At 37.5% G+C, this 576716-nt stretch overlaps 6 protein-coding genes and 1 long non-coding RNA gene across 18 annotated transcripts in view; 4 read left to right on the forward strand and 3 right to left on the reverse strand.

The window, feature by feature from the left end:
* RUNDC3B (RUN domain containing 3B) overlaps positions 1-12736 on the forward strand; it is a 144019-nt gene extending 131283 nt beyond the window's left edge. For 4 of the 5 annotated variants that reach the window (XM_046669432.1, XM_046669436.1, XM_046669433.1 and 1 more), the window contains one exon: positions 10557-12736. In XM_046669432.1, the coding sequence (XP_046525388.1) occupies positions 10557-10702 (146 nt within the window). In that variant the 3' untranslated portion in view covers positions 10703-12736. The remainder of the gene's footprint in view (positions 1-10556) is intronic. The other variant, XM_046669435.1, reaches the window with a different exon arrangement.
* Positions 12737-15686: 2950 nt separating this feature from the next.
* Positions 15687-69374, reverse strand: SLC25A40 (solute carrier family 25 member 40). 3 transcript variants are annotated; one of them, XM_046669441.1, is made up of 13 exons: positions 69179-69374; positions 64689-64744; positions 45674-45742; positions 44164-44284; positions 43002-43061; positions 40534-40640; positions 30244-30311; positions 28408-28532; positions 27589-27762; positions 24183-24292; positions 21812-21893; positions 17686-17766; positions 15687-17296 (listed from the first exon to the last, which is right to left on the reverse strand). In XM_046669441.1, exons 4-13 carry the CDS (start codon positions 44258-44260, stop codon positions 17184-17186), a joined length of 1017 nt encoding a protein of 338 aa, XP_046525397.1. In that variant the 5' UTR covers positions 44261-44284; positions 45674-45742; positions 64689-64744; positions 69179-69374; the 3' UTR covers positions 15687-17183. The 3 variants fall into 3 exon arrangements, with proteins under 3 accessions (XP_046525397.1, XP_046525395.1, XP_046525396.1); XM_046669439.1 differs by lacking the exon at positions 64689-64744; XM_046669440.1 differs by lacking the exon at positions 64689-64744 and having other exon boundaries at positions 45674-45799.
* Positions 69375-69498: 124 nt separating this feature from the next.
* On the forward strand, positions 69499-104064 carry DBF4 (DBF4 zinc finger). 2 transcript variants are annotated; one of them, XM_046670611.1, is made up of 12 exons: positions 69499-69874; positions 70994-71166; positions 77938-78117; positions 79653-79703; positions 80721-80790; positions 80992-81068; positions 89387-89423; positions 90232-90277; positions 92370-92498; positions 93392-93512; positions 96742-96866; positions 99055-104064. In XM_046670611.1, the coding sequence occupies exons 1-12, from the start codon at positions 69829-69831 to the stop codon at positions 100037-100039; spliced, it is 2040 nt and encodes a 679-aa protein (XP_046526567.1). In that variant the 5' UTR covers positions 69499-69828; the 3' UTR covers positions 100040-104064. The 2 variants fall into 2 exon arrangements, with proteins under 2 accessions (XP_046526567.1, XP_046526568.1); XM_046670612.1 differs by having other exon boundaries at positions 93392-93506; positions 99055-100236.
* Positions 104065-121636: 17572 nt separating this feature from the next.
* Positions 121637-363694, forward strand: ADAM22 (ADAM metallopeptidase domain 22). 4 transcript variants are annotated; one of them, XM_046670781.1, is made up of 31 exons: positions 121637-121925; positions 122392-122552; positions 163090-163166; positions 250810-250876; positions 279943-280025; positions 285341-285404; positions 287358-287427; positions 291338-291408; positions 294571-294645; positions 296299-296370; positions 297217-297383; positions 299059-299143; positions 300475-300565; positions 301832-301883; positions 306213-306312; positions 308230-308301; positions 308529-308621; positions 312150-312230; positions 318476-318526; positions 318751-318814; positions 320460-320565; positions 323080-323199; positions 327057-327225; positions 330550-330664; positions 333235-333325; positions 336827-336844; positions 345822-345922; positions 346265-346331; positions 348541-348651; positions 356555-356678; positions 360036-360250. In XM_046670781.1, the coding sequence occupies exons 1-31, from the start codon at positions 121838-121840 to the stop codon at positions 360054-360056; spliced, it is 2727 nt and encodes a 908-aa protein (XP_046526737.1). In that variant the 5' UTR covers positions 121637-121837; the 3' UTR covers positions 360057-360250. The 4 variants fall into 4 exon arrangements, with proteins under 4 accessions (XP_046526737.1, XP_046526736.1, XP_046526739.1 ...); XM_046670780.1 differs by lacking the exon at positions 336827-336844 and having other exon boundaries at positions 360109-363694; XM_046670783.1 differs by lacking the exon at positions 348541-348651.
* A 5019-nt stretch (positions 363695-368713) lies between these two features.
* On the reverse strand, positions 368714-384167 carry SRI (sorcin). The gene is made up of 8 exons (XM_046669609.1): positions 384069-384167; positions 383065-383148; positions 380966-381035; positions 374244-374287; positions 373303-373450; positions 372971-373084; positions 371876-371934; positions 368714-370182 (listed from the first exon to the last, which is right to left on the reverse strand). Exons 1-8 carry the CDS (start codon positions 384117-384119, stop codon positions 370156-370158), a joined length of 597 nt encoding a protein of 198 aa, XP_046525565.1. The 5' UTR covers positions 384120-384167; the 3' UTR covers positions 368714-370155.
* Positions 384168-426782: 42615 nt separating this feature from the next.
* On the reverse strand, positions 426783-450209 carry STEAP4 (STEAP4 metalloreductase). 2 transcript variants are annotated; one of them, XM_046669812.1, is made up of 6 exons: positions 450077-450209; positions 433736-434193; positions 432556-433083; positions 431123-431287; positions 429656-429747; positions 426783-428320 (listed from the first exon to the last, which is right to left on the reverse strand). In XM_046669812.1, exons 2-6 carry the CDS (start codon positions 434189-434191, stop codon positions 428203-428205), a joined length of 1359 nt encoding a protein of 452 aa, XP_046525768.1. In that variant the 5' UTR covers positions 434192-434193; positions 450077-450209; the 3' UTR covers positions 426783-428202. The 2 variants fall into 2 exon arrangements, with proteins under 2 accessions (XP_046525768.1, XP_046525766.1); XM_046669810.1 differs by having other exon boundaries at positions 426783-429747.
* A 42711-nt stretch (positions 450210-492920) lies between these two features.
* LOC124243524 (uncharacterized) lies at positions 492921-539893 on the forward strand. Its single transcript, XR_006889699.1, has 3 exons — positions 492921-492955; positions 511297-511371; positions 539854-539893. It is a non-coding gene; the product is annotated as an uncharacterized LOC124243524 (long non-coding RNA).
* Positions 539894-576716: the final 36823 nt, after the last annotated feature.

A 576716-nucleotide genomic window follows, 5' to 3' on the forward strand; every position in this document is an offset into this window, starting at 1 on the left:
CACAACTATGTACCGGGGGGCTTTGGGGAGAAAAAGGAAAAAATAAAGTCTTTTTTTTAAAAAAAAAAAAAGACACAGAGTGGCAAAATAGATTAAAGAACAAGATGCAACAATTTGTTGCCTCCAGGAAACACATCTCAGCTCCAAGGACAAACACAGGTTCAGAGTCAAGGGGTGGAAGACAATACTCCAAGCTAATAGCAAACAAAAGAAAGCAGGTGTTGCAATACTTATATCAGACAAAACAGACTTCAAGATAAGGCAGGTAAAGAGAAACATAAGGGCCAGTATATAATGATCAAAGGGACACTTCATCAAGAAGAAATAACGCTTATAAATATCTATGCACCCAACACAGGAGCACCAAGATTCATAAAGCAACTATTAACAGACCTAAAGGAAGATGTTAAAAACAACACAATAATAGTAGGGGACCTCAACACCCCACTCACATCAATGGACAGATCATCCAGATAGAAAATCAACAAGGAAACAGTGGAGCTAAACGAAAAACTAAAACAGTTGGACTTAATAGACGTATATGGAACACTTCATCCAAAAACAGCAGAATACACATTCTTCTCAAGCGCGCATGGAACATTCTCAAGGACAGACCATATGCTGGGAAATAAGGCAAGCCTCTACAAATTTAAAAAAATTAAAATAATAACAAGCATCTTCTCTGATCATAATGCTATAAAGCTAGAAATTAATTACAAGAAAACAGCTGAGAAAGGCACAAGGATCTGGAGACTAAACAATATGCTATTGAACAAGAAATGGATCACTGAAGAAATTAAAGAAGAAGTCAAAAAATACCTGAAGACAAATGAAAATGGTAACCTGCCATAGCAACTCATATGGGATACAGCAAAAGCTGTATTGAGAGGAAAAGTCATCGCAATACAGACACATCTTAACAAACAAGAAAAATCCCAAATAAGCAATCTTAAACTACACCTAACTGAACTAGAGAAAGAAGAACAAACAAAGCCCAAAGTCAGCAGAAGGAGAGAAATAATAAAAATCAGAGCCGAAATAAATGCTATTGAAACAAAAAAGGCAGTAGAAAGGATCAATGAAACAAAGAGCTGGTTCTTTGACAAGATAAATAAAATTGACAAACCCCTAGCCAGACTTACAAAGAAAAAAAGAGAGAAAGCTCAAATAAACAAAATCAGAAATGAAAGAGGAGAAATAACAACAGACTCTGCAGAAATACAACAGATTATAAGAGAATACTATGAAAAACTATATGCCAACAAAATGGAAACCTAGAGGAAATGGATAAATTCTTGGACTCCTATAATCTCCCACAGCTCACTCAAGAAGAAGCAGACAATTTGAACAGACCAATCACAAGGAAAGAGATTGAAACAGCAATCAAGAGGATCTCAAAGAATAAAACCCCAGGATCAGATGGCTTTCCTGGGGAATTCTACCAAACTTTCAGAGAGGATTTAATACCTATCCTTTTCAAGCTATTCCAACAAATTAGGGAGGATGGAAGACTTCCTAACACATTCTACAAGGCCAGCATCACACTGATACCAAAGCCTGACAAGGACAGCACGAAAAAGGAGAACTACAGGCCAATATCACTGATGAACATAGATGCAAAAATTCTCAACAAAATTTTGGCCACGAGAATTCAGCAATTCATCAAAAGGATCATACATCATAATCAAGTGGGATTCATAGCAGGGACACAGGGATGGTTCAACATCCACAAATCAATCAACATGATACACCACATCAACAAACTGAGGAATAAAAACCACATGATCATCTCAGTAGATGCAGAGAAAGCATTTGACAAGATCCAACAGACATTAATGACAAAACTCGGAACAAAATGGGGATAGAATGGCACTACCTCAACATAATAAAGGCCATACATGACAAACCCACAGCCAACATCATGCTCAATGGGCAAAAACTGAGCGCCATCCCCCTGAAAACAGGAACGAGACAAGGATCCCCTGTATCACCACTCTTATTTAACATAGTACTGGAGATTTTCGCCAGAGCAATTAGGCAAGAAAAAGGAATAAAAGGAATCCAAATAGGGAGGGAAGAAGTGAAACTCTTGCTGTTTGCAGACGACATGATCTTATATGTAGAAAACCCCAAAGAATCCATTGGAAAACTGTTAGAAGTAATCGACAACTACAGCAGAGTTGCAGGGTATGAAATCCATTTACATACATCAGTAGCATTTCTACACTCTAATAACAAACTAACAGAAAAAGAACTCAAGAACACAATACCATTCACAATCGCAACAAAAAGAATAAAATACCTCAGGGTGAATTTAAGGAAGTGAAAGACCTATATGACGAAAACTACAAGGCTTTTCTGAAAGGAATGGATGACAACATAAAGAGATGGAAAGACATTCCATGTACATGGATTGGAAGAATAAACATAGTTAAAATGTCCATTCCACCTAAAGTAATCTACAGACTCAATGTCATCCCAATCAGAATCCCAATGACATTCTTTACAGAAATAGAACAAAGAATCCTAAAATTCATATAGGGCAACAAAAGATCCCGAATTCCTAAAGCAATCCTGAGAAAAAAGAACAAAGCTGGAGGCATCACAATCCCTGACTTCAAAACATACTACAAAGCTACAATAATCAAAACAGCATGGTACTGGTACAAAAACAGGTACACAGATCAATGGAACAGAATTGAAAGCCCAGAAATAAAACCACACATCTCTGGACAGCTAATCTTCGACAGAGGAGCTGAGGTCATACAATGGAGAAAAGAAAGTCTTTTCAACAAATGGTGCTGGGAAAACTGGAAAGCCACATGTAAAAGAATGAAAATTGACTATTCTTTGTCACCATTCACCAAAATAAACTCAAAATGGATCAAAGACCTAAAGGTGAGACCTGAAACCACAAGGCTTCTAGAAGAAAATGTAGGCCGTACACTCTTTGACATCAGTATTAAAAGGATCTTTTCAGACACCATGTCTTCTCAGACAAGCGAAACAATAGAAAGAATAAACAAATGGGACTTCATCAGACTAAAGAGCTTCTTCAAGGCAAAGGAAAACAGGATGGAAACAAAAAAACAAGCCACTAACTGGGAAAAAATATTTGCAAGTCATACATCTGACAAAGGCTTAATATCCATAATATATAAAGAACTCACACAACTCAACAACAAAAAAATGAAACAACCCAATCAAAAAATGAGCACGAGACATGAACAGACATTTCTCCAAAGAAGATATACAGATGGCCAATAGGCACATGAAAAGATGTTCTTCATCCCTGATCATCAGGGAAATGCAAATCAAAACTACACTAAGATATCACCTTATACCCACCCATTAGAATGACAAAAATTAACTAAAACAAATAGTAACAAATGTTGGAGAGGATGTGGAGAAAAAACCCTCATACACTGCTGGTGGGAATACAAACTGGTACAGCCACTATGGAAAACAGTATGGAGATTCCTCAAAAAATTAAAAACAGAACTACCATACGATCCAGCTATCCCACTACTGGGTGTCTATTCAAAGAGCTTGAAGTCAGCAATTCCAAAAGTCCCATGCACCCCAACATTCATTGCAGCATTATTTACAATAGCCAAGATGTGGAAGCAACCTAAGTGCCCATCAACAGTTGACTGGATAAAAAAGATGTGGTATCTATACACAACGGAATACTCCTCAGCCATAAAAAAGGATAAAATCGTCCTATTTGCAACAACATGGATGGACCCTGAGGGTATTATGTTAAGAGAAATAAGCCAGATAGAGAAGGACAATCTCTGTATGACTTCACTCATATGAAAAATTTGAAAATGCAGACGAAGAGAATAGATTAGTGGCTACCAGGGGAAAGGTGGGGTGGGGGGGTGGGCACAAAGGGTGAAGGGATGCTCTTACAACACGTCTGACAAACAATAATGCACAATTGAAATTTCACAACATTGTAACCTATCAACTCAATAAAAATTTTTAAAAAATGAATTCAGTTGTCAAGAACTTCACATTCAGAATTATCTCTTCTGAATCATTTTTTAAATCAAAATTGTCAGTGGTTATGTTTTTTCTCACAATTTCATCCTCTGTGCCAACAGTGGACCATTTCCTAGAACAGTACTCCACTGTTGTAGTTACCAACAAGTACCCTGCAGATTTTTATGCAGACACTTTCCTTATTTGCCTAACTTATAGTTTCATTTTCTTTGTGAATTAAATGCTTCTTGAAGTGTGCTTCTCTTCACTGGCTACAGGAATTCCATGTCAAATTGATGTTTGACATCTTAGAAATCCTGCATGAGGTATGAATCAGTAACACTAATTGCTTGTTGCTTGAAAATTCCTTTGATCTATTCTGAGAATTTCTTCTACCTTCAGTTACATGCTTGGCTTGTGATAAGCAACCCTTTTGCTTATGTCACCAAGCTTCATCTACTTGCAGGGTTTTTCCCTTTCTTAGATATTTCTTTTTTTCACCAACCATTTATTGCGTTGTTTTGCAAGAAAGTATCAATTGCAGTAATTCCTGTAATGGACTGTTTGCTTCAGTAATATGAAATTTACAGCCTACTGTCTCTTCTCATGCTTTTCTATGAACAAACAACTATTAATTTTAAGGGTATTATACTGTAATGTTTTTGAAAACATTTTAAGCAGTATATAAACAGAAGTAACTCAAAGTGATAATATGAATACCTGTGACCACGTTTATGCATGCATATGCAAAAACAACTATGTCACAACTCCGTCTTGGCCAGCTACAACTACAACACACATTGGTTCCAAAAGTTTGAAATTTTATTGCAAAAATGATGATCACCCCTTTTCTTGACCATTGATCACAAAAAGATACCATGGACCTTCCACAACAGCTTAATATAACATTTTCCCTTTATTTATGGGTTTATGATAGTAGCTAAGGAATCTCTTTAGGCATTTCTTAAGATTAGGATAGGGGCTGGCCCAGTGGCGCAGTGGTTAAGTTCGCATGTTCCGCTTCGGCTGCCCGGGGTTCGCCAGTTCCCTGCTTGGCGCCGCTTGGCAAGCCATGCTGTGGTAGGCGTCCCACATATAAAGTAGAGGGAGATGGGCATGGATGTTAGCTCAGGGCCAGTCTTCCTCAGCAAAAAGAGGACTGGCAGCAAATGTTAGTTCAAGGCTGATCTTCCTCAAAAAAAAAAAAAAAAAAAGATTTGGATACATATTTACTGAGTCTCTGTTTCCTCACTGACCCCTTCCCTCTCCACCCCAAACTTCTCTTCCTTAGATTTGCTGATGTCACTATTCACTTATCAATTCTCAGAAGCTAGTGAATCATTCATGGCTCCTCCTACCTAACATTTTGCCTTCATCAAGTCCTGTCAGTTTAACTTTCTAAAGATTTCTAATTGTGTCTCATTCTCTGGATCCCTTCTACTGCTAACCTGGTTCAGGCAACTGCCATAGCCTTCTTACTGGTTTCCCTGCATCCATTTTATTTCTCTCAAAATCATGCTTCACAGAGCCATCAAGTATTTAAAATATAAATTAACCATGTAATTCCCAATGTAAAAGGCTTCAGTGGCTCCCTGCTATATAAGAGTATGACCAAGAATGTAGTCTCTGAATTCAGAAGACTTGATTTCAAGTCACAAAACAAATGTATTATTATGATTACAAGATAATTTCTGGCTTCTTAACATGAAGTCTAAAGTTTTCTGTGGACTTTGCCCATTTCTCTAGTCTCATTTTTTGCTTGTAGCTCCCTGTACCTTGGGTGCTAATTCTTCCCTCTGTGCCTTTGTTCATCCCTTTCTTCAGAGCCTTCTCTGGTTTCTGCCTCCTTGGGTATGCATGTCCACTAGGATTCAGTTCAATGGTAACTTTCTCCCTGAAATTTCCCTAACTTTCCCCAACCCATACCTTCTGATTTGGTTCTGATACTTCTCTTTTGAGCCTCCATGATATCCTTTACTTATTGTTCTCACTACACTTACAGCATGTTATTATAATCTTCTGTTCGTGTTTGTTTCTAGCATATACTAAGTTCCCTATGGGCAAGAAGTGGTTTTCAAATTTATCTTTTTATCACAATGGCCTGGCACATAGAGGACATCCAGTAAATTGTGCTGAATGAATGACTTCTAACTTAACATTTGTAGCAATACCATCTGAAGACTTGAGTCCAGACATTTAAAACAAAACTGATCTTTCTTGCTATAAAACAAAGAGCCGTTTTCTGCTCCTTAAGACTAACTTGTTTCTGATAGGAATTACTCTCCCAGTCATCTGGGCTAGAAAGTTTTGTCAACCATGACAGGTTCTTTCCCCTCATATCAATAAATTGTTTTAAAAATATCATTATTAACTGAGATTTTAACATACTGGTTATTTTTTAATCCATTGTAATTTTGCATGTGTTTATTTATATGCATATATGTTAGCATTAGCTACTGTTGACATCACAACAATATTCAAGAATATTTTGGAATGATCACCTATCATCCTCTACGTTAACAGTTTTGCTTATTTCCTTTTATAAGCATAGTTGCATAGCTGCAATCCCAATGAACATAACCATTTTGGATCCTTCTGCACTTTTTTTCCTTTATTTTTAAATGAAGGCTTGGAATGAAGCCTCTTTTGGCTCCCTTGAGGGCACCACACTGCCCTGCAGGTTCCACATCATCAATATTTTCAGAGGCTGGCGGTGCATCTTTGAAGGGTGGCTTCTAAATAGGTAGATCCCCCGGTGCTGTTATGCGCTACTCAGCTTTGCTGTAGGTTTTATTTCCTTGAGGCACAACTGAGGACTTCATGTACCTTATCTTCTTCCCCTACTCTACCTTTTCGTTTTGGATAATTTCAAACTACAGAAAAGTTGAAAGAACAGAAGAATGAACCACTTGTATATACTTTACCTAGATTCACCAAACACTAACATTTTGCCGCACTTGCTTTATCTGGCTCTTGTTCTTGTGGGCGTGTGCTCCCTCCATTTACTCATATATCCATGTTTTGTTTTCCTCAACCATTTGAAAGTAAATTGCAGATATCCTGACACTTCACCTCTAAATACGTCAGCATGTATCTCCTAGGATATGGATGTTTTCTTAAAATGCCACACCATTATGACTTTCAGGAAATTTATCATCAGTACAATATTACCTGATAATTAGTTGATATTCAGATGTTTCCACTTGTCCAGTAATATCCTTCAAGGTTTTTTTTCTCTTTTTAGGTCTAGGATCTAATCAAGGCTCACACATTGCTTTTAGTTTTCGGTCTCTTTGATATCTTTTCATCTAACAGAGTTACCCCCCAACTTTTCTTTTTCTCTTATATTTATATATTTGAAGAGCCCAAACCAGTTGTTTTGTTAAATGTCCAATAATTTAGATTTGTCTGATTGTTCATTATCATCATATTCATGTTAAACATATTTGGCAAGAATACAACATAAATAATGGATCTTAGTGCATCTCCTTCAGGAGGTCACTGCCTTTTTTGGGCACTGGGAGACCCTTAAAGATGGTTCCTGTGTCCTTTTGATGCTCCAGCAGTCTCTTATAGCTTTCTCACTTTGTGGTAAAACAAGATGTTCTGGGTTACTTTGGTATATTTCATGCCCACACCCACAGTCAGCTATTTCTCCAAGAAGTCGTTTGCTTTTACTATGAAATGATGTTAGAGACCATTAAGCTTCAGGGGTGCCTGTTGCCACTGAATTGGTCATTGTTTCTAGCCCTCTTCAGTGGACAGAATTAGGAATTTTTTAAAAAAGAAAAATATATTTTATAATTCGAATATAAGATTCAAGGTTTCCACATATGTAATTTTATATTTTTCTATCTTATGATGAAAATACTAGTTTCTAATTTATATGAATATACAGTCAGGCCTCCACATCTCTGGATTCCAACTGAATCTGCAACATTGGTTGAATCCGCAGATGTGGAACCCATGGATCAGAAGGCTGACTAACGGACTTGAGCATCTATGGATTTTGGTGTGTGCAGAGCATCCTGGAGATATATATATACATTTCAAAATAATAATATCTGTATTATTACTAAAATATAACTTAAAATAGCTTAAGATTTCTTTGTGATTATTTTATCTTGAGAATATATCCCAGAGTCAAATTACTATGCTTAAAGTTCATCTCAACTCTGTTCGCTTCCACTTTCACAGGTAACCATTTTTATTAGTTTTTGAATTATCTTTCTACTGATTTTCAAAATATAAGCAAATTCAAATAAACTCATGCCTCCCTTTTTTGGATAAAAGGTAACATGCTATAGACTATTCTGTACTTTGCTTTTTTCACTTAACAGTATATCCTGGAAATCACTACATAGCAGTACAGAGAGGTCTTTCTCGTTCTCTTTTACAGCTACATAGTACTCCATTGTGTAACTATGTTAGACATTTAGATTGGTAGTTTGCAATTAATATATGCTAATCTTTATATTAAAAAATATGTAATCTATCTAAGTATATACCCCCAAGGAATGAAAACAGGACTCAAACAGATAGTTGTATGCCAATGTTCACAGCAACATTATTTATAATAGTGAAAAGGTGGAAACAACTCAAGTGTCCATAAAGATGAATGGATAAACAAAAGGTATCATATACATACAATGGAATATTATTTGGCCATTAAAAAGGAATTAATATATATATATACTATAACATGAAAACATCATGCTAAGTGAAATAAGCCAGACACAAAAGGGTAAATGTTGGATTCTACTTCTAAGAATGAATGCAGGTAGGCAAATTCATAGACAGAAAGTAGATTAGAGGTTTTCAAAGACTAGGGGGAGAATGGAGAGTTATTGCTTAACGGGTGGGGAGTGTCTGTTTGGGGTGATGAAAATATTTGGAAATAGTGGTGATGGTTGAACAATACTGTGAATGTAATGCCACTGAATTGTACACTTAAAAATAGTTAAAATGGTAAATTGTGTGTGATATATATTTACCACAATAAAGAAAAGTCATATATACCATATATATGTCTATGTAATTAGCAGTAAATCTCTTTAAAACATTGGGGTCAATAATGAAGTAGAAATTTGGAGAGACTACCCAAAGCAGACTTTCTGGAGCAGTTAGAAAGAATTCCAGAGAACTGATTTTGGCCTGAAATGGGTCTCTAAGCTTAAACATTAAAAGGGTGCTTGAAACATCTATTATCTTTTGATCCTGACGTAACACGATAAAAATATTTTAAATCTGAATGTAACACTCTTCCATATCTTTTCTGAACACTATTATATTTTCCTGTATTTCATTAGTCAGCAAAACTAAGAAGTTAACATAGCTAATCATCTCTTGCTATTTATTTTCATTTTACAAAGGAAACAGTGGGCTCAGAGAAGATGCCTTTCCCAAGGTCACACAGCTCAAGAGGACATAGGAGCTCTTTTGTGTCCCAGTGCAGTTCTTACTGAATTCATTAGTTATATAATTACTTAATGAGCATCTACTCTGTGCTAGGCACTTGGGATATAAAAATGGACACAACAAATTTCATGTCCTTTCTCAAAGAGTTTATAGTGTAATAAAGGAGAAAACCGCACAATTATACTGTACTACAAGGTGGGTTAAGGTACAAAGGACTATGGGAACACTTTGGAGGGGCTGTTTGAAACAACATATACTATTCAGAAACATCTGATATCTCGTTCAGCTTATGCTTCTTTAACTGTGAGAGTAAAACCTAAGCTCTTCGTCTTTGAAAACCTGCTGATTTTCAAAGACCTTAGCCTTTCACAGTCTCAAACCAGCCGCTTTATAGCTGTTATTTGCATTCTGTGGGTTGAAACTTATTCAGCTCTGGAAAGAACTGTTTCCCCAGCTGTGGAAACAGAGCTGCCATTTCTCCTTCACAGGCCTCCTGAAGTCCAGCACATAACAAAGTTCCTCATGCTTAGTAGGTGCAGTGTTCCCAAATCAAGCCCTCCTATTGAATTGAAGCAATTCTGCTTCTACTGCATTACTTTACCTACATATGGATTTGCTGGTGTTTCTGTGGCCTGGGCACTGGTACTATTACTTTAGGTTTTTATTTTCCTTTATTAACATGAACATATTCTCAAAAAAAGGGTAAACTGTTAAATTTTTTTGCTGAGGAAGATTAGCCCTGAGCTAATATCTGTGCCAATCTTCCTCTATTTTGTATGTGGGACTCTGCCACAGCATCACTTAATGAGCAGTATGTAGGTCCATGCCTGTGATCCAAACCCAGGGCCACCGAAGTGGAGTGTGCAAACTTAACCACACAGCCACTGGGCCAGTCCCAGTAAACTTTAAATTTTTGCTCTAAAACATGGTATCTCAACTTCCATATCTAGAACTTTTATGAGAAGCACACATGATCCTCTGTAATGTTTTCATAAGGGTGATATAGATCAAACATGTTGACATGTAGCTCCCTATAGTAAGATATGTTTGCAATATTTTGTAAAGTATGGAAGTTTTTAATGGTTTTAGGATCTTATTGGTATCATTCTTCAAGGGCAATTAAATATTTATTATTTTATTCTAATTTTCAGGTAAAGAAGATACTCCCTCATTACTTGGTCTCTGTGGGTCTCTAACATCAGTGGCAAGTTACAAATCTCTAACAAGTCTAAAATCTAATGACTACCTTGCAAGTCCTACAACAGAGATGACAAGTCCGGGCCTAACTCCATCCTGAAAAATTTTATGTTTTTACATTGCAAATGTTCGCCTTACGTAATTTTGCTGGGAAAACCTTTGGAATTTCATATTGTTCTAGCACATGTCTAGAATTCTGTTGCTTATATTAGAGAATTCAATCTACTCCATGTAAACTTCTGAGTTAAAAAAATGATCCTGCCATTTTTCATTGTATTTGTCACTGAGAAAGTTTAAAAATGTATAGGCTTAAATAATGTACAACTGAAATTTCATAATGTTATAAACTCTTATGACCTCAATAAAAACAAAAGAACAGGCTTAAAAAGCTTTCAAACATCCTCTAAATTAATAATCCACTGCAAATTGTACATATTTATTATTCAGCTGATTTTCATATATTTAGATGTATCATAATTGCCAGAGACTTAGTTCAAGGTTTTATTCCAGAGACGTAAGCTAAGTATTTTCTTTCTCTCTTTTATTCAGTGATTAAATTTTATAAAAATGATTTATTAATTTTAATTTCTTCCTAGGTTCCAATGTTTAAATGCCTGTTTTAATATGAGGAGAAGGCTCTCAGCTGCAGTTTCATGGCGGCTTATTCTGTTTCTTTAACAGTTATAATTTGATATCAACTTAACATTCCACTTAACATTTTATACATTTTGTAGGAATGTGCCTTTAGGCAGTTACTAAATTTGTTAAGGTCATAGGGAAAGTATTTTACAGTATTTTAGGCCATTTAAGTAAAATGAATAAATTCCTTATCTTTTTTCCCCCAAGATTTTCTTAAAAGGTTATCAATTAAAAAATAAGAGCAAATATGCGTCAAAAGTTGGAAACATTTAAAAAGTAGAACAGATGTTGAAACAGTATTTCATCAGGTTCAATTAACGATTTGAGAAGCTTTTAAATAAGCATCAGCAGGATAATCACCATATTGAACAATATGTCTGACATACAGTGCTGTTTTTCTCTCCCTGTTGTGCAACAATGAATTGTCTTGAATGTTTTACAGTTTCTATCAGTAATCATGCCATAATCTCATTTTAAAATTGATGCTAAAAATCCGTACACTTCTTCAGGTAAAAAATTAGTTTTCTGTGTAAAAAAAGCTATGAGCTGTATACATTTTGTCCCTAAAAATTCCACCATATTGAAAGAGAAAATATGTGAAGTATATTTTCTATAATAATATGAGGAAAACAGGATCAATTGTGCCAAAGAAGTTTTATATATTGTTTACATGAAGAGGCTACAATACTTATTGGGGACTTCATATGCTATTTTTGTTTATAAATAAAACAAACATTACATTCAAACTTAGGAGCTTTCACATGTAGGAAGACTGTTCCTCCTAAAGTAATTTACTGAGAGGAGGCAAGAAACACTGAATTTATCACGTTCATTCTTTGTATTAGAAATGCAGGAGTATGGTGGTTCTCTGCAATTTTTAGAGCTTTACTCTCATAATTTGGAATTTAAGATAATAAATAATAACAAGGCTAGACATAACTTGGAATTTAAGATAATAAATAGTAACAAGACATGCAAATAAACCCTGTCACTTCAGGGACAAAGGAGGCCTGGAGGCCCTTAAAATAAGTTATCTTAGCTGTACCAGAACATACTCAGAGCTTTATCCTTTAGCTTAAGGCTTTAGTACTCATAGAAATGCAAATATTCTTGAGAAATGGTACCATGAATCTACTCTTAATTCTGTATACCTTATTGTGAGGTATCAAAAGCAATTTTTAACCAGCATGGGGGATGGAAGGAAGGTATAAAATGAGGACGCTGGAAACCTTGGGAGGAGGGAGTGAGAAATGGTTAATGAGGGGAACTGCAAACATTTCCAGCTGGCCATAAGCACTACTGCTGCTTTTCTAAGAACTATCAGAATGGTTAAATGCTTTACCATTCCTGGTCCACTCTCAACTAACATTATGCTTCCATAGTTTAAAAAAATATCATTGTTAAATTTTTTCCATACATTTTTTTTTTTTTAAGATTTTATTTTTCCTTTTTCTCCCAAAGCCCCCTGATACATAGTTGTGTATTTTTAGTTCTGGGTCCTTCTAGTTGTGGTATGTGGGACGCCACCTCAGCATGGCCTGATGAGCAGTGCCATGTCTGGGCCCAGAATTCAAACCGGCAAAACCCTGGGCCACTGAAGCAGAGTGCATGAACTTAACCACTCGGCCATGGGGCCAGCCCCCTCCATACATTTTTATAATATAGAAAGGAAATTCAAGATTCTGTAACTGATAAAATTTTTCAGATTTGTCTGATGTATATGGTAACTTGTGCATCTTAACATGCTGCTAAATGCAGATTCAAACATGACATCTGAGGATCAAGACTTTTCCTCCTTTCTTGGAGCTCTTGGTATAAAATTCATCTCCTAATGTGAATTCAGGTTTCTACACAGTTCATCTCACACTAGTTATAGAGGTAATTAATGTTTGCATGAGGAAACAATGTATGTCTCAGTCTTTAATTTTAGGTGGTAGTGTCTATTGTTCACACACTCTCCCCAAAATAGAATGCTGAATGCTATGCTAATATTTCCACATGTGTTTTGTTGCCTTGATGTACTATACTTGTTGCATGTGTATTAAACATTTTGTACCATGCATTAGTGGTCTTACTTTTTCCTTGACAAAAAGTTACTTGATTCAAGTTGTACACTGAACTGTTGTTTCAACAAATGTGATAAATGTATATTACTTAATGCTTAAGATAGTAACATGAAAATGGTTTTGAAGAAATCCTTATTTCAACTCATGTCAGATTACATTTTTTTTGTTTGAGGAAGATTAGCTCTGAGCTAACATCTGTTGCCAAGCTTCCTCTTTATTTGCTTGGCGAAGATTAGTCCTGAGCTAACATCTGTGCCAGTCTTCCTCTATTTTCTATGTGGGTCACCACCACAGCATGGCTTGGCAAGTGGTGTAGGTCCATGCCTGGGATCCAAACTGGTGAACCCAGACCACCGAAGCGTGGCACACAGAACTTTAACCACTCGGGCCTGGCCCCAAATACTTTTTATTTTTTAAAAACATAACATTTTAGAATATACAACATTTGTTGAAGTGGTACAGTACAGTAGTGGTTCTGGCAGTGTTGCTGATTTAATTATATAATAGCTATATTTGTTTCTCACCTATAAAATGGAAACATCATCATCTTCTCAGAACCTCTGTGATGGCATCAGGATGATGTCAGCGTTAAATGAAATCATACATATAAGTTCCTAAAAGGTAAATGCTAATGCAAGCTGCAATTGTGATTGACAGAAGCCTTAAAAATGAAAATAAACTGAGTCAGTTTTTATTTATTTTTAAAATATTTACATACAAGTTTTCAAGTGGTTAAAAATGTCTCAAATTGATAACTTCTGGAAATCCTTTGTTAAAGTTCCTATCATTAAGCAAAATATCCAGTTTTGATAAACTAATACACTGGATTACCTCTGAAATGTCACATGACTGCTTTGAACATCAGCGCTCTTAAATTTGTTTTAATTAGTTCACTCTGCTCTTCTCTAAGGAAAGCAGCTTCTATTTATCTTTAGCATATGTTCTTAAAAACTGGTAGGAAGCGGAAGATAAAATTATATTAATGTCACTATAGTACCTTTTAAAAGCATGTTTTAGTCCAAACCAAAACTTTTATATTGTTTTTAAATAGGTTATCTTATTAAGTCCTATTTTCCATACTGCCAATTATTTTTCTAAAACACAACTAAAACCAAAGTTTCACTACACAACAGTTGGCCTAACTACATGTAACACTTTCTGGTATTTTCTGTTCTATGATGTGCTAAAGTATGCTATTCTATTTTCTTTTGTTGAAAAACAAAAACTCCAACTCTACAATTATTAGAGATGTGCCAAAAATACTTCCTTGGTTTCCTGTTTCCTTCTTGTTCCTCCTTTGGCACACAAGGCCTCTGACTACATTTCCAATCTGATCTCCTATCACATTGCTATGTATACCTTTTGCTCAAGCCACTGGGACTAAATTCCACTGCCTGATTAAGACTCCCATCTTCAGGTGTGCTGAACTGGATCAGCTGCCCTAATCTCAGAAGCATTTCCTAACTACTCCTCCTTTGCCCCTAGGCTGAGTGGACAATTCCTCACCTTTCCCGTTACTCCCTATGCATTCTTCTATCAATCATAGCTCTGAAACCTCCTTGAGGCCAGTGAGAGTATCTGAAACGTCTTCTTGTCTCTAGTACGTTTTATACTGCCTACCACATAAAAGGTCTCACTAAGTGTTAAATGATAGAGTAAAATATAAGCACAGGAATTTATTTAGAAAGTTTGTTTTGGAAAAAAATTCAAAAGTGACACACTATTTCTCACATCCCTAGAATTTGCACCCCAGAAAAAGAGAGGTAAGAATTTAAAGGAGTCATATGGTTAAATAAAAATAATGAATAGTTTTCCTAGAAAAATTTATCTTAACTCCATGTCTACTTCTTTAAAACATCAAATGTGTATTGTACAAAAGGTAGCAAACATGTAATATTTGAATAAAACATTTCTTCTTAAAAACTTTACACATGAGAAATTAAATGTGTATGTTAGAAAAATTTAACATTAACAGAAGGAAACCATTTCCTTTAAGAAACATTTCCAAGAACACGATTTCTGACCAAACCCTTTTTGGTTGCTACTATTTATTTTTTAATTTAACAATAATATTAATACTTCTTTACCACTTAAGTATAGAGAAAGCTTCAACTCAGCCTTCTTTTCATCCAGATACACTGCATGTAATTTGTGTTTGAAAAACTACTGGGAAGTTAGATTTCTTTATTTTAGTCATAAATAAGAATTTTCCACAAGTGCAGCAGTACTGGGGACCAGGAGGGATAGAAATTTCCCTTCTGTTATTTATAAGTGATATTAGGTTGAAATATTGTGACTGCTTTTTGAGAGCATGGTTCTAAATCTAAATTTTTCTGCCTTTTTCTAACAATCAGTTATCAAAAAGAAGCATAGCAGAACCAAGGTAAATTTAAATTTAATATTGTTAAACAGTGTTCAAGATAAACTTTCCTCTATATTTTATATATATATACACACAGTACAGCATTAACAATTATTTTATATGAAAATATTTAGCTAGAAGCACAGTGATAATTTTATGAAAGTATAAAATATTTTAATGAACATAGTTAAAGTCAAATATATTTTCATGGATATGTATGTTGCAAATTTAAGGTAAATCAACACAGGATAAACTAAACACAAAAGGTTACATATAAACCTTATATAGTTTATTTCTGGTGACACATATAAACACTTTGCTACTATAATACAAAACACATCAATTTCTCTACCCACACTAGAGAAGATTTGTCACCTAAATATATTACTCTATTTTAGGGGGAAAAAGGCTTCACATCTTCATAAAATACACATAGCCTGCAATAAAGTGCTTTTCCTTACAAGATATAGATCCTGAGAAAATCAAATATAAAAAAAGAATATCATTTCTTGTCCTGCCATCATATCCTTTTTATTTCATTGCTACAGCCATAAGCTAAATTACCTATCTGTTGGTCTACAGTGACTGAAAGCTTTTTCTTTAAGTAAACTGCTGCCTGTTTAGCCTCTTGGTCTAGCGTGCTAATGTGAGATGAGAACTCCACCAACAGTGATACTTGAATTACCAGGCGGCTGAGACCAGAGGGCCTTCCTATGCTGAAACACTATTTTCACTAGTCTGAAAACAATGTGGTTGTCCACTGCGTACCCAAGTTTGACTAAAGTGAACATTTAATACAATAAGTAAAAACTCCCTCTCTCCTCTTGCAGAAACAGCAGATAATACAGGGTTTTTAGTCATCAAAAATAGCAGCATCTACATCACACAAATGATTTTTTGGTTCATAAAGATAAAACAGACATACCTTTGATCGGAGAAATCCTAATACATGTGAGACCTTAAAATATGGGTTTAAAAAAAAAACTATGCATTTGAATTAAAGAAAACTAATAGGTAATATTTGATAAATGTGAATAATGTTATTTAAAGACTGCCTTCTATTATCCACTTTGCTGAAACAACTTAAATATTTATGTACACGATTTAAATGTGTATGAGACTTGGGCATTTTTCTTGTAGATTCTGTACATCACTCAGCACACAATTCAAAACGTTCTGATGGATCTGACATACTCCCACACTGAGATTAACTTACACTGAAACCCACAGTATCAAACTCTCAGAGATTACTGCTTTAAGTGCTAAGGAATAATTTTTCTTTTCTTTATAAGAAAGCTCAATGGTTGTGATTTCTGGAGTATTAGGATAAAAGTTAAGACACCAAAATTTACTTTAAAATTAGGACTGTGATTTAGAAGTAAAGTAGAAATTGCTATTCAAATTATATGAAAGAAAGATGCAAAATTATTGTAAGATAATGGTGAAAAAAGTTCTTGCCTAAGAGTCTCCAACTTATTTCGCTGTGGCTGTTATTTCAAGTTGAAACAGCATTACTAGTTTTGCTGTCTTCGAGCATTTTGTTTCTGGAAAAAAGCTTTTCCAAATTCATAGGTACTGATCATAACAGCACAAGCAGGAGCAATTTTAATTAAACGGGGAATTAGGCCTGAAAGAAAATAGAAAAAAAAAATCAGAACAAATTTTACTTTATTTTAAAAACTGTAATTTATTTGGTTTCATTCTGATAATGATCAAATTAAATGAAGTGATGTATCAAATACTGTGCCATAAACTGGTGTCAAAGAACAAGCCAAACTGCTCACTCACAACCTCCTCATTTTAATACCATGTTAATTCATACAGAAATTTTATCTTATTGATAGTAAATTTGTATTATTTAACATTTCTTAAGTTATAGCAAAGATATTTAGGAGGAAATAGTAAACATGGAATGTTTTCAATCATTTTCTGCTGAAATTTAATTTAGGAAGGTGACAGATTTAAAAGTAAAAGTAATCATTTTATTCAATGATTTGGTAAAGCAAATATTTTTACCTGTAAATAATCCAGAAAATCCACTCTCAGCAACAATGTTCTTCATTATAGCCCAGGTTGACATACGCAAAGGCATAGAAACTAAATGTTAAAGAAATGATACTATTATAAATTACCACTTAATAATTTCAAATACACATAAAATAGTGTTTATGGCCTTTGGAGGTATATGATTCATTATAAGAACAGATCTTTTTACCTAAAGAGCTATTTTAAATCTTCTTTTTAATAGTTGGATTCATTAAAAAGAAAAATTAGACAAAAGCTGTAACTTTAAAGGTATATAAGACTGGATGCCTCTCCTGAATTGATGATGTTTGTTTATTAAGCTTGGTGGCAGGTATCCTTTATACTTTTTTCTGCAACTTAAAAATCTTTCATTATGAAAATTTTTTTTTTCTTTTTTTTTGAGGAAGATTAGCCCTGAGCTAACTACTGCCAATGCTCCTCTTTTTGCTGAGGAAGACCGGCCCTGAGCTAACATCCGTGCGCATCTTGCTCTACTTCATATGTGGGATGCCTACCACAGTATGGCTTTTGCCAAGCGGTGCCATGTCCACACCTGGGATCCAAACCGGCGAACCCCAGGCTGCCAAGAAGCAGAGCGTGTGAACTTAACCGCTGCGCCACCAGGCTGGCCCCTCATTATGAAATTTTTAAATTTAGAATTTTTTAAATAGAAATCTTCATGAGATTCCCAAAGCCATAGAGGGGCCTTGATAACCATTTTTCCTTAAATTTTTATTGCACACAATAAAAAAAAAGAATCTTTCCTTCCTAAAAAGAGGTTCTGAGGAAAATAGCCCATTCTCCCTAGTGTAGTCCTGCATTATTAAAATCTTTCTGAACAGATATACCTGTCTTGAAATAAATTAGATCAGTCCAGTCTCCTCCAAAGGGCAGATTTATCCTTTAACTAACATCTCACTTATTTGCAACCACTGAAATATCTGGGACACAGTAAAAAACAGATTGATATATTTTTTAACAACAGGAAGAACAGACATCACTGAAACTCAAACATAAAGCTTAGGAATGAGCTGTTCATATACAAGTTCACTTACCTTTCTTTTACACAATGATTCTAGGCAGCTGGCTTAGCCCACAGACTACTAAGTAAGAAAGTCTGCCAAGAAGCAGGAATACTTAGTAATGAACATGTGAACACTGACAGCTGACATGCAGAAGATTTCAAAGTCCAGGTGTGAGCCAGCTGGATAATGGGCAAACACTCCTATATGACCCTCACCAGCTGCTAAGAGCTGCATTATAAAACTACAGTAATCAATGTGAACTCTGAGTCACTAAGAAAGATTAAGTATTATTAAGCATGCCCTGGAAAAAAGGGAAAGATTAGAGAAAGATATCCTTCAAAAATAGCTTTTTAGAATTTTACTACTTAAAGGAGTGGAGCTCATTACCTCAAGTTTCATTTATGTAAAATATCAGATTGACTATAAAGATAAGTGAGGTCTTGTGATTTAAGAAGCTATACTATCAATATAAATAGTATAGGTATAAATATAACTAGCAACCCAACAGAGAGGACATTTTAAAACCAAGAACAAAGTGTTTATGAATGTAGTTTAACTTTCTAAAGAAAGTTAATGACAAAACTTTCTACTAAAAATTAGCTACTTTTACTTCATGTTTAAATTATTTTATTTAAATGTCGGAAACAACTGGTGAAAGAAAGGAGGCCAAATAGCCATCTATTTCTACTCTTGTAGAACTCAAGCCCCCACTGGTCTCGATTTTAACAGCAGGGTGAAATTAACGTAAATGAATTGGCAGAGTGAGTTATCGACTGAAGGCACCACGGCAGCGCTCCAACGGAGCATCGGAAGTATCTCTTGCCTAAAGTTCCAACATTAAACAGCTATTCTTACGTGTGATGAGCAACCTCTTACACTGTAAGGAAACACTGATTATTAAATATTTCAAGCACAGACAACAATAAGATAAACACTTATTTAATGACCATGCAAATTTATCCTAATGTGCTTCTGTTGGAATATACAGACAAAGGGAGCAGAATGGAAGTCCTTAAAGAGCCCATACTCTAGTGGAGGAGCATGTTAGGATATAGTAAGTGCCACATCCTGTAACAGAGGTAACTTGCCTCATTTATGAATGTATCGTTTGTATTTAATTTTTGAAAATTTAACCTCTGGTTCCAGGTTTTTAAACCTGGCTCAGATCCACCTGTTTTCCACAGGTTAAACTTCTTTTTTTCTGAACATTTTTATTTAAAATACTTCAAAAGAAATTTAAAAATCATTTAAAAAAATGGTTGTACGGGGCAACAGAAATTAAAAAATGGTTATATATTTTACAGAGTAGGCACTCAATCAGCAGTCAAGTAACAGATGAAGGGTGGGAGAAGTGGTCTAAGGGCACTGATGTCAAAGATCATATTCTTGCACGGAACTGACCATCATTCTACATGTAACACTCCATATTTTCTTTTTTGCTTAGAGATAAGGGATTGGTATAGCTGAGCTATGGAATGGAGGAAGCCACTTCTAAAGGGAGCTGATTTACTTCTTTGATGGGGATAAATAATATATAATAAAAATAAACATTTTGGGCTGTTTATCACTCAAATGAGAAGTGCAGTTTGCAGTAGAAACATATCTTGCTAAATATAATTGGTTCATACCTGAAACAGAGTAACAGGTAAAAGTGACCAAAGATAATCATGGGAAATTAAGACCTAAGGTTTATTTAAGGTTTCTCCTTTTGGGTTTAAATGGAGAAACATTAATTACAAAAAAAAGCAGTGATAGTTAAAGAGTTTAGTGAATGAAGATGCCTCCCTGGTGCCAGTCTCCACGAGCATGGACAATCACAGTCACCTAGGGAACATTTTCAAAATACACAAGCTTGGGCCCCACCTTAGATCTACTAAATGAAGCCCACTGGGGGTGGTGCCCAGCTTCAGGTGTAGTGAAAACACACCCTAGGTGACTCCAGAGATTATTTACCTAGGTTAAGTGGCTCTCAAACTTCAGTGTGCATCAGGATCTACCTGTAGAGACTGATTCCCATCTTCTCCCTCTTTGTTACCATGACCAGGAATATTATGATCACCACCACCACTTCACTGCCATAGTCATCAGTCATTTAAGATAAAGTGCACCTAAGAGAATATTCCCAGTATATTAAATAGTTCACTTGACAGAGGAAACAGGACTTCTGACGAGTTGGAAGGAAGAATGAAACAAAGTAATTTTGAACTATCAAGGGAGAACAGATAGGGCTTAGGCAGCTAGAAGGCTCACACCTAAAACAGGGAAGTGGAAGACCCCTGATAAACTTTGACTGCCTCCCAGGTTTTAGTTAGTTTCTAATAGTAGAAGGGAGTACAACTTTGGTAAGTCAAGGACAAAGCTGTCCCCGATATTCATCAGATTCATTTTCAGAGGTCTGTAATCAATGTTTCTTTCAACATTAGAAAACTTATTTTACTTTGTATGCAAAATGTTACTCTGGTGGGTTAGAACAATTTACATTATAATAGGCTTATTACAAGGCTTACATGACACAATTTTGTAATGGATAATTTCCAATGGGTCTGTTACATTTTCTATAGATAATAAATAATTAGAAGGGATCTAGTGGAAGCAACTAAGAGTACACTTCTGTTCTAAAAGAAATTACAAGTTATAAAGAAGTAAAAATAGATGAGATAGAAAAACACATCAAAAGAAGGGAAGCTAAAAAATAAACAGTGAAAAAAACATAAAATGTTTACGCAGACTAATGAAACAAAACACATCAAGAGAAAAAGGTTTCCCAGTAATTTCCTATCCTTCACTGTGATCTCTCTAGATCTATTTGAAAGAATACTTACATAATTTAATCTTCTACATAGCAGGCATGAGACAACTGATGGCAGACAAAATACATAGATGTTTAAGATGTCTTAAAGTTTTTGTTTGGGTTAGAGTATTTTTTTCTGGGTATTCCATTCGAAATGTACATTAGTTTCAGTTAAAGAGTAAGGCAGCAGAGGGGAAAAAAACTTGTATTCCCTATTTTAGATATTCCTCACTTAGTATCTGGAAAGAAAAACAAAAATTTTCATGGCATCTGGAAAATGTTTTAAATTAATTAAACTTACTTTTATGACTTTCATGTATCCAAAGTTGTGTCTGCTTTTGTGTTTTTACCACATCAAATGGCAAAGTTGCAACAGCTGCCAACTAACAAAAAGTAAAATTGATTAACTTAAATCTCCTTTAAAATTTTTCTTAAAATATTTTTACATTCTTCTAATTAGCACATTACTTAATACGGATAATAATGGAAATCATAACTAAACTGAAACTCAAAATAAAACCAGATATATTTAAAGACAAGCTTCTATTAAAGAAAATAGAGACATGTCTTATGTGTTTCTTCCAGAATTCCAGAGTAAGTAAATAGTGTCAGAAAAGTTCCCCTACTTTCCTGAGCTTACACACAACTACTAGGGGCAGAGTCAGAGTTCCAACCAGACCTCTCTGACTCCAAAACCAGTCTTTGCAATTCTAATGTTTCTATGTGTTCCAGTATTACTTTACTACACATGAAGGTATAATGCATATTTTAAAGCAGAAATTCTCAAATATCTAGTAAGCATTTAAAATTTTCCAACAAATGTTTTAGAAATAAATAGAATAAAAAATTAAATTTAAAAAAAGAAAATGGACTTTGAACTTTTAAGTTCTATATATCTTTTCTTTGTGGGTTTCAACATATTTATCAAATATAGTTACAATAGTTCACAAATCACATTTTAAAAACCTTAACTCAAAATGAATCAACTTAAAGACCATTTTCATAATGCCCCAATTAAACAGTAAGGTTTTTAAAAAGAATAATTAAATTCCCTTAAGAATGTGTCCTAATATTTGATACAACAACGATGCAAAGTAAAAACCTGGTCTCTATTTTCTGCTTCCCAACTCACATTTGGCCAATATGCTCATAAAATGTCCCTTAAAATCACTTATATTTTATTTCACCTTGGCAATGTTAATTTAAGTTCTTAAAATGAAATCAGTTTCAAAGATCTAAGGGCAGATCTCCACAATCTAGCATGCAGTAGCAAAAGGTGACAACAATGTTATACAAGCCTCTGACACTTTCTAAAATGATAGCGTTTAGGATATTCTGTTTTCTGACAGAATGCCTGGACACTGTCACACTGATGTGCTTTTTCTGTTGCAGAGACAAATTTTTATTTGAAAACAGCTAAAAGGCAGCAAAATTTTCTAGATCATTAAAAAAAATTTAAATAAATTTTCTGTGTTAAGCAGAAGTAGCAAAATAGAGAACTTTCCTTCATATTACTGGAAAGCTGATACAACATCCTGAAGCCATTATTCACCTTTTTTTTTTTTTTTTTTTTGGTATTAAGCAGTTATTTGTAAGTATGGAATTAGTTCTGTACTTCCAACTATTATTAATTTCTAAATATAAATAGTCCTTGTTTTTCTTCATGCTGGACTAAGATATAAATTAAATACAATTAGGTTACATTTAATCCCCTCACAAATAAGAGGAATAATAAAAAGATATTGTAACTATTTAAATTGCTAAAAAAGTAATTGCACTTTTGCCTCAATAGGTTTATTACCCACTAGGCTTAATCTGGCAAATCTCAGACCTAGGAATACTCATATTTAGGTTTTGAACTCAATCACAGTGGCTTCTTAGCCTAGGTTTTCTGATACAATTATTCTAGTATTTTTCTGTGGATCTCCGTCACTTCACTATGCTCCTTCAGTCTTGTTTTCATTTGGTTCCAGTATGTCAGCACCTTACTCTAAGTCATCATAAATTCATTTTATAAGTATGTGGGCATGAGAAAACTCTTTGTGGCCAAGATCATAGTGGTATGAATCTGCATAAAGGAAGTCCACTACACAACTTTTCATCATGTGGATGAGTGGGAAAAGGTGAACTCTCTACTACCCAAAAATAGTCATTGGAGATTCCTCTCTTCTAACTGTAATTCTTGTTAAAATTCTTTTAAGAAGTACTCGGCCAAAATGTTCCCAAAGAAATAGGAATTAGCAGCAGAGGATGAAATTACTCCTATTCAATCCGATTATACATATGAGACGATACTCCATGAAATGTTACCTAACCAGATCTACTGACATTTAATGAACAGATTGCCAAATATTTTGTAAATAATAAAGGACTATTTAAATTATTATCATTATCATAACTGTACTGATCTAACAAATCCAAGTTTTTCAGAAAAATATAATAATGTACTTGCAGTATAATAAAAACATAGACATAAAGTGAATTTTAAATTACTTTAATGGCTAATAATTTATTTCCTCAAAATAGGATAGTAAATACTTAGAAAATTTTTAAAGCAGTGCAGCCCAAAAGTCCTATCTCAAGAGACATGAAATGCTATATAATATTTTTTTCTGTTTTAATAAGACAATTCTTGTTATTCTAGAATATAAACAACAAACGAATAAACTTACAGAACCAGACAATGCCCCTGAAGTAAAGTTGATCATAAATGTTGGTTCATACAAACCAGATTTCACACAAAACCATTTCTTTAAAACTTCATAGTTATACCAGTACATTGCTAAAAAACAGAATGAAATGAACACATATTTAGAAATGGCATGTGGACTTTAAAGAAAATACTTATGAGGTTATATATTAGGAAAAGAGAAATTCTAACCTTGGCATTCCCTGCTTTCTGCTTAGACACACACTGTATTGTTAGTGCCATCCAGTCAAATCTGACTCCCAATGACCCTGTATACAGCAGAGTGGAACCATACCCGGTCTTTTTGCTCAATCCTCTCATCTTCTGGCGCTACATCAGACAATGCTCTCTGCTGCTGTTCATGGGGTTTTCATGGCCTATTTTTTTGGAAGTGGGTGACCAGGTCCTTCTTCCTAGTCTGTCTTAGTCTGGAAGCTCCAGGAAATCTGTCCACCATGCGTGACCCTGCTGGTATTTGAAATACCAGTAGCATAGCTTTCAACGTCACAGCAACATGCAGCCACCAGTGTGACAACCAACAGATGGGTGCTGTGGTCCCCTAACTGAGAAACAAACCTGGGCCGTGACAGTCAAAGCACTGAATCTTAATCACTAGACCACCAGGGTTGGTTAAGACACATACTAGGTGAGATTTAAAAAAAAAAAAAAGAACCAATTTCTAAATAATATTACAGCAGTCTTACAAACAAACAAATAAAAGTACATATCAGCAAAGTAGGACTTTAACTCCAAAACCTGACAAGGACACTAAGGAAAAGTACAGGCCAATTTCATTCATGAACATAGGTGTAAAACTCCTAAAAAAATAAAATAATGGTAAGACATTGAAGCCAGAAGTATTTCATGAGAGAGTATACATTATAACTAAAGCATGTTATCCAAGGGATGCAAAAGTAGTAAATAAAAATGCTTTACATGCCATATACCACATTAAGAGAACAATGAAATCATCTAAAAATGATGGAAAAGCATTTCATAAAATTCCACACACTTTCATTTAAAGCAAACAAAGAAATTTCTTGGAAACTTAGGGATAAAAGAGAACTTCTTTAATTTGATAAAGGATATGCATCAAGAACCTAGAGCAAAAATAATCATTAATGGTGAAACAACAGAACTACTTCCTCTAGAATGAGGAAAATGATAGAGATGCAACATTATCATTGCTACTATTCCAAACTGTAGTAGGCAGCACAGTAAGATAGAAAAAAAAATAAAAGCTACAATGATTAAAGATGAAGAAACAAAGTAGTCATAATTTATAAATTATTGTCTACATAGAACTCAAAAGACAGGCAAATTAGAATTTATAGTAGAGTTCTAAAAGTAGCTGAATGTAACCTAAAATTAATTGCAACACTGCACCAGCTGCAAATATTTAGAAAACTTTTTTTTTAATAGAGCTTTTAAAATAGCTACCAAAAGTTGGGGGTGAGTGGGTATACCTACAAATAAATCTCAAGAAAAAACTGTTGTATATAACCTTTATGAAGAAAATTTTAAATCTCTACTAAAACACTTTAAAGAAGAGTTAAATGACAAAGAGATATGATATTCCTAGGGGAAAAAAATAAGGTAGCATCAAGATTTTTTATAATGCACTAGTAATTTAGACAATACTGTGGTATTAGCACAGGGTCAGACAAAGTGTGCAGTGAAATAGACCCATGTATATATGACATTTGCTGTGACATGCGAATCCCTGGAGCAAGTAGGATTATTCCATGAGTGATGCTGGTACAACTATCTGTCCATGTGAGAGGAAAATAAAACTCAATACTTATTTCAGTCCATAACCCCACATCAATTATGGGTAAATGAATGGCCAATGAAACAGTGCCCAACCTCATTAATAATCAGGGAATGTAAGTTAAAAGTGAGATACCACTTTAATTTACTAGAAAAACAAAAATTAAGAACTTTGACAATAAAAGTGCTGGTGAGGGTATGAAATGAAGCAGAAGGAAGCTGGTAGGTGTGTAGATCTGCACAATCACTTTAGAAAAGAGTTTGATATCACCTAATAAAATTTAAAATATATATATTTATATGAACTAGCAAATCGAACACTGGAGAAATTCTTGTACATGTAAACCAAGAGATTATTAAAAAATGTTCACAGCAGCATTGTTTACTTTTTAATTCACACATAAACAAGAGTAAAAATGAAGAAAACAGTTACACATAAAAAGAAGAATGAGGGCCGGCCCGGTGGCGCAGCAGTTAAGTTCACACGTTCTGCTTCTCAGCGCCCCAGGGTTCACCAGTTCGGATCCCGGGTGCGGACATGGCACCGCTTGGCACGCCATGCTGTGGTAGGCGTCCCACGTATAAAGTAGAGGGCCAGTCTTCCTCAGCAAAAAGAGGAGGACTGGCAGCAGATGTTAGCTCAGGGCTAATCTTCCTCAAAAAAAAAATAACCAGTGAAGATGAATATATGCGGTTTCATGATTTAAAAAACTGCAATGTTCTAGCTCATATTTTGAAGTGGTGACTTCACAGGTATTCATTTTATTAGTATACTTCATAATTTATATCTATATTACTTTTTATCAAATATTATATAATAAAAAATGAAAAATAATAGGCCTAGGAATCTATGATGTTTCTAAACAGCATAACTGAACATAAAAGGTTGAAGAAAAATACTAACGGAAAGGGAAAGATGCATAGAGAGGTGAATGAGAGAGCCCAAGAAAAGGATTAACTCAAAGGGAACAAGAAAAAAAGAGGAAGATTAATACGAGGTCTCAGTAATTATTTCTTTCAGGTCTTAAATGGAACCTTCTGTGATCCACAAGAGAAGTACTACTGAAGTATTCACATTTCACAAGTTACTTGTTAGTTGTGTACTTTTCATGATGTTCTCCCTTTTCATAGTTCAATGATTAGCACAATCTCCTATTTGATTTATAACAGTCTTTTACAGGACACTCATTTAATGGGAGAGAATTTCATCTTTAATAATTGAAAAATGTAGGAGTCAATATAATTCACAGGTGGTTTTAAATGTACTTTATAATATTTTGATTTATAGTAGTTTATTTACCTTACTATTATGATTTATTTAGAATAATGTTAAAGGTAGTTTGCATTATCTAAATATGAATACAATATTTACCACTTAATGTTTAAAAATAAATCAAACACAAGGAGAAAAGAACACCAGGCTTGAATTAGAAACTATTCATTCAATAAAGGCTCATGAAGATTCGGAGAGCCCAACACTGAACTAGGAGTTTGTGGTCACTAAAGAAGATAACTTACCTTTAGCTTTGAAGGGTTTGAAATTTAGTTGATTTAAAAGTAACATATAAATAATACAAAGCTACTTAAAATTTAGAATTTAGTAGTCAGGTAAATCCTACCTGAGAATGGTACATCTCTAAGAACAGTAGGAGCCCAGCCCCTCCAAAGGGAAATCCAACCATCTTCAGATACTTTCTTGCTGACAAATCGATGCAGTTCCTTGTAAGAAAACTTCTTAGATTGCATCTTGGTTCTAATCAGTTCTAATGGACTTATCACAGTTACTGCACCAACTAATACAAACAGGCAAATATAACAAAAACAAAGCCATGTACTATGCTTACACACGTGCAAAAATTAATATGTCATGCATTTTTATATTTTAAACATTTATTCTGAAATGTCTGAAAACCTTAAAATCAAATACCTACTCATGCCAACATATCAATGCAGATGTTTTTCTTGGTAAAGGTATTTCTCAAAAGTCTGTTTTCATATACCTTACTTCTTCTGGTTGCAAGTCTTTTACAAGCAGTTCCAGATATACTATACGTCAACTAGGTCTACCATAAAACCTCTCTCCCACTGCACAGAGAAAAATGTCTTTCTGCATAGAGGCAAATTCCCTTCGGATTAAACTGAATCTCAAAGTCTATAAGAAAAATGACTCAGGACTTTGGCATCAATCTGATATCCTAAAATCTAAAGCCTAAAATCTCAAATCTCTAAGATTCAGCTGATCCCATCTCATTCTGACAGCAATCGTCCGACCATATGGCCTAGAGAGTACAGATATTAACAAATTAGTACACACTACAATGCAAAATATATCTTGCACCAATACTCTATATTTCATACAAATTCTCCATGAATGTCAAAATTTTAAAAGGAGCTTTAAATAGAAATGAAAATGAAAATATAGTAAATTTATTACTTACACCTAGCCACAATTCCAGCAATAATTGGTATGTAGCTTTCATTTTCTTCTAACTTAGATTTGAGAAGAGCAGTTAATTGATCATAGCAGGTAAAATAAATAACTGTGGCAGGAACTGCCATCACTCTGTTAGAAATATACAAACAAAAAAACGTGTACAGAACTATCAAAAGGTTTAAACACATTCTTAAATATAAGCTAAAATACATATTTTGTATAAGTTGAAAACTACAAATCAGTCCATGAGAGCCATTTTCTTTTACTTTAAAAAATTATTAGTGTTTAACTTAGTAGGCAACAAAAAGATGTAAAGTAGATATCTGCCCTCCAGAAGTTTACATTCTAATTGTAAAGATAAGTTACAGAGCACTAGCTCAGGTCATAAATAGGATAAGACAATGAGGACACTTCTCTATCTCCTTGACTTGTTTTATTTGTTTCTGGTCTCTCAAATCTTCCTTCCCAATTACATTTACCATAACATGAAAATCCTTGAAGTAAAAAGTACAAGAGCAACTGTAAAATTCTTCTGAACTACGGACCATATATCATACCTGCTTATAACTGGAAATAAATTACAATTAATATCGCTGAAATTATATATACTAGTTTTGAGGAAATTTCAGTGACATACTCTTTCAAATGAAAATATCAAAAGGAAATTATTAATTAAACACAAAGTTGCAGGCATTATCATGTCATAAATATTAATACAACAAGAAACCCGTCTATGTTTATGGTCTAACTACAGGACATTCACAGACCATACTCTGGAATGCCTAACATTCTATTGTGAAGTTTAAAGATGAGAATTTAGGAATAGGATTGAGTGATAGTCTTAAATCTTCCACTAACTTTACAACTTTAAAATATATGCCTTGAAGTTGACTAATTTGCTTCATAAGAAGACAAATTAGAAAGAAACAAGGCAGAGAAAGGAAAGGTATTTGTTGAGATTTTTAGATTCAGCCTTACCAGTTTACCATATTAATTCATATAACTGCTAGGTAGTAGAAAATTAAATGTATCCAGTAAAGGGAAAATATATGTAAAACAGTATCTCTAATAATTTTAGTAAAATAAATGAAAAGTCAAATGAACACCAAATTCTTAACTTCTAAACAGAAAAAAACCCATAATGCTTGTGCACCAAAATCTTAACACAGCAGGGCTGGTTGCTCAAATCTTCTCTGTCTTTAGGAGGGCCTATTTACACGCTTGACCTCTGGCCAACTCCAAGGAGTTTAGCCCTTAGAATATTCCCTATAGTAAGGTTTTCTGCATGTCTGGAGCACTAAACCAACTTGTCTAGGTTTATTTGTACAAATGACGTGATTTTTTGGTAAATATCTGCTTTCCTTTTGGGGGTTTTGAGTTTTGGTAATCACTACTGGTCATGAAGACAGAATGTGCCTACGTCATCAAACACCGATAAAAGCCCTAGAGTCTGAAATTGAAGTGTGTTCTAAAGCAGAAACACTTTGCACATGCCACTGTAGGTTAAGGCTGGAAGAATAAGCATGTCTTATGTGATGCCATGAAGGAGGACTCTCGTGAAGCCTATGCCTAGTCAACTTCTGTTGTGTCTTTTTCCCTTACTGATTCCGCTTTGTATCTTTTTGCTTTAACAGACCACAGACATGAGTATAACATTCTTCAGGTCTGTGAGTCCTTCCAGCAAATCATGAAATGTGTGAGTTGTCGTGAAACTCACAAAACAATGCTTTAGAAAAAGAAAAAGTTCTAATATTAAAAATTTTGTCCAACCATGCTGATTATAAGGCAAAACAAAACAACCACCATCTTTTAGTAAGAAAAATATTAAATTTCAACTTACAAGGTAGGGGGAAGGCCACTCCACAGGGATTTAACACCCTCATTTCGAATGATTTTCAAAAAGGCATCCTAAAATAATAGAAAAAAGTTGTCAAAATATATACTGGAACATGATATACAAAAAATTTATAGTGATAATCAATCATTGGATTCTTTCAAGCATTTATTTCTCACATCTGAGCTTCTCAGACTTATATATGTTCATTCTTTTTTTTAAAAAAAGGAATTTTCCTCAACTTTCAAACACAAGTAAAGCATTTTTGGATGATACTTTCTGCTTACAGAATAAAATCTGTATTACACAGTTTTGGACTGTTCTACTTATGACTTAGAAACCAAGTTTTTCAAAGATTATTATAAAAAGGCAGTGGAATAATGGCAGAGAATTGGTTAGATTAACTTTCCTGACCAGTTATGAAATCTGAGGGAATATTATTTAAACCCAGTATTTGAAATCTCTGGAGAGGAATCAAAAGCAGGCAGAAACTAGAACAAGGTCTGCTGTTAAAAGACAAACTCCAATGAGTAAGCTTTGCAAGTTTCCAGCTTTCTGCCTGTGGCAGTGGCAAAGAACAGCACATCTACTTGCTTGAAATGGCAAACACAGAGTTCAGGCTAGCAGAATTATCAGAAAGGGAAGAAATTTTGGACAAAGGGCATAAAATCTAAGATTTGCAAACAAAATCACCCACAAGACTCCACTAAATTATGCAATCCCAGGGGAAGACATCAGGGTCCTGGCCAAAAAAAAAAAAGCAGCAGCTGAAGGCTGAGTGGAAATTTCAGCTGCAGCCCACCAGAGGAGAGCCTGAGTTTGGAGTTTGAATCTATCCAAAATTAACTGCCTTCTAGAACAAAACTGACTCTTCAGAAGAATATAAAAGATCCCGAGTCTTTATAATGTATCATGCATAATGTACACTATCCAACCTAGATTCACTAGACATAAAAACAAGAAAATGAGGTCACACTCAAAGAAAAAGTAGTCAACAGAAACCAACACTGAGATGATTTAGATGATGCTATTAGCAGACAAGAACTCTAAAGCAGCTATTACAAATATGCTCAAGAGCTTAAAAGATGATATATGAATAATGAAAGAACAAATTTGGAATTTCAGCAAGAAAACAGTTACTATAAAAAACAGCCAAATGAAAATTCTATACCTGAAATGAAGAATTCACTAAGTGGGCTTAACAGCAGAATGGAGACAGCAGAGAAAGAGTCACTGAACTTGAAGATAGACATTATTCAATCTGAAGAAGGGAGAGAAAAAGAATCAAGAAAAATGAACAGAGGCTCAGAGACCTGAGGGGAAATATCAAATGGTATAACATAGGTTTACTTGGAGTCAAAGAGGAAAGGAAACTGAATGGGACAGGAAATTACCTGATGAAATGATGGCAAAAAACCTTCCCAAATTAGTGAAAGATACCAACTTAGCCCCAAATCTCAAAAAATCCCAAATAGAATAAAAACACTGAAAACAAAAAAAGGAAAGAAAAATTACAAAATATATTTAGAGAAAGAATGATACAAATGAAGGTTAACTTCTCATCATACACACGGGAGGCCAAAAGACAACGTAATGACATATTTAAGACGCTGAAAAAAATTAAGCCAAAATTCTATACGTGGCCAAAATATGCTTCAAGAACACTCAGTAGACATCTCAGATAAACAAAAAATTAGAATACATTGCCAAAATACCTGCAATAAAGAAATGCTGAAAAAAGTTTTCAGAATGAAGGGCCATGATGCCAAATAGTAACTATGATCTTCAAAAATGAAGCAAATACAGGAGAAATGGTAAATATGTGGGTACATATAAAACATATTTTCCCCCTTTCTCCTTTTAACTACTTTAAAAGACATAAGACTATTTAAATCAAAAATTATAACACTGAACTGTGGAATTTATAATGTACAAATATGTAGTATACGTGAAGCAATAGCACAACGGGAGAGGAGGGAGTGAATGGTGTCAAGAACTGGGTAGGGTTTCAGATTTTGCCTACTTGCAAGTTAACAAGTCAGTCTGCCTCAGTCTCATGAGAGCTGACAGAAGACAAGAATCTCTGATGAAGGACAGTTTATTACTTACAGCAATAGCAGTGGACAGAATATCACATTTTTGTGCCAATTCCCTGAGCCCCAATTTCAACAAGGCAATGTGAAGAAGGCTAGCTGACACCTGAACACACAGTGGATAGCATTACAGGAGAGGAAATCTGAGCTTAGGGAACCCAAATCCTTTATAAGGGGTAGTAAGGATACCTTCCCCTTTCTCTAGAGGGAAACATTGTATCTTCCAAGGTTATTCACTATACAAACATCCTTGAAAAGATGGTCAGAAACAAAGGGCAGTCAGTACCTTGCTTACAAGATGTACAGAAATGTGAAATGCCTTTGGAGAACTGTCTCCCTAGAAATGGGAATAGAGGAATCAATACAATATTATTACAATTCAACTAATCCAAAAGAAGGCAGGAAAGGAGGAAAAACCCAAAAAACAAAAAGAGGGAGCAAGTAGAAAAGAAATACCAAGAAGGCAGACTAACACCTAACCATATTAAAAATTACGTTAAAGGTAAGGACCAAATATTCCACTTAAAAGTCAGCAATTGGGGGTTACCCTGTGGCCAAGTGGTTAGTTCGTGTGCTCCACTTAGCAGCTCAGAGTTTCACTGGTTAGGATCCTGGGTGCAGACATGGCACCGCTCATCAGGCCATGCTGAGGTGGCATCTCACATAGCACAACCAGAAGTACCTACAACTAGAATATACAACTATGTACTGGGGGCCTTCAGGGAGAAAAAGAAGGAAAAGACAAAAAAAGATTGGCAACAGATGTTAGCTCAGGTGCCAATCTTAAAAAAAAAGTCAGCAATTGTTAGAGAAGGTGAAAAAACAACAGCCTAACTACATGTTGTCTCTGAGTAAAAGAACGGAGAAAGATATACCACATAAACAGAAAGCTGGAGTAGCTATATTACTATCAGATAAAAGACTTCAAGATAATGAATATTACCAGTGATAAAGACAGACATTCCACTATAATAAAAATATATCAGAAAAACATATCAAGTGTAAATGTGTATGTCCCTAATAACAGGGCTTCAAAACCCAGGAAGCAAACTTGACACGACTAAAAGGGCAAACAGACACACGCTCAATCATTATTGAAGATTTTTACATCTTCTCTCAGTGAATGATAGAACATTTAAAACAAAAGGTCAGTAAGAATTTAGAAAATCTAAATGAAACAAGTCACCCTGACCTATGGTCTATAGAACACTATACCCAACAATTACAGAACATAGGTTTTAAAGTGCATATAAAATATTCACCAAGATAGATCATATGTCGGGCCATTCAACAAGACTCAGTAAATTTCAACAATGTAAAAACATACAGAATATGTCCTCTGACTACAATGTAATTAAATTAGGAATCAGGAACAATAATATATCTAGAAAAAATCCAATTATTGGGAAATTAAATATTATACTTCTAAATAACCCAAAGCAAAAAAGGAAATTACAAGGGAAATTAGATATTTCAACTGATTGATAATGAAAACACAACTTCAAAATTTGTGGGATACAGCTAATTTAGTGCTCTGAAGGAAATTTATAGTTTTAAATGCTTAGTTGAGAAAAGGAGGCACTTAAAATCAATAACCCACGTTTCCACCCAAGAAAGTAGAAGAGCAAGACCAAAATAAACCCAAAGAAGAATTCTGCTTTCTGGTCCTACATGTGAAGAGATTGAAGTCATCACTCCCATCCTCACAACAAGAAAAAAGCTGAACAAACTGAAAAATCAACAACTCTTCTTAGATTCATCAGACAATTGAGATCACAGGGCAAACCTCTACCCTGAAAATTGAAGAGACAGTCGAAATCAGAGTCTCACAGCCTACCAGAATAGAAGCCTGCATTTGAAACTAGTATCAACAGGAACACTTTAAACTGTAACTGACAAACTGCTGGAAGCTCAGTGCAGACTAACTTGAGAACTAATCAAAAACTGAGGTGCCTACTGCTGGTGGGAATGCAAAGAGGAGCAGCCACTATGGAAAAGATTATGGAGATTTCTCAAAAAACTAAAAATAGGAATACCATATGACCCAACTATCCCACTAGTGGGTATCTATTCAAAGAAATTGAAATCAACAATTCAAAGTGACTTATGCACCCCTCTGTTCATTGCAGCATTATTCACAACATCCAAGACACGGAAGCAACCCAAGTGTTCATCACCTGATGACTGGATAAAGAAAATGTGGTATATATACAATGGAATGCTACTCAGCCATAAAAAAAGACAAAATCACCCCTTTTGCAACAACATGGATGGATCTTGAGAATATTACATTAAGCAAAATAAGCGAGCCAGAGAAAGACAAACACCAGATAATTTCACTCATATGTGAAGATAAACAAACACATGGACAAAGAAAACAGTTCAGTGGTTGACAGGGGAAGGGGGCTGCAGGGGGTGGGCACAGGGGGTGAAGGGGAGCACTTATGTGGTGACGGATAAGTAATAATGTACAAGTGAAATCTCACAATGTTGTAAACTATTATGAACACAATAAAAAAAGAAAAGACCCTGAGGTGCCTTTTGTAGGAGGGCCCCCTCACACTTTCATGATTTTTAGCTCCATCAGCCCTACCAAATTTTCACTGTGAAGATCAAAGAAAAATCCCCTCTTGTTTCAATCAGGGGAAGGGGCAAAGTAACACTTGGACATATATCTAAAACCTCTGTTCTCCTTAACAAAGCCTATACTCAAGGGAAACTATTTTACCAGAGCCTAAACCACTGGGGTTTTACCAAAACCTAACCAGCTTGGGGTAAGGGAAATATCCAACTCATGCTCATTAAAAAACACTACAGAATGTTTCCCTTCTTCCACATCTTACCACCACATCAACAGGGCTCCTGTAAAACAAGAGAGGATGACAGCTAAAAGAACTGAAGCCTCAGACTCTATTCGAGGAGTCTCTAGGAAAACCCAAAGACAACAGGCAAGACGAACTGGGACACTAGAGGAAATTTTAGTCTCTGACAACAGAGCAACAACAAGCAGTAAGCAAAGCGTAACTTCTAACCAGACAAACATAAAATCTCACATTAAAAATCTATCTACCTCAGTTTGTTTTACCCAACACCTCATGTCTGGTTCTCAACAAAAAAAAATTACAAAGCATGCTAAAAGGCAAAAAACACAATCTGAAGAGACAAAGCAAGCACCAGAACCAGACTCAGATATGGCAGAGATTTTGCAATTATCACACTGGGAATTTAAAATAATTATGATGAATATGCTAAGGGTTCTTTTTTTGAGGAAGATTAGCCCTGAGCTAACATCTGCCACCAATCCTCCTCTTTTTGCTGAGGAAGACTGGCCCTGAGCTAACAGCTATGCCCACTCCCATCTTCCTCTACTTTATGTGGGACACCTGCCACAGCATGGCTTGACAAGCAGTGCATAGGTCCACACCTGGGATCCAAACCGGCAAACTCCAGGCTGCCAAAGCAGAACATGTGAACTTAACCACTGTCCTACCAGGCCAGCCCCTAATGGTTCTAATGGTAGTGCCAGAGGAGGAGTAGTGGAGAGTCAGGACTTTCACCACCACCCTACAGTAATGAGATCATCCTACCAGTGTCAGCAGAAACCACAAGGGGAGCCAGAACTCCCATCCCTCTTGTTTGTTTGGGCTGATATAACAAAATACCACAGACTGGGTAGCTTATAAACAACAGAAATTTATTTCTCACAGTTCCAGAGGCTGGAAGTCCAAAATCAGGGTGCCAGCAAGGTCAGGTGAGGGCTCTCTTCTGGGTTGCAGACTTCTCATTGTATTCTCACATAGTGGAAGGGGCAAGAGAGCTCTCTGGAGTCTCTTTCATAAGGGTGTTAATCTCACTCATGAGATCTCTGCCCTCACAACCTAATCACTTCCCAAAGGCCCCATCTACTAAGATCATCACATCAGGCATTAGGATTTCAACCATGAATTTGAAGGGGGTAGGGCACAAACACTCAGACCATAGCACCTGTCTAACAGTAAAGAGATCCTCCCCTACACTGTGTGTCAAGGGAGACTGAGCAAGGAACCTGGACAGCTCTATCCAGTAGTAACAACGTGGCACCCTTCTTCCTCTGAGTTAACAGTATCAAAAAGCCAATCAAAATAGAATGTTTAAATGAGATCCAAAGTATCATAACATAATACTCAAAATTTCCTGGTTTCAATAAAAAATCTTTTGTCATTCTAAGAACCAGGAAGATGTCAAACTGAACAAAAAGAGACAATAAACAGACACCAACACTGAGATAACAGATATTAGAATTATCTGACAAAGATTTTAAAAGTCAACATGAAAGTCATTGAATGATCATTTACAAACATGTCTGAAACAAATGAAAAATTAGAAAGCCTCAGCAAAGACTATAAACACAAAAACCTTACAGATCAAAACACAATTCTAAAAAATGTTCAAGTAATACATAAGAAGGCAGGAAAAATAAAACAGGGCAAACAAAAAATGAAATGATAGTCTTAAGCTCTAACATAGCTGTAATTTCATTAAATATAAACAGTCTAAATACATCAATTAAAAGAAGAAAATTAAGTGGGCCAGCCTGATGGCATAGTGGTTAAGTTTGCACACTCTGCTGCAGCAGCCTGGGGTTTGTGGGTTTGGATCCCGGGCACAGACACACACACCACTCATCAAGCCATGCTGTGGTGGCATCCCATGTACAAAACAGAGGAAGACTGGCACAGACATTAGCTGAGCAACAATTTTCCTCAAGCAAAAAGAGGAAGATGGGCAACTGATGTTAGCTCAGGACCAATCTTTCTCACCAAAAAAAAGAGAAAAAAAGATGAAAATTGACAGTGCTTTAAAAAACATGACAATTATATGCTGTCTACAAGAAACTCCAATTATAATGATATAGGCAGGTTGAAAACGGATTGGAAGATTGAACACAGTAAAGATGTCATTTCTCCCCCAAATAAATATGTAGGTTTAACACAATTCCTATAAAAAAAATCTCAGCAGGATTTTTTGTAGATATAAACAAGACCATTCTAAAATTTATATGGAAAGACAAAGGAACTTTAGGAATAGCTAAAACAACTTTGAAAAAGAAAAATAACAATAAAGTGGGAGGAATTGGTCTACCTGATTTCAGGACTTATTCTATAGCTACAGTAATTAAGACTGGGGTACTGATACAGGTAATAGACAAATAGATAAATTGGCCAGAACAAAGAATCCAGAAATCCACACATTATGCCTAACTGATTTTTGACACAGGAGCTTAATGGAGGAAAGACAGCCTTTTGTGCAACTGGACATCCAGAGGCAAAAACAACGACTCAAAACAGACTGAGGACTTTAATGTAAAATGTAAAGCTACAAAACGTTCAGGAAAAAAAATAGGAGAAAATTTCAGGTCTAAGGTAAATAGAGAGTTCCTAGACTTGACACCAAAAGCATGATCTATACAGAAAAAAAATTGATAAATTGGACTTCATCAAAATTAAAAACGTTTACTCCATGAAAGACTTTATTTCAGTGGATGAAAAGACAAGTTGGAGAGTGGGAAAAAATATTTGAAACCACACATTCAACAGAGGACTAGTATCTAGATTATATAAAGAGCTCTCAAAACTCAAGTATAAACAGTTCAACTAGAAAATGGGCAAAAGACATGAAGAGCCATTTCAATGAAGAGGATATACTGATGGCTAATAAGCACATGAAAAGATGTTCAACATCATTAGCCACTAGGGAAAAGCAAATTAAAATCATAATGAGATACCACTGCACACCTATCATAAACACTAAAATAAAAATAGTGACAACACCAAGTGCTAGTGAGGATGTGGACAAATTAGATCAGACATACATTGCTGCTGAGAATGCAAAATAGTACTGCCAGTCTAAAAAACAGGCCGGCAGTTTCTTAAACCCTAAACATGCAACTACCATATGACCCAGCAACTGCAGTCCTGAGCACTTATCTCAGAGAAATGACGACTAACAGTGATACTGTGATTTATATTAAGAAATGTACATATTGGTCTTCATCCATGGTTCCTAGCACACAGCTCCTAAAACTCTTATAACTTCCTAAGTGATACAGAATAATGCAAGCACCTTTTGTTATAATAGTTTTTTTGTCCTCAATCCTGAAATAGCTCCAGAGGATAAAGGTAAAAGGAGTGTCCTTTGTTATTCATAACAAGCCCTTTTCAACCACACCTGAGTTTATGTTAATGAGGTGATTTTGGAAAGCCCCTAGGTAACCACAAGATGGGGGCTGACTGCCAGGGAAATCAACCAAGTGAGTAGAAGGTTAGAACTTTCAGCCCTACCCCCCTGCCCAATCCCACTCTCCAACCTCAGAGAGGGACTGAAGGTTGAATTAATCACTGAACGCCAATGACTTAATCAATCATGCCTACATAATAAATCCTCCATAAAAATTCCCAAAGTATGGAGTTTGGAAGCTTCTAGGTTGGGGAACAGAGAGGTGCTGGGAGGGTAGCACATCTGGAGAGGGCATGGAGGCTCCACACCCCTTCCCCAAAGACTTGCCCTATGCATCTGTTCTATCTGGCTGTATCCTTTCAGAATAAACTGGCAATCAAGTAAGCAAACTGTTCTCCTGAGTTCTGTAAGCCATTGTAGCAAATCATCAAACCCAAAGAGGGGGTTCTGGGAAACTCCAATTTATAGCCAGTCAGTCAGAAACACAGGTGACAACCTGGACTTGTGACTGGTGTCTGAAGTGGGAGCAGTCTTGTGGTACTGAGCCCTCTTAATCTGTGGGATCTGACACTAACTGCAGGTAGATGGTGTCAGAACTGAGTTAAATTGTAGGATACCCAGTTGGTGTCCACAGATAACTGGAGAATAGCTTGGTGTGGGGGAAAAAACACACATGTCTGGCTCAGAAGTGTTCAGAGAGAAAAACAGCGAGTAGTTTTTTGTTATACTCACTTTCACATAAAAACCTGTGAATGAATGTATGTAGCAGCTTTATTTAGAACAGCCAAAACTTGGAAACAACCCACAAAACAAACTGTGGTACATCCATACCATGGAATACTACTGAGCAATAAAAAGGAACAAACTATTGATACTTGCAACAATTTGGATGAATCTCAGATAATTATCCCAAGTGAAAAGTGCCAATCCCAAAATGTTATGATCCATTTATATAACATGCTTGAAATGACAAAATTATATAAATGGAGAACAGATTGGTGGTTGCCAGGAGTTAAGGAATGGTGAGAGAAATAGGTGTGGCTATAAAAGGGAAACAGGAAGGATCCTTGAGGCGATAGAACCGTTCTGTATCTTAACTGCATCAATGTCAATATCCTAGTTGTGACATTGTACTTGTCTTATAAGATGTTACCACTGGGAGAAACTGGAAAAAGGGTACATGAGACCCATCTGTATATTTTTCTTTCTTTCCTTCTTTTTTTGAGGAAGATTAGCCCTGAGCTAACTATTGCCAATGCTCCTCTTTTTGCTGAGGAAGACTGGCCCTGAGCTAACATCCATGCCCATCTTCCTCTACTTTATATGTGGGACACCGACCACAGCATGGCTTTTGCCAAGCGGTGCCATGTCCGCACCTGGGATCCAAACCAGTGAACCCTGGGCCGCCAAGAAGCAGAACGTGCAAACTTAACTGCTGCGCCACCAAGCCAGCTCCTGTATATCTTTCTTAAAACTGCATATGATCTACAATTATCTCAAAATAAAGTTTAATTTAAAAAAATTTACTCATTTTTTTCTTTCTACATAAAAAACCATGAATGAAAAGAAAATGAAGAGTTAAAAACAAAGAAGCACTGGGGCTGGCCCCGTGGCCGAGCGGTTAAGTTCGCGTGCTCCGCTGCAGGCGGCCCAGTGTTTCGTTGGTTCGAATCCTGGGCGCGGACATGGCACTGCTCATCAAACCACGCTGAGGCGGCATCCCACATGCCACAACTAGAAGGACCCACAACAAAGAATATACAACTGTGTACCGGGGGGCTTTGGGGAGAAAAAGGAAAAATAAAATCTTTAAAAAAAAAAAAAAACAAAGAAGCACTTCCCTTTTCCTGCTTCAATATCTACCTTTCAACTGTAGCTACATGTGCTAACTACAGGATGGACTTTTTACTCTCCTGCAATTGGAAAATCTTTCATACATAAGATTAAATATAAAAATTGAAAACACGTTGTGATATAACGCCCTTACCAATGTTCCCTGGAAACGTCCTGGCTTCTTATACCATGCTCTGTTACCTTCCTCTTCACAGACACATAGATGATCCATAAGTCCATTACTATATACAAAGCATTTTCCTAACAAAGAAGATTCCAACAGTTAACAATTACTTCACACAACTGTATTATTTTTACAGATGAACAAACTGAAAGTATAATGAGTGGACTAGAAAATTATGAGGAGATATAACCTTGTCTTCATCTTTTTTTTTTTTTTAAAAGATTTTATTTTTTTCCTTTTTCTCCCCAAAGCCCCCAGGTACATAGTTGCATATTCTTAGTTGTGGGTCCTTCTAGTTGTGGCATGTGGGACGCTGCCTCAGCATGGTCTGATGAGCAGTGCCATGTCCGCACCCAGGATTCGAACTGACGAAACACTGGGCCGCCTGCAGTGGAGCGCGCGAACTTAACCACTCGGCCATGGGGCCAGCCCCACCTTGTCTTCATCTTTTAAGATGAAACATACATAATTTGATTTGCTTGATGACATAGAACTAGGCTCTAAACTCACAGTGGTGAAAAGGAATTGAGTAAATTAGCGGATTTTATATTTTCTGATTTGTAATAAGCAAATGCACACAGAAATAAATTCTTTTAGGTTTTCTGAGGGAATGGAGAAGGAAGATAAAAGAGGAAAACCTGTTTTGAAAAGTGAACAAGGGTGTACATCTTCTCTATTTGACCAGAAGAAAACTCCATGGTATACAAGGGAAATTCAGACAAAAATATATTATGAAATCTAATGCATATCTGTAAGTTGCTAAGAGAGATCTTAAAAGTTGCCATCACAAGAAAAAAAACTTTATGTGAGATGATGTTAACTAAACTTATTGTGGTAACCATTTTGCAATATACATATATCAAATCATTATGTTGATATATGTATATGTATATACCTAAAGCTAATAAAATGCTATACATTGATTATATCTCAATTGAAAAATAGATTATGGAAAGAAAAATTCTTAATCAAGATAAATAATGCTATGCTTTGTCCCTTTCTCTGTTATTTACACTGCTCAATCTAGACATCTGTCAGCTCCCACCTAATTTACTACAACTGTCTAATACCAACTTCTTTCCATTATCAGGCTTACTATTGCTACCAAAACTGTTTTCTCTGTTCAACCATACACATCCTGTGAGTTTCATAATACACAAGTCTAAGTGCCTCCTTCTGCTTTTAAGGCTTTCTTTAATGCATAGGAAATTATCTTACATTTAGTCTCTTCCTACAATCCATCTATGCATTCATTCATGTGAAAAATGCCTGTTGTTCATTTCATCTCACCCCTATGCATTCAACAGACTGGCATTTACATCTGAGTCAACTTTCTCACAGTCCAAACAGTCTGTTTTCTGCCATTTAAATATGTTTGAAATGCTTTATAAAGCTGTAAAAGATTGACCAAGGAACTGCCATTTTTTCCCGTCTAATAAAAATGTGTAAGTACTCTTCTCAAATTCCACATAAACTACACTGTCCAGCAATTAACCAAGCTGCCTGATAAAATAATGAATTTCCAATCACTGTATTCAAGCAACAGTTGAATGACTGTTGGATGAATGTTCTAGGATGGGCAGAGCTCTTGGACAAAGGAGGAATCTAGATCCTAAGGTCCCTTACAAGTATAATTCTGTTTTTACTTGTGAGGCATATATTCATATATAAAATTGTCCTCTGCTTTAATTAGTAGTTCATAAAGGTGTTATATGTGTTACATATATGTTTTGTGCCTAGACCTCATCATATACCACTAAGTGATGAAAAACTGTTTCTGCATGGGGTAAAGAGGTATCAATTTTCTTTTTTTTTTTTAATGTTACTTCCTTTTTTTTTTGCTGGGGAAGAGTCATTCTGAGCTAACATCTGTTGCCAACCTTCCTCTCTGTCTCTTTTTTTCTTTTCCCCTCCCCAAAGCCCCAGTATATCGTTGTATGTTCTAGTTATAAGTCCTTTCAGTTCTTCTATATGAGCCACTGCTACAGCATGGCTACCGAAAAATGATGCGGTTCTGCGCCTGGACACTGAACCCAGGCCCCTAAGGTAGAACGTGCCAAACTTTAACCACTAGGCCATCAGGGCTGGCTCGAGATGCACCAATTTTTAAAAACTGACAAAAAGACAGTATGATTCAAACAAAAATAAATGCAGGGGCCGGCCCCATGGCCGAGTGGTTGGGTTTGCACACTCTGCTTCAGTGGCCTGGGGTTTTGCCAGTTTGATTCCTGGGTTTGGACGTGGCGCCTCTCATCAAGCCATGCTGAGGTGGCATCCCATGTGCCACAACTAGAAGGACTCACAACTGAAAATGCATAACTATGTACCGGGGGACTTTGAGGAGAAAAAGGAAAAATAAAATCTTAAAAACAAAAAAAATGAATGCAGTAACATCTAAAAATGTAACATAACAGTTTCAGGATAACTAGCACACATACCTTTATAAAATGGGTTGTTTTGGGCTTGGAGTCGAATTTTAACAACATCAAGGGGTGTCACTATGAAGATACATAAATTTCAATTAACAAGTGGTACCTGTAAATTATACAGATATTTGTCCGAAGAACACAAAACACATGGAATCATACCTTTCCTCATGGCTACATAACGGGTAAGATTATCTTAAAGTAGTTGTGAACGTAACATTCTAATTTTTTGCCCTTGAATTTTGTTTAAAGAGGACCAACGAGAAGACAATGTAATTACTTCTGAGTACTGTCATTTATAATATTTCTACAACTATAATTCCACTAGCATTAAAACTAAATACTAATATTTATAAGAAAATATGTTGTCTAAGCTAAAGAACAAAAGTTCCACAAGTCTATTTAAATATTTGAGAATAACTCTGTATTATGAGTAATCAATCATCAAACAATATTAGTCTTTCTAATCTGTTAAATTCACCTGTATCAAATAAAAACTATAGATAATGCAAATTTCAATTAGCTAGCCGTAAATCTTTTACCACCATGTTATGTTATTCCATTTGGGAACAGCACAGCAAAGGAGAATGCTTTTAATTTGCATGCTATATTTTATCTAAGTAGAAAAAAATGCCACACAGTGGTTCTAAGAAAACTTTTCCTCATCTGAGAATGAGGAGGTCACATTAGATGATCTCTAAGGTCTTTACAACCCTAACATTCTGACCTAAAGTAAGATAGTACATTCTAAAGCAATTAGTTTGTTCTAATCATTTATCTTATTTAAATGAACTAGCCAACTTAAAGTCATTAAAATGTTAAACTATCACCTAACTATGTCATCTGGCTGTTTCTATAAGAAACAGACTACAAAAAACAGAAAAATGTGGTCCAGAGAAATTTAAGAAATTCACTGTTAACGCAAGCAAAGTAAAACATAATTTGTATTTGTTGCTACTATAAGTTACCCAAATTCTGTATTATTCATTATGATAATATTTTATTCTATTTACTTGTTTTCTATTTTAAAAAAAGATAATAGAGTCATAAAAGTTTAATAGAATATTTAATATTAATATTGATAGGGACCTCAAAGAACCTCACAGACAGTAAAATCCAAATGGAATCACTGACTCATTCAGTTACATAATCTACATCAGTGGCAGTATTCTACCTATTAGTGATGTCAGTACAGCTCCAGTACAAGAGGCAAGCATTTGTTGAAGAGGTGTCACTTTGATAATCTGTGGTCCCCCTGCTTCAGGATCCATATTTTTAACTAACAGAAGAAAAATCTGGTAAAAAAAAAAGGCAAGAGGCAAAATAAAAGCTTAATGGAAAATGTCCTCAAAATTGACTGCAAAAAATTAAAGAAATGATAAAAACAATAATCAGTATTAATATCAAAGCACATGTTGTTGACCACCATCAAAAGTAAATATATAAGTTCTATACACAAAGGTACTACACAACTGTCATTAATAGAACACGTTCTCCGACTTTCCAAAAATGGTAATGTACTTCAGCTAAGCTATGTGAGCAGCATCACATTTGTAAGACAGTTAATAGAGCATTAAGAAAACAGATTCTCATCATGTAACAAAATGAAAGCAGTTGACCAATAAGGCTCAGAACCTGTGAATTTAGCCTAAGAACTACTCAGATACTCTAATCTAGCACAGAGTTATCAGCAAATAGAGCACTATTTTTATTGCATAGCAAAAGTTGTTGCAAAGGTATAAAATCAAAACACATAACCTTCATAAGAAGTATCATCTTAGAAAAATTTGATGAGAAAAGTAATATATACTCTTTATAAAAAGTCAGTTATAAAAATCACATAAACTTACTATTCAAAAACAACCAGTGACAACATACAGGTGTCATCTTTCCAAATGTCTATGCATACACAAACACTTATATATGTATATGTATGTGTGTGTAAATATACACTCATGCACACACACACACAAGTGCATATTACATCTAATTAATTAAACATGTACAAACATTTGTGTATCTGTGTATATGCATTTTTTCTGAAAAACAAAAATAGGTGAACACTATTGATATGGCTTAGTAGCCTGCTTGACACTTAAAAATATAGATGTATCAAAAAATACAGATTTACATTATCATTTTTAATGCTTACACAGTTTTTAATTATATTTCTTTAATCAGTCTCATATTGTTAGATATTTAGGTTACTGCCAATTTTTCATTTACTCATTCATTCATTTCATACATTCTCATATAAATATCCTTATACATACCTCTTTTTGTAGTCTTCCTACAACTACCACAGCAGGAAAAGTAAGATTGCTGGGCTGAACTATAAACTTGAGAAAAATTGCCAAAATGCTTTCCAGAAAAGTTAGACTAATTTATACTACCATTGGCAATATGAGTTCCTATTAATCCGCAACTTCCCCAAACTTTCTCTTTCACATTACATATCATTTAATTTTTCTGAACCATTTGAAAGTAGACTGCACACATCATGTCCCTTCATCCTAAATACTTCAGAACATTCTTATATAATCACAGTATACTTATCAAATTGAGGAAACTTAATTTTGATAGTGCTCTACAGTTCATATCCCAATTTTTTTTAATCATCCCAATAACGACCTCTGTAAAAATGGCAGTTTTATTATTTCTTTGGGCTTTTATTATTCACCTACCTGGTTTAAGTTTTTTCTTCAGTTCTATGCTCCAATATTTTATTGTTTGTAACATCAGTAGCTGAAAATCTGTAGTGAAATAATAAAGTATGTCTTATCTTTTCACACAAGAAAGGGATAACGAGCCTAAAGAAAAGGAATATGTAAAAAACTTTAAAACACAAATCAACAAATACTTATTGAATACTTGCTATTAAGGACTTTGAGGAACATGAAGAACACTCCAGATCAGAGTTATGAAAGAATTTTTCACAAGAATTTCATATTATCCCAGTAAATATATTCTGTTTTAAAAACAAACAATTCTAGAACCTGAACATGCTGATTAGTCCCAGTATCATAAGAGTCACTTAGATTTTGTGACACAAAATTAAATATGCAGCATTATCTTTCAAGTATTTACTGGGGAAAAAAGTTTTACCTGAATCTAAACAATCCTTTAGATCTAACTTCTGATTTACAGGAAATTCAGAGATTAAAATAACACGGTAAAGGGTGTCACAAAGTATGAGAAGGGGTATTACTCCAGTCTACAGAACTATTGTCTTGGTTTCTTCAGCAAGTGAAAGGTGGGAAAAGAGGTTGCAGGGGAGGGAGAATTGTTCTCGAATAAAGGAATCTTATGAGAGTTACCAAAGAAATGCATCCTGACTCAAATAAGCAAATTTAAAAAGCGAATTTGAGGGTAACTAAAGAAATCTGAACATGGATAGGATATTAGATAATATTAAAAAATTATTGTTGATTTTGTTTGTGAGATAATGGTATTGTGGTCATGTAGAAAGTGTCTTTTTTAAAGAGATTCATACTGAATGAAGTGTTAAGGGCTAAAATGTTATGACAGCTATAGTTTACAATACTTCAAAAAATATACTAAATGTTAATGATCTGTTAAATCTAGGTGATTAAGTATGCCATAAATATTTCACTCTTCTGTATTTTTCTGTGCATGGGAAAATCTGCAAAATAAAAATTTTTAATTCTTGAAATTTATGTACAATCTTCAAGTCTAAGAACATACTTCTAACATTCATTTATGTGAACACAGTTCTTTTAAGTTGAAAAAGAATATACACATGCCAGAATACAGGTATACTCCTCCTCCAGAAGAGTAAAACGGCCTACAGTGCTTTATTTTTTTTTTAAAGATTTTATTTTTTCCTTTTTCTCCCCAAAGCCCCCCAGTACATAGTTGTATACTCTTCGTTGTGTGTCCCTCCAGCTGTGGCATGTGGGACGCCGCCCCAGCGTGGCTTAACGAGCAGTGCCATGTCCGCGCCCAGGACTCGAGCGAACGAAACACTGGGCCGCCTGCAGCGGAGCGCGCGAACTTAACCACTCGGCCACGGGGCCAGCCCCATACAGTGCTTTATTTTTATACTCATCCCAGCAAAGTTGGCAACCTGAATATGTTCCCCTGAAATTAAAGCCAAAAAACCCATCATATATTTCCAGCAATTATTTAGAATGTAAGGGGGAAAAGCCAGAAATTTAGATATAGCTTTTTAGAATCAAAAATTAAGGTTACTGGACTTTTTATTACTTCTTAACATATATGTATTTTCGAAAACTAAGTTGTATAAACAATCTTCTAAGATCATAACATATCACCTTACAATGAGATCTGAAAAACTAGTCTCCTTTTCAATCTATCCAAAAAGTAATGTCGAGTAAATGGACAACATAGTCACAGATTTGGGAGTAGATGGAGAAAAAGTGAGAAGTAATAATCTTAGTGGATTTTCTAGAACTCATAATGTATTCTCCAGCACCTTAAATTCCCTCCACTCTTATCAACCTACTTATCTTTTTTCTTTGCATCCTTCCATTCTTCTATGTGGCAGATACTGTTCCTTTGTCAGGGAGCATATGGACTAGTGAGAGAGATGACTTTAATATTAATATCTTCTGTAACTTAGGACATAAAAAAAAATGTTCTGCAAGAATAGCTTTCTCCCTCAACTCTATGAAATTCCTCTTTTCTACACCTTTTCTGCATTCTGTGTCCTACTTAGGTTAGTATTAACGATTTGCTACACCTCGCCAAAGTGGTCTTCATGTATAAAGGGTAAACATTTTTAAACATGAATCATCAAGGAGACTTTCTTGGGGGAAGAAACGAAAATAATTTAATGATAAAAATCTACTCAACCAAGTGATAATGGAGATGGTTTAATAAAAGGATTAGAGTAATATCCAAGTCAGAAGATAGTAAGTCAATATACACTTAGTATTATCAGAATTTTTAATTTTTTCAAATGTGTTAGAAGCCATCTTGTTACAGTTTTGATTTATGTCCCCTGATCAATAATGATGCTGAACATCTCTCCACATTTTTATTAGCAGTATGTGTTGCCTCTTCTGTAATATGTCCATTTATATCTTTGCCCATTTTTCTTTTGAGGCATTTATATTTTTCTTATTGGTTTGAGGAATCTTTTATTCTTAATACAAATTATTTGTAGGATGTGTAAATTATATCCTCTCAGAGTCTATAATCTGTCTTTCCAGTTTCTTTAAAGTATTTTTTGATAAATGAAAGTTCTCAATTTTTTTAATTAAAAAACATACAACATGAAATCTATCTTCTTAAATTTTTAAGTATATAGTACAGCACTGTTAACTATATGTACCTTGTTATACAGAAGATCTCTAGAAGTTTTTCATCTTGTGTGACTGAAGCTCTATACCCATGAAATAGCAATTCTCTTTTTCCCCCTCTCCCTAGGCCCTGGCAACCACCATCTTCTTTTCCTATTCTAAGAGGCTGACTACTTTAGATACCTCACGTAAGTGCAATCACGTAGTATTCCTCCTTCTGCAACTGGCTTGTTTCACCCAACATAATGCCTCCAAAGTTCATCCATGTTGTAGCATATAACAGGATTTCCTTCTTTTATAAGGCTAAATAGTACTCTATTGTATGTATATACTGTATTTTGATTATTCACTTGTCTATTGATAGACATTTAGATTGCGTCCACCTCTTGAATTGTACAAAATGCTGCAACAAACTTGGGGGTACAAATATTTCTTCAAGAGCCTGATTTCAAATCTTTCAGATAAATATCCAGAAGAAGGATTGCTAGGTCATATGGTTGTTCAATTTTAAATTTTTTGAATAATCTCTATTGTTTTCCATAGCAGCTACACCATTTTACATTTCTCACCAACAATGCACAGGTTTTGATTTCTCCACATCCTCACCAGCACTAGTTTTGTTTTTGTTTTTTGATAATGGCCATTGTAACAAGTGTGAGGTAACAGCTTGTGATTTTAACTTTATTTGCCTGATGATTAGTGCCACTCAGAGTCTTTTCATATTCCTGTTGGCTTTTTGCATGTCTTCTTTGGAAAAATGTCTATTAAAGTCCTTAACCCAGTTTCTAAATAAGTTATTTCTTTGTTATCGAGTTGTAGGAGGCTACTTATATATTTTGGATTCTAATCCCTTATCAGATATATGGTTTGTAAATATTTTCTCTCATTCTTTAGACTGTCTTTTCACTCTGTCGATTGTTTCTTTCGCCATATAGAAGCTTTTTTATTTGATGTAGTCCCACTTGTCTTTTGTTTTTATTGTCTGTGTTTTTGGTGTCATATCCCAAATATCATTACCAAGATCATGTTATGAAGCTTTTCTCCTGTTTTCTTCTAGAAGTTTTATTTCAGGTCTTACATTTAAGTCTTTAATCCATTTTGAGTTGATTTTTCTGTATAGTGTAAGATAAGGGTCAAAATTCTTAATTTAATGTTGCCAAATTTATTGATCTTTTCCTTTGTAGACAACACCTTTTCGTGTCTTCTTTAAGCAATCTTTCCCCACTCAAAAGTCCAAAAGATATTCAGCTATATTTTCTCCCTAAAATTTATTGATAACAAAACTTTAAAACGTTTAAGTCCTTAATTCACACAGAATTTTTTAATAGCATGTGAAGTAGAGATTCAATTTCATCTTTTTCCCTGTGAGAACAGATAACTAATTTCTCCAGCTCCAATTATTAAATAATCCCTCCTTTCTCCTCGAAACTGACACATTACTTTGTCATACCTAAGTTCTATTTCTGTGTGGAACTGTTCCTAGACTCTAATCTATTGGTCTACTTATCTATCTTTACTATACCACACTGTATTATTGAGTCATAGTAAGTCCCTATATTTGGTAAGGCAAGTCCACCCTCCCCATTCCTCTTGTTCAGGAGTGTCCTGGCTACTCTCGGCTTTTGGTCCTTCATATAAATTTGAAAATCATCTTACCAAATTCCTTGAAAAACTTCTTCAGAATTTTGATTGGAACTGAATTGAATCTATAGATAAATCTGGAGAGAATTAATACCCAAGAATATAGTCTATTCCTTCATTTTTTCAGGTCTTCCTTAACATTGTTCTGAAAAGTTTAAAAATTTGTGCTACAGACATCTTGCGTATTTGTGGCAGATCTAGCTCTAGATACCTCGTAGTTTCTAATGTTAATATAAATAGTGTCTTCCTTTTAATTACATATTCTCTTTGCAGTTAGCACACACAACTGATTTTGTATATTTTTTTTCAGATTTTTTTATTTTTCCTTTTTCTCCCCAAAGCCCCCCGGTTCATAGTTGTGTATTTTTAGTTGTGAGTCCTTCTAGTTGTGGTATGTGGGATGCCACCTCAGCGTCGCCTGATGTGTGGTGCCATGTCCATGCCCAGGATTTGAACCGGGGAAACCCCGGGCTGCCGAAGCAGAGCGTGTGAACTTAACCACTCGGCCACGGGGCCGGCCCCGATTTTGTATATCTTATATCCAGCCAACCTTGCTAAAACAAATCCATTATTTCTAATTATTGATTTATAGACTCTTCTGAGTTTTTATATAAAAGTTTACATTGTCTGCAACTAATAAGTTGGCTTTCTGCCATTCCCAATCATCATGCTACCAATTTAATTTTCTTATTGCACAGGCTAGGATATCCAATACAATGTTAGGTAAAGAGTGGCAGAAATGAGTATCTCTGTTCCATTTCTGAATTTAAAAAGAATTCTTCTAAAATTCCCTGTTACAATGATGTTTGCTCTAGACTTTTTTTTTTTTTTACAGAGACTCTTCATCCACTAAGGAATTTTCTTAATTCTAATTTACTACAAAGATTTTCTCTCCTTTATTTCTTTTGTTATTTCAGCTTTACTGAGGTAAAACTGACATAAAAAATTGTAACATATTTAAAATGTACATTGTGGTGATTTGATGTACATATACATTGTGAAAAGGTTGCTCCTGTCTACTTAATAAACACAGCCATCACCTCACATATTCATCTTTGGGTTTTTTTTGGTGATAACATTTAAGTTCTACTCTCTTAGCAAATTTCAATTATACAACACAGTGTTATCAACTATAGTCACCATATTTTACATTAGATCCTCAGACCTTATTCATCTTACAGCTGAAAGTTTGTACCATTTTACAACCTCTTCCTATTTCCCCCACCCAGTGGCCCACTCCCCCACCCCCCTGACAACCATACTTTTACTCTCTGTCACTGTGAGTTTGAATTTTTCTTTCTTAAGATTCCACATATAAGTGATACCATGCAGTATTTGTCTTTCTTTGTCTGGCTCATTTCACTTAGCATAATGCCCTCAAAGGCCCATCCATGTTGTCACAAACGGTAGGATTTCCTTCTCTCTCATGGTTGAATAATATTCCATTGTACGTATATATAAAATATATCTTTATTTTCTTTCTTTCTTTAAATTTTATTGAGAATAACTGACATACAATGAACTACACATATTTAACGTTCACAACTTAAGTTCTGACCACCTGTGAAATCATCACCAATCAACAAATGAACACAACTGGCATGGCATTCCCATTAAGTTTCCTCTTGCTTCTTTGTAATTACTTTCTAGCACCTCTTGCTGCTCTGAAGCAAATATTTATCTGCTATCACTGCAGATCAGTATGCATTTTTGAGAATTTCACATGAGTAGAACCATACGGTATGTACCACTTTTTTTCTGGCTTCTTTCATTCACTATCTTTATTTGGAAACTCATTCATCTTATTGGATGTATTGATACTTAGTTCCTTTCTATTACTGAGTAGTACTCCTCTGCATGGATATGCTACAATTTCTTTATCCATTCACACCTATTCTTAGAAATTTGGGTTGTTTCCAGTTGGGGACTAGTACAAAGGAGCTTTGAATATCCGCATTTAAGTCTTGAGTAAATAAGCAGAAATAAAATGGCTGGATCAAATGGCAAATGCATGTTTAAGAAAATGCCAAAATGTTTCCAAAGCAATTGTATCATTTTATATTCCCACCAGCATGCAAGTCCCACATCCTTAACAACACTTGGTACGGTAATTTTTTAAAATTTTACCTAAGTAGTGATATCTCATCGTTGTACAACTTTTCATTTTCCCAAGGAGTAATATTACGCATCTTTTCATGGAGTTATTTGCCATATCTTTATCTATTTCTTTCTTTTGTTCCCTGTGCCACTTCTAAAGAATAGGGCAAAAGTGATAAAATGTCACTTTTAAGATTAAGTTATAAAAGACTGTGGCTTCCATCTTAGTTGACTCTTTGTTTCCTCTTACTTGCTTGTTCTGATGATACAAGCTGTCATGGTGTGAACTGCCCTACGGAGCGGCCCACTGGGCACCAAGGGCAGCCTCCAGCCAACAGCAGCACGGAACTGAGGCCCTTCAGTCCAACAAACCATAGGAAACTAAATTTTGCTAAAAACTACATTAGTGAGGCTGGAAACAGATCCCTCCCCAGTTGAGCCTTGAGATAAATGTAACCTCAGCCAACACGTTCCCTATATCCTTGTGAAAGACCAAGCTTACCCAGCTAAGCCACATCCAGATTCCTGACACACAGAAAGTGTGAAATGATAAATATTTGTTGTTTCAAATCACTACATTTTGGAGTAATTTATTACACATGAATAAACAGCTAACAGCACCTATTGAGATGATCATATGGTGTTTCCTTTTTAGTCTGGTGATTTACATTGCTCGAATACTTAATGTTTAACCTTCTTTGCATTTCTAGGATAAACCCCACTTGCTCCTGATATTTTCTCCTCTTTGTACATCATTAGTTTTTATTTGTTAAATTTTTGCTAAGAATTTTAACATCAGTGTTCATGAAGAATACTGTTGCATAATTCTCTTTTCTTGTAATGTCTTTGTCTTCTTTTGATTACTGCGTGACAGAATTGGGCCATCTGGATCTGAGGTTTTCTTTAGTAGACCTAAGGATATTTAGCTTATTTATTTCTTCTTGTGTAAGCTGTAGTAGTTGGTATATTTCAAGGAATTTGCCCATTTCATTTAAATTGCTGAATTTATGAGCATAAGGTTTTTCATAATATTGCTTTGTTCATAATACTGCTTTATGGTCCTTTTAATGGCTATAAGTTCTGTAGGTATGTTACCTCTCTTTGTTTATATTGGTTAATTTGTGTCTCCTCTTTTTCCTCATCAATCTGTCAAGAGAGTTATAAATTTTATTGATCTTCTCAGAGAACCAAATTTTGATCTCATTCTCTCTATTGTGTTTGTTTTCTATACCATGGTTTTCTCTTACCATCTTTATTATATGTTTTCTTTTTACTTTAGGTTTGTTCATGTTATTGATTTAGGACCTCTCTCCTTTTCTAATATAGGCATGGTAATGCCAAAAATTCCCTTTTGAGCATTGCTTGAGCTGCATCTCATAAATGTGGATACATTGTGCTGTCATTTTCATTCTTTTCAAAATATTTTCTAGTTTCCTGGTCTTTCTTACACTATCTTTATTGAATTTTATATCAAAGCAATGCTTATCTCACAAAATGAATTGGAGACTATTTTCTCTTTTGGAAGAGTTTGGGTAAGGTTGGGATTATTTATTCCTTAAATATTTGATAGAATTTACCTGTGAATTATAATTGCATCTGTGAATTTCATTTTCTTTGTGTTTTCAAAATATCTATAATTTTAACATTTGTTGAACAAATACTCAGATTATAATTTGCACAATTTTGGGTGGTGAAAAGGCTATGAATATTTTGTACATAAACAAACACCAACCTTACCACAAAAATGAAATAATACATACTGAATGAAAATAGAAGAAAAATCCTTATTGAATTTTATGAGTTGGTCATCTGAATCAGTACAATGTAAGTTAATCACTGTAACACAGGAGATACAATGCTCTTCATTATGTACGTGGGTTTCTCACAGCTGATAGTATTCAATTACACAAATTACTAAAAAATTTTAAATGCATAAACAATCCTTCATTTGGTAGTGGCTACTTCCATGGAAAATTTTAGACAGACTATGTAACAACATTCATCATTTAGGCCACCCTAAAGTATGAAATTACTCTTTTGCTACTGAGGAAAATAAACACACACAGACACACAAACACAAACAACTTACCATGACAGAACTTATTCTGGGCCATGAAACAGGTGTCAATGAAATTAAAAGGAATTAAATCATGCAGCAGGTGTCAAGATGGTGGCACAGGCAGACTCTGAACTCACCTCCTTCCACAGACACAACAAATTTACAACTACTCTGGAAAGAAGTAGCCCTGAGAAAGAACTGAAAACTAAACAAAAAGAAGCACTTCAACAAGTGACAATCCTTACTGAGGTAGAAGAGGCAGAAATCCTTTCAGGAGATTAAAAAACCCACCTGCACAAGCAATGGCACTTCATGGCCAGCAGGAAGGAATCCTAAGGTATGCAGGCTTCCCTGACAGAGTAGGGGACCTGAGCAGGGGAGCATTACCGCTACAAGCAGCTGTTGCACTCAGCACACCTGAAACAAGTGTCATAACATCCAGCTTTGCTGGCTATTAACAACAACATGGAATACCTCCAGAAAAGCTATCAGATGTAAGGAAAAGAAACCAGCTCTTAAAAGGCCCATGCACAAATTCACCCATTTCAGAAAGCATCCTAAAACCACCAGAAAGAAAGGTGTACAGTCCTTTGGTGAAGAGACTCACCTGAAAGGTTCTGGGTGCATCTCGGTGAGAGGTGAGACCTCTCCAGGCACTGAGATATTGGCGGCAGCCATTACTGTGATCAAGTAAAGCCATGCTGACACAGATGTTGGTGGATGCCATTGAGTTCTTCCTCTGGCCTATTAGCCCAGGGTCTGCCCTATTAGCCAAGAGTCTGCCACACCCACTAGAGCACAGATTTAGTCCAGCTCAGCCAGCACAGGAAACCTGGCCTAGGGACTCGCACGACCCAATAGCAGGCCCTCAGGCAACTTGTGGGCCTGCACGTACTGGGTGCCTTGATCCTCTGCAGCTGGGCAAGACGGTCTGTCTCTGCAGGGCAGGTTATGCGTAAGAAGCTGGTGGAGTGTGTGGGGCCTCTGCAGTGGGATAACTGGATCCGCTTAAGGGAAGTGGAGTGCGCACATGAAGCAGGACTGTGTTGACAATGTGTGTGGCCCTGTGAGTAGTGGGGCTTGTCAGCTGAGGAGACGTATGCTTCTCAAACAGCCACATAGGGAACCAACCTCACCTTCCAAAGCCTGAAACAACTGGGTGCTTACGTGGCTGGGGCCAGCATCACTCAGCTGCAATCTTGAGAGAACTGACAAGAGACTTGCAGAACAGAGACCTAAAGAAATTGTAAGCCACTGAGCATAGCAATCAGCCACACTGGGGGCCAACTCACTTAACAGGAAAACTGCAACAGGAATGTGCTATTAGACCTTGCAGCCAACTGTGCTGGGGCTCCTCATGCCCAAAAAGTGACTGAAGGGACCACAGCAGCCACATGCAGTTAAGAATTACAACCAGCTGGCCAGGGGGACAGCCTAGCCTCCCTGGGCACCCAGAGGAAGAGCAAGCGTGCCACAACAGAAGGACACACGTAGCCCACCCAAGGGTCACTCCTGGAACATTTGGAGTTGGTGATGAGAGAGAAGGACTCTGCTAGGCCTCATAAGGCATCTCTTATGAAAGGCCACCTGTCCAAGATCAAAAGACATTGCTGACCCACTTAATACGTGGATATAAGTACAGAGAAAAAGGAAAAATGAGAAGGCAAAGGAATACATTCCAAGTAAGGGAATAGGACAAAACCCCAGAAAAAGAACCAAATGAAACAGAAGTAACCAATCTACCAGATAGAGTTCAATCCAAAAGTCATAAGGATTCTCACTGATATTGAGAGAAGAATAGATGAACTCAGTGAGAATTTCAACAAAGAACTGGAAAATAGAAAAAAGAGCCAATCAGAAATAAAGAACAGGGGCCGGCCCAGTAGCGCAGCGGTTCAGTTTGCACATTCTGCTTCGGCAGCCCGGGGTTCACCGGTTCGGATCCCAGGTGCAGACATGGCACCGCTTGGCACGCCATGCTGTGGTAGGCATCCCACATAGAAAGTAGAGGAAGATGGGTATGGATGTTAGCTCAGGGCCAGTCTTCCTCAGCAAAAAGAGCTGGATTGGCAGCAGTTAGCTCAGGGCTAGTCTTCCTAAAAATAAAATAAATAAATAATAGAAATAAAGAATACAATACTGGAAACAAAAAATTCATTAGATGGACTCAATAACAGAGCAGATGATACAGAAGAAAGGATCAGTGAGCTAGACAAAACACTACAGGAAATCACTCAAGCAGAAGAGATAAAAGAAAAAAGAATTAAAAAGAATGAGAACAGTCTAAGAGAACTCTGGGACAACATCAAGCACACTAACATTTGCATTATAGGTGTCCCAGAAGGAGAAGAGAGAGATAAAGGAACAGAGAATCTATCTGAAGAAATAATAGGTGGAAACTTTACTAACCTAAGGAAGGAAACACACATTAAGGTACAGGAAGCACAGAGAGCACCTAACAAGATAAACCCAAGGCCCGCATCAAGATACATTATAATTAAAAAGTCAAGAATTAAACATAAACAGAGAAAGAGAAAGGCAACAAGTGGCATACAAATGAAACCCCATAAGGGTATCAGCTGACTTCTCACCAAAACCTTACAGGCTAGAAGGGAGTGCCACCATAGATTTAAAGTGCTGAAAGGAAAAAATCTACAGCAAAGAATACTCTACTCAGCAAAGTTATCATTCAAAATGCAAGGAGAGATAAAGAATCTCCCAGACAAGCAAAAATTAAAGGGTTTATCACCAAGAAACTACTTTTACAAGAAATGCAAAAGAGAATTATTTAAGTGGGAAAGAGAAGACCATAAATGGGAATAAGGAAATTATCAAAAAAAAAAAAAAGCAATAAAATCACTGGTAAAGACAAAAATACAGTAAAGGTAGCAGATCAACCACCTATGGAAGATAATATGAAGGTCAAAAGACAAAGTACTACAATTACGTATTTCCATGATAAGAGCATAACGGATACACACACACAAAAAAAGAGGTTAGATATGATATCAAAAACATAAAATGTGGGAGGAGGGGAGTAAAAGAGTAGAGCTTTTAGAAAGAAATCAAACTAAAGAGACCATAAACTTAATACAGATTTCTATATACAGGTTATTATATATGAACCTGATGGTAATTTAGAAATCAGAAACCTACACTAAATACACAAAAAATTAAGAGAAAAGAACCCAAACGTAATACTAAAGAAAGCCATCAAACCACAAGAGAAGAAAGCAAGAGAGGAAGAAAGGAATAGAGAAGAACTACTAAAACACTCAGAAAAAAAGTAACATAATGGTAATAAGTACATACTTATCAATAGCTACTTTCAATGTCAATGGACTAAATGCTCCAATCAAAACGCATGGGGTGGCCGATTGGATTAAAAAACAAGACTCATATATATACTGCATACAAGAGACACACTTCAGGCCTAAAGACACTCACAACCTGAAAGTGAAGGGTTGGAAAAAGATACTCCATGAAAACAGCAATGGAAAGAAAGCAGGGGTAGCCATACTTATATCACACAAAATAGACTTTAAAACAAAAACTGTAACAGAGACAAAGAAGGGTCTACATAATGATAAACAGGACAACCCCACAAGAGGATATAACACTTGTAAGTATCTACGTACCCAACATAGGAGCACCTAAATATATAAAGCAATTATTAACAGACATAAAAGGAGAAATAGACAGTTACAATAATAGTAGGGGACTTTAACACTGCACTTACACCAATGGATAAATCATCCAAACAGAAGATCAATAAGGAAACATTGGCCTTAAGTGACAAATTAGACCAGATGGACTTAGTAGATATATACAGAACATTCCATTCCAAAATGACAGAATACACATTCTTTTCAAATGCCCATGGAACATTCCCCAGGATTGATCACATGTTAGGGCACAAAACAAGTCTCAACGAATTTAAGAAGATCAAAATAATACCAAGCATCTTTTCTGATCACAACGGCATGAAACTAGAAATCAACTACAGGAAGAAAATCAGAAAAGCCACAAATATGTGAAGAGTAAACAAAATGTTACTGAACAATGACTGGGTCAATAAAGAAATCAAAGGAGAAATCAAACAATACCTGGAGACAAATGAAAATGAAAATACGACATGCGAAAATCTATTCGAACCAAAAGCAGTTCGAAGGGGGAGGTTTATAGCAATACAGGCTTACCTCAGCAACAATCTAATCCTGCACCTAAAGGAACTGGAAGAAGAAGAACAAACAAAGCCCCAAATCAGTAGAAGGAAGGAAATAATAAAAATCAGAGCAGAAATAAATGAAATAGAGACTTAAAAAACAATAGAAAAAGACTGATGAAACCAAGAGCTGGTTCTTTGAAAAGATAAACAAAATTGACAAGCCTTTAGTGAGACTCATTAAGAAAAAAGAGAGAAGTCTCAAATAGATAAAATCAGAAATGAAATAGGAGAAATTACGACAGACACCTCAACATCCATTTATGATAAAAACTCTAAATAAAACAGATACAGAAGCAAAGTATCTCAATATACTAAAGGCCATGTATGACAAACCCACAGCTAACATCATTCTCAATGGAGAAAAACTGAAAGCTATCCCTCTAAGAACAGGAACCAGATAAGGATGCCCACTTTCATCACTCTTATTTAACACAGTATTTGGAGTCCTAGCCACAGCAATCAGGCAAGAAAAAGACATAAACGGAGCCAAACTGGAAAGGAAGAAGTGAAACTGTCATTATTTGCAGATGACATGATTGTATATATAGAAAATCCTAAAGAATCCACCAAAGAACTTTAAGAAATATTAAATAAATATGGTCAAGTTGCAGAAAACAAAATCAAGATACAAAAATCAGTTGCATTTCTATACACTAACAACGAAGTAGCAGAAGGAGAAATTAAAAATATAATCCCATTTACAATGGCAACAAAAAAATAAAATATCTAGGAATAAACTTAACCAAAGAGGTGAAAGACCTGTACACCAAAAACTATAAAACATTGTTGAAAGAAATAGAAGATGACACAAAGCAATGGAAAGATATTCCATGCTCTAGGATTGGAAGAATTAACATCATTAAAATGTCCATACTTCCTAAAGCAATCTACAGATTCAGTGCAATCCCTATCAAAGTTCCAATGACATTTTTCACAAAGACAGAACAAAGTATCCTAAAATTTATATGGAACAACAAAAGACCCTGAATAGCCAAAGGAATCCTGAGAAAAAGAACAAAGTTAGAGGTATCACACTGTCTGATTTCAAAATGTACTACAATGCTATAGCAATCAAAACAGCATGGTACTGGAACAAAAACAGGCACAAGGATGAATGGAACAGAATTGAGAGCCCAGAAATAAACCCACACATCTACGGACAGCTAATTTTCGACAAGAGAGCCAAGAACATACAATGGAGAAAGAAAAGTCTCTTCAATACATGATGTTGGGAAAACTGGACAGCCACATGCAAAAGAATCAGAGCAGGCCATTATCTTACACCATACACAAAAATTAACTCAAAATGGATTAAGGACTTGAATGTAATACCTGAAATCATGAAACTTCTAGAAGAAAGCTTAGGCAGTACACTCTTCAACATTGGTCTTAGCAGCATAATTTCAAGTACCATGTATGACTGGGCAAGGGAAACAAAAAAATAAACAAATGGGACTACATCAAACTAAAAAGCTTCTGCACAGCAAAGGAAACGATCAGCAAAACAAAAGGACAATCTAGCAATTGGGAGAACATATTTACAAACCATATATCTGATAAGGGGTTAATATCCAAAATACACAAAGCACTCATCCATCTCAACAACAGAAAAACTCATAACCCAATTAAAAAATGGGGAAAAGATCTGAACAGACATTTCTCCAAAGAAGATATACAGATGGCCAACAGGCACATCAAAAGATGTTCAACATCATTAGCTATCCAGGAAATGCAAATCAAAACTACAGTGAGATATCACCCTACTCCCGTCAGAATGGCTATACCTAACTTGACTGGAAACAACAATTGTTGGAGAGGATGTCGAGAGAAGGGAACCCCCATACAGTGCTGGTACTGGTACAGCTTCTATGGAAAACAGTATGGCGATTCCTCAAAAAATTAAGAATAGAACTACCATACAATTCAGCTATTCTACTGTTGGGCATTTATCCAAAGAACATGAAAACATGCATCTGTAAAGATACATGCACCCCTATGTTCATCAGCATTATTCACAATAGCCAAGACGTGGAAGCAACCTAAGTGCCTTCAAGGGATGAACTGATAAAGAAGATGTGGTAGATATACACAATGGAATACTACTCAGTCAAAAGAAATGATGGAATCTGGCCATCTGTGACAACATGGATGGACCTTGAAGGTGTTACACTAAGTGAAATAAGTCAAAGGGAGAAAGTCAAATACCGTATTACCTCACTCATAAGTAGAAGATAAAAACAACAATAAACAATCACATAGAGACAGATTGGATTGGTGGTTACCAAAGGGGAATGGGGAAGGGAAGAAGTCGAAAGGGGTGATTAGGCACATGTGTGTGGTGATGGATTGTAATTAGTCTTTGGGTGGAGAACATGGTGTAATCTACACAGGAATCAAAATATAATGAGGTACACCTGAAATGTATATACATTATAAACCAATGTTACTGCAATAAAAAAATAAAAAGAAAATATCAAAAAAAAGATTACACATATACACAAATCATACAAAATATATTCTATGACAACAAGGAAGTTAAACTAGACAACAATAACAGAAAAACCTGTGGATTCTCCAAAATGCCGGGCAACTAAATAACACATTTCTAAATATCTCATGGCTCAAAGTAGAAATCAAAGGGCATTTTTAGACTTAATGATGAAGTGTTGAAAGTTTTTCCTTTGACATCAAGAACATGATAAGGATGTACATTATCACTACTCGTATTTAATATTTTATTAGAGGTCCTAACCATCCAGGTAAGGCAAAAAATATATATCGTTTCTAAGTAAACAAAGTATCATTATTTGCAGACAACACAATTGTGAACACAGGAAATTTAAACCCATAACTTAATTATTAGAATTAATAAGAATTTAGCAATGTTGCTAGCTATAAAAATCAACATGCCAAATTAAACTATAGTTCTATATACCAGGAAAACACAGAAAAAGAAATTTAAAATAAACGGTATGTACAGTAGCATGGCAGAATTTCACGTACTTGGCAATAAATCTCACAAAAGATTCTCAAGACACCTGTAGAAAAAAATATAAAGTTTCACTGATTTCAAGGTTTTAATACAGAGAAATATACTATTTCATGGACCAAAACAACAAATGCTATAAAGATATTAATTCTTCCAAACTGATCTATAGATTCATAGAAATCATAACCAAAATCCCAAATCTCTTTAGTTTTGTGGAATTCACACAATACTTCCCAAAACTTACATAGAATTAGAAAATGGTGAGAATTGCCAAACATTGTGAGATGTACCTAAAGCAGAGCTTACAAGCAAATTTACAGCATTATATGCTTATATCAGAAAAGATCTAAAAGTCAATGATCCAAGGCCCTCTCCTAAGAGACACTAGAAAAAGAAGAGCAAATTGGAACCAAAAAAAGTAGAAAGAATATAAAAATAAAAATTGAAATAAAAAACTTGCTAGAGGGGCTCAAAAGCATATTTGAGAGGACAGAAGAAAGAATCAGCAAACTTGAAGAAAGACCAATTAAGATCACTCAATCTGAGGAACAGAAAGAAAAAGAATGAAGAAAAATGCACAGAGCCTAGGAAACCTGTGGATATTATCAAGCATAGCAACACACACATAATGGGAGTCCCAGAAGGAGAGAAGAGGAGAGAAAGAAAAAGAATAATGGCCAAAAACTTCCTAACTTTGATAAAAGAAACGAATCTACACATCCAACAAGCTCAATGAATTCCTGGTGGGATAAAGCCAAAAAGATCCACACTTAGATGTTATACAGCCATCCGTAGCTTAACAATCAGGATACATTCTGAGAAATGCATGTTGTTAGGTGATTTTGTCATTGTACAAACATCAAGAGTGTACTTACACAAATTTAGATGGTATAGCCTACTACACACCTAGGCTAAATGGTACTAATCTTACAGGAACACCATTGTACATGCTATGCAGCACATGCCTGCATTCTACAAATTCAATACAATCACTACTAATTCCCACTGCCTTTTTGCAAAAATGGACAAGCTGATGCTAAAACTCATATGAAATTTCAAGGGATCCTGAATAACCAAAACAATCTTGAAAAAGGAGAAGAAAATTGGAGGATTCACACTTCCCAATTTCAAAATTTTCTAAAAGGCTTTAGTAATTAAAACAGTGTAGTAATGGCATAAGGATAAACATACAGATCACGGAATAGAATTGATAGTCCTGAAACAACCCCATACATCTACAGTCGACTAAATTTTAACAAGGTTGCAAAGACCATTCGATGATGAAAGAACAGTCTTTTCAACAAATGGTATTGAGACAAATGGATATGCATATGCAAAAGAATGAAGCTGGACCCTCAGCTCACACCATGTACACAAATTAACTCACAATGGGTCAAAGTTCTAAATGTAAGTGCTAAAACTATAAAACTCTTCAAAGATAATGTGGAATAAAATTAAATGACCTTCCATTTGGCAATAGGGTTCTAAATATGACACCACAAGTAAAAGAGATAAAAGATAAACATAAATCAAATTGGATTTTATCAAAATTTAAAACTTTTGTGTATCAAAGGATTATCAAAAAAGTGAAAAGACAAGCCATGGAATTGGAGAAAATTTTTGCAAATCATATATTTGTTAAGAATCTGATATACAAAATACTTAAAGAATAGTTACAACTTAACAACAAAAAGACAAAAGCCCAATTAAAAAATAGGCAAAAGGGGCCAGCCCTGTGGCGCAGCAGTTAAGTTCACACGTTCTGCTTTGGCGGTCCAGGGTTCACCAGTTCGGATCCCAGGTGCAGACATGGCACCGATTGGCAAGCCATACTGTGGCAGGCATCCCACATATAAAGAAGAGGAAGATGGGCACGATGTTAGCTCAGGGCCAGGCTTCCTCAGCAAAAAAGAGGAGGATTGGCAGCAGATGTTAGCTCAGGGCTAATCTTCCTAAGGGCAAAAAAAAAAAAAAAAAAGGGCAAAAGACCTGAATAGACATTTATTCAGAGAAAATATACTAACGGCCAATAAGCACATGAAAAGATGCTCTACATTACTCATTATTAGGGAAATGCAAATCAAAACCACAATGAAACACCACTTCATACCCAGTAGGAAGGCTATAATTTAAAAAAAAGGAAAGAAGTGTTGATGAGAATGTGGAGAAATGGGAAACTTTTTACACTGCTGGTATGAATGTAAAATGACGCGGCCACTGTGGAAAACAGTTTGGCAGTTCCTCAAAATATTAAACATAGAATTATCATATTATTCAGCAACTCCATTCCAAGGTATATACCCAAGAGAATTAAAAACACACAGTCTACCAAAAATTTGTAAACAATTGTTAAGAGCATTATTATTCACAACAGCCGAAAGTGGAAAAAACCCAAATGTTCAATTGATGATTGGACAAACAAAATGTGGTGTATCCCTACATGGGAATTTTATTCAGCCATAGAAAAAAGAAAGAAGTACTGATGTATGCTACAACATGGACAACCCTTGAAAACACACTAAATGAAAGAAGCCAGGCACAAAAGAACACATAGTTTATGATTCCATTTATATGAAATGTCTATAATTGGCAAATCTAGAGGGACAGAAAGCAGATTAGTGGTTGCCAGGGGTTGAAGAGAACGGGGAATGGTGAATGACTGCTTAATGGGTGTTGGGTTTCGTTTTGCGGTGTTGAAGATGCTCTGGAATTAGTGGTGATTGTTGCACTGTGAATTGTGAATACACTAGAAGTCACTGAATTATACACTTCAAAATGGTTAAAATGGTGAATTTTATGTTATGTGAATTTCATCTCAATTTTTTAAAAACTATACGAGATACCAGTTCACACTCAGTGACAGGATGTGTAACAACTGGGACTCTCATATATTGCTCGAGGGGAGAGTTGAAAACTAGCAATTTCTGAATGTTAAACACTCACTAAACATATGATCCATTAATTCCAAGAAAAAACATATGTCCACAAAAACACCTGTTACAAATGTTCATAGTAGCATTATTCATAAAAGCCAAAAACTAGAAATGACCCAAATATCCATCAACAGGTGAATGGATAAACTGTGGCATACTCACACAATGAAATACTACTTGGCAATAAAAAGGAATGAACAACTGATACATGTTGCAACATGGATTAAACATAAAAATATTATGTTATGCAAAATAATTCAGACCCAAAACATATAAAGTATATGATTCCATTTATATGAAGCTGAAATACAGAAAAAAATTGTTTATGATAATAGAAATCAGAAGAGTGGTTACCTATGGTGGGAGAGAGAAGGGAGATAGGAACAAGGAATAAAATAACCTTCTGAGATGAGAGAAACGTTCTATATTTTGATTGGGGTGGTAATCACGGTTCTGGGTACACTCACCATAAGCATCTTTGCTGTAGACGTCTCTGCCACAAGCATTTCTGCCGTATAACTAACTGCCCATAAAGCAATTTTGCCATAAAACATAAAATAATGAAAAATAAAAGAGGGACATTAAAAAAGACATAATGAAACATGTAGTACATATCTGGACTACATTTAAATGTTCCATCACACGCCCAGTCCTTAGATTTCACCAAATCATCTAAGCCAGACTCTGTGCCAAAATACCAAAATTCTGTCTACATCATGCTCTCCATTATCAAACAGCAAAAAATTTTCAAGAAACTTATACTCATCTGGAATCGCGTAACCATTACTTTTGGGGGGACAGAAGAAGGAGCTTGATTCTTTTTTTGCCTCCAACTTCTAGTATTGCGTGATGAATTTGGTAAAGATGGCATTAGAGAACAACCTGTTGTATCTAAATTAGCTAAAGAATCGATAATTAATGCTCTTAAGATTGTTGAGAATGACTAGCCACCTCTTTTATATTTGCCACAATTTGGTAAACTTTTGGTTTTGACAGGTGGGATGGATGACTGTGCTCATGGAAGGATTTGCAAACCCATATTATTTTCTAGTATAGCATGCAGTCTAGCTTCACACTCTCTTATTTACACTTTCAGTACATTTTATCATCGTATCTTCTAGTTGAAACCAAACTGTCAAACCAAACGGTCAACCAGTTATTTATCTTCTATGGCAAAATTGCCTTACAGCCAATTAGTTATGTGGTAAAAATGTTTGCGGCAAAAATGCCCGCAATAAAGATGTCTACAGCAAAGATGCTTACAGTGAAAATACCGGACATGGGTAATTACACGGATATACATATTTGTTAGAACTCATCAATCTGTATGCTTAAAATGGGTGCACTTTATTACATGTGGATTATTAAGAGTATTAGAAAATTTTTAAATTTACATGATTAGACTTCTACAAGGTCTCATGGCAAACCAATCTCATTGGACATGGCACACTGTAGGTGCTCAATCAATAGAGACGGAAAGAAGGAAGTGGGATAGATAGGTAGATTGTTTCACAGTCATGGCCAAATATGTATTCTGGACTACCCTAAAGGAACTCACAACCTAGTTCAGAATATAATACATAACCTCTGAACCAGTTCATTATCCATAACAGCTCCTATGGGTGGCAGTAGCCTCTGAATGATGTTGTCTCAGAGGGATCCACTCTCAAATTTTGAATCCTCTTGTCTACTTAGTCTCCATTTTTGACCCTTCACTATGTTGTGTTCAAGGACTTGATATGCTGAATTTGCCCTGGTTTCCCAGCCCACCCTCACCTGAGACATGGACTTCAGTGCCACAGCTTCTAAGCAACTCTATCTTTTCACATGCTTAGCCTGCAAAACTAAGAAGTTAACCTCAGAAAAACCTTAGGACCTCCAATTCACCAGGGTAGCAAGACTCTAAAATACGAAAATTAAATAATACAAATAGCAACAGAACACATTTCAGAAGATAATACATCAATAGTAGGTAAATGAATCAAACAGGACTATTATTGAAGGCCCCAAATGAGTAGGAGATAAAGGTTGTATTAAGGCAGGCTTGCTATGAATAGGAAAGAGGAAAAACTGCCAGCCAAGTGAAGAGGCCTAAGCAAAAGAAAGAAAATAAGAAAGTGCTAAGTGTTACAGAAGAATTTATATTTGGATATATGTGCGGTAGTCTGAAAAAGACAAGGCCTCATTTGACAACCATAAAAAGTTGTGGGGTAGACTGAGCAGATATTATCTTCATTTACAGATAAATTTGTAGCACACAGAAAGGTTAATATTTGCCCAAGGTCACAAAACTACTTAGAAATAGAGCCAGTACGGAATGAAATTCATTTCTCCTCATTCACAGCCAAACGTTCCTTTAATTAGACCACGATTCTGCTCAAGGTTCTCCAAATTTGCTTAAGTTGTTTTGTTCAATCAAACCTCTCACCACAAATAACCCTGCCCCCATTCATTTCGTCTTCAATGTATACCCTTCGCCTGAAGCACATTTCAAGGTATACTTTAGTGTAAACCTTATTCTCTTACCAATAGCCCTGATTATTGACATGATTACGTATCGTGGTTTCTATAGCTATAGGCCATAGATATATGACCAAGTCCTTCTTCCTGTAGCTACTAAAAGATCTGAGTTCCAGCAATAATATTTTTTTAAATTAACCTTGGGTTAGAGATTAGAAAATTATTAACACTGTCCAGTAAAACAGACTTTCTGCTTATTCACAGCTTGGCATTATCACCTACAGTGCAGTCAAGGGTGTGTCTAAAAGCACAGGGTGCAACTATGTTACTGTCCTTCCTCGTTACAGTAAATAAGAAAGGTAACTTATTTTTCACTAGAACATAAAATGACCTTCCATTTTTCTTATTTTCTTCAATAGAAACGTTTAAAATTTTCCCATATCCCCTAAACCTTCCAAAGACCCTATCTTCCCTTCCTTTTACAGAAATTCTCTACACTAATTTTTTGCACTCAACCTGCCTCCACTTCAAATTCATCGTTTTTATGTAGCACTGACTTACTTTAGCCGTCTAGTGAAATTTTCACTGAGGAAACCAATGACATCTTAAACACGAGAATTAAAGGCCGATTTTTCAACTCTTAGCCTTTTTGAACTCTTAAGGATGGAGAGGTTGGTGCAGAGTTCACCAGAATGATAGCACTTACTGAGCTCTCACTTTGTGCCAGGCACTGTACTAATTAAGCTTTCAAAAATGTTTCATTTAAGCCTCACCTCTGAGAAGTATTTATCATCCCCTTTTAACAGATTAAATTGAGGCTCAAAATTACCCAAAGCCATATAGTTAGTAAAGCCTGCCTGATCTCAATGTTTGCAATTCTGTGGCTTTTGATTGATGATAAGTTTTGTTCCCGGTTCTCTTCCTAACATTGTGGCCTTTTCTCCATTTTTCACTATTTCAACAACCTCTGCTCATCATTACTTTTATTTCAGACACTCTCCTGGGTAATTTCATTTCCTCTCATGACTTTATATTCTATATTGGTGTCTCTCAAATCTTATAAAGCTTTTAATAAACACAAAAATCTTGTGCTCTTTCTGTAGTTTACATTTTGAGAATAGGTTTTCTCCCAAATAGAAATTCTAATGTTGAATATGTTTGTTCAAACTACACCTCCTCCTGCCTCTCAAGATTTGAAAACCTCTTATGCATCATCCCATGACTGAGAATAAGTGATCCCTCTGGATGATGTCTCTCGAATCAATCTTCCCTCTCTTCACCCTCCCTCTCTCCTAGACATCTCTCCTGAGTTACAGACAAATATTACCAAGAGTCTAATAAACACAGCTTCATGATTACCTCCCCAGGCCCTTCAACCTAAAGCCGTCCACAACAAAATTCTCATTTCCCTTAGCAAACCTGAATCATCTCTTTGTGTTTTCCATTTCGGCTAACAGTATTGGAATTCTCCCTTGTCTATGCTCTAAGGTACCTATTTGTGAAACGGTGATATTGGCAGCACTAACTTCCCTGAGCTAGTAGGTCAAAAATCAACCATTAAACGAGTGACTATTACGGCCAGGAGTTAAGGAATGCGAAGTAGTACAAGATTTAATCCTCTGCCTCCTTACAGGTTTACAAGCAGAAACATACCAAAATCACTATTTTTTTTTTCTTTTTTGTTTTTTTTTTTTTTTGAGGAAGATTAGCCCTCAGCTAACTACTGCCAGTCCTCCTCTTTTTGCTGAGGAAGCCTGGCTGTGAGCTAACATCCGTGCCCATCTTCCTCTAGTTTATACGTGGGACGCCTACCACAGCATGGCTGCCAAGCAGTGCCATGTCCGCACCCGGGATCCGAACCAGCGAACCCCGGGCCGCCGAGAAGCGGAACGTGCGAACTTAACCGCTGCGCCACCGGGCCGGCCCCCCAAAATCACTATTTTTGTGAAGCGCTTTCCCACTTACAAAACAAAATTAATTTACTTTACAAAATATTTTAATTTAATCTATACTATAATCCCATTATTATCTCCATTTTACAGATGAAAAAACTGCTATTCAAAGGAGTTAGGTAACTTAACCAAAGTCTTGCAAGCTGGTAAGGGGCCAGTTCAGACCCAAAACCCTAGACTTGAGATTTCAAATTCCACTCTTTCTATTATTGTTGAAAGAAACTTGTATACAATAAAATGAAAACAGATCTGTGCACAGGAGGTCAGCGCACAGTCAAGTATCAAAGGACACAAGGCGACCTGAACGCGACTCTAGGCCTGGCCTGGCCCTACCCTGGCTCCGACGCCCCCCAGGCTACTCTCTGCGGCCCGTCTCCAGGGGTAAGGGGTGGCGGATATCGTGGGAAAACCACGCTATGCGACTTGGGGCGCGCTGAGCAGGGACTGTCGCCGCCTCCCGGCCAGGCCGGAAGCTGAGTCTGGTTCGACCGCAGCCGCCGCGCCTCCAGCTTCAGAGACAGCTAACCCACAGGAAACAAGCGTACCTGGTGGAGGAGGCGGCTGGAGGACAGGCAGTCCTGGCAACCCTAGAAGGCGGGAACGACCCTAGCGGACGGCGAGGCCGGCCTCCAGCACTAACTGCAACCACCACCTCTGCTCTGCTCAACACAGAGCCACGACAGCTATTCAGGCAGCAAAGAGACGGGAAGCGGCTGGCTGCAAGCGCGGATTTGAGGAAGGGAGGGCATCGCAATGGGGGCGGGGCGGGGCCGGAGACACGGCCCCTGGGGGCGGGGCTCGCGGCGCGAGGAGGCGGGGCGTGAACGACAGGACGCAGCGCGAGGGGGCGGGCACTGGGGGGCTGGGCGCACGGCGCGAGGAGGCGGGCGCGAGGAGGCGGGCACGTGGAGGCGAGCGCGAGGCGGGGCGCGGCGCGCGGCGTGAGAGGGGGCGGGGCGCGCGTATCGGCGCCGCGGTCGCGTGACGCGTTTTCAAATCTTCAACCGCCGCAGCCCACTCTGTGCGTTACCCGTTCCTCCTCCGCGCCGTGAAGCCGGATCTGGCCCCGGAAACCCGGCCGGCAGTCGCGGCATCTCTCCTGCGTGGGTGTGGTAGTCGGAGAGGAACAGTGTTTTCGCGACTGCCGGACGCGACACCCTCACTGGACCCAGCATGTAGGTGCCGGGCGGCTGCTATGAACTCCGGAGCCATGAGGATCCACAGCAAAGGACATTTCCAGGGTATGAAGCCCCTCCTCCGCCTGCAGTCTCTTTAATCCTTCCTCCCCTCATGGTTCCACCATTGAGTCTTCAGAGTTCTCCTTTCGGGTCTCTGCTGCTTTTCTTTTCCGCCTTGTGCGTCCTTCTCTGTGGCCTGAAGGAAGGTTCCGTTCCGGGTTCCGCCTCAGCACGGGAACGGATCCCGGCCGGGCCCCTCGCGCCCTTCAATCTCCAGCCGTGGCCCCCAGTTCCAGGTGGTGCCGTCGGTTGTAAAACTAGACAACAGTGTGCGGCCCCGGGCGCCCGCCGGGGCTCCCACAGATGCTGCGACTCCGCTCAGGCCCTTTGAAGCTGCAGCTCGAGCCTCAGTTTAAAAGCAGATGTGCTCGTGCCTTTTTGCTTCCTGATTCATTTGGGTGATTGTGAGTGGATTTTGGTCTTGCTCTTACGTTTATTTTCCTTCACTCATAAAGTTGAGGGAAAGTATTTGTATAGCAAACATACCATTGCTGTTTTCAACATTATAGACAAACAGAAACAAAAGCAAACTTCCATTTTCAATCGCTTTATTTGGTAAAACGTTCCAGCCTTGAAGTTTTTTTTAAAATATGTATATTATTTACATATGGTACATATGTATGTGTATATAATCTCAAACTTGTGAACAGGTCGTGTTTTAAAAGTTAATTTTTAAAGCGGTTGGATTTCAGATCTGTTTTCAAGGGAAATAATGAAATGAAAGGTGATTTGGTTCTTCAGAAGGGCCATTTAGTTCTTTTTAACACGTAGACAAATTCGATATGAAATTAAACCTCTGAGGACTAGGTCATTCTGGGTAACAGAGGTTTCTTGCTTTGCGAAGTGTTTAACATCCTGAGCACCAGTTTTGAGAGTTCATCAGAATGGCAGATACTCCATAAATAAATTTATTGAGTAAATACCCCTTGGAGTTTGCATTCTAGGGAGGAAAATCTTTCGAAAAAATTTTATATAGAAAGATTTTATATAGTTCCTTGCCTTAATGCATAAAACATGAATAATAGCATGACTGTTTCCTGCAGATTCAACTATTGGGTTTTTAAAACAGCAAAAATTTTCTGTCTGCATAAAACATCTAATTCTAAATGTTTTAAACAACAGGTGGAATTCAAGTCAAAAATGAAAAAAACAGACCATCTTTGAAATTTCTGAAAACTGATAACAAACCAGAAAAATCCAAATATAAGCCACTTTGGGGAAAAGTATTTTACATTGATTTACCTTCTGTCACCATATCTGAAAAACTGCAAAAGGACATAAAGGATCTGGGAGGGGTAAGTCAAAACTGCATTTTGACAAAAAGGGAAAAATTTGTAACTTGTGCTGTCTAATGTAGTCCTTTAAAATTTTCATTTTGGAAAACATAACCATATAAGCACCAAGCTCAAAATTTTTGTCAGCTGTTTATCATTAATGAAAAACCATCTGTTTTAACCTTTTGTAGCTTGACAAAACTTTCAGGTTTCTGTAATTTTTAGTCTCGTGTAAAGTTCACGGTGTGAGAAATGAGACTCCCTTGTCCTTGTGGAACTGCTTATTGACTTTTCATTGTAACATTGAGATGTTCTCCAGATAGCAGGAACGCCTTGATTATGATTATTGGAGAGAGACATAAATTTGTCTGGACTAGCTGTAAGTGTTACTTACAGAACAAGGAAAACCTGTTCACACCACAAAAAGTTAAAACTGTTCAAGTGATATAGTGTCAGCAGAATGAATGTCATTAGGGAACAGCATTTTAGATTAAAAATATTGAAAATCTTCTACCTTTTCATTGAGTAAATGATTAGGAAATTAGAAAATTCAGGTAAAATTCTAAGATTTTCTTAGGATTAAGGTAAATTTTAGCAAGTGGGGTTAAGATTTTATTTCCTAATTCTGTTTGAAAGGTTTTGAGTTTGTCAAGGTTAACACCTTTAGTAATCGCAACAGGTCCTGTCATTCCTAGAATAGAAATTTGTAGAAGAATGTGTATCAAGTTTCTTGGAATCGTTTATTGGTGTGATATTTTACTTATCTATCTACGAAAAGATATTTTACGTTTTTGCTATTCATTTTCTTAAAACATTGTCACACGTTTGTCATAGTAGTAGCATGTATCATAATGACCGTATGACTGCATTCCACAAGGTCATGTTTTGTAAGCGTGCCACTGTATTGACTGTACCATCTATCAATAGTGTCTTACTGTGTTAAGCACCTTAGACATTGAGTGAAAGACCCCTCCATTTTAGAAATTCAGTACTTAAAGATCCAGAGAAGTTAAATGACTGGCCCAGGGTAGGATTAGCCTCCTAATTCCCAGACTAACATTTCACCATTCTGTTCCTCTAGCAATTAATGGCTACAAAGTAGCCATCTGATACAGTTTCGCAGCTTTCACAATTATGATGAATAACCTGTTAATCTTTCTGATCTAAATCAGTGATTTTAGATTTGTGTTTTTAGCAGTGGAACCCTTCCAACAAAATCATATTCGGAAGTCCAATGTGTAAAGCCAGTAAAAATGGAACTGCTCTAGCTAAAACAGCAGTATAGAAGTTAGTGCCGAGACTGCTTGCCTTGTCCCCTTTTCTCTCTCCTGTCATCCCCACAGCAGTTCCTGAGGCACTTTGCAAGAACCAAGTTTTTTTGTTGTTGTAAGTGCGTCCCTTCACCCTTTGTGCCCACCCACCACCCCATTCCCCCAGTAACCACTAAATAGTTCTCTTTGTCCATGTGTGTGTTTATCTTCCACATATGAGTGGAGTCATACAGTGTTGGTCTTTCTCTTTGCAAGAAACACATTTTGAATTAACTTATGCATCAGATAATAGTTGAGAGACTTTTTGGTTTGTACACTTTAAATTTTTATCCAAAAATGGTTTGAAGTAGACCAATGAAGTGAGGAACATATTTAAGGACATGAGTTTCCAGACTTTCCCCTAAAGTTGTGGATTTTCAACTGAATTTGATTTGTTAACTTTATTCCTTAATTTTTCTTTAAAAAAAAATTTTTTTTTTTAAGGAAGATTAGCCTTGAGCTAACTGCTGCCAATCCTCCTCTTTTTTGCTGAGGAAGACTGGCCCTGAGCTAATATTCATGCCCGTCTTCCTTTACTTTATATGTGGGATGCCTACCACAGCATGGCTTGCCAAGCAGTGTCATGTCTGCTCCCGGGATCGGAACTGGCAAACCCCAGACCACTGAAGCAGAACATGCGAACTTAACCGCTGTGCCACCAGGCCGGCCCCTCTTTTTAAAATTTTTTTTATCAAATTCTCATCTCCCCCTACCTTTCTAGTACTTCACTCATGTCGTAATTTCTGTCCCTAGCACATTACCATTTCTATCCTAAAAAAGTCTTTGTTATGATCTCCTAACTGAACTATAGAGGAACTTTGACCTCTAGACACTAATTTAAGACTAAGATTCAACTTTAAGGAATATTTAGTTGAATAGATATTCCTTAGACAGATTATGCTTATTAACTGTTAGGAATACTTAGGTCCTTTATCATTTTATAATTTATCTTTCTTCATATTATTACTGGTGTTGTCCTTTTCTTTAGTTGTCCACTTTATGCATTTGTTTTCTCTAGTCTTAATGAAAACATCCAAATACCCCATTTATCTGGAGAGTACACTTCTGACAAATTGAAGCACTGAGAGCGCAGCAGTGAAGTCTGGCATAACAGGAAAATAATTAATAGCAAGGAAAAATATCTGTTACAAAACCATCTTAAAAGGACATGGAACCGACCACATTTAGGTCCATGTCCAAACAGTTTGGGCTAAAATAAGGCAGTTAGGGAAGACTAGAGATGAAAGGGCAGATACCTTGCCATATGAATTTGAAGACAGAGTTACTTTTTTGTTCATTGTGACTTTGAGTCATCAGAAAACAAGTTTTGAGTTTACTCTTTAAAAGACACAGATTCAACAATAAGTAGTAAATTGGGGACCGGCCCTGTGGCTGAGTGGTTAAGTTAGCACGCTGCGCTTCGGCAGCCCAGGATTTCGCAGGTTTGGATCCTTGGTGCGGACATGGCACCGTTCATTAGGCCGTGTTGAAATGGCATCCCACATGCCACAACTAGAAGGACCCACAACTAAAATATACAACTATGTACTGGGGGGATTTGGGGAGAAAAAGCAGAAAAAAAAAGATTGGCAACAGTTGTTAGCTTAGGTGCCAGTCTTTAAAAAAAACAAACAAAACAATAGGTAGTAAATTGAAAACCATAATAAAATTAAGTCAACAGTACAGGGCATGATAGTAAGTGTTTTGGTAGATTCAAAAATGAATCTGATGGGGGCTGGCCCTGTGGCCGAGCGGTTAAGTTTGCATGCTCCGCTGCAGGCGGCCCAGTGTTTCGTTGGTTCGAATCCTGGGCCGGACATGGTACTGCTCATCAAACCACGCTGAGGCAGCGTCCCACATGCCACAACTAGAAGGACCCACAACAAAGAATATACAACTGTGTACCGGGGGGCTTTGGGGAGAAAAAGGAAAAAAATAAAATCTTTAAAAAAAAAAAAATGAACCTGATGTCCATCCTGCCCTCAACTTCTAGTCTAGGTAGAGATGACATGGGTACAATTAATATTAATACAACATAGGATGTCAAGAAGAGGGAGAGATTACTTCCAACTGAGGAATCTTGGAGCGCGTTGTATAGACACAATTTGAACTCAGCTTTGAAGAATGATTATGGTTTGGACACATGGAAATTGATTCAAAAATTATTCTACCATTGTCTCCCATATGCCAGCACTATTTTAGATGCCAAGGATGCAAAAATAAGTAAGATAAAGTCTAGTCCTCTAGGAATTCTCAGTCTGTGGGAACATCAGACACCTAAAGAAATAATTTATGGTATAGCATTGTCAGTGCTTTAACAGAAATTATCTAGAAATTGCCGTTAGTATACAGAAATGGAAATGATTAACTCTGCCTTTAGTAATCATAGCAGAGATAAATTTTGAGCTGAGTCTTTAAAGCCTAGTAGGAATATACCAAGCAGAATGGACAACCTAAATAGAGGAAAGAGCATATTTAAGATAGATGTCCGGGCCGACCCAGTGGCACAGCAGTTAAGTGCACACGTTCCATTTTGGTGGCCCGGGGTTCTCCAGTTCGGATCCCGGGTGCAGACATGACACCATTTGGCAAGCCATCGTGTGGCAGGCATCCCACATATAAAGTAGAGGAAGATGGGCACAGATGTTAGCTGAGGGCCAGGCTTCCTCAGGAAAAAGAGAAGGATTGACAGCAGTTAGCTCAGGGCTAATATTCCTCAAAAAAAATAAAAAATAGATGTCTGTGTGGTTTGAGCAACTGCTGATTATGAAATATGACTTTAGCTTTGGATTTAGATAGGGGGAGCAAGAAACGATGTTATATTGGGGCCAGATTGTAAAAAAACATTTTATTCACTGCTGAAGAGTTATAAGTCAAGTATGGGAAATGGAAAACCAAAGTAAATGTGTGGTACTAGTATAAAGACAGACGTATAGACCAATGCAATAGAATAGAAAGCCCATAAATAGATCTTCATATATATGATCAATCAGTTTTTCATCAGGAGTGCCAAGACCAGTCAGTTGCAAAAGGATAATCATTTCAACAACTTACGCTAGGAAAACTGGATATCCACATGCAAAAGAAGTTATGTCCTTATTGTACAGCATATGCTAAAATTATTTGAAATGGATCAAGACCTAAACATAAGAGCTAAAATTCTTAGCAGAAAATAGAGAGAAAAATCTTCATAGCATTGGATTTGGTGTGGATTCTTTGCATATGACACCAAAAGCACAGGCAACAAATGAAGAAATAGATAAATTAGTCTTCATAAAAATGAAAAAGGTTTTGTGCATCAAAGGACACTGTCAAGAGGGTGAAAAGACAACCCACGGAATAGGAGGAAAAGATATTTGCAAATTACATATCTGATAAGGGATTAATATCCAGAATATATAAAGATCTTCTACCACTCAAAAACAAAAAAGGATTAAAACATGAGCAAAGGACTTGAATAGACATTTCTCCAAAGAAGATATACTAACAGCCAATAAGTACATGAAAAGATTTCAGCATCACTGATTATTAGGTGAATACAAATCAAAACCACAGTAAGATACCACTTCACATTGATTAGGATGGCCACTGTCAAAAAAAATAAGTGTTGTCGAGGATGTGGGGAAACTGGAATCCTTGTGTACTGTTGGTGGGATTGTAAAATGTCGCAACTGCTATGGAAAACAGTATCATAGTTCCTTAGAATATTAAAAATAGAATTACCATATGATCAAGCAGTTCCTCTTCTGCGTATATACCCAAAGAATTGAAAGCCGGCTCTTGAAGAGATATTCATATACCCATGTTCATAGCAGCATTATTCACAATAGCCAAAAGGTGGAAACAACCCACATATTCATCAGCAGATGAATGGATAAACAAAATGTGGTATACATGTACAATGGAATATTATTTAACCTTGAAACAGAATGAAATTCTGGTCCATGCTACAACATGAGTGAACCTTGAAAAAATTGTGCTAAGTGAAATAAGCCAGGCACAAAAGGACAAATATAGGATTCCACTTATATGAGGTACCTAGAATAGTCAAATTCATAGAAACAGTAGAATAGAGATTAAAAGGGGTAGGGGAGAATGGGGATTTATTTTATGGGCACTGTTTTCAGTTTGGGATGATAAAAAGGTCTGGAAATGGATAGTGGTAATGGTTGCACAACATTGTGAATGTACTTAATGCCACTGAATTGGACACTTAAAAATGATTAAAATGGTAAATTTTATATATATTTTATCGCAATTTTTAAAAATCGTGTAGGAGATTGGGCTTCTCTTGAAAAGTTGGAACCTTTGGCAGTGCTCGGGCCACATATTTATGAAAATGAAGAAAGTATTTGATGTGTAAATTGTTCATTTATATTCCAGCCAGCCCTTGTAGGCATTTGACTTTGTGATCCTTGGAATAAATAAATATGGATACTTACTTTATTTTCTCGTCGATGAAAATGTTGCTCTGAAAAAAAGGAATTAGTCATTTGCATTTAACCAAGAGGGCCACTGGTCTTAGCAGCAAATTCTGCTTGATGCTTAGATGAAATTAACCCATCTATACACACTTCATTTCATTTTTTTAATTATCCCCATTTATATTATGAGATCCTGTGGAAATTAGATATAGCTGTTTAAAATATTTTAGCAGTCTTTCATATATGAAAATAGTTAATGATTAATAGTATTTGTATCTACTTAGTTTAATTTTCCTGCCCTTGGATGGGAGTGATCTTCAATAATATTGACTTTGGTACATGTATTTACAAATTCAGGCATTTAAACAGTGGTTTTCAAATATTTTTGTAGGGAAATTCTCTTCAGACAGTTTTAACACTCTTAAGGTAAGAGTTCCCTCTTTCCCATTAGTTAAGTCTTATGGAAAGATGTCATAACTATATGATTTTGAATTGTGCTGTACAATACGGTAGCCATTAAACACGTGGATATTTAAGTTAATTAAAATAAAATTTAAAATTCAGTTGCTAAGTCACATTAGTTACATTTCAAGCATGCCACATGTGGCAAGTTGCTACCATATTGGACAATACTGATCAAGAACATTTCCATGTCATTGCAGTAAGGTCTACTGGACAGTACTACTTTAGAGCATGGACTTGAATCAGAATACCTGTGTTCAAATTCTTTTAATACTGGTGTAACCTCAAGCAAGTCATTTAACTTCAATTATCTTCTCCACAAAAGCTGGATAATATTGGTACTGTGGGGTTGTTGTGTGGATTAAATTAATTAGGCTATATAAAGTATTTAAAAATAGTGTCTAGCACATGATGCTGTTGTTGTTCTTGAAACTTCCATTGTACTTCCTCAGAGCTCTAGTTCAGAAGAAGGCAATATAAAACCCACCAATTTACTAAAGATTAAAATGCATCAAATTGGCATTTTACCTGTGCCTAGCATATGGAGCAGTTTATGGTTTATATGACTTACCTAAAAATACTTTGTTTTCCTTTAGCGAGTTGAAGAATTTCTGAGCAAAGATATCAGTTATCTTATTTCAAATAAAAAGGAAGCTAAATTTGCACAAACCTTGGGACGAATTTCTCCTGTACCAAGTCCAGAATCTGCATATACTGCAGAAACTACTTCACCTCATCCCAGCCATGATGGAAGTTCATTTAAGTCTCCAGATTCAGTAAGTCTCTTAAATATGCTTTGAGACTCTCAGAAAGGCTGTATCCTGAGGAGCTCATGATTTTCAAGAGCAAGCTGGCAGCAGAGTTCACTTAGGTAGAACAATATCTACATTATGTGTGGCTTTCCAATTGTTAATGAGGTTGCTCTATTAGAGAACAGTGATTTTTCTAACATTACTTGTGTAGTCATAGTCTGATTCCTAAAATATACCCTTGCATTTAGGCATGGTTTCTATGTTTTCGAATATTTTACAACCAAAAAGTAACAGCAAATCATTGTTTTAAAGAAGAAATAGAAACTTTTTGTTTGTTTGTTTCAGAGCAGGGGTGAGCAAACTGGCCCCTGAGCCAAATTCAGCCTGCCGCCTCTTTTTTATAGCCTTCAACCTAAACATGGTTTTTATGTTTTCAAACCGTTGGGGAAAAGTCAAAAGAAGAATGTTTTGTGGCAAGTGGATATTATATGAAATTCAGATTTCATTCTCCATAAACAAAGTTTTATTGGAATACAGCCATAGCCATTTGTTTGACATGTTGGCTAATTGTTTCCTGGTATACAGGCAGAATTGGATAGTTGCAACATAGACCACATGGCCTGCAGAGCCTAAAGCATGTACTTTCTGGCCCTTAAAGAAAAAGTTTGCCAACCCCTCTTCTAGAATTACTGACATCGTATCCCTACCCCTCCATTGCCAATAAGTTGGAAGATACAGTGAAGGAGAAATTGATTTAATTGAGTGTGGAGAGGGGAAGAGGTTGAAAAATAAGAGGTTTATCTCATTTTTAGATTGAAATGTAGTTATCGTTTTTTAATATCCTCGTCAGCTTATCCTCTGTAGCTGTTTGGGAAGCAGGAAAACTGGGGGCAGGGGAGGAGCAGAAGAAATGAGTTAACGTAAGAGATATCACTTTGAAAGAGACATAAATACATAAAAGAAAAAAATTTGGAGAAGAGACTAAGGAAGACACATATAATCTTTCAGTTAATGCTTCTTTGGAGGAACGTTATATACCAGTAACTAGTTCCAAATTAATTGTTGGTTATAGCATTTCAACTACTTTTCCTAGTATTTTATTTAAAAAATGAAATACCATGTAAAAACAATATATACAGTTTATTCATATTCTTAGATCTTCAGTTTAATAGGACACTAAAATGTAAACTTACTTAATTATAAGTAGAATTTCAGAGGAACCTAACTTTTTAATTTCATGTTGAATAGAATTTACTGTGGAACTTGCCTTGGGTCTCATTCAATTGAGTGAAGTTCCTCCACCAAAAAAAGAGCAAGCAAGCCTTTTAATAGATCTTATTACAAAGCCCCTAAAGGAAATCACTTTTTACCATACTTTTTTTGTGTTGATAGTCATTAAGACTTGTACACATAAAATTTATCTACTTTAAATTTCATATATGTATTAAAATTTATAAATTTTATTTATTTATTTTAGCTATTTTATCTTTTTAACCTGTTTCCTACGAGGCACTATGATGTAACTTTTTATGTTTGATTGTTCTCTGGTCTTTTTATAGGTGTGTTTGAGCAGAGGAAAATTATTAGTTGAAAAAGCTATCAAGGACCATGTAAGTAGGAACTTTAAAAATTTACAGTGCATAATCTGTTATTAATAACTCATGCAGAAAAATATTCTTGAAATCTTCCTTTCCTTATTTTTTTTTTTTTAAAGATTGGCACCTGAGCTAACAACTGTTGCCAATCTTCTTTTTTTTTCTTCTTTATCTCCCCAAATCCCCCCAGTATATAGTTGTATATTATAGTGTGGGTCCTTCTAGTTGTAGTACGTGGGACGCTGCCTCAACGTGGCCTGATGAATGGTGCCATGTCCACGCCCAGGATCCGAACCAGAGAAGCCCTGGGCTGCCGCAGCGGAGCACGCAAACTTAACCATTCGGCCACGGGACTGGCCCTCTATCCTTATTTTTAATAGAAAAAGCCTAAATACCAGCATGTGTCTCATTTTACAAAGAACAGAAACTACTTTTCATGAAGAAACATCTCCATCTTGTGGCCTTTTAAAATATTACTGGAGACTTCTGAAGCTTGTGGCATTTTTGGTTTTTTTGGGTTTTTGGTGAGGAAGATTGGCCCTGGCCACCATCTGTAGCCAGTCCTCTTTTTGTTTGAGGAAGAGTGGTCCTGAGCTATCATCTGTGCAGTCTTCCTCTATTTATACGTGGGATACTGCCACAGCGTGGCTTGATGTGCGGTGTGTAGGTTGGCACCTGGGATCCAAACCTGTGAACCCTAGGCCGTCAAAGCAGAGTGCACAGACTCAACTACTACGCCACTAGGCCGGCCCCAACATTTTTGTTTTTTTAAATGAAATAATTTCTTGAAACTATTAACTGTAAGGGTACAGCATGCATTAATATTCAAGAATATGGCAATATGTTAAGCAGGATTGGTTTTAGAAATTCCAGGGAAAAAGTGAGGTCCTCTTTGCTATTGTAACTGCGTAGAGTCTGTTCTGAATAACCACCTCAGTGACATTAAGCTTCAAATAATTATTTTAATTTAGCTCATTTAACATAGTAATTTCCTAGAAAAATTATCAATCTTTTTTTTTTTTTTTTTTACAGGATTTTATTCCTTCAAATAGTATTTTATCAAATGCCTTATCATGGGGGGTAAAAATTCTTCATATCGATGGTAAGGATTTTATAATTATTTTTTGACAATATTTGTTATGCATAGCCATCTCTGTCCCTTGGTTCCTAATTTTACATAGTGAGAATTGTGATAGCAAGAGATAATTCTTTCATCTAAATTTAGTACAATTATAAGAAAATAGTAATGTTTAACTTGAAAGGTAAAAATGCTGATCTTAAACCTTTCTTTCCTTTAATAAAGACATTAGATACTACATTGAACAAAAGAAAAAAGAATTGTATTTACTCAAGAAATCAAGCACTTCTGTAAGAGATGTGGTATGTTATTTTCCTTAATTTTTAAACTAATTAAAGTAATCAACCTTGGTTTTTATTTACATATCTGTAAAATTTTTTTTGATAAGTAGAAAATCTTATTGCCAGAGTATCCTAGGTGTAAGCCTGTACTAAAAGCATGTTTCTGTTATTTGAATAAATTATGTATTACTTAGCTTTAGGATTTACTCATGAAGTAAGAGTTGCCACCTGGATGGTGGCATAATTTGGGGGTTTCTTTTCCTCTTTGGTCCCTGCTGCTTTAGCAGATATTTTTGTTCATTATGCAGGAAAGCCTCACAATTAGTCTATTGCATAAGAAGCTCCTATTATGAATAATATATTCTTTCTGGGAACATAAATAGGAAACATACTTACTTTTCTGCTCTAGAATGGTGGTATAACAAACTCCTGTTATATAGTATACTATCTGGCCTAACCTCCAAATTTTTGTTAAATAAGCACATTGGGCATTGCACTCTGTTAGACCTAATGTTCTCATATCTTCAATCTCTTCCCCTTTTACCAGCTTTCTCCTTGAAGCCTCTGTACGGAAACAAGCCTCTTGCATCTTTTAAAACAAATACTTAAAACCTCCCTTGATCTCAGGTCACTTCCTAACTACTATCCAATCTTTATGTCATCCAAACTTCTTATACCTCCACTTTTATACTTCTCATTCACTCTTCAACTTATGAGGTATAAAACTACTGACCAATTTGCCAAATCAGGTTAACATTTTTCAAAACCAGTTATATTGGTTCTCTCTGCTACTATTCCTTTCCTCCCTGAATTTACCTGTTCTCTTCTGAAACGTCCTTCATCTGTTAGCTTTCTCATGGTTTTTATGTCTCTCAGACCATTCTTTTATGATCTGCTTTTTCTTCACTCAATCCTTGAATGACTAGAATCTAAAAGGAAAATAAATTTTATAGAAGAGTATGTAAAGACATGAAGCCATAAGTAGGAGGCGTGTTTAGGAAGTTTTCTGTAGTATAATACAACTTGACCTGTGAGTGGGAGAATGACAAGACATGAAGCTGGAAAAATTAGCAAGTTCAGATAGGACTTTGCACACTATATAAAGGAATTAGATGTTTATCTTGAAGGGTTTGGAAAATTGTTGCAAGATTATTAATGGGAGAGTAACCTGGTTGAGTAGGCATTTTGGAAAGATCCCTCTGGTTGCCTGGAAAGAATTTCCCTGGAAAAACTGACAAATGGGACAGTGGCTTTTGAACTTTCTTGAACACAGTTTTCAATAAGAAACATACCCTGTGAGTGCATGTTATATACAAAGATTCGTAAAGTCTTCATGAATTTCACATTTTTTATAAATTCACATTTATGTAAGAAATGAACCATTTGCAGAAAGCAACAAATAATTTACTTAATATTTAAATAAAATTCTTAATACTGGGACCAGCCTGGTGGTGCAGTGGTTCAGTTCGCGCATTCTTTTCTGGCGGCCCAGGGTTCGCTGGTTCAGATCCTGGGTGTGGACGTGGCACTGCTTGTCAAGCCATGCTGTGGCAGGTGTCCCACATATAAATTAGAGGAAGATGGGCACGGATGTTAGCTTAGGGCCAGTCTTCCTCAGCAAAAAGAGGAGGATTGGCAGCAGATGTTAGCTCAGGGCTAATCTTCTTCTTCAAAAAAAATTGTTAATACTTTGTTTGGATGTCTTATTTACAAATAAAAAAGTTCCAAATGGTTATTTCCCAATTTTTCCAAAATGATGGGTGAATATTCCTTTATTGAAATATGCTAAACAACGTACAAATTATCCCCACTGCATTTTGTGGATTGTTTGGATTGTATATAGAAATAAATGTATAAAAATTTGAACTCACAAGACGTTTATGGACTCAATACACACATATTACATTTGTCTGTACACACACACCCCTATGTATAATAAGTACGTATCTGAAACAAGTTTCATGAAACAGTAGTTTCCTTAATGTGATTCATGCCAGTATTGCCATAGCATTCTATTGTCATCCTAACAATACTAGTCACAACTCTAAACTGATCTTACAGCCCACTAATAGGTTGTAGTCCACAGTTTAAAGAAGTAGTCTGGGATCTTATGTCAGTAATTGGGAGAAATGTTGAAAGCCTGCTTAAGGCAGTAACAGAAGGGGCCAGCCCCATGGCTGAGTGGTTAATTTCGATCACTCTGCTTCGGCAGCCCGGGGTTTCACCAGTTCGAATCCTGGGCACAGACTTGGCACCATTCATCAGGCCATGCTGACGCAGCATCCTACATGCCACAACTAGAAGGACCCAACTATGTACCGGGGGTCTTTGGGGAAAAAAAGGAAAAATAAAATCTTTGGGAAAAAAAAGGTTAAGTAACAGAAGGGCAGTAAAGATTTGAAAGATACTTATTAACAGGTGTCAGTCCCTAACCAGAGCCTTGAATCTAATGTAAGCTCCATGAGGGCCCAGACATGTCTTTCTTTTTCAACTCTGGGTTTCGTTTACACATGTAACCCGTATTATTCATTCAGTATTCAGCAAATACTCAGTGCCTATTATATGCCAGGCACTAGGAATATTTGCCCTCATGAAACAAGAAAAACAATAAAAAGCTAGGCTAAACAGCTGTGAAACAGTTCTTACTTTTCTCCCTAAACTAAAAGAATAGGAATACCAAATACCTTCATAATCCAGGATGTATAACTGGTCAACTTGGTTCCAATACTTGAATTTTTTTTCTGTATGTGAGGAAAAAATGTTTCTGGAAAATTTTTCGTTTGCCAAGTGCTAAAGCATAAAGTTTTTTAATGAAGATGCTTTTATGGGTCTTGAATGGATGTGTATAAGTTTTATGCACACTAAATAATGTATTTAAATTTTAAGACATTAAAGTCTCATAAATGCTCTTGTTTAGTATGAATTTTTTTAAAAACTTAGTTGGATAAATGTATTTGCTCCACTACTTTATTTAAAATGTTTTGAGGAGCCGGCCCAGTGGCGCAGCGATTAAGTTCGCACGTTCCGTTTCTCAGCGGCCCAGGGTTCTCTGGTTCGGATCCCAAGTGAAGACGTGGCACCACTTGGCATGCCATGCTGTGGTAGGCATCTCACATATAAAGTAGAGGAAGATGGGCACCGATGTTAGCTCGGGGACAGGCTTCCTCAGCAAAAAGAGAGCAGGACTGGCAGTAGTTAGCTCAGGGCTAATCTTCCTCAAAAAAAGAAAAAAATGTTTTGAGGGGTTTTTTCCCTTAGTTTACCAGAAACTTATTTTGTTGAGAATTTTTTACCTATATGTACATGAAGAATGTTGGTCTTTTTCTTTTGCTGTCTTTGGTTTTAGTGTTAGGGTAATGCTGCCCTCATAAAATGCTGGGATGTATTTACACTTCTGTTTTCTAGACCAGTTTTTGTAGAACTGGTTTTATTTCTTAATTTTTTGGTAGAATTCACCAGTAAGATTATCTGGGCCTGGAGTTTTCTCTGTTGAAAATTCTCAAATACGAATTCAATTTCTTTATTAGATAGATGAAATTCAGGTTCTTTCTTTCTTCTTGAGTGCACTTTGGTTTGTATTTTTGTATTTTTTTCAAGGAATTTGTACATTTTGTCTAAATAGTCTGATGGCAAAAGTGTTTGTAATACTCCCTTATTAAGTTAAGCTTTTAATGTCTAGGGGTCTGTAATGTCTCCTCTTTCGTTCCTGATAACGTTATTCTGGTGGTTTTTTTTTTTTTCTCTCTCTCTTGGCCAGCTTGGCTAGAGTTTTGTCAATTTTATTAATCTTTTCAAAGAACCAGCTTTGTTGTAAATTCCCTTTAAGCTCTGCTTTAGGTGCATCACACATTTTATGCTGAATCTTTTCTTAATATATAGACTTTGTTTTTTTTTTAGAGCAGCTTTAGGTTCACAGCCAAATGAGTAGAAGGTACAGATATTTCTCATAGACCCCTTGCCTCCATATACACACAGCCTCCCCCCCCCCCATTATCAACATCCCCCATCAGAGTAGTAACATTTTGTTACAATCGCTGATAGTTTACATTAGGGTTCACTCAGTGTTATACATTCTATGGGTTTAGACAAATGTTTAGTGACATGTATCCACCATCATAGTGTCGTACAGAATAGTTTCAGTGTTCTAAAAATTCTTCATGATCCATCTATTATCCCTCCCTCCCCCACTTACCCCAGGCAACTACTGATCCTTTTACTATCTCCATAGTTTTGCCTTTTCCAGAATGTCATATAGTTGGAACCATATAATATGTACCCTTTTCACATTGGTTTCTTCACTTAGTAATAGGCAAAGTTCCTTCATGTCTTTTCATAGCTTGATAGCTTTTCATGACTTGATAGCTCATTTCTTCTTATGACTCAATATTCCATTGTCTGGATGTGCCACAGTTGACCCATTCACCTTCTGAAAGACATCTTGGTTGCTTCCAAGTTTTGGCAGTTATGGGTAAATTATGGATATAAACATCCATGCACATGTTTTTGTGTAGACATAAGTTTTCAGCTCATTTGGATAAATACCAAGGAGCTTGGTTGCTGGATCATATGGTAAGAGTATGTTTAGTTTTGTAAGAAACCACCAAACTGTCTCCCAAAATGGCATGTACCATTTTGCATTCCCACCAGCAATGAATGAGAGTTCCTGTTGCTGATATGTTGGATTTTCATCTTCATTCAATTAAAAATATTTTGAAATTTGTCTTATGACTTACTCTTTGTCCTGCAGGTTGTTTGGAATCATATCATTTGTTTTAGAATAATTTTGGATTTTCTAGATATTTTTCTGTTACTGATTTGTTTTAATTCTGTTATCGTCAGAGCACTTACTTTGATTTAAGTTCTTTGATTTAAGTCAAGGTTTGCTTTGTTGCCCAGAATATAGTCTGTCTTAGTGCAAGTTCCATGTGTACTTGAAAAAACTGAATATTCTGTTAATGGGTGAAATGTTCCGTACATGTGAAATAGGTCAAGTGGATGGTAGTGTTGTTCAGGTCTTCTGTATCCATACTGATTTTCTGTCTTGTTCTTGGCATTATTGAGGAGGGGCAGTATGGAAGTGCCGAATATAATTAGGGATTTGTGTATTTTTCCTTTCAGTTCTGATTGTTTTTGATTCATGTATTTTGAGTCTTGTTAAGTCTGTACACATCTAATATTCTTATTTCTTCTTGGTGAATTGACATAAATTGACACTTTAATCATTATATGATATCCCTCTCTGTCCCTGTTAGTATTCTTTCTTCTGAAGTCTGTTCTGTCTGATAGGATATAGCTACTCCAGCTTCCTTTTTGACGAGTATTTGTGTGGTGTATCTTTTTGATTCCTTTTACATTTAACATATCTTTGTCTTTATTTTATTATGTTTATTTTGTGTGTGTGGGTGTGTGTGAGGAAGATTGTTACTGAGCTAACATCTGTGCCAATCTTCTATTTTATGTGGGATTCCTCCACAGCATGGGTTAACCAGCAGTGCTAGGTCCGCACCCAGGATCTGAACCTTTGAACCCTGGCCCACCAAAGTAGAGCGCCCGAAACTTACCCACTATGCCACTGGGCCGACCCCTGACTTTATATTTGAAATGAGTCTCTTGTAGACAGTAAAAAGTTGTCTTTTTATCAAATCTGGCCATCTCTATCTTTTAATTGGTATGTTGTGATTTATACTTAATGTAGTTATCAATATCATTGAATTTAGGCCTACCACTCTACTTAATAGTTTTCTTTTGTAGTCACTATAGGATTTAAAATATACATATGTAACCTTTCGCAGTCTATTTTGAATTAATACTGTACCCACTTCGAATAAAATGTAAAAGCCTTAAAATTTTTTGAGCCCTTTTACCTTCCCCCACCAATCTTTATGGCATAGTTATTTTTATTATATCTGCATATATGAAAAATCCACCAGACAATGTTATCCTTTTTGCTTGAAAAAGTCATATGTATTTTAAAGAACTTAAGAGGAGAAAAATAATCTTACTTACCTAAATGTTTATCTTTTATTTTGCTCTTTCTCCTTTGGACTGAACAACTTCCTTTAGCATTTTTTAAGAGCAGGTTTGTTGACAATGAGTTCTCTTAGTTTTCCTCCATTTGAGGTCTTTATTTTGACTTCCTTCTTGCAGTGTATTTTCACCAGATAAAGAATTATGAGTTAAAAGTTTTTTATTTCAGCACTTACAAGTGTTCTACAACTATGTGTTCTGGCTTCCACTGATTCTGATGAGATATCTGCAGTCGTTCAAATTGTTTTTCCCTTATACTTTATGTGTTTTCAAAATTGTTTCTTTGTCTTTGGTTTTCTGAAGTTTGATTGTAATATGCCTAGGCCTGGTATACTTTGAAATTGTTCTATTTGCTGTTCACTGAGCTTCTTGAATCTGTAATTTTATGCTTGAAAATTTTCTGCTATTATTTTGTTAAAATTTTTTTCCTCACCATTGTCTCTCTTTTTCTACAACTCTAATAAAACTGTCAGACTTTTGAATATTGATTATAGCTATATAGATTATAGCTAGGTAATTGCTTGGTCTCTGAGGCTCTGTTCATTTCTTTTCCAGTTTTTTTTTTTTCTCTCTGTTCTTCTAATTGAAGATTTCTATGTATCTGTCATCAAGTTCACTGACAATTTGTTCTGTCATCTTTGTTCTGATATTAAGCCCAACCAATGAATTCTGTATTTCAAATTGTATATTTTTCAGTTCTACTATTTCCATTTGATTCTTTTTTGTAGTTTGTTTTTCTGTTGATAACTTTTATCTTTCCATTCATTTTAAGTGTGTTTACCTTCACTTTAAAGTCTTTTTCTGATAATTCCAACATCAGGAACATCAGCCACAATCAGTTGGCATCTGATTGTCTTTTTCCCTCAAGAATTGATCATGTTTTCCTGGTTCTTAATATATCAGATAATTTTTTACTGCATACTAAACATTGTAAATGTTATGTTGTGTAGACCCCACACCTGTTACGCTTCTCTGGAGAGTGCTGATTTTGTTGTTGTTGTTGCTGTCATTGCTTCAGCAGACAGTCATCCAGTTTTTTCAAACTATCAGTTCTGTCTCAGTTTCTGTTGGTGGCAGTTCTAATTTGTTTTAGTTTTCAAAGACTTCTATACAGCTTTCTGTTTGTTCTGCACATGCATCACTTACAGGTTAGTTCAAAACTTGGGCAGTGGTTTAAATCTTAGTTCCATTTTCAAAGCCCTTGCTGTGCTGCTTTGGGTCTCTCCTTAGCATATGCAGCATAGAGTTTATCATTGGAGATTAAGCCTGGCACTTAATGTGAGTTTATACAGGAAATTTAGGATCATCTTCTCCAGCTTGCTGTTCTCTATGTTTTCCCCTTCACTCTCCAGTCTGCAATGGCCCTTCCTAGTCCCTCTGGTCAGAAATGCATGGTTTCTCAACTTTAGCTGCCTGTGGCACCTTTACAACTGCAGTTTCATAACTGGGGCCCACCCTCAGGGCAAAACTGTAAGAGAAAAGAAAGAAGAAATAATACCAGGTTTCCCTTTGTACTCTTTGGACTGCAGGAGCCTCTCTTCTGGTTCCTTCTAGCCACAAAGACAGAGTTTGTTTAGGAATTTTAGCCACTGGCTCCACTGTTGCTGCCAACTTCGTGACTAGAGGTCCATCCTTTACTTAGCGTTGCAAGCGAAAAGGAGAGGGGAAATGTGAAACTTGGCCCTGTAAAGATAGCCTCTCAAAGTTTTGATTTCCCTCCTCAATATGCCTGCTTTTGTTTACTTTTCAGTTTGCAGATAGTTGCTTAAGTATTTCATCCAGAGTTTTTAGTTTTAATTAGTAGGATTTATTGACCATATTGGATGTATTTCATCTTGACTGGAATTGACAACTAATAAATTTTTTAATAATTCCTTTTTCAGTTTATCACAAAGGTTTTGCTGAATAAGAGCTTAAAAATAACTTACGTAACTATTTTTAGATTGTTTCATTAAGTGTACTTTTCCTTATTGGTTGATTTATTTTTGTGAAGACAAAAACAGTTATAGCTAGAATCCAAGGTACTTATCTGTATTGTATAAGTGAACTTGTATTACTAAGTTCCATATCAATGGTTAAGTTCTTTAATTCTTGAATGATTATTGTTTCCTTTCATTTTTTTGGTTGAGTTGATTTTAAAAAAGCAAGTTTCGCTCTTTTTCTCCCCCACAAAACTACGGTAATCACCCTTCTTTTATGTAGTTCTTTTCCTCTATGATTTTTTTGTCTTGAGGATAGAGAGCAATTGTAGTTGGTGTTTCACTGTACTTTCAAACCCAGTGTTTTCACTACACCTATTTTTTTTTTTGTAGGGGAAAAGAGTAGGTATTGGTACACAGAAAGCAAGAAGTAAGTATTTTGATATCCTTAAATTATGTGGTTAGTTTACTTTTAGAAAACAGAACAAATCATATAAAAATCTTCTAAAAAATATGTAAACAGCCCTTTAAATGACTTCCTTAGTAGTTCTTAGCCATTTTTAGAACATAGACCCCTGTGGCAGTCTGGCGAAGCCTATAGACCCTTTCTCAAAGTAATGTTTTTAAACACATTTTTTAAAAAATCATTGTTACTAAGAAAATCAAATACGTTAGAATTCAGTTATCAGAATATATTTGATAATGAAATAGTGATATACTTGCTTTTATTACCCATTAAAAACAAGTTCTAGCAGTGATTCTAATTCCTCTTGTAGTTTTGAAGTGATAGGCGTAAATGATGGTTTGAGATATCTGTAATAACTGATATGATCTGAAAATATCTGTTTCACTTGATATCAAAATTACAGGCACTGCTAATACTACTGTAATCCTGTTGCTTATATACAAAATTAAAGGAAATGTTAAATTTCAGTTAGAGGTTCGTGAAAAGAAAAGTTGAATTTTTTTTCCTGTTCCAGCTCATGATTCTCCTGAATTCTATTCATAGATCCTTTGGAGGTCCGTTCAGTTTACAAATCTCAGGATATAGACAGAGTTTCTGTTATGTTGGAAATGGGATGATATTGTAAAATACCTCCCTTGAGGCTTAAAACTTTGAATTGAAAAGAAATAGATAATGTATACGTAGTTGGGGTTTTTTTTAGCTAGAGTAGTTTTGTTTACAAAAAAAGAAATGCTGCATTTGTATCTAATATCATGTTTTGTATATTCTCAAGCAGGTAGACTCAAAAAGCCTTTTGTAAAAGTTGAAGATATGGGCCAGTAAGTATCTAAGTTCAATCTGTATGATTTAAATACATTATTAAAGGAGAAAATCTAATTAAGCTATCTTCATTAATACTGTTAGGTCTCTTTATATTAGATTTATATTAATATGCATGTAGGACAAATTACAGAAAGTAGTATTAATTAATTTGTGTTCATGAACTGAATTTAGTTTTAGTATGTTGAAATATCTAGTTTAGAGCAGTCATGAGATCAACTCATTTTTTTAGTTTTTCAGATAACCATTCTCTGGCTTAATGCAGTACCATATGGTTTAGAACTACTACTTAAAGATTGCTTCTACATTTGTGAAAAGGAAATTATTAGGTACTATATGGAAATACAAAATCTGAATATAACATCTAATCTGGTGGTTTTCCTAAACTCACTCAGAAGCATTATAAGATAGTCTTAAGACTGCAAATATAAGTGAATTAATTTCACCTGGAAAAGTTAGATTACTTTCTTTGACTTTCCAGTTACTCATTTAGACATGTGTGGTATAATTCTCTTGGATACTTTACTAAGGTGACAAACATGTACTTAATGCTTCTTTTTGTGAAATGTGTTACTATGGGGGAAAAAATGCAATTCAAAATTAGGCCTAGAGAAGGCACTAGTAAGTGGAAAGACATCCCATGTTCATGGATTGGAAGACTTCATATTGTTAAGATGTCGGGGCCAGCCCAGTGGCACAGCGGTTAAGTTCACATGTTCTGCTTCTCAGCAACACAGGGTTCACTGGTTTTGATCCCGGGTACGGACATGGCACCGCTTAGCACGCCATGCTGTGGTAGGTGTCCCACATATAAAGTAGAGGAAGATGGGCCAGTCTTCTTCCGCAAAAAGAGGACGATTGGCAGCAGTTAGCTCAGGGCTAATCTTCCCCCCCCCCAAAAAAAAAAGTCAGTACTACCCAAAGTGATCTACAGATTCAGTGCAGTCCCTACCAAAATCCCAATGACTTTTTCTGCAGAAAGAGAAAAATCCATCCTAAAATTCATATGGAATCTCAAGGGAACCTGAACATAGAAAACAATCTTGAAAAGGAAGAACAAAGTTAGAGGTCTACACTTCCTGATTTTAAAACTTAGTACAAAGCTGCAATAATCAAAATAGTTTGGTACTGAGATAAAGACAAGTGTATAGACCAGTGCAATAGAATAAAGAACCTAGAAATAAATTTTTACATGTACAGTCAGAAGATTGTTGACAAAGATGCCAAGATCATTGAGTGGGGAAAGGACAGTCTTTTCAACAAATAGTATTGAAATACAATGGAATATTATTCAACCTTGAAAAGGAATGCAATTCTGGGACAGCCCTGTGGCCAAGTGGTTAAGTTTGCACGCTCCACTTCAGCGGCCCAGGGTTTTGCTGGTTCAAATCCTGAGTGCAGACACAGCACCGCTCATCAGGCCCTGCTGAGGTGGTGTCCCACATATCACAACCAGAGGCACTCACAATTGGAATATACAACCTTGCACTGGGGGACCTTGGAGAGAAGAAGAAGAAACAAAAAAGATCGGTAACAGATACTAGCTCAGGTGCCAATCCTTTACCAAAAAAAAAGTGACATTCTGACACATGCTACAACATGGATGAACCTTGAGGACATTATGCGAAGTGAAATAAGGAAAATACTGCATGATTCCACTTAATGAAGTACCTAGAGTAGTCAAATTCATAGAGACAGAAAGTACCATCATGGTTGCTGCAGTCTGGTGGGAAAGGGAGAATGGGGAGTTACTATTTAGTGGGTACAGAGTTTCAGTTTTGCAAGATGAAAAGAGTTCTGGAGATGGACAGAGTCAATAGTTGTAAAACGTGAATGTACTTAATGCGACTGAACTGTACACTTACAAATGGTTAAGATAGTAAATTTTATGTGTATTTTACCACAATTAAAAAAAAAAGTTTTTTTGTATGTTAAAATAAATTAGGTTTAGAAATTAGGAAGGAAAGCCTAACTGGTTTCTGTTGTTTCTTTCAGAGTCCAGATGAATTACCTGATTTTGAAATATAAGACTACAAACATGATTTCTTTCATCATAAAGAATCTCATGTATTTGTCTTTTTATTCTTTTAGACTGTATAGGCCATTTTATCTTCAGCTGACCAATATGCCTTTCATAAATTATTCTGTTCAGAAGCCCTCCAGTCCATTTGATGTAGATAAGCCATCTAGCATCCAAAAGCAAACTCAGGTTAAACTAAGGTTGGTTTAAACTTCAAGTAATTTTTTATCTTTTAAACATTTAAAATACAGTCATGTATCACTTAATGACAGGGATATGTTATAAGAAATGTGTCTTTAGGTGATTTTGTTATTGTGCAAACATCATAGAGTATACTTACACACAGCTAGATGGTATAGCTTAGTACATACCTATGCTTTATGGTACTAATCTTATGGGAGCACCATCATGTATGTGGTCCTCATTGACCAAAACCTTCTTATGTGGCTCATGACTGTAATTCATTCAGTGCCATTGTGTGTGTATGTATGTGTGTTTCTGATTGCAATTATGGTTTCCCCTCTGTATATTTCTAATGCCCCTTTGCTAGATTTGAAGTCTGAATCTCTTTTAAATGTGTCACATTTAGAAACTTTAGATAGATTGGGGGCAGTCTTGAAAATATTTGCAAATAATTTAAATGTGTTGTTTCTCTAGTGATCTGAAATAGTCTCCAGAATAATCATTTCATTCTTAATTTGCTTCTCAATTTCTTAAAAAGAAATATGGTTAAAACTATTTGTTGGGGGCCGGCCCCATGGCCAAGTTCCCCTTCAGTGGCCCAGGGTTTTGCTAGTTCGGATTCTGGGCACGGACATGGCACCACTTGTCAGGCCATGCTGAGGTGGCGTCCCACATGCCACAACTAGAAGGACCCACAACTAAAAATATACAACTATGTACTAGGGGGCTTTGGGGAGAAAAAGGAAAAGTAGAATCTTTAAAATATATATATATACGTATATATATATATATTTGTTGATAGAAATCTCTCTAAATTATAGTAGATCCTGTTTGATAGGTGCGGACTATGAATTTTAAAAATTACTCCTTTTGTTCAGCAGTTAATTCTTTTACCATCTATTTCTATCAGAATCCAAACAGATGGGGATAAATGTGGTGGAATCCCAATTCAACTCCAATTGAAAGAGAAGAAAAAAAAGGGATATTGTGAATGCTGCTTGCAGAAATATGAAGATCTCGAAACTGTAAATGTAATTTTATATTTAGGGGCTTGATATTTCTAAACTATGAATAATATTTGCTATTTGAATTTTAACTTACTTTTCTGATTGTGGCTTACAACTTGATAATTATTAACTAGTGTATATTCTTTTTGGTAGAATTATCCTAAGTTTTAAGAACCCAAAGTGAGAAAATATGTATTGAAAAATCATTTTTATTCATTCATTTCAAAAAATATATATTAAGCACCTGCTATGTACCAATCACTGCTCTGGGTGAACAAAAGACACCAATTCCCTACTCCTGTGAAGATTACATTCTTTGGAGGTTGGGAGAGATAGGTAACCACAGGATAAAAGAATAACGAACTATAGAGAACATTAGATCAGTGCTATGAGAAAATATAAAGGAGGAATGGGGGAGTTGCTATTATTTAGACTAGAAAAGGAATACCAAACTGATAAGGTGGTATTTGAGTAGAGAGCTACGAAAGGTGAGAGAACAAAACTTATAGATGTTGAAAGAAGTGCAAAAGTGCAAAATTAAACTGATTGATGGGATCAGAGCACAGATGATGGTGGCCTTGAACTAAGCAGTGGTTGTAGAAGTGATGTGAGATGGTCAGATTATGGATATAATTTAAAGGTGAGGCCTAGAGGATTTGCCAATGGATTGAATGTTGGGAGTTGAGAGAAGATGAGGAGTCAAGAGTGACTGAGCAATTAAAAGATGGTCATGTAGTTTACTAATGAGAGGACTAGAAGAAAGTGAAGACAATTCTTGGAGAAATAGAAAGAGAAATAGAATAGTTGGAAGGGTATACGGGATGAAGAGGAAGTTTTAACGATGGGAACTGTTAGAGTTTGTAAACTGATTAAAAAAAAAAAAAGTAAAAGTTATGGATCCCAGCTGCCCAGGTTTGAATCTTGGCTTCCTGTCTGTGTGACCTTAAATGTTAGCTGTTCTTATTTGAGTTAATTTTTAAAATAGTAGATAGATTTGTTTTGGTGCTTGGTTTTGGTAGAAGACGGTGGGAAAGTTAAGGAGAAAGAATAATATTTAAAAATATCTAGTTCATAAACTTTCTCTGTCTTCAGACTCTACATTGAATTTTGATTGTTATATAACCCAAAATATATTAGTGCTTTGTGTCAGCCTTTTGTGTTTTCTTTACATAAGAAAGGAAAAGAATACAGTTAGTTTAAAAGTATTTTTAATTAGAAGCTAAGCTATCAGAAGTATTTCCTCTTCCCAAAAGTTATTTTGAAAATTTAAATTACAGATTGGTCCTGAAATTTTACTTTGTGTTGTTGCGATAGAATAATCTAGAATGGATGCTTTCCTTAATATCAGTTTGTGATCCTAATTTGATGCTCATAAAATTTTGGAGCTTAAAAATGACAACCCTGGTTACTGCTTGCCACAAGGAAGGAAGATTAGTGAAAGTAGATATTGGGAATTTAAATTTTAAATTTTTCTGGGTTTTTTTTTCACAATTTTTCATGTATATGCTTCTTAGTCACTAAGCATAAAGAAAATATTCTTTTGTTTTTTGAATCTTAGATTTCACAGTTATTCAGTTCCACCTGTATCAAGGCAATTATTTAACAAATTTGGTTACTGGCAATTAAGCAACAAACAAGGCCAACATATTCCCTATCCTTAAACATCTTACAGTCTGGCAGAGAAGACAGATGTAAAACATGTATTTGCAAGTGGGATGGGTGTCACAAAAGTGCAGTATAAAATGCAATGGTAATAAATAACTAGGATACTTAATGTAGAATGAGGGACATAGAATGCTTAACTGAGAAAGCGACATTTAAATCAAGATTTAAAGGATGAGGGGCCGGCTCCATGGCCGAGTGGTTAAGTTCGTGTGCTCCGCTGCAGCGGCCCAGGGTTCGGATCCTGGGCGCGGACATGGCACCACTCATCAGGCCACGTTGAGGCAGCGTCCCGCATTCCACAACTAGAAGGACCTGCAACTAAGATATACAGCTGTGTACGGGGGGGTTTGGGGAGATAAAGCAGAAAAAAAAAAGATTGGCAACAGTTGTTAGCCCAGGTGCCAATCTTTAAAAAAAGAAAAAAGATTTAAAGGATGAGTTAGAAGAGCTAGGAGGAGATAGACCAGAGCTACACAAAAGTTGAAAGTTGTTTTTCTTAATTTACTTCAATTAGTAAATTACTTTTCCTTCCAAGAACATGAATAAACTGAGTTTGAACTTACAGTTAATGTTTCTTTTTAAATTTTAATTATTTTTCATTCATTTAACATTACTGGACATACATAATTTGTATGTGGTAAATTTTGCAACTAAAGAGGGAATACATATATATTCCAGGATACTGTGTTTTTTTGTGCCCACTGGAGAATGTAGCTTTTGGAAAAACAATCAAATCATCAAAAGTTAAAATTATATGAAACTAGGGAAACAGAAATGAGGTTGTTCCATAATCATGTTGGTACAGGCTTCTAGATATAATTCTCTGATCAGCTGATAGACAAATGATAGAATTAGCCTGGAGATTCCACCTATTCAAAAGGAACTTTGTTTCCATGTGAGTTTTATCCCGATACTGAACTTGTTTACTTTTGTTCTTGATCATTCTTAAAATTGAGAATAACCTATCTGTACTCTCGGTAGTAAGCACTGGGTATCTGAGATCATTTATTTCCCCATTCTCAAATGTGTTCTTCAATTATGAATCGTTTCTTCTTTTTTTATACTTCACAGCGTTCATTGTATTTCATTTGTTTGTTTTAATCTGCCTTCTAGATTCTTGTTCTGGATTCTTGTATGTTAATTTATAACATTTCGTTCATTTAGTACTTTATAATCCCTACCTCACTTAATGGTAATTGTATGAGGATAAAGTAAGGTAGTAAAGGGAGAAGTGTTTTTGAAAATGTTAGCACACTCTAAATGTTAAATGTTACTGTTGTTTTTCTCCATCTTTAGCTTCATTTTCTGATATAGCTTAATTCGTTTTCAGTTCCATTGAAACCACAAATTAGTACTTAACTTTTCTCATTGAAAAATGGGAGACAGTGAAAACCAAAGAAGTTTTACTGGTTTCTCAGAAGTTACTTTTATTTTACTTCTTAACATCCTTTGGAGTTCTAGTAAAGGATATTTCTGTGGAGGAGTTATTAGGAACCTATTAGGTACATGAAAATGTTAGAAAACCTAAACAAAAGGTATCTGTTGGCTTAAAAATATAATTTTGTGATTTTGTGCTTTTTTTTTTTAGCATCTACTAAGTGAGCAACACAGAAACTTTGCACAGAGTAATCACTATCAAGTTGTTGATGATATCGTATCTAAGTTAGTTTTTGACTTTGTGGAATATGAAAGGGACATGCCTAAAAAGAAAAGGTAATTTCAATCTAAGTTTTAAATTTTACTAGAATACTAAACTTTTATTAAACTAAAAATAAATCCAAGGTTTTCTGTTCTTAGAAGGAATGTATATTCTCAGGATATAAATATGGTTAGGAACTGATTCCTCTCGCCCTCTTCCTCCACTACCCAAACTGCTTACCTTAGATTACTTTTAAGGTCCTCTTAACTTTATAGTCTAGAAGAGGAATTGGCAAATTTTTTCTATAAAGAACCAGATAGTAAATATTTTAGGCTTTGTGAACCATAGGATCTCTCTTGGCAACTACTCAGCTTTGCCATTGTACAATGAAAGCAGCTATAGACAGTATGTAAACGGATGGATGTGGCTGCGTTGCAATAAAACTTTGTTCAGAAAAATGGACAGCAGACTAGCTAGATCTGGCCCATGTGCTATATGTAGTGTGTCACCCCCTGGTCTAGAGCCGTGAAGTTTACCATCTACTCACACTAAAAAAGCTAGAATTTTTAATTAATCTCAAGGAGTTTTAGGAAGCTTTTGTCCACTTACTTCTGTTAAGTCTTCTTTATACTTTCACTAAATATTTCTGCTTAAATTCTACTTGCTGATAATATTTACTAAAGGTACTGACAGGACAAGTGTGAATACAGTTCTGTTTGGTGTACAATAACTGCCTGTTGACAAAATGATCCTGGTTAGATTATTGCCATAAATATAAAATAAAAAGAAATGCTTTCATATGGATACACCCTAGAATTGGTGACAACTCAATAGGTTCTGTAGTCCTTATATCTGTTTTTAGACTAATCTTAAGGCATAAAGAACATTAGAAAATATAATACCAAGGTACAGCTTCTCAAAATTAACTAGAAAGTTTTTTGACTGTATCTAGGTAGAACAGCTCCTAAACCTCATATTTCTGTAACATTCGGAATGGTTGTTCATGACTGATTTAGTATGATAATTGAAGAAGAGGCCTATTTCCATCTATTAAAACTATATGGGCTATTGTTTAGAATTCCCTGAAAACTCAATCTGCAGCAGAATTCTAAACTAGTACTTATATATAAACTGGTTGTTTTTTAATCAATTGTCTTATTATTATGAGCACAATTTTTATCTCTCTGGGCAAGTCACCTAAATATCTCTAGGCATTAAAGGAGAGAGGGTGTTGAAATTGTGTTTTTCCAGTTTTTATCCTCTATTTGTTCAAGAGGACTCAAGTGAAAGTATAAACAAATATAAGAGGACCCATTCTGGTTTTGAAGGAGCAGGCGAACTCTCTATTTCTGTTATCTGTGACATGGGTAACATAAAATATAATTAGTGAGCTGTTAAGTTTCTATTTGTATGTAATTTAGGATTATCTAAAACAAAGTAGCATCCTAAGGATATCCGGAGGCTCCATGAAGAAGAGGATTTCACGTCAAATATGTGTGTGAAACTTAAGGATTACTAATTTGTCATCTTTAGAAGACAAATTATCTTTATTACCAAGATACCAAGTTTTCAGCTCACTGTGATATTAGATATTTTATACTTAAATACAGTCACGCACTGCATAATGACATTTTGGTCAATGATTGTCCCTTGAGACTAGTACCATATAGCCTAGGTATGTAGTAGGCTATACCATCTAGGTTTGTGTAAGTACATTCTGTGATCACACAATGACCAAATCGGCGAACATCGCATTTCTCAGAATGTATTCCTGTCGTTAAGCAACACGTGACTGTAATAAATAAAAAATATTTCTGCCTTAGGTTTCCCAATAAATACTCATTCTCTACATTGCTAAGTAAAATGAGGAGACAACATTAATGTGAATTAAAGCATAGATGTTATGGAAATTTTCAAGATAATGAAAAAATTAGGAACAGACCCAAGTCCTTTTACTATCTTCTTTGATTTGTATGGTTAAAGTAGTTTCAAACACCAGATTCAAGATACCCATTACCTCTGAAATGAAGGGAAAAATGTGGATGAAAAGAAACTAGAGTTTTCAGCTATATCTGTAAAGCTTTATTACTTTAAAAACATCTAAAGTAAATTTAACTGGATGTTAAGATTTCTATATTTTTGTAATATTTTCTTAAGTTTTGTAAGTAGTTTTAGAAGATTTTTACTAATTTAATTTTTAACTACTCAGTAATTTTGATAGCAATTATTTTAATTTTCTTCTTGTCTTTTTTTCCTATAAAGAATAAAATACAGTGTTGGATCCCTTTCTCCTATTACTCCAAATGTCTTGAAAAAGTCTCAGCCAAAAGAAAAACTAGAATTACAACATATTTCTCAGAAAGACTTCAGGGAAAATAATGTACAGGTGATCGAGCAGAGTTTCTTATATAAAGAAACTAAGGAACTTGAACAAAAGTTTGTGTTTATTTCAGAATGCATCCCCTATCCTTCAAGTGAATTGCGAGGACTTCATGAGAAAACAACTGATAAATGTTCCGTGTTAAATCCAGCCGAGAATGACATAAAAGACAATTTTACACATCTGCCTCTACATAAAAATAAACAGGGATACATTCTTGATGTTTCTGAACAAAAATTAATTATAAATGAAGATGAGTTAGAACTAAAGGTAGATCACTGTCCATTTAAGCTACAGGCATCTATACAAGTTGCTAATTTCAATATGGATAATAGTGCATCTCAACCAAAACAAAAGTCAGATACTGTGCTTTTTCCAGCAAAGGATCTAAAGGAAAAGGACCATCATTCAGTATTTGGTCATGAGTCTGGTCTGTTAGCAATAAACAGTTCACAGGAGCACCTAACAGTTCAGGCAAAGACTGTGTCCCGAAGTCCTCCTGAGGAACCCAGAGAATGTGACATCAAGAATATCGATAGTTTACCTTCTGGTAAAATCCACCGGAAAGTGAAGATATTATTAGGAAGAAATAAGAAAGAAAATCTGGAACCAAACGTGGAATTAGATAAGAAAAGAACTGAATTTCTTATTACACAAGAAGAAAAGAGAATTTGTAGTTCACCAGTACAATCTCTACTAGACTTATTTCAAACTAGTGAAGAGAAGTCAGAATTTTTGGGTTTCACAAGCTACACTGAAAACAGTGGTATATGTGATGTTTTAGATATTTGGGAAGAGGAAAATTCAAATAATCTGTTGTCAGTGTTTTTCTCTTCCCCTTCAACTTCTACATTTACTGGCTTTTAGACTTAAAAAAAAAAAACTTTCAGAAGTGATTAAAGATCATATTCTTGAAGTTTTTATAAATATATATAAAATTCTTAGGGTTTTTTGCCAACTTTGTTTACAGAGCCAAATGTAAATATTAGCAATAAAGGTGACGTTTGCATTTTTCTACAGAATTGCATACTTATTAAATAGAAAAATTGTACAATAAACTTGTGGTTCATCTTACTTTACATATTATGTTCATAATTGTTTTTTAAAAATTATTGTGAATAAGTTTGCTTTGTGTCACAAAGTGCTCTCAAGTGAAATTTGAGTATGTCAAAATTTAGCATTATAAATTTAGGCTTTCTCGTTATAGCTATTGTCTGTTAAAATAGATTCCTATAAAAACATGACAGTATTGCTTTTAAAAGCCTAAATTTCATACAGAAAGGAAAAAAACATTAATTTCTATGTTTGGGTTCTGGAAGTTATTACCAGAAACATTGACACTTCAAGCTGACCTAATTGGACCATGCTACTATGTTGGCACTGGGGAGTTAGGTTATTTGCAGGGGTAAATGGAAGCCATGAAGGAAAAACTTAACCAGGCTCCCGTATGAAATAAAATAATTTCTCCACTGTTTTCCTTTACCTTTGGAAATAACTTCTTCCAATTCAGTATCAGGAAATGAAAGAGAAGGAATAGCATTGAACAATATAAGTTTTGAAACATGAGAATCACCTTTGATTAGGCACTTGACTCAATAATTTAGAGAAAATTCAATATTAGAAAAATTTCAACTCTTATCTGTAGATACCAGAGGCATTTACACTGACATTTTTTGCACAGTGAAAATTCGTGCCACTCAATAATGTATGAATACATTGTCACTAAAAGTTAAATTTGATTACCAGTCTTAATTTTTTGAATCCTGTGTGACTCTAATATATTAGTTCCTATGCTTTGATGTGTATATTATTTTGACCATTTGGACAATATCATGAGAAATACTGGCTTCTCAGCAACTTAATTATTCATACCAGTACCTTAATTTAAGTAGGATCACTGAAATATCCCTAACGGTGCATACATGCAAACCTTATTTCCATTGTAAATTTAATACTGTAGCATTTTCTGTCACAAATGCATGTGTGTATCTGAATTTGTCAGGTTTTATAGATAGCCTTCTAAAAGCCTAGATGAAACTTTGAAAATTACTTGTAGAAGGTTTTTTTCTGTTTAGTATTACCTGTATTCCCCAAAATTTACTAAATAATTAAAAGGTATTTAAACTTGCTCTGTCATCCTTGGACTTCAGAGTGACAGTCTCCGATTTGCAGTGACATTGCCCTCAAAATGATTTGGAGTTATGTTGCCTTAGTTGTATTTAATAAGGAGGAAAAGCCTCAAGCTGAACACCTCCAGTAGTTAAAAGTTGTTAAACTTTATTTTGACACTATTTTTGAACTGTTATTTAGAACATTGGACTTTTAAAACACACTCTCCTAAGATCTTCATAATGAGTACTCTACTTTTTAAAAAATGCTTAAGTTCCAGTTTATTTGAAACCTTACTATAAATTATAGCAGGACCACCACATAGAGTTTGTGTGGGTTGTGCTGTGCAGATGGGCACCCAGTAAAGGGAAGGAGGGCAGGTAGGAATCCAGCCTGCAATCTGCAACAAGTAGTGTGCCTGGCAAGGAGGTTGCATCCATGTAGAGATAGGAATACTTGTTCCTATTTTTTGTCAAGGCACGGCCACCTGGCAAGGTGCCTTTGGGGTTGTGTCTACCCAGAGAGGGTGTTTTGTTGTTTTAATTCTTTAACAGCAGTTAATTGTGGTTTGGTTCCCAGATACTGTACAAAAGGACACTTAATCTTTAATATACCAAGGCACCTTCCCAAGTAGGAATCTTCAAAGATCCTCAGCAGGGAAGATTAGAAGACTCATGGTTTGCTTGAAAGTGACATGGTTTGCCAAAAGTATCTAGACAGACAAATCGCAGCAAGCACATGTAGGTTGAATTTTTTGATATCAAGAGCAGTGAAGTTGAAAGGTGACAGGAAAGAAAATAGGCAACCTAATTAACCTTAAACTAAGGGCAACAGACTAGCATTCAAAGTTGGTGGCTCTATTTTTCCAGTAAGTAGATAAACAGCAGTGAAGACAATGTGCTTTTGTGACTCAAAATGAATGTTTATTTTTCTAAGATGACAAGCAATTGTAGCAAACTATTTTACACAAGTCAATAGAATCTTGTAAATGGTTTTTGAAGCCAATGACTGCATGCATAGATTAGTATATCTATTAAAATAACTTATGAAATCATATATAGATGTTATTCTAATGTGTGTTGATTTATAGAGACCCCTGATGAATGTCAAGACAAAATACACCTACCTTTAAAAGAGGAACGAAAAACAGGATTACGTGTGTAAAACTTTCGTATAAAACGAGTGAACTTGAATCCTGATTTCTGGAAACGTGGGGCATATTTTATGTTAGATGAGAATTTAGGTGCATGGGTTTTTTTAAGCACTTTGGTGCTAGGATGGATGTGTAATTAATACTAGACTGCTATCTAAAGAATATATTAAAGTAATAAATGCTATATTTAAGTATAAATTTCTGTAAATGTAGTTTCCATTAATGTGAGACCAAAGAAAGTTATACTAAAGTTTTCAGTCAGGAATCATTCCAATGCTATGTTTTATTAATAGAGTGAAATATAAGGATGACAGGCCTCTTACATAGGAGATGGGAAGGTTTTTAGACATGATAATGAATGCAACGTAAACCCTCACTGGGTAGCTGGATCTTTAATGATAAATATGGGATTGCCATGTTAAAATGTCTAAAGAATGCTGGTCACAGCGTTGCTCAAGAGATACTAATTACCTTATATGACAGCCACGATAGACTTGCAGGCTTTGAAGTCTGTGCCGTGACCAACAATGCAATACATGAGCCGTGTGCTGTGATTACGTTGTCATGGAGGGTAGGGGTGGGCACTGGTGAGAAGGAATGGGGTGCTACAAAGACAATTAGATCAAAAGAAAGCAGTTTAGCCTTTTAGCTACATTGGTTAGAGGGAATGTTTAATGATGTTACACAAAAAGTAGTATGGCATCCATGTTTTCACAAATTCCAACCAAGAAGTTGCCCTTTCTGCATAAAGCAGCAGTATATGCCCACCTATTTACCTGGGCAGACTAGTAATTGTGCACAACTAGTGTTAAAAAGCAGAACTTAGGCCCTTGCAAACAAGGGCCATTAATTAGCATTAATTTTGTAGGCAATATTAAAGGGAAGGAGCCTCCTTAAAATCCCATGCAAAAATGAAAAAAAGGAAAATCTAGAAAGAGCTCTGGGCAATTAAAGATGCAAAAATAATTTGTCAGCAAAATGTATTACTCAAGAAAAAGATGCCAGTTTTCAACACTGGGAGAATAGCATGTAACAAAAAGATAATACTTGAACAATAAGAAACCAAGAACCAGACTGAGACATATACATACGCAAACATATATAATGAAGTCACAATTCCTTCGTGAAAAAATAAGTCAAAATTATCAAAGTTCCTGTATATTAATTTTACTTGATTGTGCTTTAGTGGATAGTAAATTGCATTTAGCTTTGGTACTGTCATGTAAGTTCAGTCATCAATAATTCTGCTGACTTCTTCAAATCTCAAGTGCTTAAATGATTATTAGGAATAGGTGAACTCTGTCAAATTATCAGATGTAGTAAAACCAAGAAGGCAGCTTCTATAGAAGTTTCCTTTAAGAAAGCTTTATTTTTGGTTTATTTTAAAAAATCACTCCTAACTGCAAAAATTGTGTTACATAATATACATATGCTACTCTACTAATATCTAAATTTTAATCATACATAAGAAAATTTTAAAGGATAAAGTAAGTATATGCAATATTTTTGAAATGTTTTGTCTTACTAATGGTACCAAACCCTTTTTGCTCCCACCGGAAGTATGCTGTTAAATGTTTTACAAAGAGTTAAAGGAAGTGGATAAAGTAAGGAACTGGTTGACCAGGTGTTTATGCTCTCTCATTAAAAAAATTTTTTGTTTAATACTTTGTGAAAATTCAGTTTATTTAAATATTTGGTTTTTTCATTTTCATAGCTCAAACAAAAGCACATAAATACTTAAATCCTAAAGGAAGAATTGCATTATTAGCTCTCTTTGCTAAAATATATTAATTTTTCAGTCGCGTCCCCTAAGCATGCCAAATTTTCGTTAAAATGTCCCTAGTAAGTGTCTGTATTCCTGAGATGAGTCAGCTAGTTTAATTTATTTTTTTATTTATTTATTTTTTAAGATTTTATTTTTCCTTTTTCTCCCCAAAGCCCCCTGGTAAATAGTTGTGTATTTTTAGTTGTGGGTCCTTCCAGTTGTGGCATGTGTTCCAGTTGTGGCATGTGGGATGCGGCCTCAGCATGGCCTGATGAGCGGTGCCATGTCCGCACCCAGGATTCAAACCGGCGAAACCTCAGGCTGCCGAAGCAGAGCGCGTGAACTTAACTACTCAGCCATGGGGCACGCCCCAAGTCAGCTAGTTTTAAATCAATTAGAAGGTATTCCATTTATTTTTTTAAACAATCCTTTTGGGGCCAGCCGGGTGGCATAGTGGTTAAGTTCAGCACATTCCTCTTCGGTGGCCTGGGGTTCATAGGTTGGGATCCCAGGCACAGACCTACACACTGCTCATCAAGCCATGCTGTGATGGATCCCACATACAAAAATAGAGGAAGGTTGGCACAGATGTTGGCTCAGCAACAATCTTCCTCACCACAAAAAAAAAGGAAAACAATGCTCTCACTATATCATGATAGTTTCAAAAGCAGCCTCTTATTGTTAACAAACATCTTTAAGGGATAAATTAAGTGTTGTGCTTTTTTAAAATTTTTTCAAAAACTATCTTGAGGCTCGCAGAGACCAAATTAGTCACCCCTAATAGTAATCCCGTAATATCTTTTCCTTACCCTGTCTTAGCACTTTCAAATAGTATAAAAATTGAAATTGACAATTACCCACAAAAGTTTCAAGTTCCTTGAGGGCCTCATGGCAATTCATCACAGGTTGAGTTGATGGAGACTCTGATGAAGTTTAGCATGCAGGATGTATTCTAAAGGAGTGCCTTTGGACATCAGTTGACCCCACAGGGAGCTTTTCAGAGTTGGTAGGTGGAGATGACTGATAAGTCACTCAATGTGGGCTGCACCAGGAAGAGGCATGACTGTGGGCAATGAGGCTCTGCAGCTGAGAACTGAAGGAGCTGAAAGATTTCTACCGTCAGTACTCACAGCAGGTGGGAAAGCAAGTTCTTTATTAAAGAGGGATCAGGATCAATTACCTGGGCCAGGATGGTGACTCCTTGCCTGTTGGTCTCTTGGCACAAGGAACCCAAAGTAGCCGGGTGGTAGTTGCAGTTTATATGTAATTCAACAGGAGTTGCTTAGATCGGAAACACAAATTCCAAGAGAGTCACAGAGTAATGGCAAGGAGGGCCACTCCTGCTTCCATCTATTGGTTCCCAGACCTATGTATTCTTTTATCAAAAACAGCACCATGTAAACAGTGTATACTGCATCCTAGAAGATGATAGTCCATCCTCAAAAATATCACCTCCAAGCCTCCAAGCTGATGCTACAGCTGTGCCTTTAACAGGCCATAATACTCTTAGTGTTCTCAAGCAACTTCTGGGTGATTCAGTATGCAATGAGACCTACGGATCACTTGTTCATAGGCCTACTCTCACACCTTTGTTCTAAAGCCAATCCCCTAGTGAAACACGAAATTACGTATGATGCCAGGCCAATGAATCAAGCCATCTGTCAACCTTCAAAAAGTAATAGTGTGAGCAAGAAAGACAAACTCATACCTGCAATATGTCTGTCACTGTGACCAGTGTAGTCAACTTGCCATCAAGTGCCTGGATGGTCTCCTCAGGGGATTGTGCCATAGCAGGAACTCAGTGTTGGTCTCTGTTTCTGGCAGATTGACATTTGGCAATGGCAGAAAAACTAGATCAGCTTTGGTGAATAGCAGCCCATCCTATAGAGCCCATACATAGCTTTCATCTCTGACACCATAGCACTTTTGCTCATGTGACATTGTGCCAGCACTGGGTTGGCATTAACATGTAATATGAAGATGCTCACACTTCATGACCACTTCCATATGCCACATGCCTCTATGCCTTGTACTCAATCTTCCAATCTTTCTCTTCCCAAGCCCCTGAGCCAGTCAGGTAATTTCTCACTCCCCAAGAGTCCATGTATATTCTAAACCCGGGCCACTTCTCTTTCTGCACAAAGGGGATGACAAAGTACACCACTTGAAGCTCTGTTCATTGGGAAGATTTTTCTCTTGTGACTGGCTTTCAGCACCACCCCTGAGTAGAGCTGTATGGCAGTTGCCATCTATTTTTGGCCTGTACCCACAGAAGTAACTAATCCCTGAACCGATCTTGGGTTTTTCCTCCTTTTTTATCTGGTCTTAAGGAATGGCCAATACATCTATAGATGTGACCTGAGGGAGAGGAACTCATGCACCAGTGAGGGACATAGGGATCTGGGCTGCCTGCTCATGTAACTCCCTTGAGCCTCTGATCCTGTTCTTGCTCAATCCAATATGTACCAGTTCCATCATACAATGATTTATTGCTGCACCTGCCCAAGGTTATGATTTAGTAGGTCTGACAGAAACTCTGTTTGTGATTGGCATTTGTGACCACATGATGATTTTTGCCCCATAGTCAGGTGCTCCATCTCTCATTACATCATCTCACAGAACAAACTATTTTTGTTTTTTAAAAAAATACATAATTCTGGGGCTGGCCCTGTGGCCTAGTGTTTAAGTTTGGCATGCTCCACTTCAGCAGCCCAGGTTCATAGGTTCGGATCCTGGGCATGGACCTACACCACTCATCAGCCATGTTGTGGCAGTGACCCACATATAAAGTAAAAGAGGATTAACAACAGATATTAGCTCAGTGATAATCTTCCTCAGAAAAAATAAAAGGTACATAATTCTCCAGTGAAGATGGCATGGCCTTACTATAAAACCACTGGGGACTCAGTTGTGATTTCCCTATTAAGGGTTGCCATAAACTCCAGTTTTCCTACCACTGATACCTCTAGAATCTTTGAACCTGCCTGGTCATATAACTGCAGAGCCCTTTTTTGCTCACAGCTGGCAGCCTTTCATGCTACTGGATAGAAACAGCATTCCTAGTTGAAGTAAACTTCCTCCAGGATCTGAAAAGGCCTATCAGGCATTATGCTTCCTTCCTTGTGTTTGGGAAGTTCAGGATGCGATAATTTGTCCTTCATTTTGGATAGGATGTCCTGGCATGCCCCAGACCACTGGAACTCTAAAAATGTTACTGATGTGGCTGGTCTCTGAATTTTCGTAGGGTATATCTCTCACCCTCTGAAGAACATGTGTCTTATCAAACTTTGCAATGTGATAGCAACTTCTTCCTCATATGGTCTGATAAATACAGTATCATCGATATAATGGATTAATGTGATGTTCTCTGTGGCATCCTCTTCAAATTATAATAAGGAAAAGAAGGTTTAAATAGCCCTGGGGTTAAACTATAAATGTATGCTGTAACCTTTTCCCTGTGAATGCAATGTGCTTCTTATCCTTTCTTTCCAACAAGGATGGAAAATTATGCACCTGTCCAGTCAATGACTGTGTACCTTGTACCTGAGGTCATGTGCATCTGCAATAGAAAGGATACCAGGGGAGAGGGTGTCAAGATGGTGGCATAGGCAGACTCTGAACTCACCTCCTCCCATGAACACAACCAAGTTAAAACTATTTTTGGAAAAATTACTCCTGAGAGAAAACTGAAAACTGGATGAAAAGAACCATAGCAACAAGAGACAGTCCCCATTGAGGCAGAAGAGGCAGAAATTCCTGCTGAAGAAAGAAAAACCACCTTCGTGAGCTGCAGACCTTCATGGCTGGCAAGCTGGGAGCAATCCTAAGGCACGAAGCCTTCCCTGGAGGAGTTGGGGACCTGAGCAGGGGAGTGTTGCTGCTATAAGCATCCTTCAGACTCAGCACAACTGAGATGAGTCTCATAATATCTGGCTTTGCTGGCTATTAACTACAACAGGGAATACCCCTAGAAAAGGTATTGGACATAAGTGGAAAAAAGCTAGCTCTTAAAGGGCCCACACACAAATTCACCCATTTCAGAAAGCAACCTAAAATCACCAAAAAAAAAAAAAAAAAAGGCGCACAGTCCTTTGGTGAAAATGGACTCACTGATAGGCTCTGGGTGCATGTCCGTGAGAGGTGAGACCTCTCCAAGGACTGAGACATTGGTGGGAGCCATTATTGTGATCTAATACTGGTGTACAGACACAGGCGCTGGCAGATGCCACTGGAGTTCTTCCCCTGGCTGGTTAGCCCAGGGTCTACCCCACCCACTAGAGCACCGATTTAATCCAGCTCAGCCAGGTGAGGCAGCCTGCCCTAGGGACTGTCCTGACCCAAGAGCAAGCCCTCAGGCAACTTGTGGGCCTGCATAGACACGGGTGCCTGGATCCACTGAAGGCAGGCAAATGGGTCTGCCTCTGTGGGGCAGGGCATGCTTGAGGAGTGAGTGGAGAGTGTGGGGCATTGGGGAGTGTGTGGGGTCCTCTTCAGTGGGGTGACTGGGTAAGCTCCAGGGGGTTGGAAAGTGTGCACAGGCCAGGACTATGTTGATGGTGGGTGTGGATCTGTGGGCCATGGGCCTTATCAGTGGCCAAAAAACAGTGCTTCTCAAACAGCCACATAGGTGATCAGCCCACCATCCAAAGCCTGAAAAATTTGGTACTCCCATGCCTGGGGCCAGCCCCACTCAGCTTCAATCCTGAGAGAGCTGACAACAGCCTTGCAGGCCTGAGGCCTACAGCAATTGTAAGCCCCTTAGCCTAGCAACCAGCCACATTGGGGGCATGCTCACTTAACAGAAAAACTACAACAGAAATGTGCTATTAGACCTTGCAGCCAACTGTGCTGGGGCTCCCCACCCCCAGTAAAGTGACTGAAGGGTTCATAGCAGCCATATGCAGCTGAGCACTACAAGCAGCCAGTCAGGAGGACAGCCTAGACTCTGGGCACGTGCAGCAACAGCACCCTGCTGCAACAGAAGGACACATGTATCCCACACAGGGGTCACTCCTGGAACATTTGGAACTGGTGACAAGAGGAAACCATATTGCTGGGCCTCATAAGGCATCTCTTACATAAGGCTACCTCTCCAAGATCAGGAGACATGGATGACCCACCTAGTACATAGATATAAGCACAGAGAAAGAGGCAAAATGAGGAGACAAAGGCATATGTTCTTATTACAGGATCAGGACAAAACCCCAGAAAAAGAACTAAATGAAACAGAAAGAAACAATCTACCTGACAATCTGTTCAAACAAAAAGTCATAAGGATGCTCACTGATCTCAGGAGAAGAATAGATGAACACAGTGAGAATGTCAACAAAGAATTGGAAAATATAAAAAATAACCAATCAGACATGAAGAATACAATACTGGAAAGCAAAATTTCATTAGAGGGACTCAATAGCAGAGTAGATGATACGGAAGAACAGATCAGCAAGCTAGACAAAAGACTAGAGGAAATCGCCCAAGCAGAACAGATAAAAAGAGAAAAGAATAAAAAGAATGAGAACAGTCTAAGGGAACTCTGGGACAACATCAAGTGCACTAACATTCATGTTATATGTGTCCCAGAAGGAGAAGAGGGACACAAAGGGTCAGATAATCTATTTGAAGAAATAATAGATGAAACTTTCTAAACCTAAGGAAGGAAATAAACCTCCAAGTACAGGAAGCACAGAGAGTACCCAACAAGATAAACCCAAAGAGGCCTACATCAAGACACACTATAATTAAAATGTCCAAAATTAAAGATAAAGAGAGAATCCTAAAAGCCACAAGAGAAAGGCAACAAGTTACATACAAAGGAAAGCCCATAAGGTTATCAGCTGACTTCTCAGCAGAAAATTTACAGGCTAGAATGGAGTAGAACAATATAATTAAGTGCTGGAGGAAAAAATCTACAACCAAGAATACTCTACCCTGCAAGGTTATCACTCAGAATGGAAGGAGAGATAAAGAGTTTCACAGACAAGCAAAGACTAAAGGAGTGTCTCACCAAGAAGCCATTTTTTTAAAATGCATTTTTTTCCCTAAACATTGGCACCTGAGCTAACAAGTGTCGCCAATCTACTTTTTTTTTCTGCTTTTTTCTCCCCAAATACCCCCAGCACATAGTTGTGTATTTTTAGTTGTGGGTCCTCCTAATTGTGGCATATGGGACGCCACCCCAAAGTGGCCTGATGAGCAGTGCCATGTCCGTGCCCAGGATCCGAACCAGCAAAACCCTGGGCCATAGAAGTGGAGTGCACAAACTTAACCACTCGGCCCATGAGGCTGGCCCCAAGAAACAAGTTTTATAACAAATGCTAAAGGGAATTATTTAAGTGTAAAGAGAAGACCACAAATAGTAATAAGAAAATTATCCAAAAAGAAAAAGGCAATAAAATCACTGGTAATGGCAAAAATACAGTAAAGGTAGCAGATCAGGGGCTGGCCCAGTGGTGCAGCAGTTAAGTTTGCATGTTCCGCTTCTCAGCAGCCCCGGGTTCACTGGGTGCGGACACGGCACTGCTTGGCAAAAAGCCATGCTGTGGTAGGCATCCCACATATAAAGTAGAGGGAGATGGGCATGGATGTTAGCTCAGGGCCAGACTTCCTCAGCAAAAAGAGGAGGATTGGCAGCAGTTAGCTCAGGGCTAATCTTCCTCAAAAAAAAAAAAAAAAAAGGTAGCAGATCAACTACCTATGAAGATAATATGAAAGTCAAAAGACAAAAGTACCAAAATTACCTATTTCAATATAAGAGGGTAATGGACACATAAACACAAAATAAGAGGTTAGATATGATATGAAAAACATAAAATGTGGGAGGAGAGACGTTAAAGAGTAGAGCTTTTAGAAAGAGGTCAAAATAAAGACACTATCAATTCAATATAGATTACTATATACATATCTTATTAAATATGAACTTCATAGTAAGCATAAACCAGAAACATATACTAAATACACAAATAATTAAGAGAAATAACCCAAACATAATAATAAAGAAAGCCATCAAACCACAAGGGAAAAGAGCAAGAGAAGAAGAAAGGAACAGAGAAGAACTACTAAAACACCCAGAAAAAAAGTAACAAAATGGCAATAAGTACATATTTATCAATAGCTACTTTACATGTCAACAGACTAAATGCTCCAATCAAAAGGCATAGGGTAGCCAATTGGAGAAAAAAACAAGACCCATATATATGTGCATAGAAAAGACAAACTTCAAAGCTAAAGACACTCACAAACTGAGTGAAGAGATGGAAAAAGATGCTCCATGCAAATGGCAAACAAAATAAAGCAGTAGCAACACTTATATCAGACAAAATAGAGTTTAAAACAAAACTGTAACAGGAGGCAAAGAAGGATACTACGTAATGATAAAGGGAACAATCCAACAAGAGGATATAACACTTGTAAATATCTATATACCTAACTTAGGAAAGCCTAAATATATAAAGCAATTATTAACAGACATAAAAGGAGAAATAGACAGTAACACAATAATAGTAGGGGACTTTAACACTCCATTTACACCAATGGATAAATCATCCAAACAGAAGATGCATAAGGAATCATTGGCCTTAAATGACACAATAGACCAGATGGATTTAGTAGTTATATACACAACATTACATCCAAAAATCGTGCAATGCACATTCTTTTCAAATGCCCATTGAACATTCTCCAGGATTGATCATATATTAGGCCACAAAAGAAGTCTCAATAAATTTAAGAAGACTGAAATAATACCAAGCATCTTTTCTGACCAAAAAGGTATGAAACTAGAAATCAACTACAGGAATAAAATCAGAAAAGTCACAAATATGTGGAGAGTAAACAAAATGCTACTGAGCAACGATTGGGTCAATGAAGAAATCAAAGGAGAAACCAAACAATATCTGGAGACAAATGAAAATGAAAATACGACAAGCCAAAATCTATGGGATTTGGCAAAAGCAGTTCAAAGAGGGAAGTTTATAGCAATTCAGGCCTACCTCAACAAACAAGAAAAATCTCAAATAAACAATCTAATACTACACCCAAAGGAACTGGAAAAACAAGAACAAACAAACCCAAAATCATTAGAAGGAAGGGAATAATAAAAATAACAGCAGAAATAAATGAAATAGAGAGTAAAAAAAAAGAAAAGAAAAAAATCAATGAAACCAAGAGCTGGTTCTTTGATAAGATAAGAAAAATTGACAAACCTTTAGCTAGACTCACCAACAAAAATAGAGAGAAGGCTCAAATAAATAAAATGAGAAACGAAAGAGGAGCAATTACAACAGACACCTCGGAAGTACAAAAGATTATGAGAATACTACAAAAACGCATATGCCAACAAATTGGATAATCTAGAAGAAATGGGTAAATACTTAGAATTATACAACCTTCCAAAACTGAATCAAGAAGAAATAGAGAATTTGAATACACAAATCACCAGTAAGGAGATTTAAAAAGTAATAAAAAACCTCCCAAAAAATAGAAGTCCAGGACCAGATGGCTCCCCTGGTGAATTCTACCAAACATTCAATGAAGACTTCATACATATCCTTCTCAAACTCTTGCAAAAAAAAGAAAATTACTGGCCAATATCATTGATGAACATTTTTGATGCAAAAATCCTCAACAAAATACTAGCAAATCGAATACAACAATACATTAAAAAGATCATATACCATGATCAAGTGGGATTTATTCCAGGGATGCAGGGATGGTTCAACATCAGCAAATCAATCAACGTGATACAGCTGATTAACAAAATGAAGAATAAAAATTACATGATCATCTCAATAGATGCAGGGAAAGCATTTGATAAGATACAGCATCCATTTATGATAAAAACTCTGAGTAAAATGGGTATAGAAGGAATGTACCTCAACATAATAAAGGCCACATATGACAAAGCCATAGCTAATATCATTCTCAATGGAGAAAAACTGAAAGCTATCCCTCTAAGAACAGGACCTAGACAAGGATGCCCACTTTCACCACTCTTATTTGACATAGTATTAGAAGTCTTAGCCAGAGCAATCAGGCAAGAAAAAGAAATAAAAGGGATCCAAACTGGAAAGGAAGAAGTGAAACTGTCACTATTTGCAGATGGTATGATTTTATATATAGAAAACCCTAAGGAATCCACTTCAAAACTTTTAAAAATAATAAATGAATATGGTCAAGTTGCAGGATACAAACTCAACATATAAAAATCAGTTGCATTTCTATACACTAACAATGAAGTAGCAGAAGGAGAAGTTAAGAATACAATCCCATTTACAACTCCAAAAAAAGAATGAAATATCTAGGAATAAACTTAACCAAAGAGGTGAAAGATCTGTACACTCAAAACTATAGAACATTATTGAAAGAAATTGAAGAAGTCACAAAGAAATGGAAAGATATTCTGTGTTCTTGAATTGGAAGAATTAACATAGGTAAAATGTCCATACTTCCTAAAGCAAAATACAGATTCAATGCAATCCTTATCAAAGTTCCAACAACATTTTTCACAGAAATAGAACAAAGAATCCTCAAATATATGGAACAACAAAAGACCCTGAAGAGCCAAAGCAATCCTGAGGAAAAACAACAAAGCTGGAGGTATCACACTCCCTAACTTCAAAATATACTACAAAGCTATAATAACCAAAACAGTATGGTACTGGCACAAAAACAGACACACAGATCAATGGAACAGAATTGAGAGCCCAGAAATAAACCCACACATATATGGACAGCCAATTTTTGACAAGGGAGTCAAGAACATACAATGGAGAAAGGAAAGTCTCTTCAAAAAGTGGTGTTGGGAAAACTGGACAGCCACATGCAAAAATATGAAAGTAGACCATTCCCTTACACCATGCACAAAAATCAACTCAAAATGGATTAAAGACTTGAATGTAAGACCTGAAACCATGAGACTTCTAGAAGAAAACATAGGCTGTACGCTCTATGACATTGGTCTGAGCAGCATATTTTCAAGTCCCATGTCTGACCGGGCAAGGGGAACAAAAGAGAAAATGAACAAATGGGACTACATCAAACTAAAAAGTTTCTGCACAGCAAAGGAAACCATCAACAAAAGGAAAAGACAACCTAACAATTGGGAGAAGATATTTGCAAACCACATATCAGATAAGGGGTTAATACCCAAAATATACAAAGAACTGATACAGCTCAACAACAAAAAAACCCAACAATCCAATTAGAAAATGGGCAAAAGATCTGAACAGAGATTTCTCCAAAGAAGAAGTACAGATGGCCAACAGGCATATGAAAAGATGCTCAACATCATTAGCTATCAGGGAAATGCAAATCAAAACTACAATGAGATATCACCTCACTCTGGTCAGAATGGCTATAATTAACAAGACAGGAAACAACAAATGTTGGAGAGGGTGTGGAGAGAAGGGAACCCTTGTTCACTGCTGGTGGCAGTGCAAACTGGTGCAGCCACTATGGAAAGCAGTTTGGAGTATCCTCAGAAAATTAAGGATAGATCTACCATATGATCCAGCTATTCCACTGCTGGGCATTTATCCAAAGAACTTGAAAACACAAAGGCATATAGATACTTGCACCCCTATGTTCATTGCGGCATTATACACAATAGCCAAGATTTGGAAGCAACCTAGGTGCCCATCAAGGGACAAATGGATAAAGAAGATGTGGTATTTATACACGATGGACTACTACTCAGCCATAAGAAATGACTAAATCCGGCCATTTGTGACAACATGGATGGACCTTGAGGGTATTACACTGAGTGAAATAAGTCAGAGGGAGAAAGTCAAATACCAAATGATGTCACTCATAAGTAGAAGATAAAAACGACAAAAAAAAACCCAACACATAGCATTGGAGATTGGACTGGGGGTTACCATTGGGGAAGGCGGGAGGGGGAGGGCAAAAGGGGTGATTAGAGTCATATGTGAGGGGATGCACTATAATTAGTGTTCGGGTGGTGAACATGATGTAATGTATACAGAATTCGAAATATGATGTACATCCGAAAAAAATAAAAATTAAAAAAAACAAACAAACAACCAAAAAAACCCCAAAAAAGTAGGCATTATGCTTTTCAACATTGGTCTTAGCAGTATATTTTCAAGTACCATGTCTGATCGGGCAAGGGAAACAATAGAAAAAATAAATAACTGGGACTACATCAAACTAAAAATCTTCTGCACAGCAAAGGAAACCATCAAAAAAACAAAGACAACCTAAGAATTGGGAGAAGATATTTGCAAACCATATGTCTGATAAGGGGTTAACAGCCAAAAAATATAAAGAACTTATACATCTCAACAATAAAAAACAACCCAACTAAAAAATGGGCAAACGATCTGAACAGAGATTTCTCCAAAGAAGATATACAGATGGTCAACAGGCATGTGAAAAAATGTTCAACATCATTAACTATCAGTGAAATGCAAATGAAAACTACAATGAGATATCACCTCATTCCTGTCAGAATGGCTATAAGCAACAAGACAGGAATTGCATTGCACCTGGCATTGCAACTGCAGTTGAGGCTACTACTTAATGGAGTTTCTGTCATCCTTTATGACCCACATGTGATTATGACGGGAATCTCCCATCTTTTAGATGTTTAACAGGAACACTAATTTCCTACATCACCATCACCACCACCACCACCACCCTAGGCTAAGATAGCGTTTTTTATTTATTAGTTGGCTGAGGGATAGAGGCAGTTTCAGAGGTTCCCACTTGGTCTTTTCTTTTCTTTCTTCTTTTTCTTTTTGTCTTTTCTACTATAATAATTCTTACTCTATAGGCTATGTACATAATGTGGGTGATTTCAGGAAGTACTAAGTATTTCTCTCCTAATGATACATTCAGAGGCTAAGCAAATGATATTGTTGACCCACTGTGATCCAAACCTTGTCCAGTACTCCATTTATTCCCTCCCACCCACATGCCCCCACCATAACAGGTGCTTCGGGTCCCAGGTATCAATGTCAATTCAGACCCTGCATCTAACAAATACTTAGGTATTCCCTTTCCTCAGTGCACAGTTACAGTAGTAAATGGAGGCAGGTCCCTTTGGGGAAGGACTAGAGGAAGCATTACCATGTGTACTTACATGTGTTGCAGGGTCCCTCTCCTGGGGACATGGCCTTTTCTTCAGTCAATGATTTCTGGGTTGAAAAACTGACTAAAGTCTGGAAGCAGAACAAGAGATCATGACTTTTTGTTGGAGTAACTGCCCTCAGCCTCTCGAGACTGATTTATTTTAATGGTACATATTGAGTAATTCTCTTGTTGGTTGTTCAACCATTTTTCTCCTAAGGAAACTGTGTTCTATTAACCAACTCCATAACTCTGAGGATCAGGCCTCCTCTGGCTGCCTCTTCAAGTTTGCCAATTATTATCATAATTGTATGTACCTGGCTTCTGTATATGTGATGGGTTTCATTAAAAAAATATATATTTTGTATATATATATATATGAAATAGGCAAGATGTAGCCAGAAGCACACTACTTCAAAGAGATTCAAAGGAGACTAATGTGATAACACCACATTCACAAGATGAGGGATAAAAATCATATGATCATCTCGAAAGACGCAGAAAAAGCATTTGACAGAATTCAATATCCATTCATGATAAAAGCTCTCAATAGGCTGAATACAGAGAGAATGTACTTCAACATAATACAAGCCATATATGACAAGATCGCAGCTAACATCACACTCAATGGTCAAAAGCTGAAAGCTTTTCCTCTAAGATCTTTAACAAGACAAGGATGCCCACTCTCGCCATTTTTTATTCAGCATAGTACTGGAAATCCTAGCCAGAGAAATTAGGCAAGGAAAAGAATAAAAGGCATGCAAATCAGAAAGGAAGAAGTAAAACTCTCTATCTGCAGATGACATGATATTATGAATAGAAAACCCTAAAAACTACCAAAAAACCTATTCAAACTAGTAAGCAAATTCAGCAAAGTTGCAGGACACAAAATCAATATGCAAAAATCAGTTGTGTTTCTACACACCAACAATGAACTATTAGAATGAGAAATTAAGAAAATAACCCAGTTACAAATCTATCAAAAAAAATTCCTAGGAATAAATTTAACCAAGGAGGTGAAAGACCGATACACTGAAAACTGTAAGACGTCGATGAAAGAAATTCAAGAAGACATAAATAGACGAAAAGATATTCCATGCTCATGGATTGGAAGAATTAATATTGTTAAAATGTCCATACTACCCAAAGAGATCTACAGATTCAATGCAATCTCTATCAAAATTCCAATGGCATTTTTCACAGAAATAGAAGAAACAATCCTATAATTTGTATGTAACCACAAAGGACCCCAAATAGCCAAAGCAATCATGAGAAAGAAGAACAAAGCTGAAGGCATCAAGTGCCTTGATTTCAAACAATATTACAAAGTGATAGTGATCAAAACAGTATGGTATTGGCATAAAAACGCAAATATAGATCATTGGAACAGAATAGAGAGCCCAGAAATAAACTCATGCATATATAGTCAATTATCTTATGACAAAGGAGCCAAGAATCTGCAATGGGGAAAGGATAGTTTCTTCAATAAATAGTGTTGGGAAAACTGGACAGCCATATGCAAAAGATGAACTTGGACCCCTATCTTATACCATACACAGAAATCAACTCAAAATGGATTAAAGACTTAAACATAAGACCTGAACCCATAAAACGGAAACCTGAAACTTGTAAAACTTGAACATAAGACCTGAAACCAGAAAACAAAGCGGGTAATTTCCTTGATATCAGTCTTGGTAATAATTTTTTGGATTTGGTACCAAAAGCAAAGGCAACAAAAGTGAAAGTAAACAAGTGGGATTACATCAAACTGAAAAGTTTCTGCAAAGCAAAGGAAACCAACAAAATGAACAAGCAACTTACGGAATGGGAGAAAATATTTGCAAATCATATATCTGATAAGGGGTTAATATCCAAAATACATAAAGAACTCATACAACTTAATAGCAACCCCCCCCCCCCACCAAGCAATCTGATTAAAAAATCAGCAGAGGAACTAAATAGATGCTTTTCCAAAGAAGATAAACAGTTTTTTAAGCTCTGTGAATAAAACTTTAATAATGTACAGCATAAATTGGACAGGCTCATTCTTATATTAAAAGAAAAGATTTCTATATTACAACTTATTTATATTTGCATACTGGAGAGGTAAGGTGCCTAAGTGGCTATTTTATAGTCCTTTCTAATAAATGTACAAAAACAAACAAGTACTGAGAATGCCGTTTGGGGCTTTGATGGAGACATAAGAATGGGCGTGTATTTGGTCTGTGAATCCAGAATCTGGAAGTGCAGGTAGCCCTACAGATCAGGGTTAGCCTCAGGGGGCCAAAAACCACAGCTTCAGTTTCTCCCCAACTCTCTAACTCCTAACTCTTGGTATTAAGAGTGGTGGGGCTGGGGGCGGGAGCATCCCCCCACAAATGCTGCATCCCCATGTTCATTGCAGCATTATTCACAATAGCCAAGATTTGAAAACAAGCTAAATGCCCATCAATGGATACATGGATAGAGAAGATGTGGTACATATGTGCGGTATATATGTATATACACCCCCCCCATATATATATATAATAGGATATTATTCAGCCATGAGAAAGAAAGAAATCCTGCCAATTGCAACAATCTTGAGGGCATTATGCAAAGTGAAATAAGCCAGACAGAGAAAGACAAATAGTGCATGGTATCACTTACATGTGGAATCTAAAAAAAAAAAAGTCAAACTCATAGAAACACAGAGTAGAAAAGTGGTTGCCAGGGGCTGGGGGGTGGGGGAAATTGGGAGTGGTTAGTGAAAGGCTACAAACTTTCAGCTATAAGATGAATAAGGTCTGAGAATCTACTGTAAAACATGGTGGCTATAGTTCATAACACTGTAATTAAATTAATTAAAATTTGCTGAGAGTAGAACTTAAATGTTCTCACCAAAAAAAAAGGATAAATCAGTGAGGTGTGAGGTGACGGACGTGTTAATTAACTAGATGGTGGGAATCAAATGAAAAACAACAACAAAACCCCCACAAATTATATAGATATATGCATGAAATAGGCAAGATGTGGCCAGAAGCACACTACTTCACAGAAATTCGAAGGAGTTTCTGTCCTGATAGGATGAGATGCTTTGCTCTGAAGTGCCACTGAGACAGGCTTACTCTCCCCAGCCCCCATCCCCATACCTTGGAGAAACAGTGTAGCTCAGAGCCACGGGTATGTTCTCACTACCTTGCCTCTCAGGAGGTCTATTGTGTGCCAAGGAGATGGAGTGGTTTAAAGGATGTATCTATTACATTAAAAAGTGTGCAAACTCTATAAATCAAGCAATTCCTCATTCTGCTATCTACCTTAGAAAAATGCTCACAACACACACACAGGGAGGTATTGCTTATGTCACAAAAGATGTTTAAATAAAAAAATTATGGAGTATACTTACAGCAGTACAATATTCACAAAACCTGTAAAGTTAATTCTTCCAACTAAGAGAATTGGGTAAGAATTTGGGTCCATGTTGTAGGGGATGAAGGCAAAGGGCTGTTCCAGGCCCTTGGGTTCTGATTCTCTTTCACTGTAACCATTATGGAATCTCCCGCATCAAGATTAAAAGTGTGCTATTGAAAACTTGTAGCCCTTATTCAGGCTACAATAGCATGTCATATATAGCATTCTTAAGTGTCTCAATATTTGAAGATTTGGGGGAATTTTTTTGAAATGATAGTAAGCTCAGTGAGATGTGGCTACCAAAATATGATATAATGGTCTCTTGGGCAAGAATTTAGGACAAGGGACAGAAGAGTCCCTCTCTACTCTTTGCTTGTGAAATCATGTCTAGGTTGTATTTAATTCTGGATGCGACACTTCAGCTGGGACATTGACTCACTGGAGCTTATTTTCAAATCACAACAGTGAGAGAACCTGAAACACGTCACATGTGGCAGGAGTAAAAAAAAATTTCCCCCAGGGAAAGAAACAAAACTTCTTCAAAGAGCACCATGTGGAAGATTCTTTTGCATGTTTTACAGGACCAGAACCAGGATGGAGATTACACAAACACAGGTTCGACCAGGGAGCTGTAGGAAAAGACAGATCTGAAAGCAGGAGATCCAGTCTTTCATAACTAGTCATGCGACCTTGAGGAAAGTCATTTAAATTCTCAAAGCCAGTGCTGTCCAATAGAACTTTCTGCAATGATGGAAATGTTCTATATTTTTGCTGTACAATACAATAGCCACTAACTGCAGACAGCTTATTTAGCACTCGAAATGTGGCTAGTGTGACTTGGGAACTGAATTTTAAATTTTATTTAATTTTAAGAAATTTAAATTTAAATAGTTACATGTTGTTAGTGGCCACAGTATTTGAAAGGTGCAGTTCTAAGCTTTAATTTCCTCCTCTCTTAAATGGGAATAATACTTACTAAATTGTTGACCTAAGGTTCAACTGACAATACATGTGACCTCTGAAAAACTGTACTGTATCACACAAGTGTTAATTTTGTTAATTATTTTATTATTGTCTTATCCTCAAGAATTTCTACCATTTGGAATTAGAGAAAAATGGAATAAGCAGCCTGAGAAAGCAGAGATCCCCAAGTCTGGTTTCAAACGCAGGTTTGAGGCAGGCAGACATTAGAGAAAGAACAGAAAGATCCTGGGGAGTTGGGCGACCTTCAAGCGTCTGCGTAGACCTTCTACAGCAGGTTCTCCCTTGACTTCCCCGTGGCTGGGTTAGAGACCCTCCTCTAGGCATTACCAGGACATTTTCCACACCGTATAGTAAAAAAACAAACAAACAAAAACAAAACAACGGTGTTTACTCAACTGTATCGGCAAGCAGGTGCCTCTTACGCTTCTGTAGTGCACGGCTGTGTGCCCTGCACTTAGTCACCACCGGGCACACAGTAGGTCCTCATCAATATCTGTTGAATAATTAACTTACCATGCACTCTTGAGGGTATGATTCCCTGACAATAATTTAAGTAACTACAAAATTTGTGGGAAATATTAGTATTACAGATCTTTGCGGATGAAGTGGGCGAACACCGGCTCCCGCAGCGGCGCAGTTGGATATCCTCGATGCCAGGAGGTGTGCCAGCGATGACCTCTCTTTCTTTCGCCCTTTTCCTCTCTCCTGTCTTCATGCTGCAGAGGACCTCACAGTCACGAGGTCGCGACAGTCCGCGCCGTCGTGGAGTCGAGCGGGACGCGGAGAGAGAACTACATTTCCCAGCGGACCCTCCTGCGCGCGCCCCTGCCCGCGCGAGGGGGCGAGTGCACCAGGCGCTCGCTCCCTGCCGAGCGCTCGTCGCCCGCCAGAGCCTCCGCCAGGGGATGAGGTGGGAGGCGCTAGAAACCACTTAGCTACAGCCAACCGCCCAATGCAGCACTCGCTCGCTCCCCCCGCCAGCGGAAGCGCCCGCGGAGCACAATGCAGCACTGAGGCAGCGCCGCGGCGGAGGCTGCAGCGCCAGGGCCGCTGCAGCACCGGCCGGGGCTCGGTGGGGCGGCCGAGGCGAGCGCGGGGCGCGGGGCGAGGGAGCCGGAGCCGGCTGCCGGCGCCCGAGGAGGTGAGCGTCTCCAGCGAGGCGCTTGACCGGAGCACCATGCGGGCGGCGGCGGCGGCTGCGTCCGTGCCCTTCTTGCTGCTCTGCGCCCTGGGGAGCTGCCCCCCGGCGCGCTGCGGCCGGGCAGGTAAGTTCGCCACCCTCTCTGGCTTCGGGACGTACCATTTCCCGGGAATCTTTGCAGCCCTCGAGAGCATTGAAAAGGGGCATCCCCATTTCCCCAGTGCGCGGGGAGATTTTTTTTATCTACAAGCGCGGTGAGAAGTGAAGCAAAAATACATGCGTGGGGGCGCGCGGAATCCTTAGGAACCTTTGGTCGAATGCCTGGGTTTTGTTTCTTCTGAAAAAGAGGAATACGGAGAAGAGAAAAGGGGTGCTCTGCTGCTGGGCCCCGATCCTGGATGCTCTCAGATGAGCTGGTCCAAGGCTCTTGGGCTGGTGTGTCTGCGTCCTTCCCAGATGGGGTCCAGGAGGGAGGGGGCGGTGGGATTTTCATAGAGGAGACGTCGGACCGCAGGACTGACGAGTGTGGGTCGGGGTCCTTATATTCGCCTTTTCTCCCCTCTCCCTCCTTGACCCCTTCCTGCCTGGAGGAGACGCCTCGTTGACGGAGCTGGAGAGGAGGAACGAAAACCGCTTCCTGGAGCGCCAGAGCATCGTGCCACTCCGGCTCCTCCACCGCTCGGGCGGCGAAGACGAAACTGGGCACGACGCGCTCGACACACGGGTGCGGAGCGACCCCGGCGGCGGGCAGGTGAGGGGCGCGGTCTGGGGGGTGGTCCTCGGTGCAGCTCGGCCCATCTTGACCGCCTGTTTGCTCTCGGTTGCCCTGGAGATGCAATGTCTTCGGTGAAATGAGCTCAATCCTAACGCGAGCCATGCATGGCGCTCCCTGTGCCAAAAAGAAGGGAAAAGGGGGACGAGACCCCCAAAGAAACATAGGCCGGGGGCTTTGCTCAAGAGGAGGTTGTGCGGGATGCCTCCAGCAGTACGGCCACCTGAGCGAAGGGGCGAAGACCCTGTCACCTCCGTCAAGCAAGAGCCAGGCATAGGCAAGAAGGGATGTAATATTTGGGCAGGATTTGCATCATCATTATGGTTGTTGTGGTGGTGGTTGTTTTAATCCTCAAAGAGAAGACTTTATAAGTGATTTAAACCAAGATTGGTACTGTAGAAAAATTGGAAAAACAAGCCTTGACATCCCTAACTAAACTCAAATCGTAAAAATAAGCTAAACTTCGAGGTTCTCAGCTCACTTAAGCTGGACCCCGGAGATGTACCCAATCACCGCCACCTTCCAGAAGAGGCGTCCCCCTCCCCACTTTCTTCGTTGGTAGCAGCCCTCTTGGTGTTAATAGGACTGTGTTGCTTATTGGGCCTTTATAAATTGTTTAAAAAAAATCTGCTTACCATTTACCCATATTTAGATAATATCACACGTCCACAGATATGCCTGAAAATTATTTTGAAGTTACTGGTTAATTTCAGTAAATATTTTGGGACTTTGTAAACATTTTTTGTATTTATGTAATTAACTTGGCAACTAGTTTACTCACATGTAAGTATATATTGAGACAGAATTTTTTCATGTAGTTGAAAATTTTTTCAACTTCACTAAAGCAAAGTCAGGCTGAACATTTTCACATGTATAAATATATTCATTCATTAATACTTTAAGATGTATCTTGGTGATGTGATAGTTATACTAATTTATCGGTATGTGTAAAATATGTAAAAATAGAAACATACTATTTAAATCTGTACTTCTACTAATTTGCAACTAAACCAAATGCTTAGTCGTTAAAATTTTAATATAAGATAGAAATTAATTTAAAGGGCTACAGCAGTATCCATCAAAGTTAGATTATTGTAGTAGAAAATCTAATGTGCTAAGCCTTAATGAAGGATTCTATTATTTAAATTAACTTCTGGTAAATACCCATTTTTCTTTTCTATTTCAACTTTGTTTCTATAGTAAAACTGAAGAAGCAGGGCACACAGTTTCCCCTCTTATTTTTCAATAAATTATGATTATTTTTGTGGAGGAATATTCTCACACCTATTTACAACCTTTGATTATAAAGAAGTTCAAACACACACAAAACTAGATGGAATATTACAATGAGCTCCCAGCTTCAACAATTATCAACTCATAGCCAGTCTTGTTTTATCTGTATCCTACCTATTTTCTTCCCCTTTCTGTATTATTTTGAAGCAAATCTTATCATTTCATTCATAAAAAATTTCATTGCGTACTTCTAAGAGATAAGGATTCTTTTAAACATGTATGATATTATTGTGTCTAGTGTATAAAATATATTAAATATTAAATATATAAATATGTTAAAATAATAATATATAAATTATTAAATATATATAAATATAATAAATATATATTTAAGTTTCTTTGATCTGAGATCCAAATAATGTCCATAGACTACAGTTAGTTTGTTTTTTGGTTGTCAAATTTGTCTGATGCATAGTTTCCCCCTCCATTTCCTTGTTCTTTTCCTTGCAATTTATTCATTGGAGACAGGGAGTCTTTCATCTGTAGGGTTTCCTGCAGTCTAAATTTTTGCTGATTTGGCCAGTGCTTTAAAACAAATCAGAAAGACTTTCTCAGAGAGGAAGGGAGACAGATGGAAGTAGAGAAAAAAGAAAACTGCAGGATTGAACCTGGAAACTCTGAGTCCCTGCGTCATGCTGGTAATGCCTTCAGGTACCTTCTGTCCTTTTCTGTGTTGGTGAAAGACTACCACTTTTGGAACATAGGCCAGCCCTCCTTTTTTTCTCTCCACGTATGGAGCAGCACTTCTGCAGTTTTTTGGTTCACAGGCCTCTCCACTTGGGGCAGAAGATACCTTGGGCCCCTGCAGCTTCCCCTTTCTACAGCAATAAACCTCACAATTGAGAAGAATGGCTCTGGCCTTCTGTGAGGTGAGAATGAATTGGTAGGATATAGGTTAAACTTCATGAATAGATTATTAATTCAAGTCGGATGTGAAAGTGAAGATACTGTCTTGTCATCAAAGTAATTTTTACGAGAAATTCTCTCGGTGCCTGGCACAGTATAAGGTACACACAGTACATCTTGTTGGATGTCTGGATCACCTGGAGAGCTGTTGCAGTTTGCCATGCTCCTTAAACCGCAGATAGAAACCATCGACCATAGGACTGAATCTGGCAGTTAGAGTTGTAAAGACCTAGTTGCCCTATGTTAACTTTTTCTACAACTAGGAAACTAAAAGTTTTCCTGCATGTTGGCATTTCTGGTTTCCTTCAGAGCTATCATTGGACCTGAAAACGTAAGTTAATTGTATCTGGCCATTCTTGTTTCTTTGGTAATCAAATAGATATAATTTATGGCATCGTAGCTACCCATAGATATTTTTAGCAACTTCCTTTCTACTTCAGAAGTAAAATTAGGATGATTTTCTATCAGCTCACAAAACTTATATATTCATTTATTGATTTGCTATTTAAAGACATTTATTTACTTGAGCTCCTACTGTGTACCAATTTTTGTGCAAGACCCTGGGGATTTAGAGATAAAAAGACACAGTTCTGGCATTTAGGGAATTTACAGACAAGTAGGAAGATAGATGAGAGAACAGGCAGTTACACTCTGCCTTTCTGTGTGATTTTCTGGAGATGATCACAGAGAGCTGTGGAAGCAGAGGAGACCTAGTACTTTACAGGTGAGCAGTCAGGGTGGGCTCTCAGGGGGAGGTGCTGTCTGAGCTGTGTTTTGAGAGTAGGAATTGGCTAGAGTAAAGGGAGGAGTGGCCACATCAAACTGAAGGGGCGGCAAGTACATAGGTGTGTGGGAGTCAGGACCACATTTTGTTAACTGCAAATAGTTAGGCTTTAAGGGAAAGATGAGACAAAACAGGAAGGTGGAGAGTAGATGCTGCAGCATCTTCAGGATTTGCTGAGGAATTTGGGCTTTGTCTTAAAGGCAATCTAAGGATTTAAGTAAGGAGAAGTGATTAACCAGATTCATGTTATTGTGGGGTAATGCTATTGTTAGAATGAATAATTTTAATTTGAAAGAGTAAATGAATGTGGTTGTTCACTTTAACTCATTGGTAAATGCCAATTCACATACTCGTTAAGCGTCATAAGAATTTAGTTCCTAAGTATACTGAAAATACTGTATAAATGAGTTTATATTTTTAAAGCACTTAGAACAAGGCTGGGTACATTGTAAGTACTATATGAGTTTTTGTTAAATAACATAAACTCCCTCAGGCTGTTTGAGTGCTATTTAGAAATTTTGTAACATCTCTTTAATGCAAAATTGTGTCCTAAATTCCTGAATTTAACACATTCCCAGAAGTAAGTTACAAATTGTCCAAATTTACATAACAAAGTGGACCTGACAGTCCTAGAGAGTAAGAGACCTTGTAGGTCATCTAATCTAATTCAGGAGTTACTTGTCACCTAGTAAGATCAAGCCATTGACCTGGAGTAAGGAAACTAGCAACATATTACTTAATGTTTCAGAAAGCGCACAAGAACTATGATGATATAAAACAATATAAAACACTTTAATTTTACCCTTAGTGTGTCCTTGTTTCTGTTTTCATCACTCAATCGAACAGAACACTTATGTTTTTGGAAGAACTTTTCATTTTTGTTACATGGAAATACTGGCAATTTGATTGATGTGAAATAATTCTGTTGATATGAGTCCATATTGTAAAAGATTTCTTTCCTACAGGTCAGTTCCTTGAATGCACACTTTATTTTTATCCCAAGTGGGATGATGGGCCCATAATGAAAGTTTATTATGCCATAAAGTCCTAGAAATGATAGTCAAAGAAATCATATTTGATTGTGGGTAACCTTGCTATCCTTAAGGTTGTCTGCCTAGTCTGAAGTAATTTCAGTCCTGTAAAATAGCACTCAGAATTAGAATATTCAGTCTTTCTTTCATTCTTCTGACTTGAAATTATCTGTGCTGAAGGAATTGTATGTTTGCAGATAAAAAGATAAAACATAATTTTAAGTGGACAGTCATATGGGTAAGATATCACCTACTGAGTCTGACTGATGGTTTCATACTGATAGTCACCTAATTGCTATTTTGAAGAATAAGCACCTTAATGGTTACCCCTTTTTGGCATGACAGATTTACTGTAGCATCAAAGATAGATTATTTAGTGGTGTATTTCCTTGTGTGATCACCCCATAAATTTTCAATAATTTGTTTTTTACCCGGTGATTACATTTCTCTATAAATAGCAGGAATTTCTTGTTGCCAGAAGTCTTTGTTGTCAGTGAGTAGAGGGGCTACTTATTTCTCTCTCTCTTTCCCTGGAAAGTGGTGTAGCTTCTCAAGTAGTCAGGTGCCAAGAACGTAGATCTGCAATTTATCATAGTTTCGATAATCACCAACGAATGGGGAAAATGCAAGATGGTAGCAAGATGGCAAAGAGTAGATGTGCTCCATTTTTATGAATATATGTATACGTATGCCTAAGCATAGATGAGCTGTAGTTAAAATTGTGCTGTTTCACTTGGGTGCCCTGAGTCAGCTTGACGGTAAATTGTCTGCAATGCTGCTTCCCTCGTGCAAATGGCCTCCTAGCAATTACAGCTTTAGAAGTACTTTGCAAGGATAGTACAAGCATTTTATTTTTCCTAATGTGCATTTGTTAAACCTAAGTAGCTCAATATTGTAGTTTTGCCACCCATCAAAACTTGTTCTGCTGCTATAAATAGGAAAGAGACATTTCCTAGCATTTTTTAAATCCTTTTACCAACCTTCTTCTCTTGCAATTAAACAGTTAAAAGAAAATGAAATTCAGAATTGTCTTGTTTTTACTCTGAGATCTCAATTTGTATATTTTTCTTTTGCACATCTTTGAAATTCTGCCTAATGATTTTACTGTTCACAAAAAGAACCTGTATTTCATCACTTTTTTACAGCTACACATGGAAAACTATAAATGATTCTAATAGCTTATGGGTTGATAAAAATTGTTCTTAGTTTTATTTGCTTTCTCATATTTCAAAGAATGCCAAGTGTTCTATTGTTTTTGACTACCAGAGCCTCTCTTAAAAATGGTGGACGGAGGCCTGCTTTCTTGTCATGACGCATGGAGAGCAGGACTCTCTAAGGTCAGCAGTACTCAATAGTTCCTGTGGGGATCAGGTAGGGCCGAATTTCATTATTAAGTCTCATGGATAACCCCCAAAGGGGAAAAAGATGTTAATAAAAGAGGAGGAGAGAGAAGAGGAAGAGACATTGAGGAGACTGGTGAGAAGGAGGAAGGACAGAGAAGTCAGGAAAAGAGAGAAGTACTTACGGTAGTGTTATATGTGTTAAAGTATATGCTAAAATACTTAATATACAGTAACTTCTGTGGTTACTTTTTATGTGCCGAACAGTTTTCTGAGCACCTGATGGCCATTAACTCATTGCATCCTCACAAGAATCATGTGATAAGTAATACTTACCGGCTGCAAAATATCAAAGCTGGTAGGTAGCTGAGAGGGGATTTGAACCCAGACACTTTGGCTCCATCTCGCTGCCTGTGTGCTTACTCACTGTGCTGCTGGCCTTATGGTAAGAGGCTACCAGCATTTCTTTAGATCTCTTTCAATGGCACTGGGGTCAAAGATTTCTTACTTCTTTCCCATTGGAACTATATATTTCTTGGAGCACTTGAAAATATTTTTTTAAGTTATGTAGGAAGAAGCTTGCAGAACACAACAGGAATGCTTCATTTCTGCTAACTTGAGAATGACAATGGAATATATAAAGATATTTAACATTTAAAAGGTGAAAAATGCCTCTTGAAGGATGTGTGTTTTGTTTGTTTTGGAACTGGATATGTGCACTGATTGTTATAATCTTTCTTTATAAATCAAAGATTTCAGTATTCAACAGTCAATGCCAAAATTATATCTGCTCTTTTGTGGTCAAAGTTTCATAAAACAGAAACAGTAAATGCTAAACAGGGATCTGTATTCATATATCCTTCTCCAAAAGAAAAGATACAAAATATCTTTTGTGACTTGTAGAACAAGTAGCTTCCGAGTCCCAAATGCCAAAGCATTCAGGTGAAAGAGAGAGGTAATCAGTGATAACTGAAATGATAGCTTCTGGGAGCATTTAGTGCTTTGGTAATAAAAGCACTAGAAAGCACATATTGAGGGAAAGAATTGGAAAATAAGAATTCATATTTGTTGAATTTTTACCACGTACCAGACACTGTGCTGATTTAATGCATTATTTCTCATTATGAGGTAGATATTATCATTATACCCATTTATAGGTAAGGAAACTGAGGCTTAAGGAAGCTAATTAACCTGCCCAAGGTCACACAGCTAATAAGTAGTAGAATTGGGAAAAGAATTCTCAAGGAAAATCTTAGAGATCCACATAAAATAATCCTTTTGTAATCTTTCCTGCTTATTTAACATGAGGGTTACTCGTTCATCTCTGTGTTGGAATGAACCTAACCTTTCTTTAAGAAACCCTTGGCCCTACCCAGGTCTCCTCCCTCCCTAACTTCTTTCAGGGATGAGTTGATGTCATGTTTAGCGCTTGTTAGAAATGTCTTCATTTCTAGAAATGGGTATAATTTCTGCTTCTATCTCAAATATTCTTTTAACCAGATAGGAATATCTGAATCTGCATCTAAATGGCAGTAGAGAATATTTGCACTCTGAGTACTTGTTGGAGTTTAATCTGCCAGAAATTCGCTTGAAAGAAACTATGTATGGAGAATTATCTTCTATTGCTCCACAGTGTACTGGCTTCACCTCCAGAGATTCTGGGGTGGGGTATTTAAAAAAAATCTCCCTAGTGGATTCCAATTTGCACCAAGGGTCAGGGAACTCTATGTGTTCTTAAAATTTAAGAGATTTTTTCTTAAATCTCTTTGGATTTAAGTTAGTCACAAGAGAGTTTGTTATCTGAATTGGTGTCAGTTTTCTCAGTCACTTCCCTAACCTCTTCAATCACCTACCAGGCTTTTTCTAAAGGATATTTTGAAGGACACGGTAAGAAATATTCCTGAGAAACCAGTTACAATATTAATCGAAGTCTCGAAGAACATTATACATAGTGTCTCGTCAGGACCAAGAGGAGAGATTTGTCGTGTACCTGTGTTTCCTTTCCTGAGCTGGATGCCAGAAGTTTAGAGGCAAGTTGTGCTCTCCTCCAAAGCGAAAGTCACGGCGTGAGTTTTCATAGCAGCTTCATCCCAGCTCATTAGCGTGCTCCTTCTCATCATCCCCATTTTGGCCGAAAGTCATCTGAAATGTCTCTTGACTCCTGATAACTTATCAATCTTGGAAGTCAGGTCTGTGCTCGTTTTCCTATGCATGTTATACTTAGATTAAAATAAACATTCAGGCTTAAAGAAAAGTAATCTCAGAGAGATTTCCTCTGTCCACTTTTCTAAAGTAGTCCCACCCCAGCACCCTCCTTATCACATCACATTACACTGTTGTCTTTCTAGCACTTGTAAGAATGTGACATTTTTTTTTAATGGTGGACTTGTTTATTGTTTTTTCCCAGGATCCCATCACTAGCATGTAAACTGTATGAGAGTAGTGATCATGTCTGTTCACCAGATGTCTCTGCTGCCTAGAACAGTGCCTGGCACAGAGTAGGTGTTTAATAAATATTTATTGAAGTAATGAGTTTTTGTTTTCCCCCAGTTTCTTCATCTACTTAAAAATTGTATTGTAAGTGTCCATATAAACATCCTGAAATCCTTTTTGGAACAAGGTAGGGTATAAAAGGTGAATGTGTGAATAATTTTTAGTCTTTAATTATTGAATTTATATCCCCTTCTGATCATTACAGTTATTTTACACATAATTAAAGTAAAGCTCAACGTGCTGTATTTTTAAAAATATAAATACTTCATATATAAAAAATGATTTTAGACTTCTAGCTTTATACTCCTAGCTGTCCTTTATTTCTGATTTTATCATTTGAGTTGTTTTTAAGATAGAAATCTGTTTTGTGTTCCCTAGAACAGATTATTATATATAACTTGATTTTGAAAATAAGATAAAAAATTCTGTACCATGATCCAGAAATATCAGCAGTCATAACTGGGAAGAGAAGGAATAAAGAACTTAACACCGCCATCCTACTCCCTGCAATCTGTTTGTTTGTATTGAAGAGATTTTTCAGAATCTTATCTATCAGTAAGGGTAAATCAACATTTTTCTTCTCCTTTTTAAAAATTAGTTTTATACCAGAGGATTTTAGCACCTAGCAATAGTTGCCCTTTTGTTGCATTTTTTTTTCCCCAAGAACATGAGATAACTTTTTGAAGATGGGAAATCGATGATGATTTCCTGAAGAGAGGCCTCAACAGCTCACATTTTGCAAGTGTTTTTAAAATTTTCTCTCCGAGGCAGGAGAACTGCAGGCCGACAGTCTTCTTAGGTCACTCATTCTACTCGACACTGACTCACGTCTCTAGCCTTTTACTTCTAGTTAGTCAGTTGCTATTCTTCTTATTTTTATTTTCAACTTGCCTTTTAAGTAAGGCTTGTTGGGAGAAATTGCCTTCATTTCCTTCACTAGTGAAATCAGGATGTTGGAGTCAGGCTGGTACAATTTGCTACTCCTGGTCATAGCTCAAGCTTCTTTCTAAGTGGTTTTTCTTTGAACGAGATAGCAAGATGCTGCAGAAATGGCTACTACTTTACAGAACCTGCTTCTGTAGATTTCCACGAATTCCCTACTGGATTTTTAATACCTTTAGGATATCCTGTCAGGGGCCTGGCCAGGAACCCAGCTGTGGATCCTCAGTGGGCATAGGTAGCACTCAAGGTTATGCATGTGATATTAGTCTAGGGTAGGTTGGAAGAGCAGTTGGCTGAAGAGTGATCTAGGGTCATCAGAACATGGGGAGGAGTGGGCTGTGGGGGAAGGGGAGGCTTAGGGAAATCAGAAATCAGTTATAGAGAGAAGATACTGGGGCTCCACTGTGTCAGATCAGTCCAGTATCCTCCCGGCTCAACTAGAGAGAGCTGCTGAAAGAGTCTGAGGCACTTTCTGAGTTTTTAATCTCAGCCATCCCGGTTTTAGTGGTTGGCTGCACTCTGGGTCCGGGTGTTGTGTTTTTAAAAGGAACCTTGTGTTTTTCAGCTGGACGTCCTCTGATGGCCCCGGGATTGTTTTTATCGAACCTCCATGAGCTTTAAGTGTTTGGTTTAGAGGGAAGAACTATTTCTTCTCCTCCTGCTCCCCCTTCTCCTCTTCCTCCTCTTCTTATTCCTGCACCTCTTCTTATTCTTCTTTATTCCTTATTCTTCCTTCCTTCCTCTTCCTCCTCCTCCTCCTCCATCTTATTTTTCACTGGTCTTTTCTAAAGATCTGCAGGCTAGTGGGAGAGGGCTTTAGGAAGCCCATTGTTCTTCTCATTCAGACCTTAGACGCTGTGCCTCTCCTGCGTCGGGAGATGGGGCTCACTTAAAGATTGATTTCCTAACTCATGCAAGAGTTGATGCTTTGAAAAATCACACCTAGTGTGCACCAAATGAGCACCAGTCTCATTTTGAATAGCGTGTGGTATGTGTTAAATAAATGTATGTTAATGGGTGAAGAGTCCTTGCATGTGGGAGTCTGGAAAATTTGTTCTTATTGAGATGAATAATTTTGGTGTCAGTCTCCATTTGCCATAATAGTGGGTTATTTTCAAGGTGAGTTTGGTATTACCTGCAGTTCAGCAAATAGTTAGGACTACTTTGATGTGCTTTCCAAGAAAATGTAGGTAAATGTTTAATAAGAAGAATGGGAATTTTTTTTTTTACAGATGCATTTACAAATTTATCATTATGCTGAATAGTTTAACCATCATTCTTTAGGAAGAATTTTATCGACTTTGATAGAAACTGAAACATTATTGAAGAGGATGAAAGTTTTGATTTAGGACTGCAAAATTCTTCTTACATTTTGTGATCTTGTACAGCTGGTTTAGCTATAAGTAGTACATTGGTTTTTTCAAACTTGTTTCCTCAAAAACGTTTCTTAAAACTTGGACAGATATTGATTGGTAAGTAGGTAGGCAAAATTCAAGTAGTGTTCATTGCGGTCACGAAAGGTGAAGCCGTTTCTTTCTGGGTAAGTTTCTAGAGATAGGGCTATTTCAAACCATGGTGTATAGCAATTTTTGTTGCTTCTCAGGATCCTCTAGGTTGTAAAAGGGGGAAAGATATTGGTGCTGAGATACTGAGAATTCTCGTTTAATTTAATTTCTGAAGTAAGTTTAGCATGATGTCCTTATAATTCTTAATGATCTTGCGTAGACAGTGTTCTCTCAAAATTAATGAAGGGAAAGTAGAATTAATTCGTAACAACCAATTTAATATGAAATCTACCTGAGGCCATTGATTAATGAGTTGTTTAGAACATTTCTTAAAGGTTCTGATTATGAAATCATGAAGTTTACAGTTGTCGTAGGGTAAGGGGGTAAAAATTATTTTATTTTAATATAATTGTATCGAAAAACATGGAGTGAAAGCATGCATCCTTATCATTTTTATTTCTTCCCAGCATTGAGCACAGAGCCTTACACCTAGCAAGTGCTCCACAAGCAAATGTTGACTGCATGAAATCATTGATGCCGTGACTTACAGAGAGCCCTGTTCCATTCTTATGCCGCCAGACCCCTGTTGTATCAGAGTTCCTCTGGTCAATTATTTCTTCTCTTTTCTCTTCATCTCTTTCTTTCCTCTTCTCTCAAGTCAGGTTCTGTCACTTTCTTATTGCCTCTTTCCATTTGTTGTTTTCCTGTGGACATATCCTTGCTCTATTCACTTTTTCTGTGACTCTTGGTTTATTTTGTAATTTTCCCCCACTCTATTTCTGTCAAGTTCCTCTTTTTCTCTTAGCAACTAAACTAAAAACAAGCCTCTGAAAGGTTATTTACGTTTGCTGTTGGGAACCATCCCTGCCGCACATTGCTAGACTTACTTATTTTGTGATTTGGAGATGTGTTACAGTTCAACAAACTTTCATTTTACTACTTACCTTTAAACCTATTTTTTTGTGTGTGGTTTTTCCTTTTTCTGTGTTTCTTTTGTTCTCCTTAAATTGTCCCTCATTCGTTCTCTTCTTTGGATGTGGATTGAAGTGTCCTTTCTGCTCTTTACTGCTGGAATAATCACCTTCCTAAAATCACTCTCCTTGTTCTCCTTGTTCATAATCCCCTGGATTTAAACTGAATTATGTGCTCAGTCCACCCCCAACACTTGCTGAGCATATCTCTTCTCAAAGTCTTCCAGAGTGATACATTGCTACATTGCTACAGGATTCAGATTTAGTATTTAGGAGTGATGACGCACTTTTCCAGCTATACAAAAGTAAAACTTGCCTCGTAGGCTTGGCATAAAATTGTTCTTGCTTATGTGCGTGTTGGTGCAGGGGTATTGGAGCACTGATGACTTGGGTGTGTTAGTGGAAGGTGTCCCCATGAGATAGACTGTATTTTTGGGCTGGAACTTTGTCATTCATATTCACCATTGTTTGTTCACTGCTTAACACTGTCCCTGATGTGTAGCTGATGCTCAGCAAATATTTATGGTCTGCCTTTGTTTCACTTTTCTGTCTCAAAGATGCAGAAAAAAAGTGCTGTGACCATTTATGTTACTGATTTTATTACTTTTGATGTATTTCCAATACTTAATGGTATTTCTGTCCTCTGATTATTAAAATCTTCTGTTGGCATGGGTTGGAGAGTAGCATGGGCCTCCTTCCACATTTATACCTTATCTCTGACCTCTTTCTTCCCCTTCCCCTGTATATATTTTTGCCGGCCCAACAGAGCCACCTTGTATACAGCATGCCCAGGTTCTGTGAGGTTCCCATCGCTGTCAGTATCTGAACTGAAATAGCTTTCCCTCTTGCTTCAAATTTGAGGCAGAGTTTATTAGGAAAGGCAGGGCCATGATAGTAAGGAGAGAGAACACTAGAGAAAGTGGCAGGAACTTGGACAATGATTGGCATACTGACATTCTACCACATACAGCTGCCTTGCTGTCTCTTGGCTGCTTTAATCACTGTGACGACATCATTCCTGTCAGTTTATAGCCCCATGTCTCTCAACAAAGATACATCCAATCTATTTAACCTTTGTGTGTGACTTTATTCACCAGACTTTGCCATTTATTGCCTGGAGCTGCATTTTCTTTAAGACGATCATGTATGTCTTCTGGGAGAGTGACATATAGTATTTATGATGGATCTGAACTCATATGACATATTCAGGCAAGGAGTTCCCTTGATATTTGTTCTTGGAGTTTTGATTTTTTTAACGGTGGTTTTGAACTAAGGATATCCTCTTTTTTTTTTTTTTCTTTTTATAGCTTAGCCCCAGATAATCTTTAAATATTTTGTTTTATTTTAATTTTCTCCCCCAATTTTTACCTCCCTTTTGTGGTCTAATAAGTTAATATAAAATATTTACTTTATTTCTTAGGCAGTAGATGTTACCCACGTAGTACTATTACTCCATGAAACCTCCATGCCGCTAAAAGATCAGCGTATGTGGGGTTAAGTTCGTGCGCTCCGCTGCAGGTGGCCCAGTGTTTCGTTGGTTTGAATCCTGGGTGCGGACATGGCACTGCTCATCAAACCACGCTGAGGCAGCGTCCCACATGCCACAACTAGAAGGACCCACAACGAAGAATATACAACTATGTACCGGGGGGCTTTGGGGAGAAAAAGGGAAAAATAAAATCTTAAAAAAAAAAAAAAAAGATCAGCGTATGTAATTTAAATCAGAAAAAATATCACTAGATAATAGTCGCTTGAGTGTAAGTAGAGACCCCAGGAAGGGATTCCACTCTGAACTGTTTCAAGCATTTATATTTTAGTGTGAATGAAGGATCCCAGAGTAATGAAGATCAGAAAAGAAAGTAAGGACTTGTGATGGAGAGGAGGCCCCAAATCAAAATATTGAGATCAAGTAGCTGGCTCACAGACACGAACTCCTTAACAGTTTTCCTGACCTCAGCTGACCTAGTATAATCTCAGGAGCAAAATAATTCATATTTTAATTATATGTGTATTTTTATAAGTGCTTTATTAAAATATAATTTGCATACCATAGAATTCACCCATTTAACAATAGTGTACAATTCAAAGTTTATTAGTATATTCAAACAGTTGTGCAACCATCACCACTGTCAATTTTTTTTTACGTCTCATTTTTTTTTTTTTAGATTTTTTTTTAATTAAGGTTATGAAAGTTAACATCCTTGTGAAATTACAGTTGTACATCATTATTAGTCATGTTGTAGGTACACCACTTCACCCCTAGTGCCCTCCCCCCACCTCCCTTTCCCCTGGCAACCACCGATCAGTTCTCTTTGTCCATATGTTAACATGGACAAAGTCATACAGAGTTAGTCTTTCTCTGTCTGGCTTATTTCACTCAACATAATACCCTCAAGGTCTATCCATGTTGTTGTGAATGGGACGACTTTGTCCTTTTTTATGGCTGAGTAGTATTCCATTGTATGTATATATACCACATCTTCTTTATCCAATCATCAGTTGCTGGGCACTTAGGTTGGTTCCATGACTTGGCTATTGTGAATAATGCTGCGATGAACATAGGGGTGCATGGAACTTTCGGAATTGCTGATTTCAGGTTCTTAGGCTAGATACCCAGTAGTGGGATGGCTGGGTCATAAGGTATTTCTATTCTTAACTTTTTGAGGAATCTCCATACTGTTTTCCATAGTGGCTGCACCAGTTTGCATTCCCACCAACAGTGTATGAGGGTTCCCTTTTCTCCACAGCCTCTCCAACATTTGTCACTCTTGGTTTTGGATATTTTTGCCATTCTAACAGGTGTAAGGTGATATCTTAGTGTAGTTTTGATTTGCATTTCCCTGATGATTAGTGATGATGAGCATCTTTTCATGTGTCTATTGGCCATCCATATATCTTCTTTGGAGAAATGTCTGTTCATGTCCCCTGCCCATTTTGTAATTGGGTTGTTTGATTTTTTATTGTTGAGTTGTGTGAGTTCTTTGTATATTATGGAGATTAACCCTTTGTCGGATAAATAACTTGTGAATATTTTTTCCCAATTAGTGGGCTGTTTTTTTGTTTCAATCCTGTTTTCCCTTGCCTTGAAGAAGCTCTTTAGTCTGATGAAGTCCCATTTGTTTATTCTTTCTATTGTTTCTCTCATGTGAGGGGTTATGGTGTCCAAAAGGATTCTTTTGAAGCTGATGTCAAAGAGTGTACTGCCGATATTCTCTTCTAGAAGACTTATTGTTTCAGGCCTAATCTTTAGGTCTTTGATCCATTTTGAGTTTATTTTAGTAAATGGTGAAAAAGAATGGTTGATTTTCATTCTTTTACATGTGGCTGTCCAGTTTTCCCAGCACCATTTGTTGAAGAGACTTTCTTTCCTCCATTGTAGGCCCTCAGCTCCTTTGTCAAAGATTAGTTGTCCATAGATGTGTGGTTTTATTTCTGGGCTTTCAATTCTGTTCCATTGATCTGTGCATCTGTTTTTGTACCAGTACCATGCTGTTTTGATTACTGTAGCTTTGTAGTATGTTTTGAAGTCAGGGATTGTGATGCCTCCAGCTTTGTTCTTCTTTCTCAGGATTGCTTTAGCAATTCGGGGTCTTTTGTTGCCCCATATGAATTTTAGGATTCTTTGTTCAGTTTCTGTAAAGAATGACATTGGAATTCTGATTGGGATAGCGTTGAATCTGTAGATTGCTTTAGGTAGTAGGGACATTTTAACTATGTTTGTTCTTCCAATCCATGTACATGGAATGTCTTTCCATCTCTTTATGTCATTGTCAATTTCTTTCAAGAAGGTCTTGTAGTTTTCATTGTATAGAGCTTTCACTTCCTTGGTTAAATTTATCCCAAGGTATTTTATTCCTTTTGTTGCGATCGTGAATGGGATTGAGTCCTTGAGATCTTTTTCTGTTAGTTCATTGTTAGCATATAGAAATGCTACCGATTTATGTATGTTGATTTTATACCCTGCAACTTTGCTGTAGTTGTTGATTGTTTCTAAGGTTTTTCTATGGATTCTTTGGGGTTTTCTATATATAAGATCATGTCGTCTGCAAACAACGAGAGTTTTACTTCTTCGTTGCCTATTTGGATTCCTTTTATTTCTTTTTCCTGCCGAATTGCTCTGGCCAACACCTCCAGTACTATGTTGAATAAGAGTGGTGAAAGTGGGCACCCTTGTCTTGTTCCTGTTCTGAGAGGGATGGGTTTCAGTTTTTGTCCGTTGAGTATGATGTTGGCTGTGGGTTTGTCATATATGGCCTTTATTATGTTGAGGTACTTTCCTTCTATACCTATTTTATTGAGGGTTTTTATCATAAATGCATGTTGGATCTTGTTGAATGCTTTCTCTGCATCTATTGAGATGATCATGTGGTTTTTCTGTCTCATTTTGTTAATGTAGTGAATCACGTTGATTGACTTGCGGATGTTGAACCATCCCTGTGTCCCTGCTATAAATCCCACTTGATCATGGTGTATAATCTTTTTGATATATTGCTGTATTTGGTTTGCCAACATTTTGTTGAGGATTTTTGCATCTATGTTCATCAGTGATATTGGCCTGTAGTTTTCCTTCTTTGTGTTGTCCTTGTCATGTTTGGGCTTCACGGTGATGTTGGCTTCATAGAATGTATTAGGGAGTGCTCCATCTTCCTCTATTTTCTGGAATAGTTTGAGAAGGATAGGTATTAAATCTTTGAATGTTTGGTAGAATTCTCCAGAGAAGCCGTCTGGTCCTGGGCTCTTATTTTTGGGGAGGTTTTTGATTACTGTTTCTATTTCTTTACTTGTGATTGGTCTATTCAGATTCTCTATTTCTTCCTGATTCAGTTTGGGTAGGTTGTGTGAGTCTAGGAATTTATCCATTTCTTCTAGGTTGTTCAATTTGTTGGCATATAGTTTTTCATAGTATTCTCTTATGACCCTTTGTATTTCTTCGGTATCTGTTGTGATTTCTCCTCTCTCATTTCTTATTTTATTTATTTGAGACTTCTCTCTTTTTTTTTAGTGAGTCTGGCTAAGGGTTTGTCGATTTTGTTAATTTTTTCAAAGAACCAACTCTTTGTTTCATTGATCCTTTCTACTGTCTTTTTTGTTTCAATATCATTTATTTCTGCTCTAATTTTTATTATTTCCCTCGTTCTCCTGACTTTTGGCTTTGTTTGTCCTTCTTTTTCTAATTCTGTTAGGTGTCGTTTGAGGTTGTTTATGTAAGATTTTTCTTGCTTATTGAGGTGAGCCTGCAGATTTAATATATTTTTTCATACTGCTTGATGGCGTGGATTTGTGCCTCCGCATAGAGATAGAGTTTAGTCGCTGCTTCCACTTGTTGCGACTGGTGTTTGGGGGGGGCAGCTGTTTAGACTGCACCAACCAGGAACCCTGTCAGCTGTTACTCACTGGACCTGGACCCCTCCTCATAGTCACAGTGGTCCTGTGGGGTCCCTCATCGGTTGTGGGGGCAGTCGCAAGGGGGCCTCAGGCTGCTGGTGCCTACTGTTGCACCCCACTTAGACGCACTCCCTCCTTGTGGTCTGCAGCGGTGTTGTGGGCTTTCCCAGCAGCCAGGAGCAGAATCACCTATAATCACCGCTTTGTCCCTAACAGAGCCCACAAGATCACACTTGTCCACTATAGGTCCCAGCAGAGCTATGGGTATCTTCTGCAGTCTGTCGTTAGCTCACCTAGCTGTGCTACTTTTGCCCCAGGGCCTTCCCGCCTTACGATTGCCAGTGAGGACCTCTCCACTAGTGCTGTGCAGAGGCTTTTGCTGAGGCTGCTGTAGGAACCTGGAGTTCCCCCATGGGCTATGTAGCCGTTTCACCGGAGCTCCACTCTGCCCACTTCACTCTCACGGGATCTCTGGGAGCCCCTTGCCTCGTCTGGGACACAGCCAGAGTCTGTGGGCCTGGTCGTGGCTTGTAAGCTGCTGCCTTGTGGGGAATTCTGCTCTAGGGAGCTTCCTGGTGTTCCGAATGCTGGGTGGGGCCTCCCTGCTAATGGTGAGCAGAGGCCCTCCCTGCTGGGGGGGGGTGTGGGACCCTTGAGCATCCCCCCAGGCCACAGAACCGTGTGTTGGAGCTCCAACCCTGTCCCCAAGCACGTCCACAGGAAGTCCGGGTGCCCCCTGTACCGAACCGTGTTCCGGAGACCGTGGGCACAGCTGCAGCTTGCAGCCTGGTGCCGTGCCAGGGAATCCGCCCACCGGGAGCTTCCCTTTTTCCTGGATTCTGGGCATGGCCTCCCTGCTAATGGCGAGCAGAGGCTTTCCCTGCCAGGGAGGTGCGCAACCCCGGAGCCTCCCCCCTGGCCACAGAGCCGGGCGCTGGACCTCAACTGTGTCCCCAAGCACGTCCACAGGAAGTCTGGGCGCCCCCTGCACTGACCTGTGTGCCGGAGACCTTGGGCCCAGCAGCAGCTTGCAGTCTGGTGCCGTGCCAGAGAATCCACCCACCGGGAGCTTCCCTTTGTTCTGGATTCTGGGCGGGGCCTCCTTGCTAATGGCCAGTGGAGGCCTTCCCTGCTGGTGGGTGCGGGACCCTGGGGATTCCCCCTGGGCTTAGGTGTAATGGGGGGGCTTGAGTAGGGGTGTTGTCACCTGTTTCCACTGTTGCTCCGCTGGTGAGTGCACACTCCCGCCCTTAGTGTGTGGCGATGCTATGGGGGAGTTCACTGGAAGAGAGCCTCCTGCAGGAACTAGGCTGTCCGGGAGTCGGGGGTTAGGGGTTGGAGAGTTTTCACCTATTTCTACCTCCTCCTGGGGGGAAGTCTGTCCACCTTCCAATGTATAGTAGCACGAGACTCTTAGGTGTCTTGAGATGCTATCTGGATATCCTTTGTTAATCGGTGAATGTCCAATCAGTTGTAGATTCGACGGGGGAGAGACAAAGAAGACCACTCACTCCGTCATCTTGGTCCCGCCTATTAGCACACTCTTATTGCAATTGTCCTCTTAATTTGGTTGGTACCCAGTGTAGCTGGTTGCTGGGCTCAGGGGCGTACAGTTGTGATAGGCCTGAGGCCAACAAGGCTGATGTCAGTTCTCTTAGGAGTGCAGCTGAGTTGGGCTAGCCCTTGGCATGGAGGCACTCAGTTGTTTCAGGCTTTGGAAGGTGGGACTGATCCTTTTTATGGCTATTTGTGAAACACAAGACTTCTGCCACTGATAAGCCTCACCCCCCTCTGGACCACATACACTGTCAGCACAGTCCTGGTCCGTACACACTTCTCAACCCCCTGGAGCATACCCCACCGCCAAACTGCAGAGACCCCCACCTCTGCCCCAATGCCCCCCACAGTTCACCTGGTCCTCACACAAGCCCTGCCCCACAGAGGCTGACACCTTTGCCTGCCTGTAGAGGATCAAGGCACTCAGTCAATGCAGGCTGAAAAGTATCCTAAGGGTTTGCTGTTAGGTGGAGCCAGTCCCTAGGGCGGGTTGCCTGCCCTGGCTGAACTGGATTAAATCTGTGCTCTAGTGGGTGTGGCAGACCCCTGGGCTAACAGCCCAAGGGAGGCACCTCAATGGCCCCCACCTGTGTCCGTATCAGCACGCCTGGACCAGCTCAGAACAATGGCCCCCACCAATGTCTCAGTCTCAGGAGAGGATCCTCCTCTCACCAAGATGACCCCCAGAGCCCACCAGGTGAGTCTCGTTTCACCAAAGGACAGTCAGCCTTCTCTCTGGTGATTTGAGGTTGCTGCAATGAGTGAGTTTGTGCGTGGGCCCTTTAAGACCTGGATCTTTTTGGCTTTCGGCCAATAGCTTTTCTGGGGTGTCCTCCCTGCAGTTAATAGCCAGCAAAGCCAGACAGTAAGACTGCCCTCTCAGTTGGGCTGAGTCCGAAGGATGGTTATAGCAGTATTGCCCCCGCTCCAGACCTCACTGCTCTAGGGAGGGCTGTGTACCTTAGGTTGGCTCCCGCCTGGCCAGCTGAGAAGCTCCGCTGCTCCCAAAGGTGGCTTTTTTCCTCTCTGGCCGGAGTTACTGCCTCTTTTGCTTTCATCAGGACTGTCCCTTGTTGTGAGGGTTCTTTTTCTCCAGTTTTCAGTTTTCAATCCAGGGCAATTCTTCCTAAAATTGTTGTAACCTGGTTGTCTTTGTGGGGGGAGGCGAGTTCAATGTCTGCTCACAGAGCCATCTTGACGAGAACCTCCTCATTTGACTCTTTTTTTTTTTTTTTTAAGATTTTATTTTTTTCCTTTTTCTCCCCAAAGCCCCCCGGTACATAGTTGTATATTCTTTGTTGTGGGTCCTTCTAGTTGTGGCATGTGGGACGCTGCCTCAGCGTGGTTTGATGAGCAGTGCCATGTCCGCGCCCAGGATTCGAACCAACGAAACACTGGGCCGCCTGCAGCGGAGCGCGCGAACTTAACCACTCGGCCACGGGGCCAGCCCCCTCATTTGACTCATTTTTAAGAGGAGAGGTCCTACATAGTACAAAAAGCTTATCTACATAAAGTTTTAAAAATATTTTCACTTTAAAAAACCACACACAGGGGTTGGCCCTGTGGCAAAGTGATTAAGTTTGTGCTCCGCTTCAGCGGCCCAGGGTTTTGCTGGTTCAGATCCTGGGCGTGGACATGGCACCGCTCGCCAGACCACGCTGAGGTGGCGTCCCACATGCCACAACCAGAAGGACTCACAACTAAAAATACACAACTATATGCTCGTTCTACGATGGCCAAGAAAGGGTGGGCCCCGCGGACAGACTCTACAGATCGTGTGCACAAACGCCACCACTGTGAATTTTAAAACATTTTCATCACCTTGAAAAGAAACCTCAGGGGCCTGCCCCATGGCCGAGTGGTTAAGTTCGCGGCTCCGCTTCTGCAGCCCAGGGTTTCTCCGGTTTGGATCCTGGGTGCGGACTGCTCATCAGGCCATGTTGAGACGGTGTCCCACATAGCACAACTGGAAGGACCTGCAACTAAAATATACGACTATATACTGGGGAGCTTTGGGAAGAAGAAGAAGAGGAAGAGGAGGAGGAGGGGGAGGAAGAAGGAGAAGGAGAAAAAGGTTGGCAGCAGATGTTAGCTCAGGTGCCAATCTTAAAAAAAAAAAAAAAGGAAAGAAAAAGAAACCCCATACACATTCCCCAAACTCTCTCTTGCAGCCTACCCCCACCCTGAGACCTAGGCAACCACTAATCTACTTCCTGCCTCTATAGATTGGCCTATTCTAGACGTTTCATATAAATGGAATCATACACTATATGATCTTTTGTGACTGGCTTCTTTCACTTAGGATAATGTTTTCAAGATTCATCCATGTTGTGGCATGCATTATTACTTCATTCCTTTTTATTGCTGGATAATATTCCATTATTTATCCATTCATCTTGACAGATTTGGGTGGTTTCTACTTTTTGGGAATTATGTATAATGCTACTATGAATATTTGTGTAAAAGATTTTGTGTGAACCTGTGAAAACACACACACACCAAATATTAAAACAAGTGTGTCATGAAATAATACTTATCCTTAATACATGTAGTAAAATACTTTCATTCTACTCTGTTGTATGTCATTGTCTAAAGAATCCTGGCCGTGGTGCACTAAAATGATTTTAGAGTCCTCTCCTGGGTTGTGATCTGACCCATAGTTTTAGAAATTGCCCTTCAGGATTCCTGACAGGTGAGCTCAATACCTGTGAGGCAGCTCTTGCTTTGGGCAGCCCTGGTTAAAAAGGTTTTTAGAAGCCTGAGTTGATGTGTGCCTCCTTGTAGCTTCCAGCCATTAATTTTGTTTCTTGTAGTTTTCCTGGCCACACTATTAGAGACAGCTCTACCATTGTGTTACTCAACCCTTAGCTGGTATGTGGCATCAATGAAATTGACCATATGAAGGTGCTTGTGAAAATCTCTTTAGGACAACTTTTATTACTTTTTTTAATTTTTAAAAGCTTATTTTTTGAAATAGTTTAAACATACAAAAGTAGAATAATGTGACAGACACTCTTGTACTCATCACCCAGAGTCAAAAAAATTTAGTAGTTTTTTTTTGAGGTAAACATTATAGATGTTTACATATGTATATACACACATATATACATATATGTACATATATATACACACATATATGTTTACGTGTAGATATACATTTGATGCTCTCCTGCCTTGCCATTTTCCCTTCCTTCCCAAAGGGAATTATCTTGAAATTGATGTGCATCTTTCCTGGCTTTGTTTTTATACTTTTATTACATAAATATTTATCCATAAACAATATGTATTAGTTTTGTGTGTTTTTTTTAAATGTTCATGTTGGGTATCATATATATCCTTTTGCCACTTCTCAACATTGATTTTCAATCTCTTATGTTGATACAGGTAAAATAATTGAATTAATTCCTTTTTGTTGCTATTTGGCTTTCTATTTTATAAACCTACCACCATTTATTTATTTATTTTCCCATTAATGGCATTTATAGATTATTTACAATTTTTTGCTGTTATAAGCAGTGTGTGCCATTGATACACACATGTGCATGTATTTCTGTTGGGCATATATTTAGAAGTGAAATTGTTGATTCTCAGAGTTTTCACCTTTTCAGCTTCTCTACATATTGCCAGATCACACAGTGGTATACCAATTTACACTCCACCAGCAGAACATGAGAATTTGAGTATCCCCATCTTCATCATCATTTGAAATCGTAAGACTTTTAAATGTCTAGCAATCTTTTCGGTGTGAAATGGTGTCTGGTTATTTGACCTACCATTTTTCCGGATGACTGATGAGGTAGATCACTTTGGTGATTTATATTTCTTCCTCTGAATGGGCCAATCCTATACTTTCCCCATTTTTCTTGTAGGATATTTGTCTTTTGCTTATTGGTATATGGGCATTTAAAATATGTTATGGATTCTTTTCTATTGGTTTCTCTGTTGCAAATACTTTTAAAAAGTGTTGTGGCTTATCTGTTTATTCTCATGATAACTTTTGTTGTAACATTGAAAAAAGAGTTTTGATGTTATCCATATTGACCCGTTTCTTCATGATTTTTTGTGTGTTTGTGTATTACTTTACTACTGAAGAATCTACTGTGGTTTTAGAATAAGTCTTAATTTTTAGTAAAACAAGTCCCTGATAGTTTTCTTCTTTAAAAAAGCATTATGTGATAGTGACTGAGAGTTAGAGGACCTGGAATTAGACTGTGCAAACTTGGCATGCGTTTAACTTCTCTACTCCTGAGTTTTTACATTCATCAAGTGGGAATAGGAATAGTACCCAGCTCTGGGGCCAGCCTGGTGGCATAGTGGTTAAGTTCATGTGCTCTGCTTGAGCGGCCCTGGGTTTGCTGATTTGGGTCACGGATGTGGACCTAGGCACCACTTATCAAGCCATGCTGTGGCAGGCATCCCACATGTAAAATAAAGGAGGATGGGCACAGATGTTAGCTCAGGGCCAATCTTCCTCAGCAAAAAGAGGAGGATTTGTGGCAGATGTTAGTGCAGGGCTAATCTTTCTAAAAAAAAGAGAATAGTACCTAGCTCATATGCTGTTGTGAGAATTAACGGCAATCTTACATGTGAAGCTTGTGGCTGAGTATTTGGCATAGAATGAGAACTCAATATGTGAACTCTTTTTTTTTTTTTTAGCTCCCATAATGATCATTTCTTGGTATAAAACTGGTTTCCAGTTTCTTGTGTACACAAATCCCTGGATTTCTTACACTGTATTCACAAGAGCTGTGATTTGCATCCAGTATTCCAGGAGGGTAGAACAATTTGGATCCCGATGCTAATTCTGAGTTCCAGTTTGGTCTCACTGCATTCTTTTCAGGAATTTAAGAAACCAAGTTAGTCTTGTTATTTTTTTTTCCCTACATAATATTAGTTCAAACGTAAGATGGGACTTGTTTTTTTTTAAATTGAAGGAGTAACCATGCAGCTCTGTTACTTTGGGATGAGAAGCATCCTTGCATTAGCTGAGACCTCAGTAGTCTATGTCCTGCACAGGGCTCTTCACAGCTGGGAAGTGAGGAAAGGGAAGGCGGGCAGGACCAGAAGAGGTTAACTGGCACTGAGACAAAAGATTGGACTCATAGTTCCCAAGCCAGGCTGAGTGTTGGAATCCGTATTTTTAACTGGATTAGAGGATAAGATGCTCTATTTTAATAGCTCATTTTATTTTCTTTTTTAAAAACATGTTTTATATAAATAACTTAAAAATGCAAAACTCTAAGGGAACACATAGTTGAGGAAGAAAGGGGTCTCAAAATTTTATAGAAGGTAAAAGTTATAACAAAGTCCATTCTTCCTCTGTGAAAACTAAGATTGCTTTGCAATAGAAATATATATATATTTTTTTGTGGAAGATTAGCCCTGAGCTAACTGCTGCCAATCCTCCTCTTTTTGCTGAGGAAGATTGGCCCTGAGCTAACATCTGTGCCCATCTTCCTTTACTTTGTATGTGGGACGCCTACCACAGCCTGGCTTGCCAAGTGGTGCCATGTCCACACCCGGGATCTGCACCCTTGAACCCTGGGCTGTCGAAGCAGAACATGCGCACTTAACCGCTGCACCACTGGGCCAGCCCCTCAATTGAAATATATTTATGACAACACTCTTGATTTTTAATATAGTTTTTCTAACAGCTTTATTGAGATAATAATTCATGTACCATAAAATTCACCCTTTTAAAGTATACAATACGGTGGTTTTTTTTAAAGAAATAGTTTATTATTTTTCTTGGATTATTAAAGTAATACTTAAACATTGCAAAAAAAATATAGATAATATAAAAATCGTTTAGAAAGTGAAACACACCACCCATGGCTAATTTCCATTAATATATTGTTATTTTCCAAGACTTTGGAGATATGAAACGCTTCTAACTTCCTGTTCTTACCTTGTTAAATATGATGGACCTCTTTTAATGGTAACGAATATACATCTATATCACCATTTTTAACAGGTAGATAGTATTCTTTTGTACAAACATATCGTGATTTATTTAATCCTTACTAAAAGACATTTATACAGTTTCAAGTTTTTTCAAAAATTATTTTATTGGGGTCATATTGGCTTAGAACATTGTGTAAGTTTCAGGTACGTCACTATGTTTCAGTTTCTGTATCAACTGTATCATGTTCATCACCAACAGTCTAGTTTTTATCCATCACTGTAAATATGTGTCCCTTTATCCCTTTTGCCCTCTCCTTACCCCCTTCTCTGGTAACCACTGATCTATTTTCCTTATCTGTGTGTTATCTTCCACATATGAGTGAAATCATATGGTATTTGTCTTTCTCTGTCTGACTTATTTTGCTCAGCATAATACCCTCAGAGTCCATCCATGTTATTGCGCATGTCACAATTTTGTCGTTTTTATGGCTGAGTAGTGTTCCATTCTGTGTGTGTGTGTGTGTGTGTGTGTGTATGTATACACCCCACATCTTCTTTATCCATTCATCATTGATGGGCACTTGGGTTGCCTCCACATTTTGGCTATTGTGACTAATGCTGTGATGAACATAAGGGTGCACGTATCTTTTTGAATTATTGATTTCATGTCCTTTGGATAAATACCCAGTAGTGAAATAGCTGGATCATCTGGTATTTCTATTTTTAGTTTTTTGAGAAATATCCATACTATTTTCCATAGTGGCCAAACCAGTTTGCATTCCCACCAGGAGTGTATGAGGGTTCCCTTTTCTCCACATCCTCTCCAACACTTATTAGTTTATGTCTTGTTAATTATAGCCATTCTGATGGGAGTGAGGTGATATCTCATTGTAGTTTTGATTTGCATATTCCTAATAATTGGTGATGTTCAACATCTTTTCGTGTGCCCATTGGCCATCTCTATATCTTCTTTGGAAAAATGTTCATATCCTCTGCCCATTTTTTGATTGGGTTGTTCATTTTTTTGTTGCTGAGTTGTGTGAGTTCTGTATATATTTTGGAAATTAACTCCTTGTCAGATATATGATTTGCAAATAGTTTCTCCCAGTTGGTGGGTTATCTTTTCATTTTGTTGATGGTTTCCTTTGACTTGCAGAAACTTTTTAGTCTGATGTAGTCCCATTTGTTTATTTTTTCTTTTGTTTCCTTTGCCTGAGTAGACATGGTTATTTGAAAAGATACTACCGAGACTGATGTCAAGGAACATATGTACTGCCTATATTTTCTTCTAGGAGTTTTATGGTTTGAGGTCTTACATTCAATCCTTTAACCCATTTTGAGTTAATCTTTGTGTATGGAGTAAGATAATGGTCTACTTTCATTCTTTTGCATGTGACTGTCCAGTTTTCGCAACACCATTTATTGAAGAGACTTTCCTTTCTCCATGTATGTTCTTGGCTCCTTTGTTGAAGATTAGCTGTTCATAGATGTGTGGTTTTATTTCTGGGCTTTCAATTCTGTTCCATTGATCTGTGTGTCTGTTTTTCTGTCAGTACTATCCTGTTTTGGTTACTATAGCTTCGTAGTATATTTTGAAGTTAGGGAGTATGATACCTCCAGCTTTGTTCTTTTTCCTCAGAATTACTTTGGCAATTCAGTGACTTTTAAGATAGCTTTTAATGAAATGTTTAGTCATTCTCAATTCTCTGTTTTCCCCCTTCTCTTTTGGCTTTCACTTTTTATCATTCTAGTGCTTTTGGTCCCCTTGTAAACTAGTTGTGATCATAAGCTCCTTTGCTCAGCTTCTTGTTGAGACAACTCAGCCCAGCATTGGAGATAGCCTTCAGCTCAATGGAATAACTTCCATTTTCTTGCAGTGGATTCCCATATTTAATAAATATTGTAACACTTAATCAATCAACCATGTGTTCCTGAATTTCCAACACTTTTCAACAGTCTTTCCAAAATCTGTTATTCCAAAGTTAATTGTCTGTGTTATTTTTCTTTCTCAAGAAATCATTAGGGTAGAAGAGGTCCGTATGCTTTTATTTTGGCATCATATGCTCACTGCAGAAAATGTTCAAGAAGAGAAGAACTCCAAGTACAGATATTATTGTTGCTGGTGGTGGTAGTGGGGTGTGTTTGTGTGTATGTGTGGAGTCTTTGTGGAACATCCCATCTCCATTGGGTGGGACGTTGGGTCAGTTTTAGTCCTCACATTCCGCTTGATGAGAGAAGCAGTTACGCTTGTCTCTGTACCTTCTGGCCCTTGTGCAGTGGGGTATTTTAGTTATATTTGAGGTATTAATCATGCCTTTTTATAGCTCCTGTTCTCTGCAGCATCTTTTGACTATAACTAGAGATTCTCCATTTCTCTTTTCATCATCCCATCTTTGAATAATGAGGGAACTGAGAAGTTGCAAATATTTAATAGACTTTGATTCTTGTTCCTTTTCTTATGAAGCTTAAACTTTCCGGTTTTGTCATTGAAACTTTTCCCTTGGTTCTTTTATTTTTCATATTAAGGTTCAGTAAATGTTTTGGGCAACACAGTGTGTGTGTGTTTGAGTGCATGTGTGATGGAATTATTTCCCGTGATTTGATTTCTAACTGACATCTTTTTAATTCACTCCACAAATATTTATGGAGTGCCTGCTCTGTAACAGGCACTGCTCTTGGCCCTCGGGATACATCTATGAATTAAAAAAAATTCTTTTATCTATCTAGTAGATAGATAAAAACATAATAAATGATAAATTCTGTGGTATATTAGAAGGTTGTAAGTACTGTGGAAAAGAAAAGAAAACGTATAGCATGATAATGGAGTTGGGACTGCAGGGGAGTATGGGGGGCATAGGTTGTAATTTTTAATAGAACGGTCCACTAGACCTCACAGAGAAGGTAACACTGGGAAAAGACTTGAAGGAAGGGGTGGGTGCTGAGCCAGGCAGATATATGAGAAAGAGTATTCCAAGAGGAGAGAAGCCCAGTACAATGACTCTAAGGCTAGAATGTGTCTGTCAGGTGTGAGTAATGAGGCTACTGCTATGAAGATCAATGATAGAAGGTCTCATTGAAAACTGTACTGGGGAAAACATTTGGAATTATCCATATCTCTGGCAGTATTTCCAGTTTCATCCTGTGTTCTCAAAGCATTACATTATCTCACCAAAGATGATCATACGCATTTTCACTATGGTGGCTGAATGGAATCCATCCCCTGCCTTCTCCCCGCAATATAGTGTGTTTGGATTCTTCTTCACAAGACAGTATTACTTCTGTGCACTTAAATGTACTTCTCTTTTGTGTTTAGTACGTGCATGACTATGGATTACTCTTTTTGCAGGATGTTTTATCCTGTGTGTTTGGTAGATATTTTTAGTGCTAGCGTGCCATAGAGAGCTTCTACTGTGCCTAAGAGAAGAGAGGCACACTTCCAAGCCATCTTTGAACATATCCTGTTTCACAAATGGAGGAAATAGGCCTAAATTGCATTAAGAGAATTTTGTTAGCTACTTAAGAGGGAAAATAAGTTAGATGATTCAGCATTGGAATAGACTACAAACAGGGGTTGAGGAACCATCTCAAAAACTTATAAAATAGGCTCAAAAATCATTTTTTCAAAATAGGTTTGGGTAGATGTTTGTTTCCTTACAGGTGGGAAATGAATCACATAATTCATTGAGGTTCCCTAAAGCTCAAAGTTTCATCCTTCTCCCTCTGACCTACAGATAATGCATATTTCAAGTCCTGCAGCCAAGTGACTACCAAACTCACTAACAAATGTTGATTGAATAAAAGGGCCACAAGAACACAGTACAGAAGTTCCTGAGGAGGATCAGGGGGATACATATGCTGATAAGGGTTATACTCTATGTAACAATGATAGTGTTTATAAACTACTAGAGAACTGACAGAGAAACCAAGAAAATAATTAGTTTAACTATATGAAAGCAACCTTTATCATAGTTATATTCTTGAGAGCTACTTCTCATTTTTGGCTAATTACAATTTCCAAAATAACTTATGTATATATTATTGTCAGATAACACTTGTCAGATTTGTCTTAAGTTCCTAAGTGAGCACATACTTTGTACCAAGCAAGGTGGTAAGCTTTGGGAATATGGCGGCACTTGGTACCGAGTTGAAAGTGGAGGGTGGTGTAATGGTAAGGCATGGACCTCAAAGAGAGAGGGATAGAGGCATTGTCATAGGAATGTGACATGGAGGAAGCAAGAACAGTTCTGACTCTTGGATACAGAACAAAATTCTATTCACACATGCTTGTATGTTTGCTGCTCATGTGGTACGAAAATGAATAGCAATGATGGGCCTAGACTGTTGTGTGCACTTTGCATGTATTCAATCTTCCAAGCATCCTCAGAGGTTGATACTGTTGTTCCAGTTTAATAAATGGAGAAACTTAGGCACAGAGCTGAAATAACTTGCCTGATATTGTTCAGTTTAGAAAGGGGTGGAGTTCAAATTTGAACACAGGAAGCTTGGCTCTAGAATTTGGAGTCTTAGACACTTATCTTCTACAGCTTTTTATAAATAACTGCTTTCAAAACTTTAAAACTGTAGTTTTTGGACAAAGTAGTTTAGCACTAGATTATATTACCGTCTTGTCCTGTAGTAACATGTCTTTCCAGACGATAAAAATCTGTGGGCAGAGACTGTCATCCTCCGAGTCTGCTATGGTTTTCATGGAGTCCTGTGACCGTGGTAGGGGTTCAGGATGTGGAGGTGGTAATGGAGGTGATAGAGCATGCAGGGAAGGCCAGAGAAGGAGAAAGGGGACACCTCGGTGGCAGTTTGCTGAGGATGCTGATCTGGGGAACATTTCGTTCAGGAGGACTTGCCAGGAGGCAGCTTCCCAGAAACTCAGTGGGGGTAGTTCAGAGCGACTACCTGCACACTTCTCAGAAGTGAATAAATTCTCCTAGGGTATCATTTAATAATTTAATTGAAAAGAGAACTCCATGTTACTTCAAAGTATTCATTTGCTTAAGAGCAACAAATAAAAAACTATCATAAAATGGACAGAAAGAATGACTGCACCCAGCCTTTTTCCTTTGTAAAAGAGAATCAGCCTGTCGTGTAGCAATCCTTTCCTAAACCCAGTGTGTCACATGCATGGAGGCCTCGTTAAATGCCCTGATTTGCCCCAGTAGAGGCACTTAAAGAGTTTGCTTTATTCAGCTTTATATCAAAACACAGAAACATCCTAGAGACCTGGGTCATGTATGGAACATCAAAAACAGTGCATTGCCCCTGCGCTCATGCTGTTTTGGTTAGGCAGAGAGTTTAAGCAGAGGGAGGAATGAATGGCTCTAATCTACCTAATGGCTCCCAAGTTCCACCATTCTGCCCTAATGGGGCCATGGTTCCTTGTGATTCTCTTGGTTATCCTTTCTGTTTCTGACACAGAGGGGGTCAAGTTCATCAGCCTTTGATGTGAAATTGTTTCTATCAAGAGCTGAGTTCATGCCAGTGAAGAAAAGAATGGCGACGCTAAGGATTTTGTTTCCGTTTTATATTCAGACACAAGATCGTAAGAATAATTAGAAATATCCACAGTTATGTTGTGTTTGTTTTCTTGTGTGAAGCTACGTTTCAGGGCTAAGAGCTAGTCGATGTTTGATTCTGATTTTATCGCTAGACACTGTTAGCTTGTCCTAGGTCTGGAAGGCCCCTCAGCAATGACCTGTATCCTATCTGCCTCTTTTAGGGCAGCAGTTCCTTCTATTTGGGCATTTCAGAGTTGGACTCACCAGCACTACAGAGTTTGCTTGTTTCAAGTAGTAGTAATTTTCCAGGTTACACTTGGCTGCAAGCTTTTCCTGCCATAATGTATACATACACATGCACACACATGCGTTTACAAGCATTATTGGATATGCAATGGATAATGTGATTTGATTTGTTGAGTTTTTCTGTCTCTCCTAATACCAGTATTTCTTAGAATTTCCTACTTCCAGAGATTATTTCTGGTCAGTGTATTTTTAAAAGACATTTCACTTTTCTAGGGAAGGTGTTCAGTGCTAAGGATGAAGTGACAAGATTGATCTATTTATTACAGGGACTAATAGTATCTAGTACTGATTCATAATAGAAGAGTAAGTAAAAGTAACTTTAGAATTTCTTTCCTCACTCTTATCTAAAAGAATAATTTCATTATTTTGCTATCCCCTGGGTTTTTTCTAGTGATGTTTGAAAAATTGTACACATTTAATTTCTTCAGATTCAGATATTTCTGAAGTCAGTATCCCAGAAGGGCTGTAGACCAGATACACGTAATGCTGCACATGTAATAAAAATTTTCTTGTTGAGTATTTGTATTTTCTCTCAAACATGCATCATGGGTGGATTCTTTCAATTTTCCTATAATTTAAGGGCAATGAGTTGCCCCTCAAAGCAGCATGGAGACACCATGGAAGCCCATCAATTTAAGAATTTTGGGGGCAGATTCATGTCATACTGAATCTCTGTAGCAGATTCTTGCTATGTTCTAACCTGTGTGAGCATTGAAAGATTCCATGGTTTTGAGACATGACTTCCTCAGAGATGGCTGGTAATCTGCTCTCTGTCTCTCCCACACACACACAGGCACACATTTCCATTCCTTCTTTCCCTTCATAATTGTGGTAATAAAGATAACTACTGTGTTCTTCCTACCAATCCTCACTCTAGCTACTTGGGAAAGAAAAAAAAATGAAATATTTTTGCAGGGGTCATGTCTCTGGAGTTCTCTCATTTTGTGCCCCAATAAAGAAAGCCTTTGGTGAGTGACTGCCAAGTGATAGATGAAGAAACATCTTCTGAATATCCTTGATGTTTGAGACTTACTGCCTTTTTTTCCTTCTTCTAAGCTGGAGCTTTGCTCCTGCAGTGTATTACTTAGATTATTTTTTGACTCTGTTCTTGGAAAACTTTTGGACAGTTGAGATAGTAAAGAAGGAATCTGGTCCTTTTAAAGGTGAGTCTGTTTCTGTGTATGTTCGTGTGAGCAGAAAGTCCTCTAGAGTTATGCAGTGTTAGTCTTTAGTTCTGGGAGAGAAAAAGCCTTTTTACCCTAGGTAAATTTGTTTCCCAAAGAAAATGCTATGGGATTCTTACATACCAGCTATTCATCATGGGATTTTATTCAGTGATATTTATGATTGTTCTTTCTTCAAACACTTGGAGCTGGCCCTTTAGTGGAAGTGAGCCTTAACTCTCAGAGGCCTCTAATAGCTATATAAGGAAGATGAAATTAAGCAAGCAAACAAAAATCCATTGACATAACAGAATTGGGTGAAGTGAGTCTTGATGTAAAGAACTCACCATTCTTAATTTTATTCTTTGGACTTGGCCTATTTCGGATGTTGCCTCCAGGAGAGACTGTGACCCAGCTGGCAGAGACAATCCTTATTTCCAGGCCTGCTTTTCAAATGATCTGATTTAGAGCTGAACCGACTAGTTATTCATTTGAGAATGTAATAGCTAAACTGCTTATTCCTTTTCCCTCCTCGACTCTTCTTACCTGTCTTATATTTAGCTTTCAGTAGTTGCATTAGTCTTTGCAACAAGCTTATATATACTCTTTTCACCATAAACAGAAATTTTAAAGTGGTTTTCTCACAGCATTCTATAATTAATACTATTTTCAGTTCACATATGGGGAAAAACAACATGAAGCACAGAAAATTTTAGTAACCAAATATCAAGTCAACAGTGGGGCCAAGAAGAGCTCAAATCTCTCTTTTTTTTTTTGTTTCTTGTTTTTTTTTTTTTGGAGGAAGATTAGCCCTCAGCTAACTACTGCCAGTCCTCCTCTTTTTGCTGAGGAAGCCTGGCTCTGAGCTAACATCCGTGCCCATCTTCCTCTAGTTTATACGTGGGATGCCTACCACAGCGTGGCTGCCAAGCAGTGCCATGTCCACACCCGGGATCCGAACCAGCGAACCCCGGGCCGCCGAGAAGCGGAACGTGCGAACTTAACCGCTGCGCCACCGGACCTGCCCCAGAGAGCTCAAATCTCCTTCTCCCCGAGCCTTTCCTGTATCAAGGAAGAGTATCAGTTTCCCAGAGCTGATTCATCTGAGATTTTGTCTGCTGATTTTGTTGCATCCAAATGTTGGGATTCCTTGCACTCAGATTTAATTACAGCTCAATATGGCTACATATTGTATTTTTCTCAGGCTACTCAAGAGCTTAAAGGTCTGCTTTGACTTTCAAGATTATGCAAGTAAGCGTTTTCTTGTTCAGGCCTTAAATGGAAGGCCTAGTAATGGGCGGTTAATGGCCAAGATGATGGAGAGACTGATTTATCAGAAGATAGCTGGAGCATAAATAGGTAATGAGGCTGCCTGACTTCCTGAATGGAGATGAGAAAATCAGAGCTGGTGCCAGTGTCGGCACAGTCTGCCTGCCTCCAGCTTGTTGGAACAGGGGCCACTGGAGAGAAGGGCTCTCAGCTCAGCAAGGCAAATTAAGGGAATGCCTCTCAAGAGCTCATCTTATCTAAGGAAAGTCATTGTTTTGTGGTATATATGGCTTCATCTAGGGGTTCCTGAGATTTACGCAACATCATCTCTGTGTTTGGGTAATACTTAGCAAAACAAGGGTTTGTTCACGTCAGTTGAACATGTTTACATCAATTGTTAGATTTTTTTCACATCAAATAAAGTCAGTAGCAAGAACTGGCATTTGAGGTAGAGAGCAAGTTCAACTAGAGGGGAATTCCATGGGAATCGGCTACACGTTAGACTCACATGGGTAGCTCTTTAAAAAATACCATGGGAATTCCAATCTGTTGCTCCTTTTCCTTCCTTATTTAGAAAAAGAAGTGTGTTGAGAGTTACCCTGTGTGGGATAGTACACTAAGGTGCTTGTAGAGATGTTTCTGGAAACCTGTTGGCCCTCATTTAATTCATCGGAGGAGGCCTCTGGATGGAATTCCTTTTTCCTCGACTTTTTTGCTCTTACTCTCACCCTTCTTTTTTTTTCTTTTTAACTTGTAAAACTTTTAGCATTTTTGCTTGAACTCAACAGCAAAATTCAGGCAGTAAATTATCAAAAGAACATAGTTTTTACTTGAGAGAAATATGTGAGAATTCAGTAAGTGGATCATCAATTTTCAAAGTTAGACATACTTTGTCAAATCATGAAGGTAAGGGAAGGTAGCTGTTGTTTATTGAACATCTATTATCTGAAAGGCCTTTGCATCCACTTCCTGTTGTTTTTAGGATAAAGAGTACATTTCTTACATTGGTTTAGAATAGTGGTTCTTAACCCTTGGCCACACCTTAGAATCATGAGTAGTTCTTTAAAAAATTTTGATGCCTGGGAGCCACTCCAGACTAAATGAATCAGAATCTCTGAGTTTGGAGCCCAGGTATTGGTATTTTTTTAAAAGCTTACCAAGTAAGTCTAAAGTGCAGCTAGGCTTGAGAACCAATTTAGAAGTTCTTCGGCATCTGTAGTTCCAGTCTGTTCTCCCACTATAGATGCCTCACATTTTCTGCCTCAGGAATACAGTGTTTCCTATAGTTCCCTGAATGTACTGAGCTGTTTCCCATTTTTGAGCTTTTGTTGTCTTCTTGCCTGGAGTGCTTTTCCCTGCATTGTTGGTCTGAGGAGCACCTTCTCAACCCTCTGTAACCATACAGTCAGAGGGCTGCTGTTATGTCTTGTACATATAACTATTATTGGACTTTTAAATATTTTGTAATAATTTGTTAGTAGCTCCCCTTTTTGACTGTGAGTTTCTGAGATGCCGGACCGTGTCTAACTCTTTTGTATCCCCAGAGCCTGGTGTATTTCCTGAGGTATGGTCAGCACTCCACAGAGGTTGAATGGACTGTAATTTATTATTTAGTTATCATAATACATCTACAAAGTGTGCATTATTACTTTTGCTCTTTCAGAGGCAAGGATTTTCAGTATAGACATTAAAAAATTTTCCCTAGTTTGTTGCATTAGTAAATGGAAGACCCAGAATTGAAACCTAGCTCTGCCTGACTTTAAAGACTGTGCTTTTGTGCTTTGTTTTGTTTTATTTTATTTTAAAATGTCTTGCTGCCAGACACTGATTCTTTTAATACTAAATACAAGAGGTTGGATTTTAAGAACAGTTTGGTTAAAGGTAATGTGTAAATTAAATGCAGTATATGGTACAGCTCATGAAAACTATGGGCATGATTGAATTGATGAGATGGAAAAGGAAAAAGTATTTAATGTAGAGTCATAGATATAGAAATATGAGTATAAAAAAACACTAGTGTTCTTATATATATCATACTAATTTCTATATTAGGTAGAACTATTGAGTAAAAATCTTCTGTTAACAAATGCCATTGTAATACAGTTCTGCTTCACAAAATTAGTTCCGTGTCTTAACTAACTTGCCAAGCGAAAATTATCTTGCCGATGTGGCCACAACAAATTCTAGAGTGAGGAATCTTAATGTTAATAGATATGTGCTATCAGTCTCTTTGAGCTTTTTTATCAGAAGTTCACATAAGGCAATGGAGTAATTACAGTGAGGTTATGGTGATTTTTCAATTGGCCCTTTCTGATGTAGAAAAAGAGGGATAATATATACAAGTGATTATTGGTATTTTGTTTTTTATTGAACTCAAGGTATTAAACTTCAGGAATTACACTTGTATATATTTTTTTAAGATTTTATTTTTGCTTTTTCTCCCAAAGCCCCCCAGTACATAGTTGTGTATTTTTAGTTGTGGGTCCTTCTAGTTGTGGCATGTGGGATGCCACCTCAGCCTGGCTTAATGAGTGGTGCCATGTCCGTGCCCAGGATTGGAACTGGCGAAACCCTGGGCCGCCACAGCACAGCCTGCGAACCCAACCACTTGGTCATGGGGCCGGCCCCCACACTTGTATTTTTTTTAAATTAAGTTGAAGCAACCAAAGGCAAAGAGGTATTTTAGGATGCAGAATAGCTAAAGACTCTGATACATGAAGTAAAAGCTTCTTTTTAATAATGTTAATTACTTTTACAATTATTGCATTGCACAATGCCATTTGATGGGTAGTACTCCCACCCATTGGTATTCGTGATTCATTGTTCAAGATGGGTTTATTTAGGGGACCGGCCCTGTGGCTGAGTGGTTACGTTCACACGCTCTGCTTTGGCAGCCCAGGGTTTCACTGGTTCCAATCCTGGGCATGGACATGACATGGCTCATCAAGCCATGCTGAGGTGGCATCCCACATGCCACAACTAGAAGGACCCACAACTTAAAATACACAACTATGTACTGGGGGGCTTTGGAGAGGAAAAAGGAAAAAAATAAAATCTTAAAAAAAAAAAAAATGGGTTTATTTAAAAACCTAAACTATCTTGTCTTTCTAGTGTCAAAGTTCTGATTCTACCATGAAAGTTTTAGTGTCAACTTTGCCTTAAAAAATAGTTATGAATAAGGCAGTCCTGAAAAGTTCATTTGGATTACTCTTTGGGATTTGTAGGTTGGCCCTGGTTCATTGGCTTTAGGAGCTGTGAGGAGAAAAAGACAGGCTGCTAAGAATCAAAATGCATAAAGAGCATGGGAGTTATATTAACTTCACATTTAAATTTCAGCTATTGGCCATGAATAATAAACAGGCCTAATCTGGGGATTGTGTCACGTTCTTCTGGTCTTAAAGTTCTATGATTCATTTCTGAAATTTGCAATTAAAATTTTCCTTATGTAATTATATTGATTTATTAAGTTTTCTTGCCATCTGGATAGTTATTTTATATTTTTGCATTTTTCTCCCTCAGTTTTTTATTTCACAGCTTCTATGAATGTCATCTACACTGCTTGTCTCAATTTTTAGAACACACACATACTTTGCCATGCCTATGTTTTTTTTAAAAGATGACTTTTCATCTGTATTTTAAACTGTAATGCTCAATTTCTAAGGTTGTAATCAAATTGGCCTTAGAACATGTGCTCTGTGTCAGATGTGGTAACATTATTGACTTTTCTGATGAAAACAATTCTAAAGATTGTGGTTCATCATTTGATTTTCTTTTCATATGCTCTAAAAGTGCTCTTTAGAGCATTTTCATGACTCTAAAAATGCTCCTATTATAATAATTACTTATCAGAACCCAGCAAAACCTGCATGCTCTCCCAAGCTCCAGAATAAAAGCAGGGATGAAGCCTGATGGAAAAGGCTGCCAGGAGGTGAAACGCCTGCTCTGCTGCCAAGCAGTCTGACTTTGGAAATGACATTTGCCTTCACTGGTCTCAGTTTCCTTATTTGTAAAATAAGAAGGTTGATTATATGAGCTTCAGGGGTTCTCTCAATATTATTCTATGATACTGAAGTGTTTTTAAGATCGTGAATCATTCTTATGTAGTAGTTTGAAATCATGCATTTCTGCACAATTATATTTTTCAAATATTTTTGAGAGTCAATACTACATTTTAGTCTTCAAGTTAAAGTTAATAAATACTAGAATTTTTCTTTGGCAATATAGGTTAGGCACCCCTCTCCCCCCAAAAAAGGAAAATCTTGATATTATATTAATTCTCTCTCTTCAAACATTTCTTTCTCCTTTGAACTAAAAAGGCAAGGTCTAAGATTAACTTTCTGAAAGCCATCCTACTGCTGTGAGTGCCTTGGTTTTAACCAAGCTGTGGAGGAAAGTGACATTGAACACTGGTAAAATCAACTCTTTATTAGAGCTGCTTTTCAAAATGTTCAGGGACATTGCCAGTGATGCTGTGTTAGTTTCCCATTGCTGCTGTAACACATTACTGCAAACAATGTCACAAAGCAACAAAAATTAATTTTCTTAGTTCTGGAAGTCACAAGCTCAAAATGGATCTTACAAGGCTAAAATGAAGGTGTTGGCAGGGCTTTGGTCCTTCTGGAGGCTGTAGGGGAGAATTGTTTCTTGCTTTTTCCAGTTTCTAGAGACTTCCAGCATTTCTTAGTGTGTGGTCTTTTCTTCACTTCATTGTAATCTCTATGTCCATCATCACATTTCCTTCTCTGACTCTGACCCTTATAAGACTTCAGTCTTTTAAGTACCTTTGTGATTAGATTGGGCACATCTGGATAATTCAGGGTAATGTCCCCATGTCAAAGACCTTAACTTAATCACATCTACAGAGTCCCTTTTGCCATGTAAGATAACATGTTCATAGGTTCTGGGGACTAGAGCGTGGGCATCTTTCGGGACCATTATTCTGCCTACCACAGATCCTGTCTAGTCATTCAGGATGTCACCCAAATGTTACCTCCTCAGAGGGGCTTCCAGGACCACCTAGAACACCATCTATCCTGGTCTTCTGTTTACCCTTGTTTTATTAAATCTGAGAATCATGTGTTTATTTTCTAAATTTATTTTTTATTGCGTTCATTTTCTGTCATTTTATTTAATTGTCACTTTCTGTCTCCTTCCACTAGAAGATAAGCTCCACTAGAGCAGAAACATGGTCAGTCTTCTTCCCCACCTTGTCCGACAAATCAAAATAGTTCCGTGTAGTTGGTAGACTCTTAGAGGATGTTTGTTGAATAAATTAATCTGTGTACAGTCTAAGGAAGCCTGCCTTACGTTAAAACAATGTTAATATACTCCTGTTCCTATTGCTATCAATAATGCAAACATTTTTTACTAAACAGCAGTTAAACATACTGTCAATAGATTTTCTTTTGAATTTAAGTAATGGGTTTCTTCTTGGGACATGGATGAGATCAATAAAATGAAATACCAGATGTAAACTGAAGCTGCAGGAAAACAGAAAATACAAGAATTAGACAGAATTAATGCAAACAGTAAATATCTTGCTAAAAAAGAATGGTAGTGTTATCTTGATCCAAGCTATAATCATGATACAATGGTAAATAACATATGGCCTCTGCACTGTTCACCACAATAAATGCTGAGAAAGAATGGAGAAGAGAGAGGTTCATTTTAATTGAGACATCAATTCTGGTAAGCAGAGCTTTCCTCAGGCTATTCCCCAAACATGGTTGTTAGCACTTCAGGAAACTCAAAGAGCTTTTAGGCGCAACGAAAGACAGTATCCATTGACATGGCAGTAAGAAGAACCCTGATGGAAGCACTCCATTTCTATAAGCAGGTAATTTAGAGCTGTTCAATTGTTGTTCATTTATACATCCAGGTAATTGATAAAACAAACTCTCAAATGAGTCAGTTAATCAGGAAATATTTATTGAGTACCTGATACTTGTGAGTACCGAGTCCCTGATACCAAACTGAACGGTATTGAGGAGGAGGAGAGAAGGAAACTGGAAGAGGTTGGGAAAACTTCATGGAAGAGGAGTGCTTGGACTGAATTGTCTCCTCCAAAATTCATATGTTGAAGCCCTAACCCCTAATGTGACTATATTTGTAGCTAGGGCCTATAAAGAGGTAATTAAGGTTAAATGAAGTCATAAGGGTGGGCTCTACTCTGACTGATGTCTTTATAAGAAGAGAGAGAGATGCTAGGGGTGCACACGTATAGGGAAAAGGCATTGTGAGGACACCATGAGAAGGTGGCTGTCTGCAAGCCAAGGAGAGAGGCCGCTGGAGAACCCAAATCTGCCAACACCTTCATCCTGGACTTGCAGCCGCCAGAACTCTGAGAAAGTAAATTTCTGTTGTTTAAGCCACCTAGTCTGTTGTGCTTTGTTGTGGCAGCCCTAGCAGAGTAATACAAGGAGGAACTTAATCTAAGTCTTGAATGACGGCTAGGGCCGTTTCTGGGAAATGGCCTTGATGAAGATCGCTACCCAAGGGCCTGATTCAGAAAAGCACTCAGCAGAAGTGATGAATGAAAGCCACAGAAAATGTTGGAACGCAATAGCTTGTCGAATTAAAGAGTAGAAGAGAGAACTGAGCATGAATGAGGTGTGGGTGGGTCCTTGGGGGCTTGTGTGCCATTATATATGGGGTGGGGGAGGTGCTTGTGGAGGATCTTGATATCTAGGGAGAGGAAGTTTGTATTTTATATAGTAGAAAACCTGGGGCTTACATTTGGGATTTTGGTAAGGAGTCAATTTTAGAAAGATCAGGGAGGATATGATTTGGGCTAGGTATGGAAATGAAGAGTAAGGTGTGGCACCCAGAACTATCATAAAAAGAAAAAGAAGCCAGAGTTTGGTGATACCCTGGGTGTTAACTGGGAAAAGTGAGGAGTTAAGGTTGAATGGTTAATGAGGTTAATGAGTCTGAGAGGTATCCAGATAGTTTTTCTTCCTTGGGGTTTCATGAGGATTGGAATGTGTTAGCAACTGAAGTATGGCTTTCTCCCACCCTCACTTCTTTCAAATACTTTAAAACAGAAGAGTGACCCTTTCTTTCCAAACTCTTTATTATTATTAATTAAGCTTCACTAACCATAGGCTTACTGTATGAAAATGCCAGGGATGATTGAGGTACCCTTTATGCCCCACAGAATCCTAGGATGTTCCTTCCTAGGACGTACTGGTTCTCAGGGAGCAGCAACATCATTTGCCTCACATGCTACAAAAATAGTTGCTCACGTGGTTTTTATCCCTAAAATAGTGTATGTGTGTGTGTGTGTTTGTTTTTACTGGTGGAATTGTACATGTTTATTTTAGAAATTTTGGATGCTATAGAAACATATAGACAAAAAATTCAAATAATTTATGGTCCTACTATTTAGATATGGCTAATGTTAACATTTGGGGAGTCAAACAGAATAAATGGTTTTGCTTCATCCTTTCTTTTCAGTTAATGCCCATTATTAATCAATATGTTCATATTAATGTTATTGGTAATATTATTTTTTTTAGTTTAGAGTCCCTTGTGAATTTTTCTGGGAGTTCCTAGAATGGCATAGGAAATAATGATTTTTTTTTTTCCAAGAAAATTTTGATAGGTAATGCTTTAGAGAGAGGTTTAATTTTGCTCCTAGGAAGATGTGGAAACTTCTATGAAATTATGTTTGGTAAATTGGAACTGAAATATTATTTTTAAAGTATGCATTTGAGATAGGATGAAAAAGGTTTTTTTTAGAGGTTTACATATCTTTGTTGTAAACAGATCATGTTCACCATATTATTTTACTCTTGAATTGAACATATTTTCCCTATTTCTTTTTTAAAGTACAAACCTTAATTTTAAAGGAGCCAGTCGTCTAATATAGAATGAAATGATTGAAGTGTAGTCTTCATGGAAGTGAAATATTTAGCCACTTGAGATAAACCAGAAAGGCAGGTGACTGGCCCTCCTTTATTAGGAGGTACTTTATTTCAGTTTGGTGAATGCTTGACTTCTGAGAAGGTGCAAATTTTACTTTGTTTTCATTTACTCTCCATGTTGAATTGTTTTTTTTAATTTATGATAATAGAAACCTTTTGAATGATCATAAGAAATGCTTATTTGATTGCTATGGCCGAATAATAAATGCCTTTCATCTTTTTGCTATTGCAGTTGACTCATGTTGACCAGGCAAGCTTCCAGGTTGATGCCTTTGGAACGTCATTTATTCTTGATGTCGTGCTAAATCAGTAAGTCTTTGTTGAGTTGCACTCTTTTGTCAGATACACATTGAATCCACTTTCCTATCCTTCTGTAAAGTTTTGTTTTCTTACTATATTTTACTTCACCTTCCTATATCAGTTAAATACTACATTTAAAATTATTATGTCTATTGACTGTAAGTTATAAAGTCTGGCAAATAACAGGAAATGGATATCCATTTGAAATTGAACAGCTGTACCAGCTTTAAGAATGTAAGATGGAGGGCAAGAGTTACTCTAATATTTTGCTTAGAATATATGTGATCTAAATTCCTATAAATGACAGTAAATTGTGAAAATAATACTTTGGGTATTAAAATGTCTTTCTTAAGAACAGCAGAAAAGAGAAAGTTACCCTTTGTGCTCAGTGATTCAGAGGACTGGCTGCATGCATCATGTGTGTGATTCCTAATAATGCCATTAGATGCTTTGATTTGGGAGTCAATTTCTGTCAGGTTTAGGGTACTGGGATTATTCTGTAACAATATAATTTTGGAAATTGTCATTTTGTCTACCTAGAATTTTAGGTTTGGAAGTGCCTTTTGATAATTCACTGGATTTAATCTCTTCCCTTTGGGTAAGTGTAGTGTCTGAAAAGTCTTACAGGACATTTAATTATCTGTTCACTTTTTTAAAAAAGCATTTGTATCCCACTTCTTATCATGGGCAAGTGAGAAGAAACCAGGGCTGTGCCAGCCAGTGTTTCTGAGCTGAGCAGTACTGGCCCACAGCTTTGCGAAATCAGCTATGCAACAGCTCAGGAAGACAGTGTGAGGCCACAAGGACAGAAAGGTAGACTCAGAGTAAAAACTACAGCCTAAGTTGTCTTCACTGGGGAAGCAGCTAGTTGGAAGACTATGAGTTAATTAAAAAAGGATGTAAGAGGCAGGACTTAGAGCTGTGCTATCTGTATAGGTAGCCACTAGCCTCTTGTGGCTGTTTAAATTTAAATTAATTGATTTAAATAAGGTCAAAAATTCTGTTTTTCATTTTCATTAGCCTCATTTCAAATGCTCAATAGCCATGTGGGCTAGTGGTTACTTTATTGGACAAGGCAGAACATTTCCATCATTGCAGAAAGTTCTGTTGGTCAGTGCTGGTTTAGAGATTTCTTTAGGGGAACGGGTTTGTATGAACTGATAGGTTACTGGGCTGGGTCAGTCAGTATTCAGGAGGAGAATTCACTTCTTCCTTTTAGAATTCAGTCCATGTTCAATGGATTAATTTAATATTTAATTTTACTAGCATCCTAATTTTTATAGAATTTATTTACAAAGTTGGGGTAATACCATTTTTGTTGTGTTAATGCTTAAGCCATGTATTGGTTTATTTCATAATTAAGCCGTCTCAAACGTACATTTTGTAAGTAGTTCTCCCTTCTCCCCACATTTTTGTAGTTCGCAAACAATTTAGATACTGAAAAGCATTGTGTTAGTTGGAAATTGACTATTTAGGTGATCCAAAAATAGGAGTTGTTTGTTCTTTGCTCATGTGTATTTTAAAAATGTAACATAAATTGCATTTCTACTATGCTCATTAAAATACAGTTTATTTCATGTTTTTAAAATTAAAGCTTAGAACATGTATAATTAAATGTTTTATACCATACTGTATTTTTTAACCTAATTTCATAGGGCGTGACTAAGATTGTGTTAATGTGATCTGTATCTTAAAGTCCTGCTTGATGTAAATACTCTGAAATTTACATGTTTAAACGACTCATTTCAGTTTTTCAGCAACTTCAATATTATAAAGTTTTAAAAAACTTGTTATAAAGAAATGCGTGTTCCTTAGAAACATAATGAAAAAGTAGAAAAATAATCTTACATCATTCTACCACTTGTAGACTGATTGCCCTATTTTAAGTCCTAACCCTCTCTGCCCTCACTCCCCCATCCACCCTACTACCTCTTCTCCTCCCCTGCTGTATTTTTACAATAATATTCATCATCATTTAATATTTAGGTTGACTCACAAGAAATTGCCATTTTTGCAGGTCAAAAAGTTTGACTACCAGCATTGTCATATGGTCAATTAATACTCTATATTTTAACGATTTATTTTGTGTATTGTCTTTTTCCTCCCTCCAGAATGTAAGCTCCTTGAGGGCAGAGATTTTCTTTCCTTCACTGCTGTCTCCTTTGTACAGAATAGGTGCTAAATTCCAGGGTGGGAAGTCAGATTGATTCAGAAACCAGAGGCTGGAATTAGCCAGGAGACAGAGGATGACCAGATGAGGGTGGAGGCTGTCGATTGGGGAAGAGTGAAGCAGCAAAAAAGAAAAAGAGGATGAGTATTTGGCACTAGCTTCTAAAAGCTGAGCTTACCTATCTAGCTGTGATTTGGAAAGTCAGGTTCCTAGGTTTCTGTCAATGACTCTTTCCCATCCCTCCTTTAAATCGTTGTTCTTGTAGATAGCCCCCACTTTGGTTTCTGGTTGCTGATATTAGTAATGCATTGATTTTCAATATTCAAAGAAAGGATATTTATTCCTGTCCATTCTGCCCAAAGCACCTCACTTCCTTTGGAGAAATCTGAGCCCCAAAATGTTCTCTTCCTGAAGGTGAAACACATCTGGCCATACTTATCAGAGCATGAAGCTTAGAAAACGAAGGGTGAAGCAGAATTTCTTTTGACATACTGGAAAAAACCTTCATTGGTCATTTTTCTTCTTATTGCAATGAAAATTAGACATTTCAAGAAGTACAAAGGATAAAATAATAGCATAAATGGATGTTGCTGGCCTGAGGAATATGCAAAGTGCTTTTTCTTTTCTTGCCTGGGATCTATATTCAACATAGCAGCAGGTAGCTGATTTCTTTATGCTATAAGAGCCAGGATGATTTGAAACGAAGATTTTTTTTTTCTTATTTTTATGGAGAATGGTTTTATTTCTTGGTTTTAGCTTGTATATTGTCTTGTAGTTATGTTGTTTAAGGAGCAGGAAGGTGAAAACTTGGCTATGCTCCTTAAAAGCTTTTTTTCTTCCAAAGAAATTCTAGGGCTGTGGAACAGGCGGAGTTTTTTTGTTGTTTTGTTTTGTTTTTAGATTGGTATGGAAAGAAAAGTATCATTACATAATATTCTTTCTGAATGTTCAATAAACAAGATTATCTATAACCAAATTGTACAAGATTTCAGCCTTTGTTTTGTACCTTCTACAGGAGGCAGATAAAGAATATGGAATAGTTGAAAATGAAAAGCCTAGCCAGTTCTTGTTTTGTCAAGATTATGAAGGGTAGAAAGCAATTTCAGTTTCTTCAGGGGTCACACTGTTGTGAAATTTCACTCTCTAGGACATGTGTATTAATAAAACCAAACATATGGCCTGGCCTAGTCAGACTAGTCCTCAGGCTATATTGGACTTTTCCAGAGGTCAGCAACTGGTATTATACTTTATTGTGAAACATTCTTCAGAAAGAAAAAGCCTCGATAAAGACATTTCACTATATTATTGGAGCAATTCAAGCCAACTCTTTTCCTGTAAATGTCTCTCCTGTTCTTCAAGTAGTGGATAGTTATACTGCCCAAAGCAAAGCAAGAATATTGAAAAAATTTCCTTTCAGTACTCCTTGATCCCTTTACAACAGGTGACCTCACAAAAACAAACCACACACATTTAGTATAAAATTGTGTAGAAGACAAATCTGTATGGAATAGGCCTTATCAATAGAGATTCTTATCTTCATTTTATACACACATATATGTATATAAATGTATTTATACACATATGCACTACACACATATACGTACACAACACGCACAAACACATACATGTATATGTATGTACATATGTACACACATATATAAATTTATTAGGCCTCTAGTAACTGCTAAGAGTTCTTCTAGACCCTTAAGTCTTGGCAGAAACAAGGAAATAAGCACTCTACTCTTAGGGAGCCTGTATTCTAGTCCGAAAGATAATGAACATGTTAACAAATAAAGTAATTTCAGAGAGTGACAGTGCTGTTAATAGCAAGTGCCTGACATGGAGAGGAGGGTGCTATTTGAGCGGTGGTTACCAGGAACAGGCCATCTCTGAGGATATGACATTTGAACTGAAGGGGCCCCCAAGGCAGAGAGAACAGCATATGTCAAGGCCCTGAGGCAGGAATAAGCTAAGCATGTTTGAGAGACAGGAAGATGGCTTAGGAGGCTGGAACAGTGTAAGCCAAGAGAGTTATTACATGAAATTTGACAGGTAGTAGGACCCAAATCATGTAGGGCCTTAGAGGCTACAGAAAAGACTTTGGATGATAGTCTAAGCAGAGGCTACTGATTTTCTCCACACCATATGTTGTGTTATTCACTCCTTCTTCCACTGACTTATGATTCTTTAATAATCATATTTAGTTATTGCATATTTTAATGTCTTCTCAAAGCAGTCTCTTCTGAAGATCTATTCATTAGTTACTGGACCTAATACCACCATACTATTTATTGTAACTTTTAACTGTTTTAATATCTAGCATGGAAAAATCTGTCATTATTAGTTTTCTTTTGAAAAATTTCTTGGATGTTTTTGTCTTTTCTAATATGGAAATTTAGGGTAATTTTGTCGGTCTTTTTGGAATTTTAATTAGACTGTCAGTAAAGCTATATTTTAATTTGAGAAAAGTACACATTTTATAGTATTGAGTCTTTCCATTAATATCATGTTTTTTTTTTTTAGTTTAAGCATCTTTTTTATGTCTCTCAGTAAAATTTAGTACTTTTGTTTTAATAGGGCCTTCACATTTCACGTAGAACATATTTGTGGGAATTGTAGTTTTTGTTGCTACTGTGGATATTTTTTCATCATATTTTATAATTAATTTTTGGTGTCATTCTTAATATTGCTATTGGTTTTTCATTGTTTCTCTTGGGTTTTCTGGTTTGACAATAACATGACTGGAAAATCCTGAGAGCTTTGTTTTCCCCTTTTCAAAGTACTTCTTAATACTATTGCACACCTTAATGCTTTTTCTAGAAGTTCCTGAACTCTATTATTTGGTGATAATAGCATTTTTGTCTTGGTTCTTTTGGTAATAGAAGTATCTTTAGTATTCATTGTTAAGTATTATGTTGATGATTGATTTTTGAGAGCTAGTCTTTATCATGGTAAAGCAGTATTCCGTATATTGTTATTAGTTTTTTTAAAAAGAATAGGTATTAGATTTTATTGAATGCTTTTCTAGTTAATGCAAGTAAACATATGGATTTTCTTATTTGACCTATTGTGATTTATTGCATTAATATTTCCTGTTATTAGAAGTTATTCTTGACTGTAGAGGATAAACTCTACTTTGTCATGTTGCATAATTCGTTGTTGGAGTCCTTATGTTGCTGGCCTCTCTCGTGGTGACTATAAAATGGAATTACACCCTCTGTTTTTATATAAATTATTATGGCGCACGCCTCTGTTGGCCTTCCTGCTGTAAGTTACCTCTATCTCCAAGTGTTTCCCTCAACTGTTTCTGAGATTTGTTTTCTAGTCTTTCATCTTTCCACTCTATACTTGCCTCTGATAGAGCCTCTACAGTGACCCTCATGACAGCTGCTCTACTGGGCACAGCTGCCCTCCACCAGTGATGGCACCTCACATCTGCCAGGTGTGGTCACTCCAAGGACCCACAAGCCCAAACCATCCACAAGCCTTCTTGTAATGGGTCGGTGCCACCACTGGGAGAGCACAGACATATCCTCTTCTCAGAGCCAGGTGAGAAAAGGGAAAGTCCTTTCTTTCCCTGGTCCAAAGCACCTTACATTCTGCCTCAAGGTGAAAAGCAGTGGGAGCATCCACTCTCAGAAAGTGAAATTGGACCCCTACTCTCAGAGTTACTATCTGACCTGACTCCCATATCTTGACAGTACTTTTCCCAAAGTATGGCTTATTCAGTTTTAAGAGAATATCCCATGTGGGATGCCTACAGCCCAGAACACCAAATACATTTATTTCCTTGTCACAGGCTTTCCTCCTGCACGAGGTGAAGAATAGATCAGGATTTCATAGGCTTCCTGCTTTATCTCTGGCTCCTTATTTCCTCTGATCCAGTGCTTAGACAAGGGTAGACAGTAGTTTTCAGGAATGGGGCAGTCTGACAAACAACAAACATGTAGTGGCACAACTCTGCACTTAACACCTTGAGGAGAGCGTAATTGCTTTTCTCTACTGGTTCAAGCTTTCCCAAGAGTTCAGAGAACTCCAAGGGTTTACTAGGGGGCTGGCCCCTCAAAAAAGGGAGGGTTGATAATTGCAAGTTCTAGTTTCCATTTTAGAATGCTGCAACTGATTTTAAGGCAGTTTCTAGCTGAAAATGTTAGGATCCAATCTCTTCGGGTACCCCATTAATAACTACTAAAATAGATTTGCTGTTATATTATAGAATTTTTGCATCAGCAATCATAAATGAGATTGGTGGGGCTGGCCCTGTGGCAGAGTGGTTAAGTTTGCGCGCTCCACTTCAGCAGCCCAGGGTTTCACCGGTTGGGATACTGGGTGTGGACATGGCACTGTTCATCCGGCCATGCTGAGGTGGCATCCCACATAGCACAACCAGAAGGACCTACAACATGAATATACAACTATGTATTGGGTGGCTTTGGGGAGAAGAAGCAGGAAAAAGAAAAAAGGAGCCAATCTTAAAAAAAAAGTTAAAAAAAAGAGTTTCGTATTAGTCTTTTTTTTTTTTAATTTTTACTTTTTTCGGATGTACATCATATTTCAAATTCTGGATACATTACATCATGTTCACCACCCGAACACTAATTATAGTGCATCCCCTCACATGTGACCCTAATCACCCCTTTTGCCCTCCCCCACTTCCTCCTTCCCCAGTGGTAACCACCAGTCCAATCTCCAATGCTATGTGTTTTTTTGTTGTTGTTGTTGTTTTTATCTTCTACTTATGAGTGAGACCATACGGTATTTGACTTTCTCCCTCTGACTTATTTCACTCAGCATAATGCCCTCAAGGTCCATCCATGTTGTCACAAATGGCTGGATTTTGTCATTTCTTATGGCTGAGTAGTAGTCCATCCTGTATAAATACCACATCTTCTCTATCCGTTCGTCCCTTCTTGGGCACCTAGGTTGCTTCCAAGTCTTGGCTATTGTGTATAATGCCGCAATGAACATAGGGGTGCAGGTATCTTTATGCGTTTGTGTTTTCAAGTTCTTTGGATAAATACCCAGCAGTGGGATAGCTGGATCATATGGTAGATCTATCCTTAATTTTCTGAGGATACTCCAAACTGCTTTCCATAGTGGCTGCACCAGTTTGCACTGCCACCAGCAGTGAACAAGGGTTCCCTTCTCTCCACACCCTCTCCAACATTTGTTGTTTCCTGTCTTGTTAATTATAGCCATTCTGACCAGAGTGAGGTGATATCTCATTGTAGTTTTGATTTGCATTTCCATGATAGCTAATGATGTTGAGCATCTTTTCATATGCCTGTTGGCTGTCAGTATATCTTCTTTGGAGAAATCTCTGTTCAGATCTTTTTTTCTATCAGGGTTGAAAAGCTGTGTAAAATGAATTTTTTTTGCTACAAAAATTCCCTGAAACATTATCTTGTGTAGTTTAGGAGTTATATACATATACTTTAATGTTTGAAAGTCCTTGTCTTTCTCCTGACTAGTCCTGCAACCCTCTTGAGAGGTAAGTTTTTCATAAATAATTTTTGATGGATACTGATGTATTCATCTACTTGTTTTTAAGCCACCTTTGAGAAATTGCATTTTCCCTAAGAATTGTCCACATCATGGAGCATTTAAGCTCTATCAGTATATATTTGTGTGTACCTTTTAGAAAATAATTTCTAAAATTTCTCCTGCACCTATTTTTGTAAATCCTCTTTCTCAATGTTACTTTTATTTGTGCTTATTTTCTCAAATATAACCTCAAATATAACATATGAACTTTTAGGAACATATTTGTTGAATAAAATTAAACAATTTTGATTTTTAAAAAAATTTTATTAAAGTTTTTTTACTTGTCATAAAATTCATCTATGTCAAGTTGTACAATTCAATGATTTTTTTTTTTAGTAAATTTACTCAGTGATGCGACCATTATCATAAATCAGTTTTAAAACACTTTTCATTTCTCCAGTAAGATCCTTTATTTCTACTTAATCCTCATTCCTATCTCCAGCTCCAGGCAGTCACTGATCTACTTTCTGTCTTATAAATTTGCCTTTTCTGGACATTTCATATCAAGGGAATCGTACAATATGTATTTTTGTGGCTGGCTTCTTTTATTTGGCATGTTTTTGAAGTTCGTCTGTGATGTAGAATGTGTCAATAGTTCATTCCTTTTTATTGCTGAGTATGAAAGCATTGTATGGATATGCCACATTGTGTCTATCCATTCATCTGACGATGGGCATTTAGGTTGTTTCCAGTTTTTTTTGCCTTTATGAATAATACTGCTATGAACATTCACATTCAAGTCTTTGTGTGAATATAAGTTTTCATTTCTCTTACGTAGATGCCTAGAAGTGAAAGTGTTGGGTCATATGGTAGTTTTATGTTGAATTGTTTTGAGAAATGCTAAACTGTTTTCCAAAGTGGACTTTTTTTTTTTTTAAAGATTTTATTTTTTTCCTTTTTCTCCCCAAAGCCCTCCGGTACATGGTTGTATATTCTTCGTTGTGGGTCCTTCTAGTTGTGGCATGTGGGATGCTGCCTCAGCGTGGTTTGATGAGCAGTGCCATGTCCGCGCCCAGGATTCAAACCAACGAAACACTGGGCCGCCTGCAGTGGAGCACGTGAACTTAACCACTCAGCCACGGGGCCATCCCCTGTTTTTTTTTTTAATGGCACGGCAACAGCTGTTTTTCCATAAGTTCTATTTTGGAGGAGGGATAGTGTCAAGTGTAAATAGTTGCTAGGCTTTCAGGTTTTCGGTTCCATGTCCATTGAAAGTCTGGAAAGAGTTCTGTGCTTCTCATGGTTATGATCTTATGCTCTTTGGTTCATAACAGAACTCTACCTTGAAATATATATTGAAGTTTTGACACTTTTTAAGGTATAAGATTTTACCATTAGTGGAATACCCTAAGGAACTTTATATAGACTTCACATATCTTATACCTTATCTGAAGCATATTTCATTTCCTCTTATTTGTTCTAAGTTGAAAAGTGGTAGTTTTAAACTGGGAATTCTAAAACTGGACATTGTAACTTCTTCTCACAGGCAGAAAGTCTCCTGGATTCAGCCCAGGGTGCCCTTGGTTGTTAGTGGAATAGCCCTTGTCTGCAAAGCCCAGAGCATAGATAGAGGAACTGGATTGAAAGGCACTGAAAGGGCCATTGAATATGTCTGGCAAATAGCCAGAAAGTGATCCAATGCAGAGACCCATCCTAAAGCTAAGACCTGGAAAATTGTTTTGGAAGGGGAGTTTGGAAGGAATTCTAAAGGCAACTGGACTCTGGGGTCTGGAGCCTTTTATAGGATTCAGAAGGCCAAACTCATGGGTAAAGAGGAAGCTGGGCAAGGCTTAAGTCAACCCTTTAATAAGGATAGATCAAAGCTGAGCAGAGTGGAGTCAGGTCCCTATACTCCTTCAAATTACCAGTCTATTTAAGCTTTCTGATTTATGGTTTGTTTTTTAAAGTACAGCCTTACTGCAGACACATTATCTTTCATCTGGTTGTCTAATATGACCTTGAGATGTTTGTAGTATTACCTGCTCTTTTAATATGGGAATCTGGAGATTTTAGAACACTTATTAGCATATTATTTATGTTGTAAATAAAATAATTGCAGAATTATTCAATAAGCAAGACTATTTATGTTCCTTAGTTTTTCAAGGAAAATATCATATAAATAGTATTTTTATAGTTAGAATGATTACTATAGGCCCTGGACCTACCCGGCTTTGGGCAGAGTGAGTGTTTGGATGAGCTGAGACTGAGCTGGGACCAGAAAAAGCCACTCTGGTTTTAGAAATAGGATTGTTAAAAAAAGCGAGAGCAGAGGAGTTGATGTTAAGATGGTGGTGTAGGAGGACTGTAAACTCACCTCCTCCCATGGACGCAACCAATTTACAGCCACTCTGGGAACAATTACCCCGAGGGAGAACTGAAAATGATGAAAAGAACCCCCATAACAAGGGACAGTCCTGACTGAGGTGAAAGAGGCAGAAGTTCCTTTCTGGAGACAAAAAAGCCACCTTCTGAGCTGTGGTGCTTCATGGCCGGCCAGGAACAATCCTGAGGTATGCAGTCTTTGCTGGAGGAGTGGGAGGATCCGAGCAGGGGACTGTTACTGCTATAAGCAGCTGTTGGATTCAGCACAACTGAGACAAGTTTCATAATATCTGGCTTTGCTGGCTACTAACAACAATGGGGAGTACCCCCAGAAAAGCTATTGGATGTAACAAAAGAAAACCTGGCTCTTAAAGGGATCATGCACAAATTCACCCATTTCAGAAAGCAATCTGAAATCACTAGAAAGAAAAGTGCATAGTCCTTTGGTGAAGACACTCACCTGATAGGCTGTGGATGCATCTGGTGAGAGGTGAGACCTCTCCAGGGACTGAGACATTGACAGGAGCCATTATTGTGACCTAGTACAGTCTGCTGACACAGATGCTGGCAGATGCCATTGGAGTTCTTCCCCTGGCCTGTTAGCCCAGGGTCTGCCCCACCCACTAGAGCATCAATTTAATCAAACTCAGCTAGGGCAGGCAGCCCATGCTAGGGACTGGCCCAACTAAACAGCAAGCCCTCAGTCAACTTGTGGGCCTGCATAGGTGGGGTGCCTGGATCCTCTATAGCCAGGCGAATAGGTCCACCTCTTGGGGCAGAGCGTGTGCAAGGAGCAGGTGGAGCATGTGTGGCATTAATGGAGTGTGTGGGGGCTCTGCACTGGGGCAACTGGTTCCACTTCAGGGGGTCAGGGTGTGCAAATGGGGCACAACTGTGTTGGTGGTGTGTGTGGTCCTGTGAGTGGTGGGGCTTTTCAGCTGCAGCAGACTTGTGCTTCTGAAACAGCCACATGGGAGATTGGCCCCACCTTCCAAAGCCTGAAACAATTGGGTGCTCCAATGCCTGGGGCTGGTCCCACTCAGCGGCAATTCTGAGAGAGCTGACAACCATGTTGCAGGCTGGAGGCCTAGAGCAATTTTAAGCCCCTGAGCCTAGCAACCAGCCACGCTAGGGACCATCTCTCTTAACAGAAAAACTGTAACAGGAATGTGCTATTAGACCTTTCAGCCAACTGTGCTGGGGCTCCCCATGCCCAATAAAGTGGCAGAAGGGTCTATAGTGGCTATACACAGCTGAGAATTACAACCAGCCAGCCAGGGGGACAGCCTAGCCTCCCTGGGCACCTGCAGCAAGAACAACCCTGCCACAAAAGAAGGACACATCTAGCCTGCACAGGGGTGACTCCTGGAACATTTGGAACTCGTGACAAAAGTGAAGCACACTGCTGGGCCTCACAAGGCATCTCTTACATAAGGCCACCTCTCCAAGATCAGAAAACGTAGCTGACCTACTTAATACATAGATATAAGCACAGAGACGGAGGCAAAATGAGGGGCAAAGGAGCAAGTTCCAAGTAAGGGAACAGGACAAAACCCCTAGAAAGAACTACATGAAATAGAAATAAACAATATTCCTGACAAAGAGTTCAAACCAAAAGTCATAAGGATGCTCACTGATCTTGAGAGAAGAATGGATGAACTCAATGAGAACTTCAACAAAGAATTGGAAAATATAAAAAAGAACCAATCAGAAATGAAGAATACAATACTGGATGTGAAAAGTTCATTAGAGGGACTCAATAGCAGAGTAGATGATACAGAAGAAAGGATCAGTGAGCTGGATGAAAGACTAGAGGAAATCACCCAAGTGGAACAGAAAAAAGAAAAAAGAATTTAAAAGAATGAGAACAGTCTACGGGACCTCTGGGACAGCATCAAGCACACTAATATTTGTATTATAGGTGTCCCAGAAGGAGAAGAGAGAGACAAAGGGGCAGAGAATCTATTTGAAGGAATAATAGCTGAAAAGTTTCCTAACCTAAGGAAGGAAACAGACATCTAGTACAGGAAGTGCGGAGAGCACCAAACAAGATAAACCCATAGAGGCCCATACCAAGACACATTGTAATTAAAATGTCAAGAATTAAAGATAAAGAGAGAATACTAAAAGCTGCAAAAAAAGGGCAACAAGTGACATACAAAGGAGAGCCCATAAGGTTATCAGCTGACTTCTCAGCAGGAAGCTTACAGGCTAGAAGAGAGTGGTACGATATATTTAAAATGCTGAAAGGAAAAAACCTATGGCCAAGAATAGTCTACCCAGCAAGGTTATCATTCAGAATGGAAGGAGAGAGAAAGAGTTTCCAAAACAAACAAAAATTAAAGAAGTTTGTCACCAAGAAACCAATCTTACAAGAAATGCTAAATGGACTTATTTAAGTGGGAAAGAGAAGACCACAAATAGGAATAAGAAACTTATTAAAAAAAAACAATAAAATCACTGGTAAAGGTGAAAATACAGTAAAGATAGCAGATCAACCACCTATGAAGATAATATGAAGGTCAAAAGACAAAAGTGTTAAAATTACCTTTTTCCATGATAATAGCATAACAGATACACACAAAAAGAGGTTAGATATGATATCAAAAACATAAAATGTGGGAGGAGGGGACTAAAAGAGTAGAGCTTTTAGAAAGAGGTCAAAGTAAAAAGACCATCAACTTAATATGGATTGCTCTATACATAGGTTATTATATACGAACCTCATGGTAATGAGAAATCAGAAACCTATACTAAATGCACAAAAAATTAAGAGAAAGGAATCCAAACATAATACTAAAGAAAGCCATCAAACCACAAGGGGAGAGAGCAAGAAGAGAAGGAAGGAACAGAGAAGAGCTACTAAAACACCCAGAAAAAAGTAATAAATAGCCATAAGTACGTATTTATCAATAGGCACTTCAAATGTCAATGGACTAAATGCTCTAATCAATAGGCACAGGGTGGCTGATTGGATAGAAAAACGAGATCCATATATATGCTGCATACAAAAGAGACATTTCAGGCCTAAAGGCACTCACAACCTGAAAGTGAAGGTTTGGAAAAAGATACTCCATGCAATTGGCAATGAAAAGAAAGCTGGGGTACCCATACTTATATCAGACAAAATAGACTTTAAAACAAAAACTGTAACAAGAGACAAGGAAGGGCACTACATAATGATAAAGGGAACAATCCAACAAGAAAATATAACACTTGTAAATATCTATGCACCCAACATGGGAGCACCTAAACATATAAAAGCAATTATTAACAGACATAAAAGGAGAAATAGACAGTAACAATAATATTAGGGGACTTTAACACTCCACTTACACCAATGGATATATCATCCATACAAAACATCAATAGGGAAACATTGGCCTTAAATGACACCTTAGACCAGATGGACTTAGTAGATATATACAGAACATTCCATCCCCAAACTGGAGAATACACATTCTTTTCAAATGCTCATTGAACATTCTCCAGGATTGGTCACATATTAGGGCACAAAACAAGTTTCAATAAATGTAAGAAGATTGAAATAATACCAAGCATCTCTTCTGACCACAACGATATGAAACTAGTAATCAACTACAAGAAGAACACCAGAAAAGCCACAAATGTGTGGAGAGTAAGCAGAATGCTACTGAACAAAGATTGGATCAATGAAGAAATCAAAAGAGAAATCAAGCAATACCTGGAGACAAATGAAAATGAAAATATGACATGACAAAATTTAGGGATACAGCAAAAGTGGTTCTAAGAGGGAAGTTTATGGCAATACAGGCCTACCTCAACAAACAAAAAAATCTCAAATAGACAATCTAACAGTGCACCTAAAGGAACTGGGAAAAGAAGAACAAGAAAAGCCCAAAATCAGTAGAAGGAAGGAGATTATAAAAATCAGAGCAGAAATAAATGAAATAGACTGAAAAAACAATAGAAAAAAGTCAATGAAACTAAGAGGTGGTTCTTTGAAAAGATAAAATCGACAAACCTTTACCTAACCTCACACACAAAAAAAGGGGAGAGGGCTCAAATAAATAAAATTAGAAATGAAAGTGGAGCAATTACAACAGACACCTCAAAAATACAAAAGATAAGAGAATACTATGAAAAGCTATATGCCAACAAATTAGATAATCTAGAAGAGGATGATAAATTATTAGAAACATACAACGTTCCAAAACTGGACCAAGAAAAAGTAGAAAATTTGAATAGACCAGGCACCAGTAAGGAGATTGAAACGGCAATCAAAAACCTCCCCAAAAATAAAAGTCCAGGACCAGATGGCTTCCCTGGTGAATTCTACCAAACGTTCAAAGAAGACTTAATACCTATCCTTCTCAAACTCTTCCAAAAAATTGAAGAGGAGGGGAGGCTTCCTAACTCATTCTACGAAGCCAACCTTATCCTGATACCAAAACCAGAAGAGGACATGACAAAAAAAGAAAATTACAGGGGCTGGCCCCATGGCCAAGTGGTTAAGTTCACGTGCTCCGCTACAGGCAGCCCAGTGTTTTGTTGGTTCGAATCCTGGGCACGGACATGGTACTGCTCATCAAACCACGCTGAGGCAGTGTCCCACATGCCACAACTAGAAGGACCCACAATGAAGAATATACAACTAGGTACCAGGGGGCTTTGGGGAGAAAAAGGAAAAAAATATAATCTTTAAAAAAATAAAAAGAAAATTACGGGCCAGTATCACTGATGAACATCAATGCCAAAATCCTCAACAAAATACTAGCAAATTGAATACTACAATACGTTAAAAAGATCATACACCATGATCAAGTTGGTTTCATTCCAGGGATGCAGGGATGGTTCAACATCTGCAAATCTATCGACGTGATACACCACATTAACAAAATGAAGAATAAAAATCACATGATCATGTCAATAGATGCAGAGAAAGCATTTGAGAAGATACAGCATCCATTTATGATAAAAACTCTAAATAAAATGGGTATAGAAGGAAAATACCTCAACATAATAAAGGCCATATATGACAAACCCACAGCAAATATCATTCTCAACAGAGAAAAACTGAAAGCTATTCCTTTAAGAACAGGAACCAGACAAGGATACCCACTGTCACCACTCTTATTTAACATAGTATTGGAAGTCCTAGCCAGAGCAATCAGGCAAGAAAAAGAAATAAAAGCTATCCACATGGGAAAAGAAGAAGTGGAACTGTCACTCTTTGCAGATGACATGATTTTAGATCTATAAAACCCTGAAGAATCTAAAAATCTTTTAGAAACAATAAAGGAATATAATCAAGTCATGGGATACAAAATCAATGTACAAAAATCGGTTGCGTTTCTGTACACTAACAACGAAGTAGCAGAAAGAGAAATTAAGAATACAATCCCATTTACAATTGCAACAAAAAGAATAAAATACCTAGGAATAAACCTAACCAAAGAGGTGAAAGATCTGTACACCAAAACCTATAAATCATTGTTGAAAGAAATCGAAGAAGACACAAAGAAATGGAAAGATACTCCGTGCTCTTGGATTGGAAGAATTAACATCGTTAAAATGTCCATACTTCCTAAAGCAATCTATAGATTCAACACAATCCCTTTCAAAGTTCCAACAACACTTCACAGAAACAGAACAAAGAATCCTCAAATTTCTATGGAACAACAAAAGACCCCGAATAGCCAAAGGATTCCTGAGAAAAAAGAACAAAGCTGGAGGTATCACACTCCCTGATTCCAAAATATGCTACAAAGCCTTAGTAACCAAAAAAGCATGGTACTGGCACAAAAACAGACACACAGATCAATAGAACAGAATTGAGAGCCCAGAAATAATCCCACACATTTATGGACAGGTAATATTTGACAAGGGAGCCAAGAGCATATGATGGAGAAAGGAGAGCCTCTTCAATAAATGGTGTTGGGAAAACTGGACAACCACATGCAAAAGAATGAAAGTAGACCATTCCCTTACACCATGCACAAAAATCAACTCAAAATAGGTTAAAGACTTGGATGTAAGACCTGAAACCATGAAACTTCTAGAAGAAAACATAGGCAGTATGCTCTTTGACATTGGTCTTAGCAGCATATTTTGAAGTCCCATGTCTGAACGGGCAAGGGAAACAAAAGAAAAAATGAACAAATGGGACTACATCAAACTAAAAAGCTTCTGCACAGCAAAGGAAACCATCAACAAAACGAAAAGACAACCTAACAATTGGGAGAAGATATTTGCAAACCACGTATCAGATAAGGGGTTAATATCCAAAATATACGGAGAACTCATACAGCTCAACAACAAAAAAACAACAACCCAATTGAAAAATGGGCAAAAGATCTGAACAGAGATTTCTCCAAAGAAGATATACTGATGGCCAACAGGCATATGAAAAGATGTTCAACATCATTAGCTATCAGGGAAATGCAAATCAAAACTACAATGAGATATCACCTCACTCTGGTCAGAATGGGTATAATTAACAAGACAGGAAACAACAAATGTCGGAGAGGATGTGGAGAGATGGGAACCCTTGTACACTGCTGGTGGGAGTGCAAACTGGTGCAGCCACTATGGAAAGCAGTATGGGGTATCCTCAGAAAATTAACAGTAGATCTACCATATGATCCAGCTATTCCACTGCTGGGTATTTATCCAAAGAACTTGAAAACACAAAGGCATGTAGATACCTGCACCCCTATGTTCATTTCAGCATTATACGCAATAGCCAAGACTTGGAGGCAACCTAGGTGCCCATCAAGGGACAAATGGATAAATAAGATGTGGTATTTATATACAATGGACTACTACTCAGCCATAAGAAATGATGAAATCCGGCCATTTGTGACAACATGATTGGACTTTGAGGGTATTATGCTGAGTGAAATTATTCAGAGGAATAAAGTCAAATACGGTATGATCTCACTTGTAATCAGAAGATAAATACAATGACAAGCAAAAACATAGCAATGGAGAATGGATTGGTGGTTAACATGGGGTGGGGAGGGCAAAAGGGGTGATTATGCTCACGTGTGAGGTGATGGACTGTTTTTGGGTGGTGAACATGATGTAATCTGCACAGAATTTGAAATATATTATGATGTACATCTGAAAGCTATATAGTGTTATCCAATGTTACTGCAATGAAAAAAATGAATAAAATTAAATTTGAAAAAAAAGAAATACAAAAGATTATAGGAGAATACTATGAAAAGCTATATGCCAAAAAAGTGGATAATTTAGAAGAACTGGATAAGTTCTTAGAATCATATAACCTTCTAAACCTGAATCAAGAAGAAATAGAACATTTGAATAGACCAGTCCCCAGTAAGGAGATAGAAACAGTAATCAAAAACCTCCCCAAAAATAAAAGTCCAGGACCAGAAAGGCTTCCCTGGTGAATTCTACCACACATTCAAAGAAGATTTAATACCTGTCTTTCTCAACCTCTTCCAAAAAGTTGAAAAGGGGAAGCTTCCTAACTTCCTACAATGCCAGCATTACCCTGATAGCAAAACCAGAAGAGGACATGACAAAAAAAGAGAATTACAGGCCAATATCACTGATGAACATTGATGTAAAAGTCCTCAACAAAATACCAGCAAATTGAATACAACAATACATTAAGAATATCAGATACCAAGTAGGATTTATTCCAGGGATGCAGGGATGGTTCAGCATTAGCCAATCGATCAATGTGATACACCAGATTAACAAAATGAAGAATAAAAACCACATGATCTTCTCAATAGATGCAGAGAAAGCATTTGACAAGATACAGCATCCATTTATGATAAAAACTCTGAATAAATTGGGTTTAGAAGAAAAGTACCTCAAAATAATAAAGACCGTATATGACAAACCCACAGCTCATATCATTCTCAATGGAGAAAAACCAAAATCTATCCATATAGTGTATAGTGTATTCTATACACTAACAACAAAGTAGCAGAAATAGAAATTAAGAATACAATCCCATTTACAATTGCAACAAAAAGAATAAAATATCTAGGAGTCAACTTAACCAAAGAGGTGAAAGATCTATACACTGAAAACTATAAAACATTGTTGAAAGAAATCGAAGAAGACACAAAGAAATGGAAAGATCCTCCGTGCTCTTGGATTGGAAGAATTAGGTTAGTTAAAACGTCCATACTTCCTAAAGCAAACTACAGATTCAATGCAATCCCTGTCAAAGTTCCAACATTTTTCACAGAAATAGAACAAAGAATCCTCAAATTAATATGGAACAACAAAAGATCCCAGATAGCCAAAGGAATCCTGAGAAAAAAGAACAAAGCTGGAGATATCACACTCCCTAATTTCAAAATATACTAGAAAACTATAGTAACAAAATAGCATGGTACTGGCACAAAAACAGACACACAGATCAGTGGAAAAGAATTGAGAGCCCGTAAATAAACCCACACATCTATGGACAGCTAAATTTTGGCAAAGGAGCCAAGAATATACAATGGAGAAAGGAAAGTCTCTTCAATAAATGGTATTGGGAAAACTGGACAGCCACATGCAACAGTATGAACGTAGATCAGTATCTCTATACCATATTCAGAAATTAACTCAAAATGGATTAAAGAGTTGAATGTAAGACCTGGAACCATTAAAATTCTAGAAGAAAATGTAGGCATTATGCTTTTCAACCTTGGTCTTAGCAGTATATTTTCAAGTACCATGTCTGATCGGGCAAGGGAAACAATAGAAAAAACAAATAAATGGGACTACATCAAACAAGAAATCTGCACAGCAAAGGAAACCATCAACAAAATAAAAAGACAGCCTAACAATTGGGAGAAAATATTTGCAAACCATATATCTGATCAGGGGTTAATATCTAAAATATATTGAGAACTCATACATCTCAACAACAAAAAAACTAACAACCTAATTCAAAAATGGGCAAAAGATCTGAACAGACATTTCTCCAAAGAAGATATACAGATGGCCAATAGGCATATGAAAAGATCGACATCCATAACTCTCAGGGAAATGAAATCAAAACTACAATGAGATGTCTCCTCACTCCCACCAGAATGACTATAATTAACAAGAGTGGAAGCAACAAGCGTTGGAGAGGATGTGGGGAGAAGGGAACTCTGATACACTGCTGGTGGGAGTGCAAACTATTGCAGCTACTGTGGAAAAGAGGATGGAGATTCCACCAAAAATTAAGAGTAGAACTACCGAATGATTCAACTATTCCACTGCTGGGTATTTATCCAAAGAACGTGAAAACAATGAATGTGTGAAGATACATGCACCCCTCTCTTCATTGCAGCATTATTCACAATACCCAAGAATTGGAAACAATCTAGGTGCCCATTGAGGGATGAATGGATAAAGAAGATGTGGTATATATCTGCAATGGAATACTACTTAGCCATAAAAAATGATGAAATCCAGCCATTTTGACAACATGGATGGACCTTGAGGTTATTATGCTACGCGAAATAAGTCAGAGGGAGAAAGTCAAATACTATATGATCTCACTCCTAAATAGAAGATGAAAACAAAGCAAACAATCACATAGAGACAGAGATTGGGTTGGTGGTTACCAGAGGGGAAGGGGGGAGGAAGGAAGGCGAAAGGGGTGATTAGGCACATGTGTGTGGTGGTGGACTGTAATTAGTGTTTGGGTGGAGAACATGGTGTAATCTACACAGGAATCAAAATATAATGATGTTCACCTACAATTTTTATAATGTTATAAACCAATGTTACCACAATAAGAAGAAAAAGAGAGAGAGGGCATGGAGAAGTCAAGGCTGCTGCCACCCCCGAATTATATTTACCAGATCAAAAAAAGAATTACTATATATTTCTGTATTACAGATTTATTAAATGAGTTGAAAATGTAAGTTACTAGATATGGTACATACTTTTAATGTGAAAAATGAAACTGTAATAAATGTTTTTGCATAATTACATAGAAACTCTTATGAGTTTTTACAGTGATTAGGAGACATGTTGAAGATTGAATTATCAGAGCTCACTGCTATTTTTCTCCCAGGTGCCAAATTATTGAACTCTGCTAAATTATCTAGCAGTGATAGTGATATATGCCAACCATGGGGAATTTGGCTGGGTACAGTGAATTGGGTTCCTTGGACATATTTAATTTAAGTTTATGATATGATTGTTAAAATATTGGGTAAACAAAATCTTTACAGGGTAGGAGACTTAATTTGAGTAACTGGACACTTATTCTGTAAAAGCAGTATTTATTTTATAGTAATGACTGTCTTAGAGTGAGATATAAGGTACATGCTTACCCAGGTGATATTGTCTACATAGAGCTGGCTTGTTGCTCTTTTTCTCTGAAATATTTCTCTCACACATAGAAAAATATATATCAATCTGTTATTATACACTGAATATATGTATATTTTCTTATGCTTCACCTGTTGGCATATGTTCTCAGCCAATGAGATCTGATGTGGCAGATTGTACTGCACACTCTTGTCCCAGGAGTGTTAACCATAACCATTCTCAGGCAGGGAGTGTGGCCACAATATTTTCAGGTGGCTCTTTTATTTTGTCTAAACTTGAACAGTTGTGACCTATAGTGGTGTAAAAGTGATAGTGCTAGTTATACTACAAAGAAACAAAAATTAACAGCCTAATCATTAAAATGAAAGTTTTACAAAGGCTCAAGGCTCTTCCTGGAAACTGGTAAAGGATAAAGATCAGCTTGAACTTCCTTCAAGGAAATGGTCCCAGAAGCATAGGATAAGAATCTACAGGCAGCAAGGGATGGTATCATGGTTTGATGTCAGAAAGGGGTCGTGAATATTGTTGGAGCATGGTGGCTAGTCATAGCTGTATGAGCAGTATCTGTGAGGAATTCTATCTGGGTACCTCTTATACAGGTGTTGGATTTGAAGAGAAAGGCACTGTGATTCACCTCTGTGAGCACTGTGCTGGAACAACCCTTTGTGGGACCCACTCAGTTAGTGCGCTCCCATTTGTTGGACCACATCCCTGGCTCTCAGGCATAAAAAACTAGAAACTTGTCTTACACTAGGATACGTATTAGGTTAATGTTTTATGGCAAGATATTTGCATATTAATTTGAATATTTTAATACAAGTCATGTTTACATATTTTAAGAAAACCTTATGGTGACATACTGCAATAATTAACTCACATTAACTTCAATTTTATCTAATTCAGACACGTTGGAGAGGTTAGGCCAATAGAGGCCTGGAATATATACAATCTCTCTTGAGGTTATTCTTGGTGCTGGCTTGATCTTTTCTCTTCCCCTGCTGCTCAGAGGGTCAAGTGTCCTTTTCTGCAGATAGAAGCAGCGGATGGATGTCTTTAATTCACGAACACACGTTTCCCTTTCCAGTAGATGTGCCAAAATAGCTCTGCTACAACTTTCCTTTAGTCCTAGTCTAGAGACTTTAGCTTCTCCAGTGTACTCTTTTGAAAGATAAACTATAGTTGCAGAAACAAAAATGGAAGATTTTCCTGAAAAAAAACGGTTTCTTGTATTTTCTCTACTAATGTCTCAAGGGAAAAAGAATTAGCAAATGAATGGTTAATCTTGCTGTTTGCTTATGCTTTATTTCCCGAGCCAAAAGTTAAAAACAGTCAAGCGTTATACCTCAATCAGATGTGTTTCCGTGTGAAATTTTAATTTTGATTCTATAAGGTGAAGTGTGACATATAGGATGTATCAGTGAACTTATGACATACCATCAGGCTTCCATTTCTTTTTTTTGGCTTTTTCTCCCCAAATCCCCCCAGTGGATAGTTGTATATATATATTTTTTTAGTTGTGGGTCCTTCTAGTTGTGGCATGAGGGACGCCGCCTCAACGTGGCCTGACTAGCAGTTCCATGTCCACGCCCAGGATGCGAACTGGTGAAACCCTGGGCTGCCAAGTGGAGCGCGCAAACTTAACTACTCGGCCACGGGGCCGGCCCCACGCTTTCATTTCTGAATGGGCTCTTTAATCAAAACATCCCTTGGATAAAAAATAACAGTTATGACAATTTTCCATGTATATTAAATAGAAACAGATGGAAAGTTTAAATAACCAATTTTTAATCTTGACTTGTTTTTGCCAGATGATTAGTTAAAAAAGAAAAAGAGAAAGAAGCGGTTAAGTCTGCTCACTCTACTTCAGCGCCCCAGGGTTCACTGGTTCATATCCCAGGTGCAGACCTACGCACTGCTTATCAAGCCGTGCTGTGGCAGGCATCCCACATCTAAAGTAGAGGAAGATGGGCATGAATGTTAGCTCAAGGCCAATCTTCCTCAGCAAAAGAGGAGGATTGGCAGTAGATGTTAGCTCAGGGCTAATCTTCCTCAAAAAAAAAAAAAAAAGGAAAGAAAACAAAGGAAACTAGATATAAAGAATTTAAAGAATGTAAATTTAGCTAAAGTAACATCTATTGTGTATCTAGAGGACCAGTATAGACTGGGCACACTCTTTTCTGCAGCCTGTATTTACAACATTATATAGTGATAATTTTTATTCATATTATGTTTGGCCTGGAACACTATAAGATCCTGAAGTCTCTTTAGAAACAGAAACAAAAAATTAGATTATTTTGTGTATAAATATATTCAAGTATTGTATTATTCCCCTTTACATGCTATACCCTGGTTAATAGAAAACTAATTACATTTAGTTTTCTTTACTATTATATTAATGTTGTTGTCAGAGATAATATATGATTTTAGTAAATGAACTCTCTGTATTCCAATTCACTCCATTAGTGCTGATGGTTCTTTGTGTGTGGCTTGAAGATTAAAAATATCAGAAGAGAATTTATTTTGTACTGCCTCATTTGTTCATTTATTTATTCATTCACTCATATATCATCCATTGAGCATTTATAGAGCACTCACCACATGCTGGATGCTACTGGATTTGGGGATAGAGATATGAAAAGACAAGGACCCTGTATTGAGCTTTAAAAATATTGAAATATAACATACATACACAATGGTCCAAGTAATATATATGAACAATTAAAAAATATTATAAAGAGAATGCCAGTGTAGCCACTACCTGGTATAGAACTAGCATCCCCCAGCCTGCTGTTTGCTCTCCCCCTCCTTACCACCGGCAACAACCACCTGACTTTTGTGGTAATCATTTCGGTGATTTTCTTTATTGTTTTATTACCTATATATGCATCCCTAAACACAAAGGTACATCTCTCTCTCTTTTAAAAAATTTGAAAATGTAGGATGGACTTCTGGATTTTTACTTATTCAATATTTACATTCAATTACAATCATTATTCTTTGTGATGCACACATTGTCCCAAAGTTGGCTAGAGGGAACCCTTTCATTTTGACATGACCCCATTAATCTTTAAGTGCTTCTTTGCTTTCTGGGACAACAAAAAAACCTTCTTGCCTTCTGGGACAACCAGGTTCACATTTTTACTTTGGAACTGATTTCTTTTTTTTGTGGTGACTAGTTTATAGACTGATCCTTGTTTTCATTTTGCTATTTCGATTGTATATCATCTTACTACATAAAAAAGCCAATGACTGACAGCTATCACTTATTCTTATTTTTAATCAAATATTGGACCAACACACAAATCAATGACAAAAGCATTTCACTTACTTGTTTTTGAAAGTGAAATGTAGGTGAAATGTAGGATCTCAGATATAGCTTCTTTCAGCATGTCAAGGTAGTTACCATAAGTGGGGGGTAAGGTGATAATCAGGATTTTAAAGACACATTACAATTCTAAGGGAGTAAGTTCTTGTATTCCCAAGGTTGAAACAATAAATTAAAAAAGAACTACATTTGTTTCCCTACCCACTAGTGAAATTCTTAATGTCTTTTTCTCTTCCAACCAAAAGAGATTTGATTGGAGATCTGTAAACCATAATCAGTTTCAACTCAGATCAGGGAAATGATCTCAGTGTTCCAGGGACTTGTGACCATGCTAAGGAAACAGACATCTCTCCAGTGATCTGTAGTGCAAGATGAGCAAAGCTGATTCTAGTGTTGTCAACCCAGGGAGAGAATGAAAAATCTTGCCTGGTAAAGGGCTACTGATAAAACTTCACAGAAAAATTGATTTTTTTCAGAGTTTTAAACTTTATAAGGTTGTGCTAGGGCGGGGATTATCTAAAGCAGGGAGAGAAAAGAGACAGGACAATGATATGGTGATGTGAAAGTGCCTCTGGGCAGAGTTGTATAATCTCTGGGAGCCCAGGAAGGCTGGGAGACCAAGCTGCTTTGTTAGGGTAGGGCCTGACAAGTTGGCCCAAGTGGGCTCTTGATTGCCATACTAACAAATGTGGACTTGATCTGATTGGTAATGGAGGACTATCCCAGTGATTGAGTCTTCAAGTCAGTAGTAGTGATGTAGATCAAGGTTGCCCCAGGGAGAGAAGCCCAAGGCATCCTGGCCTACATGCCAATCTATATGACCCGATTCCTATCTAAAGTTATATGATCACCAGACCCCATCTACACTGATACCATTTTAATGACTTTTTGCATCATCTTTCCTTTGTCTAATAAAAATAAGTCATGTACCTGTGCCTTACAAATTCAGCCCGAACCCTCAACACATTGCCTGCAGCTCTTCACTGCCCGTGGGTCCTGTCCCCATGCTTGCAGCCCTTCACCGCCCATGGGTCCTGTCCCCATGCTATCCTTTGAATAAAGGAGCACTACTACCAGACCTTGAGAGTCCAAGAAATCTTTTTTTCGACTCCTTGGCTTGCCGAGCCTGTGTCAGTACTATTTTCAGAAAGATAACTTTGATATTAATATGGAAACTTGATTAATCTTGAAAACAAAAACAAGTTGTTTTGAGCAACTTGATAAGAAGCCTTCTTTTATTCTTAAAATAATTCCTAAATCCCATAGGTAGTATAACTTTTTAGGTCTACCATAGGTGGTGATTTTACTTATTCATCTTATGAAATTGTTTTTCCTATGACGCATTTTGATAATGAATTAGTTAGGATGCTTTGGGCTAAAAGTGATAGAAAAGTCTGACTCAAAGAATCTTATATAATAGGAGATTCTTATCTCATATAACTGTAAATCCAGAGGCTGGGCAGCCCCACGTGAGACTCTAGCTCTGCTGTTTTGCCATTCTCACATCCAGAAGCAACAAAAAGACCACCTGCTCCTCTGTCTCACTGTAGGGAACCAGGAAACCTTTTTACTGAAACTTCCAAAGTCGTCTTGTCGAGAATTGGGTTAAACCTCCTGCTAAACCAATCCTTGGCAAAGGAAAAGATATCTCTGTGATTAGTTGATATTAATCAGGATCACCCTGGAGCTGGGGTGAGTTCATCTCCCCGTTATATGGGAGAAGGGAGGATCTCTGACCCATTCAGGGTTCTCTTAGCTAGTGGCATATAGGGGTGGATATTGGAGAGACAGCCAACTGGGTCTGTCAAAGAGAACTTTGGATAAAGATGACCTTCAAAGAAGAGATTGGAGTGCTATTCTAATGTTATTGCTAAGTTTGTTGCATGGACTTGCTGAAATGCGAACTGTCTGATCTTGTAAATGCACACTCTTTTATACTTGATCCAAGAGGGGCTTCCTTTATCAAAAAATAATGAGTCATATGACAGTAAAATCTGAGAATTCTTACTGAATTTTATTCATTGGCTTTTGTTATTCCTTGTACATCGTCTTATTGTTCAGATCCACCAAGACCCTGTAATAAATTGCTTTAAAATCTTTTCATTTTCGTTACTTTTGCTGTAAGTGACTGAATAATCAGATTAGAAGTGTCAGATGTCAGGTTCTCCAAGAATAGCTGTGAAATTCAGCCCCCTGGCTGCCTGACTCTGGACCCCACCTGAGCCAATAGCTTCCCTTTATAGGAAAGTCTGCATGCCTCAGGGCTTTCCAGCCCTCGCTGTACCCTTTCCATCACCTTACCCATCACAGGCATTCCGGCCTCCCCGTGCTTGGGTGATCACCTACCTACTTTGGTCCTGTTAATCCCCTGTTTGATAAATTATTCCATGATGGTGTGTTGGCTGGTTCTAGTCCCCTTCTAAGTCCATGTATGTGACCTTTTTAGAGGTGTTCCTGCCTCTTTGGGGTAGCTTCAAGGATTGGCTCTAAAAGGTGGTATCAGACCAGCTAGGAAGACAGGGAAGGATTTTGAGCCCTTTGATGTCTCTTAAATTTCACTGCACAAAAAGCATGATATGCTCGGAACTAGCCCTACTCTGAGCCCATGAACCCAGGTTTACACCAGACTTCACCTCTTGAGAGATTCTCAACCCTCAAGCAGTAATCATTTAGAGAAAGAACAAGATCAAACGGTCTTAATAATGAAAGCTTCTAAGTTTTCTGACATAAATAACATACTAAAACAACCCTCCTCTTTTTATAAAAATTATTTTAGTTTTGTGTTAATTGAAGCCAGTTCCACAGTGAAAATGGTTGATTGTCATTCTTCAGCCAAACTTTATGGAGATCAAGTATCCTGTTGTCACTTGAATAATCCTTTTCCCCCATTATTTTCTGCCTCTCTGGATCTAATTTCGATGTGGGTCTAATTCATATCTCCTCTTAAAAAATTTTTTTTTCTGGCTCTGGTCTCACCCTGATTTCTCTTCTAAAGCTTACGGTTCAGATTGTAGCAGACAACAAAGCTTAACAGAAGTCACAGAAAACCCCAGTTCTCACTTTGATATGTATGTTGCATTAAAAGTGCATAATCACACAAACTTCCTAATCAAAATTTATTATGTGAATAGATATTCTTCAAAGCCGCGGTGGTGAAACAGCCCTCTGGCAGTGGTTTTTTTAAAGGCCTTTTAGTTAACTAGTAACACATGGTTGTGGATATGAGTACCAGAGGATTTTAGAGAAATAGCAGATGTGGATTTATTCCTCCCTCTGCGGAAATGATCTTGGGAGTTGCAATGCTTGGATGGAGAGGCTTAGGGGTTTTCCTCATGGACACTATTGATTGCTACTGGGCAATATCCAGAAGGGCTCTTCTCACAGGCTATAAACGAGGCTGCAAACCCACCCTCCCAAGGACATCTTACCTTTTGTGATAGGTTATCCCAGCCATGCAAAGTCAGTTTCTACATTAACGTCTCCCTCACTAAGTATTCCTAGCTCAGTGATCTCAACTCTGGCTGCATATTATAATTACCTGGGGAGTTTTAAAAACTACCAGTACCTGGCCCCCACCTTAGACTAACCAGTGCAGTAGTTTCCCAGTGTGATCTCTGGACTAGCAGCATCCACATCATCTGAAATCTGTCTTCTGGATAAATCTTGTTGAAAAATATGACCAGTTTTTTGTTGTTGGTGGTGGTTTTTTTTAGCATGCTTGGCTATTACAAATCAGGTCAAAGATGACTTCCTACTGGGCCCTGTGTACCTTGCTCTGATCTGAGGTGTTGTATTCTTGAGCTGGAAAATTGTGAATCAGCCACTCAGTCACCATGAGTTTATTTTTCAATAATAGGGACATGGCCATGACACGAGGTTATTTGGGAATTTAGATCCAATAGTATGCCTGACTTTCCAGAAGTTCACAATATAATAGGAGAGAAAAGGCAGCACAACAGGAAACCCTGGTAGCAAATGTGCTGGTTGGCTGGCTAATGAACTGTGCTTCCTGGAGGAAATGTTATTGGGGACTTGAGGGATCAGTGCAAAAGTTTGTATGGAAAAAGATTTAGCCTATAAATTCTGGGATAGCGTGTACTTAGTATTTGTTGTACCAGCTGTAAGTGTTAGATTAAGGGTACCTCTACCAACAGAGAGGCAGCATAGCCATGTGGTTAGCAGCACAGACTTTGTAGCTAAACTCCTGGGTTTAGTGTGCCAGTTATTAGCTGTGTCACCTTGGGCAAGTCAGTTAACTGCTCAGTGCCTGAATTTCCACACCTGTAAAATAGGGATAGTAACAGGACTTTTCTCATAGGGTGGTTGGTAGATTAAATGGGTTAATGTATATGAAGCACCCAGAATAGTGCCTGGAACATAGTGGTGCTCAGTAAGTGTTCAGCTGTTATTGGCTAACACCGACATTTTCCTTTAAAGAGTTGCTATGAAGGGACTGGTTAAATTGGAAACCTTTGGGACTAAAAGGGAATTAGGCACTGAGATTACTATTGGAGGGTTTTTTTGGTTTTTTTTTTAATGTCGATGAAAATAATCCATAACCAGTCTATAAATGAAAATTTGGGTGATTTTATTCTGAGCTTAAATCTTAGGATTATAACCCAGGAGAGTCTTTCCACAAAGGAACAGAGCACTCCAAAGAAGTGGGGGTACACAGGGTGGTTATATACCCTCAAAAAGGGTATGAAATGTCCCTCCCACAACAGTCACAAGATTGCCCTGTCGGCACAGCACTTGATGGACACAGCAGGTAGTGGGTCTGCTGTCTTGATGGACGTAGCAGGAGGCAAGTCTATTGTCTCAGGCTGGGCGGTCACAGGTGAGCGCAGCAATCAGTTTCTAGCCTAAGGAAAGATACTTAATCCTTAAGGAGATGCCAACGTTGGGAGGGGGAGGGAAGTTGCACCTTTATCTCAAGGGCCTTTGCTCTTGCCATAGGGAATCTCTAAAGCAGATATACAATGCATGCTCAACAGCCTCGGTCAGGCCGTTTTGGAAAGACAAGGTCAGGCCGAATTAGGTTTGTACCAAATGGCTTCCTCATATACTCCAATATATCCTATTGCTTGCCATTTTTATTTGTCATTAAGCATACATAACAAGGTTTTAGTGAAAGTTCCAAAGCCTTTTTATGATTTATTAACTTGGTAAACTCACTAAACATTTAAATAACAGAAATAAATAGTTCTGAATCCCTCCTAGGCAATTCTGAAACCCTCAAAGCTCTGAAAACAGAAAGGTTTTGTAAATTTGCAGCAACTCATTTGATGTTACAAACCTCACTTGAGCATATACATATTAATTTTGTATTGCTACTGTAAAAAGTTAGCCTAAATATAGCAGCTTAAAACAACACAAATTGATTCTCTCACAGTTTCCATGAGTCAGAAGTCCACCTCAGCTCCATCCCCTGCCTAGGGTCTCACAGGCCTCAATCAGGGTGTCATCTGGGCTCTGCTCCTTCCTGGAGGCTCTGGGGAAGAATCTACTTCCAAGCATTTTTAAGTTGTTGGCAAAATTCATTTCTTTGAGATGATAAGACTGAGGTCCCCACTTCATTGCTGGTTCTTGGCCATGGATTGTTCTTCTAGAGCTGCCTGCATTCCTTGGCTAGTGACCCTCTTCTTCCATCTTCAAAAGCAGCAATGGCTGGTGCAGTTCCTCTCAGGCTTTGAATCTCTCTGACCAGCCCTTATGCCTCATCTTTTCTCTGCCATCATCTTCCACCATCTCTCTCCAACTGACTCTTCTCCCTCTCTCTTCTGCTTTTATGGGCTCCTATGATTACACTGAGTCCACCCAGATAATCTAGGATAATCTCCCTATTTTAAAGTCAGCTGATTAGTAACCTTAATTCCATCTGCAAAGTCTCTTCATGCACTACCTAGATTAGTATTTGATTGACTAACCAGAGACTGGGAATCTTGGGGGACACCTTGAGAAATGTATCTATCACAGTTCTCTAGACTATTTAATAGTCTTTATCCCACTTGATGTGAATATCATTTGGTACATAAATATCAATATGTTTGATTATAGGTTATTATCCTTGATCCTACTTGGAGCGTTATGTAATATGTGCTATATGCACATTGTTACCTTTCTAAAATTAAAAAAATTTCTCAACTCCAAAACACATCTGGCCTCAAGGGTTGTTAAAGGGACTGTGGATGTGTTATAAAAACTTACTGATGGGTGGGCAAAATTGGTGAAGGGACTCAAGAGGTACAAACTTCTACTTATAAAATAAGTAAGTCATGGGATTGTAATGTACAACATAGTGAATATAGTCAATAATATTGTAATGCATATTTGAAAGTTGCCAAGACAGTAAATCTTCAAAGTTCTCATCACAAGAAAAAAAATTATTTTTTGTTACTTTGTATGGTGATGGATGGTAACTAGACTTATTGTGATGATCATTTCGCAGTGTATACAAATATTAAATCATTATGTTGTATACCTGAAATTGATATAATGTTACATGTCATTTGTATCTCAGTAAAAAAAAGTTACTGGTGAAAGATTTTAAAAAACATTTATATTTATATTTTAAAATACTGTGAAAGGGTACATGTATAATGCTCACTACTTGAGAGAAGAGATAGAATGTGTTCTCCAGATTCATACTTACAGAACTAAAAAGGAACTTTTGCGAAAGATTCATTCTTTTAAAGATACAGAAGGAGGCATCAGTATTACAGATAAGAAGAGAAAGGATGGCAGATAACATTTATCAAACACTATACTATTCACTTTATTTTTTATTTTTATTTCTGAGGAAGATTAGCCCTGAGCTAACATCTGCTGCCAATCCTCCTCTTTTTGCTGAGGAAGACTGGCCCTGAGCTAACATTCGTGCCCATCTTCCTCTACTTTATATGTGGGATGCCTACCACAGCATGGCTTGCCAAGCGGTGTCATGTCGGCACCCGGGAACCAAACTGGCAAACCCCACGCCGCCGAATAGGACCGTGCTGCACTTAACCGCTGTGCCACCGGGCTGGCCCCTATACTATTCACTTTACACACAGTCACACAACATGTGTGTGTGTGTGTGTGTGTGTGTGTGATTTAATCCTTAGAACCTGTGCAGGTTGTTATTTTCCCATTTTACATATGCTAGAATCAAGAATCAGGGAGACAGAGTAACTTTCAGGGTCACATGGCTAGTCAGTGTGGAACTGGAATTTGAACTTGGTTCTGACTTCAAAGTCTGCTTTCTCCATTCAACAAAGAAGCATCCATTTGGAAGCAGATCTGGAATTTAAAGCCTAATCTCCTGTCCCACCCTGTTAAGATAGTTGTTTTTAATACATAATTAAATAATAAATAATGAAGAATTACTTGCTATAGATTGTCATCTCTCAAAATGAAACAGTTTACCAATTTGGCAGCAATATTGAATGCTGGAAATAATAATACATTTTTCCAATACTGGAACATTTCTTTACATTCAGTGTTATTAAGTAATTTTTTTATTATTCCTTAGATATCCAGTTCGTTATTCTTTTGATATAAAATATTCTCTTTTGAAAAGCAAACAGCTCCCCTGCTGATTTCTGTTTAAATTCCTCCTCACTGTTTTGGTCTCTGTTTTCTCTTTGTGCTAAAGTGTTGACAGAAAGCAACTGTGCAGAGAGATAAAAATATGCATCAATTAGAACGGCAAATCACAGCGTAGTTTTCAAGAGAAGTATTTTATCTAAGACATGAGAAACACAGCTGTAATGTGTCTGAATAAGAATTTTTTCCAAATTGTTACTAAAATAATTTTATTGTTTTTCATTTTGTGATTGTCACAGAGGATTAAAAAAACTAGAATAGGCATGCATATTTAGGATCATGCTTCATTCTGAAAAAAATCTTCATTCTGTTGCTATTTTGTTTTTATATCCACACAAAAATAATCTTGTTTAGGATGATTTATTATAATAAAATTTTTAAAATCTTGGCTTTTAGGCAACAACTTTATAATTCAACAAAATAAATTTCCTCTTACATAATGTGCACTCCTTAACAAAAATAACGTTACAAATGAAGCTTTGAGATACAGATGCCTGTACTGAATATGATAATTTGAATATTTGTCCATTTAGACTAAAGCTTAGGAAAATTCATATTTATTTCAGCAAGAATAAATACAATTTTAATTACCTGTGATATGTTGGGAAGTTAAGAAGCAGAATGACTGAGAAAAGAAAACTAGGTTTTATTTTTAACCTGATCCGGAAGAAAGTTGCTCTCCATCTCTTTTGTTTGTTGTTTATTGTTTGTGTTTGTTTTGTAAACAAAATCCCAGGTCAGGCACTATTATTATATTATCTGGAATTGCTTCTATCCTTTTTGGGCTTGGAAGACTGGAGAGTGGTAAGATTTTATGTGATATCATCCAAAGAAGACACTTTATACCCTGATACCTGCTTATATTCCAGCCAAAACGTACATACGCAGAAAAATAATATATAAGCTTTTGGCCAAGACAGCATGAAAGATAGTGGAAACTCAAAGGCTAAGATGTTTAGGAATAAATAATTCCATCTTGTTTAGAAATCTAGTATATCATGGTCTCTTTAGAGAGGGGACAGAGGCTCTCTGATTTCCTAATTTTATAGGCTTGTGTTATAGCTGGGGAGTCTGCTGCTCACTACAAAGCCAGGGGAGATAGCATTTTGAGCTTTAATGCTAAAATTGATGTATGGTACACCTTGTGCTGCACTTAATAACTCTGTAGTATTTTCAAGGCTAAGCTTATAGAAGACAGTGATCATTTCCCCACTATGCCCCATGGTGCCTAACGATGTCTGTAATTCTCTTAACTACCGACAGGTAAGTCTTATAGAATCTAGCACTTGCGTGAAGAATTAGCAAGTTGAGACAAACAGGAGCAAGCACATTGGAAATTTCTGTAGCATGTTTGTAGAAAAGTGAAAATTACGACAAGCAGGGACTTAGTGACCCAGGTTTGAGTTGTAGCTCTGTCACTAGTTCGGTAATCTTGGCCATGCTGTATCATGTCACTGGAGGTTGGTTTTCTTGACTTTAATATGGTGAGTGTTCTTGCTCTACTTGACCTGGCAGAGTTGTTGTGAAGAGCTAATGTTAAAAAACTTTGCTGTGTATCAGTTGGAAATCTTTCATTTGTAAATGACAAAATTTTAACTCAGATCTGCAAAGGAAAAAGGGATTTATTGAGTCATGTGACTGAATCCAGGGGCAGGCCTGGTTTGCAGTCTCAGGACTCCATTGCTCTCCACTTTTAGCTCTGTTCCTCTCCATCTTTAGTTTCTAACTAAGTATATACCTCTGGCCATGATACCTGATGTGCCTCCAGTTCAGTCAAGTGGGGAGAACTTGCCTCTGTCCCAGTGAGTGTCATTGTCTTCTACCAGTTTTGATTGAGTCATGTGCCCATCCCTGAACCAGGTACCGTAACCAGGAAATATGATGTGGCCGTTGATTGAGGCCAGGCTGGACCTACCCCTGGAGCTGGGTGTGGAATTGATCCCTCCCAAACTACATGAGCTGAGTGAATGTAGGGGAGGTGTGATTCCCCAAAGGACTTTCAGGGCATGCCTTTACCAATGAATGTCAAGGAATTCTTTGCCATGAGTGCAACTTCCACTGAACAAGATACTGTTATTTTCTTCTTCGTGAAGAGAATATTTAATGACTTAAAAGAAAAGTTAAGAAGTAGTTGATGGGCATTCGTAAAAGCCAAGGAAGGACCAAATTTCAAAAGGAAATGTTATTTAATAAACCAGAGAGGAAAAAGACAAGAAATGTATTGAGGACCGATAAATACAATCATCTAGGTGGGGCACAACCCTCTCCTTTAAGCAACTTGGAAGAGAATCATCATACATAGTGATACTAACCTCCACCCTCTTAGATGACCATTTTATGAGACTGTTTTCACTTCTTTCTCGATCCTAACCCAAGAAACAGTTCATTTTTAAGGAGGTTGAGCTCAGTCCAAAGGAATAGGATTCGGAAAACTTCATCCTTGGCTGAAATAAGAGGAGGGCATAATTTGTGAAGTGCTGGAACCTTTAGTTAGAACAAGCAATTCTGTCAGAAATGTACACATTGTTGCCAAAAAAGTAGCTACGCAAATTGTGAAATTGATTCGAATTTTCGTTGATTAAGTGGGATCAGAATGAAAAGAGTTGAAGTAGGGAAAATTATGGAAACTAGTAAAATTTTATTTGGGGAAGGCAGGCACCTGCAGGAGGCATGCTGTTGCAAGCCCTGTAGAGAACGGGGAGTCTTAGGAGATACGCAGTAAACAAATTTAAAGGAGACTTAGAAAGGCAGAAAGTTAAACAGCTATAATTCAGGAAAGAAATTGACAATTTAAGCTGGCCTTCTTTGTTCCAGAAACTTTATATTCATCATCTCGTTTAAACCTTATCATAATTCTCTTTTAGAGATGGGGAAACTCAAGCTTAGAGAAGTTAAATAGCTTGTCCAGTTATTACAACCACAAGTTATTACAGCTACTTCCTGTCACTCACTGTTAGAGATGAGGCTTTACCTGGGAATCAAGTAGACTGGTAGTGGTCCTGCCGTAACTCAAGTATTCTGTGCAGCTTTTCAGGAATTAGAATGAACTTTAATTCATTTGGGTTGTTCCCTCAGATTAGATATATCCTGAGAATCACTTTTTGAATTTTTCCAAAAGACAGAGTTGCATGCCAGAATTAAATAAGATATTGTAAAATATTTGGCTATTTCAAATTTGGGAAGCTAATGGAAGACAGATTATAGTCTTAGATAGAGATAGTCTATAGATTATAGTCTCCAAAAGTAGGGAAATCTTGTTCTTTAAGAATAGGAAACTTTGAGTCAAAAGACAAATATTTTCAGAAGCTTTGAAAAAAAATCTTGTTACTGTTTCAGGGCAACTGGTGTTTCTGGAGATGACTTTCAGTGTTCCTAAGGAAAAGTTTCTGTGGTCAGAGAAATTTGGGAAATGTTCTCCATTATGTCCACCTCTTGGATTCGTATGTAGATGAACGTGTGGCATCTGGGAGATTGCCCTTGCTCCCCAGCTCTCAAATGTACACTCAGGAATGCATGAGCTTGTTATTGGCTGCTTGCACCTGGTGAACAGGCAGACACAGGGCCTGAGATAGAATAGTTAGGAGGGTTAGAAAGAAATGCGTGAAAAAAGGCTGCAAAACCTAAATGAATGTTTGACCATTTAAGCAGAAACTTAAGCAGCTGGGACTTTTTTGGAGATTTGAAGGCCTGGGAAACTGTCTTCTCTTCCTGGGAGTTCTGCTGTGTCGCCTGCACTGAGAGGCCTCTTCATACAGTTGAGACCTGGAATCATTTTCCCATAATTTGGTATCTGTTAGTCTGTTAGCATGGTGAAAAATACTCATATGTTAAAGTCTCTAAGAATCCCTGAGGTAAAGAAACTTAACTGAGCATTTCTCAAACTTCTTGATCATGTGTTACCTTTTTTTTTTTTGGTGGAAATACCTTTTAACATCTTCTGGACCACAGTTAGGGGAATAAAGGCCTAAGATATGACCAGGGTCAAATTATGAACTTTGAGGCCTTAGACACCGAAGGGAGGATAGTGGCCTTGTCAAATGTAGTTCACAATAAAAGAACACTAAGCTGTAGAATAAGAAAAGAAAGTCCCACAAAGTTCTAATTCTCTAAACGATAAAAGCACTTACCACTTACTGTGTGCCAAGTACTGTTCTAAGCACTGAACGTATAAAAATGTGTTCAAAACCCACGACAATAAACTGAGGCTCAGAGAGATTCAGTGAATTTCACAAGGCCACCCTTGGAATTTGTGGAAGAGCGGAGATTCAAAATGAGGCAGTTTGGTGCCAGAGTTTATACTCTTAAACTATACATTTTATGCCTCTTGGATAAACAACTTTGATGCTTTTGAAAAATATGTTGAATTTTTAGTCAAAAATTTTTTTTTCTTTTTTTTTTTTTTTTTGGTGAGGAAGTCTTGCTTTTCTAGAGTTCTAAGTATCAGCATAGTTTGACTTTGGCTAAGCCAGCACTAAATGTGGGAATTTTATGTATGTTACCATAAAACAATAATTGTATCCTCTGTTCACCCGCTCACTTCCCATTAAATTTATATATTAGAGGGATAGGAGCTTGCCTGAGCTAGTTGCCAGGTTGGTGTTGCATCTTATTTTGAACTAAGGGAAAGAAATCAGCATGTTCTGGGGAAATGTCAGAGCAGAAGAGAAGGCTGCTCTGACAAGAGGGCCAAATCTACATTTGGGTGGGTCATTCCCATCTGCAATTAAAACTTGTTAACGAAGCGTGTACAGTTCAAGGCTTTGGGGATTGTGAATGGTGGGCTCAGACTGAATGATAATTTGATGTTAGCCAGGAAGTTGATGACAGTGTGACAAGGAAACAGGGCTTGTAGGAAAGACATACAGGAAGAGGACAGCTTAATTTACTGGAGTACAAGGCTGCCACCTTCTGGCTGTCAGGGCCTGGGGAGGCAGGGGAGCATTCCGGGCATCGCAAGGGTGATAGAAGCTGTCTAGATAAGCAGAAGGTTCCTATTGAGGAGGCAAATTTTGGAGGCTGCAGGCCCAATGCTGTCACCATCACCATGTGATCTACTGCTTGAATAATTCGAGCTTTAAGGCACTGGAGAAGTACTCTTTCCAGATCTAACTTTTTGGAGGTTTGTATCAGTATTTTGATTAACAGGCTCAGATCTTAGTTCTAGGACTGGATGGATGTGAGCTCATAGGAACCAGTGAGCACCTATTATATACAGATGCTGAGGTGGGTGGGTGAAGGGATCAGGTAGAGAGGGATGCTAAATCTGCCAGCTAAGCCATATTTGACTAATGTAGGCTTAAATCGAATTTTATTGATTTGACACAGGGCTGGATCCATGCTTGGATCCAGGTTTAATAAGACCTGAAAGTTATATAATTTTGAGGGCTCTTTTTAAGAAAAAATCCCCCCAAATTATAAAGTTAGGTATGGATATGAATGTTTGTATAGAATGCAAAGAAATCATACATTTTAAAAAGCTAACAAATGTGAGAAATATCACAAAATGCAGAAGAGTGACATTAAAAATTAATTAGCTGCCTGACACATCACTTTAATACTTTATTTTAATCTACATGTTGTGGCTGTGTACTTTCTAATTACCTCTCTTAATATGATAATCATTTTGAATTATTATTTTCTATAGAGAGAGTATGGAGATAATTCAATCATACCAGTAGCATAGTTGATTGAAATTTATTTTCACTTATTGATAGCTTAGAAAAATTTCTTTCAGCTTTTTGTCATATTGTTAATAATATCTTAAATTTGGGGGATTTTTTGTAAAATTTGGGAAAACCTTTATCATAATGAGCTGTAAGATTTCATGGCATTTCAAGTTTTGGGAGGACAGTGACTAGTCCTAAATACTCTGGATTAATGAGCCTTGTTAATTGGTTTGTCATCAGTATCCTCATTTAATGGTATACTGTGAGTTTGGTGTTATCTTCATTGATGTCAGTATTTCATGTCAAATCAGTAAGAAATTTAAATCTTTTTCTAGTATGATTATATGATTAACTCCTTTTCATAGTTACATTTTTAAACAACCCGAGAGCCTATTCATTATTTTTATTTCTTTTTGATGGATTGCTGCTTTGGGTACAATCTGAAAAAAAATGTATAACATTTCCTTCTCAATGTCAAAATAATTTCAATTGGTTACATGACTGTTCTTTGTCACTTTTCTTCCAGATTCTGTTAATTTTTTTATCTGAATTTTCTTTTAGGTGTTTAATAAATTTACAAATAACGAAAGAAGGTGCTCTTTGTATATATCCAAATCAGGCATCATAATTTCTCACTAGTTTTATTGAAATGTCTTTCCAAATTGCAGTTATAATGGTGTATTCAAACTTTATAAAATATACCATTTCCATTAAAAAAGAAAAAAAGCATAGTGCGCTTATATTGAATATATTTCTGACAGGAGAGCACTTTAAATTTTGCCTAGGCATCAGTGATAATAGAATCAATCCTCTGCTTATAATTTTAGACATCTAGTGACTGGAAAATTTTCCCACTGATTTGCTTTTACTTTAAACCTTTCATCTCCACATCTTTCAGTGTCAGGCATCATAGGGCACATCCCTGTGGTGATAGGACTTTGGCCCTGTACCTTTTTGTGGTGTTGACGGTTGAGTCAGTCAGCACAGGGCTGCAGGAGTGTACCTGGACACCATTGCCACATCCCTAAGACTAGCAAACACTTAACTACACACAAAAGTGATGTTAACCACAGAAATATTTCCCCAACTCTACTTTCCCTTTGTCTGGATGCCAAAAATGCTCACAGGTGTTCCAACCCATTGTGGTTAAATATTTTTTGCAAATATAAAAAACATAAGGCCACGTGAATATATTGCTAAGGTCTCTCGTAAGACTTGGAAGGGAACTGTGTTTGGAAGGGGTTCTTAGGTTCAGGGTAAAGGGTAAAGTCTCTCTTTATACTTCACTTGGAACAAATCACTTAGGGAACCGTGAAAGGACAGGTCATGGGACATGCTGGCTAGAGGGTGCCAGAAACTGGCCTAATTTCAAATGTGTCCCATGTGAAATTACAGAGATCTCTGATCTGAATTGTGTGTTTATGAATTTGGCTCAAGACAGACACCCAATTTTAACTAGTCATGGCTTTGATAGAAATAACTTATTAACTCAGGTAACAAACCACTAAGAGGTAAGCAGGTTGGAGCCAACCTAAGGGTCACCTGGATCTAGAGATTTCAACAGCTTTATATCTCTTCATCTCTTTCCTATTTCTATTTCTCCATGTTAGTTTTATTTTCTACTCCTAAAAATGGCCTTTTTCTAAAAAATGATTGCAGGCAGAGTGGAGTTCTCTGACCTAAAAGGCAAAAGAACTTCTTTTCCAGCTCCTATTTGGAAACATCCTTGGGAATGACTCTGGCCCATCTTGAGTGATGTGCCTGCTTGTTGAACCAATGACTTTTCTGTGCCTCCCCATGGGGCCAGCAAGGGATAGGGCATTGTGATTGGCATTTGATGGTTGGGAGAGATGAGCAGGTTCCCCCAGAGAAGCAAGGTATCATTCTGGTCAGAGAAAACTATAATTGTGCACTACAGTAGCTGAGGCTAACACTTGGTGTGGAGGTGGACATGGAAGTCATACAACTCATGGAACTCACTACACAGAGTGTGCCACTCCTCATGTAGACCAGTAACTTATCTCCACTTTGAAGATAAATTTAGTTGCAAAATTGATTAAGTCTCAGAAAGTGTCTTCTCTGTGAATGTTAAGTGTGTACCTTTTAAAGTGTGTTATTGGGGCTGGCCTGGTGGCGTAGCAGTTAAGTGCGCATGCTCCGCTTCGGCGGCCCAGGGTTTGCCGGTTCCGATCCCGGGTGCGGACATGGCACCACTTGGCACACCATGTTGTGGTAGGCGTCCCGCATATAAAGTAGAGGAAGATGGGCATGGATGTTAGCTCAGGACCAGGCTTCCTCAGCAAAAAAGAGGAGGATTGGCAGTAGTTAGCTCAGGGCTAATCTTCCTCAAAAAAAAAAAAAAAAAAAAAAAGAAATATAAAGTTTATGGAAATATATAAAAAACTTCATCCTTCATTTGTTAGATATATACTCTTCTTTTAGAAGAAATATATCATTTATTGGATGATACCTCTGAGAAATATTCTCAGTGGTGGATTGTTATAATGACATTGTCTTGTTCTAATAAAAAAGAAATAATATCATACCTTTGAATGAAGTGAAATAATTTAGATTTTGGTGGATGTTATGTGTTGTCAACATAGAATGTAAAATTTAGAAATTTGATCTTGAAAGAGAATATTTAACCCTGTATATAAGCAATTTTAATACTTATACCAAAAAGTATAACTGCTCTCAAGGGGGGAAGTATTTTTTTTGAGTTATATTTTAGTTAGAGAAGGAGTTTTGTGAAGTAGCAATTTTAGCAGAATAAACCTTGGAGAGAGGTCAGGAAAGAAGTTGAGCATCAGTAACTAGAAAGACAATAAAATTAATATTAAAATTAATAATAGACAACATTTATTGAACTTTTGCTATGTGTTAGGCCCTGTTCTAATAGTTTAACATGTACATAACCCATTAATCAATTTTATGCAATAGGTACAATTATTATCTCCATTTTAGAGAAGAGAAAATTGAGGCTCAGAGATGTTAAAAAATTTGCCTGTCACACTCAGCTAGTAAGTGGTGGAGCTGTTTTAGAACTCATCTTGGCTCCAGAGCTCTTAACTACGTGTTGGAAACATCTAGAATGAAAAGATACTTGTTTCTAGATGGAGGAATACGTTTGAATTTTGGCTTTGTAGTAATATGAATATTACTATAAATAATATGGTATATATTATATAATAATATATATTATAAAATATTATTAATTACTATTTAAAAATATTATTTAATTACTTACCTATCATTGTTTTCTCTCTTTTTTTGCTGTGAAAAACAACTCTAATGAATGTCCTCTTACATAAATCTTTGTGCCCTAAAAGTTTCCTCATGTTGCGTTCTTAAGTGTAGGTTTCCTAGTTAAAGAGTAGGAATGTTTTAAAGGCTCTTGATAGTTGCTGTGTTGTTCTTCAGAAAACGTCAAGGAGAAAAGCCCCACCACAGTTCATATGTGTGGTGGGGAGGGTGAGGGAACTCCGAATTGACGGAGGCCCTCCTTCCACTCTGATCATGTGTCCTGCTCACTGGATGAGTGAGAATACTCCATGTGTCCTTTCTGTGCAGATATCTTTTGGAGTAGAATAATTTGACTTTACATCGGTAATTAAAGGACAAAGACAAAAACAAACCCAAACCCTCCTGAAGAAGTGTTGAAAGGATAGTTCTTTAGCTGACAGAAAATAAAATCGAGAAAATTTGAAAAATATCTTGTATGTTAAAAATTTATTTCAGAAGATTTTAAACATAATATGTTTTACTTCAGAAGAATCCTTTCTTTCCTCCTGGCATTTAGACTAAAAAGTATGGTTTGTGGGAGAATGATAATTAAAATTTTCTCAATTCCAGCCTGACATACCTTCTTTTTCTAGGCACTGAGACTTATAGTTCCCTCTTACTCATCATTAAAGATTGTTTTATGATATTTTAAAATGGATTTCTGTGGGTGAAAATCACTGTTTTAATGGCTCAGTTGCTTCTCGTTTATTTTTCAGCCATCAGGGAAGGACTGATGGTGGATGCGCCAAACAAATGGTGGATAGGTTTTCTCCTTCTCTTTACTTTTAAGATATCTGTGTGTTTATATTTAAATTGGGTTTCTTGTAGACAATAACTTTTTTTATTCACTCAGATGATTCCTGTCTTTTGATTGGTATATTTAGACCATTCATATTAAAAATGCCTATTGATGTAATTGGATTAATAACTATCATGTTTGGACCTTTCTATTTGTTGTACTTGTTATCTGTTTCTTTTTCTCCTTCCCTTATTTTTCATCTTCTCTGGTTTTAATTGAGCATTTTGTATGATTCCATTTTTTCTCCTCTCTTAGCATGTCAAGTATACTTCTTTAAAAATTTTTTTGGTATTTCCCTAGAGTTTGCAGTATATGTTTGCAACCAACCTAAGTCCACTTTCACATAACATTATACCTCTTCACTACTAGTGCAGGTATCTTATAACAGAGAACTCCTAATTTCTCTCTCTCATCCCTTAAAACATTGCTGTCATTCATTTCATGTATCCATATGGTATACTATCATTATTCCTTGAACAATTATCTGTTGGATCAATTAAGAATAAGAAAAATTAAAGATTTTACTTTACTTTCGTTTATTCCTCCTCTGACTCTTTCTTTCTTTATGTAGAACTGAGTTTCTGACCTTTATCATGTTCCTTCTTCCTGAAGAATCTCTTTTAACATTACTTGCAGGATAGGTCTGCTGGTGATAAATTCCTTCAATTTTTGTTTGTCTGAGAAGTTCTTTATATTTCTACTTTAATTTTGAAGAATAATTTAGCTATGTATAGAATTCCAGGTTGGTGGGTTTTTTCTTTCAACTTTAAATATTTCATTCTACTCTCTTTTTACTTGTATGGTTTCAGATGAAAATTCTGATATATTTATCCTTGTTCTTCTATAGGTTCTTCTATAGGTAAGGTGGATTTTTTCCTCCAGTTTCCTTCAAGATTTTCTCTTTGTCTTTGATTTACTGCAGTTTGCATGTGATATGCCTAGGTGTAGATATTTGGTATTTATCCTGCTTGGTAGTCTCTGAACTTCCTGGAGCTGTGGTTTGGTATCTGTTGTTTTAATTCTGGAAATTTCTCAGCCATTATTCTTTCAAATATTTCTACTCTGTTCTCTCTTTCTTGCGTTTCTGGTATTCCAGTTACACAGGTTACACTTGGAAATTGTCTCATAGTTCTTGGATATTCTTTTCTGTTTTTCATTATTTTTTCTCTTTGCATTTTTTTTTTTTTTTGAGGAAGATTAGCCCTGAGGTAACTGCTGCCAACCCTCCTCTTTTTTGCTGAGGAAGACTGGCCCTGAGCTAACATCTGTGCCCATCTTCCTCTACTTTATATGTTTGATGCCTACCACAGCATGGCTTGCCACATGGTGCCACGTCTGCACCTGGGATCTGAACAAGCGAACCCTGGGCCGCCGAAGCGGAATGTGCGCACTTAACCGCTGTGCAACCAGGCTGTCCCCTTTCTTTGCATTTTAATCTGAGAAGTTTTTATTGGCATATCTTCAAGCTCACTGATTCTTTCCTAGTTGTGTCCATCTGCCAATGGTCATATCAAAGGCATTCTTCATTTCTGTTAACAGTGTTTTTGATTTCCAGCATTTTTTTCCTTTTTCTTTTTTTTTTTTTGTGAGGAAGACTCGTCCTGAGTTAATATCTGTGGCCAATCCTCCTCTTCTTTTGCTTGAGGAAGATTAGCCCTGAGCTAACAACTGTGCCAGTCTTCCTCTACTTTGTATGTGGGATGCCACCACAGCATGGCTGACAAGTGGAGCAGGTCCACGCCAGGGATCTGAACCCATGAACCATGGGCCACTGAAGCAGACCACGTGGAACTTTAACCACTTGGCCACAGGGCTGGCACCTCTAGCATTTTTTTTTTTATTCCTTTTCAGAGTTACCATCTCTCTACTTACATTACTCTTCTGTTTTCGCATGTTGTCTCCTTTTCAGTGAGAACCTTTACCTGTTAATCATAGTTATTTTAAATTCCCTGATGGTTCCAAAACTTATGTGTCTGAGTCTGGTTCTGAGGCTTGCTTTGTCTCTTCAGATGGTGTTTTTTCTTGCCTTTTAGTGTGCCTTGTAATTTTTTGTTGAAAACCAGACATGATGTGTCAGATAATAGGAACTTAGATAAATAGGCCTTTTTGAAATGTTTGGTTTGATGTTCATATGTCTAGGAGTTGGGCTGTTTTAATGACTGCTGTAGCTATAGGGCCCAGAGAATTCAAATTCCTCTAATGTTCTTGTTTTTGTTTCTCCTGCTGTCCTTGTGTTTTCCTGCACACTTCTTAAATAGAGTCTGAGCCTCACAGCTCTTTCAGCTGTAAGCCCCTGTTACTATATTGGAGCCCTGTTCTAATGGTGGTAATGGGCAAGGGGGAGAAGTCGTCTATAATCTTATGATTAAATCTCAGTCTTTTAGTAGGTAAGCCTGTGTCCCTCTGCTGTGACCTGCACAAGTGTTTCTTAGCACACCTCCCTCCTTAAGTGGGGAATGCTTTGAGCATGTTCACAATGGTTACTTTTCTCCCTCCCCTGTTTGGGGGAGAAGGGGAAGAGAGGGATTTTTCTTGTCTCTTCACCATGAAAACCCAATGGGGTGCCCAGAGGTAAAACTCTCAAAGTGTGGAAGCTCTCCTAAGACTGTAACCCTAGGTGTCTCTCACTCTCATGCTCGTCCACACTCAGCCCCCAGCAGTTCATCGGAGTTACCATTCAAGTGTTCCTACCCCAGTGGCTTCTGCTGCAGGTAAGCTGATCTCAGCTATTAGTCTCTTTATTCTCTCATGTCTCCAGATTTTGGGGTGGTAATTTGCCTTGTGACCTCTGTTCTCTGATAGCTCCAAGAAAAGTCATTGATTATCAGTTTGTTCAGGTTTTTCTTGTTTAGAGGAAGAGAATGATGACTTCCAAGTATTTTACATGTTGGAGCTGAAACCAGAAGTCTGTATTTTCAATAACTTACAGCATATTTTTCCTGAACCTTTTGAATGTTATATTGAGTGAATGATTTTCACTGATGTGACTGTATATTCATATTCATATGAAACGTAGTATATTCATGTTTAGATTTTACTAGAATGTGAGTTTGATGAGGACAGAGACTTGTCTATGTTCTTTACCAAAAACACATGAAAGAATGGAAAGAATAAATTTATGGAAACAGTAAATAATAAATTTTATGGAAACAATAAATTTTAGCCATATTTAAGTACCACCTATTTTATTATTTACATCTTATTTTCATTAAAATAAATCTACTTTTAAAATCTTAAATACCTACAATGTTCTCCTTTTAAGGAGTAATGTCTGAAATCATAGGCTTGATATGCTAATTGTATATTTTTTATGATATGTTGAAATAATTTCCTAAATATTAGAATAAGAAGTTCCCAAAATCATCCTGTGTCTGACTAGTGGCATATCCACCCATGTTGGAAAACACTGCTCTAAGCTAATAAGTAACGTGCAACTATAATACTGATTTTTATGAGTTTTCTCAAAAATGAGCTGGTTAAGCAGAAACACATTATCCTAAGTAGGACAGGAGTAAACTCAGAGTCTCTCTGGATAGCATAGGAGTGAGAACGAAGTCAACCCTGGCGCTACTTCTATTCTAGGAAGGCACACCTTTCTCCCAACTCACCATCATACACTTCACAAGAATATTCCGTTGTCCCACTCCTGAAATCTGAGAGTCAGCTGAGGAAGTATGCCTGGCAGGAACATTATCAAGAAGTTATGCACTTTCTGGCAACATTGGGTTCTCTAAGAATTTGCCACATCAAACCCAGAAGTTGCTCGAGAGCCTTCCAGCAGCAGGAGGTTTGCAGAGGCAACATTCCCAAGTCATCATGTTGTGTGGTATTCCAGTGATCTCCACATGCTGATTCTCAGACTGGCTGCAGCAGAATCACTGGAGAGACTTTTGGAGAAATGATTCCCAAGCCAAGTCCTACTCACAGAAAATCTGATTCAGTAGATGTGGTGAGGAGAACCTGGGAATCTGTAGGTTTGTAGAGCTGCTCTCTTGATTCTGATATAGAGCCATGACTATATATGCTCTGGTCTATGTAGTGATCTTTGGTATGGGGTAAAAAACTTATCTGATAGTTCAGCATACGCTGTGACACTTTTTTTTCTCATTATAAATAAATTACCAAGGATTTAATTAAAAAGAAAAAGAAATGAATTGTGGGTACTGAATAACCATTCTTCTGGAGATCAAAAGAACTTTCAAAACCATCTCAGGAGTTAGCGGTTAAAGTTGGTTGAACTGATTTGAACCCTAATAAATGTTATCTGTGGATTGGTGTTATGGACTGAATATGTCCCCCCCAAATTCATATGTTGAAGCCTTAAACCCCAATGTGATGGTATTAGGAGGTGGGGCTTTGGGGAGGTAATTAGGTTCAGATAAGGTCATGAGTGTGGAGCCCCCATGATGGGGTTAGTGCCTTCCTAAGAAAAGGAAGAGATCAGAGCCCTCTCTCTCTCCACTGTGTGAGGATGCATCAAGAAGGCCAGCATCTGCAAACCAGGAAGAGTTGTGCACACCAGATACAACCGAATCTGCAAGTGCCTTGATCTTGGACTTCCCAGCCTCCAAATAAATGAGAAATAAAGGTCTGTTGTTTAAGCCACCCAGTCTATGGTATTTTGTTATAGCAGCCTGAACAGACTAAGACATTGGGAAGCACTCAATAAACATTATTAACTGTGAAGTAGATAAATCTTGTTCTGCTTTTAAAGAGGTGGAAAAAGAGTAGTAAAATGCCTAAATAATTTCCCCATATTATGCCATATGATAACAGAGTAAAGCATCTGTGGGCTCTGGCTCTGTCTACATAACCAGGCTGTCTCCATCATCCCTGACACTCTGTGTTATACATTTGGAATCAATCGTCCCAGGCATGCATAGCTGCAAGCATTTGGTTTCAGGAAATAGGTTCAGAAAGCTAAGTGGTAAAAGGAATATGTTGGATCAAATAAAAAAGCCACACTGATGAAACTGGTGGAGGAAATGGAACTAGAACTCCAGCCATCACATTTCATCTTAGTACATTAAATGTCTTCTTACCAAAGCCACGCAAAGCCCAGGAAATATTAAGAGCTTGACTTCTGAAGCCAGGCAGCTTAGATTTTTCCTCATGCACTGTGTCCCAGCAAATGATGAAGTTTAATATTCTCATGAATTTTTCTTTACTACTAATCTAAAAATCTATGCTTCATTTTGCACTAGTGAGATTTGTGAGGTGGAGCAAGGGTATTTATTATATTTCCCCTCGGAATCTGTATTTTTGATCGTTCCTATGTTTTTAAATGAATATAATGGTTGTACGCTTTTCCTTCTTATGAGGCAACCACTTTCAGCTCTTTCTTATTTTTTCCTCATATGTAATAAATGTAGAAGGGATGATAGAACTAGAAAATGTCTATTACACTTTTCCTCAAAACTGTTTTTCTAAGTATATTCTCTGATCACTGTCATCAGAATTAACTGAGATGGCTGTTAAAAATAAGGGGTCCTGGGTCCCAAGTTAGACCTAATAGGTCTAACTTGCTGGGGTGTGGGACCTCCACATTTGTATTTTAACAGCCTCTAAGTGATCTTTATGCAAATTAAAGTTTGAAAGTCACTTTCCTAAAGCGTCTTGATTTTTGCCAGAGAATGTAACATTTTCTAATTGTATTTCTGTTCCCCTATCCACTGTCATCTGGTTAGAGTTCTACCTAACAAAGATTACAGGTTTCACAAATGATATTGATACAAACAAGACAAAATAGTAAGTTCACCCCTCCTAGAGCAGTGGGCAATGGCTCTAAAGGCTGAAATCTGGGTCCTAGATGTGTTTATTGCTATTAGAGTAGTGCTTCCAGACCTTTTTAGGGGACAGATTAAAAAATTGTGAGTTATTTTAAAATTATAATTATCAATAGGTACATTGCAGTATATTAAATTATATATGTATCTTTTTTTCTTATGCAGTAGTCTCCCCATATTCATGGGAGATATGTTCCAAGAACCCCAGTGGATGCCTGAAACTGCGGATAGTAGCAAACCCTATATATACTGCATTTTTTTGTAAACATATATACATATGATAAAGTTTAATTTATAAATTAGGCACAGTAAGAGATTAACAACTAATAAGAAAATAGGACAATTATAACAATATACTGTAAAATGAGTTACTGTAGATTTTAGCAAGCACAGCATACAATTTTTTTTTGTTATTAAATCAAGAACTTGAAAAAGCACTTTATGGCTTCTCTTTGGCGTATCTGAATTGGCAGCATCACTATTCCTGTGCTTTGGGGCCATTATTAAGTAAAATAAGAGTTACTTGGACACAAGCACTGCCATACTGTGACAGCTGATCTGATAACCGAGATGGCTACTAAGTGACTAATGGGTAGCGTATATAGTGTGGGTGTGCTGGACAAAGGGATGATTCACGTCCCTGGGGGACAGAGCAGGACAGCAAGAGATTTCATCATGCTACTCACAGTGGTGCACAATTTAAAACTTATGAATAGTTTATTTCTGGAATTTTCTATTTAACATTTTCAGACCATAGTTGACCTCAGGTAACTGAAACCTTGGCAAGTGAAATCACGGATGTGGGGGACTACTGTACTGAAAGTTGTAGTTCCTGAAAACAGTAACAATTACTTCCTGCTAATCATAAAACTGCTGAATGATGTTTCAAGATTACTGTATCTTCTTTGGGTCTTAGAATGTTTCACACTATTTAAGTACAAAGTACCATACTCTAAATTCACTTTAAATACTTATTTTCTCTGTTTAGTTATATTACCAGTTTGGTATATATATATGTAGGTTATTTGTTTCAGTTTGTTTTCAAATTAAACTGGCATTTAAAAAATTTAATTTAATTTTTGAAATATGTAAGGCATATACGTGTTAGAAACTATGTGAAATATGTAAAGTGTATACTCAGAGAAGTTTCACTTATATCTCTGTGTCCTCCACCCAGTTTCCACCTCCTCCCTTCTTATAGGTAAGCATTTTTATTAATTTCTCACTTTACCTTTCATTGTTTCCTTCTACAGATGCAAGCATGCACGTATATATATTCTTGTTTCTTCTAATTTTTTCCACAAAAAAATGCAAAATATGTTTGCTCTGCATTTTTTTCCCCACATTTTTTCCCTCCATATATATCCTGGAGATCAAGAGGAATCCTTGTAAACTGCCACTTTCTCCCACCTCCCCAAAGACTCTGAGATGGCCCCATTGAGTTCATAGTTCATTTTCGTTCTTAGTCCTTTCTTGTTTCAGGTATCCAAATTGGACCCTTTACTTTAATAAAGACCTGTTGTCCCAGGGTCGGTATTTACTACCCCATGCTAACGAAGAGAACTTGAGAAATAACACAGTGTATCATGTTTGTTCGTATGCTAACTCATATGTAGATTATGGAAACAATATTGATGTCAGGTAGCCGAGAAAGAAGTGATTTTGCCTCCCTTTTATCCCCTGAAAATAAAAAATTCAGATGTAGCACCCAGAGACCACCATTTTACGTATTGTTTCAGTTTGATCTAGATGTCACAGTCTCTTTTGCTATGGTTTTCCTTCCTTAAAACATTGTTGAGAACCACTGCAGAGCACTGTAGAACAATAATAATTAGGACTCCTCTGTAAGGGACCTTTTATTTTGTCAATAAATTATATAACTAATCTAGATTTTTTCCCCCACTACTAGACTCTTCTACCAAATTAGCGTATTCACACTAGGTAGAACAGAAAAACACCAGTATGTGTATAAACAAATAGAGGGGCCAAATCTAATAGAATAAATGATATGGTTGTCATTTGGGTAGAAATATACAACATTGCTTTTTTTCTTATTTATAACATGCATTGACAATAAGGCACATTGTAAGGAAAGAAAGCACTTTCCAAAGAAAGATTTTCCAGTTGAACTGACTCTTTAAGACTCCCAATGGTATGTTCACTTCCTGTTTTCCTGTTTCAGGCACACAAACTTGGAAGATGAAAACCCCTGGAGGTCAAATGTTATTTAAATGGTTTCTTAGCAGTGAATAATGGCTCCTTAGCAATAAATATCTCTGATTCTTACATAGTATCTTAGAAAGCAATTTGCATGATTATTTTACAAGAAATGATTGGATATAATAGTGTTTACATACAGCTTTGGACAAAGGTAGTATCATTGCACATTCCTTTTGATAGATGAAGTGTCTAGAATAGGCAAATCTATAGAGACAGAAAGTAGATTAGTGGTTGCCTAGGGCTCAGGGTGGGGGTAGGCAGTGCAAGAGAGAGTTTAGGGAATGTGTATGGGGTTTCTTTTTCTTTTTTTAAGATTGGCACCTGAGCTAACATCTGCTGCCAACCTTTTTTTTTTCCCTTTCTTCTTCTCCCCAAAGCTCCCCGGTACATAGTTGTATATTTTAGTTGCAGGTCCTTCTAATTGTGCTATGTGGGACACCGCCTCAGCATGGCCTGATGAGCAGTGCCATATCCGTGCCCAAGATCTGAACCGGTGAAACCCTGGGCTGCTGAAGCAGAGTGCGGGAATTTAACCACTGGCCGGCCCCCCGATTTTGAAATTTTTAAGCAAGAAAACTTACTTTTGAAACTTACTTGAGAAACTTGTCATCTTCCATAATACTGATGAAAATGGAATGTGTTAAGTTCCTAAACCTTTATGAGAGTTCATAAAGAATAGTGAAAGCCAGCTCATGTGGATAGTAAATGTTTTATGAGAAATACTAATGATTAATCAGAAAAGGCTCTGCTGTTACACCTGTGACTTACTGCATTCTCATGAGTACTGATGTGGCATTAATGAGCAGGCATTAAGTATTACCCATGATGTGCTCCCTAACAGCCAATGTGAAAGAAATTGGCAATGACAATGACAAGCTGGTTAGTATCTTCTCTCCTGGGGCCTCATACAGGCCGAACCATGTCTCCTTAAATTCAAGGTTCAGACTGGCTGGCTAAAGCCTGACACAGTGGATTTTTAAGTGGACTCTGCCCATGGTGTGCTGAGAAGGGAGAGGCTGATGCCATAACCACATGTAACAACATTCTTCAGGGGCACTATTTCTCACAATGCATCTCCACCCTTAAAGGAGGGCTTGTGTCTGCCAAGTGTATGGGTTTGTGATTCGTACTTCTGGGGTGTCCTTGGGAGAGCAGAGGCAACACTATTGTCCTGGTTTGTTTCTTCCAATTTGTATCACCCTTGGTCTCACTCTCTCCTTCACTATCCCAGCCTACATAGGCTGTACTGCTGAAAATTTACCAGGTGAGCTCTCATTAAATTTTTGACTCCTTCCAGAACTGCCTCCCAATGCAATCGGCCCAGGTAGTCACCAAGTCCTGCTGATGTATTTACTCCAAGATAACATATTTTTAAAAATTTAAAATTTATTTATTCACATAGATATATATAATTGAAAATGTAAAATAGAGTGAATAAATCAGTCCAGCAAGGAACAGATGACATTCAAAATAGGAGTGTTCCAGGAGGGTTTCTTTGCAGTGAAACAATTTACAAAAGCGTGAGGGTAAGGGATCTCCAAGGGATAATGTAGTAACCTGGCTCTTAGTACCAGCCCAGGTGGGGATGAAGGGAGGGAGTAGGTACTAGAACTTGGAGGGCATGTCCTGCTGGAGAGTAGTCAGTCTCTGAGAGAAACCATAACCTTTTGTGGAGAAAGCCATCTCCAGGGGACCTTGAGTGAGAGAGGCAGGGAATAAATACTCTGTCTTCTCCCTCCCACTGATCTTCTGTCCTGCTTTCCATTGTCCAACCCAGCCAGAAGCCAGAGGGCAGGAAACCCTTGCTGTTAACCATACAGGTCACCTTTCTGGGGCACAAGCACGGTGGCAAGTTAATCTCAAGGAGCAGATGGAAGATACCTAGCACAGAAGAAGCATGGGGAAAGGTCTCTCTCGTGCCCCAGCACCCAGCTCCCCATGCGAAAGCAGCCATTTACCAGGACCTTCCAGAGATTTTAAGTCTTGTTACTCTGTGAGTAAACTGAGGGGTGAAGATTATTTTTACAGATTTTGAAATTTGCCTAAAGCAAACCTTGTTGCTGGGAAGGATGCCCTGATGCGTGCCAGAAGTTTGCTGAGGGTCACTAAAGACAATATGACACATATCCTGTTCCTGTATTCTGGGTGCTTTGTATAATCCATTTTGGCCTTAAAAATGCTAAATAGGTTAAGTTTCTGTATTATTGCCTTGTGTTTCCTATTAGTGATCTGGCTCAGAAATAAAACATGTAAAAATATATTGGCTCTTTTCAGTCAGTTGATTTTTTCTTCAACCCTCTTTTCAATGGATCTAGCACAATTTCCTAACCTGTTTGTGGATGGACACTGAATTTCAGGAATCCCTGAAATTGCACTTTAACATGTGAATTTTTCAAGAGAGCAGGGCCATGGCTTTCATCAGATTCTCACAGAGGTGTTTGTGTCATAAAAGACTAAAAACATAGTCTAAAGAAGTTTGATTTATTTGGAATTCCTTCTTCCTCTCATTACATATTTTTAGTGCAACCTCTGAATTCTTAGGGTTCAGTAGCTTGGACAAAGTAAATGATACCAGATGTTTCATGGCATTGAAATTCAAATGCTCAGTAACTTACAAACTGAAATTCTCCACTGTGATGGGTTAATATGTGCTGAATATTGCAATATAAAACAGTGTGATCTTGGTCAAGAAATCCCACTATGGCCAGCTAATAAGATGATTTATGTTCAATGAGAATATTTCATTTGGATTTAACCAAGAGAAAAATATTTTGCTTAAATAATGAGAAAGAGGATTTGAATCAATGAAAAAGTTGCATGCTATTTTCTTTCTACATAAAGTTGTCCAGACATTTTATAGTATGTTGGTTGTGTGAAAATTGTCATTGATTTGCTTCATACCTGTAACTAGACTTGATGAATTAAGTGAAATATACTCATATTTAAGATTTTTATCATAAAATTATTGTGTTTTTATGTGAACGATTTCAAAATTTTGCCATATTTTCAATTCCTGATTTATATACTCTGTCCTATGGCCAAATATTTTTCTGAGAAAAAATTCTAATTTAATATTAAAAATCACTAAGCAAGGTCAAGATTATGATTTTCTCGCAGCATTTAAAGGAATTTTTCTCTTTCACAAGGCACACACAAACTACTGAAACTCTTAGTGGAACAATATAATTCCTGTTGTGCCGTGTAAAGCATTGTCAGCCTAGATTAGATGAGTAAACCCTTTGCTTCTACTCATTTCACTTTTCTTTTGCTTAGGACTCTGGTTACAAGGTCTGAAACTTAACTTAAACAAACTGGGAATTTATTTATTTTTATTTGCATGAATTGTGTTCAGAACAGTGGAGGTAGAACTGGCTTCAGGCATGGCTACATCCAGGGTTTCAGTTATATCAGGTCTCTTCCTTTTTACTTCTGGGCTCTTCTTCTGTCTTGTTGGCCTCATTCTCTTTTATTTGTTTTTTCTTCATGCTGAGAAAAGCACTATGGTTAGAGAAAGATCCAGAGTTATAACATTCCAGCCAGAAAAACAATTGAAGAAAACTTCTCTTTCCCCACTTAAGAACATACAAAAATCTAGGGGAAAGAACTTGATTGGCCTTGCTTGGGTCACATGTTCTACTGTTGGATCAAGTGATAACGCTAGCGGCTTATCCCTTGATTAGCTGTCCATTCATTGAATGGTAGAGCCATTTCCCAAAGGAAGGGGAGAGGTGCTATTACCAGAATAAGGGGGTAAGGTTGCTGAGCTGGCCTAATCATCAGATGTCCAGCACAATGAGGTAGTATATACCTGTGTCATAAAATCCTGCTGCCAAATTAGTAACTAGAATGCCATCCTCTGGGCTCTGTAAACTAAGAATTAAAATGCTTGTTCTATTTTAACTGGAAAAATATGAATCTGTTTGATTGCCACATGTTCTTAGTCTTTCTATAGAAGAAGGTCAAGTAGATAATACTTAAATATAATCACCACATAATCTTTATTGTTGCAGAAAGCTTTTCAGTTCCTGACTAGCTGATAAAATTAAATATGAATGCAAATGAAAAATAAGTGGCACATTATGTTTTCTGCTTTTGACACATTTGGAAATAATTCCTTCATGGGTATTTTGAGTACAATAGGCCTTCACTGCTCATTTTTCTATGTAATCTTCCTTTTTTCTTTTGGAAATTGCTAAAAACTTTCACTAAAGAATGAAAAGAATCATGAGTTATAATTGATGCAAGGTTTATTGCCCCTCCCAAAGTTCAGAAATCCTCTAGGGTGAACGTCTTCATTCCCTTAATGCTTTTGATGGGAAAAATTAATAGTGCCTTTCTTCTGTGTAGCTTTCTAATTAGGACTGGGTACAGACACTAGAAGGAATAAAGATGCAAATATTTTTCACAATCCCAGTTTCAATATAGCAATTCATTTTATCACCACATTTGTTATAATTTATCACACTTGTGATACATTAACAACACATTAGCAGGACAGTCATATAAACAACCACCACAGGTAAAGCCATGAGAAGGTTTTCTGACCGTTACTTTAGCAGTTCATTAGAATAAACAATACTGTGTCTGTTTCCTCTTCTCTGGGTAACTTGGGTCCGTTCTTGGTTTCTTTTGATTTTACTATTCTCCCTCATCCCTGCTTCCCACCTAAGTGATGAGAAGAGAATTAGGATAAAATGAAGAACTTCTCCTGACTTCATCACCCACGTTTGAAGGATTCTTTTTATAAAAGATGTCCACAATTTATGGCAACAATAGGAGAAATAAAAAGGAAAAAAAATCTCCTTTAAAATCTTATTGTCTGAAAAAACAACTGACTTTTCTCTGTTTCTTTCTTGTCCTTTCCATTGGGGATACACATATTTTGTGTCATTGTCATACTTAGTTAGAATTTGTATTCTGCCTGTTCCAGTTAACGTTTGTCCTAGGGGCCGGCCCCGTGGCCGAGTGGTTAAGTTTGCACGCTCTGCTGTGGCAGCCCAGGGTTTTGCAGGTTCGGATCCTGGGCGCAGACACGGCACCGCTCATCAGACCATGCTGAGGCGGCGTCCCACATGCCACAACTAGAAGGACCTGCAACTAAGATATACAACTGTGTACCGGGGGGATTTGGGGAGATAAAGCAGAAAAAAAAAGATTGGCAACAGTTGTTAGCTCAAACTTTTGTCCTAAACATTTTCAGATATTGCACATGCAGTTGGGCTACACAAGATCTAATTTGCTGATATTCCATAATTTGCAAAGGAATTAACATTTCATTGGACATTATGTTATGTTATGGTCTTCAGCTTTATAAATGATGCTATTATAAACATATTGGTGTATTAGAGCCTTATTTGGTGGGGGATTGTTTCTTCAAGAAAAATTCTAAGTAATGAGGTTAGTAGATCAAAAAGTAGAAGCATTTTTTATAATCTAACATTACAGTGAATTTGAGATATTTTTAAAATTTGGAAATACGTAACTACAATTTTATAGTAGTTTATTTAATTGAAGCTCATGTGAATGTAGTTTTTTGTTTTGTTTTGCTGAGGAAAATTCATCCTGAGCTAACATCCATGCCCGTCTTCCTCTATTTTTTAATATATGGGCCGCCAGCCCAGCATGGCTGCTAACAGAGTAGTATAGGTCTGTGCCTGGGAACCGAACCCAGGTCACCAAAGCAGAGAGCACTGAACTTAACCACTAGGCCACTGGGGCTGGCCTTGAATGTAGTTTTTATTATTCACTGGTTCCATCCCATTCATTGGTTCTACCAAATTGCCCCCTTTTACTCTGTTTATTATGTGGGGCAAAAAGGGAAATATAAAGCATAGGTTCACATATGAAAGAGAGAAAAGCGAGAGAAAGGGGAGAGGACATGTATTGACTTTCTTTTCACCCTGCTGCCTAATTTCCATTGTCTGCCTGCTAATTTCCATTAGCTCTGCCTTGATTTCTTTTATTCTTTCCCCCTCCCTCTATTTATGAGAGCTTATTTCATGACTGTATCTATGTGTTAACTTTCAAACCCAGTCATGGTCAATGAAGAATGATGTTTTAATATTTCCCTGCCATCTTTCCTTTCACAAGAAGCTTTTGGAAGATTACCCTGCCCTCCACCCCTTCCACACACACACACTCTTCTGGGAATTTTTCATAAAACTAGATCTCTCTAATTTTCTGTGATGGGTGTAGTTGGATGTACCATCTCTTGAGGACTTTCAGTGGGAAACCTTGTGCCAGTATTCAGAGAAGTCTTAAATCCTTATTGGACAGCTTGGAAAAGCAAAGATAATAGATTAATTCTTAACGCTGTACCTCATTAACAGTTATTTTCATCCCTTGGACGTTGGACATTGTGTCATGGCTCACATGAAAATGTTCAGGAGTTGTGAGCTGCTTGTTTGTAGGTCTTGGGAAATCAGATAACATCTTGTATTTCTTTTTGTGTCCGAGAGACCCTGCTTAGTCTCTGGCAAGTGTGACTTTTAGCATTTTCCATATCTGGTGGAGAGAGAAATATATTCCCATCTCCTTCTGTGAGAGAAAATACAGACTATGAAAGGACGAGTTTCATGAACAATTGGCTTATTTTGATTTAGGATAAAGAATTATAAAAAATTAATTCATTCTGTCAAAAATTTTAACATACAGTATACATTTCAAGAACATGTTGGCTTTTGGTTGTCAGACATATTCATTGCCTTGTAAACTATAAAATCCCTGGATGAAAACTTAGAGTAGAGCTTCCTTTTATAGGCAAGCTCCGAAAAAGTCACATACACAGAAAGAAACGTCTTTGTTTTTCCACACAGTAATTGTGTACATACATTTCTTAATCCAACTGGACAGTTCCAGATTTCCCCCCAAGACTATGGATTGTAAAGGTTGGTAGCAATAATCAAGATTATGAGAAAGAATTCTAAATTAGAAAACAATTAATTTCCCATAGGGTAGCTGTAATCTGAACCTAGTTTTGTTCCCACATCTTCCCAAATATTGAAGAATTCAAGGACTTAAATAGATAATAAGATTATACTGGAAATGTTTTTCATTCTTTGTGTGTCTGTGTATTTTCATTTTTAGAATGGGCAGTGGTGATTATTATTTGGTATTTATTACTTATCCAAAAAAAAATAATGAACCCCTTTTTCATTTTCTTACTATCTTGTTTCTGCCAGTGTTATTCTACTGAATCTGCTCCCGCTCACGTCACCAGTAACATAATTGTCTTCAAATTTAATGACATTTTTTTGTCTTTGGCTTCTCTGTGAGTACTTGAAAAGGTTGATTCTCTCATCCTCAAAAAACTCTTTTCTTAATACTAATTCATCCTTACTTTTTTCCTGCTTCTGTAATATCAATTCTTTCTCTGAATGTGGGCATTTCCAAGCCTGAGTCAATGTCCTTTTTATTCTCCTTAGCATCATAGCTCAACTCTGTTTCTGTAGGTATTTTCTAAACCTGACCTCTTTTGTGAGTTTTCTTCCCACACCTCCAGTTCCTATTGCATTTCTCTCAATAGACCAGGTTTTCTGTGGTCACTTCGAGATCAACACGTCCCTTGCTGACTCATCAGCGTTTCCCCTGGGCAAGTCTTTTTCCAGATTTTCACTTAGCGGTAAGTGGTTCTACTACTTCCCTACACATTCAGGCTTATTAGATATTTGTTGCAGATGATATGGTAAAGAGGAAAATGGAATTTTGATTAGAGTTAGTTTTCTGTTGCTGTGTGACAAATTACCTCAAACTTAGTGGCTTACAACAACACAGATTTCTTCTCTCTTTGTTTCTATGAGTCAGTAGATCATTTGCAGATTAGCTGGGTCCTTTGGTCAGAGTGGAGTAAAGGTGCTGTCCGGGAGATGATTGCAGTTTAGGCTCAGGCTCGGGCTTCTCTTCTAAGCTCATTCAGCTGTGAAGCTCATTCATTCATTGTCGGCAGAATTCAGAATTCCTTGTGATTGTCTGACTAAGGTCCCTGTTTTCTTGCTAGCTGTTGTCGGGAGAGCTCTCTCAGCTCCTAGAGGTCGCCCTCAGGTGCTTTCTGTGCAGTCTCATCCATATACAATTCACAACGTGGTGTTTGCTCTTTCTGGGCCTGGAGGAGAGCTGCTGCTGCTGCTCCCTGACCTGATTAAGGGCTCGCCTGGTTAAGTCAGGCCTACTCTATATTTTCTCCCTTTTCATTAACTTGAAGTTGGCTGATAAAGGATCTTAATTATATCTGTAAAATCTCTTTTTCTATATAATGTAACAATCCTGGGAGTGATATAGTATCATACTCACAGTCCCACCCACACTCAGGGAGAAGGGATTATGCAGGGTGTATACACAATAGAATGGGAATCATGGGGGCCATCTTAGAATTCTGCTTACCACAGGATAGTGGAAGCAAGGACGGTAATAAGTGCATCATTATTATTTAAGTGATGACATTAAGATTGTTATACAAACATAGGTGGTGCCAGTAGAATACTAGTTTAAGATTTCATTTGTGTGTGTGTGTATGTGTGTTTGAAAAGTTCTACTAATTGTATATCCATATTGATATATATATTTTAAAAACATACCTAGAAAATGTTTTAATATGCACCCATCTGCACTACACTAATTGTATCTTAAATCTGTCTTTGATGCTTCTTGGTAAACATTTCCCACAACTCAACCATATTTGAATGTGAAATTTAAGGTTGTTTTTGGAATTATTATGTTTTTATTGAGAGAGAGATGTGAGTACTTTCCCCCGTTATTCTTTGTTATAAAATTCTGGACAGTTTATGATTTTTTCCCCTAGCTAGTCCAGGTAAAGTGCACTGTGCGATGACTGTCTTCATCTGTCTTCCCAGATAAGGATAATTGCCTCTGGTGAATAATCAAATTATGGCTTTCATCCTATTTCACCCTCTGACCTTTGGAGGAACAGCATTATTTTATTTTAAGTTGCTTTTGTGTGTATGTGTGTGAGCCAAACCATATTTGAAATGTTATTTTTCTTAGGAAAAAAATCTGTTAAGAAAAGAAATAAAAATGTAGATTTCTTATTTGAATAAAGAGAATAGTGTTTCTGCTCTGGTTTCCTAAAATGTGTTTATAAATAGCATCTGTTTCTACATAAATATAGAGATTTGTTGTTAATTGCTTTCTGCTGGTGTTGCTAAAATTGGGGATAGAGCTTTTCTTTGAGTCATATCTATTTTGTAGTCTTTGCTTTACTCTCTAAACCATTTCCCTAATCTTGGAAGAATGTATCTCTTTAGGGGAGCCACTATTTTTTATTGATTTTACATAAATCGAGCATATTGCCAATTTTTGGCTGTTTATTCAATAGGCTGTTGAGAGAGGTATTCAATTTTATTTCTATTTTACAGAGACTCGAATTAAAATGTTTACATGATTTTTACAAATATGTTATATTAGCTAGAGCAATTTTTAGGAAAAAAGGAAGAACTAAATATTGATTTTATCTTCAGGTCCGTGGGTTATGTTGATATGGTATTTGGCTGATATGAAATAAAATACTGACACTTGAAGACTTAACTGTTTTGTTTGTTTAATTTGGAGCTGCTTACAGCTATCAAGACCATTATCTGGCAGTCTTTTATATATGTGTTCATAGATTACTCTGCTGTAGACCCTCTAGCTGTGTACTTGATCTGAAGGAGTTTAAAATGAAATTGGAAATTAATATGCTTCTCTCTACCCACACATACGTTCAGTTCTCATTTCTCTCAATTGGCTTAGCATTTCTTCTCCTTAGGAAAAAAAAAAAGATTCATGGCTCAGTCAGAAATTGTATTCATCTTTCCATTCAAATCTTTTTGAACTTGTTCCGGTCAGGCTGACGTTTTGCCTCAATTAAGGGAGCCTTGATGATAGCTATGAATCCACAAGATAATGTCTTATTCTTGAGTGTCACTAAAATGTGCTTCTAACTCAATCTCAAGGTGTCTGATGCGTTTTAGACCCAAGTTATCTTGTTCATTCATTGATGTTTCCTCCTATTTCCTGGTATACCAGATCTAATTTTGAGGATATTAATAACTTTCTAAGGAAAGGAATATACCACAGCTGTAGAAGGAAAAATGTGTTGCTACCAGAAGCAAGAAGGTGAATGAAACACACTTCTCTGCACAGTAGTCACTTTTCAAGTAACTTGTTTTTTTCTCTTCATGAATACTTGATGCTAGCTGCATGTTTCAAATCTGCAGTTTCAAACAGTATGCCATTTCTTATCTGAAACATGGATATCAGGGAGGTAACTGTTGGAAAAGTAATGAGTGATTCAGTTTATTATTTTATTAAATGTGTGCATGAGCACAGATATATAAACATAAGGATAAGGAATGTTCTACTCTTCATGATAAAATTTATAGCATTCTATATTATAAAAAATGTACACTTAGAAATTTACATTCCTTTCTTATTTTATTTTCTTTTTAAAGATTGGCACCTGAGCTAAAGTCTGTTGCCAATCTTCAACTCCCCCTCCTCCTCCTCCTCCTCCCCCCAAAGCCCCCAAGTACACAGTTGTATATTCAGGTTGTAGGTCGTTCTGGTTGTGCTATGTGGGATGCCACCTCAGCATAGCCTGATGAACGGTACCATGTCTGCGCCCAGGACCTGAACTGATGAAACCCTGGACCACCAAAGTGGAGTGCATGAACTTAACCACTTGGCCACGGGGCAAGCCCCGTTCCTTTCTTATTTTAATCAGTGAAAAAGATGAATAATGGTAAAGGCAAAATACTTAAGAAGAGGAGCATTTACATTAAGCTACATCCCTACATATCCACACATGTCCGTATGTGGGTGGAAACTGTAGAGGGTTTTTCGTCAGTATGCGTATCATTTAAAAGTACAAGACATCCTAGGGAAAATAATTTCCATCTTCAGCATCAAAGCTACTTCTTTTCATCTATTTTTATGTATGTGCATTTTATAAATCAAATATACCATTCTTCTCAGTATGGCTTACATTAAATCCAAAGAGAAGTAGTTCTTTTTGAAGTTAAAATAGGGAAGCTAAACAACATGCAATCTATTAAAAAGTAAGTATTTTAAATGTTTTTCCAAACTGTCATAATACTGCAGATATTACTCTGCAGTTTCATTCTTAGTTAAACTATTGGTAATTCCATTACTTGAAGAAAGTGATTTAAAATTAACCTGGAAGTTATTCTTCCCTTTTGCTTATGGATGCTGCATTTACATATCATCTATAATTATGATGATGATGGCTTTTTTAGAATGCTTATGAAGTACCATGTTATCTGCTCTTTTAGATGTTCTCATAATGATAATACTGAGATGGATGAATATGTGGAATTTTCCATTAGTCTACCCTGAGTTGGAGAAATTCATTCTAACTCGTGTAATGGACACATTTTTATCTTGAATCTCCTTTGCTAATCCTTTCTACCTACTGCGGTTAGGTTATTTTTAATAGGACTTTCATCTTGAATAGTCCTTTCATGTTCATTGACCATCTTGCTGTTACAGGTCTGTTGTTGCTCATCAGTCTGTTTTTACCCTTTTCTGTTAATGGTTGTTCAGAGCCTGGACTCGGGAATCAGACCCGCTGGGGAATGAATCTGGTGTTATCATTGACCAGCCGGGGAACTTTGGGCTTCCCACTTGACCTATCTAGGCTTCTGTTTTCTTGCCTACCAAACAGGATCATATTTATGCCTAACTTATCCGTTGACTACGTATTTCAGTGAGCTACTGAATGCGTTTAAAGTACCTAGCATATTGTCTGGCACACAGAAAGCCCTCCACAAATGCTAGCTGTTAGTATTATTTCCTCAGTTTGAACCCTCAGCTCTAGGCAGGCTCATCTTCTCTCTACCTCTGGAGTCGCTTGTAGTTTTTTCCCTGCTCCAACTCTGCTTTTGCTACTCCTCTCCTATGAAATGTCCTTCTCTCCTCTTCAACCTACTGACATTCTATCTGTCTTCTAAGAATGAAGTCTTGTTGCCTTCGTGAACCCTGACTTGCTGTTTTAATTCACAGAGATCTTTTCTTTTTTGTGGATTCTATATGCCTACTGTCAGTTCCTTTTATCATGGCTCTCAATAATACATTGTGTTGAGAAGTGTTCTTTGTATTTTCCTGTTTCCATAAGACTCAAAGTTCCATGGGATCAAGAGCCCTTTAAGTTTTCACATCTTCTTAAGAATTGAACATGCAGGCATGTTGTTGAAGTGTATTTTATCTTTTTGAAATGATTTTGGATTATTTACCATCAACTGTATATATTTGCTAATGAAAACTGAATATTCTACTCAGTTTTAATTGTTAACAATTTTTTAAAAATACATGAGCTTGTAATATATTCATATAGAAATTTTTTTGTCATTTATTTTGGCAGGGTCTTTCACAGATTTATTTAAAAAGTAAAACTTTAAGTTACACATATACAGGGCACTGTATTTATGAATAAATAAATGGATCAATTAAATACATCAAATGTATGCATTTAAATAAAATTATGTATGTAAGAAAAAAATTAAATATATTTTTAAAAAGATGAAAAGATAAAAATGGGAATTAAAGAAGTTGTTATTTTTTAGATTCCACATATAAGTGATGCCATGCAGTATTTGTCTTTCCCTGACTTATTTCCCTTAATATAATCCCCTCGAGTTCCATCCATGTTGTTGCAAATGGCAGGATTTCCTTCTTTTTTATGGCTGAATAATATTCTGTTGTGTATATACTGTATTTTCTGTATCCATTCATCTATCAATAGACATTTTGGTGGTTTCTGTGTCTTGGCTATTGTAAATAATGCTGCAGTGAACATGGGGGTGCAGATATGTTTTTGTTATTCCATTTTTGATATTTTATTTTAATAAAAATAAAAATGGAAGTTCCTTAAATATCCCTGCCTCCTGGAATTCCTCTCTGGCTTTGCTTTCTCCTCACGTCCTGCCCTATTTCTGGACTGCTGCCAACTCTCGAAAAACAGTAATCATTTTCGCTGTTACATGTATAAAAGGAAAAGTATTTCTGCTGTTCTGTGGCCTGCTTTTTTTTTTTTACTAACTTTATTTTATAAATATTTTCATATTAATAAGTAGATCCATATCATCGTTTTGAATGATTACATAGTATACCAGTGTATGGTCCTTCTATAATTTATTTAATAATTAACCTTGTATTGGATATTTAGATTGTTTCTAATATTTTGATATTATAATATGAATATCTTTGTTCATATATATTAGTGTTCTTGGCCAATTATTTTATTTGGACCTCTTCTTAGGAGGGCCATTTGGGTAATTGAGAATACATTCTTTATTTATGATGCATATTGTCAAACTGCCTTCTATAAAGGTTATACCAATTTACTCCCTCAAGATTAATCTGTGTTCCTATACCTTTATTAATCTTTTAAAATCCTTGCCTAAGATAGGTGAAAAAAAAATTCGTTCTTTTAATGTTCTTTATTCTTTGATTCTGAAAAGATTGAGTGTTGAATTGGCCATTCGTAGGCATTTTATGAATTACTTCTTTGTGTACTCTTACCGTTTTCTACTAGTATGTTCCCCTTTTTCTTGATGATTTATAAGTACCCTGTATACATTAAGAATACTATTTGTTTGATATCCAGAGTCGTCACCAAGTCTGGCAACAGGAGAATATGTAATAAATGACTTATGGGTATTATATTATAATTCATTATCAAATAACATTATCTATGTTTCCATATTTTATGGCCACCCTATATAGTCTACAAATAATTCTCCCTTCCTTCTTTACTCTCCCATGTGTCATTTATCATTAACTGAGTTTAGTGTCATTTGTCAAGGGACTATGTAAATTTTTATGTAGTCAAAGGTATTAGATGTTTTATTCTCAGTTTTGGTTTTGGTTTTAGAAAGGTTCTCTTCATTGAGACAACAGTCATCCAGATTTTCTTCTACTACTTTTATGATTTTATTTTTAATAATTGATGATTTTACCCATTTAAAATTCATATAGGTGTTAGTGTGAAGTAAGACTCCAGCTTTATTTTTCCGAAAGGCCTGCTAGTTTTTCTCAGTGGAGGCCTCTATCTGAAGTTTTAATGGCTCCTAACAGGTTACAAGTTTTGGGGATATCTCTTAACCGCTCTGAGTCTCAGTTTTCCTATGTATAAAATAGAGTGTTAGATTGTTTCTCATCTCAAACTAAAGTCCCTGGAGGATAAACAACTGGTCCAGAGTCTGACATTTTATCATATCTGGAATAGAACTTTGCTGTCTGCCATTTGGATAACTAAAGTTTGGGGTGAATGCGATTTGTCTATCATGACATTGATCACAAATTGAGAAATCTAAGGTTAGAGTTGGTAAATGGTATATAACTTTTAGTTTTGGTCAGCAGATGTTATTTTAAACTGACTGACGAAGTATGGTATCATTTTATATAAAATGCTTCTCATAACAGAAACTCTGAATAATGAAGTGCTTTCAGAAGAGGAAATAGTAATGCATACTTGATTAAAAAAATCCAAGAAAAGGTCAACTCAGAAAAAAAATAAAGTACAGATATAGAACATAGTTTTAATTTTGATTTTCTATTTAAAAACTCATGTCTCAAAATAATTTTTAATTTATTAAATATAATAATCAAAATTAAAAAAAAATATTATAAAGAATTAAACAGAAGAGAAAATGTCCAGAGTCAATTATAGAAATTTCAATAGGACAACTGGAAAAAAAAAAAGAACTGGGTAAAGAAGATTATTGAATGGTTTGATATAGTCATTGAAATTAGAGCTCTAGAAAAACCTTAGCTTATCTGATTTTTTTCTATAAAAGGATTGTAGATATATCTCCAGTAGTCTGTTTTCTCTTGTTATTTCTTAACAAGGTTTGCTAAATCTTAGCTTTTGACTTGGCCCTTTTTACAACATCATTTCCTGTTGTCAGTGAAAGGATCTTACCAGACCAGACCTGTTGCGCTCAGTGGGTGAGTGTCCCCAGATAAAGTGGTCATTATGTTCTTTTTATTTTGGTATAGATCATCAGTTTTTAGGTTTTTACCTTTGCCTTTCAAAACAAAGATTGTCAACTATCCATCCAAATTCAGAATATTAGTTTGGGCTAGGTTTAACTTGCTAGGCATGAGACTGCTTGAAGTTCTCTTTTAATTGAGCTTATTCCACATATCATTTATTACAACTTCGATGGGTTTGTTTTACTCATCATTCATTATGGGCCATTTACTATCTACCATTTGGAGTGTCCCCACTTCTCACTTCACTTGGTGAACATTGGAAGGTAGCTGAGTATCCATGAAGAAAACAAAGATCCTGGACCTTTGCTACTAAAAAAGAACCAAGAAACAAAAAACTCCATAAATGCTCCCATTTGATCAGATCATCGAATTTTGTGTAATCTCAGAATCTTTAGCACTATATTTAAAATTTCAGTACTACTTTCATCCTCTTTGTGATGATTTTTCTTGTTTTTTTGAAACAGATTGAGGCCCTCTGTGATCATTTCTTTGTCTACTCTGTCTCTCAGGCACTCATGTGGTATTTCTTTTCCTTGTGGTTAACTGAGGAAAAAAGTTAATTTCCCCATTTCCTTCTCTCTCTACAGTTCTGTCTGCTTTTAAACTCTATTGCTCTTCACTTGGGTTGACTCTTTCATGTCTCCTCACTAAACGCTTTCTCTTCAGACTCCTTCTCAGCTGCCATTATTCATGTAAAAGCTTTCTTTTTGTTGACAGCCATTTAGGTTGTTTGCAGTTTTTGATTATTACAAATGGTGCTGTAATAAATCATATAAACATATTCTTTTGAACATGTGAGATTATATTTAAAAAAAATTTTTTTAAATTATACTTGGATATTAATTTTGTGTGTGTGTGTGAGGAAGATTGTCCCTGAACTGACATCTCTTGCCAATCTTCCTCTCTTTTTTTCTCTCCCCACAGCCCCAGTACATAGTTGTATATCCTAGTTATAAGTCCTTCTAGTTCTTCTATGTGGGAGGCCATCACAGCATGGCTTGATGAGCGGTGTGTAGGTATGCGCCCAGGATCTGAACTGGTGAACTCTGGGCCACCAAAGTGGAGCGCAGGAACATAACCACTATGCCACCAGGCTGGCTCCTGGACTTTAATTTTATACTTTATTGTTTAATTATTTTATGAGTTAAAATGTATTAACTTTTTGAATAGATGATACAGGCACATGGTACAGATTATTAAGAAAAGTTTCCTTTACATCCCGGTTCTCCAGCCATCCGGTTCCCCATCTCTGTAGCATCTGTTATGTTTATTGTATGTCCTTCCTGAGGTAGCCTGTATGTGCATGCATATGGGAACATGCACACACACACATATATATATTTGTATATTTTCTACATAGATGTTGGCATATTAAATATGTTCTTCTGACTTTTCTTTCCTCACTTAGCAGTATGTCTTAGAGATACTTCCCTATCAATACATATTGAGCTACTTCATTCTCTTTTTTTTTTTTTTTAAAGATTTTATTTTTCCTTTTTCTCCCCAAAGCCCCCCGGTACATAGTTGTGTATTTTTAGTTGTGGGTCCTTCTAGTTGTGGCATGTGGGATGCCGCCTCAGCATGGCCTGATGAGTGGTGCCATGTCCCTGCCCAGAATTCGAACTGGTGAAACCCTGGGCCACTGAAGAGGAGCGCACGAACTTCACCACTCGGCCACGGGGCCGTCTCCTACCTCATTCTTTTTAAAGGCTTCATAGTACACCATTTGATGGATTTACTTAAATTTATTAAATAGTTCTATGTTGGAGGCCATTTACATTGTTTCTAGTTTTTTATTATTACAAATGGTGCTGTGATAAATTGTGTAAACATATTCTTTTGAACACGTGGGATTATTTCTATAGGATAAATTCTAGAAGTGAAATTGCTGGGTCAAAAGGAATACACAACTTACATTCTCGTGAGGAACATGTGAGAGTGCCTATTTTCTCACGCCCAATATCCGTCACATGCAGCTGTGCTCTACCTGTTTTTGACTTCCTTGGAGGACCCTGAGTGGGGTCATGTTCTCTTATGCTCCTCTCAATTTGCACCTTCTTGTATTATTGGAAAGCTCTCTCTACCTCACATTCTGCCCCACCATAGCTGCCTCCCTTCCTCTAGTCTTTCTTTTTCTTTAAGACTCAATGCTATCATAAATTCCTCTTAGAAACATCCTTGCTTCATAATCACCATTCTGCTCCCTTCCCCTGGAACTTTCCAGGCCCAATTTGGTTCCCTCTTCTTTCTGTGTATGAGATTCCTCTGCACATGTTGTGGGGGACTGGCATTGGCCACCGCAAGATATGTCTCTTTGGCATGAGGATTATTTGGGGCTGATTACTTTTAATAAACTGCAGACGGGAAGGAGGCTCTGAGGAGTGGAACTTGCTTGCCGTTTGTTAGGAGACATTTACATTGTAAAGGAAATCTCCATCTGTAAAGGTGTCTCCCTCTCTGTAGCAGGAAGAAGGGGGGGTGACCTTATCTCTAGAAACTCTTAATCCATGCCAAAGGCAAGGACTTAAATCTGCATTTGTTTACTGTACTTGTGTGTTAATCTCCAATGATCAACTCCCCCTCCACCCCCAACATCCTCCTTTGTCGCTAGCTGAAGATGATATTTAAGGTGGGGGCTTCAGCCATTTTGGTGAGTTGCTCAGCTTGCCTGAGCCTCTCCCGTGTATACATGTTAGAAAGCTTTGTTTAATTTTCTCCTGCTGTTCTGTCTTATGTGAATTTAATTCATTCTCCAGCCAGACAAACCCAGAGAGGGTAGAGGAAATGTCTTCCTCCCCTTCAATGTTAACACGTTTCTCCTGCATACTTCTGTTATGGTGCTCATCACCCTGAATTGTTCTCATTGGTTGTTTCCTCACACTTCCATCCAACTGATCTCCAGACTGTGCCATTTTCATCTCTTTTCTCAAACACTTTCTTGTGCCAACATGTAGTAGAGGCTCAGTAAATGTACTTTTGAATGAATTAAAATAAATCAGTGTCAGAATTTTAGAGTTGGTCAGGACCTTAGTGGTCATTTAATCTAACACATTCACTTTATCAGTGAAAAATAGAATTCTTAATTTTAATGTTCTAAATTCAAAATTAGGCAATTCATTGTTTTACTCTTCTTTAAGGAAAAAGCTAAAACTGGTTGTTTTTACTTGCCTCTGACTTTTTTTTTTTGGGTTCAAATCAATACCCTAGTACTACAGTCCTTGATCTGTAGGGTTTTTATAATGGAATATGCTGTCGTTTCTTCAGACTCAACAAATATCAAAGATGTATCTTTTGTTTCTTTTTGCTTCTTCTTGGGCTCAATTGTCCTTTCTTCTCAAGACCCTGCTTAGAACAAATTTCCCAGGACCTGTCCAAGTTTGTAAATACTGAGAGAGAGAGAGGAAGCTGGAGAGCAAAGAATCACTGTTTTTACTGATAAAACAGATGAAAAACATCATGCCTTAGTGGGAAGGCCAAATGATCCTATTAGTACTTCCTGTCTCCATATCCTCCTGTCAAGTCTAGACTTTGGTATTTAATGAAGATTTGGGTTTGTAGAATGGACACAGTTTCTCATAATCTCTGTATTCACGTTGGTCTGGAGCAGAGATGAAAAGAAAAGAGAGAAGGTCCTCAGTGTTTATAAACTTTTTGAAGATTAACTGCACTCATTTCAGTAATGTGGACCAATGTTAGTCCTAATCAGGTCAACTCATTCCTTCAGAAAGGGAGAAGGGTATAAATCTAGTGCTGATCCCTCAACATGAAAACAAGGAGTATTGGAGGGGAACTGAGGCTCCCTAACACATCTTTCTTAACCCTTCCCATCTTTATTTAGTTATGTGCTCTTTTTATTGCACACACCTTTTTTATGTGTTTTGTGTTCTTCCCCGTATCCTTTGGTTCTCCCTTCTTGAAATATAATAATCCAGTTTTCTTAGTCTCAACCTCTCACCATGACAGATGTTTTACTTGCTCTTTGGATTGCCAGTCATCTTCTAAACCTTTCACAGCCCTAATATCATAGCCCAGGAGCCTGCATATAAGAAAAACCCCACATGACTCTCAAGCATTTTGAGAAATATTCCTGTAGTCTTATGCAATCCCTAGTTCCTGCTTCAATTTCATTTCATTGCAATTTTTTAATATTTATGGACTCCCTGTTAATTGTTATAGTTTTATACTTCTTGGTACATCTGCATAGACTATTCATAGGTTCTTTCTTCTTCCTCCTCTTTATTAATAGGCAAGAGAAATCCTTAATTTTTATTAAAACATTCCCCCCAAATGCCTAATTCATTTGATACCAAAACCTGAAATTAGAGCAAAAATCAGAGTGAGCCATGGGAGGATATGTCAGTCATATAGATATATCTTGGGTCTTTTTCAGTTGGATGTTTGTAATAATAGCGATTATTTTGTTTCAGGATCTCTGCTCATTCTCCCAGTAGCTGAACATGAAGGCTTACCATTATGCATTGGTTTCTCTTTTATAAAAATGTAATTTGAAATTTATGACTGAAAAGCAGCAATGAAAACACTGTTTTTCCTTTTCCTGGGTTGGTGGCTGAATTTAGATAGAGAGGAATAGAATAATTCATCAGATAGTTGTGAAAAGAGGTGCCACGTACAAAGGCCTTAGATAACCAATCCTTTGTGACTGGAGTATAGATATTAACAACTGATATATACACTTTTTCATTTTCCTTCTTATCTGCTTTTACATATTTTCAGATACAGAAAGTTCAGTACTTTTCCGCAAGAAGATTTACTTCTAAAAGGTTTTCCTACAATAATTTTGAAAAGTCTGGGAGAATAGGAGAACAAAGGCAGTTTTGTGTTTTGATTATTAGCTCTTGGAATATAGAAACTAACTGAAGGTCGGGTCATGGTGTCAAGATCCTGATTAGTTTTCTTCCCATTTGTTGCTTATTTAAGCCAGCTGGGTGATTATAAGCTAACGAAACTCTTTTTAAACAAGCTTTTCAAAACTTCTACAGCTGAGTGAGTTGTCCTTATCAAAGTTGCCACCGTGGGAGGCATTGCATTTATTATAATAACAGCCCTGTTGCTCAAAGCAATGTTAGATCTTTGGAGGAGGATCACTATCAAAGTCTATAGCACGTTTCTTTGAACCTTTGTAATGGTCGCATAACATCAGTAACTAAGGGCATATTTGAGTTTGGGAAACAGCCAACATCCATTCGCAATCATCTTGTCGATGAAAATAATCCATAACCAATCTATAAACGAAAACTTGGGTGAGTTTATTCTGAGCTAAAATGTGAGGACCATGGCCTGGGGCCTTTCTTCCCAAAGGAAGAAAGGGCACCAAAGAAGTGGGGTGTACAGAGTGGTTATAGACCCCCAAAGAGGACGTTTCACATAGGATTGAAATGTCCTTTTTACAATAGTTGCGAGACTGCTCTGTCGGCACAGTGATTGATGGACACAGCAGGTAGGTCTGCTGTCTAGGTGGACACAGCAAGGTGGCAGGTCTGCTGTCTCGAGCTGGGTGGTCACAGGTGAGCTGGGTGGTCCAAGGTGAGTGCAGCAATCAGTTCCTAGCCTAGGGAGAGATGTTTATCCTTAAGGAAATGCCAATGTGAGGGAAGTTGCACCTTATCTTAAGGGCATTTGTTCTTGCGATAGGAAATGTTTTTGTTTTTGTTTTTGTTTTTTCAATTTTTATTTTTTTCAGATGTACATCATATTTCAAATTCTGGATACATTACATCATGTTCACCACCCGAACACTAATTATAGTGCATCGCCTCACATGTGACCCCAGTCACCCCTTTTGCCCTCCCCCCTCCCCCCTTCCCCAGTGGTAACCACCAGTCCAATCTCCAGTGCTATGTGGGGTTTTTTTTGTCATTTTTATCTTCTACTTATGAGTGAGATCATATGGTATTTGACTTTCTCCCTCTGACTTATTTCACTCAGGATAATACCCTCAAGGTCCATCCATGTTGTCACAAATGGCTGGATTTCGTCATTTCTTATGGCTGAGTAGTAGTCCATCGTGTATAAATACCACATCTTCTTTATCCATTCATCCCTTGATGGGCACCTAGGTTGCTTCCAAGTCTTGGCTATTGTGTATAATGCCGCAATGAACATAGGGATGCAAGTATCTTTATGCCTTTGTGTTTTCAAGTTCTTTGGATAAATACCCAGCAGTGGAATAGCTGGATCATATGGTAGATCTATCCTTAATTTTCTGAGGATACTCCAAACTGCTTTCCATAGTGGCTGCACCAGTTTGCACTGCCACCAGCAGTGAACAAGGGTTCCCTTCTCTCCACACCCTCTCCAACATTTGTTGTTTCCTGTCTTGTTAATTATAGCCATTCTGACCGGAGTGAGGTGATACCTCATTGTAGTTTTGATTTGCATTTCCATGATAGCTAATGATGTTGAGCATCTTTTCATATGCCTGTTGGCCATCTGTACTTCTTCTTTGGAGAAATCTCTGTTCAGATCTTTTGCCCATTTTCTAATTGGATTGTTGGTTTTTTTTGTTGTTGAGCTGTATGAGTTCTTTGTATATTTTGGATATTAACCCCTTATCTGATATGTGGTTTGCAAATATCTTCTCCCAATTGTTAGGTTGTCTTTTCGTGTTGTTGATGGTTTCCTTTGCTGTGCAGAAACTTTTTAGTTTGATGTAGTCCCATTTGTTCATTTTTTCTTTTGTTCCCCTTGCCCGGTCAGACATGGGACTTGAAAATATGCTGCTCAGACCAGTGTCATAGAGTGTACTGCCTATGTTTTCTTCTAGAAGTCTCGTGGTTTCGGGTCTTACATTCAAGTCTTTAATCCATTTTGAGTTGACTTTTGTGCATGGTGTAAGGGAATGGTCTACTTTCATTCTTTTGCATGTGGCTGCCCAGTTTTCCCAACACCATTTATTGAAGAGACTTTCCTTTCTCCATCGTATGCTCTTGGCTCCCTTGTCGAATATTAGCTGTCCATAAACGTTTGGGTTTACTTCTAGGCTCTCAATTTTGTTCCATTGATCTGTGTGTCTGTTTTTGTGCCAGTACCATGCTGTTTTGGTTACTATGGCTTTGTAGTATAATTTGAAATTGGGGAGTATGATATCTCCAGCTTTGTTCTTTTTTCTCAGGAATCCTTTGGCTATTCGGGGTCTTTTGTTGTTCCATATAAATTTTAGGATTCTTTGTTCTATTTCTGTAAAAAATTTTGTTGGAACTTTGATAGGGATTGCGTTGAATCTGTAGATTGCTTTAGGAAGTATGGACATTTTAACAATGTTAATTCTTCCAATCCAAGAGCATGGAATATCTTTCCATTTCTTTGTGTCTTCTTCGATTTCTTTCAACAATGTTTTATAGTTTTCGGTGTACAGATCTTTCACCTCTTTCATTAAGTTTATTCCTAGGTATTTTATTCTTTCTGTTGCAGTTGTAAATGGGATTGTATTCTTAATTTCTCTTTCTGCTACTTCGTTGTTAGTGTATAGAAACGCAACAGATTTTTGTACATTGATTTTGTATCCCACAACTTGACTGTATTCCTTTATTATTTCTAAAAGTTTTTTAGTGGATTCTTTAGTGGAAATGTTAAAGCAGATATACAATGCATGTTCAACAGCCACGTCAGGCCGTTTTTGAAAAAACAAAGTCAGGCCGAATTAGGTTTACACCAAATGGCTTCCTCATGTACTCCAATATATCCTATTGCTTGCCATTTCTATTTGTCAATCTTTTCACTAGTATGGATGATAGCCTGACTACTTATTATTCAGATGATATGGTTAGGAACTAATGAGACTGGTTTTCTTATGTTTAACATAAAATTGTCTCTGAAGGCAATTCCTAAAGGGAAATTGTAACAGAGTTTTGAGCAATTGCAGTATCACTGGTGTAATTGAAGAGGATCTCAAGATGACAGTTTTGAAAATGACAGCATTCAGCTGGCTATTTAGTTGTGTTATAATTTTTAAAAAAACCACTCATTAATTGTAACATTCTGGTATTGTGAAGAAACAAAGGCATTTTAGTGGAACCCAAATAAAATAGTTTGCCTTGGTGCAATTACCATTTGTACATTAAAAGTAATTGTAAATTGGCTGATGTTAGCTGAAAGTGGCCCTTGGAATTGAAAGATAGGTAAGAAAATGACAACCCATGGAATAGAATGAAATGTGTGAGAGCAGAAAGAGCACCTTTTAAGGACTTAGAGTTTTGAGACAAATGGAGAGATACAATTTTCTACCCTTTTGTGTCTGTTTCATGCTCATATTCCATAGATTTCTCTGGCTCAAGTTTATTGTAATAATTTTTCATCATAGGTATGGCAGATTGAACCCTTACATATATCTTTATTCCATTATAATGACAGTGAGGGCATAATAAACTCACAAGAACAAAGCAGATGAGAGACATGCATAAAATTTTGGAAGATGTAATAAAAATGGACAAATGGTAACTGACTTAACCGAATGGAAAAAGCGGACTCCTAATTACAACAAGAAGCAGAACCCGGGAAAGATTCTGGAGGTGGAGGCACCAGATACCTCAGAAAACTATGGTGTGGGACTGAAAGAGAAGGTGGGATATAGTAGCTTAAAAAGGCATTAAACGCTAAAACTTTGTTTTATAATGGGAAATCTGACAGTCACAGTTTTGTTTTATTTTGTTTTATATCTGTAAACGTATGGGAGAAGACAGATGTACCAGCAATAATCTTTTGGCTTAATGATTATTTATGCTTTACAGAAAACAGATATGTGTGTTTAAATATTATTAATAGGATAACTGATTAAATAAGGCAACTAAATAGAATTACAAACTTTTTAGAGGTTATACTTTCGTAGGTCATAGCAACACTTTTTCATGTCTGGATTTTGGATAGGAGTCTATTGTTGGAAGTGTTTTCAAAGACTGTTTTATGACATAGATTAGTATTTGCCTTCCTGGTACTCTCGAAGAAGAAGGAATGTTTTCTCTCATCTTGACAAACTTTCACCAATAGTTGCAAGGGCCTATATTATCAAATCTAAGTATTGGAATTCCAATAGTTAGGGGGAAAAACAGGTTTGAAAAGCATGCGCTTATAATTTAGATTACCAGATATTTGAGGAGCTAACAAAAAAGAAAGAGATCAAAACAAATAAATGAAAAGAATTCAGCTGAAACAAAGAAGTTGCAGGGAACAGAAAAAAATTTAAAAAGCCAACCCAATAATAATATATTCAGAGAGAGAAATACTGCATCTATGAAACAAGAAATTGTGATTAAAAGTCTAGAGAAAAACAACTGGAAAAAATATCAGAAACAATAAAAATCAATAGAATGGTTGAATGATAAAGTTGGAAAAAAATGTCTCTCAGGAAACAGGACAAAAGGTAAAGAAATGGAAGATAAGAGAGAAAAGGTGGAACTGTGAGAGGATTAATCCAGGAGATTAAACATCTGACTAGTAGGAATTCCGTAAAGAGAGCAGAGAGAAAACAGAGAAAGGAAATTATCAAAAATTATTCTTGGGGCTGGCCCAGTGGCGTAGTAGTTAAGCTTGTGCGCTCTGCTTCAGCAGCCTGGGGTTTGCAGGTTCAGATCCCAGACACGGACCTACACACCACTCATCAAGCCATGATGGGGTGGTGTCCCACTTGGAAAAATGGAGGAAGGCTGGCACAGATGTTAGCTCAGGGCCAATCTTCCTCACCAGATAAAGAAAGAAAGAAAGAAAGAAAAATTATTCTTCATAACTGAAGGGCGTGAATTTCTAGATTGAAAGAGCTCATTGAGTACCCGGGATGATGAATGAAAGAAGACACATGTAAAGACATGCAATTTTGAAGTTTTGGAATAGTGGAGATAAAAGAGAAGGTCAAAAAAGCTTTTCAAGAGAACCAGATCACATTGAAAGGTTCAGAATCAGAATAACATCAGATTTCTCATTAGCAATACTAGAAGCTGGGAGATAGTGGAGCTATGCTATGTAAATACTGAGGGATTTCTGTTCTTACAGATCCAAACCATCAATCAAAGGTGAGTTCTCGGGGCTGGCCTGGTGTTGCAGTGGTTAAGTTTTCACATTCTGCTTTGGTGGCCCGAGATTTGCCGATTCAGATCCCAGGTGCAGACCTACGCATAGCTTGGCAAGCCATGCTGTGGCAGGCGTCCCACATATAAGGTAGAGGAAGATGGACACAGATGTTAGCTCAGCACCAGCCTTCCTCAGCAAAAAGAGGAGGATTAGCAGCAGATGTTAGCTCAGGGCTAATCTTCCTCAAAAGAAAGGTGAGTTCTCAAAAAATGTGCATGCAAGTTCTAAAATAAATGAACATCATGTATTCTTCTTTGAAAGGTACTGGAGACTGGGACTCAGTCTCCAGTAGTAAGACTGGATTAAAGAAGGAAGATCAAGAAAGATGAAGATGTGAGATATAGAAAACTGGTTTACAACAAGGAGAGAATCAAAAGGAATTTCCAGGATTGTGTGAAGAGAAATTCTAAGATTACAGCTGTACAGTAAGCCTAGACTGCAGTTAGTCCAGATATGAGCAGGGTGATGGAAGGCCACAGGAGGGATGTAGCTAAAAAAAAAAAAAAAAGGAATTGATAGAGTACCTGATGTGTTTGACCATATTGAAGCTTTCCAGTTCTGTGGAAAAGTCTGGAGCTGATTTAGTGACGTGTGTAGAAAACTAATTAAAAAGAGAAGAAAAATATGGGAGAAGGGAAAGTATGTGTTGAGCTTGGGTTTAGTTGGTCGAGAGGATGAGCTCTGGAGTTAGGCTAACTGAATTTGAATCCTGGCTCTACCACTTACTACTACCCTTGTACTCTTGAGTAAGTTACTTACCTCTTTGTGCTTCAGTTTCCTCATCTGTGCAGAGGTACTAATAATACCTACTCAACAAGGTTGTTGTGAAGATCAAATGAGTTAATGCATGTGAAGCCATTAGATCAGTTGTGTTAGTAATCATAGTAGTAGTAAGGGCTCAAAATTGTTAACTGTTATTTTTTATTATTGCTATTAATTTTAAAATTAAAAAAAATTAAGAAGTTTGAGCATACTTCTTTTTGAAAAATGTGGTGATGGATACCCAGAAGAAACTGTTTAATAAACAACAACAACAGAAGTTTTAATGACATAGTGCCACTGAAGGTGAAATTTTTAAACATTTTGGTGCATTTACTTCCTGTTTTTTTCTGTGCATTGTTTTATTTATATAATTGTTATATTCTCTCTGTATAATTTCATGTACTGCTTTTTTTATCTTAAGCATTTTCCCTGTTATTACTAACTCTTCTTAAAAGTTTTTGTCTACTTCATTATTTTCTACTAAGTGAATGGAAAATAATTTGCTCAACCTATCATCTATTTTTATATATTTAAGTTGTTTTGTAAGTAATTTTGAGTTGATGGCTTTGTGAAATACATTTAAATTTAGTTTTTTTATTTTTATGAAATTATATATATAACTTTTTTCTTTAGTTTCTTAAATTTAATGTATATTTATTATAGAAATTTTAGATAACGTGTAGAAGTAAAACAACTAAAATTAATGTAATAGTAATCTAATTACCCAGAGATAAGCACTGCTAACATCTTAATGTATGCTTTTTTCTTTTCCTTCATACATATATATTTTTATTTCTTTTGCAAAGTTTGGAACTTTTCTTAAGTACATATTATGAACATATTTTAATATCTTCAATGACAAGAGTGTTCAATTGTAAATTTTTGTACCTTGTTTATTTAATTCCTTCTCTGTGTTATTTCCAGTGTTTCACCATGATAATATTGTAATGACAATCTTTATAGCTAAACATCTGTACATACTAAAAATTATTTCCTTAGGTTAAATTCTTAGAAACAGAATGGCAGTTTCAAAAAGGTGTACATTCAATGTGTACTGTCAAACTGCCCTCCATGAAAGTGTTAAAAACGTCTATGCTCATAGTGTTTTTGCTAGTGGTTCCCTGGTAGCCATGTCAAAACTAGGTTTTCTAAGGATAGTGATTTTTAAAATGAGGTTAAAATATCTTCTGTATTTATAGTTATTTTCCTTCATTAGATTCTTGAGTACAAAGAATACCAGAATTTTAAGACTTTTACTAAATTTTGAAAGACTGCTTTCTCATAATAGGGCAATAATTGACCATCATTAACAGTAGATGATAATGCCTGTTAACGTGTGTTCTCACTAAGGATGGGGCTGTTATATTCTTCACAGTGATGATTAGGGAAACATTGACAGGTTGCAGAATAGATCATAAGCATTGCAGCAATCCAGGCAAGGTATCATGGTGGTTCAGACCAGGGTGGTGGCAATGGAAGTGGTAATATTATGGCTATATTTTGAAAACAGAATTGACAGAATTTGCTGATCAATTAGATATGGAATGTGAGAGAAATTGAGGAGTCACTGGTCACTCTTTGGTTTTTGGCAAGGAGACCTGGAAAGATGAAGTAGCCATTTATAAAGATGGGAAGACTGTAGGACTATTTGTCAAGTAAGGTCAGGAACTCAAGTTTGGACATAAGTGTGATATGCTTATTTGATAAGCAGGAGGAGATGTTGAGTATATAGTTGGGTATGCAATTCTGGAGTTCAGAAGAGAATTCCAATCTGGAGATATAAATCTGAAGATCATCAACATATAGTTGTTGGGGCTGGCCCAGTGGCCTAGTGGTTAAGTTCGTGTGCTCTGCTTCAGCGGCCTAAGGTTTGCAGGTTCAATCCTGGGCATGGACCTATAACACTACTCATCAAGCTACATGGTGGTGTCCCATATACAAAATAGAGGAAGATTGCCACAGATGTTAGCTCAGGGCCAGTCTTCCTCACACACACACACACACACACACACACACACACACACACATAAAACCCCCAAAAACCCCCAGAACATAAAATTGTTATTTAAGGGATGACATTAGATGGAATAACCAAGGAAGTGAGTGTAGAAAGAAAAGAGAGGAGGATCAAGGACTGAACGCCAGGGCACTACAATGTTTACAGATTAAGGAGATGGGAAGAAACTAGCAAAGGAGACTGAGAAGAAGCAGTAAGAGAAGTAGGAGAAAAACTAGGAGAGTGTGGTGCCTGGCAGGAAATCTAAGGAAATATTTCCAAGAGGAGGCTGTGATCCACTGTGTCAAATGTTGCTTATAAGTCAACCTAGAGGTCAAGTAAGATGAGGACTTAAAATTGACCATTAGATTTAACAACATGGAGGTAGGTAATTAGTGACTGATAAGCATTTTGGTGAAGTGGTGTGGTGAAAATCTGATTAGATGGGTTCAAGAGATAAGGGAGGAGGGAAAGGAAAGACGTTGACTATGGGTAATTCTCTTGAGTGGTTTTGCTTGATGAACACAAGGAAATGTAGCAGTAGTTGGACAGGGAAATGACGTGATGAAAATTGTTTTTGTAAATGGGAGAAATAACAGTTTATACAGTGATGAGAAAGATCTAGTATAAAGGAAGAGTTTGATGATACAGGAGAGGGAGGAATATCTGGTGTCATGTCCTTGAGTATGCAAGAAAGGATGGATTGTGGTGCATGAATTGGGGAATTGGCTTTGGATAATTGCCTGGACAGCTAAGCACTAGAACAGGGGGGAAGGCTGAGCATATAAGTGTAGATGCTGGTAGCTGCAGAGGTACGGTGGTGAGAGTCTGTGGAACTTATCTTTTGATTGCCTTTTTCTCAGTGGTATAGGCAACAAAGTCATCTTCTCAAAATAGATGGGGAGTAGATGTTGAAAATTTGAAGAGAGAGGGAGAAGGCTTGAAATGGTATTGAGACAGAGTTGGGAGAGTGAATGTCCTAGGAAAGTGGAGTATGATTGCCAGGCAGCTTTAAGGGACCCCTTGAGGTTAGTGTCCATCATGGTAAAGTGAGCACAGTCAGCATGATGATATGTTGTTCTTCAGCTTCATTCAGTTGCACTGAACAAGCATAGAACTGGTAAAGAGTTTTTAACCAGGATTGGTTTAGCCAAGGGAGAATCACATAGAGATGGGTAGGGAGATTTGTGAAGCTTGAATATTAAGGTTGAATTTAAGCTGATCGAGAAAGGGAGTGAGACATGGGAGAGGTGAGGCACAGTGAAGTGATAGTAAGTCCAAAAGTTATGGATCTTATTGGGGTCAAAGGATTGAAACAGGGTGTTAAAAGAGAAAACTAGAATGGATGGAGTGGTCAGAAAATGAGAAGCTTGAAATGGAGAATATAGTAGGTGAAAGGTGGATGAGTGAGGTAGAGTGGTGGAGATCATTGGAGGAGATGAAGTCATGGAGCTGGAAAGTCAGAAAGGGTCACCTAAGTAGGCATCTGAATCATCAATAATTACAACAAGAGTGGTATTGGTGAGTGTGATCATAAGTCTTCAGGGAATGAGGGGAAGTGACTAGGAATCTATAAAAGGCTACAAGGATCAGAGATATGTGGTCTAGCCTGCTGATGTGAGATACAGAGTGGGGTGATTTTTAGTGGAATGAGGGAGAATGGTGACATGGCAATGAGAAGCAAGAAGGGTATCTAACTCCCCACCTCACCAGACCCTGTTATTAAGGACATGCAGCCCCCTCTTACGTGGGTGCAGGAGAAGCAATTCCTACAGTGGAGAGCAGGTTCTGAGAGTAAGATGGTGAAGGAAATATTCAAAGAAGAGGTTGGAGATAGGAGATTTTGCTAATGACCATGCGTGAGTTCCAGAAGGCATCAAAGGGGAAATGGGAGCAGTGGGAGAAGGGGACAGAGCCATATGGGGATTAGAGATTTGGACATGGGATGATTTGGGAGCCTGAGCTTCTTGAAGTGACAGACACGAACTAGAATAAAGGGTCTGATTAGGTTAATCTTGATCATTCTAAAGCAGATTGCCATGATGAGGCTGTGCATGTTGGTGGTAGCTGGATGCTCTCTTGCCAGGAACAGGTAGAATTTGGGACTCCTACTTGACTCCAGTTTATGAAATCATGCAGGTGGGGGTGGGGAGCAATCTTATTTGGAGCACTGGGCTCTTCTTGACTTCTGATGATGGAGTCTGGCTGAGAGATATGGTCATGCTCCCAGAATGTGAAGAGGAAGGAGACAAAGAAGGAAAAGATGCTAATTAGGCGGATGGCTATAGAGAGAGAATTTCAGGCTAGCTCTGCCTTGCTGAGTCTAATTTTCAAGTAATTAATATTATAAAAATTGAAATCTTTAATTAACATAAATAATTTATTTGAACCACACCTAAGAATTTCAACTTTAAAAATACCAATATCTCCCATTTATAGGGTGCTTGTAGGAAATAAAAGTAAATTTTGAAGTAAGTCTGGAAATCTTCTTCTCAAAAAATTTGTCCTTGATTTGGCTGTAAGGGAGAGGAATATGTCTCCCTTTGTTGGTGATCTGCCATAAGATTCACCAGGGACTCCTTTTAATTGTTTTGCTGTAGTGTGTTCACTGGTATCTTTGGCTTTCAAAGTGGTAATGAGTCACAATGATCAGAATGTGCCAACACATCATTATGTGTTAATAGACTTTTACTAGAATATTTGTAGACAATTATACTTTCATGTCCTAGTAACATTTTTTTTCGTATATCAGAGTAAACCTAGGAGAATTCTGATTTGGTAGGTCTAGGGGTGCTCAGGCATTAAAAAAAAAAATCTGTGATTCCGTTTCAAAGCCAGCCTTGAAAAACTTTGCTTTAGTAAGAATAAAGATTCTGTAAAAAGAATCTAATAGGGGCCATCCCTGTGGCTGAGTGGTTAAGTGTGCGCACTCCACTTCAGTGGCTTGGGGTTTCTCCAGTTCAGATCCTGGGTGCGGACATGGCACCGCTCATCAGGACACGCTGAGGCAGCATCCCACATAGCACCACCAGAAGGACCTACAACTAGAATATACAACTATGTACTTGGGGGCTTTAGGGAGAAGAAGGAGGAGGAGGGGGGAGGAAGAGGAGGAGGAGGGGGGAGGAAGAGGAGGAGGAGGAAGAGGATTGGCAACAGATGTTAGCTCAGGTGCCAATCTTTGAAAAAAAAAAAGGAGACAATATTAATGACAATGCCCATCTCAACTCTCACCAAATCACATTTACTGAATGTCTTGGTCCTAACATGCACACTGAAAGCTTCCTGAAAATGTTCATCAGATTATGACTTTCTCCATAGAACATAACTAAAATAGCCTCACCTTTAGGCACAAAGGTATACAGAAAATCTCTTGTATGTGCATAAACAGGAAAGGAATTTTCATGTTTATAAATTGGAAAATAATAAAATGAAACTTTCATTTAAAGGGCAGATCTTGGATAAGCTTTTAATTCACTTTTGTAGTTTCCTTTTAATTTAGTTTAAACAAAAAAGGAATTCTAAATACTGGTTATTATGTACTCAGGATATAGACAATAATTCTGGCACAAAACAAAGCTGAAGAATGGATAATTAATTCTCAGTGGTATGAAAGTCCAGGACATTTATCTGTTTTCTGTAGTGGGGATTCTCAGCAAAGACATTAGTTTGCCAAAAGGATCTGGAAGGTTAATGTTTGGCTAGATAGAGTAAGAAAATAAAAGAGATATGATTAAATGGGGGAAGGCTACACAGTATGGAGAGAATAGGAAGTGTTTTCTTTAAAAAACTTACTAAGCTTATAATTTCTTATTCTTCTTAAGTCTTCTGCTTTCCCAGTTCTGTTCTTCTGAAAAGCTTTTCATAGCTTAAATACCTAATGAAATCTCTAATTTTCCATTGTGACCCATAACCTATGGGACTTTTTCCTATTCACTGGATGGATTATAATCGTATTTGAAGCTGTTATGATTCTTTTATATTTACATTTTCCAAAATAAGTTACATTGTGCTCATTTGGAAACTGCTTTAAGGAAAACATGATGTTAATTTTGTACAGTATAACAATCATTGAATGTTAGAATAAGAAGGCATGATCAGCCTATTGTCTTACAATGTATTATTTTGTACAATTCTGTGGGTTGACGGGGCAGTTCTGCTTTATGTAGTATTACCTGGGACACTATTATATCTGGAAGATCCAGAATGGCCTCAATCACACAGGTGGAAATTGGTGCCAGCGTTGACTGGGAATTCAACTGGGGCTGTCAACTAAGAACTTTGGTTCTCTAAAAGGGTCTTGTTATGTGGCTGTGTGGGCTTCCTTACAACATGGTGCCTGGATTCAAAGACTGAGAGTTCTAAATGCTTGAAAGTGGAAGCTGCAGATCTCATATTACACATTATCACTTCTGTCTCGTATTTGACACAAGATCAGCTCAGATTCAAGGAGAGGACAGTGGTCTCCACTTCACCATGAGAGGAGTGAGAGAGAATTTGTAGCCATCATTAAGCAAACACAGTCCATCCTTTGACCGCAAATTATTTACATTTCTCACATATGCAAAATGTGCTAAATTCCTCCAAAGACTCCTGAAAAATTTCTTTCCATTATAGTATCAGGCTCAAACTTGAGGCTCGGGTTCTCAATCACCTGAATCAGGTCCCTGTGTGAGTAAGACTTCTTAGGTGAAGTAAACTGAGGTACAGACCCTTGAACTAAAAAGACAAATCTATTTCACACAGCCTCAAGATACAATGAGGAGACAAGGACAGGATAACTGTAGTATATATTCCTGTTTAAATGGGGGAAATAGGGGGTATTGATCACTGGTCCATTGATATTGTGATATTCAGTCAGGTGTATGTCCCTAGTTGTCCCTGTTTGGGAAGAGGGAATGTATGTTGATTAAGGCTCTGTTCTGCTTCCTGGGAGTGGTTCCCTGTGGTTCTTAGCTCTACTTTCTGAGTCACCATTTCTTTTCTGTAAGAAATGGCCCAAGCTTTAATCTAAATATCTCTCTAGGTCTGCTTCCTGAATGTAAAAGGTTTGAACTGTTTATTTTGATCCAGGCTGGTGGTGGTTCCAGTGGTGGGTTTCATGTGAATCTCATTAGGATTTAACTCATTAGACAAAACCCCGTCCACAAATCTTTTTGATATAGGCCCCTCTCTACTTTGAACTGTGAGTTAAGATGCTATGGGACAATGTCCTTAAGATTCTTAGAAGCCTTTTTTGTTGAGGTGAGAATGTCTAAGAGTCATACCTTTAAGATTCTTAGAAACTCTTTTGTCTAACCGAGGATCTAAGAGGCAGGCCCTTAAGAATCTTAGAAACTCTTTTATATAGATGATATAGTCTAGGCAAAGCAGCCTTGAGTCTTTCTGAGGTCTTAAAGGGTGTTACAATCACACCGTTGACTTGATCTTGAACTTGAGGTCACATTTTACTGGCAGCCCCTTGGATTCAGTCTTTGCTCTGAGGCTATTTCTTTGAAAATCTATTGCTAGTTCAGTTTTCTTTGTTCATTTGTGTCTTTCTTATGCATTTTTATTGGGAATACTGTAATGATATGTCCTTAGTGCATCACTTCAGGAGGACATGATTTTGATTTCTTCCATTGTTGGTGATGTTAACTATGATCACTTGGTTAAGGTGATGTCCTCCAGTTCTCTTCACTGTAAAGTTATTACTAGGATACATTTTGAATGTAGGATAGTGTATTGGGATTTGGCTGAGAGAGTTATGTGTTAGCCATGTTGAGTTTGAAATGCTTGTTTGACATCCCAGTAGAGACTAGTTCAGAAACGGGCGTTGGTAGATTGGAAAGATAAAGCAGTCCTTTTCTGTTTCCATTTCTGTGAATTCAGAAGTGAGGAAATCAGCAGGGAGTGATGATGAGGAAATCCTTTGGAGATTTGAGGTTAGAAAAGCTTGGAAGGGTCTTAGAGTAAATTGACCAGGAAAATGTAGTGGACTTATAGGCAGTGTGGCGCTAAGGGGAACTACTTGGTAATTGTGGTCATAAATTCAATATATGACCTTTCAGGATGTTCTACTTCTTGGGGTCAGACTTTGATTAGTAGAAGAGGTAAGTTTTGCTATGCTTGAGGTTTGGCCAAGTGAATTTAGTGGAGAAAGAGGAGTAAGGAAGTTAGAGTGCGTACAAGGGAGTGATTATTATGACGGATCATGGAATATAAACAAATTAGATGGAAGAGGGAGTGAAGGACAGTGAAAAAGTGGTAGGCAGGGACAATGGTTTAAAAGTTTCCAAACAGTTTAAGTGAGAGTTCTAGAGAAAGATGGGTAGGAGGTGATGAATAGGGAGTGGGGTGATTGAAAGCAGAATTTGGGAGACATTTCTCTGGTTTAATCCCCTGCCAACTTTATAAATAAATTTTTATTATCTCCATTTTAGACATGGACAAATTATGTTCATAAAGATTAAATAACTTGGCCAAGGTCACGCTGCTAGTAAATGGCAGAGTTTGAATAGGAAATAAAAATATTTGCTTTTGTTTTTAAATTCCAAAACCTTTGTACTATACCAGCTGCCTCTGATTCATGACAGTTGCCTGCAAGACAAGGGATAATCATTATTATGACTGAAAATGTTTACATTGTATTTGTTTTGCTTATTCCAGGCTTATTATGGCACGCAAATGAAAAAAAAGCCCTCGGAATACATTTCTAGTTTTAAAAACATCTCCTTACTTGCTTTAGAAAATGAGTGGCCTTTAGTATTTGATTGAAAATGATTTTCATTTTTGTCTTTCAAAATTCACAAAGAAGCATTCGCACATCAACTTTGAGTAAGCTGTTAACATGGAGTGAATTCTACCCTATCAATTTACAGAAAAATAAAATTTCCCATGTTAAAGAGATCTTCTATTTTTATACACTTAAAATTATTTAAGTAGATCCCTACTTAACAATAAATGATCTAAGGAAAAGAATGTAAGATAGTTTTGATTATCTCTACTTTAGGAGACTTCAAGAAAATTTACTTAGGTTCTAAGTTGATGATAGTAAGGATTTCATGCTTTAGTAGAGGAAAAAGTGACATTTTAGATAGAAGGTTTTTCAGCCTAATAATTAAAATAACAATACTTAGCAGACTTCTACAATACCACAAACAAAAAAAACCAAATTGCATGGGCTGTTTTTTGTTTAAATTACATTGAGCTCTTTCCAGCAATACTTGTAGGTAAAGAGGCTTGATTGAAATAGCTGATAATTCCTGAGCTGAGTTTTCTCTGTTGTAATTACATTCCTGTGGTGACTCATACTCTTGTAATTCCTAGATTTTATAATTCAAAGGAAAATATTCCCTTGAAATTTGAAAACCTGGAAGACTCAAAAGTTCTGGTGGGGGTTGACTCATGTGGCAGAGATGGAGAAAGGATCCCACAGATATCCAGCCTCAGGGATGGGCTCTTAAGCAGCAGAGACTTGAGGCTTTCACTCTGGTATTCACCACTGGCGCAACTCAGTTTCTCTCAAGTGTCTGCTTATTTTTGACTTTCTGTTTCTCTTTCCTTCATCGGCTGGTTGATTTTTTCTCACTTTAGTAGTTCAGATTCCCAAGAGAGGGAGCCTGGCTGGCTCTGCTAATAAACACTACCTGTGTATGGTAATTTTTCTCTCCCACTTCTGAGGAAGTTGTTTGAGACTGATAGCAAGGTTAGGGGACAGTCTTTTGCCAACATCTGGCTAGTGCCTCTCCTGTTTGAGGCATGGCTTTGGATAACAGGGTAGGTATGGATGGTAGAGCAATGACAAGTTTTGCTTGAGGCAGATTTTTACTATGCAGCTTCACTATTTTGTTAGAAGCCTTTGGAAATTTGTGTAATATGTGACACACCCATGACAAAACAACAACTATCAGTTGGCTGTACAACAGCTATTCTCTCTATCACTCTCCTTCCCCCTAATATTGTTCAATTCTTTGTGAGTAGTTATGTCCATGGGAGGCCACGGGGGAGGAGAACCTTGACTGTTCAAAGACAAAGGTCTCTGTGAAAGGATTGGCTTTGGTGTGACCGGTAATGTAATTCTGGCAAAACATACTTGGGAAGATGAATGCTAGGGGCTTTTCGTGAAAAGTTTACTGACTCTTAAAGAAATAGAAGGCTTTTTTACCTTGGGATATTTTTATCTGCATGGGATGCTTAGAATTGCGGCAGCCATGTTAGGGTCATGAGAGGTGCCAGTTAAGAGAATAGGCCACCCACCATTCTGATGGCAGAGCGGAGGCACGAACCTACTCCTGGTTTCATTAATGGTGCTGGAACTGCCCTGTTGTTGGATAGAAAATTTCTTTGATCCAGTGGTTGCCTACAAGTATACCACCAGGCAAGCTATCCCAGAAGTAAGGGAACAGCAAGCCCCCACAGACCAAATTAAAATCTTCAAATCACATGGTTTGCTAAATCAGTTTAAAGTTTAAATTTAAAGCAAGAGGAAAGAAATGGGTAGGTTAGCACACTTAGGATAGGGTGCAAGTGCAGTGGAAGGACATTCCAGCTAATCCTGGAGTACACAGTGTTCATATGTCCTGCTTCTCTTTCTGCTGCCTCTACTTTCCCTGCTGATGGTGTGGTTACAAGGACCAGAGCTGAGGTTTGGGCAAGCCCCATGGATGGAAGGTAGCCTGAGCTAATGACAGCCACTTGCTGTATCTGAGAGTCACAGGGACAACTATGCTTGGTCAGGAGTGGTACCCTGCGAATTAGCTTGATGAACAGTCATGAATTCTATTTGTCTGTTTTGTCTGAGAAAACATAGGGCAGGAATGGGTGTCAGCAGGGATTCTTAATCAGGGTGATTTTACCCCCCAGTGAAATGTCTGGAGACATTTTTGATTGTCATGACTGGTGTGTCTGTATGTGTGTGATGTTGCTGGCATCTAGTAGGTAGAGGTCAGGGGTGCTGCTAAACATGCTGCAATGCATAAGACGCTCCCCAAGACAAAGAATTATCTGGCCTGAAATGTCAGTAGTGTGGAAGTTGAGACACCCTGGGTGTCACCAATAGGTGGTTGGATTAAGACCTCGTAAATATCAAGGGCTTATGTGTACTGTATCCTGGATATTTAGTGTCTCTTGTATGTTTATTATGTCGTGGACATTTGTTACCCAGGTGCCTCATGAATATTAGGTATCTTTTGGTCATCCATCCCTTTCTATCAATGTGGAACACGTACATGATCTTCTTACTTGTAATTTACACATCCTATGCATTCTGCCCACGTCTAATAAAATTTTGCTTTCTAGCTGTGTATCTATACTTAAAACATCTTAAAGTGTTTGCCTATATTTTATAAACTTCAAATTTATTCATCTACAGGAATTGAAGATTTGCAAAAGCAGATTCACATGACACCTGCCCTAGAATTTCTAATAAGAAATAGGATATAAATGTCCTGATTTTAAGCCGCTTTTAGTTGTGTTTTCTGCAACTTGCAGCTTAGAGCATCATAGCTGGTTCCCCCATAAAGTCGATAGGAAAATATATTCCAAAGATAAATGAAACAAGGACTTAGACTATGATTATAGGTTTCCTAAGTGGTAATGTAAGCATCAGATACTATAGGAAACTGATTATGGGCCCTGCAGGACTGTAACGTTTGTTTGATCATTCTGTTTACATTTCAAGCAACTGTAGGCATGGTGCTTATCATGGTAGGCCTGTGTGCTCAGAAATTCACGTTTTTAATGATTGGGACAATTTTGGCTTGGTGACCTTCAGAACACTAGGAAAAAGTTTTTTTGGTTGGCTGAATGTCTCTTAATAGCGTAGTAGATTTAGAAATTTACAGTTTCTTGTATTATTTTTATTAATGTTAATTTTATTTATATTTTAGTACTTTAAAAATTTAAAGACTTTAAGACTTTTTGAGGAAGTTGTGTCTTGAGGTACCTCCGTGAAAGGGGAAATTTTTTTCACATTTATGGAATTAAACAGAAGCATATTTAAGATGATGTAAACATTTAAAAATTATACAAGAAGGTTGTTGTTCAGGAGAGATTTCAAAAGAGATTGTTTTAAAATGCTGAAGATAGGGGCCGGCCTCGTGGCATAGTTGTTAAGTTTGTACTCTCTGCTTTGGCAGCCCTGGGTTCTCCAGTTTGGATGCGGGTGTGGACCTACACACCTTTCATCAAGCCATGCCGTGGTGGCATCCCACTCACAAAATAGAGGAAGATTGGCACAGGTGTTAGCTCAGCGACAATTTTCCTCAAGCAAGAAGATGAAGGTTAGCAATAGATGTTAGCTCGGGGCCAATCTTCCTCACCAAAAAAATAAAATAAAATGATGAAGGTATATTTCTTTAATTTCTTCTAAGTTTCTTTACCACTTTTTAATTTTTTGGTGTGATGGAAGCTAGTATTTTGTTAGATAAAATATCACACATAGCACATTCAAAATGGTAAGGTATGGTAGCAAATCAAACCTATTTGATAAAAGGCCAAAGTAAAAAAGGAAGAATAAAATGTCTTAAAAATAATGGTTGCTCATGGTAGTTGCCTAGAATTGCTGAACCTGATCAGTGGAATCAGCTCTGCTAAGCAATGGAATGACGGGTGATTTCTTCATTTTAACCTTGTATCCTTTTAGAAGTACTAGGTTGTGTGTGTGTGTGTGTGTGAGAGAGAGAGAGAGAGAGAGAGAGAGAGAAAGAGAGATCTATAAAGTTTTGTTTTTGTTTTAAAATCTGGAGTAAAGAATCATTAAAGCTGGTATGTATAAATGATGGCCATTTTCAAATGACTTACATTTTCAAGGTCCTCTTTACTCATCATTTCTTTTGTTGCAGTGATTTGCTGTCCTCTGGATACATAGAGAGACACATCGAACATGGAGGGAAGACTGTGGAAGTTAAAGTAAGTAAAATTTTCCTCCTTCTTGGGGAAATCTTTTGAGAATCTTTTCAGTACTGATTATGATTTTAATTTTCAGTGATCCTTCTAATGTACAGTTTTGGGGTTCTGTATTTCAGAATTCATCAAGAAAGTGTATCACCCACTTGTGAAAAAAAGAAACCCCTTCAGTTAAAGAAAAAGAATACTTGGTGTCCTATAGGAATTGTTGGAGTTACATTTTTTTTTTTTAAGATTTTATGTTTTTCCTTTTTCTCCCCAAAGCCCCCTGCTACATAGTTGTATATTCTTAGTTGTAGGTCCTTCTAGTTGTGGCATGTGGGACGCTGCCTCAGCGTGACTCGATGAGTGGTGCCATGTCTGCGCCCAGGATTCGAACCGACAAAACACTGGGCTGCCTGCAGCAGAGTGCACGAACTTAACCACTGGGCCACGGGGCCCACCCCATTGGAGTTACATTTTGTGAGATTAGTATAGCTAGCTGCAAGTAGTTCTCTTCTAGATGATGTCACAGGAAATAATTTCTGAAATTTGTCTTTAAGGTTAGCACTGAGAACCAAGAGGTGAAATCTTGGGTCTAAGATCGGTGCACAGCTTTGCATTCAATTGGGAAAGACTTCCTCTGGAAAAATTATAAACTTATTAGGTCTAAAGGGAAGTCTCAGGGAGTTTTAAATCCCTAGAGACAGAAATCTCAGGATACTGGTTCTTGTCAGGTAAGCTCTGAAAAGATTCCACACAAATAAAAGCTTCTTCCAATTACAGGCATAAGACTGTGCATATTTTTTCCAGTCTACTGATGATGTAATTTGAGGGCGTATGAGACCAGACCTTGCGTAATGGTTTCTTTAGGCCCGATGTACAATACTGTGAGTTTTTAGCTAAGTGTTTATTTTCTTCTGAAAAGTGTGCAATCTGTTCTGCCTTCTCAGAATTATAATGCCATTTATATGTATTTGCTTTCTTTTTTGATTATAAGTTTTACACGTACTCATTTTAGAGAACTTGTAAGTAGAGAAAAATATATCAAAAAAGGAAAAGTCATGCATAAACTCATCACTGAGAGGTAAACTTTATTTTCATTTTATTGTGTTTCCTTCTAGTGTTTTTCTGTCCTGTGCATATGTTTATATTTTCACTTTTTACATAATTGGTATCATATATATCTACAGTATTGTGTCTTGCTTTTTAAAACTAAACATTGTATCATATTGTAAACATTTTCTCAAGTTATTTTCCTTAAAGTCTATATTCACTGCTTTCAATTTAAATATATTACTGTAATAAAGCTTTTTATTCAAATTAAACTCTGTTACCAGTAACCAAAATAAATTACATTTCCTAGTCAAGTGACAACATGAAGGGAATTGGGTTTTTCAATTGTATGTTAACTAAAATAATGAAAACTATTTATTAGGGAAAATTTCAAACATACTGTATACAGAAGTAAAAAGAGTACTACAGTGAACTCCCACATAACCATTACCCAGCATCAACAGTTATAAACATGTTGACAATCTCTTCTCTCTATCTATGTGTGTATGTGTGTGTGTGGTATTTTAAAGCAAATTACAGACGTTGGGGTATTTCTTTAATAAATACATTTTTATACATCTATATTTCTCTAACTGGAAAGACTTAAAAGAAAATCTGTTAATTTTTACAAGTGATCTTGATATACTAATTATGCCAGTCCCTCCAGAAAGTTATTCTAAATTTGTTAAAACTAATTGAATGGTTGATTGATTTATATCATTGCCTTACCACAGGAACAGATATGGGATTCTTCTAGGTATGACATAGGAGAATGGAGCCATTTTGCTTATAGTTGGAAAAAAAAATTACCTAGATTTAGAATCTCCAGTCTCCTTTTATTCTCATCCTTGTATATTTGGCTTCACTTCTCTATTTTGTATGATGCTTTTCTGAATGCAATGTGTGTTAGATTAAAGACGAAAGGAAACAGGCAGTCCACTATCTGTTTCTGTTTAGGTCTGTCAGTGGAACAATGAAATGCAAATATGAGCATGGAAGGTGGTAAGATCCAGCAAACAACTATCTACCATCTTTACAGTGACATCCCTTTTCAGGAAACTTGCACTAAATCAACAAAGTGTACTCCACTCTGAGATCATTAGGCTCCCCGGGTATAGCTAACACTGACTTTACCGCACAATCTCTGCTGATTTTCCAACCTGAGAATTGCATTTTCTTTGATGATGGTTTGCCTAACCCCTAAGCCTCTCAAAGTAGAGAAATGATAAATCTAAACTTCATTCAAACCCTAGGGCCAGAGGACCTTTCTCTCTTTAAGAAAACCACTTGATCTCATCCATCACCTCCATTTGTTTCTAGTCCATTTATAAAATTTAACTCAGAATTCTCCCCTGAGATTTTTCCAGAAACCACACTGAAAACACTGAATCCTGCCCCTTCAATTCAGTCAGTAGCCAGTTATTTTCCTGCTGGTTCCCTGTGTCTTGCCTTCTGTGCTTAGCTCTTTGGGAGGTATTTCTTTCCACATGGAGTCTGTTAAGTTCTCCTTTCCTTCCTTATGACTCAGAATTTTCTTAAGCTTTTCTTTTCACTATACATTATGAATCAAATAAAATTGTACTGTTGTAATACTGCATACTTTTCCTTCCCTCTACTACCTTAAAAAAAAACCTTAAACATTTTTGCTTCTCTTTTACCTTCTATATTAGTTTGCTAGGATTGCCATAACAAACTATCACAGACAGGGCGGCTTAAACAACAGATACTTATTTTGTCACAATTCAGGAAGCTAGAAGTTCAAGATCAAGGGGTCTTCCAGGTTAGGTTTCTTCTGAGGCCTCTCTCTTTGGCTTGTGGATGGCAGTCTTCTCCCTGTGTCTTCACATCGTCTCCCTCTGTATTTATCTAGGCCCTAATTTCGTTTTAGAAGGGCATTGTCATTGGATTAGGGCCTACCATAATGTCCTCATTTTAACTTAATTACCTCTTTAGACTATCTCCAAATACAGTTACATTCTGAGGTACTGAGGGTTAGGAATTCAACATATGAATTTAGAAAGAATACAGTTCAGCCCATAACACTTTCCCTAAGAGCCCTATGAATTTTTTTTTTTTGAGGAAGATTAGCCCTGAGCTAACATCTGTTGCCAATCCTCCTCTTTTTGCTGAGGAAGACTAGCCCTGAGCTAACATCCGTGCCCATCTTCCTCTACTTTATTTGTGGGATGCCTACCACAGCATGGCTTGCCAAGCGGTGCCATGTCCGCACCTGGGATCTGAACTGGCGAACCCTGGGCTGCCAAAGCGAAACGTGCAAACTTAAACGCTGCGCTGCTGGGCCGGCCCCTGAATATTTTTTAAATTGGCTTTTCTCTTGGGACTGAAGTAAATGAAAGGGTATGTGAAATCAAAGTAAAACTCTGTATGTAAGAACATTTTTTGTCCTTTGGCACAAACGTGGTCATATTTGATCTTGAGGATGCAAAATTAAAATCACCACGCCAGATTTAAACAATGGCTAGAAGCCAGTCTAGTAAATGGCTCTACTCAGGTGTCACGGAACTTTCATTTGTGAAACTTCAGAGGCAATGCATTTGATTTAAGGTTGAGAGTATGAACGTGGGAAAAGGAATATACTTGCATGAAAAAATACGTACTAGCTGCTTTGGTGAAATTTTGTAATTTTATTTTTAAAAGCGTTTTAATTGTAAAATGTAACACTGACACAGAAGTTACCGAAGGTGAGCACTGTATAACCACTGTCCAGTTCAAGAAGCACAGCTCGGCCAGCCCTTCCGTGAGCTACTTCCTAGACCCACGCCCTCCCTCCTCAAACACTATCCTGACTTTGTGGTTATCTTTTCCTTACTTTTGTTTATAGTTTATCACCCACGCGTGTATCCCTGTAGTTTAGTTTTGCCTTTTTCTTTTTTTAAAAAAATAAATTTTAAAAGGTCTCTTTTAATCCATTGGTTTCTTCTCATTATTCTCTTTTTATTCTCCCTTGCAATTTATTTATTGAAGAAACCAGATGCTTATCCTTCACAGTTTTTCACAATCTGGTTTTTGCTCTTGATTGCAATGTTATATTTAGAGTAAAATGAAACACATTTTAGTGATCTTTCCTTAAGATAATGATTTGTATTATCTGCAAGACATTGTATGTCTCATTGAAGGCAGTTTTATCCTGATCAGATAGGTGCATAATCCTGGTTTTAAAGTTCTATTAAAACCATTTTTTCAAAGGTTACAAAGATAAAGGTTTTAACCAGAAAAAAGTGATAGCTATTTTTTGTTCCTTTAATAAGACATGTTAGTCTGATCTTTCATTTACATTTATTTTCAATTCATTTAAAAATTAAATTCTAAATTGGCCCCTTAGTTTAGGGAGAACTTTTATCTGTTTGATATGAACTTTAAAAAGAATTTTAACATAAAGCCTCAACTAATCAGAATACTTCAGGGACAAAATCTTTTTATTTTGATGGTGGAGAACTCTGGCTCTGGATTTGTAAGACAAAGGAGACTGAAATTGATGAAGTAGCAGCAAATTAGTCTAAACCATCCAGTTTGCTGTTTTGTTAGCTAGCTTTTTTGTGTTGAAGCTGAAAGCTGCCAATATTCTGGTTAATTGACGTTTCCAGTTATAGCTCTAGTTAGTATTATAATACTAATAATAGTACTTGCTAACATTTATTGCTTATAATGTGATAGGCACACAAATTTATGTATATTCAATCCTCAAAATAACCTGTGATTATAAATATAACTGTTATCCCACTTTACAGGAAACTGAGGCATGGGAGAGGTTACATAACTTGCTGGAAGTAACAGTAAGGAGTGATAGAACTGCAATTTGAATACGGGTTATCTAACTCCAGCGCTGACTCTTACACCATATTATCTATCATATATTCTATATTATGTAAAATAGGATAGCCATAAAAATTGAAATCTATTTTATTTAGACTTATTATGTACAAATCTAATTCATTTTGGAGGTACTTAACAATTAATACTTCATAGTCTAATCCTTAAACTGAAAGACCCTTTGGGTATTTCTCTCACATTTGCTTATGCGTCTGGGTAGTTTTTCTGTAACATCAGTTGCCTTGGGCCAAAGGTAAAGACACACTCCAGTACAAAGCCTATTTTATTTTTCACATCTCTGGAAAACAGTCATAGCAGGAGTTTTAGAACACTAGGAGAGGAATGGTAAAAACTTTATATATGCCAGGAATATGTGTAGATGAGGGAGGGGGCAGATTTCTTCGGGGTCAAAAAGGAAAAATAGACATCTTGGTAGAAATATGGTTTATTATATTTATTACCAATTAAAGATCATGACCAGTCATCAGTATCAATAGTTATGATAGTATTTTTTGGTTAAATTATTTGGTCTCTTATGGTAAAATCAAAAGTAATAGCTGCTGAGTATCTTTTTTATTAGCTCAAATTATTTCTAAACTACTGTACGTGAGCATTCTCAACTTGTCCTTGGATCGAGATCCTAATCCTTAAGGATGGGTATGTACAGAGACACTCATTATACAGTATTGACTTTTGACTGGCAATTAACTGGTTACGACCTATCACTTAATTGAATTGAGTGCACTCAAGGACCGTTGTCTCAAAATCTTAATTATGTCCATAGTGGCAGTAAGAAGATGGATAAGAAAGCAAAGGAGCATGGGTCAAGGTTGAAGTCTGGAAATGGGTAAAGGAATTGGAGAGAGTGCTGTATGTTGGGGAGCAGGTGTCCGAGGAGAAAGCGTCTACTTAAGGGTGGAAGAGGTTATTGTGACTTTAGGGAACCTTTTACTCTGATGGAATAGTCATGTAATTTTCATTAAAAAGTATTTTTTAGGCAGACTGAAATGGCCACTGTCATTTCTGGAAACAGATTACCAGGGAAGTTGGTATAGAAGTAAAGAGAAAGCCTGAGTTTTTCTACAAAATAGGTTTTCTCCTGCTGTTCACATCCATCTTCCCTCCTTGGGGCTGGAGATCCATGAAAGATTTCTAGCTTAGCGCGGTGCCATCTCCCAGCAGGCGCCTGTGCTGCAAGCAGAGTCTCTAGGTTCCTTTGCCACTAATTTTTCTAAGTCAGATTTCCAACTCATTTCTTCTTTCTTAAAAAAGAAATACCTTTTTTATCCTGCCTTAATCTTTTTTGTTTTCCACAATGAATGTGTCAACAACAGGAAGAAAATACTAGTGGAGGGCAGCAATAAGGAATCACTTAGAAAATTTTAAATATGGTCAGGACAGTAGTTTCTATAAACCTGAACAGCATCATAGAAAATTGCTTGTGATGCTGAATTGTATTCAAACTTTCTCCTATCTTGTTTTCTAGATTTCTCCATGAGGAACATAATTTGTAACACTTGAATGCTTCAAAAGGTGTACAATATGTTAAAGAAATAATGTTTCTTAACATATCTTTTAAGATTTTTGTTTGCAAAAAAACCCACAAATAATTGTATGGTGCTATAAAATATTGTGCTATAAAATATCCTTCCTTAAGTAAAAAATGTTCTCAGTTTGTCATTAGTGACAGGACTTAGTTTATTTAAAATGTAGGTTATAGTTTAGTGACTGCATTCCGCTGCTTTTACTTTTTTTTTAAATGACAAGACCTTTACTGACCACATCCTTTTATGAAACATAGATTTGTCTCAAATGCATTGCATATAATTGAAGAGTACGTAAATGTTTGAACTTTTTCTTTTTTGGCCGTGAGGATCACAAAAATAGCTATTAAACCACCAAATTGTCGATATATTTATTCCAGCAGAAAAGATGAACAAAAGGGTTAATCTGCTTTTGCTTATCCCAGTTATCAAGTTTCCGTATTGATTCTCAAAACTGCATTACCGTCCAGAGTCTTGGTTGTTTCTATAGAAGCAAGAAGAGTAAGCGATTAAGAAGAAAACAAAACCCGGGCCTTGGTGTGCAGTAAATTTTGCTGTGTGCATTAGTGTAAGACCATCCATGCTGTTGCACTAATGATGAATCTTCTGAAGTGGAGACTTGTGTTTTTTCCCAATACCTTTTTCCCAATACCAATACCTAGGTTATGTTTTTGTTTTTGAGACTGTCTTTGGGATGAAATGTAAGCAACAGCCACTGTTGCCAAGTAATCTGTACAAAGGCTTTAAAAAATCTCATTTGCCTTTTTTTTTAGAAGAACAGCTCAGCAACAGCATTTCTCTTCCAATATGCCTTTCTTACAATTGCCCTTACATTTGAGAAACACACTTTCTATCTTGAATTCTCACTACGGTAGCTTTTCCAGAGCCTCTTGGATAAGGGAATAATACTTAGTCATCAGACAGTAATTGTCACATGGCCTGGGAAGGTGCTTTTAGAAAGGACTTTTTTTTTTTAAACAGATCTATTTATTGAAGTTGTCACCTAAGCTCTTAGTTTTGTCACTCTTAATTTCAAATTGAAGTTTCAGGCATTTTCCCTGGCTCTGTGGAGATGGAGAAGGGGAGGCCTCTATCCAATAAAGATACTCAGTGATGTGCATTTTAAGGCCAGCTGAGGGGTGGACTCTCAATCAAAGACCCTTACTTGGTTCTTTGAGGAGGCCCCTGCCACCATGGTAACTGAAATTTTTTTTGAAACAGCCTTATTGAGATAAAGTTCATATACCATAAACTGAAGTGGTTTTGGGCTCTATTTTGTCCCTTAGAGAGCACAGATTCTTTAACTGATTGTGTGTAAATAGAATTGATTAAAATGATCACAAATAATTAATGAAGCAATGATAGGAATGTTTGGCAAATGCAACTATCTCTTTCGTTAGATCTGTGTTCTTCTTTCTGTACTTTCTGGGAGATTTGGGTTAAGGACCCTTACCACTGAGCCTAAACTCAGAGCAGAGCCTCTGGGGCAGGATGAAGGAAAACTTCAGGTACAGGTGTTACAGGTTGGTGTGTGGACGTGCAGGTACCTCACACAGGTTCTCTTTGTCAGAAGTGAAAATTTCAGATGTCATAGCTACAGACATGATATCTTTTTACACTTATAAAAACCTAGTTAACCACAAATACACACCTTTTAAAATTAGATGACTTCGAGAAATTTCTTCTCAAATCCATTCTCTGAAACAGTTTAGCTATGACTTAACATCAATTTGACTAGTAACAAAATTAAAATGATTTTAAAACATTGATCAATATATTTTCCTTCTACCTGAATATTTAGTTATTAGCTGTAGTTAAATTTTATTATATTTAATGACTTCATTAGTCCCTAATTGCTGACATAAATGATTTTTTTTAAACCTCAGAATATAAAGATCCTACAAGAGCCTACAGGAATTATTTCTAAGAAATAAATGTATAAGTAGGGTTAATCTTCTGGTAATTTAAAAAGAAATTATTGAATTTCGGGCATGGTGGTGGGATTCAGTTCCAGGATCTTCTGATTTAGAGATGATTCTTTAATTGCAAATAGGGCCAACACAGGAAACCTTGTCCTTTGGGTCCTGTGGGTTTGAGCTGCTGCCCATTTTTAAATGCTTTCATTTTCAAATAGTGAATTATATCAGAAGGAGGACTCATTAATTTTCTCTGTTACTAGTGCAAGAGCCATGATATCCTCGCAGAAGTATTTTAAATCCTGAATAAAAGTATAGCTGGAAGAACCGTATATTTGATGGTTGGTGTGTGGGAGTCCTAGTGAGCTGGTTTCATTGGTTGATAATTACCATGTGCTGCTGTCCTGTGGAAAGACCATGCTTTCATTTGCTGTCTAGTAACTCAGTCTCCAGGACTGTCTTAGGAACAAAAACTGCTGTTGGCGGTTTAATGCTAGTCGCTTGGAAGAGTTTACCTCTTCTCTTTACAAAGCCAAACTCATTTTGCTCCCTTAAGGCTATTGGTGGCATGTTCTCTCCAGCTAATGAAACACTCACCTTAATGGAATTAAAAATAATGACTTGCTTTGCTTCTGTTTTATATCATCCTCAAAATTTTGTATTTTTGTAAATAATTTTTATGTCTCCATTGATGCTCATTTTACCATCATGGATTTCCTGTTTTGTGCAGTCTCCTCGTCTTTGAATTGTATTGATATCCTGATGGGATCCATACTGGTCACTAGACTGAGGAATAGTAAGAGTAGAATATAGCAACAGTTGGAAAAATAGTGAGCACTTGTATGGTACTTACTCTGTACCAGGCACTAGTCTGATAAATGTTTAACGTGTGCCAAGTCATTTAGTGCCCCAGTAGTACCATGGTTATCCTCATTTTGCAGATGAAGAAACTGAGGCACAGAAAGTTTAGCTAACTTGCCCAAGAATTTGAAGCCAGGCGGACTAGTGCCAGAATTCATGCTATTGTCAACTAGAGTCTACCTTCTCTATGGAAACAAATAATCATAATAGCAGAGCAAATGGAATGTAAATATTTAAATTAGAGCGCTTCAATTTACCATTTTCAGTTACATCTCTGGTAGCAGTTGTTTTAGTAAGCCATAGACTGAAGATGTGTTTGCTTGGTTCAGGTGAGTCTTGATTATGCCAGTATGAAATTTCCATTGTTCTAAAGAAAACCAAATGCCTTCTAAGGGAGACCTATTTTTTCAACCATTTTCTCTTGGGGTTTATTTTTAGTCCCTCTTTGTTCTCCATAGAAGTTGGACCGAATGTTGTTCAGGGGGAGTGCCATGGCTTTTAAACTGTAACTGTTTGAAATATGCTGGAGTTTTGCACATGGCAAGCACATGGCTCAGTTGTTATGCCCGTCCTGTGCCTGTGTAAGTTTATCTGCATCTGGAGGAAATGTGAAGTTTTATGGACATGAGTAACTAGGCTGAAACATATCATCATCCTGCCAAAAGACTAGAAGATATTTGGTTGTATGCCTGCCAAGGTGCCTCAAAATACCCATCCCCCGCCCTTCCCCAACACACGCACACAAACACATGGGAAGAGAGTAAAAGAGCTGTACAGATCTGTTAAGCGAACTGATAAAATGTTTGTTTCTCTCTCACATGTAACAGTTATTCCAGGTATGTCTCCTAACTACTTTTTTTCCACCTCTAGTCATCTATGTGGTATCTTTTCGATGAGCCAGACAGCGTGTGCATTTTTCCTCTGGCAGGCTTGTGCAGACATATGCTCCTCTGCCATCTTGTAATCAGCATGCTCTCAGGAAGATCTCAGATTTCATGATTTAATTCTCTTTGCATTATAGGAAAAAATTCTTTGGGGATTAAGTAAATTTTGCTTTCCCTTGGGAATGAAGCAAGGTTTCTCTAGGTTTATCATCATGTATAATGTATCAGCTGCCTTAATGGGGTTGTTAAGATTGCAAGTAGTCTTAACTTTATAGCCTGAAGAAAATATACTGGCCCATTACCAGTTTATACAGGTCAGGTATCTTAGTGCTGGGAAAGAAGAAAACTGAAAAGTGACAGGTGGTGTCAGCATGAGTGCTGTTTCTAAGCTCTGTTTGTAACCTATTTGAGTAGAAAGTCCTCTTATTTTTTTTCTGGTGAAAGATTTTTTTTCAACTAATTATGTGAAGAATTATTTCATCGGTTAATATTCAAGATGTTATCTATTAAATTAAAACAACATGTTGAGCCATAAATTTATTTATTTTTTGCAAATGCAAAATTTTTATCTACTTTGAAAATTGGTAATGATATTAATGAAAAATATAGATTAAAAATAAAGAACTGATAGAATAGTAAGAAATATTTGTGAATATATGTAGCTTTCCATTTTATTGTAAATATTAGATATTAGACATAATTGAAAATAAATATTAAAATTCTTAGTATATATTATGGTTAGTTTTTTCAAATCTTTTCTTGAAATATGTTAATAAGCAAGTTGTTTAAAAAAATTTTATTGCAGTAACATTGGATTATATATATATATAGCTTTCAGATGCACATCGTAATATAGTTCTAATTCTGTGTAGATTATATCATGTTCACCACCCAAAAAACTAATTATATTCCATCCCCTCACATGTGAGCCTAATCACCCCTTTTGCCCTCCCCCCCTCCCCTTCCCTTATGGTAACCACCAATCCAATCTCCAATGCTATGTGTTTGTCGTTGTTTTTATCTTCTACTTATGAGTGAGATCATATGGTATTTGACTTTCTCCCTCTGACTTATTTCACTCAGCATAATACCCTCAAGGTCCATCCATGTTGTCACAAATGGCTGGATTTCATCATTTCTTATGGCTGAGCAGTAGTTCATTATATATATATACCAAATCTTCCTTATCCATTCGTCCCTTAATGGGCACCTGGGTTGTTTCCAAGTCTTGGCTATTGTGAATAATGCTGAGAATAGGGGTGCATGTATTTTTATACATTTGTGTTTTCAAGTTCTTTGGATAAATACCCAGCAGTGGGAGAGCTGGATCATATGGTAGATCTATTCTTAATTTTCTGAGGATACTCCATGCTGCTTTCCATAGTGGCTGCACCAGTTTGCACTGCCACCAGCAGTGTACGAGGGTTCCCTTCTCTCCACATCCTCTCCAACACTTGTTGTTTCCTGTCTTGTTAATTATAGCCATTCTGACCAGAGTGAGGTGATACCTCATTGTAGTTTTGATTTGCATTTCCATGATAGCTAATGATGTTGAGCATCTTTTCATATGCCTGTTGGCCATCTGTATATCTTCTTTGGAGAAATCTCTGTTCAGATCTTTTGCCCATTTTTTAATTGGTTTGTTGGTTTTTTGTTGTTGAGCTGTATGAGTTCTTTGTATATTTTGGATATTAACCCTTTATCAGATACATGGTTTGCAAATATCTTCTCCTAGTTGTTAGGTTGTCTTTTTGTTTTGTTGATGGTTTCCTTTGCTGTGCAGAAGCTTTTTAGTTTGATGTAGTTCCATTTGTTCATTTTTTCTTTTGTTTCCCTTGCCCGGTCAGACATGGGACTTGAAATTATTCAGCCATAAATTTAAAAAAATATTAAAAATAGCACTAATTAGTGGTATTTCTATGTATGGAACCAATTAACTATTTATAATAGAATATCATTCCTATTTTAATTCTAATAATAGAACTAATCTTTTCAGTATATTACATCTTATATAAATCTACTGTTGCAAATTTTTTTGAAATCAGAGTGAACTATTAGAGTAATTATGATTGAATAGGAAATTGTGGAAGTGTTGTTTCTGACCAGTTTCAAACTGGTTTGAAGCAAAAAAAGAAAAAAAAATCATAAACTATTCCCTTGGTGTTGTCTCAAACTAGTGTTATTTTCTTAGTCATTTATAAAAAATTCTTATTTTCTGGTGACTAAGTGGTCCCTATAAAAATAGAAACAGGTAATAAAGACCAGAGAATAAATACTTTGGTATTGAGTGGTTTGAGTGTTTATAGCCATTTGAGGGGGGGGAGGTTATTGATCTGGGCTCCAGTTGATATTTTATCATAGCTGCCTTTTCATTGTATCTATGAGATAGAAAAGGAGGAAGATGCAAGTGGACTTGATTATCCCCATAGGAAGCTCCTTAAAACTTAGGCATGTGGAAGGGCCAGCCTTGGTGGCCTAGTGGTTAAGTTTGGCCTGCTCTGCTTCGGCGGCCTGGGTTTGGTTCCTGGGTGTGGACCTACACTGCTCTGTTAGTGGCCATACTGTGCTCGTGGCCCACATACTAAAAAATAGAGAAAGATTGGCATGGATGTTAGCTCAAGGTGAATCTTCATCAGCAAAAAAAAAAAAAAAGAAAGAAAAGAAAAAGAAAGAAAAGAAAAAAAAATCCAAAAGACTGAAAAACTTAAGCATGTGGAGATCAAGTGACATTATACACCTAGGAAAGCTGACATTAGGGATTTATGGCAGATACCCTACTTGTGTTCTCAGCCTTCTTTCATTCAATAGATACATGCTGAGTGCTTGCCATCAGCTCAGGGAGATAGCTATGAACAATATATGATGCAATTCTCACCCTCATAAAGCTAGTAGTTTATAGTAGGGGTGATAAGGCCTAATGAAAATAGCTACCAAAGGTCTGTTTAAATGATACTCAGGAGCGTGCCTTAAAGAGAAGTCCATGTTGCCCTGTAAGCATTTGATAGGAGACCTGACCTTGTCTGGTTTGTTAGGGAAGACTTCCTTGAGGAAATGATATTAATTCTGAAGTTTGAAATTAATGCTGAAGTAACAAGCAGGTGAAATGGCAGGGGAACAGCTTTTCAGGCAGTAAAAATTAGCATGTGCAAAGGCCCAAAGGCCTTGATGCATGATCTTGGTGCATGAGAGGAATCAAATGAAACCAGAGAGGTGGACAGAGCAGGACGTGGAGACAGTGGTACAAAAGGGAGAGAAAGTAGGGGTATAGTGTTTGACCAGAGCCTCAACTCAAAGAAATCAGGTACAACCTAAAGGAAGCAAGGCTAATTATGCCTTTGGGCTTCATACATTGATTACTTTCTGCTTTTGTTTTCTCTTCTCTTGATATTCTTGAAATTCTGAAAGTGTACCTCTAATTCTCTCTGGAAGACAGAGTGGTTGCTTTGTAATTCTAAGTGAGGCCAATAGGTAGTCCACGTAGCGATTCAATTTTTGGACAGAAAAGTGCTGTCTTATGGGGTCATGCTATCTTTCTGATTAAAAAGGTTTTTTGAAAAAATTTCCTTCACTAGTGTTAACAGATAGAACTAGTCACTTCTTTTGTTTCTAAGTTCAGGATAGATCTGTAGTTTGGGGGAGGTAAAACTTGGAGACTGAAAATATTGTTAGGGCTAGACTGACCTGAATTCAAACCCTGACCCTGCCAATTAATATTTGTGTGGCCTTGGACAATTTCCTTATTTCTTCTGTGGTTCATTTTTCTCGTCTGTTAAATAAAGAGGACAGACACATAGCCCCGAGCTTTGGGTATGAGAAGAGCTCCATAAATATCAGTGTTGATATCATTATTGAGGGAAAGTGGCGATTTGTAAAGCATTTCTGGCTAGATCTTTGGTGGCTTTACCAATTTATACTGCTGGCTTCTGATTCTACTCATGACACAGAACGCTTGTCAGGATCACCAATGGCAGTCCTTCACTCTCTGCTTCATAATAAGACAATCTTCTATGCTCTAGACTGTAAATTCTATAAGGAGTTGCTCCATGAGTAAACTTCCGTGGAAAGTTGTACTGTATACCTAGCACTTAGCATAATGTGTGTACCTAGAAGACAATAAATATCTGTTGAACAAAAGTGAGTGAATGAATTAAGCCAGTTATTAGGAAATTGGGTGGTTTCTCTTGTTCACCCAACACAATATGAAGAGAAGTCCACTTTGGACAGGTCTGGGAGAGCATATGATTTCCCCTGCTATAAAAAGATACCGTGAATATAAAGAGGAAAAATAAATACCAGATAGTGAGCCTTACATCTGCTCACCTGATAGTAAGTTCATCCTGTGTGCTGCGGCTATATTCATGTGTGTTTCCTTTCAAAGGCGTGTTAGAGCCACTTCTAAATCCACTTTAAATTTCAAGTCATGAAAGACCAGCAATTGTGATAAAAATTTCTGTAATTCTGAAATATTTCAAGCATTAAAAATTGTATAAAATATTGTAACAGATATCCATGTGTAGATTTAACATGTTAGTATTTTACTATATTTGCCTCAAATCTTTTTATGGTTTTTAAAGTCTACTAATTCCTGTATCAGTGTATCTCCTATTTCATTTCTATTATACTTTATTCCTGCCTTTACTCTTACTTGATCAGTCTTGTTAGAGTTTTTATAATACATTTTTTAAAAAAGAACCAGCTTTAATTTCATTAGTTTACTTTCTTTTACTTAAAAAATTTTCTTTTGTTCTTTTCATAACTCATTGAGTTAAATGTTTAACTTATGCATTATCAATATTTCTTTTCTATAAGCATCTAGGAGTGTAGCATTTACTCTTAAGTACTATTTTAGCAGCACCCTAGAAGTTCTGATACAGAGATTTTTTTCATTCTCTCTCTCTCTCTCTATATATATATATACACACACAGATCTTCCTCGACTTATGATGCGGTTATGTTTGATAAACCATTGTAAATTGAAAATACATTTAATACGCCTAACCTACCAAACATTGTAGCTTAGCCTAGCCTACCTTAAAAGTGCTCAGAATACTTACATTAGCCTACAGTTGGGCAAAATCATCTAACACAAAGCCTATTTTATAATAAAGTGTTGAGTATCTCATGTAATTGATTGAATGCCACACTGAAAGTGAAAAACAGAATGGTTGCATGGGTACAGAATGGTTGGAAGTGTGTTGGTTGTTTACCCTCGTGATCGCGTGGCTGACTGGGAGCCAGGGCTGACTGCTGCTGCCCAGTGTCACAAGAGAGTCCCGAACAGCATAGCAATAGCCCAGGAGAGATCAAAATTCAAAATTCGAAGTACCGTTTCTACTGAATGTATATTGCTTTTGCACCATCATAAAGTCAAAAGATTGTAAGTCGAACCATTGTTAGTTGAGGACCGTCTGTACTATATGTATCTTCTGTAATTTATACTATGACTTTGGTATGACTCATAAGTTATTTAGATTTTTAGAAATAATTTTTATATTGTTGAAAATTTTTGCATTTAGCATTTAAAAAATTTCCAAGCATATGAGCATCTTTTGTTGTTGGTTTTAAATTTTATTCCTTTGTGGTAAGTGGAGGGTACAAGATAATGATTCTTTGGAAGCTGGTCTGGTATTTAGAAGGAATAAAACATTGGTAACCTTTGATTTTTAAAAAATAGGTTGCAAGTCACAGAACCAGAAAGGACTTTACAGACCACCAAATTCAACTCCCTCCTTCATTATATAGGAAAATAACAAAAAACGGCAAATGACCAACTTGTGCCCATAGAAGCAACTGCTGAAAAAAAAAAGCTCTTTATTTTTTCAGGCTTAGCATCACTTTTTATCAGATGCAACCTTAAATACTAGTTTGCCTCCCCGCAGGACATTGTTTGAGAAGTTCCTCTGTAGTAAGCAACCCTTTGTTTGTACCTTTAATTAAGTCCTCGGCTAATTCAGAATCATTCAGGGAGGGGTAAAAATGACCGTGGAATGCTAGTGTTGAGTTCTTGAACACAGTGTTTAAACTCTAGGTGCAAGAGAGAAAAGAGATGCTGCAATGCAATCTTCTTTTGGCAGCTGAAGTTTTCCTTGTTTATCTTTCCTTCTTTACAAAAGGGATGGATGGGAGAATGATAGAATGGAAGTGAAATTAAAGGAGAATACGTTCATGGTGAAAGTGGAAAAGAACACATGTCCTTTTTTTCCTTACCTCATATAGTTACTTTGTCTTAAAAAAAAAAAAGAGAAAAAGGAAACAACAACAAAATCTCTTTTCAGATGGACAATCTCTTTCTTCCTTTATTTTAGGGATGCCAAATATATTTTATTTTTGTATAACTGTCTTCTAGTCACTTATATTGCTTCCTGTTACTATTTAAACACCAACTACTGAATAAGGTTTTAGGTAATATGCATCTCTTATGCTAAAAAATTCATATAGAGCAATACATTTAAATTTACATTTAAACTTCTATTATTTATCAAAAGATACAGTGATGTAGTAGTTTCCTGGAAAGAGTTATAATTTCATGAGTTTGTAATTATATAGTCACTGTATGTGGTCCACATTGATTTTCCATTCTCCCAATTTAGAATTGCATCTCAGAGAACCTGATAAGTACCCTCTCTGCACTATAGTAATTCGTTGCTGCAGAGCATTTTGTGGGAACCTAAAATTTTTTAGTAGTCTGATAAGACATTGTTATAATAATGGGTCTGTAATGATTACCTGACAGCTGAAAAATAATTTCTCTTGCCTGTTCTTTGGTTAAAAATAAGCAATTCGGGAAGCTCTGTTTGACTTAATAATAGAATTGAAGATCAGGTTTACCATATTATTTGTGTGAAAATAATGATGAATATTTTATTTATTTATTTTTATTATGATTTTTTAAATTGAGATTCATAATAGTTTAATCATTGTGAAATTTCAGTTGTGCATTCTTTCTTGTCTGTCACCACGTAAGTGCTCCCCTTCACCCCCTGTGCCCACCCTCCACCCTACTTCTCCTGGTAACCACTAAACTGTTTTCTTTGTCCATGTGTTTGTTTATATTCCGCATATAAGTGAAATTATATGGTGTGTGTCTTTCTCAGTCTGGCTTATTTCGCTTAGCATACTACCCTCCAGGTCCATCCATGTTGTTGCAACTGGGATGATTTTGTCTTTTTTTAATGGCTGAGTAGTATTCGGTTGTGTATATATACCACATCTTCTTTATCCAGTCATCAGTTGACGGGTACTTGGATTGCTTCCATGCCTTGGCTATTGTGAATAGTGCTGCAATGAACACAGGGGTACATATGTCACTTTGGATTGTTGATTTCAAGTTGTCTGGGTAGATACCCAGTAGTGGGATAGCTGGGTCATATGGTATTCCTATTTTTAGTTTTTTGAGGAATCTCCATACTGTTTTCCATAGTGGCTGCAGTAGTTTGCATTCCCACCACCAGTATATCAGTGTTTCTTTTTCAATGATGAGTATTTTTAAATGAAGCTATGGGAAACTAGAAAGGTGGGCTAGAGGTAATTGAGATACAGGTTAACATTATTAGATGAAGGATGTAGTGGGGGACACCTGCAGTTTATTCCACTGAGCCAGATTTCTTAGAAGTAAAATCCCTGGATTATGACTATAAAAATTCACTTGATCACGTTCAAAGAGATGAGAAGTTGTGCTGTGTTGAATAGTGTCTGATGTGGGGTCGGTGAGCCGAGGAGTCGAAAGAAAGATTTCTTAGACTCTCAAGATCTGGCAGTAGTGCTCTTTTATTTAGAGAATAGTGTGGAATAGCATGGGGACAGGACCCATGGGCAGTCAGAGCTTCTGCTGCCGCCGCTTCTGCTGCCCCCGCTGGCATGGGGACAGGGCTCATGGGCAGTCAGAGCTCCTGCTGCTGCCCTGAGTTGAGGGTTAGGGCTAATTTTATAAGGCATGGGTACGTGACTTATTTTTACTGGAGAAAAGATGATGTAAAAAGTCATTAAATGATTTCAGTGCAGATGGGGTCTGGTTATTGTGCGGTCATATAACTTTAGATACGAATCTGGCCATATAGATCGGCATGTAGGTGAGGATGCCCTGGGCTTCTCTCCCTGGGGCGGTCCTAATTCATACCATAAAAAAAGTCCACTGGGTCGTATAGTTTGACATGTAGGCCAGGTCACCTTGGGCTTCTCTAGCTGGGGCAGCCTTAATCCACATCAGTGTCCACTCAAAATTCGTGTCCCCTGGTACCTGTGAATGTGTCCTTTTTTTATATTGAGGTCATGATAGTTTACAATATTGTGAAATTTCAGTTGTACATTATTATTTGTCAGTTCCTATATAAGTGTGCCCCTTCACCCTTTGTGCCCACCCCCACCCCCTTTCCCCTGGTAACCACTAAACAGTCCTCTTTGTCCATGTGTTTGTTTATCTTCCACATATGAGTGAAATCATATGGTGTTTGTCTTTCTCAGTCTGGCTTATTTCGCTTAACATAATACCCTCAAGGTCCATCCATGTTGTTGAAAATGGGACGATTTTGTCTTTTTTTATGGCTGAGTAGTTGAATGTGCCCTTTTTTGCAAATAGGGTCTTTTCAGATGTAATCAAGTTAAGAAGAGGGCCCTAATCCAGTGATTACTGGTGTCTTTTAAGAGGGAAATTTAGACAAAGAGACATAGAGACAGACACACAGGGAGAACGTCATGTGAAGATGGAGGCAGAGATTGGAGGATGCATCTGCAAGGCAAGGAACACTGAGGATTGTTGGCAACCACTGGGAGTTAGGAAGAAGCAAGGAAGAATTCTTCCCTGGGGCCTTCAGAGGGAGCATGGCTCTGCTGACACCTTGATTTCAGACTTCTAGCCTCCAGTACGGTGAGAGAATAAATTTCTGCTGTTTAAAGCCCCCCAGTTTTTGATAATTTGTTATGGCAGTCTTAGGAAACTGATAATAGAAGTCATTTTAATTATATAACTAATGCAAAAACAAGTATATGTGTTGGAGGTGCCTGAGCCTACATACAAGAGGAAAGGGAGTAAATCTTTACCTTTTGCAAATCCATTGCATCTCAAAAGACCTTAACAGTTATTCACTTAGGATACTTGTAAGCTTTAAGTTCTGGGAAGCTATCATAGTTTTTATACTTTGTTTTCTATAGCTGACGTTACCCAAGGGAAATCAGTATAAGGAAAGACTCCTGCACAACAATTAAAATAGATTTTAGCTCTCTGGGTCCCTGGTGGGCTTTTTGTTTTACACTCAAGAGCTCATAAGAAAATTATGGCCCCTATTTTCTGTGGTGTTCACCATTTTCCAGTAAGACTCTTTATCACTTTTATTTATATCCAGTGGCTTTCTAGTTCTGTCTCTTTTTTTCCCCTTTCTTGGGGAAACTTTTGCTGCAATAATATTCTTATATATCTTTTCCTCTTCAACGGGAAGTGTGCATCTTTTAAATGAAAGTATTCTCTTTTTTGTCAGCTAGATTTGTCTCCTTTAGTTTTTGAAATATTTTTTGATTGATGACTATGCTACAAGAGCCTAGTGCTTATTGAATATTAAAATAGTGCGGAGATTTTGAATGACCATTTAGCTTTAAATGTTGGAGTGAGCTGATAATTTGGGTGCTGCTTGAGCAATTGTACCCTGGAATGGGGTGGCAAACACAAATGTCCAAAGGTGTCAACCAGTAGTATAAATGAGAGACAGGCCAGCTGTGATAAAATGGGCAATGTGTCTTCAGCTAATTTTTGTCCTTTAGGAAGATGGAAATGTGGGAGTGGAGGCTCAGTGTAAATCTACTTTTCAGGGCAAGGTGGAAATCAAGTTTCAATAACTGTGAAGGTCTGAGATTTTATCCTACTTGCATGTTAACAAGTTAGCCTGCTGCAATTTTATCTATGCTGGCAGAAGACTGGAGACTCCTGGGTCAGAGACAAAGGACTTTATTATTCATGGCAACAGCAGTAACCAGAATATCAACATTTTCTTATATTTGTATCTTGAGCCTCGATTCCTAGAGGGTGACAGAGGAAAGGGCCAAGTGACACCTGCACACACAGTATGTTGTTATTAGAGAGAAATTCTGAATTTAGGAAACCTGAATCTCTTGTAATAGGAAGTAAACATGCTCACTTTTTGTTCTAGAGGGAGCTATCTCTATCTTCCAAAGCTGTCCACTATACAGACATGCTTGAAAGGGTAGTCCAGAACAATCTCAGGCAACGAGGAGTCCTAGATTTTGATTATAGCAAAGTGTTACTGAGTAACCTTTCAGACTTTATTTCTATAGGTTATTTAAAAAATTACATTTTAATCATTTATTGAAATTAAGCCTGATTTCATAAGGGTATTTTTTAAAAAATCTTTTGAAAACCTATAGTGTTAAGTTAAAGTCTAGGAAGTATCATTTATGCTCTTGATCTTAGAGTTGTATTTCATAGCCCAGTGTACTAACAAAACCAATTTTAGGGATCGACATAGGGTTGCCCGTATTTTTATCTTGCTATATGTGGAAACAACCCTGTCAAAACACCTAAATTCTTACTATTGCCACCAATTCAAAAAGAATGAAGATGACAATGTAGGGGAGGAAGACATTTCCTCTTCCCAAATGTGGGTTTGTCTGGCCGGAGAAGGAATTAAATTCACATGAGACAGAATAGCAAGAGAAAATTAAACAAAGCTTTATGAGGAACCATGGCCCGGGGCCTTTCTTCCCGAAGGAAGAAAGGGCACCGAAGAAGTGGGGTGCACATAGTGGTTATATACCCCCAAACAGGGTGTTTCACATGTGATTGAAATGTCCCTCCCACAATAGTCACAAGATTGCCCTGTCGGCACAGTGCTTGATTAATGGACACGGCAGGTAGTGGTCTGCTATCTCGGTGGGCGTAGCAGGAGGCAAGTCTATTGTCTGGAGCTGGGCGGTCACAGGTGAGCGCAGCAATCAGTTCCTAGCCTAAGGAAAGATGCTTAATCCTTAAAGAAATGCCACCGTTGGGAGGGGGAGGGAAGTCAGTTACAGGAGGTTACCAGACTAGCACAATAAAATGCAGATTTAAGTCCTTGCCTTTGGTATTGATTAAGAGTTTCTAGAGAGAAGGTCATCTCCTTTCTTCTTCCTGGTACAGAGAGGGGGGCACCTTTTACAGATAGAGATTTACCTTACAAATGTAAACGTGTCCTAACAAAGGGCAAGGTCCATTCCTCAGAGCCTCCTTCCCTGTTCCAGTTTATCAAAAGCAATCAGCCTCAAATAATCCTGATGCCAAAGAGACATATCTTGGGGTGGCCAATTTCAGGTCCCCACAACAACTAATACAATATGGTACCCTGGATTGGATCCTGGAACAGAGGAATTGAATGGAAACAGTGTGAAATCTGAATGTTTAGAGTCCCGTAAACAGTAAGGTTCCAATGCCAATTGCTTAGTTTTGACAAATGTACACAGGTAATGTAAGATGTTAACAGTGGGAGAAACTGGGTGATAGGTATCCTAGAACTCTCTGTACCATCTTTGCAACTTTTCTGTAAATCTAAAATTATTCAAAAATAAAAAGTCTATTAAAAATTTGAAAGTTGATAATTTTAATAATCAAAGAGAAGGAAGGAACTAATCTCAAAACAAAGGACAGTTATATAAAAATTGAATGTTTTTAACTTTATGAAAAATCGACTACATTATACTTACTTTTCTCATTTTGGCATGAACTGATAAAGATTTTGACTGCATTAGTATTAGATCCATGGATTATCAGCATTTGGGAAACACCGTGTGATAAATTATTTAATTTTAATTTGCTGTAAGATGAGATTATCTTTCTCTCTACTTTTCTTAGAGAGCCTGTAGAATCAGATACCTTGCACTTTGTACCTGAATAGATGTTCAGCCTCTGTCCCTATTATGAATTCAGTCTGATTCTGTATAATCCCAAGTTATGAATTTTAATCAGGGTAGATTGGTGGATCCTCTTCAACATAAGATTTAGCTTTTCTAGAAATTTCCTTGATGCAGATTGTCCTTGGGAGACTCGGAATATTCCCGATTCAGTAACACCTGAAAATGCCATTTCTCACTACTAGGGGGAGGGCAAAGGGTAGGAGCAGGGCAAGTCCCTCCTGTCAGTTCGAAGAATCAGGAGGAAATTGGGACAAGGCTTTTGTAGGTAAGTGCCTGGTTGAACAGACTCCAGCCATGCAGCCAAAAACATAAGTCTGGGCCGTTCCCATGACTGGGAGAAATCTAGGGTACAGCAGAGTTCAAGGGTGGGGCTTCAGTTCCTGCAAAGGTGTATTGGCTAAAGGAGAGGTTCTCAGCCATGGCAGCATGTTTAATCATCTGGGCAGATTAATAAAAGAGCCCAGGCCACACCCTCAGAGGTTCTGATATAATTGGTATAGAGTGAGGCTTGTATTTTTTAAAAAGCTTCCCCTGTGTTGCTAATGCTCCCCCGGGGTTGAGAACTATTGTGCTAAATCCCATGGAGGAAGGATCTCACTTGTGGAGGAGGGTGAGCGTCGTAAGCCCCAATCTACAGGGCAGAAGACTGCTCCTGAGACTGGTGCCCATGGGCCTCAGTGAGAGAGCTGTGACTTACGGAGCGGAGCAGGAACACAGGGTTGCAGGGTGGTGTTTTGGTCTGAAAGTGTCCGCATTGGCCTGTGCCTTTTAAGGTGACCAAATCGTCCTGATTTACCTGTGACTTTCACATATGTAGCACTGAATGACCTGCATCCTAGGAAATCCCTTAGTCTCAGGCTAATCAGGATGGTTGATCACTCTATCCCTTTAATCCAGGCCAAATCATCCTCTCTGGTATCCTATTACCAGCACCTACAAAATGTAGCTCTACTCTTCCTGGCTTCGTACATGGCAAAATTCTCACATGTTCTTATCTCACCTTTTACCTTCCATTTTGTTTCTGATAAGGCCAGCTGGTTTTGGAGGAACAAGAAAAGGAGTGGAGAAGAGTTATGGTTGTTTATATCCTTCCTGCTTTAGTTAGAATCTTCTCAGGAACTATTGTAGGATTTCACTGAGCTCAGCAGTGAGGCGCTTTAGCATGCAGAGGCAGATGTCGTGTAAAGCTGTTGTTCTCAAATTTTAGAGTGCCTTGAAGTCACCTAGGGGTTTCCAGAGCTTCTGATTGAGTATGTCTGGGAGAGGCTTGAGAATTTGCATTTCTAACAAGCTGGTGCCTTGGGACTGGAAACTGCTCTTTGAGAACCACCAGCTTAGAGAGACTTGACTCTGCATCAGGAGGTGAAGGTTCTCTTAGTCTCTGTTTTATCATTTGTAAAATGGAGAAATTAGTATTCACCTCATCACTCATCAGGAAATATTACATAAATCGCCAAGCAGAATGCCAAGGATGTGGTGGACACTTTAATTCTCTGAAAGATCTCAGTCTTTCTCGTATCCTCTGGATTGTTTGATATTGGGTTGAATATTTTTAGGGTAATAATTCCAAATATGATCATCCAAATCACCTGGGGAGCTTTTTGCAACTCTCAAAAGCCTGGGGCCCTACGTCCTTGGAGATTCTGATTCATTTGGTCTGAGGGAATGCCTGGGAGTCAGTTCGTTTGCAAAGCCCCCCACCGTGATTCTGATCATTTTGGGAACCACTGCTTTTGAGCAACATTTTCCTAGCTCAGGGGTTCTCAGCCCCTGCAGCTTTATTGAATCATCTGGAGTGCTTAAAAAGATGCTGATGCCTGTGTCGCATCTCCAGAGTTTAAGATTTAGTTGGTTTGGAGCACAGCCTGAGCAATGGGATTTTAAAAGCTCCCCAGGTGTTTCTGATATGCAGCCAAGTTTGAGACCACTGCTGTAGTGTATTCCCAGGGTAAGAAGAACAGGGAGTATTTGTTAAAATGGAGATTCTTGGGTCTCACCTCAAAGCTGCCTAAACAAACTCTCTGGGCAAGAGATACAGTAATCTGCATTATTAATCACTGCCCTGGATTGTTAGCCTCAACAAATAAGGCATGAGCATCATAGCTCTAGGGGCATAATAGAATCCCTCATTGAGTAGATATTGCCTGACTCCACCCCTCACCTATTTATATAGCACTTTACTGTGGACCTGGCTTTGTTATCTCATGGATCCCTGCATACTTTCATGAGGCAGGGTGGGTTGATCTTATCTCCATTTTATTGATGAGAAATGTGAGATTCAGGGAGGCTTTCTCTCTAACAGAACACTTCGGGATATACACATAGATCAGGCACATGTGCTTCCCTGAAAGGAGACCATAGTCTCGTGGGGGACATGAGACAGAAACAGGAATGCAGGTAGAAAGTGATGTAGTACAGATTTTAAAAAATATGAAAATTCAGAGGCGGAGGGGTTAGCAAGAAGTAATTTGTGAGGAGGAGGGAATCTGAGAAGGCTTATTGGAGGAGGTGGTCCAGGCCCATCTTGGAGCTGATAAAGCTGTAATTTCCTTTGAGAACCTGGTTGGAGGACATCCCCATGGCCTTGCTGCTGTGCTCCATTGGTTCCCTTGTTGAGTTTTCATAGTTTTATAACCCAGGTTGTATAACTTCCTTTGTGTTATCATCTCATCATGTTTATAATAAATCCTACTTTTCTTTTGAGATATGACTGCTTAATAAAAATGTGGTTTGTCTTTGAATTCTGCAAATAAATTATTATTTTGACTTCCCTAGAATAAAAGTTGCAATAAGGTTTTTTTTTCACTGGGAAGATAAACCAATAGACATATAAACTATCACATAGTTCATTTTTGGAGAGGTAATTTTTTTGGCTACAACTATCTAATTAGCTAAAAATAAACATCTGTACTGTTATAACTGTGTTGTTAAATCAAGGAGTATGAAGAACTTTTCAAGGACCATGGATTTATTTCTGGAACAAAAGAGACAGTAACGAATAAAGCTGTGACTGGCAGTCTGATAAAGAGCCCAACTCTGTTAGGATGTGCTTGCTTTTCTCTTTTTCTATAACATCTGTCTTACATTGTTATATATAATACCTTTTGCATAAAGCATCTGGTTCCTCAAGAAAGTTGTATGAAGATATGGAGAACCTTTATACTTGATAAGATTTGAGAAAGTTGGCTTAAGTAGTAGTCTTTATTAAAATATATAATTTTTAATAAAATGCACTTTATTATTTTACAATGCAATGCATCTTTTAAAACAGATATAAATGTAAAGAAATACAATTCAATTTGTCCTTTAAAATATCTAAAAAATTTTAAATCCATGTATTCTTTGACACGCCAGGTTCACGTCTGCTAATCTATCCTACATATATACTGACAGAAGTACACAAAAACATATGAAAGGATGTTTGTTGCAGTATTGTTTATGACACCAAAAAAAATGGAGATAACGTAAATGTCCAATTAGTATGTGACTGTTTAAATCGTTATGGTTCACCCCTATAATGGAATATTATACCATCTATCATTGAAAGAATGAGGTATTGATACAGAAAGATGTCAAGGTTACCTTAAGGGAAAAAATGAAGTGGCAGAACAGTGTGCATAGTGTAAACCCATTTGTGCACTGAAAAGGATTTATGTGTATTTATGTATATATACATTTCCTTAAATATGCATAGACTGTCCCTGACATGGTGCACAAAAGCTGTCAAAAATGCTTACCTTTTAGAAGGCACCTGCAGCCTGGAAAGTGTGTATGAAGGGGATATTTTTACTTTTCACCATCTACCTCCTGAGTTCTTAGAATTTTTGCCATAAGTATTATTATTATAAAAATAATGCATAAAATAATTAAGTAAAAACCTATTAAATTTATTTATTTTAATAATTTAATAATAGAGTATATAAGTTAAAGAAGCCCTTTAACATTAAGGCCTCTATTCTGGACTAAGAAATATTTCCAGGCATCTTAAAGGAAAAAAAAAAGTCTTCTTTAGTTCTTAGTTTAAATAGTTATTGATTTGTGGCAAATAATCCCTGAAAAAAAATCACAACACAAAAATTAATTTCCATCATTATTTAGAAAAATTATATATACCACCAGTTGAGAGCCTCAGTATTTGAAGTATAACAGCCTAAACTGAGGAGATTTGCCCTCTAGTGTTTATGCTTCTCCTGAAGTGTCATGGAAACAATTGATAGAGATTCAACCATATTGAGCTCCTCTCTTTGTTTGCTGTGTTAGGCTTTTGTGCAGATGGGTCCTGATCATATGCTGTTTTTGGATTGAGTCTTGTTTTTCAGAATCAGAAATTAATGAAAGATTGCTTTCCATTATCATTTATTTATCCCCAATATAACAAAGGATTGCTTTAAAACATGATTTCCTTGTCCTTTTTATGATTTAATGTAACATATTTCCAGAGCTGGTATTTGTGTGTGTGTGTGAGTGAGATTGGCCCTGAGCTAACATCTGTTGCCAATCTTCCTCTTTTTGCTTGAGGAAGATTGTCACGGAGCCAACATCTGTGTCAATCTTCCTCCACTTTATGTGGGATGCCGCCATAGCATGGCTCGACAAACCGTGCTAGGTCAGTGCCCAGGATCCAAATCTGTGAACCCAGACGGTCAAAGCTAAGCATGTGAACTTAAGCGCTATGCCACCTGGCTGGCCCCCCAGAGTTGGTATTTTAAAGAAAGCTTTAGTCATCTATAAAACATTTCTTATATGCTTTTACCTCTGAAATATTTTCCCCACATATAATTACTTGTCAGCTTCCATTGTTCTCTAATCTGATACCATAATTCTTGGGATTATCTTCTTTGTTTCCATACTTCTCCTTGTTTCTACTATCTTTTTATCTACTGTTCACTGTGAGTCTTAGACCTCTGAGAAAAATCTGATTGGGTAATTTAGTCGCCATTCAGTATAAGGAAACACTTTTAGATAGAATTCTCTTTCTATTCAGGTCGCCTCATTGGCTATTGGCCTTTCGTGTCTGGCCGATAGAAAACTATAGTTTTGATTTCTGGTCCAATCAGATGTGTCTAGGAAATCAAGGTCATTTGAAACATAATAATCTCTCATGCACTTAGAATCTAATCTTATGGACAGTTCATCAGTCCAACAGCCTAACGGAGGATATTTTAAATTCTCTTAAATTTGCTCCCAGCCCTACTCAAAACAAAACAAAACAACAACAATTAGCCTAGGGGAAAGCTTGGATTCGCTCTGCATAACCCACAGGTTCTATGTCCAGCTCATAAGTAGCTTCCGGAAAGGCCACAGGCCTTGGGTTCACACAAAGTTTGCATCCCTTTTTGGCAACTTCCCAGGTAGGCAACCCTTGGCTCTCAGAAATTGTGAACCTTCTATGTGGAATAGAGATACTATTTCTTTGTAGGATTTACATGAGGATTTAAGGTGACTGTGTATATAAATTGAGTAGAATAATTGACACACAGTAATGATAATAGCACAAATATTTCCTGAGTACGTACCAAGTGCCATACATTATTCTAAGCCCTTTTTGCGTATTAGCTCATTTAATTGTCTGAACAACCCTATAAGATTATTATCTCCATTTGACAGATGACACAGGCAGTTCTTAATTTGCTTGAGATTACACAGCAGTAAGTGAAGGAGCTGATAGCTCATGCTGTTAACATCTACACCAAATCAACCCTACCTATGAAGCCAGTGCTTGGTTTTGTTTCTGCCCCTAAGTCTATGGCCTTCTGGCTTTCACCCCTGTCAGACCTGGATGTGGATAGTTCTGTCCTATCTTGTCCTTCATCAAATCCAGCCACAGTCCTCAGTTCATGATGGTCAATGACTCCCTTGGGAATTTGGAGGTTTCACAGGGTCAGGGATTGCACTGTGTGCCGTCTTACCTGCTCTCTACCCTTTCACCAAAGCTGAGATTCACCCTATCCTGTGGAATCATCTCATGAGAAGCAGCAGTCTCAGGCCAGGCTGCCTTCCCTGGAATTCCAGTGAAGAAAATGTCTTGTTATGTCATTATGTCTTTCTATTCTCTCCTCTCCACTCGTCAAACACTGAATATTTTAAGCAGGGTCAGTCTTTAAACCAGGCTATGAAGTACGTAACATTTGCCCCTTTAAACTACCCATTCTATCTATCCTTACTATGTCACTCTTTCATATCTCAGTGGGTCAGTTTAATTAGAAGCTTTCACCTTCTGAGGAAATGGCAGATTAATGGGGGAATGGGAAAAGGTCATTTAGAACAATGCTTCTCACACTTTAATGTGCATGTGAATCGCCTAGAGACCTTGGTAAAGTGCTGAATATGATACAGTAGGTCTGGGCTGAGGCCTGAGATTCTGCATTTCTAACAAGCTCTTGGTGATGTCAATGCTCCTGGTCTCTGAACCACATTCTGAGGAGCAAGGATTTAAAGACTGAGGCACCACCATGAGATGCCAGAGGATTTACCGTGTTACCTTTTCCAGGAATATTTAATCCAAAGAAATGAGTCTCTCTTAGTGGAATTTAGTTAATGTGACTAGCTGCTAGAAGAAATTTCTCAATTTCCAACCCTACCCTAGACTGTTTACCAGTAAAGCCATTCCTGGTTGGAGAAAAGAATAGTATAAATTTGTCAAGTTTTGTTGTAAACACTGCAAAAATAGACATTTTTCTCCATCAATTTAATTTAATGACTCTCAAATGATTTATATTTATTTCTCCTTAGCTTTATGTGAAAGAACATCATCTTGCTGCTACTAAAGGTTGAGTTTCTTGTGACTGGGGAAATAGATGATTAAACTTATCCTGGTACAAGGGCCATAGTGTATTTCAATCTCTGTTTCTTTGTTCCTTCTAACATCACCTACATAAAAAGGCAGTTAGGTCAGCTTTTATTTCCCGGTCTTTGATTTGGAGTCAGCTCACTAGGAATGTTTATGAATAATTCTGTTAGAAATGGTTTGATAATACTAATCTGAATAATGAAATATTGTGCAGAGCTTTACAAATGGAGGTGCAGTGTGGGCAGAAACCTGTGAAATGATGTGGCTGATTCTCCTTGTGATGGCAAAGGCTTGTGTTTTCTATTTCTCTTTTCAGGGAGGAGAACACTGTTTCTACCAGGGCCATATCCGAGGAAACCCTGCCTCGTTTGTTGCATTGTCAACATGCCACGGACTTCAGTAAGTGTCCACAAATTTTTTGTATCATCCATTTTTTCAATCACTTATTTTGTTTGTTTTTAATGCGTTGTAATCAATATCCCCATTTTATGTCAAGAAATAATTTCAAATCGGTAGTGGATCTGTTCTTTTTCTTTTTTGTGGTTTATAAACCAAGCAGATTTTACAATTAGAATCACAGCAGCCCGGGGCTCTGATACTGTGATGTGGGAAGCATTTTTCCAGTTTCCTCCAAGTTGAGACAGGAGTGATTTGGGAAACGTTGATCTCTGTTTCTGTGGATGTTTAATCCCTTGGTACCAGTTCTACCCCTACTACTCCTTGATGTTAGTTTTTGTTTCATGGAATTATAGAAATTTCAGTAGATAAAATCTCTTGAGTCCTTTCACAGAGACAAAAGGCTGCATGTGACCTCAAGAACTCATGTGTTTCAGCCCTTTTTTCAGCCAGAATCCCACCTAACCCACAGCAAACTCGTGGGAGGGTCCATCTGTTCTCAGAAATCTCCAAGGATCGGGGTTCATCCTTCCTCGGGGCCTTGCTTCCTTTCTCATAACCTTCATTATCAAAGAATGTTTGCTGATAGTTAACATGGGAATACATCCACTTCCTCTGTCCTCTTGATAATGGTGATACACAGGTGGCTGTCTCTTTGTTTTGTAACCCCTTCTAAAGCTACCAAGTCATTCCTCAGCAATCTACTTAGGCTAAATCATCTCAGTTCTTTCTTGTTTTGTTCTAATTTTTTTGGGCACAGAACAAGCCAGCACTTTAATTTAGTTGTGTTGAATTTTTGTTTGGAAACTTTAAAATACTTTCTGTCTCTTGCCAAGTTAGAGATGTGGTTTTTTCATCGCAGTAGCAGCTACTGAATGTCTGCTGTGCCAGCCAGTGGGAATATTCAGGTATTTAGAACAGGAGCCCTGCCCCCAAGACCTCACAGTCTAGTGGGGAAGCTAAATCTAGCTCTCCTTCCTACTAGAGAATGTGATAGGTGTGTTTGTTTTCTTTGAGAGAGCAAAAAACAGAGAAAAGTGAAGTTGAGAGTGGGCACTGAAGAATGAGTGTTACTTGAGGGCTCCAGAGGAATGTTACCTGAAGAAGGTGGAGTGGTCCTTGGAATAGGCCTTGACAGAATCTTCCAAGAGAAGGGGTTAGACTGACAAATCTTAAAGAAAGGTAGGAAAGAGATCTAATGGGAAAGGCTGGAAAATGCAGCTAGTCTGCCTAAGTGGTGCCTCTGATCAGGCTCTGGCAGTAGGTATGTGAGACACAGAAAGGAGACAGTGCGAGGATCAGTTACGTAGCCAGAGAAATGAGGCCATGTGTCTCAGAGCGTGGATGACCTCCACTTGCTTATTGTTTTTTCTAAAAGACTAGTTTACTTATTTTAAATAAATTCTTTGAGTAAAGAGATGTTTTTACCAATGTAGACTCCATGCCTAATATGTGAGGGCCTCAGTTTTCTTATCTGCAAAAAGAAATGTCCATTTCAGCAGTAAAATTGTTATATCTGATCTCAAGACAAGCACAGCTGTCAGCTAGGAATAGTACACTGCGCCTGTCGACATTTGTGATAGCAAGTGTGTTATAGCAGAGTGATATAAAAAGTAAGAGGCTGTTTTCCCTCTTTTCCTCTTAAAATCTCAATCCAAAGTCAGTGTAAGCATCTTGTCTGGTTCTTATTCCCGTTTGCCTCCCAGTTTCCCAAGTGGATGCAGTACTGTGAGAATCAGAGTGATTACTGCCTTCTAAAGGCCATAAAAGACCTGAGAACCTAAGACCAATAGCGCACTACTAATCCTACATAGTCATTTGAAGGAGGATGAAAAACTAACTTTAAGGAAATTTTAGTGACTAAATCAGGAGTAGAACTCAGAGTGTGCTTCAGGTGTTTTAACTGAGTAAAACTTACTTCTACCTTTAGAAACCTTTACATTTGAAACCAAACAAAAAGAAACACACAGAAAGCCCACTGTGTGTCTGGAACACTGTCAGAATTGTATACGAGTGTGTTTGGGCGTCTTAGACTTTTATGAGCCTGTTGGATACAGTTACTCTTGTTCCTTTTTGTCATTTATTAATTATGACTTATCTTGATTTTACCTTCTGAACAAAAATTGCTGACAATAATATTTTGGGGATATTACTAAATGTTAAATAATTTATGTTGTCTTAATTGCAGTGATTTAGATATGTGATGTATTATTTCATCCATGATTCATCTTTTATAAATTACCAAGTACATATTGAGATTTTTCGTTTTTCTTGATTTACTGAATTCAGTCGAAAGAACATAAAGGGGAAAATAATCAGCTTTGTATGTCTTTTCCATAAAGAACCTGCAAGAACATATTTTTTCAAATTTGAAAAACTAATGGGCAATATTCTGGTCCTGGTATGTTTGATGTTATGACAAACTCCTGTAACTATGGGAACCTTAAAGAATGGAATCAAATGTAAGTTTATTGCCCTCTTGTGGCAATTTTTAAGAATGGCTGTTTCTTTTCAAAATCTTGTTTTCAGCCTTTTAAAATTTTAGCTCAATTGTCCTGTAATGACTCGTTCTAGCTGCAGGTTTTTATTAAGTATATACCGTGTATGGACTCAATATACTTAGTGGAATTTATATAGATATAACAGAAAGATGCCAATCCTCAAACAAAGCAAATAAAACACATATGCTTTTTAATTGTTAAGGAATCAATAATAGTGTATTGTCATATAGGGAATCAGAATCTTCTAGTTACAGATTGTGTCAGAATTTGCTTTATTTACACTGTGTATCGTAATGTTTAAATCCAGTAAAAATAACTGATTTTTGCATTGGACACTAACCTAACGCAAGAGGAAATAATACCCTGTACTATTTAAACAAAATAATCTGTTTGCTACTTAATCAGCGTAGCCATGTGAACTTTGGCAAAGCATGATGGTTCTGTACAATTTTCTGGTTGGATCTGGCTAGTTCTCAGCAGGGGCCGAGAGAATGTTCACGGCCATATTTGGGCTACTGTTCTGAAAATGTTTCCCTACTGATTCCTCAGGCGTGTATTGTCAATAGTATCTCACAAACTGCATCTGTTTATCTTTAAATTCCAAATGCAATGTCATGCAAATTCAGAAAGTGTGCTTTTGGTCAAAAACCTTACAGATGTGAGAATAGCAGTTCTAAGGTATATAAAAGTTGAGGACATGTGGAAGATGTTAAAGTAGGAATGAAAGAATTTGGATAGAGGCAGAGCTTGGAGGCCATCAGAATTACAGCTCAGGGAAACCAACCGATTTCACTAAGCCGTCAATAAAAGACAAATATGATTCTATGTTTAACAGCTTGGGTGTTGTGCAGCCATTTCCACCTGACACTGAAAAATGACTGCAGAAGATCACAGCTCTGCCCCTCATCAGATGCCTGAATGATAAGACACATTTCTTCAGCATCATAAGGGTCTTGATCTCAGTAGAAGGACCATGTTTTCCTAAAGGGAGTGGCTATCGGATCTCCTTGAATGGGACTTGAGGCCACATGTAGGTTAAATGCCCTCCAGAGGATTTCTCAACTGGCGGATTGTTATCTCCAAAACTAAACTCCAGATTTGCACCCTGCTGCCTGCGTCCTGCTTCTATGTGCCTGCCTCATTCTGCTCTTCCTGCAGCTTTTTTCATTTTATTAAAATGGCAGCTCTATCTTTCCAGTTGTTCAGGTCAAAACCTTGGAGTCCTCACTGATACAACTCTTTCTTGTATATTTCCTTTCAAATCCATGAACAAATCTTACTGGTTCTACTGTTGAAAAATAGCCAGAATTTGACCAGTTCTCACCGTCTCCACCATTGTCCCCATGATCTAAGTTACCATCTTCTTTCACCTGGATTATTGTAATAACTTCCCCATTTCTATCTTTGCCCTCCTAAGGGTTGTAACATAGCAGCTGGAGCAACTATTTTTAAAATTTAAGGTAGATTGTGTTTCCTCCCTGCATAGAACCCTGCAGTGGTTCCTTATCCCTCTCAGAGGAAAAGCCAAGGTCCTTAGGAGGGCCTACCTAATATGGCCCCACTCTGCCTCTGATCTCATTTTATGGCACTCCCCCTCACCCACTCTATTCCAGCCACACTGTTTCTCTGGTGTTCCTGGAACACGCCAAAATTCTCTTACCTTAGGGCTCGAATCTGAAGTGCTCTTGGCCTGGATAGCCTTATGGCTTATCCCTTCACCTCATTCAGGTCTTTGCTTAAATGTCATCTTTTCTGAAGCTTTGCTCTGACCCTCCATATAATCAACAGTCTTCTTTCTCTAGTCCCTATACCCAGTCCTCTGGCACCATTTGTTGCCCTTAACCTGCTTTGTTTTCCTCCCTACAATTTATCACCACCTCGTATATATTTCGTTGTTGATTATGTATTTTTTGTCTGTCCTCCCTAGAATGCACATCAGCCCCGTAAGGGCAGAGAATTGGTCTGTTTTATTCGCTACTGTATCCCCACCACCTAGAGCAGTGCACTGGAGGTGCTCTATAAATGTTTTTTGAATGAATGAATGAATGAATGAAGGTGAGTGGCCAATTATGGACAGGCAATTCAGGAACAAATCTGCCTGTGGTCTATTCCTGCTTCTGCTCTTACTGGTTATATAATTTGGGCAAGCTACTTAATCTCTTTGGGCTTTGATTTCCTTACTTGTAAAATAAGGATAGTCATTGTACCTCCCTCATAAATGTGTGAAAAAGGTTAAGTGAGTGTGAAGTATTTAGCTCGTGGTAAGTTGTTGAAGTGTGTCAACTCTTGTTCCTAGAGCATCTTCCAGGTGTATGGTAGGTAGGCAATTCTCAGTATAGTCCCTCACAACCTGATCAGAATCATCTAGGGTTTGTTTAAAATGCAGCTTCCTGGGCCCCAACCAAGAAATCTGAGGAGGGCCCTGAAAGTTTTGCATTTTTACAAGCTCTCCAGGTAACTATTTGCATATTGAAGTTTTAGAATTGTATGTTGGAGGGGGGAATAATGGACCACAATTAGAAAGTGGTAACCCTGAACCTGGGGAATGGTCAAGGTAAGGGACCCTGCTGCTTATGGAGAATCAGAGGGAGGGACCTTTCCTCTCAGCAGTGTGTGAGTGTGTGGGGGTGTGACGTGTGTGGCATGTGGGGTGTGTGTGTGAGTGTGTATATTTGGTATGTATCTGGTGGTGATGGGTGGGACAGGGAAGTGGGCATTGAGAAGTAAATTGATCCTCTGGCAGGTGCTGATTGTAAAATGATCTTGTTCTGAGGCAAGAGTCCATAGCCATGGTAATTATTTTCTTGTCCTTGGCAGTGGGATGTTCTATGATGGGAACCACACTTATCTCATTGAGCCAGGAGACAATGACACCTCCCAAGTAAGTGCTTCTTATATTTACTGTGGCAAATGTAAGAATTGATGCTGGAAGCTTTTTTTCCCTTTCTTTTTCCTCCTCATTTTTCTGCCTTATCTTATTTTCATATTTTTAGGGTTGGGATAGTAAATATATATATATTTAAAATTTTAGGGGCCAGCCCGGTGGCGCAGCAGTTAAGTTTGCATGTTCCGCTTCTCGGTGGCCTGGGGTTCGCTGGTTCGGATCCTGGGTGTGGACATGGCACCGCTTGGCACGCCATGCTATGGTAGGCATCCCACATCTAAAGTAAGAGGAAGATGGGCATGGATGTTAGCTCAGGGCCAGTGTTCCTCAGCAAAAAGAGGAGGATTGGCAGCAGTTAGCTCAGGGCTAATCTTCCTCAAATTAAATAAATAAATAAATTTTTAATATGGAATAAGTCAAGACTACAAGTGTTTTTTTTTTTTTAAAGTTTCTCTCTTACTCCTCCTTCATGTTGGAAATACTTTCTTTCTGAGGTGTTCTGAAGCCTTCATTTCTATCTCTACCATAATGTGCTGTGATCTGTCTTAGTCTGCTCAGACTGCCATAACAAAATACTGTAGTACAGCTGAAACAACAGAAATTTATTTTCTCGCAGTTATGGTGACTGAAAGTCTAAGGTCAAGGTGCTAGCAGGGTCGGTTCTGCTGAGGGCTCTCCTTGGGTTGTAGACAGCCAGCTTCTCACTCTGTCCTCACATGGCGGAGAGGGAGCTCTGCTGTCTCTTCCTCTTCTTATAAGGGCACCAGCTGTCTCAGATTAGGACCTTTAAGACCTTTTCTTTTTACCTTGAGGAGGCCACCTCACAGGCCCTATCTCCAAATACCTCACATCGAGGGGTAGGGCTTAAACATGAATTTTGAGGGGACACAAACATTCATCTAAAACAGATCAAATCTACAAATATGTGATTTTCCACTGCCCTTTCTTTTCTAGATCCTAGATTTTTCTCAACTGCCCATTGTCTTTAAGGTCCTGTGCTGATGAATTTTAGAGAAACTGGGTTTTAAAAATTCTTTCCTCCACCTTAGTTAAAACATTCATTTTCCACAAATTAGGATTGGATTGAGTTAATATTATAGACTACAGAGAAACATAATACACTTCCATGCTAGCTCTCTGCACACAAATATTCTTCTTTGTGTCATGGAACTTGGTCAGATGCTTAAGAGAGGCAAGTAAGTTCTAGAAACACACGTTGTTTTGCCACCCATAAACAATCTTGTTTGGGAAACTATTTGTATTGTATTTTATTTTCTGGATACCTATTGCTGGCTGTTGAGTCACTTGGCTTGACCAGGTGATTTTTTTAAAGGTAACATCATGAAACTTGACTATTTATGACAGTAATTTGTTTTAGTAATTGAATGAATCCAGAAGAAATTATTTGAATGTTCATTATTTTTTCTTAGATGAAATGTGGCTTTTTGTCTGTTAGCTTTTCGTAGAACTTTGTATGACTTGAATTTTGGAGCAAGGTTCATTTGGGCATCTGCTTGTACCAGTCAACATACTCCCTAATCCTAGGAAGATTGTTGGCTCTGCAGTCTTTGCCTAGCAAAGCTTTCTCGCTCTAAAAGCAGGGCAGGGATCTGTGGAAAGGCACCAGTCATGAAAAACGTTAACCCATTTTCCCACATGTCTTACTTCTCCTTGGGGAAATAGGTCCATTCATTTATTTTCCATTACTACAGGCTTTGGCTTCTCTGTCTGCTATGGCATTTTGCTTCTAGTAGGATATTGCTCTGGTGTTGGGAGAACACAAGAGTGAGAGGGGGGAGTAGCGTGATGGCTCATTGCCTCGACAAGCCCAGGAGGATGAGTAGTCAAGCTACGGTTCTTTGAAGGATTTCTGCTTCTCCAGCTATGATTGCCTGAGGCTAGAGATATCTGGTTGCTCATGCCTAATCTCTGTTGTTTGTGTTATTTCAGGAGGATTTCCATTTTCATTCTGTTTACAAATCCAGACTGTTTGAATTTCCCTTGGATGATCTTCCATCTGGTATGATATCTGTGTAGTGACTTAAAAAAAAAGAAAACTTTAATAATTCATTTTAATGCTGTAGGGCTAATCTGTATGTGAAGTATCATTCACCCATGAGTGCTCATAACAATTTTAGGGAGAAAGTCAATGGACGTCAAGAGGGAGAATAAAGTGCAAACTGACCTCATGTTTATAGTGGATGAGTTTTGAAAGATATAGTTTGAGCACATTGAAGGAATACTTTTAAAATGACGTTAGAGCAAAAATTGATCTGCCCAGGTAAAATATATAAAAATTCAGTTAGTGAAGTGCTGATTTTGTAAATATAGGGATGAACTCTTAACCATCTTCCCATCTGTTTTCCTCATCTCTTTTTGCCCCAGCATTTTAAGAAAGAACAATTGTAGATTAAGACTTTTTATTATTATATGCTATTTGTGAAATGAGTCTTGCCTTCTCATATATGTTTGTTTGTAGGTCCATTTATTTATAGATGTTGATTTGATTTGCATCCAAATCTTCACATGACAAGTAGGGCAGAGCACTGTACTTTGGCCTCATTAGCAAAATGATAATGATGCAGAGTGCGTTTGCCTTTGGCTCTGCTGAACTCGTTGGTTTCTCCTTCTGAAGACAGAACACACCAAATATCTGGTGTGCAGATACTTCCTCCCTATTTAGTGAGCCCTCACTGTGGCCATAGTACATTCTAATTTTTAATCTCATTTTAATCTTTGCTACAGCTCTGTGATTGATATTATTATTGCCATTTTCTAGATGAAGAAACAGAGGCTCAGCTAGTTTGTCTTTTCCAGGGTCCCACAGCTGGGTGGGGGTTTGGATTATGGTACTGTGAGAACATACTCTGGGAGAGAGGCACAAGTGGAGATGGAAAAATTCCCAGACTCAGAGCAAATCTTAAACTACTGCTTAGGAAAATCACTTAAAAGTTTACATTGTCTCCTCAGGGGAAAATGAAATGTGTTTTCTAATGTCCCTTTCTCTCTAGAATAGATGTGTAATTCCTTGATCTTCTGCAGTTTTCTTAAAGAGAAACAAAACTTGCCACTTCACTCCTGCTGCCAAAGGGATAGAAGATCCTATTTTATAGAATTTAATATTTTGAAAAATCTGCAAATAACTATATAGACACTCTTACTTTACACAGATGTCTGTTTTAGACTTTCTTCAGTTACCTTATGAAACTTTTGTAATCCCTATTATTGGAAGAAAATAAATCGTGACTAGCTGCCTGAGAATAAAGTTACAATCTAATAGGTATTACTAGAAGCAATAAATATTAATTAATGTTTAAAGTAATAAATAAAGCTACCCTCTAAGGACTTTATTGTAGGCTTGCCACAATACAATCATACAATTTTTTAAAAACTTTGTTCAGGGTTTCTTTTCAACAGAAACTTTTGAAGTGACCTGGCAGTTTTGCTGTTATTAAAAATGAGTTTTGAACATATTCTTTGAAAACTCAGGTCTGTCTCAATTAGTTTCTGGTTTTCTTTTCTCATCAGAAGTTGGCACTGTTAATTTTTAGAGTGTTATTTGCCTGCCAAGACACTTAGATTTACTATGACAAATCAGAAGAAAACAAGAAATAGACAAATTAATGTCAAAACTGAAATTTTTGTGAAATAAGCTCAAAAGCAAGTTTATTCATTTTAGATTTAATAAAGTTTCACTGGGCTATGGATTACATTATACCTTTGTCTTGCCACGCATTATGTCTTTCTTGGAGATAGAATATGATCAAGTGTTTCCCCGACTGGTTTGACTGTTGAAACTTTTGTTTTACATGACACATCCCTCAGGACTAGTATTCCTAAGGACATATTTTGAGAAAAGCTTGTGTATTTAAACACTGACCCTTTAGCACTCAATGCTTTAAAAATTACTATAATGAAATATACAAATCTCATGTACTGTTTGATGAGTTTTAACACATATATACATACTCCCCTGGTGAGAGAGAGAGCATTTCCATTACCCTACTAATTTCCTTTGTGTCCCTTCCCAGTCAGTGCCTCCCACTTCTGCAATCCCTTTTCTGAATTTTTTCACCATAGATTAGTTTGGTTTGTTGTAGCTCTTCACACAAATGGAATCATGCGTTCTGTCCAGCTTCTTTTGCTTAGCATATGCCTGTGAGATTTACGTTGTCAGGGGTAGCAGTAGTTCATTGTTATAAATTATTGAGTTTGCTCTTATTATATGAATATGCCACAATTTTTTATCTATTCTGTTGATGGGCTTTTGGATTGTTTCCAGTTTTTGGCTATTATGAATAAAACAACTATGAACATTCTTGTAAAAATCTTTTTTGTGGACACACGGTTTACATTTCTTCCTTGAAATATCCAGGAGTGAAATTACTGGTCATAGGTAGGTATATGTTTAACTGTATAACAGTGTTGTCAAACTTTAGTGTGCATCGGAATCACCTGGAAGGCTTGTTAAACACAGATTGCTGGCGCCATCTCTAGACGTTTTTTTAAGTACTTTATTGAGGTTTGATTGACATACAAAAAGCAGTGCATATTTAATGTATTCAACTTGATAAGTTTGGAGGTAAATATATATTCATGAAACTATCACCACAATCTATGCCATAAACATATCCATTAATTCCAAAAGTTTCCTCCTGCTCTAATTTATTAATTATTATTATTACTATTATTTTTGTGATAGGAACACTTAACATGAGATCTTTGTTACCCTCTTAGCAAATTTTTAAGTATACAGGACAGTATTGTTGACTATAGGCACTGTTCTGTACAGTAGATCTCTAGGACTTACTCATCTTGTATAACTGAAACTTCGTACACTTTGACTAATACCTCCTAGTATCCCCCTCTTCCCAGCTCCTGGCAACCACCGTTCTACTCTCTGTTTCTATGAATCTGACTTTTAAACTTCTCATATAACTGGTATCATTCTGTGTCTGGCTTATTTCACTTAACATAATGTCCTCCAGGTTCATCCATGTTGTCACAAATGGCAGGATTTCCTTTTTTAAGGCGGAATAATATTCCATTGTATGCATATACCACATTTTCTTTATCCATTCACCCATTGATGGACATTTAGTTTGCTTCTATATCTTGGTTATTGTGAATAATGCTGCAATAAACATGGGAGTGTGGATATCTGTTTGAGATCTTGGTTTTAGTTCCTTTGGCTATGTACCCAGAAGTAGGATTGCTGGATCATAATGTATTCCTATTTTTAATTTTTTGAGGAACTTCATAGTTTTCCCTAGTGCAAACTCCGATTTCTAGAATTTTTAATTCAGTACCTCTTGGGTGGGTTATCAAAATTTTCATTTCCAACAAGTTCCCAGGTAATGCTGATGCCACTAGTCCAGGGATCACACTTTGAGAAATACTGTTTTCTGAGAAATTGCTGAACCTTTTTCCAAAGTGGTTATACCATTTTACATTCTCATCAGCACTATTTGAGAATTCTGATTGCTCCACATCTTCACCAACATTTGGTGTATCATTCTTTTGTGAAGGTCAACAGTGGAAGTGAAGGTCAAGTTGGCTACTTAGGAGATTGTCAATAAAGAATGTGATGTATTTATAGGAGAAATATGAAAAAGTTTTGAGATAAATTAGAACAGGAATAATGTTTGATTTTTTTGAATTGTATTCATTCATGATATGTTTATTTAGTATTAATATGAACAGAATTACTCAGATTGATGTTCTGTATTATCACTGTGTGCAACATTATACATATATTATAAAATTTAAAATAGTTATAATTATATAATTTATAAATTATATAATTATAATGATCATTAATAAAGTATAATTATATACTTTATACTAGGAAGGGCTCGTAAAACTTTGATTGTCCTGTATGAAAGAAACATGAAAAATGCACTGTTAAATTTATTTTTATTTCCTTTTAGAATTCCAACAAGTAAACATCACTCCACCAAAATTTATTTTGAAGCCAAGACCAAAAAGGATTAAACGACAGGTATGTATTCACAGGTATATGTCATGATGTTTTAGAAACACGTGACAACTCGTAATCAATTAAATCTACATTGAGTCTGTGAGAGAGGAAGTACTACTTCAGGCATTTGTCATGCCGTGGAAAACAGTAAGGGTGACATATTTGTAGGAACAGTGGAGGTGGGGTCATATTATTTCATAGACTGAAAAAGGACTGAAGATAGGGGTGATAATATGGTTGTTCATCACATAGATGAATTATGGGGCTCCCACCATGGCATCTCAGGTTCTTTCTACCTCTCTCCTTGCCTCGGTATGTGCTACGTCATAGAGTTTATTTATCCCTTTAAAGATACTCCCTTAAGAGTGAATCCATCAGGTGTTGAAGCCACAAAATACTGTTGTCACACTTGAGCTACTTTGGAGTCTGGGATATAAAGTCAGGATGTCAGGATATTCAGTGGATCTTGGACTTAGTAATAATAATAACTGTGTTTGTACAGTGCTTTAAACCACATGAAGTAGGTACTATTTATTCCTCTTTCACAGGAAAAAAAAGATTGGCTCTGAAATTTGAAAATGACCTGCCAGAATGGTAGAGCTGGTAAATGGTTTAGATAAAATAGGCACTGTGGTCCTCAGAATTAAGATAGCATCACCACTGTGGTGGTGGTTGGCATGAATGTGTGTGTGTGGCATAAAAAACACAGGATGAGAGAAATTGATCTCTAGTAGGATCAGGCAGTTCAAGGAACCACGTATCTTCTTTTTAAAATATGTTTAATAAGTATGAAATAAAATATGTTTACAGACAGATTTTTAATGTGCATAATAATTGCTGACTTTTGTTGACTACTTTAAAATGTGCCTGGCCCTGTTCTAAGAATTTTAATTATATTAACACGTTTAATTCTTATAACAATCTTATGAGGAAGATATTATTATTACTCTTATTTTACTAATAAGGATGGTGAAGCATAAGAGGCTTAAGAAACTTGCCCACAGTCACATAGGGTCACCCAGTGGTGGAGCTGCAATTCTGATCTAGGAAGTCTCATCTCAGAGAAGTGCTTTATAACCACATGTACTTTATATATTGCCTCTCAGAAGCCCTTGTGTTCCATGAATTACTAGCATGAGCTATGTAGTTTGTGAATAAAGATAGGTGGATAGGTAGATGTATCCAGTTAAATGGATAAAAATAATTGCCATCAGATTTAATTTGAAACAGTATTTATTTTCATCAGTTGTGAGATGAAAGAATAGAATAATTTTCTTTTGACACATTCCTTGCACTTCTTCATTAACATCTGCAATATCCAGTCATTTGCTAAGCAGGCAAACTCTTGATTTCCAGTCAAGGAAGTGATCGGCAATATTGCCAATATTGCAACTCTCTGATATTAAGAAAATGTTGATGTTTGTTAGAAAGTTTACTGTATTAACTGATAAGGCTCACGTCTCTTCCACAGTTAACAAAGTAGATACTGTCTTCCTAAAAACATACATTTTTTTAAGAAACTCTTGTCATCAGATGGGGTTATGTTACTCAAGCCCGGAATTATAGTCTATTATTCCCTGTCAACTTGGTGTTATAAGGGCTTTTGAAAAATTTTTTTTTTTAAGTTTGGGAATGCATTATCAATGAAACTAAATCCATATGACAGAAATTTTTTAGTTTGTTTTAAGTGTAGTACTCAAAACAGACATTCATGTATCATTGATTTAGATTTGACTGTCTACCCTCATGGCAAAAATGGCCCGTGGGCAAGTGAACCAAACAATTTACTGAGAAAATGTATGTCGAAGCATAACATAAAGGAAAAAGTTGATTTTACAGATCTTGTTAAAGATTGTGTTATAGACTAACTGCCAAGAACAAAGGGATGTGGCTGCCTTAGTGGCTCTTGCCAGTAGCATTCATCGGTCGTGACTTTGAAGGTGGAGAAAATTTATTGTTGAACAGACATATATCAGACGTATGATAACCCAAGACTGCCCGTGAGCTCTCAGAACTGTCCTAACAAAGCTCCTGTATCATTTGGGGGATCCCATGAACCCTACCAGAGGAAGGGGCGTGTCTCAATCCCAGTTCGGAGATTATACAACAAAAGTGCCAATCACTCACTCCCTAGAGACCTCTCAGAGATTCTCAGGGGCTTAAGTTAAACCATTTGTTATAATCTCCAATATAGACTGTTAAATGCAAACAGCCTGATGCAAAAGAGAGTGAAATAAATGGAAGTACAAAATAAAATATATATTGTTTGATTTTATATGCATAAATATTTCTGGAAGAAACCAGTAACTGTGCTGTACCCATTGTAGAGGAAGAGGCAACAACCAAGTAGATGGGGGACAGACGTGAGAGGAAGACTTTCATCCTATAGCTCTTTATAATTCTGTAACTTAATTCTTGAACCATGTAAATTTATTACTTACTCAAAAACTAACTAAATTGATGAAGATGAAAAAAATAAATGCTGAATGAATAAAAGGAGAAATTTTGTTTTATTTCCACCATATTTTTTAGTTTTTATTTTTAATTTTTTTCGACTTTATTGAGGTATAATTGACAAATAAAATTGAAAGATATTTGAAGTGTACAGTGGGGTGATTTGCTATATGTATACATTGTGAGGGGATGCCCCCCATGGAGTTAATGAACACATCCATCACCTCACATATTTACTGGGCTTTTTTTTTTGTTTGTGTGTGAGAATATTGAAGTTCTATTCTCTCAGAAAATTTCAGTTATAAAATAGTGTTATCAATGTAAGTATCCATCAATGAATAAACGGTCAAGAAAAATGTGGTACATACACAACAGAATATTATTCAGCCTTAAAAAAGAAGGAAATCCTGTCATTTGTGACACCATGGATGAACCTGGAGGGCATTGTGTGAAGTGAAATAAGTGAGATAGAGAAAATAAGTACTATGTAGCATCACTTATATGTGGAATCTAAAAAAAAAAGAAAAAAAAGTCAAACTCATAGAAACAGAGTATAAAAGTGTTGCCAGAGGCTGGGGGTTGAAGGAAATAGGGAGAGGTGGTAAAGTTACAAACTTTCACCTATAAGATGAGTACGGTCTGAGGATATAATGTATAACATATTTTTTAGCTTCTCACAGCCAAGTTCAGAGGGCTTATTTAGGTGCTATTACCTTTACTATATTGCAGCTTCGCCGACATCCTCGTAACGTAGAGGAGGAAACCAAATACATTGAACTGATGATTGTGAACGATCATCTCATGGTAGGATTTGCTGAATTTTTTGTTGTTTGAACTTGCCCATGCCTAGGGTAAAACTGGCCGGTGCAAAAATATGTTTAGAAGAAAGAAGCACATAAAGTTGCAACCTGGAGGAGGTATTTGTATAACCACACGTATTTGTTACCCAGCAACACCCTGCAAGTGGGAAACATTGTTAGGTGGAAATAACCAACAGTATTTTGTGAGGTTCCAAAAATATTTCTGTGACTCATAATGTCAAACCTTTGGATTTACTTGATTAGTATAGGGGCTAATATCTCCTGTTACTAAAATGGCAAGGTTAAAAAAAATAGAAACTTCCATTTTATATTGAAAAAGTAAGTGAGGCACCAATAATGAGACGCTGTAGTTTGTAGTGTACAGATTTATCCTAATAAAAGAAATGCGATTTTTCTATTTCTGTCTTGCTATGCAGTAAACCATATGGAAAAGCTTATATAGCAAAACGGTGAAGATTTTTAGGATAAGAAGCAGCCCAACTTCCTTTTCGCTGAGTCAGTTGTTTTATTATATTCCATTCATGGGTGTGTTGCAGTCAGTATGGTTAAATTCACAGCACAGCAGTGAGTTATAATGCTAATTGTTCCATGTAGCCAGAGTTTTAAACTGAAAATGTTCAGTGATACGTATTGCTGAATTTTACTTAATTTCAGGTACAAGTATGTTTTAATTTACTTTGAATATTTATTTGAGGGAAAATGTGTCATTTATTTACATACGATTAAACAAATAGTACCAATTTTAATTATTGATGTTGATAATAATAATAATAATAATGCAATCCAGATTGAGTGCTTCTTTCTTGTTTGGGCTAGGACTAAGTTTTATCTTTTTGCCTATTCAAATTCAGTGAATGTTACTATTCCCTGAGATTTTTGCAAAATAAAAATAAGTTGCAAGAACATATATTTTTGACAGTTTAGGATATTACAAATTCAGATGTCTGCAGACATCTGTGGGCACATAACATAAAGGAAGTGAGCTAAGTATAAACAGTAGGGAGGGGTGAGGCCTGTGGCAAAAGAGAAGTCACTTGGCCTGTCTAATGGATCAGCTGCTTCTCAATAGTTGTCAGTTATTACCATGTGGGAATGTTAATTTTAAGTGAAGCTACAAATCAGATTTTACATGATATTTCCTGAATTTTGAAACAGCATTGAGGCCAAACAAAAGGTATATGTGGTCCACATCTAGCCTGTTGGCCATCTCTTTGTAAGCTTTAGGGCTTTCTTCTTCTTAATGGGTAAGTTTTATAGAACTTATACATTTTTATAGTTTTAGTAGTATTCACATTCACTTTTTCTGGCATTGACCCTACTTATATTCATATGTCTTACAGTTCATAGACAACTTTCATGTGTTTTATCATTTGAATAAAAATCATGTGATAAAAATAAACTTGTAAAATGGATGGAATGGGTATTTTTTACTTCATCTTGCAGATGAGTAGACTGAGGCCTCAAAGGTTTAAGAGCCTTGGCCTCAGATTACACAGCATATGAAGAATTGGGTCTCAACTCTTACATTTTTTACAGAAAGCCTTAGAGATCTTTCAGTCACACCATGTTTTCTCTGCTGAGGTGATTATTTGCTGATGACTTTGAAAGCCCTCCACTTGTTTTCTTTTGATTTCAGTTTAAAAAACATCGGCTTTCAGTTGTGCACACCAATACATATGCAAAATCTGTGGTGAACATGGCGGATGTAGTAAGTATCAACCCGATTCAATATTGCCAAAGAGGAATTTTCTCGCCTGATTGTTAATAGAATGGATAATATGGTTTTTATATTTTCACTACTCTAAATCGCACTTTAGCCGAGGTGTCCTGTAAGTCCCTGATAACCTTGCAATTGACTATTGACTTTGATCTCTGGATGGGAAGATGATTAAAGGAAGTGGTCGAACGTACCCACAGATTTTTTCGTGAAATTTCTTCCTATATATTTCACATTGGAAAAGAAAAGGTTGAGTCATAGTCCCTAACAAAGATATTCGCAGTATATGCCTAACAGTGGAAAAGCAATATAATAGTTGTGCCTCTTTCAAAAAAGTGCCTAGTGCTGTGGGAATGATGCAACTAAATAATTCTACTCTACCTACTTTTTAAATCTTCTCTTGACACGGCAGTGCCAATGTCTTCTCCATGAGTTTAATCAGGGCCAGTCAGGTTGTATAGAAATGATTTCCTTGGAGAGTCTTCATTGTTCTACTTTTTGCTAGGGGAACTCAAGAATGCATGAATTCTTTGTCTAGGGTGCCAGAAAATGGATTTAGGAGAGCCTTGAATAAGGGTAAAAGTATTGGTCAAAAAGTGATCTTTTGTTTCTAACTAGTGCTTTGTTCTTTGTGTATTACTTGGTAAACAATTTAAATTTCTATTAACTTAAGGAAAATGCATGTAAATTAGAAAAGCAATTCTCTCTTAAAAACAGTAACGTTTCTTACATTTAACTAAAACTCAAGGAGTTTCCATAAAGGGAACTTTGTAGTCCTGTTCATAAATTGATTTTACCACATGTACAGCTGGTGTGTTCATTTTGTTAATATACTAGATATATCAAGACCAACTTAAGACAAGGATAGTATTGGTTGCCATGGAAACCTGGGCGGCTGACAACAAGTTTGCCATATCTGAAAACCCACTGATCACTCTACGGGAGTTTATGAAATACAGGAGGGATTTCATCAAAGAGAAAAGTGATGCAGTTCACCTTTTTTCGTATGTAACTTTTGTAATGATTTATTACTTTTTTGCTTCCATGTTGAATGCTCTATTATTTATGACTGAGATGTATTCTTTCTACTACATAATACAATTAGGATTTGACATGGAAGATACATTTGGAAGAAGTTTTAAAGTGTAAATTGTTCAAAATTGTCTTGAAAATTTGAGGTTCAATTTTGAGTTATTTTATTATTGCATGTATATTTCATTTAACCTTTCAAGAGATTTAATCAGAGCATTTACTGAATAAAAGTGCTGTTAATACTCATAAAGAATATTCTTAACAGATTAATTATATTCTTTACAGTTGCTGTTTTTTTTTTTTATTAATGTTATGATAGATTACAACCTTGTGAGATTTCAGTTGTACATTGTTGTTAGTCATGTTGTGGGTACACCACTTCCCCCTTTGTGCCCTCCCACCACCCCCCCTTTTCCCTGGTAACCACCGATCAGATCTCCTTGTCAATATGTTAACTTCCACCTATGAGTGGCAGTTGCTGTTTTTTAAATGTTAATTTTATCTTTGTTTTTTGGTTTAAGGTGAGAGCTTAGTATTTCTGGAGTTTATTTTTTATTTTTTCTCACTCTTGTAGTTTTGGTTTTTTTTGGTAACTTGCATATTTGATATAATAGCAAGTTACATATAGTAGCATTTTAAAAACTAATCATCTAAAGTCAGAGCTGTTGAAGAAAATTATAAATGGAAGTAGCAGAACTTATGTTAGGGTAACTTTCTTTTTACATAATTTCAAATTTACAGAAAAGTTGCAAAAATACTACAAGGAAATACCCTAACTATGCCCTTCACCCAGATTCATCAGTTGTTTACATGTCATCCTATTTGTTTTATGACTTTTTTCCTTTTCTTGTTTTTCCCTCCTTCCATTTCTTTCTTCTTTTCATCCATCCATCTATCTATGATTTTTTTTTTTCCTGAACCATTTGAGAGTAAGTTGGGGATATTTACTTACTGGGCCTTTACTACTAAATACTTAAGACATTTTCTTATATAACCATAGTAAATTATTAAAACCAGAAGATTTAACATTTATGTAGTACTTTAATCTATAGTCTTTATTCCAATTTCACCAATTGTCTGAATAATGTCTTTTATAGCTGGTTCTCCCACCCTTCATCCCACTATCACACATTACATTTCATTGTCGTGTCTCTTTAGTATACTGTAATCTGAAAGATTTCCTCAGCTTTCCTTTGTTTATTTTGGGCTTAACATTTTTGAAGCATATAGGCCAGTTATTTTATCGAATGTTGCTCATTGTGGAAATGTCTGACGTTTTCTCATTATGAGGTTCAGGTTGTGCATTTTTGGCAAAAATACCATAGAAGTGATTTTGTATCCTTCTCTGAGTACACATATTAGTAATTCTTTCTTAATAAGTATAGTTCTATTTAAGATCTTTATTTATTTTTATATTTTTGATGAGGAAGATTGGCCCTGAGCTAACATCTGTTGCCAGTCTTCCTCTTTTTGCTTGATCATGTAGGGAAACGTCCCTCAGAAACCTTTTTCTTTGGTTATGTGTGTAAACAATTCTCACATTCCTCCCTTACCTCAAGAATATATAGTACAGAAGTGTTAATAATGAGAGGTGCTATGATATTTAAACTATGAGCAGTAAGCATTTTTCATTTCCTTTTCTAAAAGGGGAAGTCAATTTGAGAGTAGCCGGAGCGGGGCAGCTTATATTGGTGGGATTTGCTCGTTGCTGAAAGGAGGAGGCGTGAATGAAGTAGGTGTGAACATCTGTACAATACAAAGTGGTATGATGGCTGAAAATGTTTTCCTAATGTTTAAGAGAGAATTTCTCAGCATTCTACATTCTCCAAACGTTAGGTTGTGTTATTAACAACCAATATGGTTACTGTAAATGACCAGTGTCAGAATAGGGAAATAATGGGAGATAGTATTTGATAATTCTGTTTACATTCTCCTTAGAGTAATTTCCAGATTCAGCTATTTACACGTTATATAGAGAAAAATCTTTACTTTTTTGTTGTTAGTGCGAATGAGTCGATTCCAACTCCTAGCGACATGCTATTCATAGGGATTTCACAGCCAATTTTTCTGGATGTGAGGCCAGGTCCTTCTTCCTACTCTGTCTTAATCTGGAAGCTCTACTGAAACCTGTCCACCAGAGGTGACCCTGCTAGTATTGGAAATACCAGCGGCATAGCTTTCAGCATCATAGCAACTAAAAGATGGGTGGTGTGGTTCCTTGACTGGGAAATAAACCCAGGCCAGGATGGCAATAGCACTGAATCTTAACCACTAGACCCCCGTGGCTGGTCTTCAGTTTTACCTTCATTGAAAATAGGCCCTGTTTATCACTTTGACCAATTTTCCAGGGAATTGAGTAATTCCTTGAACCGTTGGTTTACTCCCTAACAACCTAATTGGAGATTTTCTTCCTACCTCAATACTTGACAAATTTTTGGAGAAAAAAATAGACTAGGTTTTCCAAAGGATTGTTTCTATACTGAAGGCACTAAACCCGATGGAAGTAATCTAAAAGAAAAATACTTGAATCTTTGGGAAGCTACATATTGAAAAAAATATCCTTAGGTCTTCTCAAATTTCTTTTGGCCAAAGATCATCACTACTTCCTGTTACTCATACCATTTGTTTTCTGAAGCCACATATATTCAACTTGGGGAAATTTCAGGAGTACAAGTGGACACACAAAAATGAATGAATTCCAAATAATTTACACATTTATTTTTATTTTGTATTATCCAAAAGACTGGTTTAATTATATACAAGTATTAAGTTTTTCAGGAATTTCGCTGGTGAAATTTGGACTCAGATTTAAGTTTCCAAACCCAAAAGTTGATGATTCCCTGGCTTCTAGTCTTCTCTGGAAGAGTTAATCAAACATGGATTTATTTCATACCACTTCTTCCCAAATGCTTGACAGTTCAACATTAGCTATTATGTTTAACCTCTGCTAAATAAACTGCTTAGAAATTACTTATTTTTGATTATATTGTGACATTTTTCTCTGGCCCATCTTAAAGAATGATTTGCATTTACATGTATTTTATTTTTGCTTTTCTTTTTCAGTTTGGGAAAACTGATTTAATGGCTGTTACACTTGCGCAGTCATTAGCCCATAATATTGGTATTATCTCAGACAAAACAAAGTTAGCAAGTGGTAAGTTTAAGTACATGTGTGGTTTAGCAATAGACTATCTGTGAAATATTTTGCGGAATGAGATTCTTTAATTCACTTGCTTGATTGAAAGAGTTTGGGTGATAGTATAAGGTAAACAGCCAGGGCACAAAATGTTTTTTTCAAAAGTAATACGATGTAATATTTACATTACAGATGAAAATTTCTCCATGGGTAATAAACCTATGTGATGATAAGTTCAGTTGACTTTAACCTAAAAAAGGACAAATAAGCTCAGTTTGCTAATTTTAAATGGTCTGGTAGAGAACCCTGGCATGTAGGTTTAAGGCATACTGTTTTATTATGGTTTATTTAAAACATCTCTTAGTATGGCCACAGAGGTAGAAATTGCCTGCCAGGATCAGACCTGATAAAGGGCTTAGTAAAATATGGACCTAGTAAAATAGGCTTGATTTGGCATCTATGAAGACTGTATTTTCCCAGGTGGATAAAGTTACTTCACCAGGAATGGTCAAACACTGTGTATTTGGAGTAAGTTGATTATAACCATATTTATTTTATTATTTTAATAAAAATATTATAAATATGATTGTTTATATTAATGATAACTATTACCATTTATGGAGCACCCATAATATGGGATATATTTGTCCATATATAATGGAAGAGATAATTGAATGCTGTTGTTATTATTTTCTACATCTAGTTAGTATTTTCTACATCTAGATACTTGTTTAATCCTCAAAATAATCCTGCAAGATACTCATTATTATCCCCATTTTACAGCTAAGGTGACTGGATCTTAAAAGGGTAATGTCTCCAAGATTACACATATTTTGAGTGGCAAGCCCAGGTTTCGAACCTCGTTATTTCTGATTCTGAAGACCCTCTGCTTAACCAATATACTATACCTTCTATTGGCAGTCTTGGTGCAGAGGTTTTAAAAATGGACAAGAAATTGTAAGAATTCTCATAAAGGCCTGTGAAACCAGAATTCTTTAATGATGTATCACTATTTCATTAGTATTTGTTAAGCCATTTTAAGTGAAGGCTTTAAAATTATGGCTGGCCACTTGTTAAAATATTAAAAGATTTTATTTTTGTAAAAGTTAGATAATGTTGATAGGGTTAAAGTAAAGCTTAAAATATAAGGAAGATTATAAAGCAGGTATTACTTTTTTAAAGGTATGTAAGGAATAAAAAGTGAAGATATACTTTTTAAAATAGGAACTATTCTAATGTACTGTTTTCACTTTGTAAAAGGTGTGTGTATTCATTTTCTCTTAGGCGAGTGTAAATGTGAGGACACATGGTCTGGATGCATAATGGGAGACACCGGGTGAGCCACTTCTTTTGGAAAATAACTCACTTTTCCTTTAGCTGCTGTGCTGTTATCTTCCTAGGAGTATGACACTTAAGAACTGAGTGTGTGGAAGCTCATCACAGGCATTGAAGAGAAAATCAGAAGTAGATTTTCTCAATCGTTTTGTATGTAAAATATTTTCACAAAATAGTCTCTTATTTATGATGTCAATTAAGTTAGTAGAACAAAGACTTTTTTAGCCTTGAATCTAGGCTGGAAATAGAAGAAATGAGGAAGAACTTTTTCTTAATGGCTGACCTACTAATTCTCTTTCCTTTTATGTTCTTCAATATTAATTAAATGGGTTATAAACAGTTGTGTGCTGGTAAGCTGACTCTCACTAAAACAAACAAACAAACAAACAAACAAGAAAAGAGCCTGGATTTGTAGCTTCCTCAGATTTCCAGCAACCTTCTACCATAGATAAAAGCCTGTGGTGTAAATACTCCCACAATGCTGATTTCCAGCTGTCATTGGTCCGTCGCTGAGCAGGGAGTGGGAAGAGATGGGCACCATCTGCTCTCCTGAGAAAGGTTTTCATTTTTATACTGTCTTGCCCTTCACACACTATCTGGCACCAATCTTTTGCTCTTTCTAAATAAATTTTGCCACCATTCCTTTCATACCAAGCTTATCACTACTGCCTTACTTTAAACTTTTATCATCTTATGCTCTTATTATTTCAATAATATTCCAGATACTGAGACAACTTTCAGACTCCCTCTCTCCACTCTTGAACTCCACTTCTATCATAATTGAAAAGGTATAAAGAGTCAAAGAGTGAACACTTGTATACAGTCACCTAGCTTACAAAAATGCAACACTGCATACATAGTTAAATCCTCCTGTGTTCTCTCTTGTTGGTCCTCAGCCCCAGCCAAGGTAGCTACCATCTTGAATTTGGTTCCTACCACCCATAGGTCCTTTTTTATACTTTTACTGTATATATGTATATGTGTTGAAGTAATACATGACATTGCTTTGCATGTTTTCAGTTTATATGAAAGGCGTCATAGTATATATATTCTTCTGTGACTAGATTATTTTGATCAACTTTGTGAGATTCCATGACGCTGACAATATATAGCTCTATTTCACTGAATATATGCAGCACAGTTTCTCTATCTTTCTCTTAATGCACATGGATTTATGTATCAAACATGCAAATCATGTTGTTTTCCTCCTCAGAACTTTTGTGGGTCTCTGTTTCTAAAGAATAAGGTTCAGATTCCTTCCTCCAATATTTAGATGTCCATAGTCTTTCTTTATCCTCATTTGCAAATATCATTTTCCACTAGTATTCATGATCTGTTTGCTTACCATAATTGTACATGAGTTTCCAGCCTCTTTTGATCTCTTGAATATATTCTCTTCATCTGGAATTCTCTATCTAACTACAATTTGAGATTTATTATATTTTTTAACTCCTGTATTGTAATTTAATTCTGTGTGTCTTTATGCTTCTCCTCATAAATTAGTTGTAAATTTTTTGAGGATTACATCTTACAGTAATTTATGTTTTTGTCAGACCTCACACCATAATTTCTTGTACAGACTTGATTTTCAGTGAATATTTATTGATTGTATTTGAATTTTGAACTGCCAAGATAGGTATGAAAAGGAAAATAAATGATGGAGGGAATGTACATGCAAACATGTATTTAAGATATTTTTCAAAACATCTTTGGACTTTTTGTTTAGTAATAAGAGTAAATGATAAAAGTCCTTTTCTATAGTTGTAATTTTCCAACAATTACTAAATTCCATACTGGAGGTTCTTGTCTTTTAAAAGCTATGTAGTATATTATAACTGATTATTCTGATTAACTATTAAAAACAGAATTTTATAGACAATCTGCATAGTACTAGGTGTAATGTGTAGCCAAGTGAAATGGTGACACTCAGATGTATATAGCTCTTTGCATTGGAACTCTTCTTACATCAAATAGATGCACACAGGAGAAAAGCTCTTTACATAAAACATTTTCTGGTATGATGCTATATGTAACTTGATCTGGACATATATTTCCCCTGGGTACATTCCCTTCCATTTCTGCTTTCCAAAGTTCCTTTGTACTGCTAAATGTTGGAAAGTATTGTTGACATGAATACCATGTCATAAAAATTAAAGGTATAAAAATTAAAATTTTAAGAATGCATGGAATACAACAGATATGTTACCCTGCAAAAAAGAAGTTGTGGGGCTGAGCCTAGGGAGAGACATTGTGTCTGCTTTCAGGTATTTGAAGGAGTATGGTCTGGTGGAGGAATTAATCTTGCTTGATAGTTAACCCAGACTGTAACTGTGTGCCGCAGTTACGGGGAATGAGATGGGGCACAGCGAAGGGAAGAGCAATTCACAAATTTCAGCTGTTCTTATAGAGAAGGAGCTTCCCTGTGAGGGAATGAGTTTCCTGTCACTGTCAGAGAGCAGACTCAGCTCCCAAGTGTGCAGTGGGCAGGAGGCTGGGCTGGCCTGAGACCCCTGTGGGTGCCTTTGCAGGGCAGGGGCTGAATTAGACTTAGACGTCTAAGGGGCTGACACTAAGAGTTAGTGACTTTCTTTGGCAGTAGGGAGCCGTCTCAGGATTTGGCCACTAGAATAAAGAGGGAACTTGAAGCAATCCCTATTTAAGTTTGATAACTCTGGCAGAGATATGTAGTATGGATTAGAGGGGAAGGTGATTGAAAAATTGGCTGGGGGGAGGCATTGAAAAGAAAAAAGGAAGAAATATATGTAAGAAACTGTTCAAATAAGAATAAAATGCATGACTTGTTAGGAAAATGAAGTGAAGGAAGTAAAGTAGTTCACACAATTTAAACTGAAGACGCTTTATTTGGAAAGTTTGGCGTGAAACACTTGAAAAATGAGTTTAGGGTAAATAAGCATTGTAAATTCCATTAGTCAATTCACAAAGCCTCAACCACTGTGCTAGGAAGAAGCAGGGATGTAAATGGATATGGTCCTTGCAGGCTAGTGGGAGAGACTTTATAAAAACTATCCATTAGTATCTTAATTGTGCTTTCACTTTTATAAAAGCTCAATGTAAAGTTACTTTTGAAAAATATAGAAAATAAAATTTTTATCACTTCTCACCATCTGGTGATAACCATGGTTAATGTTAAAATACTGCTGTTTATATCCACTATTTTTTCTCTTTCCATTTTTATTGTTTTATAAAGTTTGTATCTTGTTGGATGTGTAGTTTATTCATTTTTCACTTAACATTATATAGTCAGCATTTTTATGAGTCTTGATTCTTCAATGCCATGATTATTAATAACTACATGGTATTCTATTTTATTAATATATCACAATTTAGTTAGTTTTCTTACTGTTGAACATTTAGGTTATTTTCGTGTTGTTTGCTATTATAAATTGTGCCACAATAAATATCTTTGTTCAGACATCTTTGTATACATAACTAATTATTTCCTCTAGGAAGATTTCTGAAAGTAGAATTCCTAGATTTAAGGATATTCTCATTTTGAAGGTTCTTCATGCATATTGCCAAATTGCTCTATAGCCAAGTTTCCTTTTCTATTGACCGTTTATTATTTTTCTTTGGTATACATTTGTTTTCTTGTATTTTGAAACAATCTGAAACTTGAAAACTTTCAAGAATAGTAACAAAGAAGCTTTTTGTTCCTAAATCAAAAGTTAACTTGGTGCCCATCACCCCAAACACCTTAGTGTGCATTTCTACAAACAAGGACATCTTCCTACAGAACGACAATACAACTAATAAGACCATCTAATTCTTAGCCCTCGTTCAGGATTGGCCCTGTGTTTCAATAGTGTAATTTTAGCAAAAGGTTCAGAATCAGGCATCACATTTAGTTTTTCTGTCTCTTAGCCTCCTTCAGTCTGGAACAGTTCCTCAGTCTTTCCATGACTTTCATGACCTTGACACATTCATAGATTATAGTCAGTTATTTTGTAGAATGCTTTTCAGTTTGGATTCCAGCCCAGTTTTAATATTTAGGAAAGACTCATTATGAAATAAACTATTCCTAACTCTCTGGTTGAAATTACAGGGACTCTATGTGTGTATTTCCTTTGACTGGGCGTGCAAATAATGAACAACCCATAGTCACCATTAGTTGCCAAATGAAGAATTTAGAAATATCCTTACTGAATAAAACTCTTATGGATTGAATGCAAATGTTTTACATAAGTGGAATTTATTATTTATTCTGTGATTTTTAAGAATAATTTACAATTTAAACAATGTCCAATTTTAAGACTAATGTACAAAGGAAACTAAAACTGTACCTGGTTATTGCTTTTCTTCTCTCTTATAGCTATTATCTTCCTAAAAAGTTCACCCAGTGTAATATTGAAGAGTATCATGACTTCCTGAATAGTGGAGGTGGTGCCTGCCTTTTCAACAAACCTTCTAAGGTAATGTGTGATCAGAGTTAATCTTTCTAAAGTATTACAAGTACAAATTTTCAGTCGTTGTGTCTTATAAAAGAGAGCTTTTCAACTTGGCTTATATGTGCATATCTAGATATGCTAAATATCTGCGTTTTCAAGCCAGCTTTAATCTTGGGCATTTGGGGTTATTCTGATGAAAATAAAAAGCAGATAGAAGTGAGTGTTTGCTTTCTGAAAAATGTCCATTTTCTTTTCGTATGGTTTCATTTTGCCTTTCTTTTTCATTTTCTTAATGGGCTTTTTTTACCTTTGGATACCTAATTATAGCTCATACTGATGGAAAAGGGGGACATATCTCCCCCTCATTATTCGCTATCACTGCCTTTCAGAGTGAGCAGTATGCTTAAAATTAGAAGTACTTCTCAACATGAAAACCACGTCTGCTTAAAGCAGAAAAGAAGAAAGTGTGTCTGTACTTAAACTTTGTCACAGGCTTTTACAACTTGCAGAGCATCCTATGGTTACTGACTAGAAAACAGGTCTTCCTCATGCACTTGGAAGACTTTGAATGTTCAAGAAGAATGCTTTGTCCTTGTTAATTGTGTGAACTGTGGCCTGCTTCCGTGCACCATAGCAATATGTGGCATTGCCTTTGTAATCATATACCTGGTTTCATTCTCTGTTCACTCCACTGAAATTTATGAAATGTATCATATTGCATTGAAAAGCAAATTGACAATTTTAAGACTCTTTCTGGAAGCTTTAGAAGGGATATTTGACCTAAATCCCTGCTGCTATAAATGAAAAACAATTCAAATCTTTTTACCAAAATAACTGATTATTCTGAACTTGGAATAACAGAATAAATGTGCTTTTCATCTGGACAAGTTTTGGTTTTGCCTTTCAAAGCTCTCTTATTTGTTATAATCCCTTTCAGCTGAAAATGAAATCTAGCGATGAGTAGATTCTTTTATAGGCGAAGAGAGAGTATTTGAAATCAGGTGGGGATTTTTTTGTTGTCGTTGCTTTCTTTATTTTGTTTTTTCTCTCTAGTTAGTTAGGAAAGTGTGTGTGTGTCTTGACAGGTGTGTGCTCACTTTCATTCTATAATACCTACATTGATAAACTTATGAATGAATAGTATATATGTGGAGCGTAACAATTATTTACTAATTTTACCTATCACCATAAGATAAGTTATACTCAAAAGTTAATAAAATTGATGGAGAGTTAAAAAAGAAGTGGCTTTAAATGTACTCTTGTACAAGCCAAAAATTACTTCCATCTCTGGGGCAAATTATTATTGTTCTTCTCTGCAAAGCTATGTTAATGGAGGAGCTATATTTTGTATTAAATAAATCAATGGATTTGTTCATTTTTGTGGTGTTTTCCTAATTGTCTATGAAATAACTTTCTGTTTCACAAAGAGATATAGTTAATAATGGCTTTTCACAGATCATTGAACTTGATCCTCACAACAATTCGTGATGTAGATGGGGAGCTAATATTATTATTATTATTCCTGCTTTTAAATATTAAAACACTTGGGCTCTGAGATGACAAGCCCAAGATAAGTAGCTGAGCCAAGATTTGAACCCAGACTTTCTGACTCCAACTCCCTTGCTGTTTGAAATGTCACTCTGGGTTGGTTTTAATCAATGGCTAGATCATCTTTTATTTTGGTGGCATTTTCCAGACTCTACTTGATATGTATGTTATATATGTAAATATGATTAAAACTGAAATGGAAATAGAAGTAGACACTTCTGTTCTAAAGTTCCCAGTTCTAAAGTTCTAATGTCATTCTTTCAAGTTTAGAAAATTAAAAATATACTTTAAAATGACTGATGGATATGCCAGATGTATAGGTGTAGAACTTAGGGTCTCTCATAAGATCTTCGATGTTTTATTTTAGTTCCCTTTTTGGTTTTCCTCCCACAGCTTCTCGATCCTCCTGAGTGTGGCAATGGCTTCATTGAAACTGGAGAGGAGTGTGACTGTGGGACCCCAGCAGTAAGTTTCTGGGTGTTCTGATCATGTTTTTTTTTTAAGGTTACTCATGGTCATTCCAGGTCCACACACTGAGACATATGGCGCAAATGTTATGTCTGGAAATTTTATAGGACGTGTGGAAGAAAGATTATTATTGTTAAGTGACACATTTATTTTAGAAAGTATCCTGGTACTTTCAGGAGAATGACACCATTTTCTGATATTTTGCAAATGTTTATATTCCTTAGGAATGCGCCCTGGAAGGAGCAGAGTGTTGTAAGAAATGCACCTTGACTCAAGACTCTCAATGCAGTGATGGTCTTTGTTGTAAAAAGTGCAAGGTAAATAAATGTTGATTAATGACCAATTGACAGAAGAGAGGACATGTTTGATAAATTGTTAAGGCAAGGTAAATATAATCTAATGACAATAGTAGTATCCAAAATATACTGTATTAAGTGACTAAGTGCCAGGTGCTTTACAGGATCCTCATAAATCTTGTGAGGGGTAGTTACTGTTTTTATTCCCATCTAACAGATGAGAACGCTGAGGCATGTAGTGATTAAATAGTTTGCCCAGGGTCTTACACAAGATAAGTCAGGGAGCTAGGGCCTGAAGCTTGTTAATATCCAGTTTGTCCTCTCACTACTGCCTCCCTGAGGAGCATGCACATTAAATGAGACCCAGTGTTACTAATCTTTGATTGATATTTTTCCTTTCTTTGTAAAGCCATGAGGATATTCAATAGATCCCTCTGTTCTTGCTGCCAAACTTGGTATATCTCTTGCATTAGCTATTGAGGGAACAAAAGCTATACTTTTAGACGTGATAGCACCTTACATGTGTTATTGTTCATGAGAGTTTAGAATGCATCTTTACACACATTATCTATTTTCATCCTCCCAATAGCATCCTCATACCTGTGTCCAAATACTTAAGCCTTTACATCAAGACTAACAGTTATTTGAGGCTTACCTTCTTCAAAGAAATCTATTTCTTTTTTCTCTTCTCATATAAAATCTGCTACAATATTCTGCTTTATTTCTGAGGTATAATATCTGTCTTTTTCAGTCTGTACATTTTATGGAGGCAGAGCCAGGGACTTACAGAGTAATTGATACAGGTTCTAAGTAAATATTTGTTGAATGAATGAATAGATATGCACGGCATTCTCCTTCTGATTCTTTACTGATTGACTAACTTTAGTCTAATGAATTAAGGGAGAGTGGAATATGAACCTATCATGTTAAGGATCTGCTATGTGCCAGAGATTGTGCTAGGCCCTTTTAATTTATATCATCTTATCTGTGGGTTTCCCAATGTTGGCACAATTCACATTTTTGGTTAGATAATTCTTTGTTGTAAGCCTGTGTCTTTGTTTATTGTAGAATGTTTAGGAGCATCCCTGACTTTTACCTTCCAGTTGCAAGTACCACCCATCCTAGTTGTGCCACCCAAAAATGTCTCCAGACATTGCCACATGTCCCCTTGGGAGAAACATCACTCCTGGTCGAGACTCCTGTCTCTCGTAATGCTCACAACCACACATTTGGGATAGTCATTATTATTCAGATCTTTCCAGTTGAGCAATTCCAGTCTCAAGGAAGTGAAATAACCTGCATAGGCTCATTCAGTAAGGAGTAGATGTGTAGTTATATCCAGACCTTCTGGCAGTAATTTCTGCAGTTTCTACTTTACCACTATGTTTCTGGCAGCTTATTTAAAGATAAGCAAGGCACTGGCAGAGATCTCTGAAAGCACTCTCTAAAAAAGGAAGATTAAACCAAGTGTGAAACAGACATTCCCTCATTTTGGCTACCTCTACTATTTATTCTGTTGGCTTCTCCAACTGCTATAACAAGGGATTCCTGATCATTTATTTTAGTGCTCCATGTTTGAAGTCTGCCCATCCATAAAATGCGCTTAATTATGCCATTTTTTCTTTCATTTAGGAATTAGGTTCTTTGTGCTATAATCATTTCAAGGAACAAGTACAAAATAATGAAATTAAAATACGTACAATAAAATGGCATGATTAACTTTCTTACAAAATAAGTTATAGCTGTACCAGTCAAGTAAGATCTTTTTGGCCACTTTCTCTACCCCATACCTCCCATTCTCACCCCCATCCTGCGCTTCTGGAGGGGCCAGAGGCAGGGTAGTGAATGGACGAGGAGGAATAGAAGAAGAAGATGAGAAATCATGTGTATCTTTTTTTTTTATACATGTATTGATAATAATGTATCTGTAAGTCAGAGTTGGCAAACTGTTTCTGTAAAAAGCTAGATAGTTAATAGTTTAGGCTTTGTGGGTCATAAGGTCTCTGTCTCAGTTACTCAACTTTACCCTTGAAAGCAGGCATCAAAAATACAGGAACAAATAGGTGTGGCTGTGCTCTGATAAAACTTTGCTTATAAAAACAGGCGGCCAAACCAAATTTTGCCCTCAAGCCATAATTTGTGGGCCTCTGCTTATTTACTTGTCTGTTATTTTTCTCCTTCCATTATTAGTGTGTAAGTTCCAAGAGGGCAGGAGTTTTGGTTGATTTATTTACGCTGTATCCCAACACTTAGAAAGGTCATCCTTCACTGTGCTTTCTGTCAGAAGTTTCTTGTCATTTCTTGAACACTTACACTCTGACATGAACTCTACCTTAAATCTACTTGTATTTCTTACCTCAGATGTTCTAAAGTTGTGGTTCACCCCACTCCCAAGGAGGAAGAGAATCAGAGTATATGAAATTAAATTATCTTGCCTCTTTCCTTATTTTTATGGCCTATTTCCTCCCACTAAAATATAAGTTCCTTGTAAGCAGGATTCTTATGTTTTGTTCTCCATTGAGTCCCCAGTGGCTAGAAAGTGCCTGGCACATTTTAAGTGCCTTGCAAATACGTGATGAATGAGCACACGTTTTGTTTGGATCTTCTAAAAAATATCTGTTGAGTCCTGATTGGAGTCGATAATGTGCTATTCATGTTCTAGGAACAACAGGAAACTCAAATACCTGGAGGACTGAGTGCGAGGGAGAGAAGATGAAAGTTGTGGAGAGGGAGTCTCGTATAATGTATATGTCTGTGTGAGCAGAGATAAGAGCATGGAAAGATCCAGCCCCAAATGTTAACATTTTGGAAAGGGAAGGAGAATGGGATTGAAGAGAAGAGGGGAAGGGTGATAACTTTATGAGTCTGTGTGTTTTGTTATAATGAATACTCTTGCAATTCATAGATCCAATGAGCTTAAAAATTTATTTGTACAACTCCCACACTTAAAAAGAAATATTTGAGGTGGTTGAAAACAGACCAAAAAAACTCCCCTACACAAGTACAAATAATAGAAACGTTAGAAAAGAATAAAGGATCAAGGTATAGATCTATATAAAAATGAGGCAGGAGAGAAGAGAAAGGAAAGCATGGGAGGAAATAGCTTTGCCAGAAAATCTAAATCTTGCAATTCAGGCCAAAATCTAACTTTCAAATTCTTGGCAGGAAAGGCAAAAAAGAGTAACATGGTAAAGGTTCTAGTACAAATGAAGGGTAAAATGTAAATCCAGAAGCTGTTTGGAAGGAAGAATTATTAGAATTTGGACTAACTTGTCCTTCTGATTCAAATGTGCCATCAAGTGCTGTCCTATTTTAGCGAAACATTGTAAGACTTATGTGTGATGACTGCAAATTACTTCATACAGGAGAAACTCTCTCGGAAAACTATTAGATTAACATTTCATTCAGTAACTGTGGTTTTCACAGACTACCATCTTAAGATAGTTTAAGATAGTCCCATCCAAAAAATATTCATTTTGTCTTTTTAAAGATGATCCTGTGCGAGTTTTTTTCTTCGACAGTTTTATGCACTGATTTTTGTTCATTTAGTTTCAGCCTGTGGGGACTGTGTGCCGAGAAGCAGTAAATGATTGTGATATTCGTGAAACATGCTCAGGAAATTCAAGCCAGGTAATTTACGGAATAATTATTCTAAACTCCATAGGAAAAAGAAGGAGTATCTTTTTTTTTTCTTTTTTTTTTTATTGAGTTAATGATAGGTTACAATCTTGTGAGATTTCCCTTGTACATAAATGTTTGTCAGTCGTGTTGTAAGTGCACCACTTCACCCTTTGTGCCCACCCCCCACCCCACCTTTCCCCTGGTATCCACTAAACTGTTCTTAGTCCATAATTTTAAATTCCTCATATGAGTGGAGTCATACACAGATTATCCTTCTCTCGCTGGCTTATTTCACTTAACATAATTCCCTCAAGGTCCATCCGTGTTATTGCAAATAGAATGATTTTGTTCTGTTTTACAGCTGAGTAGTATTCCATTGTACATATGTACCACATCTTCTTTATCCATTCGTCTGTTGCTGGGCACTTAGGTTGCTTCCATGTCTTGGCTATTGTAAATAATGCTGCAATGAACATTGGGGTGCATAGGACTTTTGGGATTGCTGACTTCAAGCTCTTTGGATAAATACCCAGTAGTGGGATGGCTGGATCGTATGGTAGTTCTATTTTTAATTTTTTGAGGAATCTCCATACTGTTTTCCATAGTGGCTGCACCAGTTTGCATTCCCACCAGCAGTGTATGAGGGTTCCTTTTTCTCCACAACCTCTCCAACATTTGTTACTATTAGTTTTAGATATTTTTGTCATTCTAATGGGTGTAAGGTGATATCTTAGTGTAGTTTTGATTTGCATTTACCTGATGATCAGCAATGATGAGCATCTTTTCATGTGCCTAATGGCCATCAGTATATCTTCTTTGGAGAATTGTCTGTTCATGTCTCCTGCCCAATTTTTGATTGGGTTGTTTGATGTTTTGTTGTTGAGTTGTGAGAGTTCTTTATATATTCTGGATATTAAGCCTTTGTCACATATATGACTTGCAAATATTTTTTCCCAGTTAGTGGGTTGTTTTTTTGTTTCAATCCTGTTTTCATTTGCCTTGAAGAAGCTCTTTAGTCTGATGAAGTCCCATTTGTTTATTCTTTCTATTGTTTCCCTTCTCTGAGAAGGCGTGGTGTCCGAAAAGATCCTTTTAATACTGATGTCAAAGAGTGTACTGCCTACGTTTTCTTCCAGAAGCCTTATGGTTTCAGGTCTCACCTTTAGGTCTTTGATCCATTTTGAGTTTATTTTGGTGAATGGTGAAAAAGAATGGTCAATTTTCATTCTTTTACATGTGGCTTGCCAGTTTTCCCAGCACCATTTGTTGAAAAGACTTTCTTTTCTCCATTGTATGCTCTCAGCTCCTTTGTCAAAGATAAGCTGTCCATAGATGTGTGGTTTTATTTCTGGGCTTTCAATTCTGTTCCATTGATCTGTGCACCTGTTTTTGTACCAGTACCATGCTGTTTTGATTACTGTAGCTTTGTAGTATGTTTTGAAGTCAGGGATTGTGATGCCTCCCGTTTTGTTCTTTTTTCTCAGGATTGCTTTAGAAATTCGGGGTCTTTTGTCGCCCCAGGTGAATTTTAGGATTCTTTGTTCTAAGTCTGTAAAGAATGTCATTGGGATTCTGATTGGGATGGTGTTGAATCTGTAGATTGCTTTAGGGAGAACGGACATTTTAACTATGTTTATTCTTCCAATCCATGTACATGGAATGTCTTTCCATCTCCTTATGTCGTCATCCAATTCTCTCAGAAAGGCCTTGTAATTTTCATTATATAGGTCCTTCACTTCCTTAGTTAAATTTACCCCAAGGTATTTTATTCTTTTTGTTGCGATTGTGAATGGTATTGTGTTCTTGAGTTCTTTTTCTGTTAGTTCACTGTTAGAATATAGAAATGCTACTGATTTATGCAAATTGATTTTATACCCTGCAACTTTGCTGTAGTTGCTGATTACTTCTAACAGTTTTCCAATGGATTCTTTGGGGTTTTCTATATATAAGATCATGTCATCTACAAACAATGAGAGTTTCACTTCTTCCCTCCCTATTTGGATTCCTTTTATTCCTTTTTCTTGCCTGATTGCTCTGGCCAGGACCTCCAGTACTATGTTAAATAAGAGTGGTGATAGAGGGCATCCTTGTCTCATTCCTGTTTTCAGGGGGATGGCGTTCAGTTTTTGCCCATTGAGTATGATGTTGGCTATGGGTTTGTCGTATATGGCCTTTATTATGTTGAGGTAGTTTCCTTCTATGCCCATTTTGTTCAGAGTTTTTATCATAAATGGCTGTTGGATCTTGTCAAATGCCTTCTCTGCATCTATTGAGATGATCATGTGGTTTTTATTCCTCAGTTTGTTGATGTGGTGTATCACGTTGATTGATTTGCGGATGTTGAACCATCCCTGTGTCCCTGGTATGAATCCCACCTGATCATGATGTATGATTCTTTTGATGAATTGCTGAATTCTGGTTGCCAAAATTTTGTTTAGAATTTTTGCATCTATGTTCATCAGTGATATTGGCCTGTAGTTCTCTTTTTTCGTGGTGTCCTTGTCAGGTTTTGGGATCAGCGTGATGTTGGCCTCATAGAATGTGTTAGGAAGTGTTCCATCTTCCCTAATTTTTTGGAATAGCTTGAAAAGGGTAGGTATTAAATCCTCTCTGAAAGTTTGGTAGAATTCCCCAGGAAAGCCATCTGGTCCTGGGGTTTTATTCTTTGGGATGTTTTTGATTGCTGTTTCAATCTCTTTCCTTGTGATTGGTCTGTTCAAATTGTCTGCCTTTTCTTGAGTGAGCTTTGGGAGATTGTAGGAGACCAAGATTTTATCCATTTCCTCTAGGTTATCCATTCTGTTGGCATATAGTTTTTTGTAGTATTCTCTTATAATCCGTTGTATTTCTGCAGAGTCTGTTGTTATTTCTCCTTGCTCATTTCTGATTTTGTTTATTTGAGCTTTCTCCCTTTTTTTCTTTGTAAGTCTGGCTAGTGGTTTGTCAATTTTATTTATCTTCTCAAAAAACAAGCTCTTTGTTTCATTGATCCTTTCTACCACCTTTTTTGTTTCAATAGTATTTATTTCTAAAGCAGGAGTATCTTTAGTGCTCTGACCTCTGGGTGAAATGGAACTAGACAAGAAGCTCGTGTCTCTTTCACTCCACGCTCACTCTCTATTTGTTTTTCATGAATTTAAGTTTCATTAATCAAAGTTTGAGCAGATGTTCAGCATAATTTTGTCTTAATGTTGAACTAACTTAAGACTGCGCACATGCCTTAAATATTTTGTTTTTGTTTTTGGTTTTTTTTGAGGAAGATTAGCCCTGAGTTAACATCTGCTGCCAATCCTCCTCTTTTTGCTGAGGAAGACTGGCCCTGAGCTAACATCCGTGCTCATCTTCCTCTACTTTATATGTGGGACACCTGCCACAGCATGGCTTGACAAGCGGTGCCACATCCAAACTATTTTGTTTTGGTTTTAAGTAGAGAGTAGAAGGCATTTGCTTTTTTGTCTAGTTAGTGAGGGAGGAAACAAGAAAACTCTTTCACTTCAGCTCTTGAAAGAGGACTCAGCCAAGGCAGAGAGACCCACAGAGCATAGGATTCTGAGAAGAGGCCTGTTTCTCCGTCTTGATTCTTGTTTATCTGATATCTCAATAATCAATGGAAAAAATTACAGTTCTGTGATCTTTAAAAAATATTGTCAGGCTATTAAAAACTCTCTTACTGTTAGTTTTAAATGAATAGGGAAATGAAAAAATAAGCTAATATTTAGCACACCAAATTAAAACAGAAACATTGAGAATTAAAGGGTTTTATTTCTTTGTTAAAAGCTTATCAGCAGTTTGAACTGTACATGCCTTCCTCTTGTCGTAAACCTTATAATACATAGTGAGCGTCTTTTCCATGTGTTATTGAATTGTCATAGTCCTTCCTAATTTTGGATCAACTTTCACCATTTTATCCTTTGTGCTTTCAATGTCGTGATATTTTTCCAAGAGCTGCAAAGATGTGAATGTGAAGTTTTTGCCAAACTGAAATATCAGCATTCTATTAGTCAGTGATATTTTTCTATAATTCCACTTACGTTTGATTAGAATTTCACTTCCAGTGTCATCACTTTTCATTTCTTTGCTGTACTTTCATCTTTGTTGGCCAATTCCCTCTTTTGATTATTCTTTTTTTTTTTTTTAATTTTATTTTTCCTTTTTCTCCCAAAAGCCCCCTGGCACATAGTTGTGTATTTTTAGTTGTGGGTCCTTCTAGTTGTGGCATGTGGGATGTTGCCCCAGCCTGGCTTGATGAGCTGTGCCATGTCTGCGCCCAGGATCTGAACCAGCGAAACCCTGGGCCACTGAAGTGGAGCGCTTGAACTTAACCACTCAGTCACGGGGCTGGCCCCTGATTGTTCACTTTTGAAAATGTCACATGCTGTCACCCAGAAACAGAGAGGCAACACAGCTGCACACTTTGTGGTCTGTGCATGAGCTGAATAAACAGATGGGAAGTGACCAATCACTGATAGGCTTTGAAAGAAGTGACAAGATGGGTCATTGACCTTGATGGGCTTCTGTTATTTACCTACTGATCTGACAAGCTAGTAGCAAAGTTTGTGCTTTATGCAATTACTCACAGTTAATGTACTTTAGTTACTGAAGTTGGAACTGTATCAATGGGGTATTGGTATTATTTAACAAAACCATGATAACTAAAATTCATGCATATCGGAGCCATGAAAAATGAAGACTGCCTGCATATTTTTTTCTTTAGAGAAGAGGGATTCAATAGTGATATACCTACATTAACCATTAAAAATACTTTATTCAAAAGGTTGTCATTCTAAGAGATTAAAGGTCTTTCATGTAAAAGTATTTTCCTTTCTTAATATTTAATTAGCATCGTTTATCTATGCTAACACCTAGTAATGATGAGAATATGGTGAATGATTACCTCTTAGGTTCCTGGAGGGAAAGTATATTAGAGTAACTTTTTTGGAATGTGATTATACAATAAGCAGGAATTTTAAAAGAATCCTAAGAGGCCATCCCAGCAGCATAGTGGCTAAGTTCACATGCTCTGCTTTGGCGACCCGGGGTTCACGGGTTTGGATCCCAGACGTGGACCCAGCACTGTTTGTCAAGCCATCCTGTGGTGGCATCCCACATAAAATAGTGGAAGATCAGCACAGATGTTAGCTCAGCAGACAATCTCCCTCAAGCATAAAGAGGAAGATTGGGCAACAGGTGTTAGGTCAGGGGCAGTCTTCCTCACACACATAAAATCCTAAATCCAAGAATTATGTACATATATTCTTTTGCATTAGTTGTAACAGCATAAATTTGAAATAATTCTAAGTGAATACATTATAAGTATAATCACTTAATTATAAGTGAATACACAAAATCAGTGTACGTTCAGTATATTGATTTTATGGTTTGTTAGCTCAATGCAATGTGTTATGGCTATTAATATGACACCTACACAAAAGTTTATTAGACCTGAGGAAATTTGCATGACAAAAGTAAAGGGAAGAAGCAGAATATAAAATATTATCTATAACTTGTGTATACTTATGTTTAAAAATATAAAAATTTGTAAAAATGATGGTAGAGAAAAAATGTACCAGAATATAAAAAATGGTTGTCTTTGGGTGGTGGGAATATGAGAGACTTTTGTCTTTCATTTTTTTTTAAACTTTTTACATTTCCTAACTTTTCTCAAATAAGTATGTAATTACTATATTAATAGAAAAAATGTATCGTAAATTTAAAAATTACCGTCTGTTTATAGTCACACAAGAATGTTTTACAATTTTCTGCAATTGCTACAAGAAAAAATGGGAGAGGCTCTAAAGCATGTCTTTTCCTAACATGCCCAAAGTAGACTTCTGCTCTGTGGTTATTTTAAGTGTAAGGGCTGTTTTGCTTCTCATGGTGAAAAAGAGGGAACTATAGTTATTGCTCCATCTATGTCAGCATCCTCCTTGCTTTTGTTTTGTGCTGTTGTTTTCCTTGCTCTGCGGAATAGTGTATCTGAATATGTTAGCTGAGTTATTACTGTCAGTTCTTTTTATTTGCTACTATGAAATTACCTGTTTTTGCCTCTGGTAGATCCATATTTTTAGGGGAAAGTGCGCCAATTGTTGTATTTCCTTTTGCTTTCTCTTGATGTTTTTTGTTTTTATTTTCAGACGGTTTAAGAGAATAACCGTATTATCAGGCTTTATTTTTAAATAGAAAATGTTAAAGAGATTAGCTCAGCCTGACATTTTGTTGTGCATTTGGTTCATGGTTCTGTTTTCTTTTCCTAGTGTGCCCCAAATATTCATAAAATGGATGGATATTCATGTGATGGTGTTCAGGTAGGTTACTTCATCTTGACTTAAATTTCTCATGTGTACCAGCATGAAAGAAATACTGAAATCTTAACAAAGTAGGAATATCAATTTAAGTGTTTCATAATCAATTCTGAAGATAAAAGGTCTTTATAATACTTAGCTACTAGTTTTCCCAGTCATATTTACTTTTTCAGTTACTTGACGTAAGCAGACATTGCATCGCTAATAGGTATGCTTTTCCATTTTAGGGCATTTGCTTTGGAGGAAGATGTAAAACCAGGGATAGACAATGCAAATACATCTGGGGGCAAAGTAAGTATATAGTGTGGCTTGATCATTTTCAAAGTTTGATGTCAGGCCAACTTCTCAAGGACATGCGGCCTGAAAGTAAATTTTTGACCATTTACGACTGGGGGATCCTCAAAGCCACTGCAGGTCTTAGCAGGGGCAGCCTTGCGGAAATTAGAGAAAGGCACCTCCTTTGAGAAGACACAGCCTGTACATCTGGGCTAGTTGGCAGTGCCTTTGGATAAGACAGAGGTGCCTTTGCTGCCAGGCAGGTGAAGTCCATTCCAGGTCATGTAGCCTGGAGAATATAGCAAAGCTGGAATTCAGCTCCACTTACACTCTCCTCAGCTAAGTGTCCTTAAGCAAACCTGTGCAACCATATGGGATGGCCATGGACCCCGGATCGGCACGCTTGGCTTAGAACTGTTGCATTAGCCAGAGTTGCTTTTTCTTCCTCAACTATCTTTCTTAAACTCTAGCTGGCTTTCCTAGTTACAGGTCACCTTCTGCTCAGGTAGCTCTGTCACATGAGAAAGAAATTCAATGTTATTGCCTTCGAAGTTTGTCAGATTTTCAGAGGTAAATATATAACATTTATATTTAAACTATATTATTTAAATTATGTCTCTATTTAAATTTATATTTAAATGTTGAGTAATATATTTTTTTCCAACAGTATTACTGGCCTTTTTGAAAGCAGTTTTTGTTTTAAACTCTTTCAGAAGATAATTTGTGTTAGAAGGCAAGCTATAAAGATAATAACCCTTAATTGTCACAAATAGTGGCTACAGTCCTTGTGGGAGGGGAAGCGTATGCTCTCTTTTAAACAACTAGAGAAACATTGGGATGGGGCCAAAGTTTTGTCATGTAGGTTTGTACTCTGAACAGAGAGATATAGTTTTTGTTTCCTCCACTTGGGAAAAAGTAGTAACTGACAGCAAGAAGTAGGAAAAGAAATTACTAACATAATTAGTTTTTTAAAAACATACATACACCAACAGTCATCTTTTGATTAGATTGCAAAAGTCATTTTGATCTAATTCTTGGATAGCTCTGTGAACCAGCCTGGCTTTAGGAAAAATAAAATCCTGACCCAGATGCTGACATACCTTAAAATGTTATTTGACTCTTAGAGATTTAGCATGAATTCAAGCTCGTCTAAAAGCAGAATAAAATTAAGTTGTTTTTGATAGTAAACAAGGTAGAAATTGTACCACTGTTTCTTGGATCTTTAATTATAGTGCATAACTATTTTAAGAAAATTGTCTTTATGATTAATAAAATTTGCCAAGTGAGAAATCTCTGTTATATTTGCCACTGAGACTAAAGTGTGGAGTATTTATTCAAGGAACCATTTGGTAGCATCTTCCCCTAATTATTGGCCACGTTCTGAGCAGTGCCGTTCTTGCACCCTATGGCCCAAATCCTATCAAAGATCTAAATAGACTTTTTTTTCCCAAATTTCAAATGGACAGTCATGAAAAATGTACCTGAGTCGTGGTTATTTATGGTACAGGAAAACTCTTATGAACCCTGGGGTACAATTTTTGGAATTGATAACATTGTAATGAAGAAGAGTCCTTAAATGGCTATTTTCTCTTAACTGCGAACATTTTGAGCACCTCACATGTTGTATCCCTCACTGATGGAAAACTCTATTCTGCTTCAGAGGTGATGGCATCAGACAAATACTGCTATGAGAAACTGAATATCGAAGGAACCGAGAAGGGTAATTGTGGGAAAGACAAAGACACCTGGATACAGTGCAACAAACGGTGAGATGGAGATTAGTTCAGAGTTTATCCCTTTGTGAATTACAAGCATTGCTCTTTGAGTGACCAGGTCTTCTGCATCCCGCAAAACATTCTGTTGCCTATTCACCTCATCTCTTCCCAGCCTTCAAGCATCACCTTTACAAAAGGCTTCCAAATCTTAACATGTATGCTGACTTCTCTCCTAAGCCCAGGTCGTGCTTGTAGCCTCCTCAGGACTTTCTCACCCAGAAGACACCTGCTAGCATCTCAAAATCAGCAAAAATTAAAGCCACCAGAATATGTACTCAGTTAATGGCCTCTGACTTTTCTAAACCACTGTTTTTGCCAAAGGTCTTAATATCTCACTGTCCTTGTGTTTAGAAGCCTCAGAATGATCCTTGACTCCATCTTCCCTGTGGCACATTGTTCAAATGCCAATCAGGGACTGGCCTGGTGGTGTAGTGGTTAAGTTCGCATGCTCCACTTTGGTGGCCCAGGTTTTGTAGGTTTGGATCGTGGGCGCAGACCTACACACCACTCATCAAACCATGCTGTGGCTGTGTCCCACATACAAAATAGAGGAAGGTTGGCATAGATGTTAGCTCAGTGACAGTCTTCCTCAAGCAAAAAGATGAAGCTTGGCTACAGATGTTAGGTAAGGTCCAATCTTCCTCACCAAAAAAAAAAGAAAAAAGTGCCTATCATGTGCATTCTTCCCTTTTACTCCCCCACCATTTAATTTATCTTTTCATTTCCATTCCTATCATATTACCCCAACTAAGACCTGCATTAACTCTTAAGCTATTACAAAACTCTCTTAACCGTTTTCTGGGCCAGCAGTCTCTAGCATGCTGCCATTAGAATAATATACTGAATCCTTTGACCACGTAAATTCTTTGTTCAGATTTCACTGATTCCACATAGCTAATTAGTAGTAAGAATAATACCCAACGTTTATTGAGTGAACACTGTGTGCTAAGCACTGCATTACACTTTACACAAGCTATGTTATTTAATCTTTATGGCAGATCTCCCCATTTTATGGAGAAGGAAACTAAGGCACAGTTAGTTAATTTGACTGGAGTCATGTAACTAGGGTGTAATAGAAGCAGAATTAGAATTCAGGCAGTCTGATTTCAGAACTCTTTCTTAACCACTTTGTTGAATGTCATACTGCGTTGTTAAACAAAATAGAGCCTTAGCTTGGCACTGTACCTCCTCCACGATTTGCCCCTAACCTCTATTTTTTGTTTTCTCTTCTTTACTCTTCCAAAGTATAGCAAGCCTTACCATTCCTAATATGTGCATTGTATTGTCCTACCTCCATGTTCTGCTTGTGCTCCTCATTCCTCTGGAAGGACTCTTTAGACACATGCTGTTACCAGTCAAAAATGTGTCCATCCTTCAGAGTCCCTCTTGCATGATGCTTTCTCTGTAAATTCCTTCTGGATTTGCTCTAGAAATAAACCAACTCCCTCTTCTCCTCTGAACTCCCACAACCTTTTATACTATTCTTATGTCCCTTGTCCCCAACTCTGTTTTATAGTTGTTTATTTGTGATTTCTCTTTTCATCCAGAGTATAATTTCTTGGAGGATAAAAATCACGCCTAATTTTCTTTATATATCCTAAAGTATTTAGTAAGCTCCGCACACATAAATGACACTCAAAAAAATGTTGAATGAATATCTTCTCTGTGTTAGGAAAGCATTTCTGTTTATGATAGATAGAATAAAATGATGATATAACTTTTAAAAATTATTTTTTAGGAATGGATTAATACGTAATTTTTCTCTGTTGGTGATAGATGCAAATCCAAATTTTTCTCTTTTTTCTATCTGATGCATCCTGATATTTCCATGTATAATCTTGCTGGTCTACTGATCAGTCTTCACAAGACATTTATTAGAACATGTGGTTATCATTATCTATATTAATAATTAAAATGTCTTAGATATAGAGAATATATGATAGTGTTTAATACCAGTGAAAACATTTTACAAGTTAAATTAGAGTTATGGGAGGAGTGAAATGTATTAAAGAAGGGATCATGAGCCTGTATGGTTGAGAATCTACAAAATGCGTGCAATATATAATCTCTTCATTAATTCTGGGGCAAGAGGTTGAACAAAGAGCTGTATTCCAAAAGAATACTCATCCAAAGGTCATTCATTCATCAAATACTAAAAATATTTTTAGTATATCCAGTGATGTGTTATAGGGAAATAGATTATGATATAAAAGAAGTCTATTTGATGGGTACTTTCCTTTAGATAAATACCTGAACTAATGGATAGTAAAGGAAAAGCTAGAGAACGGTTGGGATTTTGGCATACCAATGAGTTTCAGAGAAGACATTTTTTAAAGCAGGGGGCAAACTAATTTGGGATTATTTAATTTTTGCTTGTAATTTGAGTGAATAATGTAGTTGATGAAGAACAAATGCTAAAGTGAGATAAGATTATCGTTCCAACTGTACATGGTTTGCTGAATGGGGAAAAAAGTACAGTAAATAATTGGTACTCTTTTAACACAGGGATGTGCTTTGTGGTTACCTTTTGTGTACCAATATTGGTAATATCCCAAGGCTTGGAGAACTTGATGGTGAAATCACATCGACTTTAGTTGTGCAGCAGGGAAGAACATTAAACTGCAGGTAATTATCTAACTATTCTATGAGAACATTAGTCATCTTACTTCCAAGGAATGCAGTTTAGAATTACTTCTGTTTTCTGTTCATGTGCGTGTTAGTAATCTGAAATAGAGTCTAGTCCTTAGAGATGATTGAGTAAATCCTGACGTAAAAGAGACAAAAGGAAGATAAGAGTTAGTTTTTTTTCATTAATTAATTTTTTTTATTGCGGTAACATTGGTTTATAGCATTATATAACCTTCAGGTGTACATCGTAATATATTTCGAATTCTGAGTAGATTACGTCATGTTCGCCACTCAAAGACTAATTACAGTCCATCGCCACACACGTGTCTAATCGCCCCTTTCGCCCTCCTCCCTCCCCCATTTCCCTCTGGTAACCACTAGACCAATCTCTGTTGCTCTGTGTTTGTTTGTGGTTGTTTTTATCTTCTACTTATGAGTGAGATCATATGGTATTTGACTGTCTCCCTCTGACTTATTTCACTCAGCATAATACCCTCAGGGTCTATCCATGTTGTCACAAATGGCCAGATTTCATCATTTCTTATGGCTGAGTAGTATTCCATCGTGTATATATACCATATCTTCTTTCCCCATTTGTCCCTTGATGGCACCTAGGTTGCTTCCAAGTCTTTGCTATTGTGAATAATGCTGCGATGAACAGAGGGGTGCATGTCTCTTTATGCATTTGTGTTTTCAAGTTCTGTGGATAAATACCCAGCAGTGGAATAGCTGGATCATATGGTAGATTTATTCTTAATTTTCTGAGGAAACTCCATACTGTTTTCCATAGTGGCTGCACCAGTGTGCACTCCCACCAGCAGTGTGTGAGGCTTCGCTACTCTCCACATCCTCTCCAACGCTTATTGTTTCCAGTCTTGTTAATTATAGCCATTCTGACAGGAGCAAGGTGATACCTCATTGTAGTTTTGATTTGCATTCCCTGACAGCTAATGATGTTGAACATCTTTTGATGTGCCTGTTGACCATCTCTATATCTTCTTTGGAGAAATGTCTGTTCAGATCTTTTTCCCCATTTTTTAAGTGGGTTGTTAGTTTTTTTTGTTGTTGAGATGTATGAGTTCTTTGTATATTTTGGATATTAACCCCTAAGATAAGAATTAGTTTAACGTGGTTGCTAGAGTTATGTTTAATTGGTCGGTAAAATCTTGCAAACTTTAGTTTGCATTTCATTCTCATTAAGGAAAATTAATGAAGACTTCTAGGTAGAATCAGTGGATTAAATATATGCATCTTCTTTTGCTCACTTCTGAAATCCCACTAAAATGACACTAAATGGGTCTTTTTAGCATTCATGGATCTACAGGAGACAGAGAAAGGGAGAGGGGACAACAACAACAAAATTTTGGAACGCGGAAAGCAAATGGATGTGTGTCAAATGATTATCAAAACTAAGAAAGCTGGATTCCGAAGTCAGTAATGGGGGAAATAAAAAACTTATCCATTATGTACTGTCAGTTCCCCAAAGGTTCAAAAATAGGCAGCAGCATCTACTGGAAAAGAGAGTAAAGAAATTAGGGGCAGAGGAAGGGGCTAAAATAAAGAAGATAAGTGAAAGTCTGTTAAAGAAGCAGCTGCAGCCACAGTTTCTTCCCTGACTCAGCTAAATGGGATTGCCCCCTCTCCATGGAAGGTTTGAGCTTTACATTCTGCAAAGAATAAACCGGAAAGTTTCCAAACTGGAGGACAACAGGCAGTGTTGATATCAGGGTTGTGTGGAAGTGATCCAGACTCATTGATGTTCAGTCAGAAAGCCCTAGAATTTCCAGTCGTCTTTTTGGTCCCCCAACTCAAATATGAGCAGATTACCAGACATGTGAAGAAAGTCTCTAACGTGGAAAAAATGAAAAACAACCAACCAGAAACCACCCCCCATCAATATTTATGAGAGAGAAGATACTTCTATCACGAAGCAAGAATAGATTGCTGTTCTAAAAAGTGAAGAACATTGAGAGAAGGAAAAAAATACTGTTTTTGGAAATTAAAAACATGATGGCAGGAATTAAACTCAATAGTTGAAACTGTTTCCCAGAAAGTATGGCATAAGAGGCAAAGAAATGAAACATATAGAACAGCTCATCGAGCTAGAATAGAAATAATAAGGGACAGAGAAAACAGCAGGGAGGAAATTGGCAATGAGTAACTCAAGAGTATTGGAAGTACTTGAATTTCCATCTTAACTGACTCACCAAGTGAAATTAGAAGGACATCTAAAGATATCATTATGAAATTTCAGAACCTAAAAAAAAGAATCCCAAACATTTCCGGAGAGGAGGGGCAAAAAAAGAATCAGGCATTAGAATGGTTTAAGATTTATCAACAGGAATCCTGGGAGCCAGAAGACAATGGAGTGAATGATTTCCAAACTGGAATTCTGTACCCAGGCAAAATATCAATCAAGCGTGAGGGTAGAAAATAAAGACACTTTTAGATAGGCAAGTTTCCCCCAAATTTACACCCCTATACCCTTTCTCTGGAAGCTACTGGAAATTGTGCTCCACCAAAATGAAGGAGTAAACTAAGAAAGAGAAAGGCAAGGGATTTAGGAAACAAGATATTCCCCATGAAGGGAGACAAGGCAATCCTGCAGTGAATGGTGAGGGGAAATCCAAGATGTACTACTCTGCACCTGGGACAGGGGACAACCGGATCAGATAGGAACAGGGGAGACTCCCCATAGACACTGCAGGGGAGATTCCTACAGGAACGTGAACTGATGTCCACATACATCTTGAGTGGAGATTTTGACAGCAGAGTTGGGTTAGTTTTGAGTTAGAGATAAGTTCTTAGAAAAGTAGGCAAAGAAACAACAAACAAGCAAGAGACATGCTAATCTAAGGGAAAATAAAAAATTGTACATGAAAAGAATTTAATTATGGCAATACTATATTGCTCAACTGAAGAACATAGTCATTATAATGTGCATGTTTGTTAATGATTTAACTATTGATTAAACTAAATTTATGATGAGAGGATAGGGAAAAGAGATAAATTCTCATATTCCATGGAGGAAAGTCAATTGATAATACTTAAAAGGGAAAAATAAAAAACAGTGACATAAGCTCATTATTTAAAAGTATGTACATAAATAACAAAAGAATCAATTAAGAGTAGAAGATGGTTTCCTCCAGGGAAGGATACATGGAGGAGTAGGGAGCAGTAGACCACTTTACTGCATTTAAAAAACCAATTTATCTCTTTGACTCTTTAAACTGTATGCATGTATAATTTTGATAAAAATAAATAAAAAGAGTGGAGATTTTTGTGCTACCATTGACTTGGCACCATATGAATAAACTGATTTTGAATATACATTTTCAGTTCCTATTCTATTTATTTTTTTATTCCTATATGACATGTAGTCTTGCTATATTGAATAGTGAAGTTACAGTAGTTTAGCCATTCTCAAATATAATTTGTAAACATCGCAATCTTCTTGGGAAATGTAAACCAAAACCAGTTCTCATCCTTGTTTGAAACATGTTTGAAATCTTGAAAGCTACTTACTTATCAAATCACATACTAATTATAATGGCTCACTTGACTTGTACATAAAGCCAAGGCAAAATGATAACGTAATTTCAATTCAGGTCCTTGTTGTAATAATTACGTTTAAATCCTAAAATATATGAATATCTCTGAAAAGAATTAGGTCGAAAGATTTGATTGCTTCCTTCATTTAGAAGTTGAAAATGCTTATGCTACTGTTTTTTATTAGATGGTTAATAGAAAATAGAGAAATTGATATTGCCTACTTTTTAGTGTTGAAGCCTAGTCTCAAGATGAACGTGAATTAATGGAATCCCATTTTCTTTTTGCTCTCAATTTATTTTTAGTGGTGGGCATGTTAAGCTTGAAGAAGATGTAGATCTTGGCTACGTGGAAGATGGGACACCTTGTGGTCCCCAAATGATGTGCTTAGAACACAGGTGTCTTCCTGTGGCTTCCTTCAACTTTAGTACATGCTTAAGCGATAAAGAAGGCACTGTTTGTTCAGGAAATGGAGTAAGTATTCAGTACCTTGCTGTGGGGGAACTATTCATTTCTTTCATATCACAGAAATAGATAGGACCCTAAACTGCTTATTTCTGTAGTAATGGAAAACATGCTTATTTGTGTTTCTGGCTGGTATATAAGCAGTAATTTGGTCATAGTCATTTGAATATTTCTGTTGTGTAATCTGCAAAAGCCTTAGAATAAGGAAAAGTATAATCTTCTATTTTCTTTTTTTTTTTTTGAGGAAGATTAGCCCTGAGCTAACTGCTACCAATCCTCCTCTTTTTGCTGAGGAAGACTGGCCGTGAGCTAACGTCCGTGCCCATCTTCCTCTACTTTATATGTGGGACACCTACCACAGCATGGCTTGCCAAGCGGTGCCATGTCTGCACCCAGGATCTGAACTGGCGAACCCCAGGCCACCGAAGCAGAACATGCGCACTTAACCACTGCGCCACTGGGTCGGCCCCTATTTTTTTTTTCCTCTTTTTTCTTATTATGTTAATATGATCTCATGTAATATAATGCCAGCTTTCTACAAGTGATCTGGGAGATAAATTTTAACAAACTATAGTGGGATAAAAAAAAGAGAGTAAAGGGCCTGGCCCGGTGGCACAGTGGTTAAGTGTGCCTGTTCCATTTCTCAGCGGCCCGGCATTCGCTGGTTTGGATCTCAGCTGTGGACATGGCACCGCTTGGCAAGCCATGCTGTGGTACGCGTCCCACATATAAAGTGAGGAGGATGGGCGCTGATGTTAGCTCAGGGCCAGTCTTCCTTAGCAAAAAGAGGAGGATTGGCAGTAGTTAGCTCAGGGCTAATCTTCCTCAAAAAAAAATAAAATAAAATAAAAAGCAGAGGCAGTGGCCACAATCTGTAACAGCTAGTGTGGTCCAGGCACTGAGCAGTTAGAACAGACCATAAATAACTGCTGTAGCCACACCAGTGAGTACCAGCTGAGGATAACTCCTAGAAATAAAAACAGAATAGTTTAGGAAAATGTTTCTCACAGATGAACAGGAAGAATGGCATTGTTTAAAACACTAAATTCAGTTAGGAATTCCTATACTAACAAAAACTTTTTTGGTTCTTTGTTCTTTTGACCTGTGCTGTAATTTTCTTTTTACCCTCATTCCAGATTTTTTGCTTGAACTGGTTGCATTATCCAGTTGAGGTAAATGATCCTTGTCCTGGAATTGTAAGCCTTCAATCCTGGTCATTCCATGTATATCCCTGAGGGATATGCCAAGAATTTCCTTAGGAAGGTGTTACTAATTGTTATTCTTTGCCAAAGAATAGGAGTTCTTATGGCACATGAGACTAGAGAAGGATATAGTAAGTAGTTCTCCTATAAGGGGTCTGCTAATTCTTTTTTCCTTAATAATTAAGAGAATGTTAGGGGGAAATGTTTTTTGGGGGGACATGGGAAAGAATAATGAAATTATTTCTTGATCATTCATACTAATGAATAACTATGTCTTATTCATCTAGAATCCTGAGTATGTAACCCAGATGTCAAACATAGCTTGTTGTATTAATTAACTGTTGGTTTAATGAATGAGTAAAAGAGTGATGCACCTAAGTAGATCAGGTGGCAAATGGCATCCAAATTATTTACAATAATTATGCATTAGACAGAAAGGTTATAGCCTATTTATTTTTAACTTACAGTAACTCAACTCTGTGTATGTGACAATAATTAAAATGAGAAATGCAGTAGATATTCTCTATATGCTGTTGTGTAGTTAAGAGTGTGAGCTTGGATTCAGACCGTCTGAGTTTGAGTCCCAGCTCTGCTTCTTACTAACTGGTAAGATTGGAAAAATTACTTAGCCTCTCCGTGATTCAATTGCTTTCTCTGTAAAATGGCAATAGCAATATAGTCTACTTTACAGGATTCTTGGGAAGAATCAATGAGTTGATACTTGTAACTTATATGTAATATTTAAAACGATGTCTGTAACATAGTGTTCAATAATGTTAGCTATGACTTGATTTGTTATGATCGCTGGACACTGGTATCACTGTCTGCTCTTGTCATTGTATCACTGGTGCTGTTGTATGAGATGGAAACTGATACTTGGAGAAGCCAGTTGAGCTGGTTAAGGTCAGTTGGTAAGACAGTGGTGAACTGGAGACTCAAACTCAGGCCTTTAAACTCTTTTCTTCTGGCATATTTATTAATCTGCAGAAATTTGTTAATCTGAATTAATTTAAAATCTGCAATTTGTTAGTCACATTTTATAGTTACATTTAGATGTGGATGTGTGTTGTCTCCTGGCAAATTAGATCAGACAAAAGACACAAATCTATCCAGTGAAAATCTGCCTCCTGAACAACTCTGATCTTAAGCCTCAGATTTAAACCTGAATTCTCTCCTACTTCCCACTCCATTCAAAGTTGTTTTGAATTATAAGATCTAGGTGTAGATTCTGTTTCCTGGATATATAAATGAAGACAGATTATTGTCTGATAATTTAAAAAATTTGGTGCCATTTTTGTGTGCATTTTTTCCCTATGCTTTGTTGAGGGAGTTCTCAGTTCCCATGACACTGAGGTAGCTAATCTCTGTATCTTGAGTTGAGGTGCCAAGGTTATAGCTTTCTGAAGCTTTCTTCTCAGATCGCTGCAAAGTATCAGGCTTCCCCTCTTCTTTGTCAGATTCTCTTTATCTCGTGTGCTTCCTAACAGATGAATGAGGGACCAGGCTGGTGGTGTAGTGGTTAAGTTCATGCTCTCCACTTTGGCGGCCCAAGGTTCGCAGGTTTGGATCCTGGGTGTGGACCTAGCACCTCTTGTCAAGCCATGCTGTGGCAGCATCCCACGTAAAATAGTGGAAGATTGGCACAGATGTTAGCTCAGTGACAATCTTCCTCAAGCAAAAAGCGGAAGACTGGCAACGGATGTTAGGTCCAGGCTAATCTTCCTCACACACATACACACACACAAAAAAGATGAATAAAATTTTGGTATTAAGACAATTTCTTTGGAAGAAAGAAACTCTTGGATTGGATAATTGCAAATGATTTTGTAATCCTACTTAGTTTTTAATATAAAATTTAAGGTAATGAAATGCAAAACAATAATTTCATTGTTTTTTTTGACATAAATTCGTTCTTCTGTTAAAATTCATTATTCCCTTTGGGTCAACTGTTGATCTCTAGAAAATATTTTTTAAGTACTTGAGTAAGAAATAAAGTCATTAGTATTAGGAAGAAAGTACCAATAATTTTTCAGTATCATCAAAGTCTAGGCACATGATAATTAGAAATTAATGTTTGTTTTTCATGCCTCTGTCCCGGGGAGTTGAAGTTTCAATTGATTTTGGATTTCAGGTTTGCAGTAATGAGCTGAAGTGTGTGTGTAACAGACACTGGATAGGTGCAGACTGCAGCACGTACTTCCCTCACAATGATGATGCAAAGACTGGTATAACTCTGTCTGGCAACGGTAGGTGCTTCATTTGGTACTGTTACATAGTCTTTATACACAAAGAAAGAGAAAACTACTCTTCAGACAGTTTCATTGGGATTATTTTTATGACAAATATAAATTAAATTCACATAATAATGAACTCCAATATACAACTGGGGTCCACATTATAAAACTGATTGCTTCCATTAAATTGTAATGATATATAATGTGGACTATAACTTAGGCTACTGATTTAGCCTTATTTGTCCTACATCAGGCTGAGATTTTTCAAGTATTGTGCTTGTTTGGGGCTGACAACAAACCTTAGCATTTCTTTTAAATGAAGAAAGTAGTCAAACTTCTTAACTGTCTGAATTTAAAGAGAGAATTTTATATTTTAGGACTAAATAAATAGGGACAATTGAAGAATTTATGTTTAAATATTTTGTTGACTTTAATATTCATTATTATAGGATCTCATCTATATTCAACCCCAGTTCTTTTGCCTGAACTGTAGGTAATTCTAGAAGTAGTAACCTTGGCCAAGGTGCTTGGTGGGGGTTTAAGGACATGGATAAAAAACAACAGGTGCAGTTCTAAAGGCCAGAGTGGCTTAAATGGAGAAGTAGAAATGAAATGCAGATAATTGAAAGAACACATACCTTGGAGGTAAATGTCCCCTTTTAAACTATTTTGTCGTTTCATTATTGAGTATTCTGTTGCGTGAAATAGTGCTCAAATCCTGAAGTCCATTCACCTCCAAAGGATGAGAAAAAAGGTGTATGTTTATTCTAATCATCCAGACAGGTTAAAAATCTTAGCCAATGTGACTTTAATAAAGAAAATCAGGGAATGATTAAGATTTTGGCATCCCCAGTCTTAGCAATGGTAGTGTAGGGTTAGTTCCAGCAGTGAATGCAGAGATGAGGCTGTTCAGGTCCATGGATTTAAGTAACTTGTCAAAAGTTGTCATACCATTACTTAGAAATGATCAGGACTAGCATTCAAGTTTATTGATTCCTGTTGAATCCCTGGAAGAAAAGGAAGGGAAGACAGACATGCCAGGTCTTAGAGTAGGAAAATCCTAGTGACCCGGGGGGTACTCTGGCGTCTGTATCCACCCATCCCACAGAGGACCTGGACAGGGGAGAGTCTGCCAGTCTCCTCAGATGTCCTAGCCCTGCCGTCCAACCTGACTCCTGAGGGTTCCCAGACAGAGAGGCTGCCATGCCTTCCATCATGAGGAATTGGAATCTGCTCCAGTCAGCCGTGATTACTGATCCTTGATGTCTAGAAAGATGCCTCAGGAGTGCAGCAGACAAGGAGAGATCTTACCTCCTCTGGGTGAAACAGATCTGAGTGATTTAAACATGTGGTGTAAATCATTATCAGCAAAACAGATCTCGTGGTATCAGAGCCAGGCCTCTGCTCTGCCTTTTCTGCTCTTGGGCCCGCACTTGAGCTTGTTGACCAAGGCTTTGATTCACTGGGCCACTCTCACTGCCATAATCCCCTTAAGGGTTATATCTCAGCCTGCCTGACAACAGATGCTGACCCAACAATGCCATTACTGAGTCCTGAGCTTCAGCCCTGCCCTGGCCCTCTGCCAGTCTGGCGCCACCTCACTCTCATGCCTCACCAGCACCGATCTCCAGCTCACCAGACTCTATCTTTTCCTTTGGCTTTTCCTTCTCTAGCATGCCAAGCCTTCATTACCAAGGCTGGGAAGTACAAGCCCAGATGATAAAAGCAGTGCTTTTGGAAAAATCTGGAAAATACAACTATGCTACCTGAGCACTCATTATATAAATCTGTAGACATGTTTTCTCCCTTTAGAATCTTTTTTTTTTTTTAAGATTTTATTTTTCCGTTTTTCTCCCCAAAGCCCCCTGGTACATAGTTGTATATTATATTTTATGTGGGTCCTTCTAGTTGTGGCATGTGGGATGCCGCCTCAGCATGGCCTGATGAGCGGTGCCATGTCTGCGCCCAGGATCCAAACTGGCGAAACCCTGGGCCGCAAGAGCAGAGAGGGCGAACTTAACCACTCGGCCACAGGGCCAGCCCCTCCCTTTAGAATCTTATATTTACTTTAAGAGACAAAATATCACACACAACTGAGAGCAATAAGGACCTTGCATTAGTAGTAAACATGGATTGATGTGAACAATAACATTCCTAGAATTTCTGAGGAAGAGGTCAGGTTCGAAAGGAACACAGATTTCTAGAAGTTCCTCCCCAAAGGGTGCTGTGTCAATATAGTAGTATCACTCCTCCTTTTTTTTCTTATCTTTACTCTTCCTTTTTTAGTTCAATGACCTGATCATATTTTACAGAAAAAATCTGGAAAATACAACTGTGCAAAATGCACTTGGACAAGAATTACAAGGGAAGATATACACAAAGAATTATTTAAAAAAAATGATTGATGTGGATTGCTAAGTTATGGTTGATTTTTCTTCCCTTTAAAAAATTACCCACTTTTTCAAACAAGTAATGTTGCTAGTGTGATGATTACGAATCTGGAGAATAAAGTTTCTGAAAGAATTTTATATCCAAATATCGATTACATACACTGATCTTCACTGTTTCTTTTCTCCCCTTAGGTGTTGCTGGTACCAATATCATAATAGGCATCATTGCTGGCACCATTTTAGTGCTGGCCCTCCTATTAGGAATAACTGCATGGGGTTATAAGTAAGTGAAACGTCTCAATATTGTTACTGTCCCAATACACTTTAAAACATTTTGTTTAAATGAGTTAAACATTTAGAAAGTTTTGTATCATTGGATAAATATACCTGCAATGAAAATGGGTCTGGTTCAGCATTCAATCTTGATTATTCTTGGCATGATTAGAGGTAACAATAATTTACCATTTTTTAGATCTTGACATGATTCCCTTCTATTCTAAAATTACTGAATATTGTTTTAAAACCATTGCGTTAAGTAAAATCTATCTAAATCATGTCTTATACAAAGGCTGTGTTGGTTTGCTTTTTAGTGACACAGGTTGTCTTGGCTTAACCACATACCCAGAAATCTAGGCAAAATAGTGAATTAGAGAGCGTAATGCTTTAATAACGACAGCAATAATAACAGTACTATCAACAAGAACCATAGCAGCAGATCTGTTACTGAATGCTTGCAATGGCCATGCATTGTGCTGAGGGCAAAACCCCTTTATCTTTACAACCAGCATGAAGAGGACACTATTATTTGTTAAATATGTGGGTATTTTTGTGTGAAGAAAAGGCTGTTCAGAGATTTTTTTTGTTAAAATTAAAATTCAACTTTATATTACAATTTTTAAAAGCCTAATTCTTTTTTAATCTTCAAAGTTCAACTTACAATTCTTTGGTTCTATTTGTAAATTTTAAAAAGTTATGTTATATAACTTTTGAATATTTGATTCCCTTAAGCATTTAGCTAAGTCAATGACTTCAAACATTCCGAACTTAGTTTATATATTTACTATCCTCAATTTCCTTTTTAGTACTTCAATCTCATGATGTGAAAATTTTCCTTAGTATTCAAATAACTTTTTTAAGTTTAGTAAATTAAAGCTTAAGCATAGCGAACCTTAAGTTCTCTTTAATATTTCAACTGAAAATCATAGTTCTGCCGATCTCTGATGATGTTGTTTCAGGTTCCCAGGCCTAGAGTTTCTCTCCATTTGCAAGGTCTGCAGCTTTTGTTAGGCATTCTGGGCATCGCCCCATTTTATAGCCTTTTTTTTTTTCCCCTCATAGAACAAACTTAGTTCACCAAAAAACTTGGGAATTAGAATATTTTAGACTTTAAAAATACCTCAAACCTTTCAATAGACTAAGCACTATGTGATTGTTTGCTGTTATTATTATCACCTGGCGTGATCATAAACCAGGGAACCAAAGGAAACACCTGTAAGAGTAAATATGGCAGTTGCTTATTGTGAGGTCAAAACTCTGAAACAGTTTCTTTGACTGAAAAGAGAGCAGTTAGTTTACTGCCAGGATAAACTTTGTATGTTACAGGCATTAAAATAGAGAAAGACATTTGTGGAAGGCTGTGTTAACACATAGCAGAGACAGCATAGTAAAGTTTGGCATAGCATAGTCAGTCTGGCATGGTATAGCATAGCGAAGGAGAGCACAGCTGAGAAGTAATGCCTTGCCCTGATTAAATAAGTCCCTAGCCCTGTACACAGTAGCTGCTCCGTGCCTATTGGCCTCTTTGATGTGCAGGTTGTTAGGTATATTGCATACTTATATTTTCACCAGCTGATTTCAGCGTAACATTTGGAGTTATAAAATTATATGTCTGAAAGGAAGAGTCTTCTGTATATTTATTGTTTTACGTCTCCTCACACCTCTGGTGAATTAGCCCCGTCTTAGAGTCAACACTATTTCCTGGACTTCCCTGATGCAGGACTTACATAGTAGTTGCCATGACAAGCATTGCTGCTTTGAAGTAGCTTATTGGTTTCATTTGGTCATGTGAAAATGGAAAGCAAAATTGTTAGTTCTGTAGTGTGTGATTTTCTGCCACCTGCTGATGCAAGTTTATATTTCATTTTTACAATCTTGGAAAAAATTCCCTTTCAGAAAATAGGAAACTTAAACATCTACTCCTATTGCTAGTAGATGCAGATTACTAGTGATATTTCCTGTGTCCATTTGTTGTAGTGATTAGAATTAGAAGTACTTCTTTCTGTATTTCATTTCTTATTTTTATGAAATTCTTTTGCGGTTTCACTGGTGTTTTTATTTTCATTTCTGAATATATGTACTTTGTAGATTCATTAAAGAAAAGACAAATCTTGTTCATACTGCAGTATTCTCTTCATAAATAATTTGAATCTAAATGAAAATTTTAATATTACAAAACTTATTTAGAGTATGTTTAAAAATAGAAGGAGAATGTAGAAATTTTAATTCAGGAATTAAATTCATGAATATGATGTTTCACATATTCTATTTGAAATTCGAAAATGGATTTAGGACTTGAGAACTCATTTTCTCATTAATCCTTCCAATTAAACTTTCTACTCCTTCTCCAAGCCTTGGAGTCGGGGAATGGCAGGAATAGGAAATGAGGAATACTCATTTGGAACTGGTGGACCACTCAGGTAATCAGATCAAGAGAATAAAAAGTAAAACATGTTGAATAGAAAGATTCTGGGCTTATTTTCTGACCCCCCCCGTCTGTGATGGTTTCAGCAATGAAAAATAAGAAGTAACAAATTGGCATTTTTACCCTCATGAGTTCATTATTAAACAAGATACTTACAAAATGTACAGAATAGATTGGCCAGGGAAGGTGCTACAAACGAAATCTTACATGGAAACAGTGTCCTTGGTCTTGGAGGAGGGAGCCCCCTGCTCAGTTGCTTGACCTTTTTAACATGTCTTCAAAATATTAATACTTAATTAGGTCACGATGGAAAGTTAAAAATCAACTCTTTTAAGTTAAAAGTTAAAAATCGTTAGTACTTCACTGCCAGATCCTCTAGACACGTTTTTGTTTAGGTCGGTTCGTTTTGAAACTCGTGTAATTTTATTTTAGTGTATTTTACTAAACTTTGAACAAAGTATTTCCAATGTGAAGTTTCAGTGAGTAAGTAGTAATAACTTAGGAGGTTCATGACAGCCAGGAATTAACTCATTCTAATTTATCATACACGATGAAATAAAATGTTCTAATGTCCAAAGTTTGTGTTCTCCTGTTTGAAATTCTTAGGAATGGCTTTAGTTTGGGGTATATATTCCAAAATAAATAAACTACGATTTTTATTTCTATGAAAACACAGTTAATTTATATAAGTAACTTGATTAATTAATTTTATTATTTAAATCAATATACATGTCAGAAAGCCTGTATTTGAAATAGGGTTGACTTTAGAATATTACTAAATGTTTAATATGATAAGCTTGATATTGAGAAAACAGTTACTCTTTAATAACTGAAGTTTATTTATGCATTTAAAAATAGTTATTTGAAAATATTGTCACTGCCCCTTTGGTGTCACTTCTGCTGAAGATGAAGTGGAATCTGTGTGTGTGCGACTGTGTGTGTTCCCCATTTTAATTTTCAACTCAGAGTCCTCTAGTGGAGACTTCTCTGAATGCTGAAGCTTTTGTTTAGTGCTGTCTCTTAATGTGCTTCCATAGGTAACTAATTCTTTTTTTTCTCCCCTCTCTTCTTGTCCTTGAAAAGAAACTATCGAGAACAGAGGTATGTGATGAGAATAATCTGAACACATAACTGAAAGGTTTAAATCCTGTTAGCATCTTTGGAATTCGTACATACAGTTATAGATCAAGTTCACTTTGTTTTTATGCTGTAGTGGTCACAAACTAATCTTGATTTTTCGTGACCTTGAAATGATAACATTAATAACGGTGCTGTGGAATATATTAATTTAAAACAGATCTATCATTATTTAATTTTAATGGTTCTTTCATCCAACAATACTGCAATTAATAGAAGTTCTTATTTTTGTTACTTTTGTAGTAATATATATGGAAATTGATTTTTTTTCCATGTAAAACAAACTTCCTCTGTATGTTAAGGTATCACCTTTGCTTACATTAGTTAATTGGCTTTTCTTCATGTTTATAACCTCTTTTTGCCTAAGACTTTCTGAGAGATTTTGTTATTTGTTACTGTTGTTCTATTAGTAACTTCCATCCATAAGTGAGAAAATGTATACGGGCGGAGTGTTGTGGTCAGGAGAGTGTCCTGGCACTTGATGAGCCTGTTTGTCTCTGCGTAAGAAAATATTTTTTGTACTGATTAGGTAATTGCACAGGTAGTTAAAGAAATAATTTGCATAGTTGGAATCTCTGATTGTCTAGTATACTTTTTTTGAATAAAAAAGCCCATAAAGTCAGACACCCTGTTCATCATAATCTTAAAAACTATGTTTAACCAACAGCTTAAAAAGAGGTACAAAGCATTCATGTAGTTCTATAAGAATTGCCTATTTTTTCTAAATCTAAATTAGCCCTTATTGGTGGTCACCCTTCACTTTTCACATTTAAAAAATTGCTAACGCTATTAGCTATTGAACAAAAAATTGAAAATATCCTGGAAAGTGATAACCCACACCAGGTCTTGCATCGTATAGTACTAGGTTTACACTCCGGATATCTATGCAAATTCCTTCTTACTTAACTTTTCCCACTGTTCCGTTAGATGCCTGTGGTAGATTAGGAATAAGATGTAATAAATGTGTTGATACTTTTTCAGGCATCTACCACAGCTTATATTTTTTCACAAATTAGAATTTTAAACTTTACTTTTCTGTTTTTTTCTGCGTTGTAACTTAAAATTCCTATAAGGCTTTAGCCGTAAGTGTCTACAGAGTTTCTGTATATAAATGGTACCCGCACGGTACCAGTTGAGATCTTGGTCAGTTAGCGTATATATTAGGAAACACTGACCTTTCCCTGGAGTAACTAACTCATCATTAATGGAAAATGTAAAACTGAGGCAAAATTAATTAAATTTTTTAAATAACTAGATTTCTTTGTGATATGTTTTAAACTCTTGTGTCCAAAAACACTGGAGAAGAGCTGTAGCCATTTAAGCTTTCTGTTGGGTAGAAGTTGATCAGAAATCTAAGTTGGATGGCTTACTTCAGTGAAAAGTAAAATTAGACTAATAAGATAAAAAATTGATGATTCAGCTTCATTTCCATAGGAGCTAAGGCTATAATGTAATTTAATATTGCTGACTGTATAAAAAGGAAAGAAAAATGTTGCAAATATGTAACATAAGCAAAGCTAAAACAGTGCTCTAAGATGTGTCCTCACCAGGGATACTACCCAGAATGAAGGAATTGCCCATGGTACAAAAAAGTGATTAATATGTAAAACTGTACACCAATCGCTTATTCTAACTCAATATATGCTTAGGTACAGTTAAGGAAATTTTTACATTAAGAATTGCCTTTATGTGCCTGATAAAATAATTTCATGCCTCCGGTATTACTGAGTCATCATTTTATCAATCTGGCTACTCTTTTTTGGAATCTAGTTCATATTTTGAGAGTTGTCACATCTTAAGCAGATATTTATTTATTTATTTTATATATTTTGGTATACTTCAACACAATATTTATTTATTTTTGGCCTTGTCCATAGGTTTGGACAATCAATCTCAAAATGGAGAAGTAGCAAAGAGTGGACTTAAGATCAGGAAGTCATGAATGTATGAGTATCTTCTCAAGGATTTTCCTTTTTGATAACATATGTTAGTGATTATAGAGGAGGTGGTAAGGCCAACATACCAAAGAATGCATTAAGAAATTTCAATCTTGTAAAAATATCTACCAATATTCCAATAAAGATATGCCTAGTTCCAAAGGATGCCAGAAAGTAGAATTAAGAATTTTGAGTTACCCTTGCCTTTAAATTATATTTTCATTTGAGGTTCTGTGATGGGAGGACCAAATGACATGGAATCAGAAATCCACTTGCTACTATATGGTCTTTGGAAAGCACTTAAATTTTCTTCAGCTCTAAATCAGATAAAGTTCTTTGTCATCTGTAAAGCATTATAGTAAGGGAAGTTATTAGTATGTGATCTCTGAAAACTTTCTGTTTCTCTGATCTTCAAACAGAAAAGGTAAGTGTGGTTGTTCTCAAAGAGGAAGGCAGCATTCATCGACATTAATGAGGCCCACAAATACTGGTTGAGCTGGTGAAAGTACTATTGGTGAACATAGTTTTGCTTTGACGTTGAATGCAAGACCATGTTAAATATGTAGCCAGTTAACAGATTCTTCTTAATGATAGAAATAATGGCTCAGAAATTCCAAATTGGGCATAACTTTCAAATTATTGGAGAGGTCAGGCAAGTAATTCTGTGAAGGAACCTCATAACCTGGTAAATTTGCCCTCCAGAGAATGTGTCCTCAAGGTTTTCATTATATCAAAGGAATGTGTGATAGGTTTAATTGCAAATCTGGCAAAAAGATGAGAAGCAAACCCATTTTTTTCTTTACAAACTGCTTAATAAAAAATTAGAAGCCCCATTCTGGGGCACAGTGGAGGCAGAACCCCATACGTGAATGATATCCCTTTAAATTTGCCAGTGTCATCTTGTGAAGGGTGGGAGCAAGGAACCTAGGAGCCACGGATAACTCTTGTACACCATGTAGTTAGAAGGATGGCTATTGACCCTTTTGTTTAAAATCTTCAGAAAGGAAGACCTCCGCAATTTTTTCAGTTAATGCTATTGTTTATGTTTTAGATGATCACTTTAGGATTTAGTAGCTGTATACTTTGTAACAAGAATTATAAGTTTGAGTTTTAGTTTTCAGGTTGGTTTACAAATAGCAATAGAATAGGAAAACATTAATTGAACTTGGATTTATAAAACACTCATATTCAGTTGAAATATTCTCTTCCTTTGTCTAGAATGAACACACATCATTATGATTAATATGAAATAGAATAATTAGATCATATCTTCCTGATCCATACCATAAGCAGAAATCTCCTTCCCCATTTCTTTTCTCTCTCACCTGTTTTAGCCACTTTATTTTCTGCTTGTGAACCTCCCTCCTTTTTTTGCAAACCTTTCTTAGTTTGTTTTTATATTATTATTATTTCAGTGATATTCATGCATCTGTCAGTGTGACTTGGTACACATTACACAGTATTTCTTAAAACAGTAAAGTAACAATTCTAATAACAGATAGCCCAGATGCCAACAAAGCATTGGAGAAATGCCTCCTTCAGCATTAAGGTTAAGTCTTAAATTTTTTCATTGTATTCCCATATCAAGCATGCATAAGGACCATAAAGTTAAATATTATGGTTCAGTGGACCCTTTTAGAAAAGATCAGACTTCCCTCATAACAGGGATACATTAGGAGGAAAAATAAGTTAGTTAAATAAGCTTTTATTTTCTTTTGGTCATTATTTATAAAAAAATTCATGCACGTGTCTAAAATATTTGCATGTAATATGGGAAATATGAGGTAATTTTCCCATTGTAAAACTTAGCACTGGTCAGGTCACCTAACATAGTAGTCACTTCTAGATTTCAAAATTCTATGAAACCAGCAAAATTTAGGAAGAAAACCATAAAGAGTAGAAAAATAAATTCAGTGTAAAAAAATTTAAAGAGATCATTTAGTTGGTCATTTATGGTCTTTTATAACAAATGATAACATCTTATTTTGTTAATCATAAGGGCCTGATACTCTCTATCCTCACTAACGGGTAAACAAGAAGAAATAAGTTTGTTATAACATGTAATAGGTATTGAAAAAGGATAAATTTCTGGACACTGAAGGATGTTAAATATTATTCTTAAAAGACTTCTAACAAAATTCATAACCCGTCATTAACATTTTAGTGCATTTACTATGTGAAGAAAGTTACATGCATTCCTTGTGGAATTTTAAGGAGAATGGAGAGTAGTTTCTGTATTTTAGAGACTTCACAATAGAGATGGATAAGAATCTAATCGTCCTGGGATGATAAAAATCAAGGCCCTGGCCCAGAAGTTCATTGAACTTAAACTGCCTTCAGCCCTTTGACTGAAGCCCACAGTTTATGATTCGCTTAACATTTAGGATGTTTGTGTACTGTGTGAAAGATGACCATTGACTGCAGAGAAGTTACATTGGAGGAGAAGTGAAATGTGCTCAGTTAAAGAAAAAACACTGGGCCCCATCCATTGGGAGGAAGTCCATTTAAGCCTGCAGTATCAGCTAAATGAGCCCTTGGTAAATGCCTGAATGCCAGAACCATGTAGACAGAAAGTAATTTGGGGAATAGATTAATGGAAAATTGAAGTGTCATTGGAACTTGTCTTTATTTAATTTGAATTTAGTGAGATACATCTCATTGCTTTATAAAGATTGTCGTTAAATGTATAGTGACAAAAATGATTTGTTAACCATGAAGATTACTATTGAAAATATGATGTTGATGGGATGTTCTCTGGCATTCTTTAATAAATATTACTATGATACAAAAGGGAAGTTTTGTCCCTGAGGCAACATACAGAAGAACTCTGATTTTATTAAGAGGTTTTTTTCAAGCATTGGTAGAATATTTTACTGATATGAGGCAAGAAAGAAAATATAATTCTACAGATTAAAGGTCTCTTGCATAAGAAGATATATCATTTGTCCTATATTATTAACACTATTAATATGGGGAAATTGCATTATTTTTCCTATAAAGTTAATGTTTCATAATACCGTGGGAAAAAGAAAGAAAGATTACAATTACGAGCTGAAGTCACTTAAAGGATTAAAAATATTTTGAAGGAATACGTATCAAAGAATTGTAGGTAAAAGTAGTCTTACATACAAATCTAATGATAAATTCTACTTTCTTAAAGGGAAGGAGTAGATTTAATCACATTAAATTTATATATGTGCTTTATATCAGTTGAAAACTCTTCTGTAGATTTGTAGAGATGTGTGAATATATACGATTGAAATAATATGAGAGAGTATTCAATCATTCAGAAGTACAAATGACCAAGTATTTTAAACATTTAAAACAATATGGTAATTAGTATAAGCAAGCAAACATCTGAAAGTGGCATTTTTTGGACAGAACTTAGCATCAGCAAGTGACCATGACTCGTATAGTAACTAAGAGAAAACCAGATAGGAAAAGGAGTTAGCAAATGTGTGCCTTTGTTGCAGACCTATTTAAGTACAGCTCTGTTTAAAATTCTGAGTCCAACAGTAGCGTTTGGGACCTCCAACAACAGTACCGCATCAAGTCTTAGATGCAGTTGGTAGTTTAGGGGCCATGCATTGGCAAATGATCAGACTAGCTACTGGGGCAGAGGGGTTGACCAGGTGGTCCTATCTAAAGTTTTCTACCCTATTCTCTTAGGAGAAGTAATAAAAATCTGTTCTAGTCTTAATTAATTCAAAATCAGAGTGAGTGGGGTCAGGAACAGTGCAGATTTAATAGATTTTCCCTTGCTCACTCCTTCTACAGTGGAGAGAGGGAACTGAGGTCACCTCCAACTACTATAAATATCCTTCTGTGGTGTCAACAAGAATTCAGTTTTCAACCCTTTCTTCTTCTTGCTAAATTATCTTCCTTTGCATATTCTACTGTGCAGTTCTAGAATTATGTTCTTGATTGACCTTTGAATGTCTTCCAGTTTCTTCATATTTCTGTTAAATGAACAATGAAGCTCCAAATTGAACAGAGAACTCTAATAAGAATTTCTTTGGATTAAATTATAGAACATAGCTTCGAAATCAATCAGTTCTTTTAGGACCAAATCAAGGTTATGTTATATAGTGTTTAGAAATCATAGTTTACTTACCACAGTGAAAAAAAACTTATGCCTTATCTGGGCAGTGACTGTTCCAACACGTCTCCTTTCGCACCAATATTATTTTTTAAAAGACAGCACTGTAGTTAACATCTCCAAGTATAATGAAGTTACAATGAAAAACCTCATCTTTTAATAATTTTCCCCTGAAAGGGAAGCAAGGCTTTCTTCATCCAGACTGTAAAGACTTCAGTGATTGCATTTCTGATCTCTACAGTTAGAATAACTTTAACTTGTCACATTTATTAATAATTTACATGTTGTTATAGATTTGATTCATGTAGATCATTATCCCTACCTCTTTTTTCCTAAAATAATATTTGTATATGTCTGTGTTCATGTGTGTGTCTTGTTTTCTGACTCTGAAATGTTTATTATGCCTTAGACAGTTACCCCAGGGAGATTATGTAAAAAAGCCTGGAGATGGCGACTCTTTTTATAGCGACATTCCTCCTGGAGTCAGCACAAACTCAGCATCTAGTTCTAAGAAGAGGTCTGCTTTTCTGTCGCATTTTCAGATTTCTACCTGTTCCATCACACATTATTCCATTAGTCAGAACATTTCATTATTTTGCAGCAGGTTTGATTACTTCTTCCTTCTTTCTTGAATGTTAAAAAAAATAGTATCCTTTGTTCTTTGATTACTCTACTTCAAAATGCCATATGCTCAGAACCACTTGTGTAACAAATTAGGCCAGAACTCCAAACCAAACAAAACTAAACAAATAACAACCCTAAATCTATATGGAAACCCCAGAGTTTTTCAATCTTGCTCTTATATGGCTTAAGAAGCTATACATAGTATTTTGTCATATTTTAAATGGTGAGCTTTATGTCATGTTTGGTAGTCAAAGAAAAAGGTTACTGTCATGCTTCAATAAAAGCAGTTTTTAAAATAAATTAGTAATATAAATGGTGCATTGAATATTTTTTAATTTTAAATATATCAAAGCTAAGCTTGCTGTGAAAAAAAGATCGCTTCTCTGTGAATCATATATTTGAATACTATGATTTTGCCTTTTATTCCTGGAATGATTATTTCTGGACTTTATAACTTAGAGCTTGGTTGCCAAATCTAAGTGTATTTAATGTTTTACTGAGTTTTATAATAGTATAGGTGGGGTTAATATATTATTTATATGTCTTAAACTTTGAGCTGTTTTCTTGCTCCAGAATCTTAAGATGTATAAGACCATTTAAAATTCTGCATGCTTTATAATTGCTTAATAAAATAAACTTATAGAAGAAATAAATAGTTGGAATGTTTTAGGAAATGAGACCTACATTCACACTGAAGGAAGCTAAAATATTCCTGCGGAAGAGTTTCTTTAAAATTGTTGGTAAAGGTGTAATGTAAAGAAAAAAAGATTTGATAGCCCCGTGCATTACTTTGGGCACAGTAATTACTTTGTAGACTGAAGAGGAAGTTCCTAGTTTATTGAGAAGAAATATGATCTCTTCTGGAGTTCTAAATAGAGTGAATCATCTGTAAAAATTCTGCAATGGATCTCACTCTTTTTAAACAATCAGGAAGGAGAACAGAAGGAATTAGTGAAATCTAGAACTCTACTTTATGTGGAACTTAAGAGTGAAGGACTATTTTTACTCAGATAATGTAGCTTTAAAGCAAAAGTAAAAAAATTAGTTTTTGCACGAGAAGTACAATTCTACAGAAGGATGTTCAAAATCTTTTATTGGAGGCTTTTTAATTAAGAGAATAAGATTTACTTAAATTCTTTCAGTATATAAATATTTTCTTGATCAAATACTTAATTTTAAAATAAATAACATGGTAAATAAGTGGAGCAATCAATGGATTCCAGAAGAATTTCTGTTGTCCTTTTGGACGAAATGAGTCATTCTATAATTAGCACATGGTGTTGAAAAAGTCCTAATCTAGGGAATTAATGTGTAATAATTTTTTGTTCATCAGTAGAAGGCTCCTTTTAAAATAGACATTACTAGCAATTAGCTGCAATGATATGTGGAAAAGACTTCAAGTATAGTGCTATTTTCTAAAGTACCTCAAGAAGAACTTAAAACATTGATTTGAATAATTCCTGGATTTTAGCAAAATCTCAATGGGTTATCATTTTTAAGCAGTTAAAATTGTATCAAAATATGTGACTCCTCCTAAGTATATGTAGTTTGTCAAAATACTTATATGGTACAAGGTAGGTGTGTAAAGTTTGCTTATTGTGGACAGTTATTTTAAAGATAGCAGGACACAATAGCAGAAGGGCTTAATGGTACATGGGCTTTGTGAGAGATGTTTCTGTGATAAACATCTGATTCCTTTCAGTTACTGGACAATTAAGTAGCACTAGTACATTTTTCGGGGCCATATTTGTGGAGGAAATGCCAATTCTCAGAAAATAATTTTATTGTTTAAGAAATCCTAAATATTACTTTGATAAAGGTTAACCAGTTCAGTTGAGCAAATCTTAATGAAATCTCTTGGAAGTCCATGTTCTCATAATATTTGAGTGAAAACCATTGCTTTACAATTAAGAAACATCTATGGTGGGACCCCATTATAACTGCTGCTCGGGTTATGTAACCGAAATATGTAGTGAATTTTCTATATGTGGTTGCTGTGTTCTGGGGAATGTAATTGGCTTGCGTTGTATCCTGATACTTTTGAATTATAAACTATTGTAATGGGGTTCCATTGTATTTGACTTTTCTTAAATTGGATGTTGTGTAATTCTGCCTTCTTCATGAAGACTTTCATGTTCTCTTCATGCTTTCATTTCAGATTTTTTTCTTTCTTGATTTATTTTATTTAATGCACAGTAATGCTTAGAAATTTTGCTTACTGATTTCAAAATATTCATTTGATTATATTTTTGAACAATATATACAACATTTTCAATTTCAGGTCAAATGGACTCTCTCATTCTTGGAGTGAAAGGATTCCAGACACAAAACATATTTCAGACATCTGTGAAAATGGGCGACCTCGAAGTAACTCTTGGCAAGGTATAGAGTGGCATTGTGAATCCATCTGTCCACATAACCCAAATTCTGTATTTTGTGGTTCCTGGTTGTAAAGATTTGTTCTTTCCTGTAAGCTCCTTAGCTCTTCTCCAACAGAGAGAAGGGCATTTATTATGAGAGTCCAGTTCTTTTTTCTTGGATGGGTAATGATGAGATTCCATAGCAGTGTGCACTAGACACATTGAGAAGGCTGTGTAGTGCTAGAAAGCCCTGTGTTCTGGGGTGGTGCTGGTTGTGAATTACAGCCACTTGAAATACCGTGTAATTAAACACACGGCAGGTGTTTATTTACATTCAAATCTAGCTGTAAATCATCTTTTTCAGGTAACCTGGGAGGCAACAGAAAGAAAATCAGAGGCAAAAGATTTAGACCTCGGTCTAATTCAACTGAGTAAGTCTGAACCTCTAATGGAAAAAGGCATACCAAGGTCCTGTGCAATTAGTGTGAACATTAATTAACTAGATCATCAAAGAACTGTAAACCATGCCTCTGGTCTTGGTTTTGTCTTTTTAATTCCTTTTTTGCCGTTTTAAAATTAACCGTGGCTTTTCTCTTTTACATAGGCATCTCCGCAACTGTGCCCATACCAATATTCACTGATAGTGGGGGTCTCACCCTTGCTGCAGGCTTTTTCCTCCAGTAACCTGCCATTGTGGTGTCTTGGTTCTGTTTGAAGGGAATTTTGATAACATTCCTTTCTTCTCATCACCCGGGGTCCAGCCATTTCAGAGGGGTCACCCTTCCTCTCCCCAATATTCACACAGCCTCGAAGCATCAGGGAAAAATTCCCACCTTACTAGAGCATGATCTGCTCACAATATGAAACCACCGCTTGGAGGGCTTCATGGCTGCAATCTAACCATTCTCTCAGACTAATGGATAAGTTTCCCTTTTAAATTTTCCTTCTGAGGACATTTAAAAGGGCATGTACCTAAATTTGGTCTTTAACGGAATCATTGTCACTAAATGCAACACTATACGTTTCAACTGATAGCCACTCTTTTTTTTTAGTGGGGATGGGGTTGAAAGTTAAATTTAAAGTCATTTATAATGAGATAAACACCAGTCCCGTGGTGGACTAAAACACACCCTTGGTATCCTTCTGGACCTTGCTACCTGGTTTTAATTAACCATACTTTTTGACCCACCTAAAATTTATTTACTTATTTCTCACTGCAGTGCTAGTTATTATTCTCAGGATCTCTATTGCTTCTTCATGCCTTAATACTTAAAAAATCTGAAGAGCAGGTATTTGTTAACTGCTTGTCAGAAACTTATGTTAGCTTTTCCATCATATACCCTGCCTTTTTCAGTCCAGGACAATAACATTGCCCTGAAATTTGGACCTTCCTGCTGACGGTATTGTAAGTGGCTTGTCAAAGTTTTTACTAGAGGATACTTTACGTTAGAAACAATAGATAGGTTCAAGTGATAACATTGCATGGTCCAGAATGGCATCCTAGAACTCCATCATAAATAACTAACACGTTAGAGTTTATCTTATACATTCCCAAAGCGCTTGGATGCTTTAGGGTTCATTGTGGATAAACTCTTCTTGGAATGTTGTTTGATTTGTTTTGCATGAGGTCACCTGGTAAGAGCTCCTCAGCTTATCTTGGTTGCTCATAAGAGTGCAGATACAACTGCAAAATATTCTTTAGAACTTCCTTTCCGTACTGCTCAGTGTTCTGACAGTATTTCCTATAACAAGGCTTTGAAAACTCCCAAGTGAATAAAAAAAAATCCAACATTATATTAAAGCTATGATTTAGGACCCAAAGAATACTAGGTATTTAGCAAGATTTATACAATATTTTCTAGAGTAATCACTTATTTTTTAAAAATTTTCTGTAAAATTCCTACTTGTATCATGTGATAAATATTATGATACTACTGATAACCCTTGAAAAATCTTACCTGTGAGATGTTATAATATTTAATAAGACATTATAATGGAATCATCTTTATGAAGAAGTATTAAGGACTCCCTGAGACTTTTCAGACTTTTCAGATTTGGGTTACATGACTCATGTTACCTGATTGGAGCCAAGTCTGTGAAGCTGACCAGTATTCTCACATACCTTATTGTACGGGCGCTATATATATATATATATATATATATATATATATATATATATATATAACATATATATATATGTTTTTTTCCTTAAAACGATCCTAATACATACCATATAAAGAATTTATTGACAAGTTTTTTAAAATACTTTTCATATTTGTTAAATGACCCCATTTGCTTCTGATATAACAGTATCATTTGTGTGACTATAAGAGGAGCAGAATGACCATAGACAAACATATCTTTTTTAGTTTTTTAAATTAAGAGGTATTATCAGGTCCATTAATAATGGACATTATTCAACATTCCCTTTAATATCTCATCATCCCAAAGGATGGTGAAACATCGGGACACAAATTAAAACATGTACCACCAATGAGTACTATGCTAATTAACAACATAAAATGTCCTTGTTCATTGTATTGTTTTTCCACTCAAAGATTTTGCTTCTTCCTCACTGTTGTACATGATGTAAAAAAAGTTTTTGGCTTAGACTTTGTATTATATATTGTGTTTTTACAGGAGGGAGCCCCAAGCACCTGAGCCTGGGCACTCCCTCGCCCAGACAGTCCCATCCCAAGGCATAAGCCCAGGGGGCTCTGACAGCCCCCAGACAGGGAGTCTGGATCACAGGTCAGTCTCCACCTGCCCCTTCATTCTGGGCTGCCACTTAATCTCCCTCCCAGTCCCTTCCTTGGCTGAGAACAGGGTCATTTGGTCTCTGACTGACCCCCAACGTCTGCTCAGAGGTGGTCCTGGTCCAGCCAGCACCAGCTAATTTTCCTCTGCCTTTCCATCCTGGAGAACACAAAGAGCTCTCCTATCCTGTCTATTGCATTTTTTTTGCATGTTGTGCTACAAGCCAAGTCAAGCCACCTAGGCAGGTTTAGAGCAGTTTGATAAAATCCCGTCACTCCAGCCACCACGACCTAGAGACATTAGGAAGTCCACTGTGAAGACATTTGCATGGACTGGTCCCCAGAAGGAACAACAATTGAGAGCTCTCTTCAGTGACCTCTAGTGAAGTGATCACAGCCTTCTGAGATGCTCCCTGAGATGGAAAAAAATGTCCATCATGTGCAAGCCTAGCCATGTGGCTGCAGGTTTCATGGAACAGCCATGGCACCACTGTTTTGAGCTTCTAAGGTTGTCAGTGAAAGGCACATGTGCCTCCTTCTGGAAGTGGCTGACTGCCTGTGGGGACTCAGTTTGCTGTGTGGCAATGTTTCACCCGGTAACAGCTGCATGGGCTTTTTCAACAGTTTTCCTCAGGCCAGAGCATTCACTAGCCTTCATCTGTGGCTGTACTTGCTTTTTGACTTTTTCTTTTTGTTCAGAGTCTCAGTGGAAATCTTGATGCAAGTTTTAATTGGCTATCTCTGTGAAAAGCACAAGTTGGCAATGATTGTGGCTAAAGGCAAAACTAGTGTGAGTTGTTCCTGAGTTAGGGGACACTATCTTAGCAAAATGGTCTTATAAGCACAAAAAGCAACCAACCCCTTCTCTCAACAGGGAACTTCGTGACATTATTTTGTGCTGTACATTGGTCATAGCTAAAAACAAGAAAAAGGGCTATGGAAAAAGTACTCTAATTTTGTTTACATAACTGTGGAAATGTAGTCTTGATTTAAATGTATTTACTAACTAAAACTAAATTTGGAGGAATGGATCAAACTTTAACCACAAGTGAATAGTGTATTTTATAATTTCCCTTGGTTTGTTTTCAAATAACTTTAAACGTTTTATAGAGCTTGGATCGTCATTGTCTATAGTATCTCTAGAAGTTACTTTTTAAATGAGAAAAGTCAATAAGACCTCCCAATTCTTCCAAGACTGAATTTGTTGAACCTATATTTATTTTACAAGGGCAAATTCTAAGGGGATAGATTTTTGCTTGGCTCCTGGGGTAAAAAATCAAAGGAAACTCTGAAAAAAAACCCCAAAAACTTGCACTCCCAATTTTACTACATTTTAAATTTTCCTTTGTGCAGTAATTCTGATGAGGACTTTGCCAGATCTTTCAGGGAAATGCTAACTAAGGTCATTATTATTCTCTGGTGGTCACTCACACGACTCATGATCAGATACTCAGAAGGTGACCTCTGAAGGCCATTTCCTAATGGAAACACGAGCACTTTAGTCTGGAGTGCACAGAGAGGAGGAAGGAATATTACAACTGCACCTAAATTACTAAGCCCAGATCAAGATCACGGAGGCCTGTTTGGGTCACACTTAATGTGTGCTGGGGCTCCAGGATCAGAAGACTGGGACCTTTTCTGCTCCTTATAGTGCCAACTGGAGCACCATTCTTGTTAACTCCACCTTGGGATCTGCTAATGGGAATAAGACAAAGACCATGTAAAGTCCTTCCTTTCATATTGGAAAGAGAACTTTGCTCCTTTTAATTATTCTTGGGGTGTTATATGCCCAAACACCAGGTTGGAGTTGCAGCCATCTGAATATTCTCAAAAAGCGCCATTATCATTTGAAAACCAAGGAGCCAAATGAGAAGTGGCCTGGAAAAAGCCACTTTGGAGGTGGGTGAATGGGATTGCTGACAGTACTATGATTGAAAGAGAGCTTCTAATTCACTTGGGAAACCACTGGACAGGCTTTCCCTGAAATGTTGAATATATTCTAAAATGCCTTGAGCCTTGTTGTAGCTGAGTTTATTCTCATGTCATTGTACAGACTGCCTCATAATCACCCAACATCCATCCTGGTTTATTTGCCATAGTCACTTGCATTTGGAGGGTGAAGAACATCCTTGCTAAGCTTGTGCTGTGTATTTTCAGATTTTCTATCTTGTTCTGCTTTCTTTGTTCCTTCCATTGCTTTCTGCAGGTATTTAAACCCATGGTTCAAAAGAGACTATAATGTAGCTAAGTGGGTAGAAGATGTGAATAAAAACACTGAAGGACCATACTTTAGGTATTTTATAAATTAATTTTATATCCTTTTCAAACTCTCCCAGCACATACAAATATTGTAGCGTGACTGGCTCTCTATCTTGTATCTCCCAATACAAGTTCCCATAGGTGGAAAAGGATCTTTGTTTATTTGCTGCCTTTTGATCCCTGTTTTTGCTTCGAGAGCAAGTCTAGTTCTTTTCTGAATGTTTCAAATGAAGCCATTTGAAAAGGTTGTCATTTAGTGCATGTCCCTATCACCATCTTGAGCTTTTTAGTAGCTTCTCTTCATTTTATGCTGTGTAGTGTTCCATGGGCATGAAACATACTTCCCACTAATAAAGAAGCACTATTAACCTGAATAATTTAATTTCTAGAATTTAGTGGTGTCATGGTGCATTTTTCCTACTTCCTGCCTTTAAGAGTGCATAATGCATACGAAAACTCAAGGAAAAACATGGAAAGAAACTAAGTGAAATATAGTGAAATTTTACTTCTGGTAAAAACTAAAGATTTAATGTAACTTCAAAATTATTGAGAGACTGTTGACCACTTGAGAGTGTATGGGATGAGTTTAGGTTTTGTTTGCTCAGTACAACCATGTGCTACCAGAGAAGGGCTCTGTTGAGAAGTGTTTTACAGATGCTCAGCAAAGCATCTGAGGGATCTTTTCATCCCAGTAAGAATGTCATTGTCTAACACTTCACATAGAACAGGAAGCAGATCAGAAACATGTTCTTGGTTCACAAACAGCAGACAGGGTATCCCTACATTTTAGAAACTAGCACATTTACTCAATTAACTGCAGCTCAGAGTAACATTAGAGGTCAGAGAGAACTTGCAAGAGCTCTTAATGGCATTTTTTCACTCTTTATAATATCAAAATGATTTCGTAGAAGTACTTTATATCTGAAGTCCATTTTATATCTGACTACTTTGTGGCCAACTAATGTAAAGAAGAAATATAGATTCAATTACTACCTCTCCCGAACATTATTTAACAGTAAGCTTTCAGATTACTCATTGCCATGACTTGAGTCAGCATTTAACAGTTATCAAAATATGTATGTGTATTTAACTCTCAGCACCCATATAAGGTGGACTTTCTCTTCCAGTGTACCATTTAGTTTAGACATGTATAGTTTGAGAAAATGATTAGACCTACCTGCATTTTAATTTGATCCATACATTTGCATATATCCCAAGGAAAGCATAACCCTGCCTGCTCACAAAAAATATACCCTGCTTTTATACCTCATATTTCCCTCCTTCTCTGTCCTTCTGCTTATACCATTTTCCCACTGAACCTCATACACATACACTCACATTCAAACATCCCACCCTCACCTATAGCTCCCAAGATGGCCAACGTCAGGAAGACAGGTAAGATGATTTTGAATGTTGTTTGGAATCTTGGCTCACCTGCAGTCCTATTTCTCCTTCTATTTTCCTCAGGCTTGTGGGCAGATTGTAATTTGTATCAGCCATGGAATCAAAACAGGATGACTTTAGTCCCATATGGGCTAGGGCTTTTTATACCTAAATGGAGTTAGCATTTTTGCAGCAATAATTTGTGAAATGGTACCCCGGAAGAGTTGATTCACCTCCCCTGGGTGAGCTGAGTAGTTTATGTGGCTCCCAGAGAAGAGTTCACGTTTCTTAAAATCAGCACCCAGGTCTGCCCAGAAGCTGCATGACTAAACGCAATTTGGATGGGGAAATGCTTTGGCACCCCCGGTTGCACGTGCAAAGCTGCAAGGGCAATTTTTAAGGGTTCCTTTGTCTCCTCTTTTAATATGAGATGTTGCTTCCTGCAGTGGTTAGTCACATTAAGAATTAATTATTAAAAATTCCTATTTGTGTTTAAAGGCTAGATCTAATTCAGTGGAGGGTTATAATTAACTGTCATTTTTGGGTTAATAAGGACTATACTAGTAAAACATGAAAATCAACACTGAATTTCTGTGGAAGAGGTGAATAATTGAGATACCCCAGGGCTTTTAACACAATGATTTTAATGCAACAGAGAGAATTTCATCCATTCTCCTTCCAAGCCAAGCCTCATATAGGAGCCCAGAGTGCATCCACACCTTACCTTATGCTTTGCCAATCCTATGCTTAAGCTCAGGTCTTCTTCATCTGCTGCCAGGTCATTCAGGATTACCTCTCCTGCCAAAACCACCAATGAGGGCAAAGGCTACTTTATTAATTATCCATGTGGTGTGGGGTGTGTGGCATCCTTATTAAAATGCAATGGGGTCTTTGTGACTGTGGCAAACTGGTCCAAAATACAGCATTTAAAATATAGTATCCACATCACTACAAAGAGAAAAACAAATGCCAAAAGATCTTGAGTGGTCAGAGTGCCTCAGCTCTGCTCCCTTACCCAGTTCTTATATGACAGTGTCTGCTCACATGGTTGCCAGCATGTCTTCAGGTCATCTAGAAGGTGCAGGTGACATCAGGGAAAGAGCATTATCTCCCCACACCTAGGTCCTGGGGCAGTTCTGTTGGTGACAGTGCTTTCCATACTCTTAGAAGGTATCCCTACTCTTGGGTATTATCGACTTGGTTACTCACTTCATTAGTGGTTTTTGAGTCCACTTCCATGATCTTATGGAAAATGCAATAACTCTGAAAAGAAACTAATAATAATAACTCGTGTTGAGTGCCTATTATGTACCTTTATTTCTCACAATATCGTGAGATGTAGGCATTCTTATTCCTTTTCTATGGATGGAGGAAACTGAGGCACAAAGAATAACTCAAGATAGCACAGCTAGTTAAGTGTCAGAACCAGAATTATGAGCCAGGCTCTTTCTGACTACAAAATCTGTTCCCTTTCCATTTCACTGTAATTAAAGTAGCAGGGTGGATATTGACCATTGAAATCCTATCCTAGGATACTTTATAAATCCTTCTAGATTAGTCTACTATAAAATTTGCTTATGAACACAGTCCAGTGAATAAGGGTGGACCTGTGTCCCTCATGTGTGACTGGCCTGGTTTTAGTCAGTTCTAGGGGGCAGAGCTGAACTGAGATTGGCCTTACAGACAGGTGTACAAAAAGCAAGCCCAGAAAGTCTCATGTAACCCCAAGATACACCACAATCCATTGCCACACAGACTTCCTTGTGTAATTCTAAATGGCATCTACTATGGTTATTATAGTTTTGAAACATGCAGTAATGATAATGGTTAACGTTTGTCCAAAGATACTTTGTAAGTGAATGAGCTGGGCCAGTGCCTGGTTTTCAGTGAAAGCCAGACTGGAACCACCAGGCAAGTAGCCAGGGTCAGAAAAGAGCTTGGAGGTGGTTTTGGAGAAATGTCTTTCTTAGACATTTGTGAGAAATTTTGAGTGTGTTTTTATTTTTCCTAAGCTGATTTACCCTGCCTTGTTCCCTAATGTTATTTTGACTCCTGCTCTGGAGCTCTCCATATCCCCAAGATAGTCCCCTTTATGCTGTTACACACCACCCAACCTCCAGGACCCAATGCCCCTCACCCGTACTAAAACTGTCCTGCTTGGCTTTTCTTTCCCCTCAGGGTCCAAAGTGTCAGTTAGCTAGTGTGTTTATGTGAGAAGTAGTATATGTGCGATTTCTTTGGGGTTCTGGAGAATACCTCCTGTTTTTGTTTTAACGCATTATTGGTTTGGCCCTGGAAGGATATTAGAAGGGAATACTCAACTTTGGCACCTCTCATTGGAATGGCCTTGTTTGTGTACAAAGCTGGTCTTTTGGACCCACTGCCAAGTGAACGGCTGGCATGACTTTGAAGCTATAAGCTAACAGCTCATGCTATGGACACACACACTGTAGCAAATTAAAAAGAGGACTCGTTTTGCATGATCCCCTAAAGTAAACAAAATGTATGTATTTGTTTGTGTACCTGACTAACTTTCCTGAATTTGGATATCTTATCAGTAGCGATTAGGCTAAAAACCCAAAGCCTGGTTAATATCCCTTGTTTTATATAGCTGTATCTTAATATCTAAATACAAAAGTTTGTCCTCATTCTACACATACTGAATTTGGTTCCTGAAGATCTTAGTCCTATTTGAAATGTTTTCCTAAGATTAAAAAAAATCATTAACTTCTGAATTAGAAAAATATGCAGTAGTACATTACTTTAATAGTACTTTAGATGATTTGAAGTACTGATATTCTTAGATCCACCCGTGTGTTCTGCAGTAGAGAGCATTAACACAAGAGGAGTCAGACAGCCACAATATTCTAACAGTTCACACTAAGGAATGGTAGTGGACATTTTCCAAAAATAGAGGAAACGTTAGGAATTACAGATTAAAAGTAAACTGAATCACCCTTGATTCTTAAAATTGAGCAAGAATTGTTCACTTGGATCTTAGGGTTTGTAGAAAAACTATTTTCAAACCTTAATTGGAATTCAACGTCCATAAAATAGAAATGGATTTGAAAGGAGGGGCTTCCTAGTAAACTAAGTCCTGACCTTCTAACGTGGCAGTGTAACCAGCTCAGTGATGTGGGTCATTACCACCTTGCACCAGGATTTGAGGAGTCGTGGATGTGTAGTGATATCATTTGTGAATGGATAGCTACTGCCAAATTATCACATCTGTTTTCCACTGATGTAGTGTAAGTGGACACTTTTCACTCTCAGCTGTTTTTTTTTTTTTTCACTTTAAAGACAAGGTAGCAGATATGGGCTCTTCCAGTGTGCTCAGCTTAATCATAAATATTAGCAGTGCACGTGCAGAATCAAACAAGAACAACATAATACACCAGGAGCTTCTGTAGATCTTTTGTATGGACTATCTCCATGATGAAGAGAACACGTTATCCAAATAGAAAGGGTTTTTATGTTTTGGTTTTAGTTTTATTAAGATTCCAGTCAATAAAGTGTAGCCACCTTATTGACATGATATGTGTACCCAACGTGGGTTATGAGGACCTACTTCTATGGCTTAGAATCCTCCCCTGTACAGAAATGCTGATGATAGGGACTAATCAGACCATTTTTGTATGTTCTCATCAGACTCTTTGTTTGGCTGGAACTCTGCACTCCTTACTGCTTGCATGTTTACTAATTTATTATTAAAACCCCTGTATTTGCCTTTGTTCTTTCACAACTAACACACTGGCCTCTGAATGCATGAGTTTTGTGTGAACTGGTGTGTGAATTAGCAACTAATAAATATGTCAATTGTATATATTTTCAGATCTTAAAAATATAATTGGAATTACTGTACTAAAACCATTTTTTACATTGTGGTAAAAATAAGGCAGAATATTAATATGTTGTACACTTAATTCACCATTGTGAGTTCTTAGAATAATTTTATCCCTTCTCCATTTTAGCCTTTTAGCTATTCTATAGGAAACTTCATTATTGGCTTTCTAGTTGAAAAGTATGATTCTGTGTACGAACATTATAAACAATCCTTGCCGTTATGAAATTAGGAAGATAAAATTCCAGCATTCCAGTGTTGTGAGTGACAGAATATCTCCCAGTAGTCAAAACCTTTGCAGTAGTGGCCTATGAAAGTAGAAATCAGAGGGTTTGTTCTGAACCCACTCTTCAGATATTTGAAAAAGATATGAGGTCATCACATCATATTTATTTCCTGTGTTTCAACGTCTCAGGACCTTATCTCCTGCCAAGTCTCCTTCTTCATCAACTGGGTCTATTGCCTCCAGCAGGAAGTACCCCTACCCAATGCCCCCACTTCCCGACGAGGAGAAGAGAGTGAACCGACAAAGTGCCAGGGTATGTGGAAACTTCCTCGGTGTGCCAACATCCCCAGTCATTATCGTTCATCTCTGAGTTCATGTTTTAAAAGAGAGAGACCTTTTTCCTTCTTTGTTCACAAGAAAATGAAAAAATTAAATTTGAAAAATTGAAGATCCTTGGGGCTTTGGGGCTCAGATTTTTATTTGGAAATTAGGTTGATTACTGCATTGATAATTTCTAGAAATATTTGGGATCTATTAACCATTCATTGCTATATATTTATATCTTTTATTATGCATGGTAGCTAATATATTACAACTGGAAAAGACAGAGAATGTGCTTCGCTTTATCAGTGTATTAATATACCTGGAAATGCCAGAGATTAAGTAAACTAGTCTCATTTTCATGCCCAGTTTGCTTACTTGGACCGTTCACTGGCTAATAACACCCAAGAGGATTTTAGAAATAGGAACTGGCGACAGAAAATCAGATCAATGTCTTGGAGATGGGAGTGGAATTTGGATACAAGGAAAGGAGACTTGCAAATCTGTAATATTAAAAGAGTATGGCAAAGGGTACGGTGAAATTTAGCAACTTTTTATATTTAAAAAAAGCCAGATTTAAAAACATATGTGAAATTGATTGTTTTTATAAAAATATGACTCGCCGGAAGTTTCATTTAAATACTAAGTGCTCTTTTACATTTTAATCATGATTCTACTCAGTCTTACAGCATTCCCGGAACACATCCATTATGTGAAATTTGAGATATAGTTGAGTTTAGGGAGGCAGACCAGCCCTCAGAAGCTTAAGTAAAAGATATAACTAAAGAATAATTACTTTTATTGATGTCCAGGCTCTGTTGTGGTCAGTTACACTATAATGATGATCTTCTCAGAAATGATTTTGCAAAAAAGTAAAATGAAGCTTTAAAAGCCTGGGCAGATTTATCTGCTGGTGCATCCTGGGTTCCTAGGCTTTTGGGTTTGAATGATTTTTCAGAACCTCTTTGATCTTGAACTTAAATTATGGGGTTCAAGGTAAACACGGATTATTCAAATTTTAACTAAATCAACTCAGAGTCAGTAAGAAAACACAATTCATTAGAAGCTGATTAGATCACTATAATCAGAAAGACTTTAAAAACAATCAGTGGTGTTTTGTTAATCATACAAAAAATTACCTTGATATGTTAATATGGGAAATGGTAAAAGATGGAAAGGAAGAAAACTCAGATCCTCAGCCCTCAGCTTTCTGGCCTTAAAAAAAACACTTGTTAATAGGCATCCAGTTGTTCATGCTATGGGTATGTGGTAATGAGATCTAAGACTGATGCCATTCCTCCCCTCCCCAGGGAATTGTTGAAGGATAGTACCCCACTTTTTCCCCCCGAAAATTGTCTACATTGCTGTTTTGCTCTGTCTAGTTGGAGACATTCCACTGTTGTCATGCCAGGGTACAGATTATTGGCGATGTTCCCACATGAGAGCCCATGAAAATGACACCTCCCCAGAAGAAATGGCTGGCCCTTGGCCCCTTCCCTGGGCTAAATAGGGTGACGATGAAGACTGAAGTTTCTGGGATAGTTGTGTGAGAGGTCTGGTTGGTTCTGTCCACTGTAGAACATCCCTGTGAGCGTGTGGTAGAATCCTGCAGAATAGGCAGCCCCTGTCTCTGGGCTGTCTTTGTAGGCTTTGGAAAATCGAATAAGCAGATCTTTCTATCAGTGACCTCTCTGTTACAGCCACCCAGGCATGGCCAAGGTCATGCCTATTCCTAAAAGTGATGGCGTGCCAGCTCTTTTCTCCTTTTTGCTCAGTGGGATAATTGTGACCTTCAGGTTTTCCCAGTGTCATTCCTTTGTTCTTCCTTTCTTTCTGCAAGCTGTCACTTATTATTTAATCTTCATAACCATTTGTGAGGAAACTGGGCTCACTGAAGCTGAAGTCTGAACTGTTTAATACTCCATACCATCATGTGAGCATCAGTCCAGATCTTCTTTCCCTCAGACACTCTGCAAGCCCTGTTTTTAACTGTTCGTTTTCACTTGTCTCTACAACAGGTGTCATCCACACACACAGATCCTCACAGTTGAGAGATCTGATTTCCAAAGGGTGAGAAGATGGGTGTCTCTTTTAGTGAAAAGGACATATAAAGCAGACCTAAGTTAGATAACGCAGGCGGCTTTACCACAATCCTTGTGGAGTAACCAACAGGGCATTCAGAACAAGATTTCTCTTCAAGAGGACATATTAAGGAAACCTATATAGAAACACCCACTTAATCAGTTAGCTATTTCTCCTTTTTCGTTCCCTGAAACTCATTAGGTATACAATGACATGGCCCAGATTTCCAATAAAAATGGAATTTGTATGGAAATTGGATGCAACCTAAGTCACACTGTCTTAGGGTTTCTTTGTTTCATTTATAATAATGATGATACCCAAATCATATTGCCTGGAAACATATTTTATCAGCTTGATCTCTTTTCTGTTTTGCTTTTATTTTTAACTGGCCTTCCTTCTCTGGTGAACTGAGTTGCATTCATATTTGATCATGCCAAAGTTGTTTTCAGTTCAACAAGGCAATTACCAAACATTGTAGAAATTAGATATGAACAGGGCCAGTAAAAAGAACTGGTGGCGGAGGCAAGGAGAGGGAACACCGGAATTGACATCCTGCCCTGGATGCATCGTTCTACTCTGATATGTCAGCTCCTGAAAGAGGACAATTTTCTAGGAGGTAGTGATGGAATTGGAGAGTGGTTAGCCTGGTCATAGGCCCAGGGCAGATTTTTAAGTGGGTGATGGTGGTATTGGTGGAATCACACTTCCCTAAGGTCAGTAATTCTCAGTGTTGGCTGTACGTGGGAATTGTCTGAAGGGTTTTTAAAATATACTGATGCCTGAGTGCCACCCAGAGAGGTGTTGATTTAGTTGGTCTGGTGTGCTCCCTAGGCAGTGGGACTTTTAAAATATCCCAAGATCATTGAAAAATGCAGCTGGGTTGAGAACCACTGCTCTAGCTGGCTGTATGAGAATCCATGAGAATGTATGTGTAGTTTAAAAAAATAACATTTAAATTATTTTATTTCATTTGAGACACAGTATTTAATTTATTCAAAATTTCAAGTAACATTAAATGAGGATTTGCGGGTTTTTTGTACTAAAAGGTGGCACTTGTTAAAAAGGTTGAGATAGAGGTTTAAAGGAAAGAGAGAACTAAAAAAAAAATTAGAGTGTTTGTTTTATCCATTCGTTTGGCTTCACAAGAGCATGTATCCACAATCACCTAAGTATGGATGGAATCACCAATCATTTTTATGTTCATAGCTCAGAATACATCTGACTCCTGCTTTCACAATGTACAATTTTGCCTTTCTCTGTTGTGCAGCTATGGGAGACATCCATTTAAGATCAACTGTTTACATGTGATACACCGAAACTGTTTACTTCAACTTTTATAGAAACCCAGCCTCATGGAATCACTGCAAATCTATCTGCTCTTCAGACCATTCGAGGATCCTCTGAGATGCCATAGAGGAGAGGAAGCTGTGTCTCACATCTGGATACCATTTTCTTTTTGTCATTGGCTTAGGATTTAACTGAACCATGAAAAGAACTGCTGAAATGTTACAATATAACATGGAACCATAAAGGTACTGGTATGTTAATGGATAATCTGCATGACAGATATATGTAGAAATATTACTAAATTAACTCACGTGACCCAAATGTAGCAAGTTTCCTAAGGGACAACAGTGTATTCAGAACTTGACATTCTGAAGCACATCCTCATTATAGACAGTAATGCTTTGTGCTTGAAGCTTCTCTTTGTTATTTTCCACATTTAAGGAAACAACATCCCATAATAGAAACTAGCATGCAGGGCTAAGGCATATAAGATTTTTCTGCAGGACTTTAAAGCTTTGAGAGGGCAATATCCCATATGCTAACTTTAAACATGTATTTTTATTTTCATTTTGTTTTTTACTTTTCATATTTATATCAGCATACAAGGACAATTGTACATATGTAAACATTTTTAAAATAAAAAAAAGCAGCTGTTACACACAAGTGTATTTTGCCAAACGCCTAAGAAGAATCAGTCACAATCACATCATTGTCATCCATCAAATGGTCTTTAAAGATTATAAGCAGATGATGTTGTAAATATAGTGGTCAATGCTGTAAATGTGTCTCCCTGTAATTGGTATTTGTCCAGAACATGTGCTATCCCTTTAAACTGTACATGGTCTGGAGGCAGTTTTATTGAGTAATTAATTGAGCAGGAGAACAAAATGCCCAGCAAAACTTCTGGGCTTTACAGCTCACAGGGGGAGGTGTCCAGTAGTGCAGCTGTTGTCCCGCCTGCCTCCAGGCACTCTGCTGCTGAGGGGCTGCTCCCTGGGAATCCTCCAGCCTGTCCGTTTTCCTTCTTGGGGCTACAGTGCCTGCCTCAGCAGCTGTTACCTTTCAGTACCAGAGCACATCTGCAAGTCTAAGGCCTGTGAGCCCCACAGCAGTATGTCCTGCTGAGATCAAGCAAGTGCACCAAAGACACATGAGACCAGGGGCTGCTGATGCATTGGCAGCTTTCAACTTGCCAATATGCTAACCCTTTGTGGCCTAAAAGTTTGTTCTTTAACAAAACTTTTTAGTCACCTTTATCTGTGAAATGAGTGACTTGTTTTAATAAAAACAACTTTTACACTGTTTATTAAGGATATTTATCATCAGTGGGATGTGAGTCCCACCAGGTCATTCTGCACTGACGTGGAAGCAAGATGATGGAAGGGCCTACCAGCTGGGCTGGGAAGCCTCAACAGGCCACAAAGGGTTAAAAGAAGCCTAAAGCCACACATGTGCAGATACTGTGAAGTTATTCAAAAGCTGGCAAGGGAAGGAATCTGATGTTTTGAACTCTCTATTTTTTTAATCCATAGGAAAGTGAGAAATCTATGTTAATGCCCCTTCTTTAAAACCAAAGTTTGATAGCTGTCATAATGAAGCTCTGTCATTCTGAAAGAAAGCTTCCCTAAGGAGGCTACCCTAGTGAGCTCAGAAGTTGATTGGATCCATCAAATGCTTTGATGTGAAGCGTGTTTCTGAATTTCGTCATCTCTTCTCCTTTTTCTTGAGAGAAATGGAATCTGCTGACAAAATTTCAGAAATATCCCCTAAATTTGATCTCTCTCTGTAATGTCCATGTACAAATCCATTCATCTCCACGTGTAATCACCTTGGATGCCCCAACTGAAGGGCTGAGGTAGAAGGCAGTGTTTTATGCTCTATGTGTTTATGTCTTCTCTGATGGACCTCTCTTCTGAAAGCCTTTGAAAATGTTTGAAAAGCGTTTTAATCATCCAAAACAATAAAGTGTAAACAGCATTTTCATGATAGGAACGGATGTGATTGTCGATACTACAATAAAATGATCCATCAGGCTGAGATTCGGACGAGTGTTGGGTGATGTTGCCACATAGCTCAAGACGAGGACAGGAGAGCAGACAGATTTAAAGATGTAGCAAATAAAGTGGCTTTTGACCAAGATCGCTTTAATGTGCACTGAACGTTTTCTAGTGTTGAATGTGTAAAATACTAATGTTATAAGGTTTATTTTGACTATAAAAGAGTTTATAGATTTGAATGTAAGGTGCCTCGTGTAAATATGCTTCACAGTTACAGTTCCACAAGCCCTAGTTTGAAGGAATCCATTTGGTTAGCTACGTAGTCAACAGATCTCCTCACCCCTCTCTCTGTTTCCTCACCTTCTCAATTATTTTTACATGAAAATTACTATTTCAAGTAAAAATCATTAATCTGTGCCTTTGGGAGACGTGGTTGCTCTAGAGGTATATAGTTTATAGTCATCCTCCTTAGTAATAACCTTCACATGGAACTGAAAAAAAAGTGTTTTATTTGCAGAGAGACTGATTTTATAGTAGCTTTAATCTTCTGTTCTGGGCATCTGCTCTATCAAAGAATGTTTAAACAGTCTTACAGCCATTTGCAAAATTCTTTGACAAGTTTATAATCTCCATGGATAGTTTCAAGAAGTACCTATATGTACATTTATGGTTAGTGTTCTAGATGTATTAAATCCAAACATTTATGACTGTCCATCCACTGAAGCAGGGAGAATGGACCCATGGCACTAAAACAAGCACAGCATTATTTTTTTTTTTACTCTCTATTTTGTAGAGGCAGTTTGAGGCCACATAGCAGTATGTATCATGCAACAAATACTGGTATCCCCCAGTCAACTATAGGACTATTCTACTAAGCAGAGAAGAGCAGTTTTTTGGCCTTTCTGTTCCATTGTATGCCTTTTTCCTCTCTTTCTAAAGTTTTGTGCATAGATACGACTTCAGATTGACAACCTGCTGCCTGAGATGTTCCATTTATCCATAGTCATTACAGTGTAGTGAACCCTGATTTAAAGAAACATTTAAATCTCTCCACTGAGTGTCAGCAAGAAAGCTGTGGGGTAGCAGGGAGCCCTGAAGGAGCTGACTGGCACACTGACTGCTCTCTGTGTCCAGCCACGCTGTCTTCAGACAGGAAGTGGCATCCTCCTCTGGAGTCTCCCAGCTAGAAAGTGATCCCCAAGTCACATGCATCCTGTGGAAACGAACAAACTTCTCAAACAGTGGAGCATAATGAGGGCTTTCAATTTGCTGGAATTGCTGTGTTTTTTAAAGAAACCCAGTGCTGTTCCTTAAAAAGATGTTAATTAGTAAAGTAAACACCAGGTTAAAATGCCAAACATGTTTTTCCATTTGATTTAGGTGCTTTATTAAGTGACACTACATTATTTAAGAGTCTCTCTCCCTCTCTTTTTCCTCCTTGCTATAAAAAGGCTTTTAAAATTGCTTTTTACATAAGGTCAGTCGAGCATAGATTTCTGAACATAAGATTGATAGGTTTCTAAAAGAAGTTGCTGGAAACATAAAATTAGATATTCTTTGCACTTCCAGAAAGGGAAGTCATTTTCCGTCTCATTTTTTTCTCTTGATTCCCTTGCAGATTTGCATAATTTAGTCTTGTCCATTGTCCCAGATCTCTTGTGGCCATTTCACCTTTTACCTTTTTAGATTTTGTTCTTTTTTTTTTTTTTTTTGAGGAAGATTAGCCCTGAGCTAACATCTGTGCCCATCTTCCTCTGTTTTATTGGTGGGACACCTGCCAGAGCATGGCTTGATAAGCAGTGCATAGGTCTGCGCCTGGGATCCGAACCAGTGAACCCAGGGCCACAGAAGCAGACTGGGTGAACTTAACCACTACGCCACCAGGCCACCCCTTGTTCTTTACTTTTTATAGTTACCTACAGGCCAGAGGAAATATGGTATTTCTATTCACTTCTTTCAGTGTTTCAAAATCAAATTATTTATTTCATCCATTCTTCATTTCCTGTTGTCATGTAGTTCTGTTTTAACTTATATATTTAGTGCTTTAAATATTTCCTTGTGTTAATCAACATGATAATAAATCCTTACCTAAAGAGAAGCCCATTCTACTTTATTTTACCTAAAGGAAAGAGAGTTCATGGGGAGGATATTGAGCAGCTTGCAGAGTATATGGGAAAGGGAGAGCAAAGTGTAGCCCTGAATGGAGGAGTGAAGGAGCAAAGGGAGGGAAGACACCTGCTGCCCCGGCCTGGTTAGGACACCACTGCTGGCTGCTGCCGTGGATGCCCTGTAGGCAGTGTATTTTAAATGCCATCCTACCAGTGGGCATGAATTTTGCTTGAAATGTTCTGACTCCCATTTGCAGCATAATGTCTCTACTTTTTACGCTCCTGGAGATCTCTTTCCTTTCACTTATATGTTTTCCTCTAAAACTGCCACCCCAATACTTTTTTTCTTACACGGAGTGAACATGAATTTCTCATTCTCATCCTACTAGCTTAAAATATACAAGCAGCAAACATTTCTAGGTAATAAAACTAAATTTGGGGCTTAAACTTTCTATTTTTCCCTGAGATATTTTCTGAGTGGATAAGATGACACTGATTTTGGATGAGCAATGTTCCTGTGACATGGAAGAGCTAAGTAAGGGCCTTCCCAAACAGCTTACCTTGTTTACTGGATTGTGAGGTGCCCAGCCCGCTCATGTGAAAATTGGCTGACACGTAACAGAGCCCATCTGGTGGGGTGGGTGGCGGGGTGGGTGTGGGTGTGTGCGTGTGTGCTGGGAACCGTTGGCGCATGCTCGTAGCATATGCTCCGTGGGCAGGTGTTTTTAATTCCAAGAGGAGCTTTTCCCCCACACCAACAGATGCAGAGCAAACAAAGGCAGCAGGACCTTAGCAATCAGGGGATGATATTTCTGTTCACATTTTATTCATTGCTTGTCAGAGTCCCCAGAATGGAGCATCTTCTGGTTCAGTTTATAAGAAGTAGAAAAACAACACAAAAACCCGCCTAGTATTTTTGTCCTTTATACCCAGAGCCTGACAACAGTAAGCATCCTCACTATGGGGTGTGAGAGATGCTTCCAGACCCTTCCTACTTCTGAAGTCACTCCCTTCAGTAGTTGTCAGCCATTTTCTCCTGACTAGGAACTTTCATTGGTCGTGGAGGTAAGTCCCTTTTTTGCCTAAATTGGCACTTGGGAGAACCAGAGTGGTGCAGAATACGGGGAGAGAGACCTCTTTAGTCTCGGCCATTGGCACCTGGGCATGGATTGTGCAAGTTTGGAAGTGACTGAGAGATTGGTCCTCAGGGTATGTTTCAGGATGGAGGGAGATAAGCAGTGAGCTTTGGGAGGTCATGGGGCATTTAGTCCTGGCATAGGAGCAGAATGGAGATCCCCACAATGACCTCATAAGCCAAGCGTGCACAAGATGGCCGCTGGGGGGTGCGGTGGGGAGAGAGGTGCTGAGTCCCAACGACAGATCTGTGTGCTTTGCAGTGTTACTGAGTTGACTGTATAAATGCTTCATGGTCTAGTCCGTGATGGGCCAGTCACTCCTGCCTGGTGTGTCCCCATTGCATTGTTCATTGAACCTGTATCATACCTGGAGGTGCTTCAAGACTGGCAGTTTGCTCAACGGCATCAGCATCTCAGGTTTTTAGGTATCCTTGAAATCAAAACCAGGGAACTTTTTTTTTGGTTTTTTTTACAAAAAGGCATACAATGAGACTAGCAATCTTAAGATAATGTGCTTACAAAATCAAATAGTTTTCAAAGAGTTTATGGAAAAAAGTTCAAAAATGTATATATACATATAATACTAATCTACATTTACTCTGGGGCTTAGCTTTTTATGCTTATGAAAGTTTCAGATGTGGATTTGTGTTTTGATGGTCAAGCTCTAAAATAATGGAAATAGCCCCCAAATCTTTAAACACAGCGGTGCTAAATTATACCAGATAACACAATATAGAAAGTGCTGATATGAATGTTTATTCAGTAATAATACAAGAGTTCTTGCTTAATTATACATGTGTATCACTGCCCGGTTAGAAACCCCACTTTTCTTTTCTAATCCAGCACAAAATCAAACTGTGATTTTAACAGCCAGTCTTTTAATAGGTAAAAATGACCCAACACCTTTGTTTTGTATGGAAAACTTTTTTTTTTTTTACACTAGCTTGAAAAGTGCTTAACAGGTTATTCAGGATAACTAAGCATGTACTCCTCTTTTTACTTGCTGGAAGAGACTTGCCCCTCCAATCTAGCATCCCAGAAACACACCTTCTTTTAGAAACTAAACCTAGTGGTTTCTGTTAGCCAGTGTAGGTCTGCACTAGTGTTGTCCACACGTATCTTCTTTGAGGGGTGATATCGCATCTGCATACAGATCGTGGAGCCACTTCGTGGGAAGTCTTAGCAGCACGGTTTCACTTTTGGTAACCAGGTAATCATGTGTATATACTTAGATTGGCTTCATTTTAACGTTATAGTCTCTCTGCTACTCCACACTTCAGGTTCTTAAGCTATTTAAAAAATTACTGGGTTTTGGTAAAAACCAACCAAAATGCATATGGCAACTGCATTCCTGAGCAAGCGTGATTTGTTTTATGGCTGTTCAAGTTACAAAGTTGTTCTTATATTGTAGGTAAACAAAATCTTGCACTTTTTAAAGGTCACTGTAACTTAAGGTCAAATTTCTGGCACAATTTTATTAGTCTTTACTTTGGAAGCTAATAAGATACCACGGTTTTCTATGTTACTCGCATTGTAACATCATAAAGTGACTTTCAATAAAAGATTTATGCTATTTTGATGCATGACTCTCATTAATCCTATTTTTCTCCTAGCCACTGTTTCTCTGTTTATGGGGGTACTGGTAGGGAGTTGTTTCTTTTCTGTTCCATGCTCTCCTAAGAAGGGACTATCAGCCTGATGAGCAATACAATGATCCTTTCGTAAAGCCTGCTCACTCGCTTGGTTGGACAGTTTCCTCAGCCAGGTGGCAGACAGAGCCTCCTCTTAATCCACGTGCCTCGCCTCATGAACACTTTCTCCCTGACGCTATCAAGGATCCATTTCCCATATCCTGTCCTGTGGCCAGGGCAGTTGTGCTTCCTTAATAAGCTCACCTGTGTCAGACTCTAAAGTATAGGTTCATGAACTCACAGCCTAAAAAACTGTTCCCCTGGCTGTTTGATCGTTTCCCCAACAGCCATCTCTCCCACCAGTCTATCCTGGCAATTGCAATTTCCTTGCCTCCAGCTCAGTCTGCTGAGAAAAAAAGTAGTTATCAGTAGCCAAGGTACTATTTTAATGTGAGAAAAACAGAAGTCATTGACTAAGGGTTTGTACATTTATTATGAGGTTAAAAAAATTTATGGTGATTACATATAGCTGCATTTCTTGTACTTATGATATTTTAGGCATCTAATAAGTCATTAAGATGAACCCTGAAACAGTAATACACTCAGCTGAGCAACAGGAAAGTCTGGTTCAGAGACAGGAGAAGTTGTAGGTCACATGCCATCTCATCGACTAACAGTACCACCTGGAACATCATGCCAGCTGGAGTCTAAACTCCACGTCAGCCCACTAGGAGTGAGAGCTGTGATTCGTTCAACACCACTGCTGGGGCTGCTGGGGTGCAAACCTATGCCACTGTCCCCAGGGAAGCACCAGGCCTCTTGCAGCCACGTCCTGTGGAAGGGTTGAAAAGGGTTATAAGTTCTTTATAAATCATGAATCTCTTGAAGCACACAACTCCAAAACTAAATCCTGAGTTGGGATGATTTGAGGAACTTAATCAATTCTCCAAATAACTGAAGTGTTCAAGTTTGTGCTCACGGCCTTACCATTTTCCAGCCAGATGCTTTAAGAAAAACAGACCAAGCAACAGTTTTAAAGGAGTGAGGCTGCATTGGAAGTACATAATGAATGACAGAACCCAACATAAAAGAGAAATAAGGCAACACAAAATTCACTTGTAATGAAGACTTAGACTGTAAAGAAAGAGGATGGATGCATCAAATTTGTCAAGAAGGAAACTTTCTAACTACAGGGACATACTGAAGACTAGGCTCCATGCTTACAGAAAGAAAACAGTGCAAGTGTAAGTGGAGGAGATAAGGAGACTTGCTACAAGGTGTCAATAATTAAAATTGAGTTGATTGACTATTTCTAGAGAGACGGTTTTGTAATACTTTAGCACTTACTCCAAAACAAATTCAGAACCACGACTGACACAGCACACCTTGGAAATTATCAAAGCAGTAGCATGGTTCAAATATGACCCATGACCTTGGGTCAGCCAGGGCCTTCTTTACCATCCAGGAAATGACCATTTCCTTACCCTATGATTTCCTCAGAGGATCCCGGTGAGTTTGAAGCAAACAGCAAGCACTGGTCCTTGGAGCCCCTCTGGCCCTTTTCTGGACAGCTCAGGCCCAAGCTAAGCTATGTGGTCTCTCAGACAATGTATCTGGCATGAAACCTACTCTCACCATGTAATATAAAGCAGGCTGCCTCACAAACTGATATGTAGCCCAGGTGTGGCTACCCGACATAAATGTAAGTTAGGGTTGAATAAATATTTATAAAATGGATATATGTATTAGCAATATTTGAAAAAATAATTAGTGAAATGAGGCTAAAGATGCTTAGAAATGTTTTATTTTCATTGGTTGACAATTAACTGATCATCTGAATGGTAACTCTCACATTGTACCCTAAAATAAGACAGATATTCTGCGGACAGGGAGAAAATAGACTAATTTCATTGTTTTATCTGTTAAGCTCTCTTGCAAAAAAGAGCAAACTAGGTTAGTTTTAAATTTAAGCAACAGAAACATTATTGGTGCTTAAAGCAACACATTTTTTCATATTCAGAACTACCCCTACCCCATGAGGTATTATCTCCTTTTCAAAGATAGGGAAACTGAGGCTCTGAGATTTTCTGAAATGATCAAACCACATATTTAGTAAGAGGCACAGCCAGCATTAGAATCCAGATTTTACTTAAAAGCATATGGTTTCAAAATGAAAAAGAAAAATCTCTTCCATTATAAATGTAATACTTGCTTATCAGAGAATATTTGGAAAAGTAGTACAAAGGAAGAAAATGATCCTGACTCCCAGTGGTAGTCACATCAACATATCGGTACCTTCTTTCCAGTACTTTTACTGTGTATATTTTTTAATGTAAGCGTGAACACATGGCATATCAAAATGGAAGTATCAATATTTTAAACATATTCTGATTTTATAAGGAAAGCACACACTTTATAGAAAACTTGGAAAATACTGAAATATATCAAGAAATTAGTCACCTAGAATCTCATTAGCCAAACATAACCGTCGTTAATATTTTCTTATAATCTCTTCATCTTTTTCTATCGATTTTCTTTTTTACATAGGCAAGCTCATAATGTACAAGGTTTTTAAGTATATTAACAAAGGTTTATATGGATGATGACAAAGAGGAACCTGGTGACAGACAGTATTTCCCACTCAAATTACCCAATAGGTTTTCAAGAAGCAGAAAATAATCACTCATGTTCCCTGTCCATTCACATGGCCATCAAAATATCTGTAAGCCGTAAAGCCTGTGCTAAGTTTCCACTAAGGTGAAGCCTGATATCGATTACCATGTTTCTTTTTTGCATCCAAGTGGTCTAAACCACTTACATGATAAGAACACTCCCCGCGCATAGCTTTCAATACCATGCAAAAGCCCTTCTAGGAGAGGAAAGACAACAGCTGCAGTCTGATGAAAAGGGCTTAGTATCCTACAATGAGAAATATATCATTTTGCACACTTAAATTTACCTAAAGAGGTTTAGCAAGAAAATAAGGCATAATTAATGGCTCAAGGAGTTCTAAATGGTGTAACATTTAGAACAGATTAACAAAATTCCAAAGGATTTATTATCAAAACAAAAAATGAAACTTCAGATGTACATAAAGTAATAAACCTTTACAACAGCTGTTAAGGAAAAGCTGCAGTGTAAGTTTACACACATAGAAAAGGCGAGGAGTAAGAGCAAAAGAGAACTCCAGTTGGAATGTTGATTATGTCCATACAGCTTCCTCTTGATTTAAACACTCATGACACACTGAATGAACTGAAAGAGAGAAAAGTGAGCATTATGCTGCATATCTCAGAACACTGAATACCCCCCAGCTTATTTTTAGGCAGCTTACATTTTGGTATTCTAATATGAATTATGGATTTAAAAAGTCCTTTCTAAAATAAGAGTAAATGATGGATGAAAGGTGCACTTTTTGAGGGAAGAAGTCTAGTATAAAATCCAACGGGTTTCCCACATCAAAGCTTCTTACAGGAGGCAGATCTTACTCCAATGGATCAAGAATTATTTAGTCCTTTAAAACCAAAAAATCCAAAGAATATCTTAAATCCAAATAATATCTAAGACTGTAGAAATGGTCATGGTCAAAATACCTACCCACAAATACAAATAACAGTTTCTAACGTTTTATCACGAGGGGACTTCCAAACTGCAGGCTATTATCCCACTACTTAACAGAGCGTTTTCAAACAATTCCATTAAAATCTGCTTTACTAAAATAAATCCTAGCATGCAAGAATATGAATGCACAGAAACAGAATATCTGACAATTCCTATGCAATTCAGAAACCCCAGTTTAGAAGCATCAGTATTTGCTGTGAAATGTTTGCTTCACTATTAAACACATACCAACAGACTGCTTTTCCTATCAGTTTTCTTTCTCACGCTTCCAGCCAGAAGGAGGCACTGTGCACTGCTGATCTTGCAGCATTCCTACAAGGCCAGGCTGATTATCCCTCCATCCAGGAAAAGAAACTAAGGATCAAGACATTTAGATATCTCCTAAGTGGCCCTGTCTGAGGCCAAAGCCTGTGCACTTTCCAATCCACAGCCTGCCTCTCCATCTTGGAAACAGTGACAGGACTGTCACCTGAGAATTTAACGCACACCAAAGAGAACATACCTTTAAGCAGAAGAAATAAACATATTTACACACAAGCCTTTTTCAAGTGTACTCAACTGCAGCAGCCGCTAAACCAAAAATATGTGCGTCTTTGTATTTGGTAATGAAGAAACACTTTAGAAAATTTAGTTACACAGTGATTGCCATTCTAAAAGTGATTTTTTTTTTAATGAATGGCTGAGCAAAAAATAGAGAAACAACTAAACATCTCCCTAGCTTTGTTATGTATATCCAACTAATGCCATCGAAGATGGCAGTTGGTTGCATCCCACTAGTTACATGGCCTTATCCTACCTCATTTAGTGTGGCTGTTTAGTAAATACATTGTTTTAAATTGTGACTTATGTTTGTGCCTTTGGTCCTCAATGAAGAACACTCGTATGCCAAGTACAGCTTTGAGCTGTTAAAGTTATTTCTCAATGACTGAGATGATTTGTTTAATGAAGGCAAAAGCAGATACAAATCTACATGGTGTTTTTCAAGGACATTTCTAATTGAAATCTCCCACTAGCCCAGTGAAGAAGGCATTATTATTACTACTTCTTTCCTCAAACAGTCTTGAGCAATGAAATCTGCCTAAGTGACCGAGTTAATAAGTGGGACAAGCCAGACTTTCACCCAGGTCTTTTAATGTAAATAAAACAGTGGTCTATGGATAAGATTAATAATAAATGAAATTAATAACTTTTGAGTGGTAACTCCTTCTGATTATTTCATTCTTGATTGTCTGGCATGCTTAAGATGCTCCTAACAGCTCACTTCAAAACGGATGCCCATTTGGTACGTCTTATTTGACTACTCAGTTCTGAATTTGCTGAGACTTACATCATCATATGGGAAATTCACAACACCTTGCTGAGCAGTATCCCGTCTTCGAAAGCTGTCTGTAAAACACCACAGTAAAATTTATGTTTTTTTAAAAACATCTTATCTGAAATCATAATAGTTAATTATTTTGGTATTGGGTTCAAACTGCAGTAACATTTAAATTATACAACCAGCCAACATGAACAAAAGACAAAAGAAGGCAACTATATGAATATTAATAGATTTAATATGCAACAAAGTAATGCAATATGCAGAAGTGAGTCAACTGTCTTTCTCAATGTGGAGCTGGAAGAAAACACCTTATCCCAAAGTCAGTAAAAGCTATGTGACTCTGAGGCCATTACTTAAGTGTGATGAAAGCACAGAATTTTAAACTTCTTAATAACATAGCTATTGTTTAATTAGGAAAGGATAGATGGAGCCCTAAAATGACAAATGGGCTATGATCAAATATTCTACCCATTTGAGTTCTGTCCTATTGAAAAGGATTTACTTTAATAAAAAAAAATCTGCCCTCAAATTTTTGTTAGGATGCAAAAAAATTATAAAACCAGACATTAAAAAGAGTTAAAAACTAAAGAGAGGAATGGAAGAAGAAAAAAATATACAAAAGAAACAAAAAGAATAGAGGGAATAAAAAAGAAATTATTGATATAGCCTCATTTAAGAAGTACATCTGAAACAGAGGACCACCATTTTAAACTGTTTTCCAACAGGAAGAATTAGGAAAGAGAGCTACAAATGAGTAATTTCACTCTTCAAATATTTCATAGTCTAGGGAGACATCATAGAAAACCACTCAGACTGAACAAAAATGCACAATTTAGCTTGTTATGTTTTGGAACATTTTAGTAAAATTTATTTAAGATTCTTTTAATGGCAGATTACTTACTAATCTGAAAAATATTTCTGAAAAGACAGAATTATTCTGCTAGATATGCTTAATAGCAATGTTAAAAAGCCACCGAAGCTAGAAAAACAAAAAAGTAAAAAAATTGGGGCCAATAAAAGTTCAGAAGCACTGAGAAATGAAATGTCATAAAAACTGTGTCTCTCTGGCCCATGGTGCCGACCCCATCTCAAAGAACACACCTGTCAGAGCTCGCAGTTTGACGCAGCAGGCGATGTAGTCATCGAAGGTGATCTTCCCATTGGTGCTGTATCGTTTTGCAATTGAATTCACAGCCTGGGGACTTAACCTAAATCCTGAAAGGAAGAAACATCATCCAGCAAAATAAGTTAAAGGATTACAAAAAGACATTAAAAATAAGTACAATTTTTTAAGATAGAGTACTCATTTTAATTATGAATACACACTACTTCTAGAAAATAGAAACTGCCTTCATGTAGCACTTAGTTATAGAATTTAAAAGAAAAAAATTACTTCTACCAATGAAAAGACAGTTGGAGTTAGCCATACCCACCCATTGTTGTCAGGGCCTTCTGCAATTCCTGAGGATCCACTGTTCCACTCCTATCGCTGTCAAAACTGATGAAGTGTTGTCTCCAGCCATTCAGTACAGCCCAGAGTTCTTTAAATTCATTGAAACCCATTGTGCCTGACATATCTCTCTGAACTGTAATCAAGGATTAGGGCGTCTTTATTTTGCAACATTTCTAATGATTAAATCAAAAATCAAGGATAAGGGAATTTAATTTGCTTTCTGCTAAAAAGGTTAAACATTCTTCTTGGTATGCCATAATAAAAAGATACTCTAATCATAAAATAAAAAGGGCCTATGGAGAAAAACCTCTGAGTACATCTTTTCACTATGGGAAAAAGATAATCTACGTGATGTGAATACAAGGAAATAACATGGCCATTGTGAGCCACGTATAAGATGCTGTCTTGTTACTGGAACTAGGCTGCACCTTCCGGGTGCCCCAGGCTATGCTGCTTACCCTTCAGTCCTGGGGTCCTCTGTGGCCCTAACACTCTTGGTAAGCCCTTCCAGACCCAGGGTTTTCACTTTTGGAAAATGAGGTGGAATGGAAGGCACCATAGGTTCAGCACTTGCTAAACTGAGTCCACAACTGTGATGTGAAAAATTCCACAGCTTGAAGTTCACGTGCCAATTGTGCAGAGCAATCAATGTTAAAGCAAAACAGTTTCCCTGACCACTCAGATTTCTATACTTGTTCTCCTTTGATGCTCCCTGAGTTCTTGAATAACTAACATTCTATTTACTAGGCTTCTTTCCTTTTTAACACCAAATTACACCTTAAAAGCTAATGATTCTGGAAAACTTTTTCGTGGATATTTGTCACTTTGTCTTTACTGGGTATTAAATCTTAGATGAATTCCTTTGGGAAGGAAATTTTGTCAGGGAAAAACACTGTAGACAGCAATCAAGGTAAAGGATACATCCAGCATCGAAACCATAAGCCGACAAGTCTCCAGGTTAAAAGCTGTTAAATCAAGAAAAGTACATATATATTAATACAATTCCAAATACATTACATTGGATACATTCAAATTAATTAGGAATGTGATTATTTATACTTTTATTTTTATATGCTACTCAATTTACATGGAACTAAATTATATGGAGCTTTAAAGTAGATGTTTTCCAGATAGAGAGGATTCCTTCTAGAACCCAAATTTGATTTTAGCAACTTTAATAGCAATCTTTTAAAAAAGCATTGCATAGTACTGTTAATATTTTTAGGTGTGATCAAGGTTTTGAAGTTGTGGGAAAAAGTGTCACTGTCTTTTAGAAAAGTATACACTGAAGTTATTTCTAGGTGAAATTAATGTTACGATATCGAGAAGTTGCTTCAAAAGAAAACGGGCAGGGTTACAGATCAAACAAGAATGGCAACACACTGATAATTGCTGAAGCTGAGAGATGGGTACATGGGCGTTCACTGTGTAGTTATCTCTATTCTTGGACAGGCTTAACATTTTCTATAATATAGTCTTTTTAAAGTATTATATTCTTTCTTGCCTTTGTGATACCGTGAGTTCAATTCACCATAACGAACCACAATGTATTACATCCACATGGTGAGTAAGAAGGTAGGGTTGCTTTGTTCCTACTCATAACTGACCGTAAATAGCTGGTTTTGCTAGTTCTGTGTCTCATCGTGCTTTTTCTTTCCCCTTTAATGTCAGGCACTGAACAATAACCTCCTACCTCAAGTAGCCTATGACCTCTTTTCATATTCAATAAGCTTGTATATGAAACCAGATAAATGCACTTACTAGAATTGTGTGTTAAGTAAGAGCGCTCTGGAATAAGATCCAATGACCAGTTTAGTGATGGCCACTGTTCAGAAGCGTTTTCAGTTTACTTACAATTCGAGGGTGTTCTGAGGGCATGTCCATACCTCACTTAGACAACTAAACTAGAATATACTTATTGGTTAATGGCCTACTGGTAATCTACCCAACTGTTAGCAAATTAAAAATAAAGAATTCCCTGCATTTTATGGTGTGTTAGTGGGAATCAATGACGAAATATTATATAGGTATAAAGAAGCTATAAGGCTAGAAGGCCAAAGTGATGAGGGTCATGTGGGCAAAACTAGCATAAATTCTGCAAGTTTGTTAAGGTGCACGCAGAACATTTTTTTTTTTTTCCTTTTTCTCCCAAATTCCCCCAGTACATAGTTGTGCACTTTCAGTTGTGGGTCCTTCCAGTTGTGGCATGTGGGACACCGCCCCAGCATGGCCTAACGAGTGGTGCCATGTCCGTGCCCAGGATCCGAACCTACAAAACCCTGGGCCACCAAAGCAGAGTGCACAAACCCAACCACTTGGCCATGGGGCCAGCCCCAGAACTAATATTTTTTAAAGCTCTTACTAGCTTCATTTTTATCTCTAACCAAACAATTTAAAATATAGCTGAGCTAACTCTTATTACTGTAATGTCTCCAAACAGTACAAACTACAGGTTTTCTACTTTTAACAGATTCTGTGTTTGGCATATTCTGGAACCTGAAATAAAAGGCTGGGGACTATTTCTACATTGATCCTTCACTCTCCATCTGATCCACAGACACAGTTCTCTGACGAGAGAGGAAGCAACACTTTGCTACACTTTAGACAAACAGCTGGTCAATTCTTGGGACCGGTCCAGTGGTGCAGTGGTCAAGTTTGCACACTCTGCTTCAGCAGCCCGAGGTTTGTAGGTTCAGATCCTGGGTGCGGACCAACACACTGCTCATCAAGCCATGCTGTGGTGGCATCCCACATATAAAAAATAGAGGAAGACTGGTACAGATGTTAGCTCAGGAACAATCTTCCTCAAGCAATAAAAGGAAGATTGGCAACAGATGTTAGCTCAGGGCCAATCCTACTTACCAAAAAACAAAAAAAAGTTTGTCAATTCTTCATCGTGACTTTGTGTGGAGTTATGAAGTCTCTCCAGTCTAGACCAGTGGTTGTCAACCCTGGGTGCTTATGTGAATCACTCAGAAGCTTTAAAAGATTCTGATACCTGGGCTGCACCACAGAACAACTATTATGATCTTTCCCAGGCTTATTGAGATATAACTGACATAAAATATGGTGTAAGTTTAAGGTATACAATGTAATGATTTGATATATGAATATACTGCAAAATTATTACCACAATAAGGTTAGTTTACACATCCATCACCTTACATAGTTACCTTTTCTGTGTGTGTGGTGAGAACTTTCAAGATCCACTCTCCTAGCAAATTTCAAGTATGCAATACAGTATTACTAAGTATAGTCACCACCACTATAGAACAATTAAGTCAGAATCTCTGAGTGTAAGACCCAGGCATCAGTATTTTTTTAAAGCTCAGATGTTTCTAGTGAGCAGCCAAGGTTAAGACCACTGTTCCACTCAAAGTGTGATTCCTGGACCAGCCATATGACCTGGGAGCTTCTGGAATTGCAGAATCTCAGCCCTTAACCTACACCAACAAAATCAGAATCTGCAGTTTAACAAGATCCCCAGGTGATATATATTCACACTAACAATACAAATCCTCAGGTCTATGCCAGGCGTCTAGGGCAGGGCCCAGCAATCTGGTTTTAGCAAGACTTCCAGGTGATGCTGATGCTGCTCAAGTTTCAGAACCACTGCTCTAGAGGGCCTGATAACTACAGGACAGAGCCAATTGTGTTTGACTTTAGATCAAGGATTTTGAGTGGTCTTGAAGCAGACAGCTTCCCTGTATCCCAGTTCTCTGAATGGCACAACCAACCACTCATTCACTAGAGCCAGAAACCTAGGAGTGTGTCCTCAATTCCCTCTCCTCTGATATTCGATCACCTTCTAAACAGCTTTAGGATCCATCCATTTCCAGTCCCACTGTCATTTTCCTGGTTTAGTTAGCATTTCTCTCACCTGTATGACTCCAGGGGACACCTAACAGGTATCCTTGACTCCTCACGTCCTCCACACCCATGTCCCCCAGTTTAGTTTTTCTCCTACAGTCAGGGTAGTATGTGCTCTTCTTCTGTCCACTGCTCTCAGGACAAAGTGCAAACATCTTGGCTGGCATGTAAGGTCATACACATACTTTCCCAGGCCAGCTCATTTCCGACTCTTCATTCAACACCCACATGCCATCTTCATGGTGAATTTCTCTCAGTTTCTTGACTGAACCATGCTCCTTCTCATCTCTGGGTCTTCTGTAAGTGCTATTCTGTTTGCCTGGAACACAACTTCCCTATCCACTGGCTTCTTGGTCTGCCTCATTTCTCCTCGGTTTAGATATCAATTGTGCAAGGAAAACTTTCCTGACTTCTGTCTGGGTTATGTGCCCTCCTATGTGATCCCACAACCTCTATACTTCACCTATCCCAGCGCTTTTCACAATGTCCACAGACACTGTTTGTAGTTGCACATCCTAGCACCTAGCACATGGTGGGCATCCACTAAAAATGTGTTGGTTGCATAAATGAATGAACGGATGAGACCAAATTCTCATCCCTATGCAGAAAGCTGTACACTCCTCTCAAAGAGTCTAAGGAGGATATGTTTTTCAAATAAATTCTTCTGATTTTTACTGATACTTAAAATTAATGTATAATCCCTGATGTCAAATACCAATCTTAAGTCAAAATACCAATAAGGGTATAGGGCTATGATTTTTCCATTTTAGAAAATCTTCCATACTCATGAACTCAACAAATGCCTGTTAAGTACTCACTATGCACAGGGCTCAGAACACCAAGAACACTGGAGATACAGAAGTGAAATTGGATCCTGCCCTGGCTGACAGTCTAAGGAAATGGAAAGTCATGTGCACATGCAGCTCTAATGAAGGCGGAGGCACCGAAAAGTACCAGGACCCATTGAGCACTGAGAGGCTCCTTCTTGGTAAGAAAGACTTCATAGAAGAAGCAGAATTTAAACCAAGCCTTGAATGACAGGAAAGATGTGGGACATTTGGTGACAGTCAAGTAGAACTAGGCTCCAGCATAAGCAAAGAGAAGCACGACAGTGCAGGGCAGGCAAAGGAACCAGGAGGAAGTATGGTTCAGTGAGGCTGCATCACAGGGGATCCTGAATTCCCACTAAGCTGTTTAGCTTTTGTTTTACAGGCACCAAGGAGCTACCCAAGATGTGCAGAGGAGAGCCACGGGTTAGACCGTGTGTCAGGAAGAAGAGACATTTGGTCATCCTTTGTGAAGGATTTAAAAGAGAGGGAAGCAGATGGGGGGTGGGGGGTGGTGAACAAAAGTGAGGGAACAGAAAACTGCCCATTCCAGGCAGTTCTAATGAACTAGAACACTGACATCTGATAAGTTGGAGTGAGGAAAACTCTTGCTCAGATTTAATTGTATTCCCCCCCCAGAAATAGCTTTTATTCTATTTTAAATAATTTCAAAAGAACATTTGCTATAATTTTACCTTTACTCTGTTTCTCCCGTTCATTCTATTAGAATGCCTCAAATATCTTCTCTTCTAGTAGAAATCCACAATTTAACAAACCTACAGGAAAACCCTACCTCCAGCTGTTTCTCTCAATCTTACCACAGAGGAACAACTGCACTCAAGGAAGAAAGAGCAGCTGAATTACTTCTTACAGGCTAGAGCCACTTCCCTCATCAGCCCCACCTCTCAGTATGACTGTTTCCTTTTAAACTGGTTAAGAAGGTGCCCGTAGGTACTGGGCTGGAGTATCTCACCACCCCCCACCCCCAGCCGCCAATCTGCACTTTTTGGCTTGGAAGCTGTGTTTAAAAAACCAATGACTGTATAATTTCTACGTTACAAATCTCACTCTGACACCTCAGAAGCAGGATGGTTTTGTGGTTCATTACAGTCTCCGTGACCAGATGACAGTAAGCAAATTAATTCCATCCCCAGCTCCTGATGACTCAGGACATGTCTTCTCTGTAACTCAAAGATGAAAGGCCATCACCAAACATGGCTTTCTCAAGTGGAATTTTTAAAAGGACTGTTCTCCAAGGATGGACGACCTACTCTGTTAGTCAGATTTGAAGACCTGCCACACCTCTTCTACTGAAAGGCTGTAGAATAAGAGTTTACGCTGTGACACAGCTCACTTTTGTAAACCCTGCTATCAGACCTTCTTTGTTCACTAGCCCCAGGTGCTCGAGTTTAAGGATTAACAATTTAAATATATTGCCTACAACAGTAAAAAAACTCCCTAATCTAGAAGGTACTTCTTTTGTTTAGACCAGATTAAATGACAGAAATGCAAGTTTCCTCTTTTGTACTAATTCCCCCAACAAGACAAATATTAATAGGATACTGAAGTCACAAAAAACAAAGGATGATAAAAATAGAAATGCAAGGGCTGGCCCCGTGGCCGAGTGGTTAAGTTCGCGCTCTCTGCTGCAGGCAGCCCAGTGTTTCATTGGTTCGAATCCTGGGCGCGGACATGGCACTGCTCGTCAGACCACGCTGAGGCAGCGTCCCACATGCCACAACTAGAAGAACCCACAACGAAGAATATACAACTATGTACCGGGGGGCTTTGGGGAGAAAAAGGAAATAATAAAATCTTTAAAAAAAAAAAAATAGAAATGCAAATAGTTTAAAAAGAGAGCATTTAGTAAATGTGCCACGTCAAACAGTCAAAAAATGCCACTATCCAGCCTCAGGTTTGAGTTCTAGTTTGAGTGTTTTAATTCACAGCTTACCAGGAACTGGGGCTTCGATTTGATCTGTCTCAGTGACAAGTGGCAAAGAAGCTGGCAAGTAAAGCACTTCAATCAAGACACTATTCGCTACCCTGGATATCTGTCATGGGCAAGGTCTGATTCGAAAAGAAGTATATGGTCTGTGTGTGGGGGATGGTGAGAAGCCCCCAATCAGGATGCAGCATTTTTGCAGTAGTTCCCTGTCTGCAGCTTGTGGCAGAGGCTCAAAAGGCAGGAAGGCGAGGTGAGCGCTGAATTATAAGGCAGCAGATCTAGTCTGTGAGGAACTGAGGAGGAGGAGGGGGGAGGACCAGTGTAAAGAGTTTAGAAATTAGGAGGGACACTTCCTACTTAGCCTGAACACATTCTCTGAAGTGGAAAGAGGAAAGACATGGGGGATGTCATGGCAAGCATTTCTGTGGCCAGCAGCATGCTCGGAGACCAGGAGTCCAGAACTAGCTCCCTGAGGACTAGGGTTGGGAGACTGGCCACCTCTGGGAAGGGGTAAGATCGACAGGACCAACCACTCAGAACTAGGAGTGCAGGGTAGGCCACTCAGGAACCAGGTGCACAGGACCAGACACTCAAAGCCCTAAGTGCCACCAGGCTCGGGAGGGAGTAAGCTCCTAGCAAATAGCAGTAAATGTTCACTCCTATCATTGATGACACCTGACCTGGCAGTTTTCATTTCAGCACGTTAACTGGTCCTCTGTGGAAGAGGCCACATAAACTGTCTCATTGGTCTGAATGGTCCCAGACACATGGAACCAAATCCCAGAAACCCATGAAACTGGAGGGTAGTGTGGAATGATTTATTAAGAAGTATTTTTAAATTAACATTTTGAAATAATAAACAACTGAATTTAGCTTTTGAAATTGTAAACTTAGCTGGATCAGAAAAGCTCAGTTTCCTTGAAGGCTATAAGCACAAGTAACAGCTAAAATATGAAACACAAGAGAAATTCTAGAGGACCTTTGGGACTGTCACTTACGTTTGTATCCTCCGGCAATGCCTGACTGAGTCAGGCATCTCTGTAATTCATCAGCGTCTATTTGCCCATCCTTTTGAAAAAAAAATAGGAAGAGGATCACAATGGTGATTTGTACTTTCTAGTTCTTTGTTTACTTTCAGTGTAGCGACAGTAATAAAGAAAATGAGTATTATCACACGAGACCTTTTTTTTAAGAAATGCCTTCTAAGAGTAGTCATTCTTCTCATCACTCTACTTCCAAAAACAATTTAATGATGAAAGACAAATCGTTAAGTTTTGTTCCGCAAATGGATAATTAGAGCTATAAACAAAAAATACATTTCTTAATCCCTAAGCGGGCATTCAATTTCAGACTCTATTTTAATTATTATGCAAGAATTAACAAAGTCTGAAAGCTGCTTACATCTATACTTTTGTATTACAAACATCTTTCCATCATTTCCTCTAAATTCCTGAATTAGATTTGGCAGAGACATTCTCAAGTGTAAGGTTCCTCTTTTAATAAAACAGAGGTGAATTCAGTTTCTTCCATTGATACATGATATTTTAAAATGGATGAATAAAACTAGTTTCTGTCTTGAACTACTCTTCTCTCAGTCTGAGCTGGGAAATTGCCAAAGCCAAGCATTTTAAAATAAAATTATTTATGTAGTTGCTTAAAAATCTTACTCCTCTTTCCAGCTATTTGGGAGGGGAGTGTGGAGAGGGTAGAGCAGGGTACACAGCTGGCATCAGTAAATAAAAAGCATGGTTCACACAGAGAGGCCTCCATGATCACCTTTGCTTATGATGTGGTGAGTAGTTTTCTCAGACCACAATTATATCTAGAAGATACATTCTGCCTATTCATTGGCTGATGTAGGTCAAAACTAGACAGTATGTTATTTTTAGGGATTTTAAAATAAAATACTTAAATCTTCAAGTCCATGAGTATTATAAGTTCTATGTGAGGAGCAGGATCAACAGTGTGAAAGACGATGGATATGCTGCTGCAGGCCAGGGCTGCTGAAAGCTAAGCAGATGGGGTCACTTACACGGCTGAAGGCACAGGCAATCTAAGAACAGGAGTCTTGAGGTTTGCTGTGCCTTGTGGTTTCAAAGGTACAGATCATTAACAGATTAAGCGGATACTTAAGGGGAAGCTCTTTCTGTTTTAGACTCAATTTTCCATTCAATTTCTCAAACCGTATTTCTTAGAGTGCTATTCTAAAAGGTGTTCTTAGGTTTTATCCCATAATATTCTATGGCATTTTCACATTCAGATTGCATCAGTTCTAGCTTTTGATCAAAACAAAGCTAAAGTGAACCCATAACAGCAAGCATCCCTTCTGGACACATTTGGATTAGCCCAACAGTATATTTGCCGTACACAGTGACCCGGGAGCTAGAGAAGTGTTCTCCCACAAGGCACACCGCCACCTGTCACATACAACTTAGACTGCAGAGAAGTGAAAGGCCTTGGGGAGCTGATCTAAATTCTCTCTCTGGGTCAACAGGCCACAACACCTAATAAGGACAAGAAGAGCTGACCTAGTAACCGCATCTGCACAAAGAGAAACTAAACAGTTCACAAGATGAACTTCCTGATAGTAAGAAGAGAGTAGTAACTTTCTTATTTTGAAACTGGTGGGTTTTTACCATAAAAACCTATTTCTTAAGGGGGTAATTGATTAATAACAATCAAATTCACTCCAAAAGTAAGTGTCTATTAGAATCTGGCTACAGAATTACTAGTATATGCCTTTAAGTTGTACAAACAGGGGTTATGCTCACCAGATGTGGAATTTTTCTCTGGAAAGCACCCTGGACCCTGACACTTCACAGTTCTAAAGACATCTTTCTACCTTACAGATCTTCAAAGCATATTTATAATCCCTATTCTGTTCAATCTGACCCCAGTTCAAGTTTAGTTTGAATTGAACAAACACTAGTAACACTTTGTCCTAATTTTTTCTGAATATTCAGAAGTAATTGACTATAAATTTCTTTCTCTTTTTTCTTTTGCAGAAGCAAAGGGATTCTCTTCTAGAGGAAAGGCCGCTACATAACAAAGGCTATGTGGAATCTGACAAGTCTGTAATATAAAGAGAAAAGCTAACCTGTCCAGCTACAGCAGCAAAGTAACCATATAGTGGATCCTGAGTTTGTCCGGGAAACGAGGGTCCTCCGGGAGCGCCTCCATACTGTAAAACAGAAACACAAAAGCATCATTCCGCTGAATCAAGGTTTATCCTTTCACCATTGAGTGCCTTTGTGCAAAGCCAGGCAATTGCCCGTCCTTCACGCGGCTTACCTCTCCCCAGCGGGCACACACTCACTGCAGTCACTCCACCCCTTTCTTCCATTCTCACCCTATTATAATTTAAAAATTGGCAGCTTGGACCAAAAGGAGTTGTCCAGACAGTGACATCTGCATAAAGTGAAGCAACTTTAAAAATCCCTATTAACCTGCAAGTTACTGAGGTAAATGCAACCTCGGCAAGCCATTTAAGAGCAGGACCCGTAATTGTTTTCCTTTTATTTTTATACCTTTTATGGTATTTTTAAAGCTTTCGGAGACAGGTGTAGCCTAGGGAGGGGTAAGGTGTCTCCGCTGGGCTATTTCGCGGGGAGGGGACATTCTGTTCGGAAACAGTTCCCAGGACGACGCGCATCCACGATGCCGGGCGGAGAGGCCTTCCTCCTGGAGGAATTTTACTCCCGCGGTCTTTCCCTGACTTTTCTTTTTTTCTCATTCTTTTAAAGAGAGAGAGAGGTAGATCCCCGGACCATTCTAGATTAAAATGGCTGTTGCTCTTGGGACAAACAGAGAAGGCGGCGGAGGAAGGCAACAGTCAATTTGCACAATTTCACGCCGCGTATCCGAGAGTCACAGGGTGGGCTTCTTGGGTCAAGATGCGCCAGTGCCTCGGCCCGCGCAGCCACCCGGAGGGAGCAGGGCCGGGGGAGGGGAGAGCGAAAGAGGCCGAAGGACAGGCGCCCGGGGCGAGGCAGCGAGCCGAAGGAGCGGGGCGGGCGGCGCCCGGGGAGCCGCGCAGCACTGTCTCCCTGTGTGGCCTCTCGACGGCCCGGTGTCCAAGGGTCGCGCCCGGGCCGCACTTACCCCGCCTGGGTAATACCCGCCGCCGGCGCCAGGATGCCCCGGGTACGCCATGGTGTAGACTGCGCCGCCGCCCTGCGCGCCTGCCTCACCGCCACGGCCCGCCCGCCGGCCCGCCCCGGAGCGCACCACGCGGGCCGGCGGGAGGGGCCGCGCCCCGGAACCCCCTCCCGCACCGGCTTCGGTTCCCAGCCTCCGCCCCTGTCTGGGCGCTGCGGTATCTTTGTGTTTTATACGCCCAGGCTGTGCATAAGCAAAGGTCGGGTAAGTGATGGAAGACCTGCGTTGCAATTCACACCAGGACTTTCCTCCCTTCGAAACGAATGGCACATTCCAACACCGATACAGTGCCCCGGGAATTCTTTTTTACTTCCTACTTGGCTGTTTTCTGATACGTTTTTTATTTTAAACAACTTTATGGGACAGGGCCATTGGCTCTAAGCAAAGTGAAGTACTACGACGAAGGGGCCGAATGCAGTAGAGCAGCTCTTAGATGCCTTGGTGGAGGGACGGGGGAGACGTTGAAAGATCAAAATATGAAAGCGCACTTGGGAAACAGGAATAAACTTCAGGAAATGGGTGCAAGGGAGCATTTGCCTTGCGGTTGCACATTTCACTGAAGAATAACGGCTTGTTTCCTGGCTAGGGGACATTGTCGTCTGGTTAAGGGGGGGCATAGCTCGGCTATGGCCTGGGGAGGACAGAAGGTATTTACTGGGCAGGGCAGCCTCGCCCAGATCGTTCTTAGAAAATGAGTTGTTTGAATTATCTGGATGATTCAAGCGAAGCAATCCCTAGCCTCAAAATTACTCAGCTACTATTTATACAAGAAAAGTTTAGGTCAAGATAGAATGTGCTGGTAAATATTCAGGAAGGTGAGAGATTGGAACTTCTCTTAGGTGATTCAGAAAATGGTTTCCTTCACGCATTTTTCTTTTTCACCCAGTTGAACGTCTGAAACAATTCAGAATTAAGATTTTTGTTTGGTTTTGTTTCGTGTAATTTCAGCCCGCAGTATGTTTTTCTGAATTTTGACGTTTTAAGAAATGCATTAATGAGCAAGATTCACAGTATTTACTTTGGAGGTTGCACAGAAAAATTGAAAAAGTCATCAACGTCTAAGTGTTGGATCACTTGCTGCGTGTGATACTGTGCTTGTTCACTGTGATGCACAGGGTTCCTCCATTTCAGGTCCCTGGGCAGTGTTCTCACTAGGGTCATTGTTTTCTGCTTATGTATACCTTCTTCCAAGTCCTCTTTTTGGACATCCAACTCCAAAAATGAAAGTCCTGAATTTGGGAAAAATTCTGACAGTCCCTGTTGTCTCATATCAAGTAACTATATATTAGGTTTTGTCTTTGGTTCAGAAAGTAGAGTACTGTTTTCAAATACCACAGCAATCATCAGGGTAGATTAGACATGAGTCCTCTGACCTTTGTGGAGTTTTTTTTCTACTATTTTTTATTGTGGTAAGAACACAACATGGGATCTACTCTCTTAACAAAATTTTAAGTGCATGGTACAGTATTGTTAGCCAGCCATGGGGGTCTAGTGGCTAAGATTCAGCAGGCCCATGCCACTAGCTAGTGCATTTCCCAGTAAGGCACCCCCTGTGGGTTGTCATACTGTGGCGTCTGTGTGTAGCTGTGATGTTGAAAGCTATGCTACGGGTGTTTCAAACACCAGGAGGGCGACCCATGGTGGACAGGTTTTAGCGGAGCTTCCAGACTAAGACAGACTAGGAAGAAGGACCTGGCCACCTACTTCCGAAAAAATTGGCCATGGCAGCAGAGCATTTATACTGTTGAGAGAATGGGGCAAAAAAGACCGGGAAGCTTTCAGCTCTGCAGTACACAAGGTCACTATTAGTCGGAATCAACTCCAGGGCACTGACGACAACAGTATTATTAACTACATGCACAGTGTTGTGTAGCAGATCACTAGAAATTTTCATCTTTCATGACTGAAAATCCATATCCCTTGAACAACTCCCAGTTTTCTCCTCCTTCCAGCCCCTGGCGACCATCATTCTACTTTCTGTTTCTGTCAGTTTGATTACTTTACATACCTCTTATAAATAGAATCATGTGCAGTATTTGTCTTTTTGTGATTGGCTTATTTCACTTAGCATAATGTCCTTGAAGTTCATCCATGTTGTAGCATATGATAGGATTTCCTTATTTTTTAAGGCTGAATAACAATTCATTGCATGTCTATGCCATTTTTTTAATCCATTCATCCGTAGATAGACATCTTGAGTATTGTGAATAATGCTGCAACGAACATGGGTGTGCAAGTATCACTTTGAGATCCTGTTTTCAGTTCTTTTAGATATATACCTAGAAGTGGAATTGCTGGATCATATGGTAGTTTTATTTCTAATTTTTGAGGAGTCTCCCTTCTGTTTCCATAGTGGCTGCGCCATTTTGCATTCCCACCCACAATGTAAAAGAGTTCTAGTTTCTCCATATACTTGCCAACACTTAATGTCCATTGTTTTTTTGATAATAGCCATCCTGATCAGTGTGAGGTGAGATTTCATTATGGCCTTCATTTGCATTTCCTGGATAGTCAGTGATATTGAACAATTTTTCATATACCTGTTGGCCATTTGTATATCTTCCTTGGAGAAATGTCTAAGTCCTTAGCCCATTGTTTAATTGGGTTATTAGGCTTTTTTGCTATTGAGTTGCAGGAGTTCCCTCTATATTTTGGAGACTGACTCCTTATCACATATATGGTTTGCAAATATTTTCTCCCATTCCATGGGTTGTCTTTTCATTCTGTTTTTTCTTTTGCTGTGCATAAGCTTTTAGTTTGATGTTTTCCTACTTGTTTATTTTGTTGCCTGTGCTTTTGGTGTCATAGCCATGAAATCATTGCCAAGATCAATGTTATGAAGCTTTTCCCCTCTGCTTTCTTTTAGGAGTTTTACTGTTTTAGCTCTTCCTTTTAAGTCTTTAATCTAGTTTGAGTTGATTTTTGTGTATCGTCTGAGATAAAGGTCCACGTTCATTCTTTTAGTTCTGACTATCCAATTTTCCCAGCACTATTTGTTGAAGAGACCATCCTTTCTCTATTGTGTATTTTGGCACTCTTGTCAAAGATCAGTTGACTGTACAGGTGTAGATTTATTTCTGGGCTCTCTATTCTGTTCCTTGGTCTCTGTTTTTAAGTCTGTTTCTTCAGAAAGAGGTAACCAACTATGAGGAAGAGATGGTGAGGGCTGAACTCAAAGAAGTGTAAGCTCTTTCAAGATTCAAGTTTGAAAGACGTATATAGCATATAAAATATTTGTAAGTAATGCAGGATTAGTTTTGTGGATAAGCATCAATGCTAATTGTCCTTTCAGTTGTCTTTAGCACCTTCCTACTGCCCCACTGCTAAAGAATTGAATTGAATGGAGTGCTGCAAATGAAATTCTTTCAGTTATTGCTAACAAATTGGGAAGCTGCTGCTGCTTTAGTTTATGAAAAACATTATGGTGGCTAATAATAACAACAGACACATCATACTACTTAATATGCTCTTCTAAGCACTTTATATGTTTGCTTAATCCTCATAAAACCCTATGAGATAGATGCTGTTATCATCCTCATTATACAGTTGAGGAAACAGAGGAGATGAGAGACCTCACCACAGTGGAAGGAACACAGAGCTCAGCTGCGCTGCCAGGCTCTCTGGCTCCGGCATCTGTGCTCTCCATCAGGGGCAGCAAACTTTGTAAATGGTCAGATAGGCTTTGTGGGATGTATAGTCTCTGTCGCAACTACTTGATTGGGCCGTTGTAGCATGCAAGCATCCATAAACAATACACAAATTGAATGGGTGTGCCTGTGTTCCAATATGACTTTATTTATGCACACTGAAATTTGAATTTCATATAATTTTCAATTGTCATGAAATGTTATTATTTTATTTTGAATTATTAAAAAATGTAAATATCATTCTTAAGTCCAGGGTGTATAAAAACAGGAGGTGGGCCAAACCTGGCCCTCAGGTAGTAGCTTGCCAATCACTGCTGCAAATCCCTCCAGGTTTCTGGCTTATAACTCTGGGAGAATAGCATTTTAGCAAATGCTTTGCTAGTTTTAAGATAAAGCTTATGGGTAGTGGCTGAGTCACCTTAAGGAATGATGACCTCCCTGGGATAGGATCCTCTGTATAGAATGGCTTCTTCAGAGTCTTCCCCATTGCCCAGTAAGATGCTCAAAAGGAACACTGTGAAACCCTGGCTTGTCAGTCTCACCCTATGTAGTAATAGCTAGAGGGCAATGACAAAGCTGGATGCAAAGCTAGCTTTAAATGTTTATCTAGGTAACATGGATTCCTTTATTTATAGGCTGAGTATTGTCAAACCTAAAAAAATTAGGAAAAAATAAAGGCTCAATAAGAACTTTACAAAAATAGAGATGAATATAGGCAATTTATCTTATGGTTTTGATATTTACTCCAGTGGAAGGGGTGAAGGTGCGAAGTGAGAGAAATAAGCAACTTTGCTAAGTTCTTGGTATGTCCCAAGTGTTGTACTGGAAACTTCCTTAAGATATTGCGCTTAAAGGACATCACCTTCAAAAGGAAATGCAATTACCCCCATTTCATGTGTGAGGAAATTGAGGTATAAGTAACTTTCCTAAGGTTACATACCAGGTCTTGACCCCCGATTTACCTAACTCTAAAGCATGGGTGTTTTAAAATATAAATAAACTACAAAGATAATAAACCAAGCTTATGTTTTTTTCTCAATCTCCCAGTGTTGTCTCAAGACTCTTCTATGGCTCTGCAATTCTATTGGATCAAGAATTTGGGGGTTGTTTTTTTTCTATTCCTGAATAGAATCTGTTTCAGAAATCAGAATATTACATTTAAAGCAATTGTCTAAAATAATGAACACCTCTTTAGCTCTATTATTAATTATAAGGGTTGACTTTATGATAGACAATTAATTTTTTGACAAATGGTGTAAATATGCTTGGCTAAAGGGAGGTCAAGAAATGAATGCTGGAATTAGGAACTGGCTATAATGGGTCCTTTCTGAGTTGTTCACTGATTCTCAAGCCTCCACAGCTTGGACTTATAGCCATCACCATGTTTGGGACCAGGTAGAGAGGAGAATAGTGAATACTGGAGCTGTATTCCTGGGTAGAAAATCACCTGTGTTCAGCAGCAGAATTCCCCGAGGATGATTTTTCCTAAGAACAATGGACTAGAATATAGTAGGGTGTCCTCAACTCTTAAAGAGATTGTGTTCTAGAAGCTGGTTGTTTGCAACCTGGGTTATAGTCTCCTATAGAAGTCCTTTTATGACTGGTTCCCAGGCAAGTTTTCAAAGGTTCTTCAGAGCTCTCAGTGTTCTTCTGAAGGAACCAGTCATGGAGCTAGGGCAGGGTGAGGTAGGGAGACCTCACTTCGGCTTGTGTTCTGCCCACCCCCATCCTAGTCTCTTGATCCTGCCAGTCCTGATGTCACAAAGTCTACACAGAACCAGAGGTGAAGTCAGAAGTCAGGATTGCGGGGTCGGGAAGGGGAAACAGTCTCCATCAGCTCTGTTAGCGTGTGGGAGGGTGGTGGCGGGGAGGAGGAAACACAGAAGAAAAATTTCAAACTAGAACTCTGGAGAAGGAAGAATGACTGTTTTTGACTCCCAGGCACCCCGGTGGAGTAGCTATTTCCAGAAAGCCAAACTTGTAAGAAGCTTATACATGTCAGTTATATGTAAATTGGGAATTTCTTAATCAAGAGTAAGATATCTCTTACTTCATATAATTTTTCAGAAAGTCACGTGCCTGTTTTCATATAGTGGGGAGTCAGTGGCAAAGTTAAGAAAGGAATGTGGGTTAATTGATTCTCATTTGTGTATTTTGTCTGAGAAAACACAAATTATGATATTACTATTATGGTAAGCAAAAAATTAGTTATGCTGTATTCAAATCTTGTTTATCATACACTGAAAAGCAATGGTTTTTCAAGTATCTAAGACTCTGTATGGGAGAATCTAACTATCTCAGTCTAAAGCATATTATCAGAAGAGCTACAGATATTTTAGTTTCAATTACATTGTATGTTTTGAAGAATCTGTTAGAATTATTGTTCTGTGAAGCAACTTGTATTATATTGTTTCCATTTTATTAAAATAGGAGGAATAACTTTAAATTAGATCCAGTTTTCTCAGAGCAAAAGAAAAAACAATGGAAGGCTTTTCTCTTGGCAAATGAGAGAAATTTGGGGGAACTGAATTCTCTAGGAAGCTGAAGCTACATAGAGCTTCGTATTCTATTAATAAGTCTATACTAATATTCTCAATGTAGAAATCCAATCATCATTTCTGTATACCCTTTAAAAATCTCAAAATTGAGAACAAGTTTTTCCATTTTTAAATAATTTCCTTTACCATATTTGTTAATTTCTACAATCCCCTCTTAAATTTTAGCCCCAAAGAACATTCAGATAATATTTTATAAAAATAAACTTGACAGATATTCTCAACCTGAAAAAACAATGAGCTAATAGAATCGCACAGATTAAGAACTTTCCGATTTCTTACCAGTAAAATTAGAACATCTGAGTTGTTATGGAACTATCCAACATTAGATAGATATCTTTACTTGCCTGCATCTTGAAGTGAGGTCTCAGAGGTAGAAGCTGATGATTCTTAGAGGAGTATGTCCTTGCAAGGTGACCAAACATGAGTCAAGAAGTATAAACTGTAATAGCAGATTAATCACATTGCCCTCTTGATCCTTGGCAATCAGTAACCAACCATAAAAACATTCAACAGTGTAGGCAGCTCTCCCATAGGCCCCAGAGAGGCCTTCTGTGAAATATGCATGTTTCACTGTTAGAGAGAATTACCTTAGCTAAGGCAGACAGGAACCAATGGCAATTGTGATGAACACATACAGAGTTCAATATTTGACATTCCTTTGGAATTATTGCCTCTACCAGAGACTTCTGAAGACTTACAGAGCTGTGCACTACACCAGTGGTGTGTGAGAGCTGGCCAGCAAGAGCCAATTTTCAGGAATTTTGTCAGCTTATTGTTAAACTGTCAATATTATAAATTAAAAATTTTATCTTACAAAGCTAATCAATACTCAAAATGCATCACTTCTTAATTATTTTTCTACACTTACACTATGCAATGGGGTACCTGCTGGATGTTAATTCCCAGCTCCAGCTTTACTCATATCATGTTAGTAGCTTGAAATTGGCCATGGTGCGAATATTTACACCGTGGAAATCAGCTTGTACTTACAAATAAGAGATTGGTTTATTGTTTTGTTGCTTGTTTACTCTAGACTTAGAGTCAACATGTTGTCGACAGGTTGGAGAAAATATTAATAATGTAGATTAAGGTTAAAAGTGTGTGTCTGTGGCCAATTGTAGCCACCCCTGATGCAGGAAGGGTTAATAATCACTGGAAAAGGCTTGCCAACAAACTGTGACCCAGAGGTGAGAAGACTGGTCAGCCAATGATGGGTAAGACCTCCAGGGTGGGGCAACCTAAGACAGGTGCGGTCACCTGGGAGCACAGATGGAGACTTGATATCGATCTCGGGGCAGGAGGGGCCGTTGCCTAGGAGACTTTGCGTGCTCCAAGATAAAAATATACAAGCACAGCAATAACATGATAATATCAAAACAGAGGCCGAGGGAGGGCTCCTTGAGAAATCACTAAGAATTCTTGGCATTCGCTAATTACTTCATCCAGAACACCTGTGTATGTTTAACAGATGTAAGCTATGTATATATCGAAACGCTGGTTATAATAAACTCAGAATGGCCATCAGCCCTCTCCGCATCTATCCTGATGTGTACATTGGATTGTGACACCGACACCAATACATTGTGAATTGTACAAAGAGTTGAGGAAACGTTCTTCCAGCATTTTAAATTATTTTGATTTAGTAGAGTCATTTACTGGGCTTTATAAAGAGCTAATTTCATCATAACTAGCTATGAAAAAATTGTATCATTTAAATTTAATTTTAAATCATGAAGCTGATCTCAAGGATTTTTAGGATTTTGTAGGTAATAATGTAGAATCAATGTTCCAATCCCTGCAATTTTGCGAAAAGCTAAAAAGAAAACGTGATTGCCATCGGTAGTCCTGAAGCTGAAATGTTTCAGTTTATTGAAAGTACTTTTTGAGGATGAGCAATTGTTTAACAGTAAATCACATATTGGATTTGACAATAAATTTATTGGGAAAGTCTTAGTTGGTTGGGATGCAACTAACTCCATTTGTCAAATCGTGATTGAATTCCAACCACAGGTTGGCTATGGATAAAAAGGTTTGGCAAAAATCAACAAAAGTGTTCTGTGAGAATCACTTGGCTATATGAAATTCACAGTAAAAAATACTGTATATATTATTATTATTTATAAATTGTGTGCTACACACTATTTATATCAGTAAAATTTATAATAATCTTATGTGTATACATATGTACATGTAAGTTTTTTTGCCTTGGAGAGCCAGTTAAACATTTCCCAGCACACCACTGGCTGCAGCCTAAAGGTCAAGAGAGTGTCCTTTGAACTCAGGGACTTAGAAGCTATTTCTGGGCTTCCTGCTGTGGCCTTGATATTGACTCGCAAACCAAAGGTAGTGTGCAATGGGATTTTTAAGTACATCTAGGCAAAATTTCAAAAGTTTGTCATCAATGCTCCCGTCTGCTCTTATCTTCCAGGTTCTGAAAGCAGCTATCATGGGCCCTTAGGTGTCCCTCTTGTACCTCTGTGACTGTCAAAAGTCAGTCCCGGCTTCATAGTTCAGCCATCTTTGAAGAGTCCTTGAGCTTTAATAACACTGTTATGTGCCTTTAAACTCCTGTCCATTGGATGCGGAAGGCCTCTTATACATAGTTGTTAGAAGTTATTTGATTAAAACATAAATGTTGCGAAATACTAGCATTTTGAAATGGCACGTTTTTTACCTGAAATTAATCTTTAATAATAGAATATCTGGGAGTCTTAAAAAATAAAATATGATGTGTTTATTAAAATTTGTAAAATATAAATGAAAAGAAGAAAAATGTCACCTACCGCCCAGAGAAAATCATTGTTAATGTTTTGGTGTTTATCCTTCCAGGCTATTTTCTATGCCTAAAAATAACATCATCCTATATATACTATTTTGTAACTTGCTCTTTCACCTAATATATTGAACAAATATCTTTTCATTTAATATTCTAAATCAACACCATTTTTGATGGCTACAGAGTATTCAATTGTATGATCCTTCTATACTTTAGTTAACCATTGCCATATTATTTGTTTCCAAATTTTTATTATTATATACAATGCTGAAATAATATCATAATTGAAATTTTGCTCACATTCTGGAATGTTTTCTTAGATATATTCTTATAACTAGACTTGGTGGGATGAGGTTTTTGAAATTATAGATAGTTATTGCAAATTGCCTCTCAGGAAGTTTGTAACTAATTTATACTATGATCAATAGGATATGAGAGCATTTAGCTCTATATGTTAGAGAGGTGTGCAGTGATGTACAATGATGTCGCTGCCTATCTCTCCCTCTATAAACCTGGATTGTAGACCGAGTTGTTAAGGCGGTTATCCCTGGATGTTGAGTTTATGGACATTTTTTCTTTAATTTTCCTTGTGTGTAAATTGTTGTACTTTTCAGTGAACATTAAAAGGAAAGAAGAGTCTTGTTAATTAAAACAAACTAATTAGCTTTGTTACATTAACAAAACCCTACCATTAACAGAATTAAAAAGCAAATGACAAATAGAAAAAATATTTGCAACATCTTTAATCATGGGTTTCCATCCTACACGTGCACAGTTGATGGGAATGGAGAATGGTGCAGCTGCTATGAAAATGGTATGGAGATTCCTCAAAAAATTAAAAATAGAATTACCATATGGCTCAGCAATCCAACTTCTGGGTATATGTCCAAAGGAATTGAAAACAGGATCTCAAAGAGACATCTGCACACCCATGTTCATTGCAGCATTATTCACCATAGCCAAGATGTGGAAGCTACCCAAATATCCATCTACGTGTGAGTGGATTAAAAAAATGTGACGTATACATAGATGGGACATTGTCCAGCCTTAACAAAGAAGGAAATCCTGTCATATGCTGCAACATAAATGAGCCACAAGGACATTATGCTAAGTGAAATAAGCCTATCACAAAACGACAAATACTGTGTGATTCTATTCATGAGGTATCTAAAGTAACCAAACTCATAGCAGCAGAAAGTAGAATGGTGGTTGCCAGGGGCTGGAGGAGGGGGAAAATGGGAGTTGTTCACTGGGTCTAGATTTTCAGTTACGCAAAATGAAAAGTTCTAGAGATCTACTGTACAAGACTGTGCATATAGTTAACAATACTGTACTATACACTTAAAAGTTGTTTAGAGGGTAAAGTTATTTGTTTTTTAATCACAATTTTTTAAAAAAATATTTTACTTTTTTCCTTTTTATCCCCAAAGCCCCCTGGCACATAGTTGTGTATTTTTAGTTGTGGGTCCTTCTAGTTGTAGAATGTGGGATGCCGCCTCAGTATGGCTTGATGAGCAGTGCCGTGTACCTGCCCAGGATTTGAACCGGCGAAACCCTGGGCCACCGCAGTGGAGTGCTTGAACTTAACCACTCGGCCACGGGGCTGGCCCCAGAACCACAATTTTTTTTAAAAAAGAATGAGCATATGACCTAATTCTGGCCAGTAAGATTGGAAAGGAAGTCATGTGAGGGGCATCTAGGAAATGTTTGCTTGCTTTTAAGAATGTGATTTAAGAAGAAATGGTTGGAATTCTTACATCTGTTTCATTACTAGTCTGAGGATCAATCCACTAACAGACTCTCAAGGGCACTCAGCCAGACCACTGGTTTACTACACTTAAAGCTGCCATACTTCTGAGAAATAGATTTCCTTATTACTTAATTTAGCTCCGTCGGTGTTTAGGGTTACTTACTGCACAGAAACATCTCTAAAAAACAGAGAAGATTTCTAAAGGATAATTTATTCTTTAAGTATCTTGGCAAGTTATCTAAACTATATATCTATTAAAAAAATATAGTGAAGGCTTTCTTTTCTTAAAGTCAGGTTTATTGAGGTATAATTTACATACAGTAAAACCCCACTTTTTAAAATATAAAGTTTTGATTTTGACAAATGCATACTTCTTTATGGATTAGTCCTTATGCCAGTTTATCAAGGAAAAAAATTATGAGGACATTGTCCTAATTTTAGCTTTTATTTGAGAGAAAAAATGGGGTAAACTCATCTTTCTGTATTTGTAGCTCCAAGTTACCTTTAATTAGCTATGAAGCCATCTGTCGAGAGAGAGAGAAAAGTCCAATTCATGTCAGTGTCTTGAGTGCCCCAAATGCTCTCAACACAGTCACATTTTTTGCCAATCATTTTTATTTGCAATAACCCAGGACTTCCCTGGTTTCTGAGCTGGAAGTCTTCAGTTCTGGGAAACCCCTCAGTCCTGGGCAGACCAGGATGGTTGGGCACCCTAGCAAGATTTCTAACCTTGGAACTATTGACATTTGGGGCTAGATAATAGGGGGACTGTCCTGTGCAATGGAGGATGTTTGCAGCACCCATGGCCTCTACCCACTAGATGCCAGTGACACTCCCCACCACCAGTTGTCACAATCAAAAATGTCTCCAGATATTTCCAAATGTCCCTGGGGGACAAAATCGCCCAGGGTGAGAGTCACTGCCCTCGATCTAAGTGCCCTCGGGGCTTACACATTTGAAGCCTGTAAGCTTATTCTTTGTTTCTGCTGTAAAGCAAAAACAAGTTGATTCTGCTATTTACATAGGACTTAAAACTCTGAGGAATTGCTCCTAGATTCTCTCTTTCTTTTTGAGATTCTCCATCCTCCTGCCCCTCTCCCACACACACTTTTTTAACATTGTAAGGAACCTGAGCAATGATTCTCGGTGCTTCTCTCCTATAGGTTCTGGGAAGCTGCCATTGTGTCCATTAACTCTCTGGATCCAAAGTTCTCTTTTTGTTTGTTTCTTTGTTATTTCTACTTCTTCCGCGATGGAATAGTCATATTACAGAATCATATGTTTTACACATACTTATAGGATTGAATGTGCATGTGTTTTAATGGGATGGTATTTTGTACACTTTTCCGCTTTTTGCCTTTCTCAGTTAACAATACTACCTGGAAAGATCTCCAAGAAAACGAGTACAGCTCTAATTTATACTTTTTAAATGACTGTATAATATTCCGTGGTGTGGATGTACTGTATTTTATACACCATTCCTCTATTATCTTTGTGCAACTTAACATGCAGTGTTGCAATAAACATCTGTGTACGTATATGTATACCGTCTAGTGTTCCTTTTTCTATGGGAGAGATTCCCAGAAGTGGGATTGCTGGATCAGGGATATTTCAAATTTTAGTCGATTTGCCAGACGACTTTTTAGAAAAGCTGTCATAGTTCACATTTCTACTCATATTGTCAAAGAAAACCCCACCTCTTTCTATATATCCCTGATAGAAATGTGTCCTTGTTCTGTTTAATTTTTGCCAATCTGCTGGGAGTAGATTGACGGCTGGTTGATGGTTTACTCTGTATTTCCCTGACTGGTAGAGTTTGAACATTGTTTAACGTTTGCAGGCTATTTCCATTTGCTTCTTTGTGAAAATTTCTACTTCTGCCCTTTGACATTTTTCCCACTGGAAATTTTATTGTTACAATTTGTAAAAGCTTATCTATATCCATATATCTATATCTTTATCTATATCCACATCCACATCCATATCTCTATCTGCATACATCTGCATTACCTACCAGTGTATCATTTTTAACTTTAATCTTTCCTGATAGTAATATTGCCCTTCCTGTCCCTTTTTAATTCACATTTATGTTTTTCTGGTATCTTTTTGTCTCTCTCTTTATTTTCGGCCTTTCTTTGTCATTTTTCCTGTTTTATTCTTGTAAACAGCCTGTATCCAGCTTTTGTTTCAACTGAATCTGTGTGTTTTCATAATAGTTTTTGTAGAAGCATTATGTCCTAACCAATATTCTTGATATTCCTTCCATATACTTTATTATTTATTTTTACTTGATTCTCTCCTGTTTCTTTCCCTCTTATTAATTTGTAAATTCCCCTATACTTTTCAATTTTCAGCACTTATAATTAGACATCTATTTCTATTCTATTATTTGAAAACATGATACCCAGCATTCCTCCCACCAGAATGTTCAATTTCCTCACTGCCCATCTCCAATAAGATAAGATCGTTTGTCATCCCTGCTCTTCGACTGGCCTCCTCGGATCCCCTTTGAAATGCTTTTACTTCTTTCCTGTCCCAACCATCTGCTCCTAGGAATTGCTGAGCACCTTCAGTGCTTTTCATTCCTGACTGTTATTAGAATAGCTCTTGCATTATGTCTCTTCTATTTCAGTGCTCCTTATTTTTACTTAGTTTCCATATCCTCAGTTTATCATTATTAATTTTAATTTAAAGACAATTACTTTGGAAACTTAATTGCTCATTACTCTTTTCCTCTCTTCTTCATAGACCCTTATCTTGCATAGTCTGTTCATGTTCATTTATTGTTGGGAATCTTTCCTTAAATCAGATATATTTTTCTGAATCTTTGCATATCCACAAATCTATGGCCAGCATGGGATAGTTGTAATACAAGTCTTTTCTCTCACTGGTCTGTGAATGCCATTCTGTCCTCTGATGTTGCAGATGAGATGTTCATTGCCAATCTCATTAATTGGCAACTTGTTTCTTCTGTCTGAATGCTTGTAGGGTTTTCACTTTATTCTTGGAATTTAGGGATTTCTAGACTGTACCTTGGCTATGTGTGTGTGTGTGTGTGTGTGTATACATATATATGTATGTATGTATATATATGTGTGTGTGTGTGTGTGGTGGTCTAGTGGTTAAAATTCGATACTCTCACCGCCACAGCCTCGGTTCTTTCCCAGTAAGGGAACCACACCACCCATCTGTTGGTCGTCATATTGTGGCAGCTGTGTGTGGCTGTGATGCTGAAAGCTATGCCACTGGTATTTCAAATATCAGCTGGGTTACCCATGGTGGACAGGTTTCAGTGGAGGATCCAGACTAAGACAGACTAGGAAGAAGGACCTGGCCACTCACTTCTAAAAAAAATTGGCCATGAAAAACCTATGAATAGCAGCAGAGCATTGTCTGTTATAGTGCTGGAAGGTGAGGGAATGGCACGAAAAGACCAGGCAGGATTCCACTCTGCCACACTTTCCACACAAACAGATGTTCCAGAAATAAAAGAAGAAACAGAAGGAACACATTATAATTAAAGATATAATAGAAGAATTTTTCCCAGAGCTGAAGAAAAGGCCTCAAAAATTTCCAGGAAGGACTGATAAAATACATACATACATATATATATGCATATATACATTTTGTTTGTTTGTTAGTGCCATCAAGTTGAGTCTCACTCCTAGCAATCCTGTGGAACAGTCTCAGACTTTATAAAACAAAACTGATAGAAGTACAAGGAGAAATACACTAACACAGCCTCATGGGACTTTTTACACATTTCAGACACTAAAAAATCAACTAGGCAGAAAATAAGAATAGAGAAGATTAGAGTGACACAATTATCAAGCAGAATCTTATATACATATACAACTGTGCACCCAACAAAAAGAGAATGCACATTATTTTCAACATAGAATATCTTTGAAAACTGACTATGGAATAGACCAAAAAGGAAGTTGTCCGTAAAAGCTGAAAAAAACCCAAAACATACACACATATCTTGTTCACTGACCACAATGGAATTAAAAAAGAATCAACAGGGGCCGGCCCCACGGCCTAGTGGTTAAGTTTGGGGCACTCTTCTTCCGTGGCCCAGGTTCTGTTCCCAGGTGTGGACCTACACCACTTGTCAGTGGCTGTGCTGTGGTGACGACCCACATAGAAAATAGAGGAAGATTGGCACAGATGTTGGCTCAGGATGAATCTTCCTCAAGCAGAAAGGGGAAGATTGGCAACAGATGTTAGCTCAGGGCAGATCTTCCTTAGAAGAAAAAAGGAAAAGATCAACAATAAAAAGATATTTTTAAAAGTTCTATACATGGCTGTAAGTTTAAAAACACGCTTTTAAATAATCTTTTGGTTAAACATAGCATATAAAAATTACTATAAAAATTTGGGCCTAGGATAATTAAAGAGTACATTGTTAGGCACCAAAAATAGTATTCAGTGAAAAATGTATATCCTTAAATGTTTGTAATTAAAAAATAAAGATTGAACATAAATGAGCAAAGAAACTGGGAAAAAGAGCAACTTAATAAACCCAAATAAAGTAGACTGAAGGTTTGAGAAATAAATATGGAAAAGAAAATAAGCCAAAAAAATCAATTTGAGTTTATTAACAAAATTGAAAGCTGTTTCTTTAAGAAGGCTAATAATGTAGAAAAATCTTAGGTATAATTTATCAAGGAGAAGAGAGGAACAGGAGCAAAAAAACAAACAGGGACAGGAAAGTTAAAAATACATTTTAAGACAATACAATCTAATTGTTCTCAGTGCTTTCTCCCTTCCTATATCAGTGCCCTTTGTCATGTAAATTTGCAGCTTCTCCTGCTAAAGGTAGAGAAATCCACCTCCATTCCTGATACAGGGCTGGGCCACCTGACTGGCTTTGCCTGATGAGCAGAAGTGGCAGTGTGCCAGTTCTGAAACTAGGCCGTAAGAGGCATCACGTATTTCCAGTTATCCCTCTTGTACTTCTCCCATCACCATGAGAAAAACATGTCTTGGTAGCCAGTTGGTCCAAGGAGGACATGAGGCACATCCTCAGATGTGGAGCCAAGCCCTGAGATCAGCCAGCGCTCAACTGTCTTGCAGGTGTGTGAGCTGGATTAGATGTTGCTTTACACCACTAAGTTTGGGGTGGTTTATTGCATAGCATTATTGCAGCTATGCTGACTAACATACTATGTTACCAATAAATTTGTGAAACTAGAATACAGATAACTTCTCTAGACGTAAGTTTGAACAAAATAAGCCCAAGAAGAAGTAGAAAATCTGAAAAGAAGAATTATCACGAAAAGAAAATGGGTATTGCAAAGTTCTGCCACCAGCAAATGACATGTTCTACTAAGTCTTCAAAAAATAGATTATTCCCATCTTATACAAACTATTACAAAACTTGGAAAAAGATGGGACACTATCCCATTCATTTAAAATAAGGTAACGTGACATTGGTAACAATTCAAGACTAGATCAGAAAAAGAAAAGAAAATCATGGATCAAGCTTAATTAAACATACATGCAGATTTCCTAAGTTAAATAGTTGGGAGACAAAAGTTAGTTAGGAGCCAAAACTATATGTTAAAGGAACATATAGTTAGGCGCCAAAAGTTAAGAATAGTATTTGTTAACAGTAAATACTATCGCAGTGCTAAGACAGGGAAAATAAAAGTATTCCCTTGTTCATATCCCTTTTCCATCACTTAATGTCCCTCCTGATCTATGTTCTATCCCAAACCCAGCTGAATACTTCCTTTGTGATGTCGTGTAAGGATTAGTTAAATCCCTCTTTGTAATTTAGCTTATCAGGTGTACATGAATCCTCAAAGATTTATAAAACTTTAAAGGCAGTCACTGGGAATTATTCACCTTGTCTATGCAAATAATCAATAACCAGTCTATAGATAAGAAAGACAGAGTGATATTGATTGAGATGAGGACTAGTCTGGAAGCATTCTTTTCCCCAGGGAAAGAAGAGCTCCAGGGAAGCGTGGTTTGCAGCATGGTTATATACCGTTTCAGAACAAAGAACATACATCAAGCAGGATAGGAATACAATTTTTTTCCCCAAAGTCACAAGGAGATGTTTTGCCGAAGTTTAGCACATACACGGCAGGTCAACTTGATCTTAGTTCTCTGGAAGAAAAGCTTATCTTCAAAGAAGTGCTGTCATTGGCGTCAGAGAGGGAGACAGCACAGCTCTGTCTTTAAAGAGCGCATTCTTTGCTCTGGGAAGATGTCTGAAGCAGATGTACGGTGCATGTTTGGTGGGCCATAAGTCAGGCTGCTCTGGGAAAAACAAGTTTTAGGCCAAATCAGATTTAAACCAGAATGACTTCTCCATATACCTCAATATGTGGAAACTTATTCTTTATTATTTTCATCAGTCTTTATGTCTCTCAGAGTATCTTGCAAAAAATAGACCCTCAGTAATTACATGATGATTGTTTGCCAGAGGCCTGGACTGGGCTGCTTTAAATTTCTTCCAGACAAAATTCTAAAACCAGTAGACTTTTGTGAATGAAAATACTGAACATGGGGCCCGCCCGTGGCCAAGTGGTTAAGTTCATGGGCTCCAGTTCAGCGGCCCAGGGTTTCGCGGGTTTGGATCCTGGGTGTGGACACGGCACTGCTCCTCAGGCCACGCTGAGGTAGCATCCCACATGCCACAACTAGAGGGACCCACAACTAAAATATACAACTATGTACTGGGGGGATTTGGGGAGAAGAAGAAGAACAAAAAAAGATTGGCAACAAATGTTAGCTCAGGTGCCAATCTTTAAGGAAAAAACCAAAAACTACCCAGAGAGATGAGCTGTTAAATCTTAAAAAAAAGATACTGAACATAAAGCATGTTATTTCAACTACTTGTACCAGTATAATACTCTACAAGTAGTTTATGTACATTTTCCTATTTAATATTTTTAAATTTGTGAGTCGGGTTCGTAATCACCATTTTACAGATGACTGTACTGATGCTAATTAAAGTGAAGTAACTTGCTCCTGGTCTCATTAATAAATGGAGAGGCTAGACATGAATTTAGGTCCTCTCAAACCAAGTCTCTTGTTTTCTAATATATATAGTGTATTAAATTTCTTCCCATATTAATTTAATTTTAAATCATGGAAGTGATTAAATTCTGTTGAAGTGATAACTGGCATACACATCATAAATAGTAACAGAAGGTTTCTCAAAACCTGAAAGTTATTAAAAAAGAGGAAAATTTAGAAAAATTAGAAAAATTATGTATTAACTATAATTACATCAGGGCTAATTTTATCATCACACAAAAACACATTTTATTTGGATAGGTTGCTAAAAGTTCCGTCTTTTTTTTTGACAAGTTGAAAATTTTAATGAAAACGGTAGAAATCTACAGAACACAATTAGAAAAAATATATAATGAATAGGAACAAAATTTTATTCTGAGAAAAAGGTGAGGATCATTGATTTACTTGGAAAAAAGAGATCTTTAAATTTGGGAAATTTAAAATGGCGGTAAACAAGTGGAGAAAGCTCGTCTTTTTAAGGAGTGATCTAGTACTGTGTAGCACAGGGAGTATAAAAGTGATTTCCATTGTCCTATGTTTATTTGTCATTCATTTTTCTAGTTTAACAGACGTACCTTTTTTTTAATTCCAAATACCTAGTATCTTATCTTTGTTGTTGGTATAGCTAATGTTACATTTCACTGACGCTTGACTCGGTGCTATACTGACACCGTCCACAAGGTGTCACTATAACATTATTTTGGAACCTGCCTTGCTTTTTTTTTTTTTTTTTAAACTCTCACTATTTTTTCCATTCGTACTAAGATGCAACTTGGACTTTTCAGAGGGAATGTCCCTGGACTATGCTGGTTGCTCTCAGAGAGAGTACCTACGCTGATGTTGAGAATTATGAAAAAAGCTGAGGACTAGACAAACGAAGTTGCTGATGGGCAATGCTGACCAGAACTGGAAGATTGAAAGGAATGCTTTTCTCCTCTCCTCTTACCTTTCACCTCCCTCTTGTGTCCCTACTGACATCACAAGTCAGTGGGCAAGAAAGTCTGGGAAACACAGTCTGCAGAGTCTCAGCACGGAGCAGAGCGGGCTTGGAGCTGAGAGACAGAAAATAAATAAGCAGCATGAGTAAATGAAGCAATAAGACCATATAAGTAGAAGGGGAAAGTGGCTGGAGTTAAAACATTTTTGGTCTGTGTTTTATTCAGGAGGAGAGTGAAGACACTGATTATCTTTAAACTTTTTAAAAGTGAAATATACATGTTGCAATCTCTAGGGTACTTACTATAAGGACACAAATAAACTATACCTTTCAAAGCAGGAAAAGGAAAAAATGGAATGAAGGGAAATGGTCCATCAACCCTGAAGGCAAGACAGCGGAGAAAGGATTATTATAAAGCATCATAAACAAAAACCAACGAAATAGGATATTTGAGATAAATACAGATATATCAGTAATCACAATCAATTTAAGTGGACTGAATTCTCCAGTTAAAATAGACTAGATTTAAAAAGCATCTGTATTATGCTCTTATAATATATACACCTCAAATATAGAGATCCAGAAAGGTTAAAAATTGAAGGAAAAAAAGAGATGGGAGAGGAAGTAACAAAAAGAAGGCTGATGGGAAGGAGATAAAAATAGGATTATATGACATATTTTATTCAGCGTGGATAGGAGCCTAAAAACATGTTTGATTCCTAGCTGAACTCTAATTGCCATCTGCCATGTGGTTCTCAGAAGATGCGTGCACATTGCCTGGGGAGTCAAAGATTCCTCCAATTTTATGGGTCCAAGTGCCACCCACACAGACAAACTTTTGCAAAAGTATCTGATACACTTTCACTTCATTTCTCTTTTTATTTTCTGAAGTGATTTAAATAAATAACATCATGGTATTTTGCCCTTAAATATGTCATCCTACATCTTTAAACAATAAGAACATTTTCTTACGTAACCACAATGCTATTGTCACATGTAGCAAAATTAACATAAATTTCCTAATAATTATGAATAATTATAATACCCAGTCCTTATTCAAATTAGCCCAATTATCTCTTACGCTTTGCGTTTCTCCTTCATTTTATTTACTCTTTAGATCACCAAACCTTGTGCTGCTCTCGAGCCCTCCTTCCGGGGCCGCCATGAAAGGCCTTTCCTAACTTGCGAAGCTGACGCTGCAGGAGTGATTACCTTCCTTCACCTGAACCAGCAATTTCAACCAACCTGGTCTCACCTCGGAGAAAGGGCGAACAGAGTCACTAGCTTACAAAATTCATGGAGAAGGAAGGCATTTTGCATTTTTGTTTTCATTTCTGGCCCATATAAGATGCTCAGAAAATATTAAATTCAAATTATGTACATTATTGTGAGGTGGACAATTTGTTAGCGTAAATCAGGCAGCTATAAGTTGATGTTTCTTTGTGTCCCCTATATAGTATGTTTTCAAATACTTGTTAATTGATACATACTGGCTAAATACAAATTTCTATTTTTGAAGTACTTAACATATTTAGTCAAGTGTGAAGATATTTTAGAAAAATCCTCACAGGTTTTCCCTCTAATGTTTTGTACTCATTCCCGCACCATCTCTTATCATTGGTGTTAAACTTCTTCACTGAATGAAATGACATAGAGTCAACCAGAACATTTTAAGGTCTTCTACCCTTAATGTGCATCTTATTTAGAAATCTAGAGAGTAGTTGGAAATGCAATAGCTTATGTCAAGTATAAATGCCAATATGGTCTTTAGCTTAATTAAAACCACAGGAACAGATCTGAAAAAATGAACCCATTTCTAAGCTGGTATTTGGAAAGTCTACCCTGAGGTCTCTGGTTGATGAGGCACCCCGGAGGCTGGGCACTTCCTGCTGTAGCTATCTTTTAGACGCTAAGATTTTTATGTTAGTCGTACGCATTACTGTCTCCTCCCACAAGCTATTTAGTAAATTTTGCTTTTGTTTGTTTTTGACGAGAAAAATTATCTAAATAGAAATAATAATCAGCACTAAAAATTGTTTTAAATCATGTATGAAAAATTTCACATGTGTATCTGTAGCATTTGGGCAACCTGTTCGTGTAGGTTTTATTTCCATTGTACCTTTGTCTTGATAAATCAGAGAGATTGCTTATTTTATTCTTAAATTTTTTTATTAAGGCTATTAAAGGTAACATCCTTGTGAAATTACAGTTGTACATCATTATTAGTCATGTTATAGGTACACCACTTCACCCCTAGTGCCCTCCCCCCACCCCCCTTTCCCCTGGCAACCACCTATCAGTTCTCTTTGTCCATATGTTAACATGGACAAAGTCATACAGAGTTAGTCTTTCTCTGTCTGGCTTATTTCACTCAACATAATAGCCTCAAGGTCTATCCATGTTGTTGTGAATGGGACGACTTTGTCCTTTGTTATGGCTGAGTAGTATTCCATTGTATATATATACCACATCTTCTTTATCAAATCATCAGTTGCTGGGCACTTAGGTTGGTTCCATGACTTGGCTATTGTGAATAATGCTGCGATGAACATAGGGGTGCATGGAACTTTCGGAATTGCCGATTTCAGGTTCTTAGGATAGATACCCAGTAGTGGGATGGCTGGGTCATAAGGTATTTCTAGTCTTAACTTTTTGAGGAATCTCCATACTGTTTTCCATAGTGGCTGCACCAGTTTGCATTCCCACCAACAGTGTATGAGGGTTCCCTCTTCTCCACAGCCTCTCCAACATTTGTCACTCTTGGTTTTGGATATTTTTGCCATTCTAACAGGTGTAAGGTGATCTCTTAGTGTAGTTTTGATTTGCATTTCCCTGATGATTAGTGATGATGAGCATCTTTTCATGTGTCTATTGGCCATCCATATATCTTCTTTGGAGAAATGTCTGTTCATGTCACCTGCCCCTTTTGTAATTGGGTTGTTTGATTTTTTATTGTTGAGTTGTGTGAGTTCTTTGTATATCATGGAGATTAACCCTTTGTCGGATAAATAACTTGTGAATATTTTTTCCCAATTAGTGGGCTGTTGTTTTGTTTCAATCCTGTTTTCCCTTGCCTTGAAGAAGCTCTTTAGTCTGATGAAGTCCCATTTGTTTATTCTTTCTATTGTTTCCCTCATGTGAGGGGTTATGGTGTCGGAAAGGATTCTTTTGAAGCTGATGTCAAAGAGTGTACTGCCGATATTCTCTTCTAGAAGACTTATTGTTTCAGGCCTAATCTTTAGGTCTTTGATCCATTTTGAGCTTATTTTAGTAAATGGTGAAAAAGAATGGTTGATTTTCATTCTTTTACATGTGGCTGTCCAGTTTTCCCAACACCATTTGTTGAAGAGACTTTCTTTCCTCCATTGTAGGCCCTCAGCTCCTTTGTCAAAGATTAGCTGTCCATAGATGTGTGGTTTTATTTCTGGGCTTTCAATTCTGTTCCATTGATCTGTGCATCTGTTTTTGTATGAGTACCATGCTGTTTTGATTACTGTAGCTTTGTAGTATGTTTCGAAGTTAGGGATTGTGATGCCTCCAGCTTTGTTCGTCTTTCTCAGGATTGCTTTAGCAATTCGGGGTCTTTTGTTGCCCCATATGAATATTAGGATTCTTTGTTCAATTTCTGTAAAGAATGACATTGGAATTCTGATTGGGATAGCGTTGAATCTGTAGATTGCTTAGGTAGTATGGACATTTTAACTATGTTTATTCTTCCAATCCATGTCTTTCCATCTCTTTATGTCATCGTCGATTTCTTTCAAGAAGGTCTTGTAGTTTTTGTTGTATAGGTCTTTCACTTCCTTGGTTAAATTTATCCCAAGGTATTTTATTCTTTTTGTTGCGATCGTGAATGGGATTGAGTTCTTGAGATCTTTTTCTGTTAGTTCATTGTTAGCATATAGAAATGCTACTGATTTATGTATGTTGATTTTATACCCTGCAACTTTGCTGTAGTTGTTGATTGTTTCTAATAGTTTTTCTATCGATTCTTTGGGGTTTTCTATATATAAGATCATGTCGTCTGCAAACAGCGAGAGTTTTACTTCTTCGTTGCCTATTTGGATTCCTTTTATTTCTTTTTCCTGCTGAATTGCTCTGGCCAAAACCTCCAGTACTATGTTGAATAAGAGTGGTGAAAGTGGGCACCCTTGTCTTGTTCCTGTTCTGAGAGGGATGGGTTTCAGTTTTAGTCCGTTGAGTATGATGTTGGCTGTGGGTTTGTCATATATGGCCTTTATTATATTGAGGTACTTTCCTTCTATACCTATTTTATTGAGGGTTGTTATCATAAATGGATGTTGGATCTTGTCGAATGCTTTCTCTGCATCTGTTTTTAAGTAGCTCAACTACTAAATTCTATGGAAACTTCATAACTGTGGTATGTATCTACATTTATTCATTTAGTCAACAAATATTTATTAAGCACACACTGTGTGTAAAATTTCTCAGAAGTACAGAGTTCTAAGGGTTATTAGGACACCAGTGATTTCCACGTTGCCAAATCCAGTGGTCAGTTTTCAGCCTTCATCATATAGGGCATATCAGAAGCCCTTAACGTAGCGACCATTCCCTCCTGCCCGACACCTTTGCTTCATGTGGCCTCCAGGTCTCCACTCTTTCTTCATGTGGCCTCCAGGTCCTACCTCCGTCTCCTTTGCTGGATCTGCCTCATCTTCCCACCTGCTAAGGTTAGGGTGCATCATGTCTCAGTCATTAGCCCTGTCTTCTTCTCTGTCTACACTCATGCCTCAGGTGACTCATTCAATTCCATGACTTTAAAGACAGATCTGTATGCTGAAGGCTCCTAAGTTTACCTCTCCAGTTTAGTGTTCAGACATGTATATTTATCTGCATATATGATATCTCCACCTGTGGGTCTAAGAGACATTTCACATTTGATATGTCCAAAGTGAAATTTCCTCCCTCCAAACCTCTTCCTCCCGAGCCTGACCATGCCCCACCATATTAACTGCTACCATTCCAGTCCAAACTGCCATCATTTCATTCCTGGATTGTTGTCTTCGAATTTCCTCCTTCCTTCTTCTCTTGCCCCTTCACAGTCTAATCTACACTAAGCGAAGTGAGTGATCTTTTTAAAACATGTTACTCCTCCATTTAAAACCTTGTAATAGCTTCCCTCTCAGAGACACTAAGAAACCCAAGTCCTTGCGCTGGCCTGTCGGGCTCACAGAATGGCCTGTTACCTGTCTGGCCTGTTTCCATCTGTTCTCCTTCAGGTTCGTTCTACTTCTCCCACACTTATCTCCTTGTTCTTTCTTGAGCACCAAACACTACCCTGCCTTGGGGTCTTTGCGCTTGCTCTTCCATCTTCCTGGGCGTTCCCCTCAGATATCCACGTGGTTCACTCCCTCAATTCTTTCAGGCCTCTGCTCAAGTTTGCCTTGAAACCCTAGAAACCCTATCTAAACTAGCAGCCTTCCACCCTGTTCACTTAATCTGATTTACTTTTCTTCACAAAACTTACCACCTGACATACTTTTTTTAATTGAGATATACTTGACATATAACATTATATTAGCTTCAGGTGTACAACATAATGATCATCTGACATATTTTTAAAAATGGTTTATTAACTGTTTCTTCCTGCTAGGATAAAAGCTCCATGAAAACAGGAAATTTACCCGTTTCCAGTATATAGTTGACTTTCAAAAACTATCTGTTGAATGAATTGTATTTTACCTTCTAAATTTCACATTATAAGTTCTTAAGTATTCATTCATTTAATAATATTTATAACCACTTTCCTTATTTCATATATGGAATAGAGTATTTTGAATTTCCAATTATAAATGCCATTAATTGGGAGTTGGAATTTTCTCAAGTGAATAATAGTAACTGCTAGTGATGTAGATCCCTTCACTGCACTTCTGCTACAGGATCATACATACTTTAAAAAATTGATGGAGTGGCTTCTTTAAGCCCCACCTCTACTATTTTATAATTTACAAATTTTATAAATTATGCCATGTCTGATGCTTGAAATCCCTTTTTAAAATGACCACTAACCCCTGGTGAAACAACTTCCAATGACAATGAACTCACTCTCTCAAGAAGATCCATTCCATCTTCAGACAGCAGTGGCCCTTATAAGAACGCTCTCATTCTCGGGTTCAGTGAAAAGCATTTCCCTTTAGCTTTCACTTGTTTGTCCTATTAGTTATCACCCACAGCTTCCCCTCACTCCTTCCGCCTACCATGACAGCTCATCAAATGTGATATTTTAAGATACCTATCATTTACCAAGATTGTTTTAAATTATGATCTTCCCTTTAAAGTGCTGACACTACACTCTCCAGCTCAGTATCAATTGTTGTCTTAACTGTAATTTTTTTTCTCCCTTGAAAGCCTGTTGTTAAGGATGCTCTTCTGGGGTTACAGCACCAGATGTCTCTTGAGATTTTGCAATATGACACTAAAAAACTTGCTCCCTCTCCATCATTAATAGGCTCCTTCTTTAATAGGGGCCATGGACTATGCTCCAGGGGTAAGAAAGCTGGAAAACAGCTACGTCTATCTGCATTTATAGACAACAACGTCCATCTATGTTTTTCTATCCTATTGATTAATAAGTATGCCATCTATGTAGAGTACAGAAACCACAGCCTTACGATACTGAGCACTAGCATCAGCCGCCAGAATTTGATATAAAACACTCATTTGTTTAGACTATGACTATAGCTGTTACATTTCATAGAATTTTAGAACTAGGAGACATCTTAGAGACAATCTAATCTAACGCACTTATTTCATATGTGGTAACTGAAGGAACTTCTGGTTAAGCCATTCTTTCATGCTTTTGTTACTCAATTCTGTGCCCTCTGTTCACCTGAAAAGGTACACTCATATTACTTTCTAGTGACTGGAGGTAAAGATAAGACATAAAGTCATCTAGTCTAATTTCCTAAGTTGACAGATCATGAGATCTGAAAAGATTCAATGATTTGTCCAAATTCAAAAATTAGTGTCAGGACCTGGCCCTGGATTCTTTCTGGACTTGTATTCTAGGACATTTTCTATTACACTGGGTTTTAGATTAAATTCTTAAATGATTAGAAAGCAGTAATTATCAGTAATCTAGATCCTTCCTTTGCACTTCTGTAAAAGTAACATGAAATGCTTAAAAAAATTAGCAGAGTTCTTTGGGCCAATTCTACCTTTGAAAACATATTTTGAAAATTTAAATATACATAAAAATAGAAAGGATGGTGTAATGAATACCCATATGCTAGATTCAATAATCATCAACATTGTACCTTTCTTGTTTTATCGATTCATTTTTACTTTTTTGCTGAAATATTTTAAAACAAATCCCAAACATCGTGTTATTTTACGATGACATGTATTAGTATGCTGTGCTAAAAAATGGACTTGACAAAAATCGTGAAACCATTATCACCTCTAATAAAATTAAAAATTTCTTGGTATAACCTAATACATTCACTATTTATAATTCTCCAAATGTTTCAAAAATATCTTCCCTTTTAAAGGTATACTTTTTTGTGAGGAAGATTGGCCCCGAGCTAACCTCTCTTGCCAATCTTCCTCTCCTTTTTTTTCCTCCCCAAAGCTCCAGTGCATAGCTGTATATCCTAGTTGTAAGTTATTCTAGTTCTTCTATGTGGGATGCCGCCACAGCATGGACTGATGAGCAGTGCCATGTCCACACCCAGGATCCGAACTGGCGGAACCTCAGGCTGCCAAAGCAGAGTGCACGAACTTAACCACTTGGCTATGGGGCTGGCCCCCAAAAATATCTTTTTATATTTGATTGGTTCACACAAGATCCACACTCTACATTTGGATAAATCTCTTAATCTATAGTGGTTCCACATCCTCCTTGTTGATTTATTGAAAAAATTGGGTTACTTATCCTGTAAATGTTCCATATTCTGAATTTGTCTATAATGCTTCCTTTTGGTGACATTTAACTTGTTATTCTGCCCTTTGTATTTCCTGTTAACTGAAGTTAGCACTCAAGGCTTGGTGAGATTCAGGTTAAACTCTACTGGCAAACATTCATGGTTATGGGTGCTTCACAGAAAGCACACGGTGTTAATGTCTGGTCATCACACTTTTGTGATACTAGCATGATACAATTACCCCTCAACTTTTCATCTAACAATTTCATCTACTGATGAAACCTGCCCAAATCCATTTCATTAGACAAATGGTGATTTTCTAATTCTCTCATTCTTTTTACTTTTATTCACTGGATTTTTTCCTGTGGAGAAGAACTTTCCATCGTCGACTAGGGCTATTTAGTTACTCTGTAGTACAGAGAAGGCAGGATAAATGCTTAATTCTTTTCTTTCTATCGCCAATTTCAAAGTAAAGAAATATTCTCAATATAGTGGTGACCTACTACATTTTTGTTGGTGTGTGCATTTTGGTTTTTTTTTAGTGATGGAATGAACTCATGAATTCTAATTAATTGCAGTCACTATTTTTTTCATTATTCTCATATTTTGCCAATGGTATTCTTATATTTCCTCCTGTTTGTTTATATTTTCTTCTGACATGTCCCATTAGTCTTTGATTGCCTCCTTGCTTTCTTGTATAACTTATCACAAACTCATTTAATGCATTTTCTTCCCCAAATCTGGAATTAGAATTCTGCCATAGAGCTCTGTTCCTTTTAGTGGGAAATGCTACCTAGAGACCAAAATGTGGCACTAGGGGACTCCTGTTTTTGAGTGGTCACTGTCCTCTAGATCTTTGCAGGTATAGAGCTAAGGAATACATGTCTTTAAAGGAAAATCAAAAAATCATGAAATAATACTGATAGTCAATATCAATATTTAATTCAAATTTAACACCATAGAATTTTCCTTTAACTTTAAACTCTTTTCTCTTACACCGATAATTTTGGTTCTTAACAACATTGATACTATTATTTGATTTATCTTCATGAATAAATATATGTGTGTATGTGTATGTGTACAAACTAGTTTCAAATTAATACTAATATTACTAATAGATACTGAGTTAAATTTAAGATTTATTAGAAGCTCTGTTTCTAATTAGAACTCATTGCACTTAAGATGTGCACTCAAAATATTCAAAAGTCACCTGAAATAAATCTTTTCTCCATGTTATAATGTCATTAATTTATTATAGTGATGGGTTCAATTGTTTCCATTTGTTTTAAGTTTGAGGGCAAAGTGTGGTTTCAAGAAGAGCTCCTTGAGCATCACTTGAGAACTTGTAAGAAATGCAAATTCTTGGGCCCCATCTGAGAACTTCTAAATCAGCAACTTTGGGAGTCAGGCTCTCAAGGTGATTTTTTTTTATTGTGGTCGTAATAGCTTTCAGTTGTGGATTTCAGAAATAGATTTCAGTTGTACATTATTGTTTGTCATACACCATGTAAGTGTGCCCCTTCACCCCTTGTGCCCACCCTCTATCCCCCTTCCCCCAGTTACCACTAATTTATTCTCTTTGTCCGTAAGTTTGTTTATATTCCACATGTAAGTGAAATCATATGGTGTTTGTCTTTCTCTGTCTGGCTTATCTAGCTTAACATGATGCCCTCAAGCTTCATCCATGTGGTTGCAAATGGGACGATTTTGTCTTTTTTTATGGCTGAGTATTCTATTGTATATATATACACCACATCTTCTTTATCCAATCATCCGTTGATGGGCACTTGGGTTGCTTCCACATCTTGGCTATTGTGAATAATGCTGCAGTGAACATAGGGGTGCATAAGTCTCTTTGGATTGTTGATTTCCAGTTCTTTGGGTAAATACCCAGTAGTGAGATAACTGGGTCATATGGTGTTTCTATTTTTAAGTTTTTGAGGAATCTCCATACTGTTTTCCACAGTGGCTGCACCAGTTTGCATTCCCACTAGCAGTGGATGAGGGTTCCCTTTTCTCTACAACCTCTCAAACATTTGTTGTTATTTATCTTGGTGATTATAGCCATTCTAATGGGTGGAAGATGGTATCTAAGTGTAGTTTTGATTTGCATTTCCCTGATTAGTGATGTTGAGCATCTTTTCATGTGCCTATTGGCCATCTGTATGTCTTCTTTGGAAAAATGTCTGTTCGTGTCTTCTGCCCACTTTTTAATTGGGTTGTTTATTTTTTTGTAGTTCAGATGTGTGAATTCTTTATATATTATGGAGATTAACCCCTTATTAGATATATGACTTACAAATATTTTCTCCCAGTTGGTGGGTTGTTTTTTCGTTTTGATCTTGGTTTCCTTTACCTTCCAGAAGCTCTTTCGTCTGATGAAGTCCCACTTGTTTATATTTTCTTTTGTTTCCCTTGTCTGAGTAGACATGGTATTCGAAAAGATCCTTTTAAGTCTGATATCAAAGAGTATACTGCCTATATTCTCTTCCAGAAGTTTTATGATTTCGGGTCTTTCCTTCAAGTCTTTGGTCCATTTTGAGTCTATTTTTGTGCATGGGGAATGATAATGGTCTACTTTCATTCTTTTGCATGTGGCTGTCCGGTTTTTCCAGCATCATTTATTAAAGAGGCTTTCCTTACCCCAATGTATGTTTTTGGCTCCTTTGTCAGACATTAACTGTCCATAGATGGGTCATTTTATTTCTGGGCTTTCAATTCTGTTCAATTGATCTGTGTGTCTGTTCTTGTACCAGTACCATGCTATTTTGATTACTACAGCTTTGTAATATATTTTGAAGCCAGGGATTGCAATGCTACCGGCTTTGTTCTTGTTTTTCAGTCTTGCTTTGGTTATTCGGGGTCTTTTGTTGCCCCAGGTGAATTTTAAGATTCTTTGTTCCATTTCTATGAAAAATGTCATTGGGATTCTGATTGGGATTGCGTCGAATCTGTAGATTGCTTTAGGTAGTATGGGCATTTTAACTACGTTTATTCTTCCAATCCACGTACATGGAATATCTTTCCATTTCTTTATGTCATTATCGATTTCTTTCAGTAATGTCTTATAGTTTTCTTTGTATAGGTCTTTCACCTCCTTGGTTAATTTTATTCCTAGATATTTTATTCTTTTTGTTGTGATTGTAAATGGAATTGTATTCTTGAGTTCCTGTTCTGTTAGTTCATTACTTGAATATAGAAATGCTATTGATTTTTGTAAGTTGACTTTATACCCTGCAACTTTGCTGTAGTTGTTGATTATTTCTAATAGTTTTCTGATGGATTCTTTAGGGTTTTCTGTGTATAAAATTATGTTGTCTGCAAACAGTGAGAGTTTCACTTCTTCAGTGCCTATTTGGATTCCTTTTATTTCTTTTTCCTGCCTAATTGCTCTGGCCAAAACCTCTAGTACTATGTTGAATAAGAGAGGTGAGAGTGGGCACCCTTGTTTTGTTCCTGTTCTCAGAGGGATGACTTTCAGTCTTTCCCCATTGGGTATGATGTTGGCTCTGGGTTTGTCATATATGGCCTTTATCATGTTGAGATACTTTCCTTCTATACCCATTTTATTGAGAGTTTTTAATCATGAATGGATGTTGGATCTTTTCAAATGCCTTCTCTGCATCTATAGAGATTATCATGTGGTTTTTGTTTCTCGTTTTGTTAATGTGGTGAATCACATTGACGGATTTGCAGATGTTGAACTATCTCTGTGTCCCTGGTATGAATCCCACTTGATCATGGTGTATGATCTTTTTAATGTATTGCTGTATTTGGTTTGCCAATATTTTGTTCAGGATTTTTATGTTCATCAGTGATATTGGTCTGTAATTTTCCTTCTTTCTGTTGTCCTTATCTGGCTTTGGTATCAGGGTGATGTTGGCCTTGCAGAATGTGTTAGGAATATTTCCGTCTTCCTCAATTTTTTGGAATAGTCTGAGAAGAATGGGTAATAAATCTTCTTTGAATGTTTGGTAGAATTCTCCTGAGAAGCCATCTGGTCCTGGACTTTTATTTTTGGGGTAGTTTTTGATAACTGTTTCAATCTCTTTGAGAATAGATTCTCTATTTCTTCTTCATTCAGTCTTGGGAGGTTGTAAGAGTCTAAGAATTTATCCATTTCTTCTAGATTGTCCAGTTTGTTGGCATATAGTTTTTCATAATATTCTCTTATAATCTTTTGTATTTCTGTGGTATCCATTGTAATTTCTCCTCTTTCATTTCTAATTTTATCTATTTGTGCCTTCTCTCTTTTTTTCTTAGTGAGTCTGGCTAAAGGTTTTTCAATTTTGTTGATCTTCTCAAAGAACTAGCTCCTTGTTTCATTGATCCTTTTTACAGTTTTTTTTTGTTTCAATTTCATTTATTTCTGCTCTAATTTTTATAATTTCCCTCCTTCTCCTGAGTCTTGGCTTTGTTTGTTCTTCTTTTCCTACTTCTGTTAGGTGTAGTTTAAGATTGTTTATTTGAGCTTTTTCTTGTTTGTTAACATGGGCCTGTGTTGCTATAAATTGCCCTCTCAGGACTGCTTTTACTGCATCCCATAAGAGTTGATATGGTGTGTTTTCATTCTCATTTGTTTCTAAACATTTTTTTATTTCTCCTTTTATTTCTTTGACAACCCATTGATTATTCAGTAACATATTGTTTAGTCTCCACATTTTTGTTCCTTTCCCTGCTTTTTTCTTATAGTTGATTTCTAGTTTCATAGCATTATGGTTGGAGAAGATAGTAGACATGATTTCAATCTTCTTAAATTTATTGAGGTTTGCCTTGTTTCCCAATGTATGGTCTATCTTTGAGAATGTTCCATGTACACTTTAGAAGAATGTATACTCTGCTGTTTTTGGATGGAGTACTCTCTCTATATCTATGATGTTCATCTGGTCTAGTTTTTGTTTAAGTCCCCTATCTCCTTGTTGACTTTTTGTCTGGATGATCTATCCATTGAAGTGAGTGGGGTGCTGAGGTCCCCTACTACTATTGTGTTGTTGGTAATATTTCCTTTTAGGTTTGTTAATAGTTGCTTTATGTACTTTGGTGCTCCTGTGTTGGGTGCATATATATTTGCAAGTGTTATATCTTCTTGCTGGAGAGTCCCTTTTATCATTAAATACTGCCCCTCTATGTCTCTCTTTACCTGTTTTTATTGCAGTCTACATTGTCTGATATAGATATGGCAACACCTGCTTCCTTTTGTTTGCCATTAAGTTGGAGTACTGTCTTCCATCCCTTCACTCTGAGCCTGTGTTTCTCTTTAGAGCTGAGATGTGTTTCCTGGAGGCAGCATATTTTTGGTTCTTGTTCTTTAATCCATCCTGCCACTCTCTGTGTTTTGATTGGAGAATTCAGTCCATTTACATTTAGAGTGATTATTGATTTATGAGGGCTTAATACTGCCATCTTATTGCACTTTTTCCAGTTCTTCTGCATATCCTTTGTTTCTCGTCCCATGTGTGTCGGGCTACCAATTTGATTAGGAAGTTTGCTATGTTGGCTTTCTTCATTTTCTCCTTGTTTATCATATATGTCTGTTCTAATTATTTGTTTAGTGGTTACCATTAGGTTTGTATAAAAAGTCTCGAACATGGGATAGTTCATTTTTTGATTGCCTCTTATTTCCTTAGACTATGCTGATTCTGTCCCTTTCCTCTTCCCCTTCTAATTTGTTTTTGTCCTATCTTATTCCGTCTTGTGTTCTGAGTTTGTGGTTAAGGCGATGATGTAATTTTTGTTTTGGTGTTTTCCTTTTCTTTGTCCTTGATGTAAGAGGTAAGTGTTTACCAACCTGATCTGATAGAGAGCTGCCGATTTCTGATTGTTGCCTGTCTATTCATCTCCTTGCTCAGGGCTTTGTAGCTTTTTTCCTGTTTTCTTTCTTTTTCCTTTCAGATATGAGAGCCTTCTTGAGGATATCTTTTAGTGGGGGTCTTGTGGCAATGAACTCCCTTAGCTTTTGTTTGTCTGGGAAAGTTTTTATTTTTCCCTCATATCTGAAGGAGATTTTTGCTGGATAGAGTATTCTTGGCTGAAAGTTTTTGTCTTTCAGGATTTTGAATATGTCATTCCACTCTCTCCTAGCCTGTAAGGTTTCTGCTGAGAAGTCCACTCAAAGCCTGATAGGGGTTCCTTTGTAGGTTATTTTCTTCTGCCTTACTGCCTTTAATATTTTTTCTTTGCCATTGACTTTTGCCAGCTTTACTACTACATGCCATGCAGTAGGTCTTTTTACGTCAACATAGTTGAGAGTTCTGGTAGCCTCTTTTGCGTAGATTTCCATCTCCTTTCCAATGTTTGGGAAATTCTCCACTATTATTTCTTTGAACAAGCTTTCTGCTCCATTCTCCTTTTCTTCCCCCTCTGGAATACCTATAATCCTTATGTTGCATTTCCTAATTGAGTCAGATATTTCTCTGAGAGCTTCTTCATTTCTTTTTAGTCTAGTTCTCTCCTCTTCTCCCTCTGAAGCATTTCTATAGTATTGCCTTCTAAATTGCTAATTGGATCTTCCATTTTGTCAGTTTTGGTGTTTAGGGAGTCCAGATTTTTAAAAATCTCATCCATTGTGTTTTTCATCTCCAACAATTCTGATTTCTTCTTCTTCAAACTTTCCATCTCTTTTGTGAAGAAGCTTCTGAATTCATTAATTTGTCTTTCTCTGTTTTCTTGTAACTCATTGAGTTTTTTCATGATAGCTATTTTGAGTTCTTTGTCATTTATATTATGGATTTCTGTGTCTTCAGAGTTGGCTTCTGGGTACTTGTCATATTCCTTCCGTTCTGGAGATTTAGTATACTTTCTCATATGGCTTAATGGTGTGGATTTTTGCCTCCACATGGTGTTATTATCTGGTCACTGCTGCCATGTGCCTCCACTGGGTGAGGATCAGGCGCTGTGTATTCTGGGTCCAGCACAATCTAGAGATCCCCAGCTCTGGCCACTGGCTGCTTTTCTCACTGTGTGATGCTCTGGCTGATGGCAGATCTGGAGCCCTGGGCAGTGGGAGGGGTGTTCTCTATCGTCTGTGCTTCTCTCAGCCTCCACTTCTCACTCTCTGTGGAGCTCTGGGTGATAGCAGGACTGGAGTGCCAGGCAGGGTAAGGAGCACTTTCTTATACCTGCATGGCTCCCTCAACTGATGCCTCTCTCTCTGTGTGGTGCTCTGGGCACTCACAGGGCTCCACCTGTCACTGCTTTTTCTTCATGCAGTGCTCCTCGTGATCATGTGGCTGGAGCGCAGGGCTGGATCACCTGGAGGGACAAGAGCACCTCTCCCTAGCTGAGCCATTCCTCTACCCAGCCCCTCCATCACTGTGCTGCTCTCCTGGTGAATGTGGGTTTGCAGTGTGGGGTGGGAACAGAGTGCCCCTCCCTAGCTGAGCCACTTGTCTAACCAGCCTCTCTCTCACCGCCCAGTCCCCCTGGCAAATGTGGGACTGGAGCGTGGGGCTGGAGTGCTGGGCAGGAACAGAGCACCCCTCCCCAGCTGAGCTGCTTGTCTACCTGGCCCCTCCCTCATTGAGAGCCAGTTCTGGTGGGCTAGTTGTCAAGATTTGGCACTCTTACCTCCACAGCCCAGAGTTTGTTTCCAGGTCAGGGAACCACCCCACCCATCTGTCTGTTGTTACATTTTGGTGACTGAGTGTTGCTGTGATGCTGAAAGCTATGGCATACCAGCAGGGTCACCCATGGTTGACAGGTTTCAGCAGAACTTCCAGACTAGACAGACTATGAAGAAGGATCTGGCCACCCACTTCTGAAAAAATTGGCCATGAAAACCCTATGAATAGCAATGGAGCATTGTCTGATATAGCACTGGAAGGTGAGATGATGAAGCCAAAAGACCAGGCAGGGTTCTGCTCTGCTGTGCACAGGGTCACTAGGAATTGGAACCAATTTGAGGTCACTACCAACAACAAAAAGCTTGAGAACCACTAGTCTAGTGATAACCATTTTTATCAGTTTTTCTTTTTGCAAATATAACAAAATTGTGTATATATTAATAATCTCCTCTGTTCTTATCCAAATATTATCATACTATGTATACTATTCTGTATCTTGCCATTGAAAAATATACTTTTCATATAAGTCATTTTGTATTTTTACCAGAATATTTTGGAAGTAGAGTCCTAGAAGTGAGGTTTCTAGAAATTTTTTTTAGATATTATCAGATTCCTTTGCCTATGAGTTGTACCATTTTGTATTCTCATCAGCCATTTCCTATAACCTTGCCAATAAAATATATTGTCAGAATTTGGATGTTTGCCAATCTGATATATGAGAAGTTCTAGCTCATTGTAGTTTTCATTTACATTTCCCTGAGTAAAAGTGAGTTTAAGGGGCTGGCCTCATGGCTGAGTGGTTAAGTTCACGTGCTCTGCTTCGGCGGCCCAGGGTTTTGCCAGTTCGGATCCTGGGTGCGGACCTAGCACCACTCATCAAGCCATGCTGAGGCGGTGTCCGACATACCACAACTAGCAGGACCTACAACTAAAATATACAGCGAGGTACTGGGGGTGCATTGGAGAGAAGAAGGGAAAAAAAAGAAATCCAAAAAATAAAAGTGACTTTAAGCATCTTTTTATCCATTTAGGTGCCATTTTCATTTCTTCTTCTGTGAATGTCTGCTCATATATTTTGCCACGTTTCTATCAGATTGTTAGTCTGTTTCTTCTCAGTTTGTAGGAACTCTTAATATATTAAGAATATTAGCCATTTAAGTGCAGATATATTTTCTCAGTTTATCATTTGCCTTTTAACTTTGCTTATGTTGTTTCTGTGTCATGCCATATTTTAAGAAAAATTAACATAATTAGATTTATCAGTAATTTACCTCATAGCTTCTAGACTTCCATTTCCTAGGTGTTATCTTATGCTTCTCCAATTACGCTTATGTTGGATCTCCTTTGTCTGCTGGGTATTTCTATTACTTTCTCCTAAATCTTCTAAAAAAAAACTTTATCTTTGTTTGAGTTGCTGCACTTTTCCTTTCCATTCTCTATTTTTCTTACTGTGTGCTCATGACATCTCTTTGTTTGTATGTACCTTATAATTTAGTCCTTCCTTCCCATTTTTTCCTTTTTTTTCCAATTCATTCTTGATATTTGTCAATTCTCATTTCCTGTCTTTCCATAACTTTTGTTGCACAACTCTTGTGTATAAAGAATACTACAATTCTTTAATCCTCTAAATCAGAATAACTCTTTGTGGAGCTACCACTCACCTAGCCAATAGAAGATTTAACTTAAGTCACTCTTTGTGGCTTATTCTCCCTCACTCTTTTATCAAAGCAGAATCCAGGAATTATTTGTGGCTGGAAGATGAGGGGGGTCTGGATTGTGCCCATGGTAGTTGACATCTTTATTCTGGCTCTTCTGGCTGCAGGATACTACTGTTAAGAGTTGGTTCAATTTAGGCACTTTGCTTCAGGTGGCCTGAGAGATGTTTCTTAGAACATTTTACCACATTGACTGAAGATTCTTACTAAAACCTCTGTGTCTTACTAAAACTTAATAAGGCATCTCACAGCATTTGGGATGCTTCATTCCACAATGCTCATTCCTCTGTTTGCCTCAGTCTCCAGGTCGAGGAGAGGTTAAATCCATCCCTTTCTCTCAGATTTGATCATTTTCAACTTTTGTTGCCCAAGCCTCTTACCTTCACAAATCCCCTCACCACAGTTAGCCCCTCTCTGAGACTGTCAGCTTCATAATTTTCAGTGAAATAGAAACACGTTTTTTTCTTTGTGTATATATTTTTTAAGGGTATTTTATACCTTTAGACCTTTAGAAACACATATTATCTTCCTTTGTATGGGTAGAGGATTGGAGCTTGGGACAGTAGATCCTAACCCTAGTTAGCACTTTCGTTAACACACTCTGGGATGTACATTTTCACTCTTTTATGTCTAGCTTATTCTAATATACAGTAGTTAGTAAAACTAATTTTTGAAGGGTATATTTGGTTGAAATGAAAGACAGTAAATATTATGATCATTAAGATATATTATAACAAAAGAATTTATTTTGCAACTTTTCTGCCAATGATGCTTTGTCAGTTAGGTCCTCCAAGAAGCCGACACCAAGACAGGATAAGAGATGTATTGGAGGAAATGCCTTGAAGTATATAGGGGGAGGGAGCCTTCATACTGCAATGCAGGTCTTACTCCTGTGAGAAACAAAAGTGAGGGCAAGATTGGGTAGGAAGAGATTCAGATGGCAGTGCAGTTGTGAAAAACTCTTGGCTGGGTCAATGGGAAATAACCAAGCAAAAGCTGCCCTTTAGAGGAATCTTCCATGAGGCGGTAATGGCTTGGTTCTGGTGCCTCTGTCATGGACAGTCATTGTCTGTGAGCAGCCCAGGGAAATTGGATCCTGTGAATGAGGTAGTACTTTCCAAAGAGTGGCAGCTGGAGGCTGTCAATCAGCTATGCTCCCTTGCAGCAGGTTCTCCTGAAGGGACATGTGAGTAAGTCATTTCCATGGCTGCCACTGCTGCCCACTTGACATATTTAGCCAGTAAAGCGATTTTTACTGTAAATTTCTTTTAAATTAAAGCAGTTTGATAAAGTCTTCTTCATATGGGAGAAAAATTCCAACAGGGATTAAATAATGGACAAGTTTTTGTTGTTGGATATTCCTAAAATGTCTACCAAGAATTTAAATACAATTTAATTAGAGAATGCTAAAGGAGGTAAAACTATCATTTATCATCCTAATAATCATACACAACCTAAACACACCGTTAGATAAGGCTGTTCCTTTACTCTTATTCGTCATTTTTTTAATGGTAAAGTACTTTACCACTTTATCACTGAATGAAACATCCAAAGCTGCTAATGGATATACCTGTTTCAGATCAGTCTATCCTTTTGACCCTTTGATTTTGATCTACAACCAATTTGTTTTCAACTGAATCACTTGCTTCCAAAAGGACCAGAAAGACCCTTAGCCTGGGATTCAGGTCATCTGTGGTCTAATTCCCCTTAGTTACAATGTAGCTGTGTGACCGTGCAGAAATTACTTCACCCCCTAGGGCTTCAGTTTCTGTGAAATGAGTTTATTAGATTAAATAATCTCCAGGGCTCATCTAGTCCATGAAATATTGTGGTTGAAGTTGGAGGTTATGGATAAAATGTTTCTATATTTGTTATCAAAAACTAAAATAAAGACATGGAAACTATATTTAGGAAATGTGTGGACAGCACATATATTGGAAAATGCAATTAATATTTAAAACAATCTTGCAGGCTGGAAGGATAGGTTACTTTGTAAAAGATAAACTTCAATAAGGATAGTATGAGTTGTTTGTTTTTAAAATGTAAGCCTTTTATTTTAGAACAGTTTTAGATTTACAGAATTCTTGCAAAGATACTGGAGAGTGTTTATTTGTTTTTGCTTTACATTTAAGTTTAAAAATGCCAGTGTTGGGTAGTCGGTATTGGTGCTGGAAGAGGGCAGGGATGGGGTGAGTGGGGCACGTTGTGGAGAAACTGGACTTAACATTTTATGTGAAAAGAACTTAGGTGTATTATGTGATGTGATCCTGCTATTATGTGACTATCAAAAAAATAATAAAAGCTTAACAATATTAATAGAGACACATCATCCAGAACAAGGGAAGCAACGATCATATTGTACTCTAACCTGGCTATACCTCATCTTTTTGGTTCAGAGAACACTTTAAAAGGAATGTTGAAATGTTTGTAGGGGATCCAAAGAAAAGGGAACAAGGTGATGAAAGGTTTGGAAATTATTGTATAAGAGGAAAGACTGAAAGAGCTGGAGAGGTTTAGCCTAAACAAGAGAAGACTTAGCAGGGGTATGTAAACAATTACTTTTTAAATTAAATTTATTTTTAAAATTAGGTAAACTATTCGTATAATTAAAGAATCAAACTCATATAAAAGATATACAGTGCTTCTTCTCCTGTTTCCATTCCACTGTTCCCCATCCTGTTTAGGTATGATTTTTTTTATTATTCTTTTGAATCCTTCCAGTGTTTCTTTAGGCAATTACAAGGAAATACACATATACAAAAGGAATCAAAGTATACATGTTATTTTGCATCTTGAGTGTTTTTACTTTATGTATTTTGGAGATCTATGTATAAAGAGGGTAGTTCATTTGTTGTAAACAGCTGCATAGAATTCCATTCTGTGAGAGCATCATAGTTTACTTAACCAGTCTCAAAGATGAATCCTTGAGTTCTTGCCCATATTCTGTTTTCACAATGTTATCATTCACAAAAAACAAGAAAAATGAATAGCAATCCCTATTTTTCATCTCAATTGCTTGCAGGCATATCTATAGGATAAATCCTCAGGAGTGGGGGTCCTGGGTCAAAACTTAACTGTGCATTTTTAATTTTGGAAGATAGTGCCTAATTGCCCTCCATAGGGGTGGCGCCAGTCTGCACATCCAAGAGCAATATCTAAGAATGCATGTTTCCACCGCCTCCTCCACTGGCTGTGTGCTCACACTTTGGATTTCTGCCCATCTGTTAGATGAGAAATGGCATCTCAGTGCAGTTTCGGTTTTCATGCATCTCTTTATGAATGAAGCAGAAGATCTTTTCATCTGTTGAAGAGACTTTTTCCTCCTGTGAACTCTGTGTTCACACCCTTTGCACAATTTTCTACTGGATTGTGTAGCAGTTGTTTGTGCCACACTCTCATCCTCTTGGCATTCCCCTCTCCAGGCCGAAAGCTGCTGTGTGAACACCTGTAACACTTTGCTGCAGACTTTTTTTCCTGGCCACCATGGCGTATGTGGCAAACGTATAGGAAAAGTCAGAGGAGCCAGAAAGTTAATGCCCTAGAAACTTGTCTCTTTCAATTACAAACAGGGATTTGTTGCATAAAGCCCCCCATCTTCCTTTCCCCTAGATGGGATAACTCTCAGGTATATTTGACACTGTCTCCTAGAGCTTCCCAGTGGAGTTGAGCCCACAGCAGTAACTGGCTTGAAAACCCACACTTTATTCCTTCCCTGCTCACTATATGTTCCTACTCCATTCCCAGTACTTAATGATTTCATTTCCTGAATAAACTATTTGCATTAGAATCCTTGCTTCAGGGTAGGCTTCTGGAGGAACCCAAGCCAAGCCTGGCTGTTAGGCCTATCTTTGAGTGCTGCTCAAAGTATGGTCAGCAGATGGCGCTGGTTTGTGAACTGTTTGTTACCAGTCTGATAAATTCAGAAATTGAGCTCAATGTTTAGAAACTTTTATAGCAATGTGATGTTGCCACAAAATTTAGGTTTAGTGACTTTGTGTTTTATACACACACACACACACACACAGACACACACATACATACAATGGTCAGTGATGAATTAAAAAAAAAACGAAAACAAACAAACTGGCCTCTACCTCCCATGGTTGGAGAGGCACAATCTTAAATGATGGCACTGAGACCAATGGATGGAAGTACAACTGGGAAAACTTTGGTTAGATATAAGAAAGATTTTTCTAAATGCCCAGATTGCCTAAAAGTTGAAGAGATTTCTTTTTGGTGGCAGTTAACCCTCTCATGATGAGAAGAGTTCAGCCTGTGTAGCTGGCTGGCTGTTGAGACTGTAAATAATCCTGAGTTTGGTGGCACATCTCTTCCATTTTAACAGCTTCTCTTACTCTGCCTTAGTGAAATGTGAACAGTAATTCTGTCATTCTTTTTCTTCTCTTTCTGTGAAAGAGAGGATTAGTAAAGATGAAAATAATATACTGGTTGTGTTCCTTAAAAACCTGTTGACTTTCTAAAAATCATAAGGGAAAGTGTAATCCTGGTTGATCCTGTTCTGATAGTTTCTGATATACCGTGAGTTCCATCCCAATAGCCTTTCATATTTACAAAACTGAGAATCTGGCAACTATAGGTAATGGGACTGAATCTTTCTTTTTTTTTTCAAACACTAAGGTTTCTCAACTAGTATTAAAATGCTAAATGAAAAGTCTTATGAGATTTCCTGTCTGAATCATCAATCTCAGGAACAATAAGTTCACTCAGTACCCAAGGTACTAAAGTAAAACCAGAGAGAAAGGAAAACATTTGCCTTTCAGCTCCTGGAGAAGAGCTGTACTCTCCTTGGCTTCTCCTTTGAGCCCTCCAGTCATGGGGTTTTGCCTACCTCCACAGAACAAAGCTCCCTTTGTTGCTAAGGAAAGCTTGTGACCAGACTGGAGTGGGAATGTTAGAATGGCAGTTACGACAGAGTTGAACTCAATGTTGAAACCATAGATTGCACATCACCACAACATTAGAAGGTGTGCTAAAACCAACAGTAAGCAAATGTGGAGTGTTAAGGATGCGCAATTGGAATATTTAAAGTGCTAATGAGCTTCCTTTTTAAAAAAATGTTTCAAAAAAAGAGTTTCCAGTGGTTCAGGCCATCCAGCCTAATGTATGTATTCAAAGGGACATTTTGGAGGACAGCATAATTGTCCACCATTATGTTGCGATGTTAAAAGGGAATGGCCCTGGAGTCAGACTGCCTTGATTCACATCTCAGCTCTGCCTCTTCCTAGGCAAGGCACTCAATGATTTTAAAGCTGTTTCTTCTTCTGAAGAAATGGGGATAATAAGAGTACTTTAGAGAATTGTTATGAGGATTAAATAAGATAATGCCCATCAAGTGGTTAGCACAGGCTTTGTTCCTATCATAGTATTATACAATAAATATCATTAAAAGCCGTCCAAGATTCCCTCATAGCAGGCAAGATGTAGAACTGGGTGCTTTTGTCCTGGGTGAGCTAGGGCACGGATCGCTGTCCTGTGCACCCATCTCCCCCTTCTCTAACCCCGTTCCTTTCTCCTTCACCCTTGACCCTTCTCCTCCTTCCTTTGGATCCTTTTCTTCCATTCTCTTATCTTCAGGGTTTTGCCTTGAGCTTCAGGAAAGCTAAGGCACAGAAGAGTATCTTATTCTCTTTTCCTAAATTCTATTGAACAAATCTTTGGAAGAGTGGAAGATTATTCTACATTGTAAACTTAACTCCCTGTAGACAATTGGAGTAGGATCATATGAGGTTATCTGTGGTGTGTGTGAATTAGACAGGTGGTGGTGTGAATGATGGTTGTGGTGATGAAGAATGAAAATTGCAAGCTCTGTGTGCAGCACCTTGACTGCCATTCCACCTTGACTCGGGGGGGAGGTCGAGAATCTTTTGAGCTCCCAGAGGTAAAATTTATTGTATACTTTCATCATTATCATGGTTCCCTTTTGATCCCTGAACAATAAACGCATGAAGAGCTCTTTAATGCAATTTCTAATTAAAGTAGCTTTGAGTAGGGGCTTTTCAATTTGCTTCCAGCTTAGTCCAGGCTGACAACCCTCTATTTATCAATTTTTATTTTGCTTTTGAAAGAATGATAACACCTATCAGAGCTGTAGCTCTCCAGTTATGCAGGGTGTTTAATGTCTGGTCCCACAGGCTGAAGTCCAACTTGAAGTCAGTCTACTCATCAAGTCGTTAGCCCTGTCCGGATAGCAGCCACCTGGAGGAAAGCAAGCCTTTTTGGGGTACTTTTCACAAAAGTCCAGTGTGGGATAGGATACTCCTACCCCTGTTTGGCCAGCTGATGCTCTCCTCTCTCTAAGGGTAGAACTGAGACATGCAGAGTCTCGGAATGCACCACCCCACTGAGCTCAAGCATATATTGCATGAAGTTGTGCTTATATCTGCTTTTTGTGTGTGTGTGTGAGGAAGATTGGCCCTGAGCTAACATCTGTGCCAATCTTCCTTTAGTTTTGTATGTGGGATGCCACCACAGCATGGCTTGATGAGCAGTGTGTAGGTCCATGCCTGGGATCTGAACCCACGGATCCCAGGCTACTGAAGTGGAGCACATGAACTTAACCATTACGCCACTGGACCGGCTCCCTATATGTGCTTTTAATGTGCCATTAATGTGCTTTTAAACCTATGTATGGCTTCTCCTTTGTCTTATCCCTGAAGACAGGTTTTTTTAGTTCCAGATGCTGGAAGTACTGTGATTCAAAACCTTTCACTCACTTTCTTTGGAATGCTGATGAGTCAAAACCAGAATTAAACAAAATGAGAAAATATTTTTTAAATAATGTTTAATGAGTACACATTTACAAAGGCAGTCATCCCCTAACTTGGGGAAAACATACAAAAATAAAAGATCTATGAGCTTAATAAAACTTTTCCTAGAATATAGGAAATATACCAGCAGTGAAGAAGTTTAGTCTAACTTTTTTAGGTAGAACAGTTTGGACTTGTTAAAAGGAATACAGTTTACCCAATATACTATTTCCATCCGTTGCAAACGTATTCTTTCCACCTGAAGTAGAGTGGAGGCATCAGCTATGTTAGGATGGTCAAAGTGGTTTGATGGTTTGGGGAGGGAGGGATATTGGGAGGGATGAAAGAAGGAAAGGTGGGGCCTGGAGCCCTTAGGGTTGAGGCAAAGGGTCGGACCTGGCAATGCACTGTTATGCCAAAACCACCAGGGGCGCTCTTTAGCTTCATGGATGGCTTTTATTAAGTACTCCGGAAGAGCATTTTTACTAGGTTATAAAAGTAGAGTCCTTTTTACTCTAGGGAAGCTTTTTTACCTAGGTGTGTCATTTTCTATTTTTAGTGATGAACTATGAGCCAGTAAAAACATATTACTCTTTTACCAAAAGGGAGCATGGTTAACCCCATAGGCTTTGCTTGATCAGCCTGGTAGTACTTAATCTTTAATCAACCAACCTGTAGCCAAAGAACAGGCTCCAACCCTAGAACTCTTGGCTGTTTTGCATAAAATAGAGTGGATGAGCAGGGACATTTTCCCTGTCCTTCCCACTGATGCTCTCAGGCCAGCACCACACACCACAGCTCTGCTCACAGTCTTCCAGCTTCTGTCTTGATTGGGTGAACCAAGGATGAATTAATGGAGCATGTTCTGTGTATGTTCTCAGTGAACGCAAATTGAAATTTAAAAAATCTAAAGGGTGTGAGGAAACCAATATTCTTGTCCAATGCTGATGATATTGACAAGGTCACTTAAGAAATAATTTGGCAATATATATCAAATGCTATTAGAAGTTCTTTAATTTTGTAATCCCAATTCTTGGCAAGTGTTCTGAGGAAGTAATTTAAAATATGGAAAAAAGTTATAAGTGCTAAGATATTCTCTGAAATGTTATTTGCTTTTATAAAAATGGATATAACATACATGTTTAATTAGGGCGGTGGTTAAATAAATGCCCATTTGATGTAATATTATGCGGCCACTAGTTAAATATGTATACCGTGTAAGTAAGAGAACAAAGCCACTGATATAGTAAGTGAAAAAGGAAGGATATAAAATTGAATATACAGTATAGACAGAACTATTTTCAAAAAGTTTTATAGAAAAGTATCCTGAGTTGTGGGTAATGTTTTAGTCTATTTTAATCATTTTGTGTAATGTCATGTAGAATATATGATAATAAGAATAAAAAAAGAGGAAATAAATGGCCTTTGTAGAGCAGGCAGAAAAATGTCAAACCCAAAGCTTTTGGTTATTTTGGTATGTGGGAAGATCGTGCATATAAGGCTCCTTCAGCCCCATGCATGAGCCAGGAAAGCTAATCCTGCAGAAGGTCATCTTGGAGATGGCACTGTCAGCACAGAAAACAGAGAGAACCGTTTTATTCTGCCTTCTAGCAAGGATTTGAGAAAGAACAAAGTCTCAGATTACAACTACTGCTCACACGTCTCTGCCCTGACTTTCATTTCTATACTTTTTTCTCATCTGTGCATCTGTCAAACTAACACTTTCATTACTCATTTAATTTCACTACTGAACATTATAATAAACTATGATAAATTTTGGAAGCTACTTTTTTATACTAGAAATTCATTTCATAGTGATTAATGTTGGACAATATTTGGAATATATTATTTACAAAGCATACTACAATACCTAAATAATATGAAACCTAATATAGTGCAACTTTACAAAATTTATTTAGCTTACTGTCTAAAATTCTGGTTTATTTGAACTTTTTGTGCAAATGATTTTATCAATCCTTCCTTGCTTATTGTACACTGAGAAAATCCAAGTGGATATCCCTCAATTTTAACTCCATCTTTCCTACCTTTTCCTTGTAGAGGAAGGATCTTATGACAACTGCATAGATTTGCATATATTCTAACCTGTGGTTACCTACAGTCAATTGTGATATTTTTGTGTTATAAAATAGTTCCCTACAGTACACATACATATTGGTAAAATGAAATCAAAGAGTACATTTGACCACAGAATTCACTATGGAAATATTTATGATCACCTTCACTTCCAAAATTCAATTTTAAAAAATCTCATTCCTTTTACTTTATTTGGTCCTCTTCTTCAGGCATACCTAATAAAGCCTTTATCAGTGGCCACCATATTACTGTTTTCTCTTTCACTCCACTCAGGCCTTGAACTAGAAAGGGAAGTTGCAAGTACTTCCCCTGGATTTTGCAAGACATTAAATCATGCATGTTGCCCACAACAGAGAAGCTTCCTAGGGTGAAACCACAAAGCTAACTGTGATCTCAGGCCCTCTGCCTCCAGGAAGAGGAAAAACAGGGACCTGCCCTGATTCATCACTAACTGGAGATAAAATGGCGTTCTCTTTTCATCTATCACTTTCTCAAAGTCAGGCAGCGTATCCTTCTTTGTTCACAAACTTCACCCCATGGTGGAAGAAAAAGCTTTCTCAACTATACCCATTATTCTTCTCCAAACATACAGTCTATACTATGGTTCAGAAGTCTGGGTGAATTGAACTTTGCCCTAAATATGTGTTTTTACATTCAATGCCAATTTCGAGAATTTTGAGTTCCTTTCCCAGCCCTGGCGGATCCGTGTAAGAGTCCTGTCTATGCATGGCAGGATGAGGATAAACTTGATCACCAACACAGTGCAAGGAATGATGAGCGCTATCACGTAGGCTGAAGGAAGATACCATTTGAGAATCGAAGGACTGAGGAATCTCTTTCCACCATACACCAGGGTGTGGGCTGTGCACAAGATCAGGGTCAAATAGCCCAATTTGGACTATAAGCAAGAAACAAAAATATGTACGTTAACATTATTTACATTTTAAAGAGAAACACTCTAAACCAATGAAGGATATTTGTCAACAACCACAAACCTTTGAAACCCGTAATATTTAGAACACTCTACTACGTCCTGAAGAAAGCATTAACCTTCCTTCGGGATGATTAATATTTCATTTTAAAAAAAGATTGTACTTACAAATGGCATAGTGGTTTCATCTGAACCTGGCCGGATGGGAAAGTTTCCCAGGACTAAACTCTTTTGAATTAGAATAAATAATATATCTTGCCTTCTTCCCCAATGGTAAAACTCTTTCCTTGATCACCTTTTCTGAAGGCCAGAGATGAATGAGATATAGTATGTCCTCAAAGAGCACCATGTTACTATATATTACTGACTAAAAGCAGATCGTAGCTAATTTCTATTGCAATAAAGAGCAATTAGCAAACTTTACTTTTGTTTGTTTTGGCCTAAATACTAAAGCTCAATGTCTATTTTTGCCTTAATGCCTTGAAAAAAGTATTAACGTGAGAAAATATTGACTGCATTTGGTCCCTGGAAGAAACTGCAAGACTTGAAATTCAAATAGATCTATAAAATTCAAATCTAGTTTCAGTTATGAATGGTCTATCCTTTTATACTGGTTCACAATGAACATGCATCAGAATCATCTGGGGAGCTTGTTAAAATAAATTGCTGAGCCACACCTCCAGAGTTTCTCATTCATTAGGTCTGGTTGGGGCCTGGGGATTTGTGTATCTAACAAGATTTTAGGGGATGCTGACACTGCTAGTCCAGGCAGCACACTTTGAGGAGCACTGGTCTATAAGAATAGTTACGAACCGCTTTAATGAGGTGTCTGATGGTTGGTGTGTGGAAAAAACTGATTTTTCCCCCTGACAGACCAGCAATGAGTCTGGTATGATGACAGTCTAGTGTATCTTACTTTGAAGGTTTTAAACTTTATTTCAACATGTACCTTTCCATATCAATATGTCCATATTCTAAGGTTGATTTTCAGAAGTAGAAATTTTATCTTTGGGTTTCTCTTTACCTTCCACCTAGGATATCTCCAAACACAAAGTTTAATGGTTAATGCTTTTTACTCTATCTCTTCACTGTGGCTCTGGGAGTTCAGGAATCTTGGCAAAGGATGCCCTGCCAGGAAGGCAAACCATTATGGAATCTGCTTTTTGGTACTAGAGTTTAGCATTTTCTAATTTGAACTTGTTTCAGTTGCTATTTTTATGAGATTGCTAGGGAAGTGATAAAGCAAAATGAAATTTATGCATGGTATGAGAGAAAAATGAAAATATTTGTAAAGCCAGCCTCATTTTGCAATATAAAGTAGATTAAATCTTGAAGTCCTTACCTGGACAAATCGGAACTCTCTCCAGTTGACCGCGTTGCTAACTGATGGTAAGGAAGTGATTCCCAAGAGTACAAACAGGAAAAATCCCAGGATTCCCAAAGATATATATGAATCATTAAGCCAGGCAGTAGTGGTACTAAATGGATTTTCTTTCTTGGCTGTTGCCTAAGAAAAATTAGAAGCAATTTTTAAAAATTACATTTTTTACAGACTGCCCAAACTTTGAAAGGGACTGAAAAATACCTCTGCATGGTTTATTTGCTCAAGGCAAATTGTATGACATTTGTTAATAATCATTTGAAAATAATTATAGAGAAAACTATAGTTAGAATTTTTTTTGTAGAAAATGTAATTAGTTCTGCTGGGACTTTATTATAATAGTTGACTCCAGGAGTTGTGTGGGGAGTTTTAATTGACTCTATAAATCTTAAAACAAGGTAAACATTTACTTAAACCTTCTTTACCTTATGGCTTATTGTTCCCCAAGCAAAACTTGATGTTCTCAAATGATTACATCAGGATTCTGTTTTTCTGCTTTATATACACACACATTAACACACACAAAGTTTGGGTTCTTTCATGTTTACTATGTTGTAATATAGCATCAAGTCTGTCACACCACAGATTGAGAAAAATCACCCCCCCTGTAATGTGACTCTTAGCCAAGAACCTCTCATGTATTTGTTACGGAAATAATGTAGAGAAATCCTCAGAAGCGCCATCAATGAGTTATTGACTAATAAACTTTGAGACAGCAGTAAGATTGATCAAAACCAATTATTTCCAAACTAGAACTGATGTACAGTACTTTCTCTGGGACTGCTTTAAGACTGCCCAAGCTGATTGTTTCTGAACTTTTTGACTATGCAGAAAATAGTATTTGACATTTGCTCAGAATTGTTTAGCTTTCCAGTTATTGAGGACAACTTCCCACAAGTCAAACATTAATGGGGTTATAAGCTTCCTTTTGTGAATTTGTTTACATTTCTGTGACACATGTTTGAACAGCCCTGCTACTTATAAGATGGTTGGTTTTGACTTCCAAAAGGAAGTAACATGCATAAAAATAGAAGCTTGAAAACACATCGGTTTACATTTATTGACTGCCCCCTAAAGGAATTCAAGTAGATATCTTTAGTTTTCCGGAGCCCCCAAATCTGTCAGTTTGTCAGTATCCCAATGAGTCCTGCAAATATAGATCTGGACCCAAGTGAACCTGGGAATCTAATTTTCATTCTTAATAGTTGTATGAGATCTCAACTGTATTCATTTTTTAAAAACGAGAGAGACATGAGGTGTTTAATTCTAGTTACTTTAAAAAATAAAGATGCTTAGAAGAGTGATTTTTTTCTATAATTGTGAAATGGACTATGATGTGGCAAGATTCCTCTTTGATTTAAGGAATAGGAGAATATAAATGCGTAAAGATTTACCTGGGTAATGGTCATATTTCTCAATGTCCATCGTACATAGTAACGAATAGGAATCACAAGTGTGTAGATGACATGAAGGAAGGCAAATCCCAGTGCTATCAAGCCAAGCTGCTTTCTGCAAAGCATCCAGTGGTCAAGCCAGTCTGGGAATCGGCGGTATTTTGTACCTCGGTACAGCTGCAGAACGGCAGCAATCACACCAGGGAGGTAAACCAAGGCAAGCAGTGTAAGTGCTGCTATTGGAAAGACACGATTTGGAATGGAAATAGCCATGCGAAATGTGCTATCCTTCTTTTCATAAACATAAGGGTAGATTACTTCTCTTATAACACAGTAGAAAAAGAAGAAGACACACAGAATAGCAGACAAATAGAAGGGGAACTTCCACATTGGAAATAGTTGCAGGGGGTAGTTTTCAATTTCTTTGGCGGCTATGAGAGATCCTTGATCCAATGGAGTAAGTCCAAGAGTACGAACAATATCCATCACTCTTTGCTTAGCTTTGCTGTCATTTCCGCAGACAAACACCTAGATTAAAAATAATTAATTTTGTATTTATTCTTTAATAATTATTTTGAAAGACTATATAAGCACCGTGCAGAACAATGACATGTAGTAGTGAACTGCTTTTCAAACAAGGATGTAGAGTCAACATATTTAACGAGATGATGTTTTAAACTTGCACGTGTGCTGGATAGTTAAGTACCAGGGTTTTAAGTTGGGAGTGATTTTAGGCACATCACATTGATATGCTAAAACTTGGTTCTCTGCAGCGTGAATAGTTTGATCTTTCTTCTGTATTCGTGGGTGCCATGTCACTAAGGGATTACTTCTAATCTCAGTGAATAAATGGAACCAATTTCATACAAGGTAATGGGAGTGGAAAGGATATCCATCAACAATTTACCTATGTTATTTTCTAGTACTGACCAGAGGCTTCCAGAGACTGACACCATTGGGTTCCATCAAGGTAAAAGCTGAGGGTGCAGACAGTGGGAAATAAATCACAACAATTGACTACTCGGTCAAACTTGAGAATATTATTCATGGCACATATTAACAAAACAAAATGTTTAGTGGGTATTTTATTTTGGAATTATATTTTGGAATCTTTAAGGTAAGTGCACATTAAAACACTCACTTTTTAAAGACTGAGTGTAAATTCATTGTTTAATCTTACCTGCCGACTTGCATCCAGCGCTCCTGACTGGAGAGCCCAGGCTGAGATGGTGTTAAATGCTTTTACTACGTGAGCTCCTGGCACCAACTGAGCAAGGTACTCTGCATTAGATTCTGGATATTGATTGATTTTGAGGTTGTTGCTGATGTCGACCAATATTTTCCCATTGAGAAGCTCAGTTAGTTCTGTGAGAAAATCATAGTGCTCCCTATGGACTGCTAAGATTATGATGTCAGATTTCTGGGCTGCTTCTGAATAGCTCAAGACCTCTGCACCGTTGGGCAGCAGACTGGACATCCGGGGGTTTCGACTTCCAAAAACAATAGAATAACCACACTGGAGCATTTTAAGTCCCAGTGATCTTCCAAAATCTCCAGTTCCAAAAATACATACAGTCTCTTGCTTTTCTGAAGAATTCACAGTAAGAGGAAGTGAATCTGCAGACGTTTTCTCCATAACTGAAAGATAATAACACAGATACCCAACAAAATATGAATGCTCCAGGCATCGAAAAATTAATAAGAATTATATCCAGGAAACACTGATTGACTGATGTTGTTCTAATCTTCTAATGAATTATCTCAAGTGTATTCCCCACAAAATTTAGAAGGAGTAAAAATTGTCATATATATTCTCATGTGTTTCTTATTTAACAAAATCATTGGTGAAAAACTTCTTCTGTTGATAAGGAGATGCAGTAAAAAACCAAGACGCTTACTGGTAGATGTTTTAAACTATGGTCTTGTATTGCAATGATATTGCATTTATTGAAAACTTACAGTTCCAAAAGTTCTCAGAGCAAAATATGACAAAGAATGGTCTAATAAGGAAATTATAGACCAATTCACTTATGTTTAGTGACACAAAAATCCCAAATTAAACATTAGCAAACAGAATCCAGCAGCTTGTAAACACAAAGTGCACACTGATCAAATGGGGATTATTCTAGGAATGTAAAAATTTTGTAAATTTAATATTAGAAAGTCTATTAATATAAGTTACCATATTAGAAGATTTAAGGAGAAAAATATGGTTATATTGATGCATGCTAACTGGACAAATGTTAAAATTCGACACTTCTTCTTCTTCTTCTTTTTTTTTTTTGAGGAAGATTGGCCCTGAGCTAACATCTGTGCCCATCGTCTTCTACTTTGTATGTGGGATGCCTGCCACAGCATGGCTTGCCAAGCAGTGCATAGGTCTGCACCCAGGATCCGAACTGGTGAACCCCAGGCCGCCAAAGTGGAACATGTGAACTCAACTGCTGCACCACTGGGCAAGGCCCCATTTATTCTTGATTCATAGTAAAAAAGGAATAAATAGGTCGTTCCTTAGCATGCTAAGTATCTCTGTCAACCTAAAATCTAGTATCATGCTTAAAAGAGAATTACTAGAAACATTCCCAATAATGTCATAAACCAGAAAAATATATCTGCTATGACCGCTTTAGTTATTATTGTTTGGAAATTCTAGCTAACACAACTATCAGAGAAAGAAATACAGAGGAATAGAAATTCAAAAGGTGTTGCAGATAATCAAATTGTAGTCTTGGAAAACTCAAGAGAGTCAACTGAAAAAGTACCATACATATAAAAATAATTCAACATCTTGTCTGGGAAACCAATTAATATCAATATTCTTCATATATTAAAAAAAACAGTTTGAAGATTTAATAGAAGAAAGGGCCCTATTTATAGCTGCAACAAAAATAAAAAATATTTAGGAATAAACTTAACAAGATAAGATATGTACAGGATCTCTATGAAGAAAAATTTTAAAATTCCCCTAAGACTCTGAGAAGAACATTTATGTAAATGGACACGTGCAGCATGTTCCCGGATGGGAAGGCTCAGCTCCACAAAGATGTCAGTTTTCCCTAATTTAATATATAAATTCTGAAAAGTAGAGTAATGAATATGGGGCTGGTTCTATTAAATATTAAAATATTATAAAGCTAAAATGATGAAATGATATAGCAATGTCACAGGAATAAAAACATTCAGTGGAGTAGAGTTAAAAAATACACAAATGGACCTAAACACCTGTGATAAAGATGGCATCTCAAGTCAAAGAGGAAAAGATGGATTATTCAGTAGCTAATATTGGAACAACTAAATAGCCAATTAGAAGAAACAGTTGAATTTATACCTTGTACTTCACCTAAAGGTAAAATTTAAAATATATTAAAGATTTAAATATATATATATTTTAAAAATGGAACTATAATAGAACTAGAAGAAGCCATGGAGAATTCTTTTATAGCCTTAGAGGGGCAGTGCCCTTTTCCTATGTCACAAATCCCCGAACCCATTAAAGAATAAAAGGATAAATGTGATTGCATAAAAATAAATAATAGCTGCAAAGCAAAAACCACTGTAGGCAAAGTCAGAAGAGAATCAACAAGCTGGAAAAAAATTTTTTTAACTCATACACATCAATAAGAAAAAAAAATTCCCATTAGAAAAGTGGGCAAAAATATGAGCTGACACTTCATCCTAAGGAAATATGAAAGACTTTTCAACATAGTAAAAGACCTTTAATCTTACCTAGAATAAAAGAAATGCCAGTTAAAACTAAACTGAGTCACTATTATAAACATGTGACTGTGTTACTTTTTAAAAGTTTGTGAAATATAAGTTAAAAACAAAACCAAATAAAAGTTCTCAAAGTTTCTATGATCTCATAAAATAATCTAGGTTACTATCTATATTTTGAAGAATATTATTTCTGGGGCTGGCCCCATGGCCGAGTGGTTAAGTTCACGCGCTCCGCTGCAGGCGGCCCAGTGTTTCCTTGGTTCGAATCCTGGGCGCTGACATGGCACCGCTCATCAAACCACACTGAAGCAGCGTCCCACATGCCACAACTAGAAGGACCCACAACGAAGAATATACAACTAGGTACCAGGGGGCTTTGGGGAGAAAAAGGAAAAAAATAAAATCTTTAAAAAAAGAATATTATTTCTTCTTTCAGTACTGATTTTTTTCTCAAAACTTCTTCTCTTCCTGGTATTTAGTTTAAGCTTTCGGTTAATCCTTTTTTTGGTCTCTGTTGTTCAGTGACATACCCTCAGTGCTAAGAAGAGCACTGATTATGATAGACTAGGCACTTCTTGATACATATTTGTCAAATGATATGAGAAGGGTGGAATGTAGGAGTTGGAAGTGGCGGTTTACTGTGTGCCAGGCAAAGTGTGAGATACATAATAAGAGGAAGCTGAATGATTCAAGACAAGCCACTGGAAAAGAGTATGGGAAAAGGAGAGAAGTCGAGGTGGAGGATGTTTTAAAGACATTACTTCTTTTGTCCAAATGAGTTTAAAGTAAAACTCAGTGAATTTGATGTGGATTTTCAAACTAGATCTAATCACTATTCAATTCTTGCATAATGGATTTCATGTAGATTGTAAAGCATATGAAGTTTGCACCTTTTTAAAGGGATTTCAGAAATTTTGCCCACTCCATATTAGCCTATGGAAAACACTTGTATTCTTACCTGAGCTTATCCAAAGGTGTGTACCTGTATTACAAGCAGACCATTCATGGTTTTGTGGGTAGTCAGAAGTCATGGCAGATAGGGACAAGAAATACAAGACTTTCCTGTACTTCAACAGAAACTCTCTGAATCATTGAATTAAGCACAGCAACTGGATCCTTTTATATACTAGCCGGTGACTAATATCCTAAATGGTGTCAGGGAAGGGCATGACCATATATAGGAAAGCACCTGGAGATGGGCAGGGCCCATCCTTTGGAAACACAGTTGTGTCTTTGAAAAATTCTTAGTAGCATCTACAAATGCAAACTAACTTAGCAATTTATATTATATTGGTTAGTTGCTAATCAGTTAACAACTAGTTGTTATAACTCAAACTTTCAAACTGCTGAATGATACCTTGATTATTCTACTTCGTAGAACTCATTTGTGAGTGTGTTGAAAGAATGTCAGTCTGCCTGACTATCCCCTCACTTCTACTCCATTCTTTTATCCCAATATATTATTTTTCTCTTTCGTATATTTGGATGGACATTTGCAAGCAAAATACAGATTTGATAAAGTTGCCGGTGTCCTGTATGAGATGGATGATGTCTTTATTGACATATTTTCACTTGGGTCATCTTAATCATTGCAAAGAAAGAGTGATTCCAGACTTTATTTTGACTATTTGGCCACTACATTCAGTTATTCTAACCTGCCATAAACTTTTTTTTTAAACAAAGATATTGACTACACAGTACTAGTTTTTGTTCCATCTCTTACTAGCAGTGTAACCTTGGGTAAGTTACTCAAACTTTTTGTGTCTCAGTTTCATCATCTTTAAGATGAGAGGTTGATAGTCGCTACTTTAGAGACATTGTGAGGATCAGATGAATTAATGTATCTTAAGACAGTTCTTGAGACATAAGTACTCAATAAATTGGCTATTATTAATAGATTATTGAATAATCTGTTAATTAATTAATGTAACCTTTATATGTATTCTATAAATTAAGGGTCAGTTATGCTTCAATAACTGTGATTATTGGAAATACATAAAATTTATCTGAAATAGCATTCAATAATTCTTAAGAAGCTTCTGCTTTCCTCACTTATTTCTTATAAATAAAACCTTATATGAAATGGCCTTAGGGCATATGAATTTATCAAAACACAGGCATAAAAACAGCTCAAGTGTGACTTTCTCTTATTTGTAATTCTTTCACATTTTATTTTAATATTTCTCTCTTAAAGTGTAGCTTGGCAATCTAATGTAACACACTTGGGCTGTTACCCCAACCATTAAAATTTATTTTCACTCCTAAACCTTCAGAGACATCCTGGGGGAATTGAAGATGCAAAAACATTGAGGAGATATCACTGGTTGACAATAGAAAGAAATATAGTTATTCCATTGGGCAGTTAGTTACTCCTTATCAAGTTATAGAGTTACAAGTTGATAATTCTGTTGGCCACATCTTGAGCTCCACTTCAAATCCTCCTGGTTGTATTTCCAGTCCTTGGGCAGTAACTGAGCTCTGCTCAGCTTCCCCTACCTAACAGAGGCTCACTTGGAGCCCCACATCTTGTATGTCTTGATTCTTGCCCTGGGGCTTCTCTGATCCTGTACCTGCTTAGCACTCAGACATGTACAACCCATGGGGCCACCATAGACCAATGGAGGACAGGACCCCCTGGATAAGTGCTTCCCCTTTCATCTTCTGGCACACAGTCCTGACATGTTTCATAAGGTTCCTCAGAAAGCCCCAGTGGAACAGAGCACCACTCATCTGCTACAGTGGCCAACCTAATGTGTGCCTGTCCTGTCTTTCCCGCATTCCCCGGTTTATGCCCCATGCCCCTCACTCCTGCTCCTTGGAATCGCTTCCCTAATAAGCTATCTGCAGACAAGCCTTTCAACAGGCTCTGCTTGCAAATTGACCCAGGATAATACAATATTATTATTATTATTATTATTTTAATGGAGAAATAAAAATGATCAGACCTAAGGTTACCATAACTGGTATGATGAAATAACATGTAAAAAGGAGTAATTCCTTGGAAGAATTTAATTCTGAACTTTTGGAAAAATATCCTAATAATAGGAGTTCATAAAAATGAAGATATATGTGTACTGTAAACCATAGGTAGATCAAGTTGAGGGTTCATTTTATAGTAAGTATGTAAAGAAGGAAGTTACACCCATTTCAGACTATTTGTAACTCAAAATAGCTCCCGTGTGTAGACACGGATTTATGGAGGCAGTAAGGTTTCTTGTTGAAAGACTTAAAGAAAAGTTTCCTAGTCCTATTTTACTCTTAGATGTAGGATGGAAGGAATAAAGAAAATAAGAAAGGTGGTAAACAGGAAGCAGAGTTATTAAGGGAAAGACGGGTTAAAATAGTTATAACATAGTGGTCTCCTCTCCTTCCTTCAGCTCTTTACAAACCTCAGTTATGTAACAGGAAACACAGCAAGAATATTTCCGGGTTTGGAAAATCTCCAGGACCAGTTTTGCCTCCTATGGAAGCATCTCCCAGAGAGGCTCCTTAAGAGGGCCAAGACAGGTAAAGTGATCCACAGGGTGTTTATATAGATCAGAGATTGGCAACCAATGAGGCGGATACAAAGGTGGCAAAGATGACCTCGAAGGCCACTGAGAAGCTTGTGTGTGTGCGAGGCATAAAAGGGGGACTGGGTGTGGGTCATGTAGAGACTTGCCCATCATCTCCCTCTGTCTGTAGATCCCACTCCAGGCCTTGGGAACCTGAGGCAGCATTCTTCTGGGATGTTCCCAACTAGGCATCCCATGTGGATATTAGGGTTAGACTTCCTTGAGCATTTTACTTCTCTCATCTCCCAGAGGACAGAGATTAGAGAGGCCAGGCCACTGCCAGCTTTAGAGGATTCTACCATACTGAAAACATGGAAATGTCCAAATAGGATTACAAAAATTGCATATTTTAAATGCTTATACTTAACAAAGCATATGCTATTATGCTATTAACAAAAAAAATCTTTTTATTTGAAATAATTATAGACTCACAGGAAGTTGCAAAGATAGTACAAGAGATCTGTGCATCCTTCACCATTTTCTCCAATGGTTACATTTTACATAGCTATAGTGCAATATCAAAACTAGGAAACTAACATTGGTACAATGGGCATGTATATTTCTATGTCATTTTATCCCATGTGTAGGTTTGTGTATCTACTACTGCAATCAGGATACAGAACTAGTCCAGCATGACCCCTTTATAGTCATAGTTACCCCTGTCTCTGCCTGCCCTGACCCCTGGAAACCACTAATCTGTTCTCTAACTCTATAATTTTGTCATTTTGAGAATGTTATACAAATGAAATCACACGAAATATAACCTTTTGATATTGGCTGTTTTCTACTGAGCATAATGCCCTTGGGATCCATCCACGTTGCCGCATGTATCAATAGTTCCTTCCTTTTCACTGTCAAGTAGTCCACCGTATGGACTTCTTCATTTGCTTATTTGCCATCTGTATGTCCTGTTTGGTGAAAAATCTCCTTATGTCTTCTCCTATTTTCTAATTGGATTGTTTGTTTTTTAACTATTGCGTTTTTATAATTCTTTATATATTATAGATATGAGCCCTTTTGTCAGATATGTGGTTTTCAAATATTTTCTCCCAGTCTGTAGCTTGATTTTCCATCATCCCAACAGGTCATTCACAAAGCAAAAGTTTTAATTTTGATGAAATTAAATTTACTGGATTTTTTTTTTATGGATTGTGCTTTTGATGTCATGTCTAAGTATTCTTCACCAAGCCCTAGGTCCTGAATATTTTCTCCTAAAAGTTTTATAGTTTCATAGTTTACATTTAAATCCATTATCCATTTTGAGTTAATTTTTATATAAAGTATGAGGTTCAAGCCAAAGTTCATTTTTTTTGCCTATGAATATCTAATTACTTCCCTGTCATTTATTAAAAAGACTATCCTTTCATTGAATTTCTTTTGCACCCTTGTCAAAAGTCAATTGTCTGCACATGTGCGGGTCTATTTCTGGGTTCTCTCTTCTGTTGCATTGAGCTATGTGTCTGCTCTCTGCCAATACCATGCAGTCTTGATGAAGCAGTTACATAGTGAGTCTTAAAATTGGGTAGATTGAGTCTTCCCATTTTATTTTTTAATTTTCAGAACTGTTTTAGATATTTTAGTTCCTTTGCCTTTCAATATAAGTTTTAGGATAATCTTGTCCATATCTATGAAAAATTAAACATTTTAAATGCTTATGCTTAACAAGTCAATGTTTTTTAACATATTCTAAAAATACTGTGCAACCTATTTGTTTTGTGTAGGTGATAACTGCAGCCTATATTAAAATATTAATTCATACTAAAGCATAATAGCAGTGTACAGATATTTGATAAATGGATACAAATTTGTGTGATGGGCTTCTTTTCGTCCTAGCAGTATATTTCTGTATATGTGTAGACCTCACTTGGAGAATACATCAAAATAAAATCCTAAAGTCCTTTGTGTATCAGCAGCCAGGGGGAAAATGACCCTTCTCCCCCCCCCCCCCCCCCCATGCCCTGGAAAAGATCCTATTCCCCAATCCTCTTAGTAAGAAGAACAGGGATCAGCAACCCAGTCATGCACCTTCTAAAAGGTGGGCACTTTCTTGCCTTGTTCTTGGAAAATAGGCCATTTGTTTTTTCTAAAGTTTTCATAGAATGAAGAGGAAAATATATAAACACGGTTATGTATATAAGAAAAAGGAAAGAAAATCTTTCTCTCTCTCTGGTGCAGATAGGCTGAAAGGAAAAATTAGCCTTCATAAATTCCTCTTATATCTTTTATTTTCAGAAATACACAGAAGATACAAATTAAGGTATATTCTTTTATGTAAAGATTCAACCTTAGTTACACATTATTAGGGGTCTTATTTGTCTTTTAGCCCATCCAATTTTACATATTTATACAAACTAAAAATGCAAAAAATGTTTCACATAAAAAAGGTTTAGAGATAATCACAAAAACAATTATAAAGACAAAACTATCATCATCACAACACACGATTTTGAGTAACAGAAATAGTATGCTGGGAGCCTTAATAAAATCCTAAGTAGGCAAAAAGGACTCATCTATATGGTTTGGTTTGGAGGGAAATGCAAGAAGAGGGGTGATGGTACAGACAGACAGATGTCTTCCTGGTACTCTTTGCGATCTTTCATTCAATCCTCAAAGCTACTTAGAATTACTAAGGCAAATAACTCTGCAAAGGATTACTCTAGAAACCAGTAGTCCTCAACCCTGGTGCACATGAGAATCACGTGGAGAAATTTTACAAAACACTGATGACTGGACTCTTGGGGCATCTGAATCAGTTGGTCTAGGGTAGAGCCTGGGCATTGTTTGTTTTTAAAAAAGCTCTCCCAGGTGATTTTACTGTAGAGCCAAGATTGCGAACCATTGCCTGTCAGCTTTCGGTTAATGGCCTGCTACATTGGTTCTCTTCCCTGGTCACATTTTAAAATCAGCTGGGAGCTAGTAAATGCTAGGTCACCACCACCTGAGATTCTGAATCAATGGGTCTGAGGTAAAGCCCAGGCTTCTATATTTAAAAAACCAAACCAAACCAAACAATCAATTCTAAGGAGTACCAAGGCCTGAGAACCACAGAAAGTGGTAAACAATAAGGGGTATCTTTCTTGGAGGGGGATCGTGGGGAAGGGAAAGACAGAGGGAGAACAGGGTACTGATGAAGTTGTAAGGAGCTGCAGAAACATTTCACCTGCTTTACAATTTTTTTCTCCTAAGTAATCATTGGCTGGGTCTGAGAGGCTGGAATTCCCATTTTTGTGAAAACCAGAGGCCAGAGTGAATGTGCAGGTCATACAAGGAAGAGAGTCAAGGGAGCCAGACTCAAGACTTGGTTTGAGACTATGTGTAAGCTTTGCTCTTTAATTCTCTCAAGGAAACCTTGAAGAACTGTCTTCAATGAACCACAAATAGGTTGATCAAATCTACCCACAAATCTACTACAGTACTCCTTCATAGCAACTCTCACATAGTGCCATACCACATCTCATTTATCCTTTGGGTGAAACTTTCATTAAAAACCTTCTGCTCCTTTCTCCATTTGAGAATTAAGCTTTGAATTCTGAAATGATTGTTCCTACAAGATTTTGAATTCCTCTGACAGTACCTCCTCTGCTCCCCCTGTCCACCCCCACTGGTGTTGTAGCACACAAATTCAGTGATCTGGCCTGCCACCTTCCGGGGAGTCAGAATACAAATAACACGTCTCAACTCCATAAGATGTGAAAGGATTTTTTATTTTAATTTGATGCCTGTAAACAGGGTTTTTTTTTTTCTTTTTTAGTACTTCCTTCTGCTTTATTATTCCTCCTGCATTTCAACCTGAAAGCCCTGGATAACTTGACAACATATTTGTAATGAGCTGAAGCCCATCAATCAAATATTTCCTTTCATCACAAAGCATTAGGGCAAGAGGGAGTTCTGCAACTCTATGAGCCTTCTTATGATTCAGAGCGTTTGTTTTAATATATCCCAGGGACAACTGGAAAGCAAAAAACATTAAAAAAAATTTTTAAAACGTTACACTAACACATGAACCCATCCAATTTATTCACTGAGTAAGTTCTGTATTTAGTGAGGTCAAGGCTCTTTAGGGAAAGCGAGCATGTTCACATTTCAGCATGTATTCTTTCACTGAGAGGTATATACTACTGAAGCAAAATCAAAAGGCTTTGGTTTAAAAAGACCACTGATTACAGTTTATAAAAAATTTAATGTGCCCATAATCAATGAATTCTTCTACGAATTGGTTGTTTTGGATGGTTCAATCTTCAGTCTATACATGTTATTTGAAAATATAGTATATTTTTTATCTTAGCCTTGTAGTTACAAATACCCCTGTTAGTAGCTTTGTTAGTAATAGCCACAGACTAACAGAAATATATCATTTAAGCTCTTAATCCACATAAATAAAACACTGCACTTTACTTACAAAAAACTGATTATTTCAATTGTTTGGTGAGAAACTATTATGTATTTCATCGCAACCTAATTTACTGATGATTAGTTTTTATGCTAGCCAATATAATAACACAAAAGAAAACAGTAATTTTTTCTTGTACAGTTTGATCAAGTCACAAGAGCATAACTAAATACAACCTTTGCATCAATGTTCTATGGGGACATATACTTCCACACAAATTGCTAATAACCAGAACTAGCTATGTCATGTGCTGCAACTAAAATGATTCTATGAGTAACATTTCACTACTACCCAATGAATTACCAGGAGAGCAACATAGTGCAGATCTATATTATTGATCTTAATTGTACTTTAGGAAAAAAGTTATTTATTTTTAACTTAAATTATTTGGTGGAATTCTAGTTCAATTAAAATCTTAATACATGTTTTCACATTTAGATCTCAGCTGCATCTGTCAAGATAAACGAAGATGGTTTTATGATTCCCTGGCCAAGAATTTCATCATGTAGGTTAATTATCCACTGTCTAGGCTGGTTAGTTCGTTTGATTAAAGCCTGGGGCTCATGACAAGGTCAGGGATTCAGTCATGTCTGAGTTAATTTGCCCTGGCCTCCGTTTACATTCTAAATCCTGAACAACTTCTTACAAATCTGTGGTTCACCAAAGATTCAACATCAGGACCAGGACCTGGATTGCCACCATCAGAAAAACAACTCTCAGTCACTGATTGGGTGGCATGTGGCTTGAACACACTACACGAACATTTGCTTATTGGATGAGTTGGTAATCACAACAACCCACTTAATAGTCTCAATTAGTAGGTTTTGATTTTCTAGGACTACTGTAGTCAAAAATATTTTGGAAGTGATTTGATCATTTCAATTTTGAACTAGCTTTGTTTAAATAAATTTCCTATGAATAGTCATTTATCTTCACATTGAGGCCACTAGGAATTATCTCAATGTTTACAAATTTTGGCTGTAAATCTGATACTGCTTGACTCCTAGTTCCCTCAGGGAAATAGATATAGGGACACCTTTGTTACGTCTCTTCCCCAAATATGTATCTTCCCCAGATACATATCTTCCAATTTCCCAGACATGCCTCAAAAAAAAAAGCACAACTTGGAGTCTCAGACTCAGAAAACCCGAAGCAACTAGCACACTTGCATTACTGGCTGCAATGAACCATTTACCAGCCTGCTAATTGCTTTCTCCTTGACCTCCTCCCATTTCCCACACCACCTTCATCAAGGCAATTGAACAGGATGAAGAAATTATTTTAGTACTTGGGCACTGGAAAAGAAATAACTAGAGGCATGATAATTTTTTTTGGTATAAGAATGATTTGATAAAACTTAGTTCTTTGAACTGTTCAATAGGCTTCGTAACTTACACCATGCCTTCAGGTGTTAAAGAAGGGCCAAAATGTTTTACTTAAGTTAAACTAATTAAAACCTTTAAAAATTCAATATTCTAATTTTCATGACCTCAGTTAAATACTTTAATTACACTATATCACTCTTTACAATGAATTTGACTCCAAAGTATTATAGTTACAAATTTATTATGAAATTTATTACCCATTATTACAACATAATAGGGTTACTAAAATTAAGGTTAATGCAAAAAAAACCAAGCTTCCTGCAATTTCTTTCTCCTTTTTAAAAAATGTTATAATAATTTCCACTTTTTACTTTACACATACTGTACAGCACAAAGCAATCTCATGCATCTCCCCAAATGGCAGGCAGTTGAAATCTGGACTTTGCCAGTACACTTTGACTCTATTAACTAGTACAGTGCAGGGGGCATCCATCCTCATAACCTACTATGCCTATAAAGGTCAGCATTTTCCAAAAATAAAAATCAGTGCTACCAACAATGTCTTGGTAGGATTCATGTTTTCGACAGATTTATTAAACAGCCTCTCTGTGCCAGGCACTGTGCTACACAAGAGGGATAAAGGATGAATTAGACTGTCCTTGTCCTCAAGAGGATTCAGTCTTGGGGAGGATGTAGCAACACATAATCAAATGGCTATAATATCATGTGTGAGGACTCGAGCAGAGGAATGTGCAGAGTGGATCCCCGGCCAGAGAACGGACCTAATCTGCTTGGGAAGCAGGGCAATAAAGCTTACCAAAGTCTGTGCCAAACTGCTTCAGACCAATTTAGCCTGGGCTCAAAGCTGTTTCCACATCCTGTAAAAACAGCAGGTATAGATGAAAGATGCATAATCAGCATCTTAGTCAGCCGTTAATGGCCCCTCCTACTCCCACGCTCTTCAGTGCTGGTGCCATCTCCACTGAACACCTGTTTGGAGCCCTCAGCTCTGTTCTTAATGCATTTTTCCCCCCAATATTTGGAGCTGAGGCAAAAGAGATTATCTAGTTTATGTTCTAATAATCCGATAAGAGGTGTGCTATCCAGCTATATTGTTACCTCTTATCTTTCTTTTTATTCAGAATTATAGTTCCTAACTTTCAAAATAAGCCTTTGAATACATTTTCCTCCCTTTAAGATGAAAAGCGAACTTTACTTCATCCTGACATTAGGATCGATCATATAATCTACATTGAAAAGAAACATATTTCTCTCAAAATGTTTTCAGAAATATGCGACTGTTCAAAGTACAGTATGGTAAGACTTCTCTACATGTGGTTAAATAAACTCTTCTAGAACATTGTGGAGAAGCATTCAGATTAGGATGTCAATGGCCTGCCGAGGTAATTGGAGTGGAAATACTTCTTTTAGCAGAACACTGCATTCTTTTTGCAGAGAGAGATTTCTGAAAGATGATCTTCAAACAGTGCAAGCATTCTTTGTTCTTTTTTCCTTAACGATTTTGGAAGAACAAACTGTTTAAGTATATAGGCCAAGTATGTTTTATTATCATGCATTGTTTTAAGTATTAATTATTCCTTAGCTTAGTTCCTTCCAGGACTGATTTCTTCTCACAAAAGAACAAGGGCTAATTTAAATCATTTTGGAAATGACCTAAAAGTCATTTAAACATCTTGAGTAGGTTTAACACATCATGTGGAACTGCTCAGGAAGTCTTCATAATTAACTAATGACCCATTCTCTTTGAATGTACAAAGAACAGAGTCAAACAGGTAACTTCACAGGCCTTGTCTGTAAATCTTATTTCTATTATTTCTGCCTAACTACAACTTCAAAACAAAAAATCCCACTCAGAAAACTTCATTACCCATAGTCTGTCCCAGGTTTGCACAGCAGGAATTATAGGTGGATGTAGATGCAGATTTAACAAATGACCTCATCCTTGGAGAACAACCCAGAGCAAACCAGCTACAAGGTACCCTAGCAATTCTTCAAGTCTGAAGGGTGACTTTTTTGTTGTTGTTGCCAGTAATTTACTAGCTTTCTTAAGGTTTTAAAAGGAAATGATCTTTAAATAGCAGTTGCAAAAAGATCCACATGACTTGCAAAGAGGACTAGATGGTGAGGATCACGAAACACTGGACTGTGTTTCTGAGGTGACTGCAAAATCAGCTACTTTAAAAGAAGACTTTAAAAGGAGAATCTCTATTGCTTTCACAATGGTGTTAATAATGGTAGAGTGACGTAGGGTGGTGCTTCAGGAGACAGGGAGTTACAGAGCGACCACTCAGGGTTTCTTTAGTTTTGAAATTCTGTGACGAATGAATCTATTTTTCTTAATACTGTTCAGAACAAGGCTCAAGGCCTAGGGTTTTCAATTTATTAACAGGTTTATAAAAATTTATTTGGTTATTTCCAACAACAGTTAGCAAGCTTATGTAAGGCAGAAGTCTAGAAATTGTTCTCAAGTTAAGGGTCAGGCCTTGTACACACTAGTTTCTGAACCTTAAGTCGCTGTGTGAGCTTCAGCAGAACCATAAGTGTTGCCAAGTGGAGAAAGTATGATGACCCAATTTCTCTATACACATGTACCATTTACTTTACGGCCTTAAAGCCTGATAAATAGGGAGTGCTTCATCTTGTTTTCTGGGTTGGCCGTGTTTGCCATGCAGGGAGAATACATGCAGGTAAATTTCATACCAGGCGAAATCACAGCATTCTGGAAAACTCAGGGCCTTGCAAAAGGCCATATCTCAAAAAAGTTACTGCTTCAAATAAATGTGCCATTTTATAAAATTACACCTACTGTATCAGAAAAAATGTTCTTTCATGTGAGTGACATTTATATGACTGCCATTTATAGGCAATAGGACATTCTCACATAGCAAAGGTGAAGAATGGTTTTGAAAGTTGAGAGTATTCTCTGAATGATAAGTGTGGTAGAAGTCTAAGATACTTGTGAGGTACGAGTCTCTCTACAGCTGTGTAGTTTCCCTATAAAAATGAAATCTGCATTATTATGAAGAAAGTAATTACTTGTTTATACTTATGAGATACTTAATGAGATTTTCAATATATTTGAAACTGTTACCTAGCCCACCAACCCCATAAGACATTAACCACAGCCCTGCTCAGAACAAGCCTAACATATTACCTTTAGCTTACAGGAAACCACAAAGAGAGGAAGGAGAAGATGGCTGTGACATATGGTCAAAACCAATTGAAACTGGTTAAAGGCAACAAGGCAGTCTGACTTGACCTGACATAGATCCGGCAGCTCATTCCACACTCATTGTAATACATTATCATGCTACATAACACCTACAGGTGGCCATGACAGGAAATTCTAGACCAAATAAGGGAAGAAAAGGGGTGACACCCCATTTCCCAGAAAAGCCTGCCCAGTTCCCCATATTGCTATGAATATTCCTCCCCTTCATTACCTTGACACCTTATAACAGCTGCCTGATTGCCCCAAGAGCTAAGCTGATTTGCGAACTTTGTTCCCAGTTCTCCATTCTTTGGCCATTGAATAAAGCTTGTGCTGTTGAACACTCAGCTTCAGCCTTGTTCCAATTTGTGACACCAAATAGACAAGGAACCCTGTAAGGAAGGGCAAGGGGCTCTTCCTCTGGTGTCTCCCTGGTTGGGGAGAGCTTGATTGGTAACAAAACCTGCAAGCATCTTTCGTCATAGATTTTCACCTTGTTAGAGTTGTACTTTGTGGATAATCCGGTCCCAACAGCCTTTTGTTTTACATATGTGGAAACTGAGGCTGAGGTATTAAACTTCTAGTTAGAACTAGGAATGGAATTCCCCAACCCCCTCGCCCTATTCTCCCTCTGAATCACTTTTCATGACACCAGTTGTCTTTTAAAGACAGTTCCAAGTTACTGTCTAGAGTAAAAACTACCTTCTATCTGCCTCTGGACAAACAACGAACCAAGGCTTTTTTTTACGCTTCACAATAAATTACATTTCAAACAGTATTTCTCTGGAAAAGCAATCGCTAAACTATGGGAGGAAATTTAAATCAAGATCAAGCATGGAAGTGGTTGCACATCTTAGTGCAAATTTCAGCTCGCGGTTAAGAAGTGGCTTCAGGTCTTGCGACTGCGGAGATTGCCAAAACCACATTCTTCTAGGCTCCCTCCTGATGGGCGCCTCAAAATTGCTTTTATCCAGAAGTAAGATACAAAGTGGAATCCAAACCCCTATCTTCCTCCTTTGGGCTTCTCTGCACCCTGGGGTCCAGACGAGTGATAAAACTTCGGGAAGCCAGTGGCTTACTGAATTGCTTAACTGATCGCGCGATACCGAGGGTGGCCTTTCCGGAGAGGAGTGCGGCGGCGTGGCGCGGAGTTTGCGAGCACCTTCTTCCCAGTGCCAGCAGGCTTGGGGAGTGGGGTCCTGGAAGCAAGGCTTGAGGAGGGCTGAAGCAGATAAGGGAGGGGGACCGTGTGGCGAAAGGTACAAGGCAAGAGCCAGCAACGTGAGCCAGCAACGTGACCCACCTGCGGGAGAGGAGCTTCCAAGGCGGCTACGGTCTAGTGCAGCTGCGGCCGGCGCGCCGCGGGCCAGGCTGGGACAGCGACGCTTCGCCGCGCTCCGGTGCTGGGCTGCGGCCGCGCGGCTCTCTCCAGTTATAAGAAGCCAGAGAGCGGAGGGAGGGCCCGCTAGATTACGCAAGATAAATGATGAAGAAAGCGTTTCCAGGAAGAGTTCACGCCGGGAATCCCGGGCAGGTGGAAGGACGAGAACTTCCTGTGCCGCCCCTGCCGCTTTTCTCTGGCCAGCGGGAGTTGTAAGGGTTTTCCCCAGAGCCCTTGGGATCTGTGCATCCCACACAGATTGAGGCTTTGAGAAGCTGAGGAGGACTCCTTTCCCGAAGGACTAGTGGGGCCTCTTTGAATAGCTGAGAAAACAACACCTGGTGTAGGTTTCTAGATATTTATCCTGTTGCCATTTTGTCTCAGTTCTGCTTAAAATGTGAGATCTTTCCCCTCTGCTTGGAAGCCCTGGGTTCTTGTGGGGCTCATAGCTTGGATGATCTTGAATTTAGAGGTTTTAATTTAGGTAGACTAAATCATTCAAAACAAACAAGCCAAATGAAAGAGAGGGATGATGATGATGAAGATAACGTATTGTTAATATAAATCTATACCTATATGTAATATTGCATAATAATATGCAATAATATATATTGCATAATTATGTATATATATATATCTCTCTCTCTGTACACATGCACAATTGGATTGGTATGTCTTTCTCTGTAGGACACCCTCAAAAGCCACAGCTATGATGGTTTAAGATTTGACTAATGTTAAGCTATGGGGCGAAGCACCCTGGCGCTCCCAACCTCTGGGGTCGAGAAGCCAGAGTCCTCCCAATCTGTTTCTCAGCCAGCCATCTGGTCTTAAGTTCTATGGCATGCTTGCCAAGGTCCAGATGTTCAGCCACACTTGAGGCCTGTTCCCAGCACTTTTGAGCCAACCCTCCCCTTGCCTGGATTGCCCCTGTCCGCAGAGCATCTTGTGGAGTCATCTGAGACTCCATGTCTTCTGGGACCTGTTCTCTAAGCCACTGGTTGCACTTCATCTTTTCTTTCTCCATATAGTTTAGCTGATGCTTCTAATACAGCAGTTTGGACAATCTGCCTCTTTAGAGAGTTATTACTGTGTATAGATCTCCTCTCCTGGACTGCAAGCTCTGGGGGTTAACACCCTATCCTTTTCAGCCTGGAATTTTCTACGACACCTAGCACAGTGCTTTGCATGTAAGAGGTACTTAATATTTATTTTACTTATTAATAATTTTCCAATTATTGTATTTTGCAGAAAAATCATCTGATAGTATTCTTTGGGCAAGGAAGAAGACCCAGAAGGAGACAGCTGGGGTCTACGGACCGGGTCACTCTGGTTTCTGAGTAGTGTTTGTATCTGTTATGAGCTGACATAATGAACAATCATATTCCCAAATGCAGCCTCCAACTAATAAGAGAATCATTGCTTTATATATTTATCATTATTAGGTGGACAAAAAATTTTAAAACCTGATTTTTAACAGAGGCAGATATATTTCAGTTATGTAAACTCTTTTCTTTGCCAAAAGCAACTAGAATCCCAGAAAGGGAAGATTAAATTACTGAAATATGAAGGATGGAAAAAATTGTCTTTATTAGTACTAAACTTAAGAGGTACTTGACTTATTTATTTTATGGTTTAAAGATTAACTTTTCCCTTGGTCCTAGGAGGGACACACAATTCATAACTCTCCTAGTCTTTCCTTAAACCCTTGCCGTAGGGGAAAATTAAGCTTTCATAGATGCCAGCAGCCTGAATACCCAAGAATTTGCCGTTGGCAGGATTCCTGCTTCTCCCTGAAGCCTTAACATCAGAACTCCAGAGAAGCCTTCCCAGATGGGGTACACTACCAAAGAACTCCTGTTGAGAGAAGCCCACGTTTATGGTGCCCTGAGTCTTTCCTGCTACTTCCTCACTTGCCAGCCTGCTACCTCACTTTCTCCACATGGCAGATTTTAAGAAAATTGATGAGGTAGGCCTAGAGTTAGTGTTCAGTAAATGTTATTAAGTGGTTGAATAAACGTGTGCCTTTAACATCTTGTATCTCCTTTTCTATGTCATTTTTCTCCTCTTCCGGGACCCCTCTGTGTACAGTCTCAGGCCTTAGCCACTCCTCCCTCTTCCCCAAGCCCTCTCCTTACAGTGTCCCATACATTATTAGGGGGTGGGGCTTTCAACATGTGCTGGCCCTGAAGGTGACTGATTTCATAATCTATAATTAACATGTATATGGGAAACTCTTATTGACTTAAAGATTTGCCCCCTAGCTGTTTTTGAAAAAAATAAAATAAAATTGAAGGACTCCTGGAGATACCTCTGCCTAACCCAAAGAAATGAATCTCTAATGGTGGGGATTTCAGGTGCTCTGGTAGATATTTTTGAATATGGGTATAATGAATATTTTGTCTTCTGTTTGCCTAGCATCCAGGGCCGGGACTGGTGTGATGTGACTGAAGAGCCTAGGGCACAAAATTTGAGGAGGGGCTCACTCTCAAAACCAACACTGCATGAACCAGAACATGAGCGTCTCCTTAAATTTTGTCCTGTTGGTGCTTTGCTGACCTCCTCTTGTCCCAGCCTTGCGGAATCGATTTCCCTTTCTGCTAATCATGTCTTCATTTTCTTTTGAGAAACAGCCTTGCACAAACTCAGTCCTTGTGGTCCAGGTGGAAGTGACAGCACAGCTCAGGTTTCAGGAATAGACCCATGATTTAGGCCTGGCCAATCAAAGCACACAGCCTTGACCACAATGATTGGTTTAGGAATGACGTGTGACCTAAGCTGGGCCAATAGGAATCTTTCCTGGGACAACCCAGAAAGAAGCACACTCTTTACACAGCATTATTGAGCTGCTAGAATGTAAACCTGGGACACGGTGAGGAGAGAGTGAGCCTGAGAAAGAAGCCACTTCAAGGGAAAGGAGAGCAAAGAGATGGAAAGAGACAGATTTCTGAAATTGTTGAAGCGCCGTCCCTGAAGAGGGCTCTATACATTGGGCTTTTTACTTACAGGAGTCAATAATTGGGTGTCCGTTATTTATACAAATAAAATGGGGTTGGGTAGGATGAGAAGGGCACTGCTCAGTCTCACTTCTCCAATCATACTGTTTTCTAAGGTAACTTCATCACAACATATAATCAGAATGAGGATGTCATTTGTTGTTTGAAAAAAACCTTTCTGAGTTTTCTTGTTGTAGATTTGGGGCCTGAGTGAATAATCAGTCTCTGTGGCTGAAGTTTCTCAGCTACTCCCCAGTAGACTTGGAAATTTAATTTCTCATCCCAGCAAACTTCTTTTTCTACTTCTTTCCTACACTACTTGGAAGTGGGCTAGTAGAACGAACCTCCCTCCCCCAAACTGTGCAACTGCAAATGGTGCAGTAAAGAAACCCAGGCCTTTGACCTGGGCTTTAACCAGTTTCTAGGATCCCTGCCAACACAGAGCAGGAAGCAAAACCAAACAACATTTTGCCACCCACCTGTACCCAAAAAAAGTCCTGATGGGAAAACATGCCAGACACTGACAATATTGGAGACTGGGCTAGGTGATGATGTCAGGAATAACAACAAAGAGTTTAAAAATAAGACATGCCCTAAAGAACCTGACTCTCTCACAAGGAATTCAAGAGAAGGTAAAAGTGGAAGAGTTGAGGGTGTGAGATGAGCAACAATAACGTTTTAAGAAGTCATTGACTAGAGATGAGGGGCAGCTACTTCTGGGAATTGGAAATAGGCAAGGAATCTCTCTCCTTTTTATCTGGGTCTGTGACTCTCTGGGTCACAAAGTCTGTGTGTTAATTTTGGCAGGGCTGTGGACTGACTATCCCTCAGAGAATTCTGGTTGTGGCCCAAGCCATACCTGCCCACCTCAGAGGCGGTCACTTAGCTATGATATTATAAAAGAACAAGATGTTCAAAATTGAAGAGATGGAGAAACATTTATGGTTTTGATAAATAGAAGTGGTATTAACAGAGATGTTATCTTTGTATTATGTTTTGGTAATTCAAAAACTGAAGATAAGCCAATCTCAGCTTTACCCCAGCATCCTGGGAGACATGCTGACATATCAAGCTACTGGGAGAGCTATGATTCAACAGTGGGTGGTGGTTACTGTTAGTGTTGGAAGTATTTTTAGTAAAGGCAATTCCAGCTAATCTGTGACTAGTGCCAGTAAAGGAAGGTTAGTTGGATTTTCGTATACTAAAGTGGAGACAAATAGAAACTAAGTGAATGTAGCTTCATCCATTGGCTTGTTTGCCTTCAAATGGAAAAACAGAATTAGCCATGAGATGAATACGAAGCAGATCATAGGAGGAAAAGAAAAGAAGAAGACTAATGAAAATATTAGGCCATTTTTTCCTGCATATTTTTGACAGTAAAGATTAATTTCTTGGTAAGAGTTATTTTTCTTCCTTGGGATTTCCTTAAAGACAACTATAAAACTTTATCATGCTGGTAGGGAAATACAAATGTAGATGATTTATTTTATATTCACAGATTATTTGCCAAACGATTTAACTACTCCAGATTGTTTTAGGTTATGTAAAACATCATTTTAAAGAATTGATTAAAATATTTGGAAAACTGATGCACATGTACAAAATTCATGATATGAAAGAGATATGTTAAAAAGCATTTTTCCCCAGGCATGGAGTTCTCCTGCCTGTAGGCAACCATGTTGGTGATTTATTGGATTCCTTTAATAGACAGGCTATGCTATAAAAGCATATATATTTAGTCTTAAAAAATACAAATGGCAGCCTACTAGTCACTTTCTTCTACATCTTTGTTTTTTCAATTAACAAGGTAACTTAGAGATTATTCAGAGGAGAGCAGTCAAGGCAATCCTATTTAAAATTACGCACACACACGCCTGATTCCCTTCACTGCTCCACCTTTCTCTGCCTTATTTCCACAGCACTCTTTACTTTCTAACACACTGTAATTGAATTATTACATTAATTGTTTGTCTTCCTGCTGGAATGCAAGAGCCATGAGGACAAAGAATATTTGTGTAATTTGTGCTCTGCTGTATATATCACACCTAGAATGGCAACTGATGTATTATAGTTTCTCAATAAATATTGCAGAAAGAATGAGTGAATGAATAGATTTGAAGGGAAAATGGACTGATAGAAACCCATAAAAGAGGTATGTAGTAATTTAAGATCTTTGAAACCATTCATGTAAAAAATATATTGGTGAAATTAAACTTATGCTTCACCAGCTAAAGCTGAATGTTCGAGTAACCACGTCTACTGATTGCCAAACATTTTTGGGCTAAAATTGTTCAGAAAAAGCCAAATGCCTCTGGCTACTTTATCTCTTGTTATTCCCAAGGTTCTGGTTTTTTCAGACTCCTTTTTCATCTATAACCTTTTCATTTAATTACTTCTTTCCCAATTCCATATCTCCTATGTCTGCAGTAGCATTTTGTGAAAATATAATAGAGTAATAGAGTTCTTGGGCCTTTTTTCTGAAAGTGTCTCTGTAGTGAGCTATTGCTTACTAAGTCCCAGGAGTTGGCAGGTGTAAACAGGCTGTGGAAAGATGTCCAGCATTCACTATAAAAGAGGAAGCAGAGACTTCCCTCTTCATGTTATGAAACTGCACAGCAGCCACTGAAAGAGTTTTGATTTCTCAGACTGTCATCTGTGTTTTTATATAATAACTGCAGGAAAAAGGAATGTGGACATGTGCTTTCAATTGGTGTAAGTAAAAAATATTTTTATCATTAAAGAAAGGAAGTGAAACAAAATAAATGGCTTACTCTCCTGGTCCCTGTAGATAATCTGATTTGGTTGGGCTAGTGGCTATTTGGAGATATTCTTTTTTTTTCTTATGCAAGGAAAGTTTAGCCCTGAGCTAACATCTGTTTCCAATCTTCCTCTTTTTTTTCCTCCCCAAAGCCCCAGTGCATGGTTCTATATCCTAGTTGTAAGTCCTTCTGGTTCTTCTATGTGAGCCACTGCCACAGCATGGCAACTGACAGATGGGTGGTGTGGTTCTGTGACCTGGAAGCACACCCCAGCCATCGAAGTGGTGAGAGCACCAAACTTTAACCACTAGGCCACCAGGGCTGGCTCTGGAAATGGTCTTAATTTGTGCTTTCTTGCATTTTGTAAAGCAGTGATTATATAACAGATTTTATAAATAAGAAAGGTCACGAGGGAAAGAATATTTGGAGGCAGTGGGGACGTAGGTCGTAATTTTTTATGTTATTCAAATGCAAATTACTTAAAACCCTACATCAGAACTATTTTAACGTTGAACTTAAATCCAAGGCCATTCATAACTTAATGGCTATTCCCCAAGAAGATCATTCATAAGCAAGAGAGATATTTTAATTGAACACTAGAGATCTGAATAGAGAAGTTGTCAAATCTCATCAAAATCCACTTGCTAGAAATAAGAGATGGTGATGGTGACGATGACAATGATGATGATGATGATGATGATTTTTAGTGAGAGTTGACATCTGTCAATCCTGGTGCCCTCCCATTCTCTTCAAAGAATAAAACCTCATTTGACCAGAGGGGAGGAAGCCGAGTAAAAGATATCTAAGAAATCCAAACTGATTCAGTCAAAATTCATGGACTTCAACTGTAGTGCTTCTTTTTTTTTTTTTTGGTGAGGGAGATTGTCCCTGAGCTAACATCTGTGCCAATCTTCCTCATTTCTTTTTTTTTTTGTACAGAGGACACCACCACAGCCTGGCTTGATGAGCAATGTGTAGGTCCACGCCCAGGATCCGAACCTGCAAACCCTGGGCTGCTGAAGCAGAGCACATGAACTTAACTACTACACTACTGGGCCGGCCCCTGTAGTGCCTTTAAGACCCTCACTTGGGGACGTTTTAGTTAATTCTAAGAAGTCCAGTTTTCAGGTTACTATGCCTAAAAGGAACAAAGGAAGAGAGAGAAAAACTCTAAAAAAAAAAACCTCTGAAAAGCAGACTCAAGGACAAGTGCCTGGGCTAATTTACTGCTGGGGCAAAACAATCAGGAAACACTGAAGGAGTTAACATATATGTCATAATATGGTTAATCTTTATATTGATAACACTATTATTAGAAAAAAAATTGTGTTTAGTCTACTCCAATAAAACAAGGAATGGTGTAAAACCATTTTAATGACATTTCTATCTAAAATGATTATAATAAAAAATTTAAAGTCAGTTTTTGATATTGATCCCCTTTCCTTGCCTCTTTGATACCACTCATATAGTCACCACCTCCACCTGTTCATTACTAATGACTGCCACACTTTCATTTCAAACATCTCATTTTCTGATGATTACCTCTTGTCTCTCCAGCTCACTTACTCTATTGATCCCACTTTTGCAAGTCTCTAACTTCATCAATACCTCCAATCCCCTGCCCTCGTCATTTATTTTTTATATTCATCACTTGCTCTTGCTTCCCCCTTCTTTTCGCTTGCCTTCTTACCCAGCTGAGATTTCATGAGATTTCATTTTCTTGCAAATGCTTCTTGATTCCCTTGGCCATCTCTGTCCATTTTCCTTGCTTGGCAAAATCTCAGTCCTGGTTTCACCCAACTAACTGTTCACTTTGCACCTCCACTCAAGAAACTAAACTTTGCTGGAGAAAATTAAACAATTGTGCTGGCTAAAGTCATTTCAAATCCATGACAACACATGGCAAAGGCACACTTCACTAAGTGCCATCCTACTGTCCCCGCCAAGCACATTCAATTTCTCACTCTTTGAAATGACTCCTTAAACCTCTACTTCCTTTCCCCATTCACTCACATGTTATGATCTCACCACTATCTAATTTTCCTTCCACTAATTCTAAGAGCCCACTGTATTCATATTCACATACTCTACCAAGTCTTGTTGCCCCAATCTGAGGCTGTTCCCTTGTGATGTTGATGTACTCTGGATCCCATCCCATGCTACCTTCATAAAGATTTCACTCCTCCAACTATCCTCTTCCTTTTCCCAGTCATCAGTTTATCCTTCTCCACTCAATACTATCTGACAGCATTCAAGTAATGACTTAATGTGCCAACCCTGAGCATTTGTTCCTATCTCAGGACGTTTGCATGTTGTAGTTGCTATTGCTTCTGCTTGGAAAGGTTTTTGCTCAGATCTACAAGCAACTGCCTCATTATTCTGGTCTCAGCTCAACTTCTCTTCTTGTAGCCTTTAATGACCTTCTTAGCTCAAATTAGCTCTGCCGTCTACCACCTTTTAGGCAGGCACTGTATGTCATATTACACAATTTTATTTTCTTCATAGTACAAATTATTTTTTTATTGATTTGTTTGTGTGTTTCTTTTCCCACTAGAGTGTAAGCTTATTGAGGTCAGGGACTGTCTGCTTTTCATTACTGTCTTACTGTATTGCAGTGCCTAGCATATAATAGGTGCTCAATAAGTACTGACTGATGGATTGACTGACTAACTACTTAGAGGTAGTAACTTCAACAATTTGGAAGACATTGTGCCCCAGTGATGCTGAATAAAAGATGTACTATTGTATTCGCTCATTCAAACAAACCTGTTTTTGGAAGGCTAGTGAATAATAATAATAGGAACAACACTATCAACAAAAATGCTTATATAGAACTTTCTATGTGCCAGACACTCTTCTGGACACTTTTCAAATATTAAATTATTTAAACCTGACAACAACGCTCTGAAGCAGGTACCAATAATAACCCCCATTTTACAAATGAGGAAATTGAGGCATAGAGTCTACCAGCACAATTAGATGCTGCCCAATCTCAGGTTTCATTGTTAGTTTAGTGTGAAAAATATTAAGCAGTGTTTATCTGATATGAATCCCTTAAGATCATTACATTTGTAGGTGGTCATTTCCATAAGAAGGACCAACCATTTAGTATAAAGTATTAGGAGATCTTTTAGCTACCGTTGATCAGGGATTCACTATATGCTAGGAACTGTGCCAGGCATTGTGGGAGATACTGAAGAAGAATAAGACAGGATTCGCTCTAGAAAGACAGGATTAATCTATTTAATAAGTCTAAGAAGGACTATACATCTACAAAGAACTGTATAATATCATTAAATAAAATGAACAAATTGATAAAATATTTTCACCTTTGCACGCATACTTCTAATTTTTAGATGACAATATGCTTTCTAATTTGAAGACATGGAAAACACTGTTGGAGTTTGTCAGCGCAAATAATCCATAATCAACCTATAAATCAAAATTGGGGTGAGTTTATTATGAACCAGAGTGAGGATTATAACCTGGGAAGGCCTTAGAAGGGTTCCAGAGGATCATAGGTTTCAGTACAGTCTTATATCTTTTAAGAATAAAAAAGATACATTAAACACACCCAGGATACATTTTCAAAGAGGTATTCAGTTGCAAATGAGTAAGTCAGGCTTTCCAGTTCAAGCCGAATCAGTTTTGAACTTGAATAGTTACGCCGTACACCTCAATATGTGAAAATCTCTTGTCAAGTTAGATATGTGGATAAAGACTACATCACCAGACCTTGGCACCTGGCTTTCAGAATCTTAGGATATATGAAGGGTGTTGGCTCTGAACAAGAATATCTATATTTGGGCATCAGGCAATTTTCCCTCTCTGAACAATATGACTGCAAGTATCAGTTGCTCTACCCAGTTCAGATACTATTTTTCTTTGTATTACATTGAGTCTTTTTTTCCACTATGTTAGGACTGTATGTAGAAATAAAAGCATTAATTTAGAAGAGTTGGCTACATACCATTAGGTGCACTATAAATTTTTTAAAACTCACAAAGAGGTAATTTAAGAACAAATATAGACTGCATGTCGTAAACAATTCAGTCAGAGCTCCAGCATGGGTTGGGTGATACTCAGCCCATTTCTCTAAGAACTGGGAATACCCTTAGGCAGCAATGACTAAGGGGACATCCTCTTTTTACATCCTACTGGTCCACACCCTCCAGGGCTAGCCAGGGTACATACAGCTTGTTTCAGAGATGATTGCTAAATTCCTGCTTCACGTCTATAATTTCTCAAAGTTAAGGCCCTCAGACATCTTAACTTTTTGTCTCAACTAGACAGTCTGCACCAACTCTATTTCAATTATGTAGATACATATACTCCCTGTGTTTATTGCACAGATTTGCAATGCTAGGAGTTTATGATATGCAGTTTTTTAAAATATGGAAGTACCTACTGATACTGGCTGTAAGAAAAAACATGCCTTATTCTTTGCATTGCCTGTGATCATCTTTTACCAAATCCTCTGTAGGTAGTGTGTGGAATATGAGGATTCTTTGGTGTAGTACATTGAAGCACGCCCCCTAGAAACATATATCCTAGCCCCCCCCCCCCCCCACCCCGGCCCCGTGCATGTGAATGTGACCTTATTTGGAAATAGGGTCTTTGTGATGTAGTTAGATAGTGATCTTGAGATGAGATCATCCTGGATTTAGGATGGGTTCTAAATCCAACAACTAGTGTCTGTATAAAAGAAAGGCGACAGAGATGTGAGACACAGACACAAAAAGCAGAAGTCCAGCGAGAAGCGGACTCTGGAGTTATTGCAGTCCCAAGCCAAGCGATGCCAAGGCTTGCTAGCAGCCACCAAGAGCCAGGAGAGAGGCAGGGAACAGATTCTCCCTCAGAGCCTTCACGGGACACTGACCCTGCCAACACCTCGATTTTGGACTTCTGGCCTCTGGAACCATGAGAGAATAAATTTCTGGTTTTTTTTTTTTTTAAGATTGGCACCTGAGCCAACAACTGTTGCCAATCTTCTTATTTTTTCCTTTCTTTTCCCCCAAAGCCCTCCAGTACATATTTGTATATTCTAGTTGTGAGTGCCTCTGCTTGTGCTCTGTGGGACACTGCCTCAGCATGGCCTGACGAGCAGTACCATGTTCATGCCCAGGATCCGAACTGGTGGATCCTTACCAGCCCGCCACAGGGCCGGCCCCAATTTCTGTGGTTTTAAGCCACCAGTTTTGTGGCATTTTCTATGGTAGCTCCAGGAAATGAATACACTTGGTTTTAGGTGGGCAAAAAAATTCAGACTTAAGTAATGCCACAAAGATCTTATTACTTACTATTACGTCCTTTATGATTATTTCCTATCTCGTATGTAATCAAATGCCCCAAGGGCTTAGTACCTGGGTTAAGGGCTATTTCTCCCAACCTTTACAATAAAGACAACCCAATACCAATAACAACTCACCAATCGACTAACCAAAAAGAAATGTGTACTTCTATGGTTTTGCTTTTTAAGTATTTCATGTGTATTTTACACATGCTCTAATTATAAAATTCTATTTATCATATTTTTATTGATATTTAATGAACAAAGCCTATTTTAGAATTTTGGTGAAACGAGCCTTTCTTTTGGTAGAATTTTAATCAAAATATTGCTGAGAGAAACGTTCTTAACCGCGTGATCTTAGACGCTTAAGATTGTCATTTGCACATTATGGGTTTTCAGGACACAGAGCAATTCAAGCTGGGCTGGGATAAGTGAAGGAACCCCACTGCACTCATCTTTCTGCAGGGCCCTCTGGGAGCCAGCGTGGTGGTGAAGTGGCTCTCTTACATGTTGCTTCTCAGAGTGTATCAGAGCTTCTCTGCATCGTGGACTTTAATCTTTCCCATGCCAGCTGAAGTCACGGTTCTGTCTGCTCTCTGATCACTCAGTGAAGTCTCAGTAGTTCTAGAGTGTAAACGTGTGTGTTTCTTTCATTAATAATCATGGTTGGTGAAGACCAATGGTATTTGTACTATTTATAAGAGGGACAATCAGGGGTTCTTAACCTGGAGTCTGTGAATTTAGGTTCACAGCAAAAATTCTTTATTAAGCTGAAACTAAAACTTAGAATTTCTTTCAATTATGAATGTAGGCTCCAAACCATGGAGCCAAGGAGTGCTATGTTATGTTAACATATACCTGTGATTCTGTCACAATAGAAACCATTGATATTTTTGTATTTCCTCACACACTATAGTTTTTTTGAAATGTTGTTATGCTAATTACCACATTGGAATTATAGTAGTTATTAGCTCCATTACCAATGTGGTTATTCAATATATTAATAAAGAAGTTGCAAATTACCATGTCACAGCAGTTAGGATAAGTGGTAGCAAGACCAGCATCACTATCCAGTACAAAGATACAAGCTTCCTAGTGCCCCTGTCTGCCTAGGGATTACACAATTGTGAGTGCAGACTGCAAGTCTTTCTGGACGTTTAACTTGTCCCTGTCCATACCCAGTGTTTCTGCATGAGGCCAGAGAAGGCCTACGCATTGCCTGGTCTGGATATGTGCTGATGCTCCCTCGCCTGGTCCAGGTACACCTTATTGACCTTGGTATTATATATTATATAATGCAAAATGTGATAGCGGCAGTACACTCAGTCCTCATCCATTACCCTCAGACTCTGGGGCTAGTTCAGCTGATCTACCCACATTCCTGAACTCAGGGTTATAGAACCAGAACAGGCATCAGTTTCCCAGAATCTTTGGATTCAGTCTAAGAAGATCATCTAAAGGGTGTATCCTAGAAGTCTGATAACATTCTAAAAAACATATAACCTTGTGATATTCATTTGTGTGTTATCTCTCATCCTAGATTACAAATTTATTGTAAGAAGGGATTGTATTTTATTTGGTTTTATGTCTTCCATGGACCTAATACAAACCCTTGTGTATATGTGCACCAAAAATTTTTTGTTAACAAATGAATCTTTATTATTATCCAAAACATGGATACCTACTTACTCCTTCCATCTTCCCTATTTTCTGGAAACTCCTATCTGTCCTTTAAAAAGTTAGATTGTTTGTTGCCTTCTCTGTGACATCTCCCTGACGTTCTCCATGAAGGTAGTCACCCGACTCCCATGTCCACAGTAATAATTTGGACATAGCTCTATAAGCACTATTTTCACTGTGTTGTAATAAAATATCCTCCACTAGACTGTGAGTTTATCTAAGGCTTGAACTATGATTTATTCATTTTTGTGTTCTTTTCAAGCAGCTAAAGCTAGAGTCTGTTCATCATAAATGTTTATTGAAGGAATAATTCCCTAGGATCTTCCTCTCTGCTGAGTGCATAGTATGATAATGGAACCCGCTGGAAGTGGATGTGTTTAGCAGGCCGTCTCACACAGAAAAGCAACATAACATATTAGGTAAAAACATGACCTCCAGAATTAGATTGCTTGTGTTGAACTCTGGACCTGGTACTTACTAGCTGTGTGACCTGGGTCAAGACTGTGCCTCAGCTTTTTGTCTATGAAATGAAATATTAGTAGTACCTACCTCATTGAGTTGTTGTGAGTATTAAATGAGATAATATTTATAAGGTGTTTAGAGCAATGCCTGGCTCATAATAGATTCTCAGTAAATAACTATTATTATTAGGAAAGTTTTCAATACATGACTACTGAATTTAGTAAATTAGGGAAAAGGAAAAGAATGGATGAGGTATTTTGCCCTATTGTAATAATGATTTTACTTGTTTTTTTCCTTCCATTGATTCCTCACATACTTTCCCTCTTTTTTTTTTTTAAGATTTTATTTTTTTCCTTTTTCTCCCCAAAGCCCCTCTGTACATAGTTGTATATTCTTTAGTTGTGGGTCCTTCTAGTTGTGGCATGTGGGACGCCGCCTCAGCATGGCTTGATGAACAGTACCATGTCCGCGCCCAGGATTTGAACCGATGAAACACTGGGTCGCCTGCAGCAGAGCACGCGAACTTAACCACTCGGCCACGGGGCCAGCCCCTACTTTCCCTCTTTTTTCCTTCCTCTTTTTGCTTTTCTTATTACATTCCCTTTCTTCTTCTTGAGCTGAGTGGTAGGAGACGTTAGTAATAATCAGAGTCAGGATTGAGAGTTGAAAAAGCAACAGTTCTTGGAAGTCACCAGATTAAGCAGAGTAGATTGTAATGATAATAAGAGTTTGATACATATGAGTCATTTGGAAAGGTTTTCTGGATGTGAGCCTAAAAGTTTTCAGGGGGAGTATCCAAAGATGAAACGAATGTGAATTGGCCAATGTATGAAATGCATTTGATATCTTTCACCCTTCTTAGCTATTTAGTAGCTTTTTATTTAATGCAAATAAAATGCCACTAACATTTTGGGTGAGCTACACTTTCCTGTCTATACATTTAGGACTTTAAGGCTCCAAGGTTGTGATTTCCTTTTTAATAAAGAGGTTTATGCTTCAAGGTGTGCATATATAAATCTTCATCTTTGATCATTATATTAGTTTCAAAATCTCTTTTAGTAAGTTTTTTAAAAAAATCTTGCTGTTGATATAATTTGGTCATTGGTAGTTGTATGAAATATGATCTAGTCAAGGATATTTGTATTGTTTGTCCTTGAAATTCTAGATATAATTGACTACCTCCCTTCAACTCCTTATCATATGATGGTTGTGTACTGCAGAACAGAACTACAGAATTTTTGATTGGAAACTTTGATTTCCGGTTTTGTCTGGAATTTCCTTTTGGTTCTACATTAGGACAGTGCCACAAACTATGCTTTACTTAATTTCTTTAGCTTAAGCAGTCTTGTTCATTGAAAAACAGGTATTTGCATAGTCAGCCTTAAATTTTAAATGTGTTTCTTTGTCTCTTCAATCACTCTGTCTTTCTCATATAATCAATCATTTTGGGAAATCAGGAGGGGTGTTGTGGGGCATGAGAGTGTGGCCAAGCCATTATGTTTGAATGAGGTAGACTTCAAATCTAGAATTAAGGCTGAGGTGTTAAATGCATTATTCAAGCACTGTGAAAATGGCCTAAAGTTAAAAGATTTTTAAAATGAATTTTACATGAAGTAACTTTGTTCTTAGTAAGTGGTGGAATGTTTGGTTTGGGTAATAAGAGGAACATCAGGGAGAAGCATATATACTATATGGTAATTGGAAGCTACAACAAAGCTATCCACAAATGATGAGAAATAGATTCTGATGACACATTAGTCACAAAGGTGAAGCTTGAGTGGCTTATAAAGCCACTAAAATTCAATGGTAAGAGAGTATACTTATTCATAGCATTCTTTTTTTTTTAAGATGCTGGACTGATGCCTTACAAGGTCAACGAGAAACCCTTGTTAAATGAACTGCTCCCCTAGTTTTCTTCAAAGCCTCATTTAATAGAGGCACCCAAATAAAATGTCCTCATTTTCTTGAGTTTTCAAGGTGTAGCCAAGCAGAAACTTTGGACAAATCCTCCATTTTAATATTTTCTGGAATAACATATTTATATAATTCTTTGAATATATTTTGGTTACTTTTGACTGCTCAATTTGAGTAAGTTAGTAGGTTTCTGACACAAAGCTTAAGGTAATATGTCAATTCTGGCGTCAGGAAAAAATTAGTCTATTTATGGAGACATGTTATGGAGAATTTTTTCAGTTCAGATGGGGTGGTTGGATGTGTGGAATTTTTGAGTAAATATAAGATTAACAAGGGTATTTCCGTTTCCTCCAGTTATTTCCCACAACCACAAAAATTAGCAAGTGGTGATGGATGAATTTAGATTCAAAAATCTAAATAAGTAAATTTTACTTAACTAGCAAACTGTGGCATGTAACACTTGCTTGTGTTTTTTGGCGATGAGGAAGTAAGGTGGGAGGTATGTCGAAATGAGTAATCTGAATTTGAAAGAACTTCTATTTAATATCTAAAAAAATATTTTTGTATTTGTGGTAAAATAAACACAACATAAAATTTGCCATCCTAACCATTTTTAAGTGTACACATTAGCAACACTAGGTACATTCACATTGCTGTGCAATCACAGTCCCCACCATCTATCTCCAGAACTCTTATTTAACACTGTTTTGTGAGGTGAAATTCTCATATTCCTAATTCAACCTACCAAGTGTGGTTGGAACTCAAGGAGGAGAGCTACTTTAAGGAATATAGGAAACGTGAATCATGACTGAAGGTAGAATTTAGTGACAGACAGTAGGCCTGAGTAGAAAAATATGAAAAAGCAAGTGGACCATGTTTCAAGTGATTTTGTGGTATGAGATAAGATTTATTTCTCTAAAAATATACTCAATCTGGTCTTGTCCCTATAAAATTTCCACCCCTAAAGCTTTGTTATGTGTTTAATTGTCAAGGATTAAATTAGATGCTGTACTGTGTGCTGCTTTGGCTACAAATTGGATGAAAGGGCAGGGGTCATAATTTCTATTCTGGGGCCGGAAAGAAGTTCTTCACAGCTCTCCAGAGGTTTAATGTCCCCTTCTTGCTACAACCTCATGCCTCCCACTTTCAGAACAGGCAGAAGAACTTTAGGTCACAGAGAGGTCTTTTTTCCCCAGGCAGGAGTGTTCATTTCCCATGTCCTGCACGTTTAGAGAAACGCTGACAAGGGTGAGTAGCTGATGCCAGATGTAGAGATCAGGGTAGTCTGATCTAGCTGGGAATCTTCCAGAGGCTCTGGAAGAGTCTCTGTTTCCCTTTGTACTAAGGGAAAGCTTAACCCTGGTCCTACAGGGCAGGACTGGGCTGAAAAGTGGCCAGAAATGGGAAAAGCACCTATTTTTCCCATGTAATTATCTCATGGAAAGGATTTATATAGTGTTTTTTCAAACACTAGGTCATGACCCATTAATGATGGCAACATTTTAATAAACTACCAAATTTTATTAAAACTATTAACATTTTAATAAACTGAAATAAAAGAGAGTAGAGAATATCACGAGTGCTACTTCATGAAACATTTTTTAGGTGTGTACGTGAGAATACGTTTGTGTGTGTGTGTACTGTAAACGGGTGTTTGTGTGCAGCGTCAAACTTGTTTCTTACCAAGAAGCCACTGAGAAAAAGTTTGAATCTACTGAAGTCAGAACTACTTGCTTCTAATTTTTAGTCTAATTTCCTGAAGGTATTAAGTAACATCTGAGTGCAATTAAATCATATCTGTAAACTTTTCTGGCTTACTTCTGTTTTCAAATAATTTTTGATAGTTAAAGTGAATAGAGCACTAGTCACTATGAAGAAATGGTAGTTTGCTACTAAAAATAGCTAATATTCATAATATTTCCCAGGTTTTTTTTAAGAGTATTATATGTATTGATCCTTACTACAGTTCTTTGGGATAGGAAACATTATTCTTCCCATTTTACAGATGAAAGCATGGAGGCACTGAGAGCTTTAGTAAATTGTGCAAGCTCACACAGCTGGTATGTGGCTGAGCCAGGATTCCAACCCATGCATGTGACTTCAGAGTCCATGATCCTGATGACTACACTATACTACCTCTCACTATATTCAACAGAAGTATTTGGTAAACAGAAAATGTTGTTTCTAGCATCACATTGTGGATTTGAATCTTGGTAACACCGGATTCAAAGCAATTAACCCGCAAAGTGATTGAAATAATGTTATCACTACTCTTCTCGGATAACGGCAGAAATATTTGCCAATCACTTGATCCTTACTCATTGGTGAGGTGCAAAGATGCGGTGTGACGCTGTCTGAAACTAGGCTATCTTACAGTTCATTTCTTTCTGTGTGAAAAGGAATGGTATCTGTGAACATTAAGCAGTGTTTATTGAACAAGTTGACTCAGTTCAAATTCTCAGTTGCACATTTGCAACTGGTAGGTGGTCTCTGTGTGGGGCCCAGAGAGCAACTACGCCATTGCTTTACCCAGAAATCAGGTAAGAGCTATTGAATGCCACCCTTCAGGTATGTTATTGTGTCATGAATTAAAAAAAAAAAAAAAGAATTAGACACAAACTAATTGAAGCTATCCACCCTGGATGGTTTGAATCAATTCAAATAGTAACTGTGTGCTGTTTGTATTACTCACAGACAAGGTCTCCTTCTTATCCTGAGGACTTATTATTTCTGGGTGTGCCAGAAGACTCCCCCCTGCCCGTATCTGGATCAGTGTGCCATCGGTCTGTTCCTGAACCACTATGCCTGCTCTCATGCAGTCAGCTGGAATTGCTGGGGTATTAGCAACCCTGGAATGGACCTCCAATGACCAATGGAGATTAGCATATAAATACCCCAATTTTCTCATATCTTAGGTGAGATGGATTAATTCTGAAGCATAGATTAGTTCAGAGATTCCCTGTTGGATTAAATTCTAATTGCCTAGTATGGCTGCTGCTGGTGGTAAGTTGTAAAATAATCACAAATTCTCCCCCTCCTTGTCGTGTGACATTGCAGATTCCCTCATGAAAAAGTGGAGTCCATTTCCCCGCCCTTGAATCTAGGTGGTCATGTGAACTTGCTTTGGCCATTGGGAGATAAGCAAACGTGATCCACTCAGAAGCTTGAAAAGTGCTTGCTTGTTGGGGCTTTAGAGAAAGGAAGTTACCTTTGGAGGATAGATATATTCATAAACTTTCAGATGTAATGACTTTATAAACCTTCTAATACAAATAAAATTTTAAATGTGATTATTTGGGCCAAAATTTTCTAATTGTTGTTTCTTTTCACAAACTCTTCATGTGGTGATTATGTGAATTTAGTAACATAACTCTTGAAATACTTATCACCACACATCAAAAATCAGTACAGTGATTAATATCTTAAATGCTGTTAAAACTTACTGTTCACGCCATCTCACAAAGACCTCTATTTACCAGAAGTGCAGTCTTCTATTCTTGATTATTTATTCTACCAGCATCGTTCTCTAGGGATCTTTTGAATTTGCTTGACATACAACTTTGGGACCATTACTATTACTTTGGCTTCTCATTGTAGCGCTCTGACACAGCTTCATTGTAAGAGTGGTTGTTATTGATTATCATTTCAAGGTAGCAAACTAAGACTATATCTCTAAGAGGTATCACACAAAGTATTCTGTCATTGCAATGAACAGCTGTTTTTCTTTCCAATCTTCTGCTGCACATAATGTGCAATTTCTTTATCACATAGTTTAGAAATATAGAGCATTTTTTATTAAAGGTAATACACATTCATTATAGCCAATTTTTGGAGTAAAGCTGTAAAGGCAATAAATAAAAATTATATACAATTAAAATACTTAAGGTAATCACTAATAATGTTTGATGTATTTTCTTCCAGAATTTTTCATTTGAGTACAAATGCACATTTATTTTTAATTAAATTGGCATTGTACTGTATTAAAAAAATAGAATATATTTTTAAACTTAAAACTATCTTTTAGTTACTTTTCAAAACCTCTAAATATTTTAACATCATGTTAATGGCTTTATCATATCTCCCTGCATAGATATTCATGGCTTATTTTACTCAGCCTCCATCGTTAGACGTTTATGTCATTTCCGGTTTTGTGATTACGATTACACACAATAACACCATCTTTGTAACTGAATTTTTCTGTGCGTCTATTATTATTGTTTTAGTCTAAGTTCCTAGAAATAAAATTACTAGATCAAGGAGTAGTACATTTTGAGGCTTTGATATATTTTTCCCTAGAAAAGATCATAACTATTCTCACTCTCTAAGGGTAAATTTTTATATTTTCATTGCTCTTGGAAAATATTTTTATTGCTCTTGGTAACATGAATTTTATTTTCAACTACCAACTAGTATGATGCCCTACCACTGAGTAAGATAAGAATCTATCTACCTGAGAAAGTACATAAGGACACATGTATGTCATGTATTTAGCCTCAGATATTGTTCTTCATAAAAGAAAACTGGTATTTAGCAGCAGGGTGACTCTGTCTCTCTGGAGCACTTCCTTAGCCAAGCTTCTTGTGGCCTTATCTGGTCCTCCGCCCGTGTCTACTGGGTTTGGCAGGAACAGCAGGAGAGGTGCCTGCCTCTATGTGGCATGAATGTCTCAGAGCGTGCTGTACCCCAGCCATATTGGTCAAAAGATCGTGTTACAATCCAATTCACAATTACTGTGGAAATCAGATGAAAGTTGTCCTAGTGCCTTGGCGCATTCTGTTGCAAACAAATGGGCTTTAAAGAAGATTAGGAAACTCTCCAACAAAATTCATTTTGTGAGACATAAAATTTAATCATTTTAAAGAGCTTGATTTTTCCCTTCGAATCTAAGGGAAACTATTCTGCAGGTGAAGTAAGACTATGGAATAAGACAATGTTAAATATACATATTTTTTGGGCTAGGTTTCAAAACTAGAAGGGAATATACCTAGTTAATGTATGCAGAGTTATTGGAAAAGCCATTTGGCAAGAAAGAAAAGACCTGTAGGAGAAACTTTGCAATTTTCAGGGCAGATGTTTCATTAGAATTAGCTAGTCTGACATCTTCTTTGCCTCCTTCCAGAGTCTCATCTCTCCCTCCCGCATCCCAGCTTGGGTTGCCCTTAACTGTATGCATTGCTGCCTGGCTCTGGTTACAGCCATTGAAACCACCTGATTTTCTACCTCACAGAGGCCCTCCACCTTCCTAAAGGCTCAAGGCGCTCATCACCTGGTCCCGTAGCAAGTATGTGCTGAAGTGACCTCAGAAGGGAGAGCCGCTCCCTTTGTAGGCCTCAGCCTACACTCTTCTCCTGGAAGATATCTGCTATCATTGTACAGCCTGAGAGACACGAGGGACTGAAGCAAAGTTATTCATAATCCTGAACACACACTCTGGATACTCTGCCTCCAAATGGAAATATCTCAGTGCTTAGATTTTAATCATTTATTTATTCATCCAACTAATAAGTTGAGAAATTTCTATGTATCAGGCCCTTCTAAATGGTGTGGACTCCACATTGAACAAAAATATACAAATTCATGACCATAACAGAGATTACAGTCTAGTAGAGGTGACAGATATTTACAAATATGCAGCAGTTTCATAATGTAATGTAGGTAGTAATTCAGGTTGTGAAGAAAAATTAAGTGGAACATGAGGATAAAGAGAGAGAGAGAGAGAGGCTACTTTTCTAGATAGGAAGTCAGGGAAGGCCTTTCTGAAGGGATGGCATTTGAGCAAAGACCTGAAGGAAGAGAGAGAATAAGCCATATAGATATCTGTAGGACATAGAGGTGTTCTGATAGGGGAAACTGTAAGTGCAAAGGCCCTGAGGTGGGAGTGTGTTTGAGAAGAATAAAGAGGTGTATGCATGGAGGAAGTGAAGGACAGGGTAGGAAGAGAAGAAGACAGAGATAGCCAAGGGTCAGGTAATGTAGGTAATGTAGGGTCCATCCCATGTAAAGGCTGGGTTTTATTTGAAGTATGATGGGCGGCTAGTGGAGGCTTTTGAGAAAGAAGTGACATAACCTATTCAGAACTTTTTGTTGCTGTTGCGGATTTTTTCCAATTCTGCTTTCATGGTCCTGCCCTATGGCATTGAGATAGGCAGACATTTTTTTGAATTTTCCTTTGCTTTTTTCTTTGCTTTTCTTGACATCACCACGTGGGAGACAGTTTAGACAGGTAGATGTTCTCTCTCTGCCAAAGGCATAATTGCAATTTTGGTGGCTTTATATAAAACTTTCCAGGTGACTTGGAGTAAATTTTCTTTGGATTTCAAGTAACAGAATCCAACTTGGATTCCTTTAGCACACTTCATTGGAAAATTGATGGTTTGTCTTTCAGACTCCAAGGAAGAGGTCCATCCAGGCCTTGGGAAGCAGGGCTGCTCCAGGGGTCTCAGCAGCAGCCATTCTTGGTCCCTCTTCCACAGTCTCACATAATTGAGACCAACAATTACTGGAACCCTCTGCTTAAAAGACCAAATTATTGGGAGAGAGAATTTGATTAGTTCAGCTTGACGTAGGTGTCCTCTTACAAACCAATCAGTTCTAGTGAAGAGGGCAATGACAGCAGAAACACAACTGCTCTGAGAAGACCCCTGTGGGTGAGGCACATAGTTCTCGAGGACAAGGCTGTATGGACTACATTCCATGGAGTGGTTTGTGACTACCCTGTGGGCAATCACCCACTAGCTCTGTTTATGCACTTTGGTGGAGTCAGGCCCCAGAAGCAGGGGCTTCTGGGTGGTAGCTATGTCTCTGCTCTCTTTCTCCATGGAGAGTAGATATCGTGAGAAATTTGGTTGCAAAGTCCTTGAGAGCAAGGACGAGTTTTATCCTATTTTGTACCTCCTTGCACAAAATAAAGGGCAGAGGATATTTTTGGCGTTTACTTTTGCTGCAGGCTCTGTTCTTCATGATCCTGAATCTGCCCCACAACTATCTAAAATTACAGGTTCTATTTCATGTTCTGAAAAGATTTGCTGATAACTTGGTAGGCAGATGCAGTTCTATTGTGAAGAAAGTTTTGCCCACTCTTACATGTATTGCTGTGCCAAGAACATGGAATTTAGTCAGGAAACCATATTAAATCTAGTTCCTGGGAAACTCTAAGATGGAGATTTGTGAGTGGGAGGTTTATTGGGGCGTGCTCCGGGGATCAGCACCTACGAGGGTGAGGGAAGCGAGATTGTAGAGAGGGAGACGGTGAACTATGATGCAGTTGCAATGAGGCTTCAGCCCGTCCTACAGGGATCTCTGGAGCTAGGATGGCCCTTTAGCCTTATCCAGAAGTGAGGCAAGGGGCACAGGCCTCTGTACCCAGCAGTGACCCATGTTGTGAGGGGGCACCCACTGGGGAGGCAGCTCCCTTAGTCCTAAGGGAAGGATGCTCTGAGAGGCATGCGGCTGGAGCTCTCAGCTCTTTGTCCTACCAGCCACTGGGGGAATGAGTGCTTTGCTCAGGACGTGCAGGGTGGGGAGAGGGAAAGTTCTGGTTATTCTACCATAGCATCCACTCCAAAGACTTAAATTTCAACTCTGCTTTACCATACTAGCCTGTGAGGTGTTAGGCAAATCCTCCAATTTCTGTGAGGCATCATGGCCTCATTTAAAAAAAACGGACCCAACCAAATTAACTAAACAAACCTCATTTTAAAAATGGGATTAAATAAACAGTGTTGTGAGCACTGTGTAGGACACTTTCACTTTTGTTTTATTGTTTAGTTCTCCCTATAACTCTATGACATATCTGTTTTCAGGACAACTCTGTTGATGAGGAGACAGATCCTTAGAGAGATGAAAGTAGTTTGCTTGAATTTATGTAGAAAAGATATACAGAAAATGCAGTCTCAGGTCTTCTGACCTTAAGTCCTTATTTTCGCCAATTCATTAGAGCTTCCTCTCAGCAACAGAAATAACATTAGTACTACTAACACCAGTAATGACAAGTAATACCTAATTTATATGGTTGTTATAGGGATTGAATGAAAGACATTCACATTGTAACCTTATAAGTTGCTGAAAAAAGTGTGTTAATATCACTGTCCTTCAAAATTGCTTTCTCCATCAGTAAGAGATGGGCATGGTCTGATCAACCATGAAAAGGGGAGGGAAGGTTTACGTGGGGTCCACGTGACCTCTAAAAGGCACAGGTCATCATGCTGTTTCCAAGTTTCTTTAACTGATATTTGGACTTCTCTGGTTTACTCTTTAAAAGCTTAAAAAATTCAGCTCACGTATTTTGAGCTGTAGCTTACTCCATGAGGGTTGTGCTGTAGGGTAAGGAAATGAAAGAAATATTGTCCTTCAGGGATAAAAATGAGACCAATCAGTGACAGTGATGGGAACCCGTCTACTGGAGAGAGAAGGACATTAAAAGAGCTTGGAGGCTCTGGGAGTCTAGGGCAGTCTCTTAAATTGTCAAGGTGGCTCACAGAATAGATTGTCAGCTTCGGGTTTGAACTTTGTATGCTTTGACTTTCAGGACCAATTTTTAAAAGGTGAAGAAGTCATGGAAAAGAACCAGTCTGTGGTATCTCTACCAATTTGAAAAAAATGCAGCTCTATACATGAGGCTTTTTTTCCCATTGGCTTCTGAGGTTCTTTATATGACACACAAAATCCAAAGGAAGCAAAGTTGGTTTGAGCACACATGGTCACAGCTATGTTTTAAATCGCTTTATGAATGACTGATATTCATGAATCTTAATGCAAATTTAAGAGCACATTTAAATTTAAGTTGAAAGAGAGTATCTCCACATTATTGTGAAAGCCCACTTTTAAATTCATCTCATAGTTGCCTTGCTAGAAAATTGCATGTTTTGATCAAATTTTTACTTAGTCTTCTTTCTGAAAACTAATCAAATGTTACTACTAGCATGTACTATTTGACCAAACGTATTGCTCTGTAAACCTAAAAGTTTAAAGTTCTGGGTTTTCCCATGTTTATTTTCCTTGTCTGGCTTCATTAAGTAAATTTCAGATTCCCCAGTGTAGCAAGTTCAATTGAGGTCAATGGATTCTCATGTTACTGGTTTGTTTACTTTTTATTTCCACTTGATCTAGATTAAAAAGTCAAGCTTTTTTGGCAGGAGAAATTATTTGAAAATGAGCTGTAATGTTTTGGAGTTGGTTAAAATGAATCTGAAAATTCTATCTAGGTAATTGTAGAGACATTGAATAAGTTCAATATGTTTGCTTTGTTTAATCACGTTTTCACCTCTTGGCTTCAATGGCAATATGAAAACACATCAATTAGGGCTGTGTTTCTTATCACTCTGTGAACCACAGTCAATGTAAATGATTGACTTAGTTACTTATACTTTGGTTGTATAGATCTGGCTAATGTTTGGGGCATGATCTGGCATAATACATCAAATTGTAAAACAACATAGATATATATGTCACAGCTAAAGACAATTCTGGTTGTGATTTGCAGCAGAGAAGAAAAATTAGTAAAATCTTGAACATGTTTTTGTTTTCACCTTTTGTTCCCAAGACTATCATTTTCCTTTGACTCAGAATGGTGAACAAATGGAAGTGCTTCCTAGTGTAAAATGCAAAACTTAGTAAACTCAAGCATATTAAAAAATGCAATCATATTTTCACTTTCTGAAGTATTGGAGTCAAGATATACTTAAAAGAACAATTAAATTTAGGCATGGATATGATAATGGAAGCATCCTTCACGCATGTGCTCAAGCCAAAATTCCCAGTTTAATCTGAGAAATCTAAATACAATTAACCCTCTCAGCCTCAGCACTACTGACATTTTGGGCTGCATGGACCTGTCTTGTGCATCATGGGATGTTTAGCAGCATCCCTGGCCTCTACCCACTTGATGCTGGTAGCACCACCAGCCTGCCCCCTTCCCTAGCTGTGACAACCAAAAACGTCTCCAGACATTGCCAACATCCTGGGATGGAGGGAGGGGGCCAAACCACCCCAAGTAGGGAACCTGTATGCTAAAAGCTTGCCTGGGTTTCATGGTTAAGTTCAGTACTACAATTTAAAAGCCAAATTTACCTATGAAAAATATTTGAAAGATCAATAATCTTTGCTAAGAAGATTAAAAAACAAGGAACTAGATCATATATCTGGTAGATGGTGGCCAGAAAAAACATGTTCTTGTGAACTTTCCAGTGCTATGATTTAGTGACACATTTATAGGAGTAGGGATTACAAGGCCTTTCTCTTTTCAAACCCACAGAATTCAATGGCATGTTTAAAAAATTATGGTTAAAGTAACTGAAGTGTAAATTGTGTAATTCTCATATTGACTTCATTTCAAAACAGAAAATAACATTTAGATTTAGAGAGAAACAAGTTGTCAACGGCTTAGGGAAATCTTTAGGTATGCCTAATTATGCCGATGACCATGGGAATAAAGCATGCCTTTGCTCAGTAATGCTGCAGTGGAGAATCATATTTTCATCCTTTTGTCCACATGATTTTCTTATTTACAGTTTCTGAGTATAGGATTGAGAGTATCGTTGTTAATATGCTCCTGTCAACAAACCTTCATATATACTGTTTTGTTTTTCCTTTTATGTTTTTGATAAGTTTATTTATATTTATATTTCTCTAGAGTTAAATAAAAATGGACTCACATCTATTGGCTTTAGGATTTACAGCATTTGGCTTTACGATTAGGTTTTTTTTTTTGGAGGAAGATTAGCTCTGAGCTAACATCTGCTGCCAACCCTCCTCTTTTTGCTGAGGAAGACTGGCCCTGAGCTAACATGTGTGCCCATCTTCCTCTACTTTATATGTGGGAAGCCTGCCACAGCATGGCTTGCCAAGCGGTGCCATGTCCACACCCAGGATCCAAACCAGCAAACCCTGGGCCACAGAAGTGGAACGTGCAAATTTAACCACTGTGCCACCAGGCAGGCCCCATACGATTAGATTTTATGTGCATATATGAGAGCGTATGTGCAGCCGTTCTTGGGGGGCACCCATTTGCCTTCATTTTCATGCCCATTTATAAGCATCTCCCCCACTGTGTCATCCATCTAGAGCAGGTATGTTGTCTACTGAAATGAAAATGTATTTCTCAAGACCTGCTGAGTTTTAATTCAGCCAGATCCAGACTATGTATCAAAGTGCACATTAGAAGTGAGAACATCCAAAAAATTAGTCATCTTCCTTTCTCCTGTCAGTCTTGGGTTCAACTGTGAATGCAGTGGTCTGACTTTCCCTGGGAATGTCGTGGCTCTTGAGGGCACCATTTATTCCTACAACTGCTTGCCTGCCTATGACTCCTGACATCAAGTCTGAGCACCCTGATAAAATCTCTATTGAGTATGTTAGCTTGTGCAATTATTTTCTCCCATCACCCTCATGCCTCCCTTTCTTAAAGGTACAGATAATTCAATTTTTTCAAATCTTAAAGGAATAAAAAAGTACACTTTGAAAATCTTGCATTCAATTATTGTCATCCACCTGCCCATTTCCTACCTTCTGCCAAGTGGTTACTGCTCTTGTCAGTTTCTCATGTGTCCTCCAGAACTAAAAAAATCTATATACAAGCAAATATTAATATCTTCTTTTCTTGTCTTTCTTACACAAAAGAGAGGATGCTGTACATGATGTGCAACACATTGCTTTTTTCACTTAGCAATTTTTCTTGGGGTATCTTTCCATAGTAGTACTCAAGGAGCTTGCTTACTTTTTCTTATAGCTGTAAATATTATTCATTATATGAATGTACAATAATTTATTTAACCATTCCTTTACAGGTGGACACTTGGGTTGGTTCCAATCTTTCACGATCATATCAACAATGAAAGACATTTAACCATTATTTTTTGCACAAGTGTTAAGTATAATAAGTTCACAAAGTGAAATTCCAGGGTCAAGGGGTATAAGCAGTTCAAATTTGGATAAACATTGAAAAATTACCTTTGATAGGGGTAATCTTAATAGCAATAGATGAGAGTGCCTATTTCCTCACAGCCTGGCCAACAGAGTGTTATTAGAGTTTTAAATCCTAACAATGTTATAGGTAAAAATGGTATAGTTTAATTCACATTTCTCTTCTTTATGAATGAAGCTGAGATCTATGGGTCAATCTTGATTGGACCTTTTGAATTTCTGTTAGATTGTGTCTTTGAACTCTTATAATCTTAGGCAACATGAAGTCATATGAGGGCTGTTCAGAAGGTAAGACTCCACGTGGGACCCTCCAGCTACCGCTGATTGTGTCTGGATGTCAAGGTTAACACAGCTCAGAGAATGTGCTTAACCTGTGTTGCTCTATTTCTCTTAGAGTGAGCCCAATATTTATCTATCAAATGACTGAATTTCATAACTACTAGGTTGTATTTTCTTCTGATAATTTAAATATTCTAATACTACCAGTTTTATTAAATCATTTGTCTTTGTTTATGATGCCATATACTGTCTCTTTCCTGTGTAAGTTCTTTGGAATTATGACTAAAGAATAATGCTTTTCTATTATGGCAAATCTGAAATTCTCCCTTGATTTCCATCACATGAAGGTCAAAAAATAGAGGCTTTTCTTGTCAAAAATTGTCCTTTGGGGAGCCAGCCTTGATGGCCTAGTGATTAAAGTTTGGTGCTTACTACTTCAGCAGCCTGAGTTTGCTTCCTGGTCGCGGAACCACACCACGCATCTCTCAGTTGCCATGCTGTGGCGGTGGCTCAGTAGAAGAACTAGAATGACTTACAATTACAACACACAACTATGCACTGGGGAGGGAAAAAAAATTGTCCTTTGGGTATCACCTTTTCTAGTTCATTCTCTTCTATATGGTTGCATGTAGTAGATGCCAACAGGAGAATGTATTCATATAGGCATTCAACATTCAACCAATATTCATCGAGGGCCTACTATGTGCACTGTTACAGGCACCTACCATTGTCTATTACAGCGCAGCAAAGACAGACATTTGAGTATCCATCAAACTTACCTACATTATGTATGAGTAGGAAGAACTATGCATGGACAGCACATATGGCACAGTCTATCAAAAGATCAAGGCTGGCAATTGGGACGCTGAGTTCTATTCTTGGATTTGCCCTTATCTTGCTGTGAGTATTGGGCAAGTTCTTTCATCTCTATGGGGCCTCAGCTTTCTCATCTGTGAAAAATGTAATGTTGACTAGAATAGATGATATTTACATCCCTTCTAGTTTTAACATTCTAAGATCATAATGCCCATATGCTACTCTTACCATTTAAAAAATACCCAAGAATCCACATTTACATGCTAACAAAAATAATTGTGCCCCCTCCCTTTAGTGGATACACCTCCAAGTATTCATTCCTTTTCCATCTGGAGGTAGCAGGACATATATTTTTCCACAGGAATATACTGGAATTTGTCATTATATGTAAACATTTACATTTAAAAAAATCTCCCAGGACATTAAATATTCAACATTTATGACATATTTTTGTTGAAGTATTTCTAAGTTAATAAAATGTCACAAAATACAAATTTTAACAAAAATCTTTAACAACGGACAGATTCTGGAAAAGCCAAAAGTACTAGAAAATGGATATCAGAAGTAGACATTGTGATGTTGGCCTATGTTCTTTAGGAACTTTCCCCTCACTATGGAATGATCAGGATTCACTGGAATGGAAGATAACTATAGCCTAACTCTTCATTTAGAATCAGGCTACCTGCCTATGAACTTGGAAGTGGTGAATTCATCTTTGAAAGATGCTTAAGAACATCCCACAATATAATTTTATTGTCACCCTCACCTCTGGTTTCCCCATACCCCTCTTCTGTTCTCTATAATATTCATCCTGGGGTGTTATTCAGGTTAAGCAATTTCATCTGCTATGGCAGTAGGTCAAATTATACACTCAGTTTTAAAATTTATCCTATTTCAATGATTTTCAATCACATTTTAAACAAGTTAGGTAATTTCATTGGTTACCTCTAATGCAAAATATTTAGATTGTATTAACTTACTTGTCAATTTGGATAAATAATTGATATCTCTTTATTATTTTCAAATTAACATGATTTAGTGGACAAAGAATGGATTTTTGGAGTCTTGTTTTACATGCCAGTTTCTTCAATTACCGGTTCTAACTCATCAGCTTTATCATCTGTCTGAGCTTCACTTTTTTATTTCTCAAATGATGATACTAATAACTTTCAAATTATTATGATGTTAGAAATAATATATGAATATATAAAACTATCTGAACACAATAGGACTCAATAAATGTTAGTTGTTTAATCATCATTATTATTATGAGTGATCAGATGAAATATCCACCAGCAATTTTTCCTCGGAATTTTTCTTATAAGGCAAAGATTAGGAAATTAGGTCTTGCTGTTTTTCTTTATTTCTTATTAGTATTTAAGAAATTTATTTCTTATTGCTATTTGAAAACATCTGGCAACTTGATGAACATTCATATGTTGGACAAATTCAAAGAGGGATGAATCACTGCTCACATAATCTGGTAATTTATCACTGTGTATAGAAAGTAGTGCATATATTCTAAAATACCAACATCAGAGCTCTTTAATAAGCTATTTTTCTCATGATTGCTGTTCTCAAATTCATTATTATAAAAAATCATATTTTATTTAATACAATTGGCCTTTGTTAGTATTAAGTTTGAAGACTCGTGAAGAAACCAACTTTGTTTTTAAAGGAAGAGAAAAGAAGAACAAAGGCTCAGAAAACGGAAACCTAAACAGGAGCGCAAAGACTCATTTCAGAACTCATTTGGCCCGACCGTCCCGGGACACAGCCCGCTTTACAGCGGGGCCTCTAGATGGCGGAGGAACACCGCGGTGACGGCGCTAGCTTTCCAGCTCCCGCGGAGGTAGCCGCCCAGACCTCGGTGATTAACTAGCCCGCGCGGAGTAGTGAGGTTTGCAATAGCACTTCACCGAGGTTGTTAATTTTTCTCCCAACGTAAGTGCCTAACTCATATTTTTAGGGCAATGTATAACTCCCTTAAAAAAAATAATTGCTTAAATATAGGAGAGCAAGATGTGTAATACAGCACATCAATCTTTAAAAAGAAAGGCATTCTTGGGAGATTGGCATTCCAGTGTTTTAGAAACAACGACTTTTTTGGGAGTGGAGAGAACCTCGGAGAGCGGCTTGAAAGCAGGCAGTTAGGGTCCAGACTCAGAAATTGAAATGGTCTGGGTTTGAATCCCGGCCCCCATACTTGCTGTGAGTCCTTGGGTAAGGTATATACACTTTCTAAGCTTTGGGTTGTAGTCTTGGAGATAATGGCGCCTATGTCATTAGGTGGTTGCAAAGATTAAACGAGCAAATTGTGGTAAACTCCTTGGCACAGAGCTTGACATATAATACCCCATAAATGGCAAAATTTGAGCCTGTTGAGATACTAAAACAAGTTAGATTGGTTTATTCAAGTTGAACAACATGCATCATGAGAATGTGAGACAGCACTAGAATCTGAGGCAGTGACCAGGCACCTAACAGCTTTTTATACCTTGCTATTTAGATGAAAGAATGTGCCTAATTCTCCATTTCTGCCTGACAAAGTGTATTGGAGGAGGGAGAGGCGGTCACAAAGTTCTGACAGACGGGCAGCTCAAGGCACATTTAAACATGCCACTCTGACATAGCCTCTCAGTAGGAGAATTCTGGTGCTTTCTTGAAAATCAGCATCAACAATCTTGTCAACTGCTGATTTTCAAAGACGCCAGGGAAGAGGAGGCGTGTTTTCCCTGATGCCTAGAACAGAGCCTTCTGGTACCAGATTCTAGTTAAAGTTGGTACCGTAAAGAAGCACCTACCAAAGGAATCATAGAGAAGTCACAGAAAGTAATATTTTGAATAGTTTTTCCATAACAAATTGAAAGAAACTGTGTTATAGTTATGTAAATGTAGGCCTTTTAGGAAAACTATGACATGTTAAACCAGTATAATTGCAGCAAATCTTTCTTTTAAATCCCACTGTCCATCCTCTTTTTATTTTTTTGCCTGATTTTTTCATTCTCAGTTAACTTTCACCCATAAATTAATTGGCAAGCACATGGATAGTGATACTGGAAGACAAAGGAGGTAGAGCTTTAGGTACTTTTCTGGGTACTCGCAGGTATATTTATCTGAGAATGAATGGAAAAAAATACCCACTTTGCTTCTTACACAGAAACAACAGAAGATCTAAATGCCAATAGTTAACTTAAGCCCTGTGCTCCCTGCCCAGGGGAGTGAAGAAATGAGGAATGGCTTTCTTTTCTGCTCAGGCTCCAAGTGGCAGAGTTAGCAGGCCCGTGTTGGGGTTGGGGAGCCTTTCCAGGACAGGAGACTTTTCTGCAGGCCTTGCAGATTCCGCCCTGGGGCAGCTGTGCTTGGCGGCGTGTCCTGCTGCACTGCACTGCTCAATTCACCTCTAGCCTGCCCTCTCCCTCCCCACCTCCATGGTGAAATGATCGGTGGTCTCTGTGGACTTGAAGCAGGGACCCCTCTGTGCGAAGCAGAAGTTTCAGTTCTTGTCCAGGCTGATGAGGTCTTAGTGCTCTTTGGCAGTTTACACATAAAGGAAACAATCCCTGTATACTTAGGTTTTGAAGACTCTGGAAATATTGCATAGGCTTTGGTAGATACTGGTCTAAATAGTGGCTTAAATTCATTCATTCACACTGCAGTTACATTGTGCCTATGACATGCCAGGCACTGTGTTGTATGCTGTAGATACAAAATAGAGTAAGACGTGGTCCCTGCTCTTAGATGTCACTGGGAGAGAGTTGGGCAAAGACAGAACTTATTCTTCTGTCCACACACCTAGTATGTGATTAGCTTAATGTTTTCCTGGACTCCTTCTCTTTGAGAGCTGTGGTGGTTGGTGATGAATTAATTGTGCAGGTGGTGTACTGAGGGGAGGGAAGAAAAGGAAGAGATCTCAACCTCATGCATTATTTCAAGATCGTCTCAGCATTACGTATCATAGAACAACCTCTCCAGCAAGAAATGTGGAGAGCTAGGCCCTGTTTGTAACAATCTACTTTATTAGGAAATTACTTTCAGGGATATAGGAGGCAATCTGTAGTATCCATGATGACTCAGAATGACTACTTTTTCTTTGTCAGTTGCTATCTGTCTCCATTGGGAACAGCCATCACTATATTTACAAAGTGCTTTCTGAGATACGACCATAAGGAAAGAGAGAAAATTTTTGTTTTTTAAATTCAGCTGGAAGGAGAAAGAAAGAAATTGGTTAGAATTTGGGGATTTTAGGTCTTCCAATTTATTGTATGAAAACTTGGTATATATGATTACGGAAAAAACTCTGGGATAGTTTGAAATTACAGCCTTGGATATAGCAGATATATGGATAGGTTTAATTGTCTTATAGTGGTGTACTCTTAAGATAAACCTCAGTATTGATACAATATTTGGAAGTAGGCTTTTGGGATAATGTCATTTTCAAATGTGAGATTTTATTTTTGTCATCCCCTTTCTCATAGGTAATCATAATTTTACTGTACACATGAATAGTATTGCAGAGTGTTATTCATATTTTTTGAATGAGATGTTAAACACTAACAAGATGCAAACTACCATCTGGAACAAAAGGGAGAAATGGAATCATTAGGTTATCAGAGGCACATGAGTCAATGGGAACCATCCATCTTTCTTGCAGAAACCCAGAGGTTGACTCCTTGGATGTTGAGAGCTATTGAGTATGAGTAATATGTGTGTGTGTGCGCATGTGTGTGTATATTCCTATATGCCAAAATTTGTACTGTATTTCTGCCATCTTTATTAAAAGTCTTTGAGATGTAAAAATATGAAGAAACACACATATTCATCTGAAGCATGAAGCAACCCCCAGGAAAACCTTTCAAAACTTCACCTTCATTTTAACACCCGGGAAGTGTCAAGTCATTCATCATGTATAATTAATACATCCCTTCTTCCCTTTCCTCCCTGAGCACAGGCGTTGCAAAATGAGTCGTGTAGTTTTGTAGTAAATAACACTGTTTTCAACAATTTGTTTCCATGTCTGGACAGATGTATTGCTTAATTTGTCAATTCTGAAAATTTATTTACTCTGCTCAGTTTTTGTTCTCAAATGCAAACTTATATATACCTGCTGCTGCAAATATGGAATAAAAATCTTGCTTTTGTAATATTAAAAAAAACAGCATTGTTTGTTTCTAAACTTTTCATTTCAATATGACAACATGATTTATCAAAAGTATCTCAGTATTTAACTAAGGTGAGATAGTTTTATGAACTGCAGAAAAGTCTTCCAGTTGAAGAAGGGTCATGGGACTAACATAAGCATTTAGTCTATTCAGTTTTCTGTTCGTGCTGAGGCAGCTGATCAGTGATTTCCCTCTTCCAGAATGGTTTCCAAATTACTAAGACATTTTAGCATTTAATGTATTAGACTATCATGCAGAGTATTTGCTCAATCAATATATAATTATTTAAAGTCAATTTCAGATTGTCTTTCTTTGGGAGAAGTAGGATTTGTATAGATAATCCAGAAGTATTTGTTCTAGCATCTTAATGTGTGCTTAGAAGTTTTATTTGATTATCAGTGGTTTTATCGAAATGTCTGGGAATTCAAAACTTTATACACAATATTCCAGGCATATAACTGAAAACTAACTTAGCTAGATTTTTGGCTTCCTAATCCATGTTGGAACTTGCTAGTGTTATTTCTTGGAGAAATACAGATCACCAATGTAAAGTAAACTCTATCCTTTAACTTTTCACAGGTATGATTCATGATAAAATATTTTGGTTTCAAATGATAAGCAAAAGAACACAAAGACAGCAGAAGCATCATTGGCAAATGATTCTATTAATTTCTCTAATCATGACAATGAAAGTCTGAAAGTAAAACACATTCTTCCATTAACATTTTTTCCATGAATAATTGAAAGATAGCTATATTATTTTTAAAGTTCTTCCCAGTCTTTAGGGCAAATGAACAATGAAAGATAGTAAGTAACTTAAGCAATTATTGAAATTACTGTCTCAAAAATTCTAAACAGTTATATATGTACTATATAACTGAGGCCAAGGCACATGTTTTAAGTGAAATAGAAAAATAATTCCTTTGGTTTGCTAATATGATTAACATTTATCTATATCTGAAAAAGTGTACTCATTTTCATCATTATATTTTCTGTTAGCTTCAGAGGAGCTCTCTTGTTTTTAGAGAAAGATGTGAATTAAATTCAATGTCTTTTTTATTCTTTTTTCCTTCTCCCCAAAGCCCCCCAGTACATAGTTGTATATTCTAGTTGCAGGTCCTTCTAGGTGTGCTGTGTGGGACGCTGCCTCAGCATGGCCTGGTGAGTGGTGCTAGGTCTGCGCCCAGGATCTGAACTGGAGGACTTTGGGCCGCTGAAGCGGAGCACGCTAACATAAGCACTTGGCCATGGGGCCAGCCCCTTTTTTATTCTTAAAATACCTCTGTAGGCCATCTAGGTGACAAGCAGTCTCAACTACAGGTTGCTGAAGGATAAAATTGGATTTTATAAGCTGCCTTGAAAATTATGACACATTAGGTTACTTGCTCTAGTGCATAGCTTGGCTCTCACACAACTGAGTCAAATGGATCTTTATCTTTTCTGTTTGATGAGTCGCTCCTTTTCCTTGAAGCTTTCCTTGGTATCCCCAAAGTCATGAATTACAGGAGAGTCCTACATGTGGGAGGTGAGGAGCTATTTGATGTTAGGGGCCTCCATACACTTCTCTGTTCTCGAGACCCTATGTAGTGAGATTGTACTCAAACTCCAGGATGCTACTCAAACTGACATTTCCGGTTGAAGGCTTAGTTAAGGACAAAGATAAAAATGCAGAAGTCTCACAAAATATATAGAAATTTTGTTAGTATGCTTTGGTTTTATAGCTCCAGGCACCATAGGAACATAGATAATACGTAATTACTCAAACGATGACATTTTTTGAAAAAAAGTCTTTATCGCTGACCCGAATAGTCCTGTCCAGTCCCGTAACCCTGTCGTCCCTTCCACATGGCCATCTTTGATTTCTCTGCAAGTGGGAGAATCCCAGTTGTGTTCTTATTGGATGTCTCAGTGAATTTGTAAGACCCTGGTTTTCTGGCTGGAAGTAAAAGAATGCATGTAGTCTGATTTTCCTCTTTTGAACCATCCCTTTGGAAGTCGTGCTTAGAAATTGCTCACTATTAGTTTCAGCCATGGCACTGTGTGAGCTTCTGGCCTGCAAAACCATTAGGGTTCCCTGCCCTTTGTTCCTACAGAACTCTAGTTCACCAATGATTTGAACTCTCCCCCCCCGCCCCCTCACTTTTGAATATACATACCTTTAAACGTAAAAGTGTCAACTTCTACATTTTCATAACTTCTGAATGGATGTCATAGAGAATACATGCCTGACATGTCTCTGTGACCCCAATTTATTCCTTGTCGTATGTTCTGTACTCATATTTTACTAATGAAAAAGAAAATAATGCTATTACTTGATAGCTCGCTGAATTTAAGAATCTCAGATACATGGATGAGCTCAGGTCCTAAGGAAAAGTTGCGTAAACTGGAGTCATAAAAAATGCTTGCTGCTAAGACTGTCTTTGAAAATGTGTAGCTTAGAATAAAGGGGCTGATTTTGCCATGGCAGTAAAATTGTAGTAGGTCAGCTCCTGCAGCTTTGATTTCTGTTAGAACTTCAGAATTCAGATGTTATGAAAATGCAGGAGCTATCACGTGTGCGTTTAAAAGACATACACTTAAAGCAAAAAAAAAGAGTTCAGATCACTATTGAGTATCTACTTGTACAAAATGTAACATTCTCTCATTTACTTATTTATATTTCAAATCAGGCTTTCCGTAACATTGGTGCACAAGAAATTGAAAGGCATGGAAATTGCATAATTTAATATAAAACTTTTTTACTTGCCAAGAATGGGAACAATTCTTATTAAACAGGACATCTAAATATTACATTATATAATACCGTAACTCACATAACAAACCAATTTCAACTTAAGAAATTAGTTTTGCATAAGCCCAGCTGTTAGTATCAGCTGCCAGGGGACTGACATGTTCATTATTTTTATTCTCCCTTGTTGAGGTTTTACGGTAGTGGGATTTCTGTTCTTAAGTTCTTGAGAGAGTGGGTAAAAAAATGAAGGGCTAAACAAATTTCTTTGAGAGGTTCAAGGACTGCAAAATTCCAACCTGACCTCAATGGAATGCTCAGAGAAGTCAGCAACAGTAGTATGGGGGTTGGGGGCGGGGGGGGGGGGTGTAGACACAATTCCTTCCACACCGAAGGCTAACTCATGAAAAATCAGGAACTTTCCCTGCTGAAAAGTACATAGTGAGGTAAGTCAAAAGAAACAAGCAGACTACTTATCTTTAACGTTCCCCTAGGGAATGACTACTTTTTAAAAAATGTTGTGTGCCCGGGAAAGGGGAATTACTTGGTAGAAGTATGATTCTTGCCTGGGCTCTACCTGTTTTTGCTCACTGTTTCATTTAAAACAAGACTTTAATTTGCTAGTTTTTTATAGTGCTAGCTGGTGATGTTACCGTGGTAACCATGCCTTGGCAGCCAACCATGAGTGCTGCCCAAATAGTACTCAAAAATCGGAGAGTAAAACAGTAATAACATAGGGAAACTGCCCCTATTCTGACCCATGGAACTTCCAAACAACTAGCTGGTAGTGAAAAGATGGAAAAGATTGAGAAATGGAGGCATAACCTTGAGCGGATGAAAGGAATTGAAAGGAAATTGAAAGGAAAAGGGATTAAAAAAAATTGTGCCCACTGAAGGTTCTTTTCTTTAAAATAATCAGGGCATTTTTGAAGTTAAACTAGAAGTAATCAGAAAGATCTATGCTTGGCGTGGTGGGCATGGGCAGTTTAGAAAGCAGTTATAGCGGACAGCCTGAAGAACTGGCTAGGTTGGGTGTGGGGGAGGGGAGCCTCCAGAGGAGAGAGAATGCCCAGAATGGGTGTGGGGTGTGGATAAGATGGTTTGGACAGACACCTTTCCGAACTCGATTTTAAGGTCATGTTCTAATAGTATTGTGAGTGTATGTGTGTGCACATGCATGTGTGTGTGTGTGTGTGTGTGTGTGTAGGGAGTGTTTTGCTAGTTGAGTCTAAACAGGGCTTCAAAGCCTGGTTGTGTTTCACAGAGGGTTGCTGTCCCATTTCCTGTCAAGCATGACTTCGTATGTGAGTGTAATTCAGGAGTGATTTAATTTTTGAAATATTTTAAGCAGTTTTTAGACAGGGACTCTTGAAAGAAGGCTATAGGAACATGGTTATTTCCTAAGTAGAGTTCTCTAGTAGAAGCTCCGTTTATTCTACCTCCTTTGTGTCCCTTGAATCCATTTTCTTCTCTCTGTTCCAACCGACACTGCTTTTTAGTTGTGGTTCTTATCACCTTTCTCCTGATGGCAGTTACTTTTCAGCATTTTCTCCCTAGACTCCATCCTTCTGTCACTTGTTGGTAAAGTGATTGTACTGTAATGCTAGATTGATCACGTCACTGTCTTACCAAAAATCTTACAATGAATTCTAACCACCTTTAGGAAAAAATTCTCACTTTGTCCTTCACGGTAAGTAGCTGCCTACTTCTTGCCTCATAGGTTGGTTGGTCCCCTCTCCTCCTAATTTACCCTACACCATTAAGAAATCCCCTTCTAGTTCCTGAATCCTGATTTCATGCCCCTTCTCCGTGTGCCCGGAATCCTGCCTTTTAACCTCTCTCTCCAACCTACCCTTCCCTCCAACTAGCAAGAGGAAAACAGTTAAGAAAGGAAACCATTTTGCTGGTTGGCTTTAAGTATTTGTTACTTATTGAAGTGGCAGCCTGTCGGAAGATTTTTTCTGACTCCGTTTCCAGATTAATTTATACAAAGAGCATTATACTCTTTTTCGATTTCCCTAGGAAAATCAGTTCCATTTATTAAAGTACATTGAGATTTATTGATAAAATTTTATTCTTCTAGTAATGGCAATATTACATGAAGCAATGTAAAATACTAATATTTCTTTCTGAGAACATACACATATGATTTTGCAATATTTAAAAAATCTGGCCAAATTAGGAAACTCAGGTCAAATTTTGCTAATTGGTAATGACGGCAGCAATGCTAATCATCTTGTGGTTCTAGCAGAGGCATTCACAGGGAGCTAGTTGGGGAGAATAGATCTGTGAGGAGAAAGACCAAATTCCCTCAGTTATTTGGGAAATTCATAGCATAAGAGAATGTACTCTTTGCGATATCCAGGCGTCCCTTCCTTATGAGTTTAGAGAAAACTAGATGGAATCACTGACCATTCATTGATGGCAGGTTAATGCCGGTGTTTCAAAAGGTGTAAATTAGAGAATGAGTCTGTAGAAGTGGGATGTTGAAAATGGGGAGAACTTGAGAATTTCTGGGCTAAAGAGTATAAAAGTGCCTGCATTCTACTTCATGAATTAAGGGCATAATTATAAACATGCCACTGCCCTTTGAGTTATCCCGGTCACTTCTGTAAGATACAGGTAGGAAATGGTGGCAACATAATATAAAAAGAGAACCAATATCTTTTGTTAGTTTCAACAAAATAATTTAATACCTTTTCCTTAAAAAGAAAAAAAATAGAAGGGTAAAAGCAAGAGAGAATTGTATCAAAAATTGCAACAAGACTTGAGTTTAGGCAGCAAATGTGAGGTAGTTTGAAAATACAATTGCACACACATACTCATACCACTTTTTAACCCAATATATTGCTTATTTTTAATTGGGTGATAAATTAGCAGCAATATCCTTAAGCAATATCAGAATTATAGTAGTGACTGTTGCATGATTTCCAAAATAGCTGAGAATTACGTTTAATAAGAGGAATAGAAAAGGAAGATTATTTTCCTTGTTGGGGGAAATAAAAATATCACGGGAATTAAAATATCAAACAAATTCTTTTTATCTCTCTCAATTATTCATCATGCAATAACACTAATAAGGATCAAGCCCATTTTCTTTTGCAATTCACTTTTTCATAATGGGACAACTGATAAAAGAATGAGTCAATATTAGTATTTTTTTCAAAAGCAATTGAGGTGTGTACATATTCAACTCGATCTTGTACTCTCCTGTCACTTCCATTTGCAATACTGTAAAATTATTTTTAATTTTCATATGATCGCCCTTTGTATCATCCTCCTCACACAAAGATTAAAATATTTACTAAGGCAAGAACATCTACCAGTATATTTTGTAAATGTTTTCGACTATAGGGATGAGATGCTAAGGCTTTTTCAGATAAGTCTCAATTGTCCAGAAAATGCTATTAATCAGAGCACTTCATTCTTTGAGATTTTGTGTCTATAAGGTGCTTCATATATGAAAATGAAATTAGTGGTTTCCAAGGGCCTTTGAATTATTCTCCAAATCTGATAATGGATTATGTTGGGGTGCCCAGAGCAGCTGTGTCCATAGAGCAAAATCATACGTGGATCAAATCCATAAGCACAGCTTTATTAGCCTAGTATTCTAACCAACAGATAATTACATAGATTGTAAATTCTGAAAAGAAGTAGCATCCTTTTGGGAAATGAATTACAAAGCAAAATAGTTACTTTTGTTGTTCTCTTTAATAACGTTTGGAATTTATATATAGTACAGCCATGCGGAAATTAAACCATTACCTCAAACAATAACAACAATAAAAGAACATATTTGGTAGTATTGAAATCCATTTTATCGTAGTGAAATGTTAGTTTTATAAGATTAACTGTGTCATCATCATAGTTAGTGTGTGACTTAGATCATTTAAGTTATTGGAAATAATTTTAGGAGGGTTTACTTCAGTTTATTGCAAACACACAAGTATCTGTTTTCACTCAGAACATAATAATTTTTTTTTTGAGGAAGATTAGTCCTGAGCTAACTGCTGCCAATCCTCCTCTTTTATTTTTCTGAGGAAGACTGGCCCTGAGCTAACATCCGTGCCCATCTTCCTCTACTTTATATGCAGGGCACCAGCCACAGCATGGCTTGCCAAGTGGTGCCATGTCCACACCCGGGATCCGAACCAGGGAACCCTGGGCCGCCGAAGCAGAACATGCGCACTTAACTGCTGCACCACCAGGCCAGCCCCTTAGAACATATTAATTTATTATCCTAGAAATTCTATAAAACCTCCTGACTAATCAAAAATATGTATTTGAGCAAGTTGCTGTTTCGAATTCAGCATTTTGGAACTTTGAACCTCTCTTTTCAATTTCAGTTTTAGACTGTACTGTTGCTTAATTCCCATAGTAATTAATTAATTTATAAATAATTTATACCCCGTCTTCTTCCAAGAAAGGATTTAAAGAGGCTGCATTTACCTAGGAAACTACCATAAATATATGATGAGGTGGATGTCAGTATGCTGTCTTCGGTGGCTGGAAGGTCACTATCCTTGCCTAGGAAGGTAGTGCAACACAGCTCCTCTGCCAGGGTAGGATGCCTCCTCCTCCCACTCTGCCTGGCTCCCTTTGCAGGGGGGAGCGGCCGATGGTCCTTGTCCTCCTCATTAGGGACACACACCAGGTTCAAATTCTGTTTCTTCCACATACTAGCTTTGTGATCTGGGGCAAAGTATTTGATCTCTCTGTACCCATGTTCTATCTTTAAAATAGGAATAATAATTACAGTTATCTCATAGGGTCGTTCAGAGCATTAAATCAGTTATTATACATAGAATCTTAGAAAAATGCCTGGCATTCGTAAGCACTACTCAAGTGCCAGCGATTGTTATTACACACCCTTACATTCTCAATTCAGATGCCATTTCTTCAAAGATGCTTCACTAAGACCACACCTTAAACCAGTTACATTACCACAGGAGCCTGCGCTTTTCTTCATGATACTTATCATCATCTGCCACTGGTATTTAAGGCGCTTAATGTGTTTCTCTCATGAAGCTGTAAGCGTCAGGAGGGCTGGAATCTGTCTGTCTGGCTCAACACTCTGTCTCTGATATCTGGTACAGTGCCTGGCATAAAGCAGGCATTTAGTAACTGTTGAATGAATGAATTCAGAGAGATTTCAATTCATGTTTAATGAATTCACGAAATGCTTAACAATTTAAAAATTAATATTTTAACAATTAATAGAGTGTTTTATTTATGTAATAATAAATGAAAGTAAAATCCTGTTAGGTCACCTTTATATACTATTGTGAGTCACTTCAATGAGGCAGCAGTGGGCTGTAGGATGGAATTCACATTTTATTCTTTGTGGACCCTTGGAGCAGATTAGCTGTTCTAAATTGGGGATGATTTTGCCCCCCAGGAGGCATTTGGAAATGTTTGGAGACATTTTTTGGTTGTCACATCTGAAAGGTGCTGCTGGTATCTAGTGTGCAGAGGCTAGGAATGCTGGTAAACATGCTACACTGCACAGGACAGCCCCTCCCTTAGCAAAAATGGTCAAGCCTGAAATGTTAGTAGTGCCAAGGTTAAGAAACCCTGGCATAGATGGATGGAGCCTTGGAACAAAAGTAAGTTCATGTAATTTTCAAAATTAGTTGAGGCGTTAAATAGGACACTAGACTTTTGAAAATTAATAAAATTTACTGTGATTCTTTTTATTTTTGTGGTTTGTACTTGCTTTGTGGTATGATTTGCTGGTAGTTAAGTAGAATTGAGTATTTAATGTAGTATATTCACCAATATTGTCTGTCAGTAGAGAACTTTGTAGTGTGCTTTTCCCTTTACAACCATTAGAAGTGGTTTTAAAAGAAAAGTGTCAACTGACTGCTTGTTCACACACTTCTAAATGGCTAATTTGACAGAATTTTTTCAAAGAGCAGTTTATGAGTCAATTTAGCCAAAGCTGTTGGGCAGAGAATACAAATAACCATATAACCATATTGCTTATAGACTGTCGGTTTATAGCTCTGGACTAATAAAACAGAAATAAGGTAGGGCTGTTCAGTGTTTACAGAGCTTGGTCAATTTGAATTTGATTGTAACATCTGGGAGAGTATCAGCCAGGACAAGCTAGGTTATGCTACAGTAACGACATCTCAGTGGCTTAACTCAACCTAAGTTTATTTCTTCTTTGGAGTCCACTGTGCATTTGAGTGACTTTCGGGGACAGTTGTCTTTGTGACAACTCAGCCTTGCAGGCTGAGGAAGGTGCCGTCATCTTGGTGGTGCACTATGTGGGATATAGGCCTTGTCCCTCATGTGGCGGGGAAGAGGGAGTGTAGGAAATTGCATGTTAACTCTTTAGTGCTTTTGCCTGGAATTGACATAGGTGACTTTCAGTAACATTTCATTGGCCCAGCAAATCACGTGGCCATGACAGGTTTAGGGACTTGGGGAAGTTTAATCCTCCCATGTTGCACAGGAGAAGCAGAAATATTCCTGAGCTTGAGCAATGTTTATCATAACTAGCTTTCGTATTTGTTACCTTTGTATGTGGTTGTTCAGGATAGTTATTAAGAAGGTGTTTGCTAAGTTCACAGACGCCATGTCGCACACCAAATTGTCCTAATTTCATTATGCTTGTTTTGGGTCTGTATTTATATCTCATTTGAAGTATTTATATGGCTTCTAAATATTTGGGCTTCTAAATGAGAGTCTTTACCAGATACTACCATCCCTTGTTTCTCAAATGGGCTAATATATTCCGCAGGCTACTGAATGCTACAGAATAAAGGTGGTGACCTTTGCATTTTCCATAATGGTAAGTAATCAAAACATTATTTTTGTGGTAAAAAAAATGAACATACAGTACTTCAGAATACAAAATAAAGTGATCAATTTTTAAGATAAAATATGAAACTTCAGTGAAATTTTGCACTGAAACAGGCTGATTCTAGCTATGCCCCAGTGGAAAGTATTTACTTTCCTCTACTACCAAGGTTACTTTACTGGACAGGGTTAAGAAGCGCTGCTTGTGTGCTTAATTTTTTACTCAACTTTGGTTTGGATATTTCCTTAGTTGTTTTCATTTTGGTGGAAATGATCATATTATCATATTTTTAAAACTGGATCTTCTTGGGGTCGGCCGGTGACATAGTAGTTAAGTTCGTGTGCTCTACTTCTGTGGCCCAGGATTTCGGGGTTTGAATCCTGGGCATGGACCTCTGCACTGCTCATCAAGCCATGCTGTGGTGGCATCCTACATACAAAATAGAGGCAGATTGGCACAGATGTTAGCTCGGGGACAATCTTGGTCAAGCAAAAAGAGGAAGATAGGCAACAGATGTTAGCTTGGGGCCAATATTCCTCACCAAAAAAACCAACCCCTCCCCCCCCAAAAAAAGCCCAAAGCTTCTTCAGGGACCTGTTATTATTACATCATGTAAATGGGGGTTTCTTTTGCAAAGAGGAATTTAGAATTTTTATTCTGTATCTTTCTAGCAATTTGATAGGAGAAACTAGATAATAAAATTGGTGGATATTGTGTTCATTATTCTAGACCACCTCATGGAACTGTGAGAGGATAGAGAACTACACCCACTTTTCTCCATTTTACCATGTGATTCTATTTATGGTTCATCTGGTTCATTCATAGCTATATGAATCTGTATTCATTCATTCATTGGTCAAACAGCTTTTGAGCGTCTACTGTATGTGACTGGCATTGTGCTAGGTGCTAGGGATTCAGACAAGATGAATGACAGTTCCTCCTCTCAGGTATAGGAGATGATGGCCACGGTGGTTGTGAAATCTCTCATTCATTTCACATATATTTCTTGGGCACTGTGGGGGCCTGGAATTGGCCACCCCAAGATATGTCTCTTTGGCATGAGGATTATTTGGGGCTGGTTACTTTTAATAAACTGCAGACAGGAAAGCAACTGAAAAGTAGAATTTACTTACCCTTTGTAAGAGAAATTTTACATTGTAAAGGAAATCTCCATCTATAAAGGTGTCTCCCTCTCTGTACCAGGAAGAAGGGGGAATGACCTTATCTCTGGAAACTCTTATCAATGCAGAAGGCAAGGACTTAAATCTGCATAATAATCTTATTCCTGTTTACTGTGCTTGTCTAGTAACCTCCTGTAACTGACTCCCCCCACCGCCAACATCCTCCTTTTTCTTTAGCTGTGGAGGATATTTAAGATGGGGGCTTCAGCCATTTTGGCGAGTTGCTCAGTTTGCCTGAGCCTCTCCCATGTATACATGTTATAAAGCTTTGTTTAATTTTCTCCTGTTATTCTGTCTCATACGAATTTAATTCATTCTACAGCCAGAAGAACCCACAGTGGGTAGAGGAAATGTCTTCCTCCCCTACAGCACTGATATGTGACAGGTACCCAGCAATACAACTGTGAACAAGAAGCAGTAGTGTGTAGTGTTTAGGAGCAAAGTGTCCACAGCCAGACATTCTGGAATCACATTGCATTGTGGGGCTTCAAGGAAGCTCTTTAATCACCTTGTGCCCAAGTTTCCTCATATGTAAAACTGGGATCCTGCAAAACTTTCCTAAGTTAATGGAATTCTTGGAAGGATCGTGTGAGTTAGTATACATAAAGCGCTATAGAAGTCTTAGCTCCTACTATTATTCCTTACTTGTTTTCTAATGCTTTGCTCCCTCCTCAAATCAACATTCTTTCCCATCTCTCCTTTTCCTTCTCTTAGATCAAGCAGTTCCAGTAATTAATCCTTATTTTCAATATTGTCATTTATCAGTAACAAATATTGCCTTAAAAACATAGTTAAAAAATACATCTATCATTTTCTGGTTTTTATGTAACTCTTTCTTTTGTTGTTTTTTTAAAAAATCATGGACAAAAGCCATTGCAAATCACAGATAAAAGCCATTGCAAATCACATTCTTCAAGGGACTTAAGCCGGTAAGACGTTTGATCCAAGGGCAAGACAACTCCAATCAGAAGCTGTGTTTGCAGGCGCCTCTTCCACTTTTCTAGGCTCTGAAATTCTGAATTGCTCCCGTCTGCCCCCATTGCCGGGGCCTTATGCTTGCTCCATGAGTGGGCGTTCATTAGTTCTACACACAATTTTTGACAACCCATGGGGCTACCTTGGCAGCAGAGCAGCAAGTACCTGCCGCTTAAGAATTTTATACTGCCTTTGTGAGAGCGTTTTACCAGCACGACTTAACTTTGCAAAGGAATAGGTGTAGAGAGAACTCAGTGGAGACCCATTCTTTGGCAATATTTGCATTTTATAGGAAGCACACATATAAATTTCCCATTTCTATAGTAATATGACTTTAATCTTAATGAATGCCATTTTGGTGGTTCTCTTCAGAGAGTGGAATTAACATTCACGTTTGAACTGGGAATGTTAAAGGGTTTTTAGTTTCCTGAGGGTTTTGCTTCCGGCTATGCAGTTTTAGAGATTTCATCATAGTTTAGATGTAGCAAAATACCACCATTTCTTCTTGTTAGAATGAAACTCTCCAAGGTTTCTGTCTGTTACAGGCCAGGGTTTGTATTTTCAAAGCAGGAAAAACTGTTTTTCCTGGACCCTGAATATAGACCCTGATGTCAAAAATCAATTGAAAAGCCAGCAAAAATTTGTCATGAGTTCTGTTAGAAAGATTTTTTGGTAAGTTTTCTTGTCATTACCAAGAAATGTCTTAATTAAACTGCCTAAGTTATTAATATGGTTTGTGAAATTTTAGAAATTCTATTCGTTTAATGATTTGTACCTTGCTTGGTTCCACAAAGAGTTTAAGTTGGCAAACTACAATTTTTGCTGGTTTTCCACTACAATTTTTTTAAAGAATGCAAAGATGAGAACTTGGATTCATGAGTCATTTAAAGTAACTATGGTTTTGAGAATGCTGTTGAATTTCTTGCCTTTGCTGCTTGTCTTTTCTCTCAAATATGGAGCCCTTCTTTCTCAGTTACTCTCCAAACCTTGATCATTTTACCTTCCATAGAGTCTTGGTTATTAGAAAAAAATTTTTTTCTGCTTAAATAGAAAGTATAACCTTCCAAATCCTATGGTAATGTTTGGTCACAACAAAGACAACATTCTCACTAAAAGAATATTTGTTGAGAGCTTTATTTGACCATGCACTTATCTTTTTAAATCCTGCCAAGGCCAGTGCAAGGTAGATATTGTTATTCCCGTGACAAATAAAAATGGCAAGCAATAGGATATATTGGAGTATATGAGGAAGCCATTTGGTATAAACCTAATTCGGCCTGACTTTGTTTTTTCCAAAAGGGCCTGACTGTGGCTGTTGAGCACGCATTGTATATCTGCTTAGACATTTCCTATGGCCAGAACAAAGGCCCTTGAGATAAAGGTGCAACTTCCCCCCACATTAGCATTTCCTTAGGGATAAGCATCTTTCCTTAGGCTAGGAACCGATTGCTGCGCTCACCTTTGACCACCCAGCTCACCTGTGACCACTCAGCTGCAGACAACAGACTGCCACCCTGCTGTGTTCACTGAGACAGAAGACCTACCTGCTGTTTCCATCAATCGCTGTGCCAACAGAGCAGTCTCGTGACTATTATAAAAGGGACGTTTCAATCCTATGTGAAACATCCTCTCTCGGGGTATATAACCACTCTGTGCACCCCACTTCTTTGGTGCCCTTTCTTCCTTCGGGAAGAAAGGCCCCGGGTTATAATCCTCAAATTTAAGCTCAGAATAAACTCACCCAAATTTTCATTTATAGATTGGTTATGGATTATTTTCGTCGACACAGGCACAATTAATAAGGTAACTGCAGGTTTGAGATATTAAAGGACTGGCCAGTGTCACAGCTTTTGAGTGGTGAGGCTGAGACTGATTCAGTCGTGGCTTGCTTTACAGGCAGTGCTCTTCAGTGCGGTCCTTGGACTAGTAGCATCAGTGAATTAAAATGCAGAATCCTGGGCCACAGTACTCTGGGATCTGAATCTGCATTTTAACATAACAGGTGACTTAGTATCCACATTAAACTTTGAGAAAGGATGTGTGCTTCTTAAAAAGTAGTTACAGGGAGTTACATATAAGACACTGAAAAAATTCCATTTGAGATGCTTTTCATTTCTGGGCCTTTATGATTTTTAGATAATTATGAGTTAGCTTATCTTTCACTATCCTTCAGCTGTTCTGCTTCTGCTTCTGGCTTTGAGCTAGTCTAACAAGGGTCATGTGTTGTGCTGGCATCTATGACATTTCTTAGTGATCTGTTTTTGTGGTACTGTTTGTTAAAATGGCCTTGTGATTATAAAACAAGAAAAATTGATGCTGTCCTAAGTGCTTGATCTTTGCATGTATCCAGGTAATCTTCTTGTCACATTCCCCTCCAGACTTACCTTTGCTTGTTTAATTCTTAAAAAAATTTTGACTTTTTCCTTGTCTACTCCTTCAAAACATTAAAAGTGACGTGCAGTTATAAAACCCCCTTAAAACAGGCAAGACAGAAAGAAAAATTATAAAAACAAGTTAAAGAAGGTGAAACATACTTATATCATGCATATGAAATGAACTAGTTGCTGCAGTTGAAAATTGAATTTAATTCTCATCTTTTGGGCAGCGAAGTCAAACAGGGAAATGTAAGAGGCTGCCGAGTTCTCAAAGTAGGATGAATAGAATCATTCATGTTCATCTGGAGAGAAACACATTTTCCTGCTACTGAATACTAAAAGGAATATATTAGGTGTCTCTTTGTGTAGAAGTCCATACGTAATATAACATATAATGTCATATTTTTGCAAAAAAGAATGAAAAGCATTTAAAAAATGTACCTTTCTTATGTTAGTCTTCAATAAAAGGTAAGGTCATGAAGTTTAGATTTTGTGAAGTGATTTTTGGAAGGGAATGAGAGTAATATCATGGTAGTATACTGTTTCCTAATGATCAAACAACTGAATAAATTGGCAAGAGCTTGAGAGCCTTATCTAAATGTATAATGCAGTATGTTCCTTGACTGAGCCTCCCTCTTGCATTAGGTATATCTGAAGTGGGCTTTTTGGCAAGTGCTCGGTCTCAGTAAGTTTGAATTTTCAGATAAGTGTGTCAAGTAATAAAATGTTCTACTGTTGGTTCAAGGAGCCTTAGAATACTAGGAATGTTGACACCTCATTGTGAAAAGCATTTGTTTCTTCTTAGTGGAAACTCACTGTTGCAAACCTCTTCTGATTAGGTAATGGAGGAGACCATTTTTTTTGAGAGTATCAAGGTTAGTCTTAAACCCTGTAAGAAAAGAACCAAATCTCAAGTATTTTTCCCAGAATTGTTATGGATCATTATTAAAAACTCTAGCTACATGGTAATATATATATTTTGGCTGAAAGCAGATTTTTTAAAAAGAAAAATCCACTCAACCATATTTAAAGTCATTCAACATTAACCAGTTTTGAGGCCTGATTTTGTTCCAGTTTCTTTGCTAAACAGTGGAACAATTATTGAATAAAGCATGGTCTTAAATCTCAAGGTATTTGCAAGACTGGTAAGGAAATAAAACTTTCTTAACTATTATTTAAGTAGAAATAATGTTGTATATATTTATATTATGAATAAGGACATAGCCCTAAGAAACTGGTTGATATTCTATCCCAGAATCACTTGGAAATGCTTGCTAAAAATGCAGGAAAATAATTTACGTGAGTATTACCATCTCTATTTTAAACAAAACCCTCAGGTGATTCAGATGCAAGAGTCTTTGGTGGACACTTTGAGAAATAATGGATGAGAATGGTAACCTCATATTTAATGGATTGATTGGTCATTTTGGCTGCATGGAGACCCACTTAAAGTGTAATGACTAAGGTCATCTGTAAAGACTGATCTTAATAATCACCTTACAATTTTACTTGCAGGAAGTTACCCATGTTAATTTCCAGGCTTGAAATGTAATGATCTGTTTTATTATTGTTAATTTATGCTTAAGCTTCCTTTTGCTCTTTTTTTTAACCAACATAACAATTATACAGGCTAACTATTTGCCTCAGGGAGATGCTGTAATAGGACTAATTAAATATTTAATATTTTAAAGGACTTAAGCAACCTTGTAAGTAATACGTTAAGAGGAGATAAAATCATGATGTTCCCTTTAGTAGGAGGAATGTTAATGAAGCACTGGGATCAAGCATCCCTTTAATGCCCATGTTCTGTACCTGTCTGGAGGCAGAATAGCATAATGGTTAAATTAATGACTTTGGCAACCTATGGCTATTCTACTTCCCAGCTGTGATCCCTAGAGCACATTTCTTAGCCTTTCTAAGCTGATTTCTTGTTTGTCATCTAAGGAGTGGGGATAAGAATACCACTTACCTTTCTGGATTTTTGTGATGGCATATAATATATGTGTCCCATCAAGGGAAAGTGGTTTTTATTAATATGAATTAATCCCATAGGCTGCAGTTGTTACTAAATTTGAGATGTGTAGATTTTTTTTTTAAATTAGAAATGTACCTAGGATTTTGGAAATGGTTGTGTGCTTTTAGACCTAATCTCAACTCTGGAAAGGAGGAAGAGTAACAGGAGGAAGAAAAGGAGGAGAAGGAGTAGGAGAAAATAACTCTAAATGCATCCCCACACAGGGGCTAAAGATGAAGAGCAAGCAATCTCTGTGCCGAGGATGCAGACTTATTATAGCTATGTACAGTCAATGTGAAAATGACCTCACTAATGTGGACAAATCACGGAATCATCAAATGTCAGAGTATAAAGATCATATAGGAAATGCCTTTGTTTTCTAGGTCAGGTGTGAGTGAATGAATCTGAATTAAAAGAACATTTTCATCATGATTTTTTTTTAAATGACATCTTATTTTTTCAAAGTTACACAGAAAAAGGAACTAGACTAACAAAGATTTAGAAAAGTTGTCTCTTTGGAAGCTAAAGCATTTATGGAATGGAATAAGCACTTTAAATACATAAATAGATACATCTAAAATATTTTTGAAAGCTTGTCCTCCTATTTACTAGATGTTTTTTGAAGATTTTTCCTTTATAGCTAAAGATATTTTATAAACTCCTTCTCAATGCAAAGTCCAAATGTAAAATCTACCCACATGTTTTTTCCTGATAATATGAATTGCAAATTTTGGGAGATCCAAATAATGAGATATCATTGTTCATTCCAAATCCACCTGCCTTGTAATTAGCTTCATTTTCTATAGGCAAAGGAAACAGTGTTCCCAACTCCATGCATTCATTCAACAAATGTTTATGATTGCTACTGTGTGCTAGGCCATTAGAAAAGAGAATGGGGCTTAAATTTTCTCAGAAATTATGTATTTTTTCTTATCCCTTTAATGCACTCCCATTAATTGCTCTTGGTTAATTCTTAAAAATTTATTAGCTATATGTTGGTTTTATGAGGACTTTCTGGAAAATCAGGGTGAAGTCCCACTTTGCTTTCATTCAGGACAGGTACAATTGATTTACATTATTCATGGATTCCATTTATTCAAATTCTTCTATTCACTAGAATTTATTTGTAACCCTAAAATCAATACTCATGGCACCTTTGAGGTCATTCATAGACATGTGGGTGAAAAATTTGAGGTGGCCCATGCCCACATTCCCAGCTGAGGTCAAACAGGGTCAATGCTCTGCCTTCTTGATTCAGCTCTCATGCTGTAAATATACGTCCTTTACTTGGTCTATTTAGTACCACATTTTTCACATTTTTGTAGGTGACATAAAGTGGCCTCCAAGCATAGTGCTGAAGTGCTCTCTAGTGCAAGAAGGCTTTAATGTACCTTATGGAGAAAATATGTGTGTTAAACTTCATTCAGGCATATTGGCTGTGACTTCTGCATAAACAAATCAATAATACGTATTTAAAAAGGCTTATTTAAACTGAGACACATAAAACAAGGTTATGTATTGATTGGTTGATTAAAAAGTGGTGATCAGTGACTTGCAGGAACCTAACCCTCTATTTCCCCTGGGAGCACTCAGCATCTCAGTGTTCACAGTGACTTTATAACATAACCACCGTGAGTAAAGAGAATCAATTGTATTTGCATTTTTTGAGGAGTTTTCTAAACGCTTGTTCACTAAATTGCTCCTTTTGATGTAACCCAAGACACACGACTCTTTCTGACCTATAAGTAACTGATGAGTAAATACAGAGGGGTAGAAACATGAAAATGATAGATAAAGCTCAACCATAATTTTTGTTTCTTTGCTTATAAACAAAAAAATTAAAACTGCTGCTAATGAACAATAAAATGAAACAAGAAGGTTTTGAAATCTAGAAAAAAAATTGGAATATGATGGAATCTTCTTATGGGTAGAGATTTATCACTTCTGTTTTGCTCTGTCACCCGTGTCTAGCACAGTTTCTAACCTGTCTGGCATGCTCAAGGTACATTTTAGAAAATAAGTTGCATGGAATCAGATGGAAATTGACACTACATGCACTTTTGACAGTAATTTCAAAGGGGAAAGATTTAGCAATAAAAATGAAAGTTGGAGAAGTTCAAGGGGCATTTATCTGATGGAGACTAAAGGTCAAGAGACAGAATGTTGGTCTGTTTTAGGGTTAGCTGAGAGAACCACCTCTGTCACTGAGTCTGGGAAATGACAGCATGTGCCAGCTCTGCCTTACTTGGGTTTTCCGTTAATTCTCTGTGTGATCTGGATCAAGTTTGTTTTGCTTCTTTAGGTCTTGGTTGCTAATTATATCTTGATAATCAACTTAATTATAAGGTAAACAGAGAAGTCATTTACAAAATTTTGCAAATATATATGTGAGACTTGAGAATATATGTAGATATGAATTCTGAGGGCCTAGTCTGGAGAGAGGAAAGGGAAACATTTTAAATCAAACTGTATTTATTTCTATGAATTAAGTGTAGTATCTTGAGTAGCTTGCAGTGGTCTAACCTGTGTGCTGGTTGATTCATTGAAACCTGTGTGGCCTATGGTGATTGAAGCTGATGGCCAAAATTCCTTGGCAAAATGTAGAGAAAAGAATCCAAAGTCTTGGGACTATAGGAATTTGGAGTGGATTTATCATTAGCAACTGCTTACCTTCCACACCATGACCCTCAAGTAGCTAGTAATTTGCCATTGACTTAATAACAACTTTTGGAAAAAAAAAAAAAGGAAGAAAAAAGGAGGAAAGAAACATTAAAACAGTAGACATAATTTTTTTCCCCTTTAGTTTATTACAACTAGAGTTTGAATCTAGACCGCATAAATAATTAACAATCTAAAGATGTTTTTTAAGTACTTTGGCCAGCCATCACGCCCAGCACTCCAGTAAACCACTATTCTCTGACATTGGTATTTGGGATTATGATCTTTTTAAAGTGCTTCTAGGATTGCAATAAAGTGTATCAAAAAGTAGCTGGGATTTCTTGGTGTTGGTATTTAGTTAATTTATGCTTTCATTTTTTTCTTAATGGAACTATATCTTCTTGGACGTTAAATATCCCTAGAAAGTCAGCTGGAAGCGTTTTGCTAAATAGATGTGCAATGCTTTGTAACAGGTCTTTGCCACATATAAACTAGACATACCAACATCTCCTTGCTTTAAAACAACTTTTACACAATTACTTTTCCCCCCAAAGCTTTATGCTAGTGTAATATTTTTAAAAGCATTTTAAGGAACAGGAGATGAAATCCTATGAAAAATTCAGTTATACAACTGAAAAAAAAAAGCCACCAACAAAAAACAATCTCAGTTGTAGTGACAATTGGATGAACAGATACTGTAGGTGCCCAGCAGTGACAATTATTCTTCTGCATGAATACATTCAAGGTTTTTATATTAAAATAAAAATTTGTTCCAGATTTCAGAAGTCATAAAATGTGCATCTTATAGTTGCAGAAATGGCAAGCACAAAATACAGCATTATCATATTTAACCCTCCTAACAAACCTACAATATTGTATTACCATATCCTCCCCTTTTAGAGTTATATTAGGAAGTGAGTCTAAGGTTAAAAGAGGTGGAATAACTATATCATGGTCACAAAACTAATATGTGATGGGGCTGACTTTCCAATGACCTAACACCAGAGCTTGGCAACCACTTTTGTATACTTTTCCTCAGCTACAAGCTAGGGAAGTGGACTCGGTGGTCTTTTCCAGCTCAGAAGTACTATGTTTTTTCACTTACATTCACTTTTTAACTGTTCAATATATATACAGATATTATAACATTTTTGTAACCACTCTGTAATTCTCTTTTGTATCCTGCTCTTTTCTTCTTAACCTTACTAAAAACCAAAGCCCAAAAGTCCTTAGTTGTAGACTTATTTTTCCTAATTTATTTGAAACAAATATATATCTAAAAATAAGTCTGACTGAATTTAAGAATAGTATTCTCTCAACGTGTCCTAGTGTTACCTTTCCTGTGAATTATTTAAACACTGAAAAAAGAATCATCAAATGTTGAAGGGCTTCAGCATAATAGTCAACTGTCCACTGGTGGCAGATGCAGTGTTTTGACTCTTTCAACATCTGTTGCACTCTCCCTGTAGAGTGCTTTCCTATACTATAGAGGCTAGAAGGCTAAGCATTTCATTTCCCAGACACCCTTGCAGCTGGAGATCCCTATGTGGTTTAAGTTTTGCCAGTCAGGAACACCTGCAGAATACTTGCATTTGGAAATGTAATATCCATTTGCTGGTGCAGACCTATCAGGTAGAGTGGGCTCTGGAGGCCACAGACCTGGTGACAGTTTTTTGTCCCTGGATTATGGCTAATTATGGTGTGATTCTAGGCATAACTTCTTGATTACAGCAGTAGTAAAAGACTCTTTGGCAGGGCAATTCTGTGGCAGTGTTTTGGGAGTCACTCCTATTCCCCAGGTCCTTCCAGCAATGTTGCGAGGCCCTAATTCCCAGCATTAAATCCATTCCTAGCTTTAATTGTGCTAAATGGTTTCTGTTATCCGCAGTTGACTACTGACTAGGCTGACTTCTCCCACTTCTGACTTTTAGAATGTTTTCTCCATCCTTATAAGCCACAAGATTTGGGATAATTTTGGAGTAAATACTTTTCTCAAATAGGAGTCATATATGAAAATAACAGAAATTTCCTTTTCTTTCTGGATCTTCTCAAACCAGGAACAAATAAACTGCCCTCCCTAGGAAACAAACTTAACATGAACAAAAATCTAAGATATCGGAGGCCCTGAAGTTTAATTTCAAATCTCTAAAATTGCTTTGTCTGTGGAAACAGGCAATCAAAGGTGAGGAAGTCTTTATAATCTGCAGGGTAATGCGAGTCCAGGAGATGCTCCACTTCTTCCTCCCATTCTGTCCTCAATGATCAGAAGTTTGCTGTTTCATTTGTTGGTGTTTCTGTTCTGTCTATCCTAGACTTCCAGGAACTATTTTGATCAGTTGCAAACGTTTTCATTGGATAATTGACATTTCTTGTCAGGACACCCAAACAGACCGCGCCTGGGCTTCCTCCTTTGCTCTGTCCACTTTGCTTCCTCAGTCTCCACAAAGAGACCTAATATCAACTCATGCACACATTTTATTGTTGTTTAAACGTGGTCCGTACACCTTACTACAGGTAACATTTAATCAAGCTTGTATATTCTGCTCCTGTTGGGCATATGGAATGTCTCCAATTTTTCACTACTATGAATAGTTGTAAAAATATTTTAATTTTTCTTTTATGCTATTTCTTTTGTCCATATTCCCCAAAGTGGAATTAACAAGTCAGTGAGCAGGAACCATTTCATTCACTGATTCTTTTATCAAACATTTATTCATTTACTGATATATATCAGAAATTGTGCTAGCTGCTGGGCATATGATGGTGATTATTAAAAAATAAAAAAGGTATGGTTTATGCCCTTAATTTTATAGGTCTTGTCACACCTGCCAGATTATTCTCCAGAAAGAGTGAACAATTTACAGAACCTCCAACCTTTCTCATTCCCTCCAATGATACCAGTTGTTGGTTTTTAAATTTTATTTCCTTTTTACTAGTTTAATGACTATGTAATGGCATCTTAAAATTATTTTTATTTGCATTTATTTAGTTGTAAGTGAAGATGTATATCTTCAAAATTATTAATTTTGTTCTTTTTTTATCTTTGTTTTAGTTTTATAGGATAATTGGGAAATTAGTTCCCCTTTTATTAAGCAGGAATTTATATTTTTCTCTATTTTCCTGGTGGAATGCTATTTTGAGTTTTAAATATACAATAATCAGACACAGTAGAAGAACGAAGTTTCACAATTCTAATAAATACTCTTCTTGGAATAGAACATACAATGAATTTAAATATCATTAAAGTAATCATAATAGAGTTAGCTTAAGTGATTAAAAGACCCCATGAGATCAAATAGCATTTTTGCTTATCCATAAATATATTAACAGTAATTTTGTGACAATATAGTTAGAAGAAAAAGAGCACAATAAGATAATTAATGAGTCCTTTAGGAAACAATGCTGAATTAAACACTTTTATTTACTTAAAAAAACTCAAAGCAAAAATTATCTTTATCAAATCATCATTGAATAGGCTTCTTCTTCAGGAGCCTACAGACATTTTGAATTAAAAAAATCTCAGTCTGATAGAAACTTAGGTTTTCTGATCCATTAAAAACAGTTTCACAGCCACAGCACTCTCATAACCAGCAAGCAACTTTAAATTCTCAGTTCATCAGAGACAGCCCAGCTTTGGTGTGTGTCTTCCCTAGCTGGTCTATGTGAGTCAGTGCCTTTCCTTCCTACAGCTCCAGAGTCTTCCATACGCTTCTTCCCCATCACAGCTCTGGGCCCCTACACCTCCTCTTTCATGAATTCTCCTCCAGTAGGTTTTGACTTATATTCTAAGAGAAAAGACTGAATATGGAAATCCTCTAGGGGAGCAAAACAACACACAAAACAAGCAACAACAACAACAGCAACACAACTCACAAAACTCAGACCATAGCAGAAGTTCATCTGTTTGGTTTTTAAAAAATTTTAGAAACAGGCAAAGTAGTATTTGAGCCGATTATTTCATTTCTCCCTGAGAGTTTCTCTCTGCCAACTTTCAGATTTCCTCATCCAATCTCCCGCTCTCCAGGATCCAAACACACACACACACACACACACACACACATGTACACTTATCTCAGTTGATGTACTGGGACTGAAACTGATAAAATCTTAAGGAAGAAGTTCTTAGGTTGAACCACATGAGATTACTGATATTTGATCATTGTTTAACCCAACATAAAGGCCAACTGTATATCTTCCTTCAATAGGAAACCTCATATGTATATAAATGCTAATGGGAGCAGCAAAGCAAGGTGATAAAATCAAACAAAACAATTGTCTGTCACCACCCAGATTGAGACTATGAAACACACAAAAAGTCAAACCACATTAAAATGCATTATAAAGCAGACTTTTTCAGATGTACATTGTGCATGAGTAGAAGCAATATTTTTACTTCAGGTTACTAGAATACTGGGACTTCCAACTAATGAATAGGTCCTTTTGTTCTGTTTACTCATTCATTATTTCAGAAGCATTTATTGAGTGATGACTGATGGGCCAGATTCTGCTAGGATATGTGAGGAATACAAAAGGTGTCATGATTTCTCTCTGCTTGTGGTAGTCTAGTGGAGGAGCACAAGACAGAAATCCATGGAATGATTTGAGAAAGATTCCAAGGCAAGCACCTGATAATAAAGAGCAGGGTGAATTTCTAGGTGTAGCAGAAATTCAAAGTAAGAGAAAATTCACCATGAGTATAGTGATCGGGCCTGGGAAGACTTTTTGAGGAAGACTTCCAGGGAAAGGAGAGTTTTAAGCAGGGAAGCTTTGCTAGGTACCATGCTCAGTGTCAAACACATTTAGGAACTGAATTAGAAGAGATAGCATATGTTTAGGCTTGTCAAAAAGGGCTAGTATGACCTTTACTTAGCACTACTGATGCGAATAATCCATGATCAATCTAGAAATCAAAGTTGGGGTGACTTTCTTATATAAGCCAGGTCTGAGGACTATAGCCCAGGCTTCTTTCTCCAAGGAAGGAAGCACACCAAAGAAGTGGGGGTGTACAGAATGGTTATGTACCATCATGAACAAAAAGCATACATCACATATGACAGAAATATCCCTTTTACAACAGTCATGAGATTGCTTTGCTCTCACAGCAGGTCAGTGGTCACAAGGTGAACTCAGCAGGTCGACAGTCAGCAGGTCAGTGGTCACAAGATGAATATAGCAGGCTGATAATTAATCCTTAGTTTCTAGGAAGAGATGCTTATCCTTAAAGAAATGTCTATATGGGGGGAAGCTACATCTCTAAGGGCATCATTCTTGTCTTTGGGACATTGTAAATGTTTAAAGCAGATGTACAATGCATGCTCAACAGGCCACGTCAGGCCTTTTTGGAAAAACAAGGTCAGGCCGAATTAGTTTTAGACCAAATGGTTTCTTCATATACTCTGACATATCCTATCGCTTGTCATTTATTCATCAGTACACTGACGTTTCCATTTGCTATACGGTACCTCAATACTTGAACTGATTCCATGATGCTTCCTACATGGTTGATTTATGACTTTAGGAGGGTTTAGTTATCTTGAGAATCTGCCTCAATAAATTCTTCTTGATTACATAATTGATCTGCTTAGTATTGTCAATAGCTATTTTTTTTTTGTGGGTAAAGTATAAGACAAAAATTGTTAATTGTGTTTTTCAGGACTTGTTCTAGATTTTTCAGATAGATTTTTCAGAATGTGTAGAAACAAATACATTTAGCCAAGAAACCACTAAAATTTTCTCAACACACCCAATATTCATGATTTTCATCAAAAAGAGATTGTTGTTTCTAACCTCAACTATCTGGGAGAGAAATTGTATGGCCTAATCATTTAACTATTGGATGAGAGATCAATTCACAGAACATAATAAAATAATGTATAAATCAAGGAGATTTTTAGGGTTGTGCTTTGTGTTGAAGAGTGAATACAAATAAGATTAAGCAAGGTTCTCCTCTCTTACACTTTAAAAAAATGAGTAATAGGACTTCCTTATAGTTTGTCATGAATACAAATTATATACAAATGTCAGAAGAGGAGAAAAACAAGAATGACATTAAAATTTTAATATCACCCTTCAAAGCATGTGACTTGTCAAGATACAACAGGCCAAACTAGTTAACTGGCAGTTCCATAGAACAGGCATGCTATTGTTTTGTGATGTGCAAAACACCTCTAAATATTTTTAGAAAGAGGAAAAAGATAATGATACTTAGAGGTTTTAAAAAATGAAATAGACTCATTTACCAAGATGATCAGGAGCGGTCAGATAAAGAGGCAAAGTTTACTGCTTGCTGTAAGTTTTCTGTAGCATTCCAGCTCTAGGATGTTTGATGCGTAGTCCATATACAAAAATACATTTTCACTTATGGTCTCTAGCAGGATCAGAATGGGAATTAATTAATCCAGGATCTCTGTATTACTTGTAAATCATTGGTATGCTGTCCACTGATTTGCATTCAGCTGGAGATGAAAGTTCTTGGAATTGAAATTTGTGCATCACTTCTCCTGTATTTCTACTTTCAGGTTTGTGTCAGCCTCAATTCTTCCTCTCTTTAGCAGAGAACGCTCTAAACCTTGAAGCATCCGATAGTTTAGTGAGGCTTATTAAAATGTCTGGGCCCACCTAAAGAGCCAAACTATTGCATAAATTGGCACTTTATATGCTCCCTTCTGTCCTTCTCAAAGTGTTTCATGCATATAAATACGCTCTTACAGATTGCACGTCTTCTGGGGGCAGAGATTTTGTCTTGTATTTCTTTTTACTTACCTTCCTCCCTCACGCCACCATTGTGGCCTTTGCATTTCCTACCCTTCTCCATAACGCCCTCCTTAATTCAGAAGATATAGATCGTTCTTAATATTTACTGCTAAATTTTTGGTGGATTAAATTCAAAATTACAGTGACTGTAGAGAGAAAAATCTGCCAACAATTCACCAGTCCTTCTGTTCTCTTTGGTTTATTCATTCTGCATTTGCATTTTATGGACCTTTTTGCCCTCGTATGGGAAAAAACCCTACCAACAAAAGGATAAAACTGCGGAATATTAGGACTTGTAGCTGTAGGCTGCCCTTAAACCTTTGTGTGAAGAATTTTGCAGGCAAGCCAGATAGGATCCTGAGGGAGCAATTTCAGGGCAGAGAGAGGCAAAATGAATCCCATTCAGGTGAATAGAGAAACATTTTTATTCATTAAGACGTAAGTTGAGGGGAAGAGGAGGTGGAAGGGGCTGCAGACCTCTGAAGGAAGGAAATAGGTATAGACTCCTGGGAAGAGATAGTGTTGGAAATTTTTGAAGTCTAAAGTAACAGCCGAGGGCATTGTGTTACTTCCTCTTGGGAAAAAGAGGCCTCAGGGTTCAATTCATTTGTTTTGGACTAACAAAAAAAAAAGCTCCCAGCTCTACCCTGTGGTTTTAAATATGAACAAAACATATCCACGGAGGGAAAAGCAGCTACAGTATGTGATCAACATTGTAAATTACAAATCAATGAATGACTTGAAAGAAGATGAAATTTGTGTTTGTTAGTCTATTTTTAAGCCTTTCTTTTATAAGGCTAGGAAAGAAGGTTATATAAAGTTGAGCCAGCTTTTGGTAAGATAATTTAAATGCACCTTTTCCACCTTCTGTTCTCAGATTTGGCAGTGAAAAATTGTTCTGATCACAGTTTCTTGAAGTATAATTACTTTGTCAAAAGAAAATATAATTAGAACTGATATTTTAAAATGTGCCATAATTATATTTAAAGATTTGATAATTTGCTCACATATGAAATGTTCTATTAATTTAGCAACAACCAACAGTACTGGAGTTAGGAAATGATCTGACAGTTTTTCTCTTTCCTGTTTTAAAAATACCGTCTCTTCTACCCTTTTGTCTATTCAAAGAGATAAAGTCAGTTTCAGCGGTGGATTGAATTAAATGCCTGACACAGCTTTATAAGCATCAGGTCCATTTATTTCCTCCGTTCCACTGCACTTTTTCCCACGTCACATACCATTTCTGCAGCAGTATAACAACAAAAGTGCCTCTGGATTCCAACACATCTTTTCAGGTCTCTTCATTCGTAACCTCAGTCAGCGTAAATCTGTTTCTTGTTCCTCATCCCTGCCCTGAAGACTCTCCCTTCTACCATTCTCATTTATCACTTCAAAAAGCTTTTCTATTTGGCAGCAATTTGATTGTTTGAGTTCCCCCAGGAATGATAGTTCTTGTTGTGTTGCCCACATGCAGATTTAAATCAATAAATCGAAGCTTTTTGGAATAATTTTTTTTTAAATAAATAAAATGGCTCCTTTTTCACAAACCGTAAAGCTACATTAAATACTGGGTTTCAGAAAGACCCAGGGACACCAAGTTTTAGAGTTAGATAGAAAACTAACTAAGTGAATTAATCATTCTTGATTCATATCAACTAAGGCTAGAATTCAAAAGAAGTAGATGACTTTCTCCTCTTTCTGCTGAGGGCGCTCTTCTTACTACTACCCACTTTCCTGCTTTCTGAGAGCTTGATATTGAGATGTGGGGCTGGATCTGAGAACATGTGGGATTTGCAAGTGATTTAGAAGACTGTAAAGAGTGGAGGCCCTGGAGTGAGGTGCCCTGACCTTGGCTCCCAGCTCCCAGATATAACCTCGGCAAATTATTTAGCTTCTGTGAACTTGTTTCTTTGTGTGTAAAGAAAGAGTAATGATATTACCTACTTTTTCTGGTTGTTGTGAGGCATTTGGAGTGGTTAGTTATTACTGTTATCATGCTGGATTAAATACTGTCTAGCCAACTATTTCAAAAAAATTATGAGCTAAGATGGCTTCTCTGGGATTGGATTATATTTTTCCTGGAATTTAACTTCCAATTAATTGACAGTGACCCTCAGTTAGAATCACATAAATTTCTGGGTAGTTTTTTTCTCTCCTCTTCCTCCAACCAATTTCTAATTGAAATAAATCCTGCAATGGCCGTTTTCTAATTTCACATTTGAAGTGAAAATAACTATAGGCATTAGCTGGATAAAGTATAGCTTTCTCATTACTGAATTTTGTTTTGTGGTCTGAATTACTACTTGAGGTCGGAGTAACTGAAAGAACCCAAAAAACATTTGAGGAATATAAATCTCAATCTCTTGTTTTGTCTAGGCCTTTCTTTCACCATGATCTGATATTGATTTGCAGAAGTGGAATGGATGGAAAAAAGAATGACAAGCAATTTAGGTAATTAAAATAATTGAACAGAAGAAGGAAATTCAATGTTTGCTCCAGTTGCAATGTAGTAATGAATTCTCATTTGTGACATACGTTGTTTAGCATGCAATTGATAAAGAATAGGGCTTTCTTCACATAATACTTTATTTTATCTGAAACATTGAACTTTAAGCCATTTATTGACCATACTACTTAGGTTCTTGAGGTTAAAAGAATTTTAATTGCAAAATAAGTTTGTTTTGTACCACATTATAATGATACTAAGTAAATTTATGAATAATGTTTGTTTGATATTACTGAATGATACTAGATCTTTGAAAATCATTTGAATTATTTTCATTTGACATTCCAAATACAAATATTCTAACCAGGTAAAACTGTAAAAACAGGACTTTTGTTTCTTCAGTGAACATAATACTCTCACCTGGAGTTGAATGAAAGGCAAATCCTCCAAAATGTGTGAAAATGTTTTCCTCCAAAACTCTGTTTCCAAATAGTGCAGGCCATTGAATTGGCCATGGAGATGGCCTTGAAATAGAACAGAGTAAAGATGAGTGCTTGGATGTAACCTTTTTTGGAAAAGTTAAACAATGTTCATAGGAGTGGGTTAGACCTAGCATCTTTAGTTTTGGCTAAAGAGATGGAGATTTCAGTCATACAGTATGCAAGCTAGAATAGTAGAGGGTTAAAAAAGAAGCAAAGGATGGTTTCTTATTTGACCATTCTGACCATTGACAGAACTATGATTGACTCTCTGGATTGTCAGTTTTATGGGACTAGCTAAATACTCATTATTGACGAAAGGGAAGTGGCATATTGGTAAACATTCCAGGACCAAAGGGTTATTAATAATTTTGACTTGGTTTAAATTCCCAGAGGGAATGTGGAGCTAATTTTCTTTGTTTGAATCTGTAGACTTAAGCTGGAGAGCTGTGGCTGTGGGGACCTAGAATTGGCCACCCCAAGATATGTCTCTTTGGCATCAGGATTATTTGAGGCTGTTTGCTTTTGATAAACTGGGACAGGGAAGGAGGCTCTGAGGAATGGAACTTGCCCTTTGCTAGGACACGTTTACATTTGTAAGGTAAATCTCTATCTGTAAAAGGTGCCTCCCTCTCTGTACCAGGAAGAAGAAAGGAGATGACCTACTCTCCAAAAACTCTTAATCAATACCAAAGGCAACGACTTAAAATCTGCATTTTATTGTGCTAGTCTGGTAACCTCCTGTAACTGACTTCCCTCCCCCTCCCAACGTTGGCATCTCCTTAAAGATTAAGCATCTTTCTTTAGGCTAGGAACTGATTGCTGCACTCACCTGTGACCGCCCAGCTCCAGCCCAGCTCCAGACAATCGACTTGCCTCCTGCTACGCCCCACCGAGATAGCAGACCATTACCTGCTGTGTCTATCAAGCACTGTGCTGACAGGGCAATCTTGTGACTATTGTGGGAGGGACATTTCAGTCACATGTGAAACACCCTGTTTGGGGGTATATAACCACTATGTGCACCCCACTTCTTCGGTGCCCTTTCTTCCTTTGGGAAGAAAGGCCCCGGGCCATGGTTCTTCATAAAGCTTTGTTTAATTTTCTCTTGCTATTCTGTCTCATGTGAATTTAATTCGTTCTCCGGCCAGACGAACCCCCATTTGGGGAGAGGAAATGTCCTCCTCCCCTACATGGCCTAATGCAGGAAATGTGTTATTAAATGCCATGTCTTCCCTTAGATTGCCATGTGCCTATTATTTAAAGCTATCTGTATGCTACATCTCACTGGAGAAGGGAGTTGTGTCACTCCTTAAGGAGTCTCTAAAAGCACTGGGTTGTGTATAGACTATATATCTTGCTAATTGGATTGAATAGTAGCAATATTTGCTACCACATCTTTCTTAGTGTCAAAAGCTGGGGCCACATAATTTTTTTAAAATGTTTTTCTTCTTTAACAGCATCTGCTCAATGACATGAAAAATCTTTGTCTTAGTTCAGAATGATAGTATTCCTTTCAGTTTGGTTCAAATTTAGCAAATATTTATTGGGGCCCTAGACCATGCCAAGCACTTTGCTAGGCACTTGAGGCTATAAAAATGAATATGAATCAGTCCAGTCCTACAGCAGTTAATAATACATGGGTGACATGGACTTCTAAGAAACAAAACCAGTTAAACCAAAACCCACTAAGTATAATGTGAGTTACTGAAGTGTACTTTAAATAATGAGGCTTCACTTCAGTTGAGATAGATGTTTTCCAGGAAGAGAAAGGAAAGGGGATTCCCAGTTGAGGAATAGGATGTGTCAAGGCATAGAGGTATGATAGTTCATACTATGTTTAGGAAACTGTGTGGTAAATTATAACATAGCTTGTTCACCTCTTTTGATAAACTCCTAGGGCTTGGTCATCTTTAACTGCTCTTTCTTGAGTCCAGCAGTGTACCACTTATACCACTCCCTGAATATATATTTAAAAGATACAGAATTATAATCTCTGAATACTAAATTAAAAATTGATCCGTGGTGTCATCTGATTTTTTACTGGAATGCACCATTTGAGCTTATAAATGTTAAAACATTCATTAAAGGTCTTGGAGTTGGAGGTGCTGTTAATTATTATCTAGTCAAAGAACTTCACTTGAGGATTGCTTATAAGGTTAAGGTAGAGATTAAATCAGAGCTTTTCTTTGAATCACTGGCTGAAAAGTGGATTTAATGGTCCTCACAGATGGCTTCAGCATGGAGGTCAAAATTTTCATCTGTGTTCTTTCCAAATACTGTAGTTCTCAGATCACAAATACACCTATATTATACTTTTCAGAGAGTAGATGTTCAACAAATGTTTGTGGAAAGAATGAAAGGATGTATGAGGACACTGCGTCTCCATTGGATCAGACGAAGCCGTAAATCTCTGCTTAGACTGTTTACATTTTACACTGGAGATAAATGTCATGATCGTTAGAGTCCCTATTCCAGAATTATAAAATGATCTCCCTGGAAGAATGCAAAACCCAACACTAAACTCTGGTCTAGGGTGTAGGGTAGAGTTAATTGTTTAGAGAGGAAAGTTTTTAAAAGAGTTGTTAGAAGTAGTTTGTGGTGTAGTCCAATAATTGCTGATTATAAAAGTCACTAGCTTTTAGTTCCTGCTTGTGGTTTTTAAATTAGTTTTAATGAATGTAAATTATATGGTCCTCTACTGACCTGCTCAAGTCCATTACTCACTAGGTGGTCTGCAGCTGGTTGTTTCAGGATTAACTGTAGAGTTTCAGAAGAAGAGGTGTTGTGGCTCACACAGCCTCAAGCAAGGGTAACTTTCTTCCCCTGGGAATGAAATTCAGCCTACACGGAGCATTTGGCTTCAGCGCTCAGCTTGTGTGTGATGACCCCATTGGTGGTGTGAGAGGAAGACTTATTGACACCAGGTGGGCATAGACCCTGGATATCATTTACAAAGTGAATCCAAGAAGTGCTTATTCTGGTATTTGCCTTATTAGTATAATATGTCAATGTATACTTATTGACTATAATGATGATGAAATTTGACCTTATTAATAAAACTGGCGGGAAAATTTAGGGTTTAAACTCAATGTAACATATTGTGGGACCATTTTATAGGTGAGATTAGATCCCTTTAGCTGCATGATTCCCAAGTCTGGCTGTACTGTTGAATCACCTGGAGAGCTTTAAAAAAATCCCAAATCCAGGCCTCATTCCATATCAATAAAATAAGAACTTCTAGGATTATTGAAGTTACTCTCTCTCTCTCTCTCTAATTTTTTGTTTTGAAATGATTTAAATCTTACAGAAAAGTTGCAAAAACTCAATTATACTGTTTACTTGCATTTAACAATTTTTAACATTTTGCAACATTTGCTTTATCATTTCCTCTCTCTTTATATCTTGATTTTTTTCTGAACTGTTTGAAATTCTTTTTTTTTGACAATTTTTATTTTTAAAAATTTTATATTTTTCGGGGCTGGCCCCGTGGCCGAGTGGTTAAGTTCGCGCGCTCCGCTGCAAGCGGCCCAGTGTTTCGTTGGTTCGAATCCTGGGCGCGGACATGGCACTGCTCATCAAACCACGCTGAGGCAGCGTCCCACATGCCACAACTAGAAGGACCCACAACGAAGAATATACAACTATGTACTGGGGGGCTTTGGGGAGAAAAAGGAAAAAATAAAATCTTTAAAAAAAAAATATTTAAAAAAAAAAATTTTATATTTTTCCTAGCTTTATTGAGATATTATTGACATGTAACATAGGTCAGTTTAAGGTGTACAACTTGATGATTTGATATACATATGTATTACGAAATGATTACCACAGTAAGGTTTGTTAACACCTCCATCTCCTAACATAATTGCCATTTTCTCTTTCTTGTGGTGATCACATTTAAGGTCTGCTCTCTTAACAACTTTCATGTATATAATACAGTACTGTTAATTATAGTCACCAAGTTGTACATTAGACCCTATAACTTACTAATCTTATAACTGGAGGTTTGTACCCTTTGACCAACATGTCCCCATTTCCCCCATCACCCAGCCCCTGCAATCACTATTCTACAGTCTTTTTTATGAGTTCAGTTTTTTTAGATCCCATGTATAAGTAATATACAGTATTAGTCTTTCTCTGACTTATTTTACTTAGCATAATACCCTCGAAGTCCATCCGTGTTGTTGCAAAAGGCAGGATTTCCTTCTTTTTTACGGCTTGATAATATTCCATTGTTTATATATACTACATATTCTTTATCCATTCATCTGTTGATGAACACTTAGGTTGTATCCATGTCTTGGCTGTTGTGAATAATGCTGTGGTGCAGATATCAAGATACTGATTTCATTTCTTTCAGCTATGTCCCTAGAAGTGGGATTGCTGGATCATATGGCAGTTCTATTTTTAATCTTTTGAGGAACCTCCAAACTGTTTTCCATAGTGGCTGCACCATTTTACATTCTCACCAACAGTGCCCAAGGGCTCCCTTTTCTCCACATCCTCATCAGCACTTGTTATTTCCTGTCTTTTTGATAGTAGCCATTCTAACAGCTGTGAAGTGATATCTCATTGTGGTTTTAATTTGCATTTCCCTGATGATTAGTGATGTCAAGCATCTTCTCATGTGCTTGTTGGCCATTCATATGTCTTCTTTGGAAAAATGTCTATTCGGATCCTTTGCCCATTTTTTAATCAGATTTTTTTTGGTTATAGAGTTGTATGAGTTCTTTATATATTTTTCATATTAACTCCTTTCAAAGATATATGATTTGCAAATATTTTCTCCCAATTCATAGGTTACCTTGAAGACATGTTGTGTACAACATGCCTCTTTACCCAATAATTTTTCAGTGTGTATTTCTATAAACAAGAATATTCTCTCATATAGCCAAATTACAACAGTCAAATTAAGGAAACAACATTTATATAATACTTTTATCTAATCTGTAAACTGTATTCTAATTTTATCAACTTCCCCAATAGTGTCTGTGATAGTTAAAATGTCATGTGTCAACATGACTGGGCCACAGGGTACTCAGATATTTGGTCAAACATTATTCTGGATGTTTCTGCAGGGTGTTTTGGATGAGGTTAACATTGAAATTGGTAGACTGAGCAAAGCAGGTTGCCCTCCCTAATGTGAGTGGGCTTCATCCAGTCAGTTGAAAGCCTGAACTGAACAAAAAAGCTGACCCTCACAGCCTCCCAGTATGAGTGAATTCTTTCTGCCTGATGATCTTTGAACTGGGACATCAGCTTTTTCCTGCTTTGGGCTCAAACTGAGGCATTGACTCTTCCTGGGTCTCAAGCCTGCAGGTCTTCAGACTGGCGCTACACCATTGTCTCTCTTGGGTCACCCTACCTATCTTGGGACTTGCTGGCCTCCATAATTGTTTGAGCCAATTCCTTATAATAAATCTCTTTCTCTCTGTGTATACATCCTATTGGTTCTGTTTCTCTGGGGACCCTGTGTCCTTTACAGAACTTTTCCCCTAGTTCAGAATCCACTTCATGTATTGCATTTAGTTGTCATAATGTATTCAGTCTTCTTTAAACTGGGAGAGTTCGTTGGCTGTTCTTTGTCTTTCATACCATTGACATTTTTGAAGAACACAGGACAATTAGTTTATAGAATGGCCTTCTATTTGGGTATCTTTGATGTTTCTTTTGATTACATTTAGGTTATGTATTTTGGGTGGAATTGTACATATGAGTTGTTTTTCCTTCTCATATCCAAAAGCACACCTTATTGGTGATGTTGCCTTTTTTTGTTTGTTTTTAGTGAGGAAGATTGTCCCTGAGCTAACATCTGTGCCAGTCTCCCTCTATTGTGTCCATGGGATGCCACCATAGCATGGCTTGATGAGTGGTACGTAGGTCTGCAGCTGGGATCTGAACCTGTGAACCCTCGGCAGCCAAAGCAGAGTGCACAAACTTAACCACTAGGCCACCAGGCTGGTCCCTAGTGACGTTACTTTTGATCACCTTAATTAGGCGTTACCAGTCTTCCCACTCTACTGTTATTAGTTCTTTCTCTTTTGAAACTAAGAAGTTCTTTGTGGGAAAATACTTTGAGACTCTATAAATAACCTATTCTTTTTAAGCTTTTCGCCGTTAGATTTAGCACCCACTGATGATTCTTGCCTGAGTCAGTTTTTACTATGATGGTTGTAAAATGGTGATTTTGGACCTCTGCTCTTGCTTCTACATTTCTTAGTTGGCATTTTACTGTGAGGAAGAGTTTTCTTTTCTCTCCTATTTATTTGTTTATTCATTGGTTATTATAGGCGAGGACCCAGATTGGTTATTATAAACAAGGACCCAGTGATTCTTATTGAATTCAATGGGTTATAATGTATTATCCTTTGTATGTATGTATGTATTTACTTATTTATTTTTTGGTGAGGAAGATTGTCACTGAGCTAACATCTGTTGCCAATCTGCCTCTTTTTGCTTGAGGAAGATTGTCACCGAGCTAACATCTGTGCCAAGCTTCCTCTATTTTGTATGTGGGATGCTGCCACAGCATAGGTTGACAAATGGTGTATAAGTCTGGCCCAGGATCCAACCCTGCGAACCCTGGGTGGCTGAAGCAGATCATGTGAACTTGACCAATACACTACCAGGCTGGCCTCAGTATTTATTTATTTATTATTAATTATTAATTAATCAACTAATTAATTAATTTAAAGATTGGCACCTGAGCTAACGTCTAGTGCAATCTTTTTTTTTCCTTCTTCTTCTTCTCCCCAAAGCCCCCCAGTACATAGTTCTGTATTCTAGTTGCAGGTCCTTCTGGTGGGATGCCATCTCAGCATGGCTTGATGAGTGGTGCTAGGTCTGTGCCAAGGATCTGAACTGGTAAAACCCTAGTCTGCAAAGCAGAGCGTGTGAACTTAACTACTTGGCCACGGGGCCAGCCCCTATTGTTTGTTTTTAAAGATTTTTTTTTTAAGAGCAGTTTTAGGTTCACAGAAAAATTGAGAAGGTCACAGATTCCCCATATCCCCTGCCCCAGAAGCCTCCCTGATTATCAGCATCATGCCCCACAGTGGTACACTTGTTATAATTGATGAACCTCCACTGACACATCATAATCACCCAAAGTTCGTAGTTTCCCTTAGGGTTTGCTCTTGGTGTCGTACATTTTACGGGTTTGGACAAATGTATAATGACATGTACCCACCAGTATGGTATCATAAAGAGTATTTTCACTACCCTAAAAATCCTCTGTGCTCCACCTGTTTATCTCTGCCTGCCCTCCCCAAATCCTGACAACCACTGATCTTTTTGGTGTCTCCATAGATTTGCTTTTTTGGGAATGTCATACAGTTGGAACCATACAGTGTGTAGCCTTTTCAGATTGGCTTCTTTAACTTAGTAATATGCATTTAGGATTCCTCCATGTCTTTTCATGGCTCAGGTGCTCATTTTTCTTTTTTTAGCACTGAATCATACTTCACTGTCTAGTTGTGCTGCAGTTTATCCATTCACCTACTGAAGGACATCTTGGTGGCTTCCAAGTTTTGGCAGTTATGAATAAAGCTGCTATGAACATCTGTTTGCAGGTTTTTGTTGTATGTATTTTGATGATAAAATTATCCCAGATTTGATCAATGAGAATCCCGTCAAACTGGCTTCTCTATCTTCTGGTTATTTCCTCATGATTTTTTGAGCACTTCCTTTTATTCTGGCACAAGATTTTTCCAAATGCATTTTAAATTTCAGCCCTGGGATTCAGCTATTTCTCCAAGGATCCCTGGTTCCTTTTGGTGAGAAAATGTATTTGGAAGCCAGGATATGGGTGATATTATGTCCTCTTAACAAAGTCAAGCACTAGAATGAGCACAGTGATGTTTGATTATGGGAGCAGATATTCTGAAAACTAGACTGTTTACTTAGGAGTAAAGTTTGCTCACCAATTGCTGAAACCAAGAAAGAACAGTACATTTAGTTAAGAAAATAAATAGTTAAATCTTATAGTTGACTTTTAGTTTAAAAGAAAGAATCATTAGAGTCAAGAAAAGGAAATTGCATTTCATAATCTATGATTTTCCTATCAGTAAGCAGAGTTATTTTTGTTATAAGACACTGTCATAACCGCATGCTTCTGCAAAGTGAATGACACTATTTAGGTCTAAATCAGTTGCAAAATGACCAAATCTTGGCAGTGACAAAATAGACTTGACATATAACTATATTGCAGACAAATATTTGAGAAATGGAAAATTGATGCAATTGATGAGTTTAAGAAACAGCAGAATGGAAGACATAAAACATGGGTAGGTCCAATCTGTGCTGTGGCTAAATCTTGAGAAAGTAGCAAAATATTGCACCCCAAAGGGAGAAGAAATTTAGGAGAGTTAGCCACCAAAGAGTTAAATTTAGGAATGAAAAGCTCTTTCTAGCAAAATTCAGAAATAATTTAAAATGTGTAAAAAACAAAAATTCTCAACTAAGTATAAAAACGTTGTTTTGAGAGCATATATAGAAGTAGCCTTCAAGAATCTAGAGGTCAAATTATTTAATCAATTTTTAACAAATTCTTTTCTTTGAGATAAAGAAAATGTATTATAGTAACATGCATATAAGTTAATGAAACTTATTAAGCCATACGACCCCTGTTGGCAGGTATGGGATAGGGGTGGTGTTGTGGGCAGAAGGTTGGTTAATGTTGTCATTTGCAAAGACTTAAGGACTGAACCTTGGGGAAGTAGGTGTTTTCAGTTTTGACATCAAACAGAAAGTAGCATTTCCTGCAAAAAGCATAAAAATACTTTGAAAAATATGAAGAAAACTAACGCTGATCGTAGTAGAGAGAACAAAGACCCAGCATACTGAGGTTAGTTGGAGAAAAGAAAGCCTTTTCTTTTAGCAGGTAGAGAAGGAGGCCAGTGTTTTGCAGAACATGTTAGAGGAAAGCAAACTATAAATCAATGGATAATATCTGGTGCTTAATGATTTTGTTGTAAGCAGTGCATGAGCGACAATGAAACATTTTCTGCAGTTTGTTAGGAAACTTAGAATCGGACTTACACACGGCATACAAAAATGATGACCAGACCTGAAAGTAGAGGTCTGTAGATCCAGACAGAGGATACAGTATTCTCTGATCACTGTGACTGAGGGGCTGCGTCAGTTCCTTAGTGAATGGAAGTTGGAAATTGCTCTCAGAATTTTATACATCCTATTTACTTTTATACATAAGGAAATGTGTTCAATTCTTTTTATACAAGGAGGTTGAAGGTCTCCGCAGAGTTTAGTTGATGGATTTCACTCTGGAAGCTATGATTATTGCCTGTGGGAAGCTGTTTGGAGACAGGTTGACTCTCACTTCATACTAACTTTGTTTAGGTGCCAAATTCCAAGATTTTGCTAACACTATGAAGCCAAAGATGTGCTTTTTGCAGGACAATAATGATCAGGTCTTGAGATGGGCTCACATTATGTGTTCTCTGCAGATTAGAACACAGATACCTCTGTAATAGTTTGTTTTGAGATTATTATAGTCACATGGGAACACCCACATTTCTCCCTGATGTGGATTGAGTTGTAGCCTCCTAGAATTCATATGCTGAAGCCCTAACTGCCCAATGCAATGATGTTTGGAGTTTGCGCTTTGGAGAGGTAATTAGGGTTGGATAATGTCATGACATTGAGGCCCTCATTATAACATTAATGGCTTTATAAGAAGAGAGATGGCTTTCTCTCCATCCTGGGAGGACACAGAGCAAAGGGAGCTATCTGCAAACCAGGAAGAGAGCTCTTATCAGGAACTGGATTGACTGGGATCTTGATCTTGCACTTCCCAGCCTCCAGAACTGTGAGAAATAAATGTCTGCTTTTTAAACCACCCAGTCTACAGTATTTTGTTATAGCAACCCAAAAGGATAAATACACTCCTGTAGTTACGTATGGGAACTAGACTCATATTGAAAACTACTTTATTGATTTATCATAAGATATCTTATCAGAGGGACTAGAAATACTTGAAGTTCTTATTCTTGATGAATTCTCCCTCTACAAGCAGAATTATATGGAAAATCAGTTCTTAATCAGAAAGTGATTGGGTGACCATGAAATTAGAACGAGGGACAGTAGATGAACTGAATGTTAAATGGATGGCTTGATGACGGTGTTGAAAAATTCAGGGGGTACTTTTCTCTCATCAGCAGTTTTCAACTTAGTTGATCATTTATTTCTTCAACCATACCTCGTTTTCCTCCTAAAACGCCACTTTCTCCCTGTTTTCGTCCCACCTCTCTGATTGTTCCTTCTCACTCACCTTGGCTGGCTGTCTTTCACTGACTTCAACATATTATCGAAGCGAAACGTGTTTTCACCTGAACGTATCTTGAATTTTCCTGCTTTTGTACTTTCCTTATACTTCTTTTTTTTCCCTCAAGTGTTCACCTTCCTCCTTTCGATTTAAGCAAACCAACTACCTTTTAAGAATCTGCTCAAGTTATCCCTCCATTATAGAATCTCTATAAAGGAATTAACTTGTATTTAAATCTCCTATACTTAACTTTCAGACTGGGGAATAGTTATGGGAAGTCAGCGAACTGAATGTGTTACAAATACATGCAACAGCATGGATGAAACTTGGGAATAAGTTTGAATGGAAAAATAAAGAGAATACATGCAATATGATACCATTTTATAAAGCTCAGAAAAATGTATATTTACATATATGTTAAAACCATAATATGAAAGATAGGAATTGTAAACACAAAATTTAGCATAGCGATTTTTTCTGTAGGGTAGAAATGGGGATATGGGGATAGGATCTAGACAGAGCACACAGATGGGTGTACTGGTGAAGGTGACGTGGTTAGGTAGGGGTGAGGATTCATGGATACTCATTTTATGATTATGCTTATAACTTACAGTACTCTTTTTTAAGTATCAAATACTACCTAGTGAAATGTGAAAAATTTTATTTGCTGCATATCAGTTATAATATTCATTCAAAATTTAATACATTGCATTTTATTTAAAAATTCTGCTTCATAACTTAAGGCGGCAGCACTTGGATAGACTGGCTGGAGGCCCACATGAGGGCTGCCAGCACATGTGCTACTTTAAAAGGCAGCATCGTAAAGGGCTTACGGGCACAGGCTATGGAGCCAGACTCTGACACTTACCAGCTGTGTAATAATAAGCAAGTTCTTCATTTTCCTTATCTGTAAAATGGGGGTAATAATAATTCCTACTGTATAGGGTTATTGTGAAGGTAAAATATGTTAATGTGTAGAAATTGCTTACAGAATGTCTGGCATATGGTAAAAATGAGTTAAACAATAGCTATTTTTATTTGTTGGAGAAGTTATAAGGATATGGTTCTCAGCTTTGAGCTAGGTGAACGCAGAGTATCATGGTAATAGATACAAATTAACCAAACTTGTACAAGAAGATGTATAAACCTTATGGCTAACTTATTAGAGCCCAAGGAGTGATAACTTTTTCCAGTGATGGAATGCTTGTGTCTCTTATCCAGAGCATCTATTTTCCTGATATTTGAGAGATGTAGAAAATTCAATTTTACTATTAAAAGAATGCTTGAGATCATGGATTCAGAAAAAAATGGAAATATTTATTTTAGATCAGTATGAGGCTTGATGAGTCTGTTTCTACTACCTGGATAAGTGTATGTGCTCCTTTTGGTCACATTCAGAGTAGTATTCCTCACCTGGAAAGTAATGGGAAACAGTGTCACCTTAGGTTTCATTTTTTCCTTTCATGTTTCTGTTAACTATCTATCTTCTATTCACTCTTTTCCTTGAAAGGTTAGACTGCAATTGATTAACTTCAGTCTAGTAAAATACAACTACAGAGATCTTTTTCCCTGAGAGGATAACTGTTTCTCTCTGAGTTTGGTGTGTTTCTGGTCTCTTCAGTTACATGTTTACAGACACTCTTTTTCGGATTCTTCTAACCATAGGCAAAGCAAGGCTAACACATTTTGTGGAAGGGCCACGTGCGCTGGGGTCTTGGCCTGAGCAAGCATTCTGGGAAGGGCATGGTTGTCCCTCCTAGTCCCAGAACTCTGTTTCCCATCTAGCCTTTTCCAGAAGTTCTAAAAGATGGCATAAAGAAAACAGAGGCAGTTGGAGAGAAAGAAAAAAGAAGATAGATGATAGATAGACGGCTTCAGAGAACAGAACCAGGACTGTGAGTGAGGTCCAACTTTCGAAGGGTTTCAGGGAGAAAAAAGAAAGGGTACTCCCTTCTCCTGAATTTTGTTTGCCTTATCGATAACATTTTCCAAATAGTTGCATTTGCAAGGAAATAGGTTCTCTTTTTTCCTGTGGGAAAATGGGGCAGTATGTGTCCCTTGTCCTCAAATTATTCCTGTTGCTACTTTTCTATGAAAAGAACAACAAACTATTACATATGAATTTTACTGAGTGACTCTTGGCAATAAGTTTATTAACAAGTTTTCAGGAGCTACTTCACTATTTCCTCATGAATGGTTTACAAGACCGTGGGATGAAAGTAATAAAGAGGCTCATGAGGCAAGGAGATGAGGATCAGTGTTTGAGAGGTCCCCCAAAGTGCTCCTGGAAGTCATCAAGACTGAGAACCTTCATCCTCCTGTTGAAGGATGTTGACTTCTTGGACAGAAGTCTTCCCCTGAGAGAAGGGAGAGTGACAAACTGTTTATGGTGTGACCTGGAGGTGCAAAAAGGACTGTCAGAAAGTATCTTCCTTACTGACTTGGCATCGAGCTGTCAGTCCCCCCCACCGGAATGACTCTAATGATTGTCTCCAGAAAAACCTCTATTAAAAATAAATGTTACCCTGGAGGCAGCAGCACATTAGTAAACGCCAGCTCAAGAATCGTGTGCCCAGTGTGGGAAGCTGTGAGTTGGAAGAGACTGGGGTGTGAACAAGGTCAGCACATTTTGTAGGAGGGATTAGGAGAAGGGGTGAAGTGAGCGAGGAGCAGAGTGGCTTCACCATCGCCCCCTCCTCAGCAGAGGACGTTAGATTCTGAGCGCAGATGACGGCACAGGAGTGGGAGGGCAGTGGCCAGAAGGCTGGCTGCATCACAACTTTGTCTCAGGTCCGTTGCCTGTGTTCAAATGAAATTGCGAGAGAGCAAGTCAAACCCTGGATATGTGTGCAGAGCAGGCCACCACTGAACTTCAAAGGGAAAAATCTTTTTTTTTTTTTTCGGTTTTCTAAATCCTACTTGGCAGTTGTTTTCATATTCTGGTAAGAAAGCATGATCTACAGTATGGCTACGTTAAACTAACTACACTTGGGCATCATTCCAGTCAATTAGGATGCTTCATTTCCACAAAGCCTTTCTCCAGTTCAGAGTTGTTATCACACAGTCACGTTTACATATTTTTCTGATCTATGGCCTGGTATATCCTAAGTATTTCTCGTTAGTTTCAGGAAAGACAGGAAAGGATCCCATGAAGTCATCACAATCTTGAGTGGTCTTCTAGTCTGCAGCCTTTTTAATTGGAATGGAGCCTACTGATTTAAAATGAACCATATGTTTTTCTCTCCTTTGGAACTGATGTCTTTCTTTTTCTTAAAATTGAAAATTTTATGAGTATGTGCATTATATACTATCTGTAGGTTTCTAGGAGTTTTTTTTTTTTTAACTGTATAAGACCCAGCCATTACCAGGTGGGTTGTTAGAATTTTCACTTTCTGTAATTCCAGGATTTAGTTCCTGCAGAATTGTTAGTACTGTTTTTATAGTGTTATGCTATGTACAGAAAAGTAACATATCTCCGTATGACTTAAGGGACTTGATATGTGACATAAAAATTATGATCATGTACAGCTCTGAAGCTGTGCACAAAAAAGATGAAACTGAATCATTTCATTTAATACAGTACATTTTCTCCCCAAATAAATTGATTTTATATGAATTCCCTTCATCTCTTCCACCCTGCTGGGCCCCGCTGCTTGCTGTGAGACACAGCTAAGTAGGAAGGAGGCTGCTGTTATTTGATGGCAAATTAATTCAACAATTTCAACAAATGTTTATCGAATGAATACTGGATGCCAAATATAATGCTACGTGCTAGGCATGCAAAGAGGGATCAGGTATAGTCCTTGCCTTCAGGAGGTTCACTATTGAGTGAGGCCAGAGAAATGTTTACCGTGAACTTCGGTGTGCTGTGGTGTGTGCTCTATTAGGGATGATGCAGAGGGAACACACAGAAGTAAATGATCAATTTTCTTGGGTGACATCTGCACTGGACTTTAACTCTTAGCAGGTGGAAGTCACAGAATGGGTGTTTTAGGCAGAAGGCAAAAGTAAGAATAGCATTCTATACTCTCGGATACCCGCTTGGTATCTGGCTACAATGGACCATTTAATCTGGGCTAGGAGCAGAGACGAAGCTTTAAGCCCTCCCGTAACTTTATAGAAACTAACATTTATATAATATTTTATGATAGAAAAAGTGCTTTCCTGTGAATTGTGTTATTTACACCTCACAGAAACCGTGTGACGTAAGAATTACATAATTCCTCTGCTTACAAAGTTTCAATTATGAACTTTTCCTAATCCAAACAGAGCTACTTTGCAAGTAAAAGCATAGCAATTCTGTTTTCCACTAACAGATGGCGATGGTGGTTGTGCACTGTCTTTGTAGCTGCTCTGGGCCTCTGTAGTGGCTCATGGTCAATCGTGTATGTAGTATTTGTGCTTAGTTTTGAGTATTGCACAACTCTTGTTAACCGCATTATGTGCAATAGGTGCAAAGGCAGAGAGAGAGAATGTGGTGAATCCTGTAAGGCAAGTGTGGCAGATGCCCCTGGTGCCCCTGTCATGTCCCCTCAGTTCACTTTTGATTTCTGCTGCAGCCGTAGTGGACAGTTCTGTGCAGGCACAGGCTCCTCTCACATACCACTGTCATCTCAAAAGTGTAATATATTCTGTCCCAGGGCTTTCTCTGGACTGGCAGGAGTTTGCTCAGACTACACGCAAGTGCAGCCCAAAGTCTAAGGAAGTTAATGTTGTTGAGGCATCCCTCACCCAGTGGTGGACAGGAGCCTGTGGAGAAGTGCTCCAGCTCCTGTCTTTCTAGTGGACAGTTCTGGGATGCGTTCCTGGCAGAATTGAGCCCCTGGTGTTCTAGCAGCTGCTTTAGTAATACGCTCTTTGACTGGTTTTTCTTCCTTCCCTGTCTTACTCAACTGCATGATAGCACATTTACCTAGAGACTGTCTTTTTTGGAATATAAACTCCATGCTGGTAGGAACTTTGTTTGGTGCCTCAAAGAGATCTGGGCAAAGAGTAGACAAATAAGTATTTATAGAATGAACTAATAAATGGATAAGGCTGCAGTAAGTTGAATAATGCTCACCCAAAGATATCAAGTCCTAATTCCTGGAACTTTAAATGTTACCTTATTTGAAAAAAAGGGTCTTTGCAGGTGTCATTGCATTGAGGATTTTGAGATGAGAAAATAACTATGAAGTATCTAGGTGGGCCCTAAATTCCATCACATGTGTCCTTATAAGAGAGGCAAAGAGAGATGACAGTCAGTCAGAGGAGAGGGCAATGTGAGGTTGGAGCAGAGAGAGGTGTGGCCACAGCCACGGAATGACACAGCTACCAGAAGTGAGAAGCAAGGGAGGCATTCTCCCCTAGAGCTTCCAGAGGGAGCGCAGTGCTGCTGACACATTGATTTGAGATTTCTGGCCTCCAGAACTGTGAAAAAGTGAGTGTTTGTTGTTTTAGGCCACTCAGTTTGTAGTAATTTGTTACAGCAGCCCTAGGAAATTAATAGAGACCCAGTGAATTGTCTGTCATCCCCTCAAGAGTCTCAGAAAAGGGAAAATTCCACCTGGGTCAGCAGACCAGGTGGACGTTGGCATCTTCATGTCCTTGGCAAGAAGATTCTTTCATGAAAAACTAATGCTTTCCTCCTCTCAAATAGTCTTCACAAAAGACCAGTCAGAGGCGGGGGAGAAACTCTGGTTTATGCAGTGACTCGTGCCTTCCAGTGACCCTTTCAGAAGGGAGACAAGGGTGAGCATCCAGGGACCACCATGTTAAACCTGGTGCCATATAAAGCTCTGCTCATAGCCCACAATCATCCACTGCTGCTCTCTTGAACCATTACAAAACTTTTCAAACGAAAAAGACGTCTAAGCAAGTCAAAGATGGGGGAATTTGCCAAGAATCCTAATTTGGGGGAGAAACTCCGAAGTTAGAGTAACTAGAAGTATTCTGTCATCTCCTTCATTCTTCTTCTAGCTATACTTGGCCAGACACCTCATCTTTCATGCTACACAAACCCCCTTCCCCCACAAACACACACACATCACTACACTACAACACACACATGCATGTGCACACAGCTGTAGTGAAAGCAATGGCACAGCGCTGCTAAAAATACCTTTGAATAACCAAAATGTCTACCAACAGATGAATGAATAAGCAAATTGTGGTATATTGTATAATGGAATACCAGTAGGCAATGAAAAGGCATAAACTACTGAAACACGCAACAGTGTGGATGAATCTCAGCATTATCATGTTGAGTAAAAGTAACCAGGCATAAGCATGCATGCTGTGTGACTCCATTTCTATGAAATTCTAGAACAGAGGAAACTAATCTATAGCAATAGTAGCTTAGTGGTAGCCTGGGGTGGAGATTGGGGGATTGATTGCAAAGAAGTCTGAGGAAACTTTTTGGTGGGATGGAAATGTTCCACAGCTGGGTTGTGGTGTTGACTACTTGGTCACATGCTTCTACACATTTGTCAAAACTTATAGGACTTGTGCACATAATATAAATGCATTTTATTGTATGTGAATTACACCTTAATAAAGCTAATCTAAGAAAGAAAACAAAAAGATCTTTTGTGTCACTTTTGGCATAGATGTTCTGGCTAAATTATGTTGTGTGGAAGGTCAAATATTTTATGTTATGAAGTAGTATTCCCTATATATTGTAAATTATTAGTATAAAAACATAAAATATTAGATACAGTAATAAAAGGTTTAATAACGCTCCCAAATTAGGAAAATTTGTACATGTAAATTCTAAGTTTGAGTTGTTGATGAATTTTGAATATGGTGCCTTTTAAAAAAATTCTCATAATTGGGGCCAGCCTGGTGGCGCAGCGGTTAAGTTCACAATTTCCGCTTCAGTGGCCTGGGGTTTGCTGATTCGGATCCCCGGTGCGGACCTACGCATCACTTGTCAAGCCATGCTGTGGTAGGCGTCTCACATATAAAGTCGAGGAAGATGGGCAGGGATGTTAGCTCATCACCAGTCTTCCTCAGCAAAAAGAGAAGGATTGGTGGCAGACGTTAGCTCAGGGCTAATCTTCCTCAAAAAAAAAAAAAAAGAATTTTCATAATAAAGTTTTTTCATAGGCTTGAAAACATCTATGATTTGGAGAATATATATAGTGGCCCATTCCTGACATTTTAAAGGCACTTCTAGTCATTTTACCTGCAGGAAAGATGGGTATACACACACATTTCCAGATGTTTATTCATATGTCTCAACTTCCAACATTGTTTGTTGTAATCAGGGAAAAGATAGTGGCTCTGAAGCTATCCATTTCTCTGGGTACCAATGTGTTTTTAATAGCAGGTTAAATGTGTACAGACCATTCCAAAACAGAGGGGGTCCACAAATTACATACAAGATGTATGCCCTGCTATATATAAAACTGTCAGCTTAATTCAAGTAACCATGAGGTGTAAAATGTGACACACCATGAAAACTATCAAAATTGAGGTACTTAGTAGATATTTTTGTAGAACTTGAGGATCCTGAAATAAATGTACAACTGGCTGAGTTCAAACGTTTTCTCAACTAAACCCAATAAAAAATATAATTAGTTAAATGTATTATATCCTGTTGTGCCTGGGGGAACTGAATGGAGTAGCTTGGAAAATTATACAAGAAGTTGAAGACTCCGTTCCTTCTTGGGCTGTGGTTTAAAGATAAAATTGAGAATCTAAGCTACTTGACATTCAGTATTTAGCATTATGGCTGGTTGGAAATCCAGGGTGTGGGTGAGGTTACTGCTCAAGGCCATTTCCAGTGGGTGCTAGAGATCTGGCCAAGCAACTCCATGGACAAAAAGGATTGAGCCTACCAGCAACAACAACGGTTGCTTACCACAGTCCACTGCTGCCTGGTTTCTTCCCAGCACCAGAGATTGGAGGCTGGGGATCTGGCTCCACTCATCACTTCTCCTGTCTTCTCCCCTTCCTTCCCCAACCCCACTGCCATGATATCTGGTAGAATGGTGGCTTTGCTAAGTTCCATTAGAACAAGTAGAAGTTTCTTGTTTACATTTGTGTCCCCAGTGACGAGAAAAATATCTGACATGTAACAGTCATGAAATACATATATGTTGAATGAATCAATGGTGAGAACTACAACCAAACAAATGCTTCTGCTTCTGAATGGTGATAAAAGAAACGATAATGGCTCCAGTGTAACTCTCACCATAGGCAACAGTCGGGACATGGAGGAGTGTGGGCAGTGGCAGAGCTGAGGGCAATGTGGAGAACTTGGGGGGTCTAAACTAGATATAAGACCAGACTAAGTAGAGTAGAGGGCAGGCAGTGGAGAGACTGAGGTTACATTTTAAATTCCTAAACTTCTACCATAGAGGTATGCTACCATGAGGGAAGTTTTTTTTGTTTTCTGGGTAGACTACTTGCCTGAGAGAGTAAATGATAATTACATGCATCTATTCTCTCACAATATTTATACCCCACTTATAGATAGAAGAGTTTTACTTTACTTTTGTTTTTTATTTTTTTAAAAACTGCTTCCAGGGTACAAGGTGGCTTAGGGACCAGTGGCTTTTGAAGCAAACCCTGAAGTGTGGGTCTGGGAGCAGAGCTGGAGGCTGGGCAGCCTGCTGGGGCTACTACCATGGCAGCCATCAGAGCTGGTTGGTTCACAGTGTTTCTTGGGAGTGGACATTGTTCGAGTATCACACTCTGTCTCCCCGTGGCCCACACATGTTATCAGTCGGCACACCAAGCTATGGCCATTCCATTTTTTTTGGTGAGGAAGATTGTCCCTGAGCTAACATCTGTGGCAGTCTTCTTCTGTTTTATATGTGAGATGCCGCCACAGCATGGCTTGATGAGCAGTATAGGTCCATGCCTGGAATCCGAACCTGTGAACCCTGGGCCACTGCAGCAGAGTGCATGAACTTAACCACTATGTGACCAGGCCAGCCCCTGCTTTATTTTTCAAGGAAGGTAAAGGTTAGAGGTTTCAAAGAGTAGTCAATCAGAGTACCCTGAGAACTTAATGGCAGAGTATCCACTGCCATTAAGTATATAAAATGTGAATATTTACTTTATGATTTATCACCAAAATTTGTCAGTAAGTACATGCCTACATTTAAATGTTGTTAGTTATAATGACAATGTAATGTGAAGAAAGCAGTTGTATCTATATTTCTTCAGATTACCTTCAATTATGCCCATGTACTTAATAATAGGATCATTATTGAATACACAATATTGGGTAGAAAATTGGTGAGTTAGAGTCTGTCTATTCTGTGAATCTTTGTTCTGATGGAGCTTCCGTGTAGCTGGCTCTGATCAGTGGCCTTGGTGGAAAGGTCTGGCTCTATATGTACACATACTGAGTATGCAGATATAGCCCACTTGTTTCATGCCCAATTGGCTCCTTTTTCAATTTAAATTGATCTGCCATAATGGAGTTTCAGATACATAGATTTATTTGATATACCTATTTTGATATGCATACATTGTTTCTTTTAATATAGAAATAGACATTAGGTATATTTCCACTCGCGTTGTGCTCAGTTGGTACCAGTACCTTATTTTGAAATTGTGTGATGAGAATCACACATTTACTGAAATACAGCTGTTTTAAAATCGAACACTTAGGTAAGGCAAATTGCAGACAGTGTATGGAAAATAACTCACTGTAATCCAATGTGTCATATGCATAATTGTATGGTACATTATGTCCCTATCAATTGGCAATACACCCACCTAGTACATCATGTAGGACACAAATACTGCATTTAGAACAGACAGTAGTGAAGTAGGAGCCTTGTAAAACATGGCATGGTTTCATTAATGTTTAAAATGAAACAACCTTTCTAATATGCTATCACATTGAAATCAATACTAAAAAGAAAGGTCCCCCCCCCCTTTTTATTAGCTACTATGTTTAAGGATATTTTATACTGGAATTTTAATTTTTCTTAAAAATCCAACTGCGTGATAACAAATAGGATATATCTGATGACCAATCACACAACTATCAAACAAATTTAGGTAAGTTATCGGTGGCTTCAAAATGTTTTATTTCCTTCTGAAACACTCCTTTTGTCCAGTAGTCTTACCCGTTCTTCTCAACATGTTCTGGTACGAAGTCCCTTTTCTTGTTCTGGTAAAATGACTAGCTTTTCTTTAAGGCAAAATATAGCTAGTCAAACCTGACAATTTCCCTATCTTTAAATTCTTTGATTTTTCTCGTTTTTTCTTTGATATTTATTAAATGACTTCAGCAATCTATTCCCTGTATGGAATTTCTCCAAGGATGAGGATCCTTGCAGAATGACAGATTTGCACTTGAAACCATAGGAAATTCCTTTAGAATACATTTAACTATACAGCACACACACACACACACACACACACACACACACACACATACTCGCATACTCATTTTCTTGCTCAAGATCTCAGTAGAAGAATAATTGGAAGTTGCTGAAATGAGCATAAATGTTAGAAAACTCCAACAGAATGCAGTGGTAGAATGATATATGTGTTAGGAACAGAGCAAACTAGGAAGCAGTGGGCTCAAAATAAGCATGGGATCTATTCTTAACTCACTTAACTACTTTCACCCATTAAAGGAAGCCAATTGGACTGCAGGTAGCACAGAAATGAGGAGCTTCACGTATTTGATAAACCTGGCTACCTCACCTTCTTTTGAGAGTCAGACCTTTCAGAGTCTGGATAAATCAGAATCTGCAAAGAACATAGGCAATAGCGTTTTATAGGTGCTAGGATCAAAAGCTTTCTCCTCCAGGGAGAAATTGCTCTATTATTTTCCATTTCTACCTTTGGAGTTAGAATTCAGATTGATTCTCCCACAAGCACAGTCTGGCAAGAGGCTTCTGTGAAAAGGATTTCAGTTACCTGTTTCCTTATTTTGGGCCTCCAATTGTGGCTTCAAAATTTAGGACTTCAGTAGAGCAATTGCAGAAACATCCTTGGGATGTACAGTTGTCTCTTAGAGTATTTAGTTTTCATCCCCCTGTACATATAGATTTATGGGCTATTATGGAAAATTCTTGAAATAAAAAGTGTGTGTGTGTATGTGTTAGAGAGATCAGTAAATAATCCTCTAGTTTGCTGATAATGTATGAAAATACAAGTATTCAGCATTTAATTTAATTCTGCATGTGTCTGCATCTCTGTTGACATGGTCAGTTATCAAAATCATGAGTGAATTAATTTGCTATAAACTCCATATATTTACTCAGTAGAGACAAAGTGCATTTGCAACCTGTATCATATTTTGTGTAGGTGACTTCAAATATGTCTTCTTTTTTAAAAAAATTTTTTTGTTGTGGTCTAAATACTTCATAACATTGTGAAATTTCAGTTGTACGTTAATATTTGTCAAACGCCATATAAACGTGCCCCTGCACCCCTTGTGCCCACCCTCCCCTCCCCTCCCCTGATAACCACTAAATTGTTCTCTTTGTCTGTAAGTTTGTTTATATTCCACATATGAGTGAAGTCATACAGTGTTTGTGTTTCTCTGTCTGGCTTATTTTGCTTAACATGATGTCCTCAATGTCCATCCATGTGACGATTATGTCTTTTTTATGGCTGAGTAGTATTCCATTGTATGTATGTATACCACATCTTCTTTATTCAATGATTAGTCAGTGGGCACGTGGGTTGTTTTTAAGTGTTGGCTATTGTGAATAATGCTGCAATGAACATAGGCGTGCATTAAGTCTCTTTGTAATGTTGATTTCTACTTCTTTCGATAAATACCCAGTAGTGGGATAGGTGGGTCATATGGTAATTCTATTTTTAATTTTTTGAGAAATCTCCATACTGTTTTCCAAAGTGGCTGCACCAGTTTGCATTCCCACCAGCAGTGGATGTGGGTTCCCTTTTTTCCACAACCTCTCCAACATTTATTATTTTTTGTCTTGGTGGTTATAGCCATTCAGACAGGTGTAAGGTGACATCTAAGTGTAGTTTTGATTTGCATCTCCCTGATGATTAGTGATGTTGAGAATCTTTTCATGTACCTATTGGCCATCTGTATATCTTCTTTGGAGAAATGTCTGTTCATATCCTCTGCCCAGTTTTTGATCGGGTTGTTGTTTTTTTTGTAGTTCAGTTGTGTGAGTTCTTTATATATTGTGGAGATTAACCCCTCATTGGATATATGATTTGCAAATATTTTCTCCCAGTTGGTGGGTTGTTTTTTCATTTTGATCTTGGTTTCCTTTGCCTCCAGAAGCTCTTTAGTTTGATGAAGTCCCACTTGTTTATTTTTTCTTTTGTTTCCCTTGTCCGAGTGGATATCATCTTTGTAAAGATCCTTTTAAGGCTGATGTCAAAGAGTGTACTGCCTATATTTTCTTTCAGAAGTTTTATGGTTTCAGGTCTTACCTTCAACTGTTCGATCCATTTTGAGTCTATTTTTGTGTATGGGGAAAGATAATGATCTACCTTCGTTCCTTTGCATGTGGCTGTCCAGTTTTCCCAGCACCATTTATTGAAGAGGCTTTCCTTTCTCCATTGTATGTTCTTGGCTCCTTTGTCAAAGATTAGCTGTCCATAGATGTGTGGTTTTATTTCTGGGCTTTCAATTCTGTTCTATTGATCTGTGTGCTTCTTCTTGTACCAGTACCATGCTATTTTGATTACTATAGCTTTGTAATATATTTTGAAGTCAGGGATTGAGATGCCACCAGCTTTATTCTTATTTCTCAGGATTGCTTTAGCTATTCAGGGTCTTTTATTGCCCCATATGAATTTTAAGATTCATTGTTCTATTTCTGTGAAGAATGTCATTGGGATTCTGATTGGGATTGCACTGAATCTGTAGATTGCTTTAGGTAGTATGGCAATTTTAACTATGTTTATTCTTCCAATCCATGTGCATGGAACATCTTTCCATTTCTTTATGTCATTATTGATTTCTTTCGTAATGTCTTATAGTTTTCCTTGTATAGGTCTTTCACTTCCTTCGTTAAATTTATTCCTAGGTATCTTATTCTTTTTGCTGCGATTGTAAATGGGGTTATATTCTTGAGTTCTCATACTGTTAGTTCATTATTAGAGTGTAGAAATGTCACTGAATTTTGTACATTGACTTTGTACCCTGCAACTTTGCTGTAGTTGTTGATTATTTCTAATAGTTTTCCGATGGGTTCTTTAGGGTTTTCTGTGTATAACATTATGTTGTCTGCAAAGGGCAAGAGTTTCACTTCTTTAGTGCCTATTTGGATTCTTTTTATTTCTTTTTCCTTCCTAATTGTTCTGGCCAAAACCTCTAGTACTATGTTGAATAAGAGAGGTGAGAGTGGGCACCCTTGTCTTGTTCCTGTTCTCAGTGGGATGGCTTTCAGTTTTTCCCCATTGAGTATGATGTTGGCAGTGGGTTTGTCATATATGGCCTTTATTATGTTGAGGTATTTTCTTTCTATACCCATTTTGTTGAGAGTTTTTATCATGAGTGGATGTTGGATCTTGTCAAATACTTTCTCTGCACCTACTGAGATGATCATGTGGTTTTTGTTCCTCCTTTTGTTAATATGATGTATCACTTTGACTGATTTGCGGGTGTTGAACCATCCCTGTGTCCCTGGTATGAATCCCACTTGATCATGGTGTATGATTTTTTTTAATATATTGCTGTATTTGGTTTGCCAATATTTTGTTGAGGATTTTTGCATCTATGTTACTCAGCGATATTGGCCTATAATTTTCCTTCTTTGTATTGTCCTTGTTTTGCTTTGGGATCAGGGTGATTTTGGCCTCATAGAATGTATTAGGAATATTTCCATCTTCCTCAATTTTTTGGAATAGTTTGAGAATAGGTAATAAATCTTCTTTGAACGTTTGGTAGAATTCTTCAGAGAAGCCATCTGGTCCTGGTCTTTTATTTTAGGGGAGGTTTTTGATTACCATTTCAATCTCTTTACTTGTGATTGGTCTATTCAGATTCTCTATTTCTTCTTGATTCAGTTTTGGGAGGTTGTAAGAGTCTAAGAATTTATCCATTTCTTCTAGATTGTCCAGTTTGTTGGCGTATGGTTTTTCATAATATTCTCTTTTAGTCTTTTGTATTTCTGTAGTATCCATTGTAATTTCTTCTCTTTCATTTTTAATTTTATTTATTTGAGTCTTCTCTCTTTTTTTCTTAGTAAGTCTTGCTAAGGATTTGTCCATTTTTGTTTATCCTCTCAAAGAACCAGCTACGTATTTCAATGATCCTTTTTACAGTCTTTTTTGTTTCAATTTCATTTATTTCTGCTCTAATTTTTATTTCCCTCCTGCTGCTGAGTTTCGGCTTTGTTCTTCTTTTTCTAATTCTGTCAGGTGTACTTTAAGATTGTTTATTTGAGCTTTTTCTTGTTTGTTATGTGGGCCCATATTGCTATAAATTTCCCTGTTAGGACTGCTTTTGCTGAATCCCATAAGAGTTGGTACAGTGTGTTTTTGTTCTTGTTTGTCTCCAAATATTTTTTGATTTCTCCCTTTATTTCTTCAACAATCCATTGGTTGTTCAGTAGCATGTTGTTTAGTCTCCACATTTTGTTCCTTTTCCAGCTTTTTCCTTGTGGTTGATTTCTAGTTTCATGGCATTATGGTCAGAAAAGATAGTAGATATGACTTCAATCTTCTTAAGTTTATTCAGGTTTGCCTTGTTTCCCAATATATGGTCTGTCCTTGAGAATGTTCCATGTGTGCTTTAGAAGAATGTATATTCTGCTGATTTTGGATGGAGTGCTATCTATTAAGTTCATCTGGTCTCGTTTTTCGTTTAAGTCCACTATCTCCTTGTTGACTTTTTGTCTGATAATCTATCCATTGATGTAAGTGGAGTGTTGAGGTCCCCTGCAATTACTGTGTTGTCATTAATATCTCCTTTTAGGTTTGTTAATAGTTGCTTTATGCACTTTGGTGCTCCTATGTTGGGTACATACATGTTTGTAAGTGTTATGTCTTGTTGGTGTACAGTTCCTTTTATCATTAAATACTGCCCCTTATATCTCTCTGTACCTGTTTTATCTTGAAGTCTCCTTTGTCTACTTTCTTTTGTTTGCCATTAGGTTGGAGTATTGTCTTCCATCCCTTCACTCTGAGCCTATGTTTCTCTCTAGAGCTGAGATGTGTTTCCGGGAGGCGGCATATTATTGGGTCTTGTTCTTTAATCCATTTTACCACTCTGTGTCTTTTGATTGGAGCATTCAATCTATTTACATTCAGAGTGATTATTGATATATGAGCACTTAATACTGCCATTTTATCGCAAGTTTCCTGTTCCCTCTGCCTTTCCTTTATTTCTCATCTTGTGTATTTTGGACTACCAATTTGATTAGGTAGTTTTCTCTGTTGGTTTTCCTCATTTTCCCCTTGTGTATAATAAATGTCTCAGTTCTAATTATTTGTTTAGTGGTTACCCTTAGGTTCATATAAAAAATCTTGTAGTTGAGATAGTCCATTTTCTGATAACCTCTTATTTCCATAGACTATACTGATTCCATCCGTTTCCTCTTCCCCCTTTAAGTTATTTTTGTCATATATTTTTCCATCTTGTGTTGTGAGTTTGTGGTTAAAATGATGAGATCAAGGCCAACCCGGTGGTGCAGCGGTTAAGTGTGCATGTTCTGCTTTGGCAGCCCGGGGTTCGCTGGTTTGGATCCTGGGTGCAGACATGGCACTGCTTGGCAGGCCATGCTGTGGCAGGTGTCCCACATATAAAGTAGAGGAAGATGGGCACAGATGTTAGCTCAGGACCAGCCTTCCTCAGCAAAAAGAGGAGGATTGGCAGTAGTTAGCTCAGGGCTAATCTTCCTCAAAAAAAATAAAGCGTAAAAAATGATGAGATCATTTTTGTTTTGGTGTTTTCCTTCTCTTTTTGCTTGATGTTAAAGTTAACTGTTTACTAAGCTGATCTGATAGAGGGCTGCTGTTTTCTGATTATTGCCTATCTATTCATCTCCTTGCTCAGGGCTTTGTAGCCCCTTTCCTATTTATTTTTCAGGTATGAGGGGCTTCTTGAGGATTTCTTGTAGGGGGTGTCTGTGGCAATGAGCTCCTGTAGCTTTTGTTTATCTGGGAAAATTTTTATTTCTCTGTCATATCTGAAGGAGATTTTTGCTGGATAGAGTATTCTTGGTTGAAAGTTTTTGTCTTTTAGGATTTTGAATATATCATTCCACTCTCTCCTTGCCTGTAATGTTTCTGCTGAGAAATCTGCTGAAAGCCTGATAGGGGTTCCTTTGTAAGTTATTTTCTTCTGCCTTGCTGCCCCTAGTATATTTTCTTTGTCCTCGACTTTTGCCAGCTTCACTACTATATGTCTTGGAGTTGGTCTTTTTGCATTGATATAGTTTGGAGATCTATTGACTTCTGTCACAGGGATTTCCAGCTCCCTTCACAGGTTTGGGAAGTTCTCAGCTATTATTTCTTTGAACAGGCTTTCTGCTCCATTCTCCTTCTGTTCTTCCTCTGGAGTACCTATAATCCTTATGTTACATTTCCTGATTGAGTCAGATACTTCTCTGAGAGCTTCTTCACTTCTTTTTAGTCTTAGTTCTCTCTTCTCCTCCCTCTGACGCATTTCTATAGTACTTACTACCCTCTAACTGGCTGATTCTCTCCTCCATATTTTCAGCTCTGTTGTTTAGGGAATCCAGATTTTTCTTTATTCCATCCATTGTGGTTTTCATCTCTAACAATTCTGATTGGTTCTTCTTTATGGTTTCAATCTCCTTTGTGAAGAAGCTCCTGAATTCGTTAATTTGTCTTTCTGTGTTTTCTTGTAACTCGTTGAGTTTTTTTATGATAGCTGTTTTGAATTCTTTGTTGCTTAGGTTATGGATTTCTATGCCTTCAGGGTTGGTTTCTGGGTACCTGTCACTTTCCTTCTGGCCTGGAGATTTAATATACCTACTCATACTGCTTGATGGATTGGATTTTTGCTTCCTCATGATGCTCTTATCTGGTTGCAGCTGCCACATACTGCCACTGGGTGGGGATCAGGCACTGTGTATTCTGGGGCTTGCATGAGCAGGGCCTCCCCAGCTCTGGCCACTGACTGCTTTTCTCTCTGAGTGACTGATTGATGGCAGATCTCAAGCCCTGGGCATGAGGAGGGATACTTTCCTTCCCCAGTGCTTCCCCCAGCCCCTGCTTGTCTCTCTGTATGGAGATGTGGGCAATAGCAGGACTGTGCACTTTCCCTTTCCCCATTGCCACTGCCATGCTCCAGATGATTCTGGGGCTGGACTACTGGATGGGGACAGGGCACCTCTCCTCACCTGCATGCTTTCCCTGCTGCCACTGCCAAGCTCTCTGGGTCATGCTCTGGATGATTTTGGGGCTGGAGTGCTGGGCGGGGACAGGGTATCTCCCTCACCTGTGCATTTCCCCTCCACTGCTGCCACACTCTCCACACTGTGCTCTGGACGATTCTGGGGCTGTGCACATTCCCTGCCACCACCACCAAGCTATCTCCACCTTGCTCCAGGTGATCTTGGAGCTGGAATGCCAGGCATGGATGGGACACCTCCCTCACCTGTGCTTTTTCTCTGCTGCTGCTGCCACGCTCTCTGCACTGTTCTCTGGATGATTCTGGGGCTGGAGTGCTGGGAGGGGACAGAGCACCTCTCCTCACCTGTGCCCTTTCCCCTCAGCTACTACCACACTCACCACACTGTGTTCTGGATGATTCTGGAGTACTAGGTGGGAATGGGGTGCCCTTTTCACCTGCATACTTCCTCCTGCCATAGCCCGTCTCTCTCCATGGAGCTCCTGTGGATCAGCTTCCACTTCCTCTGGAGGATCCAGCCCCACCACCACCTTCAGGTAGGCTTTGTGGGTCTTTCAGGTGTCTTTTGTGATCTGTCTGTGTCCTCTGTTGGTGTATGAATGCCCTTTTGGTTGTTTTTAGAGGGGAGAGTCCAAGGGAAGAGCTCACCCCACCATGATCCTGATGTCACTCTGTCTCACGCTCCCCTCTTCTCTGGTATCATCACCACCAAATTTGTCTTCTTATTGTCAGTAAAATATGAATATAGTGATTGTCTCTTCACTAAGGTCATGCATTAAAATATGAGGCTTCTATGTAAAAATTTCCAAAAGATTTTTTCTCCTTTTTTAAAATTGCAAGATATCAGACTACCAGGGAAGGAATCTCTTCCTTTAGAGTCTTTGAAATGTACAATTGAGGGCATGGTAATGTAGAGCACAAAGTCCACTTTCCATCTGTATTCAGAGGAGGTTCCTGTAATTAACAAGATTTGAACCAAGCCCTTTTTTATAGTTGATGGGGAACTTAAAAATGACTGTTACTCAGAGGCCAGCCCAGTGGCCCAACAGTTAAGTTCACACGTTCTGCTTTGGCAGCCTGGAGTTTGCTGATTTGGATCCTGGTTGCAGACCTATGCACTGCTCCTCAAGCTATGCCGTGGCAGGCGCCCCACATATAAAGTAGACGAAGATGGGCATGGGTATTAGCTCAGGGCCAATCTTCCCCAGCAAAAATAAAAGGATTGGCAGCAGATGTTAGCTCAGGGCTAATCTTCCTCAAAAAAAAAAAAAAAAAAAAGACTATTACTCATTCCAACGTCCAAAAGTGGCAACATATTCTATAGCTCAGAAATGAAGGAATTGACTAGGTAAGATGTTCCAGATATACCTACTTGAGACAAGGTCAAAATACATTTGATGGTTGTGTAGCAGGGTGCCATTTATTTAGTTTTTTCCAAGTGGTAGGCATTGTGCTATATCCTGTGAGGTGGGTATTGTGACCCCCATTTTATAGTGAAGGAAATAGTCCTAGAGGGTTTAAGTGGTTTGTCAAATAACCAATAGCTTGTAAGTGACAGAGAAGTAGGTTTCAGTCTTGCTCTGCATGATGCCAAACTTGTGCTCATAACTGTTGTGTCCAACAGACTATTATAGTTACAAAGTTTGTTCATTGTTGATGCAGAAATATCCCTGCCTCTTTGAAAAAATGACTGGGTTCTGTTATTCCCAAAGCAATAATAAGTGGTCATGAATAATCTATGGGATTATTTTTGCAAGCTTTATAATAACTTTAGATTGACCATATTACAGCTGATTTAATCAGTATACTGCCTTGAATAACAGTGAAATCATCTTCTCAACTAGGTTTCTTAGGAAGTTATAAAATTTAAACCCCAAAACAAGACCTTAAAGATTATTTGGCTAGATCTTCTCATTTTATGGAGTAAAAGCTTTAGGAGTTTTTGTTTGGTTATAAGATATGTGAGATTGCCTAAGAGTCTGCTGCTGTGTGTTTGTATGTCTGTATTGGAGGTGAGGAGATTGTCATATTCATTGGGAGAAAATATATAATTGTGTTACATCTGAGAGACTCCCATGAAAAGGAAATGAAAATCTATGGTCTATGAGAAGAATTACATGAGTCTGCTTCTCCCTTTTTATTGAGTCAATCAAAATCACGACTGAATTAATTTTCTATAAACTTCATATGCTTACTTAAGAGAGCCAGTATATTTGCAGCCTAAATCACACCTTTCTGTATATGAATTTAATTTCATTGTCATATTCTAGCTCACCAATTTTCCAATTCTTCAAGAATAAGGATCTTTTTTTAAAAAAATCAAAATATTGCTGGAATTCCCATATGATAGTAGTAGTTTTTTAGCATTTACTAATTGAGAAAATACACATTTCAAAAAGTCAGCCTCAATTCAATACCCCTTTTAAAGAAATTTTCATTTCATGAATGTCAAAATCATCTGTACACATTTGAATAACAGTAGTTCATATATGGATTAATTTATTATTACTTATTTATTCATTTACTCATTACATTAATTTTTCATTTGCTCTATATTGACAGAGCCTGTACTACAAGCTAGACACGGTGTAAGGTAGTGGGTATACAGAGGAGGCCAAACAGGTTGATTCTTGACTTCTGGGAGCTCTGAGTATGAAATGTGCAATGGAGGAAGTTTACAAGGCACCAGAAGGGTAATAGTTATGACCCTCAGCATAGTTGGGGATCAGGGAATGCTTCTTGAGTCAGTGACTCACTTGAGGCTTGAAGGATGTGCAGGTTTTAGAGAGATTGTAGGAGGATGGACACAGAGTTAAGGGAGCTGTTGGCTACAGATCCAGCTCCAGTCCAGAGCCATTTCCTGTGGAGTAGAAGCAGCGTATATTGTGATCTCATTATTCTCCATTGAGTGAATGAAGCAGAAGAGTGGAGAGCAGGTTAAAACGTTTATCAAGGCCCTAGTGAAGGCCTGGAATTATCAGTGTAAAGGATGTGCACTGCAGAAATTCTTATGATGGAAATCTCAATATGGATGCACTCAGAGTCTATGAGCCCAAGGCCCATCATGTGTGCTTCCTCCAAGTGTAGAGATCTTCTTGCTGATTCCCTCCCACAGGTAAAGGCTAGCTTTTCCTCTGAACACCTGTTAGAGCTCTCATATAGTCGTTCACTTATGCAATGAATATTTAATAAGTGCCTACTATGTGCTAAGCAATCTTCTAAGCACTGGGGATATATAAAATCCCTGCCTCAAAGTTTACATTCTAGTGGATAGGAAGAAAGAGATAGATATGAGACAGAAGATGGGTGATAAGTGGTATGAAGACAAAGCACATTAAGCAGAAGTGAGAGATGGGAGATAGGATGGGGTTGGGGAGGGATGCTATTGGTATAAAGTGTGCAGGTTAGGTGTCTCTGACGAAATGACATTTCAACTGAGACCTGGAGACAGTGAGTCAGAAATTTCCATTGCTACATGGGGGAGAGTCCATGTTTCCCACACCCTATTAAGTCGGAGAGAATAATATGACCCCTTTTGTTTCTAATTTTAAGGCCTAACCTCTAAAGTCACATTTTCTGCCCAGGATTTGCTGCTTCCCAGGATTACTGACAGTGTTAATATTTATTGCATTCCAGAGAACTCTGAAGGGAGGAACTAGTTTGTGAAGGTCTTTTGACCCTGTCTATCTTCCGACAAATCTCTCAGCTTGGTACGCTAGTTTCAAACGTTTGCTGACACCTGTAATAAATTATTATAACCCTTGCTACTTTAAGGACAATTTTTTGACTTCATGGTGTGGTTTTCTTTTATTTTTTTCAATATTATGCTCCCCTAAGAAGAACGTGGAACAAATAGAACTTACATGTCATTAGAGTCTGCTCAAAAATGAAACTTCTTGGGACTGGCCCTGTGGCCGAGTGGTTAAGTCTGTGCGCTCCGCTGCAGGCGGCCCAGTGTTTCGTTGGTTCGTATCCTGGGCACAGACATGGCACTGTTCATCAAACCACGCTGAGGCAGCATCCCACATGCTACAACTAGAAGGACCCACAACGAAGAATATACAACTATGTACTGGGGGGCTTTGGGGAGAAAAAGGAAAAAATAAAATCTTTAAAAAAAAAAAATGAAACCTTTCACTTTGATATAGTATGATTGTTTTTCTCTACCAGTTTGAAATTAGCTTTTGCCATGTGACTTTTTTTGGATGATAAATTATGAGTTGAAGTGATTGATGTGTGTCACTTCCATGAAGAAGCTTTAAGAGCCACTGTGTAATTCACCATGTTTTTTCCCCTGCCTCTGAGATCATGGAAACCATGTGTTGAGAAGGAGTCTTCTGTTAGCTGGGTTCCTGAGTGATAGATAACACCGGGTAGAGGTCCTTGGTTTATGTATGATACAGTGGGCAAGAAATAAAATTTACTGTTTTAAAGCCACTAAGGTTTTGGTGTTTTTTGTTGGCATAATTTGGCTTAGCTTATCCTGGCTGATTCAACAGAGGAGGGAGTGTTCTGGTCCCATGTACAAGGTGAGGAGTGGTCAGTTTGGCATTTACCTGTAAAAGGTTTCAGCTGAGCTAGGAGCAGTATTATCTGTGGAAACGAAAGTGTAGCTAGGAAAGATCTGGAGGTGAAGGCCAGGGGAAACTGGGTCTTACATCAAGCTGAAGAGACTGAAATGATATCAATGGTCTTTACTGCAAAGATCGGGAAACGAATGGGGTGACTATTAGGATGCTAGTAAGGTCAGGCATTTAAGAAACAATAGGCATATGGCAGAGTAGTTCTTTTATGTGGTGTCTGATATATCCTGCTAGGATTAGGGTGGCAACTAAAACCACTGCTGAGGGATTGACAAGTACATTCCTTTCTAATGCAACCCTTACCCCAGTGTGGGATGCTTTTTTGAATACTTTGTGTTTGCTCTACCAGAAGTACTCTAGATCCTTCTCTGTGCTACTGTCTGCACAGAGGATCTGTCCTGTATGAGTTGCCTTGATTTCTGGTTTCTAATTAAGTTTTGGTGATGGAAGTCACCATTAGATGATCAAGGATGAAAGGAGAATGAAGCAGCTGTACTTGGTCTGCTGGCTCTATCCCTGCCGAGTTGCTGTGGGTTGATTGTAACTCTTTACCCAAAGCCACAGTTCCTGACATTGGCCCTCTCCAGACAGTCATTTTCTCAGGGTGCTGGTAACTGCTCCCTCCTGTCACTCCTTTGGCTGAAGTGTAGCAGTAGCATCCTGCTGTTTCTGACCTGAGATACTGCACCTTACCTTGTTGGTTCCCCTAAGCCTTGCCCACACTTTTGTAAATAGTTGCTTTAATGAATTGACCTTGGTTACTCCATTTGAGAGAGCTATTTATCACCTATCAGGGGTCTGACAGGTAGAGGCAGCTATTTTCTTATTCTTTTCTACATCTTCCTTTTTCTCTACCTTCTCCATTGCAGTTATCAGCGTAGTCCTTGTCTTCATGCTCGAGTGACTCGTGATTCTCAAAGACAAAGTCATCATTTACTCTGTGGACTGTCATGGTCTTCATGTGCATAGGACTCCCTGTGTTCATATCATATCATAAAATTTTTGAAGTGAGAATGCCGATTATGCACTTACTGGGATCCTCGCTATTTTTAAAATTTCCACTTATAGTTTTAAATGCCTAAGTAAAAAGTAGCCATTGTAGAAAAAATTTCTAATTTTTCTACAGATGATGATAGCTAGTCATTGCCAACATTTATGGGTAGTGCATATTATACATTGGGTACTACTTTAGGTATTGTACATATATTAACTAAAAAAAATCTGAAATACTGTATACAGAGACACAAAGAATTTTGTTGTATATCTTTTGATTTTTCTTATGCAATATTGCAGTTGTTTTTTTTTAACAAAAATGAGATCCCTTTATTATATTACTTTGTGATCCTAAAATATGTGTGAACATTTCTGTAGGCCAGTATGATCTACATCATCGCTTTTAATAGAAGTAAAATATTGCATTTTATATTATATTTATATGTCCTGCTATTGTTGGGTGTATTAAGTTGTTTCCAGTTTTTTGCTATTATGAACAAAGTGGTGATAACCATCCTTGTATATATATGCATCCTTGCTGAATTTCTTATTATTTCTTACGATAAGTTCCAATGCCTGGAATTACTGGGTGAAAGGATATGAACATTCTAAAACTTTTGTAAATATTGCTAAAGAATCCTGCTGAGAGCTGTTACCAATTTCTACTTATATCAATAGTGTAATAGTGCTTCTATATCCTCTACCCAAAGAGGTTATCATTGCTATGTTGATCTTTCTCAATACAATAGTTTGAAAAGTGTCTCATAGGATTTCTTTAATTGCTGGTGAGATGGAGAACATTTAAAAAGGTTAATTGTTGTGACAACATGTATGGACGTTGAGGATTTTATGCTAAGTGACATAAGTCAGAGGGAGAAAGGCAAATAGCTATGATCTCACCCATAAATAGAAGATAAAAACAATGACAAACAAACACATAGAGACAGAGATTAGATTAGTGGTTACCGGAGGGGAAGGTGGGAGGGAGGAAGCCAAAGGGGTGATTAGGCACATCTGTGTGGGGATGGATTGTAATGTCTTTGGGGGTGAACATGATACAATCCACATAGAATTTGAAATATATTATGATGTACACCTGAAATTTATGTAATGTTATAAACTGATGTTGCTGAAATTTTTTAAAAAAAATGTAAAATCAAGAAGGAAAAAAATAAATAAAAACTCCAATTGTCTCCCTAAAAAAAAAGTTGTTATTTACATGTTATTTCTTATTTTGTGAAATGTCTCAATGCTTTTTATGTACTTTTCTACTAGAATGTTCGGCTTCTCATTACTGAATTATAATGTAATTATTTTAATCAAATTTACGTACGCACATAGTTTAAGGAGTCACTAAATGAGTAGTTTGCTAGAGAAGACAGCTGTCCCACTCCTCCCGCCCTCCCCTCCATTCCCTTTTCCCCACAGGCAGCCACCTTCAATACTCTGAGTTGATTCTTCTTCCAGCATTTATGTCTACAGCTCTAAAACACACTAGTCAACTGATCTTCTACCACGGAATATGAAGATGCAGCTCTTTTCCCCATTGTTTCTCAAGCATGCACATGCTCATCTCTCCATTCTCATACTATATTTACATGATCATTTTGGTTAAATCAGTATTCATTGTTTGCATTATTATAAATATGCATTTTTAGAGATGAGCCATGTTGAACTATGATTAATTTCCTTTCTTGCACAATTTTTTGTTTCTTCTAGGTTGAAAGTCTTTTAAAATAAAAACAGCTTGCCTTTTTTTATTTGCTTAGTTTTCTGTGTATTTACCAATAACTTAACTTCAAATTATTTCCAGATTTCTAATTTCATTCATATTATGTATCCTGTCAAATTCATCTTCCTTTCTTTCCCAGAGAGTTATAACCTACTTCATTATGGACTCGTAGCCTTCTATACCTGGAGCACAAAAGATGTCCCGGGATCTCCCTTTATTCTCATTCAGATGATTTCTTTCATTTTTCTTTGGTGTTGCTTCCTGTACCTCAAATATTTCTCTTTTTTTGTTTACTCCTTCTTTTCTGTTGGAGTGCATTCTTTGTAACTTCCAGGGTGTGTGAGGTTAAAATTTTAGATTTTACAAGTCTGATAATGTCTTTATTTCTAACTGTACACTTTACTGGATTTTTGGCTGGATAGACAATTCTAGTTTGGAAATAACTTTTCCTCCAAAATTTTGAAGTGTTGCTTCCAGTTTCTGATCTGAAGCTGTTCTGTCTCTTGATCCTTTGACTGGGATCTGCTTTTTCTCTCTGGACACTTGGGGGATCTCCTCTTTGCTTCCAGCCTTTTGAGATTTTGCAATGATATGCCTTGGTGGAAATCTATTTTCATGTAGTGCTGAGAACTTGATGGGTCCCTTTAATTTGGACACATATTCTTCAGTTCTGAGCACTCTTTGAACAATTTAATACTTTTCCCCCTTCCTTTGTCTTACTTTTTGGTTCTCTTGTTATTTGATTGTTGGACTCTCTGGACTTTATCATTTTTTCATTTGGTTTTTCTGCTTCCCATTTTCCATCTTGATGTCTTTTTCTTCTTTTAAAACAAAAGCCTCTTCTATTTGATTTCTTCAAATTTGTCTTCCAATGCTAACAAGTTAAAAAAAATGTTATGTCTTTAACTTAAACATTTCTCTTTTTTTGTTTCTTGAGTTTTTCTATGTTTATGTCATTCTATTCTCATGTACGGTCCTGGTGATTGATTATCTAGGGGTAACACAGTTACTGGTCCTTGCCAGTGAGACTTAGGTTTTCTTTGACAATTTGTTTCCCTCAGAAACTTCGTGGGCTTCTAGTCTAGTTGTGAGGTTTACATGTGAGGAACTACTACAAATTTGTTTTAAGTTTGAAGCTTGAGAGTTTTTGGCTTTTGCATTCTGTGTTTTGAACACCCTCATTAGCTTAATGGCTGCTGTTTTGCAGCAATTTGAAATATCCTCTTGGGTGGCATGACTACTTTTATTGTGGGTTTAACGCTTTTCTTTTTTCCTACCAGAGAACTTTTAATGGAATGTGCTTAAGCAAGTCCAGGGTCACAACCTCATTTTCTGTCAAGGCTGCTACTTCACAACTTGTAAGACTTTCGGTATGAGGTACAGAAGCAGCTGGCTTTTTCAGCCTGCAAGAATCCTAACTGGAGACTCACAGTCCACCTAGAATGCTTGCTGAAGGCAGAGTGTACCTCAGTAATGCTGTATTACTTTCCATCTCTGCAAGCACACTGGCTGGCTCTAGTCTGAGTTTATCCTTTTTTTTTTTTGTAGGACTTGGCAGAAAATTACAAGAACTAACCATCATATTCTCACATTCTGAAATGTCCCTACCATTTGTAAACTACATCCTGTGTTGAACTCCTGGTCTGTGTTCCAGAATGGGTCAAGACACAGTTTGGCTGTGATCTGTCACCACAGAACAAAGGCCTCTACTCTGGAGCCTGGAATGTCTGGGTCTGTAATACCTGGTTGCATCTCCTCCTCTTAGGCAACTCTATATTTTAGGTTCTGTTGCTTGCAGCACCCTGTTTTTGGGCACCAAATTCTATTTGAATCAGTTATTAATTCATTAAGCTGTTAAGTAACAGAAAACCAAATTAACAGTGGTTTAAACTGGTAAGATTTTGTTTTGTTTGTTTGTTTTATGTCTGGACATTTATAGTCCAGGGCTCGTGCAGGTACTCAAAAATATTCTCAGTAATCCAGGCTCCTTCCGACTTCTTGATTTGGTGTGCTTAATCTGTCCTTTTCTCTCTTGTAGTTGTAAAATGGCTGCTGTGTCTTTTACCCTCTAGGGAGAAGGGGCAAGGTACATGCCATCTGCTTCTTTCCCTTTGAGAAAGCTTTCCTGAAAGCCCCATCCAGCAACTTCTGCTTGTATCTTAACTGGCTTGCCATAGGTCACATGACCACTGCTAGCTCAGTCCCTGTATGGGGTAGGTATGCTGTGGAGAGAAGCTGGGTTAGTCAACCAGCAGTGTAGACGGTAACACAGACACTGTGCCTGAGTTATTGGGACATTTGTCCCAGCCTTTGGCCTGTCTGTGCGGATCTTCTATTTCAGCTCTCTTGGAAGTGATCTCTCTCTGTAAGATCCAGTTTGATTCTACACAGGTTAGTGGGCTTTTCACACTTAGTTTTGTTGTGCAGAGCTGCCCGGCCCTCTCCCTGCCGCAAGTGTACTGCTGCCCCCTTCTGCCCTGAATCAACCTCATTTTCTCTCTACCCATTTTCTCCTGGCTCTGCTTTGTTTGGTCAGACTCTATTTATAGGAAGTTCTTATTCAATGCTTTAAAACTACAGTACATTCATTCTATATTTAATTTCTGGTTCTGTTAAAGGGAATATGGAGGGTAAGAAAATCCCTTATCAATTTTACGAGATCATATATAAATTTGGCTTTAAAAAGAATGTGATGATCTCTGTTTTCACATTATTATCATCATTCTCTTTGAGATTCTTCCTTGTCCTCTAATTTCTGTCTCTGTTCGAGCCCAAAGTCAACTGGACACAGAATTCAGAACTTGTTCAAGTTTCTCTCAGTCATACGAAAGGCATGAGTAAGCAAGGTAGATTTTACCGAAAGAGAAAAGAGGAAAGAGATCTATGTCTCACACCCCAAAGGAAAACAGCTTCAAATCCATTTCAAATGAAATCCTTTCTCGGTAGTTCCGCCATGAGGAGTCTCTGACCATTTCAGTGCTCTGCTTTGCCTCTCCTCTCCCTTTCTACTGGGTTCTACCGTCTGCCCTCCTTCAGCTCACACCTTTTGTCCTCTGTTATACAGAACAATTCAGTTCTGACCTGACTCCCACATGTAAAGTTGTACATATAAGCTCAGAAAGCTGCCTATTAAAGCAAACCTCTGTAATCTCCTTAGAAGGCAAATAAAGTTGTTTTTGGAAAAAAAAGTTTTCTGTTACAATATAATCCCATAGTTCTCAGACTAGACTGCAATCATGAGATCTATAAATGTATTTTGTGGAATTTGATTATTTTACAACTGGATTGTTAATTTTCGAGAAACATGCTGGTCCATAGATCATTTTGGCTAGATAGTCATTGCAGGCCAAGATTTTTTATTTCAGATGGACCACAGTGGTAGAGTAAGAAGATGATGCTTAAATGATTGAACGCCTCTGTTTCTCTGTGTATATATTGATACATCTTTATATGTTGTGGCTGAGACTCTTGTCTGTCCTCTTTCATAATAGAATCCCTGATTCTTCCTTGGAGTTAGATGTGGACTCTCGTGTAATTTCTCTCCAACGAGATGTTATCAACGTGTTGTATGAAATTTATGAAAAGTGTCTTTCTTCGTCCATTTCTCTTTATTGGTGAATAGAATATGGATGTGATATCTGGAGCTCAAGTGTCCATCTTGGGCCATGGAAAGGAAGCATGTGTGGGGATGGCAGAGGAACAAGACAGAAGGAGACTGACATCATGGTGTGCCAGGTTAGCTCTTGGCTGCTTACCCCCAAACTTTGTATATGTGAGAGAGAAATAAACTCTGTCTTGTTCAAGCCATTTACTCTATTTTGTTCATTCTGTAATATGCAGGAAAACCCATTTCTAATGACACGTTTATTTTATTCCAAGGATTTGATTTGTAATCAAAGAGTTGTTACTTTGTAGCTAGACTTACCTTAAAAACAGATTTCCAAAATGAGTAAGCATATACCACAGTATGCGCAAGATACATTGGGATATAGAAGGAAAATATTAGAACATTTATTTAAAAAAATGTAATAATAATGTAATAAGAAAGACGTTAAGATTTACTCACGTTTCTTTAATGAATTGACTGCAGTACCTTGGGTCTGTCTGTATGTTGGACAATCATGTATCTCAAGGGAAATTCTACAACATGGAAGCATTGGTGGTCACATCCTCAACTCTTGGTTTGTTTTTAGCATATTGCAACATTTAGCATCTTACTTGTGCTGGTTAAGAAGAATTAGAGATTATATTCTCTACTTTTAACTAAACTAACCTTTGCAAGATTGCTAAATCACTTAATATTTCAGGAAAGAAACTGTGGATTGAAGATAATCCTAACACAAATGAACAGCGAGAAAATGGGAGAGCACAGTCTTTCGATGTTCTATGATTTGAGATCTCTTTTTTAACTATGTTATAAGGTAGTTATTTTACCTCACTAAAACATTATATTATTATTTTGGTGCAAGGAAAACATTTTGGTTCTGTTAATATATACAATAAAGTGCTCAAAAATATTGTTTATTCCATATTAATCTTTTCATCCATAATTTCTATTTTTCTATCTGTTTATAGTATATGTAATATACTGTATATTAGTATATGTGCTATTACATATTAGTATATATTACTGTAGATAAGGTTGTAACTATTACTGTAATAAATATATATAATTTATAAATAAATATATTTACATATATGGGGTGAATTTTTTTTATCCAATGGGATGAATTTTTAAAAGTTCATTTAAAAAAAAATTTAGAGAAGTTGAAAAGCTAAAAACCATATTTCCAAGCCCTCCTTACCTGAGATTTGAAAAGATAAGTGAAAAATAGGCCTGCTTCCTGCAGTTAAGTCAGGCTATTTGAACCAAAATTGTGATTACTCCATGCTGAGCTTGAAAAGAGATTATGATAAACAAGTTTTCTTTCTCCTCTCTTCTGGTTTTCCAGCAGGTCTGGCCTAATGCCCAGGATAAAAGGAAATACAGAAACTAGAGATAATAGTAGTAATAACAAGTGTCATCCCATGAAACATACTATAATTCTTGAGCCATCTTTCCTGGATCACGCTCTCATACTGACACTGGCAGTTAAGTCAACTCATTTCAAGTCATTGGAAATGTGGGATCACTGTTTGCTGGGATGATATTCCCTGATATTAAAATTGAGAAATTTAGGTCCAGAGCCATTCTCAAACTGTCTGAAAAATCCAGCTACTCCTTTAATCAAGAGCTAAGATTGTAGGCAATACATCTTTTATTTTTTTAATTTTATAACTTTTTTTTGAGGAAGATTAGTCCTGAGCTAACATCTGTTGCTAATCCTCCTCTTTTTGTTGAGGAAGACTGGCCCTGAGCTAACGTCCGTGCCCATCTTCCTCTATTTTATATATGGGATGCCTACCACAGCATGACTTGCCAAGCGGTGCCATGTCTGCACCTGGGATCCGAACCGGCGAACCCCGGGCTGCCAAAGCGGAATGTGCATACTTAACTGCTGTGCCACTGGGCTGGCCCCAATACATCTTTTATTTTTGCTACCACGACATTAATTTCTTGGTATACGTTTTTTCCAGTCTAAGGCTAAGTATACTCATCAATGGAATTCTGGAAGATTTGGATCTGACTAGGGTAAATGCCAGAAATGTCTGTTGTTAAGCTGAATTGTGGTAAAATATCATTTTCCAAAAAGACTGAGCACTCATTGTTTCTTTTCCCCTCAGAATGAGATACAAAGTAGAATCCAAAGCATAACATAGTTAGAGTGATGCATAATAAAGCCAGTGTGGATGAATTTTTCACCAGCCTTTCCATCCTTCCTGTGTCATTTCTGATGTTGACTAAATGGAGATGCCCACCTTGCTTCTTATTTCATGTTTCTGAGTTTGTGTGTGTGGCTACCTTATCACTCACTTTTATAGGTTGAATCCTTAGGAACTATAGTCTCCAAGTATTCTCAGCCTGAATCTAATCTCAGGGGCAGAGTATGGCTTTGAGGATGTGAATATGAATGTAATTACAGGAGTGTGGGAGAGGAGGGTGGTCACAGGGTGGCATGAGGGCATGACACGGGGCCGGGTGAGAAAATGCTATTATAAAGGAAACTAAGATTATGGTGAGTTTGTGGTCAAATTTCAGGTGTCCTATATAATAGGTAAAAGGAATATCACAGGAGTAGGAGAAAGCCAGAAATGTAGAGATGAAGGATGTTGCAGAAACTTTCCCTGTTCTGGACACTACTCTTTGAAGCAGTTGAAAATTACCCAGAAAGTGAAGAAATGGAGAATCCAGTGGTAGTTTGTAAGAATGAGCAGCAACCACAATTTGTAGGCTGTTGTAGGTTAAAAATTATGATGGCCTCTGTTTTTAAAAGCTTATTGAGATATAGTGTATCTTCCGTATAACTTATCCATTTAAAGTATATGATTCAATGGCTTTAGTTTATTCACAGAGTTGTGCATCCATCACCACAAATTTATTTTAGAATATTTTCATTAGCCCAAAAGAAACTCCATACCTTTAAATATCCTCCTCAGTCCCTCCATCCTCATCAGCACTAGGCAACCACTAATCTACTTTCTGTCTCTATAGATTTGCTTATTCTGGACATTTTACATAAATAGAGTCAAACAATACGTGGCCCTTTGTGACTGGCTCCTTTCACTTGGCATAATATTTGAAGGTGTATCCATGTTATAGTATGTATCAATATTTCAATTATTTTATTGCTGAATACCATTCCATTGTAAAGATATACCACACTTTATTCATTAATCAGTTGATGGACATTTGTGTTCTTTCCACTTTTTGGCTATTATGAATAATGCTGCTATGAACATTCATGTACAAGGTTTTTGTGGACATAATTCACATTTCTCTTGGGCGTATACCTAGGAGTTGAATTACTGGATCATATGGTAACTCTAGCTTTAAACTTTGAAGAACTTCCAGACTGTTTTCCCAAGTGGCTGCACCATTTTATATTCCCATCAGCAGTGTTTGAGGATTCCAGTTTCCCCTCATCCTTGTCAATACACTAATAGAATTTTGATTATAGCCATTCTAGGGGGTGTGAAGTAGTATCTCACTGTGGTTTTGATTTGCGTTTCCCTGATGACTAATAATGTCAAGCATCATTTCATGTGCTTATTAGCCATTTGTATATCTTCTTTGGAGAAATGTCTAGGGTTATTTCACTTTTTATTATCAAGTTGTAATAGTTCTTTGTATATTCTGAATATAAGTCCCTTATAAGATATGTGATTTGCAAAAATTTTATCCCATTCTTTGGGTTATCTTTTCTTTTTCTCGATTGAGTGCTTTGCAGGGTGATTTCTATTTAAGAGCATATTTTGGAGGATATCTGAGCTTCAGCTTCCCTGAAAGCAAAGCTGGAGACAAAGCTTATGTACTAGTGATTTATTTGGAAGTGATCTCAGGGAGCAGGAGTGAGGGGAGATGGAACTAAGGAAGGAGGGAAAGACAAAAGGATAATGTGTAGTTGAAGCAGCCACTAGTGTGGGTGACTGGTACTTGATCCTTGCTGGGACTTTCTGAGAAGCTTTATAAAATGTGTTTCAGAACTGTTCATCTGTGGGACAAAAGGGAGGAGTATTAGCTATCAGTTTCCATTCAACCATTTTTAAAAGGTGGTCCCAAGTGCCTTAACATCTGGGATGTGCATGATGAGTGCCAAGCTGTTTTCTGACGGCATCCATGCTGCATGTTGGAGGATCCCTGAGGTAGGAAGCAAGAGGTGTATCCTGCCAATCCCAGGTGAAGGGCTATCAGGTGGCATTTGCGCTAAGCTATTTGAGCCTCCGTTGAATTGTCACTGCAGGAGAGGCTGGAGTAAGAGGTGGACCAAGAGAATCTGAAGTGGTGCACAAAAGATGTCCGTTTTAATAGGTGACAGAACTACTATAGATTTATGAAAAAGCTAGCAGTCACCTGATGGAAGAAAACATTCCTAAAAATCCATTATGATTAAGATGAGGTAAACTAGCGTTGTGGATAAGTTCTGGTAATGATACGGTTCACTTGAATAGTAATTAGCAGGTAAATGTTTTTGAAAACATCTCATTTAATCCTCACAACTCTGAGAGGTAGGTATTATTAGTTCCTTTTCTGAAGATGAGGAAATGGAGGCTCAGAGATGATTAAATTGCTTGTTCAAGGCCACACAGTACATTTTGCTGCTTAGTCAAAGCTTGGTGAGAGAAAAATTGATGCTGTACTGTCTGAGGTCAATGTACTCTGCCCATTCCTCTAGGTCAGGAATTTCAAACTCACGTTAATTCCAAAGGCCAAGCAGGTAGAGGTGATGACTGAGGTGTCAGAGAGGAGACAGTGGCTAACAAGATAGCTGCTTTCGGTTACGAGTGACCTCCTCATGTGTGCATGCTAGCCCGGTGGGGCCATGTCTCCTAACTCAAAACAAGCAGACACTGGCATTGGGTCTTATTTGAAATATCCCGATTTAAATGTGGGAAATGATAATTTTTTAAAAATCCACGTAGACCAATGAAAATACGTCTGGGGCTGGATCTAGCCTATTTGCTGTCCATTTGTGGCCTACACTCCTGATACTTGAAGCCCCCATCAGCAGACTGGACCTAACACATCATTTGGTCTCTTTCATAGAACTGATTTTACGGCACTGTGCTTTTGGAACATTGCACCTTTGGCTTACATTGAGGTGCGGGAGGCACATGTTAGGAGACTCATTCTTGCATTTATTCTGAGGCTATTGGAGGACATTGTTCACTGCATTCGTCCTCATTTTAAAACCCAATGGGAAAAATTTCTCTCTGGACTCAGTGCCAGTAATAGTTTCACTTCTCATGAAAAACTTTGTTTTAATCTTATGGTCTGTAAATCATGTAACTGAGCTTGCTTTTTCCAGTCCTCTTGCCTTCTCTGTGGAAGGTTCAGAACCAAATTTCAGAACCTATAATCACAAAATAGTAAAATAATAATGACCCGTTATTTGAGTGCTGATCTTACAGTGCTTATTTCATTTCCTGCTCTTACTTTACTTTGCTTCACTTCACTTATTCTCGAAAACAATCTGATATTGAGTGCATTTTAAAGCTGTTCAATGCATATGACAGGGCATAAATGATACATCTAGTAAAGGTTGAAATCCAAATTTAAACCCAGAGCTTCAATTCTGAGTCCAGTCTTCTCTCCTTTATGACACTTTACTCATGTTTTCAGTCTCTCAAACTAAAAGTAGTTGGGTCGGAAGGGAGATGTAGTTGGTTATTTCATTATAGTTCAGTTAGATTTTGTTTTTCAAAAACTATACTTCTTGGTGTATGTACGTGTGTGCTTGTGTATGCGTGTACATGGGCACACATGAGATGCTGTGAAGTTTAAAAAGGGGTCGAGGGGTTGTTTGAAATTGATAACCCCTTTACACAGTCACAGCAGGACTGCAAAATACTTGACTCTGAGCTTAATGAAAATTAACGTCTTCCTTCTCTCAATTTCAGACTTCAAATTTATTTGGATAGAAATTATGTTTATGGAAAAGTTCTGAATGTGTGTGTGCGTATATTAGATCCAGTTTTGTCTGCTCTGTTTGCCTGGAACCAGAGATAATGCTTAGGGAAGGCAAGATAATAATGACAAAGTCAGCTCATGCCAGGGCAAGTTGCACAGCTGCAATAAAGTCGAGCATGTGATCTGCTCATCTGCTATCCTGTGGGGTCGCTAAAGAAGCTTAAGATACCACACTTGCTCTCACATACTTCTTTAGTCCTAAAGTTTTTGAAAACTCATTGTGCAGCTTCAAAGGAGCACCAAAATTGTTCCTGCCTAGCCCATTATTTTATTATTAACTTATCATCTGAAAACCTATTCAATTTCTTATTCTCCTTTACCTTTGGGCATTTAATTATATCTAAAATCTTATAGAGCTGTGAAAGCATTCCAGAGGTCATTACTTTAGCCTTCTGTTACCAAGCAAGATTGCATTTTTCAGCATTTCCAGAACAGTAGATTTTTATAACCTCCTGTGGAAACACCTTTTGGCATTTAATCAGTTCTTTCCTCATACTTGGCCTTCATCCCTCCAGCTGTATCTTGAGCACAGTTCTTTCTAAGTGAGAAAGAAAAGAAAAATCAATGATCTATACCAGTGTTTTTAAAACCTTGTATCAGAATAACCCAAGGTGCTTGCTAAGATGCAGATACCCTGGGCACCAGCATCGAGGGATAGATTAGAAAAATCTTGGGTAGAATCAAGGAATCAATAAACTTCTCAAGCACTGGAGGTGGGTCGCTTTTTCATAACTTCAAGAAGCACTCTTCCATCCCTTCGACTAGTGAGCCTCAGACTTTGGAATAGAGTTTAATTTTAAATGTATTGCCTAGCCATCTTCCTGGAGAACCAGATTTATAGATCAAATATTGGACCTTGGAATTCATAGAAACACTCTTGGTGATGATGTTCACCACTGTTTGATATCTGTAGCATTAGATCACCTCCAATCTTCTCCTCCATAAATTTCAAATTACTTAGTTTCTCCTTGCTGGAAGTCAACACTTCAGTGTGTCGAGTATTGTACTTCATATTTCAAAGATATCTACACAATATTAAATAATGTATAAATATGCATATGTCATAGTTTTTGCCATCCTGGAGCAAAATTTCTTATTATATATACTTAAAAAACTACATTGTTCACTTACGTGGGTAATTTTGTGTAACAGATTAAAAATAAAACAAGGAAACATAGAGGAAAGTAGGGAGAATAACATAATAAACACCCAGTTATCTATCACCTGGATTTGGCAGATGTTGCCATGTTACTATATTTGACTAATATTTCCTTTATTTTTAATAAAATGCCATAGATAAAATTGAAGCATCATTTGGATCCTAACTTCTCTAATTTCCATTCCCCACTTCATGTTCTTGCAAGTAAGACTTAATCCATATGCATATTTTTTTTCTTGGGATAAATTTCCAGAACTCTAAATGTTGAGTCAGAAGGTGTAAGGATTTAAGATCTTGCCAAAATTTCTCCCATGTCTTCTCATGTTACTTTTATTACTTCATTTAAAAAATATTTAAGTCTTTGTTCCATTTGTTACCCGAGTGTGAGGTGGAAATTACAGAGTTAATGTTATTTTTCCAGATGGCTACTGAATTGTCCCAACATGATTTTGTTTCTTGATTAGCCTGTTTTCTACACTGGTGTGAGACTCCATCTTTATCATATAGTGAATTACCATAGATATTTACATCTGTTTCCTGATTTCCTTTTCTTCACCTCTGGTCTGTTCATGTGCCACTACAACACTGCTTTGATTATTGATATTTAATAAAATGTTTTAATATCTGGTAATAGTAATATCCCTTTCTATCTTTTTTTTCTAGTTTTTTCACGACTATTCTATTTGATTACTTTTCTATATGAACTTTTAGTTCAACTCATCTAGTTAAAAAAGTTAATTTTTTGGGATTGTGTTAAATTTATACATTTCTTTAAGGAGAATTAAGATTATGATGTTGAGTTTTCCTTCTCAAGAACATGGTATATCTTTCTATTTGTTCATGTCTTCTTGTATCTTTGGGTAGTGTTTTACAGTTTTATTCATAATGGTCTTGTGCATGTCTTACATTTAATCATTGGCTTTTTATCTTTTTCAATGTTATTACATATGGGATCTCTTATTCTATTCTGTTTCTATCTGGTTGTTATTTTTACTTACGAAAATATATGTTTCCTAATCTGCTGTGAAGATTATTGTCATCTATTTAATTTAAAATTATAATAACTCCATTTTAACATTTGTGGAAGTTCTCTTTAGTTTTTATTAAAGCTCAGCGGGAACTTTCTTCATAGTGTTCTGGTCTTTCATTATAGTTTTGATTTATTATTTTAGTTTCTCAATAATTCTAAAAAGTTTATTTTGTATTCTTTTTCAGCTCTCGGGGTCCAGCTTCCCCTGTTTGTGGAATCTGTTCTGTCTCTCATGGCACTTTCTTTCCTTAGGTGATTTAAAATTCTTCCTGTGAGTTCCTCTTCAGCTGGGCTACTTTTCCCCCATTGGAGTCCCCTGAGATCCTGGCTGTGAAAATATTCCTGGACTAGTTTTGTGGATACTTCTTCCAGAGCCTTAATGTTTTCAGTGGTTGTGGAGAAGTCTGTGTCTTAATTTCTTGTCTTCAGGACAGCTCACCTTACAATTAGTGTAGATTGAGACCCCACATCCCTGGGGTTTGACGTCTGGTGAGTTTATTTTTCTCCCCCGTTTAGAGTCTGGACAGATGGCAAACTTTCTTGTTCTTTCCTCAGGCTTTTCGAATTCTTTTTATGTGGAAAGTGATAACTCTTCAACATTGTGTGTTATGCACAGGGCTCCATTTGGGCCCCTCTGCTTACAGCAGATGGAGGTCAGTGCCTGTTCCTGTGGGAGTGTTAACACAGCACGGTCTCGGGTGCCTTGGGCCTATGTCTTCTCTAAGGAATCTTAGAATTGATAGAGCAAGACTGTCCAAACAAAAGTTAAAATGAATAAGACTGTAACGCTGGGAAATATCAGAAAAGAATAATTATGTGAAAGTGGAAAAATTTCTTCCCATTCTTATAGGAAAACATTGGAAAGATAGGCCACAGTAATTTTTTTCCAAATGAATGCCCCAGGGTTTTTGTCAATTTGTGCCCTTGCTTTAAGTAAAAGTTGATAAGGCCTACATTTTCTTCTCTCACCTTCATTCCTTTTCATGTCAGAAGTTAATTATCCAGACTGTATAATTATTACCAGCACACAGAGTCTCAGGGCCTGCAAGAGGTTCTGAATGGGCTTTTAGCAATTTACACAGTATGGGCTTTGAGCCAATTTGAGAAACACTGAAAGCCATTATCATCTATCTGTAAAATGCCTTGCTCTGTGTTTGCTGCCCTCAGAACAGTGGGTTACAAGAAAGCCACAAAATACTGGTGAAATAATTGGGCCTGCAGTTCTAGGCATTTTTATACACCCATTCTCTAGCTGCACATCTGTTGTGTGCTTAATTGGCTTTTTCTTTTGAGAAGTCAGACGAATTTTTCTTTCGTTCTAGAGTGTCACTATCCTATTCCAGCTGCCCGTTGCCTTCAGAGTATTTCTTTGCCATAATTCAATCTTCCCAGCATACAATTTGATTTTATTCCAAGTCCAGGAGTGTCACATTCTTATTGGCTGGGACAGTCATTTCTGAGAGATATTAAGGTTTTTTTTCCTTTCTTTTCTTTGAGTCCGGGGATTAAGAGATTTCATCCAACAGTTGACTTTCTTCAGATTTCCCTTTCTACTTTACTGTAATCTCAGCACTTTCCCTTCCCACCCCAGTAAGTATTTATGCTAGGAGCCATCTGAGCCTTTGGAAATACTTTTTTTTTTTTTTTTTTTTTTGCCTCTTACAGTCTTTGGTAGAATGTTTCCATCTTTTATGTGAACTACCGTTTGGCTAGGAAGAAAAGTCTTTTAAATTATTTAAGTCTCTGGACAGTGATGCAAGATTACACCATCTCTTCACTAGGTAAAAAATAACTGCACTGTGCCTTCTTAGAAAATAAATAGTATCACACACCAGTCAACAAAGCATCACAGGAAACCTCCAATTCATGAGCGACTGGAAGAATGAGAGGAGGCTGGGGTTTTGTTGCATTCCGAGACCTCATCATTCCCTACTGTACTCAACTGCACATTTGGCTGCAGATCCTACAAATAAACCATACACTTGTGTTGTTACATGGTTACACATAAGTTACAAAGGAACACACAAGCCTCAGGGATGCTTTGCTGAGAGCATGTAAGCCAATTTTGTGGCCAGACCTAGTATAAAGTGAGATTTGCCACTAAACTCGGAAAACTGCCTTTCATGTTCCTAAGTTAACACTCTTTTCCCTCAAGACAATAGACAGCCTGCATAGGATGGGGCCTCCGATGCAGAGGGACTGGTAATAAATGAGAACGTCCTCCTCTTTAATGACAGGGATTCCATTTGCACCGCACACTGCCTGCAATAGTAGTTTTGTAGGACTCTCAAGCCTCACTAGGAATATATTTGGGGGAGAATGTGATGAGGATGGCAAAGCAGTGCCTCGTGACTCCCTGGGCTGCCTGCACTGATGTGCTGATTTAATGCAAGGATGTGCTGAAAAGACACTTCTTTGCTTGGAGCACAACTTCTGGAGAGAAACACCCTCGCAGTTGATAAGAATGAGGAGATGGCTATTTGAACCAAGAGCATTTATTCCCCACTGGATGTTTTCTGAAGGTTTGATAATTATAATGATGTAATTGGGCTTAAAGCGGGGTTCTCTTTTCCCAGGCTGACTGGGTAAAATGGTCTGTTTGGTCGACGTGAGCATTACAAGCGTGCATTTGCTGACACAGTCGATCCACGTGGTATTTCAGGAGAGGTGGGCACTGTGTCTGGACTGTGGGATGCAGATAATTGTCTGCAGGTAGCAGCAGTTAGGCAACCACGTTCTTTAAAATCCATTTACCTCATCCTCTCCCTGATGCAGAGTTATGGGATAATTTGCTCTAAAGTCACTTCTATCATAAATAAAACATATTCTTTTGGCATAGACAGGGACTATGGTAAAATCATAATTTTATATACTATCTTTCTAAGGAAATTCTAGTTTTATAAAATGAATGTAACTGTAGCGACCTGGCAATCCAAACCCTTTTGATTTTTCTCTTACCTTCCTGTCCCCATAAAAGACATTCAAAAGCTATGGTTTCGTTCTATGTCAAGCTTTCTGCTTCATTCAAATAGAATTCACTTTCAATGCATTTTATTATGAAGATATAATGCTATTATTTCTAGGGTGAAATGTTTAAGAATTGACAGATAAATGAAAGATATATGAATGATTTTGCTAGGCAAAGCTCATTGCTTCAGAAAAGGAGTTCTGGTTTTCAAGAATTATGCACACAATTAAGATACTTATAAATTACTGTGAAACACTATACTTGGCTAGCTACCTTCTCAGCAACCTAGCTTAATTCAGCCAGGTTTTTAGCCACTAAAAATACTTCAGAATTTGGCTACAGCTATTTGGGACACTTGCTGGCCCTGAGGGTGACATTTTCCCCACCTTATTTACTAGTTTTTCTATGATGCAGAGCCCCTAAATTCAAGGACATAAAGCATCCTTTAGAAACAACAATGAAAATGAGATCAAAATGGAATTCAGTTTATGCAAGCACTCCACATCACTCACACAGGTTGAACCCATGTTGTCGTTCATCTTTTCACCAATGTGACTGGCACCTCCAGGCATTGAACAGATCTTTACTAAGCACTCAGCGTTAAGTCCTGGCAAGAATACAGACCTTTACCAAAGTCTAGATTTACTTTCCTGAGTGTGGCCCTACCACCAAGTAATCCTATAGTGGTAGTGAGAACTCTTTTGAATTTCTTTCTGTGAGTACTTCCTTTTTCTCCCATCCTGCAGGTGACCTTCTTCCTCCATGGTGGGGATATGAGTGCTACAGGTGAGGAGGGAGAGAGGCTAGAAGAATTCATTCTGTGTGGGGACTTCAACAGTTTAAGCTTCTCTAAGTAGTTTAGTACAGGTTCTTCAGCATTCTTAGTTTCTGCATTTTGGAAACATTCTTTGTAGACTGGAACCACATTGGCTTTAATTCATCTCATACATTTAGAATTTTATTGAAGTAGAATGACGTGTAAAAGTATGTATTTTGGAACCATATATAACTGTTAAAATCTGGGCTCACCAGTTACAATTTGTGTGTCTTTGGACAAATTATATAATCTGAGTTCACTTTTCTCATTAAAAAATGAGACTAATAATAGCAAACCAATAGCATTATTTTATTTTATTTTTTGAGGAAGATTAGCCCTGAGCTAACATCTGCTGCCAATCCTCCTCTTTTTGCTGAGGAAGCCTGGCCCTGAGCTAACATCCATGCCCATCTTCCTCTACTTTATATGTGGGACGCCTGCCACAGCATGGCTTGCCAAGCGGTGCCATGTCCACACCCGGGATCTGAACCAGTGAAACCCGGGCTGCCAAAGTGGAACGTGCGCACCTAACTGCTGCGCCACTTGGCCGGCCCCTGCTTCTCTTTTATTAACTCTGAATGCCTCAGATTTACACTAGAAATTACCAGACTATAGCAGCTTTCTAGGGAATATCAATGAAAAGACTGCAAATCACCAATTCTGTAAATGAAAAGAACTCAGTAACCATTTAAATTTTTACTAGGAATATGTGACTGTGAATATTTACTGAGAACCTACTGTGAGCAGGTATCAGGTGTTTTGTAGAACTGAACATAGAAGAGATGGGACTTGTGAATTCCAGAACTACTAAATGTTAATGTGCTTTCATAGCACTGGGCAAAATATTTCTATCAACACTACTGAAGAGCTTCTAAGGGACTTTCTAAGAGATTGTTAGGTACACTTCAAAGGATGCCGTTAGGAAGCTTTTAGGGGAGTTGTGCAAATGCATAGTCAGCTTAAAGCCGTTACGCACATTTATTAATGCTGATTATTCTCATGTGGTCGCCATGACTGCACCACATCTGTTTCCTTCAGGCACAACTTTAGTCTTCATTTGAGAGAGTGTATAGGAAATCTAGGATAAAAAACCCTCAGGAATGGTAAGAAATTCAATTCAATTCCTAAGCAGTCCTATAAAAATCACCTACCCATTTAGTGCTGCAATTAATTCACCTGTGAAATAGAGCGACAATGAAAATAAGAATTATTTCTCTGAAACTTCAAATTGAAGTTCCTCAAAATAGAAGTGGGCTGAAATTGACTATGGAAATTATCATGTAACTTAACAACTGAGGAAGCTCCATTTCCTTAGAAGGGTAAGTCTAGATTGAGCCGGCAGCTTGGTCCTGATTCGCTGAAGTTGTTGCTGCTTACACCTGGAAGGTAGCACTTTCGTAGCAAGTCTAATACCAGTTTGAATTGAATTTGTCTAGTCTTCTAAACTGAGTTATTTTCAGCTGTTCATAAAAACATACAAATGTCATTCTTCTAATGTTGCAAAACCAGTTTAGACTATTGGAATGATTTTAATTTGTTTTCAAATCATTGGAACTAAACTGCTGATTTCTAAGTATCAGCTGGGCTGACATAAATGATGAGTTTAAGATACACTTTACATATGCAGCAATAATTAAGTTATGGATATACTTTGGTATGTCCTCATCTACAGCTAAGTGAAACACTGGAACACAAAATTGAAAGTAAAATATTATCTCGGTTATGCAAACATTTACATATTTCACATTTTCTTCATATGTATACGCGTAGGAAAATATTGGAAGTAAGCATAGCAAATGTTAGTAGTGGTCGTCTCCAGGTGATGGGATTATTGGTGTTATTTTTCTGTTTACTTCTTTGTATTTTCAATGCTTTTAGGTTCCAGTGAAAATCTATTAGTCTTATAGTTGTAGAAAAAAACCATTAGAATTGTGCTTAAAGTACTTTGCACAGGGCAGGAGCATAGAACAGTAAATGCTGAGTGAATGAATGGGTCCATCAGTAAAGCTGACAAGCTTTACTAACTGTCTGGCAGCTTTGTACATCTTTCTTGTAGGATGATAGTAAAATGTCACATCATGAAGGTTTCATTACAAAATAAATGATGGCATATTATAAATCACTACCATAAATAATAAGCGTGAACTAATCAAGTCCTTTTGTTATGAGACAGATCTAATTGCTTTTAATTTCATGCTTTCACTTATTGTACTTGCTAATTCTTAAATCTGTAATCTCCAGTGTTCTCTCAGTCATTAGTATAAATTAGCAATGTTGTACTATATGCAAATCAGTTGGCTGAAAAAGTCAGTTATGTGGAAAATACTGTAAATAACCTTTTTTGACTCAATTAAACAATTTTGGTGTGATACCCCAGGCTGTAAGGAACAAGTAATTTACTAAAGCAGTTAAAAACCTCTGGGTCTAATCTAGAAAACCTTACACAGACAAAATTCCCACTTTCTTCAGCACAAATCTTGTACACCCAAGAGTATCAAGATAAGCCCAGAGATGATACCCTGTGTAGACAAAAGAAGAGGGATGTGGGCCAATATTTATTGAATGCTACATGCACTGTCATCATTCTTAGTCCCCAAAGTGAAAATGGCATTGAAATATAAAATGCAATCAGAGGTATGCCCTTCAATGTTTCCCAACTGTGGTCTGCTAATCTCCCAAGATGCTCTCCAATATTCTTGATTTTTTTAAAATGAGATATTTAAAAATAATTCACTTGCACAGCATATATAAAATGTCTCTTTTGCAGTTTGAAGAGGCACACACTACCACAAAGGCCTTCCTCCTACCTTCCCACCCTTATTTCTACTTGCCACACTGATAACCATTGTTTTGAGCCATAAAGGTGGGTAAGTTTTGACTTTCAATCCCTCATCACTGGATTGTGAGCTGGAAGGTTGGGGTTGGGTGTGAGTCTGAGTCCCATTTAGGTCTGTTGATCCACTGTCCTCTTCTGTCCTCTTATTCTTCCTCAAGGGTCTGACAAACCCCTTCTGCTCAGAGCTCACTCTTCTACTCTAGCACTCCTCCTGGGCCTTGTGGCCAATCTGTATATGTAAGAAACAAGATTAAATCTCTCTCCCGAGTTCTCCTCCTTCAAACGTCACCAAATTGTAGTTTAGAAGGATACTTCAAGGATGTCTGTTGAACTCTTGGCTAGATATATTTGCTGTTAAATCTAACAGAGCTTTTCTGTGTGTGGCTTACACATGTTCATTTACGCTAAACAGACCAAACAAATACTAGAAAATATAGCAAACTGTGAAATGGGAGTGCTCCGAAGTAAAGAAAAAAAGAGAAATGTTGGAAAGATATTGAACTAGTTATGGAGTTCCTGCTTCAATGGTTACCTTTACCATAATTTGTACACTAAGACCCTAACACAGTGATAACCTTATTCGTTCCTTCTCCCAAACAAAAACAGAAATTTGTGTCAGAAGGGGTTGAGGGGTTGACAGAAAACCTGACCTATGAACTGCTGGAATGACTTTCTGTGCCCTTTTTTAAAGCAGTCTTTTTAATTTTTAAAGTTAAGTTTAACATTAAATTAACAACATTTATATGAACTCTAAAGAAGAAATATTTACCCATTGCATTTCTTAAGGGAAGTTGTTTGGAGTTGTCTGTGTCTTCAGCAGTGGTAGTGGCTCTGTCCCAAAGACTTACTTTCACACTTGATTTACTTTTTAAATAAAAGGTTTGTGTATGAACTGTTGCTTATTATTTGCTTTTAGTGTCACTATGCCTCACCTCCCTCATAGGCATTTCACCTGTCTTTAATTATTCTTTCACGCTGGGTTTTTTCAATAGGTATGTTACTTCTTTCTCTTTTGCCATGTTTGTGTGAAGCATGATTTTCCTGGTTTAGGTGACTCTGGGGTCTATTCTGTATGGATTATTCTAGGGAATTGGGTAAAATATTTGAATTTGAAAGCACTTTACGGGCTATGTCTCAATTATACCCAAATATCTGAGATGATTGGAAGGACTACATGTTGTAGAATGGGTGACTGACGGTTGCTTCGTGTCCTCTGAAGCCTAATAAATCAGAACTGAGACACAAGGCTTATTTTCTTAGTCTGCAAAATTTGCTGTCTCCACATGTGACTTTGAAGTGAATTAGGAATATTTATAGTTACCAAATAGATTTTCAGAAAAATAAAAATAAGACCAGAGTAAAACACCTCACTTTAAAAAAAAATTAGAACAATTTGCATTCAGAGATAAAAAGATATTATTTTGCTATTGATTAGATCAGTGGTTCTCAAAGGGCAATTTTTCCCCCTGTGGGACATTTGGCAGTGTCAGGAGACATTTTTGGTTGTCACATGTGTAGGGGTTGCTACTGGAATCTAGTGGGTAAAGGCCAGAGATGCTGCTAAATATCCTACAATGCGCAGGTCAGTCTCTCACAACAAGAATTACCTGGCCCAAAATGTCAATAATGATGAGATTGAGAAACCCTGATATAGATCACTGGTTCTCAGAGTGTGGTCCCCAGACCAGCAGCATCAGCATCACCTGGGAACTTGTTAGATGTGCACACTCTCCAGTGGGCCTCCTAATCAGAGTGGGGCCCAGCATCTGCATTTTAACAAGCACTCCAGGAGAATCTGATGCATGCTAATATTCCAGAACCACTGAAATGGATATTTCAATCTTTTTTTTTTCAGTCACTTTAAAGAATATGAATTCTTGCTCTCTACTCAACTTTTTTCTTTGACCAATAGCTGAAGTTTGAAATTAAGTCCCTTTACAAACACCAATTTCTTATACCCTCAAGAACCTTCTTGTGTGGTGGCGTCTCTCCAGTTATCTGTCCCAAAGAAATCCCCTCGCCAGGAACAAGCTGTGTCTTCTCCTCTCGTGTTGCTCTAAAATATTGGCAATAGCCAAGCCTGTTCTTTGGTCTACTACAACTGGTCTACCCCAGGCATCTGTGTAAAGCTGCGGCTTGTCCTCCATTGAGTCAGTGCTGGTAAGCGGGGGCTTATGCAGTTGCTCAGTGTGTTGCTTCAAAGGGCTGTTGAGGTTAGCACTCTGAGTTCTCTTTAGTTCCGAACCTGTTAGATCCATTTTGTTCTGGAGTTTGAAGCAGTATCCCAGTTCTCAATCTGTTACCTCACACCTGCCAAATCACTTACCCTTGGGGTTTAGTTCAAACTAAAATCCACACTGTAAAATGCCTCACCTTGCATATCTCAAGTGATGGTGAATTAACATGTGTTTCTTCATATATGAAAAAGCACACCACATTTTCTTTCCTGCTTGTAGTGCCAGAAATGGAACATCTAGAATTGTGAGACCACGAGCTGAATTTTATAACTGATAGCTTTTGGTAACCTGAGAAGGACCTTTAGTCCTTAAGAAATGCTAGTTAGGGGTGTGGCCTGGTGGCTCAGTAGTTAAGTTCGTGTGTTCCGCTTTGGCAGCACGGGATTTGCCGGTTCGGATTCTGGGTGTTGACCTATGCACCGCTTATCAAGCCATGCTGTGGCAGGTGTCCCAAGTATAAAATAGAGGAAGATGGGCACAGATGTTAGCTCAGGGCCAATCTTCCTCAGCAAAAAGTGGAGGATTGGCAGTGGATGTTAGCTCAGGGCTAATCTTCCTTAAAAAAAAGAAAGAGAGAAATGCTAGTTGGGAAAGCATTTGGTTTGCCAACCCATCCTTTCCCCATCATGTATTCAAACCCTTATTTCAATGAAGGAAAAAACAGCTTTTGTATGAGCTTTTATGGGGGAGCAGAAGAATGCAAATCTTATAATTAAGAACTCAGTCTTCATTATTAGCTTGCAAATCATACAATAAAATAAATCTGGCGACGTGGCCAAATGTTCTTACTCAATTAATTTGGAAATATATTATTCATCTGTTGTGGCCCGCTATTGCAGCTGACAATTTTGATTCTCTTTAGCTCTGTTAAGGGTTTCTGACAAGTGGCGCTGCCAGAGGGGTTGAAAACCTGAACACAAAGCAATTGTTGCAAATCCAGAGGAGAGGTGAACCATGTAACCACCTGCAGTTTTCTTCTTGAATTGCCCCCTTCATTTCCAGGAGAGTTGGAGACTTCTACTGAATTGGTATGAAAAACACTTTACATTATGGTGTCAGGAAATGATACCTGATCATAAGGTTTTTTGACCAAGTAATGGTCACAGAGACACATGAAGGATGCACACACGTACTCCCCAAATTGAAGAGAAATTTGTGTTCCGCCTTACTTCATGGTCTCCTCACATCTCATGCCGTGTCACTCTTCCAGAATCGAGAGGTATTCATGCTCTTCAGAGCCCTTGACTCCTTTTCTTTCCTTGGTGTCAAACAAATACCAGGTACCCGATGTAATTTAATTACCCTATTTTTAATAAATAGGAAGGCATTTGGTTTGCCAACCCATCCTTTCCCCATCATGTATTCAAACCCTTATTTCAATGAAGGAAAAAACAGCTTTTGTATGAGCTTCTATGGTGGGGCAGAAGAATGCAAATCTTATAATTAAGAACTCAGTCTTCATTATTAGCCTGCAAATCATACAATAATAATGACATAAATTAGGATGGTGTCCTTTTTTTTTTTTTTAAGTAGGCAGTTAGGGTTTTTTTTCCTTAAAAACAGCCCTAGTGTGGCCTCTTATGCTTTAGGATAGCAGAACCTGTTTCTTTTCTTTAAAAAGTAGTTGAAACTCAGTAGATTCCTTAAAAGTGATCAATAATGATGAGGATTTTAGGCTGGTTACTTTTAAAACTACAGATGAGAAGCAGGCTCCGAGGACTGGAATTTTGCTTGCCCTTTTGAGAGACATTTGCATTTGTGAAGGAAGAGGGGGATGAGCTTGTAGGGACCTGAAATTGGCCACCCCAAGGTATGACTCTTTGGCATCGGGATTGTTCTGGGCTGATAGCTTTTGATAAACTGGGACAGGGAAGGAGGCTCTGGGGAATGGAACTTGCCCTTGTTGGGACACATTTACATTTGTAAGGTAAATCTCTATCTGTAAAAGGTGCCTCCCTCTCTGTACCAGGAAGAAGAGGAGAGATGACCTTGTCCCTAGAAACTCTTAATGGGGAAGGCAAGAACTTAAGTTGGTTGCTGTCTGGCAATCTCATGTAACTGGTTTAGGGTGGTGGTGTCTAACCTTTCTAACCTTTACTTAGTCCGATTTGATTCTTGTCTAAAAGTCATGGAATCACCCAATGACCAGACCCCACCTGCACTGATACCATTTTAACTTTTTTTCATGTTCTTTCCTTTGTCTTGTAAAGAGATGAATCATATACCTATGCCTTAAATTTAGCTCTAACCCTCAACTTGGGGCAGCAGAAGCTCTGACTGCCCATGGGTCCTGTCCTCATGCTACACTATTCTCTAAATAAAAGAGCACTACTGCCAGATGTTAAGAGTCTAAGAAATCTTTCTTTTGCCTCCTCGGCTCACCGACCCCACATCAAATAAGACACATATAGACAGGTTCCTTCAGAACAATCATCACTCATCAAAACAGGCAATTTAGTGATGACGTTAGTCCAGGGGACTTGTTTTGTTTGTGTATGTGGGAAGAAAACTATTTTTAATTTCCTAATCCATGTTTTTGGGGGAAGGGATTAGGGTGGATGGTGAAAGTCCTTGTTGAAGGTGTGTGTGTGTCCCTGAGGGCAGTAACAATAAAATGAAATAAAGGCATGAAATAAAGGAAGGAAAAGGTGTTTTAGAGCAATAAAGAGTGGATGGGTGGGGTGAATCCTTCAGGCATTTATCAAATGCTTTAAAAGTCAGGCTTCCCTTTTTGGAACTCCTGCCTTAAACACTTTATTGTCCTTAGTCATCAATCATTTCTCAATTCAAATGCTAATTACCTTCCAAATAGGCCCTCTCTGAAAGAGCTGCCTATCTGTACTCTGTCACCATCTTGCTTATCAGAGAATTCATGGTTCTGTTTCCTGGGTATAGGCAAATTCAAAACACGTTAACGTACCAGTGTAAAAGTTAGCTTCCATACCTAAAACCTCTAGAAAGAAGTAGAAGGGATATGGGGCACATCTCTTGCTTTGTTAATATGATTCTATACCATGCTCGTGACATTGCAAGAACTCAATAATCTGTATCTTGAATGAATGGATATGTAAGCAAACAAAAATTTGGGTTCCTTTAGAAATGCTACAATGGATACTGTGGGGGATCAAAATTTGCCACCCCAAAATGTTTCTGTTTGGCTTGATTATTTTTAAGAATAAAAGACACTGAAAGAAACTTTGACCTTCGCCCTAACTGCCTAAAAGAATTTAAGATAGAAGGCCTGTTCCAGGAAGTGGCTAATAGCGTAAGTATAGTATAACATAAACTAGGTGTGGTAGACAGGGAGGAGCCTAGCGAGGCCCATTTAATCAAAGTCCTCTCCTTGTCTGTTGTCTTTGCAAGACAGTCAACATTTGTTTACCAAATATTTGCTGTTCCATGTCCCTGTGAATTGCCTTCCTCCCCTTTGAAGTCTCAAACCACTACCCCCAACATCCTCCTTTGTCTTTAGCTGAAGATAGTATTTAAGGTGGTGGCTTCTGCCATTTTAGTGAGTTACTTAGATTTCCTGGGTTTCTTTCATGTATACATGTTATTAAACTTTGTTTGATTTTCTCCTGTTATTCTGTCTCCTGTCCATTTAATTCCTAGACCAGCCAGAAGGACCTAGAGGGCAGGGGAATAGTTCTTCCTCCCCTGCATACCAAGAGCCAATAGAAACAAAAGGTGCTTTTACTGGTCATTTAAACCATTTCTTTCTCTTAAAATGGAACTGTACATAATTTACTTCAGGTACAATATGAAAAGAAAATTTTACAGTTTTCTTATTCAATAAAGTTATTCATCCCAAACAGGACAACTTAGCCCAAACTAATGTTGTGTCTCTGCTCCCCAAGAAGAGACATATGTAAGATCAGATGAGCTTTAGGTTGCTCTGCTTCTAGACCGGTGCTTAAACAGGCGGGCTAAACAGTTACCCAGGCTAGATGCTGAGAATGCTGTCTGTAAGCAGATTTCAACACATTATCTGGGGGCAAAAATGGGAGAGTAAAAGCCACATCCTGACAGCGAAGAAAGCTGATACAGGCATGCATAAATCTTACCCACCCTTCTGAGTTCTGGCTTGCTACCTGTATATCTCTTCTGGGAAGTTTCTCTCTCCTTAGATGGGTCTCTTCATCATTGATTTCAAAGCTAACCACCTTCCACTCTCTTTTAGTAGTTGGTAGACATTTAGATTGACTAACTTTCTAAATCAACTGACCTGTTTCCTCAGAAGCTGGATCCCTCAAAGAGCGTGATAAATAGATGGTTTGGCAAAGTGTGAGATTGGGGTTTTCAAAAGGTCTGCCAGATCAGCTTATCAGATCAATTCTAATTTCTTATCTCAGTGAACTTCAGGCTTATTACCATCTGAGAAGGAGAGGTACTGGCAAGTAGGTAGTAATTAAATTCACAGACTCAGTTTATTGGAGTTCAAATCCTGCTTCCATCACTTTCTAGCTCTGTGACCTGAGGCAAATTATTTAACTCTTCTGTGCCTCAGTTTCTCTATTTGTAAAATGGGGTTACTAATAGTATAGATATCAATGGATAATTGTATTAAATGGGTCCATGTGTGTAATACTCTTAGAACAGTCCCTGGCAGATAGTAAGTGATGTGGGGTTGGTGAGCCGAGAAGTCGAAAGAAAGATTTCTTGGACTCTCAAGATCTGGCAGTAGTGCTCTTTTACTTAGAGAATAGTATGGAATAGCATGGGGACAGGACCCATGGGCAGTCAGAGCTGCTGCGTGGGGACAGGACCTGCGGGCAGGAGGAGGTGCTGCTGCTGCCGCTTCTGCTGCAAACACGAGTGGAGAGTAAGGCTAATTTTAAGGCATAGGTATGTGAGCCATCTGTTTGCAAGACAAAGGAGAGAACATGTAAAAAAATGGTATCAGTGCAGGTGGGGTCTAGCCATTGGGTGGTCCCACAACTTTTAGATAAGAATCAAATCAGATTAAGTAAAGGCTAGAAGCCACCACCCTAAATACTATCTTCAGCTAAAGACAAAGGAGGATGTTGGGGGTGGGGGATCAGTTACATGAGGTTGCCAGACAGTGTCGGAGCCTACTTCTCATCTGCAGTTTTAAAATTAACCAGCCTAAAATCCTCATTAGTAAGCACTCAGAAAGTGTTAGCAACTTTTTGTTGTTCTTGTGTCCATCTCCCTATTGCATTAGATGATTCCCAACCAGAGGAGAATGTGGCTGCCTGTGGCAGCCATGACTACCTCTCTGTGGCATTGTAGTTTTCTAACAGGGTAGGAGAGAAACAGGGCTTAAAGACATACTCTCCAGGAGGTAATTGTGAGGGAAGGAAATTCTAGTTGACACTTGTCACTTCTTTCTTTTCCCATTCCCATAGTGGTAACTAGCAAATTTCTAGGGAAATTGAAAATGATTTTTTTCATTGGTACAATTTGGGTGCCTTTATTCCATCTAATCCATTTTTAGGAATGGGTGAAAGTAAGATAATGCCTAACAACTAGCGGTTTATTTTTCTCACAGCACAAGGCATCTAGAGTATTGGTTCAGTGACTCAGGGATGTTATGGCTGTGACTCAGGAATTCTTGTGGCCTTTTCTTCATATTTATTACTTCAATGTCTATCACCTTCCATTTGAGAAAAAAAAACTTTTCCGTAACTACCTCTACTCTCATCCTCCTTCATATCTAGGAACTTTGTTCTAAGACCTCGTTGGCTAGAACTGGGGTACCTAACAAGACTGTACTACAAAGGAGTCTGGGAAAATGGTGAACAGGGTTGTCAAGACTGGTCTAAATAGATCATGATTCATTGCTTGGAACTAGAACTGACTGAGGTTCTCAGGAATCTGTTTGCAAGAAAGGTGGTGGCAGTGATTGGCATTGGCCAAGCCATTAGCAATGTCTTCTAAATAAGGATCCATATTTACTGCTCTTGTCTGTCTCAGTGGTAAGCACTTTTACTTCAACTATCTTAATTACTATCAAACCAAATTTATAAATAGATATCTCTTTTTAACATTGAGAAAAATGAGGCAGCTAATAGGTGATGGGGACAGGATTCAAACTCAGGCTGTCTGATGTCGTGCTGGGGCTCTGACCCACTTTCCCACAGTGATCACATTAGAGCTAAAGGCAAAGTGATTATTTGGCACCTCCTTGAGAAAATGAAATACTATTTGTCAGACTCATTACTAGAGAGAAGAATCTTTGGAGTCTTCTATATGAGAGTCCTGAGCCGTGAATTACTTGTAACAAGTTACCCAGAATTTCTGTGAAGCAAAGCCTTTCTTCTGAGCCCTTAGACACTTTCGTCTTGGTACCCATTTCAGGATTTCTATCTTGATCTCTTGTATCCTTCTGCCTGGTATCTCTTTTGCTGTCAATTTATGGCAAGTCCCAGTAAAGTGTAACTCCTACGGTGTGGGTGACCCTGGACATTTCTTGACTTGTGTTGATTACCCTTCTGAAATGAAATCTTTTCAAGGAACACTAACACAATCAGTGTGCCTCCTTTCAGTGGAGGGAGGAGTTCACAGTTCACGGAAGATGCTGTCATATATTTTCCACTTGGATTGTACTTACACCTCGTTTGAGGCCTACTTATGCCATCAGCTCTGGCCTGTACATCTGGCTGTGCAGCTGCAGGGAGAGTTGGTGCTGTGCTGACTTAAAGAGAATTTCACAGGACCCTAACAGAGGAGATCTAGGAGCCCATCGTTCAGACTAGAGAGATGCTAGGGCTTCTTTTTTTACCACTCCTCTTTTGGCAGTGGTGGGCCTGGGTACACTGTGGTAAGCACAGTAAAAGACAATGCTCTAGTACCTGTATGTTGGGATTGGGAAAGAAGATGCTCTTCCTCTTTAATTCTCCCCAATTTCAACACACACTCTTAACAGTGGTCCTTTTCCTTTCCAGTCTCCAACACAGAAATGAAAAGCCATTCTGCATACCTGACAAGTCGTTAGCACTCAGTGTAAATATTATCTAGTCTCCTCATAAACTCTCAGAATCTGAGAAAGCTTTATTCTCTGTTGTAGATACTCAACTCTGCCATTGTAGCATGAAGGCAGCCATCTATAATACTACAGAGATAAATGAGCATGACTGTGTTCCAATAAAACTTTATTTGTGGACTCTGAAATTTGAATATCACATAATTTTCACATGTTGTAGCATATTCTTCTTTTATCTTTTCCCAACCATTTAAAAATGAAAACAACATTCTTATCTCATGGATCATACAAAAAGATTTGGCTTATGGGCTGTAGTTTGTCGAGCCCTGCTCTAAAGCACTTCTGTCTAATAGAATCTTCTGTGATAATGTTAATGTTCTGTAATATTGAACACTTAAAATCCGGCTAATGCAAGTGAGGAACTGAATTTACTATTTTAATTAATTGAAATTGAAATTTAATTTTAAATAGCCACCTGCAACTGGTGGCTACTGTATTGGCTAGATCTAGAGCCCTGCTGTTTATCTGACCAAGATTCAAAACTCTCAGTTTTTGTGTCTTTTAGATCAGGATTTTAAATTCCTGGAAGAAAAAGTCTGACTGGCCTAGTTAGGGCAAATTCACATAATATACTAGACACTTGACTTCCAGGAGCCTCCCCTATTTATTGGGATCAAGGGGGGATTTCCCACAGAAGAGAGCCAGAATATACAAATCAACAGGGGTTTGCTATAATTTCCTGAAGTCTTTGCATTTCAAAAAAGAGTTCTTTATTGGAAAGGAAAGGAATGACTTCATAATGACATACTGTTGGTAGCATCAGAGTGAGAGAGATTTTGCGGCTGTACCTCATTTCAGCGCTCCTTAATTCATACTACAGTGTTGACTTGCATAACCCTGGACCTGTCAGAGAACATAATTGTTGTTTTAAAATATGCTACATGTGTAGTCATTCGAGCATTATTAAGCATCGGCTATGTCCTAGGCACAGTGCTAGGTGCCTTCACAAACTGTTTCAGATTTATTCTGCAGCTCATGAAAGTTCTCACACAGAATGCTGTTTTGCAAAGAATTAAAATAAAATTGAATGCTCTCATCATGAAAATAATATGGATTATTATTCTGTTACAGAAGGCACTTCAAGACTATATAATTAAAAAGCTAAGACTTTAGCCTTACGTCAACTTCTGAAACTGAGGAAGTTTATTAACATTCAGAGCTTTGACCTTACAAATTAATAGCATGTTCACCAGCTTAAGCTGCTAGTCATTCTTACCTTCTATTGGGAACCCCCTACCATCTCTGGAAACTTCCTTATTTGTGTGATGGGTGCATCGGGGTGGAGATACTGATATTAAATGAGAAATCAGGTAGGGCGCTACTGACACTTCATTGCAGACTTAAAATAGTAGGAATGTGCAAGTTGGGAAGATTTTGGAGCAGAGATTTCCAGCAACAGCAACTGCAAGGGCTCTAAAGCAGGAATAAGCTTTCTTTGTTAAAGGAAAGGAAGGTGGTAAGAGGTGTTTGGAGTATAATGTAGCAGGAGGGCCCCGAGAGGTGAATTCTGGAGATCGTCAATGGTCAGATCGTGAAATAAGATACAGCACAGACCGAGGAAGCTCTCTTATATTAGCACACAATAAATACAAGTTACATCACTGCCTTTGAAGAGTAAGCACTGTTTGTTTATGGCTGAGTTGAAGGTGAGGGACTTGCAACCAATTGAAATAGAAAATAGGTTTATAGAATTATGTCCCCAGTTTCCCTTAAGGTATCGTAGGACCAAATAGCTCAGAATGAAATGCCTCATATGAAGCTGAGCAGGCGACGTGGTTGTCCAGAAACCTCTGACTGTGTGTGAGGTGGATCTCTTTTGGTCTTCTGTAGGAATTTAAAAAAATCTTAAAATGTTGGTAAATTGAAAGGCTCAGATGTCCATGAGAAACTAGCTTATCAAATCACAGAAGGGGTAGAGCTAAGATGTCTGACACAAAAGCAATTGGCATTGAACAGAAATCAACAAAAATTCTAAAGAACTAGAAAGTAAAACAACAACAAAACAAATCAAAACAAATTAACAAACTGTTAAATTTACGGAACCCCAAAGAAGCTGTATATGCACTGTAATCTGTAGTCTGATTGCTAGATTGCTGGAGCCTGGCATGGCAACCAAGGTTTTCGAATCAGAATTTGTAGAGTTGCTACGACAGTGTTTTGAATTTCTGTGAATGAAGGCAAAAATAGGATTCTGCGAGACAGAGAGATAATTCATGCATTTCATTAATAATATTTGGAAATATACCTGTGAACAGGGAATTTGCAAGGTAGTATTTTCCAAGGAGAACATTGAAACTATTTTGAACACATTTATTTACGATGGTAAAGTGGGGATGACAATTGTTACTGCAAATGCAGGCGCAGTTGACAATATAGACAGAACGTGACCCTAAT

This window comes from Equus quagga, chromosome 8 (assembly GCF_021613505.1).
Source record: "Equus quagga isolate Etosha38 chromosome 8, UCLA_HA_Equagga_1.0, whole genome shotgun sequence".
NCBI classification, from domain to species: Eukaryota; Metazoa; Chordata; class Mammalia; order Perissodactyla; family Equidae; genus Equus; species Equus quagga.

Excerpts from the sequence above, each read along its gene's own strand:
- STEAP4 (XM_046669810.1), bottom strand. The coding sequence starts at position 434,191 with ATGGAGAAAACGTCTGCAGATTCACTTCCTCTTACTGTGAATTCTTCA. Across the intron at positions 433,084-433,735 it reads CGCTGGATGCAAGTCGGCAG|GTGTTTGTCTGCGGAAATGA; the intron begins GTAAGATTAAAC and ends TTTTTAATCTAG. Across the intron at positions 431,288-432,555 it reads GAAATATGACCATTACCCAG|GCAACAGCCAAGAAAGAAAA; the intron begins GTAAATCTTTAC and ends AATTTTTCTTAG.
- SRI (XM_046669609.1), bottom strand. The coding sequence starts at position 384,119 with ATGGCGTACCCGGGGCATCCTGGCGCCGGCGGCGGGTATTACCCAGGC. Across the intron at positions 374,288-380,965 it reads CATTGCCGGAGGATACAAAC|CTTTTAACCTGGAGACTTGT; the intron begins GTAAGTGACAGT and ends TTGATTTAACAG. Across the intron at positions 370,183-371,875 it reads TGAATTTCCCATATGATGAT|TTCATTCAGTGTGTCATGAG; the intron begins GTAAGTCTCAGC and ends TCTCTCTTTCAG.
- SLC25A40 (XM_046669439.1), bottom strand. The coding sequence starts at position 44,260 with ATGGATCCTGAAGCAGGGGGACCACAGATTATCAAAGTGACACCTCTT. Across the intron at positions 43,062-44,163 it reads TGTACTGACATCACTAATAG|TGACACCCCTTGATGTTGTT; the intron begins GTAGAATACTGC and ends GTATCTTCATAG. Across the intron at positions 27,763-28,407 it reads TGCTGGAATTGTGGCTAGGT|TTGGTGCAGTAACTGTGATA; the intron begins GTAAGTAATAAA and ends TGTTTGTATTAG.
- DBF4 (XM_046670611.1), top strand. The coding sequence starts at position 69,829 with ATGAACTCCGGAGCCATGAGGATCCACAGCAAAGGACATTTCCAGG. Across the intron at positions 79,704-80,720 it reads AAAAAGCTATCAAGGACCAT|GATTTTATTCCTTCAAATAG; the intron begins GTAAGTAGGAAC and ends TTTTTTTTACAG. Across the intron at positions 81,069-89,386 it reads GCACTTCTGTAAGAGATGTG|GGGAAAAGAGTAGGTATTGG; the intron begins GTATGTTATTTT and ends TTTTTTTTGTAG.
- ADAM22 (XM_046670780.1), top strand. The coding sequence starts at position 121,838 with ATGCGGGCGGCGGCGGCGGCTGCGTCCGTGCCCTTCTTGCTGCTCTGC. Across the intron at positions 320,566-323,079 it reads TGGATACAGTGCAACAAACG|GGATGTGCTTTGTGGTTACC; the intron begins GTGAGATGGAGA and ends CTTTTAACACAG. Across the intron at positions 348,652-356,554 it reads ACAGGGAGTCTGGATCACAG|GACCTTATCTCCTGCCAAGT; the intron begins GTCAGTCTCCAC and ends TCAACGTCTCAG.